General features: G+C 37.2%; 3 protein-coding genes and 2 long non-coding RNA genes across 17 annotated transcripts; 2 read left to right on the top strand and 3 right to left on the bottom strand.

The window, feature by feature from the left end:
* Positions 4,096 to 108,947, bottom strand: WDR17 (WD repeat domain 17). Of its 9 annotated transcripts, XM_021075873.1 has the most exons (32): positions 108,835 to 108,946; positions 91,518 to 91,682; positions 83,728 to 83,849; positions 73,563 to 73,691; positions 66,845 to 67,028; positions 62,481 to 62,711; positions 55,434 to 55,685; positions 51,993 to 52,115; positions 48,405 to 48,589; positions 45,322 to 45,490; positions 42,563 to 42,654; positions 39,775 to 39,857; positions 37,158 to 37,244; positions 33,611 to 33,775; positions 31,717 to 31,919; positions 30,154 to 30,303; positions 29,935 to 30,065; positions 29,545 to 29,670; positions 28,384 to 28,539; positions 25,952 to 26,016; positions 23,285 to 23,417; positions 22,737 to 22,828; positions 21,454 to 21,553; positions 20,356 to 20,495; positions 17,858 to 17,878; positions 15,337 to 15,448; positions 11,943 to 12,084; positions 11,287 to 11,389; positions 10,195 to 10,296; positions 7,099 to 7,197; positions 6,605 to 6,788; positions 4,096 to 4,396 (listed from the first exon to the last, which is right to left on the bottom strand). In XM_021075873.1, exons 3-32 carry the CDS (start codon positions 83,791 to 83,793, stop codon positions 4,277 to 4,279), a joined length of 3,945 nt encoding a protein of 1,314 aa, XP_020931532.1. In that variant the 5' UTR covers positions 83,794 to 83,849; positions 91,518 to 91,682; positions 108,835 to 108,946; the 3' UTR covers positions 4,096 to 4,276. The 9 variants fall into 9 exon arrangements, with proteins under 9 accessions (XP_020931532.1, XP_020931539.1, XP_020931534.1 ...); XM_021075880.1 differs by lacking the exon at positions 6,605 to 6,788 and having other exon boundaries at positions 108,835 to 108,947; XM_021075875.1 differs by lacking the exon at positions 17,858 to 17,878.
* GPM6A (glycoprotein M6A) lies at positions 143,406 to 440,039 on the top strand. Of its 3 annotated transcripts, none has more exons than XM_021075300.1 (7): positions 143,406 to 143,684; positions 393,126 to 393,318; positions 408,999 to 409,155; positions 425,830 to 425,983; positions 432,179 to 432,255; positions 432,783 to 432,848; positions 437,944 to 440,039. In XM_021075300.1, the coding sequence occupies exons 1-7, from the start codon at positions 143,681 to 143,683 to the stop codon at positions 438,094 to 438,096; spliced, it is 804 nt and encodes a 267-aa protein (XP_020930959.1). In that variant the 5' UTR covers positions 143,406 to 143,680; the 3' UTR covers positions 438,097 to 440,039. The 3 variants fall into 3 exon arrangements, with proteins under 3 accessions (XP_020930959.1, XP_020930960.1, XP_020930958.1); XM_021075301.1 differs by lacking the exon at positions 143,406 to 143,684 and adding an exon at positions 150,624 to 150,642; XM_021075299.1 differs by lacking the exon at positions 143,406 to 143,684 and adding an exon at positions 287,778 to 288,912.
* LOC110257050 lies at positions 471,177 to 531,977 on the top strand. Of its 2 annotated transcripts, none has more exons than XR_002339215.1 (3): positions 471,177 to 471,427; positions 527,903 to 528,085; positions 529,484 to 531,977. It is a non-coding gene; the product is annotated as an uncharacterized LOC110257050 (long non-coding RNA). The 2 variants fall into 2 exon arrangements; XR_002339214.1 differs by lacking the exon at positions 471,177 to 471,427 and having other exon boundaries at positions 527,683 to 528,085; positions 529,484 to 529,681; positions 531,487 to 531,977.
* LOC110257051 lies at positions 487,876 to 492,177 on the bottom strand. 2 transcript variants are annotated; one of them, XR_002339217.1, is made up of 3 exons: positions 491,775 to 492,177; positions 490,179 to 490,376; positions 487,876 to 488,373 (listed from the first exon to the last, which is right to left on the bottom strand). It is a non-coding gene; the product is annotated as an uncharacterized LOC110257051 (long non-coding RNA). The 2 variants fall into 2 exon arrangements; XR_002339216.1 differs by having other exon boundaries at positions 487,876 to 490,376.
* LOC110257049 (beta-defensin 130-like) lies at positions 502,560 to 508,636 on the bottom strand. Its single transcript, XM_021075542.1, has 2 exons — positions 508,579 to 508,636; positions 502,560 to 502,741 (listed from the first exon to the last, which is right to left on the bottom strand). Exons 1-2 carry the CDS (start codon positions 508,634 to 508,636, stop codon positions 502,560 to 502,562), a joined length of 240 nt encoding a protein of 79 aa, XP_020931201.1.

The following is a 533,919-nucleotide window of genomic DNA, read 5'->3' as shown; positions in this document are numbered from 1 at the left end:
TTCTGAGTGACAATTACTATTATACTGTGCCCCAGAGAAAGTCTTGTCCACTTCTATAACTAGCTTTACTTAAGGCATTTAAAAAAAACAAAGGTATCTGTTCTGTTGATACTGAGTTGTGGGGGAAAAGAATCATGCTTTACTTGGAATTTCATTGTAGAGTTTAGCAATCCATTTAGTTAGATTAAAAAAATTCCTACTGGTTGCTGCCATGCCCCATATTTTTATTGAAGGGAAGCAAAAGCAGCCTGATATCCTGAAAGACTGATTATATTTCATATTTCCTTGGCCATTTTGTCATGTTTTTATGATACCTCATTAATAGTGTCATTTGACTTCTAAGATAGCATTATTAAGGTTGAGTCCCATGATATTCTTGTCAATTTCCACCTAAACTCTATTCATTTTTCTGCATTTTTGAAGGCATAGACAGTTTTATTAGAATTTCTACCTCCAGACACTTTCTTGTTTAATCTTACATGTCTGGATAGATAATATTTAGTAAAAGAAATTAAAGAGAGCCCTGATGAAATAGGTTACTTCTTGGGAGTGTGTTTAGAAAATCATGAGAATGTTTTTTAAGCTATGAAATATAGTTCACTAGGAAAGAGTTTTAGAAACAATTCTTCCAAAGCTCAGCTGGGGAAACATCCAGAGAAAAAGATTAGATTTGGGTAAAATAATAAGTTTCTCTATTCTCTTGACCCTGTGTTCAATATCCTGAAAAAGCTGATCATTCATGGCCTGACTATGGTAAGTTCCCAAGACTCCTGTGGTTATCATGGAGAGCTGTGAAAATGTGGGGCAGTCTGGAAGCTTCATTCACAGTGACTAAGGAAATGAAGGAAGTAGGGCTATTGTCGAAGGAGGTAGCTCAAGTGGTTCTTAAGAAAGTTGTGTCATAGAAGCCAACACTTTAGGCAAATCTAAAGAAGGCCATCTTCTTCACAAAGGAGCTTTGACAGAAGGAAGCAATGGACTTTTCTAGGAGCTACAGCAGCCCCTATAGGAACAGAAACTTCAATCAACTGGCAGAACGCTTATCACGGGAATGGAAGCCTCTGTGATTATGCTGTTTGTGCTAATTAGTAAGCCTTCCCTCTCCCGTTTAATACTAATCCTGGGGTTTATTGCAATTAGTGTTTCTTACAAGTGGATAATCATCCTCCTAAGTGGTCCAAGTGATTTTTCTAGGTTTCCAGGTAGGGTAATAACCCAGACGCACAGCTCAGCCCTTTACATCTCTGATGACTTTGACCCAGAATTTAGGGAGAGAGATTGTTTTCTCAGTGGTGGTTTTAGGGACAAGCCTGGTGTTCATCTCAGCAGGTAACTATGTCATATCTGGCTTTAACTGCAGTGTTTATTAAAATTTAGGACCTGAAATACATAAATACTTAAAAATCTAAATAACTACTTATAGCAGTTATATGGTATTTAAATTCAACACTAAAGTGCTTTTTTCAGCTACTTAGGTACAAATGTTTCAAAGATATAATAAGTACTTAAGAGTTGTCAATAAATATATCTTCATTAAATATGAAGCCTAAATTTTACAAATAATTTGTGAAGCATTTACTGTATTCAGAATGCCTTTTAACTTAAAGGCATAAAGCAAGTGTCAATTTTCCTATTATAACAACAACAAAATACAGTCATTGCTCTAATGCAACCATGTTCCTGAACACATCCGGATGCCTTCATAGAAATATGTATATATATTTCATTGGTTTTGACTGACATAAAAATCATATATTTTCACAAGATATAACTCATTTCAATGTGGCAATTTTGTTAACCATCTGGTAAATTTTATAGGCAAATTTTTTTCTGGTGCTTTTACAATCATTTGCTAATGAGACTTCTTCCCTAAGGGCATATTCAACCTTGCAAGATAACTTGTCAACATTGTTAGTCACATGAATATCTTTAATTAGTAAAACAAGTTCATCTTATTTGGGTTTTATGTATGTTAAATATAATAATGAAATTTATAAATTTAAAAAATTGCTTTGTTTTTCATATTAAGACACATACAGATTAACATAGTCAAATGGCATAATTCTATGAAGAATTAAGTCAATTAATATTATGGTATAGAACCTTGTTGAAGTTGGAGAATAACAGAATTGCATTTGAGGAGTTCCCGTCGTGGCTCAGTGATTAACGAATCCGACTAGGAACCATGAGGTTGCAGGTTCGATCCCTGGCCTTGCTGCGTGGGTTAAGGATCCGGTGTTGCCGTGAACTGTGGTGTATGTTGCAGACGTGGCTCGGATCCCGCGTTGCTGTGGCTCTGGCGTAGGCTGGCGGCTACAGCTCCGATTTGATCCCTAGCCTGGCAACCTCCATATGCCGCGGGAGCACGCCAAGAAATGGAAAAAGACCAAAAAAAAAAAAAAAAGAATTGCATTTGAATCATTCAAATTTAGGTTTTAGACAAATATTAGTTTACACCGCTATTGTTTTCATGTGTTAAAGAGTTCTATGATTTTTTCCCCTACTTTATGCATAAAAATATTTCCAGGATTGATTAAAAATACAAAAGAATGTAACCACTGTTTATATATGTATAAAATAAACTTGATGTCTTTGAAGCAGTTAAAACACAACTTAGAGTTCTTAATCTACTTTAAAAAAAAATAGAGTGACAGTAGGATTTAGACTGCCATTTTTAAATGAGGCGATCTGAGTACATACATGCCAATTAATCCTCCCCACCTAAAAAAATCTGAGTCACTCATAACACTAAGGGTTAAAAATGTACTTCTCAGACACTTTATATTACCCACTACATGTCTGAGTTGTGTACATTCTCTTCTAAAATATTACTTATTATTTTTATAAAATGGAATTTAAGCCTAGAATTTTTTTGTAGAGTTAGAAAGCAGTCAATGTGATAGATAAATACATCACACATATTGCTTTAAGAGGCTTATTTAAGAAAAATTTTTAAATATTTTAAATGCAACAAGTTTCAAGATAATAAGAATCATAATTATTCTAGTTATATGAGCTCACTCCTTAGACAAAAACATCTGTATTATAAATCTTGTAAAACAACTTGAGTATTAAAGTACTATTCTTTTTAGTGTGCATTCATTTCATAAATTTCGAAGTCAGGATTCTAGTGCAACTTAAATACTTGTAGTCATGCCTCAGGCTTTTAAAAAATAACATATTTACTCTTTAATATTTTAAAACTTGAACATACATAATATAGCCCAAATTTCAACTAACACCCTATTTACTTACAGAAATGTATTTGAAGCTAATTTTCATTAAATAGATTGTTTATTTCATTAGAGTTTATTATAACTCTATAATAAGTTTTGTTTATTATAACTCTCAAATTGATTAGATTATGTAAATATTAAATACATTAATCAAAATTAATATTTACAAGTGCCAAATATCTTTTAAAATAGTCTATTATCATCAAATGCAAATTTTTACATGGATTTGACTGCATTTTGTGCTTTTCAGCTTCAATATTTTTTCATGCTATGCAATCTATTCCTTTAATTAATTTATTTATTTTTGGCCACAGCATGTGTAAGTTCCTGGGCCCAGGATTGAACCCACGCCACAGCAGTGACAATGCCAAATCCTTAACTGCTAGGTCACCAGGGAACTCCTAGCCTTTTCCTTTATAACTGGACATTTGAGTGTCCAAAAAAAACCTGAGAATGTTTTCTTTTTTAAAAAAAATTCAAAAGTATTTTGACTGTGTATCCATTTATTGATACATATTAAACTTTTAACTGAAAACTTTGATTTGCTAAAACTAGTAATATACTGTACATTTCATAGAGGACAGTATTGTTGTTTGTGAACGTGAAGATGAGTTGAACATACCTTGCATTTCAACACTTCAAGATTTCAGTCATCAAATATCCATCAAGTTCTGACTGCATGTGAAGCACTGTCCCAGGTGTTGTACCGTTTATTTGGTTCCATGTCTCCACAAGAGACTATTCGGTACTTTTATACTTTGTGAAACTTTTACATGCGCTTGTATATTTTTTGATCCTTTAATTTAAATGTTACCTTCCTTCCAAATATGACTATTATATTTTAGAAAGGAGACACCTATTTTTTTCCTTGAAATTATATAAATATTTTATTTTCTGAAGTTAATGAATAAAATCAAGTGTGAGTCCCCACGGCCCCCTCACCTCCTCCCAAGCTTTGGCTCTTGGATAACAAAGGTTAAGGTAATACTAACCACAAAAGGTCTTTAAAAAAACAATCATCCCGAGGAAAAAACTTTCTATCAAAATGGGTTGAGTCGTAGGCCAGTTCCCAAAGGTGAGAATGGGTTCACCTTTGCCCACATCAAAGCATCATTCAAGGAGATCGTGGATTTCCCATCTTCAAGGAGAAATACGGGGCCCTGCACAATGAGAGTTAAGGGAAGAGGGTGAGATTATAAATTTGCAATACGCTTTTAAACGTCCAGAAACAGAAGCACTCCAATGGCGATATTTAGCCAATGCTGATAGGAAATTTAAAAATATGAGAAAAGTTAGGTGTTTTTTGACCTGCTATCAAACACAGCATTGTGCTCTGATTGTTTTCAAAATAGAATTTAGTTTTATAATTTGAATTCTTTAATTACAGCAGTGCTGTTAATGAAAATAAGTATTGCTGATCTATTAAATTACTAGAAAGGTAACATTTATGAAGGCATATATGCCTAATAATAGACTTAAATATACTCCACTTTTTTCAATCATAAGCCTAAATCAGTACAGCTGGGGAAATTATTTAAGCCAGAAACTCTCAATCTGCTTTCTGGAACATGAAAAATATTGCTGTATATGTGTATATATACAGTCATGTCAACTCTGTGATTTACTAGCATATCTACAATTTAGTTATAATCAGCTCTTTTGTATGTCAAGGGTAGTTCTGAAGAACTAAATCCAAAAAACCTTCCAGTCTGTATCTCTCAGCTCTTAGAAGGAAAAGCATGATTTAAAAAAAAAACCACAAAATTGAGTAAAAATAGATTTTGTTAATTATGCCCTAAAGATACCAAGTTTTTGAGCACATGATTTCAAATGATAACAGCCTGTTGTTAGCAAATTATTTCGAGATATTAGAAAATTCATTATATGAAAGTGGGCAGCTTCCTATTCACAGGTACTTGAAATTTCAGTTTTAACTGAACACATACTTTTTTTTCCTGGAACAGAAGTATCCTGGGAGGGTAACATTCCCTCTGAATTAATCATCTGTGCCTCAATGTATATAAGCTAATTAGTACATCTTTTCCTAATGTGGGTTTGGAAGAGAGGTTAGACAGCCTGAGGATTAGGTAGTTGTCTATCTCAGATGGAGAAAAACACCTAAAGAGGAAAAGGAAACAGGAAGGTGTCAAGTTCAAAGGTACATGGAGGGCAGTGACTGCTGTGAGTGGCACTGAGGTTATATTCTAAAAACTGCATAATGTTGTTGCCTTTTTCTGTGTGTGTGTGCCACACCCGCAGCATGCATAAGTTCACTGGCCAAAGACTGAACATGTACCACAGCAGTGACCCACTTCAGTGACAACCGGACAGGCCACCAGGGACCTTCTGCATCAAGTTTTTTTGCTCTTAATTATATACAACTATATGTCCTGTCTGCTGTTTCAGATATAATGGTGTGTTCTGAAGACGTAATTAGTTTTCAGTGTCAAGTCAAGCTACAGTTTGAGTTTACATTGGTAGCAAGCTATTTAATTTATATTGAGTGGTTATCCCCTAAAATGTCTTTCTCTACTGACCTGGCACATCAGTATTAGAAATTTAATTGGCTATGTTACATTAGAAATATAAGAATCCACTGGGTAAAATGTGAATTCCAAGTTCTTTAGTTCAACCTGGTCTCAATTAGCGTTTCATGGGGATTCAGTCTTGTTTACTTCTTAGGGTTCCTACAACTGGTCATGGCTCCGAGCTGATGAAGGCTCTCTATTTTCTGGAGACAATGGTACTCCTGGGTCCCACTGGGAGGCCCTGGCACCATTTACCATCATCACTTTGATTGGACATTAGGGACCATTGCTTGAGAATAAGCCATCCCTCATGACTGATCTCAGTAATTTTTAATTGCTGAAAATTTCAGTAAGCTGAAGGAAGAACAGGCATAATATATCAGTGATATGCATCTATCAGTTTTTAATTGCTTTCTGTGTGTTTATAAAATACTAATGAAGGCTATAGAGTTAAATTTAATCTACTGAGATACAGTAATTTGTAACTGTGTTGGCTGTTGCTTTGTCTCCCTTATTTAATTTCCCTAAGGATATGACCTGTGTGTATTTTAAAACATTTGTTACTAAGTATCCGTATCATTTGTTTCTAAGTATGCCTGTTACATAAATTGCTTTTATGGTAACAGTACAAGGACTATGTCTCTGAATTTATTTTAAGGACAGGCCATTTATACCAAACATGGAAGCATTAAGGGCAATATTATCTCATTGGGCCTCAGGTCTCTTTATAGGTACACACTTTTATTCAGATTATGCTTATTTTAATATCACATTTTTAAAAATAATGAAACCACTAAAAATGATGTACATATTCCCTTTATGCCTGACATCAGGCTGTACCTGGATTTTTAATCCTGTGAGACAAGAGATGTGAATATCGGAATGACTGGGAAGATTTGATCCAGTCACATAATCTGGTCCAACAATTCCTCTGAGTGGTTCTTCTTTTAGCCTCTTTAGTAAAGTTGCGTAAACCATTCTTTGTGAATCAGAAGGAGGTGTATATGAAGACTCCTCTGATGATCTGTGTTTTTCAACAGATATTACAGTTTTATTTTCGTGGAACCACATGCAGGATTGTTAAGATTTAGATTAAAAACAGTCCCTTTATAGATGATGGCAAAAATCAACTTTAGACTGAACTTATAGTAAAACGAAGGGTATAAGAAAGGCAGCAAGAACAGCATTGTAAATTATTACTTCATATAATCTAAACAACCTAAGATTCATTATTCTGCCAAGATAAATAATGAAGCAACCTGATTCTCAACAAGTCTATCTCTAATATTAAGTGATACCTTCCGAATTCTAATTTTTATATCATGCTGACTCACGGGTTGGTGGACTGTGTGCAAGCTCTCCACGCATCCAATTCCTCAGAAAGGTGTTCAATTTTTAAAGGCACTGACACCTTCCGACGTTTTAACAGCTGACTGAAACATGTGAAAAAGAAATTAACATAGGACATCCAAGACGAAGAGAGCAAAAAAGGGAAATGAACTTGAAATAACTGCAATTTTAGATTTAACCACACTTATTCACAAATCTATGTGCATAGATAAGATATATACATGTGCACGCACTTATACATTTAGCCTTTAAATCCCTGGCAAGTCAAAAATGTTCAATACATATGGGCTGGATGATAGGCCAGGCGAGTGAGCACATGAATAAACCTACTGCACAAAGTATGGAGAAAGTTGGGTAAGCCCAGCAGTGCTGAGTCACAGCTGCAGGAACAGTGTGTCTCCACATTAAAAGTCAGTAGGAGTAAGAAGGCAGGTATAACAGCAGGATAAGAATGTCAATTAGCGGGAAGGAATGGACATGCTGATTTTAATCCTTTAAAGACAGGATGTGTGAAAAAAAAAGTGAGACAGGGACAGCAGTGATCCATCACATCTATGTAGAAATCTGGAGACATATGTAATTATCATTACTATTAATTATGAGGAGGCGATAGGGAATTATAGTCCTAGTTTCTATAAGTTACAAACTCGGTATGTTCTTCAAGGAATTAGTTGACATTTAAAAGTAAAAGCTATTTAAGAGCTAAAAAAAAGAACATAAGATCTTACAGATGAAGTAAAAGTAAGCATTTCTGTAATTTATATTTTGTGGTTACTCATGCTTGTTGTCATCATTCTGCTGGGACATGATCAGAATTGGTGAGAAAAAAGGTACAAATACCCCTTGCCCCCACATATCTCTAATGTTTTAGGAATATTATTTCAAATCAGGTGATACCTTGCTTTTTTCAACCTCAAATTACTGAACTTAAATTTTTTTATAGATAATGTAGCATAGCTCCAAAATAAATTCTTTAATATGACTTCCCTGTCTACAATTTTCCACTTGACAGTAATTTACCTGACCAGAAGTTTTTTCGTTTTTATTTTGTTTTTGTTTGCTTGCTTTATAAAAGCAGAGAAAGGTTTATTGCAGGCCATGCAAGGACATGGGTGGCTCATACCCCTCAAACCCCCCAAACTTCCCAAACAAAATTTTTCCAGTAGTTTTTGATGATCTAGTGTATGTAGAGTATTATTAAAGAGTGGAGGGGAAAACCACGGTAAATAAGTGGAGAGAACACAGTGAAAAAATATTAGTGAAAAGCTTTCAGATGTACAGGAAATTACAAGTAGTTCAGTTTGGCTAAACATGTAAAAGGACACAGTGGGTGACAAGGATGGACTCCAATTTCTGTGGAATTTCAAAGTCAGATTAAGGATTGAGAATGTTACCTGCTCAGCAGTAGGGGGTGTAATAGGGAGGAAAGGGGCAAGGTGACCACAGGAAGGGCTACCACAGGTGACAGTTAGTGGGGCCAGCAACTATGGGGTTACAGGAAATGAGAAAACAAGTAGATGTGGGGATTTACTAAATCAGTGGCTGCTGACAGTGAAGAAAAGCACTAAATCCTGACCCTGAGCACTTAATTCTGGACAACAGAAACATAACGACATCAGAAGAAAGAGAGAACCCAGGAGAAGGAATAGGTTTGAGGAGGAAGATGGTTTTAACTTTGAGTGCAGGGCTTATCTGAGTGGAGGGAGCTGCTGGACATCCACGTGGAAGGAAAAAGAGAAGGAGATGAGAGCAGGAGATAGAACAAGCTGGGGAATGGATGTGAGTGGTTTGGGGATATCAGCTTAAGCAGCCAGGCAGGACAATGGGTACAGCTGTCAGAGAAGTAAAGAGAGGACTTGAAAGTTCTGGAGCTTGAGTTCCTCATCCTAAACTAACGCATTTCTAACTCGTCACATCCTCTCAAATCTCTCCTTCCTTATGAATACAAAGCCTTCTTGTATGCGTGGTATTGTTTCAAAGGACCATCTTCTCTCTTTCATCATTACCAAAGTCAGAGAGAGCTAACACATCGCCTTGAATATTATTAATTCCATGTGACACATCCAACTGTTGGTCTATTTTAATACTGTTAGAAGTTACTTTCTATTCGTGGCAATGCTCCTGCATAGATTTCTCCTGACCGTGTGAATTCCTACTACGCTCTGCTCTGCTCCAGAGGGCAGAGCCACAGCTCCACAAGACCTCCGCCTGGACAAGAGGGAGAAGCTAGCAAGGAGCAAGCTTTGTTTCTCTCAGAACCTTTTGCCCACATGGAGGGGACTCGGAAAAGCTGTTTAATGCTGCTTAAAGCAGAGACTCAGCATTTTTAAGTATAACCCACTCTGCCATTTAGTGAACTAGCAGACTTGGAAACAGTTTTTCAGGGAAGGCACTGGGTTTTATTTTTGAGTATGACAAGTTGTAAGCACAACGGCTGATGTTCAGCAAGCTATGAGAAGATACAGGAGTTTGGCAGGTAGGTTATACCTGAATATAAAATAATTACTTGCCACTCACAGACCCTCTTTACTTTGCATTTTTCTACTGTAGAGATGAGAAAGCTAAAAAACCCAGTTTCTCATATTCTTTTAAAAGTAGGGTTACACTGTTCTGGCTAGTGGGCTGTGGGCAAACTAGCCCTAAGGAAGAAAAGGGTCCTGCCCTCTGTGCTCTCTCCCACCTCTTTCCTGCTTCAAATGTAGACATAACACACAAAGGGCTAGAAGCCACCTGAAAACCTTGGGTCACTCAAGCAAGAGAAAGAAGCCAAGAAGATCAGAGTGGAGAGAGGGGAAGAATCCAGACCCTTGATGGAATCAGCCCTGGAATGCCTACCTCAAGTGTCTTGACATAAAACCAAGAAACCCTCATGTCTCAGCGAGAATCAGGATCTCTGTTCTTTACACCTGAATACACTGCTAGTTCATACTGTTTATTTCTGCATTAATAGGAAGCACATGCTTGGTAAATAAATGGATGCCAGTAAAATGTAGTTGCTGCTTCTGTGATACACTTGGATACTAACCATCTCAGTGAGAGGCAGTTCTCTCAATTCACACTAGAAGAGGAACTGCTTTTACCTTGTGTACTCATAAAGTGCAGGAACGATGCTTTGGTACTGTCTTCTGATAGCCAGCAACGCACCAACATAGCCACATAGTATCAGCAGTTCATTTCGTGCTCTAGAAGACAATATGTTTATGGTTTAAAGTTCCATAATTCGAGGTAGAGAACATTGCTCTCATACATAGTTATTGCCTTTGGATCTCTATATTTTGGTGGGTGACATTTTCAGCAAAATATGCTTAGAAAATTTTCTAAAATTTGAAGATGTTTTATTCATCAGTTAACTCCTATTCAGACACATCTACAATAACATAAATTGTAATTTAAAATAAAAAATCTTTAAATAATATTTAACACTTGCCTTTTTTTTTTTTTTTTTCTATTCCTTGTCTGTTCCCTCTTGTAATTTCTCCCAAAGTAACGCATTTGGTCAGCTTGAGGGGTTCCTGGCATATTGTGTGGACTCTAGGGAAGGGGGAGGACACCCCCTGCATCCATGCCCTGCTGGGAAAACTTGCCAAGGTTTCACAGGCTGCTGCACCATCTTTCCGCATGGCATTGCGACAGAAATAGCCCAAAGCCTCCATTATAAAAATATGTGGTCTCTGGAGACTCTAGATACATGGGTAACAATGTCCTTAAATGATACTTGAATTCAAGGATGATGTCTGTTTTTCATTTTCTAGCACTTTCACTTCTCCCCTCAACCTAGTATGCTTTGCACACATGCACATTTAAAGGGGATGACCACTAGACAGACCGTGGAGGACAAAAGGTCCAAAACCATCCCAATGCTTTGAATCAGCCCTCTTTGAACCAGGTGGGCATGTGTGTGTTTCGTGTACATACATACACACACACACACACACACACACACACACTAGGTGTTAGGTGTTAGGAAATAGGACCTCTAAGATTTGCTGTTTGGTTCTAACTGACCTCTGTATTTTCACTTAAGAATTAAACAAAAAACAATGTAACTTTTCTACACATGCACTTATTTGTCCAAGAAGATCTTATTTCTTGATCTGAACACCAAAAACAGTACAGGCATTTTGAAACGTTACATAAGTTCAGTTACGTTATTTTGGAGAAAAAGTACTCACTCAGTACATGTATGCAAGACTAATTTTTCAGTACGAATATAACTCAATAGGTCGAGAATGGGGTAAATGGTATCCAAAGTCCAATTCGAACTACTGATGTATTCTGGCAAAATAAAACCAAATAAAAGATTCTCTAAATGATAGTACTAAAACTTGTTCATCTGATTTTTAATGTACGTGATCGATTCCTTCTGGTCAGTGCTATCTACCTCTTTATTTTCTACATCACAGTCAGGTCCCGATACCATACAAAGAGCAATATCTTTCCTTTTTAAACTTAGGGTGGCTAGTGCTTGATTTTAAGCTTTTTAGAAATGTAAATAAAAATACCAAGTAAGAGTAAATTTTATTTTACTTATTTATTTATTTTTTGTCTTTTTAGGGCTGCACCCACAGCATGTGGAGATTACCAGGCTAGGGGTCTAATCAAAGCTGTAGCCGCCGGCTACGCCAGAGCCACAGCAACTCGGGATCCGAGCCACGTCTGCAACCTACACCACAGCTCACAGCAACACCAGATCCTTAACCCACTGAGCAAGGGCAGGGATTGAACCCGCAACCTCATGGTTCCTAGTCGGATTCGTTAACCACTGGGCCACAACGGGAACTCCTGAGTAAGAGTAAATTTCAAATTATACTTCCAACTGAACACATACCTTTGATGAAGTCAATACCAATAGGAAGGGCTTTTTCAGGTTCTTGACTTAACAAGTAGTACTTGATAGTTTCAAACAGATTGCCATCAGCATGGGCCATCTCAGCTAACCGCATACATTCTTCTACTGTGGGTAGCTTGCACTAGAAAATAAATGGTTTGGTAACAATATCACTAAAATTTATACAGATAAAAGAACAGTATAAGTGCTAAGTATTTCCACTATGCCTAGAATTTTTTTTTTAGTAAAATTGCTGAAAACATGTGAATGAAATAATTTGTACTGAGACTATACATTTATGAAATGCCTTTAAGATCTAATAACAATAAAAAGGGTATTACCTAATGAGTCAGTAGTTTTGATCATACAAATACCTAATCAAAGAGGTGGAAGTAAATTGTCTTGTGATATTGGAATTGGTACTCACAAATGTAATTTAGCCAGACATGCTGACATTAGTTATTTTATTTTATTTTACTTTTGTCTTTTTAGGGCCACACCCACAGCATATGGAAGTTTCCAGGCTAGGGGTCGAATCAGAGCTACAGCTGCCAGCCTACACCACAACCACAGCAACGCCAGATTCCAGCTGCGACTTTCACCTACACCACAGCTCATGGCAATGCCAGATCCTTAACCCACTGAACTAGGCCAGGGATTGAGCCTGCATCCTCATGGACAGTAGTCAGTTTCACTTCTGCTGAGCCACAATGGGGACTGACATTAGTTATTTTAGAACAAGTCTACTGATCAGTGTTAAAAACTACCTTAAATGTAGAAAACATAAAAGGTACATGCTTATGTGTACTCTACATGGTAATTTAATTTCATGTGGCCTTGAGATTAAGCAAGTTTATTTTGAGCAGGAAGGTGAAAAAAAAGGACAAGCTCTCAAAAGTTTTTAGCTTTGACATTCTGAAATGCCTCAAGTGGAGATTTGAGCCTATGAAATTTCATTATATTGTAAAATGAAAAGCAATCCTAGCTTTTCAAATAATTTTTTTTTCTGTGAAAATTGAGTCCACTCCTCCTTTATGCAAGTTCTCCTTCCAGAAGGAACTGTTATCTTTTATATAAAATTCTGATATGTTTGTAAGATTTGACGCTTGGGTGTTAGAGTTTGTTGGTTCCTTTCTAAGCAACACATACGCAGTTTACTGCTTTGTTTCACTGGTCTCTGGGGACCACTGGGACGGAGCTTCTGCTGTGGAAAATACTGTGTGTTGTGACTGCAGATGATGCGACTCATCCAGTTAGGCTGCCTGCCTCTTCTTCGAGATTTGTCACTCTCACCTCTTGTCACTTTTCATTACATCTCCTTAAGTTACTAAGACTATTTATTCAATTTGTATATTAACGCATTTTACTCAATAGTTTCATATTTTCTGTTGTTCAAAAATTAAGTAAATTGGTATTTCTTTTAATACACAATTTTTTTTTTTTTGTCTTTTTAGGGCCACACCCATGGCATGTGGAGGTTTCCAGGCTAGGGGTCCAATAGGAGCTGTAGCTGCTGGCCTACGCCACAGCCCATGGCAACGCCTGATCCTTAACCCATTGAGCAAGGCCAGGGATTGAACCCGCATCCTCATGGATCCTAGTCGGTTTCATTACTGCTGAGCCATGACAGGAACTCCTAATACACGATTCTTAAATGCAACTTGTACTTCTGAAAAATGCTTCAAATTATTTTATATTTCCCTTTTGGAATTTTCCTCAATTTTTAGGATATCATGTTGATTTAAATCAAAGTTGTGATGGGACCAGAGCTGGAGAACAGAGGTATTCATTCCATCTTAGATGATGCCATCTTAGCTGCTGACCTGTATCCAATTTTTTATGCACCTCAAAAGTGGAATTTTCTACAATAATCTTATTTTCATATATGTATATTCCACCACTTTGAGATGTGTACCACTCATCTCAAGGAAATAAAAGAGTTTGGTTTGTTTGAATGAATATTTCCAAAAAATTAAGTAAATTGAATACTTTAGATCCTCAGTCTCCTCAAAAAATTACAAGTTTGCATTTTAGTTTCAACATAAAATAGCTTTTACTTCTCATATTTATAAAGCAAAGTACAGTTTATTTAAAAAGTGATTCACAGGGAGTTCCTGTTGTGGTGCAGTGGAAACAAATCTGACTAGTATCCATGAGGATGGAGGTTTGATCTCTGGCCTCACTCAGTGGGTCAGGGATCTGACTGTACCATGAGCTGTGATGTAGGTCACAGACACTGCTGGGATCTGGCCTTGCTGTGTCTGTGGCTGTGGTGTAGGCTGGCAGCTGCAGCTCCGATTTGACCCCTAGCCTGGGAACTTCTACATGCTGCAGGTGTGGCCCTTGAAAAACAAAAAACAAAAAAAGCAAAAAAAGGGATTCACAGAATACAAAGTGATAAAGAAGTTAAAATCATTGATAATCTTATAACCCATTGGTAATTTTAACTATTTATTCTTTCACAGGTGTTTTCCCTGATATCATAAACACACACACTCACACACACTTTTGTTCTATCTGTATTAACACAATACTCAGTAAATATCCCTTGTTGACTGAATAGGGCCACTTACTGCAGGAAAAATCAAGGTTCATATAAGAAAACTTTGTTATTTTGAGAGTTAAAGATGAGAAAATGTTTTATCTTTTTCTTAAAAGAACTGTACTATGCTATAAATAAAATAAATAGGTACACAGTTAATTTTCAAAAAGAAAATCACATGGTGTGTGCATCATTTTATCATCTATTTTTTTATTTAACTTTTATATCCATCTACCAATGTCAATGAAAATGGAATTTTGTCATCTTTTTAATGGATGAATAACATAGAAATATAGAAATGTACTGTCATTTATACAGTCTCCTTATTGTTGAACTTTTTGATAGATTTTATATGTAATCTTGGCGTATACATTCCTATATTCTGTAAAAGAGCATTTTTAAAAAGCACTTTGGCATAATACATGCGAATTTCACTACACTTCATTAATTCTTTTAAAGATCCTGAATTGCCTATTTTAAAAAGTCAGCACACATATACTTTAAGGTGCAAAGTGGGAAAAGGCTGGGATGGGGAGACACATGTTGAAGTTCTCATTCCACCATTAACTAACCTTCTCTGAGTTCATGTTATACAATATCCTCTGCTTTTCAGGGTTTCGTGAGAAGTGAGTAAATAACAGATAGATGTGAAAATTTAGGGCAGTTCTAAGCATACAGAAGAAACTCAATAAATGTTCTTTCTTATTGTTATAACGTTTATTGTCTTTATAAGATTATCCCGAAGGGACCAAATAATAGTTTCTCTGCTTGCACCTCTATTTGATGGAACCTAAGACTAATTAAATCACAGTACTACATTCCAAATGAGAATACTTAGTATTGTCAGCATACCTTCGCATGAAGATCATTTATTTCTTCCATACACCCTGGGTAAAAAGCACAGAGTTTTACTAACTGTAGTTCACTATCAGGAATCATTAGGAGAAGATCCGCTGCCAAATTCCTATTCATATAACAAAAGGGGAAACTTCAATGAGGAAAAATATCTAAAAATAATATTTTAGAGCTATTTCAAAGGAGAAGACTCTTATTACACCTCCCTTGCTTTTCTATTTACATAAACAGTATGAATTTCCTAGTTATGAAACCCCTCTAAATGTAGATTACAGAAACCAAAAGGCATGAGGGAAAAATGTATTATGAAATTCCAAAATATTTTTAAAAAATCAACTGAATCTTTATGTATTAACAAATGATTCTGTTATTTAGAGTAATTCTCTAACCAACCTAAGCAGTACAAGTGTTCTTTGGAGCGAATTATAAAGTAAACTCTGAGAAAGTTAATTCCCATCAACGTTTGTTACATTTGCCAACATTGGACAACTATATTTTCCAGCTCACTAAAGCTAATGGATATTTAGATATTTTAAGATTAGCTATTTTGGGAGTTCCCATCATGGCTCAGTGGTTAACGAATCCAACTAGGAACCATGAGGTTCTAGGTTCGATCCCTGGCCTTGCTCAGTGGGTTAAGGATCTGTCGTTGCCATGAGCTGTGGTGTAGGCTGCAGACGTGGCTTGGATCCTGTGTTGCTGTGGCTGTGGTGTAGGCCAGCGGCTACAGCTCCGATTAGACCCCTAGCCTGGGAACCTCCATATGCCTCACAAGTGTGGCCCGAGAAAAGGCAAAAAAAAAAAAAAAAAAAAGAAAAAAGTTTAGATATTTGAGTATTTTTCATATTTCTTAAACTTAAGGTGGAAATGAAAAATAGAAATTCAGTTTTCTGATTTGCTTTCTAAAAATTTAGTTAATGGAATAAGCTATTTTAAAATAAGATTTAAAAATGTATGGACTTAACAGCTTTACATAAAAATATTTTGTATAAAATCATTTTTAAAAATCACTAGGTAAGGAGTTTTTGGTTTCATGCCTCATAACTGAGAAATCACTAATTTTTAATGGTTTAATATATTATTATTCATTTTCAAGAAACTGATATACAGACATTCAATATGACTTTAGAATAGTTAATATTCCAAATGTGAGTTATAAGGTTGTATTGTGGACTCAGAGTAAAATCCTCCTCTACCTTCTTTGTGAAGCCTTCGGTGAAATCTACATTGGTCTTTCATGCAAATAAGTTGTTTTAGAAAATATTAGATGTATAATTAAGAATACAGTGAGCACAGAACAGGAATAGAGATAGTGTATGCCAAATTTTCTATCATCATTGGGGAAGTAAATCTTTGAATGTTTTTATAGGTTCCAAATTAGAGTAATACATATGTTCTTGATGAAAAGTATAAATGACTTTATGTTTTATGATACTATCAATTAATAGAAGTTTTTAATAATGTCTATGAGAATACGGAAATTATCATATGCTTTTTAATTTTTTAATTATTTATTTATTTATTTATTTATTTTGCTTTTTAGGGCCACATCCACGGCATGTGGAGGTTCCCAGGCTAGGGGTCAAATTGGAGCTGTAGCCACTGGCCTACGCCACAGCCACAGTAATGCCAGATCCAAGCCACATCTGCAACCTACACTACGGTTCACGGCAATGCCAGATCCAGATTTTTAACCCACTGATGGAGGCCAGGGATCAAACCTGCATCCTCATGGATGCTAGTCAGATTCGTTTCTGATGAGCCATGACGGAAACTCCTCATTAGCTTTTATGATATATAAAAAAGATGTGCTAAAAACTCTACTTAAATTTCTATGAACTACAGACAAAAGTCTGACTTTCTTACCCTAGAATTATATCCCAATACAGTGAAATTTACAGCAATGCTAGCTAATTTTATTCACTCGTTAGTCTAATTAACTATTTATTGAAAATTGCAGTATACAGATAAGGGGAAATGTACGCAAATGTATCTAAATACTTTTTACCAGTAACTGATATAAACCAGCTAAATGATCTAAACTCTTAAATTTCACTACAGAACAAGCCCTATTTTAATTTGCTTGGCTGAGTTAACTATTGTTTTATTACACAAAGGCACAGTTCATTTTTTACACAATTTGAAAATATAAAATCATGAGTGATTGGGAGTTCCCGCTGTGACACAATGGGATCAGCAGAATCTTGGGAGCTCTAGGAAGCAGGTTCGATCCCTGGCTCAGCACAGTGGATTAGGAATCTGACATTGCTGAAGCTGCGCCTTAGTTCACAACTGCGGCTCATATCTGATTACCATATGCCACGGGGCAGCCAAAAAAGAAAAATAAAGTCATGAGTGATTGTGTACCTAAGCTATAGGAACTGTTTTCATTGTATAAATGAACTGGCATTCTGCAAAACAATGAAGCAAAAACAGTTGATGATTATGTCTTAGTAAAGACTTGGTATTCTTAAACTCTGAATATTTAATTAAACATTTTAATAAAACTAGATAATACCTGTATCCAACAGATGGAAAGCTAAAAAGAAAATAAATTTGAATATGAAAACCATGAATATGCAATGAAAATCAAGAAAAAGCAAACTTTTTACCAGTAAATGTAAAAAATTATGAAGTGGTCTTAGTATAAGATTACATTCTCTTAAAATAATGCAGCTGTCTTAATTTGTTTTTAATTTGTGGAGCTCTACTAATAGTCATGAGGATTACAGATTTCACTTGGAAATGAGCCTGATCCATGTATTTCAGAGTCTGAACTTCATCCTGGCTTCTGGAACATATATCTGTGGCTGGAAAAGGAAGGATTCTTGGAGGGAGTTTAAAGGAAACAGAAGTTTGTTTTATACTGAAAGAAGCTAAGATGTACAGTCAGTTGAGAAATGTTTAAATCTCTTAAAATTTAGTACCTATTTATGTTTTGCTACTTTTCATCTCTAAAAAAAATTCACAACTTATTTGAATTAGATAATGATGCTTAGCACAGAGTCTGAGTTAAACCTCGTGCTTGCTGCTGGGTTTGAGGCAACAAGCATAGTTCTCTTCTCTCTCTCTCTCTCTTTTTTTTTTTTTTTTTGTCTACTGTCTTTTGTCTACACCCGAGGCATATGGAAGTTCCCAGGCTAGGGGTCTAATTGGAACCATAGCTGCTGGTTTACACCACAGCCACAGTAACGTAGAATCTGAGTCACGTCCAACCTACACCACAGCTCACAGCAACACTGGATCCTTAATCCACTGAGTAAGGTGAGGGGTAGAAGTCACGTCCTCATGGATACCAGTCGGGTTCGTTAACCACTGAGCCACCACGGGAACTCCCTCGCATAGTTCTTTAGAGACAGAACTGGGTCCTCTCAAAGGATGGTTAGTGTTAGCTACATTATGCCTGAGACTGGTGGTGACTGGTGGTAGAGACTGGTGGTGGGCACTGCTACATTTGTTACAAGGAGGGAGCCCTTCTATCACCGTAAGACACAGGTGAAAACTAGAGAGATTCTGAGATTCCCGATTCACTACAAAGCCCCCAGATCCAACTGAAAAGGAGGTTAGGAAGCTCTGCTCTTTTTCTGACTTAACTTTGGATGGGGAGGTGGTGTAGTATGGTGGGTGCATGTTTGTGTTCCTCCAAAAGTCCTACGTAGAAACCTAACTTCCAGTGTGATGGGAGGAGGCAGTAATAGGGTCATGAGGGCAGAGCCCTGAGGAATGGGCATAGCACCCTGATAAAAGAGGCCTCAGGGAGCTCCCTTACCCCTTCCACCCTATGAGCACAGCAAAGAGACAGATGATTATGAATCAAGAGGCCAGATCTCATCAGACACCAAATCTGCCAGTGCTTTGATCTTGAACTTCTCAGCCTCCAGAACTGTGAGAAGTAAATTTCTTTTGTTTATAAGTCGCCCAGTCTGTAGCATTTTGACACAGCAGCCTGAATTGACTAGACAATAGCTAACTTGGGAGCCAGTTTATGTAGCTTTAGGTCTTGGCTCCCTCACTTAACTGAGACCTAAGGCAAATCAATACCTACTGCATAGTCTCGAGTGGAAAGTGCCTGAAACAGTTCGAGGCTCTTGGCAAGCAGTGTTAATTAGCTGTGACTACCACCATCATCATCACCATCACCATCATCATCTGTAGGGTCCCACAGTGGTGTACGTATAGGTTCCTCTTAAGGGTAGAATGTGTGTGCAGTGGGAAGAGGTGAAAGTCCCGATAAATAAACTTACTTATCAATTTCTCAAGGTTTCAAGTATTTGGGGGAAAGAGAAGACAGAAGACTCAAATCATCTATCTTCAACAAACACTGACTGAGTGACAGCACCGTGAACTTCATCCACCCTGAGGACAGGGCTTTGAGGGAGAACGGCTCTGAGATGGAGATCCAGGTTCCCCAGCGAGTTTCCAGGGTGTGCCTCTTAGAGTATTGCCCACATTTGTTCCAAGTGTCATCTACCCCATCTCTGTCATTACTCTCCATTAGAAAAGTGGCTTTATCTTCCAAACCTCAAACTAAGACACTAGATCTGACAAGAATGAATGTAGAGGAGTTCCTGCAGTGATGCAGTGGGTTAAGAATCTGACTGCAGCGGCTCAGGTGGCTGTGGAGGCACCGGTTTGATTCCCAGCCTGGGAGATTCCACATGCCATGGGCGCAGCCATAAAATAAAATTTAAAGAAGGATGAGTGTATACGTGCAGAATTTAAAATGTGGGAATGTAAGAAGCATGCATTTATTGTCTCATGATGCTTTATGTACTTGAACTATTATAAATTACAACTGGGCTACTTTAGAATGATTAGTGATAGATTCCATTCTATAACCATGATGGCTCTTTCTAACCATTCATGCTCATAGCACCCCTGCTTCCCTCAACCTTCTCTTTTATTTAAAAAGGGGTTCCTATATTCTCCCAACACACCTTCTCCAATGTAACTTACAATATTTAAAAAAAGCATTGCATCACCATAAAACTATTCTCTGAACTTAGAAATGCTCACCATGTTGGAACCATCATGCACTTTCTTGCCAATAACTCCAGGGCATAGTGGGTTGCTGACGCTGCAGGCTCTCCCAGTACAGTACCCACAGAGACCGCCAACTCCAGCTCATTTCCACGAATCAGGTATGCCATGGCCACCTTACTCAAGGAGAAAACAATTTCTTCAGTTTCACAGATGCTGGGTAGGATCATCACTTCTGCCAAGCTCAGAGGGTGGATAAAGTTGTATTAACCTATAGTCAATAATTCTTTTAAAATATTGAGTGTAACAGTTCTGTAAAGTACTGGTGTAAGAGCAACTACCATTTTCAGATGGAAAAGCTGATAAGAGACATACCGCAAATTTTATGAGGTCAGAATTATTATTACTTTTTTTGCTGTGCCTGTGACATACAAAAGTTCCCACCCAGGGATTGAACCCACGCCACAGTAGTGACCTGACCACAGCAGTGACAACGCTGGACCCTTAACCCTCTGAGCCACCAGGAACTCCTATAAGGTGAGAATTTAAGAATTTCAAACCTTTGCTCATATTTTGGTAATTAATTACAGTCTCTTTGCAATGTCATCAGCATGTCCTTCAGTTTACCAGAAAAAAATGTAAATTCTTAAAGTCTTCCTCAGTAGTGTACAATGATTATCAGTTATCCCTTAAGGCCAAAATATCTAAGAATAGGTGCAAAACACAGTCTGTAGCTTCACTTAAAGGTTTCCTTATTACATTTGTGGGTTAAATGGAAAATACTTTAAAAACATAACTTGTGAAGAATATAGAAAAGTATTTATAAAAACAACTGCTTTCAAAATTCAGGTATTCTGAGTCCAAGTCCAGGTAGTTTTTTCCCCTTTACTGCTTCTCATTTATGATGAAAACTTAAATAAGGTTGTTACAGTATGTATATTGTGATCAAAATAAATAAATAAAACTTATCATAGTTTCTGGGGTTTAACTGTGTTTATTAGGCATGTGATCGCTCAGGCCTGGCAAGCATGCAGAACCAGACCTTACACAGAAAATCACCATATTTTTTTCTCTGGAAACACTGTGACATCTTAAGAGCTTTTCACTCAAATGAACCAATTTAAAATGCTGTACCTCGATATTATCTACAGCGAGGTGGCAACACGCTGCCAGGACTGCATGGCCATCCTGAAAATACCATTCTGCCAGCTCTTTACAGGCTTCCTGCAGGAGTCTAGGAAGAAAAAAGTATGTATTTAATATAAACAAAGGGGAATAATGACGGCTTTAATGACAAGCTAATTAAGGGATAAAACAGGATTCAATTTGATAGACTTAATTTAGGTATAAAGCCTGATTTTGGGGAAAAGCAGGATATCGATGTTTTTTACTAGATGAGCTGATAAGCCACCTCCCCCTGCCCCAATTTTTCTTCTTTTCAGAAAAAAAGCCTGATTTTAGGAATTTCCCATCCAATACTGAATAATTTATTCCTAAGCTCCAGAGGCAGTTAACCCCAGAAAAAATCATAGGTTGAACTGAAATGCTTCAAAATTTCAGTGGTGACTGGAACAGATCTTTAAAAGATGCCAAGATTAGAAATGGCAGAGACCAGCCGCAAAAGACCAGGAACACAGTAGTCCTAACACACTATTTGCTCAACATTTTCCCAATGTTCTAAAAGTTTAAATATCTTTTTTTTCCCCTTACACCTGTGGCATGTGGAAGTTCCCAGGCCAGGGATCGAACCTGCACCAGAGCAGCGATCTGAGCTGCTGATGTGACAACACTGGATCCTTAACCAACTAAACCACATAGGAACTCCTAAATATCTTATTTTCTAAGGCAATCATATGAGGAAAGACAAGATGCAGAGGAAGGTCAATTATTAGATTTGAAAAGGATCAAAGGGTGGAAGAATCCGAATTTCCATTTCTTTTAACAGCATAAGGATTTGGATTTCACCTTTAAAATATGTTATTCTTGATGCTAATCCTGGGGTCATGGATCATGAGTGATGTCATCAAGACACTATTGACACTGAGTTTACAGTGAAACATTAACAAGCAAATAAACAGCACATTTTATTTTTACTGCTTCCACCCCCCCCCCCCCCGCAGGTTCGATCAGATTTTAAGGATTTAGGTGCTTTATATGCAATGTCTATACTTAGATGCATTTGCTTTTCTGGAAGCTGTATACAATGTTGTAGGCTGTATCTACACGCCTGACAATTCCTACTCATCTAGGGACAGACGAGGTGACCAAACAAGACTGTGGTGAGAAATGCAGCTGAGGACATAAAACAGCCAAGGCTTCTGCATACAAAGAAGGATTAACCACTTGGCCCTCAAAAGCTCCTAAAGGGAAACTAGTCACAAAAACTATTGGCTCCAAACAAAGAATGAATCGCTCACTCATTAAAGTCTTCCTTGTAGATATCATCAGAATGTGAAGATCCTTTAGGTGTAGGAACATGGAAGGTTTGCATATTTCCCTCACAGGCCGCCTGGAATTTAATGTAATCTTTAATTAATCTGTAGCTAATTGTTGATAATGGACCAATTTCAGAATATTATTTTGAACAAAGTATACTTAAATCACTTATGAAATTTACACTACAATTTGGAGACACACTTAGAATGAAAAAAACAGTGAACTCTATTTATCAACATGAAGCTTCAAGTAAATTGTTACTAGAAAGAGTTGTTCAAGGGCATACAAAGATGAGCAGCATAGAAAAGGTCAGAGTTCAGAGACGCTTGTACATTTAAAGATCTAAAGTAAGTTCAGTGTGAGCAGAGTAAAGACAGAGTGATTGAAATGTCTGAGAATAAAGGCCAGGAGGTGGGCAAAAGCCAAGCCATCTATAACTCTGTCAGTCATGTGACTGAGTCACTGACACAAACTTCCCCCTAACATGCCTCCCACCACGTGTGCAGCCTGTGTAATTATGTGGTTGTACCTGTGCAACAAGCAGGGCTTCTTTAAGCTGGCCTCTCAACATAAAAAAATTGACTAATTTTTTCACATCACCAATGGCTATGCAGTATGGAATGACATCATCCTTATCTTCCTGGATTAACTGATCTGCTCTCCTGATAAAATAACAACACATTAATTTTTTTTTACCACATACCAGGTTCAAGGTTCTCAGGTGGACAGAGATTTTCTGGAACATCTAAAATTTGCAACAGATTTCACAAAGACTTAGATTTTATAATCATGTAATATATGGAAGACAAAATTGCCTGAAATAATAAATATCATAGGAATTTATTTTCCCTTAGAACACTACATATTTTCATATTTTAAATGTGTTTAACATTTCAGGTCTTAAAATTAATGTAGCTTATCTACTAAAATGAGGAATACATCTTTCCGAAAATAAGCTGTCACCTAGATGTGTGTGATGGAATATCCACTCTCAATTGGATCAATGCACATTTTGAGCCACAATGGGAACTCCCTAAAGATGGAGAATTTTAAATGGCTTAGTGGACACAATGAATGGCAAGCCTTTCAATGCAAGCAGCCTAAAAATTACTTAAAAGGATAATTCAAAAACAAAAATATTGATAATAGAATGCAGCATATTGTTAGGGCCCCAAGCAAGGTAGTTTAAGGAAAAATAATGTTCCAGGTACATGAGGGGACAAGGGGATATGATTTTGGACATTATGAAGGATATATATGTGTCTGTCTCTACTTCTCTGAATCCAACCTTGTCTGTCTGTCTCTCTGTTTCTCTTTTCCCATTTGAAGTCCCAATGACCAATCTCACCCATTCCACTTTTAGTGTTTAATCTCAGTTTTACTGAAAACTAATCTGGAATATTTAATTTATGCCAGCATTTGCAATGAACTACATTTCAAGTGGGTGTGGTAGAAACTTTATGTTGTTTGCCCAGCTTGCTGTTAACAGTCTCCAATTCACAGGGTCAATGGGGTTTTCCCCAACAATTTATGTTTTTACCATTTTACCATTTTACCATGTTTGACCCTGATTTCCTGGTTACAGCTGTTTAGAAACAATATCCTCTTTCTGGGCATTTGGAAGTAGGCCTGAGTGACTGCCAATCAATCTAAGTGTCTGGATCCATAAAACATCAGCTTAGCTGCAGGGAGATGATTTCCTGGCCACCATGAGAACTAAGGAGCAGAGACAATCAGGTGCTGGTTTTCAAAGATAAATGAAAGAGAGTGCTTCCTTGGTTGTAACACAATTGCTTTGTGAAATAAATATGCTCTGCTAACTTGACTTTATTAAGGCTTCAGTGGGAGCAATGACATTTACAATTGCATAGTGAGGCTATGTGAACTTTGAATTACTCTGTATTCTTAGAGCTTAGGATAAGGAGCTCACAGTCTGAGAGCTGGAACCAGCCTCCTCCTTAACTTATTTTGAGAGAGTAGGTGCTGGGGAGCAGTTTACTTTCCCATGGTCAACTCATTAAATCCTTCTGGTACTCATGCTTCGCTCCTGATTGACTTTACTGGTACTTGTGAGTTATAGTTGAATTATTTTTCTAAACCATGGCCCATGAAACAAAAGACAAACTCCTCATTTAATGTCAGAACAAGGTAATTACTCATTAAAAAGTACTCTATAGTAATTGGTATGTAGTGAGCACTAAATATTTGTGGAATGAATGAGTAGAGCAGAATAGAAAACAGTCTTATGTTATGGGTTGAAAGGTGCCCTCTCCCCAAAGAAATGGGGAAAGTCTAACCCGCAGAACCTATGAATGTGACTTTCTTTGGAAAGGGGGTCTTTGCTGATATAATCAGTTAAAATGGGGTTATAGTGGATGAGAGTAAACTCTAAATCTGATATGACTGGTATCCTTATTAAAATGGGGGAAATTTGGACAGAGGCACGCATGGGGGAAAATAGGGTACAAGAAGACAAGGTAGAGGCTGGTGTGCCAAGGGTTATTGGAAACCACAGAAGCCAGGGGGCAGCATGGACCTGAATCTTTGTCAGATCCTCCAGGAGGAAGCAACTCTGCCTGCTGACAACTTGAGAGTGGATTTCTAGCATCCAGAACCAGAGGGAGTATATTTATCTTGTTCTCACCACTTAGTTTGTGGTCCTTTGTTGTGGTAGCCCCAGGAAACCAATGCACCCCAGAAAAAGACTTGTTTGTTTACTGCGTTCTAGAGCAAGGTCAGCCAGTTAAACTCGTTCAGTGGTCAAACTCTTCCTTATCATCAGCACCTACCTTATATCCATACAGAGGACATGGCTGGAATGAGTGTCTACAAGGAGAATTTCTGAGATTATTTATAGAATGAATACTTCTCAAATTTTTGGTAACCTTCAAAAACTCTTACGACTTATGTTTCAGTAGCAATCCATTAACCAGTATGTTGACTGATCTGTCATTTCCTATGTCAACATGGGGAAACCTGTCTTCCACCACTGGTTTTATTAACTAACTGTCAGGTCAAATATAAGAACACCAAAATGACTTCTAAGCAATTTGTTCAGTTTATTGTACCAGGAAGTATAAAATTTGGTGGTTGTTAAAAACAATACAAGAGTAAAACATTTTAGTAGCATATTTATACATTTATTCTATTTTAACAAAATTAAAACATCTATTTGGATACAGATACTCTGCCTTACCTCTGCATCAACTTCTTCCAGTATTTCACAGAGACCCCTGGGGCAACTGACAAGGCTTTGTCCCACTAGAATGAGAGAAAAGATGAGCAGAAACTTATCCATTGTGATTGTACAGTCAAAGTCTTAGCAGATTTTTTTTAAAAAAACAAACTCATATTTATAATACAAGTGTTTAGAGAGTGGATTTCCTGGGATATTTTTGTATACTATCTCATGCATTCTATAGAGTATAAATATTATCACGTTTTAAAATAGAATAAGATGTATAGATTCTCTGATTTAGCAGGGAAAGTCTGAAACCTATAGAAAAAGAAAGTTTGGTGGAAAGAGAAAGGGATGGGGTGAGAGAGAGAGAAAGGAGATTTAGAGGAAGGCAAATTATATAGTTTGGAAAATACACGAACTCATCTTCCAATGTAACACCAGAGTAATCTGGTCTACAATAGTCTATGTTCTATGCTCAAAGTAGTGTACACTGAAATTTTTATTTCATTGTTACTTGCATTTAACAAACATGACATTCATTTCTATTTTTATTGTTCCCTACTTATGTCATAAATTTTATTGTCATTTCTCCCTTTATAATTGATAAACCTGACTTCATGTTTTAAAAATGTAGACAATTATTAAAAGAAGCTCATTGTTCAATTAAGACTGATTGTGACTGTTATTTGAAAATACCAATTTCACTGTATTCAAGTCTAGAAGAAACAGAGGAGAAAATATTCTGAAATATCACTACATGAATCAAAACTTTATTTTAATTAAGGCTAAAACAGGAGAGTTCTGCTGCAAGTAAGGCTAGAAAAATGGTAGTTTGAAAATAACAGGTTAAGTATTCAGTAGGAAGTTTTTAATACTATATTACTTATAATCATATTTTTTTAGGGGAAATTCATCTTTATTATGGTAGGGACGAATGGAAGAAAGAAGTTGGACTATAGATTAAATTAAGTTTGTAACCACCAAGCTCTTCAAATAAAAACATATGCTGTAAGAAAAGATTAAATGTTTTCCTAATCTCATACTATTAATTTTATAGAAATAGAAACTATTTATAAGGAGATGGTCACGAACAATTGTGACACTCATGTTTCTAAAGAATTGTATACGCACAGTTTTTTTGATCATATGTCCACTGATGAAACTGTGTAACAGAGTTATCAGCTCCATAAGAGGATGTCTGATTAAATCATCTTTAATTAAATTGAAATCAAATAGTTTAAAATTATATATACAGAACTCAGAAAGATAAAGAATTACACTGCCCTACAAAATTTATCTATTTATTTTTCCTTCACTTTTGATAGATATTCTTTCTAGCAGTGTCCTATTAAAAAGGTAACTTTTAAGTCAGACCTTTATTTCTTCATAAGTAAAATTTTTACATTGCTCCTAACTTAAATACATATTTAGTCTGCAATCCCTTTTCAATGACATTTTAAAATGGCACACTTTATTATTTTAGTCAAGCAGTAATTCATTGTTTGTCTCTAATAAATGGGGAAAGACAAAAATGAGTTAAATTTAATTTTGTTATATTTCAATGCAATGTTACTGCTTAGTTTTACTTTATATTAGTCATAAGTATTCTTAATATCATGCTTTGTAATTATAAAATTAATTAACCTAGAGCTTTTAAAAAATTATCAACCATGAAATGAGTCCATGACTTTCTTTTTTTTTTTTTTTTGGACAGGTAGTAGAATTTCTGCTGAACTAAAATACACATGCAGAAAAAATGAAAAGCTTAATCAATTTTCACAAACTGAATAGTCTCATAACCAGCTCCCAGATCAAGAAATAGAAGCCCCTCCTCTCTTTTGCTCTATTTCAGCCACCAACCACCATCTTGAATGATAATGGGAATGGATTCATCCTAAAGGGGAAAACTCCATTTTGCTGATTCAGTTCTCTGTGAAGATCAGGAGGTCAATGCCTGGTGAGCATCCCTTAACAGCTGATCCTCAAAGGAGAGACCCTTCTTCCTCAGGGCATTGTGGGAATGAATTATGACAAATAGTCATAATAGCGAGGGGAGTCCACTGAGAGAAAATGAGCCAGAAATCAAGGACTCCAGCCTAGGGCAGTGGTTCTCAAAGGGTAGCTTGTGTGAAGATAAAGCTGAGCAGGGGCAGGGCGGGGGAAAGGGGGGAAGCGGCTTCAAGAAGTACCCATGGTTGGGCTCCATCCCCCAGGCTCCTGATTCTGTTGGTTTGGGTTGGAAATGCATGTCTAGGAGTTCCTGGGCTTTGCTGATGCTGTGATCTGGGGGATCTCACTTCGATAAACACTGTTCTGAGGCATACATATGATATCAGATTGGTGGAGAACCAACCAGAACTGGAAAAAGATGGGCTTGATATTTCATATGTAACTAAGACTTAGAATACTGTGTTAAATTCATGAATTTTGCTCTAATAGCCCATTACCTCTCCAAGTTCAACCATCAGTTCACAATATCTCTGAATCTGTCCTAATCTCAAGTATATTTCGGCAGCTTCCTTCAGTCTTTCCTCTTTAGTAGGGACACCAATGCCACCACCAAATTTAGACATCTTGACTGTGGTTAGTTCTTGTGCTTCAGACTGGTTAAAAAGAAAATGAAATTTTCTAAATTTTATTGTACAATAGCTGGTGATTATAAAAGCACCATACAGACACATATTTTATAAGCACAGAGCACTGTAAATTGAATATTTTTTTAAACCAATGCTTTTTCTCTATAAAATACAGTGCCTCTTTAAACACAATATTTTGGAGTGGTGGAGAGAAGAGCCTAGATGTGTCTGGTGTGGGTGGGAAGAAGCTAAATTTCATTTTTCTTAAAACTCACCAGAAGTCCAGAGGCCAAAAGGTAGTGAGTGATAAAGTGATATATAACTCGTGAAAAAATATATAAAGGCTTTTAATAAAAATTAAAAGTTACTGGCTCACTCTAATTGGCTTCTATTCGTTCAGCAGATAACCATTACAGTTATTACATGTTTAGTTTGTGATCAAAGTACTTAATGAAAATAACTGTTTCTTATCAGCATCAGATCCACATCCCTGGCACAATTCTCTCCATGACCCAACAACTAATTACCCACTGGCATTTTACTGAAAAGAAAAAAAAAAAAAAAAAGCCTTTTCTTCTTTCCCGTTCCAGAACTGGTTTGTTGCTGGCATTGCAGTATTGCATATCACTTCATGCATAAGGTAACTAAGTAATAGTTTTGTATTGAAATTCAAACTCTTAAGAGCTGGAATATAATCGGTTTTAATAAAAATATATCCCAAAATAAATCCTAGTAGATCTATGGGGCAAAAATCAGATTAGTCCATACGTACAATCATCTGCTAACAGTGTAAAGCAAAGTATTTCAAGTGTTTTAGAAAATTTCATGAGATTCAAGCTATGAAAACCATGGCTGCCTCAGTCTGTTTCCAAATAATTTGTACTGTCATGATCACTCAAGATTGATCTCCTCAATATTCACTTATTTCAGTCTACTAACTCTAATTATTTATTTTAAAAATCATTTTCATATTTTAATAGTGAAATGGCAAAAAAAATACTTGAGTACATCACATTTGCATACTATACTTACTGTTCTGAATTTAACGAGATGTTTCAAATGCATTATTCCTTTAGAGTAGTTCTGAGGAAGTAAGCTGTCATCTTGCCCTGTGATCACAGCAACTAAGTTCCACAAATTGTCACTGCCCCCTGGAGGCTAAACATTGATACAGAACATGCAAAGATACAATAAGGAATTAAAACCCCACAGCATTTTGCGTCTTCAAAAACATAATGCAGTCACATCTAAATCCATAAATTAACAAACTAAGAACTATACTTTATCTTTTTTTGCTTCTGGGTTCCATTTGCTTTCTTTCAGTGGGATGACACATGTAAATGTGTGATAATGACAAAAAGTTGTAATAATTCGCTTCGGCTGAAGGGGAAATTTTTCCATTTGGTTCCTTATAATACTTACTGATAAGAATTCTGAAAACCATCTTAGTTTTTTCATGCGAGGATTACCCGTCAGTTTCTCTACTTCCTGTTTAATATCTCTTGACACTTTGCCACACAGCAGGGGAGGCGTGCCGTGTTCTATAGCGCCATCTGGAGGAGAGACGGAACTCAGCAACAAAAGAGAGCTTACAAAATAGCATTTATACAGAAAATCTAATACATGCAAGAGTTTCAGTACCCGTGTTCCCGATAATTTCTTCCCAAGATCTGTCGGCCAGAATATTTATTTGTAAAGGGGTGATTAGAGGTGTTAATGACCAGAGTCTCACTGTAGAGTCACGGGAGCAAGAGGCCATAGTGAAGGGGCGGCTTGGATGGCACGTTAAACCTGATGGAAGAAATAGAGCCATTTACTCAAGTAAGCACTGAAACATAGTTTTTATTTATATCACCTCGTAACATTTCCACATAACTTTATTATTGAAGTTATGAAGAAATGTTTTAAATAACACTTTTTTTTTTTTTTTTTTTCATTTTTGGCCACCTCAAGTCATATATATGGACCTCCTGGGCAAGGCTTCAGATCCGAGCCCCGAATCTGCCACAACACCAGATCTTTAACCCACTGTGCCGGGCCTGGGGATCAGACCCGGGTCCCAGCGATCCCAAGATGCGGCGGATCCCCATGTGCCACTGCGGGAACTCCAATAACATTTTTATCTTGTCTGAAAATAATACAAGAATGTAAAAAAATTTTTTTTTTACCATATTCGGTAGATATGAATACAAGGTCTAATGATTATTAGAAAGCAGATGGTCCTGGATGAAAATGTGGAAACTAAATTTCATTTGGTTTACCAGCACCAGACTGTAATACTAATGGAATACTCAGTAATCTGTGGGTTAATAGAAAGATGAATGGGCATTATTCTCACAAGATAAAGACTTGAGGACCTTTCATTTTTGAATGCCCAAAAAAGGGATTTTGTCCCATACCAGGGCCCACACTATACTGACTAAAATGTCACTGGGGTAAAGCATATGGATACAAATGATTAGGGTTACTTGCTCAAAATAATCATTTCTGCATTCTTAACTCATCTACTTAATCCTATCAAAGTTTGGGTGCTACAAATGAGAGTAAAGCAATATGCAAAGATAAGAAATCTGGTTTTTCATTTCCAACTCAGTTTTTTTTTTGTTTGTTTGTTAGTTTTTTTTGTTTTGTTTTGTATTTTTTTGTTTTTGGCTGTGCCTGTGGAATGCACAAGTTCCCAGGGCCAGGGATGAACCTGAGCCCCGGCAGTGACCCTAGTCACAGCAGTGACAACAGCTCATCCTTAACCTCCTGAGCCACTAGGGAACTCCTCCAATTCAATTATATTGAAAAAACTTTATTCAACGTTAAAAAACAAACATTACCCTAAATATCCAAGAACAGAGGTAGAGAAATGACTAAAGTCATATCTAAGTTATTGCTGATTTACTCTTTTATAAGTTCTCTTTGGGGTGATGGTAAGGTAAGGGAGAAAACCAAGCCAAACATGGGTATGTGCGTGTATTTCTCTGTAGAGACAGAAAGACACCACAACATTAACAATAGTTATCTTCTGATAGTTTCTGATGACATTTTCTATCATCTTCTGTGAATTCTGATATTTAAACACTAAGCATTATGCTTTCCAATAAGAAGAACGTTATTTTAAAGTGAAACACTATAAGACTTCAAAAAAATACTGTATTGCTCAGAAATTATAAATGTTAACATAGCGAAATTTAAAAGTACTCAAAAGCACTTTACCATATACATCTGCACCATGATCATACACAGTATCCAAACAAGCTCCTTCTCGAGTGTCCCACACTTTTATAGTATAGTCCCAGCTGCCAGATACTAACAGATATGGGATCTCAGTGTTCCACATCAATCCCCTCACAGGTGCAGTGTGTCCACTCAGAATATTTATGCAAGCATCTTGAGTATAATCCCAGATTCGAACAGAACTGAAAACAGAATATTATGTACGTGATACCATTCATCTTATAATTTATCTAAAGTATTGGCATATTCTTAACGGAGCACAATGATTATTTCTTAGCATATTGAAAAAGCATTTTACGTTTTGAGATAGGTCATTATTCTCCTCTTTATATCAAATACAAATTAATAACTAGGCTAGAACCAGCCTATTCCAATACATTTTTTTCCTTTTACTGGTTACTTGCTACTGATACTTAATATATTATTTCACAGATTATATGTTTAAAAAATTGCTTTCTTAACATGAAATGTCCAGAACAGATAAAGCCAAGGAAAAAAATACAACTAACACATGATACAATAATTTAGGAGTGCTCAAATTATTTGTAAATCGTGAAAATACAGCATATATGATGATGGATATTACTGAAAAATCAACTCACATTTATGCTTTTATCAATACGTGTAAGTACTTCATATTTTTGTCAGTAAAATAAGTTGCTTAGTCTCATATCAAGTGCAAAACTTTAAATATAGCTGGATTCATGATATCATTTGAATCTATTGATTGTACGAAGTACAAACGTTATTGAAGTAATATTTGAACTCAAAATCAATTTAAGACCACCAAATACTAACTCTGCTTGGATGATTCATAATCATCTTTTATTAGTTGCAGATCAGCCTGAAAATCCCAAAATATTAATACGACCAAGGTTATATTATACTACAAGGAGACACATCACATATTTTTATTTCTTTAAGGCATATCTCTTTCTGCTTTATATACAAAGACTGCTTTCTTCTTTCCCCCTTACGCTAGGACAAGACAATGTGGTTGTCATATACTGCACCTTTTACTTGGAAAAAATCAAGATTTTTCTTACCTAAATTTATCCTATATTCAAATAACCCAAACTGTACTATTCAAGACTATCTTGTCTGGATATAAAACATAGACAAGATTCCAGAGACTTTTACAAACCCGGAAAAAAAATGTTAAATCACTCTCTAAAATATCTCCTCTTCCTGCTAATATCTGATTATCTTCTTTTATTCTATTCTTAATGGAAACAGAGTAGAGCTGTTTTCCATATGAATATGAGAACATTATTAAAAGGTCTTCTCTATGTTTTATAGAGATTTACTGTTTCAGCCGTTTTCCCCTTTCTCAACAGATCCTTTTCCAATTTTCGTTTCTGTTAACTTTGTTCCTAGTAAGATAGAAATAAGCATCTATAGAAAGTAAAATAAGGAAATAGAAATTATAAATATGATGATAACATACATATGGAAAATTTTCACTTATATTTAAAAATTTTTTTTATTTATTTTGTCTTTTTAGGGTCACACCCATGGCATAGGGAGGTTCCCAGGCTAGGGGTCCAATCGGAGATGTAGCCACTGGCCTACACCACAGCCATAGCAATGCCAGATCCTTAACCCACTGAGCAAGCCCAGGGATCGAACCTGCATCCTTATGGATACTAGTCAGATTTGTTAACCGATGAGCCACGACAGGAAATCCTTTTTTTAAAAAAAATTTCACTTACTTTTAGTTGAATGCAATTAGATATTTCTTAACTGCCTACCTGTTAAGTACATGTTTAAAATATTTCCCCATGAAAGTTGGATCATTTAACTAACTACAGTTCTAGAAAATTACAAACTTATGATTTCAAGGATCAGAAAATTAGAATCCAGAAATACATACCCATCATCAGAGCCACTGCAAAGAATTCCCTCCCTCAAGGGAGACCACCTAACATGGAACACTTTCTCTGTATGCCCACTAAACACTTTCAGTGGTTGATCAGAGCTGGTAGCCATATAATAGACGCGGACGTTTTTGTCTTCACAGCCAGTGGCTATCATGTCTCTGAAATATCAAGGGCACATTAAAAAGTAAATTGTTGATTTTATTTGTTACTGACAGGTTTTAAATGTACACAGTTCTAATTTCCAAAAGTAGATTTTTTCTCCCTTAATGAAGTTAGACTAAAAACTTACACAAGTAAAAACATCATTTGCAGAAACTGCTCTAGTACAGAGTTTCCAATGTTCCCTTTTACTCAGCTGAACTTTTATTTTATTTACCTTAGATGAGAGATAATAGGATATTTATTTCTATAAGTTCTTTTTCATAATGTCCAGATTCATAGCTTGAATATTTCTGACTTTTCTATTTTGTAACTATTGGGTCTTAAGAAGGGTCCCTAATGCTGAGTGATTGAGATTTGCTTCATTGATGTCAGGGAAGTTATCAATTACTACATGCCCTGATCACTGGTACATTTTTTTTGTGCTCTGGGTACAAAAAGCAATGTATCCTCCTGGAACAGTGCTTGAAAAACTCCCCACAAACAAAGGTGTCTCATCCTACACTAAGCAACAGTCCTTATTTTCCAATTCTCTTGGTGGCTCCCCCAACTTGAGATGCTTAACTGATTGATCCAACAGAATCCCCTGGAAATGTAATACGTGAATCTGATCTTTTAATGATTGTGGCTCATTATTCTCAAGAGAGTGAGATAAGCTAGACAACTATTTGTACCCAAGTGGTCAAGCTTGGAACACTGTTCCAAACAGAACTAGAATACTAGGTAGCCCTGTGGAATCATGAACCAGCCAGAATAGTCTCCTGAAGGAACATTAACTCTCTTAACAACAGGCCCTGCGCAAGAAGGAAAGAGGGTAAGTTGCATGTTTGGGACCCAGTGTCATCCAAACCTTCCCCAGACTTCAAATTGTTGATTTTTGGTCACATGGGTTATAATCTCTATATTTATCTAAGCTTACATATAGAAATACACCAGTGTGTAAAGTGGCATGCCAATCTGTAAACGTGTAGGTTACATGCACCTGAGGCCCACTGATAAACAGGCCAATTTCTCTATGTGAGGAAACATATTTTGCATGGTACAAATATTTACATGTATACAGGAGTATACTTTTATGTATATGTATATGTAGATGCATAAACATAAAATTTTGGAAATGAAAAAATAAAACATTAAATTCAGAAGTATCTTATGGGTAAACTGTTATAAGGTCAAGGTGTTTATCATTTATCCTCTAAGATGCTAAGTGGGATATAATTAAATATGGCAATTAGAACACTTAGAAAATACATTTTTTTAAATAAAAATGACATTTTAAAATTAAATTTATTAGGTAGGTTTGCTAGTGAACATAATAGTTAAGTATAAAGGACTTTTAAACAAAAAAAAAGCTGTACAACAACTATGCTATTTATATTTAAATACGGTGATGCATATATGTTGGAATACAAGTACCCAAGGGCAGAGATTTTTGTCCATTTTGCTTTCAGCTATATTCCCAGCACCTTAACAGTGCTTTGAACATAATAGGCACTCAATAAATCTTTATTAAATAATAAAAATGTATAGAAAAAAACAAAAAAAGCCTTCTTAACAAAGTATTCTACATTAATACCTAATTTTTTTTTACCCAACTGGTCAAATTTTTATTAATTCCATAAAACAGAGAAATAAGAATACAGAACTGTTTCACTGATCAGATATAAGGTAATTCTATCCATAGGTATATTCAACAAATATTTATTAAGCATCTACTTTTTTCAAGGCACAGTGAGGTGTAGCAGCAATGTTTTGCTAAGAATACACTCCTAAAAATAGGTAACAGTTGCTAATCTTGTAGAGCTTATGGTTTTGGAGGGTAAGGCAGCCAATTTGCAACTAAAACTTAATTGTATTATGGTTAAGTGCTCCCAAGACATAGTAGGGATCGGGGAATTGTACCTAATACAGGGGTTAGGGAAGACTTTTCTGCAGAAGTGGTTTGTGAGCTGAGAGCAGAAGTATAAGGAAATGATCTATATCCAGTCCAGGGGTTGGGGGGTTGTGTGGAGTGGGATGGGAAGCAGAACCCTAGATGAAACCGGAAACAGGAGTGAAAGCCTTCAGGTGAAAATGAGCTGACTGGTTCAAGAAACTGAGGCCAGTACTGGATATCAGGAACCAGAGGAGTGAGGCATGGAAGGAGCTACTTAAGTCCAGGGGAACCAGATTTTGCAGAGTTTCCCATGGAGGGCTGCTAGGACTCTGCATATCACCCTAATATCAACAGGAAACTGTTGAAGGACTTAAGCAGCAGAGTGCTGCGCTCATTTCTGTTTTTGAGCACTTGCTCTGCAACACAGAGAGAGGAAGTGGTGATAAAAAGGTGTGAATTGATTTAGAAGACTTTTGCAGAAGCCTCCAAATAAACAAAATGCCATTGGTTTAGTGGCCGAGGGGACAGTTGAAAAAATAATATTTAGATGGAGTAGAGGATAGGGATTGATGGTTGAAATGAAAATGAAAAGTGAGAGATGAGAAGGTCTAACAAGGAGATCAAGGATCCAAGGCTTTAGCAGCTTTGCTGTTTGCATTATCAGGCCAGTGAGATGGGAAATAATTTGGAGGAGCTGGTCACGGGCTTTTTTTAGAACCTCAAACAGTGTGTTATAAGTTCTATATTTACTGGAAGCAATATATAGGTCCATCATTTTGTATAATATATGATTTGACTCAGAACACAGTGTAATCAGGTTTTACTATTTTAATATGAATATTTTACATCTGTAATATGGAAAAGCGTAAGACAATTCACAATGTTGTCACACTGTCTAAAGAAAGTTTGAATTTTTAAATACAATTTATATCCCATCCAAGAGAGAGAGACTCTCTCGGAAGTGCAGTGACTTAAAGGATCCATTTTAGTACAGGTTTGACTTGGATTAATTTTTAAATCTAAGCTGATCTTTACAGGGTAAATACCAGGCTCTTCAGAAGGGGTGACCTTTCAAAATCATTCTAAGTTCCACGTCTTGGGAAATCAACCAATGCCAAGGCATTAGCATAAGGTGGAGGGTAGAGGAAAGTCAGGGGAACAATAGCATTGCACAGATTCCTAAAGGGGTTTAGAGAAAAGGTTACATTTCTCTGGTAGAAGCCACACATAGATTGGACCGATTTCCATATTTTATTAGTTAGCCAAAGGCTTTTCCCTAAAGCAGAAGAAAGGTGTTTGAAAGTAGGAAATCAATATTTCCACATTATGTAAAAACCTCGTGGGATAAAAGTAGATGGTTAAAATAAATATGCAATCACAATGCTAGGCAAGAGGAATATTATCTAGAGTGATGAATATTACCTATGGGAAACATTAAGCTTCACTGTTATTCAAAGTCTCTGAAATGTAATTATTACTTCTTTCAAGAAAAAAAAAAAACTTACTTGTTGTTTTGGCTCCAGTCACAACCAAACACTGCTGCTGGATGTTTGTATTTGTGTAGTACTTTACCATCAATCGTTCGAATAACACTGAAATTAAGTATAATATGTTAATAGAACATTTTACAACACTCTAAATACATTACTCAAAGGAAGAACGTTAGAATTACATAATTTGAACATAAGTGTTTTAGGATAGAGACCTTGTCTGCCAAAGCACAGGGAATATTCAAAAGTACTTTGTAAATGATTTTACCAAGTATGAGTAAGCATATTTACACCACATAGTATTAATTATGGTAATCCACTTAAACCAATTTAAAGGTGATACATTTTTATTATAAACCATTTTTCATATTTTTAATTGAGAAAAACATAGTTTAATACACATATTTTAAAACATATCCATTAGATTTTTAGCTTCAAAATTTAACAGTTCAAAATTTACAATAACTCATTTATAGTGTTGGTTGCATGCGCTAAGTCCAAGACATATAATTTATAACATTTTCGTGGCTTATTCTAAGTAATATAACTAGAAATTCAGAGGACCCTTCCCCCCAAAACAGGTCCCACATACTTTAACTGCAAAAATAAAAGAAGCTCTAATACTCTTCTATAGTATAACCATAATGCAAGAGCCATTCTATATTTCATTAGGAAAACAAAACTGTGTATAAAAAATGTACCGCAAAGTTTTAAAAGTCTTTGGAAAAGACCTTGTCTTTTCCACCAGAACTTTTGAGGTTACTGGGGAGTGGTGGCGACCTATGCTTACAAACTTTAGTCATTGACTGTGGTATTTATCAGATAAGTAATGTGCTGAAAATATATGGTAAAGCTAATTAGACGTCACCTAATCAAAAAACTCTTAGGCACGTCTATGGTATTTTGACATACATCAATTAGCTAATAGTCATTTTCGAGGGGAAGAAAATCACTAATGCTGCTGTTCCTTGAATTTTTTTTTTTTTGTCTTTTGTCCTTTTAGGGCCAAACCAGCAGTATATGGAGGTTCCCAGACTAGGGATCTAATGGGAGCTGTTGTTGCCGGCCTTTGCCACAGCCACAGCCACGCCAGTTCCAACCCAGGGTCTGCGACCTACACCACAGCGCTCTCTGCAACTCTGGATCCTTACTGAGAGAGGCAGTGATCGAACTCGCAGCCTCGTGGTTCCTAGTTGGATTCGTTTCAGCTGAGCCACAATGGGAACTCCTGTTCCTTGAAAATTTTAACTCTGGTAAAGACCTTTGGTTTCCATAACCACTGTCTCTTCCACTGAAATTAGAAAGTGAGGAGGTGGAGTTCTCATTGTGGCTCAGCAGTAACAACCCAACCAGTATCCATGAGGACACAAGTTAGAACCCTGGCCTCCTCCAGTGAGTTAAGGATCCGGTGTTGCCATGAGCAGCAGTGCAGGTTGCAGATGCAGCTTGGATCCCTCGTTGCTGTGCCTCTAGTGTAGGCTGACAGTTACAGCGCCTATTCAACCTCTAGCCTGGGAACTTCCTCATGCTGCAGGTGTGGTCCTAAAAAACAAAAAATTTAAAAAATAAATGAGGAGGAGATTGAGCGAGGTATAGAAAAACCTAAGGAGATAGACTTTACTATTTCTCAACAACCACAAGTGTCTATACTATCTGTCAAAGATGACAATACCTACAGTATTGGGTAGCACCATAGGATTAAAAACATATATATACATATTTTATTTTTTTGACTCAGAGACAATTCTTCCCTTACATATATTTCTTGGAAACCTACTTTCTCCTGGGAGACAACAGAATTAAGAAAGCACTTATTTCTGAAACAGAGGGTCAGAGAAATGAGTCAGCTCCTAAAAATGGGTATTTCCCACAGGCATTACCTTATTTCTCCTTGAAAAGCCTTTTTATCCTTTGTAAAACAGTACTGCCTACTGTGAATAAGCTTCTAGAGCACCTGACATCTCTTAAACCACTTGGAAAACTGAAATATCACTTCTGCAAAAATGTAATGAGAATTAGACTCTGAAAAGTCCTTAAAGTTTTTTTTGAGGCATGTCACAGTATTTTAGTTATAACTTGGGTAGTATTTTCATTTAGAAGGCAATTAGTGGTTTGTTTAATTATTTTTTAACATCATTGCATTGTCATTTATTACTGGTATATCACAGCAATATAGTATGTGCTTATATGGGCTTATAAGTAATATTTATGACAGTTGGAAAAGCTGTACAAATGGAATCTCATTGAATATATATATATATATATATATATATATATATATATATATATAGTCTTTTCTAGGGCCACTCCCACAGCATATGGAGGTTCCAGGCTAGGGGTCAAATCGAAGCTGTAGCCACCCGCCTACGCCACAGCCACAGCCACAGCAGCGCGGGACCCGAGCTGCATCTGCAACCTACACCACAGCTCATGGCAACACTGGATCCTTAACCCACTGAGCAAGGCCAGGGATCGAACCTGCAACCTCATGGTTCCCAGTCAGATTCATTAACCACTGCGCCACGACAGGAACTCCTCATTGAATATTTTAATGTATGTGCTAACATGATACCACTGGTATTATGAAGTGTATCTTTATAAACAGTGTAATTTCATCTATCAATGTACTTACCAGTAACCATCACCACTGCAGGTTGCTATTCTTTTGGAATCTTTATGACTCCAGGAAATGCAGAATATTCCATTTTTTCCATGCTTCAAAAAATGCAAAATACCTATCAATAAGAAATAATTCACCCCTTTTTTCTCTTATTTATTTACTTCTTCTAGTATTACTTTTCTATTAGGAACTTTGTCTAGATGATGCTAATAGAGACATTTTTATCAACATCAGAAAGCTGAATATATACTTTAAGAATGCGGAAGGCTGTCACACTTAAGAAATAAAACCATTGTTTTAGGACATAAATTGGGTGGTTCTCCTTCCTTTTGGTCAACACTGGTAAAAAGCCAGAATCTGCTTCCTCAGCCATTTGCAGAATTTAGCTCTGCTTAATGTCTTTTTCTGTAAAAGCACATCTGAAGATGAAGATAGTTATCTATATGCTTTCTAACCCAGTGCTACTAAAACTACACTATAAGAAATGCTGCAGGCGTTGTTATTATTGACTGTTCCTCTAAATTTCAAAGTTTTATTTGTACAGAACAAAAAAGAACAGAATTAAGGTTATTATTATTGCAAATCACTCTCTATTTACCTGTTCTCTATATTCATCTATATTCTTGGACTAGGAAAGGATAAAGGGATATAGTCACAGTTGGTATAATGAAAATTTTTAAAAACACAGGAAACATTTTATACATAGGAATATCATTTGTCAACTGGGTCATTGGTGAATAAAGTTGCAATCAATCCATTTCCAAATTGTATTTAAAACATTTCAATTTTATAGAGTACTTAAATTGTGGCTGCTGATAAGGAAAGACTAAAGTCTTTTTATCCGGAGCTTTAAGGCTTTTTTACTAAGGTGGTCTCTAGTTTGCTATTTTTACCTTTTGGGGGGTCAAGGTGGATAGGTTTATAAAGATGGACACAAAACTGCAAGGAAGCTCTCTACTCATTCAGGTTGAAAGAGTGGGGGTCCTGGGTCAGCTGAGTTCATCCTCATGAATGGTACACTTACGACTCCCTGATGGCCTGCATTTTATTTTGTGAGGTAAATGTAACTTAGTTCATTGAAGTTGGGCTGGCATTGTTAATTTTTCCCATATTTATTACTCTATATTCAGGAAGAAAAGAACAATTTTGATATTGTTCTTACCTATGCTACTGGATGCTGGGAAAGACATGAATGGACATACAAGATGCCCTTGATGATGCCAAGAGGCTGAAAGAAAAAAATCAACATATCTGACCTCCAACGATAAGATTCTTGAATTAGGTCAAAAGTTTCTTTTCCAGGTTTCTCTTTTCTTTTTATATCTCTATTTATTATGGGATAAGTGTTGTTCCGGTGATGGGGAGGGCAGAGGGTGGGTGGGCTGGGGGCTCTGCTGAGCTGAGAGTACTGGTGTTAGGTGAACTACTATACAGTCCTTTGCCAAAGTTTTCCTCTTTTTTTTTTTTTTTTTTTTTTTTTTTGTCTTTTTGCTATTTCTTTGGGCCGCTCCCACGGCATATGGAGGTTCCCAGGCTAGGGGTTGAATCAGAGCTGCAGCCACCGGCCTACGCCAGAGCCACAGCAACGCCGGATCCGAGCCGCGTCTGCAACCTACACCACAGCTCACGGCAACGCCGGATCATTAACCCACTGAGCAAGGGCAGGGACCGAACCCGCAACCTCATGGTTCCTAGTCGGATTTGTTAACCACTGTGCCACGACGGGAACAGTTTTCCTCTTTTGAAAGCAAAATTGCTCACCGGTGGTTGGTGAAGTTCCCCTACTGCTCTGATTTGTCACTTTACTTCAGTGACCCCCAGAAGGTCAAGGCTACTTAATTTTCAGAAAGAAAGGTTTTTGTACAAACTTTTTATAATTTAATTTTATTTTTATTAGAGTATAATTGATTTACAGTGTTGTGACAATTTCTGCTGTACAGCATAGGGACCTAGTCATACATATACATACATTCTTTTTCTCATGCTAACTTTCATCATGTTCTATCTCAAGATATTGGATATAGTTCCCTGTGTTGAACAGTAGGACCTCACTGCTTATCCATTCTAAATGTAATAGTTTGTACCTACCAACCTCAAATATATAAACAATTACCCAATAAGATACATATTTAATCAACTTCAACAGTAATCATTGAAATGGATGAAATTTCAGGATAGTGAGAGACAATCTTAGATTCTGTTCATATGTCCCTTCATTCATAGCTAACATACTGTAATGTGGTCATATGTATTTTCCAAATATCAACATAACACAGGAAAATATGGGATGACACTGTAACTCCAAGCAGAAGGAAAAGTACACTCTGCGACATTACAAATCAGAATAGGGGAGCTTTTAAGTTTAGAAAAATGGAATTTGAGACCTGGAAGGAAACCTAAGAAATTATATAATCCATCACCATCTTATGGGTAAACAATCAGGTTCAAGGTAAGAAAACAATTCTATGCCAAGAGGTAATTAGTAACAAAACTGGGGTCATAGCTTGGGACTTGTTCTGAGTTTAGCCTTTTTCCAACTATTGAATATTTGCCTATACAATTTTGTGGAAGATGACTCAAAGTTCCTTTAAATCTCTAGTGCAAATTTAGGTGAATTTTTATATCTCAGATTCAGCTCCATTTTTCAGAATTCATTTTAGCATGTGCATGTCCTTTTGATTTTCTTCGAATTAAGAGAACATAATGCCACCTGGTGATAAACTATTAAGACAGAAAAGCATTTAAAAAACATGAAACCATATAAGAAATTGTTATTCAGCTGACAATAAATACATCTTACCTCATTAAATCGTTGTACCATTTTTCCCTTTTTAATATCCCAAATAAAAGCACCATTTCGGGAAGTTGCTCCAGCAATACAATTTAAATCACCTTAGGAAACAATCAGACATTATATGAAATGTTTGGCACTAATGTAATTCTTTCCAAAAAAATGTAATCTTTGAGAAAGTAAGACTTGAGACTTGCAAAGTGGTTCTTTGTAAGTTGTTTTAAAATAATGAAAATTATCAAATTTATGCAAATACAGAGAGATAATATAATGCATGAATCCATCACACAGTTTCAACAATTATCAAAATACTGTCAATCTTGTTTTGTATATAGCACCCTACTAGATTTCTTTGGAGCAAATCTCTAACATTGCATTATTTCATCAATAAATACTTTAGGATGGGTATCTAAAAGACTGGAACTCTTTTATTAACATAACTAAGCTAATACAATCACAAACAGAAAAATTACCAATAATTCCTCAGTACTGGCACATATCCAGTCAGTATTTACATTTCTAACCATCTAGTAATTTTTTAAGGAAGGATTAGGAAAGTATTTCTGCAGGCAAGACACATGAAAAAATTCAGTTTCTCTATCAAAAACATAAACAATGTTGTTTTTAAGAAATTAAAAAAATCTGTGAAAATAAAACTGCTGCTAAGTTAGTAGATGGTCTTGAATTTTGTGCAAATCAGTCAAAGAAGAGGTTTTCTTCACTGGAAGAAACAGCTGCTATCTGCTACCTAGGAGTAAAAATATGGAGGAATTATTTTGTGATAAATGATTATAAACACTGAAAAAAAATTTCTAGGAGTTTCCTTCTGCTACACTTTCTGGGTTCTAAAATTGTTGGGTGAAAGCTTCTATTTGCATATCTACTTGCCTTCTAAAAATCTTCCTGTGATATCTTCTCAAAATATAGGAAATCTTACAATCGTCTATATCCTCCTCTACCTCCATCCAGTTTGGAATGTTAATCTTTTAAATTTAATCCACACTTACCTAACAACAGTGATTCATCAGTTAATCACATTGTAAAAAAAATGACAGAATTTCCATTTTTCCAACACTCTTACTTTCTTGAGGCAAATTCTCAACGTAGAGAGTGAAATAAAAGTTTTAAGTAAGATTAGGCCTTCTGCATTATGATGTAAAACATTGGTCTTTACAGTCACAGTTTCTACTTAAGTTTTAGGTTTGAGACTTGTATACATTTTGCAGAAGGAAGAATGTTCAACTAATAGCTGTTATAGTGTCACTGCCCTGGCTGGAACATCCTCATTTCTCTACCCAGCAAGCCCTGCTGTGGAGATGCACACGGCAGTGATGGAAAGCACAGGCATAAAAGTCAAACCAACAAGAGGCTGAATTTCGATTCCTCCACGACTCCCTAATATATAATCTTGGGTAAGTTACTCAACTTCTCTAACCTCATATCCTCTTTAATAAATGTTGGCCATCGCAACAATCAAAAGTAAAATAAAGATGGAGGTGAAGAAGGGAGCAGACAAAAGCACTAATTAGTTCTTTTTGTTCCCCCACCTCCTTTTGTTTTGCCACATCCACGGTATGTGGAAGTTCTTAGGCCAGGAATCTAACCTGTGCCACAGCAGCAACCTGAGCTGACGCAGTGACAATGCAGATCTTTAACTCATTGCACCACAAGAGAACTCCTGTTCCTTACTTAATTAGTCAAATAACATTTTTTTTCCAATTAGCTTTGTATCTATAATGGTACTAAGTATGTTCTGCTTAAACTACAGCTACTGTCATTAAGAGTTGGAAGTTCTTCTGGATCTTTTTCTCATGGTAGGAGATGAGGGATACATAAAACAGTGGTTCTTTACCTTTTTTGCATTGTGTACTTCTCTGAAAATAGGATTGTCATGATAATCTTTGACAGATATAGGAACACGTGCACATAAGCTAAAAATTAGGCATAAAATTCCAAAAGATTCCATATTCTTTGAAGATGTCGAAACCCTTGAGAGCCCATATATTCAGGCCTAAAAATCCCTGTGCATGAGAAAATAAACTTAAAAATAAGCTATATCCTGGTTATACGGGGGCTTTACATTATTAGTGCTAAGACAGATATGTAAAGTGTTGTACATAACTTATAAAGTAAAAAAATAATTTTAGGTGTGGAAAATTATTATAGGAAAGTAATGTTTTGGGAGAAAATATTAGAAGTTTCATAGGACATCTCTTTTTTAAAGATATAAAGGTAGCATCATTCTGAGGTCAAAGAAAAGGCCCTTTTATAGCATAAAAGTTCTTCAGTATTACAAAAGTGGAGTTTATAGAGAATTACATGCTCACAATTAAACTGTGATGATATGCAATCATTAATATCCACAAAATACATGTATCAGGAAAGATATATATTATGCTTTTAAAAAAATATTTTATTTTTATATATTTGATTCACATGAAAATTCTAAGGAAAACTTCTATCATGTAAGATACACTACACTCTTACAGGCATATTTATACAAATGCAGCTAAAATTAGATGGATGCGTGTCATCCTGATTTACTGTGGCTTTATTATATGACTATGTGGAAGGGCCCAGAAATCAAAGTGCCTGTGCAGATGGTCTATTCTGAAATACCACAAAAATTGCAACAACTGTGTTGGTACCAATTTGCCTCCACAATCATTTGGAGCAAGATGGTGTCAACTGGAAGAAGACAATACTAATGAAAATAAGTTAGGGAAGTCATTTCATTGTACTCCTGATTTTAATAAAATACTTCTTACCTGGAGCCCATGAAAGGGAATAAATAACCCCTTCATTACCCGGGGAAGTGTACACTGCTGTCAATGTGTTTATATCCCAGACTTTTATGGTGCCATCAAATGAAGCTGTTGCTAAGAGATTGGGATCATCAGGTTTGAATTTGCAGTCAAAGATAGTTTCCACATGACCCTAGAAATACCGCATAGAAAAGTCACAACTAATGAGGAAAATTCATGTTACTAGTAAACAAACAGTAATGTGTAATCAAGTTGACACATATGCTATAGTTTTCCAATACTAATACAAAAATATCTGTGCAAGTAAAAACACAATTGTATTTACCACTGTGGTTATACTCTATAGTGTTATTCCTATAATATTTTGTAGAGTCCTAGATTTTATTCAACTACAGTTCCTCAAATCAGCAACTCAATACAAAGATGTTCAAAAGTCTCATTTTAAAATTTCAATTCAATGTAATACATATCTTTTCTGATTATCATATACAGGATACTATGCAAGAAATTTAAAGCAATGAATTATTAATATTTATTATGTCATTATTGTATAATTTAAAAAGCCAAGGTAAAGTTGAAACTAAAAGCCCTTTCATGCCAATATTCGTTTTTTATACCAAAGATGTATTACAAAAGAACTTGACAATTTTAGCAGAAAGAAGAATCCAGCATGACCTTGATTTTTAACAAAACATGTACCAAAATTTTCTAGCAAGTTTATTCTTTGGAACTTGGAATATTTGTTCCTATTACATGCTGGTTTGGATCCCAAGCATGCCACAAAACTCTAAAGTGATATAAATACAGATATAGGTAAAGCTATATACTTGTAAAGTAGAGCTTAATTTTGTGCCTAAGGGAAAATCTGTTAAGGTTATAAAGTAAGTAGCCCCCGCTACAATTTGTCTTCTCCCAAACGCTGGGCAATGGGAATTGAAACTTCTACTCAAGCAGCAGAACCCTCACATGCTGGGGTCTGGGGGAAAGCAAAGCACAGGGGCAGGTGCCTATTCCTGACTACCATAGTCAAGGTTAAGGAAGGGGGCCTTCAAACTCAATGGATTTCCACTAATACCAGAAACTCCCACCCTTAGAAAACTGCAGACATGCTGCGAGTCTTCCTGTAGGTGAAAGAGAAAAGAGAGAACCGTCTCAAGGGTTAGAAGAGAGGTTGGCATAGCCTCAGGTTGGCCTGCATGAAGTTCTTACAGGTCATTTCCACTGTTAAGAACGCTCTTAACGGCAGGGACTGCCTGTATGTGCATTTTAACATGTTAGTTCGAGGCTATGGCTTCAAAATTTATTTTTTAAATTTGAAAAATCATACAACAAGAACTCCATCATTTCTTTTCTGTTTTCCTCTGATGAGGAGGAAGGTGGGGATGAAGGAAAAATCTTTGAAGCACTTTCCCTGATATCAATCAAGCAAATATTCATGTGGAAGTACACTTATAGAAAGCATACTAAGAAGAGTTTTTTTTATCCCATCAAAGTAGGAATCTTTGCATATGCTTCTTTTTTTTTTCTTTCTTTCTTTTTTCTTTTTTTGCTATTTCTTGGGCCACTCCTGTGGCATATGGAGGTTCCCAGGCTAGGGGTCTAATCGGAGCCATAGCCACCAGCCTACGCCAGAGCCACAGCAACGCAGGATCCGAGCTGTGTCTGCAACCTACACCACAGCTCACGGCAACGCCGGATCTTTAACCCACTGAGCAAGGGCAGGGACCGAACCGGCAACCTCATGGTTCCTAGTCGGATTCGTTAACCACTGCGCCATGACGGGAACTCCTGCATATGCTTCTTACATAGATACCACATCAGAATCAGAGGTTTCTTCTGGTAATACTTCTGGTAATCTCAAATTTGAGTCTGTGTTAGGATGAGGAAAATCATGAGAAAAAAAAAAAAAACCTGTCTCTTCTGACTGGCAGACATTTTTAAGTGAGAAGAGCCACTGAAATAATTTGTAATTAAGGAATATTTTAGTTTTTCATTAGAATTATAAACACATATTTTTGAAGTAAAACAAATTTTAATATGAGGATCTACTGAGTTTACATGGAAATAGAGGTTTATGTGAAAAGAAAATTAAATAATCTAAAGAAGAACTATGAAAGGAATATTTTAAAATAACTAAAGTACATATTGCTACAAAAATATTTTTGCTGTAGTTCAGTATTTATTTTCCATTTTAGAACAAAATTAGAGTAGTCCTGAAATGACAGTTTGATTCCTTTCTTTTTTTACAAGAGAAATTATAGTGCTAGATGCCTTTTCTTAGTTCTTTTATAATTATAATCTAGAGTCTTTTTTTGTTTGTTTTTTTTGCTTTTTAGGGCAACACCCACAGCATATGGAGATTCCCAGGCTAGGCGTTGAATCAGAGCTACAGCTCTGGCCTACACCACAGCCACAGCCATGCCAGATTCTAGCTGCCTCTGCAACCTACACCATAGATTACAGCAACACTGGATCCCTGACCCACTGAGCAAGGCCAGGGATCAAACCTGCATCCTCATGGATACTAGTCGGATTCATTTCTGCAGTGCCACAATGGAAACTCCCATCTAGAGTCTTAATTATCATAGAAACAGAAGTTTGTAGAACCCTAGAATTATTATGATTTGATAATGGAAATAAATCTTAAAACACTTAATCCAACATCGTTCATTTCATGAATGAGAACAAGAAAGCTTGGATGCGGACAGACCTGGACTTCTCCTTTTAGTGAAAGAACATTTTACTTCTCATTTTGCTTCCAAAACATGGCACAATTATGTAATTTTCAAATATTATACAAAGGAGTAACATGGCTCACACAACAGTGGGAACAATACCAAATGCAAAGGGAATCCGATAAGCTAAGACAATATTTAAAGATATTTAATGTTTAAATGTAAATAATTGTAATAGTTCTGTCATTACTCCATATATTTTTCTAAAATGTTTCAGCCATTTAATATAAAATCTTAATAGATGATTCTCTACAGAAATAATTTTAGACCAATATTAATACGTAAGTAAAAGTAAACATTTTATATGCAGAATAAGTACTGTGCATAAAAGAAGAACCACCACAGACATACCAAATCCCTAAGAAAATCCCACTTTTTGGCTCCCATATCATAAAGTCCCACTCCACCATCCAAGAAACAGCACACTGCGTGACCAGGAGGAAGAGAAAATGCCTGATTCTGGGTCAAAGTTGGGGGTGGAACTGCTTCACTTGTTGAGGATGTATAATGATTTTTGGTTGGGGACTGGATTGAAACTGAAAAAGAAAAAAATAAACAAGTAAACATTTGTGCCAATAGCTTCCCATATTGTGGTTCCCAATGAAACCACAGGACTTAATTTATAAAGTTCTTCATTTCTTTCATCCAGAAAATCTGTCATATACACATATATGACATTATTTTGAAAAGACGTGCAAACTGAATGAAAATTAGTGTCAGAGGAATCACAATATTATACAATATGTGTGAATATTTGGTTTCTTTTTTTGGGCTGTGCCCAGGGCATGCAGAAGTTCCTCTGGCCAGGGACTGAACCAACACCACTAGAGCGACATGAGCCAAAGCAGTGACCCAAGCCACGGCAGTAACAGTGCCAGATCCTTAACTGCAAGGCCACCAGGAAACTCAAAATATTTGGTTTCTTATTTCCCCATAAATTAAAAAACAGTAAAATCATTGCTGAGTTAGGATTTTCTCTCAAAATGATGCTGTAATAACTTATTTTGTTATCTACACAAAACAAATACACATGCTTGTGAACTTTTAAAACTAAAAATTCTCTTCCACTGATTTCCAATTCAATGAAAATAATTACTTCTGAGATTATTTATAATTCACTTTAATTTAGAATCCATATTAAGAATCACAACCAGAGTTCCCATCATGGCACAGTGGTTAACGAATCCAACTAAGAACCATGAGGTTGCGGGTTCGATCCCTGACCTTGCTCAGTGGGTTAAGGATCCAGCATTGCCGTGAGCTGTGGTGTAGGTTGCAGACTCAGCTCGGATCCTGTGCTGCTGTGGCTCTGGCGTAGGCCCGTGGCTACAGCTCCAATTGGACCCCTAGCCTGGGAACCTCCATATGCTGCAGGAGCAGCCCGAGAAATGGCAAAAAGACAAAAAAAAAAAAAAAAAAAAGAATCACAACCATATGATATACACTTGCATTTTAATTATTCTTTTTCCTCAGTTTTAACTGTTCATAGGCTTTCATTTCCCCAACTTTCAATCACATAAATGTCTCCTTGTTTAGTTATTTTCTGCATATTGTTTATCTCATATTTTGTCTTCTTTCAAAAAGCTTTTCCTTAGCACATGAATATACTCTTACAAATATAATTCAAAATAATGACACCGCTGTAAATCATCAGAATAATCTATATTAATTACTCTCAGGAATATAGATAAATATTTTCTAGTATATTCTCTTTTTGATTCAAATATAATAAAGACTTCTTTAGTGCATTCATTTGGATAATACTCATTTCTCAGAATCTAAGAATGACAGGCAGTCCAAACTAGAATGAACCACTAAAAACAGAAGAAACTTCGTTTAATGATTTAGCTGAAGGTTTTGTTAAAACTAATATAATCCATGGCTATTTTTTCTAATGTTTTAATTTGTTGATATTATGGGTGATTTGACATCCTTTATCCACCTGTCTGTAATTCATCTTTTTTTAGAATTTGGTATGACTACATTTAAAGTTTTTCATTTTCACATAATTTTTCTAACTCTACACTTTCTGTTATATTAAAAAACTGGGGAGAAAAAGCTAACTACCAGCAATAGGTAACATGAACGGAATGACTCAAAAATCATAAGATCAGTATGTGCTTCTTTTCATTTCCTGATTTTTCTTGAAGGGGCATGGGATCACTTGCAAAAAAGCAAGCAAGCAAGCACACAAGAAAGGAAGGAAGGAAGAGAGAAAGGAAGAAAGGAAGAAAAGAACCTGCAGTATTTCAGTCATCCTAAGGGATGGATGTTCATAGCATCTAAACAAATAACTCCAAAAATTGCAGGATACAGAAAAAAATATGCCAGCCACCCAGGATATTACTTCTCCAGTCCTAATGTTTCTAGACCCTCCAGTTTCCAGGATTTAGATGTATTAGGACTCTGCAGAAAAGTTTTAATTTATGAAAAGACTAGAGTGTCAAATACAGAAATTTTCTTTCTTTTATTTTTATTTATTTATTTATTTTTGCTTTTTAGGGCCGCACTCACGGCGTATGGAAGTTCCTAGGCTAGGGGTCAAATTGGAAGTACAGCTGCTGGCCTAAGCCACAGCCACAGTAACACAGGATACGAGCCTCGCCTGTGACCTACACCACAGCTCAGGGCAATGCCTGATACTTAACCCACTGAGCGAGATCAGGGATCGAACCCTCGTCCTTATGGGTCCTAGTCGGGTTCGTTAACCGCTGAGCCACAAGGGAATTCCAAATACAGAGATTTTCTACTATTTGCCATTGCCCACAAAATTTGATACTAAATCTGCCCACGGAAATTCAAAACATCATTTTGAATAGCCCTCGCTAATTATTTAGTATGTAATAGACAATAGTGAATAAGATGCCATCAATCATTTTAGATGTTTCAATCACTTAACTCCTTTCCTCATGTTTTTATAATCCACTCAGAAATTAAAAAAAAAAAACTACCAACCACGGAGAGTAACAACAACTGATTTAAGTAGGAAGTCAATTTTCTTTTCCCTCATGTTTAAGAAAAATTCTAATTTTAACCCTCCCCCAACTTCTAGATTTTTCTTTTATACCTTAAATGTATTCCATTATTTTTAATAATTTCAGAAGTAATAAAAGGTAATAAAACAAATACAAAAATATATAAGCTATAGATCACCTGCAGTTCTAACTACTAATCCAGTGACAAATATGGAATACATTCAAACATGGTACATATATCCTAGATCCTATATTTCTAATATTTAGGTTAACTTTGTTATAAACCATACAAACTGTAAACATAAAGTTTACACATTTAAAACATAAAGTTTACACATTTAAAACATAAAGTTTCCTAGTTCAGACCTATTTTATTTAATCCCATAACTCTTGATATTTCTTATTTTCACCAATATCATTGTTTCATTTCGCCCTTGTAGATAATTTGAGATTGCCTTAATGCACTCATTTAATAGCATTTAAAAAATGTAACTTTGCTCTAAATATTTTCAATTTATCAATTTTAGATATTGTATGGCTTTGACAGTACCTTTAGCACACATACTATCAAAGGCTATTTAAAAAATTTGCTTTTCAGGACTTCCCGTCATGGAGCAGCAGAAATGAACTCGACTAGGAACCATGATGTTGTGGGTTTGATCCCTGGCCTCACTCAGTGGGTGAAGGATCCAGCACTGCCATGAGCTGTAGTGTAGATCACAGACGTGGCTCGGATCTGGTGTTGCTGTGGCTGTGGTATAGGTCGGCAGCTACAGCTCTGATTCGACCCATGGCCTTGGAACCTCCGTATGTCGCAGATGCAGCCCTAAAAAAGACAAAAAAAAAAATTACTTCTCAGTAACACACAGTATTTGACATGTTTATACATTATATCAGCCATTTTATTGACAGCAAATGCATATTATGGTATTTTAAAATATTAAATTTGGATATTTTCACTTACATTTTTTCCTTGGAGGAGAATTAAGTACATGTAAGCAGTGAAATCCCGTTTTCTTTAATTTAATATTATCAACAGGTGTTGTTCTTGAAACATTCCAGATGCGCAAAACACCCACTTGAGAATCTAGTCAGATCCAGAAAAAGGCATAATATTAACACACTTTATTTCAAATATAAAACGCCTAGAAATAAAAGTAATAACAAAATTTCAACTTGCCAGATTTTTAGCCCCACTTATTGACATTCTTCATGGGATAATATTGTACGATAATATAAAGACAACAGCTGAACTGATAACCATCATTTAAATTTTTGGCATGTTTTGCTATTTTTTTTCTGTTCCCAGTCCTTTTCTAGGGTAAGAGACTGCCTACTTCAGCAGTTTCTCCCCACAGAGATCGTTAGGACAATTTGATCACCAAAAAGCATCCCACTGACACACTTGCTCTAGGAAAGCCAGATACAGAAAACTTTCCACCACTAACATTAAATAATCCTTCCTCTTTTCAAATATTTATAAACTGCTTCCTTACCCACCTGCAGCCAAACAAGGGCTGCCTGATGTATGTGAAGACTAACTAGAAAGCCCCCTCACTCCAAAAATCCCACTTCAATAAACTACTTTGGCAGTTCCTCAAACGGTTAAATGCAGAGTTACTTTTTTCGTGCATGGTATGAGGGTGTGTTCTAGTTTCATTGATTTACATGCAGTTCTTCAGGCTTCCCAGTAATTCTTGCTGAATAAACTTTTTCCCATTTTATGTTCTTGCCTCCTTTGTCAAAGATTAATTGACCATAGGTGTCAGGGTTTATTTCTGCGTTCTCTATTCTGTTCATTGGTCGGTCTGTCTGTTTTGGTACCAGTACCACACTGTCTTGATGACTGTGGCTTTGTAATATTGCTTGAAGTGGAAGAGTTATGCTTCCTGCTTGGTTTTTGTTTCTTGGGATTGCTTTTGCAATTCTTGGTTTTTGTGGTTCCATATAAATGTTTGGACTGTTTGTTCTAGTTCTGTGAAAAATGTCATGCAAAAAAGCCAACAACCCAATTGAAAAATGGGCAAAGAACCTGAATAGACATTTCTCCAAGGAAGAGATACAGATGGCCAACAAGCACCTGAAACAATGCTCAACATCCCTGATTATTAGAGAAATGCAAGTCAAAACTACCATGAGATACCACCTCACACCAGTCAGAATGGCCATCATTAGTAAGTCCACAAATAACAAATGCTGGAGGGGGTGTGGAGAAAAGGAACCTTCCTGCACTGTTGGTGGGAATGTCAGCTGGTACAACTACTATGGAGAACAGTATGGAGGTACCTTAGAAATCTATACACAGAACTACCATATAATCCAGCAATCCCACTCTTGGACAAAACTTAGATCCAGACAAAACTTTCCTTAAAAAGACACATGCACCTGCATGTTCGCTGTAGCACTATTCACAATAGCCAAGAGCTGGAAACAACACAAATGTCCATCAACAGTTGATTGGATTAGGAATATGTGGTATATATATATACACAATGGAATACTACTCAGCCATAAAAAGGAATGAAATAATGCCATTTGCAGCAACATGGATGGAACTGGAGACTCTCACCCTGAGTGAAGTAAGTCAGAAATAGAAAGACAAATACCGTATGATATCACTTATATATGGAATCTAATATACGACACAAAGGAAACTTTCCACAGAGAAGAAAACCATGGACTTGGAGAATAGTCTTGTGGTTGCCTGAGGGGAGGGGGGGGAGGGAGGGGGGAGGGATTGGGAGCTTGGGGTCAACGGATGCAAACTATTGCTCATGGAATGGATTTACAATGAGATCCTGTTGTGTAGCACTATGTCTAGATAGTTACAATGCAGCACAACAATGGGAGAAAAAATTATGTATACATGTATGTGTAACTGGGTCCCCATGCTGTATAGTGGGGGAGAAAAAGCATGCTGGGGGAAATAACAATAAAAAATAAATTAAAAAAATAAATGCAGAGTTATTATATAATACAAAAACTGCATTCCTACATATACACCCAACCAGTTTACACACAGATCCACACGAAGCCTGTACACAAATGTTCATGGCAGCATTATTCATTTGACAGCAACAAAGTGGAGAGAAGCTAAATGTCCTCAACTGATAAATGGATACACAAAATCTGGCATATCCATAAAATGAAATGTTATTCATGTATAAAAAGGAATGAAGTACTCACACATGCTGCAACATGGATGAACCCTGAAAACTCTACATTAAGTCAAAAAAGCCAGACATAAAAGGCCACACATTGAATGATTCCATTTCTGTGAAATGTCCAGAATAGGCAAATCCACAGAGACAGAAAGTGTATTAGTGATTCATGTACACAAGTGTGGCCAGGGCTTATGGAGTGGGGGATGGAGAGGGACTGCTGATGGGTGTAGGCTTTACTCGGAGGATGATGATATATTCTGGAGTTAAATAGTGGTGATGGTTTTACAACTTTGGGACTACTAAGAGCCACTAAACTCTACACTTTAAAATTGTGAGTTTTATGTTATATGAATTTTATCTCAATAATAATAATATATACAAAATTCCTATGTCTATCATTAATTATATCTTGTGAAATTAAAGTCAATTAAGATATATAAATAAGAATCTACTTCCACGTGTAGTTTAAGTGCTTAAAGAAGTAAAGAATTTCTCTAAAAATGTTGAAAGGATAAAAGACTCTTTGTCTTTTATTCTACACTTAGCAAATAATTATTCAGTAGCTGAACCACGGCCTCTTTCTCTGAACCTAAGTAAATGGTAAAAGTAGTCATTTAATTTCTAATTACTAGTTTGAATTCCCCATCTTCCCATCCCCCATCACTTCTTAGCTTTGCTAATGCTCTTAAGATTAGGAAACCATGACTCTCAAAATTATCAGTGAGGCTAACAGACCTCTCATCCAGTTAAACTGTTTTTCTAGGCAATACTTTTACTGTCATCCTGCCATGGCTGAAACTGAACTGTATACATACACAGAGACATGCACACATGTTTGTGCATATATGACATATTCCAATTTGTTACCAGAAACCTGGAAATACTTTCACTTTTATTTTATTTATTTTATGTTTTCATTGTGTTAATGATACACCATATAAATAAAAGTTATAGGTATTCACTATAATAAATGATAATATTTGAGATATCAAAAAGTTTTATACAAAATGAACCAATAAAAGAGTACAATTTCCCTAACTCAATTCAAGAACATAAACATATTTAAAACTCTGGCGGGGGGAGTTTCCTTGATGGCCTAGCAGTTGCAGATTCAGCATTGTCACTGCTGTTTTGATTCGATTCCTGGCCCAGGAGTTTCTGCGTGCCAAAAGCATGGCCAAAAATAAATACAATAAAATAAAATAATATAAAATAAACTCTGGGGAATAGGGTAAAGTTACCTCCTGTTACAAACATCCCAGGAGCACTGGGAACCCAGGCCAAGCATTGTACAGAAGCTGCTGTACTGGGAAGATTAAATGTTGTTATGCAACAAAGTGATTCGGAATCTACTAGGCGAATTCCATGATGCAAATTAGCCACAAGGAGATAATCAGTAGATAGTGGGTCCCATTCCAGGGCTGTAACTGGATCCTCTTCATCTGTCCCTTCAAGAGAGTCAGGTCTCAGAACATGCTTCTGATTTTTATTACCTATTAAAATGTAAAGAACTTGATTTTAAACACAATTTTCAAAATAAGATTAATAATTGAGATCATACTATGTTTCCCCTTGCATACCACTGATCTTCGAGAGTGCTGAATACAAATCTGGCATTTCTATGCAGAAGTCCTAACTGACCTGTGAAAGTAGGGGAATTAGAGTTTGTCCTAATGATGACACTCAGATTGAACTGCTTCGCCTCGGCAATCCCTAGTACCCTGCTTGTTTTTCTATTTGTTACTGAAAAGCTGTAAGAAAAAGACATAGAAAAATAATACACATTATCTTGTCAACAATGATAATTTCACTGAGTTACAACTGCATAGGGGCAGGGAAGTGCTTGTCAGAGCAAAGAACACAGTGTTCTGATGAAAAGCACAGGCTTCAGAGGACTTCCTGGCTCCAAATCTTAGTCCCAACACTGTGTTCTTGGACAAAATAATCTCTATGTGCTCAGTTTTTTATTTTTATAGTGGGAAACGTCACAATACCAGAGGTTTTAAAAAGATTAAATGAGTCAGTTGCTTAAAGTGCTTAGGGCATAGGGCATACGATAAACAGTAAAGCCATATTTACTGTCACTCCATCCCCTTTCATCCTCTCATCTGTCAGCTCATAATTCACTGCTGACTTCCAGAACAAACAGGCAACCAGACAAATAGGGAGATAAAACAAGTGGAATTAAGTGGAGAAAAGGAACAGCAAACAATCCTCTTATTTCTTCCAAATTATATACACACTGGCGATATGGGAAAAAGGCTTTTGCTGACGTGCCACATGGGGACTCCAATTAAACAGTCCTCTCATTCTCAAAAGCAAGGCAGTGAAACAACAAAGTTCAGAAATTACAACCTTAAGACAAGTGGCAATTATTCCTAAGTACTACACACTTGAAAAGAAGTGTTTATTTAAAAAATTAACGCAATTGAAAGATACCACAGCTCTCCCTGAAATGTCATCATTAGTTTTTCAATACATCAGATCATAAAAGCAGAAAAGAAACAGACTTCCCTGTATATATTTTTAAGTTAGTTGTAAATCTTATAGTTTTTGGCTTGAGGTTAATACTTCAGGACATATTATTTTTTTAAATATGTTGATTTTAGGTTGGTAATATTTTATTCATAATTTTTGCATATATAATCACAGAAAATGCATGTGACATTTCTCTTATTTGGATTTATAAAATTTTTTTGGAATGACCATCAAGAAAATTTGTTTCGGAGTTCCTGTCATGGCACAGTGGAAACAAATCCGACTAGGAGCCATGAGGTTGCGGGTTCAATCCCAGGCCTCTCTCAGTGGGTTAAGGATTTGGTGTTGCCATGATGCAGCTGAGATCTGGCGTTGCTGTGACTGTGGTGTAGGCCAACGGCTGCAGCTCTGATTCGATCCTTAGCCTGGGAACCTCCATATGCTGCAGGTGCGGCCCTAAAAGGACCAAAAAAAAAAAAAAAAAAAAAAAAGAAAGAAAAAAGAAAAGTTTGTTTCCTTCTTCTTTCCCAAAACAAGCATCTTTTAAGTTGCTTTTATATAACAAATAGTAATGAATATTAATATAACTGATCATTACAAGGCACAGATAGGTAAAAAATGATTATGCTAAATTGTACTAGCTATTTCTTAACTAATTTTTAGGTATTTGAACATACCATTTAGTATACATGACTTATTAAAAATATTCCAGCATGTAAAGAAAAAACTGTAACAAAAAACATGGGATACTTTGCAACACAAGTACTATAATATCTAAATCTGGTTGCTTAATGCCGTACACTAACAGTCAAAATGATAATGAATTATAATCATTATTTTCTGTTTTATCTGGTGTCAACATTTTCATTATAACAGATAGAAAACGGAACCTGTAAAATTTTGCAGCCAGTCATAAGAATAGCAGCTGGTGGTATTATTATTTATATACCTTTTTATTGTAATATTTATTTATGTTCTATTTCATTACACAACAATCAGACAACTTGTATTGTCAGATAAGGACAGAAGAATAGGATATGAATAAGTGAATAAGAAGAATTTCTTATGAAAAACAAAAACTGGGGCAAGAAAAAGATACAGCTGAAAACTAAAATAAAGAAGGTAGTAGATAAATCTATATAGCTGTTCAAATTTTGATTTTGAGATTGGGTGGCCAAAGCATAGAAGAAGGAAATCATAAAAGAATGTAAATCATTATGTGATTAGAAAAAACACATAATTCACAGTGTCCATTGGATAAAAATAAAACAAAACAGCACACACAAAAAAAGTGTGGTCAGAAGATGTACAACTTTTCCTAGAACTGAGAGGAGAAATAAATATTCCTGTATGTTTTCAAAAAAAAGGGAAGATATACAGATGGCCAACAAGCACATGGAACAATGCTCAACATCCCTGATTATTAGAGAAATGCAAGTCAAAACTACCATGAGATACCACCTCACACCAGTCAGAATGGCCATCATTAGTAAGTCCACAAATAACAAATGCTGGAGGGGGTGTGGAGGAAAGGAACCTTCCTGCACTGTTGGTGGGAATGTAAGCTGGTACAACTACTATGGAGAACAGTATGGAGGTACCTTAGAAATCTATGCACAGAACTATACCATATGACCCAGCAATCCCATTCTTGGGCCTATATCCAGACAAAACTTTCTTTAAAAAGACACATGCACCTGCATGTTCTCTGTAGCACTATTTGCAATAGCCAAGACATGGAATCAACCCAAATGTCCACTGACAGAGGATTGGATTAGGAAGATGTGGTATATATACACAATGGAATACTATTCAGCCAAAAAAAAAGAACGAAACAATTTCATTTCCATTTCATGGATGGAAATAGAGACTCTCACCCTGAGTGAAATAAGTCAGAAAGAGAAAGACGAATACCATATGATATCACTTACATCTGGAATCTTATATATGACACAAAGGAAACTTTCCACAGAAAAGAAAATCATGGACTTGGAGAATATACTTTCTGTGCCAAGGGGAAAGGGGTGGGAGTGGGAGGGACTGGGAGCTTGGGGTAAGTAGATGCAGAATGTTGCCCTCAGGATGGATTAGCAATGGGATCCTACTGTGTAGCACTGGGAACTCTGTCTAGTCACTTACGATGGAACATGTAATGTGAGAAAAAAGAATGTATACATGTAAGTGTAACTGGGTCACCATACTGTACCGTAGAAAAATATATATACATAAATAAAAGATTTAAAAAAAGAACATGGTACTACATACACACACAATGTCACTAAAAACATTTCTAAAATTAGAAATGAAACAATGCAATTGTTTAATATACATCCCTGGAATAATACGAAAAGCAATTCAATTAAAATATTTCCATTATAAAGATCAATTAAAAAAAGATTTTCTGGGACTTCCCATTGTGGCTCAGCAGTAATGAACCTGACTAGTATCTATGAGCACACAGGTTTGATCCCTGGCCCTGCCCAGTGGTTAAGGTTCTGACGTTGCCATAGCTGTGTGTAAGTTGCCATTTTCCAACTATTTTGGCCCTGGAATCCCCCCAATACAGAATAAATTGGTGCTTTTCAGACTGAAAGGGAGCAGAAGACTTGAAGATCTTGGATTACTTACCAAGACTTCTCACCCCCACCCACTATGTAATCCATACACATAAACATGCAGTAAGCACCATTTAAAAATCACTGCTTTAAAACGATGGATAAACTGCACTATTGTGGGCAGTCCTCCAAGAATATTTGTTACTTTTTTCTAAGAGAGGTAAAGACAGGACAGCAGACAGCCTGAGGTCACTGTCTCCTGCAAGACCCTGCAGGACAGAAATTCCATCTTTTTACATAGAAACAGAACTATCCGTGGAGCCTATAAGTCACTAGGAAGGTAAGGGTGGTCATTCACCAAGAAAAGTAAAAACATAACAGTACTGGTATTAATATAACAGTCTCAAAGTTTCAAACTTGCAATTTAAAATGTAGTGTCAGAATGAAAAATTGGTGTTTCCTTTATGACCCACTAGATTTTGCATATGCAAAAGGAAAATACATAGCAGGATATACTACCATTGTGTGCATATTAATTGCTAGAAATCCTATAGAATAATGAGGTTAAGAAGTCTGTATTGGGTTGTTACAGGTTGAACTGTGTCCCCAAAAGATGCTGAAGGTCTAACTCACAGTATCTGTGATGTGATTTTATTTGGAAATAAGTATTTGCAGATGACCAAGTTAAGGGAAGATGACTGAAGCGGACCCTAATTCACTATGACTGTGTTCTTATAAAAAAGAGAAATTTGGGAGCTCCCACTGTGTTGCAGTGGGCTAATGATCTGGCTTGTCTCTGTGGAGGCACCGATTGATCCCTGGCCCGGCACAGTGGGTTAAGGATCTGGTGCTGCTGCAGCTGTGGCCTAGGTTGCAGCTTCAGCTCAGATTCAATCTCTGGCCCGGGAGCTTCTGTATGCCATGGGTATGGCCAAAAAATAAAAATAAATAAATAAACAAGTAAATAAAAAGGGGCAATCTGGATACAGAGATAGGCATGTACACAGGGGGAACACAACTGCATGATTGGGGTTATGCTACCATAAGCTAAGAAACTACCAGGAGCTGAGAGAGGCTTGGACCATATACTTCCCTGGCTGGATGCCTTGATTTCATACTTCTGGCCTCTAGAATTGTGAGATGATAAAGATCCTGAGAGTTTTCATCACAAGAAAAAATATATTTTTGCCTTTTTTTTTCTTTTTCCTTTTACTGCATTTATATGAGATGATGGATGTTCACTAAATTTATGATAGTAATAATTTCACAATATTTGTAAATCAAGCCATTATTTACACCTTAAATTCATGCAGTGATGTATGTTAATTATATCTCAGTAAGTCAAAAAATATTCTGTTGTTCTAAGCCCTCTGGTCTGTGGTACTTGTCAGAGCAGCTCTATCAAACTAATACATGGATGGATCCAGAAAAATAACACTTGATGATGTGGACTCAACCAAATAACTGAGTTATGGGAAAACAGTGGCCTCTTCTGAAAGTCGCACAGTTCAAACTGTGGAAATATTGTACTTTCTACCCTGACATAAACCTAAAGAGAAAAGTGGAGGAAGCTTTATTCCTCTCTATCCTTTTCATGCCAAAATAAGTGGACAACATCTCAACGTTTCAGAGCTTAGATACATAATACAAGGTTTCGATGTCTTCATGGATTAAAATCTTCAAAAATGCCCAACAATAAGAAAGCAAGAAAAGAAAGCCTTAGCCAGTGACAAAGGAAATGGCTACAGTGACAAATTACAAAGTGATGAAAAATATCTAAGATGGAGTATGAACCAGAATAAGAGCCCCTTATTATCCTCTTCAGAGCTCAGGAAGCACACACACTGCAAGAAGAAGGTCACAATCCCCATGAAATCTCTGGATAAGCCAGTGCGGAGGGGTGGGTAGAATTTGGGGAGTGTCCTTACTTACACCCTGAAGGTCAGAGACGCAAAAGCAGGGACCATACATCTGTCTCTACTGTCCCCCAATCCCCTCCCTGGTACTGAGGAAGATGAAGAGTGCAGGGAGTGGGAGGAAGTGGAAATCACCAGATCACCACACAGCGCCTGCGAATGACGTCACCTACCTGTGACCTCGAGACCAACTAGAGCCAAAATCTGCTCCCCATGCAGAAGACAGGTGGAGGAATTTGAGACACTAAATCCAAATGAAGCAAAGGGCAATCACGGATCCCTCCCTATTCTTCTCTAACACAGATGATACTGTCCCTGTGTGAGGTCACAGCAACCAGAAGAGACAAGAGGATGTGTACAAGGAGCTCAGAAGGGAGGTGAGAAAGACGTATATGCACATTTATTCTTACCTTTCAGAAAAGGGTAAATAATACATCTTGCTTTAAAATGTATCTAAAATACTTTATCAATACTTTATATATCCTTTTTTTTAACTTTAGAAAGATCATTCCCTAAGGAAAGAAAAAATTCATTTGGATGTTCAGTATTTTTTCTGCTCAATTTCAATTTCTTTTTATTCTATTAGTCTCAGATGAGTGGAATGTATTACGCCTTGTGAAAGTTGTTATCCTAACCCTGAAAAAGCACTTTAATTTATCTATCTCTATCATCTATCTATCTATCCATCCATCCATCTGCCTAGTGAACCATCAATGGAGATACCAGACGGTTAAAAGCAGTTTTTTCAAATGTCAGCAGTACTTAGTTATGAGGGGAGAACTCATCAGATAATTTTTCAATTTTTGTTATATATTTGTTATTGTCTAAATTTAAAGAATAAACATAAACTAATTTCTTAGATCTTTCCAATGTAGCAGGTTAATTAATTAATAGGGCTACAAAGAGTCATTGTTCCTTTATCCCAGGTTCTTTGCAAAAGAACAGTGGCATCAGAATGGTATTTTACAAGCAAGTGGGATAATATTTTAGAGTAGTATTAGTAAGTTATTATATATTTCAGCTGTAGGTCCATTTTCATTTGGGTCATTTCTTAGTAAATGTGCAAAATTAAAGAACTGACTTCAAAAAAGTAAAAATCAGGACAAATGACCGATTGGAGCTAATGCAAAGTAAAATATGCACAGCAGAGTTAAATGCATGACAATACCTTATATATAAAATTTCCTTCAGTGGCTATTTGGAGTTGGCACAGTGCTGGATAATATTTGCACAACTATTATTTAAAAATTAAAATATTATGAACTTTCTCTGCTATATAGATAAGAAATTATATGTTGCTAAGAAAAATAACATTTAAGAGACCTAACCAAATTCTTACCTGCTTGAAAAATTGATAGACTTCCATCAATATGACCAAGGACAACCTTCCCCCTTTTTTGGGTATGCCATCGGAATATAGAGATATCAGACAAGAAGCTATGAGTGTCTTTGTGGACAATGACCCCACTGTCTGGTCCTGAGATGGTCCAGATGAACAGGGGGCCTCTGTGGGAAGCAAATGCTACAGCATCATCTTCATTCCAGCACCAGCTAAGAGAGGCAGGCATCCCTGGAATCAGTTAAACACAGATACACAATAGAGAGAGACGTGGCATAAGATTGTACCTTAAAACAGTATTTGCATCCCATCTTTCCAAAGTAACTGAAATATAAGACTATGTCCTTTATTAAACAATATTACCTTCTTACTTGGGAATTTGATTTATAAAGTAAGCCCAGAGACTTTAGGAATACATGGAAGATACTTCCAGGTTTCAAAATACGAGTATGATCATATGCTTCATATGTTCAAAGAAATTAATAGAGTTTTTTCCTTCAGAAAACTGTATATTAAAGCAATACATTCTTGCTTAATTCTTGTGTATAAGTCCTACTTTCAGCATTTTAGGGATACAAGTTTGTATGGGATACAATTCTTGCTTTAAAGGTTCTTAAATCTAAATTGGAGAGATAAGGATTAAATGTATGAATAGTTAAGTGCTACTGTAAAGATTTAATAACAATACAATTAATGCTACACTCTATGTCTCATTAGTTTAGATTTAAATTTTAGCTTTGCCTCAGATGAACTAATCAAGTCACTTTCCCTCTCTAAACCTGTTTTCTTATCTATAAAATGGATGTTACAAAATATTGGACCACCTGTTTCTCATGAATGTTAAGACAAGAAAATATAATCCTGTATGTAAAAGTCTCTTTTAAAATAAAAGAGAAAATACAAAAGTTAATTGTTAATTTCCCCATTATTACTGTTGATGAAATAAATAACATAAAATAAGTGTTATGGTAAATTTATGACTCAGGAGAGAGATTATGAATCACCTGATACAGAAACATTTATCAATTGTATCTAAATCATCAAACTGAATATGTGTATCAGATCATGTGGCGTTGCAGTCCAGAATCTATTTTTAACAAGGTTCTCCAAGTGACTGCTTTGTGTGCAAGGGATTGTGACTGATGGGCCATTGTCCAGAAAAGAAACTGGATTTGAATTACATCTTGAAGGAACAGTAGAGTTTACATACATGGGATAAGTGGTATTTTCCAGGAGGAGGAAATGCTATGAACAAAGACCCAGAAGTGAAAGCCATTCATTGATATTAAGTTCAGCTTATGTCAACTATCTACAAAGTGCCAAGACACAGAAATCATTTCAGGGCTTGATATACAATGGGAACTCCATACTCACTGAATGAATGAATGAATACATAAATAAAGCCAATAAAAGGTTGATTCGTTTTCAGATACATTGACCAAAGTGGTATTTCTCCAATAAGGGAAGATATGCTGTATGGGTCAAACCACCACAGCATATTTGAAGGAAGCCACTAGAATGCCAGCTCTCAGATGTGTGCTTTGGGAAGGGCATCAAGGAAGAGAAAGGACCAGAAACAACGTCATGCAGTTATAATAGAAAATACTTCCTTAGTGGCTTGTTACATGCAAACACTTCTAAGAGCTCTGCAAATATCCACTTACTTAATTCTTCCAACAATATTCTGAGATAGGTAGGTGGTATTATTACCTACTGTTAATGATCTTTTTTTTTCTCTGAAGGGATATTATTAAGTGTGACAATTTTTCAAGCTGGTGACAATGTTTTAACATTTTACATTTAAATGAATTAATACTCATTTTCTGTTGAGTTTTTCATCATTAAGAAAAAAGAATGATGAAGTAAAAAAATGCAGAGGCACATTCGAGTCTAACCATAAGATGTGGAAGTCCTAATATTTATTTTTTTTTAAGTTGACAACACAAACTTCTGCTTTGCTTAAGTTGGATTCTAAAAAGAAAAAAACAGTCTCCGCCATTTCAAAGGGGATTCTTTTAAATAAAAATGACCCAAAGTATTCATATTGTTTTTGCCAATAGAATATTACAGCTTTCAATCTTCACATTAAGATATCTGGAAACAGCATGAGGAATTTATTGTCTTTGAAATTTTTCATAAAAAGGAAAATATATAAAATGATTAAGATTGTTACAATTAGGTTCTTTTTCTTTTTTTAGAGCTGCACCTGCAGCATATGGAAGTTCCCAGGCTAGGGGTTGAATTGGAACTGTAGCTGCTGGCCTACACCACAGCCACAGCAATGTCAGATCCACCTCTGCGTTTGTGACCTCTGCTGCGGCTTGCAGCAACACTGGATCCTTAACTTACTGAGCGAGGCCAGGGATAGAATCTGCATCCTCATGGATACTATTTGGGTTCTTAACCCAATGCACCACAACAGGAACTCCTGTTACTACAATTATTTAATCATTTTAAAGATATTAATGAAAAAGTCCTTTTTAATTGTATATTCAGTGGCAAAGGAAGCGATAGTGCATGCAGCTAATGGACAAAAGTCTCTTCCACCATGAATGACTGTGATGCATATGTTATCTGATGACAAACCAGCAAACTAGGTAATGATAAAAAAATATGTTGTTTAATGTCTAATTTTGTATAATATTTGGAAAAAATGTTAATGCAGTTAAGGTCTAGTATAGATTTTGTGTGACAACTTTATGAGCACAATGACATTATATGACATTTTTAGTTTATGTCATGTAAAATATGGAAAGAATTTTAAAGAGTATTTATTGTGTTATTGAAAATGAATCTCACACAAAGCTGGATTTAAAGTATTGGGAAAATGCATCATTGATCAATATAAACAATACTGGGAAAACCTGGAGAATTTGTGATTTGTGGGGAAATGGATATGACCAGAAAAACATGAAATCTTGATTGAGGCTATCAATTGCTATTTATAAACCACAAAGCTTTGTACCCAAAGTGATCTGGCTTTTTCTCATTGAAGTATTGAAAATCTTTTTAAAAAATCAATGTAATAAGCACCCTGAATAGTTGACTTTTAAAAAGATTTTTGCTCAGAGATTGAAGCAAACTACTTCCTGTCTAATACTGAAGTTCAGAGGTTATTCCAAGTGAAAATAACAAGCAAGATACATGAACTTGGGAAGGAGATTCAGCTTTTCCTAGCTGAAAGTATTTAGCAACTTTTTTTAAAGATGAAGGTTACATAACAAAATTGGTGTATTTTCAAGTATTTTCAGAATTCCTAGTGACCTAAATTTGAAAAGTCAAGAAAAGCTATACTCAAGCTATAGTCAATCTATGTTGAATATATCCAAAGGTTTCAAAAGGCATTGTTATTATTATTTCAGAAGCAAGATTAAATACAATTGCCTATGAATTCCCAATACTGTTGCTACATACTGAAAAGAAAATTATAAAGAAAACTTGAACAAAGTTAGTGACATTGTCATGTCTCAGTTTTCTTTTTTTTCCCCTGTTTTTGGCTGCCCCACTGCATATGGAGTTTCCAGGCCAGGATCAGACCTGAGCATCAATTCTAAGCCACAGCTGCAGCAACACTGGATCCTTAACTCTCTGTGCTGGGCTGGGGAGGGAACCTGTGTCCCAGCAGTCCCAAGACACCACTGATCCCATTGTGCCACAGCAAGAACTCCAGTTTTCTATTTCAAAGTTTTAATCAGTAGAGAAAAGGCTGAAAAGACTTTAGAGAAAAGACTGAACATGGAAAATGTATCCAGCAGTACCTTTCAAAACCATAATCGATAATTGAGCTACACTCGGTGCTCAAAAAGCGACTGAATTATTGTGACAATTTTATACATAAAAATGATTACTTCATCATCATTATGGGGTAAGATGCTAAGTAGAAAGAATGTAATGATATTATTCAATTTACAAAGACCTATGTGCATGAACTAGGACTTTCTACCTTGACTGAAAATTATAGCTCAGCAGGGCAGTGACTATATGTAAAATCTTATCCCTGTATGTTTCAGATTGGAATAAAGTAATAAAGAGGCAGGGCCAATTGTCTCATTGAGAAAACTGTATCTAATTACTACTTCTACATTTATTTTGGAATTTTTAATGTTATTTTTCAGTATTAATGAAATTATTTAGTGTTGATGTTTTTTTAATTGATCAGTGTCAATTATTTCATGAAATTTTTTTCGGTTTTGTACACATGCACACAGATAATGAGTCATGACATGAAATGAGTTTCTTACATAGATTATCATTAGAAAGCCCGAAAACACTACTTTAAAACCTGAGCTAACTGAAGTAAAATATTTTGCTTATTGAAATAAAAATATTCCACTTAATACAATAAATATCAGTTATAGATATACCTTTTGTATTGTCCAGTTTAGCAATGACTTTTTGTTCTGCAACATTCCAAATGATCACTAAATTATCGGTACTGCCACTTGCAAACAGATCAGGATTATGTGGACACCAAGAGATAGCTGTGATTGTTTTTTTATGTTCAGACATAATTGAGTGAAGTTTGAATTCATTATAACGGTGATCCAACTAAAAAAAATACATAAATAAAACATGTCAGTGCTTCTTTTTAGGTAATACACTTTCCATTAATAATCACATTTGTAAAAAGCTACGTATATGGAAATTAGTATACCTCATAACAAGATATGAACGCAGCCCAAGCTTTGGGCTACTTTTCAAGTGAACTCAAGAATATTCAATCAGGTGAAAGAAATCATTTTTTTACAAAAATAAGAGAGAACTGAAATTAAACATATCAATTTTAAAAACAAGTAAAAGTAAATGTTGTACACTTAAATATGCACAATAATCAGAGGTTTATTATATTTTCCATAGCTCTATCTATAGACCTTGATCTTAAAATATCTTTTCTACATTGTTTACTTACATTTGAATAAAAAAAGTGTAGGTTAAATAAGCCAACTGCTCATTACTATGTTATTAAGATATTCAGTCTGCAGAGCAATGGCATCATTGGACCCACTGCTTTTTAGAAGGGGTATTATGTCGTGTTTTTAAATGTAAATGGACTAAAGAAATAACCTGATTTTCCTATTTGCTTTGTAAATGGGCCACTAATTAGTGGATCAATTCATTTGTCTATCATTTTTAACATTTTTGGGACACACACATACAAACTAATATGTCACTTTGCTGAACTTGGTTTTTCCCTTTAACACACAACGAAACTTTTCGCAGTGTTATGAGCTTTTAAAAATCATTATTATATTAACTATTAATTAATCCACCTTTCTTTAATTGTATACTTGCGATAAAATCCTAACTGCTAACACAGGTTTCTTTTTTTTTTTTTTTTTTTGTCTTTTTTGCTATTTCTTTGGGCCGCTCCCGCGGCATATGGAGGTTCCCAGGCTAGGGGTCGAATCGGAGCTGTAGCCACTGGCCTATGCCAGAGCCACAGCAACGCGGGATCTGAGCCATGTCAGCGACCTACACCACAGCTCACGGCAACGCCGGATCGTTAACCCACTGAGCAAGGGCAGGGACCGAACCCGCAACCTCATGGTTCCTAGTTGGATTCATTAACCACTGCGCCACGACGGGAACTCCTGCTAACGCAGGTTTCAATGCCCAGCATCATGAACTTCTGGCTTCTGGCCAATCTCATTTGTTATCATGTTGTTCCCTGTTCACTCTGACCTTATTGTTTTTCTAATGCAGCAAAATCACTTCTGCTTTAGGGCCTATGCTGCTGTTCTCTTGGCTTTACACGCTCTTCCCACTGATTCTCTCATGGCTATTCATTCTCCTGTTCAGGTCTCATTCAAAAACACTTTTTTAGAGCTGTGTTTTCTGACCATGGCATCTAAATAAATTCATGTTCCTCCCCAGAACCTATCCCATGACTCCTGCTATCTCTTTTTTTCAACTGAGATGTAACTGACACATAACATTCTACTAGTTTCAGATGTACAACATGATAATTCAATATTTGTATATACTGCAAAATGATCACCACAATAAGTCTAGTTAACCCATCACCACACACAATTACAAATTTTTCTCTGTGCGAAGTACTTTTAAAAATCAACTTCTTGGAAACCTTCAAACATACAATACAGTGTTATTAAGCATAGTCTCCATTCTGTATATTACATCCCCATGAATTATTTCTTTTATAACTGGAATATTGTACCTTTTGATGCCTTCACCAATTTTGCCCACCCCAACTTTTCACCTCTGCCAGCTCCCAGTCTGTTCTCTGTATCTATGAGATGGTGTCTTGTTCTTGTTCTGCTTTTTTTTTTTTTTTTTTTTTTTTGATTCCACCTAAGAGATCACTCCGTATTTGTTTTTATCTATCTGACTTATTTCAGTCACTACAGTGCCCTCAGGGTTCTTCCATGTTGTCACAAGTGGCAAGACTTCCTTCATTTTTATGTCTGAATGATATCCCATTGTATATACATACCACATTCTCTTTATCCATATACCCACTGATGAACATTAACGTTGCTTCCATTTCTTGGCTACTGTAAATTATGCTGCAATGAACACGGAGGTGCATATATATTTTCAAGTTATTATTTTGGTTTTCTTTGGATACATACCCAGAAGTGGAATTGCTGGATCATATGGTAGCTCTATTTTAAATTTTTTGGGAAACTTCCATACTGTTTTTCCATAGTAGCTGCACCAATTTATATTCCTATCAACAGTGCACGAGGGTTCCCTTTTCTCCACATCCTCATCAACACTTATTTGTTATTGCTTGTCTTTTTAGTAACAGCCATCCTAACAGGTGTGAAATGATACCTCACTGTGGTTTTAATTTGCTTTCCCCTAACAATGAGTGAGGTTGAGCACCTTTTCATGTCCCTCTTGTCCATCTGCATGCCTTCTTTGAAAAACTGTCAATTCAGGCCCTCCATCCATTTTTAAAGAGGTTCTTTGTTTTGTTTTTGCTATTGAGTGGTATGAATTCATTTATTTTAGATAGTAACCCTTTATCATATACATGATTTGCAAATATTTTCTCCCATTGGCCTTCTTGTTTTCCTTTGCTGGGCAGATTTTTAGTTTGATGTAGTCCTTCTTATTCATTTTTGCTTTTGTTGGCTTTGCTTTTGGTGTCAATGACTGTATCTTATCTGTTTTATATCTTTTGTGGAATTTCTTCCTAAAACTTTTACTTACTCATTTGTTTACTTATTTATTACCTCTCCTACCCCCTATTCTTCCTAAGAATATGACTTCCATGAAAAGAGTCTGCCTGGTCATTCCAGTTGCTTTCCTAGTGCTTGGTAATGCTTGGCCAATAGAAGAGATTTCACTAATGTTATTGAAAGAATGAGCCATTATGCTATTGTTTAACATTTAAGCAACTTTTAATTTTTGCTATCACAAGTAATGCTGTAGCAAATACATACAAAATTTTTACTAATGAGCTAATTATTTCCTAAGGCTTTATCATCTATAATTTCTGTATTTCTTACTATCCAAATATCATCTATTCCTGAACAGCTTTGAAAGAAAATATTATTAAAGATGACTCAGTACCAACGGGAGCTTTCACTTGATGAGAGTTGTAACTATAGTAACTTTAAGTTGGCCCATTTACAGATATAAATGCATCTTCTGTATATTTAGGGATAAATAAGTTTGTTTTAAAGTATTCAGTTATTTAAGTTGTCTATGGTATATACCATAAATGTATCTAACGCATCTAAGAGAAAAAACTTCTATATAAGTTAGACATTTTGTAGAATAGTACAAAAGTACAATGAATGTATGAGGGAGCCATTTTGCACATCAGTGATTTTCACTGACTTTACTATACAAATTATCCACATGGGATCTTAAGCACAATACAGAATACTGAACTATTTGTAGGGATGAATTCATTAATATGTTCCTATCATATTTTCAATTCAGTATTATGAGACTGTACCATTACATTGAGTTGGACCATAAATCACTCCACATTTAGAGTAGTTTATGTATTTGTGTATTAAAATTCAATGGCTAAAGAAACATGCTAGTGGCATTTACAGGTATCATTTAATAGTTCAGAAAAATGTGAAAATACATAAGCATCATCTGTATGTGACAGACTCAGATTTTGTTCATTCACACTAGGTGTTATTTAATGAATATTCTAAAAATAATTAAAATATGTTATATTTATGTAGCATAATTGTCAAAGTGCTTCAGTTTAGAAGTTCACATTTAAAACAATACTTATTAATGTAAATTTAATTAATGTTAATATCAGGGAGTTTCACTGTGGCACAGTGGAAACGAATCCGACTAGTATCCATGAAGATTCGGGTTCAATCCCTGGCCCTGCTCAGTGGATCAGAGATCCAGCATTGCTGTGAGCTAAGGTGTAGGTCACAGATGTGGCTCGGATCCTGCATTGCTGTGGCTGTGGTGTAGACCAGCAGTTATAGCTCTGATTCGACCCCTAGCCTGGGAACTTCCATATTCCACAGGTGCAGCTCTTAAAAAAAAGCAAAAAATAAAAAAATGTTAATATCGCCATTTAATAATGTAATTTTTGATGCATATTTTGAAACAATTTTTCAGTGAATTTTGTAACAAACTGTAATTTTATTTGCATTAACTTCTAAATCAGTAATATTTTTAGTTTTAGCTTTTAATGACAAGCAAACTTTCTTCACAGGTTTTTTTTTATATTAATACTTTTAGCTTAATCTTCCTAAATATTCAAGTCATATAATGTCATCATAAAATTCAAGACACATGCAAACATAAAATAAATTACGTTCTGCTTTCATCTACTTTCTTACCTTCCTGACTCCTTAGAGGAATACTTTGCCCTGCCTGATAAGTACTTCTTCTTTAGAAGGAAATAAAAGACAAGACAATAAGGACCAAAGACTAAGGGAGTCATTTCATAGGAGGAGTTTGGGACTGAGATGTTTAGAAATACATGCAGAATGGTGAGGAGGAAGATGGAAAGGCAAAGGAGGCATTTAGAAGGCTTGCTTGTCTTTTGTGGGAAATGGTAAGTGAAAAAAATGTAAGTTATATTGACTTTTTTTTTTTTTGCCCTACCCACAGCATATGGAATTTCCCAGGCCAGGGGTCAAATCCCAGCCACAGTTGCAACTTATGTATGCTATAGCTTCACAATGCAGGATCTTTAACCCAATGGGCCAGGCTGGAGATCAAACCCGCACCTCTGCAGAGACAAAGCTGGATCCTTAACCTGCTGCACCACAGTGGGAACTCCCTTAAATTGCATTTTGATTGCTGGGTATTTCCTCAATCTTGAGAAACAGACTACATGAAATCTTACTCATGTGGTCCAATAAAAACTCATATTGTACAAAATTAATCGGTTTATAGATTAGAGCTATTTTTTCTTAAATTTTCAATAAACTACAACACTATTAGTAATTAAAAGGAATTCTTTTTTTTTTTTTTTTTTGGTCTTTTTGACTTTTCTGGAGCTGCTCCCATGGCATATGGAGGTTTCCCAGGCTAGGGGTCTAATCAGAGCTGTAGCCACCGGCCTACCCCAGAGCCACAGCAACACGGGATCCGAGTCGCGTCTGTGACCCACATCACAGCTCATGGTAATGCCAGATCCTTAACCCACTGAGCAAGGCCAGGGATTGAACCCACAACCTCATGGTTCCTAGCTGGATTCGCTAACCACTGCACCATGACGGGAACTCCAGTTAAAAGGAATTTTTACCCCAGAATAAAGCAATGACTTTTTTAAATCTTAATTGAAATGAACTGGTATTTCAAGATTAAAACAATCATTCTAGAAACATTTAATAAGTGGCTACTAAGTGCCAGAGAGTGTGCAGTAACCTGAGAATTCAAAGATGAGGAAGACTGGTAAATGGAAGCATGCAGAGAGGCAGCCCATTTCATAAGGTCCTTCACTAAGGAAGAGGAAAAAACAGAACTTGGAAAAGAGCTTAGACATTTTAACTGAGATTTGAAAGATGAGAAAACGTTCTCTGGACAGGCAACGTGGACAAACTGAAAACTTAGTGTAAGCAAAGGTAAGATGCAAAGAGTCTGAGGTGTTTCGAAAAAGGCAATTAGCTTGATATGTCTGGAGCACAAAGTGGGAGGAAGACAGAGACAGGAAGGTTGTGAAAGGACATCGTACTATGAGGTTGGATGTTAATATTAAAGATTGTGGAGCAATGGAAGATTCAAAATTTTATATGTACATTACAGATGATTGATTACACTGAAGGATAAATTAGAGGGCATCAAAATAGAGGTGGAGAAAATTAAGAGACTATTATAATAGTTCAGGTGAGAAGAATGGAAAGAAGAGAGTAAAAGACAGAAAATACCAGACTTAGTTCTGGTTTGCTAGCGTAGAGGATGTGAGTAGAAGAGGGTTTTAGTGATAACTCACACCTGTGGTTTAGAGGAATGTTTAGCTGGTGACACTGAAATACTGGCACCAGATTTAAGAAGAAAAACTGGACTTGGATTGAAGATGCTTATGGCACCTCTATATGAACAAGTCCAGAAGGGCACTGGCTGTATAGATTAGGAACTAATAAGAGATGTTTAGATGGATCCATGACAAGAAAAAGTAGTCATAAAAGTTCTTATCCCAAGAATATCTCAAAATTATCTGCACTATTTTTAATAGAATTATTTCTAACGGACTACCCACTTCGAATGATAAGACAATTTTGTCATGTGAAATGTTATTGAGCAAGGCTTGAAACAAACGAATAAATGAATTTCACTTATTTATATGGGAATATAGTTTAAAAGAATTAAGAACTACTTGCTCGCCATTCATAAAATGGGAACTTTCAATTTTTGAAGAAGTTCTTTTTGATGAATAGCACATAAAGGATTATTAAATCAATTAAGAGTTTGCTAATATTTTAATATTATGATACAAGCATTTTCTAAAAGCTTGACTTATAAAACCAAAGTAGTACAAATAGCAAAAAAATAAATAAATATAAATAAATTTTTATAGCATTAAGCTTTTCATGTGACAGGAATTAAAAATAAGTATTAATTAAAATATTAATTTTACCTGATCAAATTAAAAATTGAAAAGAATCAGTAATTCTTTACCTGATAAACATAGATGGCCAGGGTCGCACAGTATGCAAACCTATCTCCATTGGCTGCACACACATCTTTGTTCCAGGGCTGACATCCAGCAGCCAGCAGTCCCACCTGCCTTACCTGGGACATGTTTGCCTTGAAAAACAAAGTTAGAGGGATATCAGTCATTCCCATTATTCAATAAATATCCTCTTCATTGTGTGTCCCTCAGTCCTTAGATTTATGCCCTGCAAAAAAAATTCTACTAGGACTATTCATCTCAGTGTATCCTTTCAGAGGACAGGAGTTGAACTCTCCAAATGTCAACAGACATCAAGGCAGGTCGTTTAAATTAGGGAGGAAAGGGATTATAAAACAATAAACAACAACTGACTTTTGGGAACGACAATTCCCGACAATTCCCAAAGGTTTGGAATCCTACAAGGAATAATGCAGACGAGAGTAAAAGAGAAAATGCACATCCTATCCAAAGCCTCTAGGACCACTGGAGAAGGCCAGCCCATAGGATGTGAACATCCTGTCTAAAGGGTCTAGTACCACTGGAGAAGGATACCCCATATAAAGTGCATATCCTATCCAAAGTCTCCAGACCACTGGAGAAAGTCATTTCATGTTGCCAGATTTATGGAACTTCCCAGGGAAATTGAAATATCCAGTTTTTATATAAATATTCCAATTTTAAATATGGACGATTTGTTCAAGGCAGCAAATTTAAATGTAATACACCGAGAGCCAACACTGAGAGGACTGTGACTTCTGTCTTCGAACTTGACAGTCTTCACATTGACTCAAAGTCTTCACAAAAACTATTTGAATGTACAACACAGGAAAACAAGCTGCGTTAAAGCAGTGTTCATTGTGAAGAGGGGACAGAAGGAAGTTGGAAACTACTGAATAAAAATCACTTATGTAGCAGAGCAGAGGATTTCGGGCCAGACCATTCCCAGAGTCAGTTATGCTATCTCTCATTTATTTATGCGGCTACTTTCTTCCTTATATCTTTTCTATTTCAATTTTTACTTCCTGAAAAGATCTCTTGCTTTTTCCTCTTCTCTTTCTTCCCCAATTCCTTCTACCTTCGTCCCATTAAGTCTCCTTATCTGAATGGAATTAGTGATATATTTACAAAAAAGTAAATAAATGATTTGCCGGAAAAGTTGGCATGATAAAAACTGTGCTATTAACCTCTGACACTTACAATAAACTGGTACAAAAATCTGCTTTATTTCTCCCCTAAGGATGCCGAACATCCTTGATAAATAAAATACATATACTTTTTTTTTCCAAGTAATAATAACAACATTATTTTTCACTGTAAATATACATTATTTCAACCACATGTGAATTAAATAGGCTTTTACAGTTTATCCTTGGGATATCTTGTTACTACTAATAACATCTGTGTGTAAGTAAAAGTGCTTTCTGATTTATGTTTAAACAAATTTGAGTTTGTATTTGGAAAAGAAACATAAAAGAAGGATATATAAATGGACAGGTGAAATGGAGTCATTTAAAGATTTTTCTAAAAAAAAAAAAAAATTGTAACTACAATGTATACATCTAAGGATAACCTGACCCCCTTGCTGTACAGTGGGAAAATAAAAAAAAAAAAAAAATAAAAATTAAAAAAAAAAAGAATTTTCATTTCTGCTAACTTCTTTTACTTTAAAAAATTAATAAACTTCATTTTAGAGCAGTTTTAGGTTTACAGTAAAACTGAACAGAAATTACAGAGATTTTCCATTCATCCCCGCCAGTCCTTCCCCAACCCCCGCAACATGCACAACCAACCTATCAACCAGATGGTACATTGGTTACAATGAACCTGCACTGACACATCACTATCATCCAAAGTCCAATAGTTTACGTTAAGAGTCACTCTTGGGGAGTTCCCGTCGTGGCGCAGTGGTTAACGAATCCGACTAGGAACCATGAGGTTGCCGGTTCGGTCCCTGCCCTTGCTCAGTGGGTTAACGATCCGGCGTTGCCGTGAGCTGTGGTGTAGGTTGCAGACGCGGCTTGGATCCCGCGTTGCTGTGGCTCTGGCGTAGGCCGGTGGCTACAGCTCCGATTCAACCCCTAGCCTGGGAACCTCCATATGCCGCGGGAGCGGCCCAAGAAATAGCAACAACAACAGCAACAACAAAAAAAAAAAGGCAAAAAAAAAAAAAGAGTCACTCTTGGCATGTGCCTTCTATGGGTACTGACAAGTGCATAATGACATACATTATGCAGAGTAGATTCACTGTCCTAAAAATCCTCTGTGCTCTGCCCATTCATCCCTCTCTCCTTCCTAACTGCTGGTAACCCCTGTCCTTTTTACTGTCTCCATAGTTTTGCCTTTTCCAGAACATAGCTGGAAACTATATAGTATGGAGTCTTTCCAGGTCAGTTTCTTATGCTTAGTAACATGTACTCAATGTTCTTCGATGTCTTTTCATGGCTTGATAGCTCATTTCTTTTTAGTGCTGAATAATAGTCCATTGTTTAAATGTAGCACAGTTTACCCATTCACCTACTGAAGGACATCTTCTGTTTATATAGATCTGAATTTCCAACCTATATACTTATCTTTCTCTTTGAAGAACTTTTTTTTTTTTTTTAACATTTCTTGCAAGGTAGGTCTACTGGCAACAAATTCCAAATATTTGTTTGTCTAAGAAAGACTTTATTTCTCCTTCACTTCTGAAGGATAGTTTCACAAGGTACAGATTTTTAGGTTGGTGTTTTGTTTTTCTCAACACTTTATTTATTTACTTTTATTGTTATTTCTCCAACACAATTTTTTTCCTGACTGTACAGCATGGGGACCCAGTTACACATACATGTATACATACTTTTTTCTCCCATTGTCATGCTCCGTTGTAAGTATCTATACATAGTTCTCAGTGCTACACAGCAGGATCTCATTGTTAACCCATTCCAAAAGCAATAGTTTGTGGCCATTAACCCCAAGCTTCTAATTCATCCCACTCCCTCCTCCTCCCCCAGACAACCACAGATCTATTCTCCAAGTCCATGATTTTCTTTTCTGTGGAAAGGTTCATCTGTGCCATATATTAGATTCCAGATATAAGTGATATCATATAGTATTTGTTTTTCTCTTTCTGACTTACTTCACTCAGGATGAGAGTCTCCAGTTCCATCCATGTTGCTGCAAATGGCATTATGTCATTCCTTTTTATGGCTGAGTAGTATTCCATTATGTATATATACCACATCTTCTTCATCCAATCATCTGTCAGTGGACATCTGGGTTGTTTACATGTCTTGGCTATTGTGAATAGTGCTGCAATGAACATGCGGGTGCATGTGTCTTTTTTAAGGAGAGTTTTGTCCAGATATATGCCCAAGAATGGGATTGCTGGGTCATATGGTAGTTCTGTGCATAGATTTCTAAGGTACCTCCATACTGTTCTCCATAGTGGTTGTACCAGAACATTCCCACCAACAGTGCAAGAGGGCTCCCTTTCCTCCACACCCCTTCCAGCATTTGTTATTTGTGGACTTACTAATGATGGCCATTCTGACTTGTGTGAGGTGGTATCTCATGGTAGTTTTGACTTGCATTTCTCTAATAATCAGGGATGTTGAGCATTTTTTCATGTGCTTGTTGGCCATCTGTACATCTTCTTTGGTAAAATGTCTATTCAGGTTTTTTGCCCATTTTCCATTGGGTTGTTGGCTTTTATTTATTTATTTATTTATTTTTTGCTGTTGAGTTGTATAAGTTGTTTGTATATTCTGGAGATTAAGCCCTTGTCAGTTGCATCATTTGAAACTATTTTCTCCCATCTGTAAGTTGTCTTTTTGTTTTCTTTTTGGTTTCCTTTGCTATGCAAAAGCTAGTCAGTTTGATTAGGTCCCATTGGTTTATTTTTGCTTTTATTTCTGTTGTTTTGGAAGAATGACTTGAGAAAACATTTGTAACGTTGATGTCAGAGAATGTTTTGCTTATATTCTCTTCCGGGAGTTTGAAGGTGTCTTCTCTTATATTTAAGTCTTTAAGCCATTTCAAGTTTATTTTCGTGCATGGTGCAATGGTATATTCTAGTTTCATTGATTTACATGCAGCTGTCCAGGTTTCCCAGTAATTCTTGCTGAATAGACTGTCTTTTTCCCATTTTATGTTCTTGCCTCCTTTGCCAAAGATTAATTGACCATAGGTGATGGGGTTTATTTCTGGGTTCTCTATTCTGTTCCATTGGTCGGTATGTCTGTTTTGGTACCAGTACCACACTGTCTTGATGACTGTGGCTTTGTAATATTGCTTGAGGTCTGGGAGAGTTATGCCTCCTGATAGTTTTTGTTTCTCAGGATTGCTTTGGCAATTCTGGGTCTTTTGTGGTTCCATGTAAATGTTTGGATTGTTTGTCCTAGTTCTGTGAAAAATGACATGGGTAATTTGATAGGGATTTCATTAAATCTACAGATTGCTTTGGGTAGTGTGGCCATTTTTATAATATTAACTTTTCCAATCCAGGAGCATGGGATATCTTTCCATTTCTTTACATCTTCTTTAATTTCCTTGATTAATGTTTTATAGTTCTCGGCATATAGGTCCTTTGCCTCCTTGGTCAGGTGTATTTCCAGGTATTTGATTTTCTGGGGTGCAATTTTAAAAGGTATTGTGTTTTTGTATTCCTTTTCTAAAGTTTCATTGTTAGTATACAGAAATGTGACTGATTTCTGAATGTTAATCTTATATCCTGCTGCTTTGCTGAATTTGTTGATCAGTTCAAGCAGTTTTTGGGTTGAATCTTTGGGGTTTTCTATATATAGTATCATGTTGTCTGCATACAGTGACAGTTTTATCTCTTCTCTTCCTATTTGGATGCCTTTTATTTCTTTTGTTTTTCTGATTGCTGTGGCTAGGACTTCCAATACTATGCTGAATAGCAGTGGCGAGAGTGGGCATTCCTGTCTTGTTTCAGATTTAATATGATCATCTCAATAGATGCCGAAAAAGCATTTGACAAAGTCCAACATCCATTTACGATAAAAATTCTCACCAAAGGGGGTATAGAGGGAACATTCCTTAACATAATCAAAGCCATTTATGACAAACCCACAGCAAATATAATACTCAATGGAGAAAAGCTGAAAACCTTCCCACTAAAATCTGGAACAAGACAGGGATGTCCACTTTCTCAACACTGTAAATGTTTCATTCCACTCTTTCCTGGCTTGCCTGATTTCTGAGGAGTGGATGTAATTCTGACCTTTGTTCCTCTATAGGTAGTGTTTATTTTCTCTGGCTTCTTTTAAGACTTCTGCCTTTGATTTCCTGAAATTTGGGTATCATTTTCCTAGGTGCAATTTTTTTTTTTTTTTTTGCACCTTAGTATTCTATATCCTCCTTAGTATTCTCTAAGTTTTCTGGATTTGTGGTTTGTTGTCTAATATTAATTTTAGGAAATTCTAAGTCATTATTTTTTCAATTATTACTTCTCTCCCTTTCTCTCTTTCTTCTTCTAGCATTTGCATTACATGAGTGGAAATGTAGTTGTACATTTGTAGTTGTCCCACATTTCCTGGATATTATGCTTTTCATCCTTTACTTCTCTTTGCTTTTCAGTTTTGTAAGTTTCTATTATATTCTCAAGTTCAGAGATTCTTTCCTCAGCCATGTCCAATCGATAAGGTATTCTTCATTCCTGCTATAGTGTTTCTCATCTCTTGTATTTCTTGTCGATGATTAGAATTTCCATCTCTTTGTTTATATTATCTATCTGTTCTTTCCTACTGTCTATTCTTCCCCTAAAAGCTCTTGGCATTTTTTTTTTTTTTTTTTTTTTTTTTTTTGTCTTTTGTCTTTTGTTGTTGCTATTTCTTGGGCCAATCCCGTGGCATATGGAGGTTCCCAGGCTAGGGGTTGAATCGGAGCTGTAGCCACCGGCCTACACCAGAGCCACAGCAACGCAGGATCCGAGCCACGTCTGCAACCTACACCACAGCTCACGGCAACGCCGGTCGTTAACCCACTGAGCAAGGGCAGGGACCGAACCGGCAACCTCATGGTTCCTAGTCGGATTCGTTAACCACTGCACCACGACGGGAACTCCAGCTCTTGGCATTTTATCATAGTTTTAAAAAAATTCTTGGTCTAATAGATTCCAACACACCTGCCATTTTCAACTTTGGTGCCAGTGCTTATTTAATCTCTTTTAAGTTGTGTTTTTGCCTTTCAGTATGACTTGTAATTTTTTGTTGAAAGGAGAACATCATGCACCAGCTGAAAGGAACAGTGGTAAACAGACCTTTAGTAATGTAATGGAGAGAAAGCTTCCTGCAGTCCTATGATTAGGTCTCTGTCGCTGGTGAGTCTGTGCCTGCGGAATGTGAATGTCACCAGTATTCTTGGAAATTTTTCTCCCCTTGGGTGGGACAGGATGGCTATAACAGCTGGGTATTTCCCTTCCCCACAGAGGTTAGGTGCTGATATAATCCCTGCAGGTCAGGCTGCGGTAAAGTAGTTTCTCCTGATGGCAACCTTGGTAAGAACATGGTGCTCTCACATAGTTCAAAATAATTCCTTTTCCTCTCCCCTTGCCAGAAGCATGAAGGGCTCTTTCTCTGATAGTTACTATGAAAATGTGGTGGAGGTCCTGGAGGTAAAACAGAAAATCCTGGAGACCTCCCTATTACTGGGTCCCCCTGGAGTTTTTAACTCTCGAACTTGATGCATGAGCCTCTAGCAATTTATCAATTACAGTTCAGGCTTTCCACTCTGCCTCTGGTTCCCACAGAGGCTTCTGCTGGTGAGTTTCTGCTCTGGTGAGTTGAGATTCTCTGTATCTACCTGTCTGTCTCTCTAATTTGGGGGCAGCAGTTTGCCTTGAGACCTCTCTTCTCTTACGAATCTAAGAAGAGTTGTTGATTTTTCAGTTTTCACTTTTTGTTGTAGGCCAGAGTGAAGACTTCTAAGCTCTTTACATGCCAAACTGGAAACTAAAAGTCCCTCTGCTAACTCTTCATTTATTAAAAACAAACAAATTACTTCTAAATCCATGCCAATACATTTTTACTTTGTCAGTTTATCTCGATATACTACTATTTAGCTTCCAAATTCAGATAATATAAACATTTCAATATTGTTGTACAATTTGGTATGCCTTGGTATGCTCCTAAGTAGTTTTTATAATCTGATAGTTCAACAACTTAAACCCTTTTTAAATTCAAAATTGAATAACTTGTCCACACCAGCCATTACAACAATGAATAGGACAAAACAAAATGGCAGCTTGTTAAAAAAAATTAGGATTTTTAATGAACTATTTAAAAAATCGTGCATCATTAAGCATATGAATACTGTTGCATCTACAAATCTGAATTATGAATTTAACTAGCTAGAATTTAAAACTTCTATTTGTTTTTCAAAAGTATCATAAATATATATATATAATGCTATTTAGCCTTTTTAAGTTGATATCTACAGTTGCCAAGGAGATAAAAAGAAATGTCCAGAAGCTTTTGATATCTTTGTAGTCAGCATTAATGTTTATATAATTAGTGATTCTGCATTACTGAAAATAGAAAGTGTTCAACTGAAAGTCCATTTCAAAATATATGTTTATATTTTAAATATAAGCCCTACCAAAATGTGACATATATAGGTAAACAAATATATTTTAACTGAATGTGATAGGTAATTTTATATTTCAGATAAATATTATGCACTTTTATCTTTATTTAAGCATATGTTTCAATTTTATATGAACTACTGAAGAATTTCCATGTCCATTCTAAGATCTGTTGTTTCAGAAAACATCATCTTTTTTGACCCAGACACAATGCACACACTTTAAAGATGAAGTACCCTGCAATTCATGAACACTGCAGATTTACACAGGATTCAGGAAGAAAGTCTGGGCTTTGTGTCATCTCACTTGCAACTGACAACATCAGTAGCCCGGCAACTACAGCCCTGCAGTGGTATCATTTTTATATTTTTAACCTAAATTCTACTTTTGGTTTCAATCTTATATTATATGAAATGCACAACACACACATAATTACTGTGAAATAAGTGTATGAAATGTAAAAAAACAAGTGATAAGAGTATATTTTGCATTAGATCTGTATAATAATAAAGTTCACTTCTGAATATGCAAGACTACATGACATCATCATGAAATTTAAATATAGCTAGAGTTACAACACTGCCAAAAATAAAAATAAGTTAAAATCAAGTTCATACATATGTGTCTGTGTGTCTGTGGAAATTATATACATGTGCCATAAATATTAATTATATCAAAGTATAAAGACCACTTTAGTGTTCTAAACATAAAACTCATATGTGATCTTTCAAACACTATATTTCTAAATTATAATTTTAAACTAAAAAATTCAGCTACATTTTCCTGTAAACATTTAAAAAATAACTATTGAAAAATCTGCTATGCTGAATGCTGATTATATGCACATACATATCATCTGAAAAATTATAAGCTGAAATTTTAAGAGAAATTAAAGTCAATATTCATGTTTCAGTTTTCATTATTTAGAATGAGATCTTTCATTGTCATCTAAGTCTGTATAAGAACTGAGCAAAACTTGAGCCAGGAAAAGCTAAAACTCAGGATATGGCAATTTTAAGATTGAACTATATCTATACATAAGAACAGCTATTCCTTTGATATGCCTTAGAAATAGGAATTCACTTATAAAGGCCAATAGTGTGTTAAAGGGCTGACTGGGGTTATGGTGGTGGGAAAGAATTTTGAGTTCTCATAATCTCTAGGAGCTGCCTTAAAATCACTATAAAGGAACACAACACAAAATTTTAGTAAAAGCATTTTCTTAAAATCAGTCATCCCTTTCCCCCAATTAGATCATCATCCCTAAACCCTCCAAAGGAGGAAGATATGGATTATACTTGAACATTAGAAATGAACTGTTATTACATTTAAAATGCATACACACAATACAAAAAAGGACACCAGAGTTATAGTGCATGTGTATATGTCTGTGTGTGAGTGTGTGTGTCCAGTGCAACTTTGAACCTACTATTAAACTCATAAGCTAAGATATATCTATCATCTATGGATCAGGCTGGAATTCAGGATGGAAGGCTACCCACTAATTCTCAACCTTCTTCTGCAGATTGCTTTAGGATTCCACCATGAGGCTTATTCTCCAGAGTGAGATACTTACTGGCTCCCGAGATGTTTACCAGCTTTTCTCACAGCTGAAAAATAAAAAAATTGAAGAAAATACCCAAGAGGCTTTAAACGGCTGAGGATTTACAACTAAAAAGATAATTAAAAAGAAGTAAAATACTGAAAAAAAATCCTTGATTGATATGATTAAAATAAGACCCTGAAGAAGTAAAGAGGAAGAAAAATTCAGTACTGCATATCTTTAGTATATATGCCTTCAAACGACAATGAGGAAAAAGCTGGTAAAACTACACAAAGATATTCTGGGTCTTTTGTTCCACTCATGAATGGAAAGAGAAATCCACAAATTGCTTTCATCTAAATAATTAAGATATCTTTCATTAAAAAGATGAACATAAAGAGAAATCCTATGTTATTCTAATCTAAATCCATTTTAAGAAAGTGCATTTAAAAATGGCAGTTTTTTGCTACTGTAATAATAGATCAGAATAGCTATATTGAAAATACTATGCAAAAGTTGCCATGGTAACAATGCAAATGCCTTTGAAACATTATTAATTGCCTAAAAATTTATCAAATGGAACATGGCACTCTTTTTTAGAACATTTTCTCATTTTCCTTTACAATTTTATTATAATGCACAGTATTAATCATCCATACTTCTAGCTATCATGAAGTGGTTTTCTTTCATTAAAATGACTATCTTGACATTATTACTATTGTCATACATTAATCTCATTAGAAAGAATCTTATTTTATCTTTAAAGCCTAAAGACAATCGGAAAACATTAAGAATTCATCTGAAACCAGGATAGAAAAAAAAACCCTTTTCTTCAGTCTATAACTATGTCTATCCTTCTATTTTATCTTCTTGCCTCTGCTTTCAAATCTATCACATGAGTATCTTATTTGCTCCCAGAATTTTGCAATGCAAAACTATCCACAACATAAATGACACTGAAATACAGCTGCATGAGAAGCAGAAAAAAAAAGAAAAAAAAAAAAAACCCACAGAGAACTACAATTACAACATAAATATATCTTACTCTTTGTAGTCCTTCATACCAATCATCTTGCTCAAACCAATGTGAAATGTAAGTCATCCAAGCCATAGATTGTTTCTACTTTAATCAAGGCAATTGGAAACCAGCATCGGAATAGTCGGCACCTAAAGTAATAACAATGTGTTTCAACCAAATAGCTTTAGCAAACTCTGCTTTATGAAATGTTGTTCAGTACAAGAAGCTAGAAGTGCACAAACATTTCAGATGGAACATTTTTAATAACTGATAAATTACAGTATCTGTAAAAATAATGCTAAACCAGAAAATGTAAGCCTACATACAATCAAAAGAGAAATAAATCAAATGATAATTACGTTGTATAGGACTAGGGAATGCTATGTCAAATATTTTATTAGGCCTTCAGTTTTCTTTCTAAAAAACAAGTTAGATTTAACTTTTGCAAGAAACAGGCTAATTATTTCTTTAAAATAAGGAATATGGAAAAGTTAATGATAAAGAATCTGGAAAAACCATAAAAAAACAGGAAGCAGAAAATTAGTTCCATTTTCAACCTCGGGAGTTGGACATAAAACTAGAATAAAGCCTCCAGGTTAAAAGGTGTACAACAACAAGGCCAATTCTATATTTCCATGTGCTTTCAGCTCCATGGTTGAAAGTTAAATCCTCTCACAGTTGGCTGACTGCCAATTACCTAAGTGCCTCAAAAGGCTAGAGACAGTACATCACTTAACAGAGTGCTAATATGTCCAAAAGAGAGTCAAAATCACATGAATCTGACTTCATTTTATTTTTACTCACTTCTCAAAGAAATTATTTACTCGCCACACTTAATAAGAGAAGGGTACTTGGTGTACTGGAGAATGTTTGGACTTTGAAACATCCTCTATAAAGTTTAGAGGTTCTGGGTGATCTCTCCCTGACCCAACTCATCAAAGCCTTACACCTCAGTGGAGAATAAAGGAAAGAAGGAAGAGAGGGAGGGAGGAGATGAGTGGGAAGAAAAAGAAAACAATGTGAGTAATTTGAATATTCCATTCTTCATATCCCAAAAGTAAGATAGCTTTTGTTCTCACACAGAAAGTCACTCATGTATGACACATAAGTATCACTGTAGCTGGCTGAGATGAGCCTTAGCTCACTCTAAAAATGTATCAGATGGAACATGGCACATTTCTTCAGAATTCCTTTCTTTTTCTTATTCTCTAGAAATATGCTTAATGATATATTCATGGAGTCCCAGGTCAAAATACTTGGGAATAGGCTCTGACTTCTGCAGGAAGTTCCAGGACTGGTACAACCTCTTGTTCAATTTGTTTACGTCTTGATGACTTCCCTGGGACCATGTTTCTGTCCCACCTTTTGGGTTTCTAACTGCTCAGCATCTGCATCTCCTGCAATGTCCTATCCTCTGGGTTTGTGCCCCCTCTTTGTTGTCTCTCCTGTCTATTGCTTATTTCTAGTTACAGTTCTGTGTTTATGTCCTGCGTTAAGCTTTTTTTCTACCCCACCTTGAACCTATAGCTAGCACTTGCCCAAGGTATACCTGGTTACCTTGCCCCCATTTCAGTGGCTCCAGTCTCCAATGCCAAGCTCTTAAAGTCCATTTCAAAGTACCTACTCCACCTAGATCCACAGCCTCGTGTCTGGTCATCTCGACATGAATATCAGTAAAGCTAAGCATACCCTGGAACATTCTTCCTTTGCCTGCATCTCCCGTTCCAGTGACTATCACTAAACATCATTATACTCATCAGTGACCCAAAATAAAAATATCAAGTCAGCTTTAATTCTTTCATCATCTTCCCCTCCACCTCCCACTATGTTTGATCACCAAGTCTTAACAACTACCTTCAACATGTCTCGCAAAATCCCCTTCTCTCTGTCTCTAAGGCCACTGTTTTAGTGAAACCCCTCATGATATATTGCACAACCTAATGAAATACCTTCCTTACTACCCTGCTTTCACTGCAATTGCTAAAGATGATCTCTACCAGCATGACTTTATACCTTTAAGTTATGAAACATCTTTGCCTGAGCTGTCTTTCCCCTTTTTCTGCAAATAATAAGTTGTTTCACATTTATTAAGACCCACTAATATCTCTTTTCTTTGAAGCATTTCTCAAATGCATCAAATCCTTCATTTGCATGCCTCTAAGTCTATATTTGTGTGCACTGGAGAGTGATTATTTTCTGTAGACAAAAACTGTGAATTCCCCAAGATAAAGGAGGTAATACACATGTGAATAGAAGGTACAAAATATTTGTTGAGTGAATTGACATATGGTGGAAGAATTTGCCAACTAGTGTCAGTTCACACGAACTAAAGGTACATACTGCTGGATCTTGGAAAGTGTCTAAATAAATGTATCCAAATTATACACGATGTTCTCATCAACAAGTGAAATGGGATTACCATTCAATTTCTTGCAGAGAAATGGCTAATGGGATTATTTAAAAATTATTTTTTAAAGGGTAAAATAAAATGAAACTTGGTAAAACTGTTTCATAATCACACCAGGTACCAAGTATGTATTTACTATATCATTATAAATCCAATATTATTAAACCTAATGCTTTGTTTATAGGGCACATAATAGTTCTTATGTCTTATTTCCTAATAATTTCCCACAGGAACTATAAGAACTAAGAAAAGTAAAATATTTCACATCATGGAATCTCAGATGAAATATTATCTCACATAAAAATATACATATTACATGAATGTACTCCAAGTATTTTGATTATCTGAAAGTAGACAGAATCTGGTTCATTTAGTATAAGAATGGCCACTAGTTTTCAACTCTTAACATCTTCTTGATTGGTTAGGACTGTCAGAAGTGCAGAGTTGAAACCTTTAGCTGACCTCAGAGGGGAGGCATGTCAGGATCACTAAGAGGGAACTGAGACAGGAAGAGCAGGGTCCTAGTGACACTTACTCCACATCTTCATATCTGTATTCGTCCAGGGTTCTAACTGACTAATTTATTGTTTAAAATCACAAATTTAACTTAATGCATAATCAGAAAATTCCTACTGCTTTTAAGATTAGTGATGGAAGGAAATGACAAGAATCAGTGGCTAGATGTCAGCTTTTGCACAGCAAAGGAAACCAAAAAGAAAACAAAAAGACAACTTACAGAACGGGAGAAAATAGTTTCAAACGATGCAACTGACAAGGTCTTAATCTCCAAAATATACAAACAATTTATACAACTCAACAGCAAAAAACAGCCAACAACCCAATGGAAAAATGGGCAAAAGACCTGAATAGACATTTTACCAAAGAAGATGTACAGACGGCCAACAAACACATGAAAAAATGCTCAACATCCCTGATTATTAGAGAAATGCAGGAGAGAGGATTAAGATGGCGGAATAGAAGGACTGGAGCTCAACTTCTCTCCTAAAAACAACAAAATTCACAACTAAAAGCTGAGCAATCTCCATCCAAATGGACCGGAAACCTTAAAAAAGATACCCTACTCCAGAAGAAAAAGAAGAGGCCACATCAAGAGGTAGGAGGGGCGATTTCACGATATAAACAACCCCATACTTCCCGGGTGGGAAGCCCCACAGACTGGAAACTAACTGGTTCACAGAGACTCACCTACAGGAGTGAGAGTTCTGAGCCCCACATCAAACTCTCACATATGGGGATCTGGCACTGGGAGAAAGAGCCCCTGGAGCATCTGGCATTGAAGGCCAGTGGGGCTTGTGTGCAGGAGCTCAACAGGACTGGGGGAAATGGAGACCCCATTCCTAAAAGGCACACACAGACTTTCACATGCACTGGGTCCCAGGGCAAAGCAAAGTCTCCATAGGAATCTGGGTCAAACCTGACTGCAGTTCTTGGAGGACATCCTGGGAAAACAGTGTGAATTTAGCTTTTTGTGAGGGAAGGACACTGGAAGCAAAGCTCTTGGGAATATTCAGCAGCATGCCTTTCTCTGGAGGTGGCCATTTTGGGAAAATCTGGCACCACCCGTCAGTCCCCACTGAGAAGCCCCAGGGCAGCAAACAACAATCCAGGTGGGATCACAGCCCCGCCCCTCAATAAACAGGCTGCCTAAAGACCCCTCAGGCACACAGCTGCCTCTAATCCCATCCAGAGACTAAGCCACACCCACCAGAGGGATCAGAATCGGCTCCACCTACCAGGGGGCAGGCATCAGCCCCTCCCATCAGGAAGCCTACAGCAAGCCCCTATACTGACTTCAGCCACAAGGGGGGCAGACACCAGAAGTAAGAGAGGCTACAACTCTATCATCTGTAAAAAGGTCACCACACCAAAAACCTATACAAGTGAAAAGACAGAGAACTATAACTCAGATGAGGGAGAAAGGAAAAACCCCAGAAAATCAGCTAAGCAATGAGGAGATTCTCAGCCTCCAGGAAAAAGACTTTAGACTGCTGATGCTGAAGATGATGCAAGGCATTGGAAATAAACTGGAGGCAAAGATGGATAACTTACAGGAAACACTGACCAAAGAGACACAAGATATAAAACTTAAGAAGAGATGCAAAATACAATAACTGAAATAAAAAATTCACTAGAAGCAGCTAAGAGCAGAATACGGGAGGAAGAAGAACGAATAAGGGAGGTGAAGGACAGATTTGTAGAAATTACAAATGTGGAACAGAAAAGAGAAAAAAGATTGAAAACAAATGAAGAGTCTCAGAGAACTCTGGGACAACATTAAACACACCAACATCTGTATTTATAGGGGTGGCAGAAGGAGAAGAGAGAGAGAAGGGGACAGAAAAAATATTCCAAGAGACAACAGCCAAAAACTTCCCTAACATGAGGAAGGAATCACTCACTCAAATCCAGGAAGCACAACGAGTACCACATAAAATAAACCCAAGGAGGAATACACCAAGACACATAGTAATCAAACTGACCAAAATTAAAGACAAGGAGAAAATCTTGAAAGCAGCTAGGGAAAAGAAACAAGTAACATACAAGAGAACCCCGATAAGTTTATCGGCAGATTTTTCAACAGAAAATCAGCAGGCCAGAAGGGAGTGGCATGATATACTTAATGTGCTGAAAGGAAAAAACCTTCAACCAAGATTACTTTACCCAGCAAGGTTCTCATTCAGATTTGAAGGAGAAATCAAAACCTTCACAGATAAGCAAAAGTTTAGAGAATTCAGCAATACCAAACCAGCCTTACAACAAATACTACAGGAACTTCTCTAGGCAGAAAAGAAAAGACAGCAACAGGAAACAAAAATTCCACACATGACAAGGCTCACCGTATATAGTAAAGGTATATATACAGTAAAGATATGAAATCATCCATGCACAATTATACCACCAAAATCAGAAATCATGAGAAGAAGTGGGTACAAATGCAGAATACTGGAGATGAACTTGCAATTAAGACACCAAAAACTTAAAACAATCTCATATATATATAGACTCCTACATCAAACCAAAAATCTACAACTGATACACAAATAAGGAATCTCTGGAGAAGAAATATATCTCATACTAAATAAGTGCATAATCCACCATGAAGGGGGTCATTTGACATCATTCTTGGAATGCTGAAGTCTTCTTAGATCTGATTCTGGTTTCCTCTCCATCAAAGAATTTATGATAATTATAATTAAATAATGCAACTGTACAATTAAATAATACAGTTCTACAATTGTGTTATTAATAACCATTTCTCTCCATGGTACAATGTAAGGTCTATAATGTCTTGTTTATTTTATCACCTAGAATGGTGTAATGCCTTTATTGAAGAATCAATAAGATGTAACAAATTGTGAGGACATATTTATATAGTTACACTGGTTTTTAACCAATTTATGCATTTTATATTTTACTTATTTTCAGGGGGTGTATTATTTTTGTTATTCTTACCAGTTAAGTTATTATTTTTATTATGCTATATAAAATATTTAATGGAATATAAGGCTTTCTTCTTTATAAATTTTAGTAGCATAATATACACAATTTTAGTATAATGCTAATTTTTAAAGAAAAATTGAAATGTAATAGATAATACTAAATAGTAAAGATGAAAGCCATACAAAATGGGATAAAGCATAGAATAAATTTCCTATTTGTCTCAGCATATTTTCCATTCCACTTCTCCAGAGGGAGATATTTAATCTGTTTCTTAAGATCCATGATATAGTAATCTATGTGAATGTAATTGTGTTTAAATATATGTATTTTATTCTGTAAAAAAATATTCTGTGATAACCTATGTGGGAAAAGAATGTGAAAGGGAATAGATATATGTACATGTATAACTGAATCTCTGCTGTACAGCAGAAACTATCACAACCTTGTAAATCAACTATACTTCAATAAATTTTTTTAAATGAAAAAAAAAAGAGAGAAATGCAAATCAAAACTACCATGAGATACCACCTCACACAAGTCAGAATGGCCATCATTAGTAAGTCCACAAATAACAAATGCTGGAAGGGGTGTGGAGAAAAGGAACTCTCCTGCACTGTTGGTGGGAATGTCAGCTGGTACAACCACTATGGAGAACAGTATGGAGGTACCTTAGAAATCTATACACAGAACTACCATATGACCCAGCAATCCCATTCTTGGGCATATATCTGGACAACACTCTCCTTAAAAAAGACACATGCACCCGCATGTTCATTGCAGCACTATTCACAATAGCCAAGACATGGAATCAACCCACATGTCCACTGACAGATGATTGGATGAGGAAGATGTAGTATATACACACAATGGAATACTACTTGGCCATAAAAAAGAATGAAATAATGCCATTTGCAGCAACAAGGATGGAACTGGAGACTCTCATCCTGAGTGAAGTAAGTCAGAAAGAGAAAGATGAATACCATGTGATATCACTTACATCTGGAATCTAATATACAGCACAAATGAACCTTTCCACAGAAAAGAAAATCATAGATTTGAAGAATAGATCTGTGGTTGCCAAGGGGGAGGGGCAGGGAGGAGGGTGGGTGGGGAGCTTGGCATTAATAGATGCAAACTATTTCCTTTAAAATGGATTAGCAATGAGATCCTGCTATGTAGCACTGGGAACTATGTCTAGGCACTTATGATGGAGCATAATGATGTGCAAAAATAGAATGTGTAGATGTATGTGTAACTGGGTTGCCATGCTGTACAGTAGAAAAAAAAATTGCATTGGGAAAAAGCAATTAAAAAAAGAAAATAAAAAGAAAATTTAAAATATAATCAAGTAAAAGGGTTTGCAATGTCATAAAACTTACTGCAGGGATTAATACAACATACAAGTAAACTTCGTTCTTACTGCTGGTCCTGACTTTTATATGCCTCTCTGCATCTATACGTTTGACATGACTTCATCACGGGCAGAAGATATATCCTGGCCTACTATCTTTGGACTTGGTGTATTACTTGTTTTTTGCCCAGTGATATGTGGGCAGAAATCAAAGAGTTCTGGTTCTAAGCTCTGGCTGTAAGACGTGTTGCCATTCACTCCCTTGTGCCTCTGCCATCAACAGGAGAACATCCCATGGCCTCTAGCATTTCCCCTTGGAAATGCTACTTTTTCCAAGAAGATCTGAATATATAAAAGTAGTGGCTGAAATACTAAGGAGCTATAGAGAGCTTTTCATAATTTCATAGGACTGGAGAGGAAAAAATGGAGTTCAGATGCTGCCAGGGAAAAATGTGATCAAATCACAGTGCCCTTACAATGAGAACCATCTGGGCCTACACCTTGAGACCAGTGATGAAACTGACCACCCCTTACAAAGATGGAAGCTCAGCTTCAAATAAATTCATTCATTGACTGGATTGAGGTGATCTTCCTTACCCTCAGGCTTTCCCAAAGTGAAAGCATATTCTCTCTGGAGGCAGACAGTAGTAAATGCTCAGGTTGCAAAGTAATCAAGGGAATCCCAAAGTGTCAGGAGCTCTGCCAGGAAGAGACCAGCAGACTAAGGGCTTGATCTTCAACAGGGCTTGGGAGAAAGAGGTGCTGTAATAAAAGTAGGTAGAGAAAAGATCAGATAAAATTGCAATTGGTTCTTAAAGGCCCATGTGAGCTACAGCATTCGTTTAGAATAACTGGAGGTCCCAGATGCAAGTGGAGTTGCACTCACTTGTAAGATTTCCTCAGGCCTCAGTCAGGTCCTTAGGAGAAAGACTGGGGCAAAGCAAACATAATCCACCTTAGTGCGTCAGGCAGGTGGGAAGCAATCAGCTACTGAGAGCTGACAGGCACAAAACTCTGTATTGGTCCCTGAATCCTTCTCTCAAATGAAGCAAAATTCTTGCGCTACTTACTAGGAGAGGGGAAACACGTGCCCTCACTCTCAGCACAAAAGGCCAAGGAGGAAAAACAAACCTCATGCGTCTTGAGGGAGGTACAGATAACCCTCCTTCCTGATGCAGGAACTGAGGGAAGGGAAAACCCACAAGCCATTAGCCATCAGGAGGTTGGGCAGCTTCATTTTGGTTCAGACCCATCTTGAACCAAAATGAAGCCCAGATCTGCCACTGTTTGCAGAGGTGCAAAAGCATTCTTTCTTACTCAGCACCTGTCACAGATACAAAAGTGGAGTCTGGCAGCCTCAGAGGGGGTTAAGGAGAAGGAGACATACAAATCTCCCTTAAAAACCAGATGCCCCAAATCTGGGAGATAAATATTATGGGATAATCATACACTGGGGCACTATCCAATACTTAAAAAATGAACCATACACAACAAAATGAATGAACCATACTATGTAATGATGATTGAAACTCACAGATACTAATCACAGGATGACATTTATAAAAGTTGGAAAACAATCAAAGGTAATACACACAATTAGAAGTTATGAGGGAGTTTTTCTTTGGGAAAGGGAAGCAGTGACAGAAAGGAGCCATGAGAGGGATTTCTAGGAAGTTCACAATGTTTCTTTAATGCTAATCAGGCTAATGTGCAAATTTTGCTGCTACATAATGCTAAATCACACATTACTGCTGTCAGGTATCTAATCTAAATAAAAAGAAATTATACAGTAAGAATCCTCAGAGCAGTGTTTTCTAATACTAACAAAATTAAGAGGGGGAAAAAAACTGAAATGAACTTGTCCACATGCCGATCAGTACTGTATAACTGGATTATATTTTCTAACTTCACTTGGACATTTTCATGGATCTTTTAATTTTCCCCTTAGGGTTTCCTGCCCCACCTACCACCACCAGCCATCATGTTTGAAAACATGTTAACTTAAGTCTCTCTCTGAGATATGCACTAATATTTTTTTAATCCACAAATATTTTTAGAAGTCACATCAGGGACAAGCAGATGAGGAAGATGGAAACAGGGAATAAAAAAATCTCACAACAGAAACAGATGAAAAGCAGAGTCTACTACACAGGCAGCAGAGGACTGAGACGGGATAGATTAGGGTTATGTATTTGGGTCCACAAGAATCCTGGCAGACAATCTGATGACTGTGGCCATGACCATCCACAGTGGGTGCCTTAATGCCACACCCATGATAGATCTCTGACTCCTTAGTCCCCATCATTCCACAGGAAAGCGCCCCCAACAGATCTCCAACAGCATGTTCCTAAATGCCGGCAGAGACCTGTATGCACACAGTTCCCATCCCAGCTCTCCATGCTTTGACCAGACCTTCCAAAATATTAAACAGCTACACTCTAAGAACAATTTGAAAGTTCATCCTTGAACAACGAAAAAGCAATACATATGGCTGACAACATCTTTCTATTATGGGAGATTCTAATCACTAGTAACAAAATGACAATCTAACTGTATACTTTTCTCTAGCTTAGGTCACATGATATTTTTAATGTGTAATAACAAAAAAAAGTAGAAGGTGAAGTAAAAAATCAGAATATATGAAAAGTAAAAATAAAATGGATTCTCTAAAACTAAAAAACACAACGTCTGAAATTTAGATCTCAATGGATGAGTTTATTAGTAGACTGGATAAAGCAGAAGTCAGTATTATTGCAATGAAATAGAAATGAATAGCATATAAGAAAACTAATGCATGGAGCAAAAGAAGGGTGAAATAAAACAGAGCGTAAAAAATAGATAAGATATGCTGAAAAGTTAATTCATATGTAATGGGAGTCTAAAAAGGAGAGGAAATGTAGTAAAACCAATATTCAAATGATAGAGTGAGAAATTTCCAAAGTAAATTTCAAAAAAAAAAGTTCCTAAAGCTCATCAAATCCCAGTCAAGGTAAGTTAAAATCTTATCTAAATATATCATAGCAAGATGCTGAAATCCAGAGACAAAGGAAAAAAAAAATCTTAAGAATGATCACAATATAGTCAAGATCAATCAAAATAACGGAAGTCAAAAAAGACAATGGAATGGCATTTTTAAGTTATGAGGACAAAAAAAAAAACATAGACACACCTAGAATTCTACACCCAGTGAAAATATGGGTATAGAAATTACGGGTGAAGACAGAAATTATGACGCTATCATATGAACAAAGAATAGGGAATTTACTGCCAGTAGGCCTAAACTAGAAAGAAATGTTAAAGGGAGCTATTTGGGTAGAAGAAAAATTATTCTAGACAGAAATATGAAAATGTTAGAGAGAATGGAGAACATCAGAAAGATAAATATGTGGTTAAATACAACTAGATATTCACTATACAAAACATTAACCGTACTGTTTAAAATATCTGTAGCATTAAATTATATGAAAATGATAACACAAAAGGTGAGAGCCAGATAAATGGAGTTCATGTCAATGAAGAGGTAAAAGTCATCTTTGCATTAAATTGTATTGAGTCAGAGTTACATGCTGGAATCTCTGGGGTAGCTACAAAAAAAACAGTAAGCAAACATATCATTAACAAGTTAATTGAAGGAAAATGTTACTAACAAAATATTTGTGAATCTAAGAAAACAAACAGTATGACGGCATATATAAATAAAATTATAACAGTTATACATTATATGAGAGTGGATTAAAATTACAAGTAAAAGTAAAATTGGAAGATTATTACAAGCTCAAGTATATACTACTTATAACAGTCATCCTTTAATATAAGATTACAGAATGGTTATTAAAAAACAAAGTTGTATACTACATAATCATTAATCAAAAGAAATCTATCATATTTTTAAGATAAATTTTAAGACCAGAAATATTACTAGAGAGACAGGGCTATTACTTAAAGGAGTGAATCCAACTGAATGATATGACAGTTTATATCCAAATGACATAAATTTCAAATATATAAAGCAAGAATGACAGAATTAAAGGAGAAATATACAAATCCATAGACATAATGGAAGCCTTTAAATGACAAATCTCAATATCCAACAAAATAGAGAAAATTCTATAGGAGTATAAAAATCTGAATAACATATTCAAAGAAATTGAGCCAACTGACAAATGTAGAATACTGTAACCAACAATGATAGAATTCACATTTATTTTCAAGTGAACTTGGAGTAATCACCAAAGTAAACTGTGTTGAGCCATAAGGAAAACCTCAACAATCTCTAAAATATTAGAAGCATCCAGAGTATATTTTCTGGTTGCAATGGAATTAAGTCTGAGATCACTAAGAGAAAGCTAACTAGAAAATCCATAACTATTGGGAAATTAAGCAATGCATTTCTAAATAATCCTTGGATCAAAGAAGAAGTAAAAATGGAAGTTAGAAAACAAAATTGAAGATTGAAGTTTCTATCTCAAAAATCTAGAAAAATGAAAGCAAACAAAATCTTTAAAAATGTAGAAAAAGGATGCCACTTCAACAAAAGGAGAGCACATTTATGCCTGGAAACATAGAACAGAGAAAATCAACTAAACCAAATGATGTTTCCTTTTAGATCTATCAAGAAAAAAGCAGAGTGCAAATATCAACACCACTGAATGAAGAAAAGAATCATTGTAGAACTTACTGATATGAAAAAAAGAATAAAAGACTATTAGGAACACATTTGTGGGAATGCATTAGATAGCTTGCATGAATAAACAAATTCCTCAAAAAATACAAGTTATCAAAGTTGATGAAATAATGAGAAAAATCTAAATAGACTGAATATGAATATGAGTCTGCATTTAAAACCATCCCACAGACAATCTCCCAGGCCCAGGTGGTTTCATTGGTGAATTTTTACAGATATTTAAAGAAGAAATTTTCCACAACTCTTTTAGAGTACAATAAAAGGAATCACATCAATTCGTTATAACCTGCTAAAACCTGAACAAGACTTTATAAGAAAGACAATTACAGAGAAATGTCTCTCAAAATTAAATGTAAAAATCCTAAACAAAAAAGTAGTGACATAGCATGTTAATGAATTAGAAGATTTAATATTGTAAGGATATAAACTCTCTCAAGTTTAATCTAGAGATTATGTTATATATCATAGTCATCCTAGTAAGTTCTTTTTCATGCATTACTTCTGAAGCTTTATCTCCTGAAATTTTTTTTTTTTTTTTTTTGCTATTTCTTGGGCCGCTCCCGCGGCACATGGAGGTTCCCAGGCTAGGGGTCGAATTGGAGCTGTAGTCTCCGGCCTACGCCAGAGCCACAGCAACGCGGGATCCGAGCCGCGTCTGCGACCTACACCACAGCTCATGGCAACGCCGGATCGTTAACCCACTGAGCAAGGCCAGGGACCGAACCCGCAACCTCATGGTTCCTAGTCGGATTCGTTAACCACTGCGCCACGACGGGAACTCCTATCTCCTGAAAATTTAACCAAAATTCCTAACTTGAATCTCTAAGTTGACCTAGTTTTAACAGCAAAAAAAAAAAAAATTACTTGCACTAAGGTAATTAAGTAAGTCTAAAATGTCCAGCACATGTTATGGTGCATTATTAAGTAAAATATTTTTAGTTTTTAGACGGTATAATGGAGTTCTGAGTTAACTGTTATTTAATTATTTGATTTTCTAAGAAAATCTCTTTCGACTAGTTTCTTAAATGTACTGTACTTCTAAGATACATAAATGTAATTTCTATCAAAATTCAAAGAAAAACACTTCAGAGTACCTTTTTAAATGAATGTGATTTTTTTATGAAAGTGGATGCTGCAGAAAGAGTATAATAAACTGTTCAAAGTATCTGTATTTTTAGATAATGGTATATTTTCCTATAAAAAAAGTCATCTTTGTTTTTTGCTATTTCATAAGACCTACAGGAAATGAATTCAAAATGTCCTCTGTAAAACATCTGGTAAAATGCAGATGTTTCTAGTACTAAAAAAAATAATTTTAGAAATAGAAGAAAGTGTATTATCAAGCACTACATTTGCATACAGTCTTGAGGAATTAAGTGAAGATGGTCAAAAGGTACAAACTTCCAGGTAAAAGATAGGTAAGTTCTGGGGATGTAATTTCTTGCTTTAACACCCCCATCTGGATATTAAATAGAATCTCAAACTTAACTAACTCAAAACAAAACTGATATTCCCGACAAAGCATGTTCTTGTCTTTTCTAATTCAGTCAATGTCCACCAATCTGACTACAGTATATCTGACTGGATGTAACAAATAATTGATGTTTCCTTAATTAAACTCAATATGGACCTTCTGATGACAGAGGTACTCAAAATATAAGTTACTTGGTTGAAGAGTATATGTGTGTGTGTGGATGCTTTAGTAAAAACTCTTATAAACTTTAAAAAGGGTTAAGGAATAGATAATAGCTTCATAACTAATAACTCATTATGGGGTTTCATTTTCCCAAAACAGTGCATTTCTTTTCTTTTCTTTCTTTCTTTTTTTTTTTTTTTTTTTTGTCTTTTTGTCTTTTTAGGGCCGCACCCTGCGGCATATGGAGGTTCCCAGGCTAGGGGTCTAATTGGAGATGTAGATACCAGCCTACGCCAGAGCCACAGCAATGCGGGATCCAAGCTGTGTCTGCGACCTACACTATAGCTCAGGGCAATGTTGGATCCTTAATCCACTGAGCTAAGCCAGGGATTACACCCGCAACCTCATGGTTCCTAGTCGGATTTGTTTCCACTGTGCCACGATGGGAACTCCAACAGTGCATTTCTTAATTAGTTTACATTTATTTCATATTAAAAAAGCCCACAAGAAAGATTAAAATATAAGCAGAACTAGAGTGATAAATAGCAGAACATAATTTTAATGAACACTTATTACATTTTCAGATTCCAACTGAAGAGTTTCAAGATTCAGTTTGGTTTCTAGGTTCAACCTGCATGCAGTCACCAGATATAACCAAACATTTGTATGTTGTGGTTTCCCTCTTATGCTTCAGTCCAGGTTCAGGAGGACACGGGTCCCTGAGCTGGAGCTGGTGATTCAGATTTATGCTAATCATTTCCCCAGCCATTTTGATGATTCAGTGGCGGGAACAGAGCTTAAATGTGTCTCATCATGAAACTTAGGACTTTTATAGGAACTACTGGGGAAAGAAGACTTGTGTTCTGTTGATTTGAGCCATAGACAGTCTGAAATCAGAGCTATTGCCAGTATCTTGCTATCATGAGAAGGTACCTGGAATTGCTGGAGGCCACTGCCTATGGCTTGACAAAAGCTAGTGTGGTTGAGAGGGCTGTGCATAATGACACTGAGAACTGAAGTTGGCTCTGAGTGATATATGCACTCATACAACCAACCTAACTCCATCTTTAGTTTCTTAGTTACATGAACTAGAAATATAAGTTGTATTTTCTGTTGCTGGAACTAAATCCTAAGTGGCTCTTATAAGATCACAGAAAACATACACACACCTCACAGTAGCACTCAAGATCTCAGCATCATTCCTATGAGGAATTTTCACTAAACACAAAGGTGCTATATTGGTGTCATATTACTATGTGACACGTACTATAGGTGGATCATCTGCAATGCTGCTAGGAATTTAAAAAGCCTTTCTCCCAAGAAGTACGTATAAATTTACATTTTCACTGCTCAGATCCCATGTTGCTATGGCTGTGGTATAGGCTGGCAGTTGTAGCTCTGATTCAACCCCTGGACTGGGAGCTTCCATATGCTGGCCTAAAAAGGAAAAAAAAAAAATAAACCTATATGTATTAAGGCATTCAGGGGTTATTTTTTTTTTAATCATGCTATAAGCATCCAGATAAAGGTTTTTTTGTTTTTGTTTTTAATGTTATGTATAAATGGGGAAAAGTCATATTGGCATCATATCTCACCAGTGCACTGAATTCTAGAAATCAGTGGTACAATAATTATTTTAAACTGAACTGTAATAACCTCACTATTCTATAAACAGCCAAACTATCATTTATGTGTGAAGGGAAAACAAACAGGAAGACATTGCCATAAAGGAAAGGATTTAGAAGGCAATTCACCCATGTGATCTTCCTTTAAAACTTACCTGAATTAAAATTATAGGCTTTTGAAAAGTGAATCAAAACAAACGACTTAATATGGAAATTCACGCAATTAAAAATTTATTAAGCAAAGAAACCTGAATGTCTAAGTCATAGTGTTATAAAAATGCAAGTCAAGAGTAACTATTGAAAAAGAAAACTAATATTCTAAATGGTAGCTATAAAAAACAAAAAGTCTCAGTTTGTTTGCCCAGGTACTAAGGTTTGGGAAAAAAAGAGAAGAAAACAAAGATATGCTAAATTCCACATTTTACACAGATAATCAATGGTATGATTTGTTTCTTAATATTTGGTATCAAAGTTTTTTTTTTTTTTTTTTTTTTTTTTTTGTCTTTTTGCCATTTCTTGGGCTGCTCCCACGGCATATGGAGGTTCCCAGGCTAGGGGTCAAATCGGAGCTGTAGCTGCCAGCCTCTGCCAGAGCCACAGCAACATGGGATCTGAGCCGTGTCTGCAACCTACACCACAGCTCACGGCAACGCCGGATCCTTTAACCCACTGAGCAAGGACAGGACCTGAACCTGCAACCCCATGGTTCCTACTCAGATTCGTTAACCACTGCGCCATGACGGGAACTCCCAAAGTATTTTTATAATTTAAAAAGAATCATCATGAAACGAATTTTAAATTTTAAACGTTTAAAAGTTGAAAGAAAAATGAGATAACGTATATGAACAGATATATATTTATAAAACATCTTAATATGAAAAGAGTAGATCATAAATCAATAATTTGAAAAAGTCTCTCAAGTTAATTTAGGCATGTCATAAACAATTATGTTCTTTTTAAAAGTGATGGATGTTCAATAAATGTATTGTAATCATTTAATGATGTATGTAAGTCAAATCATTATTATACTGTACACATTAAATTTATACAGGGATATATGTCAATTATATCCCAATAAAAGTGGAAGAAAATTAGTGGGGCAAAAAAAAGAATAAGCAGCATTCTCCAAGCAGCTCTACTAGTCATGCATAAAATGTCTTCACATGGCTGCTTCCACAATGCTGGCTTTCATTGAACATTTAGGGAATGATTTTTACATTGTAGTATGAGAATCAATTTACATTTTCACAGAATGCTGACATGATGAAGGCCAGAGAAGTAACTTTCTTGTAACTGAACTGGATCAAGAATAGGACTGTGGTTATTGAGCCAGAGTGATTTGCCTAGAATAATTAATTTTTTCTTCGGTCAGCCAATTAATTAATCAATACCTCAGACCATTCTGTTAAAGATCTTAACCAAAGAACATATACAAGTTAAAAAATTAAGAAAAAAAGAACAAGTCTTGGCAAGGAGAAAAACTAGGGAAAGAATAAATACAGACAGCAGCAAGACAGATGCAGAAACACACCATCCTGAAGACTGGATGGAGGATGACCGAGATTTGGCTGTTTCCTAGAAGTCAAAGAACAAGTGAAAGGTGATTATAAAAGTCAGTGTTTATAATCAAGAAACCAACTAATGAGTCATGAGAAGGATAAATATAGTTTTGATACTAAGACTTGAGAGAATTTTCTCCCATTGAGAGTATTCATAAACAGCATAAAATCCACAATGGCATCATAATTGATGCAGTTATATATGGCAGTGCTTGAAGATATGCTTTGGAGTAAGGTGTGTGCATGATTAAACCACATCATTCAGTGAAAGCAGCTCTGTTGCCAGAGCTGGGAGTGGGCACAAAATAATTCGGTCCGGATATTTAGCTCTGAGATTATATGGCTTGTTTCAAAGGAAAAGTTATACCAATTAGTTATAGTGTACATGAATGGACTACACATTCTTAGGACCATAAATATTTTCTAATTAAAAGTAATCTGTTATTCTACAAGTTGTATATGTTCACCATAGAAAATCAAAATATGTAGATAAATGAGGCAAAGAAGCCATTTTACCCCCTCCTAGATAAAATCTTAGTATGTGCTTCACGAAAGTCATATTATGCATATTACATAAATTGCTTTTTGTGTTTAAATTGTTAGTTAAAATATTTACTCTTTTCATGTCACTAAAGTTTTATCTCTTCTAATAACTAGTCCATCTTCCGTATTTCTCCAACTCTCCCCCAAAATGTGCTTTATACAACTGCTTTGTTGAACCAGCATCCAATTCAGGTCCATGCATTAAATCTTGTTATTATGATTTGTTAATCTAGAACAGTGCTTTTTATCATGACACTGGTTTTGGTGAAGAGATTGTGCTAGTTGTCCTACAATATATCTTATCTTTTGGATTTATCTGTCCATTCTCTTATAGAAAATCATCTATATTTCCTAACAAATTGGAATGAATTCCAATTATACAATTTTGGCTAGAAAATGGTATATAGATGTAGATATAATTTATATCTATATTTATATATATGTACACATTAAAAAAAAAGACATGCCATGAGGTTAATGGTTGGCTATTTAATAGTAGGACATTTATTATTCCTTTGACTTATTTGTATTTTTTAAACTTTTAATATTCACTTTTCTATTCATTCATTTCAACAAATATTTATTGAGCATCAAGTATGTGCCAGACAGGCACTGAAGATAAAGCACTCTGCAAAACAGACAAAAATTCTGCTCTTCCACAGTTTTTATTTGTGAAGGAAGAAATCAGAAAATCAGCAAAATAAATAAGTAAAGGATGACTAGTTCATGGTAATTAGGGGTTTGGAAAAGAAGAATACAGGGAAAGAGTTGTCCTTCAAGGAGTTCTGGAGCTAGAGCTGATACTGCAATTTTTTGAAGATGGCATGGGGAGGCCTCAGTGAGATGATTCTGAAGAAGAGCTAAAGGAGACAAGACAACGTATAAAGGGATCTGGGGGAAACAACACAGAGCAGAGGGAGTGGCAAGGGCAGACCCTCTGAGCAGGCTTGCGAAAGGCACTCTGGTAGCACTCCTGGCAGACTTGAGAAAGAGTGAGAAAAACCAATGAAAGTACACAAAAATGTGTGTTCGAAGGTCAGGGTCAGAGACAGGCCATACAATGCACAGATTGAAGGTAGTTTTGTTGAACTTTGTTCTCTTCAGAATTTTGCCAATTTTCTTCTTTTTTTCCTTTCCTTTTTTTTTTTTTAAAGGGCCACACCTGTGGAATATGGAGGTTCCCAGGCTAAAGGTTGATTTGGAGCTGCAGCTGCTGGCCTACACCACAGACACAGCAATGCCAGATCCAAGCCACATTTGCTACCTATAGCACAGCTCAAGGCAATGCTGGCTGGATCCTTAATCCACTGAGCAAGGCCAGGGATCAAACCTGCGTCGTCAAGGATACCAGTCAGATTTTTTCTACTGAGCGACGATGGGAACTCTAAATTTTGCCAATTTTCTTAATAGAAGTTTATTGCCTGCATTAATAAACAAACAACTCTAAAACATTAATATAGTGAATATGTGCTCATTGGAAAACATTTGGAAATTGTTAAAAAAAAAAAAACTGGAAGGTTTTTTTTTTTTTTTTAAAGCAGTTATCAGCCCAGTAATGAGATCTCCTTTGCCCATTTAATATCCACAATTCTAAATGACTACTATTCTCACTGATTCATACAGCCATAGATTATCAAGGAGAAGCATAATTTTAAAGATCTCTAAATTGATGAATCTCAAAGTGTGGTTCTCAGGTCTCTTTCATCAGAATTAACTGAGAAACTTGCTAAAAATGCAGATTCCTGAATCACATTCAGTGGGTCAGTCTTGGGGTGGAGTCTGGAAACCTGCTTCTTAACATCACTTCCAGTTGATTTATATACCAGTAAAGCTTGAGAAGTACTTACTTGGTTCAACAATAGTAAAGATATTTAGCAGATAAACTGTCTCTTGGTATCTTCTACTGACTGAGATTAATCTCTTAAATTTCAGTTATTTGTAAATTTACCTTTCATGTGCTTGGCAGGGCATTACATCTAAGCATTCCCAGCATATGTCAAAGCCTAATGTTCTTAAAAGCTTAGACAATAAAATAGGTCACAAGTACAGTATTAACTTCCATTAAAATCCTGGATTAGATAGCAAATAGAAAAGAATAAGGTCATTATGGTTGTTCTAGTCTGGACTCCAAGAATGACCACTTATACCAATATGAATTCTAATTTGATCAGCAAAACACAGGATCATATGTAAGATCAAGAAGATGAAGAACCTGATTCAAAGATGTGGCAAAGTGAACACAGTTATTCCTCCTCCATCTACATAATCTATCATTTCATCTATTTCTTTAGTTTTATACTTTCCTACATTTTAACCAACAAAATGAAAATCATATGGCTTTGAATTATGAAATTAGATTTCCTAGGTGCCTGAAGGACTACAGAATCTCTTCAGCTGCAATGTGGAAATGATTTTTAATTTGATCAAAGATGTAATCCACTTTTCTTGAATGAGAGGGTCATTCACATACCTTCAATTAACTGTTCTGAGAGACTGTCAAGGGGAAATAGAGGAGTGAAATCATATATTTTTACTCGTAAACTAAAAAGTTAGAGGTAAACATTCCATTGAAAGAGATATTATGAAAGTAAACACACAAGTATCTATTATTAAAAGCTATAGGATTATATTAATATTAGGGCATGACAAAAATAAGTAGCCTTATTTTTATAAATAGGATCATTCCTCATGTAGGAAGACTTGAGAAGCTATGGCATGAATTCTCTATAAATCTGAGGCTCCCCGTCGCCCTTCTAATTAATCTGTTTTGTAAGATGGATTTTGTCTATGAGTTTTTAAAGAATGGTGGCTCTTTATATTTATCTGTCTGTGAAAATCAGGATTCCCTCATGGCAGAAAGAGTCAAGTTAAACTGGCATTTTCATATTCTGGGCCAGGACTACTAAAAATTATTTTTGGCAATTCAATTGAAAAAACCAGCAAAATAAGTCAAATGAATATAAAGCTTGAAAACTTTCAAATGAAAAAAGGACTAGCTCACACAAAGTCACTAAATCCAAAAATGTCTTTAATACATGCATCCATACATTGATAGGAGGCCTGAAATCAATCTTAACGTTTAAGTAAAGAGTTGTATCAGCTAAAGCAGGACTAATGCATATATGAGAGGCTGCTAATCTAAGTGACAGCCCACTTGGCAACAATCATCCCCTTAGCCAACATAAAATTCCCATGAAGGTGAACTGATGTAATTAATAATGAAAATAAGATATATCCAAAAAGCTACTACCGAAATACAGGTATCTATAAAATGTATCCACAATTGCATTTTCTGGAATGAGTTCATTTATTTAGCAGTTCAAGTAAAGTTTCAGAAGTGGAATCGTATACAAATACTGCCAGCTCAAGAAGTGACCAGGGCCAGTGGCATAATGCACCTTGTATCAGTACTTTTCAAGCTCTACTCTGCATGAAAACCACTTGAGGCTCCTTAAAACACAGATTCCAGGTACTCCCTTAGATATTCTAATTTGATAGGGGTGTGGCCTGGAAATTTGCATTTCTGACAAGCTGAGGATATTGATCTAAGGCACATGTTGAGTAACTCTGTTCTAGATGGTATCTGGTACCAAAGGGCAGAAAGTCAAGAAAATAAATACAGCAGAACTTCTAAGTTGTACCCACCAGTAACCATAATTCAGGCCTCAGAAATATCTTCCCAAAGCTTCTTTTTTCTTTCAGTTGCAGATATGATGGATAGGTACACTTAAGTACCATTGGGGTGCATTAGGATAAAAAATTTATAAGATAACTGGATTCCTCCAAATCACAAAAGACTTTGCAGCAGAACTTAAATTACATTAAGGAGTAAATTTTAAAAATGTACAAATTGTGGGAAAAAACTTTTAAACTAATATTTTAGGCAAACTTTCTATATTATGAGACCAAACACATGCAAATTGTTCATTATGTACAATAATCATTTAAAAAGTACAAAAGTAATCTAAATCGTAACTACTTAAACTTCTGAATTAGTCACTTGAAGAAATATAATAAGAGAAAACGATGTTGCTGATATATATTTAAACCTCTTTAGGGAGCAGCACAAGGCTTAATGATAGAGCCTGAGGTTCTTGACAAGCTTTCCCACTGAAATTTTCCCAATTTTGAGCAACTTAGTCTTTATATTTTTAATGACCTACCTATAAAATAATAGTATTAGACTGGTCTCTAAGAAGCCTTCTAGCTTAAATTCTGAAATGACTCCTTCAAACCTGCTACCATGTTTACTTCAAAAATAAAATTTGCATAACTCTTCTCATTAAGACTCATTCATAACGTTTTATCTTAGGCCCAAATTAAGTGTTACCTAATTCTTATAAACCAACTATTCAATTTTCAGGACTATTGTTTTATACCAGAAAATGAAGTTTTTCCAGCAGCACATCAAACACTATGTAATAGGAACTATTTTCTACTTTTCAACTTGAAAGTAGGTTCTTTGTGTGTATGAGATATGAAATTGAGCTTATTATACGTAATGGCAGATGAGACTGCCTGGGATACTGGTACAAGCTCACAATTTAAAGTGTCAACAGTTTGGAAGAGAAAAACAAATCTGAGCAGAAGGTAAATTATTTAACAACCTCTTCTGTGAGTTCTGCATGTCCGAGCATTCAAACTTATAAACCAAATTTTGACTGTTGTAACATTCTCACCAAAGGATGGAAAAATATTTCTAACATCTTTTAATAAGAGCTTTTCTGAACAAGGCAATTATCAGTTATCCCCTTAATAGCAAATAACATTGATGAATTATCTCATATGATCTTATTGTGCAAGATATATATTACTGTCTTTATATGACATATATATTTCTTAAATTAGAACTTAGATTTCAGAATTTTAGGAGATAATTAGGTTAATAAATCACCTTTTAAGTACATGGAAAGTAATAAAAAGTAAGATTTTATCATTATTTAAAAAATCACCTCACTCAAGTAAGCTGATAATGTGACATCCAGATGCAAGTGTCACCTGTGGCTCCAATTCCAGGATGCCTTTTTTTTTTTTTTTTAACACAATCTAGCCTTTTTCAAGTTGTATTTGTCTAGTCATTGAGATCAAGTGAGAACAAGCTGAATTTTGTCTCCTCATATGACACCCCACGTTTTACCATGAGAACTTTAGAAATTTTTCTAGTCAATCACGATGGGACTCTCTTTTTCTTTCGATATACAAAGTCTTGGTCAAAGCTGATCATTTTATAATATTTCTCTAGCAATTTTTATAATATTTCCCTAGTAATTCTTATAAGAAGTTATAAGTCCTTCTTGAACATTTAAGTAAACTTAAGCATGAGAAAGGTTTTCCTTTAGGATTTGTTCTCTGCAGAGTAAATTCTTTGGGGAATTTCTAAGATTCTCTCCAGGTATCCACATCTAATTTCTTGCTCAGCAATCTCCAAGGAATAGTCTCAACAACAATGAAAAATCTCCAGGTGATTATCACAGAATGAGGTATGTATGGTCTTGGATGTTGAAAAATGCCAGCCACTCTTATTCTAATACATGATTCTCACAAGAAAAAAAAGGGGGGGAGGGTGCTGAAATCCCTCCCAATGTCCTAGTACAATGAATTAAATATTCTCAATAAGATCTCTGTTCCTGAAGACACATAGAAAGCTACACACTTTAATACTTCAACCTGCTAAATGGACTACATATACACAATATAAGATCAGATAATTCAGCAACTGCAAAAAGTAGCAGTAATGTTTGTATGCACATAATTACCATGAATGGCTGGGTAAAACATGTTATTCGGTAATCTGGCAAACCATTACCGTTCTTGTATATTATATCTGACTCGAATAAATTCTGGACTACAGGAAGGAAATGTGACTCCTTCAAAACTGTCTGAATTTCATTTTAGTATTCATTATAGAGTTTAGGGAAATAAAATAAGGTAGTCTGGAGAACTGCACATATTTTATTGACAGTGACAATCGAAGAACTCCTGTTGGACTTCCATGTTCTTTCAGGACAAAATAAACAAACGAATGAATGAAAATAAAACTCTTCTCTAATATAAAAACTGCCCCTTGCCTCACCTATGCACAGGCTAGGGGTTCCAAGATAGAGTCTATAGAAAGCAACAACAAAAACACTCTAGCCCCTAGTGGTCACTTTACTAGGAGCAGAGGAATTTAAAAATTATTTTCTACACTGAATCAATTGTAGCTTTCTAATATATAGAATTATTATGCAGCTAGTGGGTAATAAAATTTTTTAGTACAGCAATATTTAATTATGAAAACTGAAAGAATGAAGAATTATTAAACACTTAAGTAAATACATCTAATATTTTTTCAGATACTTATAGTTAAGTATACCTATTAATAGCAACCCTGAGAAAGACCAAATCAATATAAATAATAAATTTCAACTAGCCATTTTAATATAGAGTAAGTTTACACTTATTTCTCTTAATATATGAGTTTTCTTTCCACATGTGGCCTTTGAAACAGGCTGTTGGTTTATTCCCATTTAGAAAACTTCCCAGGAACTCTTAACACAATGACCTAAAACTAGCAATTGTAACATTCATCTCTAACCAATCCACTAAAGCATGTTTCCCAAAATTTTGTTGAATTAACTGACAATTTTTCACTTGCATTTAATTACTATATTTAATTTTAGATCATAGAACAGGAAAGACAGATCACTTTCTCAGATCTCTGCCTTCACACAGGAAAGCTATAACTATGCCACTTTCTTGCACACCTAGGCCAGTGAGGCAGAATCAAAAGGATGTGAAAGGGTGCTTTTGCTATAGAGGCTGTAATCACAAGCCCTGAATCATCAGCTCCCCATCCAAGACCATGCTGTGCTCAGTGATAATCACATGAAAATTGTTCTCTGACTGTTGATGAGACTATTCCTTGGAGATTTGTGAATAAGAAATTAGATCTGGATACCTGAAGAGAATCTTAGAAATTCCCCAAAGCATTTACTCTGTAGAGAAACAAAACCTAAAGGAAAACCTTTTTTTCTTTACTTAAGGTTATTTTAAATGTTCAAGGACTTGTAACTCCGGTTATACAAAGTGGTAGGGGAATGATTTTCTCTGAAGGGCATATCTGAAATACTCAGCCAATGAAAGATTCAGATATCTAATACTTCTCTTCAAATCACTGTTAGAGACACAAACAAATAAATAAGTAAATACACATACGGAAGTTACAAAAACAAGTGTGATTTATTTTTGATATATGATAAAGTTATCACTAAACTTCATTCAAATCAACTGCTTTTAATTAATATAGAAAAAGTCAGTTCAAAGATTTGCTCCTTTTAATACTGCATGCAAAAAGTCTGGATTTATTAGTTTTTGAAAAATAGGAAAGGTTTTTTTTTATGATTTACTTCACGCGTACTGTGCCTCTGACATTCAATACTGTCTTTTTTTCTGGAGCATATTTTCTTTTACTCAAAAGTTTCTTGGCACAACCTGAATAAGAAGACCACTTTCAAAGGGGTAGGGGATCCTACCTGGGGAGGTGCCCTGCGGGCACAGGTATAAGAATGACGATCTAGACTCTAGACGTACTTGTAATGAATAAGCTTAAAAACATAAAGAAAACTGTGCCTTTCGTCATGATCGTGGGTGACACTCGAGTGTCAGTTCAGATGTGTAAAGGCTTGCCTGCTGTGCCCTGTAGCGATCAGGTGTGTGACTGACTCTCAAGGGATTCCCGCATCAGGCACCATCGCGCGCAAAGCCCCGAGGACCTGCGACCCTTGCTGAGGAGGTTGGAACCCCCACGCGACGCCACTAGGTTCGAAGATCACCCTATTCCAGCGCGCCCGCCGGGCTACCACGACCCGCCCTCCGCGGTGCTTACCTGGAGGAGTCGACCACTGCAGCGGACAGCAGAAGGTGCTGAAGCGGGCGCGGCAGATGCGCGAGCTCGGCCTGTGGACCCGCCCCGCCCCGCCCTCCCCTCCTGCGCCGCGGGCTCCAGGGCGGGGCGGCCCGGCCGGGGGTTCTAAGGGCGGGGATGATGGCTCTGTGGCAGGACCCAGCCCGCGGCTTTCCGGGTCCCGCCCCGGGGTTCACGTGACAGCTACGCTGGCCGCTGATTGGAGCGCTGGAGAGAGGCGGAAGCGGCTGGCAACCCCTGGAGACCCCTCACGCCTCCAGGAGGTGGTTACCTGGCAACCAGGAATCTGCGCCGAGGATGTGGTTCTCAGGCCCTGGGCTAGGCTTCCACAGAGTTTACAGCGAAGCAGAAAGTGGAGGAAAAAACAGTGAACCACTGTCTAACATGTTCCACCTACCGCGTCTGCCCTTTCTAGGAAAGTGAGTCATGTATACAATAAATAAATCACAACATCTCCTTCTTGAGGAGCCTGAGGCAGAGAGTTGAGCCTCCTTCAGAGTCTAGGGTTCACTAATCTTGAACCATTGCCTGAAATGTGAGTACGGAATGCTGTCTGTTCTGTTCTTCCTTAGGTTAGACCTTAACCTCTAAAACCAGAACTTTCTCTTGAGAAAAGATAACTTGGAAATGTTGGAGGTACATAACGGTACAGAGAAATGAAAAGCATGATCAATTAGAGAGAATTCAGTCGTTCATGGAAAAGATGCTAATGGTCAGAATTAAGGTGATAGAAATAAAAATGATTAAGAGGGGAGATCAAAAGAAATATTTCTGGGAAAATAGGCCATCATTTTCATTTATGACAAATGTTTGCTTGGTACAGTGTCAACAGTATACATGAAGAGAAAAAGTTGTTAAAGACAAGAGTGTCCATTGGTTGGATAAAGAAGGTTTTTTATGTCTAATTTGTTCCAGCTCTCCAGTTAAGAATCATAAAGCCAAATGAAACATCAGAAATTGTCTGGTTGTACATTCATGATTTAAAGATGAAGATCTTTTAGCTTGGAAAGCTACAGAATTTGTCAAGGACATATAGCTATTTCAGTAGCAGAATTGATGCCATGATCCCAAACTCCCAATTCAGTTCTCTTTTCCCTTTGCTGTGATTTGGTTCACTTGTTTGGAAAGGGAGGTTTAAACTATCACATGTGGGGAGTTCCCATTGTGGCCCAGCGGAAATGAATCTGACTATTATCCATGAGGAGGTGGGTTGGATCTCTGGCCTCCTTCAGTGGGTGGGGATCCAGTGTTGCCTTGAATTGTGGTGTAGGTCGCAGTTGCGGCTCAGATCTCGCCTTAATGAGGCTGTGGCATAGGCGGAGAGCTGTAGCTCAGATTCCAACCCCTAGCCTGGGAACTTCCATATTCCTTGGGTGCAGCCCTAAAAAGCAAAAAAAAAATAAAAATAAAAATAAAAAAAACTATCACATATGTGGTTAGATCCAGAACCTAAAGAAATAGTATAACCTGATTTCTAAGGAAAAGATCTTTTTACTGTCATTTTCATTCTTTTATTCAACAAATATTTAATGTGATGCTCTCATTTCATAAACAAAAATGCTGTCAGTCACCCAGGCTGACAGCCAGTTTCAGGGCCATCATTAGCTCCTAACACTTAGAGTACATAGAGTTCTTAATGATTAAATCTAAAAGCAGAGCAACTGGGGGAATCAGTTAACTGCAGTGAGTTCATCTTCAAGGCTAGACGATCCTATGACTGCAGTGGCTTCGCAAAAGGTGTTCAAGACCATTTAATGTGACAAGTGCATTTTTCAGTGGCTATTCTAAATTTAAAAAAGCAACTAAGAAGAACTTATTAAGCTAAATTTTAGAAAAATTGACCCAGAAGGGCTTGAGATTCACGTTAAGTGGCCTTTTCTTATTAATTTTAAAATTAGCCTTTTCACACTAATTTTAATGTAAAAATGGTAAGAGAACAGAAATAAGCCTGACCAAAAAAAAAAAAAAAAAAAAAAAACCACAAACAAACAAACAAAAAAAACCTGATAAAACTGAGGTGCGGTAAATATGTAGAGAAGTAAATACTTTAAAACTTACTGTATGTGGTATAGATACACTGGCTGAAGCCAGATTGCACTGGCTTGAGAGAGATAGCTGTCAAACTTTTCAGGGTTTCAGCAACCCTCTGTTAAACACAGTTCCTGTTAAAATTAAATGATATAAACTTATAATTTTAAAATGATATTAAAAACAAAGTAGTAAATATAACTCATCACTTACTATTTTTAGTATTTTATTTGTATCTATGCTCTTGAGTTATTTATGTCTATTAGGTCTATTTATGTCTAAGTCTCCATTATTGAAATACTATATAATATCGTATATTTCTTCCCAACTTGTCATTCTATGCTATGATGTTGGAGGCTTGACATTGGCCAAAGTGGGTGTATTTACAACCCCCAAATCAGCAAACGCTGCAAATCAGGGCATGATTCATGATTTTCTTAACTGTTTAGACCTATTCTGTGTAACAAAGTAGCTACTAGCAAAATGTGTTTTTGTTTTTAATTAAAATTAAAAAGAATGAAAAGTTTAGTTCCTTAGTTACAATAGCCACATTTCAAGTGCTCAGTAGTCAGTGTGGTTAAGTGGCTTCTGTATTAAACAGCACAGATAAAGAATAGCTTTATTTTCATTTTCATTGTCACAGAAAGTTCTATTGGTAAGTGCTGGTTTATTTATGGAGTTTCAAAACTGTTCTTGGAAAAAGCCAGGTAGTAAATATTTTAGGCTTTGCAAACCATGCAGCCTTCATCTCACTACTTAATTCTACTGTTATAGTTTGAAAGCAGTTATTAGACAAAGCATGAAAGGAGAGGTGTGGCTGTGTCCCAAAAAAACTTTATTTATAAAAATAAAGGGGGCCAACTGAATTTGACCTATATAGGTTATTTGCCAGTCCTTGCTGTAAACTTAAGAAAATGATAGAGAAAATGTGTTTTTTTTTTACTTTTTTTATTACTCAAATGAATTTATCACATCTGTAGTCGTATAATGATCATAACAATCTGATTTCACAGGATTTCCATCCCACAGCCCAAGCACATCCCCCCACCCCCCAAACTGCCTCCTCCGGAGACCATAAATTTTTCAATGTCTATGAGTCAGCATCTGTTCTGCAAAGAAGTTCAGTCTGTCCTTTTCTCAGATTCCACATGTCAGTGAGAGCATTGGATGTTGGTGTCTCATTGTATGGCTGACTTCACTTAGCATGATAATTTCTGGGTCCATCCATGTTGCTAAGAATGCCGGTATTTTGTTCCTTTTAATGGCTGAGTAATATTCCATTGTGTATATGTACCACTTCTTCTTGATCCACTCCTCTGTCGATGGACATTTAGGTTGTTTCCATGTCTTGGCTATTGTAAATAGTGCTTCAATGGACATTGGAGTACATGTGTCTTTGCAAGTCGTGGTTTTCTCTGAATAGATGCCCAGGAGTGGGATTGCTGGATCAAATGGTAGTTGAGAAAATGTTAATAATGCAATTCAACTGTAAAGTGGGTTGTATCTATAGCATTACAATATAAATAGCACAAAAATTGAGGAACTCTGCTTCTAGCATTCAAAAACTATTTTCCAATGCTGCAAAGTAGTTTGTGAGATCAGTGATGAAAAGGCCTTCATTGTTTTGCTCTTGACTCATTAACATAAATGAAAATATCAATCTGCATTAAAGCACTATGTTCCTTTGTCTATTTCAATCATAAGTTGGTAAAAGTTATAAAAGAATTCAGTGAAAATCAATTAGCTGCATGGAATATAAGATATTATATTATTATATGTAAATTATGTACAACAGAACCTTTATCTCAGCAAAATCCAGAATAGACGTGTGTGCATATGTATATGTACACATTGTTTTATTCAGAGTGTTGGTTGTTACACATCCATTAGTTTACCACTAAAAGGTACTCGAATATGTCTAAAAAGGTGATACTGGGTGCCTAGTGATTCTTGGTGTTTCTAAAGCCATCAATCTATGTATCCATTGATTTTTCTTTCTTTCTATTTATCTATTACAGCCTTGAAAATGTGCCACTCATCTCCAGCTGTCAGAAGCATCAAAGACAGATGACCGTAGGTGCTATGCCCAGAATCCACCACCTCTGTGTCTTGCCAAAGCCATACCTCACGGTATGTAGATTTTCTCTCCGCAATTATTGTTTGACCTCAGCAAATAATTGTCTCCAGTTCATACTGAAATGTCCCAGTAGTATACAACTGGCCCATCAGATTGAAAGAAAATTTTGTGACTATATTTTTTATTTTAAATGGAAGATGCTATTTGAACATATATTTGCACTGAATATTGGGAGGTAATAGAAACATAAGCAAAATTATTCTTATTTACTTTGACAGCCATGTGAGCTGCTACCTTAAGTTTATAATAGTTCCTCTTAAATAATGATAATGTTTTCAGTATTTATGTATTTGTTATCTATACCTGTCTTTGTATTTAAGTAAGATTTATCAAAGCTTTATAAAGAGCATCAAAGAAATATATGTAATAGATCGACATAGTGCAACAGACTAAGCAGAGGTAAAACAAAGCAAGGTTCAGACTTCTGGTTCTGGAAAATATGCCTTAGACCATTTTGCTGTGAAAATAAGACAAGATGTTGTTGCTATGAATGGGAGTCTCGCATGAAGCAATTTGCTGAAAATATCTCAGAAGACTTTGGGCCATAAGACAAAGCTTTTTGTTCCAGGGATCACTGCCACAACTCATCTTTTAGCCACAATTTTAATCTTTTAGTGGGTCCGGGTTGAAGAGCACTTATTCATTTTCCGCATATTTTTAAAATGCTTAAGATCGTAAACAACAAGTTCAAATCTAGCATTTATAAAATCTTGTTCAGTGCATGGCCAAATTTTCCTTCACTATGCTTGTAAAATTAAACCTTAGAGGATTTCTTCTGTGTTACTGTATTTCTATTCATTGCCATCTTGCCAAAAGGAAAAAGAGAAAGAAAAGTCTCTGAATATATATTTATGAAACAATAAAACAATATATGTCACATTGTGCATTTCCAGATAACAAACTTATAAATTGCTTGATTTTATGGCCTAACATATTTTTCTAAGAAGCACAACAGTTTAAATTGGTAAAAAGTATGTCTTATTCTTTTGAATGTTGTTTTTCCATACTCCTACACTCCCTTGTCCCTATGCCACCCTCCAGACACCACAACTATATTATAGTTTGGAGGATTTTTAGGGATTAAAGAGGAACAAGAAATCAGTGGATTCAAATTCTCTTTCTGGAGAAGTTAATATTGATGTTTTTGTTTTTGTTTTTTTCTCAAAAGGAGAGTGTGGGCAAATTAAGTCAGTTTGTTTTTGTTTTTGTTTTTACTTTTTTGGCTGCCCTGTGGCATATGGAGTTCCTGGGCCAGGAATCAGATCTGAGCTGCAGTTGCAACCTACACTGCAGCTGCAGCAATGCCAGCACTGCCGTTTTAACCCACTGTGCCGGGCAGAGGATCAAACCTGTGTCCTGGCACTGCAGAGATGCCAGCAATCCCATTTCACCACAATGGGAACTCCAATAAGTCATTCTTGAATGTCTCTTTAAGCAGGTCAGTGAATGCCTAATATTTGCTAATTTATTGCATATCATTAAAAGTTTGAAAAATTCTCTGCTGACTCTCTGCTCCTCAGGTCTGTATCCCCAGTCTGTGCTGGTTCACTCTGCGCATCTTCCTTTCCTCTTTTCTCTCCCTCTCTCCACCCCTATCCTGAGAATCTTAGTGTTGCATAAGGAAAGATTAAATAGATTGGTATCCTTGACCTTCTGGAGTTTGTTTTCTCTCAGAGGAGACAGTGGTATGAATAAAAATGCCAGCTCTTTGGAAAGCCTCTGCCCTCCATTTGTATGGCTGTCTAGCTTCTGTACATCAGTCTCCCTCTCCATCCCCTGATTTGTTGAAGATTTTAGGTCCCAGTACAAAGTCTTCCCCTCTGATCCTGCTTCAGCAGGACTGGGCTAGAGGATGCCTGCATAGCTAGTAAAACATTATTTCTGTGTGTCTGTGAAGATAGTCCTGGAAAAAATGAGCATCTCATTCAGAAAACTAAATAAAGAAGATCCTCTCTCCCCAGTGAGGGTGGACATTTGTCTAATCCCTTGAGGGTTATCATACAGTAAAAGGCAGAGGAAGGGCAAATTTACTGTCCCTCCTTGAGCTGGGATGTCCATCTCTCCTGCCCTTGGATATTAGCATCCTGGTCCTCAAGCCTTTGGACTCTGGGATGGACGCCGTTGGTTCCCTCTTACTCTCAGGCCTTTGGGTTTGGACTGAAACCACCAGCTTTCCTGGACCTCCAGCTTACAAACAGCAGATTGTGGGGCTGATCAGCCTCCTTCGTCATGTGAGCTAATCCCTCATAAGACATCTTTTTCTATTAAGAAGACCCTACCTGAGAGCTCCCTCACCTCTTCCACCCCATGTGGACACGACAAGAAGATGGCCATGTAGGACCCCAGAAGCGTGCTGTCACTAGACGCAGAATCTGCTGGCATCCTGATCGTGGACTTCCCAGCCTCCAGAACTGTAAGAAATAAATTTCCATTGTTTATCAGCCACCCAATATATGGTATTTTGTTATAGCAGCCGAAGGTGACTTATACATATCTTTGTTTCTATCACTCTTCCTAAGAACAATTCAACCCATTCTTTGCTGTCTGCACATAAGTATCTGAATGTCATTGGGGGAAGACAGACCACACAATTAGACTAACTGATTTTCCTTTAATTTGTGACTGTAAACCTTACATAGACTCAAATGCAGTATTCTCTCCCAAGACCGTAAGCTTCCCTGGGTTACAGATGTCTTACATCAGTAATTATAGTCATCATTTCCTAGAACTTGATGGCTCACTATCCACCAGCCAGTGAGACCACAGTTATCCCCATTACTGTTCTGTTTTAAAGGAAGTTAAAGGTTGGTTTTTCTGCTGGCTCTGTCTTTGCTTGTTGACATTTAACTCATTTTACTTCTGGCTGGTTTTGTTGTATCAATACTTTGGCTGTAAAGTTAATTCTTGACTTTGGTTTTTCTGTTTCCTCTCTTTTGGATGACGTTTAACTTGATAATCTACAGCAGCAGTTCTCACGACCTAATGGCCTTGGTCTTTATATCCTTAAGAATTGCTGAGAACCCCCAAAGAATGTGTGTATATGGGTTGTTTTTTATTGATATTTATGGCATTCAAAAGTAACATTGAGAATTAAAAATTTTTAAATAATTTATTTTAAAACAAACTAATGAACCCACTGAAGATTATCATAAATAACATATTTTCTATGAAAATAATTATATTTGCCAAAACAAGAAATTTAGTGAGAAGGGTAGCAGTGTTTAACATTTTGAAGTCTCTCCAATGAATGGCTTAATAGAAAATGACTGTTGGTTTGGAGTTTCTGTTGTGGCTTAATGATAACCAACCCAACTAGTTTCCATGAGCATGCAGGTTTGATCCCTGGCCTCACTCAGTGAGTTAAGGATCCAGCGTTGTTGTGGCTATGGTGTAGGCCAGCAGCTGTAGCTTCGATTCAACCCCTAGCCTGGGAACTTCCACAGGCTTTGGGGTGCAGCCCTAAAAAGACGAAAACAAAAACAAAAACAAAACAAAAGAAAAGAAAATGACTGTTGGATTCCCATGTCTACTTTTGCATAAAACCTCTGGAAAACTGTCATAAAAGAACAAGAGAGGAAAAAGGCAATAATGCCTTGGTATTTTCATGTGAAAATTTTGGAAAGGATTTCAGGAACCCCAGGGGTCCTGGGTAATGCTTTGAGTACCAATGATGGACTCTGTAGACTTTTCCCACTGCAGCTCTCAACCCAACTCTTCAGCTTGATTCTAAGTGGTCCATCCAATTCCTGACTTTCCCAAATAAATGATCTCAAAAAACCAATACTCTGTGAACAGAATAGATTAAGGAAATTCCTTCATACCAGAAGGTCACTGGGCTGATTTTCACAGAGGTTGCGGGGCAGCACAGACTGCTTCCTGGTCTTTAGCCAGGCTTGTGAGGACAACAGCCACACGGAGAATAGGAGGGTTGCACAGCAAGGAAGGAAGGAAAACCAGGTAATAGCCTATACCTCCCGAGTGCCTTTTGGCATAAAAATGGAAGGCTCATGAAGGTGGGTTTGCAAAGTGTTACTCCTTTGGCTCTTCTCTGAGACTTTGAAGAAATGTCCTCATGTGGCTGCAGAGGGTGGTTCCATAGATTTCCATCTCTAGGAGGAATAGACCCTTATACTCTATGTGGCATGTGGTGACTCACCCAGTCATATCATAACCAGGTAAGACTGAGTAAATTGCCAGGTGGAGGAGTGGAGCTCGAATTTGTACACAAACAATAGATAAAACTCAGACTCAGAGTAGAGCAGAGAAATGGGACTTGGGGAGCAAGGAACGCTGAAATTCAGAGAGGGGAGTGCTCCCTGGTGGTCTTGTAATCAGGACTCACCGCTCTCATGGCTACAATGGGTTCAGTTCCAGGGCTGGAAACAGAGAATTCACTCAGTCCCAGGCAAACCAAGATGATTAGTGGAATTTATCACCAAGAACTAGAGAAGGTAACAAAACAGCACAGTGATTGAAAAGTCTTAGCATTTCAATTTAGCTTTTGGAAAACAAAAAGGAGAGGAGAGATGTAAGTCACATTTTGTTAAAATGGTGTTGGATAATCAAGACCAGTTACTTTGAAGATGGACGATCTGTTCGTGTGGTTAGGCTGCCCTCTGGTGGTGATATGCTCTCAACTGCAATCATTTGATATCAAGTGAGTTGGATTTTTTTTTTTTGAAGATTTTTTAAAATTTTCTTTTCTATTCAAAATGAAATATGCTTCACACAAAGTTTCTCCTTTGATATTAACTATATGTATGAAGTATTATGTAACTATTCTGTAGATATGCTTCATTCCCCCTCCCCATGTAATCACAGTGTGGGCAAAATCATGCCTTTGGCCCCTGTTTTTCTTAGTTATCAGTACGGAGAACCTGTTTGACCCTGAAATCTTTAACAAGATAGATAATTTAAAATTGAGTCTCTTAAGCACTAGATTCACATCTGGTGTGCCCTTGACCTTGACATACTCTTCCCCCAGATTTCTATGTGTGTTTCTCCTTTCCCTCCTTCAGATCTCTGATTAAATGTTACCTTATCAGACAGTCCTTCCTAACTACATTGTATAAATGGCAACTCTTTTTGTGATACTTTCTATTATCCTTAGCCTACTTTAGTCCTCTTTAGGCCAGTCAACCACACTTGAAATCCTTTTTTCTCTCCCTTTCTCTCTCTCTCATCTATCTATACATCCATCTACCACTTGTCCCACTAGAAAAAGTCAGGGACTTTGCCTGTATTAATTACTACTGTCTCTATAGCATCTCAGCTATGATGGTCATAGGTACCAGTAGGTGCACAATATATATTACTTAATGGCTGAATGAATGAATGGTCAGTTTTTAATTAGCCAATACCAATTCTCTGAAAGACATTGAGGAGCCAAACACAATGCACAAGTCCTTGCAAAGGAAAGTTTTCTTTAAAAGAACTCATGCTGCAGCTTATCTTTTATCGCAACTAAACAGCCATGTTACCTAATTTCACAAAGTGGAAATAGAGTGGTAATGCTAGCCTCTGTCATTCATAGGCCTCTGCAAGCCTGGCAAAACACTGGCTGTGAAGAAGGTCCAGGGACCTCCAACACCAGGCTATGTCAGAGTGATTATCCCAAATAGCCTTGGGCTGAGTATAAATTAGGTTGGGCAAGGAACCAGGAGACCAGGGCTGGCAAAGCTGCCTTAAGCTTCTAGATGACTGGACTAACCAAAAAAACAAACAGGCAAAGAGGATGGAAGGTGAATGCCAGGCCCCCTGTGAATGTAGACAGATTAGAAACTCTTTTCTTTGTGTTGGCAGTTGTTTAGGGACCTACTAACTATGTAAACAAGGACAAGTGAAGTCTTACTTCATTTTTCTCATCTTGAGATCAGGTTAGACAAATGGGACAATGCATGTAAAGTCACATGTATGTATGTGGAAAGTGTCAACTATCTTGTTGGTGCACATAGCCGTGTACACAGCGTTATAAAGTAGGTCATGACATCCAAACTTTAAACACTGACCTATCCTGTGTGTACTTCACTGCACCATCTGTATAAAATCTCTGCTTTAAACATTCCAGATGTTAACTAGTTCAGTCACAATCTTCTCTGATGTCTGTAAAACCCACTGACTTTTATTCTACAGCTTACACTTGGCTAGACAAAGGCTAGCATGGCAAAGACCGGTCACTGCACAGCTTTGGTGATGCTGCAAGATTCTTAAATTCTTCTTTCACTTATTAATTGGATAAGTAGCCCATATGCTTTGAAATGTAGGGACTTTATAATTTAACAGTCTCTCACTGAACTTTTTTTAAGGTAGTGTGACCTCTTCATTCTTAATATGTTGAAAACCAAAACACCATCATAGATTTTTTTTCCTGCCTCATAATTCATAGGAATATTTATTACCATTTGGATGAAAATTCCCCTCATAGAAGTATTCTCCATAGCCCTCATTACCAATTATGCTGATTACTTAGTATTGTACTCACAAAGAAAACTGCTTTTCATTCCATCAACATTTTATCATTTCTTTCTCTGCTCTGATCACAGTAACAAAATTTATCTATGGCTAAGGCTTTAGCCAAGAATCACAAAGTAACTTTATAAATACTTCTGTGTTATCTAAAATTACAAAACAATTTTATTTTGAATCAGAAGACTACAGACCAACATTCAGAGCATACTAATTCTGCATTGTGGGCAATTCTAGCAGTTACTTAAACTATCAAACCTTAAGCTCATTTGAAGCGGAAATGAGTAAGGCAGGAAGGATCTGTAAATCGGACATCATAAGGTAATAAAAATTCCAGGAACAAAACTTTCCATATTACTGTAGAGAAAAAGAAATAATAACTGTGGTTAGCCCTAATTCTATTTTTGAATCACACAGTGCCTTTTCGAGGTATTTTAAGCAGTGATTGTTAAAACTCATGTTGATGGACCATGTGTCAGTTACCTTGGATGTTAGCTTAATTAGAAAATCGCACTTTCCAATAAGGATATGTAAATGAGGCAACATGTATTTCTTTCAGTAATTTCACTATTAATGAATAATTTCATTCTTCTTTCATTATACAGATTTGTACTTGTTATTATGTTTCCTGGACATATTACCTCAATTAGTTGGAAAGTTCATTAGAAGCAATGATGAAGATCCTCCCTTTTTTTAGACTGTTACCAAGTCTCTGAATTTAACTTTATCTATAAACAGGAATTTTGTTAGTTATTTTTCCTTTGTACATCAAATTACATCTTAATTTCAGGGCGGTGAAAAATTCATCTCTCATTTATTCATTGAAATTAAATCAATATTAAAACTTTTTAATAACCTAACAGAGTATTAGGCATGTATATTTTGCTCTTCAAAATATGTTCACTACATAGATTACTAATGGTGTCTTTATCATAGTCTAGCTAAATTGCCACTACACATATTAAAAAACCTACATAGGCTTATTCATGAGAACATACAAGTGGAGGGAACCATGCTACACATTCTCAATATTGGACAAGGAATAAGGACTGTTTTTCTTGTTAACAGCCTTTGATTAAATAAGACTTAGCTAAAAATTTTTTGATGCTTAACTGAAAATATATCTAAGGAGATCATAACCAGTACTGCTTAATAAAAAAGATGAAAAGTAGTGTTTTAGATTTTTTTCCACGTCTTAACTTTCAGACTGTAGGAAAGTTGAAAGAATATTGAAAAGAATTTCTAAGCCTTTTATCCAGAGTTCCTAAATGTTAACATTTGCTACCTTTGTTTTGCTCTTTCCTTCTCAAATATGTTACACACATACACCTAGAGTTTAATCTTCTCTTTGTATATATTTTTCTTCATTTTTTTCAAAGAAAGTAGCAGACATGATGACTTTACTCTTTTTTTTCTTTTCTTTTCTTTTCTTTTTTTTTTTTTTTTTTTTTTTTTTTTTTGCTTTTTTAGGTTTGCACCCACGGCATATGGAGTTTCCCAGGCTAGGGGTCGAATCGGAGCTACTGCTGCCAGCCTACACCACAGCCACAGCAATGCCAGATCCTTAACCCACTGAGCGAGGCCAGGAATTAAACCCACAACCTCATGGTTCCTAGTCGGATTCTTTTCTGCTGAGCCATGATGGGAGCTCCGACTTTACTCTTAAATATCTCAGTAAATATTTTAGTATTAAATGTTTTAGTATTTATACTGAAGTATAAATAAATGTTCCTGTATTTCAGTAAATGTTTCCTAAAAAACAAAGACATTATCTTACTAACCGAAGTACAATTATCAAAATCAAAAAAGTAAGAGTTCCTGCTGTAGCACAGTGGGTTAAGAATCAAACTGCAGCCTCTCAGGTCTCTACAGAGGCAGTTTCCACTGCCGGCCCGGCAGTGCAGTGGCTTAAAAGGTCCAGCATTGCCACAGCTGTGGCATAGGTTGCCTCTGTGGCTTGGATTCAGTCCCCGGCCCGAGAACTTGTATGTGCCATGGATGTGGCCATAAAAAAACCCAGAAATGTAGTTATTGAAATCTAATCCACAGACATTGTTCGAACATTGCCAACTGTCCCAATAATATCCTTTATAGCAGAAGAAAGTCCTGGTCCACACTCCCCCACGACCCCGCTGTTGGTTGTTCTCTCTTCTTGGTCAGCTTTAGTCTGAACACTGCTCAGTCTGCCTTTGCTTTCATAACCTTGGTAGTTTCGGAGAATATAAGCCAGTCATTTTGTACTGTCCTTACACTTGCTTTTATGGGGTACGGCATGTGATGGGATTCAGCATATGCATTTTTAGCAGCAATATTGCTGAAGTCTATTTTCATTTGTGCTATTCCAGGAGATATTAACTTTGATCACTTCATACATAATGTTATATTTTTTGTTGTAATAAATGAGCATATTACGGGAGATATTTTTGAGTAAGGAATATAAAATTCCTATTACTCATCAGACTTACTTTTATCCACTAGTTTTAGCATCTGCTAATGATTCTTTTGAAATAAATTATTACTACAATAGTTGCCAAATGGTGATTATCTAATTCTATCTAATATACCTAATAGTGCAGCTTTAATCAGAAATAAGATATATTCTATATTTGTTTTCATCTTTTCATAGTTTAATTATTTTCTTAATGGATCTGTATGTTCTTATTTTTTCCCTCACTGCTAGTTTTATCTAAGAGATCTGTGAAAATTGCCTAGGTCATTTGGTAAAAGCTGCTGATTTTATAGTTCATTTCCTTCTTATAATTAGTAATTGTTTGCATTAGACATTTTATTTTAATAGTCTTAAAAGTAATGATGCCATTTTAAGAGTGCACCTTTTTTATATGTAAAGGGATTCTCTAAAGAATATTTCTTGCTGTCTTGGGGTTAGATTCCTTCTCTGAAGCTTAAATTTACCAGGCATGTGTCAATTTTGTTTTTTTTTAATTTTTTAATTATTATTTCCCCAATATAATTTTTTTCCTACTGTACAGCATGGTGACCCAGTTACACATACATGTATACATTCCTTTTTCTCACATTATCATGTTCCTTCATAAGTGACTAGACATAGTTCCCAGTGCTACACAGCAGGATCTCATTGCTAATCCATTCTGAAAGCAATAATTTGCATCTAATAACCCCAAGCTCCCAATCCATCCTACTCCCTCCCCCTCCCCCTATTATTTTCTTTGAAATGGCACTTAAAAAATTTACCAACCTGAATAGCTATAGACAAGACCCTGCTCCTCCTATACTAGGGATTCTCTCTCTCTCTCTCTCTCTCTCTCTCTCTCTCTTTTTCTCTCTATGTATGTATGGACACACACACACATATACATATAGTATGAGGATATGAAGGGTGAAGATAATATTTACCAAGCTATGAACATTCATCTCTAAGTTTATATACACTTTATCTCTGGATATTAAAATGTCATAATTGCTAAATTTTAGTGACCCAGTTAAGAGGAATGGAGAAGGTCTTCATCTTTCAAAAAAATATGTAAATTGGAGTTCCCATTGTGGTGCAGCGGAAACAACCCAACTATTATCCATGAGGATAGGGGTTTGATCCCTGGCTTTGCTCAGTGGGTTAAGGATCCGGCATTGCCCATGAGCTGTGGTGTAGGTTGCAGATGTGGCTAGGATCCTGAATTGCTGTGACTGTGGAGCAGGTCGGCAGTTGTAGCTCTGATTCAACCCCTAGCCCAGGAACTTCCATATGCTGAGGGTGTGGTCCTAAAAAGAAAAAAAATTGTGTGTGTGTGTGTGTGTGTGTGTGGGATAATACCAAAAAGGGATGAACATTATTTTGTGATAAAATTGGAAAAATTCTAGCATGGAGCTCTGGAGGGGTGTTTATTGGTGGTTTGCTGATAATCACCTAGAACCTCCATTTTATTACCAGCATTGTCATCAAACCATGCCTGATGCAGGCTCACTTTGGGATGTATAACTTGTTATTACAATAAATGTGTCCTTGATATTCACTTGTTGGGATAATGGTTTAAATTAATAGCACCGTTTTTCCACCCTAACCCATCTTGCCCTGCTTTCCTTATAGCTTAACCAGGTGTAGTTATATGTTCAGAGATGGGTATTTATAATACATAGTTTTCACAGATTACGTATAGTTATTGCACATAAATGGAGGTTTTATTGTAAACATTAAGAACTTTTCTAAAGAAGAACTTTTTCTAAGATCAAAAAACTTAAACATATGGAAATACAAGGATTTAAAATGTTCTGTTTTTATAATTATGTTTAGAAACATTAAATAATCTTAGTATTAAGGTATACTCTTGGCGGTGAAATAAACATGGCATATATAAATAAATTCACTGCTATTCTTCAGTCAATGCAGTTTTTATCAAGACTGCAGCCAACAGATAAATAAGACATCTCTAATTCCAATTAGATGATTCATTATACAGATGGAATCTATTTTCTTATATGAAATTATATTTTAAAGATCAATGGAGCAACAGAAAAATAATGATGATGAGAGGGCTCCATAGCTTCACAAATGTCTTTTGATCATTTTTTTTTTGTTGCTGTAAGTAAGATGAACTAGCTTATGATTTGAACATTTTACTGCAGTCAGTACAAAGAATTGAATTATTTGTACAATGTTTCTTACACTAGAGTGATTTTTTATTTTCTGGAATGATAGCTCTCCAGGCTGTTTTCTAGCCAGAATCTAAATTGCTCAGGCACCTTTCTGTCTAATCCGATTCATGCTTGGCAACATTACACGCCTGGCTGAGTCGTAGGGAACACACCTAAGGGGGGCAGTGAATCATAAGGAGAAGAGCCCTGAGTTAGGAAGGAGAAACCAGAGTGCTTCCAGGTCCTGTAGGATGATAAACAGTAAAGTTCTTTGCGGTCTCTTCTTTTTCAGGCAGGTGACGACTCTGTGCTTCCGTGTATCGCTGCAACTTTCCTGCAGTGGGTAAAGGAGATGTATGAGTATATGAGTTCCCTTTTGATGTGTAACCAATCACCCCAAAGTGTATTGGCTTAAAGCTACAGTGATTGACTCTTTCTCATAATTGGTTGGCTGGTGATTCTGCTCTCCAAGTGGGGTTGGCTCACTGAGTGTCTGCATTCATCTGATAACCTCATTGAGTAGGAAGGTCCAAGAAGGGCTCTTTCATGTGTCTGGGGCTTTAGTGCTGGCCATGAGCAGGAGCACCTCATTCTCTTCCCATTTACTGTCTAATTCCACGTGCCACCCCTTTCTATCAAGACATTCTGGACTATTTACCCAGAAGTTCAAGGATCTGAGAGCAAAAGTCACAGCTTTCAGGTCTGTTAAGGGCTACTTCCCAAACTGGCAGAGTGCCACTTCTGCTACATATATTGGGCAGGTCACATTCTACTGGGAAAGCCCAGCCCGATTCAAGGGGAGGGGACACTCCATCTCTTGATAGAATGAGTATCCTGTGCACACAGGGAGAGGAGGAATTGTTGGCAGTTCATTTTTGAGATGATATACAAGATAGGTTTATTATTTTTAATGCTGCCAAGATTAATTTCTCCCATTTTTCAGTAATCATAGCCATTTTCCCTCAAGAAACCATTCTTCCTACTCTCAATCCAAATGCTTTGGGTGAAGTCCCATCCCCAACTCAAGTGTGAGGTATGGGACCTGAGCTTAGGTCATTCAGTGCATGGTGTTACCTTCACCACAGAGGTCAGGAGTGAAAATGTGACCTAATCAAAGTCGAGTGATCACAATAAAGTCTGTTTTCCTGGCCATTTTGGGCGAGGGTCTCATCTTCTTCTCTTGTGGTCTCTCAGCTAAAGATGATGCTAACTAGGGATGATAGAGGGATTGTCACAGGATAGATTCAAGCAAGAAGTAGAGCCCTAAGCCAGATGACATGACTGACTCCAGGAATCTGGCTTGCTGGAGGCCAGAAGGCCACCTTGGTCTTCTCCAGGTTGTGATGCATTTCATTTCTCTACATGCACAATGCCTTGACCAGAAGAGTTCCAGCTAGTTGAAACAGAAAGTTAAACTTGTCTACAATACCATTCCCTTCTTGGCTTTATAGCCCACATTTTAAATGCCTTGAAGCAAAGGGAGTGAGGAGAAAGAACTCCTCTGTGAGAAATACAAGGAGAGAATGAAGGCTTTTTCCAGTATTAGAGAGGATGTTTTTGTCAGGTTGAGCTTGGGAGTGGGCAGAGAAGAGATCAGTGGGGATCCGACCTTGCTGTGCCCCAGTCCCCAAGGAGGTGGCCAGGCCCCAGAAGAGGTGACAAGGGGGTGTATGATGCGAGGCAGGACCTCAGCTCCAATGCACTCATCCTCTTCAAAGAAAACATAGCCAAGAGTAGCATGGAAGCTGCAAAGCTGGCTGGGCTGCCTGCCATCCCTGTGGAGAATGGGCCAATGAGAGCCTGAAAACTTAACATGTTAAGACACAGGGATTCTGCAGTACCCTTGTGGTGAGAGGCCTTTGGACCTTCAAGGTTGAGTGGCCTGCCAGCCCAAGGGAGTTTTGATATAAGCTGATGTTAAATGAACTTTTAGAAAACAGAACAATGACTTTTTGGGGTACATTTGAATTTGTGGATTGAGATTTATGCTTGTTAAACACTAATAAAATGTATGAATTCAAGCAAATTAAGATTTATGGGCAGCAGTGTTCTATACACAAGCTGGAGGATGGGAGATCATGAAATCAAAATATCTTGTATGTCTATACTAACTGGAGATTGTATGTGTATATGTGTAACATTTGAATTAAATTCAGAGCCCGCGAGTTTCTGCTATGGCACAATGGGATAGGCAGCATCTTGGGAGCACTGGGATGCAAGTTTGATACCAGCTGGCACAGTGGGTTTGAGGATCCAGCATTGCCACAGCTGCGGCTCAGGTTGTGACTGTTGCTCAGATCTGATCCCTGGCTAGGGAACTCCATATGCTGCTGAGTGGTGGAAAAATAAAAAAAAAAACAAATAAATAAATAAGTAAATTCATTGCTCGTAGTTTAATAAAGACACAGACAATTAGAGCTGGAACTGCAGCACAGGCAGATGAGCTCATTGATGGGAAGACAGTCTGTGTTTGAAGCATTTAGACCATGTGCCTACTCAAGTCTCTAGGTCCTGGTGAGCCACTGAATCCAAGTTGGAAGATAAAGGCAGTAGATATTTACAGAGCAAAATAGGGGAGGAGATTGGGGTTTGGGGGGCAAGGATTGTTTTAAGCATATTCAAAGTTTATTTTTCTGAGTGGAGAGAAAGCATGGCGAATTCTAGAAACCTGAATGGTGCTGTGCAGGATGAAAGCAAGGATCCCTACAGGAACGACAACCCCAGGAGGTCAGGCTGGAGAGCTGTGCAGGGTGGCGGGGGCGGGGGAATGGGGGTAGGGGGGTGTTGCCTGAGCTATGAGTCCAATCTATGCTGTTTCAGTGCTGGTCTTTCTTGAATGTTGAGGTAAAGGATTTTAAGCCAGGGACTTACATAATAGGATTTGCATTTTTAGGATGATAAATTTGGCTGCATAAAAGAGGATAAAGTTGCGGGGGGGGAGCAATTGTATGCTGTGAATGGGCTGGTCTCTGACAGTCCACTCCTGCTCTGAAATGCTCTTGTCACTTCTAGGCGGTTATTTCCTACCCTAGAAATGTTCTTCATCCAATTTACAGAATCAGAAACTGTGAGGCTCTTTGGTGGTCTCAGGACAGATAATTTCTTTCACTATTCGGCCTTCACTGGTGTATTTGGGTCAATGGAGCTCTGCTAAGAAGGCCACTGATCCGCCCCACACAGATCTCTGAGTCATTTCAGGATCTGAGGCTCTGTCTGCTATTTGATAACTCCTCTGACTTTGCCTCCACATATAGAAATTAATAGCATAATTGTAAATTAATAGTAAGAATATGCTGGGCTCAGAATTGTTAGAAGGACTGACTGCATAGGTGATGTTTATGCAAAGGACCCAACACGGAATAGGCATTGCAGTCCATGATTATTATTATTATTTTTTTGTCTTTTGTCTTTTTAGGGCTGCAGCTGCAGCATATGGAGGTTCCCAGGCTAGGGGTCCAGTCAGAGCCATAGCTGCCAGCCTACACCACAGCCACAACAATGTGGGATCCAAGCTGGGTCTTTGACCTACACCACAGCTTACAGCAACGCCAGATCCTTAATCCACTGAGCAAGCCCAGGGATCCTCATGGATGCCAGTCAGGTTCATTAACCACTGAGCCATGATGGGAATTCCCATGATTATTATTGATAGTTGATCTGACCTTTCAGGCAGTCTCAACCTCGCAAGACTAGAATAGTCTCATGCAGATGTAACTCCTTGTCCTGATTACCTGGAGTAAATACATGAAAGGAATCAAAATAACTTTAAACCATATTTAGGTCTATCAGCACAAAAAATAGTATCATAACTCAAGTGTTGCAGTAAAAATATAATACCAGTCATTTCCAATGAATAAAGATTCTTGAAGTGCTTATCTTCATTAAAGAAATACATGAGGTGTGACTGTAGTGATGTAGCTTCAATGGGGCTTTGAAGGCTGGCTCCACATCACACGACAGTGAGCCTCCTTATTTTATAATTCACAGCAGGAATATTAGAGCAAGATAGATGGGGGATGTCTGGTTCTTCTACATTAGGTGTAGATCTGATTTGAATTGCATTTTAAACACAGCAGTGTTTCCAATGTCCTGAAATGATTTATTATACTGCAGATATGTTTAATTCATTTTTTCCTGGGAATTTTCTGGGAATTATGAAAATTTTTTTTACCCTTATGATATCTAGAGTAAACTGAACAACATTTAAAACTCCCTTATTGGTGGAAAAAAAATTACATCTCATCTGCTTCTGGTAATTAGACCACTTTTCCTAATAGATTGAAAGTAAGGTGTCTTAACTTTTCCCCATATCCTTTGGGGCATATAGAATGGCATATTGTTAAGTGAGCTTATTTTATATGCATTAGTTACATTTCATCTCACACAAATCTTTCTAACTTCTGCCTTTCACACTTTACTTTTACTATCTAAAGGGCCTCCATACTTTTTTAATTTTTATTTATTTATTTTTTTATTAATCAAATGAATTTATCACATTTGTAGTTGTATAATGATCATAACAATCCAATTTCACAGGATTTCCATCCCTTAACCCAAGCACATCCCCCCAACCCCCAAATTATCTGCTCCAGAGACCATAAGTTTTTCAATGTCTGTGAGTCAGTATCTGTTCTGCAAAGAAGTTCAGTCTGTCCTTTTCTCAGATTCCACATGTCAGTGAAAGCATTTGATGTTGGTGTCTCATTGTATGGCTGACTTCACTTAGCATGATAATTTCTGGGTCCATCCATGTTGCTAAAAATGCCGGTATTTCGTTCCTTTTAATGGCTGAGTAATATCCCATTGTGTATATGTACTACTTCTTCTTGATCCACTCCTCTGTCGATGGACATTTAGGTTGTTTCCATGTCTTTGCTATTGCAAATAGCGCTGTAATGAACATCGGAGTACATGTGTCTTTGAGAGTCATGGTTTTCTCTGGATAGATACCCAGGAGTGGGATTGCTGGATCAAATGGTAGTTCTATTTGTAGTTTTCTGAGGAATCTCCATCCTGTTTTCCACAGTGGTTGCACCAATGTACAATCCCACCAACAGTGCCATAGGGTTCCTTTTTCTCCACACCCTCTCCAGCACTTATTGTTTGTAGACTTTTGGATGATGGCCATTCTGGCTAGTGTAAGGTGGTAACTCAGAGTGGTTTTGATTTGCATTTCTCTAACAATGAGTGATGTTGAACATCTGTATGTCTTCTTTGGAGAACTATATGTTTAGATCTTCTGCCCATTTTTTGATGGGGTTGTTTGTTTTTTTGGTATGGAGCTGCAGAAGGTGTTTATAAATTTTGAAGATTAATCCCTTGTCTGTTGATTCATTTGCAAAGATTTTCTCCCATTCTGTGGGTTGTCTTTTTCTTTTGTTTAGGGTTTCCTTTGCTGTGCAGAAACTTTTAAGTTTGATTAGGTCCCATTTGTTTATTTTTGTTTTTATTGTCAATACGCTAAGAGGTGGATCTGAGAAGATGTTGCTGTCGTTTATGTCGGAGAGTGGCCTATGGTTTCCTCTAAGAGTTTTATAGTGTCTGGTCTTATATCTAGGTCTTTCATCCATTTTGAGTATATTTTTGTATATGGTGTTAGGGAGTGTTCTAATTTCATTCTTTTCCATGTGGCTGTCCAGTTTTCCCAGTACCACTTATTGAACAAGCTGTCCTTTCTCCATTGTGTATCCTTGCCTCCTTTGTCATAGATGAGTTGGCTGTAGGTGCGTGGGTTGAATTCTGGGCTTTCTATCCTGTTTCACTGATCTATATTTCTGACTTTGTGCCAGTACCAGGTGGTTTTGATGGTTGTTGCTTTGTAGTATAGTCTGAAGTCTGGGAGCCTGATTCCTCTAGCTCAATTTTTCTTTTTGAGGATGTCTTTGGTATTCTGGGTCTTTTGTGCTTCCAAACAAACTTTAAAATATTTTGTTTGAGTTCAGTGAAAATGTCCTTGGTAATTTGATAGGGATTGCATTGAATCTGTATATTGCCTTAGGTAATATAGTCATTTTGATAATATTAGCTCTTCCAATCCACGAGCATGGTATATCTTTCCATCTATTTGTGTTATCTTTGATTTCTTTCATCAGTGTCTTATAGTTTCCATAGTACAGGTCTTTTGTCTCTTTAGGTAGGTTTACTCCTAAGTATTTTATTCTTTCGGATGCTATGGTAAACGGGATTGCTTCCCTAATTTCTCCTTCTGCTCTTCCATTGTTAGTGTATAGAAATGCCATCAATTTCTGTGTATTAATTTTGTATCCTGCGACTTTGCCAAATCCATGGATGAGCTCTAACAGTTTTCTGGTGGAGTCTTTAGGATTCTCTAGGTATAGTATCATGTCATCTACAAATAGTGATAGTTTTACTTCTTCCTTTCCAATTTGGATTCCTTTTATTTCTTTTACTTCTCTGATCACCATGGCTAGGACTTCCAAAACTATGTTGAAGAATAGTGGTGAGAGCCAACATCCTTGTCTTGTGCCTGATCTTAGTGGGAATTCTTTTGGCTTTTCACCATTGAGAATGATGTTAGCTGTGGGTTTGTCATATATGGCTTTTATCATGTTGAGGTATGTTCCCGCTATGCCCACTTTCTGAAGGGTTTTTATCAGAAAAGGGTGTTGGATTCTGTCAAAGGCTTTTTCCGCATCTATTGAGAGGATCATATGGTTTTTATTCTTCAGTTTGTTAATGTGGTGTATCACACTGATGGATTTGCAGATATTGAAGAATGCTTGCATCCCTGGAATAAATCCCACTTGATCATGATGTACAATCCTCTTAATGTATTGTTGGATATGGTTTGCTAGTATTTTGTTGAGGATTTTTGCATGGATGTTCATCAGTGAAATTGGCCTGTAGTTTTCTTTTTTTGTGGTATCTTTGTCTGGTTTTGTTATCAGGGTGATGGTGGCCTCATAGAATGAGTTTGGGTGTATCCCTTCCTCTACAATTTTTTGAAATAGTTTTGGAAGGAGAGATGTTAGCTCTTCTTTAAATGTTTGATAGAATTTGCCTGTGAAGCCATCTGGTCTTGTACTTTTGTTTGTTGGAAGTTTTTTAATCACAGTTTCAATTTCAGTTCTTGTGATGGGTCCATTCATCTTTTCTATTTCATCTTGGTTTAGTGTTGGAATAGCGTACTTTTCTAAGAATTTGTCCATTTCTTCTAGGTTTTCCGTTTTATTGGTGTATAGTTACACATAGTAATCTCTTATGATCCTTTGTATTTCTGTGATGTCCACTGTTACTTCTCCTTTTTCATTTCTAATTTTATTGATTTGAGTCATCTCTCTTTTTTCTTGATAAGTCTGACTAAGGGTTTATCAATTTTGTGGATCTTCTCAGAGAACCAGCTTTTCATTTCATTGATCTTTTCTATTGTTTTCTTTGTTTCTATTTCATTGATTTCTGCTCTGATCTTTATGATTTCTTTCCTTCTGCTAACTTTAGGTCTTGTCTGTTCTTCTCTCTCGAGCTGCTTTAGATGTAAAGTTAGCTTGTTTATTTGAGCTTTTTCTTATTTCCTGAGATGGGCTTGTATTGCTATAAACTTTCCTCTTAGAATGGCTTTTGCTGTATCCCATAGGTTTTGGAGTGTCATATCTTCCTTGTCATTTGCTTCTAGGTATTTTTAAATTTTCTCTTTGATTTGTTCAGTGATCCATTGGTTGTTTAGTAGCATGTTGTTCAGTCTCCACGTGTTTGTGTTTTTTGCAGATTTTTTTCTTGTTGATTTCCAGTGGTATAGCGTTGTGGTCGGAAAAGATGCTTGATATGATTTTGATTTTCTTATAGTTACTGAGGTTGGATTTGTAGCCCAGGATGTGATCAATCTTAGAGAATGTTCCATGTGCACTTGAGAAGAATGTGTATTCTGTTGCTTTTGGATGGAATGTCCTATAAATATCTGTTAAGTCCATCTGGTTTAATGCATCATTCAGGGCCTGTGTTTCCTTATTGATTTTCTGTCTGGTGGATCTGTCCATTGCTGTAAGTGGGGTGTTAAAGTCCCCCACTATTATTGCGTTATCATTGATTTCTCCTTTTAAGGTTGTTAGCAGTTGCCTTATATATTGTGGTGAACGTATGTTGGGTGCATAGATATTTAAAATTGTTATATTTTCTTCTTGGATTGATCCTTTGATCATTATGTAATGACCTTCTTTGTCCCTTAAAATATTCTTCAATTTAAAGTCTATTTTGTCTGATATGAGTATTGCTACTCCAGCTTTCTTTTGATCCCCGTTTGTATGAAATATTTTCTTCCATCCTTTCACTTTCAGTTGTATGTGTCCCTAGAAGTGAAGGCAGCATATATATGGGTCTTGTTTTTGTATTCATTCAGCCAGTCTACATCTTTTGGTTGGGGCACTTAGTCCGTTAACATTTAAGGTAATTATTGATATGTATGTTCTTATTGCCATTTTATTAATTGCTTTGGATTTGTTTTTGTTGCTCTTTTTTCGTTCCTTCTCTTGTTCTCTCCTCTTCTGGTTTGATGACTATCTTTAGTGTTGTGTTTGAGTTGATTTTTCTTTGTTTGTGTATCAATTGTAGATTTTTGTTTGCAGTTATTCTGAAGTTTTGATATGAGTCTATATATATATATACACAAGATTGTTTTAAGTTGTTGCTCTCTTAATTGCAAGTTCATCTCCAGTGTCCTGCATTTGTACCCACCTCTTCTCATGATTTCTGATTTTGGTGGTATAATTGTGCATGGATGATTTCGTATCTTCACTGTATATATACATTTACTGGTGAGCCTTGTCATTTGTGGAATTTTTGTTTCCTGTTGCTGCCTTTTCTTTTCTGCCTAGAGAAGTTCCTTTAGTATTTGTTGAAAGGCTGGTTTAGTATTGCTGAATTCTCTAAACTTTTGCTTATCTGTGAAGGTTTTGATTTCTCCTTCAAATCTGAATGAGAACCTTGCTGGGTAAAGTAATCTTGGTTGAAGGTTTTTTCCTTTCAGCACATTAAGTATGTCATGACACTCCCTTCTGGCCTGCAGAGTTTCTGTTGAAAAATCTGCCAATAACCTTATCAGGGTTCCCTTGTATGTTACTTGTTTCTTTTCCCTAGCTGCTTTCAAGATTTTCTCCTTGTCTTTAATTTTGGTCAGTTTGATTACTGTGTGTCTCAGTGTATTCCCCCTTGGGTTTATTTTATATGGTACTCGTTGGGCTTCCTGGATTTGAGTGAGTGGTTCCTTTCCCATGTTAAGGAAGTTTTTGGCTGTTGTCTCTTGGAATATTTTTTCTGTCCCCTTCTCTCTCTCTTCTCCTTCTGCCACCCCTATAAATACAGATGTTGGTGTGTTTAATGTTGTCCCAGAGTTCTCTGAGACTCTTCATTTGTTTTCAATCTTTTTTCTCTTTTCTGTTCCACATTTGTAATTTCTACTAATCTGTCCTTCACCTCCCTTATTCGTTCTTCTTCCTCCCATATTCTGCTCTTAGCTGCTTCTAGTGAATTTTTTATTTCAGTTATTGTATTTTGCATCTCTTCTTAAGTTTTATATCTTGTGTCTCTTTGGTCAGTGTTTCCTGTAAGTTATCCATCTTTGCCTCCAGTTTATTTCCAATGCCTTGCATCATCTTCAGCATCAGCAGTCTAAAGTCTTTTTCCTGGAGGCTGAGAATCTCCTCATTGCTTAGCTGATTTTCTGGGGTTTTTCCTTTCTCCCTCATCTGAGTTATAGTTCTCTGTCTTTTCACTTGTATAGGTTTTTGGTGTGGTGACCTTTTTACAGATGATAGAGTTGTAGCCTCTCTTACTTCTGGTGTCTGCCCCCCTTGTGGCTGAAGTCAGTATAGGGGCTTGCTGTAGGCTTCCTGATGGGAGGGGCTGATGCCTGCCCCCTGGTAGGTGGAGCCGATTCTGATCCCTCTGGTGGGTGTGGCTTAGTCTCTGGATGGGATTAGAGGCAGCTGTGTGCCTGAGGGGTCTTTAGGCAGCCTGTTTATTGAGGGGCGGGGCTGTGATCCCACCTGGATTGTTGTTTGCTGCCCTGGGGCTTCTCAGTGGGGACTGACGGGTGGTGCCAGATTTTCCCAAAATGGCCACCTCCAGAGAAAGGCATGCTGCTGAATATTCCCAAGAGCTTTGCTTCCAGTGTCCTTCCCTCACAAAAAGCTAAATTCACACTGTTTTCCCAGGATGTCCTCCAAGAACTGCAGTCAGGTTTGACCCAGATTCCTATGGAGACTTTGCTTTGCCCTGGGACCCAGTGCATGTGAAAGTCTGTGTGTGCCTTTTAGGAATGGGGTCTCCATTTCCCCCAGTCCTGTTGAGCTCCTGCACACAAGCCCCACTGGCCTTCAATGCCAGATGCTCCAGGGGCTCTTTCTCCCAGTGCCAGATCCCCATATGTGAGAGTTTGATGTGGGGCTCAGAACTCTCACTCCTGTAGGTGAGTCTCTGTGAACCAGTTAGTTTCCAGTCTGTGGGGCTTCCCACCCGGGAAGTATGGGGTTGTTTATATCGTGAAATCGCCCCTCCTACCTCTTGATGTGGCCTCTTCTTTTTCTTCTGGAGTAGGGTATCTTTTTTAAGGTTTCCGGTCCATTTGGATGGAGATTGCTCAGCTTTTAGTTGTGAATTTTGTTGTTTTTTAGGAGAGAAGTTGAGCTCCAGTCCTTCTATTCTGCTATCTTAATCCCATCGGCCTCCATACTTTCTTAAACATTTTTATGTGACTTTGAAAAATTGTGCTGGTTGTGCTTATTTATATAAGACATACATGTGATAATTTACAATGCACTATGTTACCTAACACTTTCAGATAAAATTACAGGTCATGGTCATATTTACTGATTTTTCATTTAGATTCATGTCAAACCCTCTTAAAAATATTAAAAAAATTTTTTTTTCTTCTAGCTAAGAAAGAAAGACACTAAGTTTGAAAAGGTTTTTTTAATTTTTTTTTCTGAGAACAATCAAAATGTACTAATGTTACCTATAAACATTTATTGGTCTTTTGCAGCTCTTTTTCTAAATTATTATCAATGAGTATAGCGCACATTTTCTCAACACCTCCAGTTTTAAAGGGGAATTGTCTCTCATTTCATTTTGTTCTGATGGAGCTATCAAATCTGAAACTTTATGCATGATGTTTTCTCTGTCCTCGGAGTGGTAGCTTGGTGCTGGGACATAAACCTTGCAGACTGATGGATGGTTGTATGTAGAGCTCTTGACAAAAGTGAGCAGCCCACCAGTGGTCACATAACCTCCAGCAGAGCCAATCAGATTCCTCCATAGACTGGAGATCAGCATCTAGAGTGAAGAAGCTCCTTTGCTAAGGCTTCTATGCTAGGAAAAGGTAGTCATGAAAGTGTGGGTGCCACCTCCCTATGACATGAAGAAAACAGAGACCCTTTCTGAGGGATTTTACATCTGAGAGGCACAAAGTTAGTACTTAGGGAGGAGGGGAAGTGTAATTGGTATCGAGATGTATTAAGACAATGTTACAAGAATGAATTGTTGTATAGAGAGAAAGGGATGAATGGATAATCCAGAAGAAACATCCATGTGAAATCCTAACCTCATAGGCACCTATCATACAAGATGCCCCTTACATTGTCATCAGTAGAGAAAGGTCCTCAGATGATGGTGAAAGGCATGCCTAGTGAGAGTCAGATGTTAGTGTTAAGTAGGTTACTGGCCAGAACCACCAGACATCAGAGCATCACTAGGTTCAGTCTTCAGGCCTGTGTCTCTTTCTAGATGCTATGGAGTTAGTCCTCCATGATTTGAACATAGAGAGAGCTATCGATAGATAGGAGTACACTATGGGCAGCCTGGAGTGTCTAGAGAAGGTGTGGAGAATTTGTGGAAACTGCTAGAGAGATGTGCTCAGAACCTGCAGGTCTGCCTGGAGTAGAGGCCTTGATGAGAACCATCACATGTGTGTTACCAGTTATGAGTGTCAGCGGGCTGAGGAGCGGTGGTTAGCATCACCCTTGAGCTATTGCATTGGTGGAATGGTAGCTGGGAGGAGGGTCTCCTGAATATCTTCAAAAGAACATCCTAAGCCTGATCTTTCCCAATAAATGAGGCGGGATAGATAAAGACAACTAAAATATGGGAATTCCTGCTGTGGCACAGTGGGTTAAGAATCTGACTGCAGCAGCTCAGCTGACTTCCCTGACTTATATGTGCATCATCCCTTCCAATTAATATTATCTCTCACTTGGCCTGGTTTACTCTTTCTTTCTCCCGCATTCCCTTTTTCACAACACAAGCAAAATAATCCTTTAAAAGTGTAAATTAGCTCCATTCGCCATACTACTTAATATACATTAAAATTTCCCCATTGTGGTGAGCCTGATATGCAGACTCTCTACAAAGTCTTATTAATGTCTAATGTGGTGGAGAGACAGCCCTTGCTGTCTCTCTAGCCTTCATCATGACTCTTAACTCTCCATCCCTCCTTGCCTGACATACTGGTCCGTGTCAATCTCTCAACAGGGTAAACTTTTTCCCTCATGAGGTAGGTCTGAAGTGGGACCTGAAGTCTGCATTTCTGATAGGGGCCACAGGTAATATGAATGCTACACTTATAGTTGCAAGGGTGTGTCTAGATTGACAACCAAAGCTTCAACTCACCCATCTGTTTACTCTATAGTTGATATCTATTGGTCAGCCACTTAGTTTTGCTAAAAGTGCTTAGTGTATAGACTACAAGGAGGAATGTGAGTGACAAAAAGAGAATAAAGCAGCCTAGTCAGAGAGTAATGCTCTGCTTGAGGTTTAACATGCTAATAACTCCAGGGAAAATGGATCTATTCAAAAGGATATGGTAGATGCAAACCATTGCATTTGGAACTGATAAGCAATGAGATCCTGCTGTATAGCACAGGGAACTATATCTAGTCACTTGTAATGGATCACGATGGAGGATAATGTGAAAAAAAGAATGTATATAAATATATAACTGGGTCACTTTGCTATACAGCAGAAATTGACAGAACATTGTAAATCAACTATAATAAATTTTTTTTAAAAAAGGATATGGATGAATAATTGATGTGGAGATGGTGGATTAGAACAGGGAGAAAAAGTTCTCTCAAGATATAGGTCTTTGAACAGGTGGAGGAGAAATAAATGAGAACCAGTAAATGCGAACCTTTACATCAGACATAAATTGTGGAAAATGCTAGTTATAATAATAGTATTAATAAAACATAGTTGCAATAAAACATTCATTGAACCTTTATACTATGCCATATATAATTTCTAGTAAGGTAAATATTGATTTCCATAACCTGCATAAACCAAAATCTCTTTGTATATCCACTCCTGCTTTTTATAGAGAGTAACAGGTTCTTGAAACCAAAAAGTGAGAAAACCACTGTGGATTAACCCTCATCCTGAGAGGTCCAACCTATGGCTTCATGGAAATTTACCTTCTGGAATTCCAGTCCCTATCAAGTCTCTGGCAGGACCTACATTTAGATCCTTCTATCTCAGGAAGCTGGTTTTTGGGGACTGAGGGATTTAACCAAAGTAACCTTTGGCTTTTTGTCTATTTTGCTTGTTATTCCATCTCACCCCCGACTCTTTTTTTCCCGTCTCACTTTATAAAACACTTCACTCTTCTTTATTTTTTATTTTCTCATTTTATGGTTTTTTTTTTTGCATTTCTGTATTTTTCCTTTCATTTTTCCCTTTATTTTATTTTTCTTTACTCCCTTATTTTAATTTTCTAATTTTAAAATTCTTTTTGCTTTTTTTATTTTCTTTTTCCTTTTCTCACTTTTTTTTTTTTTCTTGGCTGCACCCATGACATGTGAAAATTCTGGGGCATCACTTTTTCTTTATTCTTTTTTCTGTTTGGATGAGGTGATGAGGGTGAGCCACTTTCCTGATCCTCCTCCCCCCCATTCCAATGCTCATCTTCTCCAGAACTGCTCTCACAGACACACCCAGAACTAATGTTTAATCTGGGTATCCTGGGCCAGTCAAGTGGACACATAAACTTAATCATCATGTGGACTTCGGGCCTGGTTTTCTTTGGAGGTGATTTGGACTAGGCGTCTCACCACCTTTTACAAAGCTGAGCAGTCAGCCTGACATGTTGCCTGGTCTCTCAGCCACCTCGGGGTGGGGGTCCATAGTGGCGGCTGCTGTCTCCTCAAGAATGTTGGCCAGGTTGGCAGCACAGCCTGACTGGGGGAGCGGGGTTGTGAAGATCATTAACAGGGTTCAGCAGAGGTGCACCAACCTCCAGAGATTTCCTCACCAAGACCAAGCCACAAATGCCCTGAGTCCCCCACCTTGGGGAATTGCTAAGTGACTGAAATAGGACACCTTGCCCTTGCCATGCAATGAGCCAGTGGAGAGCTGTTCCATGACCTCCCGGCCCGAGGCAGCAAGAGCGAGCATGAGGCCTGAGGCACTGCTGTGCAGTCCTGTCACCAAGTCACTTGTCCCCCAGGACTGCTGTGGGCTGACTGTCTGTATCCCCCCAAATCAGGTGATGCTCTAAACCCCGAGTGGCAGTATTTGGAGGTGGAGCCCTTGGGAGGTGATTAGGTTTGGATGAGGTGATGAGGGTGAGGCCACATGATTGTAAGAGGAAGAGAGAGCAGAGCTTCCTGTTCCTACCTTGTGAGGACAGAGAGGCAGCCATCTGCAAGCCAGGAGGAGAGCCCTCATGAGGAACGAGATCCTCTGGCACGTTGACCTTGGAGCTCCCAGTCTCCAAACTGTGAGAAATAAATGGCTGGCATTTACACCACCCAGTATGTGCTGTGTCGTTCCAGTAGCTCAAACTGGTTAGAGAGAGATTTAAAGCAGAAAACCTGGTTGTGGGTGCTGCCAATGCAGATATTGGACTTGGCAATGAATTCCCCTTTGCAGGAAGCTGTGACTATGTCTGTGACTATGTCTGTGACTATGTCCCTTATGCTGCCCAGAACTCTTCCAAGGCTGAAGGGACCATGGTCCTGTGGTGGATGCCTAGAGCCTGTGAGTCAGCCTCTACAGGCCAGGAGGTTCCTGCCGCTTTATGGACAGAACTGCTGGGAGTTGGGGGAGTGGGCACTGAGCAGAATAGACAATATTCATGTGTCCATGGAGTGTGAAACCCACTCAAGAGATGCCTTATCCTCAACCTGAGCAAGAGAGGCACTTTAACAGAAATCATGAGGCTCCAGGGATGAACATGGACCATGAGGAGAAACTAAAGCTTTGCATTGAGCCACTTCCTGACCACAGGGGTTCCCCCGAGATCAAGAAATGATGTTCATGGATTATAAATGGGAAGGGATCCAGGACTCACTGATGGACCAGAAGTACAACAAAGTGATGACCACTTACCAGCTCCAGGACTACAAGAGATCCAAGTTGAGGAACATGCCATCACTCCAAAGTCCCCACCTTCAGCTGGTCACATCAACACCTGCTGGTAAGGCATTCCTGCCCCATCCTGCAAGGTATTCATAGGGTGTCTGCCAACCCAAAGCAGCAGAATTTTAGACAACCTTCATTCTTACCTTTAATTCTTACTTTCAGAAGCATCAGAGTAAAAGCAACTCAGAGAATCAGGCTGAGGAGGACCAGGAGGCAGGGTGGAGACCAGCACCTCTAAAGTGCCTTCCAGTCCCCTCTCCTGCCTGTAGGGGAAGACCACTACCCCCAGCACACCCCCCAGTGTGGCCCTGGGCCTCCACTCCATCCTCAACAGCAGTAGTCAACACCCAGACAGAACCATCTTCCCCCAGGAGGATCCTCCAAAAGACCCTCACTCCCTGGAGACAGCTGGGGCGGGGGCAGAACAAGTAGAATTTGCCGGATGGTGTGAGGTGTCACCCCAGGCCCTTCTTCAGGCGACATCCAGGGCTGGCAGGGGCCCCTGGGAAATTTTTTATCTTCCTCTGCAAACACTTGATTTTCAGGTTGGCCAGAAAAAAAAAAGACATGAAGTTGAAAGCAGGCTGAAGTAGATCAAACATCATGTGGTGGGCAGCAGAGGTAGGAAAGACAGTGACAAAATCAAGAAAGAATGTCAGGAGGTCAAGTTATGCTCTTTGCCCTTCACATGGAACTTGAAGGTCATGAATTCCATGGACCCAAACAAGACAGGTCTGGAGATGAGCCAGGTGTGGACAAGAACAGCTGTGAGGGAGTAGAGCTAATAGTACCCGCTCTGTGCATGCATCGTATGCCTGACAAGAGGATGTAGGTGTGCAAACTGGCGCAGGGTCTCCTCCATGGGGCTCAAATTCAGGGGACATCCAGCACCTCCACAGCCTTCAAAAGCATCGTCTCCAAGATAACTGCTAAGCTTCAAAGATGGCCAAGAGCAGGCTGGGAACCAGAGGGGAGGCCAGGGTCCTAGACTCAGGCCCTACCTATGTGAAGCTTCAGACACTGTCTCCCTGGGGGCACTTCTCCCTCCCCTGGGGGTTGTTCCCTTTTCTCCCATGTTTGTGGAAGAGGAGGGATGGCTCTATAGAAATGAACACACACACAAATATAAGTATGTCGTGTGTGTGTGTGTGTGTGTGTGTGTGTGTGTGTACTACAGCTACTTTATTGCTACAGCTGTCACAAGACACTTTATCTACAACTTCCAAGGGAAGGCCCTGACTCCTTCAAAATTCTCTTGTGACCCAACTGAAAACAAAAACAAACCCAAACCCTTCCCTTCAAGATAAACCAAAGCCTGGCGAGACTATCCTAGAAAAGGGACCCATGCCAGTGAATTGGAAAAGGGACTATATTTGGGGGCTGTGGGTTGGTTTTCTTGCTGGGAGCCAATACTCGTGAGTAAGTTCCCTTCCTTATTACACCTGCCATGACCCAAGATGAAATGGCCATCTCTTCCCTGGGTCTTTTTTGGCTCTCCATGTGTGGGGGGCAAGTCTCAAATCTCACCTAGAAATTGCTGACATATTGAACCTGCACTCTGTTTCACCTGTGACTTCATAACTGCAAAACTCAGAAGGAACTTCTCAGCCCTCATCTTGTTGGCTCTTCTGTGAAATCTCAACCAGTTGACTCTCCTTTCTTCTGGGTACGTTCCTCACAGGACTTTGCGTTCTTTCCCTAGACTGGGGTGGTTCTTCTGTCCTCCTAGTCCCAGACTCCTTGGCCCACAGCATCAATGTTTGTGTGTTCTGATTTCCCACCCATGGTATTCTTCCCTTGCCATTCTGCATTCTCCCTAGGTGAAACCAGACCATGGCAATGTTGGAATGACATCTGACAGAGCCAAACAAATGCTCAGACAATGGCCTCCAAACTCTTTCAGTTTGTGATAGAATTGGGGGTGAAACTTCCCCACGCATCTTAGAATTTAGCTAAAGCCTCAATTTTGAGTTCAAAGGTTGATTCGAACTTTTATATTCCAATAAAGAAGTGCTAGTCACATCCCCATAGGACTTGTGAAGATATAGCCCAGGCAGTGAGGTTGGAGACAAGAGAAGAGTGCGGAGGCCGTTGGAGGCAGAATCGTACGGATTGGTGGACAATTAAGTGAGAAAAATGAGAAAGCAGAAATACCAGAGAATTGGCATTATGAATAGAATATACTAATTGAGATGAGTTAATTGATACGTTTATTGAATTCCCATATAAAATTATGCAATTTGTTGAAGCTCAGGTGAGATAATACCTTTTCTATATTTGAGATGCAGCACACTGATGTCCATTTATATGGTCACTGTCAGATTTGTTGGCCTAAACATCAAAACTGTGATATATTTATAATCAGCCAAAAGAGAGACAGCCTCATGACATTTGACTATTAGATGGAAATATATAATGAGATATATCTTAAATTTATATAAATTTATACTTATGTAATTTGTCAACAGCAGCAGAGGCAACAGTAACGATAGCATTTCTCCTTGTGTTTGATTCTCACCTTTCTGCTGATTATTTGTGTGAATTGGTTTAGTGGTTTATTTCTTTGTGGCTCAGTTTCCTTATCTGCAGAGCAGAAATAACAGTATTTCCCTCAAAAGTTTTTCGTGAGAAATGTGTATTACCATAAAGCCCTTAGAACAGTGCTAAACAGTAAATTGCACTTCATTAATGTTATAATTATTATTTCGTATTTCCGACTATGATGCAATTCCACTGGAAAAATAAGAATAGTTCTAATATTGAATTATAGTATCTTGAAGTAGAGCCTCAGGAAATAACTGGTAAGTTGTCTGTGGTGATCCAAATATTGGGCTTATGAATTAATCTCTCAAAATCCATCATTTATCGTTCTTGGACCAGTATATAAGTACTATGATTTGCTGAGATCACAGCTAATGTTAGTCGATTTCCAGAACTGTAATGCATTTCTGAATGGTATGTTGAATACTATAACTTCCATCAGCTACTTTCTTTCCCTTCCCTCAAGAACAACTTTTTATTTCCATTGAACTGAAATGTATTTACAGCATCCCTTCCAGGAGTGTGCCTCTTCCATTACATGAGAAATAGCTGTGCAAATGTTTCTGTGCCATTTTAATGATGTGCTCAGCATTTCTTCATGTTTTTCTGCCAAATGTGCTCTTAATTATTTTTCATACCGTGTCTTCTCCATTAGCTAGCAATATTCCTCAGGGTCAGTAACCATGCACTTTATTTCATTCTTCCACTTGTTCATGGCACAGATTTGTAAACTTTAGGGTGTGTTCTGCATGAAAAAAAAAAAAAAAGCAGCTTAAGATACTTTGGGGACCAACTTACTGAAATAACTTCTCCACTTGGATCCTGAAAGAACTAGGGCAGTAACCCAAAGAATTATATAATTTTTTTTTTTTTTTTCAGTTTGAAGGGACCTTCAAGATCACTTTTTCCAGAACTGACATTTTACAAATTAGGAAAGTGAGTCCCAGTGTATTAGTGGTTGAGCCAGGATCACAACCTATGCCTCTCAACTGGCAAGCCCAGTGCTTTTTCAGCAGTGTCTACTCTTCTTGGATTGTATCATTTATTTTCCAGTGACTTCTGTGTATTATGGGGTGTGTTGGGGGTGGGGGGCTTTTAGGACTTTATAGCCTTGCCAGGTTAAGAACCATAGAACAAAGAGGACAGACATAAATTCCAGGGAGAATTTTCTTATCCCGTTGTCTTTATTAGTATCGTTACTAAGGGAAAAACTGGTATAGCGAAAAACCAGAGATCTAAGAGGATGTAAAAATCATAGGATCAAACTCTTCTGAAAGAATCTTTCCTAGTCTCCGCGTTAGGGATGATGATCCGGCCTCCTGGGTCATCCGTGGGGCGCAGAGACCATGTGTGTGTAATGTGTCCTGAACGTATTCAAGACAGAAGCGTTTGCACGTGGCTCTCCTGGAAGTGAGCGGGCGGGGTGGGGGCCCAGGGGAGGCGGGAGGCGTGAACCGCGAGGCGGTGGCCAGTCGCCCAGGAGACAGGTGGAAGAGGGAGGGGTCTGCGAGGTTCCGGGAACCGGAGAGCGGGCTCCGCTGGGAGGGGCGAGGCTGTCACTCGCTGAGGCGCGCGAAGCAGGAGACGCGTCCGGAGAACTTGGCGCAGCGCAGCGCCCGGCTGCTCGCGCTCCTGAGGGGACGCAGGGAAGGGGGACGCGGCAACATGGGTGAGTGTGAGGCGCGCGGGTCGCGGGACACCCGCCCTCAGCGGCGGGTGTTGCGGACAGAACAGGGGTGTCAGTCGGCCTCGGCTTGCATCCCTCCTCTCCTCCCCTGTTGGCCTCTGGACTTTTCCCGGGAGCGAGGCGGCGGGGCTGTGTGGCACCTGGAGGCGGGGGCGGGGCAGGACCCGGGGATCCCGCGCGCGGGTGGCACGGGGGGAATGGAGAGATTCCGGTGGGGTGGTGGCTGGTCCCACGCATTCCACGTTTCAATGTGCAGCTCAGGGAGCGAGTTGAGATGGGACTGGAGGAGTGGGAACTTGGTTCAACTTCCATTGGTACAGATTTGTGTGTAGGAAGGCTCTGGGGCGGGGCGAGGTTGGGGATACTTTATGGTCCTTGCCTCCGCGAAGTGCCACAGTGGCGCAAAAGGTTTAACGGGAAGGCTGAAGGCTGATTCTTCCTCCTGCAGAGCTGGGCCAGGGGCGAGGTGGAAAGGGCGTCCCGGCTGGCCCAGGTCCCCGGGGCTGGGGTGCGCTCGTCTCCGCTCCGATCAAGTTTCCAGGAGTGCCCAGCTTAGGAGTTTAGCGGCGGCCGCTGGAAACAGACCCAGGAATGTGGTTGGGGTGGAGGGTGGCGGGACCGGCTGTGAAACTGTCAATCCGCACGGAGCCCGAGGAGGTAGCGTCCGGAGAGGGGAGTTCGGAGAAGAGCGCGAAGGGGTGCCGGGAGAAGGACTCGCTCGCCCTGAAGACGCGCTGTGGTTGTTCCCCAGCGTTCGGGGAGCACCCGGTAGCCTGCTTCCAGGCTTACTGATGAGCGATACACGGGCAGTCCCGGCTTAGTCTTCAATGCCAGTGTTCTCATTTCTTCCCGTCCAAGTCCATTACGCCCTCCCCCGGCGGCCTCTCCCTTGTCCTTTGTTGTGAGGGATTTCTTCCAGAGTAAAGGAGGCCTTTGGGATTGACACGCTCTGGTGGAAATTCTTACGTTCCCACAGGCTCAAGGGTTAGGGGATGCCTTGACTGCTAATCAGTGGAGTTTATAGACCCTGGCCAACTTGGAAGAAAGTGAAAAAAAAAAAAAACGAAAACTGAGGACATTTTTGCCTATGAATGTTTAATTGTGGTCAGGACATTCATAGTCTCTTGCATGACTCTGGAAGCGTTTTAGAAAGACCCATTTTTAGCGCCTTTGAATAAAATAGTGTTGCAAATGATTTACAGAATGAACTGTCTTTAAAAGTTTTCTGAAACAGAAGGAATATTCTCAAGTTAAAAAAGGAAAGATAAAACATTTTCCCAGGCATAGCAGAATGATTTTCAGGCCTGCTCCTTCCTTCCTTTCTTTCTTTTTCTTTCTTTCTTTTGTTGTACATGGGCATATAAATTCTTGTTAGAATAGTGCATAGAGGGAAAAAGCTCTCATAAGTGGAAAACTAAAATAATTGACTTACTTAATCTATTCACTTTACCAAAAGCATTATGAATGCTATTTGGATCCAAAATAAAATCTCCAGAAAGAATGACATTGTTTTCCTTGTAACCTCAAGCTTTGGTGGACTGTATATCAAAGGGTAAGGTACTCATCATTTTGAAGTTAATTATCTAGCTTACATTTCCAAACTATAATGAAAAGAGTTGATGTTTGATTTTACTTCAGCGCCCTTGGATAAATTACACATGATCCCAGGTTACAGGAAAGTTTTTTTTTTCCTGGGTGATGAGGTGGAGGTCTTCTGATAATCCAGAGCTTGGTCTCTAACTCCTAAGAGTTCTCTAGGGAGTTCCCTTAGTGGCTCAGAAGTTAATGAACTTGACTAAAATCAGTGAGGATGTGGGTTCAATCCCTGGCCTCGCTCAGTGGATTAAGGATCCAGAGTTGCCTTCAGCTGTTGTGTAGGTCCCAGAGGAGGCTCAGATCTAGCGCTGCTGAGGCTGTGGCCTAGGCCGACAGCTGTAGCTCCATTGGACCCCTAACCTGGAAACTTCCGTATGCCAAGGGTGTGGCCCTAAAAAGCAAAAAAAGCAAAAAAAAAAAAAAAAAAAAAGTTCTCTATCCTACCCATAAACTTACAGATACCGGAAACTTACCTCTTCCTCCTGCTGCCAGGGATGGACTACATTTTCCTATTGTAGTTGAGGTCACTAAAAACTCCTGTAGGTGCCTGACTGCTGGTAGGAGCAGGTAGAGGAAGCAGGTGAAAACCCAGAGGACACGGAAGTGGAGAAAAGAACAAATGGGTAGCAGTGGAGTTTGAGAGCATGAAGCCAGGACTTAGGACAGTGACCCAGACACTCGGTCCAGAAATAGGAAGAGCCAAGGAGCCCATTGGGACTGATGAAAGAAAGAAGGAAGGAAATCTGTCCAGAAACTGGAGAGAAAACATTTGGTCACTTAAGGTCATCTTTCTCCTCTTTGAATTTACTTGTGAAAAACACAGAAACTTCATTACTTAGCACTTCTTTTTTTTAGTGGTAGTAGGGGGTGAGGGTTTAGCATTAGAGTCCAGATTGCTAGGATAAAGGAGAAAACAGTGTAGCAGAATGCCTGACTATGCCAGCAAGCTGAATTCATCTTTTTCTGGTGTCATGACAACTGAAATTTATCAAAAGGAAGATGGGACTCTGGGGTGAAAATAGCAATCAATTCTGGCTTGATTCAGAAGAAACCCGTACACCAGCATTGTGGAAGAATGAGAGTGATTGGTTAATCAAATATTCTGAATAATTAATAGTTATGTCTATGATGCACAAGACTGGTTCTCAAAAAAAGTTATTTGCAAAGTAGGCAAATTGAGATTTTGGCATCTCTTGCTTCCTCCTTTTCTTTTCTTTCCTTACTGATGCTTTCAGCTTATCTGGGTATGCAACAAGGCTTTCCCTTTACCCCCAAGCTTTATTCTCCAGAAAGGACATGATGAAATAGTTCATACTGAAAAAGGCAGGACTAACTCCTTGCTAAAATTTAGTTGCAAGTTTAACTTTAACCTGCAAGATCTCTAATTGTGGAATTTCAGGCTTCAGTGTGAGAATATTTTAAATTTCTTCTCTAACCACATCACTTATAGTTCTTTGATTTAAAAAGTGATGTTGAACATTACTTAGTTCCACACCCATTGTAATGGAAAGTTTCATGGAGAGAGTGGTATTGAACCTGTTGGTATTTGGAGGGTAGTGAAGGGTTTTGGATGGAGAGAGATAGAATAATGTTCTAGATAGAATAATGGACCCCCTTCTCCAAGAAGGAAGGAAGTGAATTGCAACCAGAGAGATTTAGAATTTATGTAATAGGAAGTAGGGAGTCATGGAATGCTTTTGAGCAGGGAAGAATTGTAATGAAATTAGTGTTTAAGGAAGATAATTTTAGCATTGTTGTTTAAGGTATAGGGTAAATTGGAGAGGATAGAACCAGTTGTCAGAGTAATCCTGGAATGCTGTGGTAAATGTCTCCTTCAATCACAGTGGAATATTGGCAGTAGTGGAAATGGAGAGAAAAAGATGGACGAAAGATATTTCTAAGGAAAAAAAATCTATAAAATTAGGAAACTGAGCAATAAAGAGGAGAATGAATAAGAGAGATTTTCTGGATATTTGAAGCCTTGAGGATTGGGAATCTGTAGGTCCCTTGATAGAATATTCAAAGGATAAAACAGATGGTTTATTTTCAGGATGCTTTGACAGAAGATTAATATCATTTTTGAAATGTTAATTAAAAGGCGATGGCTAGACATCTAGACACAAATGTTAGTAGGTTGGAAACTTATAATGAGAAATTAATCAGAGCACAAAACAAGAAGAAAAATAAAGATTAGAGGGTTACCAGCCTTTGGTGAGAAGTAAACCCATGAATGAACCATCTGTTTGAAGGTGAAACTACAAGGCAAGCTGGTTGAGGGAAAGAGAAAAAGGATAAACACTGTTTGCAGGAGGAGAAACATCAACTGCATAATATGTATAAGTGCCCTAAAATTAGAACAGTGAAATGTGACATCTTTAATATTCAGTGTTAGATCTAGGAGTCCATGAATTTTGACAAGAGGAAAAAGTCAGACAAATATTTTGCTCTCATTTGGTTTCAGTAAAAAGGGACACGGTTAGGGATCTATAAAATTATTGGTAAGTTTAGCCCAAGAATAATGAGTCCTGGTGTTGTCTTCAATGCATAGGTTTTTTGCTTTTTTTTTTTTTTTTTTTTTTTTTTTTTGCTGTTGTTTTGGTTTTCTGCATTGTAGGTTTGTGTCTGCTGGGCCTTCAGGCATCTGAAGACTTGGTTAGCTGGTGGTCTGAAATAGCTCCCACGTATAGCCAACGGTTGATGCTGGCTGTTGGCTGGGAGTTCATTTGGGGCTGTCTCCAGGTGGCTTGGGCTTTTCACAGAATAGTGGCTAGGCTCTAAGAGGGCATCTTCCTAGAAAAGAGTTCCAGGAAAAAACCCAGGCAGAAGGGATTCTTATAACATGGGACATCTTAGGTCCCAGAGCATCACTTATGCTGTCTTCTGGTGGTCACAGAAATCATTCAAGATGGTAAGATTCAAGGGGAAGGCATTAGACCCCTCCCCTCCACACGAGGAACAGTGTGCTCGTTCATGGAGACAAGGAATCAAAGTGGCCAACTGCTTGATCTCATTCCTTTAAAAGAGATGCCTTTACATCTGCTTTCCCAAACCTGACATTATCAGGTTTGCAACTGAAAATTTGATGTAAGTTTTTTGAAACACATATGATAAAGGGTCAAATTGTTAATTAGAACTATGGAACAGTTTAGACAGTCTCACTAAAGTTTCACAGCAAAACATTTGAGTATGGAAATCTATACCTGGGTAGAAATGTGTTAGTAGAATGCTGGCGTCAGAGCTACTCAGCATAATTTCAAGTAAGATCAGCTAGTATTTCTTACTTTAATTTAAATTTGAAGTTTCTAAGGCTATTGTAAATTACTGCTTATTTTACTTAAATTTGAGTTTACGTCATAAATTAGAATGTAGGTCAATTAGCATAAATCCTTTATTCAATATCCTCTTGTCACAATAAACTAGTGAACTGTTTAGAAGCTTGCTTTGTTTTTCAAGAATGTGTTAACTGTACAAAATACATAATTTGAATTGATACAGTGACAACTAAAAATAAGTGTGGTCTTAATCATACTTATTTTTTGAAAGATATGTTTCTAAGTTAAATATGTAAGATTGAAATTATTAAAACCTCAAATGTAAATCTCACTTGATTATTTTTAACCATAAAGGGTCAGAACTGTCATTTATGATTAAAAATATAGGCCTTTCTTCTAGAAAATTGAAAAACAAAAATTAGGGTAAATGAGATGGGTTGAAAGTCACAGACAGAATTAGTTTCAACCTAAAAACTTAGAGACCTTAAAAAAGAATTAGACTCTGACTGTTTCAACCTGACTGATTTGAGGTCATTCTATTTTCAACTGTTTGATGAGAGATGAGGAAATGAGGATAATAATATGGAGCCACATGGCCTGTGCTCAGTACTCATGACATGGCAAGCAGACAAAATAACAAGAAGTAAAGGCCTGCCCTATATAACTGGGATAATGCCTAAGGACTGCAGAGGTAGTATGACATGGACTTAAAACAGATTCTTCTGTAGTGTGTTGTGATAACCTGTCAAAATTGTCACTCACTACTTGCTCTACAACGTATTAGATGTCCCCAAACTATATAATACTAGCAAAATAAATCTCTCTTGCAATTTCTGTAAGACTTCTTGTTCTAGAACCTCTAATTTTATTGTCTAACTAGAGTAATTTAGGTAATATGTTAAATACTGATTTTTGGGTTACCCTACCAAGGTTCACATTAAGAAGGTTTGGTCTTGCGATGTGGACCTGCAGTTCAGACACGCAGTTCAGCCAGTGTGGAGGATGAAGTCTGGGAGAGGCTTTGAGCAGTAGCTCTTCCAGGAGCCCTCTGATCTCCATGGAGCTCGCAGGAGAGCCCTTTCAGCATTTTGCCTTTACTCGTGGCTTATTAAAACTGATTACGACTCTATATAGCTGTGCTCTCCTTCCTTACCGGTCACTTCTTAGCCTTATGATGGGGTGATGCTCTCCATAGTTTGCTGAAACTCTTCCCTGAAAATTACTAGTGATTTCCAGCTGCATGGTGTCACATGTTACCCCCTGAACCTATGTCTCTGTTATGGACATTCAGCTGTCCCCACCAACTGCCCTTCTAATGCTTCAGCCTCCCTCTGTGGAAGATGGAATTCCTCCTTCCAGATTTAACTGGTTCCCTCCTCTCCCTTCCTTTGCCCTTTCTTCCTCTTTCTATCTCTTGATTACTCTGGGATGTACTTGGTCTTTTGTGGAGCTAATGGTGTCACGCTGCTTAACATCACACTGTTTTATCCTGTGTAGCTGCTTTCCACCAGCCTCTCACCTCCTCTAGCCTGGACATTAATGGTTACCTCCCCTCTTCTGTCTTCTCCTAAATCACCCCCACATGATGATCAAAACACCCCATTCTAGCTCACCTCTTATCATGCCATTTATCCTTTTCAACTTTATTTCCCATGTTATCTCTCATGCATTTTATCCCTTAACCAAAAGAAACTACAAACTCATTTCATCAGCTCACTCTTCACCTTGAAACTTGAAGGCAAGAAGGACCTAGAAACCCTCCTGAAAACAGATGAGGTGGAGTTAGTGTGACTTCAAGGAGGAGAGCACTTTGAGAATTGAGGGACCTATGGTGTTTGGTGCAACAGAAAGGAGAGAGGAATGACATTTCTTTTGTATTGATGGCTTTTTCATCAATACAAGCCTATAGAAAATAAAGTATTTTAATAAAGGAGTGAAGATACAAGCCTCTTCTCCTGGATCTGATTTCAAGGACTGAAAAGAAGAAAGAGGAAGGAGGGAAATAGAAGAAAGAGGAAGGAGCGAGAAAGAAAATTTGGGTGGATCCAAGGTCAAATGAAGATCTTTATCAGGTAGGAAAGAACTGCAAGAATTGCTTCATATTTTAAGAAAAGGAGAATTACCTTGGGGAGAGGAAACTGCAGATGCCAGAAAATGACAGGATCCCCGAGCAATGTAGTACAACATGGTTAATCACGTGAACTACTAGGTACCACTTAAACAGTGTTTTTAAAGTAAAAAAGTCCATATATTTTGTCTCTGAAAATGTCTGATGGCATTTGAGGATTTTTTTTAAATAAAAGACTATGCTCCTTGATTGTCTTAAATTGTTATAACATGTCCAGTAAAGATGTTGTGATTTGTCTGTTTTGACAAACATGTTGTGTTTATTTTTCTTGAATATTGTCTGTAGAAAATATTTGTACCTTTATTACTAAGGATATATAGATAAGTATACTATATATCGATAAGTATATGTTCTATATTGAAACGGTTCAATGAAGCCACATGGGGAAGCATAGTATAGTTAAATGTTCCTTGGACCAGAGATCCAGAGATGATGGTCCTTGTTATGGCTCTGTGTGTATAATCTGTGTTCATTTTTCCTCAAGTGTAAATGAAGGACTTGGATTAAGTGGCCTATAGGATTCCATTCAGTTCTCAATACCCATAAACTGATAAATAAACAAGCACAAAAATAAATACAATATATGATGGCAAGCAGATCTGTTTCTCAGATGGCAAGCAGATCTGTCCTTCTTTCATTTTTTAAAAAATGTTTGTTTGGGACTCATGGACTAGAGTTCAACCACAGTGCTATTCTTCACCACTAGAAAGGGTAACTCTGTGAGGTGATGGATGTGTTAATTAACTTGTTATCATTCACAACATATACATATATCATCATATTGTAGTCTTTAAATATACTCACTTTTGTCAATTATATATCATTAAAGCTGAAAAAATTAAGAAGGTTAAAAACTAAACTTAAAAAAAGAGTACTTCTAAAAAAAGCAGCTTCTTAAATTTGTTTTAATATTTATTTGACCCAACAAATATTTCAACCACATGCCCACCCTTCTGCACATAATGACAGGGGCAGGTGCATAGTAACCATAATTTCTGCTCTAAAAAGATTTGGGTGTTAACTTGGAGCTACAAAGCTCACACACAAAGGAGCAGGTGCAAAGCCATGGAGGTGGGATGTGTGCTCTGGGACCCACCTGAATCTGCTTCCCCTCTAGCTCTCTGCCATGAAGGCTACTGATTCTTCCTCTTTCTGTGGCCTCTAGAATGGGATAAACCGCCCCCCCCCGCCCCCGCAATAGAAGTCTGCCTCTTTGATGTTCTAGCTCTTTTTCTACTTCACTTTCTAAATGACCTCTGCAGTGGACTGACTTCCTGCTCACTCCCTTTCATTTATAAAATACTTTGTCAGCTCTTTTGTTCTCTTACTCTGTCCCCCAGACCTTACAAACATTTTCAGCCCTGTGAGCAATCCTTTCAAGATTAGTCATTTCTACCTCCACTCCGCTGCCTCAACCCTGCCTCAACTTACTTACCCTTGGGTTTTGTCATCAAGTGGGATTTGCCAAGTATGTAAATTAAAACTACTCAGGCTCGCAGGACCAGTAACACTGTACAATATCAGAGGGCATGCTCACATCGCACTACATGTACCCTAAGGCCTTCCCATCCTGCAGAACACATGGGTGGGTATGGTGCCCTGGCAGTTTACAAAGTCGGGTCTGCTAATCACAGCGGTTTATCCTTCAGTTTCCTCTCTCTGTTACTCCAACTCTGAACCTTCTCATTGTCCTCCTAGAGCCCTGAGAACTTCCTCTGCTTTCCCTCTGCTCCAGGACATCATTACTTCCCTTCTATTCAGTCAAGGCTCAAGCCCCAGCCACTCTTTTTGCAAATATCCCTTGATCTTTTGTCCAAAAGAGTATGGATTATTGTAGCATAGATGGAAGGGCAGCTTCATAGAAGGATTGAGAAAGTAGTTCTAGTTCATGATCATGCAATTGTAGCATTTCAGCCAGGGAGTGATGGGGGAATTAGCAGATTTTGTTACAGATGTAGCAGAAAGGAGGTAAATATGAGAGATAATGAGAGATAATGAAAAGAAAAACTATTTTTTTGGTCTCAGAGTACCAACCAGAAGAAGTTAGTATTCTGATGAAAGAGAGAAAGGAACAGTCAAGAATGAGCACAAACAAACCGAAAATATTCACAAATCAGGCAATTGCCAATTAAGCTTTTCATACCAAATCCCACATTATTAAGAAGGAAGATGATCTGGTATGACTTCGATCAACCCCAGGATTCAGGATTGCTGTATGAATCTACTTGTCCAGAGGGATGTTCTGTTACTTCCTGCAGTTCATGTGGTCCTCCTGGGAAACTGCAAGAGGACAAACTTTCTGGATGAAGGAGTGTTTTGCTAAGATTATGCAGTTGACTTCACTCCCTATCTAAATACAGACCAGCTCTTTAGATCCAATTTTGCCATTGACTGCCAGGATATAATCAGAAATTTATTAAGTATAACTCAAAGATGAAAGGACATCCATTAATTATAAATGAAATAATTTCAATTTAGCATATTTAATTACAGATTAAAACTTAATAGGCAATTATGCTATACAAACTAAGTTAAAAAATTAAAAATTGGGTTTTTTTCTTTATTTTAATAATGATTTTTATTTTTTCCATTATAGCTGGTTTACAGTATTCTGTCAATTTTCTACTGTGATCCAGCAAGGTGACCCAGTCACACATACATGTATACATTCTATAGCTAGTCACTTATGATGGAGCATGATAATATGAAAAAAAAATTAAAATCTTGTAACTTCAGATGTCAGAGAATGCAATACTGTGTTTTAATGACAAGATACCAATCATTTTTTAATCCCTAATTATTTAGAATCATGCAGTTTTTCCCTTTTTATATTTTTAATACTTAATATGTATGATTTGAGATGAAAGGCAAAGAAGAAAGATTGTTTTTCTTAACACCTTTAATTTTAACATTCTTACCTGTAGCTCTCCCTAATTCTGAGGCTCTCTTCTATTTCTTTTCTTTGTTGCAACTCTATTTTTTTTTCCTTTGCTAGCTTTTCCTTGGCTTTTAAAGTTACGGATGATGAATATTTGCAGAAGGCTGTTGTCCTTGGGGTTAAAAGACTCATTTGATTCTCTCCCATCTTTTGTGTAAGGGACTGACCCAAAGCAACATCATTAAAATAAAATGTTACAGAATTAAAACAAAGCATTCTGGATAGGTGAGTTTTTAAATGCTAATTGGATATCAGTCATTATATCTTTTTGTTTTTCACTGAAGCTTAAATTAAGATGTGGTGCTACCTGCAGGTGAATTTCTAGATGCAGATGTGTGCAGGGAATAGCTCCCTGCTCTCCATAGCTAAATAGGCATGACCCCCAATCTTCCAGTTGCTGCAATGACTACAGAAGCGAGGTGCAAGTAGCTTTTTGCTCTCAAGTCCAGCCGGTCTTGCTGTTTCATTGGTCGTTGGCTTTCTTCTTCCCTCCCAGTGGCTGTCGCTCACTGTTTATTTATTGGGTGTTTAGTATGAGAAAACATCTAGCCTTTGATCACTGACAACAAATTAGAGCAATGAGGATGCCTATCACGGTACATTGGGTATAATCTTTGGCTGTTAGGCTCTTGGCTGGTTTGCTGCACTCTACTGTCCTGAAAGTTTGAGAAATCTGACTGCTTTGTTGGTTGTTGTTTTCCTATTCTCATTAACACATGCCAAACCTTTTGTCATGCATCTTTAGAACCCTGACAGCTTCTAGGTCAAATTTCAGTTTTGATCCCCTCATCTTTAGAAGTAATGCTAAGAACTAAAATAGCCATTTCCTCCCAGTGATCGCAATGGATGCTGTTTAAGCTGCATGCTGGTTGTTGGAGTCATAGCAACAAGTCCTACTTACTATCTTTTTGGAATCTCAATTAAGTTTCTTTAGTCTTTGAATATAGAACTACAAAAAAAGTTTAATTTCCTAGGGAGAATGAATATGTGCTTTTCTTGGATAACAAAATCATAGAGTTAATTAAGCATTCTTTTCTAAGGTTTATTTGTGAACTAAGCTAGAAATTATTTGCACTACTTTTTCTTTTCTTTTTTTTCTTCCAGTTTTCATAATTAGGCTTTCAATGGAGTTAATCTTTTAATTTTAAAATGATTAATTGCCAGGTTGTTGGGTACCATTGCTTGGGTTACTAAGATAAACATACCCAGCAATAACAAGGAGCACTTCATTGGAGTTGTTACAATGGCAACAAATACTCAAGTTTTCTTTTCAACAAAGACTCAGGACATTTTGTAGTCAACAGTGTTATCTTCAGGGGAACTATAATTGTTTTATTTTTCTAGAGAAATGTAGATTTGGAAAGGGAATTAATTTTTGGTATTAAATTCTACTACCATATAAAATGAGAATAGAAAATTTTTTTAATGTCATACATATTTGCAATTTCTCCCTACGTAAAGACTCTTGGAGGCAGGATTATAAAATATAGACTTATCCCAGATGGGTTACTGGTAGAAAAAAGTTTAGTTATATCATTTTACTTTTTAAATCAACTTAAATAGAATTTTATATTCTCCAGTTCATTAATTTTTAAGTGAAACTGAACAAATCAATCTTCCCTGGAAAATTCATGGCCCTGTCTTTGCATTTCTTGATTTAGAGAAGCCACTTTTCAGTTCCTAGATTCACTGGTTTGAAAAGATGAAAATTGCCTAAGCTTCAGTTGTTGTATTTTATTTGTTATTTGTAGGCCCAATAATACCATGTACTACCTGGAGTTGTTGAGAAGAATAAATAGTGGATATATTAAAATGGTGTAGTAACATATCAGACTAAGAGAAAATACTCAAAACATATAAACACACATGGCTATGGAAATTTGTCTTACCAAGTCTTTAATCTTAATTTTTCTTTTTTAGTCTATCATACAGGAACCTGTAGATTTATAAATATAAGATAAAGTTCAATCAAACCAATGCTTATTTTTCAAAACCAATGCACAGTGTAGTCATATGTTTTCCAGGAATAAACTGACTAGCTGTGGCTTTTAGGGGTAGAAGATATTATTAGGAATAAACTAGAATTAAGAGCAAAACACTGCTCAAAAGATGTTTAGGACAGTCAGTCTTAAAAATCAGAATTTGTAAAGTCTACCTGTATAATCCATTCATGAAACCAATTTTAAACTTGTTATTTGCCAGACAGCGTAATCAGTGTTAGATGTTGCCAGTACAAAGATGAGCAAAATGTGATACTTGATATAGTGATAAAACAACTAGACTTGTATAACAGATGCTGCAGTGGAAGTTTGTATGGTGTGTATGGGCAGAAGAGAGTAAATTTTTTCCTAAAATGTGATGAATTCTTAGAGACAGTCTAGGGCTGAGCCATAAAACTTGAAAATGACTTTGCTGACTCATGGATCAGGGTAAAGGCATTCTAGTAGAGGAGTAATATGAATAAAGCTTTGAAGTGACAAAAGTATGAGCTGTTCAATGAGTTTTAAGTAGATCAGCTGGCTTGGGTGTGGAGATGCGGGTGGTGTGCATTGATCAAGAGAACCAAAGAGTTAAACAAGAGGCAGATCACGGGGTCTTGAAGACATAGTGAAAGTTGGCATTTAATGTAGTAAACATGGGGAGTCACTGCTGGGTATTTAGTAAGGGGATAAGATACTTATATTTTTACTTTATTAGCATTATTCTAACGGCATTGGAGATACAAAATATGATAAGTGGGAGATTAGAAAAAACAGGAAAGAATAAGAAAATAATTTCTCAGAATAGAAGTAAAAATTTCAAACAAAAGACTAAATGATTTAATCTAAAAATATCCTAAAAATAATTATGTCCAAGTAATATTGGAATGGAAGGATGATTAAAGATTTGAAATTTAATTTTTAATGTTTAAAGGGAAAAAGCCATATGTTTATCTCATCAATAGATATATATTTAATAAAATTTAATATGAATTTATGGTAAGAAATGTAAGCTAGGAAGAGAATAGAACATTAATAATAGATCTAGGCTAATCCTACAGAAACCCACAAATATCATTATATTTAAGGGGCAAACAATAAAAGCATTCTCAAGACAGTTAATAACAGGACAGAGATGCTTACTCTCACTATTACTATTCAGCACTGTTTTGATGTCCTAACCAATGCAATCAGAAAAGAAAAATAAATTAAAGAGGAACAGTTGGAAAGAAGGTAAATTTGTTGTCACTCAGGATGTTACACTTGTCTCTATAGATTTAAGAGATGCTACAAATAATTAGAAATAATATCATCAAGGATACTTGGCATAAGGTCACCATATATAATCAAAGAGTATTACTGTATGTCAGTAACACCAAAACAAAGTTAATTAAAAATCCAATTAACAGTAACAAAAAATTCTGAAAATATCTTATAAATAAACATACCACAAAATATATGGGATTATAATGACGAGAAGGAAATATGAATATATGACAATATGATATATCATAGGTTAGTAACCATGAACTGTCATTACCAGAAATATTCCAATTCCTTTTAAATTAATTTACATAGTTGCTGTAATTCCAGTAATACTCCCAAATAATTTTTCATGGAATTGACAAAGTAATTCTAAAACTCTTTATGGGAAATTCGTATTCTAAAAATTGTTCATAAAATTCTAAAAAAGAAAAAGGAGGTGGGGATTAGGCCTTCCAAAATACCTAATTTTATTTGTTAAACTATGATAATTGTAACTGTGGTTTGAGCACTAAATAAACAGAGTAAACACAATAAAACAATATCTTTATGGGACTCAATAACAATACCAAAAACAGATTCAAATTTCTGTGTGTCCTTGAAGTATGCTAAGACAGGGATTGCTAATCATTGTAAGATTATTCAGTAGATGCTAAGACAACTGGTTTGCGTATAGAAAATGAATAAATTATTTTAATGCCTCACATTATTTAATACCTCACTCCATACATGAAAATAAATCCTGTAAGTCTCAAATAAGAGGGATCTAATAATCTAATTGTGAAAAACCATCTTAAAATTATAAAGTTCGTAGCATTAAAATAAAGTAATGAATATAAAAAAACAGAAACAGACTCATACAGAGAATAAAGTAGTGATTACCAGTGGTGGAAGGAAAAGGGGAGGAGCAAGATAGGGGTAGGAGACCGAGAGGTACAAATTATGTGTAAAATAAATAAGCTACAAGGATATATTGTACAGCATAGGGAATATAGTCAATAATTTATAAAAACTTTTGAATATAATTCATAAAAATCTTGATTTACTATGTTGTGTATCTGAATGTAATATAGTATAAATCAACTAAACTTAAAGTTAAAAATAAGAAATAGAATCAAGATAGTCTATAATATTTGTAAACTTATACCTCAGGAAACTATAGTTAGTTTTTTCATTATTGTGGCAGTTGTTTTTTGGTGGAGACTAAATTTTTCTTCAAACACTAAGTTCTTACTAAATTAATATTTGTTTTATTAAGAAGGCTAATAGTTGCCTGAAATGGAGGGGCAAATTTATTGGCAGCATTTGTAAAATATTTAGTGGATTTTTTTCTGTTAAGGGTTCCAGATTTTCAACACAAATTATTTTGCCTTAAATTGGTAGTTTTAGGCTTTACATGAGCCATGATTAAATACATAAAATACTGGATTGAGACACCACCTTTACTATAATTAAATGTAAATTTAGCTCCATGGTCATTGGTGGTTCTCATCCCTCACTGTGCTTGAGAATTACTAGAGAGCTTTTAAAAACTAGTGATATTTGGCCCACCCATAGAAATAGTTTCAATTAATTCAGATTATAGCCCAGACACTGGTATTTTTAAAGCACTCAGTACTTGAATCCAAAATGTAGTCAAGTTTGAGAACACCCTTATTGACCATTAAGGTCTTTTAATTCTCTATCATTCATTATTTCTGGATAGAGTAATTGCTGTTTAAAAACAAAACAAAACAAAACCAAAAACCCTATGTCTATCTCAGTGGCTCAAACAATAAAAATTTATTTCTCCTTATGTCACAGCTCGGTGTGAGTGTGGGGAGGTTAGTGGGGAGAGTACCCCCCCTTTAATCTAGTAACATCTTCATCCTCTAAAGACCTCAGAACTTTTTGCTTGGTAAATAAGGGAAGAAAGAACAAGGAGGATCAGAGGGATGTCTTCTTTTAAGCCTTGAATTAGCAGATATATCCGTATTACCTTAGCCAGATTCAAGTCTTGAGGTCTCCACTTAAGTTCAGGGAAGTCTGGGGTTCTAGTCTTAATTGGTGCCTTGGGGGAAAGGAAACAGGGCTTGCTGAATAGGTGGCAACCTCTGCCTCTTCTCCTATTCAGATATTATCTAAAACAGATTTTGATGAAGACAAGCAGAGAAATATCCTAGAAGACAACATTAAATGATAGCTCATCAAAAACTGCTTTATTCCTTAAATTTTTGTTTGGTGTCTTGAAAAAAATAAGATTTAGATTTTATTTTTATATTTATTTTTAATCCTGGGATTTGGATTCAGACTTTTGAAGCTGACAGCAGTGCAGGGAGGAACATACAGTCAGTATATAGAGAATTATGTAAACACTTAAAGTGCTTTAGGAATTCAGAAAGATTGAAAGGAAATCAAAGTCACATTTTATCACCCTTTGATTATCAACAATAACCTCTTAAGTAGGACTAGAAATTCTTCTTTTTTGGTATTAATGTCAGTCAATGCATTATTCATTAGATATTCATACAGATATTCAACTTGGTTTCATACATTTTTCTTATTATTATTTTTAAAAATTTTATTGAGGTGTAGTTGATTAACAGTGTGTTAATTTCTGCTGTACAACAAAGTGATCCAGTTATGCATATATTCTTTTTCGTATTCTTTTCCATTGTGGTTTATTTGAATATAGTTGCCTGTGCTGTTTATCCATACTGTATATTATGGTTTGCCTCTGCTAATCCGAAACTCACAATCCTTCCCTCCTCCGCCCTTGGCAACCACAAGTCTGTTCTCTATATCTGTTTCTGTTTCATAGATATGTTGAGTTTTGTCATATTTTAGTTTCCACATATAAGTGATGTCTTAAGGTATTTGTCCTTCTCTTTCTGACTTACTTCCCTTAGTATGAGAATCTCTAGGTCCGTTCATGATGCTGTAAATGACATTATTTTATTCTTTTTAATGTCTGAGGAATATTCTTATACATATACTACATCTTTATCTATTCTTCTGTCGATGGACATTTAGATTGTGTCAGTGTCTTGGCTGTTGTAAACAGTGCTGCTCTGAACATAGGGGTGCCTATGTCTTTTTGAATTATAATTTTGTCTGGGTTTATGCCTGGGAGTAGAATTGCAGAATCATATGGCAATTCTATTTTTAGTGGTTTTTTGTCTGTTTGTTTGTTTTTGTTTTTGTTTTGAAGAACCTCCATACTGTTCTCAGTAGAGGCTGTGCCAGTTTATACTCACACCAGCAGTATAAGAGGGCTCCTTTTTCTCCACGTCCTCTCCAGCATTTATTACTCGTGGACTTTTTAATGATGGCCATTTTGACTGGCACACACTTCCTTTTCAAACCTTTGTTGATAAAGGTTTGAGCAGTGTCATTGTAAACCTGCTCATATGGGAAAGAGAATTACTGAGATTGTCTCTAACGTTTTATATGGACATTGTGTTGTATAAGTGTAAGTTTTGAATCACAAGACTTTTTCTGGGGGCTTCTATTTAAAGTAGGGTTAATTTCGTGCTGTTCTCAGATATTGGAAAGAATATAGTGTTTTAATTTACCAGGAATGTCTAGGTTCTTCCAACAGATATGAAGAATAAGGTAAATTAAACTCCACATTCCAAGATGTTATTAAAGAACAATAAGAGTTTTATTCTCCTTTATTCTAAACTCAAGACATTGTAATGAGTTTCTTATTTTAATAGTGTTTGACAGCATGCTCAAGAGAGAATACTAAATAAAAAACTGCAAACACTTGGTTTTACATGGATGTTTTAACTACTGAGGGAACATTAAAAGTATGAAAATTATTCTTCAGTTTATTATAGGAGTTTATTAGCAAATCAAAAATCAGAATATTATTTTATAGTCACGTTTAATACCAAAGTCTAACTTTGATGAATTGTTCTGTCTCAGATGTGATTAATTTTGATTATGAATTATTTAAGCTATTCTACAGTCTATTTCTTTGGTTTGTCTATTAGTCATTTATCCAGGGAATAAAATATTTTAGTAGTTAAAACTGATTTCAGTGGTTACATTAGTATATTAGCTTGCAGAATATTTAGATTTTTAGAGAACCAGATAGTCTTCAGTAGCTTAGTTATATAAATGTAAGTGCATTTCTTATAGCAACTATATTAGGTAATGCAGGACTTCATATTTGTTTTATTTTTCCTGATTTATTCAATTCTGGTATTTGTTTTGTGTAAACTTAGGCACTTCTACTTGTTGGTTTTGCAGTTTGTGTAAGGTATTTGTATTCTTGGAGTTGCAGCTTCTATATGTGATTGTTCTGCATTACTTGTAGAATCATATGATCAGAAGCAGCGGGTTTTCCATGAAAGCCTTGCCCCTGACTCATGGAAGGATTCAGTCCTTGGAGCCTACTACTGGCTCACCATTTATCTATAGCTACTACACAGTAAAGCCTCTATGAGAGTTGGCCCTTTTTGTTGTAAACCTTCACTTAAAAAGTACGCGTAGTGCGTGCACATGACTGGTTATAGATCACAGTGTCACACTATAAAGTTTGGTTTATTTAATTGCCTACAGTGAGCATAGGGACAGTTTTAACATAAGAAATGAGTTTGGGAGAGGACATATTTTAAACCACAGACAGTAAGTTAATAACTTTGAAGTAAAAAAAAAAAAAAAAAACACAATGTATACATCTAAGGATGACCTGACCCCCTTGCTGTACAGTGGGAAAATAATAAAAAAAAAAAACAAAAACAAAAAAAAACAAAAAAACAACTGGTGAAAATCTTAGTGTAAATATCTTGAGATGATTTATTAAAATTGGATGACAATTCTGAATTAGAAGAAAACCTAAATCACTGACTCTTCCAATGTTTTTAAATCCTAGCACATATGAGGGCTTCAAAGCAAGTGTTACCATGGTTTTGGAAAGAAACATCTATTTCTACCTCAATGGATGGATCAGAATCATTTTAAATTACCTCAGCACCTTTTATATAGAAATTAATTTCATACAATTTTAGGATAGTTTGTTTTCCAGATTGACAACTAATAAAGTTTTGTGATTCTAATTACATTATCTTGATTAATAAGTATTTTTGTTGAATAAAAGTAAACGGTAACTTAGGATCAAATAATAAATTAACTGAATACAAATGATTAATGTTTTAGTATCCAGTGGAAGAGTTTACATATTTCTCAAGAGCTAGGTAGAAACTAATGAGAACTGAAATGCTGCAGGCACTAATACAGTGCCAAGGAGGTTGGATCGTATTGTTGTTGTCTGTCCATTCATTTACTCCCAAAGTAAATATTGATTGAATGCCCACTATGTGTCTACTGTGTGCCAGGCACTCTGCTAGGTGCTGAAAATATAATGCTGATGGAAATAAGCATGGTCAGTGATATCACAGGTATTCATAAACTAACAGGGGAGAAGCACAAGTAGATAATTGCAAGTCAGGCATTGGCATTTGCCAGGATCCAGTAAAAAATAATGCTATTACACACCCAGGTTTGGACTGAAGACAAATCCTATGGCAGATGGAGCTCAAAATGTTAGCTCTTTTACTACTGAGAGTGATCTTGGAGAACAGGATTTTGGCTAGTTTCTCCAAGGGGGCCTTTTAGTACCTCCAATCCTAATGGGACAAACTTACTCAGGCACAAGCATCATGGGCTGATGGTCCCCATCAGAGCCTGTCCCTCTGCTACTGTGTGGTATGAGTAGGAACTGGAGAATCATAGCCATGCATGAAGGCTGGACGTGGAGTTTTGGGAGATTCTGGACTTTAGGGGACTCAGTGTAGTTCAGATTTGTATATAAAGGTAGCACCATTGCAGGTTTTAAACATGGCTGACAAGGACACATTTTTTTTTTTTTTTTTTAATGTCATCTAGAAAGCATTGTGCAGGATGGATCTGAAAGGGACAAAACAAAATAAAGGATCTACTCAGCAGCTGTTTTCATGCTAGAAGGTAGAGGGAATGCAGTGTGAACAGGAGTAATAAGAGTTTGAGCAGGTAGGTTGGAAGACATTGGCTGTTTCATCATCCTAGCCTCTTCTTGGCCATTTCACCGCTCATTAGCACCTCCACCAAGGAATACAGAAGAGCTGAATCATACCTTCTTAATGTTCTTTCAGAACCTCCGATCTGGGGAATGAGTAATAATTTTTTTAATTGCAATTAGTAGTCACAATGTGGTTTGGGATTCACCGAAAATTTCATTTATCCATCTGTCCCAAGATCTCATTAGCATGTGTGATTGAGTCAGAAATGATTTTAATTATTTACTTGACCCTTTCAATTACCTCATGTTTTCCTGTGATAGTTTGTAAGCTTTCTGCATATTTTTAATTGATCACATCAGAGGACTTTGCCACTTCAGTAAGAGGCGTCTTGCTGAAAACAACAGGAACACAAGCAGCAAAACCCTGTTCCAAAGTTCTGAGACATTCATTTTGGGCCTAGAGGAAAAGTGAAATCTTTCTTGGATCTTGCTATTTTTTAAGAGTAAACTTTCATTAGATAGACTTTGTTGACGTTGGTTTTTGGTTTAAAGACCTGGATGTCTAAGAGATCAACAATCCCAGTATTACCTCATCCTTGATCTAATTTTAGAAACTACTGTATCTACAGTGTTAGGTCCTCTTAATCTTGCCCTGTCATTTCTTTAGCCATCTGGCTCCAACTTTTTGAGATTGGAATGCGTTGTTAGGCATACATTTTGTTTTCACTAGCATAGCCTAGTATTGGTATCATTCATGATCAGAGATGATAGTCATGTGATTGTCCATTCCTCTTGCTGTCACTCAGTGTGCATCCTGCTGTGCCCAGCACTGTTTACTGCCCCCTGCACCAAGAGATAAGAATATATGATGAGGATAGATGTATGTCAGTGCTCATGGGGATATTAACAGAGGTGTCTGCTGTCACGGCAGAGAGAAAGGAATGACACATTTTCCCTTCATTATCAAAGAAGGAAACTTTGGATAAAGTTTTGGAGAATGGAGAGGAGTGTGTCAAACCACAAACAGACAAACAAAAAGTGAGAATGAGCCAAGTAGAGGTATTAGCATATGTTAAAAAAAAAAAAAGCCCAGAAACAAAGATAATGGAAGTTTCTTCTGTCTTTATTTCCCACTGTGATATAGATAAATAGATAGATAGATAGATAGATAGACAGACAGACAGACAGACAGATCGACCCTGGGGCTGTTAAAGAATGTGTATATATATATATATATGCAACAGCTGTATTTCTTAAAATATATAAACATAGACCAGTCCTACTTTTTTCTATTACAGAAGGTTTAAAGGAGATATTTTTTCATTTGCTTTTATCTGCCCAGGTAAAGTGATTACAAATTTATCTTCAACAAATCTCAAGTCATTTTAAAAACGATGTCCATAAACAGTTTTCAATTTTTAAAGAAAATTCAAAAGGGTTATTGGTCAAGTAAAACAGTTTGCAAGTGAAAATATTCCTATTTTAAAATTTTATGTTCTGGAATTTTGTTGTTGTTTCTGTGAGTCTTGCTAGAAATAATTACTGACAAGAATTTAACCATCATGAGAAATTTTGCACTTTAATGCAAATAAACTGATTTTTGAACAAAATAGCTATATGTTTTTTTACTATTAAGTAGTAATATATACTGGAATATTGTGTTGTTTTTGAATATATTTCCAGCAAAAGAGAAGTTAAAACAAAATTTCTAGTGCTTAGTCACTGTATCTAATACAAATCTAGAACATTTTGCTCTTTGAAAATAAATTTTAGAGCTTACTTAGGGTTCTTTGAGTGAACTGATGAATAAAGTATATGCAGAGAATCATAAGGTGCAGGGAAAGGAGAATGAATATTAGCCGCATGGGAGAATTTAGGTCAGTTACACTGCATGTGACTCTTCTACTGGAAATATTTTTCAAGTAGGGAACAGTGTGGTCAGCTGCATGCCCCAGCAGTGTGGCCCCACTTGTCATGCCCAGGAAATAACTCTGTTTCCACCACCCAAAGTCAGGAGAACCCATAACTGACTTCCCCAAGATATAATTTTTATCTCTGTTTGTTTCTCTTTCTGAAACCAAAAAGCTACACACATGATGCAGATTGTAGCCATACCATATTGCTGATTTCAACATCATCACCATCCTACTTTCACTTTTTTTTTCCCCTGGAAAAATACATTCAATATTCTGTTTCAAAAACTTTGAAAAGTGAATGACAGCATCAGCCAGAGACTTCAAGATCATATTTTTCCTGTACCATCTCTTTTATCACTTTGCCCATTTGCTCTTTTTGCTTGGTTTTCTTCTTAGTTCCAGCCTGTTCTGCTTTCTCTCCCAAGACAAGAATATGGAGTATAGTTGGACAAAAGTATAAAGGGGAGAGAAGACAGATTTGGGGAGATATCTTTATGAATGTGTCAGGTCCTTTTGATATGGAGGAGATGAAGTTTTAAAATATAGTCACACATTATGTAGGCATGTAAGCACCTACTTTATTTCCTTGTTTATTAAAGTCCAGCTTTGAAAATAAATGTGACTCAGAGTATAGGCTTATCTAGGTTTTGATCAGCTGTAACCTGAAGACAAGGACAGGCTCCTTTAGAAGGGCAGAGCAGGAGTTCCCATTGTGGCTCAGTGGTTAACGAATCCGACTAGGAACCATGAGGTTGTGGGTTCCATCCCTGGCCTTGCTCAGTGGGTTAAGGATCCGGCATTGTCGTGAGCTGTGGTGTAGGTTTCAGATGCGGCTCGGATCCGGCGTTGCTGTGGTTCTGGTGCAGGCCAGCGGCTACAGCTTCAATTCGACCCCTAGCCTGGGAACCTCCATGTGCCGCGGGAGCAGGCCTGGAAATGGCAAAAAGACAAAAAAAAAAAAAAAAAAAAAAAAAAAAGGCAGAGCAGACCTCAGCACTGCCTGGAAGGCCAGGTCTCACAGGAGTTGGTAGCAGGGGTGGGCCAGTTTTGATCCAGGTTGCTGAGATATTAGGGCTCTAGAAAATTTAAACATGTTCTGTATTATCAAATTGGGCTAAAGATAAATGCCTGAAGGGGGTTGATGCTGCATTAGAGCAGGCTTTTTCCAACCCGTGGATTCTTCCTGGGGTCTTTGTCCTTGGCTTTCCTAGCCAAGGCTGTATTGTATTGGTGACTTTTGCTGAACCCCAGGAGTGCCCTGTGCTGGTCAGTGGCAGGATGTGACTTCAGGCACTGGCTGACTCTTTTGTCCTGCAGCCTGAGCTCTCCAGTGGAAAGCAGTGGGCCGTGTGTATCTGGTGATGCTGACACAGGGGGAGCACGGTGGAACCACCATTCGAAAGATGCATTCTTCCAACATTTACTCATTGGAATCAAGGGGGATAAAGGACATAGAATCTTATTTTTCTTACAGTTGCTATTCCTGTATAATATGACCTTTTATTTCAGCACAAAGGAGTTTGTTGTGGCTTTAAAGATAAGGCTTTCTCGGACTCCTTTCTCCTTTTTCTTTTTTCACTTGTGATGGTATTAATTGCCATAACCCTGCATATGACCCTTTCAGGCTAATTTGAATAAGGAAAGAAAGAAGCTTAGAATGAATTTGCATTTTTTTTCAAAGAGGGAAGGAACCTTGTCCAACTCTTTTTGTATGTATTCCTTATAGCTCCTGGTTAATAAACATTTCTCAGTGGGTATACATGTGAAAACACACACACACACACACACACACACACAGATGCACACACACACACACATCCATAAACATATAAACCAACCAAAAACAATATTGCAGAGTCTGTTTTTATTGTTTACCAGTATTTTTTTCCTTCATTTTCCCTTATTTCTTTATGTTTTTCTTTTCCATTAACTCCTTATTGTATCTCTGAAAACTGCCCAGCTTCTGGCAGCCAAGTGGCCCACGTTGTCACTGCGACTAGGATATGACCTTCAACCTTTGGTTTCCTTCTCTGTTATAAAGCACAGGTCTGGTGTGTTTTTGTAAAAGCCCCTCAAAGCAGATTTCCGATGCAAACAGGCTTGTTTATCGAGAGGTGACAAAGTGCATGGACAAAATAGTTTTATTTCCAGAGAATTTTCCAAATCTTTTCTGGTAGGAAAAGTTTCCTTTGATGAAAAAGAAAAAAAGGAGAAAGGAAGGGCACAGTGGAATATTTCAGTATCATTGTGTTTTAAAGAACAATAATATATGAAAGCTATTGCCGAATTGGCCTTGAAAGTAGAAAAAGTTTAATAGCTTTATTTTTCATCCTAATGATTACTCATCTTCAAAAAATCATTTTACACTGTTCTGTGGCATTTATTTTTAAAATTAATATGCTTTTTTTTTAGTTTTAGGATTATAGAAAAATTTAGCAGAAAATAGAGTTCATAACCTACCTCTTATCCGTATGCCATATACATACACACACACAATTTTCTGAAATTATTAACACTTTGCATTAGTGCAGTACATTTGTTACAGTTGATGAACCAATATTGATATATTATTATTAAAGTCCATGGTTTACATTAGAGTTCATTCTCTGTGTTGTAAAGTCATTGGGTTGTCAAATGTATAATTTACCATTATGGTGTCATACAGAATGGTATGTCCAATGTGCTCCTCCATTGTGCAAGTTCACTGTACTCCTCCCATTCATATCTCTCTCCATTCTCTTAGGCCCCTGGCAACCACAAATCTTTTTATTATCTCCACATTTTTGCCTTTTCCAAAATGTCATAATCATTGAAATCATTCAGTATATAGCCTAAAAGATGGGCTTCATTAACTTACTAATATGTATTTAAGAGAAAAATTCTTCCTTTTCTTTTCATGACTTGATAACTTGTTGCTTTTCTATGGTTGTATAATATTCCATTGTATGGGTATGCCACTTTGTTATTTATTCACCTATTGAGGATGACCTTGGTTGCTTCCAGTTTTTGTAACTGTGAATGAAGCTGCCATAAATATTTGTGTGTAGGCTTTTGTGTGGGCATATATTTTCAGTTCCTTTGGGTAAATACCAAGGATTTTGATTGCTGGGGTAAATACCAAGGATTTTGATTGCTGGGTTATATGGTCTAAGAACAGTCATCTCTTGATATCCATTGGTTTCGGGATCCCCCCAAGTATATAAAAATCCCAAGATTCTCAAGTTCTTTATACAAAATGTCATAGTGTTTGCATATAATCTGTTCCCATCCTCTCATATACTTTAATTCATGTTTAGATTACTTATGGTACTAATGAAATGTAAATGCTTTATAATTAGTTGTCTGTGAACTGCACATTCAAGTTTGCATTTAGAAACTTTTTGGAATTTTTTTTGAATATTTTTGATCCAAGGTGGTTTGAATTCACAAATGCAGAAGCCATGGGTACGGAGGGCCAACTGTATGCTAATTTCATAAGAAACTGTTAAGTTGTCTTCCACAGTGCCTATATCATTTTGTATTTCCACCAGCAAGGAATGTTCCGCTGGAAATTTCTTCTTAAATAAGGTCTGAAACTTGTAGCTCTTTTCAGTAATGCTCCCCTGCTGCCATCCAGGAGTCCTGCTAATGTGGAGGTAAGGTCAGGGAAGAAAAGCATCTATTGTCCTCTGATTAGGTATTAGTCTTTAGTGAGTCGGGCCCTGGCACTATGCTCTTTACCAGTGCCTTTGAGTTTCCAACATCACCTCTTAGGTGAGACTGTAACTCTGGACTGGGCTAGAATGGGGTATTTATTTCCCTTCTTCCAGGTCAGTTTAGCTTTGGTAAAATTTCCCTTGAGTACAGGCCTTAAGAAGAGGAGACTGCTTGGGATGTATTTCCAAAGGGCTAAACCCCACCCCCATCCTACCCTGGAAGCACCAGGGGATTTTTTTTTTTTCTTTGATCTCTCTGAGAACCAGGGCTCAGGGAAGTAGAGTTCACAGAACTGCAGGGGCCTACCTAAGACTGGCCTCCTGGAGTTTTCAATACTCAAACTTATCCACACTGAGCTTCCAACAATCCATCAGTTACACACAGTTCAGATTTTCTTACCCCAGCACTGGTCCCAGCAGGGTCTCTGCTCCTCTAAGTAGTGGTTGTCTCTATCTGCCTAATTATCTCTCTAATTTGGGGAGCACAAATTTGTCCTGAGACTTCAGTTCCCATGAATCTGAGAAGAGTTGCTCATCTTCAGTTTTTTCAGCTCTTGTTAGAACAGAGGGATGACTTCTGAGCTCCTTCCAGAAATGGAAGTCTATTACATGGTGTTTTGACTTTTGTTGAATGAACATTCTTACCTAAAAAATAATCTGATGGTGATTTTTGCAAGCATTTTGGAAATTTGTCTTTCACATGAGTACTATTTCTCTCCCTCCCTTCCTTCCTTCCTTCCTTCCTTCCTTCCTTCCTTCCTTCCTTCCTTCCTTTCTTCCTTCCTTTCCACACTCACAGCATATGGAAGTTCCCAGGCCAGGGGTCAAATTGGAGCTGCAGCTGCCCACTACACCACAGCCATAGCAACACAGGGTCTGAGCCAAGTTTTCAACCTACACTGCAGCTCATGACAACGCTGGATCCTTTTACCCACTGACTGAGGCCAGGGATCGAACCTGCATCCTCATGGATACTAGTTGGGTTCTTAACCCACTGAGTCACAACAGAAACTCCCACATGCATGCTATTTCTAATAAAGGAGTTTGTGTGAACATCATAAGAGGTAGCCAAGTGGTGGTGTTAGGAGCTGACAGTCCATCAGCTCGAAATGTGTTTTAATAGTGTCATTATATTTAAAGAATATTTGGGTTGACAAAACTTCAGAAATTAGCACACTGATTTGCCTATGCTTTGAAAGGCAGAAGTCAGAATTATTGCTTATAAGGTGTACATTCTTGGACATTAAACAGTATGTGTGTGCCAGACTACATTATAGATCTTCCTTGACTTATGATGGGTTACATCCTGATAAACCCATTTATAAGTTGAAAATATCATACAATATACCCACTTTGTGGATTATAGTAATACATTAGCCTAAAGTTGGGCAAAGTCATCTCACACAAAGTCTGTTTTATAATAAAGTGTTGAACATCTCATGTAATTTATTGAATACTGTACTGAAAGTGAAAAGCAGCATGGTTGGGTCCAAAATGGTTGTAAATGCACCTGTTGTTCCTTCTCATGATCCTGTGGCTGCTGAGAGCTGAGGCTGCTGTGACTGCCCAGCATCAGAAGAGAGGAGTAGACCATGTATCTCTAGACTGAGAAAAGCTCAAAATTCTCAATTCAAAGTACTGTTTGTGCTGAATGTGTTTTACTTTCACACCATCTTAACGTAAAAAAATCACTTAAGTCTAACCATCACAAGTCAGTGACCAGCTATATTTATTTTTATCTCTAATTTTCAGTAGAAAAGTAGCTAATCTTACAATTAACTGTCATTTTTCCAAATTTAGAAAACCTTGTAGTTAAAGTAATGTGAATTTTGTACATTCTAGTGTAGCAATGTTCTGGGATTGGTCATGGCATCACAGACTTATAGTTTTTTTCAGTTGACTATAGCATTTTTATTTATTTATTTTTTTGTTGTTGTTATTTCCCCAAGACAATTTTTTTCTATTGTACAGCATAGTGACCCAGTTACACATACATATATACATTCTTTTTTCTCCCATTATCATGCTCCATCATAAGCAACTAGACATAGTTCTCAGTGCTACACAGCAGGATCATAATTTGAAGGGATACTTAAGATCATTTAGTTTTTTTCACATACAGCTCAAACCTAGGCATCTTATCTAAGGTCAAAAGCTAGTATATGGCATGACTTATATTAGACTTTGTAATGTGATTTTCAGTTTTAGTCGTAAGACAGATTTGGATCGCCTTGTTCTTATTTACTTGATTAGGAGACTGGAGTAGAGTAGAATTTATATTGATGATCCTGAGACCCTCAAATATTTCAAAACAGTAGCTGACTCATCATAAAATGGCTTAATTCTATGCCTTGAATTCTGTTCTACTTTTTAAATGTTTGTATTTCATCGTATTCAAATTATTTGAAAACTTAACCAAAGTTTGGTAACTTGCTTAAAAAGAAATCTTTAGTTAGAACACATTGATGCAAACCTGCGTGATCTAATAGGAGCTTATTTAAGAAAGTCAGTCAGAATATTTTTGGATTCCAAACTAGACTATTTGGTAACAGTTTTGTGGTATTCAACAAAGATGCTATTTAACCTTTTGATGCCTCAGTTTTCTTCTCTCTAAAATGGGATGTGGAATAGTTTCTATCTCATAGTATTATTATAAGAATTAAACAAATTAAATGTATACATTGCTTAGAACAATGGCAGTGGTTTCCTAGGTAATGTTAGTTATTATAATTAAAGAAGACAGAGAATCAGACTCTCAGGATTTGCACTTTTGGCTTTCTTTCATGTAAAATTCTTTCTAAAACCATCCTGGATGGATGATTGGCCATTTCTATGTTATCCCTAAAATGGTTCATTTCATTCACTAATTATGTATGGATATATGGGGGGCAATGAAGCAGGAATAAGTCCAATACAGTTTGATAATTGACTCTGCTGTCACACAGGGCAGCCAAGTGTAGTCTTACTGACCAGCCCAACCCCCAGTTCCCCAGTTCTCCTAACATTCTAATGTTCATCTTTCCTGTTATTGTCTTTTTAGATAACTTTAAGTAAACTGGTGTACTTACAGCAGTCACTGTGTGTGTTGAGGATCATTTCTAGGTGCACGAGAGGTTATTAAATGACAATCATGCAAGGATATCAAATCATGATGTGTGATGCTGGCTATACTGTGAGCTCTTGTCATGCACAGACCACTAAACTACACATTATAAAGATGGGGACATTGCTGTTTATGAACTCTGAATAGTTCCCCAGGATTTTCAGTCCACATCTATCCAGAACTTTTGAAGGTGGTTAATGCTGTATTTGTTTTTATGTTTCATTTCCACATGCTGCAGAGTAGCCCTGTTTTCTGTCCCATTTCTTGACTTGATTTTGCAGGATTGTTTGCGTTCTTCCATCCACCACTCCCACCCTGCACTGCAACCATCCCATTCCACAATAGTAGTAAAGTGGAAGCATTTTTTTGAGCTGGAATTCCAAGCAAATGTGGTATGTATTTGGGTACAAATTGCTTTTCATTCTTTTCCCTCATGTGCAGGCTTGTGCTATTATTAGGCCTCAGTACAAAGACCAAAAATCCTGGTCACTACAGATGAGAAGGAAAATGGATCAAAGCAGGTGTTTGTCCAGAGTGAAAGCCATAGTGATGCAGCAGTTAGAGGGGCAGCTGAGACTCTGTAGGGTGAAACCAAAGAGGGTTCCTTTAGTGGAAACCAGGCCTCATTTGGGGAACCCTAGACCTCTGGCAAAGCAGACAACACAGTTATGGGCAGATAATGCCACAGTCCATTTTAAGATATGATCTTGACTCAGGCTTTTAACAGACTGCTAATACATACTCAAAGAACTGGAGGCAGCGTTCTCCAGAGAGCTATGGAAACGTCTTTCTGGTAAGGAAAAAAAGAAAAAAAAAAAAAAAGAAAAAAAACCAACATCTCTGTTTAGAACACAGTTACAGGCATTTTTTACATGTTGTCCTATCACTTAGCAAGTGAATTTGGAAATGGGGTTTGAAAGCTGCTTTATAGTTCTCACTGGCAGTGGCTTTGAAAATACATTTCAAATATACTTGCAGTTCCTACACCTGAAACCCAGTACTGCAGAGTCAAATGGTAAACTTGCCTCTGAATAAACAAAGGTTTCCTCAACTCTGTGGCATTCATTTCTTTAAGTGGCCATTATTTGAAAAGCACTTTGAAGGTGAATGGTGCTATTCAAGTATTTTGTTTGGACCAATGCACTTTGTACAGGAAGTTAAAAAATACACAGTGATCTGACATTTAGAGTAGTGATGGGCCAGGATCACAAGTTAATACTGCTGTTCTCATAGTAGGCACAAACAAAAATAGGTAGTTTGAATCCTTCGTTTTTTTTTCTTAATGCAGATGGGCGCAGGACAAATAAATTGCTTTGGCTTTGCACAGAATTAATACACAGATTTAATCTACTGCTTTAAGTTTTATAAATCTGGAAAATTCATTTAACACCGGGTAAACAGTTTTGTTTGTGATTTTTGTTTAACACTGGGTAACAGTTTTGTTTGTGATTTTTGTTTAACACTGGGTAACAGTTTTGTTTGTGATCTTGTTCTCCTGCATTTTTAAAGGGGATGCTACTTGACCTTGATTTCAGTTTTCATGTGGCATTAGGGGGAAGCACTCTGGTGTGCAGAATTTGCTTTGGATTAGTTAGAGTTACTGTAAGCACGAGCTGCCTCCTGTATTTCTGGTTACCCCAAGACTTAACTCCAAAAGGGATTCTGTGCTTTTATCCAAGCTTGTTTCAATATTTTGTTCAAAATTTCTTTCTACTTCAGACTGTGCAGTAGAAACTGTATAGAGATTTCTCTTCACCTTGGTGATTTTTATTCTAGTTTGTGAAATTCCTAACCTTTTTTTTCATACAAATAATTATAGACTAGACCTGCTAAACTGCTCTCCTCTTTGATCTGGTACTTTCTGTAGTATTTGCCTCATATCTTAGTGTCCTTCTAAAGGCCTTTGAGCTTCTTGTGCACAACACACCCATGCACACACATTTTCACATGACTCTTATGATTTATTTTTAAGTTTTGATTTTTAGGGCTGCACCTGAGGCATATGGAAGTTCTCAGGCTAGGGGTGGAATTGGACCTGCAGCTGCCAGCCTATACCACAGCCATAGCAACTTGGGATCCGAAGTTGGGATCCGAATCTGTGACCTACACCACAGTTCATGGCAATGCCAGTTCCTTAACCCATTGAGTAAGGCCAGGGATTGAACCCACATCCTCATGGATATTAGTTGGGTTTGTTACTATTGAGCCACCAGGGGAACTCCATGACTCTTGGGATTTTTGAATCCTGCAGCTCTGCAAAAGATAGCAAAAGATATCTCCATCTGCCTTGACTCTTTCCACCCCTGGACATTTCCTGTGGGTCCTTACGTAGTCAGCATGAAACAACTCTGACCCTCATGCCTGGCCCAAAGTACATGATTATCGAGTAGCGTTGTCATTACGAATATCAGCATGATGGGGATGGCCCTTGAATCCAAAATAGGTTGGTGATCTTGTCCAGTCTTCTTGTTCCTACTATGCCACATGGTCTTTAGTTTGTTGTAAAAATTATTTCATTTGTGGTTTCAACCAGGCTATATATATAGGTTGTTTATAGGCCTTTATGGGGATTATGTATTTCTTCTGAATACTTCTGTATCTTGTAGAATGTCAGATACATTAAGTATAAAGTCAGGGCTGATCTATGGATATTTTCAAATAAAATGAAAATAAGCTAATGTGTTTCCCTGAGGACAGGTGCCCTGTATGTCTATGATATCTACCTTAGCACTTAGCTTATTGTGAAGCACAGGATTTTTTCTCAATATGTTGTGTAGGTAGGGCTATGGGATGGAGAAGAACTAATGGAAATGAGAAGCCAGAGGCTGTAGTGATGGGTAGAGTGCATCTATTCAGCATGTTACATCTTCATTTGTCAGCGTCCTTTAAAGCCCAGTGGTTCAATTCCAGACATTTCAAAGGTGCATGCTCTGTAAGAGGTAGTATTTTTTGCAAGCCTTTGGGTAGAGGATTTTTTTTCCCATTTCCCCTTTTTTTTCTATGTTTATATGAACTATTGTTAAATATTTTGATAGACATTATTGTAGTCTGGACCACTGAGTCATTTCCATTCATTTTCCCCACTAAAATATTGTGAATAGCCCCTACAGTATGTAAACTAGCATACATGATTTGCTTTATTATCATATTTATAATAGAGAATAATAAATACTATCATCATATGGTTACTTGTACCAAATGGTCCTCATTGCCTCCCATCACCTCCATTTGATATATATCTTGCTTTCATAAACTATGATTGGGATTAAAATTGCATTGCATTGCTTAGGAATATAGTACTTAGTTGAAATTAATACATAAACATTTAAAAATTAGAGACGGAGGATGAATTGATGGACCTTCCAGCCAAGCCAAATCAGTTGAACACTTCTGTGTACATATTTAACTGGGGAATAGCTTGCTATCTCATGGAATCTGTGCTTAAGGAATCAAAAAATTTTATCTGGATAAGAAATAATTTAGGATCTGACAGTTAAATTATACAGCCTAATTATTTATTTAAAACATTGTTTAAGGAGTTCCCATTGTGGCTCAATGGTTAACAAATTTGACTAGAAACCATGAGATTAAGGGTTCAATCCCTGGCCTCGCTCAGCGGGTTAAGGATCCAGTGTTGCCTGAGCTGTGGTGTAGGTCATAGACGTGGCTTGGATCTGGCATTGCTGTGGCTGTGGCGTAGGCCCGTAGCTGTGGCTCTGATTTGACCCCTAGCCTAGAGACCTCCGTATGCTGTGGGTGCAGCCCTGAAAAGCAAAAAAATAAAAAATTAAAAAATAAAACATTATTTAGAAAGCATTAGTATCTTACAGATACATAGATCTCTATCTATCTTTCTTTCTATCTATCTATCATCCTAAATGTAAACACAGAAACAGAAAGATGAGATTGAAAAGTGTGAGGGGAATCAAGGCAAAGGGAATTTAACCTAGAAATGAAGCGAGGCTGGGTGAAAGTCTTAATCAGAGTATATATATAATTAAACCCTATATTTCATTTCCTAGTAGCCTATAAATGGTGTCTAATTTTTCTAACACTCAACAAAAAAGGGATGCGGTTACATGAACAACATAGTCCATAGGATAAAAACAAACCAGAACATGTATCTTCCTGGCATCTAAGGGAGACATTTGGCCAGTGGGTTCTCAAAGAACAGGAATCTGAAAAACTTGATGGCCAACATCCTCCACCAGATCCTTCTGATAATTCTGGTACAGTATTAGATTTTGTATAACTCTGGTCTACACAGGTTGTTGGCGCCCAGCCCCTGTAGTTCTGAGGCCCCAGTGGTGTGTGGTCAACGTTTACCAGAAGGTTCTTTGGTGAGGATGAGGGGAAACCTTTAGTTGAAGCATTTGTACATTTTCATGGTGTATTTATGCAAATGCTGATTTCAGCATTGAGGGAGAGTTGGAAAGACGTCGGTATTTGGACCCTGGATACTGCACCAGTCAGCCTCACCACTACTAGGTGGCGCCACCATGGCTCCCCTCAAACCCTGGCTTCATCCCAAACTAGCTGTGGACTTTCAGGAATGGATGCTTCAGTCATCACACTGGTGGATTTAGGCTCTATTTGTACTTTTTTTCACTTAACCAGCTGTTGCTACAGTCAAGTTGCAGTGATTTTGACTTATGCTTCTCAGTAATTGCTTAAAAGGAAGTTATCCCTTAGCACTGGTTAAGAACAGAGTCCAATAACTTAACCATCTGGTGACCCAGAGATAGGCTGGATGCCCATAAATAGAACTGAGAACCCAGAAAATGACCTCTGCCTAGGAAATTCTACTTTCCTCTATTCTTATCAAGATACAGAGTAACTGATGACACTTGAGCACTAGTTTTGTGCCAGGCACAGTTTTTATTGCTTTACGCATATTAGCTGGTTTTAGCACTGTCAGAATCCTGCAAGCTGAGTACGATTCTTATTATCCTCTTTACCACAAGGTAGAGCTAGTGAGCTGTGCCTTTGGGATTTGAACTCCAGTGGCCTGGTTCCGTAAGTCTACCGCATTTGAATTTTTGAAAACATATTTTGTATTTGCTATTGAATATTTGTTGAATAAAGCAGAGGACCTGAAAGTGAAATAGCTCTTCCTTGCAGTGAACTTAGTAGACTGTGCTCTCCCCTCTGAGCTCCAGGGGTGGGTGTGGTAAAAGTAAAGAAGTGGTCCCACTCTTGCTGGCCTGAGAAGCAGGGATGTCAGGTGTGGGTGTTGCTTGTCATGGATTAGCCCTGTGGCGAGAGCCCAGCCTCTCTTCTTTCAGGTGTCAGACAATTGTCTCTCCTTAGGACGTCTTCTAACAAAAGTTGTGGTTTGTCTTGGATGCCTAAGTGACAGAGAATGTTTTACCTATAAGAGAACACTGTCTCTGATCCTCTTGACCTAAATGTGTACTTGGCTCTCCCAGATCCCTGCATTGCCTTCTCTGCACTGCTGGTGATTTATTTCAGTTCCTGATTATCTCTGAGTGTTACCACTTGCCTTGCTGTTTGCCATCAGACAGCTGAGGAAAGGCATTACTCTTACCCTGGTTAAGTCAAAAATGTCTAAAGTTCAAACTGTGTTTAAGATCCAAAGAAATAGAGGGATCTGAGGTACTGTGAGTGGTGGTGACAGGGATATAGTTAGGCTATAAGGGTGGAATGACATGTACAACCATAGATCCCAAATAGACTTACTGATCAAGCTATCCTTGCTCTCAGTATGAATTGGAGTTCCTGTCATGGTGCAGTGGTCAACGAATCTGACTAGGAACCATGAAGTTGCAGGTTCGATCCCTGGCTTTACTCAGTGGGTTAAGGATCCGGCGTTGCCATGAGCTGTGGTATAGGTTGCAGATACGGCTTGGATCCCGTGTTGCTGTGGCTCAGGTGTAGGCGGGTGGCTACAGCTCCAATTAGACCACTAGCCTGGGAATCTCCATGTGCTGTGGGAGCGGCCCTAGATAAGGGGAAAAAAAAAAGTATGAATGTATCACCTTCTTTAATGACTGAAGGAAGAACAGAAATGATGACTTCTGTCTCTCTTAAGAGATGGCTACCTGACTCATCATCTCAGATTGACTAGTTTTAAGCCTCCTAGGTTTTACTTGGCTTTTTAGGTAATTTATAATTACTTCTGGGTATTTAACTGAAGAAAACAAAAGCCCAAATTGAAAAGATATATGCACCTCCATGTTCATTGCAGCAGTATTTACAGTAGCCCAGATATGGAAGCAACCTGAGTGCCCATCAAAAAATGAATAGATAGGAGTTCCCGTCGTGGTGCAGTGGTTAACGAATCCGACTAGGAACCATGAGGTTGCGGGTTCGGTCCCTGCCCTTGCTCAGTGGGTTAACGATCCGGCGTTGCCACGAGCTGTGGTGTAGGTTGCAGACGCAGCTCGGATTCAGCGTTGCTGTGGCTCTGGAGTAGGCCAGTGGCTACAGCTCTGATTCGACCCCTAGCCTGGGAACCTCCATGTGCTGCGGGAGCGGCCCAAAGAAATAGCAAAAAGCCAAAAAAAAAAAAAAAAAAAAGAATAGATTAAGAAGATTACATGTACATGTACATGTATATGCAGTGAAATATTACCCAGCCACAAGAAAGAACAAAATCTTGTCATTTGGGACAACGTGGATGAATCCAGAGGGTATTGTACTAAATGAAATAAGTCAGACAGAGAAGGATAAATACTGTGTGATTTCACTTATATGTGGAATCTAAAAATCAAAACAAACAAACAAAATGAAAATAGACTTATAGCTACAGAGAACAGATTGATGTTTGCCAGAGGAGAGGGGGTAAATATTGGGTGAAGTAGATGAAGAGTATAAGAAGTACAAACTTCCAGTTCTAAAATAAATAAGCTATAGCAATTTGATGAACAGCAGAGGACATATGGTCAATAATATTTTAATAACTCTGTGTGGGGACAGATAGTTACTAGAGTATCATAGTGATCATTTTGTAATGTATGCAGATGATGAATCAGTATACTGTGCACCAAAACTAACATAATATTGTATGTCAGCTATATTTTCATGTAAAAAATGAAATTTAAATGTAAATACCATCTTATTAGTGAAGCTCTAGACCACACTGCCTCTCTGGGAGAAGTCAGGGTACATATTGGTTGAGAAGAAGGGCAAAGGAAAGTTAATTGTACACTTTTCCGTCACCCAGCTTTTGCTGCTGCCAGTGTTTATCATGCCCGTGAAAAAAGATGATTTTAAACCAACTGGATTAACATTACTAACTCCCTTTAACAGTCATGTGGTAGTATACACCATGCATTTGCTATGTGTCCTGTAGGCTTCAGTGTTGTGTAGCATGTCATAATAAAGGAAGCAATAATACTGTATTAACTAAGGATAATGGCAGTTAAGGGAAACATGAATTAAATTTCTGCCATATTCCTGCTTCATAGGTACTTGGCTGCTCCTTTTGTGGTTAGAAAGTTCTTTCTGCCCAACCCTTTGCACTATGTACCTAAAGTGGATATAAATTTAGGTTTCTGAAAATGCTATTTCCTGAGCCATTTTCACATCTAGAGCACAAATTATTATTCTCTTAGAATACTTCTCTGTGGAAAATTGCCATGATACAACAGAGGTTCCAACACAGTATATTTATAGGCTTTTCAGCTGCAAAAACTATAGCATTCTGGGAACAGTTTGATATAGTGTAAAATTTCTCTGCCCTTGATATCCTTCATTATTTGATGAAATTTAGGACTGTAGCTGTTTAGAACACATGCTATATTCTATGATCAAAGTAGAACCTTCCCATTATTGAACTCTCAAGGGAGGGGTTTTCTGTTTTCTTTGAGCATTGCACTACAGCAGGAATGGACTCATTAGTGGAAAAGATGGGTCATTATCCACATTATTGTGTGATTTTGTGGGCTCTGGGAAGGCACTTGCATTCAACTTTTCACAAAATAGACACTCAAAAATATTTGCTTGCTAAATATTCCTAGTTTCATGTTGTTTGAATAGAAGAATCTTAAGTTTTTCTTTGAAAAATACCAAAAGAAAGCAGACCTGTAGTATCCTCAGTTCCTTGTCATAATGGGTAATTGGGAAAATAATTGAATAATACCTAAATAACACCTGCCTTTTGGGGCACCCTTTTTGCAGTCACTGCCTTGCCAAAATCATGGGAACCCACTATGTGATTCAGAACTTTGCTCCAGTATCCCGGCATCTGCTTTGCAGTATACATACAAAGAAACGTCCCCTAAGACTCCTTGAAGAAGGAATTGACTTTGTCCTAAAAAAGTAAGGTTGGTTTTTGGGTTTTTTTTTTTTTTTTTTTGTCTTTTTAGGGCTGCACTTGTGGCATATAGAAGTTACCAGGCTAGGGGTCAAATTGGAGCTGTAGCTGCTGGCCTACACCACAGCCACAGCAATAGCAAATCTGCGACCCACACCACAGCTCACAGCAATACCAGATCCTTAACCCACTCAGCAAGGCCAGGGATTGAACCTGCCTCCTCATGGATAATAGATTCATTACTGCTGGGCCATGACAGGAATTCCCTTAAAAAAGTTCTAACTCTGTAACATTTCAAACCTAAAAGATAGTTCTCAGAGTAACATATTTTTGACTCTTAAAAGGCATATTTTTGTCATTTAGCATTGATGTATTTGGTTGGCTTACCAGGGCCCTTTAATGTAATTATTAGTCAAGGTTTTGCAGAGAAAGAGAATAAATAGAATGTGTATGTATACAGAAGGAAATGGATTGTAAGAATTAACTCACATGATTACGGAGGCTGGTTAGTCCAAAATCTGCAGTGTGGGCTGACAGCCAGGAAGACCCAGGGGGGCCAATGGTACAGATAAAGTCAACGGCTATTTATTGGAGGATTCCCTCTTGCTCAGGGAGGCCAGTCTTTTTGTTCTATTTAGACCATAAACTGATTGGATGAGGCCCACCAGCATGTTGGAGGGCAATCTGCTAAGTCAAAGCTCACAGTTAATTTTAGCCAAAATATCCTCCAAATTGATGCATAAAATTAACTATCACCAGTCCACTGTATGTACAGAAAGCAAATACCTTTGTATAATACACACACACACACACACACACACACACACACACACACACACATATGTTCACATCAAAGGAAAGAGGAAATATTCTTGACAACTACAATCCTTCTTCCTATATAACTGGTCATCTTATAAATAAATAAATAAATAGCTGGTATTTATAACTGCCATATTCTACTACCCATTCTGTATTTCCTTTGCCTTCAGCAAGCACCTTGTGCTCATGGTTCTTTATCTGTGAGGTGACCCAAACCCTCATTTCTGAAGGGCCTGGGCCAGGGGTAGTGGTATTTTTCCATTGACTTTTTCTTTTCTTTTTGACTGTGGTGTATAGTGGTATGATGTGGGGTCTCAGTTCTCAGACTGGGGATTAAACCCAGGCCGCAGTGTGATGAATGTGCTGAGTTCTAACTACTAGACCACTAGGAAACTTCCCTCCACTGACTTTTGTCACAGGGCATGGTACTAAACGAAGACATCCCAGGGAGCCTCCAGTGTTCCAGGTGTACTCCTTCTCACCTCTGTTGTGCAATTGCAGTCCACTGTCCCCTTAATCTGTGCCAGTCACCCTGGCCAGCATGGTAACTCCCTTCTTTGCCAGTCCATTTAAGGCACAGGGAGTCCAAAATGACCAGGCGGCAGTTAGAGCCTCCAGTTCAATGCAGTTATTGTGTGTCTCCTTTGGACATATTGCTCCCATCGGAACTACAACCTGTAGGCCAACAAAGCACAAGGTCACAGGGAAAGGAGGCAACAGTGTTGCTAGTGGGTCACTAGAGGTAGTAGTGAGTGGTGTCACTCCCATCTTTATTCCATGATTCCTGACTGTGAGAGGAACACTGTCTGTTGGACCCTGATTCAGAGGCCCTTGCTCCAGCCCTGCAGGATTTACCACCTGGCCAGCACTGTTACTGAACCTTCAAAAGGCCACTGCACTGTTCTCTCAAGCTGGCTGCTTCAGGATGGTGGGGAACATGGTAAGATCTGTGAATTTCATGAGCACAGGCATAGTGCTGCATTTCATTTGCTCTGAAGTGAGTTCTTTTAACAGAAGCAGTGGTGTTTGGAATGCCAGGACAGTGAATAAGGCGTTTTCTAAATCTCTGGATGGTAGTTTTGGCAGAAGGGTTGGACCCAAGAAGGTAAATCCATATCCAGAGTAGGTATTGAAGGAAGGACAAAATGCTCTCCCTGCCTGGATGGAAATGGTTTATTGTATGCAACCTGCCACCAGGGGCGAGTTGGCCCATGCCCCCAGGAATCAAGTCACATTGGGCACTCGATGTTGGTCCCTACTGCCTGCAGTTTGGACACTTTGCAGCGCCATAGCCAAGTCAGCCTTGGTGAGTGGAAGTCTGTGTTACCGAGCCCACACATTACCTCCATCCCTGCCCTGTGGCCACTTTGGGCAATGACAAGGTGGGGGGACTGGGGAGAGAGGCTGACTGGTATCCACAGAACATGTCATTCCATCAGTAGGAATTACAGTCATGAGTGTCTTTAAATCTAACCAAATTATAAAGCCAATTCCAGAAAGCCCGGAACCAACTCAGAAGTGTTCTTTAGATTCTGTCCCTCTAGAAACACTCTCAGTATCACATCTGTGTTAATCACGGTTCCCTGGAGAAACAGAACCTGTGGGATATGTGTATATAATAGAAGGGGATTTATTTTAAAGAATCTGTTCTTGTGATGATGGAGGCTGGCAGGTGGGAATCTGCAGTGCATGCTGGGAGCCTGGAGACCCAGACAGCCCATGGCACAATTGGAATCCGCGGTCCATCTAGAGAATTCCTTCTTGAGTGGGGAGGCTAGTTTCTTTGTTCTATTCAGACCTCCACTGATTGAAAGGAGACCATCTATGTAACAGAGGGCAGTCTGCTTACTGAATATTCACTGATTTAAATGTGAATGTCATCCAGAAGCACCTCCCAAGGTGGCAAAATTAGTATAAATCAGTAGAATAAATGTGAGAAGCCTCACCTTATACAAAGCTACATAATTCTGGGGTGGAATCAGGAATTTTTTTTTTCCAAAAAATTGTTGCAATTCATTCATGTTTGTAATCAGCTACTAGTTATTTATTTATTTATTTATTTTTGCTTTTTAGGGCTGTACCTGAGTCATATGGAAGTTCCCAGGCTAGGCGCTGAGTCGGAGCTATAGCTGCTGGCCTGCATTACTGCTCACAGCAACGTGGGATCTGAGCTGCATCTGCGACCTGCACCACAGCTCATGGAAATGTCGGATCCTTAACCCACTGATTGAGGCCAGGGATCAAACCCACATCCTCATGGATACTAGTTGGATTTGTTTCCTCTGAGCCATGACGGGAACTCCTCAGCTATTACTTATTAACTGCATATTTGATAGGTGCTTTAAATAACTACCCTCTCATTGTTTCATCAATATTCCAGTGCAGGTGGTGTGTATATATATATATATATGTGTATATATATATATATATATATATATATATATATATATATATGTATATGTATTTATTCAAGGGCACTGAAGCTTCAAGAGGTGAGCTGGACAGTCAGGAGTAGAATGAGGATGCAATCCAGAAATGTCAGGTGCAGAGACCAGAACTCCTCGTCTGTCCACGACCTGATGATATGGAAATTATCGGTATCAATACCTATTTCTACTGTTTGGCTTCTGTCTTTCATTACTGTAGTCAAAGGGCAAAGAATTCCTAGTGTATGATTCTTCCACTCCTTTGTCCTACTGAAAATTCTGGGCAGATATAATACTTATAAGGAAAATGGCCTTTTACAAGGGTTGGTTGCACAGATAGTCATTTAAGGAAGGTATTATTTTTTTGCCCTGTGTTGAGATCAGTAGGTGGAATGAAAGATGAAGTTTTTCAATCATTTATCAACTTTTCACCTATCAGAGTAGTAATCTAGCTTGTGGAGAGGAAAATGTCTTTTCTAAGGGCTTTTGTATTGGGAGGGGGCATTCACTGCAACAGAAGCCTGAAATAATTTTTTAAAATATTTCTAAACATTGATAGGAAAGAAGAAAATCCCTTGCAAATACCATATTTTGTTTTGTTTTGTTTTGTTTTTTGTCTTTTCAGGGCTGCACCTGCGGCATATGGAGATTCCCAGGCTAGGGGTCTAATCGGAGCTACAGCTGCCGGCCTACACCAGAGCCACAGCAACATGGGATCCGAGCTGCATCTGTGACTACACCACAGCTCACAGCAACACTGGATCCTTAACCCACTGAGTGATGCCAGGGATTGAACCTGCAACCTCATGGTTCCTAGTTGGATTTGTTTCTGCTGCGCCACGACGGGAACTCCACAAATACCATATTGTTTTTAATTCAGTAGTACTCGAGCCACTGGTAGATATTTCCATTTTGCGAGTTCAACTTTCTGACATGGCTAAATATTTTTGATACTTTGGAAATGAACATAGCTGAATTTATAATTGGTAATTTTTGCTATAAAAATAGGATTCTTGCTGGTAATCAGTCATTTAAGATGAGGGGAAAAAGGCATTTTAGACTATTGTGTGCCAGTTATAATAATATTTTTTTCTTAGAATTAAAGTGAGGACTATGTCCCCTCATCTCCCCGTCTGCCACCCACGTCAACACAGCACAAATTAGTTTGGCAGGCACCACCCAATCTGTTGACTGAAGCAGATTATCTTAAGTTTTTCTGAGAGTAAAATTATATCTAAAAGCTCTTCACAAGCTATTTTTTCTCTCCTAAAGCACATAGCAATGACCAGGAATTATTTTGCAATTTCTTTCTGTGAAGTTTTTTTTAAAACTGAATAGGGAAATTTATTTTTAATAGGTTGGTAAGATTTCATTTCATTTTAAAACTTATGTATTTTTTATTTGCGTGTAGTTGACTTACAATGCTGCGCTAGTTTCAGGTGTACAGCAAAGTGAATCACTTATAGGTTATCACAGAATATTTAGTAGATTTTGTGGTTGAACCTGGGATGTTTGCATTTTGTTGAAAGTTAGGAATAACTTTCAAGTGTTAACAGTCTTGTTTTCATGTTTCAAAATTACCTCCTAGTTATATAGGAAATATTGTTGTATGCATGAAATTTTTTGTCTTAGGAATCAATGGCACTTGTAATTATATTTATAAAATCATTAAATGATGTGAATAAAAAATTGCATAAATATAGGCATTCATAAATCCCACTGGGGCTCTGTTAGACCCACAGATGATAATCACTTCGTTTATTTTATTTTATTTTTTTGAATGATATAATTTAGGTGTCTGTATTTGGATGGGTGATAGATCTCTAAAATATCACAATACCATAGAAAGCAATTATATTAACTTTGTCAAAGTGTATTGAATCTTTTCCCCTCCCATATTCATTATAAACTGAATTATTTTTCTTAATGGGGAACTCTGTGCTTTGAAGGTTTTCTGAGGGAGTTTTGACATTTTTTTCTTTACAAAATCATTTGTCACTCAGTAGTGCTTGTGTATGATCTGATTACTAATACCTTTATCTCCTTTCATATGTGGATTTTAAACATTCACTGGAAATATTCTATGTGAGGTCACAGAGCTATAAGAACTTTTCCTCATTGATTTCATGAATTATCATCCAAAAAACTTACTGCAGAAGATCAGGTAATTTTAAAATAAACTGTTTGCAAAACCACCCCTTTGAGGAATGTACTAAATGTGCAGAATGAACAGATAGGATGAAGCCTATCAGTTCAATTTTATCTTCCTTGTGCACTTCAGATCAAAATGGTGAAGAACTCTGGAGGGTCAGCCAGAGAAGACACCCTTGTTTCTTTGCTGGTTCCAAGGAATCTTTACTAAGGTCAGCTCTTGATAAGAAGCAACAAGGAGTGCTAGGTACCACTTAGTCTAAGAGCACTTGGTCATTTAGCTTCTTAGATTAAACAAACAAACAAAAAACCCAGCTTGACCTTTTTTTTTTTTCTTTTTGAAACAAAATATGTGCCAGAAAGAGATAAGACAATTTTAAGATCAGATATGAAGTTTGTTACTTGTATTTTTAAAAAATGTCTCCCTTATTAAATCAGTAATTTATTTTTCATAGTAAATAAATTGAAATTATAGGAAAGCCCCCCCCCCATTGCTATCACTTGTAATCACATCACTCATTGATAAGTGCTTTTAATATTTCTGGGTATGTCTTTTGAAAATATTTGATGCTATCTGGGTTTATATGAAACTTTGGGTTAGCTGTTCATCTTAGGAGCTGTTCCTTTATTCTTTTGTTGTATGGAAGAAGCTTAACTGAGGGGAAGAGGTGGCTGAATTCCTCTTCTCACCCTATCTGCACATACACACATGCAACCAAATGCAGCCTTCTTGGTAGAAAAGGAAATGTCTGGTCTTAGAAAATTATCACTTGTTCAAGGATCTTTAGTTAATTTCAACAATTGCCCATTACTTTAATAGCAATTGATGGGTGGTAATTATTATTATTATTAGTTGTAATATCAGTATTTTTATTTTCCTGGATGGGGCATAGGTCCATAGCATAACTTTGTGGCAAATGTTTCAAGATTCCTGCAAAAGGAAGGGGTGCGGTCACAGTTATAATTCTCCTTTCTTCTAGTTAATTGTACCCATTTTCCTCTGTGGTTAACACATGTGATTTAGTTCTATATTTGAGTTATAATAATGCTTATATAAGAGTTGGTGGAATAATCAGAATTTCCTAGTTTAAATTTTATAAGGTCAAACAGTGTAGAGAAGGTGGAACAAGATGAAGTGTATTAGTCAGTTTGGGCTGCCATAACAAAATACCATAAACTGGGTGGCTTAAAAAATAGATATTTGGGGAGTTTCCTGGTGGTCTAGTGCTTGGGATTTGGTGCTTTCACTGCTGTGGCCCAGGTTCAATCCCCGGTCTGGGAACTGAGATCTTGCATCAAGTTGCTGCTACACTATGGACAATCTATCTCCCCGCCCAGAAACACCCCAGATATTTATTTCTTGCAGTTCCTCAGATTGGAGGTCCAAGGTTAGGGCACCAACATGTTAGCTTTCTTGGTGAGGCCCTTCTGACAACTCACAGATGGCGATCTTCTCCTTGTATCTTCACATGGCAAAGAGAAACATGTCATCTGTCTTCTGCTTCTTCCTCTAAGGGCACTCATCCATTCCTGAAGACTCCACCCTCAAGACCTAATCATCTTCCCAAGGCCCCACCTTCCAACCCCATCTCACTGGGGGTTAGGCTTGCAGCATAGGAATTTTGGCAGGGACACGGTCCATGACATGTGGATTTCATGATACTGGAGGAAGGATTACAAAGTCCTGTTCTTCATAGGGCTTATGAAACTGCAAGTAATATCCTTAGGTATCCTTACTGTTACTAATTTGGAAACAAGATGTGGTTTCAAAGAACCTGGTATCCTGTTGCTGGGGCTATATTGGCACATACTGCTATAGAGAAAAAGAGCTGAACGTCATTTGTTCACTCATTTTTATTACATTCAGTAACTATTTAAGCATCTACTATGTTTCCAAATATCTTGCTAAAAATCTAGAGTATGAGAAAATTGACACTGTAGAGGTCTCTGTTTCCCTTAAAAAAGTAGTAGGGAGACAGTATGGGGAAAAAAATACTTAGACCTCAGTCCTAATATTGATGGCACAACTAAAATCTTGAGTGTCATTGGTTAAATCATTTGCATTTTAAAATTTTAGTTGAGTGGTCATAACCGTTCATTTGGAGAAGCAAAGGAGGTCATGGATGTGAAAGCCTTTGGAGAATATTTATTATATCACAAGTGCTGATTATTACCAAGATTCTTTTGAAAATACATATGAGGTTTGTGAGAGGCTTTTATAATCCCTCATCATGAAGGCATCATTATTTTTGAGTTCTTCAAATTTAGGAAACAAATGAAGTTTTTAAATTACTTTCTTCAGTGGAAGTTTTCCCTCTAGTGGTTGCTGTAGAAATCACATGAGGCATTTCTAATGGTACATGTCCAAATGGAAAACAATCAAATTAAAAAGAATTGAAAAAAAAAAAAAAAAAACCAACCCTGATTTCCTGAAAAGATGTTAGCTATTTTTTTAAGGCTCTCCCTTTGGATTTTTTAAATTATATGACCATCAGCTTTTGAAAATGAAGAAGAAAATTCTTTGCTCCTTTTCTGGTATCCAATTGATTGGAAAGATGATGGATAAGACATCTTTGGCTTGGAAGAAGTAATGAAGAAGGCAGCCCCTCCACCCCCCATATGCATGGAGTACTTTCAGTACAGGTTCAGATGTGATTTTGTCTGCTCTCTTCAACTGTTTCTGGCACAGCAGTCATCTCCACTCTTGGCTTCCTCACAGGAAGCTGAACAGAAGTTCTGGGTGAGTAAGCATATTTGGTTTTTCTTATGGGCACCTTTTAAGAAATTATGCCAATAGGAAAGAACCTTTTAATTTGTTGTGAAGATTGATACCTTTAAAACATCCACCCCCAAACACAGTCTACCAGGTCCGGCATTCTCCCCACTGCCCACCTTGCAGCCCTGCATCATCCTGTTCTGCTCTTTGTCTCCATGCTCTGATTGTGCTGTCATCTTATGTCTCTCAGATGCTGCACGTTTGGCCTCACTATTCCCTGTTCTGGGGATGCTCTTCATCACATCGCTGGCACCTGTGACCTGAAACCTCACCTAATTTGAAAAGGTCTTCCTTGACCATCCTAACAAAGGAGGCTTTTGACAGTTCATCTTTGTCACACCACCCATTTATTTACTGCAGAGCTCTTCCCACAATCTAAATCACTGTGTAACTTATTTACTTCCTAACTTCCTGTCAGCCTTCCTCCCCAGAGTGGAAGCCATAGGAGGTAGGAAACTTGTCTCTCTTATCCCAGAACCTAGAACAGTACTTCACACATGGCAGGTGCCTAATATGGGTTGATACAATGAGTCAGTGAATGCAGAGTAACATTAACTCCTTGGTATGGATTGTTTAAAGCTTTATTGAAACATTAAATAGTCCTTGGTGCTCTATCTTAGTTGACACTCATTTTTCCGCCTTTGAAACAATTTAACTTCCTAAGTCACTTCACACTGAAATAAGGTTTGTAGTTTTCTATACAGAAGCTCTGTTCCAGAATCATGAATTTTAAACATGTGGGGAGAATGTTTAGTGAGTTCTTGTTGCGCTAAACAAGAACATGATGTTTTTATTTTAATATCTTTTTTTATTAAACTCAATTTGATTCTCAATTTAGTGATCTTTAGTTTCTTATATCGTACAGTAAGAATTTTTTTTCATAAAGTTGTTTTTCTGACGTTCACGTTACTCCATCTCACTCCATCTTCTGTAAAGAGGTAATTACCATTTGCACTCATTCTCAGCTTCCTCAGAGTCTTTTCCAGCCTCAATGAATGATTTAAAAAAAAACTGCTTCTTCTCAAATGGCTTATTTTTTAAAACTGTCATCAGTTTTGACTGAGGTTCACTTTCAAAACTGCTTTAAATACTTTAAATATACCTCCTATCCCTTTATGGTTTAAGAGTGAAAAATGTACACTGAAGGCTGAAGATTACAGGTCTGGGAGATGGGGCATCTGTATTGCTGTCGCCCAGCGGGCTCCCATGGGGGAGCCTCTGAGATCTGGTATTGGATGTGCCGATGGTGGCTGCCTTCTATTCATGCCTGTTCCCTCCTGACATAAGTGTGTCACCTCAAGCAATTAAGAAACAGGTGGTTTTGCTGTAAATTGGTAGCAAGCAGACTGACACCCCAAACTGAATTTCATACTTGAATTTTCTGCTCTATCACTGTCTGCATGCAGCCCCATGAACATAATGGTGATGTGTATAGGTTGTAATAGTACTACCCTGGTGATATTTGTGTTTGCGTTTAAGAAGTGGTATGTTTTAATCTATTGTCAGGGAACGATAGGAAGTAGAATAAAATTAATATGCATTTTATAGATAGTTCTGCTTATTACAAAGACTCTAAAAATAAACAGATGAAAAGCAGCTTATCATTGGCTTATTCAGCCTCTCTCTTTTTGCTCTTATGCTTTCCTGCTTTCGTTACCATAGTTACTAGTTTAATCATGATGCAAAGAAGCATTCCTAATTACAGTATATGCCAGCACAAAAATTAATTCTTTTCATATCGTAGGCCACACACAGCTTGTATGTAGCTTGTTTTTTTGGCACTTTATTACCATATAGTCTGAAAAATCCATTTGTAAATCATTTTAAATCTGTTATTTTCTATTTGTTATTAAGATGAAAATGAGTCTCAAGTGGATTGATGTTAAAATAAATGATACAGAAGGTTTTTAAGAGATGAAGATTTGTTGCAGATGAGACATCATTAGTATTATCCCCAACATATTAATTAATAGCAATTAATACATATTTAACATCCTTTTCTGATCAGAATATATCACTAAAAGGATGCTCATCATTTAGAAACCAAAATTATTAGATTGTTATGAATAAGCAGTTGAGCCAGATACTGCTATTTGAGCATTCATATTCTTTTAGAAATGAATATCAAAATTTCCCTTTTGGAATTGTTAAAGGGTCTTGCAATTATGTAGTGTAAACCATTATTTCTTAATATGTGTCCAGCTCTTGTATACCAGGGACACCGGAGGATTTCTCTCCTGGAGGACTTAAATGATGGAATTAAATCTGGTTTCTTAGCTCCCCTTCCAGTAATCCTAATTGTGTCAGTCTAGTCATAGCAGATACCAAAAAAATGCTGAGTAGCAGTTTTAAAATATCAATGAAATATTATCAACAATAGAAACTTTAGAATATGATTGTGTTTATGTACATTTTTGTTGTGAATGTGAAAATGCTATTATTGTCATTCTTTATTAAATTGCATTGCCCTTCTTTTCTACCTTAGTAAAGTGTTTGATAAACCAAAAGGGCATTATGTTTTCTCACAAAATTACGATGTATTTTTTTTCCCAAACCTAGAGGTAAATGTTTTTATTAGATTGTTCAAAGTAATTTTTTTAATGGGTTGTGGTTATGCTCCCAAATGTATTTGAAGCATATTTACATTGGTTGATATATATGTTTTCTAAATCAATCAACATACAGTGCTTCTGGTTCTAAAACCTCTTATGTGCTTCATAAATGCTGGATCACAAAGAGGGTTCAATTTCACTGATAAAACTGGTCACCATCACACAAAGTATGTTTCTGTTATAAAATTATCAAGGGACTAGTTCTCCATCATTGTTCTGACCTTGTTTGGCAATTTTTGCTGCTGTGTTCCTACCTTAACTGGCATGAGATCTTTAAAGCATGTGTGCATCTTCTCAGAAATAACATATGGAGCCTGGAAGTAGGAACTGTGGTTCCATTCGTGTTTACAGGAAAACCTGGGACTGCCAAACTATAAATGGTTTTCTGCCTGTAAAGACTGAAGCAGATCAGTGTAAAATAAAAACATGAAAACTTTTCTGCTACAAAGAATAGATTCTTGTTCTTGCTGCTTCTAATGTCATCATCCTCTTGTCCTAGGTCAAGATATGTATCCACTCATTGGTAGTTTATTACAAAGTAAACTTTAACTTCCAAGTGAATTGGTTTTCTGACTTGTTCTGGTGGACTTAATATTAGTTAATGGACACATATAATGAGTGTATTATTTTATTAACTGCAATAGCTTTAAAATTAGTGCATTATTGAATTGCCAGTTAAACTGGTGAAGAGTGGCCTCTCTTTAATTGGGGAAGACATATTTATTGGCTTTTCACTTGGTATTTTTAACTTGCCTGGCAGCAAATGTAAATCAACTGGGAAAGCATAATTCTATTAAATGTAGCTGTACTGAATTCAGAGAGACAAAAATCTCTTAATTTGGATAACAGGTTTTCCAGCAGGAAGAATACAGATTATTAAATCATTCACAGTTCTAAATACTCTGGAAATGAAACTGTAGACATGATGAAGATTACTTTACAAGCTTATAATTTTTTCAAAGGATTATTTGTTCTTCCTTTAGGCTGCAGCAGCTGAGGGCCATTAGTTGCATTTTCTGGAACCACACTGGGTCTTCTTAGAATTAATTCTGAATTCTAACCATAATCCATATGTGACAGACATAATTTAGACTTCTCTGCAGTTACTGTCAGTTGGCAATCACAAACAGGGTTGGCCATTTTAGGCATAAGCATTTTCAAAACAATTTAAATAAAAATTGAGAAAAATGTGCACATTAATAAATTAATTTTTTAAAGTAAAATGGTTTGAGAGTAAGCCTGAGGTATAAAAAGATCAACTCCAGGCTGTGTTATCCATTCACTTGGGGTCACTCACATCTATATAAATAATTGGTTAACAATTTTTAAATTAAATTGGTCGATTGAGAGTCACCATGTGGACCAAACCAATTACATTGTTTGAGTTCAGCTTGTGATCTAAGTAGCACTTTTCAATTTGAGTGTAGTTGCAGTTTTTCATTGTGAAAATTGTCCTATTCATTTAGTTTTTGGCTTTGTTCTGAACTCAGTGCTTTTGAACCATTTTCTGATTGATTGTTTCCTTTAATTTTTCATTGAAATTAATTTTAAATGCAACACTTCAAAAATAACTTGCTTAAAAATGAAGTATATAAAACGTGACAGTCCCCTTCAGAGTCCCCCAGAACTTCCCTTCACTGTTTTGCTCTCCATTCCAAATGTAATCGCTGTTTTCAACATGCTTTCAGGTTTCTAAGTATTTATTCAGCAACTTGTTCATTCAATTATCCAACATTTTAAGTACTGTCATGAAGAGTGTCACATCCATTTGTATGTGTCAGGCGCATTCTATGTTTTATAGCATGAATTGCGTCACACTATACAAGCCATTTTATAACGTGTCTTTTATTTTTTATTTTCAGTGTGTTTTTCCAGAGAGGAACACACAGACACAACTCATTTTCATTAAAGGCCACATTGACCGGTAGTAGGTACACAAAGTAATGTATTTTATGAAGTGGATTTGAGTTTATTCTTTTTTAAAATGTATTATTTACCAAAAATGCTGTAATGAAAAGTTCTCCCTTGAGTGCAAGTCAGGATTTCTGTAAATTAGGCTTCTAAGAGTAGAATTTCTAAGTCCAAGAAGATGCACATTTATCATTTTGATATTTTGATAAATCACCTCCCACCGCATTTATTTCCTTTTTTTTTTTTTTTTTGTCTTTTTGCCATTTCTTGGGCTGCTCCCGTGGCATATGGAGGTTCCCAGGCTAGGGGTCGAATTGGAGCTGTAGCTGCCAGCCTACGCCAGAGCCACAACAATGCAGGATCCGAGCCGCGTCTGCGACCTACACCACAGCTCATGGCAACGCCGGATGGTTAACCCACTGAGCAAGGGCGGGGATCGAACCCGCAACCTCATGGTTCCTAGTGGGATTCGTTAACCACTGCGCCACGACAGGAACTCCCTATTTCCGTTTTTAATTCCACTAAAAGTAGCTGATGGTTTTGTTGTTTTGTACTCTTGGCAGAGCTGGAAATCATCAATTTTAAGTATAAGTATCTAATAAAAGATGTCTTTTAAATTTTTTTGTGGGTGAAATTGACCATCTTTTCACATATTACTAGGGATTCATATTTATTTTCTGTGATGTGTCTGTTCATATCCTTATTTTACTAATTACTTGCTTGTCTTTTTGTCACATTGATAGTTCTAAATATACTGCTAATATTAACTCCTTCCCTAATACAATTTTGTAAGCACTTTCTTACAAGTGATATTTTCACTTTACAAAAATTACACATTTTATGGTTTTAAATGATTTTTTTCCTATGTTGCTTCAGGTTTATATGTTAGGTTATATGTTAACCTAACATATGTTATATGTTATATGTTAGGTTACAAGTTATATGTTAGGTTATCCTTCTACTATCATAAGATTTTGAAATTTCTTACATGTTTTTCTAGCTCTTTTATATATATTCTAACATTTAGTTATGTATTTTATTAATGCATAAAATACCCCTAAGTGCCTGCTGGCAGCTGGGCTCTGTGTCCTATGCTGGTTACAGTGTGGAGATGGCTCCACATGAGCCTAGCTCTCCATGGGCTTTAGTGTTCTAAGGATAGGAATTGGATTTAATAAATGCAATTACAAATAAACATCAGTGCAGTGAAGGAGAGACATGCATGCTACTTTTTTTTTTTTATTCTGTTGGGAAATAGAAATGTAGAATTTTCTTTTTCTTTTTCTTTTTTTTTAACCAAACATGCAGCCAATATTTTCTATTCAATTTATTGCATAGTATTTCATGGTCTAAGTCATGGTCACCGATTTTAAAATTTGAAAACATTGCTCTACATTTCGTTTTCTGAGGTACCTCCATATGTTTTCCATAGTAGTTTTACCAACAGTGTAGGAGGGTTCCCTTTTCTCCACACTCTCTCCAGCATTTGTTATTTGTGGGCTTGTTAATAGCCAAGACATGAAAATAACCTAAATGTCCACCAACAGATGAATGGATTGAAAAGATGTGGTATATATACACAATGGAATACTACTCAGCCATAAAAAGACCAAAGTAATGCCATTTGCAGCAACAGTGGCTGGAACTAGAGACTCTTATACTAAGTGAAATAAGTCAGAAAGAGAAAGGCAAATACCATATGAGATCACTTATATGTGGAATCATATACAGCACAAGTGAACCTTTCCACAGAAAAGAAAATCATAGACTTGGAAAACAAACTTGTGGTTGCCAAGGGATAGGGGGAGGGAGTGGGGTGGACTGGGAATCTGGGGTTAATAGATGCAAACTATTTCCTTTGGAATGGATAAGCAATGAGATCCTACTCTATCACCATGGGGACTATATCTAGTCACTTCTGATGGAGCATGATGGAGGATAATGTGAGAAAAAGAATGTGTGTAGGTATGTGTAACTGGGTCACCTTGCCGTGCAGTATAAAATTGACAGAACACTGTAAACCAGCTATAATGGAAAAAATAAAAATCATTTAAAATACAAAAAGAAAAAAAAATTGCTCTATTGAAGGAGCTCGTTTCTGAACTTAATTTCATTAATCAATAATATCATTGTACTTATCAATAGATTATTTGGTCAGTCAAGCACAAGCACTTTCCAAGATTAATTTTGGATTTCCTTGTTATGTTTTATAAAAGTTAAACTATTATAAAATTTTTACTGGGGCTTACTGATGTGCTAGATGAGTTGGGGAAGAACTAAGATTTTTATATTAATGAGTCTTTCAATTCTGAAATATGAATTTATTCGAGTCATGTTTTATTCCACATGTTCAGTATATTTCATGTTTTATGTTTGTCTTCATAAGTTATATAAGTATGTAAATATGTATATACATATATTTCTAGTTTATTAATGTTTAAATGGAGATTTTAAAAAGTCTTCATTTCTCTCAGTGAAATATTTCTCTTCTTCTGGCAGTGGTTTTAGAAATCCAAGGCTTTATGGTGACAGCAGGGGAAAGGATATACACCTGGGAAGGCTTTCTGTAAGATTGGAGGGTAACTTCTTTCCTGTACCTTAGAGACAGTGACTCTCGAGAGCTGTGATGAACAGCAGAAGTCAGTGGCTGGAAGGGATCCGCCACACAAGAGATCAGCCGAGTAGAGGTGGGGATAGACTCTTATGTAGCAGTACAGGGGGTGCATTAGTGCCACACTGCTGTGAGACCTCAGGGTAAAAGCACGTTCTGTACCTTCTTTACTCTACTTGTACTCCACTGTGTCAATGCCTGGCACAGTGCTTCACATAGAGGGTATTTCAGAAATCATATCTTTGTTGTTAAACTAATCAAGAAACCCATGTGGAATTAAATAGGACTAAGAGATTATCATTCCTTTTAAAAAGCAAACAGTTCTTAATATCCGCCTTGGAATTTTATGCATTGTTGTTTGTGACCTCTGAGCATGGGATGGGGATTTGAGCAATAACTTAATTTTGTCATTATTCCTTAAAAATATATATACAGAGGGCTAGCTAGTTTAGGCGACAGTCTGAAAAATGAGACTACGCTTTATGGCTGACATAGTCTTTGTGAAGAAGTTTGTTATACAATTTGTTAAATATGCCTGGAGACATAAATGATGGCCTCAAAATTATAAATGGAAAGAAAATAAATTAACCATGATGGTTTTATTGCCTTGCTGTTATGTGAAGGAGTAACTGAAAGCATTTATAGAAAGGTAATTTCCTTTTTAGTACTTACTTTTATTGAGATAATTAATTTCAAACAAAACCCCATAAAATGTGGAGCCAAAAAAAAAAAAAACACTGGTATTTGCCCTCCAACAATATACATTTTAGTGTTTGAACAGTATCTTCTGAAAATTTATTCAGAAAAATACAGTTTATGTAATTTCTCCTCCATCTCAGATTTGGGTGATATTTTTGAACCTTTCAGTGATGACAACTTCAAACTAACAATTTAAGTAAACAACTTAGTTTTTAACAAGTCAGTTCCTTATTTATTTGATCTATAGCAAAAATTTTTGCAAATCTATGGTTTCCTAGATTCATGGCTACACCCCTACACCCCTTTTCTTCCTAGGTGTTAACTCATGAAAGTTTGGGAAGTACTAGCTAATGAAAGAAAAATACTGTAAAATTAAAAATCAGTTTTATGGAGGAAAAAATTGCCTATATTAAATGAAATGCACCCATTTCGAGTGTGGCATGACTTCTGGAGAATGTCAAACCTGAGTAACCACCTCCAGCCCTCAGAAAGATCACTTGTGTCCTCTGCTAGTCATTACCTATTCCCCTGCCCCCAAGCCATCACTGATCTGCCTTTGCCACTATAGATTAGTTCTGCCTGCCCTAGAATTTAATATAAATCAATGTAGCTTTCTGTACCTGGCTTCTTTCACTCAACATAAAGCCCTTGAGATTCAAACAAGTCATTGTGTATAATAAAAAGTCCATTTCTTTTACATGCTGAATAGTGTCCCATTGCATGGATTTATAGTTTACACTCACCTGTTGATAAACCTTTGGGTTTTTTTCCAGTTTGGAGCTACTATAAAAAAATTTCTAAGATGATTATGTGCAAGTCTTTGTGTGGACACACATTTCCATTTTTCTTCATTAACTGCCTAGGAGTATAATTGCTGGGTCATATGGCATATGTGTTTAACTTTGTAAGAAACTGCCACACTGTTTTCCAAGGTTGTGCCATTTTACATTCCCACCACCCATGCATGAGACTTAGTGTGATTCCACATTTCCTAATAGCAGATATTGTCAGCCTTTCAATTTTAATCATTTAGATGATAGTAATTGGAATTTCTCTGAAAATTGGAAACAGGGAGACTCTTTTCATGGACTTATTGATTGTTTGTACGTATTATTTTTTGAAGTTTCCTATCATTTGCCCATTTTTAATGGAGTTGTTGAGTTGCTTGTAATTCATATTTTAATGAAATATTTTTTCCAATATTCTACTTTTAACTCTCTTTCTTTATATTCAAGGTGTATGTATGTCTTACAGAGAGCATATAGCTGAGCGTTGCTTTTATATACATTTTATTTGCAGTGTGTAAAGTTTGAATATTATTACAATTGACAGTATAAATGGGTTTAAGCCTTTGTTATTTATTTTCCATATGTTTCATCTATTCTTTGTTCATTATTTAATATTTTCCTGTCTTCTTTTGAGTAGAGTATTTTTCCTATTCCTTTATCTTGTTTATCAACTGCATCTTCATATTTAGTTTTTACTAGTTGCTCTGTATTTCACAATTTGCACTTTGACTTATTGTGATATCTTAATATAATATATATATGTTCATGTGTAATGTAATAACCTTAAACAGTGTACCATTTCCTCTTTCCTTTCTTTGTATTATTTTTGTCATATACTTTACTTCTGTATATATTATAAACCCACAATTGTTTACTGTTATTTTTGTTTTAAAACAATTATCAAGAGGTGTTTTAAAGATGGGAAAATACCCTTAAGATATACTTACATATTTATCATTTCCAGTACTCTATAGTCTTTATGTAGACCTGGCTTCCATATGGTATCATTTTATTTTTGCTGAAGACTTCCCTTTACTGTTTTACAGTACTGTTCCTACTGTAAATAAATTTTCTAAGATTTTGTTTGTTTGAAAAAGTCTTTATTTCACTTTCATTTTTGAAGTGTTTGTTTCACCTTTATTTCTAAAGTCTTTATTTCACCTTTATTCTGAACCTAGAATTTGAGGTTGACAGTTTTTTTTTCCAGCATTTTATTTTATTTTTTTTCATTGTTTTTTTTTTTTTTTTTTTAATTTTATTTTATTTTCCCACTGTACAGCAAGGGGGTCAGGTTATCCTTACATGTATACATTACAATTACAGTTTTTCCCCCACCATTTCTTCTGTTGCAACATGAGTATCTAGACATAGTTCTGAATGCTATTCAGCGGGATCTCCTTGTAAATCTATTCTAGGTTGTGTCTGATAAGCCCAAGCTCCCGATCCCTCCCACTCCCTCCCCCTCCCATCAGGCAACCACAAGTCTCTTCTCCAAGTCCATGATTTTCTCTTCTGAGGAGATGTTCATTTGTGCTGGATATTAGATTCCAGTTATAAGTGATATCATATGGTATTTGTCTTTGTCTTTCTGGCTCATTTCACTCAGGATGAGATTCTCTAGTTCCATCCATGTTGCTACAAATGGCATTATGTCATTCTTTTTTATGGCTGAGTAGTATTCCATTGTGTATATATACCACATCTTCCGAATCCAATCCTCTGTCGATGGACACTTGGATTGTTTCCATGTCCTGGCTATTGTGAATAGTGCTGCAATGAACATGCAGGTGCATGTGTCTCTTTTAAGTAGAGCTTTGTCCGGATAGATGCCCAAGAGTGGGATTGTGGGGTCATATAGAAGTTCTATGTATAGATTTCTAAGGTATCTCCAAACTGTTCTCCATAGTGGCTGTACCAGTTTACATTCCCACCAGCAGTGCAGGAGGGTTCCCTTTTCTCCACAGCCCCTCCAGCACTTGTTATTTGTGGACTTATTAATGATGGCCATTCTGACTGGTGTGAGGTGGTATCTCATGGTAGTTTTGATTTGCATTTCTCTTATAATCAGCGATGTTGAGCATTTTTTCATGTGTTTGCTGGCCATCTGTGTATCTTCTTTGGAGAAATGTCTATTCAGGTCTTTTGCCCATTTTTCCATTGATTGATTGGTTTTTTTTGCTGTTGGGTTGTATAAGTTGCTTGTATATTCTAGAGATTAAGCCCTTGTCAGTTGCATCATTTGAAACTATTTTCTCCCATTCTGTAAGTTGTCTTTTTGTTTTCTTTTGGGTTTCCTTTGCTGTGCAAAAGCTTTTCGGTTTGATGAGGTCCCATGGGTTTATTTTTGCTCTAATTTCGATTGCTTTGGGAGACTGACCTGAGAAAATATTCATGATGTTGATGTCAGAGAGTGTTTTGCCTATGTTTTCTTCTAGGAGTTTGATGGTGTCCTGTCGTATATTTAAGTCTTTCAGCCATTTGGAGTTTATTTTTGTGCATGGTGTGAGGGTGTGTTCTAGTTTCATTGCTTTGCATGCAGCTGTCCCGGTTTCCCAGCAATGCTTGCTGAATAGACTTTCCTTTTCCCATTTTATGTTCTTGCCTCCCTTGTCAAGATTAATTGACCATAGGTGTCAGGGTTAATTTCCGGATTTTCTATTCTGTTCCATTGGTCTGTCTGTCTGTTTTGATACCAGTACCACACTGTTTTGATGACTGTGGCTTTGTAGTATTTCTTGAAGTCTGGGAGAGTTATGCCTCCTGCTTGGTTTTTGTTTCTCAGGATTGCTTTGGCGATTCTGGGTCTTTTGTTGTTCCATATAAATGTTTGGATTGTTTGTTCTGTGAACAATGTCATGGGTAATTTGATAGGGATTGCATTGAATCTGTAGATTGCTTTGGGTAGGATGGCCATTTTCACAATATTGATTTTTCCAATCCAGGAACATGGAATATCTTTCCATTTCTTTACATCTTCTTTGATTTCTTTGATTAAGGTTTTATAGTTCTCGGCATATAGGTCCTTTACCTCTTTGGTCAGGTGTATTCCGAGGTATTTGATTTTGTGTGGTACAATTTTAAAAGGTATCGTATTTTTGTATTCCTTTTCTAATGTTTCATTGCTGGTATACAGAAATGCAACTGACTTCTGAATGTTAATCTTATATCCTGCCACTTTGCTGAATTTATTAATCAGTTCAAGGAGTTTTGGGGTTGAGTCCTTAGGGTTTTCTAGGTATAGAATCATGTCATCTGCATACAGTGACAGTTTGATCTCTTCTCTTCCTATATGGATGCCTTTGATTTCTTTTGTTTGTCTAATTGCTGTGGCTAAGACTTCCAAAACGATGTTGAAGAGCAGTGGTGAGAGTGGGCATCCCTGTCTTGTTCCAGATTTGAGTGAGAAGGCTTTCAGTTTTTCCCCATTGAGGATTATATTTGCTGTGGGTTTGTCATAAATGGCTTTGATTATATTCAGGAATGTTCCCTCTATACCCACTTTTTTCCCAGCATTTTAAAAATTAGGCTCCATTGTCTTCTGGAGTGCATAGTATCTGATGAGAAGTCTGAGATCTCATTTTTGTTCCTCTGCATGAAATGTGTCTTTCTTCTCAGGTTGCTTTTGAGGTTTTCTTTTTATCGTCTGCTTTCAACAATCTGATTATATGCCTTGGTGTAATTTTCTTTGTATTTATACATTTTGAGATTTGTTATGTTTTCTGATTCAGTGGATTTAAAAATTTTATTAAATTGGGGAAATATTAGCCATTATTTCTTCAAAATATTTTTACTGTCTAACCACTCTCACTCTCTTTTCTTTCTCAGATTCCATGTACATGTAAATTAAACTGTCCCAGAAGTCACTGAAATTATGATTTATTTATTTTTTTAGTCTCTCTGTACTTGAGTTTTTATGGTTTCTATAGCTATGTTTTCGGCTCTTCATTTCTTCATAATAGATTGGGCTATTACATCTATCCAAGACACATTTTTAAAATACAATGCTCTTCATTTCTAGAAGTTCCACTTGTTCCTTTTAAATCCTTCAGCATATTGATAATAGCTGGTGTAAGTTTTTGTTTGCTAATTCCATTGGCACTTATGACTTAGGGGTCTGTACTATTAACTGATTTTCCTTCTGGTTTACATTTTTATAAATAGCTCACTGGATGTCAGAGGTTGTGAGTATTTGGATATAATGTCTTCCACTAAGAATGCTGAAGTTTGTTTTAGCAGGAAGTTAAGTTCCTTGCAGCTCAGCCTGATCCTTCTGGCTTCTTACTTATAAAATTTGTTATAGCCTGTTTACAACTGTCTTTACTTTAGGGCTAGTTAAGTCCTGATGCTGTGACAGGACCCTTCCAAAATGTCTACTGATTGCCTTGAGCCTCAGCAAGGATTGTCTACCGTGGCTGGTTGAAATTCAAAAACTGTCAGCATATGTCTCCCTGCTTGTTATTCTATATAAAAAATAGTGATTTTTGAGCAAGCTGATTGCCTGGGCTCCATTCCCACCACTTTTCATGAACTTTTGCCCAAAGTATGTAATCCCTCTGCCTTAGCCTGTTTAGGCTGGTGTAACAAAATATCTCCAAGAAACGTAGTGTATAAGCAACAGAAATTTATTTCTCACAGTTCTGGAGTCTGGAAGTCTGAGATCAAGGTGCCAGAATGGTTGTGTTTTTGGTGAAGGCCATTTACTGAGTTGCAGACTGCTGACTTCTCACTGTGTCCTCACATGGTGAAAGGGTCTGAGAAGCTCTGAGGGCTCTTTTATAAGGGCATTGATCCCATTCGTGAAGGTGCCAACCTTTGTCACCTCCTCCAGGCCCCACTTCCTAATACCATCCCCTTGGGGGTTAGGATTTCAACAAATGAATTTGGGGGTACACAACCATTCATACCATAGCACTTTCTATGCTTCAGTTTCTTCACCTATAAAAATATCATGGTACCTACATCACAGGTTGTTTTAGGGATTAAATACATTAAGACATGTAAAGCACTTAGGATATATATGGCATTTTGTAAGTGCTCAGTAAGATTTTAAAACTTATCAAATTTTTATACTCTTAAATAGAAGATATTCAAAATATTATTGTACTTGTGTGTGTGTGCGTTTATATAGTGACTTGTGTATGTATTTATTGTATGTACTTGTTATTGAAACCTCAGGCATAGAATCTGGGTTGGGATGGAAAGGGGTTATAAACTACTAATTTAGGGTTGTCAGTTTACCTAATAAACATTGAATTTCACATAACAACAATAATTGTATAGTGTAAGAGTATCTTAGATGTTGCATGGGACATAATTATAACAGAGAATCATTTGTTATTTATCTGCAGTTAACTTACCTATGCATCTTGTATTTGATCTGGCATCCTTGATTGCTATCCATGAGCAGTGGAAGGTTAGAAGCAATCCTAACCTTTACCCCAACCTAAACTCAGCTTCAGTAGTGGTTCCCTTAGACAATATTTATTCAGTATTTCTCTCTGCCTTGATGTCCTCCTCTGTAAAACTGGTACAAGAATAGATACTATTGCATAGGATGGTTGTGTAGATTAAGATGGGAGGAACAGGTGCTTAGAACTGTGCCCGTTTCAATCTAAGTGCTCGGTAAGTATTACCTAGGTTGATGACTGTAATAATGATCATTATACCAAGACAATGTGATCACTACCATTACTGTTTGTTTTCATTGCTGTTTTTGATGTTTTTAAAATTAGGTAGGATTTTTTGTTTCAAGAATCTGATTGACAGTTTAGCTAAGAAGAGCTAAATATCATCACAATCATGGATAATTAATTTATAAAATTCTGTGCCATGTATTGTTGACATCTCATATTTTGCACCATGTAGTTATTTATCAGAGTATCAACTGTTTTTAATAATACATCCTACCAAAATTCTATAATATTAACTGAGAAGAAGATCTGTGTTTGGGAAGTAGTCATGTTGCCTTGACTGGTGTGTGGGAGGAGTGGAATGCCCATTTTATCTGCAGGAAAAGTGCCAGGATTCTTGATAGAAGTTTTCCAATTATTTGAATAGCTTTTATTCTGAAGAATTCAAAGCAATTAAAATGAAGTTCAGTGTTAGAGATTCAGAAGAACTTCACTAAGCCAAAAAAAAAAAAAAAGATTTTTAAAATTTAATTTGGAGTTGCCTATGACTGTCGAAATTTAGCTTGTAAAATGCCTAAAATAAGCTTTATAGTACCCAGAATGTTCCTAAGGAAGATGGCTTCATGTTAAAACTTTTTTTCAAAAATAACAGAAGAAACATATATAAGTTTTTTTTTTTTTAAAGTTTAGGTTTATGTTGCTCCTCAGCAAACCTTCTCTTTAAAAGGAAGACTGTTTACATAGAAGTAATCTTCATGATGAACTAAATTGCTGTGGTACTTTTTTTGAAGCTACCAATGCTGTTTTTAATCAGAGGCCAAAAAAAAAGGCCCAGTTTTCACAGGATGCTTTTATTAGCTAACGAAGGTTGCCTTAGCGGGGAGTGACTGGGTGTTGTCTCTGTGTTTGTGATGTGGACACTGTTCGTTTCTGGAGCATGCATGGCAAGTCCAAAAAAAAATCAAACAGCTATTGAGGGTTATTTGTGTTGAACTTGGAAAGAAGAAGGAAGTTGAGATTAAATGACTTTTAGGTTTGCCTTTATCCGAAGGGAAATGTAGGTTTCTTGGGAACAGGGATGACACAGAAGTAAAACTCTTCATTTCAAGATACTGTTTGGCTCCAATTGCCCCAGGACAGGAGAGCGTGTGTCCTGCCATGATGTGACATCTCCATTATATTCCACACTCTGTATTTCTGCTTCTGGAGGCATTAATCATATGCTTTATAATTTAATGGTTTCAGTACTTCTCTCTCTTGCTAAAGTGGAAGCACAAGATGTTAGTAGCCCAATTTTGTTTGTATTTACATCTGTTGGATTAACTAATATGGTGATTTATTCATGCCCAGGGCTCTATACACATTTTTTTTTTTTTTTTTTGAGAATGGATGGGTCGTCATAGCTGGAAAAAAAAAGCAAAAAAACCAAAAAACTCTGTTTACACCCTAAATACTTCTGTACTCCAGATGAGTGAATTTTCCCTGCAACAAGCAATTCTGTCACTAACTGCCTGGTGCTAATATAATACCCACAGTCACACTAGCCTCCCCACCCCCACCCTCATTATACATGCCCCATCAATAAGTGTGTTCTGGGGGCAATTTTTAAAATGTGGAAGAGTAGTATTTTATTGTATTTTCACAGTGAATTTATCTTCTTGTAGCCCTGAGTCCTACCACTGGGGATGACGAGCAGTGGACCTCTTGGAACAGGCCCTCTGCCTCTAAGGGTCCCTGGCTTCTTAAAGCAGGAACTCTGTGAAGTTTCATGATGAGATTTAGCTTTCAAAATATTTTGACTGAGATAAGAGATTTCAGGACTATAAAAATGTTACTTTTTGTTTATGAAGGTATTCTAAATACAGAAAAAAAAATCATTGGTGTTCCAAAATCAAAGCCCACTATTGCGCTCCTTGTCATAGAGCTGTCATCTTTGATTTTCATTAAGGCTATTGCTTTAATATTTTTGTTTATTTCTTTTACTTAATCACAGGTCTGAAACTATTGAGAGCTAATGTATGCTTATTTATTCCACATAAGCCTTCGACTTCCAGTCCGGGGTGGCCTTGTTCGTTATTTCCTCCTAAATTGGTCACCTTAAATTAAAGGAAGGGCTCTCGGAAAATGTATATGAAGAGATGCACAATAAAATGTATTGGAAGACAACTCCATCCACCCAGATTAACCAAGGACATAACTAATTAATAATAATTAGAGTGCTTCCCTTAGAGCCTCATTATTTTATTTTGAGAGTTTGATATGAAATAGAAATTGCTATTCTAAACAGAAGTTCTTTGGTCCAGCTGCTCTATAAAAATGAGTATATTAAACTGTGATGAATCAGAGTTAAATATGCTCATTAATATTCTACCTCTTTTGCCTGTGATAACTCAAACAAGAACAAACCCTGACATTTTCAAGGCTGCCTTTCTTGGAGAGTTTCAGTTCTTTGGGCCAGCCAGGCTCCTCAGCTCCCATTGGACTGGGCAGTAAAACATCCTCCTTCTAAAATGACTCCTAAAGATATGCCTCTTTTGTGCCAGGCTATTTTGGAGGATGTTTTAATATTCATTCTGGGGTGGAGAAAGTGGTAGTGAAGTAGGGAATAAGGTCTCAATCTTCTAAACTTGTAATACTTCACGTGGACAAAGAGCTAAAGAGAAACAGCCCGATGATTTTTCCAGGCCATGGTTTATGTCACCAGAGCAAGAGTTTTCCAATATATGCGTTTTTTTTTTTTTTAGAATAACACCTATAAAACTGTAGTATTTCATTCCATTGAGTCCAACATTCTTATCCCAGGTCATCATGACGTTGCTGAGGAAGTTCGTATCATTAAAAGGCTTATTGTCGACATCTTGTCTTTGCAATATCTGGGTCTTCCCAAGCCTTCAGGATTCAGAAAGAAAGAATCTGCTCACTTTAGGACACTCATTATATGAAGCAAAGGGTAAATTGATGAAACAATGGGGAACTTCCATTTTCTGAGTCTGTCTTCTTTCTAACAATGACTGTTGTTTCATGTCCTCCTTAGAAAGGAGGACAATTTCCTAAGCTGAAATAACTCTCCCTCCACAAGCTAGTTAACCAAAAGGTAACAAGTAGGTAGAAATAAAGGTCCATTGGCATGAGATTAGAAATACCTTTTTTCCTAATTAGTGCTCTCTTAAGTATGGCTCTCTGTGAACAAAACATGTGGTACAGTTAATGAAAAATCACAAGAATAAAGCCTGGGAGGTCTGGATCTGATTGCATCACTTTGGGTGGATCCATGGGCTTCTGTTTTCACTTTCAGGGTTTCACACATCTCTTCCAGCTGAAGGCTGTTGATTGTGTTCACCAGGTAGGGGCAAACCTTGGGGGTCTGTCTGGGCTGAGAGCAGAGTTCCCACAGGCTGTAGACTCTGCATCCCTTGCCTGGATTTGAGCTGTGGTTTATGAGCAGCATGGTGCTTCCAGAAATGATCAGACATTTCTCAATAAAAAGAATCACCCCCTCAAAGCCATCTCCTTCTGTTCCAATAGGCAGTTTCAGGAGAGAAGCTCTACCTTTCTTGCATTGGCCTCCAGATTTCATCTTCTTTGCACCCTGTCAAAGCATTTTCCATTATGTATACCCAGTAGGTGTAACTTGTAGATTCTATGCATATACCATTGCATTTATAAATATGTAGATTATGAGAATATTGGACTAATTTGAGATAAAGTCAACAATATTTTAAATATTTTGTGTACAGCATTAGACAGCTATTTGTTTTTACTAAAATATTATTGTAAATGATAATATTTTTATTGTAAGCAGTATGGCTAAATGAACTCCCGTATATGTGAATATGAGCTAAGGTAGTGATTAAAAGGTCTAGTTTTAAGTACAGTTTATTTTATTTCATCTATTTTTAAGTAAAGTTTATTTTGTTAAATTGTTATTAAATTTATATCAGTACTCCTTCAATTGGCATTCTCTGTAAACCCTAATATTTCGACTTATTAGTATCCTCTCTATAAATGCTGAGGTTCTCATAAACTCAGAGGAAATTTTGCTAAATGAAAAATATTCTTAAGTATAATATTTTAATATTATAAAATAATAAACATCATAGATCAGGTAGTTTCACAAACAATCTCTCTGTGCCTCAATCCAGAGTAATTTTTTTTTTCTTTTTAGGACTGCACTCGCAGCATATGTAGGTTCCCAGGCTAGGGGTCTAATTGGAGCTACAGTTGCTGGCCTACACCACAGCCACAGCAACACCAGATCCAAGCCACGTCTGTGACCTACACTGCAGCTCTTGGCAATGCCAGATTCTTAACCCACTGAGCAAGGCCAGGGATGGAACCTGCAACCTCATGGTTCTTAGTTGGATTCATTTCTGCTGTGCCATGGACAGAAACGCCAGAGTAATTTTCTTAGACAAATATATAAAATAAAATTTGTCAAATAGGTTGATTCTTTTGAAGTTTTATCAAATTTAGATACCATGTAATTGTAGGTCATGTCAATTTTATTTTGATCTCATATGGAGTATAAAATTATCCAATAAAAACTAAGAGCTTTATTTAAAGATTTTCCCCACTAGCTAAACTACTCCTAAACACAGGGAATTTAAACATTAAATCTTGAAATCCATTTGATCTCTCATTGTCCAGTTTGTTCAGTTCTTTCCTTGCTCCTATTTTTTCCTGTTCGAGTTTATTCTTAGTAATTGCAATTGACCCAAAGCTTCAAAAGCCAACATTTTTGGCACTCTCTTTACTGAATACGTTGAAAAAGCATTCAAAACTTAGGGAATTTGTTTATAAATGCACACAAATATGCACACACGTAACTTTTGTCAACTACGGCTGTTATTTTGATTAGTATAATGTTGAACTAGAAAGTAGATTGGATATAGTTAAGAATTACAATTCATCTTAACCAATTCCAAGTACATTTATTAGGAATACTGTTTTTTATTTAAAAGCTGTGCTCCCACAACATTTTATATTCACATTATTACCATAAAAGCAATTTTTTTGTTAACCATGAACAAAAAATTTTAGCTAAAGTAGTATTTACCGTATCGTTATATTTTTCCATTTCAACAGAATGAGCTTCTAAAAGCTTTGTCTCAAATATATTAAATTAGATTTTAAAATGAAAATCATTCTGGGCATTAAATTTAACTGATTTTCATTTTTGTGCTTTTATTTGAAGCATTTATGGCACAGGATAATTTAACTGTGAAGTTCATTTGCTAAATGGAGACAACGTATTAATAGCTTTTCTTATGTGCACAAGAAAAACTTAGAATAAAATAATGCACAAAATTAATCTAGAAGTCAGGCATTTGATGTAATTGCTGTCATGCTTCACAGGGTGATAAACACCTCTTCTGCAGCCTCTCATCCTGAATCATTCTGTTTCAGATATTGGCTTCTTAACCTAACTGAGGCCTTTTGAAAAGTTTTTTCTTTAGCAGATTTGTGTCTTCTGATTTTCACGTGGTCAGATGTATCACCATGATTCTCAGTGGACAAACATTTTGAAAAGTTATGCAATTTTCCTCAATTTCTTTGAGAAATGGAAATTTGATAGTATTTTCCTTAAACATAACCTTTAGAGCTAATTGATGACAGAATGGTTCATTGCAAAAGGAAGAGCTTTGCCAAAATAAGTTATATGAATAATTGTAGGTTTAATGACTCCACCACTGTTGAGACTTCTCTTGGTTTGTTCTCAAGAGGAACTGCTTAGACTCTGTTTCCCAGGATCTGACCTACCACCTCCCATGTTCCTCTCCAGTCCCTCTGCCTGGTGGCCTGATAGCTCTGTTCCCCTTACAGTCCTTGTCCACAATGCATCTGGCTGGTACAGCAGCACGTGGCCCAGGTGGCAGTGGCATCAGCAGCCCCCACCCCTGCATCTGTCCTTAACCCCTGGTGTCAGGTATGCTCCATTTTATCTTTGGAAACACTGCATGCTGTCTTTGTAAGGAGTATTTGGTAGTATTTCATTTGGAGAGGGTCAGCAGTAGAGACAGTGTCTAAAGAAGATACTAGTCTTCTTTGGATGGAACCATGTTTTAAAATGAGGGCGCTTTTTGCTGCTTAGCATCTCGCATGCTCCCTGCCAGAAGCAGGAAGTGGAAAGGAGATGTCTGCTTAACCCATTTTAGCTCATTTGAATGCAATTCCTAATAATGACACTTTATTTGAAAAGAAAAATGCCAGGGCAAAAACCAGCGTAGGAGCACTGCAGGCACACCTAGATGGCCCCAGACGCACTGGGGATTATGACCCTGTGCATCACCATGCTTGTCATCCTGTGGCATCAGGATGAATGCTGCCCTGGTGGCCATGGATCTAGTTCAGAAGCAGCAAGTTGAGCAGGGAGTAGGCAGGGAGTCAAGGAAGCACCGGAAATGCCTTTCTCGGAACCTTCCTTATCCCCAGCAGACTTCTGCTTCTGTTTCCTCTGTTTCTGTGTCAGATGTCTGCTCCCTTCTCACTGGTTCATGTGTGTTACTTTCTCAGGCATCTCATGGCCAGAACTTGGATGCTCTGGGCAGTGTTCTTCCCATTACGAGTTCCCAGCGCTCTCTTCCTTTGGAGTAAGATATTCTTCTAAAGAAAGAACATTCTCACATTATTAATTTCCTCAGTTATATGGTTTACATCAATTATAGTAAATGTCAGTAACTAACTATAAAGACTGCCTTTCACAATATGTGTAAGATCTGTTTTACTCGATATTGCCAGAGATTCAGCACTTTTTTCTGCAGGAAAGTATTTATTAATCGATGATATAGATAATGACAATATCTAGGAACTAATGCTATTATTATAATATCCTAGATGAATAAGAAATATGGACTGCATTGTTATTCAACAATATTGAGATATAGATGAACTCAAAAGTGCACTGATTAAATTATAAGATAATAGTATTTTGGTGGACAATGATGTGTTCCCATTTATAATTGCTAATTCAGTGTCCCTTTCCATCAAAGAAATGAATAAAATAGGGTGAATGGGAATTTCCGTGGTGGCTCAGTGGAAATCTGACTAGCGTCCATGAGGACACAGGTTCTATCCCTGGTCTTGCTCAGTGGATTAAGGATCTGGTATTGTCGTGAGCTATGGTGTAGGTGGTACATGGGGCTTGGATCTGGCGTTGCTATGACTGTGGTGTGGCTACAGCTCTGATTCAACCCCTAGCCTGAGAACCTTCATATGCCACAGGTGTGGCCCTAAAAAGACAAAAAAATAAATAAATAAAAATAAAAAATAAAATAGAGTGAATGAAAATTAAAAGATACAGTCTTAATGAGATTCTGTGTTACGTTGATTTAAAATTACTAACAATTAGGGATTTTGCTTAAGGGTTTATAGCAATTATATGATGTAACTATTACTACAAATTTCAAATGAACTGATCTTTATCCAAACTAAGATTGGCTTCCAATAGAAAGGAAATCAGCTAAGCTAATTGCATCTACATAGAGATGTTAAAATTGGGCTCTCTGAATTTCTTTTCATGTTGCCATAATGGAAATGTTTTTATTTCTCCAATATCACATTTCTTCTTTTTAGTGTGGACTTCAGAGCCTTTGGGACTCTTTCCAGCTTTGCTTCAATATACAAAGACAAGGTATCCCAGGCCTGTATCTCATGATATTTGGAGGCTCTGAGATTATTATGGAGCTGAACCAATATCTGGCCAGAGAATCTGAAAGAAGTTTTCAGCATAAAGATATGGGGGTGGTAAAAAAAATCCACTGTGGTGGGCTGATATTGAGGACTCAAGAAGAACACTGTGGGGTCTCAGCACACCTGAGTGTGATCATATACAAGACATTCCCTAAATACTACTATCAACCTGGGAAGGAAGTTGCCAGTAATTGAATGTCTGCTATATACTAGAAGTTTCACTTACATGGCTTCATGCAGTCTTCATATTAACCCTGAAAGATATGTATTAGTAGCTCTATTTTAAAACTTAACATATTTTGGAGTTGCTGCTGTGGCACAGTAGGCTAAGGATTTGACTGAGGTGGCTCAGGTTGCTGCAGAGGTGCAGGTTCAATTCCTGGCCCAATGCAGTAGGTTAAGGATCCAGCATTGCTGCAGCTCTGACACAGGTCACAGCTATGGCTGTAATTCGATTCCTGATCTGGGATTGTCCATATGCCACAGGTATGGCTGAAAAAGAAGAAAAATAAGTTAAAATCTATGTATTTTATCCCCACCTTGTATGAGTCATACACATATAGGTAGGGGAGCAGGGTTTGAACTCAGCTCTCTTGGGCTTCAGTGCTTGTGTTCAGTTACTGTGCAAACTGGGTCCTCTGCTGTTCACTTGAGGAGCAGATTTCCTCCTCATTCCATTTCTGGTCCCTGGATTATTGCTGGTGAGAAGTCAAATACTTGGCCAACCTGGGTGGACTTCCTGTACCAGCTTTATCAACCTATGTAATTTGAGTTATTTCTACTTGCTGTTTTGGGAAATATAGGGTACTCCACTTAGTAAATGTAAAATCCCTCTCCAAAAACAACACAAAACAAAGAATTAAGAAACCTAGTGTAGCAAACAAGATGACAGATTGTGATCAGATTTGAATATGTTCTCTAAAATCTTTCCCTTTCTAGTCTTTGAAAAAGGCGTTAAACTCACTGCCTACACCAAATTAGGTCCACATAGAACTTTTCTTAGGAATTCCTTGATGACTTAGTTATTTTATGGTCTTTAGCAGGTTATGGAATATTTAATCTTTGTTGTACCCATGTTTCATTGGAAACAGTGGTCCTTGACTTTTTGGTGGGGTAAGGTCTGGACTTGATTGGAGAATATGATTCAAGTATTGAAATTCTCCTATCAACATGAAAAAAAATATATTTTCAACCTGAGGCAGTTTACAGGTTTTGGAAGGTGTCCATGAACCCGTGTAATGCAGCTTAAAATCCCTATTACATTGCCTGACTAGTTAACCAAATGAATTTATAATCTATTTGGTCATTCCTTTCTTCTTCTTTTTTTTTTTTTTTAAGAAAAGAAATTAGTCATGGTTGTATATTATAAGTGTTCTTTTTAAAGAATGGTTTTAATTTAACTATGTTTATGATATAAAGTTAGCATCATCTGAATGGAATCTGTGCCTGCATATTTTGGATGATTTGCAGTTTATGTTTAATCTTAAGATTTTTTTTCCCCTAATACGTGGTTTTGCTATCTCATTGCATTTTCAGAGTAATTCCTTTATCTTTTACAACTCTTGCTTCAGCAATATTGCAGAATCCTTTGACATAACCAACTAGTGTGTCTCAACTAGGAAACAGACACTTATTTCAGAATTACCAATAATTTCCAACTTATCCCTAACTTACATTACCATCTTCTCCCAGGATACTCATGTGGCCCTTAGGAAGAATCTTCCTGGGGATATTGATGGAGATTGATGATTTTTGATGTAGTAGCTATGAAAAATTTTAGGCATTTCATGATAAACCATCAGAGTTATTTTGTTATAGAAGTGTGACAGAAATAATATTGTAATGCTGTGCAGCTGAATATATATTTATATATTTTTAAGCATGAATAAACATGAGGCACTGCAAAAGGAAAGACTGTTTGACACTAAATGCCAACTGACAAAGCATAAAATGTGCATGCTAGATTGATCCATCCTAATCTGTTTTATTCAGATAACACGCTTTGAACCTCATTATTGAAACCACTATACCCAAGACCCTCATATTGAATAGCAGAAATCTTTCCAAGAAATTCCTTTTCTCAGCTTTTTCCAAATTTCTTTGATTCTTTGCATTTGAAACAGATGCCTTTTGTAAAACTTTGCTGCTGTGCATTTTAACAATAACCAATGATAACAAACCTGGCCTAAGGTAATGACCCCTCCTGGAGATCCTTACTGCTTCTACTGTGATAGTAATTGAAGGTAATCTCTTTTCACTAACTAAGGAACAGGGTTCAACTACCTTTACCTAATAAAAGTTTGCCTTTTGAGTGCTCCAGTGAATTTGAAAAGAAAGGCACACTGAGTGCACAGGAAGCAAAGCCACATGTTGACATCTGTACTCATATCTGGGATTTACTGATTAGGCGTGGGATATAATTTTTGAATTAGATGATTTGAAAATTAGATGTGATTTTTTTAATAGATCAAAATTGAATTTGATAAATAATTTATTGCTAAAAAATGCTAACCATTACCTGGGCCTTCAGGCTTTGAACAAGCAGGCATATCTCACCTTATTGTGCTTTGCTTTCTTACCTTCACAGATATTTGCATTTATAATAAGACCTGTTTAAGTTGTCATGAGCTACTTACTCCCTCTCTTTTGTTGTCTGTCTCTGGTGACAAATGGAGTTGCCTGTCAGAATAAACCAGAAAGTAAACTGGCTCAAGTACCACTGGGTTCAAACACACAAAACCTAATATGAGAAGCAATCTCTTATTATGTGATTTATAGCTAATTTACATGGACTGTTTCAAATATGTTTCTAGTTGATATGAAACAATGTTAGAGTGATAATTCTGTATGAAAATAGCCTTTTATTTTTTGGTTGAACTATTCTTCTTTGTAGGAATGTCTAGATTCCCCTTGTTGGAACAAACTGAAGCAGCTTTCCTACACAAATCCCTATGAGTGGTACAAACCATTTTGTCTTCAAAGTTTGTCTTTAAATCCAGTATCTTTTTGAAATTTTAATTTTTTCAATTATAGTTGATTTGCAATGTTCTGTCAATTTCTGTTGTACAGCAAAGTAAATCAGGTATCTTTTCTTTCAAATGGTCTTTTTTTTTTTGTAACTTTGGAAGACTTGAGGATTTTTATTCCATCTTTGGTCATTTTAGTTGATGTGTTCAAACTAAAGCTAGGGGAATAATCCCAGCCTTCTGAGCTCCATGGTACCACAGAGATCATCTAATAATTCTGTCTGGGAGATGCAGATACAGAGGACACAGGGATCCAGAAAACCTGGGCGTGTTCAAGGTCAGAGGGGTAACAAGTTAGACATGGCATCATTACTTTGTTGGTGTTTGTGTGGGAGGAGTTGGGGAGAAAGAATTTTCTTCTGTCATTCAAAGATTCAAATACCAGTTCTTTCAGCTGGTCTAGGAATTAAATAGACACAAGACAGATTTACAGGAGAAAATAAAATTTAATTTCATATCTGCAAGAACCCCACACAGAAATGTAAGGTGAGGTTAGAGGCCCTCCTGAGCTGAGGAATGGGAAAGGGCTTGGGACTTCCAAGGACAGGAGGGTCCTTCACAGGATGGTAAGGAGGAGAGAAGATGTTAGGAAATGAGAACTATGCCCTGCCATGCAAGTAGGCCACCCAGATAAATTTTATCTCTGATAATAACTCTTATTCTAGGAAAGAACTTAAATTTAAATTCCTCAAATTCTTTTAAATAGCTAAGAAAGGAACAAAAGTTTCTCTGGAATTCATGGAACCTAAGTTGCTTTCATATCAAAATAATCCTCATGGTAAAGTAGAGGACCTCATTCTGAACCCCTTCAGGGGCAAATAAGGGTGGCATATGGGCATTCTCTAGTTTGATTAAAATAAATTGCATGTTAAAAATCATCACTAAACAAATGGAGTTTCAACTTGTGGTTTCATAAATGCGGAATTTATGGCCAAATAGTTATTTAGTTTCTATAGTCTTTTTTTCTCTATATTTTTTTCTGTTCTTAAATTTGGTCTCAACACTCACTGCTTCCTACTGACGTCATAAAGCCTTTCCTAGTCAACAGTTTGGATCTTTGAGGATGTCACTGACTAGGCTTGAATACTGTGTAGATTTAGGGTTCATAAAATCTCAGAAAACATGGGTGTAGATGCAGGTTCACTTGAACTATGTCTAGAAGGTCTGCTGCTTCAAACAGATGAGGTTTTGAGATCAGGTAATTTAGCAAAAGGCAAGGAGAAGCAAGGAACAAAGGGGATTTGGTCAGAATTGAGATGAGAAAGGAGCAAAAATGAAAGGAAAGGCTCCTTATGGGAACGTGTAGTCCTTTCAGGCATGAGTGTGCATGTGCTTAGATCTAGTCTGTTTGTGCTGCTCTAACAAAGTACCTTATGACGAGTGGCTTAGAAACAGCAGACACGAATTCCCCAAGTTTGGGAGGCTAGTAAATTGAAAATCACGGTGCTGGAAGACTGGGTGTCAGGTGAGGGCCCCCTTCTCCACTGGCAGCCATCACTCACTGCATCCTCCTGGGATGGAAGGGGCAGGGGTGTCTCTCTGATCAGAGCACTGATCCCGTACCTGAGGGCTCTGTCTTCATGACCTATCTCCTACCAAAAGCCCTATCCCCTGACACCATCGAGTTGCGGGGATAGGATTTCAGCATATCAACTGTGGAAGGAGACAGAGGATCAGCCATGCCCAAGTGGAATGGAAGTGAGGAAAACCAGAGGACAGAAGCAGCAGGTGCTCTGTAAGACAGACCAGGAAGAGCTGGGAGGCAGATCACTCCTGAAGTGCCCACTGAGCCAGTTGGCTGTAGTGACTGGGAGCAAGCTGTGCCTGTGGGGATTAAGGAGAGATGGTGGTGCTTTAACCGAGATGGTTGCAGATCACTTGTCCTTGCGGTGGGTGATGGTTCTGCTCTGATTCTAAAGGTACTTTTTCAGATGGACAGAATATGGAGGACTATATTTACTGTTGACGATGTCATATATGCCCTTCCCTTGGATCTGTTGCAGTAGCTGAAAATGTTCCTAACATCTGTAGCTGAGATTTCCCAACTTAATTTGCTTCTCATCAGAGTAAATTTCCATCCAAGCCAGTGGCAGCATCTGTGCCTACAGCTCTGAGAAGGAAAAGATGTGTTTGATGGTCTCTCCACTCATTAAAATGACAAGGAATTGTGATAAGGCAAGCTAAGACTGGCTTTCAAAGAGTCTGAGTTGGGCTGCTGTCACGGAGGAGGAGGTGATAAGCAGATCTGCAAGCTCAGAAGCCATGCAAGGAAGAGAGCTGTGTTTTCGAATAGCACCATGGTTACCGTCTACAAAAATAATGAGACGAGAAGAGGCACAGAAGAGCACAGGAGTTTGAAGATTTTTTTTTTCTAAGATTGGTTTTTATCTACTTGTCTGATGAAATGAAAAGAGGCTGTGGTTTGCGTGTTCTTGACTAAATAAAACACCAAAAGCAAATTATAAATGTCTTTTAACTGCTCATTGCTAAACATTCAAGAATGTCTATGCTCTCTCTCCTGCCTCTAGACATCACGAATCTTCTGTCTAACAAATCATTGTGAACTATCAAGTCTTCCTCTGCTCTGACTGCTGATCTACAGTCAAAACGCAGTGACGACTTTGTATCTTTCACCCACTGCTTCTCAGACTTATTACCACTGATACAGGGACCGAGTTGCTTGAATTCCAGTGCTTCCTGCATCCAGCTGTGGCCATTGATTCACTCATTGAATTTGATGGTGTTAGGCACAATAAGAGAGATGACTTAATGGGTCTTAAATGTTTACCGTTATTGAAACCTTCCTGCAATTTTCATTACCAAGAGAAGTCCCTGCTGAAATGTTCCTCTTTCTGCTTCCCAAGTGCTTCTTGTAAGCAAAGATACAAGGAAATGCAGTCCACACCAGCTGTTTCAGGCTAATTTAGAGAGAAATGAAGTGCTCATATTCAGTAAATCTCCACTAAAATGCTCTTCTTTTCTTAATGATGAAAAAATAAAAAGGACACTGCATTTTCACAATTTGATGTGAGCCTGACAGTTGACATTTTTCAAACATTAGCATTCTTATGTAATACGAAGACCAGTTTTTTTAGAAGATGTTTCCTTAATGTGAGAGGGATATATACTGAAGGGGATCAAAGCACGCTACACCCAAATAGGCCACTTTGGCATAAGGATTATTTTGAACTGAAGGCAACTAAAAAGCAACAGACAGAAAAGTTTTCTATCCTCTTCATTTGCCTAACAGCAGGGCATACATTTCCCTTTGTGCGAACCCAGACCCACTCTGCCTTTGATACCAGAGAGGGTGGAGTGAGATTAGCCCAGAGACTGCAAAGAGAGGAATCTGCATAACAGACCTTACTAAACAGCTCTATCTTTTATTCATTTCCCCCCGGAATATTTGTCTTCTCAAAATACCACCCCTAAAAGCCTTGACTTTTTTTTGTCTTACCTCCACAATTTGTTTCTCTTTGTTAAAAGGATATATAAAGCCTTGGCATTAACTGCTTCTTTAGGTCTTGATTTTTTTGCTTTTGTTTTTCTATGAAGCCTCCATATCCATAACTAGTTCTCCAGTTAATCTTTTGTCAGTTTATTTTGCAGGGCCCTAGTCACAGAACACAGGGGGATAGAACAAAAGTGTTTTCTCTCCTACAGTGTCCATTTCTTTGAGTGAAATAAACTAGAAATGCCAGAATTTAATATTGATATGCCTTCTGAAGATGCTGAAAGTTTTTCTCATTATTTTTGGGTTCTTAAATTCCAGCAAATATTTAATAGCACTTAATACAAAACATAAGACTAGGAAAAAAGCACCTAAGAATTATGAAGTTAAATATTAAAATTCTTTTCATGAGTTATAGAAACTTTGCTCTCAGCAATAGGTCTTACCTTTTTCCAGTATATTCAACTTTAATGCTGAAATGTAGTCAACCACAAAGATTAAATGTTCACCATTTCAGGGTGACCAGTGTTGAGTGGCAAGGTTAGTGATCTGTGTTTGACTATTCAGGTTTTATTTCCTGCCTGAGTAGACCTTTTAAGTGGTGTGAAAGCTTAAGATTTTGAAATTCATTTTCAACTACAGCTAAAAAAAATTCCTAAATTAGAAGAATATATACTTAAATATTCTTTTTGCCTTTAGGGAAGGACAAATTTTCTCTCTACCCTTAATTAGGTTCTTTTGGCTGAACTAAGAATAAAATTGACAAGAGACAAATTAACAGGAGAAAAACAAGTTTAATTATGTACTTCTGCGGTTCCATGAGAATGTGAGGTTCCAGGACAAGTTAGGCAACTTGGAGCTTAGATGCCACAGGAGAGAAAGAGAGGGGGATTGGGGGTTGGGCTTCAAAGGGGAGGAAGACAATTCACATGGAGATGGAGATGTTTTGTAAACAAGTGTTTACTGGGCTCTGCAGAGACAGTGGGACACAGAGAGCACTCTGGTTTCCAGGCCTGTCCAGTTCCCCCGCTTCATCCAGCCCATATTCATTGTACATGTCTCTGGTGACTGTGCTCTTTATCTAAATTCTTTTAGGCAGTTAAGGGGGGCGGGCGGTGAAAAGAAAGAATTCCTGTGTCTTCTGTTTCTTAAAAATAATCAGCCCTAGGTAATCCTTATGCCAAAGAGACACATTAAGGGTGGCAAATTTTTATCCCTACATTGTTGCCTTTGAAATTTTTTCCTCAAAAGGAATATCTATCTATCTGTATGTCTATTGTGTATATGTATGTCAGTGTATATGTATCCATTTGAATGTGCATATGTGTATATACATATACCTTGTTCAAAATCAAATACCTTTTATCTTATCCCAAATCTAAAAAGAGGAGTTCCCGTCGTGGCTCAGTGGTTGACGAGTCCAACTAGGAACCATGGGGTTGCGGGTTCAGTCCCTGGCCTTGCTCAGTGGGTTAACCATCCGGCGTTGCCATGAGCTGTGGTGTGGGTTGCAGACGCGGCTTGGATCCCACATTGCTGTGGCTCTGGTGTAGGGCGGTGGCTACAGCTCCAATTCGACCCCTAGCCTGGGAACCTCCATATGCCACGGGAGCGGCCCAAGAAATGGCAAAAAGACCAAAAAATAAAAATAAAAATAAAAAGAGCTGGACCGGTGAAGCTGGATACTTTACTGAAAGCAAATATTTTAAATGAAGTTTTCTCTTTCTTTGTTTTCTTGATAATTGCTAGTGTTATCAGTAGCCTGCCATAAACTGACAGATGTGCTTTTGGGGGCAGAGTGTGTGTGTGTGTGTGTGTGTGTGTGTGTGTGTGTGTGTTGCCAATTAAGGACTCTGATTGTAAATAGTGTCTTTTGTGAAAAAGTAATTCAAAGAATGAATTTTTATTATGAATGATATTGAGGTAACACATAAATGCGGCTCTTATCTTCCCATAATTACATTTTTGAAGGTCATTGGAAAATTGAATGTCAATGGAAAACTTAGGCTAATAGTTTGTTAATCTCGAGAGTTTATGTCCCTTCCTTTATCCACTATACACAAAATAGGGAAGAAATATCTTTCTTGCTTTCTTTTATACTGTTTTATTTTGAGAAAAATATCCTCTTCCATGAATATTTCCACAGCAGAAGAGCCTTGTCTGACCTAACCCCAGCACAATAATCAACATCTGGGTTGGTGATACTGATAATATAGTATCATCTTACCCATGATCTGTATGTCCAGCTGGTCATTGTCCAAATTATGCCCTCTATAGCTAGTCTTCACCCACCCTTGGTCCTCCACTGCATTTGTTATTGTGTTTCTCTAATTTACTTTAACCTGAGTTTCTCTGCTTTTTTGTTTCTTTCAGTCTTGAGATTTTTGAAAAGTTCAAGCCAGTTATTTTATAGAATGTCCTTCAATTTGGGCTTGCCTGATGATTCTTCAAGATTAAATTTGGGCTTTGCTCTTTCAGCTAGAATCCCACAGTTGCATCCTGTCATGTTCCCAGTGATCACATTGGGAGGCACGTGATTTGTTTGTTCTGGAACTGGTATAGTAACTTTGATCACTTGACTAAAGGTTCTCTAGTCAAGAGAATACCTTGAATGAGGTATTCTCTTTTCCCTTTGTGATTAATACATGATTTGTGGTGAGGAACTTTGAGATTATCTGTAGCTTCTGTTCCTCATGAAATTTTCACCCACTAATTTTAGTATCAATTGATGATTTTTAAACTACGTTGTTTCTTCTATATGTATTACAGTGCTTACACTTTAAGAGAGATTATTTTTTCTATTTATCTGTTTATTCATTTATTTTATTTTATTCGGGAAGCTATAATCTATTACCATAATCATTGATTTTGATGCTCAGATGACCTAGTCCTAGGGAGTGAGAGCCTAGGCTGGCTCCTGGATCTTCTGGATATAATTCTGTCGTTATTGAAACACTTCTGTTATGTTTGGTCACAAGGAGATATTCCAGTTCATTTTGTATTTTCTCTTCCTCAGCCTCAGGATCCACCATTTCTCTAAGGAGTCTTGGCTTTCTTTGGTGGAGGATGTTATTCAGCAACCAAGATCTGAATCGTAGATGTGTTTGTTGTTACTGAGGTGTTAATGCTTTTGGCTCCTGGAAAACGTGTGCATATTTGTATACATGTATGTCTATATCCCTCTATTGTAGTTTAGTTGTTACTTTTCTAGCTCTTCACTTAAATGAAATCATGACTATGGACTTTTGTGTCCTGCTTCCTTCACTCAGCAGAGAGGTTATTAGGGGCATTTAGGTTGTGCCCCGAAACCTAACATGCCAGTAGTTTGCCCTTTTTTTGTTACTGAGAAGCATTCTTTCATGAACGTGTTCCAAATTTTTATCCATCCTTCGATAAATGGACATTTTATTTGCTTCTGGTTTTGGAGTGTGCTCTATGCACACTCTTGTTCAAGTCTTTTTGTTGCCATTTATTTTCATTTCTACTGAGTAAATACCTAGAAGTGGAGCTGTTTGGTTGAGGTATATTTGATTTTAAAAAAAAAAGCCTTTTAAGAAAACACCAAAGCTTTTTCTAAAATAGTTGCACCATATTAAGTTCCCATCTATAACTGGAAGTTCTGGAGGCTCCATATCCTAGCTAATATTTGCTTTTGTCATTCTTTTTACTCCTACCTATCCTAATAGATATAGTCCTATCTCATTTTGTATAGTTTTTATTTGCATTTCCCTGATTACTAATGATATTGAGCACTGTTTATGTATCTTTGCGAAATATCCCTTTTGCTTATTATAGAAATTGACAGTTTGTATTTATATTATCAAGTTTAGGAATATTTTATAGAGTCTTGATGCATGTTCTTTGTCTCTGGTTTTCCAGGGCTCATAGAATACTCCAAGATAAAGCACATAAGTACCAAATTGCATATTACACTTCTAAGTGCCTTAGAAGCCACTGAGCTATGGAGGAGAGAGGAAGAAGCAAGTAACATTTGCTGTGGGTGTTAACAAACATAGAACATATGAGCATGACTGGAAGGTGATTAGGGTTTTGCCAAGTAAATAGAATGATAGTGTATATAAGGAAAGAAAGGTGTGCAACAATATAGAAAGGCAGTTCTGCAAGCACAGGGACTTGTCTGTTGTTTATTATGGTCTCAAGTACCTAAGACAGTGCCTGGCAAACTAGTAGGTATTCAGTAGATATGTGTCAAAAATGAATCACTGAATCCTTGTACACTGAATCCATGCCATCTGCAGTGCTACAGCATAGAAGTAACATTATCTCATTTATTTATTTTGAAGGCTAACTTTAGTGGCATATGTTTAACTCATTACAGAAGGAAGAGATAAAAAATCAAGTCCAGAATCTTTTGGTGGCATTTAGTCATTCATTTTACACATATTTATTGAGGGCTGTTGTGTGCTTCATATAATTGGTGGGTTTAGTAGGGTTGAGAAAGGCATGATCCCTGCTCTTAAGGGGCTCACAGTCTGGTTGGAGGAGGCAGAAAGAAAACCAGCCAACTATCTAATGCAATAATTACAGTGACAGATGTATCCCTGGGGGCTTGTGTTTGCAAGTCCATCTTTGGGCATTAGGATCCTTTGAGTTGCATTTCTGTGGGTATCAACTAGAAGAGCAAAACTGCACAGGTGTTTCTATAGAGATCTCTCATGAAAACAAACAACCCCTGAGACTCAGCTTTGGGTCAACAGTAGGCAACTTGGAAATCACAGATGTATGAGGTCAAAAATAGAGGTAGAGGTGGTCAGAGAGAGCTGGGTACCAGGTCTTGGAGAACTTATAATTACACATGGAAGAGTGTGGATTTTACCTAGTCATTATGAGGGACTACTGAAGTGATGTAGGGAGAGGAATGCTATGGGCAGATTTATAATTTAGACAGATCCCTTTTAAATGTGTATGCAGGATGGGTTGAAAGAAGACAAGATTGATGTGATAAAAACCAATTGCATTAGCTGAAGACAGAAATGATTAAGGAAGCCAGAAGATTTCCACTGTGAAAATAAATAAAAGTGAATGATCACTTTTAAATTATCAAGATTCACTAACAAATTCAAATAAATAAATAATATCGAAGTTATCAAAATAACTTGGTATGATTCGGGTTTAAGATAGTTTTGCCTGCCTCTATTCATGATTTAAAATTGAAAATAAATACTTAGAACTGTATTACTTTCCAACTTCAATAAAATATAATATTCAGTAAAATAGAATATAATATGATATTTCAGTAAAGTATAATGCCATTTGTCTAGCAAAAATAAAATGGATTCCAATTTAAGTACAGTCATTGCTCAGATTTAGTAGCTTGTCGAGAGAACCTCATTCTGCAATTCTGAAATCTGGGCTGATTTTATTCTTTAATCAAAGTAATTCATTTGACTCAAAAGCCTGTGTAGATAGACTTTAGAGATTCTAGATGAAAGGAAATGCAGAGTCTAATTCCTACATCTTTCTCGTGGGTCTCCAATTGCACGCCTCCCTGATCTTAAGTATCTTATATTTTAAAGAAGAGCTCCATGATATTTTTCCAGTTTAGGCAAGAAGCAGATTCATTAAAAAAAATCCAGTGGTAGCAGGAAATGTTGCTTAGTATTCGAGCGTGGTTCTGCCCTGTGTTGTGCTGGGAATTCCTGGACCTTCCTGTCTCTGGACTCTTTACTCCAGGTTTCATCCTCACCGCTCCCAGGCTCAGTGTGGAGGAGAATATGACCACTGTAGAAACCAGGGTGTTTATCTTCTTCTTTCTCAGCTGCAGGGACATCTCTCACAGCAGCTGCAGCATGTGCCATTTAAGTGCCTTGTGGATTCAGCTACTCCCACTGACCCTGGAAGTCAGGATCAGCACATCCTCCCTCCAGCTGAGGAACCACTTCAGCCTCCTCTTACTAACCTTGAGGGCATCTCATTATCCTCTGACTTCTCAGCTGTTCCATCCTCTAACCTGTGCTCTTTATTGATGTCTCTCAGTTAAGTCCTTACAGTGATTTTTGTTTTCCATGCTGAGCCCTGACTGATTCATGAGGTAAACAAGTTCTTTAAGGGCTTGAACTAATCATCTTGAATTGAATATTTTCAGTAAATAGAATCATTATCACTGATACACTGTTCAGATGATGAAAGATGAAAGATGCCACTCCAGAGAAGAGGATTTCTGGGTGATACAAACACATACAAAAGAACCAAGAATCTTATCAAACTTCAACCTCCTTTCATTGACAAACAAAGACTTGGCCTTGAATAGTAAATATTGTGGCAAGTTGCTGTACTAAAATATTTTTTTGTATTTCTCCTTGGATTCCCCTCTGCCCACACCCCCTGTCTGCTACCACTCCCAACCCAAGAAGATGGGCATGTCCTTTCGTGCTTAATACCTAACTGGGGTTTGCAAGGCAGAAGCAGAAGTGGAGCAGTAGAAAGCTTCCAAAGTCAACAGCACTTCAAATTCTGTTCACCTTCTTTAGCAGTTACGTCAGGCCATGACTGGGATAGAGCGAGGACAGAAGTGGGTGAGAAGGAGAAGCTGCAGAAGCCTTGGGGCTCAGAAGGAGCAGAGATCTTTGGATCTCAGGGAGGTGGAGCTGGGGCTCCCATTCCTGCTCCTGGTCACCCGCTCATGCAGAGTTCGGGATCTCTGAGGATTATCGTCTGGTGCATTTAGGAAGTATCAAAGAAAAACAGTATTCTAACTGTTAAAGGAAAAAATTATTCATGACACTTGTTAAATCACAGTGAGACAGACTTTATTCAAGGTGGGTTCTCTCTGGATTGGCATGGGGACTGCAGCAGTGGGGTCTCACATTGGGAGAGACACTGGGCTCAGTTCTGAGTGGGGGTGGGGTTCATAGAAAAGGAGCAGGTGCAGGTCAGTGGATGGAAGATTCCCAAGAGAAAGCATCAGGGGTAAGGGGAAACTCTGAGGGAAGCAACCTAACAGGATTTGAGCTGTAGTTGCAACCTACACTGCAGCTGCAGCAGCACTGGATCCTTTAACCACTGTGCTGGGCTAGGGATTGAACCTGCATCCTGACACTGCAGAGATACACCAATCCACAATGCCACTGGAAACTCTGCAAATCATATTGAATTGAATATTTTTAGTAAATAAAATCATATTTAATAGCTACCAGATGTTAATAGCAGATGTTAATAGCAAATTTGCCTAATAAGGTGGAAAAGGCCACAAATGGAGAGATTCAGGAACAAGAGAAGCCCAAACAGAATAAATAAGAATAAAGTCAAATGCAAGCCAGATCAAAGACTTGGGGGTAAGAATTTATGCTAAGGTACAATTCTGAATAGTTATTTAAAAAGCTATTAAAACATGTTTTACTTTGAAGAAGTAATTGCAAAAAAAAAACCCCATTATACCTGTATGTGATAGATCAATGCCAATGTACTTAACAGAGTTTAGCAAATATTACAAATCCCATAAATAATAGTTTTAAAATTTTTTTCTATATTATTAAGCCCCAGAAACAATTATTGAGAAAATGGCTATGTGCTACTGTTATATGAATAGGCTGGCCTGGAATTTTTAACCTATTTATAATATGTTTTTCATCAGTTTACTAGAGTAGGCAGATCTGACCTAAACTAAGGTTGAAACTGTGAAACCAGTGAGGTTGGTGGTCATCTCCAACTATACTATAAGACATTTGGAAGGAATGTCATGCTCAAGAGAATGTGTTTAAAAAGAAAGAAAGTACCATGAATGTGTTGGAGAACAGGAAAAAGAACAGACCGTGGTGGAAGAAAGATGTCAATGTACAGGAAGCCAGGAAGGAGGCTGATCTGAGTTGAGTCTGGAGAGACGGAGTAAGAGAGGGAAGTTTTTAGGTTTGCATATTAGGTATTGCATGTTTTTATTACCTTTTCAAATGAGTTCTTAACAGAAGCAATTTTATGTTTTAAAGACCTCTACCCAGTCACAAAAATATTGGCCATTGAATATCTGGAATTTTTTCATCTCTTTTCCTAAGGCATCTCACAAATGGTTATTTTATTTTATTCATACACCAAGTTCCTGTGGCACGATCCATAAAATTCAATATTGTCTAGGATAAAACCCTGCCAGAGCTTAAGAACCTGAACCACAACCCACAGTTTCATTGAAATGACCAGGCAAGTGGTTAGAATCTGAGAATCAGACACCTTGAATCTTGGTCTGCCACCACTGCCCTCCAGTCCCTATCCCTGTGTCTCACTAAGTAGTGAAACAAAGCAGAATAAAAGCTCTATACCAAGGGGGATAAGGGTGGAAAAATGCATGTTGAGGCAGTGTTCCCAAGCCCTGAGAGTAGAGCACTGGTCAGGAGCAGGCTAGCCCATCCACAGTCACTAAGACTCCTAGGGCGTCTGCCGGCTGCCTGGCACGTGGAAGGGCCCAGGCTGATCACCAGAACACTCAGTCCTGCTCTGAGCCTCAGCATCAAAAATCACAGAAGGAAATCAACCACAACCTGAGTAAAACCTTTATTAAAAATGCCAGGCTGGGATGGCTTAGAAGAAAGATGGAATCTTTAATGATGTTTAATTAAAGGGCTCAGTTGATACTCACCTAGAAGCAGGAATGGTCATCCAAAGATGGTTCTTGTGCATCCACTGTCATTGTTTAGGCAATTTCAGTTATATCTCTTACATATTTAATTTATGTAAGAGAGTGTGAAGGAACCGTTGGGGTGAAGACCTGGTGCAGGAGAGGATGGGGCTGGGACACAGCTGTGGGGATTAAGACACGCTCAAGCCACTATGGAAAATTAATAGTTCTTCAGTGCCTCTTACAAAATGAGTCAAAAATATTTATTGAATAAATGAAAGAATGAAAAAATTAATGAGAAGCAAAAATAAAGTATGACAGGATTTCTTGCCTGCAACCTGTTACTTTCTGTTACCAGCTAGGGTTCTTGGCCTCCTTATAGAAATTGGTAAGAGGCCAGACAAGAAAATTCAGGCAAGGCTTTATTGGGGCCTCTGCTGCAGCAAGGGTGGAAGTGAAAACAAGGAACAGTTTCCCTTGCTTGCTTGCTTGCTCTCTGTGGGGAGGGTCAAGCTGGTTCTTTATATGGGGTGAGGGTAGGGGCAGGTCCACGGATCCAGTCAGAGGGGTGGCTTAGGTGGTCTGCCTGTCCCCTTGGCGGTGTTGTGTACCGGGGACATGCATAGGACCCTTCTTATGCTTCTGACTTTCTGCTTTTGCTCTTCAGAAGTGGCAGTTGTTCTTTTAGTTTTTTTTTTTGTATCTTATTGTCCATATTTTGCCCCAACTGCCCATACATGCAGTTAATTTTAGTCCTTTATAGTTTTCCTGTATTTTGTTGCCGAAGGAGATATTTATCCAGATGCCAACATTGCAGACACCATAGCAAATGATCCCAGGTCCCAGCCTGTCTCACTTCCAGTAAGATTGTTCAAGAATATTTGTAAAATTGCACATGAATTATATGCTGAAAAATAGAGAGTTTGGAACATGTGAGAAGAGAGTAGAACAGAGTGAAAAGAGTATAAATGAATCTTGAGAATTGAGAAAAAAATAGGGAAAGAAACAGTAGGTAGCACAATTTTTTCTAGATCTAAAAAAAAAATTAAGATTGGTAAAATAAATTGAAATGAGGTAGTAAGAGAATACATTGAATTCCTATCCAAGATTTTAATTATTCAAATGCTGGATGCCTATGCATCATCTCTCCTTGGGGAAGATTCATATTAACAAGATGCCATTTTGTTAACTTTGTTCTTGTGTGGGAGGTGTAGTTTGCTTGAGTTACCAAAAGGTGGCAAAGTTACATGCTTGGTAGCTTTAAACCGTAGCAGGCTCCCCCAAGGAGTACTGGGATTCTGTTCAGTCTCAGTGGCAAAGCACAGACAACGTGCAATGAAACAATGGGGGGATAGCCACAGAGAAGCTTTCAGTCCTGCATGTTGGTCTCTGCTCTTGGCAACACTGCAGCATCACAGCTTGCAGTACTATGAATCATAGCTTTGCCTTTTCATTTTATTCTTTATTTAGTACTGTAATTATCTAAGTGAGCTTTGAAATTATGAGTCGAAGCTCCAGACTAGTCTCTGACTCTGCCATTCCTGTCTGAATATTGTTCAATACTTTATATTTATTAAAAAGAGAAAAGAGTAATTTTTAAGATAAAGTTCACCTTCTCACCACCTGCCCTTCCCCCTTATTCTCTCCCAAGGAATCACCACTGTCCTGAAATTAGAGCAGTTTTCTTCTTTGTATGTATTAATTACTTACATGTGTCAGTGCCCACCGCCATGACCACCAGGAACCTGCTTGTATTTGAATAAGTTGGGTATATTTCAGTGACGGAGAATCACATCATAGGGAAATGTGTGGCATCTCAGAATGTGTTAGAAAGGACTTAGAGATTTGGACTTGCATTAGGTGATTTGGGGTAGGATTTAAGGAAGAGGGGCTTTGCTCTGAGTTGTTTAATATTAGGAAACAGGAATAATTCTGTTATTGAGTATCTTAATAAATCTGACCAGAAAGGAGGGAAGAATAGGATAAAACTAAAGCTGTAATTGGGAAGCCACTGTGTTAGCCAGAATAGGGAATGTTTGGTCAGTATTCCTGGTTTGTCTTTGTTCAATATGAGTTCATAGTGGTCTTGCTTTTTAATTGTGATCCATAATGGTCGGGGTGTGGCCTTATCTGATGTTGATGTTCTGTGAAATTATGTTCAATAGAAGAAATAAAGGTCATGTGATATGAAATTCAAAGAGGTAAGTACCAGGCCAGTTCTTTGTTTATAATACCAGGTCCACTCACAGATGTCAAGGGCTGCTTTTTTCTGGTATCTATATACATATAAGTATATACATAATTTACGATATTATAATTTTGTTATTTTTTCTTTAAATCTTACACAGATGACATCATACTGTGTGCACGATCCTTAGGAATTTGTTTCTTAAGCTTCTCATTCTTGATGCATCCAGTTCCCTGCCTATAACTGGGTGTACAGTAGTATCCCACTGTATGAAGAAGCCACATGGAATCATATTAGGTGGACAGTCAGTTTAATGATATGGGTTTGCTGTTATAATTCTTACAGTAGTGCTATCAAAACATACATATAAATATCTTTTCATGCTTATGAGTTTCTCTAAGGTATTTATTCTAAAACAAGATCATCATTTCAGATGTGCTAGGTATTGTCAAATTGGTCTCCGAAAATTTGTATACATTTGTATTTTGTCCTGTTGTATGAGTTTTTGTTTCCAAACATCTTTCAATAGCTCTTGTTGGCAAACTTAAAGTTTTCCCATCTTCTGGATGTGTAATAGAATTTCATTTTAACATGCTTTTCTTTAATTATTAATGAGCCCGCATATTTTCTGTCCTTTTTGGACATTTGGTTTTCCATTTTTGTGTATGACTTATTAATATGATTTAGTCATTTTCCCATTGAATTTAGGTCTTTCATTTATTGATTTGTAATATTTTTACATATTTTGGACACTAATCATTTGTACAGTGACTTATCTTTTCCCTTTTTTTTTTTTTTTTTTTTTTTGCTTTTCTAGGGTTGCCCCTCAGCATACGAAAGTTCCCAGGCCAGGGGTCGAATCAGAGCTATAGCAATGTGGGATCCAAGCAGCGCAGCTCACGGCAACACCAGATCCCCCACCCACTAAGCAAGGGCAGGGATCGAACCTACATCCTCATGGATACTGGTTGGATTCTTTTCCACTGTGTCACAACGAGAACTCCCATCTTTTCCCTTTTTAATGATACTTCCATACTCAGGAGTTTTTAATTTTACTGTGATCAAAATTACTACTTTTCTCCTTTACGGTTTGTGTTATTCATTTCTTTCCTGATGGCATAAAATTAATCCCTTTAATTTTCTTCTGGAAGTCTTAAAGTGTTATTTTTTATGCTAAATCCTTAGCATACCTGATGTGTGTATGGCGAGGTAGTTGGCGTAGGTGTCCATTTTCCTTTTTTAACCATTTGGTCAATCTGTTATTTAGCACTTCTTTCCCTGCTGATTGATTCCTAAGTCTAGTTTCCGTATATACAAGGATCTATATTTGAGCTCTATATTTTTCTTACGTTCTTAAATTTGTCAGTGGCAATGTCATCATGTTTTTGTTTTCCTTTCTTCTTCTAGTTCTTTAAAGCTACATTACCTATTTTGGGCTCTTTATGTTTCTAAATTATCTCAGATTCACCATGTTTTATTCTTGAGATGCCTTTGGGAATTAAATATGAATTGCATTAGTTTATAGAATTATGGGGAAAATATCCACCTTTAAAAATTGAGACTTTTTAGGAGTTCCTGTCGTAGTTCAGCAGTTAACAAACCCAACTGTCATCCATGAGAACACGAGTTTGATCCATGGGTTAAGGATCTGGTTTGCCATGAACTGTGGTATAGGTTGCAGATGCGGCTCAGGTCCTGCATTGCTGTGGCTGTGGCTTAGGCCGGCAGCTACAGCTCCGATTGGACCTCTGGCCTAGGAACCTCCATGTGCCACGGGTGCTGCCCTTAAAAAAAAAAAAAAAATTGAGACTTTTTATTACGTAACATGGTATAATACCTCTGTGTATATTTCAGTAAGATTTTTCTCATGTTAAACCATACTTGTATTCAGATGTTAAGATATCTTTGAACTCTTCTTGGTTATTATGTTATTATTTTCACATTTTCAATTAGATTTTTTTTGAGTTTTTGTTCATAAATAAAATCCATCTTAAATTTTCCTTTTTGATGATGTCCTTATCTATTATTGGCATCCAGATTTATCTGGTATCATCACATTTAATTGCAAAGTTTGTTCTTTTTCTATTCTGCCAAACAATTTGTTTAAAATAGGAACTACCTTTCCATAAAGTTTTTGGGACTTTATTTAATACTGTCTGTCCCTCACACTTATTCAGTAGGTAGATTTTTTTAATTACTGATGCATTATATAAGTTATTATATATTCAAGTTTGCTATTTCCTTTGAAACATCTAAAATGTCCATTTCGTCAATATTTTGAATATACCAATTGTTTCTAATGTTTCCTTGTTTGTTTGAAAAGTCTTATCACAGTTATATTCCATTCCATTTAAAACTGTTTCTGCCTTTTCTCTTTTGTTCTTTGTAAAACTCACCAGTGGTTTGTCAGTTGTATTAGAGTCCTCATTAAGTATGAGCTCTTCAGTGTCTGGTCTCCATCACCTAACGTCCTTGTGAGACTCTTACAGTTTGTTGTGTGTAGTAGTAGTTCACTCATTCTCATTGCTGTAAAGTATTTCATTGTGTCATTTTACCACAATTTTTTCTGATATTTAATAGATATTTGGTTTTTTTTCAGGCTTTGAATACTATGAAAAGGACTACCTTGAATTTGAATACTTTTTATGTATCTGTTGCTGTGCATACACATATACATTTCTGAAAGGTACATTCCTGAGGAGTTATATTGCTGAGTCAGATTTTAAGTATTTTCAGATTTAGTGCTTATTGTCAAAGAGTTTCTAATTTACACTGTTTCCAACACTGTATAAGACTTCCAGTTGCTCAGTATTCTCACCAGCACTTAGTTTTGCCTCTTTCATGTTACCATTTTGTCTCAAAGGATTTCCAAATTTGCAAACACATTTGAATGCAAAAGTAGATATTTTTGAGTATTGATATGTCAAAAGAATCACTTGATATGAAAAAAAAATCTCTAACAACAAATGGTGCATCGGGTATATTAGGTCAGATATCAGATTTATTGGAATTTTTAAGTGAGAGACTAACCTTTGCCATGCTGTTTTTTTTTTTTTTTCCTCCTATTTCTTGGTACATTTTGAAAATATCTGTGCTCAGTTTCCTAAAGCAGACTCTATGAAAGAATCATGGATATGGTTGTTTAAATGGTTCAAAATATATGTGTAAATAATCTGAATCATCACAAGTACATGGAATTGTTAAGAAGCAAAAGACAATGAATTCAATAATCTTGTGTTCTTTGCCAACACTTGCTGGTTGAGTCATGGAGGAAGAGCTTTACAAAATCTGCAGTTCTGTTAACTCCATTCAAGATTTCTTGAAATGAAAGCAATGCTTGCCAAATACTCAATAATCTGGGACAAAAATGGCAATGTGATTTACATTTTCTCATCAATATCACATTGCATACACGTTAAGCTAAATTTGAGGCTCTAAAGAAGGGAGGAGCTCATTTTTAATGTAGCTAGATAGCAATGAAAATTTATTTTGAAATAGGAACTCTTCATAATACAGATCAATAATGATTTTATGCAACTTTCTAATAGGAATCAATGTGTAGAACATTTTAATTATTATCAACAGGATTATATGAATTTGCTATAAAGCCAGCAAGAAAAATTTGAGCAGTACTTTTTTGCTATTTATAAAGTTAGAGTTGCTTTTCAATTCATACGCTATCTCTGAATTTGGTGTTAATGCTGAATTGACATGAAAGTTGCTTAATTTACTTATTTTGGTCATACGTACTTTTGAAGTGTTGTTTGGAAATCGATAAGCTCTTGCTTTGCAGCCAAATCTATTATTCTAACAAAAATGAACAAGTTTTATTAATATTATTATAGAATCAAAGGAAAATGATTTCTTGATACCCACTTCAGTTATTAGGAAACTTTTAAGTGTCTTTGGAATAACTTGGAAATGTGATTCTACTTTTCTTTCTGTAAATTCTTTGACATATAAACACAGATCAACTATATCTGATAAAAATGTAGCATCTATATTAAGATGTGCAACAAGTATAAAAATACATAGTGGATTATGAAGACTTAGTAAAAAAATGTGAACTATCTTCTTAATGATTTTTCTATTGATTAGATTTGCATTGATAATTTTTGGATCTTTTGGATATCTGGTTGAATAAAATATGTTATTAAAATTAATTGCCTCTTGGTTGTTTCCATTGTGGCTTAGTGGGTTAAGTACCCAGCATAGTGTCCATGAGGTTATGGGTTTAATCCCTGGCCTCGCTCGATGGGTTAAGGATCTGGAGGATCTGGTGTTGGTGCAACCTGTAGTATAGATCATAGATTCAGCTTGGATCCAGCATTGCTGTGACTGTGGTGTAGGTCTGCAGCTGCAGCTTCCGTTCGACCCCTAGACTGGGAACTTCCATATGCTGCAGGTGTGGCTGTAAAAAAAAAAAAAGAAACAAAAATTAATTAACTCTCTTATTTTTATTTTTTAAAAATGTGGCTACCAGAAAATTTAAAGTTGTGTATTGGCTCACATTACATTTCTGTTACACAGTGATAATCTACAGTAGTAGCTTAGAGGTGCATATTTTCAGAACATAAAATTCCAATCTAATATCCTGCAGAACAAATTGGATTATCTCCTGTTTTGATCCTGTGGGTTTCCATTGGCTTCAGGAAGTAATATAAGGTCCTTAAGATGGTACAGGTTCCATGGTTAGGCTCTGATGCCTGTTCCCAATGTGTCCTTCTCTTCCCCGCCTTGCACTTCCACATCCATTAAAAAATCAGTCTTTTAAATATCTTTGATCATGTCATGCAATTACATAAATCGTTGACTGCTTGGTGAATTCCTACTAATTTTTCTAAGACCTTCCTATTGTTTTTTTCCTTTTTGTTAAGTTCCTTGACTTCTCCTTGGGGAAGGTTAATCTTCCTCTGTGTAAGTGTGTCTTCCTCATACGTTTGTCACTAACATTTATCATAATATTTTTATTTCATACATCTGTTTCCCTACCAAACTGTGAATTCCCTTTGGCCTTGTTCCTCACATTTTCTTACATATTTCTTATAGTGTGTCTGGCATAATACCTAGCTCATCATATGTATATTAATATTTTTATTTTATTTTATTTTTTAAATTTTTTTTATGGTTGCGCCCTTAGGATATGGGAGTTTCCAGGATAGGGGTCAAATCAGAGGTGCAGCTACCATCCTATACCACAGCCATAGCATGCTGGATCCAAGCTACATCTGTGACGTACACCACAGCTCGTGGCAAGATCCTTTAACCCACTGAGCTCCAACCTGTGTCCTCATGGATACTAGTCAAGTTTGTTACCACTGAGCCACAATGGTAACTCCATATTAATATTTTTAAATTCACGGTGATGGAGGAAAACTTAAAGCAAAACATCTGATTCTAAAGAGAGGATGAAATGGATAAAAGGAAAATGAAAAATTTCGAAGTTTATAAAAATGTTTTGCTGAGTTTCTATGGCAATATTTTAGAATTTGTAAAAGAAAAATTTTAAATATTTGTCCAAACTCTGAGGGTAAATAATATGAAAAAGGATGAGCTTTTCATTTCTTATTTAATGTGAATTACACAGTTATATAAATTCAATATTAATATTGAATCCTTATCATTTCTTTACTGACAGTGTTATTAACCATCCAGTAGCATAAAATAATTTCAGTGCTTGCTCACGCATTAAATTACTAGTTATGTCAGCTACCTTTAAATATTTTGATAAGTTCATAGCAGACCTCATGGAAAATATTACAAATTATGTCACTAAAAATAATAATAGGTATTATTAAAGAAGTATATTACCTTAGGCAAAATGGAAAATATGTATTCTTTTTGCCTTAACTGGAAATGGATTAAATGAGGAGGCATGGGGTTTCTCATTTTAATTGATTAAAATGATAATAAAATGATTACTAACAAATTAATGTTAAAATACTAAAAATATAATTATGCACCTGTAAGGATAAATATGTATTTCTTTATAAATGTATAACAGAGTATTAATCCAAAAAATTAGATATAATTTATTTAATCAACCTCTCCACTAAATATAACTCTTTTGACTCCAAATTATATGTTGATTGTTGCTTGACATAGTGGGTGTTTAGAAAAAGCTGTTTCAATATTATTAATTTTTTATCATTATTAATTTATTTTTTTCAAACATTCAGTAATAAATAGCATTCCTTTTTAACCAAGAGATTTTTTTTAAAAATAAATTTTACTGAGTACAGTTGACTGAGAAAGTTGTGTTAGTTTTAGGTGTACAGCAAAGTAAATCAGTTATACATATACAGATATCCATTCTTATTCAGATTATTTTCCCCTATAGATTATTACACAGTATTGAGTAGGTTACCCTGTGCTATACAGCAGGTCCTTATTACCTATATACTTTATATATAATAGTGTGTATACATTAATCCAAACCCCCTAATTTATCCTTCCCACCCCACATTTCCCCTTTGGTAACCATGAATTCAATTTCAAAATCTTCAAGTCTGTTTCTATTTTGTAAGTTCTTTTGTATCATTTTTTGTTAGGTTCCACATATTAGTGATTGCTTATATTTTGTATTTCTCTGTCTGACTTACTTCACTTAGTTTGATCATCTCTAGGTCCACCCGTGTTGCTGCAAAAATAAAATAAATTTCTTATACATAACATTTAGCAGAAGAAAGAAAGCCATTTCCCCCACTACTTTGATGTCCCCAAAATAACATTCCTGTCCCTTTTTGTGATAAGAGTATAGAGCACTACAGCTAGATTTCTGTCCAGCTACATCTGGAGTCACTTGTTTTGATTACCACATTTAAAAAGCTCTGATCTGTGGTCCCCGCCTCCTGTCCTGTAGCTGAAGCAGGAAGCAAACCTCTTCCGCACAGGAGAGCACGGTGACCTGTGCCTCACAGGTGCACACAGAGGAGGCTGCTGCCTTCCTCAGGGCAGATGGCACTTCCTGCTGGATGTGCTGTTTGCCATCCGCTGACTTTCATCTGCCTGATGGTGGTGAATCAACGTGTACGTCTCCTAACAGGGCTTCTAGAGCCTACAGATTTGGACCTTAAGGTATGCTCTGCTTGTGCAGAAGCCCAGCAAGACAGTGACACTGGTCCCTTTTACCTTTTATCCCTAAGCTGGAGCCTTACCATTTCAGGTCCTTCTCTTTTCTAATGATGGTTTGCAACCCCAGTGTACAGAACCAGGTGAGATTCAAACAGCAGATGAGGAGAGATGCAGGGTGGGGGAGAACTGAATTGTTCAGAGCAGCAGCAAAAGTTGTTGTATGGATTGAATTCCATTCCTCTTCTCCATTCTTGGCATTTCATTTTGACTAATGCCAGAAGTGTTCCAACTTTCTTATGAAAGTGTACCCTTTCTGGTCTGCTTAGTGTGATCTTAGGTGGCATTTGCAAATGTCTTAAATTGCGCATCCAACAGGACAGACTTAAAGGGAAGAATGTGGTTACCATGGTACTCAGAAAACAGCTTTCAGAGAGAAATATATCTCTCCCCAAACAGAAGTAAAAACTGAAAATAGATTGGCATGTTTTCTCCCCAGAAATTCAGGACTTAAAGTACAATATATGTCAGTGAAATGCAAAATGTAATTTTAGTCCTTAAAACGTCTTTGTTACTTGAAATCTAATCTCCTTAATGAATTTTCATTATGACGTTGGATGTTGCATGAGTCACATTATTACTCCTGTAGCTTGTTCCGGTAAGAGAGTCAGGATCCTGGAAATCTGTTGGGAGGTACTTCATGAAACAGCTCATCTGAAACTCATGGGACCATCACCACACTCCTCCTAGGTGTCTTCCCACATAAATGCTATTTTTAGGTCTTTGTACCATATGGGAATCAAACTACATAGAGAAATCACAGCACAGATTCTGCAAGGCTTGGCTGGGTGAAAATTTTTGACAAGAACCTCAATTTACAGATGAGGAGAATAAAGAACAAAAAAGAGTATAATGACTTAAATCTAGTCAAATAGGCTATTAGAAATAAAACCAGCCCTTTCTTGCATTTGCTGGTAGGTTGCTATTGCTTGTTTTATCATTACAAGACATCCAGGGTGAGTCCACTGTAGGGGAGTCATAGCTCTTAATGGCAGGATATCTGCTTTCGAGTCCACCCTTGAGAGTCAATATGCTGTTTCTTTAAGGAACCTTAGGTTGATCTTGAATGATCATCCACTGCTTTTCTACAGATTGCTGAGCCTGGAACAATTCACTGTGTTATAAATCATCTTGCTGTGTCTGGATATTTCTGCATTTTTATTTGGCAAACTAATGGTGTCTTTAGGGAACCAGTGTACAATGCTTTTACCAGTCACCAGCATCTTGTCTAACTTTTGGAGTATATCACATGATTTGTTATAAAAATTATAAAGCATAGAAAATAGTTATCATGTGGGTCATTATACTTGGCCATGATAAAACTGTAAGTTTATGTCTTTTAATTTTAACCAAGCTTCCAGTGTTACTGGTGATTCTTTTTCACCTTGAGTTGACTCTCTATTAATTATCTCATGATCACAGTTACACATGCTTTCTTTCTTCCTTTAGTCTTCACCTCCTGTGCCAGTTACGTGTGTGTGGGGGGGGGGGTATGTGTGTGTGTGTGGGTGGGTGTGTGTCAGAGGTGGGAGGGTAGTTGCAAGAAATAAAGCTGCTTGTGGATAATTTAAACCAAATGAAATTTACTGGCTGGATATCAAAAGCTCATGGAATTGCAGGAAGGCTGGAAAAACAGCTTTAGAGAGGGCAAGGCCAAGGCAGCTTGGGGACTAGAAAGCAGGAGCTCTGAGAATGGTTGTTTGGCAGGAACATGTCAGGGCACAGATGCTGGGGAGTATATACTCCCACCCTTTCTCCAGTTTCGCATCAAGGTTCAAATCCCAGGAGTACATCTGGCCAAGGTTAGGACACATGTCTGCCTCTTGACTCTAGGGGGTGGTGAGAAGCAAGATCTGCCTCTTTGACCTTCTTAATTGGAAGCAGACACCTGGATTTCATGGTGCCGCACACCCACAAATGCTGGGCATGGCAGTGCCACAAAAGGAAATGGAAGTGCTGTTAAGAAGCAGGAAAGAATACAGTGTAGGAAGCAACAATGGCTCAGTGATCCTGCATCTTTCTTTCTAATTCTTTGCGAGTGCCATGCTTCTGGATTAATTGAAAAGATTAATGCCCACTGAAGAAAGCCAAACAGATTTTCCTCTTCCCCCATTTCCATTTTATTTCAAAGCCAGGATCTTTGATTTTCAATCCCGTCTACCTTTTCTGGAAAATTCTGTTGTTCTTGACTGAAGGTACCATCAAATCTCTCCAATGTCTTGGGGAAAGTTTCAAATATAAGTCACCTCCAGTAGCTCCTCTTTCCTTCTTCTGAAACTCTTTTCTGGAGTCACCAGAGACCTGACCCAGTGTCGCAGGTCTGTTACCCATCCTTACCCTCATTGGACACTGAACACAACTGACCACTTGTCTTTCCTTGAAAAATCTTTCCCTCTGGCTTTACCATATTACATTCTATTTTAAAAATGTCTCTCGGAGTTCCTGTCATGGTTGAGTGGTTACCGAATCCAACTAGGAACCATGAGGTTGTGGGTTTGATCCCTGGCCTTGCTCAGTGCGTTAAGGATATGGCCGTAAGCTGTGGTGTGGGTCGCAGACACAGCTCGGATCCCACGTTGCTGTGGCTGTGGTGTAGGACAGCAGCTACAGCTCTGATTAGACCCCTAGCCTGGGAACCTCCATGTGCCGCGGAAGTAGCCCTAGAAATGGAAAAAGACAAAAAATAAAAACAAAAAATAAATAAATAAAAATAAATAAAAACGTCTCTGACCTTTTGTTTTCTGTCTTTCTCCTAGAACATCTTGTTTCTCTAATAAGTTTTATGTGAGTGTTCATCAGGGGTACACCCTTAGGTTTGTCATCACTTCTATTTCTTTATCCCATAAGCTTTACTGACCAGCAGCAACATGGAGATGCACTGCTCAGTGCAGCTACATTGTTTCTTGTATTTCACTACAGCTCTTTTCGGAAAGATGTCATTTTTTTTAGCTTTTTAGACTAGCTATTCATGTATTTTACTCTAGTTTTCTATAGATTATCATTTTCTAGAGTTCTTGGGACTCTTTCATTACTTTTTATTCTACAACAGGTGCTCAATAAATCCTTGCAAAATTAATGAATTATGTTAATACTATGGAAGTAATAGTCTGTAGGAAAATGGAGTACAGTAGAGACAGATGCTAGATAAACATAAGTTAGGGCACCCTAAATTTTATAAATATAAACACAATTATTTACTGAGCTTTTTCGTTTTCTTTCATTCTTTAACATTTTTTTGGTTTAAACATTCTTTAACAAGTTTTAAAGGTTACTTTCCATTTATAGTTATTTCAAAATATTGGCTGTATTCCCTGTGTGTACATACATCCTTGAGCTTCTCTTACACCCAGTAGTTTGTACCTTCCCTTCCCCCACCTCTATCTTGCCCCTCCCCACTTCCCTCTCCTCACTCTACATCTGATGTTCTCTACATCTGTTGGTCTGCTTCTTTTATGTTATATTCACTAATTCGTTGTATTTTTAGATTAGACATATGAGCAATATCGCAAAGTATTTATCTTTCTCTGTTTACTGAGCCTTTTGAATTATAAATATTTAGATATGTTTCCATATTGAGAGTTCATCATAGAAAAGAAACTAAGGATGTCACATTTTGTTATCTCTTAAAAATTAAGGGTTCATTTTAGAAGAATTTAGGAAATAATGGAAGAATGTAATATTTTTAACAAGAATTAAATGCTGGAGTTCCTGTCATGGTGCAGCAGAAACGAATCTGATTAGGAACCATGAGGTTGCAGGTTTGATCCCTGGCCTTGCTCAGTGGGTTAACGATCAGGCGTTGCTGTGAGCTGTGGTGTTGGTTGCAGACGTGGCTCGGATCTGCGTTGCTGTGGCTCTGGCATAGGCAGCTCCGATTGGACCCCTAACCTGGGAACCTCCTTTAGGTGTGGCCCTAAAAAGGACAAAAAAGACAAAAAAAAAAATTTAAATGCTTTTTTTTGGGGAAAAGTCAATAATTCATTGACAGTTATTAGTTGAGAAAAATCAGTGTTAATCTTTCAACTCTGAATTATTACAAGTAATTGCTTCATAATTTGTTCATGTTTTTATTAGAACACTTTAATTTTATTAGAATATTTTTTTATTATTTTGGAAATTATAACAGAATAACAAAAAAGGTAGTGAGTATATATATTTTCAACTGTAAACAGCCACTCATTATAGCAGATTGTGATTATGTTCTTAATTGTGATTTAAATAATATCTCATACAAAATGTTTATGGTGATCATTTTCTTTTTTTCTTTACTAATCAATTCGCATGCCTGTATATAAGTTTTCAATAGATATAAAATTACAAATGATAAAGCAACTTAATAAAGTTTTTTCATTTTTAAAACTTTAATTGAAGTAGAGTTGATTTACAATGTGATAATATCTGTTATACAGTAAACTGATTCAGTTATGCACATACACACATCCATTCTTTTTCAGATTCTTTTTGCATATAGGTTATCACAGAATATTGGGTAGAGTTCCCTGTGCTTTACAGCAGGTCCCCGTTGGCCAGTCATTCCATATATCTCAGTGTGCATATGCCAATCCCAAACCGTCAATCCATCCCTCTCCACCACCTGTCCTCTTTGGTAACATAAGTTTGTTTTCAAAGTCTGTAAGTCTGTTTTTGTTCTGCAAATAAGTTCTTATGTGTCCTTTTTTTAAAGATTACACATATAAGTGATATCATATGATGCTCATCTTTCACTGTCTGACTTGACTTCACTTAGTATGATAATCTCTAAGTCCAACCATGTTCTTGAAAATGGCATTAAGATATGTTCTTAAGAAATATCTTAAAGTGACATTTAATTATGAGTATTAGGTAAATAGTTGTCTAGACAAAAAGACCTGCTGTTGTTAACTCACTGAGGAAGGCATAAACATTTCCCTTTCATCTGAAAAGAAGTATATTATGTGTGTGTGTGTGTGTGTATAATTAAAATAGCTAAAACACAAACACATAAACATGCATGCATACACAGAACAAAAAATTTTTAAATATGCCTTCATATTATATCCTTCTTCTTCCCTAAAATACCTTAAATAAGTTGATATATATTTGTCCAGTAAACAGGCCGTTTCTTTTTAGCATTTTATGAGGGTTAATTAGCATTAATTCTAAACCCAAAGGAATATAATTTAATCAATCCTAATAAGACTTGTTAGAGAGAACTCCGATGATCACATTTTGGTTTCACAGAAGTGTAAATTTTAGAATCTTATTTTCACAGGAAGGTTGGACCATCTGTCTACATGTTAATTTACTGCTTCAAATGCATTAACTTTTTTGCACCTTTTGTCACATAAATTTTGGCATTGTTTACTTATTAACCCTTGTATTCCTAAAATAGAAGTGAGGAACCTTTACTCTACATACTCAAATAATAAAGCAACTTTAAAGATAAGCATATTAACTAATACTGTGTTCACCGTGATAGAAGAAATTTACATGCTTCTTTTAATTCTCAAAGAAAGCCAAGTAGAGAGAGTTTCATTATATGAATTTTGGAAATGTTTTAGTCTTTCTCTTTGCCTCAGTTTTATATACTTTAATTTGTATGGCAATTCAGCCTACCTACTTTGTAGAAATATTTTAGTGCTTCCTGGGCAAAAACTAAGATATCTGATACCACAAAGAGAAAGAAATAAATTGAAGAAGCTATTATAACTTGCCAATAGAGATAATAAAATAGAAAGAAATAATGACCAGGGTGAAAAAGAGAAATATTCAGAGATGGGGGGAAAGGCAACCACTTCCATTAGTAAGATTAAGTTCTTCTTTTGAAGATAAAAATTCTAACACTTTGATTAAAACTGTTTGTCCAAGGCAAAGGGAACATGATCAGGACAAATCACAAGGAAAGACTAGGGCAACACCAGAAAACTTGTTAGTGAACAAAGCAGAATGTATGGAGAAAAGGAAATGAATGGTTTTAAATATACTTCAAAAACAAGGTATTAACATCATTAAGATTATTAGTAATTATAATACATTTTTTGGACTTTTTTGGTCACAAATGTTTATGTCTTACATGTATTTATTTCATCCTTAACAGCTTTTTTTCTTTAGTCTCCATTTTATAAATGAAGAAACTAGGGCTTTGAAAGACCAAGGCACTTGTTCGGAATCCAGGCTGGTATAAATTGGTTCATATCTGAGCTCTCTAACCATAGAGCTTGAGCTCATAGTCACTAGAGAAAAAGGAGACAAAATATGCTGAAAGAGCAAGTTTTCGTCATGGAAAAAAGTAATGGAAGCAAGGAGAGGTTAGGAGAGAAGAGAAATCATGTAGAGAAAACAGGACCCCTATGTATTTAGAAGAGAAAATTTTCAGCATTTAGGCAGAATCATAGTCCATAAGGGGAACTGTGAGATTTATGCTGTAAAGTAAAAACTGAAGAATGTTTTAGTTGCATAAATTCATGACACATTTGTAAGCAATTAAAAAAGTTTCTCTAGGTTTATGGGACACTTTTCCTTTTCTGTTTGTTCTATACACAGAATCACATATTTTTATTGAAAAAGGAGTCTTTTGCAAGTCATTAACAGTAAGCTAGTAGGCCAATATTATATTAGGAAAAAAAGGGCAAGATGTATTTTATTTCATTTATTTTTATAACAATGACTACAACTTGCAAAAATGCATAGAAAAAAGATAAGATAAAAGTACAATATGTCTTTGGCATTTATGGGTTTAAATATTGAGATTTTGACAAGTTGCAAGTGGCTCTGAAAATCTGTGAAATTTAGTCATTTGTTCTACTGTTAGGCATGGTTGTGTTTTGAAGTAAATCGCTGGTGACAGAATAAGGTCTAAGGCCTGGAATTAGCATTTGGGATGTTGTGTGCCTACTGAAATGTAACAGTAAAATGTGAAACTAGAAGGATCCAGGGAATTGATGTAGACTAAGCCAAATCATCAGTAGTACAAATTATGGAGGTTGAGCTCAATTGACAGTCTTCTGAGGCCATGAATATAATGATGACAGAGGAAGATAAGAATGTCTTCCATGGGAGGTCCATCATTTATCAAAGAGGGATTTGACATTTACAAAGATTGGCACTGAATAGTAATGGGATGTACCAAGTAGACTGTGTTCTCAGCCATAAAGTAAGTCTCAGTGAATTTGAAGTGACTGAAATTATACATAGCATGTCTCTGACAACAAATTAAACTAGCAATCAACAACAAAAGATAATTGGAAAATCCTCAGAAATCTGGAAACTATTCAACCTGTTTCTGAATAACCGGTAACTTAAGGGGGGAAGTCATAGGAAAATTAGAAAATATTTGGATTTGAATGAAAAGAAAAACATATCATAGAAAAATTTGGGGATGCAGCTAAAGCCCTGCTCAGAGGGAACTTTTTAGTATTAACTGCATATATTAAGAGTGAATGAGGGAGTTCCCGTCGTGGCGCAGTGGTTAACGAATCCGACTAGGAACCATAAGGTTGTGGGTTCGATCCCTGCCCTTGCTCAGTGGGTTAACGATCCAGCATTGCCGTGAGCTGTGGTGTAGGTCGAAGATGTGGCTTGGATCCCGCGTTGCTGTGGCTCTGGCGTAGGCTTGGCAGCTACAGCCCCGATTCGACCCCTATCCTGGGAACCTCCATATGCCGCGGGAGCGGCCCAAGAAATGGCAAAAAGACCAAAAAAAAAAAAAAAAAGTGAATGAAAAAAGAGGAAATGTCCCAAATCAGTGACCTTAAGTTTCACATTAAGAAATTAGGGAAAGAAGAGCAAAGTAACCCCAAAATAAATGGAAGAAAGGAAATTATAATGATAAGAGAAGAAATGAATAATATGGAAAACAAGAAATTAACAGACAAAAATAAATGAAACCCAAAGCTGGTTGAGTAGACCCATAAAATTGATAAACCTCTAGCCAACATCTTAAGTAAAAAAAGAGAGAAGACACAAATGATCAATATCAGGAATGACAAAGTATATATCACTACAGAAACTATAGACATTGAAACAGCAATGAAGGAATACCATGAATATGAAGCCAATAAATTCAATAATTTAGATAAAAATTTTCAAATTCATTGAAAGAACTCAAGGAATTCAAAACACCAGGGTTCACCAAAGAGAAAAAAAAAAAAAAGCAACTCAGTAGCCCTATTACTATAAAAGAAGTTGTTTTTTTTTTTTTTTTTTTTTTTGGTCTTTTGTCTTTTTAGGGGGAAATTAAATTTTTAATTAAAAACCTTTCCACAAAGAAAATTCCAGGCTCAAATGACTTTACTGGTGAATTCTGCTGAACACTTATGGATGTTACAATGTCAATTCCGCACAAACTCTTTCAGAAAATAGGAGAGAAGTGCTCACAGCCTTATTTATACCATGAGACCATCAGTTTCCTGATACCAAAATCAGACAAGGACAATCCAAGAAAATAAAACTATAGACAAATATTCCTGAGGAGCATAATCAAAAATATTAACTAGATTTTAGTAAATTAAGTCTAACAATATATGAAAAGCATAATGCTTCATGACCATGTAAGTTTTATCCCAAGGAATTCATAGTTTAATATTTAAAAAATCAGATACTATAACTTACCATGTTACAGATTTAAAAAAAAAGAACTAAAGGATCACATCAAGAGATATATAAAATGCATTGACAAAATTCCACAATCCAAGCATGACATTAACACATAGCAAACTATGATTGAAAAGGAACATTTATAAGCTCTTAGAGGGTAATTATGAAACACCTATGAGTAAGTTTAACAGTGTTGGAAGGTATAAGTTTAATGTATAATAGTTTTATTTTTTATTTTATTTCTGTATAACAAAAACAAAAGATGAAAGTAAAACAAACAAAAAATTTCCAATAATAGTAGCAGCACAAAATATGAAATATTTATGGATAAATTTGACAGAAGAAATCTAAGGGGACTAGGAGGAAGTTTTTTGCCATGGTGGCAGTCTTCTAGTTGCTATTTACATGGGTGTATTCAATTTGTAAAAATTCATTGAACTTTACTTTTGCAATTGGTGTGTTTTTCTAGTATGGAATTCTTAATAAAAATTTTTAAAAGAAAATAAAGCTTCAGGCAACAATAAATCTATTGAGATCATAAATGAGACAGGAATACAAAACTGTGCTTTGGATATGAACATTTAAAAATGTAAATATGTCATTTCTGCCTTAAATTAATCTACTCACTTGTTTCAGTTATAAGTGGTGGTTTTATATTAACAGAATTTTATAAACGACATCTGAAAAAATAAACATGATATGTATATCAAAACTTATGTTTTCTATTTTTGATAAAAATGCCTAATATTTGCATAAAATATATATTATTTATTGCTCTATTAAGTTATTCAGTCCATTTCTATTCTATATAAGATAACAAGGATTATCAATTTGGAAAACATACTAAAATGGTTATTATCAATAGTAAAAAAAAAAAAAATGGAAGCATCTTTAAGTTCAACTCTACCAAGTTGGACTATGTATAAATGTTCATATAGTCACTGATCTCTGATTCAAGGGCTTTTAAAATGTTTTAGTTTGAATTGAAATTATTGAACTCATTGTTTCTCTAAGTCATGTAAATGAGAATTAGAGGGCTAGTGGTATGGATAAATATCCATATAATTTTTATATATTTACATATGTGTATCTTTATCTTTAATTACATTCATCATTTATATGTGTGTTTATCTTTTTATATTTTTCACTCTCTTTAAAAAAGTTCTAGGAGTTCCCGTCGTGGCGCAGTGGTTAATGAATCCGACTAGGAACCATGAGGTTGTGGGTTCGATCCCTGGCCTTGCTCAGTGGGTTAAGGATCTGGCGTTGCCATGAGCTGTGGTGTAGGTTGCAGACATGGCTTGGATCCAGTTTTGCTGTGGCTCTGGCGTAGGCTGGTGGCTATAGCTCTGATTAGACCCCTAGCCTGGGAACCTCCACATGCCACAGGAGTGGCCCTAAAAAAGGCAAAGAGACAAGAAAAAAAAAGTTCTAATATTATATTTGTGATTTTAATTTATTCACAAAGGGTAATCGTGAAATATCCTTACTTTTAAGGAAAATGCAACCATGTTAGGATATTCCATTTTATTACTGTTTAATATATGCATTTTTTTTTTTTTTGGTCTTTTTGCCTTTCCTAGAGCCACTCTTGTGGCATATGGAGGTTCCCAGGATAGGGGTCGAATCGAAGCTATAGCCACCTGCCTACACCAGAGCCACAGCAACGCGGGATCTGAGCCGCATCTACAACCTACACCACAGCTCACGGCAACGCCAGATCTTTAACCCACTGAGCAAGACCAGGGACCGAACCCGCAACCTCATGGTTCCTAGTCGGATTCATTAACCACTGAGCCACAACAGGAACTCCTAATATATGCATTTCTATTATTATTATGTTTCTTTTATTTGTGCTTACATGGGTCTAAATTCAGTTAAGATTATATAAGATTAATAAATAAAACTGGTGTATTTCTCTGGATTAGAGTTTTTTGTTTCCACATAAATGAAATAAAATTTTCCTTAGAATTTCCCTCTTTCATATATAAAAAGTAAAACCCTGAGGTTTAATGTCCTTCTCAAATGGATTGAAATACTCATGGCCAACTAATAAGCCATCTGCTCAACATTGTAAGTGACCATTAAAAAAAGGATATTTTCCTGGCTTTCTTCCTACAGGCACTGCACAGAAGAAGTAGGTTTTGACGTGGTCATTGTTACTTAGGTTGCTCTGCTGGTTGAACATTGAAATGACTAATAGGAAATGATGAATCTATATAGATAGCACAGACTAAAATATATTTTCCCTCCAATCTCTGTGAATGAAGATTACAAAGAATTTTTTTCATGTCCCATTCTACACTCAGTAAATGAATGATGAATAGCCTTGTCTCTGTTATCTAGTATTCCAGTTTTGGAACTATTATAGCAATGTTTCCCACTTTAATATTTTCAATAGCTTTCCTTTTTAGGGACTGAGTTGTTGATACTCCAGTACCCTAGGAAGCATAATATCAGAATGGCCAGAGAAAACAGAGGTTGATAGTGCTTTAACTCTGGCATGGCTTGTATTGTCTCTTTCTTAAGCAACTTTCTCTCCCACAGCTGTTAAGGGATCAGGTTTGCCATGTTAATTTAAAAAATCCATTTAATATACTAATTATGAGAATTTGATATGATTGAATCAGATTCGGAAATATCAATGACTGTTAAGACATGAAAAATGTATGTGATGATTGTAATTCTTTAGGAATGATTTTCTTTTAATTTTAGAAGCATGTGCTTTGAAGGATGCCAATTCATACGAATGAGAACATTAGAATATATACTATTACTTCTCCCTCATCTCCTCAACTAAATCCTTAAGTCACAATCTTGCCATTGATTCTATGTGAGTTTGTAGACTAGCTTCATAGAGCTTCATACATATAACTTAATAAATGGAAAAGTGCATATTTGTACTTTTTAGGAAAGCTGTTATAATGTAATACAATCTCAGATAATAGTTATCTTTTGAGTAGGCTGAATTTAAGCTAATTATAAACAGAAAATGCATGATGCACTTTTTAAAATCTGAATAATGTAGTTAATTAAGGTAGTCTATATATAGCAGAAAACATTCTAGTCCCTCTTTAATATCCCTATAATTATTTAAAATATTATAAACCCTACAGAACAAGATAAACTCTTTAGTGGAATATCTTGAAATGGGACTTAGAGCGTGGAAATTAGGAAAGTAAAAATGTAGACAATGTCAAGAGTCTTTTAGATCCATTAGTAGAGTAACTTTATAGGATACATCATTGCCTCTGGTGTTTTACAACCAGCTTGGGAATAGCAGCCTTACAAAGCCATTTGGAAGAATAGGAAGCCTAGTTTGCCTATGATCAGCTAGAATAGTAAAACCAAAGGTATAGATTTCACCCAATAAAAGCTAGTCATTTTCTTAATGCTTGATGAAATTGCTTACACATAAAAAATTATACACAATTAATTGAAATTTAACATAATCAATTTCATTATTTTTGCTATAGCTCTTGTTCTCTTTTTTCTTGCTTTAGACATAATTTTTCCCCTTTAGCATCTCTTTTGTCTTTTTTTTTAGGGCCAAAGCAGCGACATATGGAGGTTTCCAGCCTACACCACAGCCACAGCAATAAAGAATCTAGGCTGTGTCTGAGACCTACACCACAGCTCATGGCAATGCTAGATTCTTAACCCACTGAGTGAGACCAGGGATTGAACCTGAGTCCTCATGGATACTAGTCAGATTTGTCTCCACAGAACCATGACGAGAACTCCCCGCTTTGGTGTCTTTATGCAGAAGTATTAGGTTGTTTATTTCTTTGTTCTTTGTTAATATATGAATTTAATGCTATAAATCTCCCTCTAAATACTGCTTTCATTGTATCCTATGACTTTCCATAAATTCTAATTTCATTTGTGTCAAGATATTTTAAAATTTATCTTGAAACATCTTGACTCGTGTCTTTTAGGGGTACATTTCTTAACTTCCAAATATTTGTGATTTTTCAACTATCTTTCTGATGTCTACTTTTTACATTAGAGCTCCTAAGATATTGCTCACGAGTTCCTGTTGTGGCTCAGCTGGTTAAGAACCTGATGAGTATCCATGAGGATGCGGGTTTGATCCCTGGCCTCGTTCAGCAAGTTAAGGATCTGGCATTACCATGAGCTGTGGTATAGGTCACAGACATGGCTCAGATCTGGAATTGCTGTGGCTGTGGTATAGACCGGCAGCTGCAGCTCCAATTTGACCCCTAGCCTGGGAAATTCCATATGCTGTGGGTGCTGCCCTGAAAAGAAAAGAAGATATTGCTCATGATTGTTTTAAATTCATGGAGACACATCATGGCTGGTTTTGTTTCTGGGCATCAAGCTCCCCGCAGTTTAGTGTTTGGTGATAGACATAGGACATTCCTCAGGAATCTGGGAGCTTGTTAGCTAGGTCTTTTCATTCTGAATCTGACAAGGAAGCGTGAGTCAAGTGGGACGGAAGTGGGGAGAAAGCTTTGTCTAAGTGCTGTTTCTCTGGATTCGTTGGGATCTTTCTTCATGTGTGCTGTATAGCACATCTTGAGTTCTTTCATTTCCCTCAAATATTTGTTTGTGTTTGATTTTATTGCTCATATGTATCCCTAAAAATTTCATATTCTTTGATGTTATTTTTGAAATTGCAATTTCTGATTGTCATCTGCAGAGATACAGCTGCCTCCCCGACACCCCACACTCTAGTATATCCTTGAATAAACATGGTAAGAGCAAACATCCTTGCTATGTTCCTGATAATAGGTGGAAAGGATTCGGTGTTAGATCATTTACGTATGATGTTAGATGTAGCTGTTTGGTAAGTGACTTTTATCAAGTTGAGAGAGTTTTTCTTTATTCCGAGTTTATATCCAGAATTGATGTTGCCTTCTTTCAAACCCTTTTTCTGTACATATTACAGAATTTAGACAGTTTGTGTTTAATGTGATTATTGACATAATTTGGTTTAAATCTATTATTTTACTAATTGTTTTCTGTTTATTCCTTCTGTCTTTCTTGCCCTTTCTCTTCCTTTTCTTTACACTGAATTTTTTCATGATTCTACTTTGTCTTTTCCATGCTTAATAATTTTGTTTTTATCTTGCTATATTAGTAGCTGTTTTGTGTTTATATTTTAGCTTATCATAATCTACCTTCAAGTGGCTTTTTGTACTTCTTCACATAAACTGTAATAACCTTGCAAGACTATGCTTTATTTCTCCCCTCAGTCTTTTACTGAGATGTATTGTACTGAATTGTATTATTCTTTTACATTTTACTTTTTTTGCCTATATATAAGTCACGTTTTATATTGATATTATTTTTGTTTAACCAATCAATTATATTTTTTAAAATTTACATGCTAATTTTAGACTTACAGGAAAATCAAAAAGATATAGAATTCTCATATACTGCTTATATAACAATTTTCCTTGATTAATTTCCTTTTATATCAGTATGGCATATTTGTTAGAATTAATGAGCCACTACTGATACATTATCATTGATTAACGTCCATATATTATTCTGATTTCCTAAGTTTGTACATAGTGTCCTTTTTTTCTTTTCCAGGAAACCACATTGTTTTTGCCTATATATCAAATGTGTTTGTCTATATATTTTTGGTTCTTGAGCAATTCCTTATTTTCTAGCACTCTAAGATGCTCCAGGCTCATCCTGTATCTTTTCTGGCAGTTCTAGAATTGGCCATTTCTCCAAAGACTCTGGGTTCAATTTATTCGTGAGTAGAATGGTTATCATGTCCAGCTCTGTGTGTGATGGCCACTGCTCCTTCTCATCTTTTCAGGTGGTCTTTTCCTGACCTCTGGCAGTTTCCTCACATGTCTTTATTGACCAGTAGCCTGTTGGGTACTCAAGGAAGACCCTGAGTAGATCCCCAGAGTTCCCTGTTTGTTTAGCTCTCTCGTCTGTGAACTTCTAGGTGTCTGTGCCCTCAGCCCAGGGAGTTCAGCAGGCATTGTCTGGGCTTCCCTTCACTGCACACGAGATGAGCCCTGGACATTCTCTCAGGTGGTGCCTGGGCAGTTACAGGGCTCACCTCATTTGTATCCCATCTCTCAGGGGGCTCTGTCTATCACTGCATGATGTCCTTTTCTTGAAAGCCATTGCTTCAGCTATTGTGTGCAGTCTTTTGTTGTCTCAGGTGTGAAGGGAAATCCAATCCTAGGTGTTCAATCTTGTCCTGAAGCAGTAGCCCCCGACTCATCATTCATTAGAACTTCCTCTCTCTCAGGTCCTAGGATTTCCACCTGTCTGAGCTCTTAGTGGTATCAGGTTAATACAGTTCTTTATGAAAAGTAGGCTCTGATGTCATTCATCTTGAAGTACAAGAGGCATTTACCTTCTGCTAACTCGTGCTGAACACATATTTCCAAAATATGTGGTTCTTATATAGTTCAAATTATGTCTTCAGAACTTTGTTTAGCAGCATTTTCAGCTGAACTGGGCAAATCAGAAATATGCTTCCTCTATGCTTTTTATCCTTTTTTCCTTTCATGGGAGTCCCTTTTTTTCCCCCAACCTTATTGGCTTAAATCCATTAACAGCTTGCTCTGAGTTTCAAGGAAACATGGGTATCTAGACTTCAAATTAACATGAACCAGTTATAAAATATATTGCAAACAGACTCTGAGAGTGAAATAGTTAAGAGTGTTTAGGCTTACACCAATTGTTTAAAGCTAAGAAGGCTTAACATTTTTATTTTTGGTAACTGAGAGATATTAATATCATAATATCCTCACACAAAAGCACTGCTGAGAAATAAAGTTCTCAGAGAGTCATGTGAGTTCTCAAGTTGCCACAACTTACATTGGTTGGGTATTGTTTCCCTTAAAAAAAAAAAAATTCCTTAGAACCTAACCCCTTACATAAAAGCATAGAATGACTCTACTGGTAATCTTATTATTTTTTGTAAAGAGCAGTGAAGATTTGCTGATTTTCTTACTTCTTGATCTCATTCTTTCTGGGGTTTTTGCAAAGCTAAAAAAAAAACAAACAAAAAAGGAACTTGTTTGATTTCCCAATTCTTGTCTGATTTGTGCTGCACTATTATTAAATACTTCCTTAATATTGTGATAAGCTTCAGCTCAAGTTTTTAGTTAAGATCAGGTAAAAAGGAGAAAAAGAAAAGCTTCTTTTGTTAATACTTTCTTGTAAACTTAGCTCCAGGGTTGTTGTTATTAGTAGTAGTAGTAGTATTAAATAATCTTTTTTGACAGGGTGCCCCCAAAACCTCATTTCAGTAATATTTGAGAGTTTATTTGAAGTAATCACTATAAATATGTATTAGTTATTAAGGGTAGAAGTGGTAAATTAGTTTAAAAGCACTTTGAACAAAAGTGGTTTAAATTTTTTTCTTAAATTATAAATAATGGGGAAAACAAGCTAACTGTAGCACTCCGTACTTTTCTATAACCTGACTTTTGTGGGCTTCCTGTACCTTAGAGAAGTTGTTAGATCTGAGAAGAAATATGATGCCGACAATAACTGGATGGCCCATTTGGGTACAGTGTTAACAAAAGGAAAACAGTGTTTATCAAGTGTTGATCCAGTCTCTTTGCTAGATCTCACATAATCTATCCTTTGTTTTAAACAAGGCTATATATCTTTTCTGATTTTCATCTTGCTGTAAGAATGTGAAATGTTTTATTTGATTAGTATTTCTGTGTTTTCATTAAAGCTTCAAGTTTTTTTCCTTCCTGCTTTTCTGAGAGAAAAAAAAAAAAAAAAGACTGTCCTTTGTACATGTTAAAGGCAACAGAATATTAAACAAGTAGGAGAGAAATTTAAAGGTTATATAATTAGTGCTCTGAAATTATTTCCTACACTCCACTCTAAGTTTTACTTTTTAAAAAGCCTAAGTACATTTTCAAAGTTGGGCATAGAAACACTTATTATTAATATAAATTCTAAGAGGTTTCAGACTAGAAGGGTTTGGGATGAACATCCAGGGGATGTTTCAATTTTTCTTTGTCATTGATAATAAAAGTTCAAAATAGAGCAAGAATGAAGATGAGTCTGTTCCCTGAAAGAACACTTAAATTTTTAAAAACCGGTCTATATTTGGTCTCATTGCGTTTGCCTTTCCTACCCCTGTACTTTCCAGTGGTCCCCCCGTCTCGTCTCCATAATGATCCCTTCCTTCTTATCCATCTCTTATTACTACCTTTTAATAATATAGGTCTTCCAGCAAGTTTCTTTTGTCCATTATCTTTTCTCTCAATATTTCTCCGTCAGGTTCTTGTGCATTTCTACTTATTTATACCTTCAGTCCAAACTGATTATCTTTTGTGTCCCAGGATTAATACCAAATGCTAAGAATATTGATTGTACTTCCTAGTCTCATCCCTTTATTTGACTTCTAATAAGATGACTAGAGGTCCCATTCCAATTATTATGGGAAGGTCAGCCCTCTCTCCTGGGAGCTTGCTTTGTTGTGATCCTTGTTTCTTATTTTAAATTCCTGTTGTCACTGATCTTTTAATACCCAGTCACTTCCTGAGGCTACCTTTCACCCCTATATTGCTCCTCCCTGTGTGTGGCCACCATCCTCATTTTTTTGCTTGTTACAGCATGGCTGACACATGTCTGTTGCATGAAACAGATTTTTACTGAAAGCTAAGGGATAATAGAGGAAAGATGATAGCTCAATAGAGAACATAAAATTATTTACATTCGTTATTCAACCCTAAACCAAACAAAACTATGGATGTGAATGAAATGTTCACAATGTGCAAACTGGACCTGCAAATTATGACTTGTTTGTGTCTTTTGCCACCTATGGGTGCAAAAAATTGTGTCATTCCTAATGGAGGGTCTCATTTCCTCCTCGTAGTTCAAGGATCCCTGTTTTACACCAGATAGAGGACTGGGTGCCTTTCCCTCTCCAGTGTAACCTGACTAGTACATTGTCTTATCGCACAGAAAGAATATTTGTATATAGGTTGGAGACTGCATCCTCCAGAAAACACAAGGGCAGAGAGAAGGAGAAAATGGGCTGGAGTGATACACTGCATCCTAGGAGGAATCATTCTCTTAAAAATAACTGTTGGAAGTGTAACAGGGAGAGAAAGAGCACCTATAAGTGGGGGATATTGTTTTACATATATTAAATGTAAATGTTGTTAGTATAAAAGCCAACATTTCCAAAATCAAATTACTTTTCCCCAACTTGTTTCTTCTCTTCCATTTCTAAATTTTATTTTTATTTATTTTTTTTCTTTTTAAGGCTGCACCTTCGGCATATGGAGGTTCCCAGGCTAGGGGTCAAATTGGAGCTACAGCTGCCTGCCTACACCACAGCCACAGCAACGCAGGATCCAAGCCACGTCTGTGACCTACAACACAACTCATGGCAATGCCAGATCCTTAACTCACTGAACAAGGCCAGGGATCGAACCTGAAACCTCATGGTTCCTAGTCAAATTCGTCTCCCCTGCGCCATGACGGGAACTCCAGTTTCTAAATTTTTAGTCCTCAATCACCCACATCTGTTTCTCCTCTCTTTCTATCACCCTTATAGTCATATTTTTGCTTTTTGAACTTTTTGAATCTGTGTTCCTAAAAAAAGTTTCATCTTTTCTGAATTCCAAGTATTAGCCCCTTGCTATATAACTTAGAGTCTTTAAAAACAAATTTTTAGGAGTTCCCATTATGGCTCAGCAGGTTACAAACCTGACCAGTATCCATGAGGACTCTGGTTTGATCCCTGGCCTTGCTCAGTGGGTTAAGGATCCAGTGCTGCTGTGGCTGTGGTGTAGGCTGGCAGCTGCAAGGCTGATTGGACTCCTGGCATGGGAAATTCCATATGCCACAGGTGCAGCCCTTAAAAAAAAAAAAAAAAAAAAAAAAAAAAGCAAAACAAAATAAATAACATAAAAATAAAAAATTTTTTATTGGAGTGTAGTTGATTTACAGTGTTGTTTTAGTTTTGGGTATACAGCAAAGTGAATCAGTTGTGTACTTATGTTTATTCCTTTTCATGTTCTTTTCAGTTATCACATACTATTAAGTGGAGTTCCCTGTGCTATATAGTAGGTCCTTGTTAGTTACCTATTTTATAAATAATAATGTTTATATGTTAATCCTAAATTCCTAAGTTACCCCCCCCACTTTTCCCCTTTGGTGACCATAAGTTTGATTTCAAGATCTGTGAATCTGTTTTCATTTTGTATATAAGTTCATTTGTATCATTTAAAAAGTTAGATTCCACATGTGAGTGATATCATATATTTGTCTTTCCCTGACTTCATTTAGTATGATCATCTCTAGGTCCATCCGTGTTGCTGCAAATGGCACTATTTCATTCTTTTTAATGGCTGAGTTTTATTCTTTTTAATGGCTGACTCACATAAGGATGAATCACATTTTTTTTATCCATTCATTTGTCGATGGACATTTAGGTTGTTTCCATGCCTTGGCTATTGTAAATAGTGCTGCTATGAACATATGGTGCATGTAAATTTTTGAATTATAGTTTTTTTCCAGATATGTGCCCATGAGTGAGATTGCTAGATAGTATGGCAACTCTATATTTTAGTTTTTTGAGGAAACTCCATACCATTTTCCATAGCAGCTTCACCAAATTGCATTCCCACCAACAGTGTAGGAGGATTTCATTTTCCTCACACCCTCTCCAACATTTATTATTTGTAGTCCTTTTGATGGTAGCCATTCTGACTGGCATGAGTTGTCTTCTCTGGAGAAATGTCTATTTAGGTCTTCTGCCCATTTTTTGATTGGGCTGTTTATTTTTTGACATAGAGCTACCTATAAGGTTTGTATATTTTGGAGATTAATCTCTTGTTGGCCCCTTTGTTTGCAACCAGTGCTTTGTTTGTTTTTTTTTTCATTTTGTTTATGGTTTCCTTTACTGTGAAAAAGCTTTTAAGTTTAATTAAGTCTCATTTGTTTTTTTTTTGTGTGGAAGCACAAAAGACCCCTGAATAGCCAAAGCAATCCAGAGAAAGAAAAACAGAGCTGGAAGAATCAGGATCCCTGACTTCAAACTATACTATAAAGCTACAGTATTAAAAGCCATATTGCACTGGCACAAAACCAGAACATAGTTCAGTTATACAGGATAGAAGGCCCAGAGATAAATCTATGCATCCATGGTCAAAACTAATCTATGACAAAGGAGGCAAGAAGATATAATGGAGAAAAGACAATCTCTTCAGTAAGTAGTGATGGGAAAACTGGACAGCTACATGTAAAAAAATGAAATTAGAACATCATCTAACACCATATACAAAAATAAACTCAGAATGGATTAAAGACCTACATGTAAGGCTGTATACCTAACACTCTTAGAGGAAAACATACACTCCCTGACATAAATCACAGCAATATCTTTTTTGATCTACCTCCTAGAGTAGTGAAAACATAGTTTCTTGTGTCTTGTGCAGAGTACTGTAATAAACTTCTTACTGTCATGCCTCTATTCTGTCTCTTTTACAACATAAGATTCTTAAAGTAGATTGTAGACTCACACAGTTGATTAAAATCTTTCAAGCCTGTCTTTTTTCTCACTGAATAAAGTTTTCATCTCTTGAGATCTTTGCTTCATTAGCACCTTAGATGATCCCTTGTGTTTTTGTAGAAGTAGATGAAGGAAGGTTGTAATTTTTCATTGATTTTTTTTCTCCATGATCTTCACTCCTTCCACATTCAACCAATCCCTTGTCTGAAAATGATAATATTATCAGTTGAACGACAGCAAAAAATCCAAAATTAAAGTTGAGTAGCTTATTACTTTTCCTTATATGAATCTGAATTGTATATATTTATTTTCTTTGCTCCAAAATTATTGTAATAACACCTTAGTTTAAAAATAACAATAACAAAAATAACAATATTTATTGGGTTTTATATTTATTAGTTAATAGATAACAATATTTATTGTTGTGAACTAGAAACATTGCCTAAAATTTCATATACATTATTTCCTGAAATTTCCAGAACATTCCTCTTTGGTAGGTAAATTATTCATATGCTCATTTTATATATAAGGAAATTGAAACCAAGCTAGTATATTTCCAAAAATACCACAGTTAGCACAAAGTAAGGCTAAATATGATATGATACCTGTTATGTCTGACTAATGTGTTCTCAGGAAGACTAATAAAAGCCCTTACCATAACTTATTTTGCCTCTTAATCTCCAGAATATGATATAACATATTTGATTTTAAAGGCTGTAAGACAGATAGTTTTAGAAACAAGAAGGAAGGTTTAAGAATTTCTAATTAAGAACTCATTCATCTGATTAAGGCATCAGTCTTAATTCATTGATTTTCAGAGGTAAAAATGGCAATGTATTCATGCAGGAAAAGGCTTTTCATTAAGGGCTGCTATCTTTGAAACTGGGAAGGCAAGACAACTACAAAACAAGCTGTCATCAAATATTATACATTACTGCAAATGCTCAAGAAAACACTGTTTCAGCACAAGGCTGCCTAGAATCAGTAGATTACAGCCTTGGTGTTTTGACAACTATTCAAGAAAGAGAGATAAGCACTTTCTTGCCAACAGACAACTAAAAAGGGCTAGGAATTTGGGGAATAGGCAGAAGAGAAATGAAGATATGGTCTTGAGAGAGAATTAAAGAATGTATCATTTGCAGAAAACTGTTCTCAGTTAGAAAAGATACTTGACCTTCTTAAGGCAAGGAGTTTTTCTTAATGGGCTCTTATATATGTAGAAACCTTGTTTGTAGATCAAAAGAAAGGAGTGCCCTCCAGTGGGTCATTTCAAATGAAAATCTGTATTCCAGTGAAGTATCCTTGAGTTCATTTATTAGAATATATACTAGATAGAGTATTCTATTCCTTTTTCTCTATTAGGCCAACTAACTGCCTTGCACTTCTACACTGGGTTACTAGTTTGGTTTGGCACTATCTGCATTATCATATGTGTGTGTGTGTGTGTGTGTGTGTGTGTGTGTGTACATATACATATATATTCTAGTATGCTTTATATCAAAAAGAGAAATTCTTTGACTTCTGGCTTTTAATTACACAACTTATATTGGTAACAGAAATATTCAAAAACTGTTATTTGTTTTTGAGCTCAAAATGGAGCTGTATTTTCTCACTGTGTCCACATGTGGTGGAAGGGGTGAGGAAACTCTGGGCCTCTTTTATCAGGGTGTTTGTTAATCCCAATCATTAGCACTCCATCTTCATGATCTAATCACCTCCCAGAGACACCCTCCCCCCCAATACCATAACATTGGGGGTTAGGTTTCAACACATGAATTTGGGGGGGACACAACAAAATTTGATCCGTTGTGGGACTTCAATAAATATTTCATTTAGGAGGGGTGCTATGACTTTGAAGTCAGTTAGTATTTGGAAAAGTAAAGTGGAAAGAAGGCAGTCCAGGCCAAGAGAAGAACTTGAGCATGTATGGAATGTATTTGGGAAACTTAATTATTTGATTTCTCCCTACTATTAAGTATAAGAAAGGGTGCAGTGCAGTATACATTTGGACAGGTAGCTTGGAGCCAGATGCATGAATTCAGTCATTTAAGTGATGGAGCAAAACTAAAAGTGGTTTAGAGTAAGACTAATACAATAAAGATCCCTGCCGTGAGGACTCTCCTGACATTAGAAAGGGGAGCTTTTGAACCATAGAAATTGATTGGGGTATTATTGTAAGGAGCCAGATAAGGATTACTAAAAGTTTAAATCTTGGGAATAGAAAGGTTGAGATTATTACAGAAATGTCAAGGAAAAGAATTGGGAATTCCCGTTGTGGCACGGGGGAGACAAATCCGACTAGGAACCATGAGGTTGGGGGTTCAATCCCTGGCCTCTCTTAGTGGGTTGGGGATCTGGTGTTGCTGTGAGCTGTGGTGTAGGTTGAAGATGCAGCTTGGATCTGGCATTACTGTGGTTGTGGTGCAGGCTGGCAGCAACAGCTCTGATTAGACCTCTAGCCTGGGAACCTTCATATGTCATGGGTGCAGCCCTAAAAAGACAAAAGACAAAAAAAAAAAAAAAGAAAAAGAAAGAAAGAAAGAAAGAAAGAAAGAAAGAAGGAAAGAGAAAAGAAAAAGAATTACCACCAGACTGGATGAGGGAAAAGCAAAGGGTAATCTGAACTGGAACCTGCATATTTAGTTCCATGTTCTTTGATTAGAAGGGATTCAATGTAGTTTAACTCTCTCTTTGCTGGGAAGCCCTTGAAGATATAACCCTTTTTGTCATCTGCAGAGACCCACCATGAGATAAGAGCGTCATAAGGACACCCTGTTATTTTATGCATAGCTAAGAAAATGTTCTTAATTGACTTCTGTCACACACACAAATGTCTGTTTCTTCCTCTCTCCCTCTCTCTCTCTCTCTCTTTTTTTTTTTTTTTGTATTGTTACTGAGTATAAAGGAATAATTCAAGATACCAGCAAGGTGTTAGTTGACTTTAGACAAAGAAGAGGATTGATTGAAGATAGTACAAAGCCAGAACACTTGCAAATATTAGATAATAAGAGGCTTTTCTCTAGCCAGACTATCTGGAAAAGATGAAAGAGTTTAAGATTATTTTAACCCATTCCTATCTTCATAAGAAATAGCAATGTGTAGAGAAAATTTTCTAAAATAAATTTAATAAAAAGTAAATTTAAATAATAAAGAATAGACTCAATACTCTGAACCCAAGAGACACTAAAAAAGCTTGACAGTGATAGGAAAATCAGACATAAGTATTTAACAGAAAATTAAGAATTTAATGAATCCTTAGGGGGTTTTTTAGTGATTTAAATTTCTTCTTTTTAAAAATTTTTTTATTATAGTTGATTTACAGTGTTCTGTCAGTTTGCGCTATACAACAATCCTTAGTTAATTTAAGATAATTCAGCTCTTGCCCAAGCTATAAGACTTCCATAACCTCCATTTCCTGGTCTGAATGATCATGGGCAATCATGGCCCATGGCCACCAACATCTTCCTGAGGTCTAATAATATTGGGTTTTAAAGAATGTGAGGAAGCACAAACATGAAATTGGTTGATGGGTGAGAATGAACATCTGCAGTCTGTATAGAGAAAAGAAAATTGTTCTGTTGTTGAAAACTAAAATTGACAAATCAAGATAAGATGAAAATCAGGCTTAGAGACTGAAGGATATTTCACATTTTTGGTTTTTGAGAGGGAAAATGTTGCCATTTGAATAAAAGTAATGTTGACAGAGGGTAAAGTGGGTTTGAGATTGCTCAACCTTGTGGCAAAAGGAATTTGAGAGACTGCTCTGTCTTCTCTCTTCACCTTGAATGTTCCCATGACCTCTGTGATGGAGGTGAGTCTTATTCAGAGAGAGATTTTAGATTGGTATGATCTTGTATTTGTCACATTAAAGAAAACTTATTCTGACACTTTTTCAAGTCTTTTGCAAATAGGGGAGAGCAGTTGGGTTCAGCTTGGACTACAGCAAAGAGAATCTGCAGCCAAGGGGCAGAGTGAGAAGGTTGGTAGATGAAAAGTTACTTAAGAGGAGTGTAGAGGTAGGGGGATTCTTGCTAAAGTGGCCTAATTGAATTCTTACTAATGCGGCCCAAGGACTTATACATCAAAGGTGGGGCTGAGGAACTTGATCAGATCTATCTAGAAGGACGAAGCAGGACTCTTCTTAAAACAGGGCTGAGCAAGTGGGAACAGGGCCCACAGACCAAACTGGAGAGAGGGCTCAGTGGAGCCTGCTTAGAGCTTGATTGCCCTGAGATTCTTTGTTAGGATGAATGTATCCAGTAGCCTTATTTTATGGATGAAATTGCTCTAAGCAAGGATCCCAACAAAAACTGGCTGTGTAATTTGTGGGTGCAAATTGAAAATGCAAAATGCAAATGTGTGTGACTTACTGGGTGTACCATGGAGCTGAGTAGAGGCTAGAGGGACAGATGCAATTTGCAGAAAATCCTCCCTGAGTTTAGTCTCATAGACAATGTCAAGAAAATAGAAGAAAATAAGAAGATTAATGCAGAAAAGTCATCAAAACAAGGTGTATCTCCATTCTCGACAACTCCTGCCCATCTGGATCAGAGAGTTGAGCCTATCTTATCACAGGGACCTGCTGTGTTTGCAAAAGATGACCACTAAATCCTATTGAATTTCTAGCATCATATCTTAAATAAATAAATAAATAAATAAATAAATAAATAAATAAAGGCCCAGTTTGAACACTGAAACTGACTTATTGGGAAGAACAGAAAAAAATTTGTTGGTACTATAGATTTTTATGATTAAGAGACCTCTTTAATTGGAGAATTTTCCTTTTTTGATGAACATATTTTTATTTTGATATAATATGATGACCTCTTTAATTCCCCCTTCCCCTTTTTTTGGAAGAACATATTTCCTTTATTTTGATGTAATCACTATGCTAATTTAATGAATGCATTCCGTGCAGTTTTTTCTCACGTTTTCTTTAAATCTGTTTTTAAAATGACCTTCCAACTAAGCTACTAAGACGTCAAAAATAAAAATAAGCTTCAGCTTATTCCCTTTTCTCCAGAATGCATCATGCCCATCTGGAATTTGTACTATAAGATGTTCCCATTGGAAGAAAGTAGTTAAAGGATACACAAGAACTTTATTATTTCTGACAGCTGTATATGAATCTATGATTATCTCTTGAAATAGTAAGTTTAAATTAAAAAAAGAACAATGTCTAAACAGCAACAGTAGAGCATTAATCCAGATGCTAACTCTTCTGAGCTTGGGATCCTGTGTGACCCCACAGACTGCCTACCCATGAAGCTGACCTGGGTCCCCAACTTCTTGAGAGTAGAGTTTGCCAAAGCCCTGAACAAGTGTGTGTTGAAATGGAGGCAGGTTTTAGTAGTTTTGTTAAAATCACTCAGCATTTCAATGATGGAATTAGGATTACAAAGGAGATGGTTCAACCCAGCAGGCCTTCCAGCTCAGCACCCTGTGCTCAGTAGGGGTCCAGTTCCAGATTCACCTTTTAGCACTTTGTGTGATAGGAAAACAAGAATGTGAAACTGAAAGAATGTGGAAAGTTGTTAATTCTTCTCTGCTTTTAGGTGAAATAATTTTTATGCTCTGTGTTTTGTTACATGACTTTCATCTTGGAAATTCTGCATGTCATTTTTGGGCATACAGATATTTTTCCTAGAATTCATGAGTGTAGAGAGACTGACCTGTTTACTTTGAGGAGCTAGAGATTGAAAGTTTTCCTACTTAAAAATTGAGATCTGTCTACCTATTGATCCAGCAGTTATTTATCTGTACCAGCAGATCGTGTAGAGAATGGGCACATAGGTAATAATTTTGATAAACTTCTAATCAAAGACAGCAATTGTTGTTAAGTAATTAGCATTCTTATTTTAATTAAGTTAGCAAATATTGAAGATTAAGAATGTCCTCTCTTTTCTTTTTTTGCGTAAAATAGCTCATGTTCTTTTTTTTTTTTTTTTTTTTTAGGGTCACATCCGTGACATATGGAGGTTCCCAGGCTAGGGGGTTGAAATGGAGCTGCAGCTGCCAGCCTATGCCAGAGCCACAGCAACACCAGATCCAAGCTGCATCTGCGACCTACACCACAGTTTATGGCAATGCCAAATCCTTAAGCCACTGAGCAAGGTCAGGGATCGAACCTGCCTGCATTCGATCAGATTGAATCTGCTAGTCAGATTCATTTCTGCTGAGCCACAATGGGAACTTCTTAACTCATATTCTTACTAAAGGATAATTAAATTGAACTGTGAAGACAGTTCTTAGTCTTTTAAAGTAAGTGTGGGATGTAACATAATAAAGAAAAAAAGCTAAGCATAGAAATATGAAGAACTATGTTTATTCTTCTTATGGCCACTTAGCATGTAATACTTGTATCAAATATGTCACCAATGGAAAAAAAGTTGATAAAAGTATGTGCCATTTTTACTTTATGTTGGGTTTCTGTGTAGACCAAACTCAATCACATAATGCCTTTAAAATATATAATGTAATATATATACATATACACACATGCACACATAATTTTAAATTGTATAGTCTCTTACATAATGTATATTTATTTTTTCTTTTTATAGCTGCACCTGTGGCATTGCATATGGAAGTTCCCAGGCTAAGGGTTGAATTGGGGCTTCAGTTGATTGCCTGCACTACAGCCACAGCAATGACAGATCCAAGCTGCATCTGTGACTTAACACCACAGCTTGTGGCAACAAGGGATCCTTAACCCACTGAGTAAGGCCAGGGATTTGAACCCCAAACTCATGGAGACAATGTTGGGTCCTTAACCCACTGAGCCACAATAGGAAATCCTCTCTCACATAATTTAAAGCTAAATTTGCCTTTGGAGAACCTTATTAAATTTAGGAAACCTTGGAAACATTGCCTTTTTCTAATATAAATTTTATTGCTCTATAGTTGACTTATAAAGCCATGTTAGTTTCAAGTATACAGCAAAGTAAATCAATTATTCATATACATATATCCATTCCTTTATAATTATTATACAATATTGAGTAGGTTACCCTGTGCTATATAGTAGGTCATTGTAACCTATCCATTTTATATGTAGTAGTGTGCATATGTTAATCCAAACTCCCTCCCACCCCACATTTATCCCTCCCACCCCCACATTTCCCCTTTGGTAACCATAAATTCGGTTTCAAAACCTTTAAGTCTGGGAAACATTATCTTAAAAAGAAATTCTGTACAAAATATTTTTACTACCTTAGGAGAGCAAAGCTATTTTCCAGAATTTTCTCAAGTGTTTTATATATGCAAAATCAAAAAGAACTAAACTCTATAATTTTCAGAAAAATTGAGTGGAAATGATCATGCATGACTCATAAAATATTTTTTGAATAAAAAATTATTTTATATTTTATATTCATGAGCGAGCACTCTATGTTATCTAAAAGCAATATAGATTAACTGGATTTTTTAAAAAGATAAATTGTATGACAAATATGGAAACTACAAACCTTGTATTTTGTATGCAGTGTCAGTTTATATCTTGCATTTTTTTCTATATTTTCCAGAATCAGCAGACAATTCTCTGTGTATAACTATTGAGAACATTGGCTTTTTATTGCTGTTTTATAAAAAGGGCTAGCATGCTTCCATATGTTCATACATGATTATAATTTAGCACTTGTGTGAAAGATTATTCCTTTTCTTGAAAATATTTCAGGTGTTTGAATGTGTCTACAATGAAGCAGTGCAGAGGTATGCTGGCCCTTTAACACTCTGTTTCTGTTGTCATGGAAATAAGATTTTCAAGTAGGTTTATCAGCTGTGCTTTGCTTTTTATAGATTCCCTATCATTTTAAGTTGATTTTGGACAAATAAAAATAAAAACACCAATCTTTACCAACTTTCAATGTTGTCTCCAATAAGATTTCTTAAAAACCTAGGAGTGGGGGAGTGTTAGATTTTCCAGGAGTATACATTGCATATAAATGCTTAGCTCCTGGCTCTAAAAACTAAAATTTTCTTAAAAAAAAAATAATAATTATAATGAAAAACAAAAAAGCAGGATCCATTTCCAATGCCAAGCTTTGAAAATGTTTATCACCTTCATGTTGTTAGTTGTAGAAGTACAATTTATATAGGAAAAATATTTGAAAGGTGAACAGAGTCCTGTAACTACTCATGTTATTGCTGTTTCTCCAAATTCCTAACCCAGGCCTCCATTCTTCTTCGTGGTCCAGCAGCCACTTACCTCTAGAATTCACCGCCACAGAGAGATTTGTTGGGGTTGAAGTTAGGTTCTGCATGAACTAGCTATGTGATCTTGGCAATCTATCTCGCTCTCTCTTCCTCAGTTTCTTTATCTGTAAAGTGAGAATAATAACAGATGTATTATGACCAATTTTAAGAAATGTAGAATACTCAGAATAATTTGGTCCTAATAAGGGCTCTATTAATGTTATACCTGCCATTATTACCTTGCACTATTCTCCATCATTCCTTATTCATTCTTCAAATGCATCAGTTCTTTTGCTGCCTAAAGACATTGACCTCTAGATTTATCATCAGGTTCTCCTTAACACATTGTTTTCCCCCTCACAATACCTGGTACATTACTTCCTTGCCACTTACAAAACTTGAAAACTATTTACGGATTTTATACCTAGTTTACTCTCCTTTCTTCACATTGTAAAAGGATTTGGTACATATTTATTGAAGTCATAAATCATCAAGACAATTCATTTAAACTGCCCATATATTTTCCCACCTCCTAAATCAGGAAGTAGTACATATTTTAATGATAGAAATGATTTCTGAATTTCCTAAAGAGGCATTTTCTTATGTTTTGGATAATTTATCACAGGTCAGGTTCATTGATTATGAGAAAATCTCTTTTATACTGGAGTGAGTCATAGAAACAGCTCTTTTCTAATATCTATCACCAAATCTAGCAAAATATTCTCCCTATTATACTGGAGATTATTGTTTCTTTCTTCTTGATGAATGAGCCTGAAGAACATCATTATCTTACATATGTAAGAAATTTTATTGAGGTGAAATTTGCAACATCATCTATTTAAAAGTCTAGCTTTGGAAGGAGTCTATTAACTTTTGCTTTATCTTGAATAACACTAAGTGAAATAAGCTAGCAATATTAAGAGAAAAGAATTGTGCAAAATGGAGCCTCAAATAGCTGTTTCTTTTGATTTATTTATGAAGGCAGACCTAGAATCGTATAGAGCCACACCTTTCCCTTTAGACACACCCTTTACTTACATGAAGTTTTCCTAATGGCCAGGAGAGAATAATAGGTTGAGTGTGAATGTAATGTATTTACAAAGTTTAATTATATTTGTTTATTCTCAGTACTGTTTTCTTGGAGTAGATTACTGCTTCTGGTGCAGGGAACTAGCACTTCAGAGCAGGTGACAGAAAGAAAAGTTGCAACTTCTTTGTTTAGGGAAGTAACATTTTGTGTTAGTAAGGGTGCTTTTTATTTCTGTTTTTCCCAAGCAAATGGAAATATGAGTTTTCATTTCCAGAAATAAAAAACAACAGGAGAGGAACAGATTTCTGGGTAAGGCCTCAGATGAAGGGGAGTAGAAGCGGTGCAGTTTGGAAAGGTTGAGTGTGGGTCGCTGTGAAAAGCTGAGTGTCTGATAGACAGTTGGATCCAAGGGTTGACCTCAAAGAGGTTATATATACGACTGAAAAGGGAAACACACTTCACAAATGACAGCAACCGGAGTTCCTGTTGTGGCTCAGTGGTTAACAAATCCAACTAGGAACCATGAAGTTGCGGGTTCCATCCCTGGCCTCACTCAGTGGGTTAAGGAGCTGGTGTTGCCGTGAACTGTGGTGTAGGTCGCAGATGTGGTTCGGATCCTGCATTGCTGTGGCTCTGGCTTAGGCTGGAGGCTACAGCTCCGATTAGACCCCCTAGCCTGGGAACCTCCATATGTTGCGGGTGCAGCCCTAGAAAAGACAAAAAGATGAAAACAAACAAACAAATGACAGCAACCTTTGGGACAGGTTACAGATGAGTGTTTATCTGTAATTTCTGGCACATGTCAAATCCAAACAATGAACCTTACTGGCTGAAGCTTGGATGACAAGAAGCTTCTTTCTTTTTTTTCTTTTGGCGACACACACGGCGTATGGAAATTACTGGGCCAGGGATAGAATCTGAGGTATAGCTGCAACCTACACCACAGCTGCAGCAACTTTGGACCTCCAACCCACTGGGCCAGGACTGGAATCAAACCAGCATTGCCACAGAGACAAGCTTGATTAACCCACTGCACCATAGTAACATTCAATTGAAGTTATTCCATTTCTTTTACTTCTGTGAGAGAAATGGAATAACTTCAAATTGAATTGTAAATTCTCAAAAATAGATTAAGAATTACTTTCCTGTTTTTCCATCTCAGCCCCTTTTCTTGGAAAACACAAGCAGAACTGATGACTCATGACGACAAGTCATTGGAAGAGTGTGTGTGTGGATTAACCAACAGCAGCCAACAGCTCCCCTCTGCAAGGTGCTGTTCTGGGGGCTTTGTGGAATCTAACAGTATGGAAATCTGGCTTTTGGTCTCTGAGGGCAGTTAATCCTCCAAGAGCAGGTTTTATTTCCAGAATTTGTCTCTGGACAAATTCTGTTCATAGGTTTAATAGCTGCTCTTTCCCTCTTGCATAATTTGGCATTTAGCGAAGTGAAGTGGAAAATGCATGGTAGAGGTTCCAAGCCTGGATAGAAAGACTGAAATAGATGCTGAAAGTGATGCCCAAGTGCTATATGTGACAGAGGAGCGGGATCACGGATTCTTACTGCCCCAAACAAGCTCCTCCTGCCCCTCTCAAGCGGTAGCATTGCCCAGGCTGATAGCTGTGGTGTCCTCCTTAGCGCCTCTTTCTCACCACACCTTATTACCCTTGGACTGTATCTCTCCAACCCTGCCAGGCTCTGTGGGTTGCATCCACCCATCTCTCTCCTGGGTTACGTTGGTGGTTTTCTGAAAGGCCCCCAGTTCTGCTCATGCCTCCTGTGGTCTGTTCTCAAAATGGTAGCCTGGTGCATTGGTTTCCTATGGCTAATGTAGCAAATTACCACCAACTTGAAACAACACACATTGGTGATTTGACAGTTCTTGTCAGAGGCCTGAAATGAGTTTCACTGGGCTACAGTCCTGCTGGCAGCCAAGGCAGTCCTTCTGGAGGTGTTAGGAGGGAATCTGTTCCTTTGCTTTGTCTGGTTTCTAGAGGTCCCTCACATTTCCTGGCTCAGGGCCCCTTCCTTTGTCTTCACAGAAGTGTAATCTCTCTCTTTCTGTGTGTGTCTGTCCTCTCTCTCTTACCTCTGCCTCTGCTGCCACATGGTCCCTGACTCTGCCCTTCCTGCCTTCCTCTTATGGTTACTTTGGACCCACTCAGATAGTCCAGGATAATCTTTCCACCTCAGGACCCTTAAGTTCATCACATCTGCAAAACCCCTGTTGTTATGTGTCACACGTTCTTGAGATTATGACAGGGCCACTCTTAGGAGAGCTAAGCTATTATTCTTACAGCACCTGGTGATCCTGTGGAAAGTAAATATCGTATTACTCCTCAGTTTAAAATCCTCTAAGAGCTCTAAACTCATTCTTAATAAAGGGAGAACTCTGCAGGGCCATACATGACACTCCCTGCCCCACTCTCTCTGACGTCACCTATGGTCTCCCTTTCATTCACTAGCCGAAGCCATGCTATTGTCCTTGCTGTCCATGGACATGTTCCAGCACATTCTTACTTCTCCTCTTGCCTAGAATCCTCCCAAACATGGACATGACTAGCTCTGCATGCTTTCAGGTCTTGACTTAGACTCATGTTCTCAATGCTGCCCTCCCTGGCCATCCAATCTAATAATTAAACACCTTCCCCTGGAAATTTCATATTTCTTTTCTATTTTTTAAAATTTCATCTCCTTAGAACTTACTCCTATGTACCCTGCAGTCTAATTTATTTATTAATTTTTTTCTTGTTTGTCTCTTGACCTCTGTACCAAGAGGGTAGAGACTTTGTCTTTTTGGTTTACTCTTTACTTCCCATTGCCTAAAAGAATTACTGCCACATAGCAGACCTCAAAAGACAGTAGTAGAATGAAAGAATGAGCCAAAGGAATGGATTCTGAGGAGCAGAAGAAAGTGGAACCAAGCTCGATGTGTGAGGGGACTTGATTGTGTGGAGGAATGTGTTCCAGGTCAAGAGAGGGCTGTGGGTCTCCCCACAGGGGGCGTGAAGTGCTCAGGGAATATCCACGAGCCTGGTGTGACTGGAGTGTAAGGTGGCAGAAACTGTTACCTCTTCACCAAAAATGCATGTGCCCCCTTCAAAACATGGAGCCGTTGAGGGAAGGGGCTGCCTAGTTAGGGACTCCCTGTCTCAGTCCTGCTTACCAATGGTACACAGAGTCCAACATGGATGGAGCACTAGCCAATGGAATGTCAGCAGACCTGAGGACATCCCTTCCAGCCCAGACCCCTAAAAGTTTCCCCTGTTCTGCTCCCTTATGCTTCTCTCCCTTTCTGGCTTTTTGGGTGAGAGACAACTCCCTGCAAAAGAAAAGAAGCCCCACATTAAAGATAGCTGCACTGATGTCAACCTGACTCTCAGAATGACTGCTTGCAGGAGGTTGGTTCTGCCGAACATTACAGCTAGCCAGTTCTGTAATGAAAGCAAGCAATAAGCTTCTGTTACACTGGAGTCATTTTACCTGTTTAACTTTGAGATATGTTACAATATTGAATATAATATGACATATAATACACACATAATGTAGGAATGGTAGTCTGTTGGTAAATAAATAATTTTGGAAATTTAGTAAAATTAAAAATAATTTCTTATAACAAAATCAGTAATTGTGGAAAAATTAGACAATATATATAATCAGAAGGAATAGAAATAAATTCACAATCATACCCTATGTGTCTAGCTTCTGTTAATATCTTGTATATCTATGTATCTTTCTCTCATTGTTATGAGAATAAGATTATGACAGTAAATGGATGTCATAACATTTTCATATGTCAGCACCTTTCTACTTGGTAAATGTTGGGCAATCCCTATTTTTCAGACATACCAAATATGACTCCGTAAGGTATTCAAAAGGAATTGAGTACACATACTAGGCATTAACATAGGTCCTGTGAGAGGGATTCTAGAAATAGGGAAGGGACAGCAACATACAAGATTGTACTTTTTAAATGTATTTTTCTATATCACATTGCTCAGAAGCAACACTAAGATTTATCCCCAGATTTTTTGTTGGTATAGCATAAGTTCTGGAATCTTGTATTTTCTGAAAAGCTTCTCAGGAGATTCAGATATAAAGCCAAGTATGGAAGATAATCTCTTGTTCACCAAGACACCATATTCCTGTAGGAGGAATTAAGCTATTTCTGAGCAAGTTATACTGAAGTTAACAAAAGCAAGTCATTTCCATCATGTGATAAAATCTTTGTTTCCTAATCACTTAAATGGGTTGTTCCAGTCAAATATATTTTCATGTGTTATTATTTACATATTCACATGTTCCTTTGGAGAAACAGGACAGCAGTCATTTTCCAAGAAAAAGGGACATCAGAGACGTACTCCTAGTGTGTATTCCTGAGCTGCCAGGATTCAATATTTTATAACAAGCACCCAAGAAAGCGAGGTATAGTTTACAGCACCATCTTCTCAGTGCCAGCACATGATGGGATCCCACAGTGAGGGCAGGTTCACTGTAGAGACAGAAAAGGGAAGGAAGAGCAGAGTGGTATATAGAAAGTGCCAGAACAGAGGAGGGAGCAGGTGCCTTGTGGGCAGTCATGGGGTTTCTGATGCCCTTTGGATGGAGCCTTCAGGTACATGAATAATGAAACTGACAAGTAATCAACCAAATGAACTTTGTGCTTCTTTATTCTTCCCCCTTGATGGAGGAAGTATGTGCTGTAAAAGAGTCATGGGAATTTATCAGAAGAGGTGAACTTTGTCTAATTACCACAGTGACGTTAATGATGATTCTTTTTTTTTCGTCTTTTTGCCTTTTGTAGAGCCACTCCCACGGCATATGGAGGTTCCCAGGCTAGGGGTCGAATCGGAGTTGTAACTGCCGGCCTGCGCCAGAGCCACAGCAACTCGGGATCTGAACCACGTCTGCATCCTCCACCACAGCTCGTGGCAACGCCGGATCCTTAACCCACTGAGCGAGGCCAGGGATCAAACCCGCAACCTTATCGTTCTTAGTCGGATTTGTTAACCCCTGAGCCACGACAGGAACTCTGATTCTAATATTTATTATCATTATTGCTTTTATGGTTCAGGTTCTCTCAGCTCTTGTCAGCATCAACTTATAAACAAGTTGGTTTTTCTTCCTTTTTTTAAGAAAAAAACTCTTATTAACGGAAAAGTGCACAGGTGAGAGAATGTGATAGTTTAATGCATTCCATTGAGCATTAGAAGTATAATGGAGACTCTGCGTATGTCCTCCAGCGTTGTGAGTTTACACCACATTCAATACAGAACGAGTCATGACAGGAAAACAGTGTGAAGGTCAGAGATGCAGCCCTCATGGTAAAAATTCCAGCAGGCTGCCTCTTGGACCAGAAGGGACCATTTCTCCCTTCCTCAAGATTTTGTGACACTCTTCCCACCCCCCCACCCCCAACAAACAAGCAAGCCAAGAATAAAACAAACTAAAATAGGCAGTTGAACAATTGAAGGAGATGCTGGAGCCTTTTGTCCCTTTGCTAGAGCATGTACTCCTCTCCCCCACTCTGGGCTGTGATCCAGGAGGCAGGCCTGGGGACTTTCTATGGGAGATTTCTCTTTGCTTTGTGAAACCAAGCCATCATTTTCAGATTAAAGGCCTGACAAATAAATATTGGAGAAAATGTGAACACATCTCTCTCTCAGTTGGGTGGTCAGAATCCACGTGGGCAACATTCAGTGTGCACTGGCCTCTGAGGTTGCCTTGGTGTCAGCCTGTCATTTACCTCACACCATAGCTGCACAGAGCCCTGAACACTGGCTTTTTCCAAACAAGCCCACTTGGAGACTTGGCACTGCAGCATTTCTCTGGAAGGACCTGGGAGACTCCTAGCCTAGTTTCCTCACTTATTCAAGAAATTGTGGCCTAAATCTCAGGGGCCCAAGGAAGAGCTATTAGCAAGGCTGCTTCTCGCTCTGTTCTCACTCAGGCCTGGTAACTGTTTGTTGGTTTTCTGTACTGGGTGCTGCTGATTGGAGATGTCACTCAAAGTCATTTGCGGCTGGTGGTTAGGGAGAAAAGTTTAGATGGTCACAGTTTCTGCTGTGACTCATCAACTCTCAGAGCATGCTGCTTAAATTCTCTGTCCCTTAAGTTCCTTATTTGTTAAATGGGAAAACAATATACCTTAATTTCTCTATTGGGAACAATGCGAAGCTGAATTTGACCTGACTAAAAATATTTCTCCGTTGGCATTTTCATACTTCACTTTACTCCAAAAAAAGATATCGGTTGGCGAAGAAGATTTCAGTGTTAGGGGTTGAAGGTGGCTTTTATGAACTGGATTAGGGATGTGGTCAAGAGACTTAAAAATAAGACAGAACAAACAGACCAGCATTATGTTGAGTATCTGCAGTTCTCTCTCACACTGTTCTCCCAAAAGCAAACTGGAGCCAAAAGCCCAGGTTAGCAAAGATAAGCCATTGACTATGAGTAGAAGAAAAAGGGCAGCATACTGTCTAGGGCTCTGATTAAGCATGCATCCAGTTTGGGCCTTGACCTCCATGTGGATGTTACACTTGGCTTGCATGTACTCTGTTCTCATTTGCTTTGGTGTTAGATTCGCTGTTTGCTTAGTTGTCTCTGTGGTGCTGAGAACCTCCATGTAAACTCATGCGTTGGTAGATGTTTCACTAAGTCCACTGCAGATGTTGCTTTTTCCTTGATTTTATTCTGGATGAAATGATCTACTCCATCCTCTCTCTGTCTCTGACGGTTTCTTGTTGATACCAGTCTAACAGTGCTTACCAACAACATGAGGCCATGTACCATGTATGTTACCCATCTTACTGATCTGGTTTGTGAGATTCTTAATCAGCCCCTTTTTTTTTTTTTTTTTTAATGCTTTGCAGTTCCCACCATAATGCCTTGCACTGGGTATTTTCTTAATACAGATTGCAATAATCTAACTTGGTATTGATTTCAATGCCATTCTCCAAGGGTCTGCAAGGATACACAGTCATGCTGTGGTTGGGAGTAGAGGCTGGGGGGGGGTCCCCCTAGACCTGCTTTAGTTTCCATACTTTTTTTCCTACCTACTCTCAACTCTCTGCCCGTATCATTGGCTCACATTCTTACTCATTTGGGGTGTTTTTAGTTTTCTCCCTAGGAGTCTTTATCCGTTCTAATAGTTTTAATCAGAATTTCTTGCTGATGATATTTTTGCCTTTTGGTCAAAAGTCTGTCGAGACTAGACATTCACCATTGCCTGCCCAGCTCCTCTTATCTTCTAGCAACAGGATCTTTTCATGTTTTGGGGAAAATGGTTCTCCCAATAAATTTTCCCACATTTGGAATGACCCTCTCTTGTTGTTTGAAGGTATGAACTTCGAGGCTAGGTCCTGTTAACCATGTTCTTTCTGAGCCTGGGGGGAAAAACTCTGGAACAGAGATGATGGTGTCATATGACATAAATAGTAGAGGCTGGAAAACCTTTCTCATCTTTTTGGGTGCGGACAGGCATTCCTGTGACCAGACACTCCTCTGTCATGACTGGTCCACTTTACAGATGTACACATGAAAATCTCTTTGGTTTAAGCTTGTAGGAGTTTACTTTATATCTCCTGCATCCAAAGAGCCTAGAATAATATATCAGATAAATATAAATAATTATGCTTTAATAAATAAAAGAGTTGGTATGATTTTTGAAAATGGGAAAAATAGTGATCAAGATGAAAAATCATCTTCTTTCCATCATCTAGTTAAAATCTACTGGAAAAATAAAATAACACCCAAGTTATTGTTTCCTTCCTATTGCTCCAGCTACTGTTGGTTCCTTCTGCCACGAAGTAGATGTTAAGTTCTTGGAGGGCAGATACACTTAATTGCCATGTTGTTGGTCCCTTGTACAATTTCTGATGCATAATAAGAACTACATTAATAATTTCAAATTGAAGTAATATATTAATATTATTATTTATAATATGATAATATATTGTCCTGAAACAAAATTCTCAAAATAGCCAGGATATTTTTTAGATGTCCATTGCATTATGCATTATACTATTTTGTTTTATACTCCTTGTATTTATAAAGAAAAAGGCATTTCTCTTCCCTTTTAACTGTCAATTAATTCATAAAAGGGAAAAGTTACTCTCTTGTTTAGTAATTAACTTAATTATAATTTATTAATGTTTTGGGGGTTAGGGTTTAAAGCTCAATTTCTTGTGAGAGGATTAAAAAATTTTTTTAGAGTCAGCCGGCCTCAGAATGATAGTTTTTTGTTTGTTTGCTTGCCTATTATTAAATGAATTGCTGGATTCTTTAAGAGATTAGAGGGCCCAGAATTTTAAGGAACAAACAAGAAAAGGAAACAGAATCGGCAGCCACAGGAAAGATCGGGGGGCACTGAAGTGGACAATGAAGCACAGTGAGGCACTGTCTGTGTAAGAAGAACAAAGATCATAAACTGGCCCTTAAATTCCGAAATCAGCAGTGCCATCTGTAACTTTTGACAGCAATAGTAGGGCATTAAGGGAATGGAAATCAAATTGCAGCGGACCTTCTGCAGGGTAGAGAGAGGTGGGAGAAGCCTGTCCATTTGTCTAATTAAGGCTTGGATTTGCTTTGCAAAACAGAAAGATGTTACGAGCCCATCAATGGAATCTTTTCAATTTCACACTGAGGAATTTGTATTTGATTCAATGGGGCATTGGTCTATTCAAAATAAATTGCTCCCCACAGTCAGTCATAAAGTAATTTAGACTCTGGGAATGTAAGCCTTATGCTTTAAGCTTTTTTTTTTTTTTAAAAAAAAAAAACCTGCCAGAGGAGGTAATGTTATAATAAATAGAGCAGCCACTCCAAAGCACCTTCAGTTTTAACTAATGATTTTTTCTTGTCCTTTCCTGGTATTCTTCAGGCTTAAATATGTAATCTATCAGATTCAGATATCATTTTGTTTCTATCTAGTGGATTTAATTTACCCAGAGTGTAGCTCTCCAGGGAGTCACAGTAATTAAATAAAGGGCATTTCTCTCAACCAGTCTGTTTTGGTAAAACTCACTCTAGCTTTAATGACTAGTTGACAATAAAAGGAAAAGTAGAAATAGATGGTATATTATTTCAAATTTAAAAATTTTTTGTGTAAGTTTTTAGAATAGATAAATAAGTGAAGCAAATGGAATCAGCATTTAGATTTAAGTTCAGGGGATGAGTAAAAATCACCAAATTAAATATAAAGTTTTTCAGCCCACTTTTTTTCTTAGCCCAGTTAGCCAAGGACCTATATGGGGCTACAGCCAAAAATAAGTCAGAACATATAAGTCAACGAATCAATAGAGAATACTGGAGATTGCATATGAAGCTGAAAAAAATATAAGGAAAATAAACACATAACGGTGGTGTGCATCAGTTAAAAACATAATAGGAGCCCTCTGTTTTATGTGCACACTTGTTTCTTTAAAATGGATGGAAGAAGAGTTCCCGTCGTGGTGCAGTGGAAACGAATCTGACTAGGAACCATGAGGTTGCGGGTTCGATCCCTGCCCTTGCTCAGTGGGTTAAGGATCCGGCGTTGCCATGAGCTGTGATGTAGGTCTCAGACGCGGCTCGGATCTGGCGTTGCTGTGGCTCTGGCATAGGCTGTCGGCAACAGCTCTGATTAGACACCTAGCCTGCACAGGTGTGGCCCTAAAAATAAATAAAATAAAATAAAATAAAATGGATGGAAGGGTATGGCCTCTGCAGACAGACTGCCGGCTTTGAATCTCATTCTGACACCCTGTGCCTCAGTTTTGATTTCTACAGAATGGGGATAATAGGGGTACCTACCTTATAGAATTGTTGTGAAGAGTACATGTGAAAATACATGTCATGTTCTTAGAACAGGGCCTGGCACATCCCAAGGGCTCATCTGAGCATTAGCTCTTATTATTATTGCCATGACCATTGGCAGGCATTTTATTTGGTTTGGAAACTGTAGAACCACTCTAATGATTGCTGTCCTGAAACAACATAGTGACATCGTCACCTGGCTTATTTTTTCAACTTTAGGAATTTATAATGTTTTACAATGAGGCGAAAAGTGACTTATTGACTAAGCTCTGGACAGTTTATAATATGAAAAGCTCACATGTTCGCAGTTATTTCACTGTGGTTTGAGTAGCCTGTAGGTATTGTGCTTTCTACCTACCTGACAAGTTACAAGACAATTCTACCCTGTGGTCATTTGGTTCAGGCAGACCTCTGGGACAGGCAAGTACAAAATTGACTCAAGAATTGCTAACCCAGAACAATCCACCAGTCTTTCAAAGGGAATCTACTGACCCTTGAGAAAAATCAATGTACACTGTTTTAGGGAGAAAAAAAAGTCCTATTTATAGATACTCAGGATAACCTTATTTTTGTAAAGCAGATTACCTTATGACTCAAGACAATAATAGGTCATTTAAAACCTAGTACTTCATGACCTGAGGCTTTCCTCTCATCTTTTCTAAGCAGTTTATGGGAGAGTAAATTGTTTGAACTGAGGTCACATTCGAGGTCAGGGAAAGGAGTCTAATATTTATGGAGTGCCAGCTGTGCCCATGCCAAGATTTGTGCTGAATGCACTGGATCCAGAAAATCCCCGATGAATAGGCTTTCTTTTTCTTAGTTTACACATGAGAAACAGAACCGTGGCGAGGTCGAGGAGGATGCACGGAGCTGGCTGGGCTGCCACTGGAAACTGATTGCTAAGCTGCGTCTTCCAATGCAGCCCACTAACTTCACAGAGCCCAGAGAATGGCCAAAGGGCTCCAACATGAGCAAAAATAATCCTGCCCTTTGTTCCCTAAGCCTTTGGAATCAATAACTAGTTGGTTTGCATCCGCTAGAGCCTACTTCACAGGAGTAGTTCAGTTATAATGAAGGGCACAGGCTTAGGAACCAAACTACCTGGTCTCTCATCCCTTTGCCATTTATAAGCTGTTCCCTGGAGCAAGTTCTGTAAAATGGGCATAGCGATCATGTGTGCCTCAGGGGATTATTGTGAAGAGTCTTGAGTAAAAGTATGGACAAAATTCTATAAGAACTGCGCCTGGCACATCATAAACCCTAAGTGTTTTGCGTTGTTCTGAATTGTATCAGATGGACAAATGTGCTCTATCAAGTTTCTAGGGTATTGTAATATTTTTCTTCCCATTTAATTATAACGGTGGCTATATTATTTTTTAACAATAATTATAATTATACCATTTTTGTACAGCATTTGATATCTTTGGAAGAACTCTTTTATTTATTTTCTTCTGGAGGCTTCTTTCCCTCATCTGCTAAATGGCTTTAGTTAATCACACCAATCTTATGAAGATTTTGGAGATATAAAATAAAATGATGTATATGAAACACTTAGCACAGTACCTGGTACTTGGTGCAGTCACCCTGGGAAGACTGCAGGGCAAATATTACTACATTCATTTTGTATTTGAGGAAATGGGGATAGAGCATCCTTGCCTAAAATCATAGAGCGGGTGTCAGTACATTTAGCACATAGGCGAGTGCCCAACAGAGTGCCTGTTAATAAAGAAGTAAATCACCATTACAACTCATTTTTCCCCAAAGGCTCTGTATTTTATTGTATTGCCTAATGTGGCATATTTGGACATGGAGGTTGTGACTTCATTAATATAAATCTCAGTAAGCTTTATTTTTTGAGACAAGAGAAACTTATTTTTGTTGACTTACAAAAGGTGTTTTAGATTTTACTGCACAAATTGGACATTTTTGCATCCTCTCCTCTCTAGACAATCCAGAGATAGCTGCTCGTTACCACTTTCTTCTATGACCCAGTTTTGTGAACTACTTCAGTTTTATGTATGTCAAGATTTACCTCTTTTTAGTGAATGTAATCAAAAGTCAACCTAATGTTGAAACTACTTCATTAACAACTCAGAAATGCTAAGTGGCCACCTGGCCATTATATTTAAAAAGTCGTGATTTATAATGGAAAGTGTGATAGCCTTGAAGTCAGGCAGCACTTGTGCCTCAGTCCTGAGTCTAACACAGGGCACAGACACACACACAGAACAAATGTATTTAAGGTTAACATTTTAAGGTTTTATAAGCCTCAGTAAACAGGTTGATGGCAAATGGTTTTTGAGATTGAATGCAACAAGCCACTTTTTTAAAAACTACAGCTTTGATTTCAACCTGACCTAAAAATATTCCACTTAAAATGCTATGTTGCATCACATCCAAACACTTACAAAAGATCCAATTTATACCGAAAACATAACATTTATGACCACTGCTGATTGTTCAAGCTTTTTTATTGTTTTCCTTCCTAATAAATAATAAAATTCTATTGATGACCATTTGATACTAGAGGTTTTTATTTTTTAATTTTTAATTTTTAAATGTTCAGCGATTTTTATTTTTTCCATTATAGCTGGCTTACAGTGTTCTGTCAATTTCTACTGCATAGCAAAGTGACACAGTCATGCATACATATATATATTCTTTTTCTCACTTTATCTTCCATCACAAGTGACTAGATATAGTTCTCAGTGCTGTACAGCAGGATCTTATTGCTTATCCATTCCAAAGGCAATAGTTTGCATCTATTAACCCCAGATTCCTTGTCCATCTCACTCCCTCCTTCTCCCCCTCCCCCTTGGCAACCACAAGTCTATTCTCCAAGTCCATGAGTTTCTTTTCTGTGGAAAGGTTCATTTGAGCCATACATTAGATTCTAGATATAAGTGATATCATGTGGTATTTGTCTTTCTCTTTCTGACCTACTTCACTTAGTATGAGTATCTCTAGTTCCATCCATTTTGCTGCAAATGGCATTATTTTGTTCTTTTTTATGACTAAGTAGTATTCCATTGTGTATATATACCACATCTTCTTAATCCATTCATCTGTCAATGGACATTTAGGTTGTTTCCATGTCTTGGCTATTGTGGATAGTGCTGAAATAAACATATGGGTGTATGTGTCTTTTTCAAGGAAAGTTTTTTCTGGATATATGCCCAAGAGTGGGATTGCTGGGACATATGGTAGTTCTATATTTAGTTTCCTGAGGTACCTCCATACTGTTTTCCATAGTGGTTGCACCATACTAGAGATTTTTAGATGTGTACTTATGATTATGGCCGTGGGTAATATTCAAGAACCTCTTTTATTAGCAGCATAAGCTAAGGACTTTCTCAAATACTATTTAGCATATTACACAGATTTATTTTCACCATTGCACATATCAGAACCTGAAATGATTTTTTAAATGTATTTGTGATTTAGCTTATCTTCCTTTCCTAGAGTGTAAATGCCATGAGAACAGGGGACTAGTATGTGTTTCCACTGAACTTGCCCCAGAAGTTAGATTTGAATCTAGAGGAAGATACACACTCAATAGATAGTCAGTGAATTAATGAATGAAAAGACTTTCTCTGGGCAAGATTCCCTTGAGCATCCTCTGTTTTAAGATAATGTCTTTTATAACTTTAAAATATCTTGACAATTCTGTATGTCTACACAGCATATGCAGTGAGAGACACCCAGAAAAGTACTTAGAAATTTATGGCATTCTACTCACTTAGCTACAGATATTAAGACTGTTAAACAAGGACAACTTTTAGGTATATTTTTACATCACTTATTTTTATGACTTGATTAGTAAATACTTCTTCACTTTTTGTTTATGGAGGCATTTATTTATTTAATGTATTTATTTTTCCTCTGTACAGCATGGGGACCAAGATAAACTTACATGTATATATATATATTTTTCCACCCTTCGTTCTGTTACAATGTAAGTATCTAGACATAGTTCTCAATGCTACTCAGCAGAATCTCCTTGCAAATCCATTCCAAGTTTTATCTGATAACCCCAAGCTCCCGGTCCCTCCCACTCCCTCCCTCTCCCGCCAGGCGGCCACAAGTCTATTCTCCAGGTCCATGATTTTCTTTTCTGTGGAAATGTTCATTTGTGCTGTATATTAGATTCCAGTTATAAGTGAAATCATATGGTATTTGTCTTTGTCTTTCTGACTTATTTCACTCAGTATGAGAGTCTTTAGTTCTACCCATGTTGCTATAAATGGTATTATGTCATTCCTTTTTATGGCTGAGTAGTATTCAGTTGTATATACATATACCACATCTTCCTAATCCAATCATCTATCGATGGACATTTAAGTTGTTTCCATATCTTGGCTATTGTGAATAGTGCTTCAATGAACATGCGGGTGCATGTGTCTGTGCAAAAGCTTTTCAGTTTGATGAGGTCCCATGGGTTTATTTTTGCTCTAATTTCTATTGCTTTGGGAGACTGACCTGAGAAAATATTCATGAGGTTGATGTCAGAGAGTGTTTTGCCTATGTTTTCTTCTAGGAGTTTGATGGTGTCCTGTCGTATATTTAAGTCTTTCAGCCATTTTGAGTTTATTTTGGTGCATGGTGTGAGGGTGTGTTCTAGTTTCATTGCTTTGCATGCAGCTGTCCAGGTTTCCCAGCAATGCTTGCTGAATAGACTTTCTTTTTCCCATTTTATGTTCTTGCCTCCCTTGTCAAAGATTAATTGACCATAGGTGTCAGGGTTTATTTCCGGGTTCTCTATTCTGTTCCATTGGTCTGTCTGTCTGTTTTGATACCAATACCACACTGTCTTGATGACTATGGCTTTGTAATATTTCTTGAAGTCTGGGAGAGTTATGCCTCCTGCTTGGTTTTTGTTTCTCAGGATTGCTTTGGCGATTCTGGGTCTTTTGTGGTTCCAGGTAAATGTTTGGATTGTTTGTTCTAGTTCTGTGAAAAACGGCATGGGTAATTTGATAGGGATTGCACTGAATTTGTAGATTGCTTTGGGTACTATGGCCATTTTTACAATACTGATTTTTCCAATCCATGAACATGGACTGTCTTTCCATTTCTTTACATCTTCTTTAATTTCTTTGATTAAAGTTTTATAGTTCTCGGCATATAAGTCCTTTACCTCCTTGGGTATTCTGAGGTATTTGATTTTTTGAGGTGCAATTTTAAAAGGTATTGTGTTTTTGTATTCCTTTTCTAATATTTCATTGCTGGTATACAGATATGCGACTGATTTCTGAATGTTAATCTTATATCCTGCTATTTTGCTGAATTTGTTGATCAGTTCAAGCAGTTTTTGGGTTGAGTCCGTAGGATTTTCTATGTATAGTATCATGTTGTCTGCATACAGTGACAGTTTTATCTCTTCTCTTCCTATTTGGATGCCTTTTATTTCTTTTGTTTGTCTAATTGCTATGGCTAGGACTTCCAAAACTATGTTGAATAGCAGTGATGAGAGTGGGCATCCCTGTCTTGTTCCAGAGTTGAGTGAGAAGGCTTTCAGCTTTTCTCTCTTGAGTATTATATTTGCTGTGGGTTTGTCATAAATGGCTTTGATTATGTTCAGGAATGTTCGCTCTATACCCACTTTAGCGAGGGTCTTGATCATGAATGGATGTTGGACTTTGTCAAATGTTTTTTCTACATCTATTGAGATGATCATGTGGTTTTTGACTTCTCTTTTGTTAATGTGGTGTATAACGTTGATTGATTTGTGTATGTTGAACCATCCTTGAGAACCTGAGATGAACCCTACCTGGTCACGGTGTATGATCTTTTTGATATGTTGTTGAATTCGGTTGGCTAAGATTTTGTTGAGAATTTTTGCATCTATATTCATCAAAGATATTGGCTGATAGCTTTCTTTTTTGTTGGTATCTTTGTCTGGTTTTGGAATTAGGGTGATGGTGGCATCATAGAATGTCTTTGGGAGTGTTCCTTCTTCTTCAACCTTTTGAAAAAGTTTAAGGAGGATGGGCACTAGATCCTCTTAAATATTTGGTAGAATTCACCTGTGAAGCCATCTGGTCCTGAACTTTTATTTGTAGGGAGTGTTTTTATGACTTCTTCAATTTCACTTCTAGTGATTTGTCTGTTCAGTTGGTCTGTTTCTTCTTGATTCAGTTTTGGCAGGCTGTAAGATTCTAGAAAATTGTCCATTTCTTCCAGATTGTCAAACTTTTTGCTGTATAGTTGTTCATAGTATTCTCTTATGGTATTTTGTATTTCTGTAGAATCCATTGCGATTTCTCCTTTTTCATTTCTAATTTTATTTGGGTTCTTTCTCTCCTCTTCTTAGTGAGTCTAGCCAGCGGTTTGTCAATTTTGTTAACCTTTTCAAAGAACCAGCTTTTGGTTTTATTAATTTTCTCTATTGTTTTTTGAAACTCTATTTTATTGATTTCTTTTTTGATCTTTATGATTTCCTTCCTTCTGCTGACTTTAGGGATTTTTTGTTCTTCTTTTTCTAATTCATTTAGGTGGAAGGTTAAGTTGTCAATTTGAGGTCTTTCTTCTTTTTTGAGAAAGGCCTGCATCACTATGAATTTCCCTCTGAGCACTGCTTTCGCAGCATCCCATAGATTTTGAGAGGTTGTGTCTTCATTATCATTTGTCTCGAGGTAATTTTTAATTTCTTTCTTGTTTTCCTCATTGACCCCATGGTTTTTTAGTAGCATGTTGTTTAGTCTCCATGTAGTAGGTTTGTTCTCATTTTTTTTCCTGTGGTTGATTTCTAGTTTCATGCCATTGTGGTCTGAGAAGATACTTGAAATCATTTCTATGCTTCTAAATTTGTTAAGGTTAGCTTTGTGTCCCAATATGTGGTCAATTCTTGAGAATGTTCTATGTGCACTTGAGGAGAATGTGTATTCTGATTTTTTTTTTGGATGTAGTGTCCTGAAGATGTCAATTAAGTCTAACTTTTCTATTGTTTCCTTTAGGATCTCTGTTGCTTTGTTGGTTTTCTGTCTAGAGGACCTGTCCATTGATGTGAGTGAGGTATTAAAGTCTCCTACTATGATTGTATTCCCATCAATTTCTCCCTTTATGTCTGTTAATATTTGTTGTATGTATCTGGGGGCTCCTGTATTTGGGGCATATATGTTGACGATAGTAATATCTTCTTCTTGGATGGATCCCCTAATCATTAAATAGTGTCCTTCTCTGTCTTTCTTTACGTCTTTTGTTTTAAAGTCAATTTTGTCTGATATGAGTATTGCAACTCCTGCTTTCCTGTCATGTCTATTGACATGAAATATTTTTTCCCACCCCTTCACTTTCAATCTATATGTGTTGTTTATGGAGTCATTTCAAGCAATGAAAACAATGAAATTTTGAGAGATTTTATATTCAAATTCTGCTTATTCATAGCTATTGAACTTGTACAAGCTACCTTCTCTAAGTCTCAGTCTTAGGACCTATACATTGGGAACACCACTTATTTTCACGATTTCCAAGAGTTAGTAAGATAAAAATGTGAGCATCATACAGTGGGTGCTCCCAAGTATTTGTTAAATATTATTGAATAAGAAGAGTTAAACGTGGTACCTGGGAAGCTGGTCACTTCAAAGCAGGTCTGTCCTCAGTCTTACTTCCTGAGGTAAGAAGTTAGGTGAGGGAGGAGCTCCCACTGTGGCTCAGCAGGTTAAAGACCCACCCCTGTCTCTGTGAGGATATGGTTTTTGTCCCTGACCTGGCTTAGTGGGTTAAGGATCCAGTGTTGCCCTAAGCTGTAGCCTTGGTCACAGCTGCAGCTCTGATTCGACCCCTGGCCCAGGAACTCCCATCTGCCGCAGGTGCAGCTGTAAAGAGAAAAATAAAAAGACGGTGAGTGAGAAAAAAAAAAGAACAACTTTTGATTCCTGTTCTCCATGACAGGCTAGGAAAATGCATATTGAAATAGCACCCATATTAAAATGTTAAATAGGAAAAAAAATGTATGAAACTTGGCAAATTCATGTTGTAGACAGATGATATTGAACCTCAGGCAATGAGTGGTGGGAGGAAATAAATTAGTCTTCCCTTGATATTTGCAATGTCAGATCCAGGAGACAGCTTTGCATTCTATCTAGGACAACTGCAGTGAGGTGCTGAATGGTCAGGCCACTCAAGATGGCTATTCTCTTCCTCTCTGTACATCCTCTACCTGACCAGTGCCTACCTCACTTATACCCTAGCACATGACTGATGTTCCTATGTACTTGCACCAGGCCCTGACTATTGATAGCTTATCAAAGGGGTGGTGAGGGGCCTGCCCCTCTGCTGGTTTCCCTGGAAACTAATGAGCCAGTGTGTCATAATTCCTTCTATAACTGGCAATGTCCCTTTCTCCTGGAGAGCAAAGACTGCTGCCACGTCCTGCCCACCTCACACAATGAGGGGGGTGTTGCTCTGGGACCTTGCTTCAAATGTGTAAGGTCTCCCATCCATTAAACTATGGACATCTCTGTTGCTGACTCTGGGATCTTTCTTCACTCTTGAAGCTGCCTAGGCACAGGGCCTTGTAGAGCAGCTGGTGCTCTGGGTGACTTGAGCATTCTTCAGAAAACCATAAAGGACAGTTGCAGATGGATAGATTGTGTGACTGTTGCACAGACTGGGATCAAGGTGTGTTCTCCAGGGTTCATTTAACCTAATACTGTGCACATGGAACAATTGAACTTTTGGGATGTGATGGGCTTATGTTGTTTGAGGGCTTGGCTCTGTCTGTCTTCCTGGAGCCAAGGTCTGTCATGCGAATTGTCCCTATGTCATGGCCAGTACAACTTTCTTGGGAAGGTGTTTTCTGGCTGTTTCTGGTGCTTGAAGAACTTGGGTGTATTTGTCTCTTGTTAATTAATGAAGAGTAGATCACAATCAAAGTCCTCTTGCTCAAGATTAATAATGCCCAAATATCTTCAGGTGTCCAACTCACCAAAAAGGAACAACCCATAACATGGTACACCCCTCTTAGAATGAGGAAAGAAAGTGCCTTATATCTTAATCACTTACTGGCAGAAACCCGTGACTCATTGCCTATATCATAAGTTCCGATGCACTTGGAGAGAGCATTTTGAAAAAAAAATTGTCAATCTGTGACTCGTTTCCTCTTATGAGATGGAGAAGAATGTGTAGGTTCCCTGAGGTGATCTCTGGAAATGTAAGAACAGACTCTGCTATATTTTTTTCATCCATGAAAGGACTAGCAATCTAATGTACAACCACAAAGACCAGAGTGCTTATAATAAAGCTGGAAAAACAGGAATCTGATTTCCCCTCATCATTTCTCTCTGCACCACTTTGTGTAATCAGCTTTTTCAAAGGATTTTTCCCATCATCTGTGTCTGCAGGAACATTCAAAGCAAGATTTAAAGTCAGTATTTCAAAACTCAGAACTTATGACAAGCTTTGCAAGTGTTATGTTTGCCTCCCTTGCTCTGTCATTCTCTCTCTGTCCCTGTCTCTCTCTATTCTTATTTATTTGTTTTTATAGGCTTTCCATTCGTAACATCCAATGTGATATGTACGGTTAGGCTTAACTGAGATTTCTAAATTTTTGACCTTTAATTCAAATGAATGGAGCAAAAAAACACAAACTCATCCTTCCGCTAAGGTCTACCTTATGTCTGTTGTCATTAATGTAACACGAAGCCTTTACTCAAAAATGAAGAGATGCTAACATGATGATGCCTTATGACTGTGTTCGGTGCTGAATGACTTAACTTTTTGTGGGGGGTTAGATTAGAATTAGAAAGATCAAAATTCAAATCCCAGTTCCTTCATTCACTAGCTGTGTCACCTGCAGAAAGTTGCTGAACCTTTGAAAGCCTTGATTTTGGTTTACAATAAATACTTATAATTGATTCTTCCTATTTTGAAAGGGTAATTTGGTCTCAAGAGTGTTCTGCTTGAAGTTTCTGGTCTGCCCTTAGCATACCCAGTGCTTCTGGCAATAGCACACTCCCTTAGTAAAGGAGACAGGGGGCACGATGAATGATTTTTCCACTTGCCTCTTTACCATCTGCTTTGTGAAATATCTCTGTTATCATTCAATCATCAACTCCTCAGCCACAGCATTCGTTATATTTGAATATGATGTGTAGCTCCTGGAATTATTGTGAATGATGTTCATACTCCAGAATACTTTGTGCAAGTTGCTAAACATAAAGCATGTTTTAAGCCTTTGGATTTTTTTCATTATTCATTATTAGTATTTCATTCATGCATGCATGCATTCAACAAATATCTGTGGAAAGCTTACTATGGTTCATCTTGTGGGAGGTAGAGAGCCCCTGGCTTGATGGGGCTTGCAGGCTGCAGGCCGGTGGAGAAAATAGAAATAAAATGCAAATGCTGGGGAGTAGCTAGTATGACCTGCCTTGTCCATACTAAAGGTTTATTCTGTGGGTCAGGGAAGGTTTGCCAGGGAACAGTTTGTTTAAGCTGAGATCTGATAAGTGAATAGATCCAGCTTTCTAAGTGTAGAGGGGAAAGCATCTCAGGCAGAAGGAACAGCATTTAAAAATGGACAGTTCTGAGAAATGAGAAGGGATGAGTGCATAGAGGACACTGGTTGGAGGGGGATGGGGGCGCAGTGGTCAGGCTGGAGGGGAGGTGCCTGTGTGCCTGCCATTTTCCCAACCAGTCTCAAGAGGTTGAACTTTATCCTAAGAACATTGGCAAACCCTCCACTAGTGGTAAACAGGGCCATGGCACTGACAGAATTGCAGGCTCAATGGACTCTGAAAACACATCGACAGAGTCTGGAGGGCCAGTCTGTGTGTGAAAGAACCTGTAATTTCTGAAGGTAACTTCTTGGGGAAAACATAACAGTTTCTCATCTTCTCCTTGTTCAGACTCCAGACTTGGGGCATGGGACAGGGCTCAGTAGTCTCTCTGCCTCTCTAGTTAATGTAACTAAGGAAACTAAGGACTCAGACTCAGAACTAGATTTTCCAGCCCAGGGTTCCTGGACATCTTGTCTCATACACCCTCTCCCCCAGTGTGGCCAGATGCTAATCCCTTACAAGTCATCAGGGAGAATAGCTCTCCTTATAAGCACTTTTTTTTTTTTTTTTTTTTTTTTTTCTTTTTTACTGTGCCTACAGTGTGGGAAAGTTCCCAGGTCAAGGTTCAAAAGTCAGGGTTCAAACTCATGCTACAGCAGTAACCCAAGCCATAGCAATAACAATACCAGATTCTTAGCTGCTAGGCCACCTGGGAACTCGGCCCTTAAGAGCTTTTGAGTATTGTTTCAACCCTCTAGAAAATCTTTCCCTTCTCCCCTTTTCCACCCCCGCCCTTGTTCCCAGAGTATATCACCTCCTTTGGGTATCAGCTTGGATCAACCTGACCCTCTAGAAGAGCAGGAAAACTTTCCGGACTATCAAAACTAAGTAACGGGTAGGTATGCTTGTGTTAGGCTCATGTTGCAGCCTGGGTATCACTTGTCATGTAGCATTGGATTTCTGACCTGTCTTGAGCTCTTGGCTGTGAGCATCATTCAGGCAGGGAGTTGTCCTTAGTATCCGTCCTGGCTACAGCAAGTTCCTGTGTGTGTAAGAATGCTAAATAAATATTTGTACATTTAAAGAATGAAAGGAAGCAGGGGTAACGGAACTTCAGTTTAATAAGACTTGTGAAGACTGTGGTCATTCTGTGGATTGACTATGTACATTATAAAACTCCAAAGAATGTTATGCTCCTTTTATTATATACTTAAAACTTCAAGTGCTTGTGGTGGTTTTGATTTTCATTAAGAGATTTTTATGGTAGTCAGTTTCTGACTTCCAGCTTAAGCCAGCAGTCGACATTTTTTTCTGTGTCTGAATATAGGAAGAAACTAACCAAGATGTTTCATTTTTTAAAAAAATAATGATTTTTATTCATTCTTGAGATAGTGTTGGATCTATACCTAAAGCATTTGATGGGAGAAAAAGCAGTTTCCTTTTTTTCGTCTTTTTTTTTTTTTTTTAAAGTTTTGGGCCTTGCCTGAGGCAAATGGAGGTTCCCAGGCTAGGGGTTGAATTGGAGCTATAGCCGCTGGCCTGTGCAACAGCCACAGTAACACCAGATCCGAGCCGTGTCTACAACCTACACCATAGCTCATGGCAACACCAGATCCTTAAACCACTGAGCAAGACCAGGGATCCAACCTGCGTCTTCATGGATACTAGTCAGATTCATTTCCGCTGAGCCACAACAGGAACTCTGAAAAAGCAGTTTCTAAACAGTGCTATGCCTGGCCTGTGTACTATATACTTGGTTGGGATAGTCATATATCCACATGTCCTTTTTTCCACATGTCTGACACAAGAGCCTTGAACACCTTTCCCCATTTTTTTCAGTTGATACTATATTTGGAACCATCAGCCTCTTGTTTAATCTGTAACCCTGTTTATTTGACTATACTTTGAACATTGTATCACAAAGACGACTGACATATAATAGAGGGATATGGAGATATTTTCTTGGTTTATATAACAAGATGTTTACAAAGATCAAGTGAAGTGTTAAAGAACCAGTTAGCTCCAAATTAAGGTGAAGAGAAGGACTCACAGTGGGTTTAGAGTTTGACTTTTTAAATTTTTTATTGAGGTCATTGATTTATAGTATTACGTAAGTTTAATGTTACTACCTTATATTTCTACTTCCGTATACACTACTGTGTGCTCACCACCAGAAATTTCTTTTCCATCTGTCATCAAGCAGTTGATCCCCTTTGCCCATTTTGCCCTCCCTTCCCCTTCTCCTCCTCTCTGCTTCCCCTCTGGTATCCACTGCTCCCTTCTGTGTATCCACGTGTTTGTTTTTGTGTGGTTTGGCTTGTTCTTTCATTTTCTTTTTTTATTTGTTTGTTTAGTTCTTATATTCCATATATGAGTGAAATTATACAGTGTTTATCTTTCTCCACCCAACTTATTTCATGTAGCTTAATACCCTCAAGGTCCATTAAAAAATGGCAAGATCTCATCTTTTTTTATGGCCAAATACTAGTCCACTAAATATGTATGTATATCACATCTTCTTCTTCTGCTCACCCATTGGTGGGCGCTTAGGTTCTTCACATATCTTGGCTACTGTAAATACAGCTATGAGGAATGTAGGGGTGGATGTAGCTTTTTGAACTAGTGTTTTTTTGTCCTTCAGATAAATACTTAGAAATGGAATTGCTTGGATCACATGGTTTCTGGCTCTGCTGTAAAGTTTCCAGAAGGAAAGGAGTTATAGTAACTTTTCCATTCATCTTGCCCAAGATGTATCTTGCCCAAGATTCATCTTGCCCAAGAGTATTTTTTAAATTTCCTTTTCATTTCTCCTTCACTCTTTCCCTTGGGGCACCTGGTGGGACAGAGCTGTGAACTGAGGCTGGTTTGTGGAGGTGCTGAAGACACTTTAATGGGGTAATGTGGTCAGGACAAGTGACCTCCAGCTTCAGAGCTTTACACGAGGACTTGCTGATGTGGGATCTAAGACTTACTTGGTTGTTTCCTGGTCCAGCCTCCCCAACATAAAATGGGAGGGAGGAAAGAACACTCCCCCTCATTGTTTTGCAAGTAGGTTCATGCATGGAACCTGTTTGTAGATTGTAAGTGCTCCAAACACTTAAAGTGGCTTTATTCCTTCTGTCGCTATTACTCCTCATGATTTGTTTCACTGATGGTTCCTGTGGTATGAAATGAATAGAGAATCTTCGTGAGAAGTAATGCTCCATGCTGACTGGAATATATGCCATGTTCTGCCGGCCTGGGGAACAGTGGCTACAGAGATGCTGCCAAGATTCAGCTCCTTGGTTTCTCTCATGTCTTCCTTCTTTCAATCCCTGCCCTGAGCAAGTGGCTCTCTCACGAACCCTTGAACACAGATTGAAACGTATCCAGAGGGATAGGCTTTTTATTTATTTGAATTATATTTACCTTTGGGTTCAGGTCGTTTGACCGGAGAAAATAAATAGCAGGTGAGTGTAGAAGGGAAAAAGCTAAACATTCTTTGATGAAAGATCAAGAGAAATAAAGTGGAATGTTGTAGGACACTTGCCTTTTCTCTCAATAGTTGCTTTTGTGATGGTTTTGAGGGTGTGGTGCTTTGGAACGTGCTGCTGACCCACTTTTTAAAAATGCATGTGGAGTATAAGTGATAATGCAGGAAACATACACTGTAGGTGGTGAGGATGTGAATTATTTTTCATTAAAGGTGAGGGATTACAGTTGTCTGTGCGTGTACACATGAGTGTGTGTTTCTCTGTGCGCCTGCTTATTTAGAGGTAGAGACAGAGACTGATCCTCCTTCCTTTATCTTCCAGGCAATATTTATTTCCCCTCGAAAGAGCTACTGTTTATTTTCTGACTATACCTTTTGTGAAGTATTGAGGCTCTGGGATCATGTCCTATCCCTCAGCAGGCTGAAGTACAAATGCTATATTATTGCCAGACTGCAGCGTTGTGATTTGCATTCCAAATCAGACTGCAGAATCCCATATTAAATCCCTTATCCTCTTGTTTCTTATCTCGAATTTGTTCCTCCTCCTGCCCCAATAAAGACCCTTGAGACAATTCTCTTTCAAGAGATTCCCATTTAAAGTCAGCAGTTGCCCTGGGTAAAGATCCTGACACTGTCTTAGAAAGACAGCCAAAAATTTCAGGGTTTTTCCTCCCTTTCCTTTAAGAGCCTCATGGCACTGAAGTAAAATTGTGACTTAAAACATATCTTTCAGGCTTCAAGGTTGGTACTCATTTTGTCTTTGAAAACCACAATTCTCTATCTTTTTAAATCCGAGAGATGTGAGCTTCCAAATCCTCAATCTGTGATAACCTTTTACAGATAAACCCTGAAACTGCATAATTGCCTTCCTTCTCAGCACTTTTAAATCAAATTAACCAGCTACTTGGGCAGGAGAGCAAAGGAAAACGCAGTTTTGCAAGGATCAGGCTGCAGCATCAAGAATCTGGGCTTTCCCACTCTGGTGGCAGAGAGGGGGACTTGGGGGCTGGTGGTCTGCTTCCTGTCTCGAGGACACCCCTCCATCTGTTCCCAGCTCAGCCCGGTTCCAATTTAAAGCCCAGATTTCAATACAACCCTCAATTTCTTTTCCCCATTTGAAATGCAAAGCAAGCCTTGTGACTCTTAGAGCCTCCGCCGCTGGGATTCGGACCAAATTTCCCCCCAAAAGTCTTGGGCTCTGTGCTTGAATACCTGCTTACAGTGGTACACAATGAGCAGCTTTGAGGAGAAAAATTGATAATCTTCACGGAAGAGTAATTTGAATGAAATTGCACTTGACAGCCCGTCTCCAAGCAAACAAGAGGCGCGAGGGAGCCTGAACTAAGCTCCCAGGACTTACCCACGCCACTGCTGGGGGAGCTTCCCAGGGAGGAAAACAAAACAAAACAAAAAAAACCCTCTCATTTTTCCTACATCTAATTGAGCTTTTGATTAATTCCGTGTACCAGCTTCTCCTGAAGAAAGGTAGCCATGGAAGAGAACATGGAAGAGGGGCAGACTCAGAAAGGTACTGTGCTGGAAAGCGTTTATTGTAACCAAGTAATTATTTTGCAGTTTCCGTGTTTGCTTTAGACACTTGCCAGGAAGGGTAATGAATGTTTCTCTTAGAAGGCGTTTTTTTGTTTCCCCTTTCCTCTGTCCACCACTTGCAGTAATGTCTGGCATGAGTGTTGTCACTATTGCAAATCTTTCAGATATAAGTGGCCAGAGGCACAGTTGAGTATTAGTGATAAGAGCATTGTGATATTGTTGTAAGCCATTCCTTAGACCTGTCTTTGTTAATCTTCATTTATTTCATGTTTTCACACTAGTCAAGCTGGGTCAAGGGGATTACTGGTGTGAGCCACAAATGCAATACTGGGAGCTGGTTATGGTTAAAAATCTGGTGATGTAACCATTGCCAATACCTTTGCATGGATGTTGGATAGAACAAAGACCGAGAGTATTTATTATATTTTCTGTGGTGCACCATTTTAAAAACTCCTTCTTTCTCTGCATGGATGCAGTTAGTTTTAATAGAGATGGATGGAGCAAAGGTTCATACATTTTCAAAGTGTACCGTGACGTTAAGGTTTTCATTTCTATAGAGCTGATTGTCATCCACCTCTGAGTAATAAATGTCAAGGATATTTTCTGATGTGTTTTCTAAGCCTGTTAGGTATATGTGGCTGTATAAGTAAAAGTGGAATTGTCATTTTTTATAGGTTGAAAATGGCCAAATATTGTCCATTTTAAATGATTCAAACACTCTAGAATTTGTGTGTGTGTCAAGTGGTAGCTCTGGAGGGAGCTGTAGCTTTCACCCCAGAATTGGCAGCGTTTTTTCTCATGTCTGTTCAAGGCTTATGTAATGTTATAGAAAATGCTCTTGTGTTCTTAGGATGGAAATAGTAACCCAGGTAATACTACTTAAAGGTAATATTTAAGAGTAGTATGGAAAAGATTCAGCCATCAAATTTGATTTCAAATGTATATAAATGCATTATTTTGGAAAACTATATTTTACATAATAAAATAGGTTGGAAGCATAGTTTTTCATTATTTTGAACCATTCAGCTTTGCTGGGTCTTTTATCACACACACACCTACGCACACTCATATATACATATATATATATGAGACCAGTGACATTAAATAAGTTAAGATTTTTATATAAGCAATAGAGGAAGACAATAGATAAACCAGTGCCCAAATTTTAGATAGTGGCACACTTGATAATGATACTCCATAACAGAAATACAATAATCTACATAGGTATAATATAATGGATCTTTTTTTTAATTAAAAAAGCCCCTCAACCGCCTTTATTTTAGGAGCAAATAGCTAAGTGGTCATCGACGATATGAGATGGCAAATTTTCACGGTAATTTTCATCCTTGAAAGGCATCTCAGTTGACTATTTTATTTTAGGAATAAAATATTTTAATATCTTTTTTAGCACCTAAGAAGATTGCTTTTTGGCCAGTCAACCTGTTTAAGGAAATATAAGCTCATCATTTTAACTAGAGAAATGATATTCATTTCACTAAATAAAAACATGAAATAAATCATGGACTGTGGTAACAGGTTGACTCTGTCTGATTATGCCTTGGTAGGTGCAGGAACCAAGAAAAATGATGTAATTAGTTGTGATTTTTTTTTTCTCCAGTAACACTGAAAATCTTTCCTTCATTGGGGTTGGGGTAGCGGTGATGTCATGATCATCTCTACCTGTTCCAGTGGGTTCTTTTTATCAGAGATGTGCATACTCTGATAAGGAACAGCAATGGAAAACAATTTTTTTGAAATTAAAAGTTGTATAATAACAGATATAGAAAGATATATAAGTAATTTACCTGTGATTAGGCCTCTTGTTTTTTTTCTTAAAGAGAAGATTTAATTATCTTCATTCCTGATCTATTCCTTTCAACTATGCCTATCACACCTTTTCTATGTAAGAATGTTGTTAGAAAGTTATATCTGAATGTAAATGATGCCCTCTCTAGTTGTGCAGGGGCAGGAAGCAATGTGATGGGATCTAAGTTCATGGAGCTACTGGGCAAGCAGGTAAAATCATTAGAGATTTTTTCAAGAGTTTAGGTGGACGCATTTACGGATCCATCCACTTAAAGGAAGGCATACTTTGCATTAACCCTTATCCTATTTTCTTTAAATTGCATAGGATTTTCTTAAATAATAATTCCGCTATAACAGAATTCTCTCTCATTTAAAAGATGCTCTCCTGTTCCTGCTTACAACTTAAATCTATCTTTCCCTATTACAGACTTAAAGGACTTAAATTCATGTCAGTATTTACTCATGTCACCTGCCAGATTCAAGTAGCCTATAAAATGGAAGCCAGTGTTTTTATAAACATATTTGAAAAAAAAATAGTAGAGTTGATATTTAAGGACTTAAAAATCTTCTGTAAGAAATATATTTTTCTTCAAAATGAGATCTCCCCCACTTACTCTGTAAAAGGCAATTGAAAGCAGCCCTATAACATTTATGCTAATTTAACTATTTGTGTTCAGCTTGGGAGAGAGGATAGTAACAATGAGGGTGACTTCATCAGCTGTTCTACTCAGTGAGCCTGGGCCTTGGTGTGGAACTGAAATGGGGGTTCATGTTGACCACCCTCCCAAAAGGGGGGTATCTCTTTGTGTTGAGTGGGAGTCTAGTGTTTTTAGGAAACAGGATTTTTGTAAAACATGCCCTTTCAATGAAAGTAAATCACTTTATCTTGTGTTCAACCCAATGCAGCAGTGTTCTGGTATTGGAGAAAAAAAGAAAAAAGAAAAAGAATGGAAGAAAAGAGACTGTTTTGACCTTGGCCCTTTGGTATAGCCGTGATAACCCAGCATCACTGTCATGAAAAATTGAGATACATTGTCACCAAATCCAGCAACAGGGGCTTCAGTTACTGTAGAGAGTTGAGCAAAGGGCATGAAAAGATTTTTTTTACAAAGATTTAAAAGGTATACATTTGTGACTTATAGATATGTAGCTATGTCTTGAACTTTTGCCCAATCCTATGGGAAGAGATGTAAATGATTTGAGGCCATCTGATCATTAGTAAATTAGTGAATGTGTATTCATATGGCCAGTCAAGTGGGTGGCCATGACTTTGTAGATAACCTCAATGAACACGCTACTGAATTAGGAGAGATCATATTAAGAAATGTTCTAATCACTGATGAATCAATAATCATTGATAACATTATAGAGAGATAAAAAGAAAATACCAATGAATAGGAAGAGCTAGCAAGTTGGAATCTTCATAGATTGGCTGAACTGTTCCAAATGGCAAAAAACCTGATTGATTTAACTTCTGAACAGGAACATCAATGAAACGAAGCCGCCTCGAAATTACCCTTTAGGTACCAGAAGTGTTTGATCAACTCAAAAGATAATAGCCTCGAGGTGGTTACTCACGTGTTTTCCTCTCATAATTAACTGGCAGCATATGGATCTACGCTGTCAACTTCTCAAGGTGAACAGAGTCCACCACTGACTTCCTCTGAGAATCAATCCTTGGTGATCCTCAAGGCCTGGGTCAGTGGAGGACATATAGATGAAATTTGGAGTGAACAGCCCAGCTTCATCATCTGAGCCCCCATCACATGGCCACTGTTAAATGTTCCTCATTCATCCTAAAGCCATCACCACTAACTTATGTGTCATGTCATCATCTCCTTCACTTATTAAAACCAGCAAGAATATCTCAGTGAAAGAACAGTACACAGATCTATTTCCCCCTGTTCAGTTACAATGTCTTTCTCATATTGAGCAATACTGTACAATTCTGTTTGACACATCTGCTCATAATTATATACTTTACATTCCACATTTATACACATGTATCACTATAATGGATACACACATATCACAAAAGCATATATCATATTTATGAGCTGAAAAAATCATGTCAATTTTTTTTAACTAAAAAATTTGCCTTGCAAGATAACTTTGGAGTCTATCCCTTCCTTAGGCAGACATCATCCCTGAAGAGGAGACACCACTGTCATCAGTGAGAGGAGAGGTAGCTTTGGCTCTGGGATACTAGATGATATTGGTCAACCTAAATTACCCTGTGATTTCAGTGCCAGACAGTGGCCTAGGGACTTTACAGAAATTAACTCATTGACTCTTGACGATGACCCTTGGTAGTGCTAATATTGAGAAAACTCAAAATCAAATAGGTTAATTAACTTGACCAAAGTCTTGTAGTAGTGAGTAGTATAGCTGGGGTTCAATATGGTCAGACAGAGGCCAGGGTCTGACTTTCAACTACACTCTGCACTGCATTCGAGGTCAGTGTGGCCTGCCTGCCACACCCCCTTCCAGGTGACTCTGCTTCAGCCGTGCACTTTGACTGCACTTGTCAGCTGGGCTCCATAGAGCAGGGCTTTTTAACCAGATGTGGACAGCTTCGTCAAGGGCAACTAATTCCCTGGTGATCCTGCAATCCATGACCTGTAAATCTGGACTCTGAAAAGGTGGTGCTTTCTTGAGGTTGTGAGATGATTCTTGGTGTGTTCTGAGGGTCTCTTTACCCCTCCATGTATCTGTAGTGTTTTGCTACTCATCTCTCAGATAATCTGAGTAAGCCTCTGTTCTTTGCAATCACAAAACCTCTAAATAAAGCAAATGTTCAGATACTTTTAGGAATCTGATATAGACTAAATGTGAAGAAATTGCCCTTAAGTTTAACCTGCTAGGTGGCAACTGAACCAAACATATATTTATTTAAGTACTGCATACTTAAATGTCAACTTGTCAACTCCTCTTTAAAACCCATCCTAGGTGATTCTGAATTTTTACCTCATCAATATTTTACTTTTATAATTTGAATAATTAGTTCACCCTAAAACTTACTAGTAAGCATTGGTAGTAAAATATTTTGAGAATTATTGCAAGAGAAATTAAGAACCCAAATGAGTTAGCATCTGCTTTATTATTAGAATTAGAATGTGTAATAGTATTCCATTTTGAAACCCATAGTCCAGTAGCTAGGGAAATAACAACAATATCCAAAACCTTCAAACAGTCCTGGAAATGAAAGAATTAATTAGCCTCCTTTTGCATTTTGGATGTCAGCTTCTTGTAGACCCATGAAAATGGAAATTTGTCATTTGTCTAGTTCCAAGTGGATAAACTTCATCTCAACAGGCATTGTCAGGTACCATCTCAGCATTTGGGCAACAAAACTAGAAGAAGCTTAGAGATTCAGATTTTTGTAAAGCACTTGGGAAAACTCCATCCTCTCATTGGACGTATGTGCCTTTACTATTGTTTGCTGTACTTTAAGAAATTAACTCCATTTTGTTATCAAATATAGAAGACACCTGTCAGTGGGGAAAATTAGGTATACTTTTCATAAAATTTAGCAATTTTCCCAGAATGTCTGCATTGCCCTGGTTATTATGACTTCTGTAGTTTAGATTTAATGTTTTAGAATACTGCCATCTTATATTTCCATTGGATCTGTTGCTAGTTATGTTTTTTATAACTGTGGTGCTGTTTGTCTCTGTGACCCAAATGCTCGATAACCTAAGTTCCACCATCTTGTTAGGATAAAGTATATTTGTCAGTTTTTTCTTTGTTTGTTTTTGTTTTTTTAGCCATATCATTGGAATGAGAATATTCACCTTTTAAAATGTAAGTTCTTGATATAGTTTCTTCGTTAACTCCTTGAGCAGAAACTGAATTTTAAACATTTAAGGAAACTGAGAAGAATGGTACTGTGGACTGAGATGCTGATACAGAATGTATGCAGAGTGATAACTTCAAAATAGTTCTTAGGAAGTAATTATTCTTTAATCTCAAAGGCAATGGCGCATGTGGGAATCATAGAAATCAGAGGATGAATTCTAGTTTGTTAATTTTGGCCTCCATCTTCCTCTACCCATAAGCTCTACCCCTCTGCCCCTGTGCAAAATATTTGATAATTTTCTTTTTCATACACTGAAGGCAGACTGCCTGGCTTAATTTCAAAATCCTTTGGATAGCATTCATACTAACAGGTGGCACAGCTGTGGATTAGCTGACATTATACAAATAATTCACATTTTCCCATGTGATCTCTATTCAAATTGTGACCATTGTCTTAGATATCCTTAATCTGAAAGAAACTTCCTTTGCTGTTCTGTGAAAATACAGGGAAAGGAAAACAGAAGATAACTGATTGTTTCTCTCAACTTGTGAGTGGGAAATTTAATTTTGGTCACAGATGAAAGTCTATTTTATTGGGGTCTGTTTATAGAGGTTGCTGGGGAATTAAGTTACAATATGAGAAAATCCAAGATCAGAGAAAAAAGGAAGGAGGCCTGTTGGCTTTTAAGTTATGTGTGTTCTTAAAGTATTAAGTCCATCAACATGTCAGAACATTACTGCTGGGTATAACCAGAAGGATTTCCAAAAGAGAGAAAGAAATTTTGGCACACTGTTTAAATTGCTTAATGTTTTCGGACTTAAATTTCTATTATATGAGAAAAAATAATCTTTTAGTACATTTACCCCTACAAAAGAAAAGGTGGAATCGATCCTAAGAATGATTTTAGGAATATAAATTGTATTGTTCACATTGCCTCATACCATGGAGCATGTGTGCTTTTACTTTATCCTCAAGTAAAGCTGAGGCAATCAAAAATTCTGTTTATTGTCATTTTCCACAACGGCAATAATAGAAATTTCAATAGAGGTTTTGGCAATTGTTTTCCTTTTTAATGCAATTTTTCTCTATTAGAAAGGTCCTTTGATGAATTAGTTACTCTTTCTTAACATAAAATGTAGAAGAAAACCTTTATAATTGTTTATATTCTTTTATTGTTATTTGATGAAAAAAAATTCTAGTAATCAAAGAAATGGTCCATGATCAAATCCCTTTTTATGAAAACTTAGCCATTTTTTTTGTATCTTTGAGACATTTCTTCACATGTCCTGTGTCAGTGGATATATATTTTCATTTGTAATAATCTGTACATCAGTTTTGCACTTCAGTATAATGATTGCACACCTGAAGCATAGCTAGCTGCCCTACTAACATGATTCATTTTTCATGGAAAAATACTATAATAGCTAATATTCAATAATCAAGGCACTGTCCTTAGCATTTCATATTGAGTATCCAATGTCAAAAAGTATATGTTAACATTAATGATAAAACCATATAGGTTATAGTTTTCTTGTCAAATTTCAAAGGTTCTTTGATTTTATGGACACTATTTAGTCAATGACTATTTAGTTCAACTCTTGAGGAAACTGGAATAAAACCTTATACAAATATCCAGAGAATAAAGAGAATTTTAACTCAATGAAATGAGATAGTGTTCATTTCAAAGGAAAAAATTGGGAGTTCCGTCGTGGCGCAGTGGTTAACGAATCCGACTAGGAACCATGAGGTTGCGGGTTCAGTCCCTGCCCTTGCTCAGTGGGTTAACGATCCGGCGTTGCCGTGAGCTGTGGTGTAGGTTGCAGACGTGGCTCGGATCCCGCGTTGCTGTGGCTCTGGCGTAGGCCAGTGGCTACAGCTCCGATTAGACCCCTAGCCTGGGAACCTCCATATGCCACGGGAGTGGCCCAAGAAATAGCAACAATAACAACAACAACAACCAAAAAGACAAAAGACAAAAGACAAAAAAAAAAAAAAAAAACCAAAAAAAAAACAAAGGAAAAAATTGTCTAGTCAGAAAAATCATTTTTTTCTATAGTAACAGCATTCAAATATAAATTTTGAATTTTAGACTGGAAATTTCTTTTTCAGTGTTAGTAAAGAGTTTTATATATTTTTGTAAAATATTTCTCAGTATTTTGCAACTGGAATCAGTTATTAAAAAGATAGGATTGAGCACTGTTTGAACAATGGAACTCTTAAATATGATGTTGGATATGGTTTGTCCATTAAAACCTATCATTTCAGGCTTTGAGAAGTTCCGAAGGTCTTAAGTAGAGCTCATATATTATTAAACACAGATTCATTTAATACTTTAGAAATTTTATTATAATTTTTCAACAAGTTTAAAAAAAAATCTCATCCTTTTACAGTAAAGATGACTTTGAAGGCTACTCATACAATAGCTGAACTTAAAACATTTCAAATCTCTTTACTCCACCATCCAAAATAGAAAGTTGTAATTAATTTGTAAGGTCGGAAATTCAAAAACCATATACTCGGATTCTCTCCGTAAACCTTAACCATGTAGAACAGTCAGAGATTTTTGTAGTCAGCTCTCACACTGAGTGATCAATTAACTTGTGGGTTTCCAGATCAGATAGCTTTTGCTACAACCCTGGTTCTTATCCTCTGCCATAACTCAATTTTCTGTATAACTTCATCTGTACTATTCAATCTTAGCTTTCTCAAGACTTTTTTTTTTTTTTTTTTTTTTTGAGAATTAGTTTTCTCTACCATTATCTTTGGGTTTGGTGGGTTCGATGTGAGTGTTAGATGAAATAGTGAATTGGTGAACATGCCTCTTGTAGAATCTGCACTCCACAGCATCTTTCCTCTCACCCTGACACATCCTAACCATTTACGCAATAACCAAGCAACTTCTGAGATAGAAAGCCAAGATTGCAAAGTAAAGAATGCTAGAGTTTATCACTTTTTTGAATTGTTATAACAGGTATTTTCTAAATGTTGGTTTAGCATTTAACAAATAACATCACTTATTATTTTTTAATATAAAGCCAATACCCTTTCTCCCTTTAAAAGTACAAATGTCTTAAGGCTACACATTTTATCTTTTGTTCTTAAACTCAATCTATAAAATCTCAGTCTTGTCTTGTGATGATGATGATGATAATGATGATGATGGAGAATAGGAGGAGAGAAAGAGAAGGAAGAGATTGAGGAGGAAAAAGGAAAAGATGCGGTCAACCATACAGGTTGAAGGAAGGAAGGAACACTTTGTAAATAAAGGTAAATCTTACAGAGCAGCTAAACCTACCTTGGGAAAATGCTGCCATGACTCCATTTTATGCCATTAGATTTGAATTTTAAAAAATTATTTTATCTTTTCACCTGAAGTAATTTAGTAGTTTGATAGCAACCTTCATGAAAATGAATATAGACTTTAGTTTTATTATGAAAGAACCCACGTATTATTCACATTCCAATTTTAGTAATTATGTGAAATATATTGAACTGTCAAGTTGAGCAGATGGTTACTGAAACTTCAGAAGTTATGTCTTAGAACACTTTATAAGATGCTGAGAAAGTAAATGTAACCTAATGGTTTATACATTTGCTGACACTAGGCTCACTATGTTCTTTAGTGTTGATCCAAGAGAAAATTGCAAGAAAAAAATAACAGTTTTAAATTATAAGAGGACAACTTAATAAGATGAGGTCTTCCTGAGGCTCTATCTAGTCAATTTTCAAGATCATAAATTCAAAAACTAGCATGTCAATAAAGAACAAAATTTCCTTTTACCTTCATTTATGCTCAGTTTTTATGGTATTATCAGTATGTGGTCTGTACCAGTTGCCCAATATTGTGGTTGTGAACAAGGTACCTTCTGAAGGCAGAGAATCTAAGCTCTAGTCAGTGGTATGTGAAGAGTATTTCCACCCAACATTTGAATCTTTATCTTTCTTCCTGCAGTTTGGTATACTAATTTTTTTTTAGTATATTATATCTGATTTATACTTGGAATAAACATGATCCATTGTCTGGTGAAATCGAGAGAGAGTTCTTCCTAAAGCCTCAAGTTTCACATGTTTTACAAGCCAACTATTATAGCGAGGCCAAAAAGGAAAATCTTGGGAAAAAATACTTCTGTGTATTTATTTATATGTTCTTTCTATATAGTGATTCATTGAAACCCTAGATAAAACCTTAGTCATCAAAGAGGTGACAAACATCTATTGCTGACATTGATGTCTACAGCACCAAGGAATGAGGGGCTCTGCTAATATATGGCATATATGATTCTTTTGTAATGATTTTTGTTATATCATCAGTATATCAAATGAGGCTACCATTTTAATATGAATATTAAAAATATTTTTACCTGTAGTTTCTGGTGAGTTGGAAGGAAAATTCGCCTCACATTTGCAGTTATATCATCATTGTAGTATCTGGCCTCAACTCTAGAATTTCATTTATTCTTTCAAACTCTGCAGTGATGCAAAAGAAACTTCAATACAGCTTTATGTTTTTGAACTCTCTTCAGGGAGCTCGATTCCTCATGCCTCTGTCCCACCAAGCATTGCTCATTTTTTAAAATATTAAAAATACAAAATGTATTTTTTCATTTAATAAACTCTATTAAAAAACCAAATCCACTGGCCACTCCATTCCATCTGTATCAGTTTCTTGGCACATCTCCTCCTATTTATGGACATATATTCATGTAGCTTCAGCATTTAAGTATTAAAAGAATTATTTTTAATTGTCTCCTGGATGATTTGTGACTTAGTTGATATATTATAGATGTACTGAGGTTGAACCATGCCAAATTTTTAGGCAATTTGTTCTACAAAAATGGCATTTCAATACATCTATACTGTCAGAGTGCTGCCTTGAATGAAACATTTTAATGTATTCATCATTCCTCTGCAGAAAACAGAAAAATTACACAGCATATGATTGATTTACATGTCATATTTACATGAACGTATAGTAAACTTAAATAATTTTTATCCGAAATCTTTGTGAGCTCATTAATTGTGATATTTTACCTTTATAGCAAAAACTGGCAAAGTGTTTGGAACCTTGATTATGTGATGAACTCACATGTAATAACAAAGCTAACACTTTTGTCATGTTTGATTATGACTTTGGTACTTTGGGCCTTGTTCAGCTATAGTGTCTATAATTTACTCTGCCTGCCCCAGAGTAGATGGCATGTCCTTTCTCTGGCAAGCGGAATGTCTGCTTTGTGTTTTCTTAGATACATTAACACTCCAAAGATTATTTTCCATGCTTGTGACATGACTCAACGGAACCTCATCACCCACGAGCTGAGGCCATTCTGTCCTGGGTGGTTCTTTTTTATATTATCTACATTTACAAGGCTGTGTGTGCCCTTGAGGGACAAAGAATTATGCACCATTTCAATATTGAATGTAACTCAGATTCAGAGATAATAATTGAATTCCCGTGATCTCTGGCTATTTTGAAGTTTTATTGTGCAAGAAACAGGAGATTCAATGAAAGGGTCTTACAGTCTATGTTTTAGAAACATAATAGAGCAAAAACTTATGCTTTGGGAATGCACTAATGCAGGACAGCACTGGATAACAATGGACTGCACTTTACATTATGTAGATGCAGTATTTTATCTGTTAATTTTTAAGTATGGGTGTGAGAAGAAGCGGGAATGGATGGGAAAGAATTGGATGCCTCTGATCCTACTATAGGATGGACTAAATTGTTTTAGACCATTTCTGGCCCAGAGGATGGAGAATCCTATCTCTAAGTTGGATGATTTCCAGTCAGTTCAATCAATATAAAAATCATGTTATGAAATTGGACTTACATACACGTACATAGTTGGCATACATTAAGTAAAGCAATTTATTTCTCTAACCCAGGTTTTAGTACATGTATAATTTTATTTTTGTTAGATTTTGTATATTCTTTTTAGCTAATTATGTTTCCATTTTGTAAATTCTGAAATACGATTCCTCTTCAATCTCTGTGACAGTGTTCATTCATCCACCACAAGTTACGCAATTACTGAAATCATTTAATGACTACTTGAACACTTAGAAATCCATACAGTTGGCTTTTTTTGTTTTTTTGTTTTTTCTTTTCTTTCTTTTTTTTTTTTTTTGTTTGATTTTTAGGGCTGCACTTGCAGCATGTAGAGATTCCCAGGCTAGGGGTCTAATTGGAGCTGCAGCTGCCAGCCTACACCACAGCCACAGTAAAGCTGGATCTGAGCTGAGTCTGCGACCTACTCTCCAGCTCATGGCAATGCCAGATCCTCAACCCACTGAACGAGGCCAGAGATTGAACCCGCAACCTCATGATTCCTAGTGGGATTCGTTTCTGCTGCACCATAAAGGGAACTCCCATACAGTTGTTTTTTTAAAAAGTTTGTACTCTCAGGATGATATTATTTGAAACAAATTTTTTTTAAATTTCTTTAAAATTTATAATAAAAAAAAAATCCATCCCACTTAAGAGACCATAACATGTTGAATGAAAAAAAACTGAACTTGAAAATATATTTGAATCCTATCCTTACGAAAAGGATTTTGCATTGTGCCTTTTGACTGAGACTTGTCTGTATGCTTTTGGAAATACATTCTATTTCTAGGGGACAACTAGACATTTTTTGGAGGTGTCTGTTGTACCCCTGCCCATGTCCTCTCTCACTATATTATTTAAATTTTTACTTTTGTATATAAAAATGTCTACTTATCTCTGTGCCCTATATGCTTTTACTTTGTTGCACTAGTATCAGTCTTTATTATAAGTTGAGGTTCCAAAGTTGTTTTTAATGGATTCTTAATTTGTGGAAATCCCCAGTAATTCTTAGGGTGAGAGGGGACCATTAAGGACCGTAAGTTTGGTGTCTATTGCTTTGGAAGAAGTCACTGAATGCTCCTGCTTAGAGATGACAGTGGTGCAGAGTAAAAATTAAAGGAATGGATATATGTTTGGGCCAAGACAGAAATTATATGTGTTTCAGAAGAGAGCTGATGCCTATAAGAATCTAGAGAAAAGAGCTGACTGGAGCTTCCTAGGAGCTGAAGAAAAAGAAGTGTGAGCTGTGCCTAAGGTCCCCAGGGGCCAGCAGCAAATAGCCTGGTAGAGCTATTTAGAGGGCATGGTAGAATGTTGTTTCCCATTTTGCAAAATGAGAAAAGAAAAAGAGAGAGAGACAGAGATGTTACTATGTATCAGGCCATTGAAATCTTTGAACTCTCTGCTCATAAGTAGCCTCTGGCGATGATTTCCAATTTCCTTCATTTTCTTTTATGTGAAATACAGCTGAGGATTTGCCAGACAAAAATGGAATACCTCTTTTGGAACAGTGTAACAATTGCATTTTATATTTCCCCTGATAAAATTGCTTTCTCGAGGAAATCCACTGATTGTTAATCCACTGTGCTCCTCCAGTTTTCTTCATTCCATAACCATAGAGCTTCTGACTTGCTCGTTTGATGTTAACAGCAGTAAAAGAAAATGTTTATCCACACTGTGCAACTAGATTATAAATGTCATAAACAGAGCTTTACTCACTTTAAAATGGTGAATTGAACATTATTAGAGAACGTTTGGTGTAAAGATAATCTCAGTATCAAGTTTGAACAATTGAGCTTCCTTAAAAGTTATTAAATGATACGCAGCAGTGTATGGGGGAGATGAGGTGATGATTTTGCCTTAAGCGATGAGAAATTAATAACTTGTAAGAAAAGAATGATGATTAACTGTACTTTGCAATGAATATGCTATTTTTGTGCCTTTGGGTTGATTTATCTTTGTAAGTTACAGAAGTGTGGCTGTACCATATTCTGAGTAGTTATCAGTCTTTAGTTTGCTTGACGTTCACCTGTTTTCAGGTGTGTTAAAACATAGGTTGATGCCCCTCCTTCCCTCCACTCAAGTTTCTGATTTAGTAAGTCTGAGGAAGGATCCCAAGCATCTGCATTTCCAGCACTTTTCCAAATGATGCTATACTTTATACTTACTAATCCTGGGCCCACTTGGAGAACCATGGGTCTAGTACATTATTGCCACTGCCTCATGGTGAATTTCCCAACTGAGATTAATTATATATATATTTACATTATATATATTTATATTTATATTTATATACACGCATATATAGTACACACACATATATATGCATACATACACACATATGTATATATCCAAATAAAGATATTATGAATTTGAATCCAAAAACCTGAGAGAAAAACAGAAGTGGCAGTCATTTAAAATAAGAACTTCTTGGAGTTCCCGTCGTGGCGCAGTGGTTAAAGAATCCGACTAGGATGCAGGTTCAATCCCTGGTCTTGCTCAGTGGGTTGAGGATCCGACATTGCCGTGAGCTGTGGTGTAGGTCACAGACACGGCTTGGATCCGTGTTGCTATGGCTCTGGCGTAGGCTGGTGTCTACAGCTCCGATTGGACCCCAAGCCTGGGAATCTCCATGTGCCGTGGGAGCAGCCCTAGAAAAGGCAAAAAGACAAAAAATAATAATAATAATAATAAAATAAAATAAGAACTTCTGGGGTAATAACTCAAAATTTTTGCTTTTGAAAATCAAAAGGATTTTTGAAATCCATGATCCTGTGCATAAATTCTTGAATTCTTGATTACTTCAAAAAGTTTTGTGAAATATGCAGTGATATATACAGCCCTCTACCTGGGTTATTCAGTAGCTACAGGAGAAAAGTATAATCATGGGATGATGGGGGACATTGATTGAGATGATACACTTACTGAAAAGCTAATGTGGGAGTACCCGTTGTGGCTCATTGGGTTAAGGACTTAGGTTGTCTCCATGAGGATGTGAGTTCTGTCCCTGGCTAGATCAGTGGGTTCAAGATCTGGTGATGCCACAAGCTGAGTGTAGGTCACAGATGTGGCTTGGATCCAGTGTTGCTGTGGCTGTGATGCAGGCTAGCAGCTGCAGCTACAATTCTACCCCTAGCCTGGTAACTTCCATATGCCAAAGGTGCAGCCATAAAAAGAAAAAGTACTAATTCATGTGCCAGTAAAACAGTTATCATGTATTCAGTATACAGGGGAGTTCAGTTATTTCAGGGGAGGGTGATTGATTCCATGTCATGCCTGACTGCCATGAACTGTTGCTGGTATTAATACCATTGTCGATCTCACAGCTAATTGACAAATATTATAAATAAAGACATTTTATGTCAGAAATCTTGAAAGATCTAATGAAGACCAGCTCTAAACTTAGTGGAAATAGTTGGTCATCACTATTGATAAATAGCTGGTTATGACAAAGATCACAAGTCATCTTTTATTCGCAAAATAAATGGGAGGAAAAAATGTAACTGTCGAGGTCTCAGTTATTACCATGTACTATAGAGTTATTTCTTTGGTTTTTTTTGCATTCCCCTGTTAAATATAAATAATTATGTAGAAGAAAGTAAATAAATAATTGTCAGTTTTTTACACATTGCCATGAAATAACTCAATTAACTCAATTAACTGGAGAAAAGAATGCTTAAGCATCTGAGGTAATTGTTTTACTATAAGAGATGCAGACATTGGCTTAACACACATGAAAACATAGTTCAGGCCTAGAAATTCTTGAAATTATTGTTTTGGATCAGATCAACTTTCAGGGTGAATTCAGAATGCTCTGGGGAAGGAAATACCTATGGGAACTTATTACATGTTAATTAGCTTAGAAACAAAGCACCAAACAGCTTGTGTAGATGCAAGAGCTTGAAGACTGTCTTCTATCACCCCTACCCCAGGGATTATAACTCTTTTCTTCCAGAACTTACAGGTGTAAATATCATGGCTAAATTATGATCTGCTTCTGATAGACACAACATCAAAGATTTTGTTAATGCTACAGAATGGGGCAAATGGCTTATGTTCTACCTCTTATGTATTTATAATGAAAAACCCTCAACTGCTAGAAGGAAGATGGTGGAAATAACCAAAACCATCCAGATATGTATTTGAATCCTAACTCTTCTATGTACTGGCCTTATTTGGGGTCCTTAGCTTCTGATCTAGAGGCCTAATTTTATCATCCATAAAATAGGAAAAAATAATATCTCTATTCTGGGATTGACACATTATTAAATGAGAAAATATTTGTAAATCACCTAAATGATTGACACCTCTTGGTAAATTGTAGATGATCAAAATGGATTTTTATTACTCTTTTTCTTTTAGAACATGCTACTATTTCCATTTCATTAAGTTTTTTATGAATTTTATTACATTTATAGTTGTACAATGATCATCACAACCCAGTTTTATAGCATTTCCATCCCAAATTCCTAGCCCATCTCCCCATCCCCCATCCTGTCTCATTTGGAGACCATACGATTTTCAAAGTCTGTGAGTCAGTATCTGTTCTGAAAAGAAGTTCATTGTGTCCTTTTTTTAGATTCCACATGTAAGTGATAGCATATGTTGTTGGTGTCTCGCTGCCTAACTGACCTCACTTAGCATGATAATTTCTAGGCCCATCCATGTTTCTGCAAATGCTGTTATTTCTTTCCTTTTAATGGCTGAGTAATATTCCATTGTGTATATTGACCACGTCTTTATCCATTCGTCTGTTGATGGACATTTAGGTTGTTTCCATGTCTTGGCTATTGTATGTAGTGCTACAGTGAACACTGGAGTACATGTATCTTTTCAATCTTGGTTTTCTCTGGATAGATGCCCAGGAGTGGGATTGCTGGATCAAATGGTAGTTCTAGTTTTAGTTTTCTGAGGAATCTCCATACTGTTTTCCACAGTGGTTGCACCAATTTACATTCCCGCCAACAGTGTCATAGTGTTCCCTTTTCTCCACACCCTCTCCAGCACTTATTGTTTATAGACTTTTTCTGATTGCCACTTTGGCTGGTATGAGGTGGTACCTCATAGTGGTTTTGACTTGCATTTCTCTACTAATCAGTGATGTTGAACATCTTTTCATGTGTTTTTTGGCCAACTGTATGTCTTCTTTGAAGAATTGTCTGTTTAGATCCTCTGCCCATTTTTTGATGGGGTTGTTTGTTTTTATGGTATTGAGCTGCAGGAAGTGTTTATAAATTTTGGAGATTAGGAGTTCCCATTGTGGTGCAGTGGAAACAAATCTGACTAGGAACCATGAGGTTGTGGGTTCCATCCCTGGCCTCACTCAGTGGGTTAAGGATCCGGCATCGCTGTGAGCTGTGTTGTAAGTTGTAGACACAGCTCAGATCTGGCATTGCTGTGGATCTGGCATAGGCCGGCAGCTGTAGCTCCGATTAGACCCCTAGCCTGGGAACCTCCGTATGCCGTGGGTGCTGCCCTAAAAAGACAAAACAGAACAAAACAAAAATGAAAAATAAATAAATAAATTTTGGAGATTACTCCTTGTCAGTCGCTTCATTTGCAAATATTTTCTCCCATTCTGTGGGTTGTCTTTTTGTTTTGTTTAGGGTTTACTTTGCTGTGCAGAAACCTTTAAGTTTAGTTAAGTCCCATTTGTTTATTTTTGTTTTTATTGTCATTACCCTAGGAGGTGGAACTGAGAAGGTATTGCTGTGGTTTATGTCAGAGAGTGTCTGGCCTATGTTTTCCCCTAAGAGTTTTAGAGTTTCTGGTCTTATATTTAGGTCTTTAATCCATTTTAAGTTTATTTTTGTGTATGGTGTTAGGAAGTATTCTAATTTCATTCTTTTACATATAGCTGTCCAGTTTTCCCAGCATCACTAATTGAAGGGGCTGTCTTTTCTCCATTGTATATTCTTGCCTCCTTTGTCATAGATTAGTTGGCTGTAGGTATGTGGGTTTAATTCTGGGCTTTCTATCCTATTCCACTGATCTATATTTCTGTTGTGCCAGTACCATATGGTTTTGATGACTGTAGTTTTGTAGTATAGTCTGAAGTCAGGGAGCCTGATTCTTCCAGCTCCATTTTTCTTTCTCCGGATGGTTTTGGCTATTCTGGGTCTTTTGTGCTTCCAAACAAACTTTAAAATATTTTTTTCTAGTTCTGTGAAAAATGTCCTTGGTAATTTGATAGGGATTGCATTGAATCAATAGATTGCTTTGGGTAGTATAGTCATTTTGATAATACTGATTCTTCCAATCCAAGAACATGGTATATCTTTCCATCTATTTGTGCCATCTTTGATTTCTTTCATCAGTGTCTTATAGTTTTCAGAGTTCAGGTCTTTTGTCTCTTTAGGTAGATTTATTCCTAAGTATTTTATTCTTTTTGATACAATGGTAAATGGGATTTCCCTAATTTCTCTTTCTGATCTTTCATTATTAGCATAAAGAGATGTGATCAATTTCTGTGTATTTATTTTGTATCCTGCAACTTTACCAAATTCATTGATGAGCTCTAACAGTTTTCTGGTAGCATCTTTAGGATTTTTTAGGTATAGTATCATATCGTCTGCACATAGTGATGGTTTTACTTCTTCCTTTCCAATTTGGATTCCTTTTATTTCTTTTTCTTCTCAATTGCCGTGGCTAGGACTTCCAAAACTATGTTGAATCGTAGTGGCGAGAGTGAACATCCTTGTCTTATTCCTATCTCAGTGGGAATTCTTTCAGCTTTTTATCATTGATAATGATGTTAGCTCTGGGTTTGTCATATATGACCTTTACTATGTTGAGGTAGGTTCCCTCTATGTCCACTTTCTGAAGGGTTTTTTATCAGAAATGGGTGTTGGATTTTCTCAAAGGCTTTTTCTGCTTCTATTGAGAGGATCATACGGTTTTTATTCTTCAGTTAATGTGGCATATCACACTGATTGATTTGCAGATATTAAAGAATCCTTGCATCCCTGGGATAAATCCCACTTGATCATGATGTACAATCCTTTTAATGTATTGTTGGATGCGGTTTGCTAGTGTTTTGTTGAGGATTTTTGCATCTATGTTCATCAGTGAAATTGACCTGTAATTTTCTTTTTGTTATATTTCATTATGTTATATGGCCTCCTTGTCCATGCTAAAAAAAAAAATCTCAAATCTGCAAATTTTGTGATTCTATGTAGATAATTATTTTAGAATGAATATGTGCCAACCACTCTCTTAAATGTCACTTAACAAGGCAGACTAGATTATGGAGCTTTTGATGTGGACGTCAAGACAGATTATCTAAAACAACATCCATACATAAATAACATAAGGGGAGTGCTTATGAGAAAAACAGAGTGATACATTAGAAAGTGACAGGATTGTAATCATGCTGTTGGCCCTGGCTGCAGTTTCATGTGGAGGCTCAACTTCAAATGGAAGCACATTTGCTCAGTAGCTCACATGCCCTCTTGCTGTCAGGCTTCTTTCTGACCACAAGGTTGCCTCATGACGTGATAGCTGGCTTCTTCTGAACAAAGAATATAAAATAGATGGGAAGAGAGCAGGGAAGATGAGCACTACAGTGTTTTATAATGTAACCTTGGAAACAGTATTCCATCACTTTTGCTGTATTCATTAGCAGCAAATCAATAAATATAGCCAGTAAATGAAGGAATGAATGGATGAGTGAATGTAGCCCTTACTCAAGTGGAGGAGATTCAGAAAGGCATAAATGTTATGAGGCAGGGATCATCGAGCACCATCTAAGAGGCTGCCTCCATAGGTGCTGCCTCAAATGCAACAAGTCCAAAATGAAATGGGTCAATTCACTTCTAAATCTACTCTGCATCCTCTGTTATCATCTATCACTTCTGTCACCACTCATATGTGGTATGTTCAAAACCTGAAAGCTGAGGGGTCATCAGTAATGTCTTCCACATTTTCATCTATGTCTAATTGGTCACCATATGCTTCTAGCTCTCATCTTCGTTTCAGCTGTAGCCTTGAGATTCTCAATTAGTTCTTCCTTAAGCTATTGCTGTTGTCTTCATGATGCTTCTCTTCATCTAATCTGTACCTGCTGTAGTTAGTTATTTTTCTCAAACTAAATATATTCATGACTTCTTCAGCTTAAAGCCTTCAATTATGTTCACTCTCTGCAAGATTAAATTCATTACCCTTATTTTGGCATATCAGACCCTTTACAATATGGGCAAGGTGAATTATCTGGCTCTATTTTCTGATTTCATCCTTCACACAATGTAGAAATTCCTATTCTTAGCACGGCATGCCCTCTTATGATGTGTCCTGGCCTATCCTGATTTCCTTCTTTACCCTCTTTCTCACCTGCTAATTTCATTCACCATTCAAACCATAGATCAACCAGCTCTGATCATAGCTTTCCCAGACTCCTACATTCATCATAAGCCATGTAGTTCTTTAAGGTCCAGTAAATTTCTGTAATGTCACTCAGCTCATTGAGTTATGCTTCCTACACTTCCCTTTTAAAGTCAAAGAATACATCAACATAGATAAGTTTCTAAAATATAATTTTAAATGAAAACCATATTTAAAACCAGCAAATATATTGTTTATATGCACATACATATAATACATGAACACATACATTTTGTATTTGGAATGTCCCATAATTAAGAAAATTAAAAAGTAAAGACATCAATACAATAACAAGTAACATGTACAAGTACTGCATGTGCTTTTGTCATTGATTCTGATTTTTCCCTTGAAATAGGCATATTTTAAAAATATTTGTATTAAGTATAAATTTTTAATGATAGTGTTTTCAAAAGAAAACTCAATAATTGCAAGTTAAATTCCAAGGCAGTCTTCTATTGTATTTTAAAACAAAAATGAATGAAGCAGAATGGAATTTAATACCCTCAATTTTATTAATATTCATCAATTATCATTATTAACTACTGTATTCTAAGTAAACTTGTTGCTATTTTTAAAAGGTAATGCCATCTCCAACTTTATAGTCTATTTTTATAAGAAAAGATGTATTTCTCAAGTGCATTAAAACTAAAATGTATTATATGAGCAGTAAAAAGGCTATCTAATAAGATCGCCTCTAATTTTTGGTTATTTTCTTGCTTTGATTATTTCTTAGTCTGATTTTTTTTTATTTTTAAGTGTGTATTTAAGAGTGGTTACCAAATATCCCATGTAAAATTCAGGAATAAGGAAAAAATTGGTACAATCTCTCTGAGCTTAATGCTTCCCCACAAGTTTGACTGGGCTTTTTATTGGCAATTATAACCCAGTGCAGACCCAGAAGAAATAAATGCTGTATGATACCACCACTAAACACAGGGACTTAAAGTGCACACATGAGCTTTGAAATCTTAAATGGAACTTGAAGACTAAAATGGATTTTTGCAATAAGATTAAATTATTCACCCAGGGTCAAGGTTATACTGTAAGGAAAACAAATACAATCATTTATTTGTAGCATTGTTGCCTCCCTTAATAAATTCTTTTGTCTCTATGCTAACCTACTGAAGACTTCTTAGGTTGTGCAAAAGACTCCTTGGATTATATAATTAATAACTAAATATGATCAGAGGCTCTGATCTCAAGGCATTCATTTGATTAAAATATATGCTTCCCATAAAGATGTTTATTAATATATTAAAATGTTTTCAAAGGTGCAGAGGTAATTTGGTAATTTTCAGAAAGATAATAAAAATCTCAAACTTTTGGAAAATAATTTTTTCTTATGGAAGTATGTGTATGTGAGTGTGTGAGTACAATACAAATGTAAATATTTCTTCTGTGTGTTTTAGACTAGTCCTTCCATTGTAATATAATCATTCTCTAAGTCGTCTCTTTTCAGTAGGAGATAATTGATGCCCTTCTCTTTTCCACAGATCAAGATGCTTGCAATCAATTCCTGAATTCAGTTTTACACAAGTAAAGTTAGTCTTTTATAAATTAGTTTTTCTTTACATATCAGAGCATTTATAACAGCACATCCAAGAACTTCACACATTCACATGGAGTGGTAAAGTGAGCTCCAAATTCTGTGGCTGTCACTAGTTGAATGGGTGGCATATGGCAAACCATTTAACCTCTGTGACCTTAATTTTCCTATCTGCAGTTTTAAGGAAATGCACTAGAATTCCATATCTGTGCTTCTATTAGTTTTAGACATGCTCTTTACCTAGTATTTTCAAAGGTAATATAAGAACATTGTTACATTTTTGTCACCTTACTAGAGCTAGAATATGTTTCCTACTCACACACTTTATCTTCTTGTAAAATGAGCTCATTTGTCTTCTGATGTTACATATAGAATAAACTCATCTGACTGTTAATATTCTGTTAGATCCAATGCATAGAATAATTATATTAAAGTCTAATTTCTCATCCAAAACACACAGGAGTGTTCGACAGAAAATAGGAACATTCGTATTTTAATAATTTATTCTCTATCTTCCTTTTTCTTTCTCTCTCAGATACAGATAGACACATAAGTACATAATGAAAGCAAATTATCGTAAATATAAAGAAATAGTCAATTGAAGGGAAAAGATATTTTATATGTTAAATATCTAAAGGATCAGTCTAAACATTTCTTTTAAACCACGGCTAGCATTTGTGCTGGCTCTCTTTTCTTCTGCAAGAAGGAACAACATATCTTTTTTTTATTTTGTAATTAATAAGTGAATTCATGTTGCAAAGTCCTCCAGTTATTAGCATTTGTTATTCTTGCCTTTGAAGTGAAGATTTCCTTAAACAATAGTTAACAGGACTATAGAACTTAACCCATGCCTTCATAAATTTTCATTTTGTGGAACAGAATTGAGATATTTTTGCTATTTGGTGATTTCCTATTTGAAGAATATGGTATCTTTGCACTGTAAATACCAAAAGGCCTTTGTTTTTGTAGTAAAAGAGAAGCCAAATATTAACTTCAGGCATTTTTTGAATAGAAAATAAACTCATAAAGGCAATAGCCAAGGTAAAAGATGAAAAGTAATATACTTGTAATACTTAATAGCATTCTGATTATTTAAAAAAATGACAGTCTTATTGCAAACATCTCCGTAGTTCAGACTCAGGAAATAAATCTTATTACTGTGTTAGTCCCTTTATTTTGCTGGTGAATTTGTTGACAGATAGTAATTAGGTCACTCTATTGAAATGCCGCATGCAAGCTCAGAATTCTCTGTGTTGGTTGGCATGACAACCATAGTGGTCGATTAAACATGCTCAGAAATTGAGAAACTGTGCTCCTCAGATGTTAACTAGTCAGGGAAGAGAGCACTATCTAGAGGGTGCCAAAATGGACAGAGACATCTAAGAATTGCCTTGGATGTGCTACACCACATTTGTTTATATGGTGTTTTTAAGATAAACTTACAATAGGTAGGAAAAGCTAGGTGTTTAAAAATTCACTTAGATGATTACCAAATATATTTTAAATTTTGCATGGATTTTAAAAAGAAAAGGCTTAAATTGCCTTAAAATATCAAGTCCTCTTTTTAGAGGACATGCTTATTATTCTTCAAAAAAAATATAATTGCTATAAATGATCATTTCTATCTAGCTCTTTCCCTTTTATGCCACTCCGTGAAGCACATGGCAGATGACATATACAGATGGCATAGGTTGGCACTGCCTTTGCTGGCCAGTATTGCCATAGCCAAATTTAGGGACCAGGGAGATGGTGAAAGGATAAATCATTAACAAGAGAGAGCATTAGACAAAGATGGATGGTGTGGCCCAGTATCTTTTTTTTTTTTTTTTTTTTCTCCTGTTTTTCCACTCCACCCTCTTTGGCTTATACATAACTACTAACCTGAGACATTTGGAGGTAGTCAATGAAAGGAAGCTGTTATGCTCATAGGACACTTCATATTTTTTGCTCTATTTTTTTTACTTCTAATACCTCAGACAGCATTTGGGGAGGAAGAGAAGGGATCGCCTATGTAGCAAGGTTTTTAAAAAATTAGTTTGCTCTTATCTGGCTAATAAAATCATAAAAACAAGATAAAATGGACATCACACATTTAAATGTCTCTGTAACTCAGTTTAGACAGTCAATATGAGTAAAGGAGATGGCATATTTTATTTGGATTCTTTTTTTTTTAATTAGTATGCCAGTATTAAAATTGAAGTATAGATGTTTTGATTAATCAATAAAAAAATCAAAATATCAACTCAAAAAAGAAATAATTCTAAATAGGCCAAGATCATTCCAAAACTCTACAGTTGAAATAAATTTTTAAAAATTGAGTATCCATTAAAACATTTTTGAGAGGATGAGATATTGTAGATCATCTTCATTCTCCAAGAGGAAATTAACTCTATAGGATTAGGGAACTAATTAGTGGTAGAACTAGGCCTAAAACCTTGCTGACCTCATTCAGATGCAGCCTCTTTTTATAGCAACTGTGATGCCCGCTAATCTGCCACCATCCATCCTGTGGCCAAACGTGCTAACTTCCTGGTTGCATGAGATGTCCATTTGGTGCAAGTGAAACCAACACTGTTTTATTTTAAAATTCCTAATTTTCTTTCTCTGTCATTATTCCTTGTCTGGAGCTGTGGGCTCTAATTTATTATTTCACATGTCAGTTTTTGCTTCTTTTGCATTTTGAGAGAGCCATATTAATATTTTCACTATATTTCCATGTCTGAATTAGTCAAAAAGAATTATTGAAGGATTGACAGGGTTAAATATTTACCTGTCATTTACTGGTATTTAAATATTAACTCTGAAAAATAAAAATCAACTTTTGAAATTACCCTGATAGATACAACACTTGTGTTAAATTTTCTTTTTCTGTCATGAAAGTGATTAATAATAAAATCTATCTTCAGTTTGTTTTAGAGCTGGCTCTCTCATTAAATTTTCTAGTTTGGAAGGCAAATGTTTTGTTTTTCTTGTATTATCGTCATGATATTTGATTAAAGCTTTTGAAGTATTGGGACTCAAAATGTTACGTTTTTTTAAAAAATCAGTGATCTCTATGTTTCTGTTATATTTGTTATTTTTTGTAAACAAATATGAACTGAATATATTTTAACCAATTTAAAGATATTTCTTTGAGGAAAAAAAATGGCTACTTTCTTTGATTTCAGGATTGAAAATACATGTCTCTTGCCTTTCCTTTTGTTTTCTCGGACATATCAGTTAAAAATCTTTGTTTATATTCTCCTTTGTTCTTTTCAGTCTGTGCTCAGACCTTCTCATTTTCCTTCCTTTTTAAAGTCTCTCCTGTGTCTTGTTCTTCCCTTTCACATCAGTACCCCTCCCCCTTCTAGTTGCTTTGACTAGATCAGCACACATTAATGAGCATCTTTTAAAAGAACAAAAAGAGTGGGTAGAAGAGGAGGGTGAAATGGAAAAGTGATGGACAGGAAAGTAGAAGCTGAAATGAAAGATGAAAAGAGCATGAATAGAAAAAAATGATAGGGAAAAGGATAGCACAGAGGTCAGGATTGTTACTTTGGCGGGTTAAAACTTCATAACTTATATTTCTATTTTTTTCATCCTTTATTGGATGGATTATTCATTAATTGGTCACTTAAGTAAACATGTAATGAATACCTATGTTTTGCCTGCTCTAATTGAATTGCTCGGGGTGTAGCAGTTAAAACATACACACACAAAGACACAAAGTCCTAGTCTTCCTGGAGCCTGTATCTAGTGGATACATACTCAGTTTAAAAAATAGAGCTTAAATAGTGCTTGTTTAAAAATATCTGTCTTCAGAAGTAAGAGCAAAAGGAAAGGGTTTTTTTGCAGAAAATTATGTCTTGCACAGATTAAATTTGTTTGAATGTGAAGAATGATGTCCAGTAAGCTGTTTGAGGCATGTGTTCAGGATTTGGGAGACAAATCTGCATTGAAATTCTGTGCTTCTCAGTTATCAAGTATGTAATCATTGATGGCAGCAGTACTGATTAAATCAACCTACAGATGTTTGTACACCTAGAAGGCACCCAGAATGAAGATTTAAAGAAAACATTGTAGAAAGAAGCTGAGAATAGGAAAGGGAATGTTAAGTTGCCAGAATAGATGCATTGTGTCTTTGAAGGAAGGCAAAGCGAGGTCACCAAGGAAGAAGTAGTCAGAGGGATCAGATGACCTGTGAGATAAATTCAAGGGTAACTTTGGTGAGTACAGTGTAGGTCAAGCCTTTGAGTAAACCTTTTCTACTGTATTTCTCTGTAGCCCATACCACATTCAGTGTACTATTAAAGTTTTAAAATAAATTTTAATACCCGTATAGCACATCCTCTGAGAAGGATGTTGTTTTTTTTTTTTTTTTTTTTTTTTGTTCATGTGCTATTTGATCTTTGATGTGGTAGGGATGTGAATAAGCATTTATGTGAAGAGCAAAGAATCCAAATAATTGGAAAACTAGAAAAGAAAAGAAAAAAGGAGGGAGGGCAGTTGTGAGAGGTGCTGAAATCCAGAGTGTAGCTGGAAAGTTTAGTAAACACTTTGAAAGATGACCACAGATTTTTCCCTTCATCCCTTTAAAATAATAAAGTTGAGTTTTATTTCTTGAACACAAAGCAGGAAGAAGTATCTGTCTCATATTTCGCATGTTTGGTCTTACACATTCCAGTTGTGAAATTCCTTTGAAGCAGTGGTGAAGTGAGCCTGGAATTGGCGTGGGATGGATGGGAGGATAGGGGATTCCAGCTTCAGGAGACAGAGGCCACACCAGGATGAGGCCTGTCCATTAAAAGGATTCAATTGAGGAGTTCCTGTCGTAGCTCAGTGGAAACGAATCCGACTAGGAACCATGAGGTTTCGGGTTTGATCCCTGGCCTTGCTCAGTGGGTTAAGGATCTGGCATTGCAGTGAGCTGTGGTGTAGGTCACAGATGTGCCTAGGATTGGGCATTGCTATGGCTGTGGTGTAGGCTGGCGGCTGCAGCTCCGATTAGATCCCTAGCCTGGGAACCTCCATATGCTGTGGGAGCAGCCCCAGAAAAGGAAAAAAAAAAAAAAAAAACAGAAAAGGATTCAACTGAGTCATGGGAATGATGTGAGGGAAAACTGATAAGAGACATGGTGCCTCTTGGCCAAAGAAATACCTCGCACATTTATCTGTTAAATAGCTAGCTTGATAATAATAGTCCAGGAGTTCCCTTCGTGGCTAAGCAGAAATGAATCTGACTAGGAACCACGAGGCTGTGGGTTCGATCCCTGGCCTCATTCAGTGGGTTAAAGATCTGGCATTGCCATGAGCTGTGGTGTAGGCACAGACTCAGCTCGGATCCTGCGTTGCTGTGGCTGTGGTGTGGGCTGGTAGCTGTAGCTCTGATTAGACCCCAGATCACTGTATTTTCATTTGAAAATTTAAAATATCCATTGGTATCCTGTGAGTTTGCTCAGCACTGTGAGGGGCCTTGGGTCAAAGGTAGGGAACCTTATGTTGATGCTGTGCTTTCTCTCATCTTTCTTCTTTCTGTGTCAGAACATATATTCCACCCTATCAGAATTGCTTGTGTGATTTTACTCTCCTTCTTGCTGGACTGAGTCTGCAAATTACATGAGGAGAGGACCGTGTCCACCATGTTGATCTAGTTCCTAGTTGTATCCTTTCCAGCCAGCATGAGTTTGTGGCAGGTCTTCCGTAACTAGCTCTTGAATTAGTCCAAATTATCAGTGGGATAATAATATACAGTGCTAATATTATCTGCATTATTTTCAAACTCTAAGTTAATTTCTGACATATATCTTTTAGTGGAGTCATCCTAAAGTTCTAGTGAAATCTGTTGATGATATCTGAGCAGAATAAATCCAAGTGTTAAAAAAAAGAAATCCCTTTTTTTTTTTTTTTAGTTCTGAATAAGAGAAGATGAATTGATGAATAGCCAGCTGGGGTATACTTTTAAGGGAATTATAGTAAATAGGAGAATAGTAACTATAACAATAGTTAAAATTCATATAAGGTCCCCTGACACATTTAACTCTCTAAACGGCTGTAGGAAGCACAATGCATAACAAACCATCCACCAAGTTAGTGGTTTAAGACAATATTAATTTTTTTCTCTCTCACAGTCATGTGGGGGGGTCTGATTTGTAGTATTAATTTTTTTCTCTCTCACAGTCATGTGGGGGGTCTGATTTGTAGTATTGGCTGCAACATACTCTTGGACCTCTGCAGTCCTGTGGGAGTCTCGACTGGGCTGGAGTGCCCAAGAGGACTCAGTTGATGTTGACTGTTGGTCTTGAGTTTAACTGAGCCTCTGCACCAATATGTCTATGTGTGGCCTCTACATGTGGCTTGGACGTTTCAGGATATGGCAGCTGGATTCTGAAAGGGAGCTTCCCAAAGGCAAGTGCTCTTAGAGATCCAGGCAACAATGACAAGGATTCTGATGATCTAGTCTCAGAAATCCAAGAATTTTTTCCTCTGCTACATCATATTTGTAAAGACAAGTCACCAAAGCTCACCCAGATTCAAGGGGAAGGAATTGAGATTCCACTTTTCAAGGTCAGAGGCAGCATGCACAAAAAGAAAGGGAATGAATCAACCATCGTTGACTATCTACCACATGTAGGTGCAATTATCTTTTGTATTTTAGAAGTAAGGAGATCAGTCTCTTGGAGAGGTTGGTTAACTTAGATTCATAGCTGATAAATGCAACAGTCCTTAGATTCATAGCTGATAAATGCAACAGTCAGGACTCTAACTCAGGAATTTGCTCTCAGAGTCTCTGCTCTTAGTTATAACCTTGTTACTGCTCCACCTCTAGCAGAGCTGTTCATTCTCATATGTGATTACAGACACACGGAGTACACATTCAGTATATTTACAGATCATGATGGTAATGATGATAATGGCTATAGTCATATAATACTTTGTTTTTGCGTAGTTTATTAAAATTCACATTGATTATTATTTTTATGCAGGGAATGCGTTTTCTTCAGTAGTTTAATTTTGATGTAATTTTAAATTTACAAAAGTGTTACAAAGATAGTGAAGAAGGTTCCAGTATGACTTCACTCAGCTTCCCTGATGCATTTATCCATTTAACCATGACACATTTATCAAAACTTAGAAATTAACATTGATACAATACAATCTAACTACCAGCAAACTTTATTTGGATTTTTGAATGTTATTCGCAATGGTCATTTAGTGTTCCTGGATCCAAGCCATCATCCTAAGTTGCATTTAGTGCTGTCTCCTTAGTTTCTTCCAATGGGTGAATGTTTCTGTCTTTCCTTGTTTTACGTGACCTTAATGTTTTTGAACAGTACTGGTCAAGTATTTGGAAAATGTCTCTCCTGTTGTGTTTGCCTGATGTTTTCTTATGATTGGCCTGGTGATGGATTTTGAGGAAGAAAACCATAGAGTTGGCATTATTGGTGTACAAAGTGGTGCTATTGGTGCTATGGTCCTATACTGTCTACCACTTCCCTTTCTATGCTGTTTGGTTAGAAATGAGTCCTTAAGTCCATCACATCCTTAAGGAGCTCACTCCACTTAGGCTCCCCTTCCCGGAAAAAATGCTGTCCAAAAATGTGTGAACGTGTTAAAACCATCTGACAAACATTAAGAAATATTTCAGGGAGTTCCCATCGTGGCACAGTGGAAACGAATCTGACTAGTATCCATGAGGTTGTGGGTTCTATCTCTGGCTCACTCAGTGGGTTAAGAATCTGGTGTTGCCATGAGCTGTGGTGTAGGTCACAGACACAGCTCGGATCTGGCGTTGCTGTGGCGTAGGCTGGCAGCTACAACTCCAATTCAACCCCTAGCCTGGGAACCTCCATATGCTGTGGGTGCGGCCCTAAAAAGACAAAAAGACAAAAAAAAAAAAAGAAAATTTCAGGGAGATCCTGTGAAGCTATGCAGATTGCATTCCACTCATGGAATAAATGTATACCTCTCTAGAATAATCCTGATTTTTCTCCTCAGATTTGAACTTTGAGTCACAAAATGAATTCTTATAATGATTTAACATTTTTGTCTCTCAGAGCTATGATATAATGTGATAAACTGGAGGACCATAATATAGTGCACATAATTCTTATCAACCTACATAATTCCTAATATAATCTGCTTACCAGTTAAAATATATTTAAGTGTATAGTTCACAAAATTTATCCATACCATGTGTTTCATTTACTAGCTCTGTCTTAATGATCAAAATACGCCTTCATCTTATGTAATTATAGCAAAGCGTAATTTGGCACAAAAAAATATTTGGCTTTTATATTGCATTTTAATAGGTTGTGCATTGTTTTATGCATTAATTAAGTCTTCTTCCTGTGTTATTAAATTTGTTTTTTTGTAAACATCAAATTTCTGAATTTATGTAATATTGAAGTCAATGAAATTTTAAAATTTTGATGAAAATATAGAAATATACAACACCAATAATAATTCACAATTGTTCAATTTCCTTATTAATTCCTCAAAAAAATTTTACTGAGGAAATTGATATGACCTACTCTAAACCAAATTCTACTTTGAGTAAGGTTTCTTTCTCTTTTTTTTTGAAATTTTATTGCAGTGTAGTTGGTTTACAATGTTGTGTTAATTTCTGCTGTACAACAAAGTGACCCAGTGATACATATATATTATTTTTCATTACAGTTTATTACAGGATATTGAATATCATTCTCTGTGCTATATAGTAGACCTCATTGTTTATCCATTCTGTATATACTAGTTTGCATCTGGGAAGGATCAAGAGTTTGGGATTAGCAGAGTAAGGTTTCTTATGCAGATAAAAGTGGGGATGTCAAAGTAGTACCTGGTTATTTAATAATTTTTGTTTATGTATTCCATTTGTTTTCCATTACCATTACAGCAGAGGAAGGAAACGAAAACATTACTGTAAGGAGACAAAGTTAATTCAAAGCAGTTCTCATTTAATAAGTAAAAAAGGGCACAAGCAAATTTAGTAAATTATTTTTAAACTAGGAAAGCTTTGAAAATAATTTAGAATTAGTATTACCTTTTTGAGTTTTGTTTCACTGTTGATTGTAATTTAGGACAGGATATTTTTTCAACGCTATTATAGATATTGGCACTACCAGTTATGCACCAATTCTACCCAATGTATTCAGAACAAAATAATTGTATATTTTAGAATGATAATCATTGAACCTTCCTTTCTGAATATACCTAGTATTTTAGTAGTTCAAAGGATAAGACCATATCCTAAAAGAAGACAAAAGAATAACAATTATTTTCACTACCTACTTTTGAAAATTATTTATTAATCAACTCTATCCCTTATAGTATATGCAAATAATGTAATTATACTGTTGATGAGATATAAGCTATTAAATTGTATAATATAATTTATACAACTTACCTATGATTTCCATAATTGCAAAATTTGGGGATAATAAAGTACTATTTCTTGTTTGGCTTGTTCTTCAGCTGGTTAATCAAAGTTAATGAATTTATGTAGTCAGGAGAGTATAACTGCACTTGAGTTGTATTAATTTGCTAAGTTGTTTAGCAAAGGATCATCAAGAACACAACTATAAACAACACAACGATAAAGCATTATTTCCATCTCCAAAGAACATGTGTTTTAGTAGGGGAGAGGGCATAAACGTGAACTTGTACTTCATAAGGAGATGATTTTCCTGATGTCCTTTTATTTGGGATTTCACGGAGTTTCCATGTAAAGGTTATGTTTTTTTGTGATCCTTTAAAGATGGTTAAGATTTTGAGAGGTGAAAATGATTGAGATGATATTCCATAAAGAGAAGTAGTCTTAACAAAAGCTCAGGGTGGATAAGGAAAATGAATTTTGAGAAACTCAAAATATCTTCTTTGTTGTTCCAAGGTATATAGAAGAATGGTCTGTGAAACAAAATTGAGGCTAGATGATGGGGCAATTTTAGCCTCTAAATGGTGGTATTTGGTAATAAAAATGATGATGTTTATTATACCTGGCATTTCTTGAGCCTTCCTGTTTTCCAGGCCTTGCAACAATCCACGGAGATAAATGCCACCATTATTTAGTGTTTTAGAGTTGAGGTTTCAATGTGTCATTACTTGTCCCTTTGCTCAAGTTCATTGCAGGGCACAACCTTTGAATCTTCATAAAGGTGAGGGTCATATTGTAAAGCCATGATTTTCAAAAGAAGGATCAGAAGTGTATGTGGAGAGGAGACCAGAGGTCAGCGAGGAAGCGGTCACAGCTATCTACATATCTGTATTAGAACCAAAAGGTTAACATTAGTGGAATGGTATGGATGTGATGACATGGACAAACACTGGCTAACAGCACCGGCGGAACTTGGCTGACCAATTTGACATAGAGAGAATCCGAAAAAGGACCAAATCATGAGATGGTTTTGATCTTTAGGAACCAAGTTGATTACAGGCTTATCAGTGTTGAAAAGTGAGCTTAATTTTAGGCAGGGAATTGCAGAGGACCTGTATGTTCCCCACCTTCCATCCCTCCCTTCCTCTTCTTGGGGCATTTAAAACTAACTGTTTCTGTTTTTTGCTGCCACTTGAATTTCTAATAGAACACGGTATGTGTTTTTATGATCTTATTTTCCACTGTGGGTGTTGAGTAGTGTCATTAAAACTAAACAAATTAATGTGAGGGTTGTCATTTTTATTCAATTTTTTTTTTGTTACTGTGCCTGAGGCTCTTTGCTTCCTTTAGAGACTGTTTTTGTACAACTCTGATTGATTTGGTGTTGCTGGTGATGCACTGTGTTTGTCATTTCCTGTGTCTCTGACCACCTGACCCTTCCAGTTGATTGACCATATACATATTAAGGTCCCTAAATTCCTCCTCCCCAGGCTGGTCTTTTGTGCATGTGTTATCACTTAATCTGACTAGTCTGAGTAGTTAGAACTGAAGCTGTGGTTTAGTCCTACTGTAGAAAGGTAGTCATCAATAAATGGCCTATCATAAATGGTGACTACAAATTCACTTATTTTGGAAGTGGGGAACACGTTGGGGATTGATTGGGAAATGGTTTTCTCTTCTCTAAAGCTTTGTAGAGTCCATGTTTTCAGTATTATTCTGAAAACATTAGCTAATTTGCATTGAAGAAAGTCAGATTATCATAAACTTAAAAGACCATTTTCAAAGTAAATTTTATTCTTATTGAGAAATACTAATTTATGAAGCAAAAACCAGAACAAATAAGTAAATAAGCATAGGTTTGAATATGCATGGATTGAATGTGACACTTTTATGTAGACTTTGTTATTTAATTCTCACTGTACATGCATGACAGCTGTTCACTCATTCAGCACATGTTTGTTGAATGCCTGAGCCAGACCCCTGGGGTGGGCAAGAGTGACAGAAAGCTGTGCTCTTACACTTGTCCTTCCTTTCACAGAAAAGCTCCTGCAGGTAATCTGTCAAAAATTAAAGCAGGGATTAAAATACGGTTTTTTCCCTGACTTCAGATGTTCTTTCCACTGAACATAGTGTTACCTCTAAGTTGTTGTATGTGATTACAGTTTTGTTTTTCAAAATGAATGCAAATGTATTGTCTTATTTGAAAGAAGTCATTCTTTTCATAATTTTTTTTTTTTGCTATTTCTTGGGCCGCTCCCGCGGCATATGGAGGTTCCCAGGCTAGGGGTCCAATCGGAGCTGTAGCCACTGGCCAACGCCAGAGCCACAGCAACGCAGGATCCGAGCCATGTCTGCAACCTACACCACAGCTCACGGCAACGCCGGATCGTTAACCCACTGAGCAAGGGCAGGGACCGAACCCGCAACCTCATGGTTCCTAGTCGGATTCGTTAACCACTGCAACACGACGGGAACTCCCTTTTCATAATTTTGAACCTACATAGTTTTCCTCTTTTTTCCTCTTAATGATTTGACTCTCATATTTCCTTACTAAGAATATATGTAGTACAGCTTTCTAGGTCATATAATCGCATCACTGCTGGACTGGAGTATTTGTTGCCAAATTGGGGGGTGGTGGGGGGAGGAGGAACTACAGGTTATCTATTTTTATTCTGTGCAATAGAAAAGTCTTTTAAATGTGTTGGTAAGTATTTAGTGTTTGTGTCTAGAGATGTGTGGAATGGATTGTCCCCGATTTAGCCTGTGATGGTGGTTTATCTTCTTGAGGGCCAGGAAAGCTGAGGAGCTGTGTGGAAACAGTACTTCAGGGCCAAGGCACATTCATACTGCTCCATGTAAAACCCACACAGAACCACACTGGGAACCACTGGAATGCTATCCAATATCCAAAGCTCTACTGTGGAATATACTGGGTTTTTGGAAAGAATGATATAGATGTGTATGGAGAGCCTTGGAAGAATGCTCAGTTTACATTCCAAAACCCAAACAAAATAGAAATCGTTCATCATAGGCATATCAGCTCTAAAATATGTTTATGGTAAGGGAATATTTTCAGAGACGTACAGATCCAATAGTCAGCAGTGATTTTGTCAAGCTTGGTAAGATTAAACCAGCAACATCATGATAAACAACGCTGTTCCCAGGGATAAAAACCAGAGTGGGTTTTGGTGTGAAATTGCCCTCCCATCATTTTCACCAGCATTTATGAGAATTTGATACCTTACTCATAACTTCCTTTTGTTGGAATATCATTTTTAAGACAGATTTTACCCCAATTACTAACTAATATTATATACCAAATTTTTAAATAAAGAATTAGTGAATTTTATTCCAATGCTATAGTTAATGTAATAATATTTACGCTAAAATGATATGCATAATTATATAGTAATATGTGCCATTAATATATAGCAATTATATTATTGATCATTTATATATTATAATTATATTAAATAATGTCTTTATTATATATAATTACACCATATTTCATATATATAGGGATATATATTAATCATGCAGAAGAATAATTAAGTAATAATGTCATGTTAAATGGAAAAATAAACTGAAGACTCTTTAATAAGGAAATCCCTGTGGTGCTTAATTTTCACCTACTCTAGAGTTTTCTTTGTTATCATCTTAAAATATTCCACTGGAGAAGCTCAGTAGATAGAGAATATTGGATAAACGTCAATGACAGATCCAAAACTTGAATTTTAAGTATTACCCCAAGGCCCTTATGATCAATGTAATATTTGTAGCCTAGATGAAATGCTTCACCATTATTTTAGGATAATTTCCCCAGGAAACAGTGATCGCATAAGAAAAGAGAACACTGGTGGGCCTGCCCTACCAATCCTCTGATTATGCTCTGACATTTATGAACAAGGGTTAGAGTTGGGGTTGGGAAGCAGTGAAAAGCAAGCAGGTAAGATGCAAATCTTTGCTCCATTCTTCCCCATTCAGTGAAGTAAATCAGATAAATAAATAAATGCTGAAGAAAGTCGTTTACATGACTGCTGCTCTATAAATACCGAATGGATTAACTTAAGATATTCTTTTAAATGTCATACTGTCCCTTTGTGGGTAGTTCCAGTTGATATGTAAAATGTGTAAAGCAAAGATAATTGTTATGGTGTAATATGAAGAACTTAAAAAATAAATTTTTTTGTTACTTATTCTTTAATTTCCCTACATCAGAATAAGATCTATTTTTCTCTAAGAAAATTCCTATGGACTTCATCATCTATAGGTAATATATTGGACACATTATTGAATTTTAGTATCACTGAAGCAAAGACTTAAGATAACAGTTTAATGCATTTATTTATGCTAATTTAATGTACTGCTAGAAAATTATGTTTAAGATTTGCAATATTTTGATGTTTTCTGATTAAAAATGGACTTTGTTACTATTTATAAAATATAAAGTCTAACCCTGTAACTTATAAGTGGATATAACACACTTACTTATAGAGTCTTATAGAGAAAATTTATAACTTTTTGTACCAAGTTAATAAGAAAGAGAATGTCGCCTCTCATAATTACATGCTATTTAGAGAAATAACTTCTTCATGTGTGGGTAAGTGGATTAAAAATATATTCTTTGTGTTATTTATTGAATTCCAACTATATGATAGGGACTAAGATATGTAATTTTATTAATTATATATTCAGTGTTAGACAAAATTGCACTTATTCGCAAAGACTCTGAAAGGCTGGCTGCTCTTTTTCTTAAAGACCAAAAAAACCTATGATCTTCATCACCTCTAGCAAATGTATTAGGCCAGTTTTTAATATGGTCTCCGAGTTAGCAATTGCTACAGGTGTAATTCAAACCCAAGTCTGTTTACCTCCAAAGACTATTTTTCCATAACAGCAGCTGGCCTCATAGCTTGCATTCACTTATCCTCTGCCCTGTCAGGATCCTCTCTCACCCATACATCCGTAAATGTTTGGAAACTCTACAATTAAATTGGGAATTTATAAGTGTGTTATTAAATACATACATGGTCTTTGTTTTTGTGTTTGGGGGAAGAGTAGAATTTCTCTGTAGGGCTTGCTGTTAGAATTTTGAGCTGGGTGCATAGGCTTGGGGAACATGGGGTTTGTAGACTTACATCATTATTTGAGTCATTGTCCCAATGCACACACTCTTATTTTCCCTTGGTTCCCAGGACTTCCACTTGTTTTACATTCCTGTTCATATATGAGGTTTCAAAAACTGTGGTTAGGGAGTTCCTGTCGTGTTGCAGTGGTTAACGAATCGGACTAGGAACCATGAGGTTGCGGGTTCGGTCCCTGCCCTTGCTCAGTGGGTTAACGATCCGGCGTTGCCGTGAGCTGTGGTGTAGGTTGCAGACATGGCTCGGATCCTGCGTTGCTGTGGCTCTGGCGTTGGCCGGTGGCTACAGCTCCGATTGGACCCCTAGCCTGGGAACCTCCATATGCCTCAGGAGTGGCCCTCAAAAGGCAAAAAGACAAAAAAAAAAAAAAAGTGGTGAGGATGCACACATAATATGTAAGGGTAGCATTAAAAACTCACCTTTAATAGAGAAAATAAAAATTTTGTTAGAAATGAATGTACAATGAAACAAAATATTATTTAGGTAGAGATTTCTTACTCCACCTATTCATGAAATTGATTTCCCAGGGCAGCTTCTTAGTCTCGCTAAACCAAGACATAAGTCTTCTTGCTTAGTCTTATTGTCATGCTTCCAAGATCAATGTTTGAATATATTAGAGACTAAATTAAAAGATGCTCAGAGATCCCTTACACACCTGACTTTTTTGGCAGCAGCTCAAGTTTTGACATCATGAATCAGCACAGTTTGCTCTTTCAGAGCCTAGGTTTCTGTTGCTTCTTTCAGATTAACATCATAGCTGGCTAGGTCTTTGTTTGGAAGCCAAGTAGAAAGATACATTTGCTCTTACTGTCAGTTACATGAAAAAGGCACATTACCCTAATTCTCCATAGAATTTACATATAAATTGACTTAACACAGGGGGTCAGTCAGTTCAAAAAGGGACACTTTTAGGATAGACACTTAGTATACTGGTTAGTATAATATTGAATTGAAATTTTCATCTAAGAAAGTTTTATCAAGGTTCTTGCCATAGATCTCCTTTTGAAAAAGCCTTTTTCATTAATGTTATTGCTTTTATTATCCCTTTAAAAAATCTCCTGTTTCAACTTCTTGCCATTTTTATGATAATTCTCACATCACAAGTTTATAGTGATGCTAGGCATATTGTGTCCCTGGTTTTTCATAAACTGAAAATTTCTTCGAATTTAGCATCAAAAGATTAGTGTCTCTTGATATTTTTACTTTTTTCTCAAGCTTTCTTCTTTCACATTTTAGTCCAATATCAGTCTACACAGAATAAAATATAATCCTTTCTGTGCTTTCATCCCAAAGGGTCAACTTACACATTTAGAACCAACCTAGACTTTCACATTGTGATCCAAGATGGTAGGAAAAAAGAGCTCTATTTTCATGAAGCTTTAATTGGCTTTTCTGAAGATTGTAGGTTATGCTTGGGAGTGTATTTCACACGTGACTTGCTTTATCATAATTTGTATACTTTTTTAATCATCAAAAATGTTCCTGATTTCTTTTAACTTAATTGTTTCGCATTTCACCGACAGTCCTTTCCATGTCCTTTGAAAGGCAATGAACGCATTTGGGAGGCAAGCAGTCATATTTTTCCTCTGCTCTGTCTTAAGTTTTTCCACTTTGAAAATACAAGTTTGAAATACAAAGTAGTTGGTAGTAGATAGTAGAGGATAGAAAATTACTAGCAGGCTAAAATAACATTTGGGTTAATGGAAAAATCTAGAGATTTGAATAAATTTTGAATAAAATTCTAAACATCAGATATCCTGATGTTCTTTTTTGCAGCCAGGACTTTGGAGAAATGCCTTTATAGGAATATTCTTTGTTTTGCACTGATTGAGCAGGAATCTTAGAAACAGAGAAAACACTGTCTTTTCTCATTTCTATGTTTTAGTGCCTACAAAATATTTGGGATCCTCTTCAGTTGTGTGCTTTATTCATGATTGGGTCTAAATTCCTCAACTTTTTGAAATGTTGTGAGTATGTATAATGTTATATTTGACACAGAGCTGTTTCTCTCAAGTGCAAATATTTTGGTGATACTAATTTTATATGTCCTTGCAGAGTTCTAGACCAACTGTAAATACTTTGAAAGGTTTTAGCCTAATATCTAAACTGATATGACTGTGAGTCTTCTCAGCCATAGTAGATTTTATACACTCGCATGCAAGACAGACAAGAAAAATGTTAGCACTACATAAATCTGCTCACTTTGTATCCTGATTTTATTTTACATCCACTTTGAAATATGGCTTGTTCACAGTTTGGGGATCATCAGGTTAACTTAAAAATAAAAACTATTTTATGACTTTCTTAATTAAAACAATGAATAAAAGTCAACCGGTAATTAAATGTTTGAAAATATCACTTTAAATATATCATCGGTTTTATAAATTCAGAAATAGAAAATAACTGTATTTTACATATCTTTTTTTGGTGATTTGTCAGTTATTTCCTCTTAAAATGCCCTTTATGACACTGTCACTATTATAACTTGAGATTTTTTTTATTTATTATAGTTTGATGATCCATTGTTGAAATAGACAATTATTCTTTGCTCTGTTGTTCAGTTGCTACAAGGATCTTATCATTTATGATACTCTTCATTGTATAAAATATTTGTGAAGTTCACTTATGTCTTGAATTATTGCATCTAAAAAACTCAATGCCTGATTGCTTTCACTTTCTCTTTGGAACTTACATATCGTTGATTCATGCCAAAATACAAAATTTTAATTTTTTAAAGTTAATTAGACTTTATTATTGACTTTATTATTTGACTCCTTTAATATTCCCAGTTCATAAACATTTATTTCAAACACTTGAGTATTAGTTTTATAGATTTGGTGGGGAGGGGAAAGTAATGATATATTGTTTGAAACATTTAGGCTTTATATGCAAAAATGAATATTTATTAATACTTTTAATTATGACCAGGGTGAATTATACTAGATTCTGTGTTATTAACACAATGGTTAATTGAGGACCTTCTCAGGGATTATTGGTACAGTAGAGGAGAGAAACAAAAGATAGCCTCAAATACAAATTTCTTCCTCACTTATCTTCATGCCCACTAATGGGGTCATACTTTTGCTAAAAAAAAATATAAATTAAAAACAGTAGTACTGACAGAACCAGGTCCACAAAACTTGATTGTCCTTAACGGACATTATACAACTGAGATTTTTGGTTTTGCTGATGAACTTCAAGCCATGTTGGGAAACAAATGTGATAGAAGTGGGTTTCATTACTTTGATATGTGGATTAAAGAAAAAAAAAGGGAATTTTGTTTACTCCTTTTCAGTTAATTTATGTTAAAGGATTTATTTTCAAATGTATTTATGAAATGGTATGTCATTTTGGTTTTGACATTTAGAATGTTAAATTTTTACCTTTCTATTTTTAAAGATAAAGCCTTTTCTTAAGATTTCAATGCACTGAAATGAAAGCACAGGCAAGCCTTTTGTCTGGAGATAACCACTGCTTTTACAGTAGCCATTGCTGTGTTTCTATGGAAACTGCAGGACTCTGAGGTATAGAGGTTTTCATCCAACAATGCACAGTGATAACCAATCAGAGTTTCTTTCCCTGTTCAATTCATTAACAGATAATTGTGGTTTCAGTTGTTTTATATGGACTCCAAAAACGATTCCATTAATTTTTTTCCCCCAAGTGTCATCACCTGCATATGGCATTTTGTATCAAATTAGTATAATTTAGGATTAGTGTTACTATGATTTAAAAAGATAATTGGATAAATACTAAATCAATTTTTGCCTTGAGAGTTGACCTTTTTGTTTCAGATAAAAATAGCGTTTTAACTTTGAATGTTAAGATTTTATTTCTTTTCTAATTTGCAACCAGTCAATGCCAAACAGGTTCCCTATTTTCTGTATTTATTGTGAAGATGCAATATTGAATCTGGTAATAACTTCAGGACAGGGCATTTGTTCTCTTTAAGGCTTTGAGTATATGAGAATAGAGGTTTTTTTCAATGACCCTGAATGGCAAATGCTAATCTTATCCTTTGACATGGTGCCATTATGGTAGTGATTCATAAGCCTTGAATGTAGAAAATTGATCTCTTGAAATCCCATTCAACTGTTTTTCAATATGTAAGACTGCTGGTAAACATTGGTTTATGTGAGCTGATGGAGACTGTCCATGAGGATGTGTGGAATCTCCCCAGAAGGATGAGGACCTTTGAATGAAGATGTACAAACATAAGGGCATTGGTTGATTAAATAATCATACAAAGGGTTTTAGTATGCTGATTTATTCCAGTGACCTGGTCAAGACCTACGGTGAATTATTGACCAAGAGAGTTCAGAGGAAATTCAAGATGCATCTATCTATAAGCACATTACTTTATAGTAATTGGGCTTTCCCTGGTTCCTGAATGCTAGATAATTATGTTTTCTCCTCTATAATGAATATTTTTCTTTATCTTGCTCTTTCTTCCTTTTTCAGTATCTAGCAGTAGGAAAGGAAGATGGAGGCTAATCCCAAGATAACGTGAGAAATGAGATTGGAGTCTGTTCTGTGTGATTTCTCCTCCATTTATCTCTAACTTTTGTTTTCCATCTTCCCTCTTTTGCTCAGAGGGAGTGGATAGAAGCCAGTTAGGAGGACCTGAGGCTCAAAACTCAGCACAATAATAGGAAGGCAAGTTGGCCAGTCTAAACAGGGGCGATTTGGTTTGGAATAGGCTGAAGTTTCCTCTTCTGCAGTCTCCTGGTGGCATTTCTGGATGAAAGGCTGGTGACAGGATGCAAAGGAACATTTGCCAATGATACACTGTTGTAAGCACACAACAGTCTTCTCTCACGTTGCTTTTCATTCTTCCTACCCCCAGGGCTTTAGCCTTTCCTCAAGCTTTTATTTCAACCAAAGCCTCTTTTAAAGTGGCTTTTGCTCAGCATTCATCCCTCTCTTCCCAATTAAAACCTGACATTTACCATGGTGAGTACAGGAGCAGAGTCCTACTTGAAGCTGCAGATAATAAGTTGTGATTGACAGATATGCTGACCCCATGCGAAGGGGGCTGCATCTGCAGCCCCAGGAAGGTGCATGGAAATGTTCATGAGTAAGATAGGCTTTCCCTTCCTCTTGGGATTGACCTGGGAAGATCAACAAACAAAACATGTACAGAACAGAAAAAATAATACAAGAGGAGATTCCTAGTGATTCACAGGAGGACAAGAGAATCTGAAATCAGTCTGGTGCCCTCGCAGTAAAAACAAATGCTGATGAGTAGTAATAAACAAAACGAACTTAAAATTTTAAAGCAAAAATGTAAAGTTTTCACTGACATTTTGGGTCAGTGGACTTGATTACTTGTAGAAAGGAAACACCATTCCATTTATTCAGAAGAGTAAGGGCAGGGATCTTGTTTGTCTTGTGCACTGTTATACATCCCTTTCCCGGCTCCATGACCAGTACACAATAGCAGTAAAAAACATTTTTCATTTAATGGGTAAACATGATTTACCTATTTGTAGTCACAATATCATCACAGTCATTGTGTTTTATTTATTTGTGTTTATAATTTGCTTTTTCCATCCTTTCGTTCTCCTCTATGTTTTATAAATATCAGCTACTGTCTTTATGAAAATTCATAAAACCAAAAGGGAAAGCATTTAAGGCACCGAAAGACCTTAAGGAATGAGAGTGACAAAAATAAATTTGAACTTATGGAAGATGATATATATATTGTTGTGGGGTTGAGAATGAACAGGAATGAGAAGCAGACTTTTGGAGACTGTAGCCATAATCAGGTGACAAAGGTTAGAATAGATAAAACGGTTCTTAAAATACGCACATATACAAACACACACACACACCTGAGAACAAATAAATATACATTACATATTCATGAAAGGTAACCTCCAGTTATATATCTAGATAAAATCTATGTATTTTCACATTTTTGACTTTTCGTTTTTCAGAAGTGAAGGTGGCATTTCTCAAGAGGAATGACTGAGGGATGTGCTATGGATGAAGTCACTTTGGGAGAAATCAGGTTATTATGGATGATAATTTTGGGGAAAGATCTGTAGAGATTAAAAATGGTGCACATAACTGTGTGAATGCTATGACCTAGGAACCAGCGGAAAGCAAGGCTTAAAGCTGCAGCACCAGAGACTTCAGCATGAGCTCGTGGAGGAGGTGGGAAGGAGCAGGACTTTGCAGGGATGGCAAAACCCAGTCTTGAGAGATAGGACCCACACTGGAAAATCTAAGAGAGGAAGGTTTTCCCAGCAGCAATATAGCCCATGTAAAATCCGAAGAAAGAGAGTTAAAAGTCATTCAATATGACGAGAGTATTGAGGGTAAAGAAGAAAGTTTGAGAGATGAGGCTGGATAGCTAAGCCAGTGCCCAATGAGAGTGGAATGGAAAGCCATTCTAAGAAGCTTGAAATTCATGCTGAGGCCCGAAAAACCTCTTAGCAAATTTTTCATAGCATAAGTGATATGTTAAAGTTAGCATTTTGGAAATGTCACTCTGGCTAAGAGAGATGAGATTAAAGAGCTAGGAGATTAAAGGCCAGCAAGACTGGCAGCCATAGGGCTGTTACAAGGATCTGGTTCACAATACCTAAAAGTCAAGATAATAGGCCAAAGGTGCTAAAGTATTATAGTGTTTACCATTCTAGTCTTCTTCTTGATATTCTAGCAGAATTCACTTAGAAATAAAATTCAGCCATTTGCTGAGACTGCTAATCTATTGAAACTATGTGAGATTTTTCTTAACTTTTAATATATGAATTTAATATTTTCTGGATATTAACTTTACTACTGGGAAAGAAGCTAAAGATATAAAATATCACAGAATGAACTAATTAGCAGGCAAGTTTAGCACTGTGGTCCATGGCTGGGCCCCCTCTGGATCCAGTGACAAGGTGTGAAATAGGATAAGGGAATATATAAATTATTTAGCACATGGTGGACCCTCAAGTGCTGTCTTGGCCCCTCTTATATCTAAAAGTTGACCCACCTGCAGCCCTGGGCTTCCCAGACCTGGCTGAGGACACATTCTGGGCTGTTTGAGTGACCAACCATAAACCTTCAGGAGGTAGACAGAGAGAAGCACTTGGGAAGAAACAGCCATTCATTTGTAACCATGAACTTATCTTTGTCTTTATATGTCTGTTGGTGTCTTATTTGCTGGTCTGTGTCATCATTCTCTGTCAGCTTCAAAGTCAGATTGGCCTTTATGTTTAATTCAAATAAATACCCCAGGAAGTGTTTTTGTGCATTATCCCATTTAACTCTATAAAATAAGGAGAATTATACCCATCTTTGAGATGAGGCTTGGAAAGATTATGTGGTTTATCCAGGTTCATATCTCTACTCATGTGAATACTTTCATTGGAAAGTCCAAGTTTAAACCTAAGATTTTAGAAAATAAGGTAATACACAATCCCAGTTAGCAAACTACCTTTCAGTTAACATTCTATTATTTCTGAATATAATGAATATTTCTAAAAACTACCCTTCGAATAGTACCTTCCTTTTTTATTCTGCATTTGTACATCCCTGTCTGTATTTACCTCTAAATATTTATGTTCAAAAAGAGAAAAGATGACCACACATTTAAACTGAACTTTTGTAATAAATGTACAGTATACTGTATAATAAAAATTAAAAATCCACAAACTACCTTTATTGCATCACAAATCAGGTTTGTAGGCAATGGATCATTTTTTTCCTTTTCTTTTTTAAACCTTCACTCTATCTTCTTCCTCTTCTTTGAGTTTAGTCAATGTATAGAACTAAATTTTTTTTGTTTCTTTTTTTTTTCCTATTTGCTCTGGAAACTCCTAAATCCCCAAGAAATGTAATAATAGCCACTTGGCTGTCCCAACAGGCTGCCTTTTTTTCCTATATTTGCAATATATGATCTAAGGCATCTATAGAATTTATATATCCTTCCAAGAGACAAAATCTGGAAAACACAATCTGTTTAATCTGTGACACAAAACTGATATGATACTTCCTTTCTAGAATACTTTGTATCCTTTTATAAAACATTCACAGTCTAAAAATAGAGTCATTTTTAAAAACACTTTTAAAGCATTTCATGTCATTTCTTAATCAGGTAGAAGCTTTTTATTAGAATTATGCTTGTCAAATTGAGCACCATCATGTTGTAATCAAGCAGTAATTCAAAATCAGGTGATAATTAAAATAGAAATTCTTTCACTTTCTAGATAAACATGAAGCATACTGTTGTTTTTAGTGGAAGTTTCTACTTAGTTTTTTTTTTTTTTTTTCTTACCTTGGTTGAAGGGTTGAATATAAAAATACTGCTCCTTTTGGAAAATGCCAAACCAAATGCTGTAACCCTTAAGCTCCTGACAAATGTGATATCCACTTGAACCTCCCAAGCAGACTCCCCATTTTGTTCATGTCTGTAGTCTGTGGTATCTTAGACATTGCCTATAGGTTGCTATTTCCTCCCAGTGGTAGAAACCTAGAGCCTTTGAATGTTCTAGTGTGAACCATTCACTCTATTATCAGTAATACACCTCTGAATTTGTGGGTCCAAGTCTGATAAATATACCTCAGCAAACTAACTTTCTAGCTAGTCCATGTAAAGCACAAGATAGAAAGAAAATCACAAAACTCCTCAAGTGTGTTACTCAATGGCTGAAGCCATTACTACGGCCCCATGTTTGACTTGATGGTGCACAGTATGAAAAATCTCCTATAAGGAAAGAAATGAACAAATATAAAAAATAGTTTCTTGGAGAAAATACATTTTCTAAAATGAGCTAGTTTTCTAGTTTGTGAGACCAGACAGTGAAGGGGTAAAGGGTCTTTTGAGCTTTTAACGGTGAAGCAGCCCAGTCAGGGGTTTCTGGTTTGGGCAAAGGCCTGCTGTACGTGGCACACACACATTTTCTCTGGCCAGATTCCAAGTAGTTTTCGAGTACAGAGGAGTCCTCTTCCTGTCCCCCACAGGAGAGTCACTTCAACACAACATATGTAGCTCCCTGCTGCCAACCAGGGGGCAGGTTTTGAATCTTGGCTTTCAAAAAGCTGTTCCATCTGTAGCTCTGGATCATGTCTATAAATTCTCTAACTTCTTTTAAAAGAGTGGTTATGTATCTTCAGGAGAACTGATGTGCCTGCTGAATATTTAAACAGTTCGGAGAGATTTTATTTCAAGAAGCTGTGTTAAGCTCATTCATTATCGAAAGGAAAAAAAAGGAAGGGCCATATTTACCTTTGACAGCCTGTCCCCTTCGTGCCCTGAAAGGGGATGGCAGAAAGCCACTGGTTTGGTCCATTATCTGTGGAAAAAGCTTGTGATGAGAGGGGCACATTCAGGTGAAAAGAGTGAGAGGACACACTGCTATTTTAATGCACCACTGGAAATCTTAATGGGAGGTGAGGACTGTATCAATGATAGTGTATTAGATGAATTTGAGCATATTAAACTTATGAATTGACATCTTAAAGAAGATCCGGTACAACTGAGTGGAAAAAAAAAGAAAGAAAAGGAAAAATGATAAATGAAGCTAGTGACCAAAATTCAATGGATTAGTGTAGATTGAAATGGCTGTAATTAAAATCACTCATGTAGGAGTTCCTGTTGTGGCGCAGTGGTTAAGGAATCTGACTAGGAACCATGAGGTTGCGGGTTCTATCCCTGCCCTTGCTCAGTGGGTTAACGATCCGGCGTTGCCGTGAGCTGTGGTGTAGGTCACAGACGAGGCTCGGATCCTGCGTTGCTGTGGCTCTGGCGTAGGCTGGTGGCTACAGCTCCGATTCGACCCCTAGCCTGGGAACCTCCATATGCCGCGGGAGCGGCCCAAGAAATAGCAAAAAGACAAAATAAATAAATAAATAAAATCACTCATGTAATTTGAATCAACATCCCTTCAGATTTTTTTTCTCCTGGCAGAGGCTTATTTTACCAAACACTGTTTTTCTAACAAAATTTGACCTGCTACTCTTCAGAATCATTATCTTGGCAAGGATTTTATTTTCTTCATCTATAAATCGATTAAAAGGAGTAAAACCAAGTTAATGAAAACATTATCCCTCATTTCTAACACTTCTTGAAACATCTAAATTCAGTGACCTATTTTAGATACCAAAGAATAACATGTACTTAACAAATTTATGATTATTTTACTTAAAAAAAGGGATATTTTTCTTCTCACTGTAAAAAGCCTCAACAAGTTTACAGTCTACCGTGGGAATGGGAAATTAAACAAATAAACAGCCAAATTAAATGTATAATAATAAACCACATTAAGTGCTAAGAAAAAAAAAGTAAGTTCATTTCAGAGGGAAAGCATTGTGACAGTCTAATTTTGATTGGGGGAGCTGAAAGATGGTTTGGAGAATATGATGGATGAGTACAGACTAAAAGATGATTAGGAAGTTTTTAGATGAAGAGTGAGTTGGTGACAGCGAAGGAATTAAATCAGCATTTGGGAAGGTTCTAGAACAGTGTGGTGCAGGGAAGACCCTGACAAAAGCCTGGAGTTGATAGGGCATAACAACGAAGGAGGAGCATGCTGTTAGATGAACTTGTGGAGCAAGTTAGAGTCCAGAGAATGGAGACTTACAGGTTGTATTGAGAGTTGGGATTTATTTTAGGGGTAACAGAACATTTCCAAAGGGTTTAAAGCAAGGGGGTGATGTACTTTGTTTAAATTCTAAAGAGAGTCCCTCCAGTCTCATTGGTGAAGAATAAATTTGAGATGGTCAAGGCAGCAGAGAATAGCCCAGATAAAAGGTGATGGTAACTCCATCTAGTTAATGGCAGTGGAAATAAAGAAAAAGGGAAGAGTTCAAGCCATTTTTCTTATGGACTATACTGGTTTTGGAGGTGGAATTTACATTGATAATGAGAGATAAGAGTGTGCTACCAGGCTTTGGACTTGAGTCAGTAGGTAAATAGAGTTGCCACTTCACAGAAATGGAGAAGATAAAAGACAATTCTGTGTGGAGATGGAGATAATTCAGATATACTAAGACGGAAATCTATACAAGATAATCAGATGATAAATCAAGTAGGTTCTTGGCTATTAATCCTGCCATTTTATTATATCCTTAAAAATGAACACGTTCCATCGTTAATGAAGGTATGTATGTTATCTTTGGTATGTGAAGGATGAGTGCTTTAATTTAAAAAAAAAGAAGTTTCCTTTTTAAAGAAAAAAAATTTTCCCAAAATCCTATATCTTGTTTTCTTAGTATTTGAAAAAGAAACACTTTGCATGATATTTTTGTATTCTATAAAAGCAAACAAAGCTATCTGCTAAAATAATAGCCAAAGGGTGAAAACAACCCAAATGTCCTTGGCCTCTTAAATGAACAAACAAAATGTGATATATTCATACAATGAAATAATATGCAGCCATAAAAAAGTAATCTAGTACTGACACATTATGCCATGGATGAATCTTGAAAAATGATGCTAAGTGAAAGAAGCCAGACACAAAAGGAGACATATTGTTTGGTTTTATTTATGTGAAATAAATGGCAAATCCACAGAGAGAGAAAGCAGATGAGTCATTGCCAGATCCTGGGGGTAAAAAGGAATGAGCTATTGCTTAATGGGTATGAGGGTCCTTTAGGGATTGTGGAAATTTTCTGGAACTCTATACGGTGATGGTTGCAAAACATGTATATACTAAATACATAGAATGCTGTACTTTAAAATATTTTAAATGGTAACTTTCATGTTTATGCATTTTACCGCAGTCATAAAGGGATTGAATAAAATAGTTATTGACTAAAACAGCATTTCCCAAATCATGCTCCACAAGACTGCATCAAAAATATTTATTGGAGAATAATTCTAATACTAACTATAGAACTTCACGTGGATATTGATTATATTTTATTAAAATCAGTAGTAGCATAAGATTTTTAATTTTTTAATTTATTTTTTATTTTTAGGGCCACACCCTCACTCTCAGCATATCAGAACTACAGCTGCTGACCTATACCACAGCCACAGCAATGCCAGATCCTAAACCCACTGAGCAAATCCAGGGGATACTGAGTGAGGATCCTAAGCCCAGTGAGCAAGGCCTCATGGATACTAGTCGGGTTCTTAATCCACTGAGCCACTATGGGAACACCATAAGACTTTTTAAATTAAAAAATTTCTATTGGAGAAGAAACAAACAAAGGAAGCTGTTTCATTTGAGATATAGAAGACTGTTTAGGAGAAAGACTACCTGTTTTCTGAGATCAATTTCTATAAGAAATCCATGTTATTAAAGTTTATCACTGAGACATGTAGAATGTTCTGTTTCACACTGTGAAGTAAAGAGTTTATAATTAAGTAGAATAGGGTTATTCAACATTATTACATTTTATTCCCTAGATAAAGTACATTTAATGAGGCCACATTGCAAATGTTAAAAATTTGACACACCATTAGGTACAAAGCAAAATTAAGTTTCATTGGTCATTGAGTAAGTCATGCTATATATAAAAACCTAAAAATTTTAGTAATATCAGTCAAAATAACATGATTATTAAAAATAGCATCTTTAAAAGAAAAAATACTCAGTGGCAATCACAGGAAGGAAACTGATTTCATATGAGTCAATTGATGATCATCCAGAGGGAAAGATTCCTTTAAAAAAATACATTTTTGGTTGTAGAGACAGCTCTGAAATTTCAAAAATATTGCAAAATATATTGTAAGGCATTGAATCGTTTATGAAAACAATTGTAGCACCTCCCAGAATCTAAATGCCCTTTTCTTAGAGTTTCTCTGCTTCCAACATTGATTCCTATTCATGTCAATATTTTATATTGTGCCATAGAAAACAACCATCAAAATGGATTTTTTTCATGTTTTCCATACTCTTGACATTTTCCCCATCATTTTTTAACAGATTTATTGAGATATAATTCACATATATCGCATTCTCCCATTTAAATTTACATTTCATTGGGTTTTAGTATATAGGCAGAGTTTTGAAAGCATCACCACAATCTAATTTTAGAAGCTTTGCATTACCCAAGAAAGGATCCTCCTACTCATTAGCAGTTCCTACCCACCTCCCCTCCCACTCTCCCTGCCTTAGGGAACCACTAGTCAATCTTCTTTCTGTCTCTGTAGATGGGCAGCTCTGCTTGAGAGTGGAAATCCATTCTGTTTTTACTTCTGGTGTTCTTAGTATTTGAATTAAGGTCTCACCCTGGAGGTTGTGGGGGAGGAAGAAGCAATCATCTGCACCTGTCCTTGAGACCCTCCTACTTATTTCTGGCCACTTGCAGGGATGTTCATATGTTCTCTTTTTGTTTTCCCAGCTGGAGTTCTTTCCCCACAATCCTTTTGTTTTGTTTTTTTAATCTAGCAGTTTTTTATTATATGCATGAATAACGTTTTATCTACCCAGAAATGTGTGCCTAGATTTGGACATTGAAATCCTTTATTACATTATAGTCTTACTAATGTACTGTATTGATTTCAATCAGAGTTTAAATATATTCTATAATAGAATAATCAATAAAAGAGTAGCAAATTGGCACAAAAAATAGTGACCTTTACTCCCATGCCTTCAACACTTGATATACAGGGAATGTTAGCACTGCTGTAAATGTTTTTGAGTGAGTGAATGAAAGATGAATGAGTGAGTAAATAAAAATATGGCAAACTGATGGTAAATGGGCAAAATAGCATATATTATTAACACCAGCTCTAGCTGCTCCTGGCTGTATTTCTTTTCCAGTGTTTATAATATTAAAGCGGTATCTAGGTGCTCAATTGAGACCTCAGCAAATAAAGTGCAGTGGGTGTCAGGTGAACCTTAGAGTGTGTGAGGGAATTCAGAGCACAATGAGGGGACACTTAGACGTGAGGAGCCTATGATCTCTTTCAATGTCTTCAAATGATCTTTGAATGACATTTAAAGCTTATTATTTGACAGCTAAGAAATTATTGATGTTATTCACCACAATGATAGATGACAAATGTTAATTTAGATTTCATAATTTTATCTTTAATTTTCTGCTAGGAGAGGGAACATATTATTCTGCTGAGTTATACTCATTTAAAAATTATCATATATTATTAAGAGTTAAATTATAAATTTACAAATGATTTAATCCAGAGTTTGAAATCAGTTCCCTATTTAACTATCCAAAGTAGATATAAAGGTTGAATAAAGGTGCATAATTTTTGCGGGTCAGTGTCTATCTGAAATACTGGTAGAAGGATCTTGAATTTTAATACAAATACAATGTTGAATTATAACACCAATCATCATTTCTTTCATTCAGCATATGTTTATGGAGATCATATTGTCTGCAGCAGCATAGTGGTTGAAATCATGGGCTCTAAAGTCAGCTCCATGATTTTAGTTTCTAAGGAGATTCGGTGTGGGTCTTACCTGCTGACTTTTAGAATACGTCTGCACTTCTTTACATGAGAGTCTGTCAGTAAATTCAGAATGACAATTACACCTTCCTCATAAGTTTTTATGACGGTCAAAGGAAGAAAAAGGCCTTATATGGGACTCTAGTATAAAATAAGCTTTTCATATCTTTAGCTCTTATTCTTATGTCTTTGATCTTCCGTCACTGCTGTTTACATTTCAGACCTATCCAGATGAGCATTTCCTATTTTAAAAGTACTGTTTTTCTATTTTTTATTCCCAAAGCAAGTCCTTGATAGTTATCTCTATCACTATCTGATTATCTAGCTATCTATCTATCTACATTTGTTCAATGACTGAATAATTCACCACTTCTGGAGCAATAGTTTTATAAAAATTTCCTAAGTGTTCAATATATGTATACAAAGAATATATATCCTTTTCCTATCATTTTCCTTTAATATATAATCTGCATTTAAATCTTGATTTTAATCTTAAAGCTTTTAATATATTTCATCATCCTCAGAGTCTTTTGAATATATTTTTGTAAAATACCCTAGAATTCTAAAATGTGAAAAGGTGTAAGAGATAATCTCCTAAGGAATGGTTGGCTGTTTGTGATTTTCTCAGATGCCTTCTTATAAGTCTGTCCATTTTGAGTATCATCAGCCTGGTTCCCAATAACCAGTTCTTGGGAATTACTTGGGAACTGTCAAAAGTTAAAAAAATGTATATACACATGGGTCAATTTGATTTGAGCAGAAAGTGTTTTAGATTTAGGTGAAAAAAAAGGAAATTCTTATATTTTTTGTGGTAATATTACAAAGAATAAAATTCCTTCCTTCTGAAAGAGAGAAAACTGTTTTCTTCCTTCATCAAAATAAAATTCCTCATTTTTTAAAGATACTAAATTTTGTATAACAAAGTAATGCACAATAATGGCCAACATCAAGACAAAAATTAAAAGCCCATTTTAGCCCTTCCCAAAACCCAAGATTTATTTCAGGATAGCAATTATTAATAGATTCATGCATGTCTATAAATTTTTAATTCAAATACAAGGTATCAGTTTATACTCATAATCTGTCAGTAAGTAAACTGAATTGTTCTTTCAAGTTGCATTGGTAGACTGCCAGGAATGTTTTAAAGTCCTTTTCAAGAGGAAGAGAGCCTCAAAATTCACAACAGAAAGTATTTAGTCAGCCATCTTCGAAGGGGAGAAATCAGGCACAGAAAGCAAGCATTTTACACTTTTTATTTTTAAAAGTTAGTTTAATCATCGTCATCGTTTATCTTTAAAGCTAAGTTGTCTTGAAGGATTCTCTTTGTGTAAATAAGATCATTATCTTGTCTTTTCATCTTGCATTCCTTTAACTTCTGTTTTGTTTGGTTCCATGTATCAGTCACAAAAATCACTTCCTTTTCTGAAGGAAATCATCAACATAAAGCAGATAACGCCTTACAGAATATCCATATAGCCACAGCCATCAAATGACTGCACATTTTCTTCAGACACTAACAGGGAGACCCATGAGCCCTGAAAGGCCTTCAGAATCATTCACACCCCAAATGTACTGGAATGTGTTGGGTGCTTAATAGTTGTGACTGAACATAGGCACTAAAGATCGAATTTTGCACCTTGTTTTTAAAGTATAATAGTTTATTGTGTGTCATACGTTAATAACAAAACCCAGTCCTTACTGTCAAGGAGTGTAGAGTTCTGTGATTTTTGTGACTTTGATTTGATTGTAAATGGAAGAGATGGACTGTCTTATATAAATTCACATGGGTTTGGAAATAAAGCGTGATGTCCCAGTAGCTTTTAAAGAACCTCATAGAAAGCCGACTGCCTCTTGCACACTGGAAGTGAAGGGAACATTCTGTGTGTGGAGCTTTTGCATTTCCTGCCATGCCCCAGTAGAGGACTGAGCAATGTGCTCATTATCTTGCATTTACTTTTATATTCCAGGACTGTCACACTGTGACAACCCCAGGAGCAGTCACCAAGAAACATTCCTTGTTTCTGTAAATCTAAAGATGTTTTCTCCATGTTCCTTTTAGCATCTACAGAAATGGTCATCTCTAGATTTAACTTCCTATTTACTCCCCAGTGGCTCAACTAATGGCCTCTGCCAGCTTCTCCAAAGTAACAGTCCACATTTGTGCAGTGGTATACAGTTAGAGAGATAGTTCACATATGTAATCATGAGCTTAGAATTAAACTGGTGAGGCCAGCAGATTTGACTGATTTTAGCCACACAGAAGACTTTTTTTTCATGCAATTGGTTAGTCTGTACTGATTTCTCAAAAATTGTTATTCATTGTGAGAAAAATGTTATTGAAGAGAAAGTAAAGTGTCTCTTTTTTCCTATGTCTTTTCCTGATGTTTCCAGGTTTTAAAAAGGGAATGAGGTGAAGAAATGAGGCAAAGAAGAGAAAATAATATTTGCTTTTATGTCTCAGGCTCGTGCTGGGTGTTTTATTTTATTTTATTTTTTTAATAATTTTTTTTATTTTCCCACTGTACAGCAAGGGGGTCAGGCTATCCTTACGTGTATACATTACAATTACATTTTTCCCCCACCCTTTCTTCTGTTGCAACATGAGTATCTAGACAAAGTTCTCAATGCTATTCGGCAGGATCTCCTTGTAAATCTATTCTAAGTTGTGTCTGATAAGCCCAAGCTCCCGATCCCTCCCACTCCCTCCCCCTCCCATCAGGCAGCCACAAGTCTCTTCTCCAAGTCCATGATTTTCTTTTCTGAGGAGATGTTCATTTGTGCTGGATATTAGATTCCAGTTATAAGTGATATCATATGGTATTTGTCTTTGTCTTTCTGGCTCATTTCACTCAGGATGAGATTCTCTAGTTCCATCCATGTTGCTACAAATGGCATTATGTCATTCTTTTTTATGGCTGAGTAGTATTCCATTGTGTATATATACCACACCTTCCGAATCCAATCATCTGTCGATGGACATTTGGGTTGTTTCCATGTCCTGGCTATTGTGAATAGTGCTGCAATGAACATGCGGGTGCACATGTCTCTTTTAAGCAGAGTTTTGTCTGGATAGATGCCCAAGAGTGGGATTGTGGGGTCATATGGAAGTTCTATGTATAGATTTCTAAGGTATCTCCAAACTGTTCTCCATAGTGGCTGTACCAGTTTACATTCCCACCAGCAGTGCAGGAGGGTTCCCTTTTCTCCACAGCCCCTCCAGCACTTGTTATTTGTGGATTTATTAATGATGGCCTTTCTGACTGGTGTGAGGTGGTATCTCATGGTAGTTTTGATTTGCATTTCTCTTATAATCAGCGATGTTGAGCATTTTTTCATGTGTTTGTTGGCCATCTGTATATCTTCTTTGGAGAAATGTCTATTCAGGTCTTTTGCCCATTTTTCCATTGATTGATTGGCTTTTTTGCTGTTGGGTTGTATAAGTTGTTTATATATTCTAGAGATTAAGCCCTTGTCGGTTGCATCATTTGAAACTATTTTCTCCCATTCTGTAAGTTGTTTTTTGATCTCAGACGGTCTTTCTGAGTCGGGCTGCCCTGGGTGTTTCAAAATAAGCAGTGTGGGGAGTTCACCTCATGGCTCAGGGGTGATGGATCTGACCAATATCCATGAGGTTGCGGGTTCGATCCCTGGCCTCGTTCAGTGGGTTAAGGATATGGTGTTGCCATGAGCTGTGGTGTAGATCGCAGATGCAGCTTGAATCCAGTGTTACTGTTGCCGTAGTGTAGTAGCTGGGAACTTCCATATGCTTCGGGTGCAGCCCTAAAAAGCTGAAAAATAAAAATAAAATAAGTGATATGTATTTTAAGCTCACAGGGGGTAGCTCTTGGATATCATCCTGGTCTGACAGTTTGCAGAGATTAGTGTGTTGCCTCAGGTCCCTGCATGCCCGGAAGTGAGGGTAGCCACGTTAGGCAGGCCTTCCCTCCTCCTCCCACATAGACCGCACTGTCCCTTTTCCCCATGCTTTTGCTCTTGTTCGAAATGGAAGAATTTATCATGTATTTGCAACTGTAAAATTGAAATTATATTATTGTAATTAGCTTATAACAATATTGTGCCTTTAATCCACTTATCATTCTATTCCTTGATAATCTGTTCCAACCTCCATAACCTGTAGATTTTTATTTTTATTTTTGTTTTGTGAGTGCTGTTTTTTTTTTTGTTAAGACAATCAGGTTCTCTTTCTTCCTTTTGGAACAGGGCAGCGCCTTCTTATTGTTCTGTGGTAATGTTTTCCTACAAGCCTACATGGTTTCTCTTAGATAATTATCTTAGTACACATCTTTTCATAAATTTTAAATGTAGGTATATAAGCCAATTTGTCCGGTCTCTGATTGTGTACATGATAGACTGTTACCTTCCTTGCTAAGAAATATTGTTTTTGTTGAGGAATTAGTATATAATTCATTTTGGACCTTATACTTGTTAGAAGGACAGGAAAAAACTATGTATATTTTCTACTTCTGTAATTGATCTGCAGAGCCTACCCTACATGAGTTATTTATTGATGAATAACAAAGCTTAGCAGCGTTAAAAAAATAAAATAAAATAAAAAAATAAACATTGTTTCATACCCTGCTGTTCCTGTGAGCCAGGAGTTTGGGAGTAGCTTGGTGGGACGGTTCTGAATCAGGCTCTTTCAATAGAGGGAATCAAATGTCAGTGGAGTCTGTAATCATATGAAGGTCGGATGGACTGGAGAATCCACTTCTTAGGTGATTCACTCACTGCTACTGCCAAGTGGGTGCTGGCTGTTGGCAGAAAGCCTCAGTTCTTTTCTGTTTGTGCTTTTCAAAAGGATTGCTTGTGCATCTTCAGGGCTTGACAGCTTCTCTCAGAGTGATTGAAGCTGCAATGCCCTTTAAAAACTGGCCACAGAAGTGACACAGTGTCACTTCTGTCTTACCCTTTGGTTACACAGATAAGACCTAACACAATGTGGAAAGAATTCCTTAAAGGCATTAATACCCAAAGTATCTCAGAGGTTGGCTAGTACACACCCCAGAAATAAGCCTCCATTAAATTTCCTTAAACCTACTGATTGTCCCATATTTGCCTTCATTATTTTGCTATTGTTTCTTTGTAAAATAAATAATACTCTTTTAATCTTCAAAGTTGCTGTCTGTACTTACTGCAATTTACTTTGGGAGGCCAGTGTCTTATCAAAGGAGCAGTTTATTTTATTTGCTCTTTTAGTCCTTATCAAGCAGAGTGTCTTTCAAGACCAACTCAACAGTGCATAACTATAATAATGGCATTATTATTTAGGATAGTTCTTCCACTGTAAACAGATGTTCCATAAATTCATTTATCTAGCTCTGAGCCTTTTTTGCCTCTTAGATATCTGTGCTTTTGTATCCCAGAGACAACTTAAATATGTTTGGCTATGTTTTTCTTTCTACTGGCTCAACATTTTATCCCATCAGATTCCCATATCCCAGTTGCACAAGTCAAACATTTTCAGTTATTTGAAATTCTTTTCTTTAAAATCAAGATGCAGCCAGTCACAGTGTTTCAAGGTACCTACTTTCTCAATATCTTTTAAGATTGCCCTGTGTTCCCCATCCTTATTATAACTCAAATCCTGTCATCTCTTGACTGGACTATGTCATTAATCTCCTAAATATTCACAAAGCCATCCATCAGAATTCTTGCCAAGCATCTTTCAATGACTCCTCATTACCTTATAACATACACTCTGTTCTTTGACTCTTATTTCTCCCTTCACCATCACATCTAAGTTTTATACCTTCTAGATCATAGGAGACCCTAATCACCTGAATAACCTGAACCTCTTCAGACATCAGTGACTTAGCTCCTGAAGCCTATTCTCCTGTTACTGCCTCCCACCTAAAGAACATCAGCTCATCTTTCAAGGCTTAGCGCAAAGAATACCCCTTCTAGGAAGGTTTTCCTTAGTCTCACCTTATTACTGACTCTTCCCTGTCTTTAGTTTTCTCTCTTGATAGCCTGGAAACTGATTGATGTTAAGGACTATGACTAATTCTTTCCAACTCTCCTGAGCTCATTGTAGTGACTGATAACAGAAAAGTCATCACGTTAAATGCTAACGAATGAACACAGAACTTCATTCATATGACCTGGTAGATGGATTTCTAGACTCCTTGACTCATTCAGGAGTGCCACAGAATCACCTACCATAAAATTGGTTGTTTGTGTTGATGGTATTTTCAAGAAATTGTTTGTTTGTTTGTTTGCTTTCTTCATAGGGCCGCATGTGCAGCATATGAAAATTCCCAGGCTAGGGGCTGAATTAGAACTGCAACTGCCAACCTACTTCACAGCCAGAGAAATGCAGGATCTGAGCTGAGTCTGAAACCTGCATCACAGCTCACAAAAACAATGGATCCTTAATCCCCTGAGTAAGGCCAGGGATTGAACGCATATCCTCATGGATACTAGTCAGATTCGTTACTGCTGAGCCACAAGGGGAACTCCAAAAAATTGTGTATTGGTCTTGCAGAGAAGTACTGCTAACATTTGATTGGAAAATACCTATATGTATAATTTTATGTAGAAGCAATTCAGAGTTTCTTTATTGCCAGATTGAACCTAAGAAAAATATGACCATTTAGGAGGTTGTTAATTTAGACATGAGGGTGCAAAGAGTTTGCTAGAAGATAATGAAAAATTGGAATTTAAATGCCAAAGAGAAGAATATCTTATTTGGTGAAGGGAATAGGAAAATTGGGACCTTGCGTAAAATAGTTTATAAAGGTAAAAACAAACTGTTTCAGGGTTTATTAATTCAGTTAAAATTGTTCCCTAGTGAGATTTCCTTTTAAAATGACATTCCTATTTTTATCTCTGAAACATAATTACCTCCGGTCTATTTCACTTTGATATTTTTCATTTGAAACCTGAGGTAAAAATTTTCTCTGTTCATATGTGAATTTTAGAAACTCAACTGTGCTGGTTTGTTCACAAATGCCCTTTAATCATTTTAAAGTCTTTTCCAATAAAAATAAAACATCACTGGATATTATTTTCAGCATATGTAGAAATGGATTATATGTTAAAATTGATCTCTCTTTTATGTTAAGAATAGCTGAAGGATCCTGACATAAAACATCAAATGTTAATGATGTTGGAAATATCTGGGATGGTTTCATGTAGCATGACAGAGGGATAAGGTTGTAGATCTAACTCTGAAAGTGAGTTGATGTCTGTGGGTTTTAACTTTGGGTCCCATAAGGAAAATGTAGATGCCACATTTCAGTCCATAGGAGCACTGGGGGAATTGATTAAATGATACTTTCCCAAACTGGAGAACATTCTGTCTTTAGCACATTGCCAATCATGAAGCTTGCTTTTCCAGCCATTGGACTGGCAGGCAGCATTCACTCCATACAGATGGAGCCTTAACACAGCCTCGTGGAGTAAGCTGTTTCCTTGCCTCACAGTCTAGGTGAGGTACCCGGATCCCTTTTAAACAAATATATATTAGGAAGGGAGATGCTGCAGAATACAGGTTATGAAACAGGAAGAGGTCTTAGTACCTTATTTTCATGTAAGATAGATATAAGCAATAGAAGGAGATAGAAATAATGGCTTTCTTTCTTAATTATAATGGGTCAAAAGTGGATTTTCCTAGCAGTTGAGGGCTGGAAACTAACCTTCCAGCTCTTGGGACACATGTCTTCTTCCTGGATGCCTTTGGCCCAATCCTTCCTTCTTAGAGCCAAGTTTGTTAGAGCCTTGGGAAGGATCACCCTGTTATCCTTGAGGACAGGAGGGCCAAGTGTGATTATGTTTGGAAAGCAAGTTAGATATTAGTCAGGCAAACAAGGGAGATTCCAAATGGTGAGGACATGGGATTGTAAATCAGCTTAACTGAATCGGGACTGTTCAGTATCCTGTTCACTGAAGGGTTTAGATTCTGAGAAGGCCAAAAACACCAAGGAGCTTCACAAAGGGCAGGGGTTTGATAACATTTGCATTTTAAGCCATCGTCCTATATTGGTTAGAAAGGAGCAACCTATCAAGAAATGGGGAGGAAGAAAGTGGTCTTCCTGAGCAAGGCATGATATGCATTGGCTGACAGTGCTGGCGGAGAGGCAGAGCAAATGAAAAAGCATCACTAGGTAGAACAGACTGAATGTGGTATGTGGGAGCATTTGAAGAAAGGGAATTGTAAAGATCCAGCAACTCTGAGGCATAACATTTAAGGTTTTCAAAAGATACTCTTAATTACCATCTAATCTTGGAAACGTTTTATGTTTTAGACCAAATATTATCTGGCATAGGTTTAGGAATATAAAAATAAAGTCACTGGAAAAAAAAATGAATATATAAAGGGGCTATGCTCCAAGTTGTAGCATGTTTCTGCTACGTCTGTTTTGAGCATCAGAAGCTTGATTCTAATTATAGCGAGTTTCATATTTCAGAAACTTACCTGTAAGAATATACATTACATATTTGCCTAAGATTTTGATTTTAACTCTTGTCTTTCAAGAAACCACATGAAATTGATTGAGAACAATTGAGTTTATAGTATTGTCTGACTTACATAGGTTACTGCTTAAGAAGATGTACATAAGAAATTAACAAAATTGGAGGTCCCGTCTTGGCACAGAGAAAACAAATCCAACTAGGAACCTTAAGGTTGCAGGTTTGATCCATGGCCTCTCTCAATGGGTTAAGGATCCGGCATTGCCATGAGCTATGGTGTAGGTCTCAGACTTGGGTTGGATCTGGCATTGCTGTGGCTCTGGCATGGCTGGCAGTAACAGCTCTGATTGGGCCCCTAGCCAGGGAACCTCCATGGGCCATGGGTGAGCCCTAAAAAGACAAAAGACAAAAAAAAAAAAAAAAAAAGAAATTAACAAAATAACTTCTAATATTTTCTCAGTAAAGAATTAATAAAATCCCTAGTCAAAGATGGTTGCAGAAAGTGTTTCTGTGATGGTCCTGTTTAGATCCTCTTCCTTATTTTTCGTAGTGGTTCCCCCATCAGATTCTAATTTCCTCTCTTTTTTTTTTTTCAATCTCTATCTTATACCTGAATGAATGCTTTTGGAAGGGAAGCTGATGTTGATGTTTACATTAATTACATGGAAATTTCAGCCTGTCTTTCTGCAACAGCTCAAAATGTACACTTTTGGCTCAGCAGATGATGAATCCATTCCCCTTTCTTTAGTCCTCCTTCTGTTTCTGCTGTCCTAACAAGACCCCTAGTCACCTCTCATTTGGGCTATTAAAACTGACACCTGATTTCTTTGCCTCAGGTCTTGTCCCAGCTTAAATCCACCATCCACAAGGTAATCAGTGCAGCCTCTCTCAAGTGTAAATCTGACTATGTCACTCTCTGAATAAATAAAACTCACACTGGTTAGCATGAAGAAGCCCTTCCCACCCTGCCCCACCCCGCCCCACCCCCACCCCCAGGACTCACATCTTCTCCAGCTTCAGATTACATCTTTCCTTACTTTGCATCCAGTGCACACCTTGATTATATGGACAGTAATGGAATTTGTTTCCATGTACCATGATGTTTCTTATGTAATTTGTGTAGTTGGTCATACATTGCTCTCTGGCAGGCAGCATCTCATCTTCCTTTCCTTGAATAACTCTCATGTGTCATAGAATAACAATAATGCAGGCACCCCTACTTTAAGAGGACTTTGGGAACTACACAATCATACCACTTGGAGGGAAGATTCTGCAGTCTCCATACCAAGTACCCTAGGTCCTCTGAGGCAGGAACTCCTCTTATTCATCGTAGTACTTCTAGTACCTAGTTCAGTGCTTAGCACATAATAGGCAACAAATGTCTGTTGAACTGAATCATATCGAGCTCATGTTTTGCTCTTGGTCATTCCCTAATTTGCACATTAAACATGCCCAGTACAATGACAGCTGCAGGTAACTCACAGTATGGAGGAATTGACCTAAGGAAACACTTTTCATATGCCTAATTTTTCAATGAAAATCATTACCTGACTAATGATAATTATCCTGGGTCCCTAAGATAAAATCTCAAGTGATGTTCTTTCAGAGGTAGACACTTAATGTATGCCAGGATAACATATTTAGCACATGAAGATTTTGTGTATGTGGTAAAGAATCTGGTGTTTTGTGCCTTTTTGATTTTTTCATCAAAATACTCTCATGGGTGATTAATTTCTTATCCTCGACCTTGTAGTGTGAGCAGTAGATCAGACAGAAAGAAAAAGCTCTTGTTGGCTTTACTTTAGAGAAAAGGAATAGTGAAAGAGAAACTGAGGCTCTGGCAAAATTTCTTATTTTTCTGTTTTTTTCTTTTCATTATGCTGAACAGTTTAGAGTTCTCAGTAGTAAAATTATACGATCATGGATTTGTGGTCTTACTTGAAAACTTATGTGATTGTGACCATACAGTCTCTGTAGCAGAGATTTAGTGCATACCAAAGGTTTTGAGATATGCCCTCTTTTCATTATTATTTATTTCAAAATTCATTCTAATTTTTAAAATGTCTCCTTCGATCCGTGGGTTATTTGTAAATATATTGCTTCAATTTGACATTTTTGGAAATTTTCCCTAGTTTTAAAAAATACTTATTTGTAATATTTCCACATTGGTGGGAGAACACACTATGTATCAGACTTTTTGACATTTGATGAAACTTACTTTATTGCTTACTCTGTGGCCTATTTTGGTAAGTGTTCTTTTGCATATGATAAGAATGTGTATATCTTACAGCTAGTAGTTGTGCTATTTAAATATGTATCAATTTGGTTAGTTTGTTAATCATTTTGTTTATCTCTTGTGTACTAGTCTTGGCTTTTTACTTTATTGTTCATTCAGTTACTAACTGCCTGCCGAACTCTTCAATTATGATTTTGTACTTGTTTATTTCTCCTTTTAATTCTGTTAATTACTACCTTCAGGGTTTGATGCTGTTTAATTAGGTATCTAGAAATTTAGAATTATTTTGCATTCCCTTTGAATTAAATCTTTAATATGTGAAATGTCCCTCCTTATCTTCAGTAATAACTATCGCCTTAACATGTATTTTGTCTGATTATCAGGAATGTCATTTGACTTTTTTTGTTTAGTATTTGCATGTTATACCTTTTTTTCTGCCCTTTCATTTTTCATCTTTCTATGTCCTTGTATTTAAAAGTTTTTTTAAAATTGTAAGCAACATATTTTCTTTTCTGACCTTTGTCTTCTTTAGTTCATTTACATTTATTTGAATTAATAATGTATTTATGACCAGATCTACCATTTTACTTTTTTCTTCTGTTTGTTTTTACTTCTATTTGTTCATTCTTTTCTCCTTTTACAATATATTAATCATATTTTTAAATTTCTTATTAGTGTGTTAATATTAATTGCTTCTTAAAATTCTCTTATTGGTTCCCCTAGAAATTACAACTTGTATTTTTTTTTTTAATAACAGTTTTATTTTTTATTTATTTATTTATTTATTTTTTTGTCTTTTTTTGCTATTTCTTGGGCTGCTCCCGAGGCATATGGAGGTTCCCAGGCTAGGGGTCAAATCGGAGCTGTAGCCACTGGCCTACGCCAGAGCCACAGCAACGCCAGACCCCCAGACCCGAGCCGCGTCTGCAACCTGCACCACAGCTCACGGCAACGCCGGATCGTTAACCCTCTGAGCAAGGGCAGGGACCGAACCCACAACCTCATGGGTCCTGGTTGGATTCGTTAACCACTGCGCCACGACGGGAACTCCTCAACTTGTATTCTTAAATTGAGTTAACCTAAAATAAAGCATAGACAGATTTTCAGACTTTTTACTCCATTTTGTTTCTACTTACCTTATCCCTTTTATTGACATTCCACTTAAAAGTACTTGTATTTGGAGTCACATACTTTTTTTAAAAGTTAGTATTTGTTTAGATTGACCCCAAAATTTAGCCTTTCTGATACTCTTCCTTTCCCTCTGTCTGTCCTGCATCATTTTCCTTCTATATTTTTATGTCTCTAAAAGGAAAGAAAAAAGGCTCTAGTTTGTTTTCCTTTTTTCTACTTTTGTTTCTGAAAAATATTTTCCTTTTCCACTTTAACTCTTTAGATCATGTCTTTGGCTTCCATCATTCATGTTGTGAAATTAGCAAATTTTGTTTTTCCTTGACTCACTTTTCTCCAGGATCTTGGCCCCACACAACATAGCTGCTTTGATTACTTTTGGAGGCTTTCACACACCTGCTTTTGTGTTAATTTGATTTTAATTATTTTTTTAATAGTTATTTCCCCAATACAATTTTTTTTCTACTGTACAGCGTGGTGACCCAGTTACACATACATGTAAATATTCTATTTTCGCACATTATTCTGCTCCATCATAAGTGACTAGACATAGTTCCCAGTGCTACACAGCAGGATCTCTTAGCTAATCCATCCCAAAGGCAATGGTTTGTATCTGTTAACCCAAGCTCCTCACCCACCCCACTCCCTCCCCTTTCCCCTTGGCAACCACAAGTCTATATTCTCCAAGTCCATGATTTTCTTTTCTGTGGAAAGGTTCATTTGTGCCTTATATTAGGTTCCAGATATAAGTGATATCATATGGTATTTGCCCTTCTCTTTCTGACTTACTTCACTTAGGATGAGAGTTTCTAGTTCCATCCATATTGCTGCAAATGGCATTATGTCATTCTTTTTTATGGCTGAGTAGTATTCCATTGTGTATATATACCACCTCTTCTGAATCCAATCATCTGTCTATGGATGTTTGGGTTGTTTCTAGCTCTTAGCTATTGTGAATATAGCTGCAATGAACATGCGGGTGCATGTGTCTTTTTCAAGAAAACTTTTGTCCAGATATATGCCCAAGAGTAGGATTGCTGGGTCATTTGGTAGTTCTGTGTATAGATTTCTAAGATATCTCCACACTGATCTCCATAGTGGTTGTACCAGCGTACATTCCCACCAACAGTGCAGGAGGGTTCCCTTTTCTCCACACCTGCTCCAGCATTTGTTATTTGTGGACTTACTAATGATGGCCATTCTGACTGGTGTGAGGTGGTATCTCATGGTAGTTTTGATTTGCATTTCTCTAATAATCAGTGATGTTGAGCATTTTTTCATGTGCTTATTGGCCATCTATATATCTTCCTTGGAGAACAGTCTATTCAGGTCTTTTGCCCATTTTTCCATTGGGCAATTGGCTTTTTTGCTGTTGAGTTGTATACATTGCTTGTATATTCTAGAGATTAAGCCCTTGTCTGTTGCATCATTTGAAACTATGTTCTCCCATTCTGTAAGTTGTCTTTTTGTTTTCTTTTTGGTTTCCTTTGCTGTGCAAAAGCTTGTCAGTTTGATTAGTTCCCATGGGTTTATTTTTGCTTTTATTATTAATTTTTGTATTTATCCAGCTTTCATATTGTTTTATCTTCTTGGAAGATTATTATTCTCAGAAACAGATTTTGTAGCTGGAAGTGAATATCCAATAGTTCAATCTTAAATGAACATTATTTTAAATGTCTATGTGTGTATTCATTCCTGAATAATGAATTTGTGAACATAACTATTCAATACAAAGAGGATCAGATAATGTAGAGAAAAGTAGACAGCATAATCCAGTTTTGGGAAATGAATATTTAAAAAGTCACTGATAAACCAGTGTATTATTGATGTATTCTGTATATCTGCATATGTTTCATAAATGCTTCTAGGTATTTAATTTACATTTTAAGCAAGGGAGATATTGTGGAAATCCATAATACAATAGAACGTTTAAAACCACATTGAAACAGACCAACTCACCCTGAAGGAGTAGAGGGAATTATTTTGTATTGTGTATGTACAAGGTTCAGACATCAGAACACACATCCTGCCTCATTTCATGAAAAGAGTAAAGCACAGGCCAAGGATATTTTGAGATTTTTTGTGCTTATTTGAGTAACTACTCTCTCAATTTAGCCTAGTTCAGGGGAAACATTTGTGCATGTTTTTCCTGCACATATTTTATGTTCAAAAACTATTCAGAATATATTTCTTAATAAAATAATGACTATAAAGACTATGTTATGAGCTGGTTCCATGGAGCGCATGTGACTTTAGTGAGGATGTTTACTTCTTGCCTCTAACTCTCTCTGATTCTTACTTTTCCTTCTGTAAATACCATATCCTGATTCTCAGTTACTGTTGATTGTCAAGACCCATCATTAACTTACTAACAGCTTTTTAGGGAGAAAAAATGAAGGAGTTTTGCTTTGAATCATACAATAATTGTAAGACACATTCCCAGAACATTAAACATTAAAATGTAAGATAGACTCATGAATTTTAGTAGTTATGGAATATATTTGTGCCAACTAAATGCTGGTTACCATTCTAAGCGGTGAAGAGAGGCAGATGAAGGAGACATTTTAGGTTGAAAGAGTCCGAAACCTAGGTTAGGCACTAGCAGTGCACCCTGTGATTATAACAATCTGGTAAGTCCATTACTTGGTATGTCTGAGTGTCACAGGGGAGCCTGGTAGAAGATGAGGCTAGTCATATCCTGATAATGAAGGATCCTGCATTTCATGTGGAGAAAGTTAGGGATGGCTTTAATTAGCAATTGTATGCACAGATGCATACTTCAAAAGCTAAGAATGATGGCCCTGGGGAAAACAGATTGGGAGAAAACCAGAAGTTTCCTGTTTTAAAGTAATGCAGAAAATTCTTAAGAGTCTGAACTAAGATGGTAATGATGAAGAAGGAAACTAGAACTAGTTTACAGATTGATTAGGAAATTTAAATAGACAGAAGCCCAGTGACTGACCATGGGGAGAGGAGATGCAAAGAGACAAAGGGAAATTTCTCATGTTTCTAATGTGTGCTTTTTTGTTTCTAAATTGAGTGGTGTTGAGCCCTATCTGATTTTACAAGGTAATGCAAAGACAATTTATCTCTGATCACACTGAGTTTAAGATGCCTGCGGATATGTTGGAGAAGCAATTAGTTCTGATTCTTAGGAGACCATTTATACTACAGAGAGAAATTTGATTCTCATGAAGAGGTAATTTCCAAAATTGTGATAGCAGACTTGATCACGGAGGAAAAGGATGTAGCATGGAAAGATAACAGACTCCTGGAAACCAGCAACATTTATAACATGGGACAGAAAAGAGACTCAGGAAAGGTGGAAGCAGGGAACTGGAGAGAATGGAGAACTGGGAAGGAAGGGTGTTAACGAAGACAGGTAAAGAGAAATCTTCAAGAGAGCAAAGCTAGTGATTCCAGACACTGTTGAAATCTTCAAGTGAGAGAACAAAAAGTTTTACTTAAATCTGGAATATAAGTCACTGGTTGTGGCCTCTTGAGAGCCATTTCAATAGAAAGATCAGGTGACCTCAAACTGCAGAGTCAGAATTGTAAAGTCGAATTTGAGGACTGGGGAAGAAGGGTAGTAGAGTGATGAGTGATATTTCAATAGTGTTGGAGAATGGCTCAGATTGTCAGTGTCAGAAAGTGAGACACATGAACACGGGGAGCTCTCGACAAGGCTCTTTACTTTTGCAGATGAGTGTGGGGACTCAAAAAGCACGCTTGAAGAAGAAAAGAACCTCCCTATTTATCCCTAACGCAGGTGGTATACCTGTTCCCTTCCCATTGGTCAGGTCAGGGCGCACACTCTTCTTGGTTGGCTAATTGAAACAAACTGTTGCTGGGAGAAGAGGGAAAGAGGAGGGGGTCACAGGAGGATGTCTCAGCTGAAACCAGGACAAAATGGAGTAACCAAGATTTCCTTTGATACTATTCTCACAATAGTATTTATGAAGCAGTTGCACTCCCGAACATTATAACTGAGATAAACTTATAGCTTATAAGTCTCTACACATATATCTGCCCATACTTTCATTCCCTTCATACTTTCCTATTTGCTGGTGACATTTAGAGGCCCGCTTCTAAAATGCCTTCCATCAGTTTCTGTCGTGCTACTTAAAATGCCACCTTTCAGCTTATTTTGGGAGCCCTTTACATGTGACAGTTTTTGAAAGAAACGTGAACATGAAATAAACTCTTCTCAAATCTAAAATAATAAAATCAATTATAATAAAGTAAAAATGAGACATATTTTTCTAATCTAACAGCTGCTTATCCCTCTGCATAGATATGTACATGAAGCAAAATTCATCCACCTCCAAAATGTATCCAGAGCTCAAATGAAGTCACTACTGAAGTGTATTAATTTCCTTTTTTTCTATCTAGAGGCTCATAGGGAAATTTTTCAAGAAAACAAAATTAGAGATTTTTTGCTGCAATAACACTTGCTGGTCTTTGACACTAGTTTCCACAAATGGATTCATTTTAATGGCCTTAACTGAAATTTCCACATTATTTAAATTCTATCCATAATTTGCATGTAATGCTGATTCTTGACAAATATAAATAAAAGTGTCCTCCAAAAAGTGTGTAGTGGCAAAGTGTCTTAAGATTTGTCTCCCCATGTACATTATTTTTATTGGACTAGTGAGTTAAGTGGAATTTCTACCTTAAATTAAATGTATTACCCAACAGAATATGGCTCCAGCAGCCATTTTGCAGTTTTTGAGTGTTTGTTTAGATTGAGTGAATCACATTGTTTGATATGGTAACATAAGTTTATTAACCTGTTCCTTCCTAACTCCCTAAAATTTAACTAAATTAACCAAAAAGCAAAATAAACCCTGTTGTTTATAGAGACAACGTTTTCTGTATATTTATCTTAGCAAGCTATTGATTAAATATTTACTACTTTTGAGGTGTTTTTTTATGTACTTCATTTTATATCTTCTATTTTCTGTAATTTTTTATATAATTCTCAGATTGGTTTGAGGAATAAAATGATGAGTAACAAAACCCTTTTTTACAGAAAGAAAATATGAATAGTTCAATAATTTCTAAAAATTCACTTCTTCATACTTAAAGCTGGATTATCATGTTAAAAGGAACGGCTTAAGAAATTATGGTCTGACACACTGGGAGAAGCCTAGTGACTCAGGCTTCTGATGATTCATCAAAATATTTTTAAATTGGTTTTCTACCAGACAATTTAATATTATAGGATCATTTAATATTAATGATCATTAATTAATATTAATATGTTATAGGATTATTTACTTATAAAAATGTGACTCATAATGATATTCATTAAGAAAAAAAGTCTCTATGTTTTCAGAACAGCATAGCCATTCTACCAATCTTTGCATTTCATACAGAGTTTCCCCTATGCATATACCTTTCCATAACACTTGGTTCTTAATTATTATTAGTTCTCACATTGGGAATTGCCAGAATTAAACTACAGGTATTGGTGATATGGAAGCTTAGAGAAAACATTTGTTTTTAGGAATAGACGATATTTGTGTCTGTGTGTATAGAAAGTAAGGACAGATTATTGTTCCTGAGGCTTTTTGAAAGAAATTGCTGTTCATTGAAATTTAAAATATTTAATATTTTGTTAATGATATTTAATAAAATATTTATTATCCTATTTATTATTATTAATAATTGAGTTAGAATTTCCTTGGTGAAAATATGTATGCCAGTTGACTAATGACATGACATGAAATTTTGGGAGAAGAATGAGGTAAACAGGAGACATACCAGTTTTGAGGTTCAGGCAAAGAGCTTAGAATAATTAGGAACTTATACTGCCAAATGAAAAGTAAAATAAAATATCTTCTATTCAACACCTTGTCAGCCACAGCTGTAGTTTTCTTTATGCTTGCTTTAGTCTTATACCAGATGCTCTTTAGTATCTTAGAGCAAGATATGACCACCTCCACAAATTATGTCAGTTTTGTAGTTAAATTTTTTTATGAAAGCAAAGGCTACTAGGCTTCAAAAATAAGCCATGAGTTTTTAAAATTAAGGTTTTAAAAATCAATCTGATACCCATCCTACCTATAACTTTGTATATCTAAAACAAATAGCAGATGGTGTGTGGGGAGGGTAGGGGTGTAGAATACATCTGAAATGAAAATTCACGAAATTTCTTTGACTTAATAAGTTACCCACATAATAAATTATTTACAGTATGAAGACACTGCTCTGTTTTCAATTCAGAATTGTGCTTAAAACTCATCTCTGCATTTTATTTATCAAAGTATTTATGCAGTACTTGTCTAGGGTAGAAAAAAATTTAAAAATTTCTCAGATACACTGAACCCTCTGTCTTCCCATTTCTTTTGGCCCAAGTCTGCCATTTTCACTCTCTCCTGGTAAACATCTTTGGAGACACTGCAGAGTACAGGAGAGCTGAGGCTTGTGCTTGCTGATTCAGTGCCTGAATTTCGCTTGTCTGGACATGGTTTAAAGAAAAGATAGATTTTCTCAAGTCGGTGCTGCCAGCAAAAGCAAGATGGTAGACCTGGCCAGAAGACATATTGATGTTTGCAGGAGTTGTCAGTGGTTGAAGGTGGTGACCAACAGGTGATTTGGGATGTGAGAGCATCAGAGCCATGAGCACCTCCAGCTCACACCAGGCTCCTCAAATGATGGTTGCCCACAGGAGCTACAAGTCATGTTATTCACTTAGAGTCCGTCAAAATTCAAGGTGGTTTCAGAGGACTGGACTTGTGGCCTCTCTTCTTCTAAATAGGAACAGAAATACTAGCCTTCACCCCTGTTACACCAGCAACATTGAATCACATATTTGTGCCATTATTCAGATTCTTTCATTATATTTTAATTGGCTTTAAAATTCCTTTAACTTTTTAAATGCCTTGCCTTAAACATGTCCTCTTCTTTGAATTTCCTGTGGGTTGACTTCATAAACATATTTGAAAGTGATTTTTTCTGTTATATAGCAGAATTTTCACAAAACAAGAAACCTGGCAGTAAAGAAACAAAACATGTTCACTGTGCTGAAGATTTTAAAACAAAAGATGGAAAGTTTGTTGTTAAAGTAATTGGAATAGTAACTGAACTCTGAATACAAAATAATATTCCCATTAAAATATTCAGCAATCACTTTGTAGAACTCGTTATTAAGAAACATAGAAATTAATGACACCTATTTTTAGCATTCTTGTAGATGCAGCATCACTTCAAACTTAGATGCTAGAGGTGAATTTATTTAGTGTTTTCCAGTGCCTCTCCCCACCCTAGAACAAAAACAATGGAAGCAGCGTTTGGACTTATTTCCTAAATAATGTAATACCTGGAATTTAGATTTCTGTGTTCACTCTTCCATAGATAAATTCTGCTTTCTGACATCCATTAAATTTGCATAATGGTTGAATAAAAGGCTACTTTGTATTATTTTTCACTTGATTGTGAATGTCGTGTACCTTCTCAAAGAGGTACAATACAGATTCAGTTTAAAATAAAAAATGTGGAATGATACTTGAGTTAAATACTGAGAATTTGCTCAGATTAAATGTTCATTCATTCATTCATTTAATAAAAAGTTTCAGACAAACATATAAATATTAAAGATATTCAAGAAGGACTGATGTTTGCCTTCAAGTAGTTTAGGTTCCCTGAGCATGAGAGACCAGCATGGGTATGGGTTCTAGCCCTTGCTCTGAGGGCTCTAAGACTGTGGACAAGCTACTTAAGGTTCTTATGGTCATTTTAAATTTGCTTCCTAAAAAAAAAGTGGATGGTAGGTGAAATAGGAGTTGAATTTGACAGTCCGTGACAGTTTTTCTCGCTAACATTTAATGCTCAGTTTTTTTCATGAGCACTATTTTTGATGAGCCTTCCTAACTATCTTTAGAATGGTAATGAATGGGTATGTATAAGTGGGTAGGTGATGTGTTTATGTGACTCCGTGTCTGTGCACACAAACTACTTTAAGTATCAAGTATCTGTTAGGTACCACAATTGAATTCTCCTAAAGAGTTGAAAGTAGCTTTCATGTGTTTTCTGTAGGACAGTTCTTGTCTTGTCTTTTGGATGCAAAGTAGTTATTTTGAGCAGCCATTTTACAGTTGTGAGGGGATAGATAAGTACAATAATAATCATTCTTGTTTGCATTTGGCCTTACACAAATTTCAAGGTAATGTCTATTTATAATATAGGTATGCAAATTTGGGGATTAATATTAATGCAGAAGGAGAATAAATTAGTTATTTTTTTCTTTTTTATGTATTATTTTTATTTATTTATTTATTTTTATGATTTTTATTTTTTCCATTATAGTTGATTTACATTGTTCTATAAATTTCTACTGTACAACAAAGTGACCCAGTCATACATAGATATATATTCTTTTTCTTACATTATCCTCCATCATGTTCTATCACAAGTGACTAGATATAATTCCCTGTGCTATACAGCAGGATGTCCTTGCTTATCCACTCCAAATGCAATAGTTTATATCTATTAACCCCAAACTCCCAGTCCATCCCACTCTCTCCCCCTCCCTCTTGGGAACCACAAGTCCCTTCTCCAAGTCTGTGAGTTTCCTTTTTGTGGAAAGGTTTATTTGTGCTGTATATTAGATGACAGATATGTGATATCATGTGGTATTTATGTTTCTCTTTCTGACTTACTTCACTTAGTATGAGAGTCTCTAGTTCCAACCATGTTGCTGCAAATGGCATTATTTTGTCCTTTTTTATGGCTGAGTAGTATTCCATTGTGTATTATACCACATCTTCTTAATCCATTCATCTGTCAGTGGACATTTAGGTTGTTCCCATGTCTTGGCTATTGTGAATAGTGCTGCAATGAACTTTCGGATGCATGTATCTTTAGTTATTTTTTCATTGAGTGACAGTTGTCAATTTATTCTGGCTGATATACCTTGTGAAAGGCTAATTGCCTGTTTTGTTTGGTTGTAATGTTTTATTTTTGTGACATTTTCTTTTATATTGGGATGGCAAGTGCTAGTATAATATATTCATCATAAGTTAATAATCTTCTTATAAATACAGAGTTTACAGTGTACATTAACATACAGAAATGCCAATAGAAATAAGACAACACTAAGGTGACAGCTAAAGGTAGTATAATTTATTCACTTGATTGCTTAATATATAGAAGTTAAAGAGTTAATTACTTTGTAGTATAATAGAAATTCAGTATAATTTTAAAAACTGTACTATACATATTTCAATATCACAGATTTGAGTATATTAAAAATTAAAAATTTAGTTTTCTATTAGAAATCAAGATTTGGGCTTAAAATTTTATATTTTATTCCTCTTATTGTTACATTTTTTAGAGGCTAATTATTCAGTAGCTAATCATTAAAGGGATCAGCTAATCCCATCAATAAATAATGACGCTTTCTTTGTATACCTTACTTTTGGATGAAATGATACTGGTAAACACAAAGTACTAAAAATACATGTAAAACTGAACTTCGAAATCCATATTAAATATGAAATGGAAAGTTCTTATAAAAGAGCTTCATTTAAATTTTACATACTTTTCAAGCATCAGTCATCCATGGAGTAATTTAAAGTGATTCCAACAGCTATGAATTTCTACAAGCCTCCCTTGAATGCTACCAAACATATATAATCACATTTATTCAATGTTTCCTGTATGCTATGGCAAGTTCAGTGCTAAAGACTTTCATTTATCAAGTTAGTCCCTCATGTAGCAACTTTTAAATTAAGTAGGCTTTCACTATATGTGGAGGGGATAAACAACAAAGCCCTACTGAGTAGCGTAGAGAAATATATTCAATGTCCTATGATAAACCATGATGGAAAAGGATATTAAAAAGTGTATACATATTATAACAAATCAATTTGCTGTATAATAGAAATTAACACAGCATTGTAAATCAACTATATCTCAATAAAAAAGAAAAGGGGGATAAAAGATAAGTAGAATTACCAACAAGAGTAATTTTGTTACAAAGACCTATAAGTGCTCTTCCAAATATCAATATAATCACTCAAATGATAAGACAATAGGAAAGAAATATCTCAAAAGAACTCATATCTCAAGTGTAATTTTCATTTTGCATGTTTTGAACAGTAGACCTGTCCCTTCTGTTTACTTGTTTTGTGACATTGGACAAACAGCTTTTTTTTTTTTCTTTTAAATAAAATAAGAACTTGATCAAACCAAAAAGATTAAGTAAGCTTTCTTCCTACGCCCAGTATTGCAAAGGCCTGGTGACCTGGCCTGGGTCCAAAAGCCAATCAGGCCCTTTCTGGTAGGTTATACCCTTCCTCCTTCTCCTCCTCCCAGAGGGCAGAGAAAAATCCTTCCATTTAAACTTATCCAGACTAGAATGTCATCATTGACTTAAAAGTGACAAACTTCCAAGTTGTTTTCAAATCCTATCAAAATAAGGTGTTTCTCCAAATAAAATTTTGGATTTGTATTTTAAGGGAAAAAAATGCCACCTTCCTGATCATCCGTGATTACCTATTTCTAGCTGGCCTCATCAACTATTGCAGAGGTTAACACCAGTTACCAATGGCAGAGGCCATAAATGGATTAGTTTGGAAAGACTGGCATAGCTGAGAATATGAGGTGAAAACACTGCCTTTTTACCAGGTAGTCAGGTTCCTGAAGATGGAAGCAAGTCTGATGTTTGTAGTCCCAACACCTCATATCCTCCCAGACTCATTCTCTCCCAAACTCTAGACTCATCTATGTAATGGCCCACTTGACGTCTCCACATGGATATCTCATAGAAACACAAATTCAAAGGTGTCTGAAGTGTAACTCAGTATTTTCTGAAGCCTGTCCCACCGTTGATCATAGATTTTTCCATCTCAGCTGATGGCAAATGCACCCTTATCTTTGCTCAAAGTCAAATCCTTGAGGGTCATCTCGAAATCTCCTATTTCCCTTGCATCCTTTCAGCCATTCCATAATGAAATATTATACGCTTTCCAAATGCATCCAGATCTGACCTTTCCATGCCACTACCACCTGTTTCGAGTCACCTTCATCTCAACAAAGTAGCCAGAGCAATCCTTTGAAAAGGACAGATTATGTATCATTTTCTTTAGATTCCACATATCATATGATGTTTGTCCTTCTCTTTTTGATTTACTTCACTTAGTATAATAATCTCTAGGTCCACCCATGTTGCTGCAAATGGCATTACTTCATTCTTTTTATGACTGAGTAATATTCTACTGAAACAGACTCATAGACTTTGAAAACAGAGGGGACAGGTGAGGGCGGGGGGAACAGGTGGGATTGGCACATGCACACTGAGGTATATGGAATGATTGGACAACGGGGAGCTGCTGTTTAGCACAGGGAACTGTACTCAATATTTTTTGATAACCTATATAGAAAGGAATCTGAGAGAGAATGTATATGTATACACGTATAACAATCAGTTCACTATACGGCAGAAATTATCACAGTATTGTAAATCAGTTATACTTCATCAATACTTAAAAGTATTTTAAAAAATAAAATAAAAGATTATGTGAATACCTTCCATTCTGTCCCCATTTCATGCAAAGTGAGTACAAGTCTTCCAGTAATGGCTTCAAGGTCACTGACCACCTGCCCTGTCACTCCTCTGGCCTCATGTCCTACAACTCTTCCTTCATACTCGTAGGTCCAGCGACAGTGGCCATCTTGCTCTTCCTTAAATAAACTACTTAAGGCATTGCTGGAGCTGCCTCCTCTGCTGTGGACCTTCTTCCCCAAATACACACACAACTAACTCTCCCACTCTCATCATGCCTGCTCCACCCCTTCTTTGTGCCATTGCTCTTGTCACATTTTAACCTATGTCATGGTTTTTTAATCATGTTTTCTTGGTTACTGTTTATTATCTCCTTGCCACACTCCAGACTATATGGTCCATGGGGGTAGTCCCCCCGATGTAACCCAAATGATTAGGAAAATGCCACTTCATCGGTATTTGTTAAATAAGTCAAAGACTATTAGGTGATTTTCATTTTGGGCATTTGCAGCATCATCCCAGTTAGACCTTTCAGAGAGCAATGTCGGTGATAACTTGAGGATATTTAGTGGATGTGGTTAAAAATAGTCAACAGAAGACTTTTCTAGTTTGCTCTAGGCATTCTCAGGTGTAGGAAAGTAGGTTGAATTCTACATAGTTTCCTCCCTAGAAAACATTATCTCAGGCTACCTGCCAGGATGGGTTTCCTCAGAGGCTCAGTTAAAATGTCAGCTTCTCTAAAAACCCTCCTTTGCCTTCCATCATCTGTTAGATTTAACTGTTCCTTTTTGTGAAGCAAGTACTGCTAGGGGAGAGCAGTGAACAAAGGAGATAAAGATCCCTGCTTCACTCGACTTACATGTGGTGGAAGGAAACAGACAAGAGACGAAGAAGTAGACAATTAAAAATAAATTCCAGAAAGTTAAAAAATGATTAAGAATGGAAGGAGAGGAGTTCCTGTCATGGCCCAGCGGAAACGAATGGGACTAGGAACCATGAGGTTGCGGGTTCCATCTCTGGCCTCACTCAGTGGGTTAAGGATCCAGCGTTGCCGTGAGCTGTGGTGTGGGTCACAGATGCAGCTGGGATCTGACGTTGCTGTGACTCTGGCTTAGGCCAGCGGCTACAGCTCTGATTAGACCCCTGGCCTAGGAATCTCCATATGCCGCTGGTGCAGCCCTAAAAAGACAAAAAGGCACACGCGCGTGCGTGCGCACACACGCACCCACACACACACAAAAGAATGCAAGGAGAATAAGCTGTTCTGAGAGTCAGGAATTTGATAATTTTAGTTGGGAGGAGGTGTCAGGGACAGTCCCACTGAGCAGATCACGTTTGAACAAGAGCCTGAAGAATGTAAGGGATAAGCAGGTAGAAATTGGGGATTGCATTGTGGAATTTGGGGTACAGAGGAACACCAGGTGAAAAGGCATGGCGGGGGTGGGATCTGATGCCTTGTGGGCCAGGTGGGCTGGAGCTACATGAGTGGCAGGATGCGGACAGAGAGACTGTAGGGGAAGTAATCAGGTCTGTTGTTTCTATGTTAGTCTTGCTGGATTAGAAACATCTTGAAAATAGGATAAAGTCTTAGACAAAACTAAGTAGTCAGCACACACCAGGTGCCCAGTGAATGCCGTTTGATATTGACTAAAACTTTTCTCCCATGCTTTACTGCTCTTGTCTGAAAATTTAAAAATCAAGAAAGCATTTGCAATAAATATGCTTTTAACAGGCACATATTTCATCAGCTATTAAAATATTCTCCTTTTATTTAAAATATGGTGCAAATGAACTGATCTACAAAACAGAAACAGACTCACAGACATAGAGAACAGACTTCTAGTTGCCAAGGGGGAGTGGGATGGACTGGGAGTTTGAGGTTGGTAAATGCAAATTATTACATTTAGAATGGATAAGCAATGAGGTCCTACTATATAGCACAGGGAACTATATCCAGTATCTTGGGATAGACCGTGATGGAAAAATAATATAAGAAAGGGAATGTATATATACTTTTACAACAGAAATTGGTACAACATTGTAAATCAAGTATAGTCTAATAAATTTTTGTTTAAATTCTTTTAAAATTGTACTTTCTCTGTTCATATTTATAGAAAAAAATGCAAAAGGAACTAATATGCCTTCAGCCAAATATAAATAGTAGTAAAGCTTTTTAATTTCCTGAAGTCAGTTTCTGGAGTGTCATTTTAATTAATATTTCTTGTAACTATTTTTTTTTCATATAGAGCTAAGTATTTGGTAATAGTTTTAAGGAAAAGATACTTTTATTTTAGGGAAAGTCTTTTGACCCTAAAATCCATGAATGTCAGAACTGTCTCTTAACAAAAACAGCATGCAAATGTATCTTATGATTATAGTAATTTGCATATTTTTGCTTGTTTTTATTTTATTTCTGCTAGTCTAGAACTGTCTTTTAAAAAGTGGTTTTAAACAAGTATGCTGGTAAGCATACTTGCTAAAATAAATCTGAAGGCTATGTTTTGCTAGAAGTTTTCAGCTGGTAAATTTAGCTGTTTGGGAATATTATTTAAGAGTTTATTTTATTTTATCTTGGTCTCTTTTTGTCCTTTTTTAGGGCCGTGCTCGCAGTATATGGAGGTTCCCAGGCTAGGGGTCAAATCAGAGCTACAGCTGCTGGCCTACTCCAGAGCCACAGCAATGCCAGATCCAAGCTGTGTCTGTGACCTATACCACAGCTCTTGGCAACACCAGATCCTTAACCCACTGAGCAAGGCCAGGGATCGAACCCGCAACCTCATGGTTCTTAGTTGGATTCATTTCCGCTGCACCACGACAGGAACTCCTAAGATTTTATTTTTATTTCAACAACCTAAAGCCACTTCTTTATAGAAAAAATTATCTCCTTTATTAGAGCATTTTAACTATTTTTAAAGAGAAATTAAAAAAAAAAAAACAACCTTGGTATTGTTTTTGCTATTTGGTGCACCAGGAGACAATCATTTAGTAGCAAGTGGGTCATACTATGAAAAGAAGCAGGGTGGAGCCCAGGTGTTAACAACCCTAAGTTGGTTTATCCACATTTGATAGATGCCTTCTTCTAAGAGTCCTTTCTATAAGAAAGCATTCTTTAAGTCTCAGGGACCTCTTGGGTGAAATCTGCCAGATTGAGTTGAAAAAGAAAATGTGATTGCTTTTACAGTTTTATGCAGATCTGTGTTTTTAAATTTTTTAATTACAGTTATTTAGTGTTCTGTCAATTTTCACTATACAGCAAAGTGACCCAGTTATACTTTTATATACATTCTTTTTTTTCACACTGTCCTCTATCATGTTCCATCACAAGTGATTAGATACAGTTCTCCGTGCTATACAGCAGGATCTCATTGCTTATCCATTCCAAATCCACATATCTATTTTTAAATGAGCCTATTTATTTTCCAGACCCATTTGTGCTCTCAGATTCATAAATAGTTCTGATGGTTATTTGTAATTTTAGCCCATGATGTGAATTCTTTGGGTTTACAATTTTTATATATGAAAGACTTACAGTGGTATCATATGTGCATTCATTACCTTTACAGGTTGATGAATGCATTTGTCCAAGAAGGACAAATTTGACTAAGAATGAACCACATAGTAACAGTACTTAGGAATAACAACTTCTTGTTTCCCAAATCAGACATAATTAAGGACCAAATCTGAATATAACTAGAGTCAATTTTCTCTTTATCTGACCTTGAAAATCTTAAGCTTCTAAAATCTAGGCCCAATTGGTTTTGGTTTTCCTGTTTAACCCCTACATTCACTCTTCACACTGTAAGTTTTTGGAAAATATTTTTCCAGAAAGAATAAATGTAGCTATTAATTCTAGGTTTTAGAAATTCAAAATATGCCGAAACCATGGAAAAATCCAAAAGGATGTATTTTGAAAACAATTTACTATGGGTCGGGCTAAGTGACCTATATAAAATATAGGATAAAAAGCATTGTTCTGAACAAAAGTAAATACTGTTTCATGGCATTTTTAAAGTAAGTATCCAGTAATTGCTTTTTGGCTTATTGGAAAGCATATGTAGTATGAAAAATTCTTATAAATAAGTCATTCTCAAAGGTGTAATCTAGCTCCAGAAAGAAACATTTTGGCTGTCAAGAAGTTGAGCTTCCAAATACAGACACAGAATAAGAAATAATTTACCTAATGTAAATATTGAAACATTATTTTAGAGTATATTTGAAATAATTTAATGTAAGTTGAGGAACATTGAATACTAGCAAAGAAGATTGACAATGATATATAAAACAGAAGACAATGGCACATTTTTGAATAGGGAAATCCACCAATTGAAAGTGATGAAGCATATTAATTGATAACTGTCTGGATGTATATTACAAAGAAAAAAAAAACTAGAGACAAGGGAACAGAACCGACTTCTGAACCATAAATCTAAGTACAGATTGAAGAATTACAAATTACAATAGCAGCATTGGAAACTTCAAGGAAATGTTGAATTAAAGAAAAATATATTTGGTATAAAGATAACATAGGCAGGAGTTCCTTGTGGCATAGTGGGTTAAGAATCTGGAATTGTCACTGCAGCAGCTCAGTCCCTGCTGAGGCAGGGTTCAATCCCTGGCCGGGGAACTTCCACATGCTGCGGGTGTGGCCCCCCAAAAAACCAAAACAAGGAGTTCTGGTTGTGGCTCAGTAGATAAAGAACCCAACGTGTCCATGAGGATGCGGGTTTGGTCCCTGGCCTCGCTCAGTGGGCTAAGGATCTGATGTTGCTGTGAGCCATGGCACAAGCAGGTCACAGGTGTGGCTTGAATTCTGCATTGTGTGGTGGTGGTGTAGGCTGGCAGCTGCAGCTCCAATGGCACAGGGCATAGCCAAAAAGAAAATAATAATAATAACAACAACAACAACACAGGCAACCAAAGAGAGGGAAAAAAAAATATTTTTTTGTACTGGCTGTTGCACCAGCCTCTAACACTTTTCCCTCAAATATCCACCTGGCTTTTTCCTCTACTTCCTCTTCTCTGTTCAAGTGTTATTTTTAATAGGGCAATCAATCTGTTTTATCTAAAACTCTGATGGTCCCCATTCTTTGGTCTTTTTTTCCCTATAGTAATCATTGCCTTTATATTTCTAGTGTACTATTTAAATACGGTATTTGTATGCTCCTAGAAAGTAAGATCCATAAGTTCTTTCCTCTTGGTTCATCTCCACCACCTAGGACAGTACCTGTACTTGCACAGTACATTTTTTTTTGGGGGGGGGGCCACTCCCACAGCATATAGAGATTCCCAGGCTAGGGGTTTAATCAGAGCTACAGCTGCCAGCCTATGGCTTACGCCAGAGCCACAGCAACGCGGAATCCAAGCCATGTCTGTGACCTACACCACAGCTCATGGCAACGCCAGATTCTTAACCCACTGAGCAAGGCCAGGGATAGAACCTGCGACCTCATGGTTCCTAGTGGGATTCATTAACCACTGAGCCATGACGGGAACTCCCATATTTTTTGATCAAATAAAAAGTCATGAACATCAGATTAATCTCATAGCTATTAAAGTGAAACTAGGAGTCTTAACCAATAAATGCCATGTAGATGAAATATAAATTCTTAGAAACATAATTGCATGAATTTTTACTGTCATTGTAAGCCTGTCATTATAATATATTTAATAAAAGCAAATGTTTATTTGCCCTTCATAATAATGAGAAATGACAGAACACAGAGAAAAGGAACTGAGGCTTTGTCTATAAGTGGCACAGAGTTGCATATGAACATAAGAAAATACAGGCATGAAACTTAATGGGCACATTTGCAAGACCAACAAAATACATGGAAACCCCAAGCAGAATGAGTAGGCTGCAAGCAGAAAAGCTGAACTTTTATATTTAACTTGGCACTCTTCCATAATCTTTGCAAATCAGAAACCATGCACCTCAAATTGTCTTAGCTATATTTTCATATATAATAAAAGATCAGGCTAAATATATGTGAAATGGGACGAGGCATCAGAAATAATAAAGCAGAACGGGGTGGAAACTAATAGACTGGGCTTAAAATTCTAAGCCAGCCACTTACTAGGGGTGCGGGTTTACACCAGTTCCTTGACCATTCCGAAACAAAGCACTTTTCTTTTCTTACATAAAACACCCACCTCTGAGGCTGTTTTTATAAACATGAGATATAAGTGACAATAAAATTTATCTTCCACTTCAGGATACTTTGCAAGGGAGCTCTTGATAATTAAGCCTGGACAACAAGCAATAATTGGGATCAGTCTGAATAAACTGAGTCTGACCAGAGAAACTAGGATACAGGGTCGTCCCGATTAAATGAGACTATGCAGCTGGAAAAATCTGGCATCAATCATGTTCAAAAAGTATTTGTTTTAAAAAACACTCAAATTACATGTTACAATTAGTATATATTGATTGCCTAATTTTCAGTAGGCCACTTAATTTTCAAATGCTATATGTGTGTGTGTGTGTATATATATATACACATATTATATATATATACACATACACATATACAAATATATTATATACATACATACTATATACATATATATTTTTATATGTATATATACTTTTTTTTTCTTAAGCTGATCCATCTAATTTGAAGTAGTGAGGGATTTTGGAAGATTTACATTAGTTTCAGTAAATGACCTATTTATGTTAAGGCAGATAAGAAACATTCTACCCTGTATTTTAAAAATCTGTAGAAATAAAGAATCCTTTGACATGAAACTATTACCTTTATGTAACTAACTCAAGACTTAATGCTCCCATATAAGGTTGCTTTGTAGTAGCTGATACCAGGAGAGCTTACTGTTGTCTCTGTATAATACTCCTCAGCATAACTGGAGGCTCTCATTAGCTTGTCAAAATATTATGAAATATATTTTTCTTGAAATATTATGAAATAATACTGGGATTTACATTTATATAGGAAATTGAATTTTGAAGAGATTTCCCATCTATTAAGCCAATGGTTACCAAGAATTTCTATGTTATTATCTGTATTTTATAACCTGAGAAACTCAGCCATGAGATATGAATTGAATTACCCCAGGCTTCAAACTGCAGGAGCAGAGCTAAGTTATAAGCCAGATTTACTAAGTGTCAGATCCATGTTAGATTCAGGAACTGTAATGATGAGTAAAACTGACATGCTACTTCCCTCTTAAAGCTCTTCCCCAGACATATAAAGATGTAGAAAGAAGTATAACATCACCTCTTTATGAAAAATATGCTGCTTGTGAAAAACACAAAAACATGGAGAAATCAAGCTATCTAAATAGTTCAAGCTATTTTTAAAATAAATTCAATTACCCTTCGTCTTCACGGTCGTTTTACCTATGTGGGGAGAAATCTCTCTTAACTGGAGATTTAACAATCTTAACAGCTTTCCTCCATGCAGCAAATCAGCATATGCTTCTTGGTTTGCTCACCTGATATCTGATATCTAAACTCATTCATTCTATCTCTGAGAGACCAGGAGAAGACTAGGATACAAAGATCAGGATACAAAGGCCCAGGTTAAAGACTAAATCTTACATCTGCATTGTTTCTTAGCCTGACTGCATGTTTAAGAGCAGTGGGTACATAGGACACAATTTTGCTTAAAAAGTAACTTTAAAATATCTCTAAAATGCTAGTTTAATTCCAATTTGAGAAGTAATTTAATTTAGATTAAAATGTTGTCACTCTTTATAATAGTATTAATGGCATTCTTATTTAACCTTTCATCTAAATTCCTATACCATGCGCCAAGTTGGATGTCAATTTTTTTTTTTTTTTTGTCTTTTTGCTATTTCTTTGGGCCGCTCCTGCGGCATATGGAGGTTCCCAGGCTAGGGGTCCAATCGGAGCTGTAGCCACTGGCCTACGCCAGAGCCACAGCAACGCGGGATCTGAGCCGCGTCTGTGACCTACACCACAGCTCACGGCAACGCCGGATCGTTAACCCACTGAGCAAGGGCAGGGACCGAACCCGCAACCTCATGATTCCTAGTCGGATTCGTTATCCACTGCGCCACGACGGGAACTCCTGGATGTCAAAATTTTTTAAATTGATCTTCATTTATCATCTGCTTTAAATTGACTTCCTTTATTCCAAGCTAGAAAAATTAGCATATTTTGACAGAGTGAGCATCACATCAGTCAAAGATAAGGTCCAAGAGGTAACAGGTATTGAAATTATGAAGGCTTTCAACCCTCATTAGCACTTTGACTGTTACTCTGAGTCTACGGGAAGCCATCCAAGGGATTTAAGAAGAGGGATCCTGCTTTTTTCCCCTTTCTTTGCACTTTTTATTGTAGAGCTCTTCCAGATTTATGGTCCTAAATTTGGCATCCAATTTCAGAGCACTTTTTTTTTTTTCCTGAACTAACTTTTTAGCAGAATCATTCAGGCTGCTCTCTTGAGAACAGAAATAAGTTATCATAACTAATATTAATGCTTTACAGAGTGCTTTTTAGACTCTCTAATTATTCACTCGGCAGGTATTTGAGCCTCTGGTCTGTGCCAGGCTTTGTGCCGGTCACTGAATACACAACATAGAGCAAAAATCTGTTGTCCTTTACCCTTGTGCAGAGCGACAGTACTTTAAGAGTCGATCATGGAGTTCCTGTCATGGCTCAGAGGTTAACAAATCCAACTAGAAACCATGAGGTTTCGGGTTCAATCTCTGGCCTTGCTCAATAGGTTAAGGATCCAGTGTTGCCGTGAGCTGTGGTGTAGGTCACAGACGTGGCTCGGATCCTTTGTTGCTGTGACTCTGACATAGGCCGGCGGCTACAGCTCCAATTGGACCCCTAGCCTGGGAACCTACATATGCCACAGGTTCAGCCCTAGAAAAAGACAAAAAGATAAAAAAAAGAGAGAGAGAGTCGATCCTGTGCTTGAGGCCACATTCTTAAGTGAAATGGCTTTGTCAAGAAGGTCCAGGAAAGTTGTCTCATGAAGTAAGCATCAAGTGGAGAGATCATATGAGGTATAGAAGTTAAGTAGGTGAAAATGAAGGTGCAGTGTGTGTATGTGTGTGTGTGTGTGTGTGTCTGTGTGTGAGAGAGAGAGAGAGAGAGAGAGAATTCCAGACCCTGGGGCAGTATATGCATGTTCAGGTCCTATGGCATAGAACCTATGTTCAGGAATCCAATATTGGCTGCAGTAAGAGATAAAGATACCACTAGGCAGGGGCAGAGAATGAAGAGTTTTGAAAGCCAGAGTTTGTTCTTGTTCAAAGATCAGGAACATTATAAGTTTCTCTAGGATATAAACCATTCATGTATTATGAAGCAGAGAAAGGACATAAAATTTATATTCAGACAAAGTATTATGATTGAGATGAGTAATGGAGATACAGCAAGACCCATTAAGAGCACTTTCATAAGAAAGGAGATAGCAGGAAGGACTGTCAGGATTTAGAAGAGAAAGGAAGAAGTAGGAGGAGGAGATGCTAGAGAGGCGGGAAGAAAACAAGAACCCAGACAATTGTGGGTCACGTAGCCCAAGTAAAAGCAGTGTTGAGAAAGAGGGAGAGGTGGTCAAGTTGGGTGATAAAGGAGTCCTGTACATTGCCGAACAGAGGAGACAGAGCGACATTGTTTCAGTGTAGCGATGGATCAGGAGGCCACATTGGAAGGGTGGTTTGTAGAGTGATATGGAAATGACATGAAGAGGCAAATCTGTAAGAGGCAATCAGAAGCCATTTCTCTATGAAAGGGAAAAGGAAACTAGGACAGCAGCCACATGCTAACTGCCAGGATATGTGAAAATAAGGGAGAGCTTTTTAACGTTTTATTTTCAAACTGAAAAAAAAAAAAAATTAAGACTCTTTGGAAGCCAGTGGGAAAATCCTGGGGAGGAAAAGTTGAATATGCATGAAAAAATTAATTGATCATACAAGAATCCATAGATATCAGAGGGAGAGGAATTAAACTTTAAATAGGTACAGAGCTCTTCTTACTTGTCACTAGTGAGGGGTTTTCTCTTCTAAAATAGGAGGAAATTAGAGCAGAGTAGAGTGAAGGCCTAGGCAGATCTGCATGATTGCCATCAGGGAGAAGAGAGCATTTTTATCGATAGTATTCCCTAGAGGTGTGTCATCCAAACTAGGACACTTTGAGGAATGAATGTATGCAGTACTGATAATTAAACTGGGATTGTTTTGGCAACTGGAATTTATGGTCACTATCTTAGGTCGAGCTCCCCTAGAAACTGCCCCCAGTACAGAGATTTGAGGTTTATTATTATATTTCAAATGTGAAGGAAATAGCACTAGAAGAGTAGAAAACTGAGGCAGCTAATAAGGTGAGAAAAGAAGGAGACTGATAAAGCAGATGTTATCAAGGCAGGTGTCACCTCAAACAGGTGGGACCTCATCCAGCTGGGGAAACATTAGGAGCCAAAACCCTCTTTCCTAGGGTGCAGTATCTCTAGGATTAGCTCACCCTAGGAGAGAGACTGGGATTGTGTACTCAGCTCCTGTCCATCGTTGGATGAAGATTGTTCTTAGGTTGCCATTTCCCTATGCTTGCCCAACTGGCAGACAAAGCATTTGTGGGACTGATGACTCCTTTGGGGAGAGAAATGCAGATTCTCTAGATGGGAAGTCGCACTATCATGCAGCTAAGTGGAGACGCTACATGGAAAGTTATCAACAGCTCTCGCAGTTTTAAGTTAAGCACAAGTCCAAGGGAGCTCCTGAGGCTTAGGAGATGGATAGGAGTTGGAAGGAGCATAGAGAAAATATGAACAATGATGCACAAAAAAAACACAGTTATTACTACTGTGGGTCCTGAAGGTCTCTACTTCACGATGAGAAAAGTTCTAGCGGTGGTTGAGATGGCAGTGATGGTGGTCTTAATTTCACCTTTATCCACATTGGCAGATAGAACTGACACTATGACAAAGTAAATATGTAGTAAGTCACAAGAGCCACAAATAAAAACCCTGGAAAACAGAATCAGGCACTCTGGCTTCAGATGCTCTCTGTTCTTTTCAAAATAGTACCTGCCAAGATCAGTGAGGTTTTTCAATGTGTTTGATTTCATTTGATTGGTGATAGATCATTTTTGGTTTGTGTTTTTAATGAAAAACATTGTTCTCTTAGATTTTCACAGAAAAATGACTGTAATCCATTTGCATGGGTTCACGTATTTTATGTTTAACTCTATCCGATGGTCTTTCTAAATACTTACCTACAATTTAGTATTATAATATTCCTCTGGTGATTAATAACAATAAATCAATGAAATGAGTGTGCAGTTGCTCCATTGTTATGAGAAGTATGTAAGAAATGAGATCTTTTAAAATTGTTTTAAATATTTTTGAGACATGTTCTATTAGGAGGTTTTTGTAATTGTGTAATGATGTTAACGGAAGAAATGAGTGGCTAGCTGGAGACAAGAAGGCAGTATATCATGGGGGGATGGTTCTCTAATCAACTATTAGACACAGATCCATAGGAAACCAGGCTACATTTGCTGGCATTTTTCCCCATAGACCTTAATGGTACTCTGGCAATTGAGTTATTCAACGAAAAAGACCAGAAATTGCCCTATTTCTTATCTTTCTCATGGATTTGTAACCAAAAGTTTATGATATCAATTAACTACAGGCAAGATAATGTATTATATGTTCTTCCCTGTCTTTCTTTCTCCATTAACTCTAATGAGTTTTTTCCCTTTTTCATTTACAACTTTAGAAGATTGTTGGCTCTTCCTCATTTCTTAGGTTGTAGATTTTCCAATATGAGGAAACTAACTGCCTTGGTAGCAGTTTGTTTTTATGTCCGCTAGATTTCTTTGTGGAAGCCTAGTACTGCTTCTGGTTTTGTAAATAAATAATTCTCTAAGAGTATATGTCCCAGATTTCAAACAAATTATTTGTCAGTGATACTGATGGAATAATGCCATTCTGTACTATTTTCATTTCCTTCAGTAAAATGTAGTATAGAATTTCTGCAATGTATCCATTTTCTATTTAAGCTTTTTTTCTTTTGAGTACTAAAACTTGAAAGTTAATGGGGAGATTTTTTTTCGTACAGAAAATTAAAGTAAGATTTTTGCATTCTTATTCTTGTTCTTTCTTACTCTTCTGCATTTTATTTTGTAATAATACTTTGGAATTTCATTCCATATTGGCTGCATAGGATGAAATGTGAGAATTTGCACAGAACATATCATTGCATCAGAGAACCACATAAGCCATTAAATATGAACATATTCACTGAGTGTGATTAGATTCAAAAATTCACATTACAGGAGTTCCCGTTGTGGCACAGCCAAAACGAATCCGACTAGGAACCGTGAGGTTGTGGGTTCGGTCCCTGGCCTCACTCAGTGGGTTAAGGATCCAGCATTGCCGTGAGCTGTGGTGTAGGTCACAGATGCGGCTCAGATCTGCTCTGGCTCTGGTGTAGGCCAGCAGCAACAGCTCTGATTAGACTCCTAGCCTGGGCACCTCCATATGCTATAGGTGTGACCCTAAAAAGACCAAAAAATAAAAAATACACATTACAGACAAATATCACTGCCATGTGTAGAGTGATTATTATTGGGTGGAATTATCAGGGGAATAAGTTTTATTGTTTTGAATTTTTTTCATTCCGGTCAAATTCAGAAATTAAGGAAAAAGACAGGCCTCCACAGAAAAGGAAGAGAGTGGCTGATAAACTTGCCAACCGAGAGGGTGGTACTCAGAAGCTCAGACTTACCAAGTGTGTCATGGTTTTCAACCTCACTTTTGCTTTAAAAGAAGTTTCCCTATTTTAAAGTAATTACTAAAAATCTAATGAAACCAAGATTTAACTATTTGAATGAAAGTCTTTAATAAGTATTAAGAAAAAACAATTACTTCAGGGTTTTGCTAATACATTAGGATTTCTTGGTCAGTAACCATTCATTGTATTATATGTAAAAATGGACATTCATTGTGTTATCAGTATTCATTATTACAGTGTGAGTGGATCTTGCAAAGTGGCAGAACAGGTACAATTATAAAGCTTAAGTATTCAGCATTTTAAATATATATGTTAGAGTTTACCCTCCATTATAAAACAAAGTTTCATTTTATAGTACTTTTAAAGTAACATACTATATTATTTCTTGTATTTTTTAAAAGGACTATCAAATGTTTGTAAAGTAAGAGAATTTACTACAGTAACACAGTTTCAGACTTACTCTTTTTTTTGGCCATGTCTGCAGCATATGGAAGTTTCTAGGCCAGGGGTTGACTGAACCTGCACCACAGCAGAGAGCCAAGCTGCTGCAGTGACAAAGCCAGATTCTTAACCCACTAAGCCCAGGGAACTCCCCAAACTCTACTCTTTCAAAACCCCTAAAGTTCAAAACGTTATACTTCACTGTAATATTACATACTTCCTATATAGAATCTGGTAGGTGAACCAGTGGCAAAAATGGACCACGGTTGCCTCATCATCACCCCTCATCCTCCTGAAAGCCTCCTTGAGAAAGGGAGATGCAAGGAAACACTGGTACTTCTTGAAGAGCAGTCATGGACAGAAGTGAAGGGCAAGCCATAGTCTGTCCTCTAGAGGCATTTTCTCCCCATGTTCCCCGAGTGTGGCGATGGGCCTGCGAAACCCCTTCTTGTCACTTGATGTTCAGTCATAACCGGTTAAAGCTTAAAAAAAAGCCTCTCTTTCTCCCTGAGTCCAGAATACATTGCTTATGATCTCCTGGGCATTGGAGGAAGAAAACCCAGGCCTCTGAATTTTTAAAAAGATTGTTAAAGCAGAAAGGGACCACAGAGACCATTCAGTCACTGGATCATTTAACAATGAAGGAAGGTTAAGAGTCCTGCCCTGTGACATCATAAAAGCTGCTTGTAGTAGAAACACTCAGCAACCAGGTCACTGGCTCGTTGCTCAAGGCTCTTTGCCATTGAATCTTAAATAGCACTTGTCTGTTAATAATTTGGAACGTATGTTTAAAATTCATTGTCCTATATAGTAAATATGTCTGTACCATTTTCTAGGTAAACCATGCAGTATTTATGGCTATAATACAAGCAGACTTCTTATTTTGATGTGTTTCTTTTTTAAGCTATTAGGAGAAATATCCCAGAAAGTGAGATGAATGATAGCTAAGCCTCAGGCTTCTATTTCTTGAATTATCTGCCATATTAATTAGGTTGCTGGCTGCAGCCATTGGAAAATGATGTCTTTATGCATGGACTCTATTGCTAAATTTAAGTCTCCAGCTAATGTTAGTTTTACTTTCTGGGAGTTTGTAAGAACTTCTGTGATATTGAAGAAAACCGGGATCCAGTCACATGACTGCACATTCTTTTCTTTCTGTTTATGTAATATAATATGTAGTACAGTTTTTAATATGGGGTTATCATTTATCTTTATGGCTAAGGATTTGATTTTTTTAATTTTTTTTTATTTCCCCAATATTATTATTTTTTGTTTCTACTGTACAGCATGGCAACCCAGTTACACATACATGTATACATTCTTTTTTCTCACATTATCATGCTCCATCACAAGTGACCAGACATAGTTCCCAGTGCTACACAGAAGGATCTCATTGCTGATCCATTGCAAAGGCAATAGTCTGCATCTATTAACCCCAAGCTCCCAATCCATCCCACTCCCTCCTCCTCCCCTTCAGCAACCACAAGTCTCTTCTCCAAGACCATGAGTTTCTTTTCTGTGGAAAGGTTCATTTGTGCCATATATTAGATTCCAGACATAAGTGATATCATGTATTTATCTTTCTCTTTCTGACTTACTTCACTCAGTAAATTTTAATTTGTATTTTGACTAGGAATGTATTTTAAACATAGTTTTTTTTTTTTGTTTTTTGTTTTGTCTTTTTGCTATTTCTTTGGGCCACTCCTGCGGCATATGGAGGTTCCCAGGCTAGGGGTCGAATCGGAGCTGTAGCCACTGGCCTACGCCAGAGCCACAGCAACGTGGGATCCGAGCCGCGTCTGTGACCTACACCACAGCTCACGGCAACGCCGGATCGTTAACCCACTGAGCAAGGGCAGGGACCGAACCCGCAACCTCATGGTTCCTGGTCGGATTTGTTAACCACTGCGCCACGACGGGAACTCCTAAACATAGTTTTTATTGTGGAATAGAAGTATGTTATTTCCAAATACATGTGCACATAGGATATTGGATATAAACTCTATCTTTTAAACAACTTCTCTTTGTTATTTCCCTGTTGACTGTACATTCTTGGTTTTACTTGGCAGTCATAAGCCTAAACTTTCATGTGTATAAAAGAGAATATTCCCTCAACAAGTGTTATTTAAGGACCAACTGTGTATGAGTTTACATGCCAGTGGAGATAAGTAGTAGGCAATACAGCTAAGGATGCTGTGTCATGGTGGAAGGTCATGTGGAAATAAGAAAAAGCAGGAGCAGGGTCACAGGAATCTTCAGTGTATATCTGTGATGAATGTGGGGAAAGCAGGATACAGTCTCTAAATATGTATACACACATCCATTCTCTTTCAGATTCTTTGATATAGGTTATCACAGAATATTGAGTGGAGTCCCCTGTGCTATACAGCAGGTCCCCAATAATATCCATTCCATATAAAACAGTGTGCTCGTGCCAATCCCAGACTCCCAACATGAATGTTGTCATATGTGTTGGATAAATATAATCCTTTCATTCATCTAAATTTGATCATATATACCTGTTGAAAACTGCCTGAAGTGTCAACATTTTTTAATCACGAATGCAGAATACTGTCCTCCATGTTTTAATGCCAAGCAATGTATTTATTTAGTAAGCAGAGACTAATGATTATCCAACTTAGATTTTCCAATAATTTGAGAAAAACATTAGGCTAATGAGTTTATATAGCAGCTTTAAGGGAAATAATGCCAATTCTATGCCACATACAATCCACCAATGGAGTGTTTTTTTTTTACATTATGTTTTGCTTTTTTAAAAATAGAAAAAACCAAACAATAGATAAGTTTAAGTGACTACTACGTATTGAAAAAAAAGCAGAACTATAACATTTCTGCTGCAACTTTCTTCAGAGTCTTTCCATCATACCTCAGTAGTGACCAATCCTGGCCAAACACAGAAATTACTGCTTTTCTTTACACTGTGAAATATGCTTCTATGATTTCCTTGAGTTAAGCTTCATCTTTTGTTTCTATTGCTGTGACTCTCATTTATTTTTCCAATATAATTTGACTGGACAACAACAATATATTGAAGGTGAAGTTGATTTATCCTTCCTGTACATAGGTAACTAAAACAAGGAAAAAAAACAGAGATAAAAAATAAGTCCTAGGAATTACTTATTCTATGTTTGCTGTGTTCATGGTAAAAATTGTATGAAATCCTGGATGTGTAAAGATATATAAATTCTAGTTCCTAATCTCAGAAGCTGATTGTCAGCTCACATGCCAACTGCAGCTATACCCAAGTGTAGAGAAGTGTAGAGTATGTACTAGAGATTATAAAAATTTATGTTTTACTTAATCTGTCTGCCTTTCCAGTTTTTCATGGAGATGCTTCTGTTACTATTGCAGCAATTCTTAGTTTAACTTCACAGCCACTCGAGGTGACTGGCAGGAACTGAAAATGAGCTTTGTGTGTATTCATAAAATTCTGGGGATTAGTAACATGAAATAAAAAGGTTTATGTGAAGTGCATGTTTTCATACATACGCTGAGCTCTCTTAAAGATGTGCCCTGTGGTGAGCAGAATACAAAAACAGCTGAAAGGCATCTTCTGCTATAACATGTTCACAGACTGCTTTGTAGTCCTCTTATCTCTCTCAAAACCTTTATTTTTTAACTGTCCCTATGGAGGAGTCATATGGGATGTGATCAAAGAAGCAAAGGACATGAAATAAATGCAGTATGGAACAAATTAGTCGCGAGTGAAAATCGCTTAATTGAGACAGTGCATCTATATTTTCTATCACACTGCTGATTCAGATTATAATAGAAGCAGTGAAATGGCAGCTCCTGCTTGGATCAAACAAAATCAACATTTCCTCTCCAACATTTAAAAAGATTTACTAGAGATTTTGAACTTAGACTTTCCTGGCCTTTAGGGGTCAGAGCAAATAGTATTAACTCCTCTGATGAGAGAGTGAGGTGGACAGAGAGAGAAAAGAAAAGAAAAATATTGTTTTGTTGATTTAAAAAATACGTTTTAGCTTTTTAACATCTCTGGTACTTGAGAAAAGATAGTGCTTGCAGACATGACATTTCTACTTTGAAATGCTGCCATTTTGCTTATTTCCAAATATACATTAAACAATTCAGATGCTTTTAACAGTAATTCAAGACTATAGAAGAGATTTTTTTCCTCCTAACAAATTATAACTGTTTGTGGCTAATTGTGAAAAAAAAAAAAAAAAACTGATTGTGAGACCAATTGTGAGAAAATATACTCGTTTTGAAAAGTCTGCTAATATTCGTGGTATAACATCTTAATGTGATTATGAGGAGATGATTTGCTTTGTTCTCTATTCCATATGTACTTTGATGTAAGAAACTGTATTTTAGAATATTCCTATCATTTTGATGTTTCAGGTTATGACTTTACATTTTGCTTAATACCAAATTTTTGTGTACTGTAGGAACTATAAAATAGAAAATTTTAACATCTACCTTTCTGAAAAAAAGTATTTTAAAATTTAGAATAAATGTATAAATTATAAAATATGAGATTGCACTAAAAACATATTATTATATTTTGGAGTTCCTACTGTGGCACAGTGGGATAAGGATCAGACATTGCTGAAGCTGTAGTGTAGGTCACATCTGTGGCTTGGATTCAATCTGTGGCCCTAGGAACTTCCATATGCCATGGGTGTGACCAAAAAAATATCATATAGTTTAAAGGTGGAGCAATGTATTTTTTATTTTTTAACCAATTTAAACAAAATTGTGTAAATGTTATTCTTTTCTCAAGATTAGGTTTAAAAATTCCCTTATTATTTTGTTATTTTTAAAGTAATAGTATAATGAAGCATAGATCAAGGTAATATATGTTACTGAACTAAATTATGTGTAAAGTAATAATTCAGATGCTTCCCTTGAAAGCCTGATAAATCCATTGTAAGAATGAACTTATTGCATGTAATCACCAATTTAATTTTTAAAAAATCCACAGAATATCTGGCATAATAGCAATAAGCAAGCTATTGCTGTTATCGCTGTTATTATTTTGATTCTAAAAATATTTCTCAGTGACCATAGAGATAAAAAGCATCTTAAGGTACTTGATCCTGAATCCAAACTGCTATACCTAATTAGCGTATGATACTGTATAAAGAGTATCTTGGAGTTCCCGTTGTGGCGCAGTGGTTAACGAATCTGACTAGGAGCCATGAGGTTGCGGGTTCGGTCCCTGCCCTTGCTCAGTGGGTTAACGATCCGGCGTTGCCCTGAGCTGTGGTGTAGGTTGCAGACGCGGCTCGGATCCTGCGTTGCTGTGGCGCTGTGGCTCTGGCGTAGGCCGGTGGCTACAGCTCCGATTCGACCCCTAGCCTGGGAACCTCCATATGCTGCGGGAGCAGCCCAAGAAATAGCAACAACAACAACAACAACAACAAAAGACAAAAAAAAAAAAAAAAAAAAAAGAGTATCTTAATCCCAGCTTTTTCTTCTACAAAATTAAAATAATATATTATAGGAAGGCTTGTTAATTAATTAACTCCCCAGCAAACCTGCATAAACTCTTTACCAGTTACTTCAAAAGAAAAATAAGCTGATTTTTTTAAAAAAAGATATGGTCCAAAAAAAAAAAAAAAAAAGAACAGGAAAAATAATGTTGTAACCAAATATTCAAATATTTGTTCCCAAAGTTTCTCTTTCTTGGTTCCAAAGTAGGAAATTTTAATGATTCTGACAATTGTCTATAGGATAGACATGGTGAAAAGTTTGAGGCTAATAACCTCTTTTTGACCTGCCCCAGTTGGTTGTTGGGACAAATGTTCCAATTAATTCATTTGTTCAACAAGTATGAATTGAGTATCTCCCCTGTGCCAGATACTGTTTAGGAATTAGGCATACAAAATGAACAAAACACAGAAATTTTTGACCTTATAGTTTTTTCATTTTGGAGAAGAGAGTCAATGAACAAAGTCAATGAGTTAGATAAAAATATATCAGATGTTTATGAGTGTTGTGGAGAAAAACAAAGCTATCCTTGGGATAGAATTTTCAGTTTTAAACTGGATGACCTTGTGGCAGATTGAAGACAGGCTGCAAATTCTTTACCACCCTGCCTGTCCAGGCTTGGAGTCAATTTCCCAACACCCAGGAATCTGGGCTGCCTGTGCTGACTTTGACAGCAGGATGTAGACCCTTTCTGGACTCAGCAATTAAGAAGACTGGAAATGCTTACTTACTTGCTCTTGGAGTGCCTGCTTTGATCAAAGCCATCCACTACAGCTCACCGTGCTGTGCGACAACTTAAATAGCCACTGGGAGAAGCCACTGGGAGTGAATATTCCTTGGAAGCCTTTCGCTGTTGCAGGCATGCCAGCTGAGATGCTTCACCACACCTGCAAGTGGAGGAACCTTCTTGGACAACCAGCCCAACCAAGCTTTCAGATGACTCCAGACCCCATTCATCTTTTGGCTGAAATAGAATGACTGCAAGTGAAAACTGTTCATGCAAATATGAGAAATTATATATTTTTTTCTTTTTACAGCCACACTGGCAGCATATGAAAGTTCCTGGGCTAGGGGATCAAATCAGAGCTGCAGCTGCTAGCCTAAGCCACAGCCACAGTAAAGCCAGATCCAAGCCAAGTCTGTGACCTACACTGCAGCTTATGGCAATGCCAGATCCAATGCCAGAGGGAGGCCAGGGATCAAACCTGCTTCCTTGTGGATACTGTGTCGGGTTCTTAACCAGCTGAGCCACATGGGAACTCCAATTTTTGTTTTAAGCTTATACATCTTTGGGATGGCTTATTAGGCAGCAACAGATAATCCAACAAAGGAACAAATGGCATTCTGAACATAGGCCTAAATGTTGTGAGGATGCAGCCATACTGATATTGATGTTCATTTGTTCATTCATTACAGAAGATGAGGGTTTTCACTGGATCTCTGAACATCATCTGAGCAAGCCAGATGTGTTCTGCAAGAACCTCACAGGTGTCTGGCACTCAGAGCAGTTTTGAGGCTCCACTTTTTTTCTTCCAGGGATTGTTCTTACTGCAGTTCAGAAACCTGTCTCTGCCTGACTGTTCCCTCACCCTCAGGGCTTATTTATCACAGTCAGAAGAGTGTTGTTCTAATCATTACGGAAACAATTAACTTTCTGCCTTTGGGAAATTAGTCTAATTAATCAAAACATTCTGGCTAAGTCAAGTTGACCAGTACAGAATGTTATGTAATTAGTGAAATATATATATATATTTTTAAATTCTGAGTTGTAAATATTAATATAACATTTTCCATAGTAAAAACACATTTTAAAAAGAAAAATGTCATTATTCTTCTGGAAAATCCACAATACACAGACTTTCCCATACTTTTCAATACCAGCCCTCAATAATCATCTGAGAAATCGCATATCTGTTATTATAGCCTCATCATAGGGTTACTGTGGAAACCACACCCATCTATACATGAAATGTCTTGGCACTGTTTCTGATGCATTGAAACTGTTCAACAAATTCTTATTGGTGTCATTTAGTTATAAACTGCATCCTCTGTTCAATTTTGTTCAAACTTCTTAGAGTAAATCCTTTTTAATCCCTGGATTACATAAATATCTGGTTTATCAACTAATTTTAAACTGTTAGACATTTAATATGATTTTATATAATACTGCATGGTTTCCATATGCCGTTACATCTGTACATCAGAATCAGCTGACGTACTTGATCAAAACCACAAAGTTTTCAACAGAGAGGATCCTAGGATCTATTTTTGACAAAAACCCTGGTGATTTTAGTACCCAACCGCAAACTTAGGAGGGTATAAAAATAATATCTCCAAACTCTTGCATATTCTTTTCCTTTTCCAAGATGTTCTTTTTAAAATTAGGAACTGATTGTTTAAGCACAGGATTGTAGTAATAACTAAAATATTTAGCATTAAAAGCCTGTTATTTGAGTTTTTCTTGACAATGCTACTTTGTCCCTAACTATTCAGATGTTTGCCTTAACTCTGTATTTTGTTCCCTAGACATGTTTTTAAATAAAATGTTAATAAAATGTCGCTAGTATTGGTGATCATTTGAGCTACATTCTAGGATGTTTTAAAACTGTAGATGGGCATGTCATCAATCAAAGGGTTAGTATTAGAAATTATGTTTGCTATAAACTGTACAGTGTAAAGAGTTATTTAAAAGCACAGTTTTGAACTATTATCTTACTGCTCATTTTTCTAGCATGCTATATTTTACACCAAGGGCATTTTTCTCCCATTCTTTGAATAATTTTGAAATTTAAGTGCATAGCCACTCTTTCTGGTTTGTTGATGTATACGGTGATGCTTGCCGTCCTGACAGCACAACATCACAGCAATACTGTATATTCAGATAGAGTACTTTTGGAAAAATTTTTGAGCAAGTGCTGGAAATTTCTAATTTTATTTTCCACCAGTATGTAGGCTTATTTCTCACTACTGTGAGGTAGAGATCATATTTTTTGTCCCTCCTGTAGACTCAGCATGTAGAACTAGTAGGTGCTTAAAAAAAATTCATTGTATATTGATTTAGTTATCCCATGCATGTGCTGCTAGCCAAGGCATCAAACAAAGGAAGGAGCATGTGAAATAAACTTAGTACCGTCAAGTCTTAATTTAATGGTGACCATTTCTATCCAAAGGAACTGATTCATTGTATAATAGGATAAGAGAACACAGACTGACTTCATGCCACTAACATTTCCACAGACGCTTATGATTCTAAGGCCAAATTGAATTGTTACAAGTTTTCAGGAAGGCCCTCTGCAAAATCATCCGCTTGCATTTTAGCAGATAATGTCCCATTTCCTTTGTCTGATGACGGCTTTGTTGAAGACATTATCTAGGACCCCAGTCACTTTAACTGGAAGAGCCACACACCCAACCCCAGGCCTCTAGTCTTGGCCTGGGCGTGGCTGGAGAGAGCAGTACGTATGGGGGTGGGGGGTGGGGTGTAAGGACTGCAAAAAAGAAACCAGTCCATAAAGAAAAATCCTATCCATCTGGACATGCATGCTTGTGGATTCTAGGGGATAGTTTTATAGAACTTGATAACTTGCTAATCTTCATTTTCTCTGCTTTCTTGATGGACGTCATTATATTTGGATGTGGAAGTTAGATTTCCTCATCTGATTTTCTAAATTGCTTATCTCTTCTCTCCAAGTCCATCTTCATCCTTTTGTTCTACTTTGACATAGATTTCGTAGATTTCCTGTTCTTTGTCTTTTAGCCCTTCCATTAAATTTTAAACTTCTGCTATCATATTTTTATTGAATGAGACCTTTTAACTCTTTTTTGCTGTTACCTATTTTTAGCACCTACTCTTATTTCAAGAATACAATGTGTTTTATTCTATCCTAGAGGTATATAGGAATATATATGGGGGAAGAGAGGGCACCCATTTGAACTCTCATCATCTGCCTGCTTTCTCTCATTTCTGGAGCTCTTTTTGTGTTTATTTATTTTTATTTCCCTCTTTCAAGTTGGAAGTGTTCCTCAAATACCTGGTGATCTTTTGTTGTCCCTTTGTAATTAAGAGTGAACTCCCAGCAGTTTGGCAGACTAAATAACATGCAAAACTTTACTTTTGTAAAACAAAATGTGGAATTAACATATGTGTGTCTCAAATACACACATTTAAAATGTAGATATAATTAAAATATATTTACTTACATATGCATACATTGAGAGAGCAAGCAGAATCCTCAGAAGCCAAGAGTGGAGTAAAAGAGAAGTTCAGAAGATAAGCAAGGTAGCTTTGGAGCTAAAAACAGGCTGTAGGATCACTTGGATGTTCCAAGGCCCCTTGGCTTTACATGTGGTGTCCTGGGAGCAGAGATTAGGAAACAGACAGAATCAACTTGATACACACAGTACAAAACCCAAGGCTCTGAAAGGGAAGCTGAACCAGGAAAATAAAATGAAATAATAATTTTTTAAAAAACCCCATAGAATAGCAATAATGATAAGATTTCTGTCTAGAACAGAAAAAAAATTACCTGTTCTTTACCTTGGATGGGTTGACTGGGGAAACTGTCTCCTCAGAATCTTATAACCTCAAGCCATCTCTCCTTTGAGTTTGTGACTTTAATTTCTGCTAGAGTCTCAAAAACTCAAGTCTAAATTTTAATGTAAAATAAATTACCATAAATTCCAAAAGATTGCTATCTTATAGACCATTTTTTCCAATGGCAATGCAATTGATAAAAACACAAAACACATCGAAAAATAGAAAAACCTCATAAATTTGGAAATTAAAGAAAATCAAAGAAAACAGGTATATAAATAATGTTTCAGAAGCAAATCACAATAGGCGTTAGAAACTTTTTACAACTGAACAATACAGAAAAAATTACAAATTAAAACTTGTGAAATTCGCTCAACCAAAATTAGAAGGGAAATTGATCTCCTTAAATGTTTATATTAGAAAAGAAGAAAGAATGAAACTTAATGAACTCAGCGTTCATTTCAAGACAAATGGGTAGCAAAAGCATCCATTTGCTATCCATTATATATAGCAAAATACACCAACAGAAAGTTAAAGCAAAATAAATAATTTAAGAACAGAAACTAAGAAAACATAATGTTAAACATGCAAAATAAGTTCTTCAACAAGAATAATAATATTGAAAAGCCATTGGCATTACTATTACCACTGCCATTAGGGCTATTGGCTAAGTGTTTATGTTCCCTCTCTTTCACAAACATGGTAAAATTGCGCTTTCTGTCTGTGTGATTGAGGGGGAAGCATGTGACTTTCTGGCCATTAGACAGGAAATAGAAATAGCACATATCACTGCAGCATGAGTTTTTATCAGAGTGAGACTTTGCTGATATTTTTAATCCTAACATGATGACTGGCAGTGTTTAAAACAGTGTTCCCTTCATCAGCCTGAGTTTCAGAATGGCCAGAGAGCCCCACTACTAACCTTGGCTGGAAATATTATCGCCTGATTAAAAAATAAAATGTGATGTTTTAAGTCTTTTTGATTTTTTTTTTTTTTGTAGCAAATATAGAGCATAAAACATGTTATTCTGACTTGTACACTTTAAGAAGAGAGAAACAGAGAAAGAAGAAGGGACAGAGGGGTGGGGGGCAGAGAGGAAGAGAGGGAAGAAAATGAAATCATCAAGGACAAGGAAAGGAAATACATGCAGATGGTGAATAAGTTAAAAATAATAAAAAAGTTAAACTTCATCCTAAGTTTTAAATCTTGCACTGTTTTCAGATGCCTACAAAAGTGAACTTAGCAAAAGACTTCAGAAGAAATAGAAAACTTGATTCGTTCTACAGTCATTGGCAAATTAGATCAGGAGTTAAACTTCTTCCCACAAAGTACACAGCTGGTCTGGGTGGTTTTACAGGCTGGTTCTACCAAATGTTTATTGTGCTGCTAAACATAATATGAACAACCCCAAGGTGTCAAAAAAGGAGGCTACCTTACACGTCTAATGTAAACTTGATTCCAAAACAAGAAAGCAAAAGCGAGATGTCAGTCACATTCATTAATGTGGACATCCCTGTCTTCACAGGACATTTTTAATCTCATCATCTCATCTTTTGTTCTTTTGTTTCAACCTCAGTCTATTTACCACCACTGACTTCTTAGGTTTTCCTCGGATACTCTAGACATACACCTGCCTCAGGACATTAGCATGTCCTTTTCCTCTGTTTGTGAACCCTTTGCTCCCAGCTAGCCTCATGCATGGCCCCTTTACCTCCTTCGTCTCAATTATTCTTTTTAAAAAATGTCATTCCCTGAATTATTCCCATTTCCCTCCCCTCTTCCATGTTTTGCTTTTCTTTGCACTTTTCACATTCTCACATATACTACTTCTGTATCTTGTTTATTGTCTGTTTCTCATCTCTAGAATGAGAATAGAGATTTTTGTTTATTTGACTTACTTCCACAGCTCCAGCAATTAGCTATGTGCCTGGCACCTGGTGAGAGCCCAGTAAGTATTTGTGAAGTGAATTCATACATACAAAAGTATTGAACAAAATGTTAGCATGACAAATTCACCAATGTATTAAAAAATACAGGATGACTCAGTTGGATTTTTCTCAGGAATGCAAGTTTAGTTTAAAATTGAAAAAACTATTGAAATAGCAGATTTAAAAAAAAAAAAAACATGAAATTATTTCAACAGATGGGGAAAAGCCTATTACAAAATTCAAAATTGAAGAGACCTTCTTTAACCAATAAACCAACAGGGAGCATCACACTTAATAGTAAAACAACAGAGTAAAGTCAAGAGAAAGATCAGTAAAAAGGTATACATAATGAATAGCAAGAGATAAAGCTCAAATTTTTCACAGATGGGATGATTATCAACACAAACTCAAAATAGTTCACAGAATCAAAAGAATTTAGAGAGTCGAAAAAATAATTTTGCAAAATTTCTAGATATAAAATCAACGTAAAAATACCAATTAGAATCCTAATAAGGTAAATTGTGGAATCAGACAAGCTATTTTTAAAATGTACATGTTAATGTAATAGGGCAGTGAAAAGCATGAAACAGGTAAGGAAGCTGAGCAAGTTGGGGGAATTTTCTTCACCACCAAGGCAAACTCCATGGCCTGGGAATAGAACAACAGACAACATACCGATGGACAGAATAGATGGCCCACAAACAGACTCAGACCTCTGTGGATACTTAGAACAGAAGTGATACTGTGAGTCGATAGAAGAAAAATCAGTTCCTTGATCAGTGGTACTGGGGAAAGTTTATCAGTGAATAAATTGTCTGTCTCTCGTCAATCTCTTTTCCAGGATCCATCCTTGTATTGGCCTCTCTTCTCAGTTGTCTGTCTCTCTTGCTCTTTTTCTTGATGAATTAGGGTCTTTTCCCTTTATTTATTTTGGTTCACTTTGTGGAGTGAGCAAAGGCAAAGGCTTGTGTTTACTTCACAACATTTAAATGAAACCACATTAATCATATATCTCATTTTTTAAAAAAAAGATTTAGGCTATCTTAAGAGCTTCCATTTTCTTTGAAAATTTTGGACAAATGCTACTATTTCAGAGTGTGTTGAAAAGAAAATCTCTTAATTCCTTTTGTTTTCGTGGGAAAGTAAAAGCATAGTGTTCATTCATTCGAGAGCATGCAAGTGGGAACTAGATATGAGAAATGCTTTTTTGCAGGTCTGTAGAATATAAATTTGGGGTTTGATATTTCAACCAACAGCTCTCTTTGAGAATCAAAAGCCTTACTCTCATCATATCTAATGTTGAAAATGTTTCCTGTGTGAAGGAATCTTTATTGTTTTTAATAGAGTTTTCTCAAGAAAGGTATTTTCTCCATTGCCAGCCTTCCACTGACTTATGCTTTCACTGATATTCATTTAATAGCCGGATTTCTCATTTGAGGTGAAGAAAAAACCTGGTGATGGGTGGCAGCAGAATCCTCAGCCTTAAAAGATGATTGTTGGGAGTGTATTCTGGGCCCAGGAGCACGGTTACTATGGTGACTGTGCGGCTCTGCCAAGGCTGTTTCTCACTGTGGGAGGAAAGAAGGTCCCCTGCCAGCAGCTACGTGGGATTCTGGCAGCTGGAGAAAATTCTGCAACGGCACACTGCTTCCCCAGATGGGAGCTCTGAGAGGCTTCTTTAAAATCCAGTAGGCAATTCAGTGCAAGAGTGGGGGCAATTAGGATCCAGCCATTACCAGGGCAAAGTGGGCTTGATGAGATACTACAAGTTTCTTGCTTTGAGTAAAAGTCCTACAGAGGCTCAGGACAGAAATAGAAAGATTCTAGGCTGACCTGGCCATCATGGAGGTATAGAGGAATTTGTACTTATCCATAGGGGTGCTATAATTCTGAGAGATTTCAGTGACAGCATTTAAATAGAAAGTTAAAGAAACATTTCTATTTAACTTAGAGATCTTAAACTCATTCGGAAATGCCTTATACTCAAATATTTCAGTTTGGGTTTACGCCAAATTGAAATTTATCTCATTTTTTTTTTCTAAATTTAAAAGTCAATCCTCTGGAGTTCCCGTCGTGGCTCAGTGGTTAACGAATCCGACTAGGAACCATGAGGTTGCGGGTTCAATCCCTGGCCTCACTCAGTGGGTTAAGGATCCGGCGTTGCCCTGAGCTATGGTGTAGGTTGCAGACGCGGCTCAGATCCCAAGTTGCTGTGGCTCTGGTGTAGGCTGGCGGCTACAGCTCCAATTCAACCCCTAGCCTGGGAAACTCCATATTCCGCAGGAGCGGCCCAAGAAATGGCAAAAAGACCGAAAAAAAAAAAAAAGTCAATCCTCAGTTAAAGCTTTATTTAGTGTGACAGACTATGACACGAATAGCATCCCCTCCCATGAGAATATATAGTCTAGGTAACTAGGCTTGCTTACCTGGAGGCTAGATTGGTCCATCTAAATCATAATGGAGAATATGTGAAATAAATAGAGACTGACTTGAATTAGTAACAGAATTAATTGGAAGTCTTCTATGGCAGTTTGGTGACCATCAGTGGGCTTACCACTTCATTTGCTTCTAAGCCATTCTCATTCTGATGTTGTCTCTACTCTGTTAAAAGCTTTAGGTGTAGGGTCCAGCAAAAGTAATTCCTATCTATGAATTTGGTGTTTGGACTCTTTTCTGTATATTTGGCTTCCACTCCTATGGGGTTTCATTGAAATACTGTAATCTGGTTTTGACACCTCAAGGTCTGCAGTAGAAATCCCATACACTTAGATGCTTCAAGAATAATGATATCACTTATGTGTGGAACCTAAAATATGGCAAAATGATCCTATCTACAAAACAAAAACAAGTCATGGACATGGAGAGCAGACTTGTGTTTGCCAGGGGGGAGGGGGAGAGGGGGAGAAGGAAGGAATGCGATGGACTGGGAGTTTGGGGTTGGTAGATGCAAACTATCACATTTAGAATGGATGGATAAACAAGATGTGTGTATAACACAGGGAACTATATCCAATCTCTTGGGATAGAACGTGATGCAAGTTAATATGAGAAAAAGAATGTGTATATATGTATGACTGGGTCACTTTTCTGTACAGCAGAAATTGAAGGAACATTGTAAATCCGCTATACTTTATTTTTTTTTTATTTTCCCACTGTACAGCTATACTTTAATTTTAAAAAAATTTAAAGAAAAAAATAATAGGAAGAGAAATCAAAAGGAATGGAATCTGGGATAATGGGCTATTTGGGTCACTTGTCAGAATTAGGTCTAAATCTTCTTTGGATTGATACCAAATTTTATTTTTTTTATTTGCAAATGATCTGTAAGATGCAAATTTTACAACATGAGACAGAGACCAGTCCAAAGATTTTTCTGCTACCTTGTTCATCTCTACTCAAAACTCTGTTCAATGACATTCAGATACTATACACACTGGTCTCGTCCATCTGCCAGTGAAATTTCTTCCTATCACATGACGTGTCAAGCTGTTCTAACCTTTTCTCCTTCCCCACATTGTGTGTGTGTGTGTGTGTGTGTGTGTGATATTGTGTGTGTGTGTGTGTGTGTGTGTGTATTGGGGGAGGAGTGTTCAGAGAATGATTCTATCTGTAAAATCAAGAGCTATGCAGTGGGGAGGTGTTCAGGCTTCTTTTTTTAACCTCTCCTGGGACAGGCGAGATGATCCTTAATTCTCTTAGGAAGCCTAGTTCAGTGATCAGTATTAGAGCAGCAGACTAGCCCACCCTCTGCATATAAAGGTACTTCATGCAGCAACTTGGCAATCACCACATGTTTCAGATGTTGCTGTAAACATCTACGCATCATAAATAAAATGAACACACATCTTCTTATGATTTAATTGGGTGCAATAAATAACAGTCCATTTTCCAATATCATTTGTTATGTGTTGAAGAAAGGAAAAGTCAATTATGTGGAGAGTTTTTTAGAAGGTTCAGTATTACAAAAGGGAATCCGATCAAGAATTTTCAAAGGGGAGGAGTTCCCATCATGGCGCAGTGGTTAAGGAATCTGACTAGGAACCATGAGGTTGCAGGTTTGACCCCTGCCCTTGCTCAGTATGTTGACGATCCGGCGTTGCTGTGAGCTGTGGTGTAGGTTGCAGATGCGGCTCAGATCCTGCGTTGCTGTGGCTCTGGTGTAGGCTGGCAATACAGCTCCAATTCGACCCCTAGCCTGGGAACCTCCATATGCCACAGGAGCGGCCCCAAAAATGGCAAAAAGATAAAAAAAAAAAAAGAATTTTCAAAGGGGAAAAAGTAGGAGCAAATCTATGGGATAGACTATGTATGGGGAAGCAGCAGTGAGAGATGAAGGTGGATGAGGTGACTCGATTACGTTAGGGGTCCCTTTCGGCTTGTCAGCCCTCTAACCTAAAAGTTCCTTTCTCATCAGTGGCTGGCAAATAGTGTGTCATCGGTATTTCTTATTGCAAAACATATAAACCTAAGCATTTCTAGTTAACCCCTTAGAAGAAGATATCTAACAGTTGGCTAGGAAATTCTAATATTTACTTATTTTGAATATTAACAACCAGGGTTATCTGATGTCTCAGACTACTTTAAAGCCATCTTTTGAAAATAAAAGACTAAAGTGATGAAATTTCCAAAAGCAAAAGTAATGATGGTGGTCCAACAATTTTTGGAAATCATATATATACAATATAGTTAATACTAGTAATAGTTAAAATTATATCCAATAATGGTAGACATAACATTTACTGTGTAGTTACTCTATGTTATGCACCATTTTCTGTGTCAACTCATATAATTCTCACAAGAACCATTTGAGGGAAATTTTTACTGTCACCCTTTTTCAAATGATGAATTCTAAAGAAAAAACTTGCCAGAAAACACACCATGGTGGAGTTAGGATTCTAACCGGTCCAGGTCTCTCTTTTCTATGTTGCCAATGTCTTTTTCATTTTTTATTTACCATGCACCACAACAAGAGATAGATTGCACATTATGGGTCACTACGAAAATAACAAGCATTAAATAAACATCTGCACTAAATAAACATCTGATTCTAGAACAATTTGCCTTTCTACCTGCACACAAATATTCTCTTTCACTTTTAAAAATTTCTGGTCAATGTTCACTGAGCTGGGTTCACACACAACTAACAGTTCTTGACTCACTGTTTAAAAGATATAGGCATGGGGCGTTCAAAAGAATACATGTCATGGAAATAAAAACTTAAAAACTTGGAAAATTTGAGAGCAGAAGCTTCAAGATAAAATGAAATTCATCTATATATAGAGAGAAGATTAGTTATTATAGGAAAGCTATGTGGAGAAGAAAGGGCTTCTGTTGGTTTGGGGGTAAAAAAGGCAGCCATCAGCAGAAGCAAGTGTTCTCTTGTCTGTGGAGAATGGGGTTACAATTAAACAACTTGATTTTTTATACCTTACAGGACACCCAGGATTTGTACATGGTTGACCTGATATCCTCTATAAATGCAGCTATACTTTCTATAATGCATAAGTTTGGAAAAAAGATTGCCAAAAATATTCATGTCTAACTTTCTTTCTGTTGGTCTTTTGCAGGGTGTTTTGAGTGCTGTATTAAATGCCTGGGAGGCATCCCCTACGCCTCTCTGATTGCCACCATCCTGCTCTATGCTGGCGTTGCCCTGTTCTGCGGCTGTGGTCATGAAGCACTTTCTGGAACTGTCACCATCCTGCAAACCTATTTCGAAATGGCCAGAACTGCTGGAGATACGCTGGACGTTTTTACCATGTAGGTCATTCTGGTATTGCTTCTTCTTTTGAGAATGTATGTGCACATTGCCATGTGTTGCATAAATAGGGAGGTAGAGTTAAGCGAGATAGTGTTATGCAGAAGACAAAAGTATTTTTAGGGTATATGCATGAGTCAAAAGAACATTGACCTTTACCATGAGGACAAGAAGATATCTAGCAGGAGAACAGAGGTCGACTTAATCTGGATTTAACTTGTATTTTAATTTGACAGTAAAGTTTTATCCAAAATTCAGTTACCATTATGTAGAATACTTGCATTTCTCTTGCTCTTCTACTTTGAGCAGAGGCTGTTCTACTAGAATACAACAAAATATAGAAACAGAGCCACGTGTAAGTATATACACTCGGCTGTTGATTTTAGAAAAACCACCCAAACACTATGGCTGCTCCCAACTTTTCGAACATTTCAACTTAGCCATGAATGTGATATCATCCTTCTTTCCCTGCCTCCTAGAAATGACGTGAAACCAAGTGAACATTCTGGAAGGTTCTTATTCACTTCTGTAGAAGGATAAAACATAAATATTGAGCACCCTTTTACAAGCACTAGTTATGCTTAAAATATACATTTTACCTATAAGATGAGGTAAAATGAGATCACTAAATTATGGTGATATGGATATTTTTAAAAACCATAACTCAAAGATAGTCTGAGGTAGCAAAGAGTTTGCATTCAAGTTTCAATCCCTTATTGCCTAATTTTTCAGGGGGCAAAAGTTTAAGGTTGAATTACAGAAGAATTTTTTCCAAATAAATTCCCAATTCAGGTTAAGGATGCAGTGGGTTTTTTTGCCCATGAAAAGAAAATAAATTATTTATTCACTTTACTTTATAATCCCAGCTGATTGTAAGCTTTCCATGGCTTTAACCCCTACAACTTCTTACGTTTCTTTCATGCTTCTTGATATCATGTGATTATAATATTTTTCACATTGCATTACTTTGTCATTCTCAGTGAATTCAAACCTTCTGAATATATCTGTATTCTTTCTGGAATAAGAGGCTTTTAGAGTTACAAATCGTAGTGGTTATATAGCTAGTTAGGAGGACTAGGATGACTTTGCTCTCTACTCCTACCACTCCACCGAAAAGAGGTTAATCACATTTCTTATTTCACACAGGGCAGTTCCTTCTGACCTGATGTAATCATAACCTAAGACCCTAATCTGAGACAACATTTGGTCAACCTCAGCAGTGTTCTAGGTAGAAGCCAGCTTTCTCCAACTCCAATATCAGAAGATAGAGCGTATTGCCAAATTTTTTAAATAATCCATCAGCTAGGGGCAGATTCTCTTGAACACAGTATTGCTCATAAATTATATTTGCTATGTCATTCATTAATGTTGCTGAGTTCCATGGAAAAGAAGAGTGAAGAGAGGCAAACATTTGTATCAAATGACAGAGCAAGAATTTCCCACTTGAGGGGTAGGGGGATCATGTCTCCTTGGACATAGTGATGACAAAACTTTTAGGAAAGGGAAGGTTGAAATAATTCGCATTTATCTAAAATATGCTGGCACTTGAAATTTGAGAGATTGGTCATAAAATAAGAAATATAACAAAGTTGAAGTTCCCATCATGGCTCAGTGGTTAGCGAACCTGACTAGCATCCATGAGGATGTGGGTTTGAACCCTGACCTCGCTCAGAGGGTTAAGGATCTGATGTCGCCATGAGCTGTGGTGTAGGTCACGGACACAGCTTAGATCCCGCCTTGCCGTGGCTGTGGCATTGGCTGGCAGCTGTAGCTCTGATTCAACCCCTTGCCTGGGAACCTCCATATGCCATTGGTGTGGCCCTGAAAGACAGAAAAAAAAAAAAAAGAAATATAACAAAGTGAGTGTGTGATCATGGGCCCCCACCCCCCACCTGCCACACACACAGTGAGGAAGAGGAGGTGAGAGTTAATTTTCCACTCAGATAAGAAGTTATATTCTTTAAACGTAGTCCATAACTCTGAAACATCAATTTAGAGTTTCATCAGTGTCACTGACAAAAGGAAATGAATAATTAATAGCATATTTTAAAAGTCATGGGACCCTCTCATCTTGAGGAGGTGGGTCTGAGGCTTGATCTCTGGTCACATTGCTTAGCTGCCTTGTGAAAGTTTAAAAGCCAGGCAAACAAAGACACAAAAGAATTACATCACTTCTATTTCCCAAAGTAACTTTTACAAAGTAGTTGTGAAAATGTAACAGTATCCATTAAATTGAAATTTTTTAAATCTATAATAGACAGTTTACATTAAACCAGGTATATAGCATGAATTGATCTTTGAGATCCATCATTTGGAAAATAATTAAACTATCTGAAACTGCTTTGGATTATTCCGGGTTAGTTTGCAAAGAGTCTGAAGTAAATGATGGCATGGATATATTTTAATGTGATAATACTGACATTTTCTTTTTAGTTTTATCTCTGCCTACACTGGACAAAATATGTTTTCACTGTGCATTATTTTAAGCTACCACAGATGTCCTTAAAATCTACAGATCTACTATATTTAGTCTACATCCAAATTGCTAACTTTAGTTTTCATAGAATATAAGTTTGTAAGAAATCATAAGCCTAATAACTGGCATAATATAATTATATAAATCTATCAGATATGGATTGTCAAGATGTTTATTTGACATTTAGACAACAATTTTTAATTATCATAGCCCTCGCCTAAAGCTCTGAAAGGTAGTATGTGTGGCGTTTCAGCAGAGAACTCAGAGATCCTGTGCTTCATTTGGTACTTTTACCTTTGGTCTCTAATATTGGACTTCATGTGAAATCAACAATGCATATTTGGAATGGGAGAATACCATTTCAATTGGAGTAAAAGCAAGTGCTCAAATTATCTCTCTTTTCACATTTCAGATAACTAAAAATTCCTTATACTAGACCCTGTGGAGCTTCCAGATGAATTAAGACTCTCTCCATGTTGGCAAACAGTTTACAGAAACACAGAGAGAACATGAGTACCAAAAACTGCTGGGTATGTTTAGTACCAGCCGGTACAAAGTCACCCAGAGGGTGAGAGGAGGTAGAGTTTGCTCTGTGTGATGCTGCCTTACAGGGACATTGGAGGACTAGCTATGGTGAGAGGCAAACAGAAGAAGTAAAATAAGGCCTCATAACACAGAAATGAGTGAGAAATGTGTTTGCAGACAATACTGCTTGAATTCCCTAGGTAATGAGTTCTTTGATATTTAACACACACATAAAATGAGTCCCTGTTTGCCTAAAACAAAACCAGACAGTAAGCTCATATAAAATAGATATATTGAGGAATTCCCTCGTGGTTCAGTGAGTTAAGGCTCCAGCATTGCCACTGCTGTGGCTCTAGTTAGAGCTGTCTCTCGGCTTCAGTCTCTGGCTCAGGAACTTCCACATGCCACAAGTGCAGCCAAAAAAAAAAAAAAAAAAAAGGGAGAGAGAGAGAGATTGATTTCCTCTTGACTAACTTCATGGGTGTGTAAATCTCCAAATCATCTTGTAGTTCATGTTTATACCTTGGAACCTTGGAAGTTAATAAGACTTTTATCAGCATTTTAGTGGATGGGTGTGAGAAGGGAAAAGAAAGCAGGAATTCATGGCAAGATGAAACCAGTTCCTTAAGTTGACAGGAATCATAGCGGAGTGCAAACTCTCTGTTCTGACCTAGGAGCTTCACAGGCAAACCAGAGTGCTGAAGTCTTCTACTTATAAAAGCTTATAGATGAGACAAATTAGTATTGACATGAGATTATTAATTAGTCTCGGAGAGTCAAAAATAGGTTCAGGCCTGGCTACAATTTGGTTAGAAAGCCATACAGAATTTCTAACTACAGATATAATAAGCAGTCAGCATCTTCTTAGGCAATATTTCAGTGAGGCTAGTAGTCCTCAATGGATGTTGTTTTAAAACCCACTAATATGAAACAACAACAACAAAACCAAATACAGAACCATGAAGAATAGTGTGGTGGTTAAGAGCACTGTTTCCTGGGCCAAATGCCCTGGTTTGCTTCATGTGGTCTCTGCCTCCTCCTGCCCATCTAACCCTGGGCAAGGTAAAGAGTCTGTCTGCCTCAGTGCCTCATCAGTAACAGGGAATTACTAACGTTGCCTACTTCTGAAAGTTGTTACTGGGTAAGATGAGTTGCTGTTTTAAAACAGTTACAGCAGGGTTTTTATCTTGTAAACATTATAGGACTGTGTTGAACGTGGTGATGATAATGGTGGTGATGATGGTTATGATTTTAACGATGGTACCTTCCCTGAAGCTGTATCACAATTTTAATGCCCATTCTCATGCTTTGTAAAAGTCTGTCTGTCCCTGGACACACCTTACTTACCATAATATTTTTACTGACCTACGTTTGACTAGAGTAGACATTTCAACCAAGGTAAACACTGAGTACATTTCAGATGAGATTAGAATTCAAATAGCTAATTTCTATTCTCTTTTCTAAAACCCAGGAATACAGTGACTCTAAAAAAATATTTACAAATAAGAATATGATGATTTCATTTAAATAATATTTGAAAGGTTATCAGGGGAAAGGCAATTTGCTTTGTTCTTTGTGATTCGAAGAGAGAGATTTGAGCCAATGGGTTTTTCAATTCATAGGGAAATCATTTTTTGGCTTAGAATAAAGAACTTTTCAGTAAGTCAGTTTTCTGAAGAGCACCTGGGTTGCCTTGGAATATAGTGATTTGACTGTAAATGAAAGTTTTTACGCTAGGCTGGTAATGAACCTCCAGTTCTGAGGTGCTTACAATCTATAATTCACTTGCTAAACCTTAGTTTTAATTCAAGAACAGCTACTTTAGAATTAGCATTATTTGGGTTATTATAAATATCAGGTTTGGAAATATATTTAAAACTCTTGAATTTATTGCAGTTCTACAATGTTCTTGTTTTCAAATATTCAGGTTTCTTTTTCAGATCCATCCTTTTTTTCTTCTTTTCTTTTTAAGGTGCACTTGCAGTGTATGGAATTTCTGAAGTTAGGGGTCAAACTGAAGCTGCAGATGTGGCCTACACCACAGCCACAGCCACACCAGATCCTTAACCCACTGAGGGAGGCCAAGGATCAAACCTGCATACTCGTGGATACTAGTCAGGTTGTAACCCTTTGAGCGGAGCTCCCTTAGGTCAATCTTTGTCTGGTTTGTCTTTCAATAAATTCATTTAATCAGCAAAAAATACAGGGTTATATTGTGTGCCAATCACTGTGCAAATCTTTAGGGATACAAAGTAGAACAAGACACATTATTTTTCTTCTAGAATTGACATAGGGAAATATGTTAGCAGAGTGCTGTCCACATAAGACTCAACACTTACAAATTGAATAATGGTAGTTAGTACTTCACCTAATTTCTAGAATGCATCAAGTTTATGAAGTACCAAGAGCAGAGAAAGTACAATAATTTATACTACATGATGGAGTTTCTGCTGTGGCTCAGTGGTTAACAAATCCGACTAGAAACCATGAGGTTGCAGGTTTGATCCCTGGCCTTGCTCAGTGGGTTAAGGATCCAGCATTGCCGTGAGCTGTGATGTAGGTTGCAGATGCGGCTCGGATCTTGCATTGCTGTGGCTCTGATGTGGGCTGGCAGCTACAGCTCCAATTAGACCCCTAGCCTGGGAACCTCCATATGTCGTGGGATCGGCCCTAAAAAAGGCAAAAAGACAAAAAAAAAAAAATTATGCTGCATGGTATTAGCACAGACATATATACAAGTACTTGTAATTATACATAAAATTATGGTCCTACTCCCATTTTCACAAAAAATTTTTTCTGATGAATTTTAAGTTAAAATTTAAGATTAAACTCATTTGTAAAATCTAGAAGAAAATATAGATTTAAGATTTCATGTATTATGGGGCAAAAAGTATGTTAGCATAAAAGAAATTACAAAGGAAAAATATATAGGTTTTATATATTATAAATTAAATTTTACTCATTAAAGTATTATTTAAAAAAACATTAAAAGGTGTGAAAAACCTGAAGAAAATATTTACTTCTTAGATTAGAGTTCCTAATTTTAATAAACACAGAATTGACTCAACAGTATATATATTCCATAGAAAAAGTGGCTAACTATGAAAATGTATTTCATTAAAGACTACAGATGATTAATAGCTTATATGTTCATCCATACTACTAAATTAAGAAAATTGATTAAAATAATAAAACTATTGCTTTTTAACTATCAATTTATTTAGAAAAATTAAATGGTAATGCTCAGTATTGGGAAACAGAGAATAAGTCCTCCTACTCATTATCAGTGTATCTTTATTTTAGCACAAACTTTCTGGACACCCTTTTCACAATACATACCTTAAAAGTTTTTAGGAATTTATCCAAGGAAACAGCCAATACTGCCCAGAGATTTATTTGAAATGATCACCATCACTATGCTGTTTGAATAGTGATGCATTAGTTTCCTATTGCTACCGTAACAAGTTACAACACATTTAGTGGATTAGAAAAACACACATTTACAGTTCTGGAGGTCAGAAGCCTGAAATGAGTCTTACTGAAATAAGGCTAATTGAATTGGGGTGAAATCAAGGTATTGGCAGGATTGCACTCCATCTGGAGGCTCTCAGGGAGAGTCCATATTTTCACTTGATCCAGCTTCCAGAGCCACCTGCAGTCCTGAGCTTGTGGTCCCTTCCATCTTCAAAGCCACTGGTGTAGCATCTTCAGATCTCTCTCTGGATTTGATCCCAACTTTCCTGCATCTCTCTTTACCATTTATTAGGACCCTAATGATTATATAACATGAGATAATCTCTGAAGCTCAAAATCATTCCTCTAACCACTTTTGCCAAGTCCCATTCCCCAAGGTAACATATTCACAGGTTCTAGAGATTAGATGGGGATATCTTTGGGAGGCATTCTTCTTATTCCTGAACAGAAGTGGAGAATTGGTAAAATGTCATGATAACTTCAAGTAATAGAATGTGCCATAATTTTTATAAAAATATCTTGATAAAATTATGTAATAGTGTAATGGAGTTATTTGTAATTCATATTTAAAAACTGGCAGAATAAAGAATGAACAGTCTGTGTTTCTCTGGTTTATTTTCATTTTTTTTTCCTACAGTGAGCATAGATTGCTTTTAAAATGAGGCCTTTACAGAGACACTGTCAAATTTGAATGTATGTATTTAGAAAGGAGGTTGAATACTTTCATTATTTCCTTTTGAAGAAAGGTAATATGGATTATTACTTTGCAAAGTGAAAGTAGTGCAGTGAAGGTAAGACTTCTTATGATTCTCTGCTGTTTGATCCTATAGTGGACACATAATCATGACCAGAGGGTTCTTGGTGCATTTTGTTGACATATCATTGACAGGAAACTCATCTTTATAGATAATGAGTTTAATTTTCCTCATATTATATTTGAAGTTCTTTGTTTTGCTAAATTCATATACTGCATGTCCATTAAAAAAAAAGTACTTTTGTGGTAAAACAGAGGGATTCAAGCCAATAAGATAAGGTCAAGTGTATTATAATTTAAATTTGGCAGTGATTTAATTTTGAGATGCATTCAGGAATGTAACATTAAACAATGTCCATCCTCAGATTGTTTAAGGAAAAACTTTATCTAAGAATTTCTGAATGTCAAGAAATTAACATTCAGCTTCAACAGAACATAGCTTGTAGCAGGCTGAATAACGACTCCCAAAGATATCTAGAACCCAGTCCCTGGAAACCTGAGATTTCTTTTATATGCAAGAGATTTTGAAGTGGTGATTAAGAATCTTGAAGTGTGGCCATCTGCCGAGACCAGCTTAGCAGGATGGGGCTGAAGATCGGGTGCTGTGTAACTTAAGGAAAAAAGTTAGCATAAAACAAGACACAGAGACATTTCTCTTAAGTAAAGGTGGGAACTGGGGGACTCAAGGTCTCAGGGACCAAAAGCACCGCCTTAAGAAACGACACTGCTTTTACTGTGTTTTTTAGGATTATGTCAAGTGAGAAAGGGGTTGTAGGTGCAGGATATGGGTTTTTTTAAAGTTATTTTAAAAGTCACATAGCTGGTTGCTGATTAAGCTTTTACTCTGATCTTTAGGCATTTAACAATCATTAGCATTTGAGGAAGCTTGGCATCAGCTATCTATGCATATCTTTCTAGAGAATCACCATTGTGCTTCTGCATAGGGCATGCCTATCTGCAGCAACCCTGTGTGCCTAGGTGTGCACCTCGGTTCTCCTTGCTAATGAATATCCAGCTAACGACCCCTCATAAACCCCTTGGGGCCATGAGGCTCCTCTTTTATTCTTAAGAGGACATATCATGGTGTGCAAATGGCATGCCAATCTGCACAGGTCACATGCCTAGACCAATGCATTATGTCCTCATTCAGCGGACCCTATGAATAACTTATGCCTTTAGGTCTTTGTTCTTAAGCTTAAGTCATTTACCAGCACTGCAGCTGATTTTTAAGCAGGAAGATGGGCTAAAGTAAAGCAGGACAAGATGGAGTTTTCAGCATAGAAAATAGAAGCAAAGAGGCTAAGAAAATATTGTAGAAACATGTCTCGTGACGGCCATCCTCCTGGATTATCCAGCTGAGCCTTAAATCCAAACCTAAGTATCCCTATATGAAGGCAATGGAGAGAAATTTGTCCAGAGAAGGCATTGTGACTTCAGAAATAGGGTGCTGCTTAGTGGCTTTGAAGATGGAGAAGGAATCACTAGCCAAGGAACACAGAGAATGCAGCTCTAGATGCTGGGAAGTGTAAGGAAACTCTGCCCTTGAGTCTCTGGTGGAAGCAAGGCTCTGCCAACACATTAATTTCAGTCTGGGGAAACTGCTTTCAAACTGCTGACTTCCAGAACTGTAAGAAAATAACTGTGTGTTAAGCCAAGTTTGTGGTAATCTGTTGGAGTTACCATAAGAAATTAATAGCTACACCCCTTAACTCCTGTCCTTACTATCAGGTTTTCTGACATAGTGTTTGAGCTAAGTTTCAGAAAGATAAAACCAAGTTGTTTATTATTGCCATGGAATTATCATCAATAATTTGAAATCGTACTTCTAGTGTAAATAGCCAGACCTAATATGCACATGAATTTTAATTAAATTAAACATGAATTTGGAAGGAGTGATGCCAGCACGGTGGTAGACTAAAAGTCCCAATGCTTGTTCCCACAGAGAAACACCAACTTATCCAATTACATATAGACCAAAATGCCTTTGTTTCCGGTTAAGAAGTTGCAGTAGCCCAGCAAGTGCAAAGCCCTGTTTAAATGGGTAAGAAGGCAAATTTCACTGTACTACATCAGTCTCTAACCTCAAGCCAGGGCCAAGGTGAGAAGGCCCTGGATCATGACTTCTTGTTTGGGGGGACATAGAAGAATGGAGCATTCTTCCAGTGTTCTGGCTTTTCTGAGCGCTGCCCAAGGGACAGATTTCTGTTTTGCCTCACTAGAAGCCCTGACAGAGCTGTATCTTTGGATGTCTGAGGTCCCTGAGAAGAAAGAAGGGTGGAGAGTGGCAAGAGGCACAGCTTGCTGTGATGGAGAGAAAGGGCACAATTTGTGGCTTCTCCCTTTGGGGGGAGGGAGAGCAATGGTGTTGTGTCCAGTGCTTCAGTATACCAACCACTGTTGTCTGCCTGTCTAACTCAGGGCATTGACAGGGAGCTGGTATACTTCAGATGCCAGTTGGCCACTGAAAACAAGAAGGATCAGGGCAGCTTGCTACTGTAGAACCAGAACTTGTAGTGTTTCAGACAGTCACAAAAGAAACAAGATGATGAGAGACTGAGAAAGAAACAAGTACACCTCTCTAATTGAGAAACTACATTCACAGGCTTTTAGAAGTTACAATCCCCTTAAGGTTTTCAGAGGCCCCCAGAATGTCTAACTAAGCTGAATAGTGAGGATCTTCTGTATAAAGCCAGTTTCTCAAAGACTGGGAGAAGTAGATGCTTTTTCAAATGCATGGACCTGAACAATAAGTACAAGACACATGAGAAAACAGAGGCACATGACCAAAGGAGCACAATCTCTAGAAACCAATTGTAAGGAAATGGAGCTATATGAATTACCTGACAAAAAAATCAAAAAATTATCATAAAGATGTTCTATGACAAAATGAGAACATTAGCAAAAAGATAGAAAATATATAAAAAGAACCAAACTTAAATTTGGAGGTTGAATAAATGAACTGAAAAATTCACTAGAGGGGTTCAAAAGCAGATTGACAAAGCAAAAGAAAGAATTAGCAAATTCAAAGACAGGTCATTTGAAATCATCCAGTCAGAGGAACAAAAGGAAAAAAGAATGAAAAAGAGTGAAGAATCTAAAAGGACTTTGAGACACCATCAAGTGGAGCAGTATATACATTACAGGAGTCCCATAAGATAAGAGAGAAAAAGCAGAAAACTTATTTAAAGTAATAATGACAGAAAACTTCCCAAATCTGGGTAAGGAAATGAACATTTAGGTTTAAGAATCTTAGTGGACTATATATAACACATATAAATTGAAACAAATCCACACTGAGACATATAATCAAATTTTCAAATGTGAAAGAATTTTGAAAGCAACAAGAGAAAAGCAACTTGTCACTTACAAGAGAAACTCCCTAAGACTATCAACAGATTTCTTGGCAGAAACCTTGCAGGTCAGAGAGAGTGAGATGAAGTATTCAAATTGCTGAAGAAAAGAAATTGCCAACCAGAATATTCTGTCTGCCAAAACCATCCTTCGAATATGAAAGCAAAAAATAGAACTTCTCAGATAAAAACAGGCTGAAGGAGTTTATCACCACCAGAGTTGCCTAACAAAAAAATGCCAAAGGGAGCCCTTCAAGTTGAGATGAAACGACGCTATATACTAAAACAGAAGCCTTTGAAAGTAGAAATCTCACTCATAAGGTAAATATACAAACAAATACAGAATACTCTGATACTGTAGTAGTGATACATAAATCACTTTTAATGCTGTCATAGAAGTTAAAAGACAGGGAGTTCCCGTCATGGCGCAGTGGAAACGAATCCGACTAGGAACCATGAGGTTGAGGGTTTGATCCCTGGCCTTGCTCAGTGGGTTAAGGATCCGGCATTGCCATGAGCTGTGGAGTAGGTTGCGGACATGGCTCAGATCTGGCATTGCTGTGGATCTGGCATAGGCCGGCAGCTATAGCTCTGATTAGACCCCTAGCCTGGGAACCTCCATATGCCACAGCTGCGGCCCTAAAATGACACAAGACAAAAAAAAAAAAAAAGAAGACAAAGGAATTGAGAAACTACAACTATAAGATATGTTAATGGGTTCATAATATAAAAAGATATGATTTGTGATATCAATATCAATAATGAAATGTGGAGGGAGAGAAGTGACAGTTTAAAGTATCTGTATGTAATTGAATTCAGGTTGTTAATTCAATAGATGTCAATTGAATGGAATAAAGTAGATGGGTAATTATGTCTCATGTAAGCCCAATGGTAACCATAAAGAAAATGTCTATAGAAGATGTGCAAAAGAAAAAAAGGAATAAAAGCATATCACTACAAAAATCAGTGACATAGTCTAATTTTGTGCCTTTCAGGGATGTTTATATGTTTCTTTCATGCAAGTCTTGAGCAGTTGTTAAGTTTATTGTTTAACATTTGCAGCCATTATAAGTCAAATTTTCCACTACCAATATGTCTTCTAGTGGTTATTATTTGACTATACAAATGTTATTGACTTTTGCATGTAAATTTTATATCCTATTGCATTGCTGAATTCCCTTATTATTTAAATTAGCTTTATTACTGCTCCTCACAGATTCTTCCAAGTACACTATCATGTGGTCTGCAGACAGAGTTAGTTTTATTTCTTATGTTCCAATTCTTGGGTCCCTGACTATTTTCCCTAATCTAATTGAATTAGCTAATACATCTAGAACAATGTGAAATAGAAGCAGAGGAGTTCCCATCATGGCTCAGTAGTTAACAAACCTGACTAGCATCCATTAGGGCTAGGGTTCAAACCCTGGCTCCCTCAGTGGGTTAAGGACCTGGCATTGCCATGAGCTGTGGTGTAGGTCACAGATACAGCTTGGATTCTGTGTTGCTGTGGCTATGGTATGGGCAGGCAGCTACAGCTCCAATTCAACCCCTAGCCTGGGAACCTCCATATGCCATGGGTGTAGCCCCAAAAAGACAAAAAAAGAATAGAAGGAAGGAAGGAAAGAGAGAGAGAGAAAGAAAAAAAAAGAAAGAAAGGAAGGAAGGAAGGAAGGAAGGAAGGAAGAAAGAAAGAAAGAAAGAAAGAAAGAAAGAAAGAAAGAAAGAAAGAAAGAAAGAAAGAAAGAAAGAAAGAAAGAAAAAGAGAGAGGGAGGGAGGAAGGAAGGAAGGAAGGAAAAAAGTAGGGAAGGAAAGAAAAGAAAGAAAAGCAGAGATTATTGATTTCCTTGTTCCTGAATGGGAATGCCTCAATGAGTAGTGTTCTGGGTTTAGGGTTGTGACGTTTATCCATATGTGAAAATATCCACCTAGTTCTACTTCTCAACACTTTATTAGGAAACAGCAGCTTTACTGACATAACTAAGATTGTGTGTGTGTGTGTGTGTGTGTGTGTGCATTTTTTTTAGGTTTTATAGAAATGGGTCCTATTCTCTTCTTTGAACCTAAGAAGATGCTCTTATTTTTGCCTGATATATTCTGATATTCCAAGTTGCTGCTTTGTTCACCTGAAATCTCACATTAAAAAAAAAAAAAAAGAGGGGAGAGAGTGCTTGTTGTGGCTCAGTGGGTTACAATCCTGAGGATGCATGTTCGATCCCTGGCATTGCTCAGTAGGTTAAGGATCCAGACTTTCCATGAGGTGTGGTGTAGTTTGCAGATGTGGCTTGGATCCTGTGTTGCTATGGCTATGGCATAGGCCGGCAGCTGTAGCTCTGAATCGACCCCTAGCCTGGGAACTTCCATATGTCACAGGTGTGGGCCCCTCTCCCCCCTCCAAAAAAAAAAAAAAGGAGATCCAAAGTCCCTCCAGAAAGAACTGTACAGGCATGCTGACTTTGCTCATATATCTCTAAAAGCTAATTTTTTTTTTTGTCTTTTTGCTATTTCTTGGGCCGCTCCTGTGGCATATGGAGGGTCCCAGGCTAGGGGTCAAATCGGAGCTGTAGCCACCAGCCTATGCCAGAGCTACAGCAACGCAGGATCCGAGCGCGTCTGCAACCTCCACCACAGCTCACGGCAACGCCGGATCCTTAACCCGCTGAGCAAGGGCAGGGATTGAACCTGCAACCTTATGGTTCTTAGTCGGATTTGTTAACCACTGCGCCACGACGGGAACTCCAAGCTAATATTTTTATACTTAGGAAATGTTTTTATAAGCAACAATTTTTGCAAGAGAAAAAAAAAAACAAACCTTGGTTATTGTGATAGGTTTTAAAAATGCTTCTTTCCAAATATATTCACTTCCTAATCCCTACAACCTATAAATATTACCTTATATGGCAAAAATGGAATTATGCCCTATATGGTGTTTCAGTTAAAGATATTGAGAGGAGAAGATTACCCTGAAATATTCAGGTGAGCCCTAAATTTAATCCCATGTATCCGTATGAGAGATAGATGGAGGCAGTTTTAAGAAAGACAAACTCAGAAACCAGTACAGAAATCAGATGTCATCTTAACTAGATAATTGAAATTAGCATCACTGCTGAGGGGCAGATGGACAGAATCTCAGCCATCAGGTATTCTAGCCAAGAATAAGTAATCCAGATCTAATCATGAGGAAACATCAGGTAAACCCAAATGACAAACAGCCTATTTGATAAGGAGGGAGTGAATTGTGTTCCTCAACAATGTTAATGTCGCAAAGATAAGAATAGACAGTGACTGTTTTCTGAATTAAAGGATGCAGAGAGAAACATGGCAAATGAATGCAATACTTAACCTAGACTGGATCCTGTGTTTGTCACTGGATCAGTGCAACTGATAAAATTGGAATACAAATCATACATTTGATACAAGTATTATATCAGTGCTATATTTCTTGAGATCAACAACAGTACTGTGGTGAATTTCCCTGTGCTCAAATAGAATTATCCAGGGAGAGAGAAGAAAACAATAAAGTAAATGAAGTAAAATATCATAAATAGGTATAGGGTATACAGTTTTTCTTTGTACTGTTCATTTTCTGCATTTTTCCTTGTAAAATTGTTTCCAAATAAAAATTAAAATATATTTTAAAAGATGTCATTTTAACCTAAAAATTGTGTGGAAAAGCCATGTAAACCAAACTCTTCAATGTGTTTATGATGTCAAATTAGATCTATACATTGACACCCTCAAATTCTTTCACATGCATGATGGGCTTATGCACTTCACATCATCTGCCTCATTGCCCTTGACAAATAGAATTGTGTAATATTTAGATTTTTCAGACAGTGGAAATCAGTCACTAAACAGTTGGTACAGTGAATGTTAGCAAACTCTTCTTGCTCATTTCTTTATGCAACACGTTCCCTTATGGTATTACATGTATTATTTTAAAAACATAGCATCCGACTTCTGAATCTCCCATCAGCATGAGCCAGCTTCCTCTTCCCTCATTTCCCCCCTTATATAAAGTCACCAGGATCTCTCCATCATTTCTTGCCACCCTATCTATTCCACTCACTCTAATTAATGAGAAGAGAGAGTAAAAATCAAATGTGATGGTATGAAATAAAGAGCAGTTTTCTTACAAAAGCATATCAAGATGGCAAAAACAGAACTATAGCTAATACCTGTACCTCTCCATATGGCATGGATGCACAACTAGTTTTGTTTCTAGAAGCAGCAAAACTGATTAATTTATTTTCTTTTCATTGGGCTTTGAGGTTCCCATACAATATCTAGAATTACAGAAAAATCCATCTGCAATTTATAGACAATGCATGTGTCTCTCTAGAACCCTTAAATACATGGGCACTCAACTGTGAGAAAACAAAGAATATCTTTTCTTTTCTCTATGTAATTATTCTATAACTTGGCTCAGGCCCAATTAATTTCCATTTTATCATATCCATTTAGTGATTCTGCCTAAAAGGCTTAATTGTCAAAATTATAACTTATCTGTAAAAACCATAGTTTTTTCATTATTGACATTTATCAGCAGCAGAAACTATTAGTGATGGTTTATAGTAAGTGAGAAATAAAAAATAATTACAACTGATCATTTATAATAAAAATGAGGTTGTCATTTTATTAAAAATGAATGCATCATTAGCCATCAAGCTTTCTTTCTCTTGTAATATGTTTAAAAAACTCAGTGTTATATACATAAACCTTTATATTTGCTATTTTGTCATAATTAGAGAAATGATATGATGATTATCCTACTTATCAAATCATTTCAGCAACATCCTTTAGAAATATGATCTGCTGTTCATCCAAGGCTGCCTTGGTGTGAACCAGGAAACAGGGGGTGGTACAGGGCAAGAGGAAGAAACCTATAAACATGAAAAGTCCTGTCAACAACTACTGGAAGTGGCAGCACAAAATGTACAAACGTTAGTCATGCCAAGCAAGAATGCTTTACAATCCAGCCTCCATTATGAACATAAATATTCCATAGCTTTCCTTCCAAAGGACCCCTGAGTGTGTGGGAGTCAGTTGCTCAGATCAGCCCCAAAGAGTTACTGAGCTAAATCCCTTGGTCTTTTCCCTCCTAGGATTGACATCTTCAAGTATGTGATCTACGGCATTGCAGCTGCGTTCTTTGTGTACGGCATCTTGCTGATGGTGGAAGGTTTCTTCACGACTGGTGCCATCAAAGACCTCTACGGGGATTTCAAAATCACCACTTGTGGCAGATGTGTGAGCGCCTGGGTATGTTATCTGTCTCTGCTCAGGGCTTAATGTGGGTTCTGCTCAGGGCTTAATGTGGGTTCATTTCAGCAGCACACAGGTGTTGGTATTCATCTGCCAAAAATTGAAGTATTTTTTCAACACAGTAACCTTCCCTCTTATGAAGGCTATTTTAAGTTGTAATTACATTATTTCTAAATTAAGATTATTCCATGTGAACATTCTTTAAATTCTCAAATCACAGGCAACACAGCTCATTTGCTCCTTGCAGCAAACTGTTGATTGACTTATGATTCCCCCCCCACCCCCCGCCACTGGCTCTGGGCTTCCCATATGATGTTTAGAATAAGAGAAAAATCCATCTGCAATTTATAGATAACACATGCTTCTCCTTAAATACATGTTTTTCTATTTTGCTATGAATTTGGAGAGAACTATATCATATAATTTCTGTTTAATATTTACATAAGAATTACCGTATTTTGCTAGTTTAATTTCTAAATCCTTATTGATATGAGATTTAATGAAACATAGTCATATTCTAGAGCTAATGCAATGCGGAAAATGTATGCATATCTATTAAAGCACAAGGCTGGTGACAACTAAGAGTAATGTGGTTAAAAGTACTTTCCCAAATCCCAGAATAATTTTCCCAAAATGAACATTGGAGCTTCCATTGTTGACTAACATGTTTTTCTTTCTTATTTCCCAATGTTATATAAGGACATCTATTTAATTACAGCACATATTTCCTATTAAGATGTCTCTGATAAGGAACGATGTAATTTATTTCAGTCTTATAAAGATTTTCAAAAATATCAGTTAATCATTAATCATTAACCATTAACCATTAACCATAAATCAGTTAACCATTTTTTTCCACCAGCCTGTATCAAGTGCTGTTATTCTCTCAATAATGCTAACAATCTGATAAAATAGTGTGCCTGTGTTATGGGTATTTGTAGTTGTCTCTGGAATATATTCCCGTAAGACTCATTTCTTTGGGGGGACAATGTTTACTGTAATACCTAAGTTTTTAGGATCAGTAATATCAAATTACAGACCCAGAGGAAGTTTAAAGATCTTGGATTAATTTAAAAAGTAAAATATGAATATTCAGTGGACCAATTTTCAGTGATACTCAAGGGATTTCTCTATTAAGAAGGCACATTCTGACTTTAGATTCATTTATACTCTGCCAATGGAGCATGGTGATTTCAATTAATGATAGGCTTTTCCTTATAATTCAGTCAGTGTCATTATAACACTACTTGGATGTCTTAGTCTCAACCCTTTCAGATCACAGTTTACTCTTTTACATAATGAAGACCTTAGGTCATCTCTAAAGCTCATTCCAGCTCAAAGAGTCCATGATTCTAAAGCATTCGTGAAATGATAGAGAATGATAGTGATCTCTAAGCATGTTTTCCACTGGGGAGTGAAGTGACCTTTTGCCAGGAAACATGCAGTTGATTTTGTTGTTTCATTGATAATTGTTAAATTTCTCCATAGGATTGTATGCCAATGTAAAAAGTCACACAAGAAAATGCCTGTTTGTATGCAGTTGATAATTATCCCTTTGCCATTCAAACATTTCAAAGATACCTCAAATAAAAATTTTCAAAGGGGAGGAGTTCTTCTCATGGCGCGGTGGTTAATGAATCTGACTAGGAACCATGAGGTTGCAGGTTCAATCCCTGCCCTCGCTCAGTGGGTCAACGATCCGGCCTTGCCGTGAGCTGTGGTGTAGGTCGCAGACGCGGCTCAGATCCTGCGTTGCTGTGGCTCTGGCATAGGCTGGCAGCTACAGCTCCGATTCGACCCCTAGCCTGGGAACCTCCATATGCCACGGGAACGGCCCAAGAAATGGAAAAAAGAATTCTTAAAGCAAAAACATGAGCCACATTGTTTTCCGTAATAGTAACAGTCCCACTGGACAGCCCAGAAGCATGGCAGTAGGAAGTCAGCCCCCTAAGACGCCCCACCCACTCCTTTAGCACTCCCTCTGAACCCAGGGATAAGCAGAACCAAAGCAGAGTCACATGCTGCAGAGCTGGTCAGGCCAGGGCTGTTCCCCACATGGCCTCCATTGAGGGGACCAGACCCACTTCTGAGTGGGAAAGCTGCAGCCCTCTCTCCCCACCACACACATAGCTCCTTTATCCTGTGGGCCTTAGGGCTGCATGGGATCAGTGGGGAGAAAATAATGTTTCATCAGTCACCCTTGCCTACCACTATCTTCCTTGGTTCCCTATTTCCATTCTGCTTTTTTTTCCCTTCAATTTGTAGGTAAGTGGTATCTTACAATCTAGTTTAAGTTCTATAAGCTTACCTGTTAGCCTGTTTAATTAGTCTTTTATGGCTTTGAAAAAGTCCATATTAATGAATTTCTGTTTGGAATACTGACCAATACTAACAGATGGAATAAAATTTTTGAAATAACCATGTCATAATATTAATATGAAAAGCTTCCAGGATTAGTGCTGAAAGAAAATCATTATTCTATCCCGGTTTTTCATGCTATATAAAAAGTAAAGTTGTTACTGGTAACCAGTTCTACTCACGAGATGCACTTGGGCACAATGTACAAATGCAGTTCATTCTGAAGCAGCATTATATCACTGAATAGAAGATGCTAACCAATATTCTCTTTTCTTCGTGAATGCTCTGGAAAGTATAACTTGATTTGCACAGTGCATTTCCTCTCATGCAGTATCAAGACCACTTCAAGTTTATTTCAAAATTTTAATGTTATCATTTGAAATCCAAAATGTGAGGTGCATAAAACACCAGCACAGTATTAACTTTTGAGGCTTGAGAACCATTATTAATTAGTTTATTAAGATCATGTGAAAATATTTTTTCACGAGATTTATTTAAATTAGTCAATGGTACCAAGTTGAGTACAAGTCAAACGTGTTATTTAATACATTAAACATGAACTTAAATTTAATGAATATGGAAATATTAATTTCCTTCAAATCTCTCCCCTATTGGCTTTTTAAACCTATATATATATATATATATATATATACACACACAGAGAGAGAGAGAGAGACTAAAAAAATACACCACCTGAAAATTGAGAGTTAAGTTTTATTTGGGGTGAAATTTGGACTTAAGCCCAAGAGACAGCATCTCAGGTAGCCCTGAGAAACCACTCAGAGGTGGTGAGGGAGGAGCAAAGATATATAGGAGTTTTTTCAAAGGACAGGTAGAGGAAACAAAAGAGGCCTGGGCTCACTGAAATCATTCCTTTGATAATGCACCTCCACCCAGTATCCTGAGTTTTCACAGCCTGCAGGACTCACAAGCTCTCAGTCTTGGAGGTGACTGCGTTTACAGATGACTGTGACATTCTTTATCCTTAACTACAGACCAGGCTGAAACACCACCCAAGGAGGAAAAGGGGGGAATATCAGGATATGATAAAGGTGACGGGAGTTGCACGCAGCACACACACATTTTATAAAAGTTTGTTGCTGATCTCCTGAAGGTTACTACCAGTCACAAGGATCAGACATCACCTTGAAGAATTTTAGTGTTTTTCTAGATATGAAGAGATGCAAGAATTGGGCACATAAAATCTCCTAAAAATATCTGACTCTCTGAATGAAGGCCTGTTCTTCCAGTTTTCCTAGAGCACAGAGTGCCTCAGTCTTGGTTCCACGCTGAGCTCCACTCAGGTGGTGCTACAGATTTGTAGATGCAGTGGCTCATGTTTTACTCCTTGTAGAGGTTGATGGCATGTGCCAAACTTCAGTTCACATATATATATTCAGTTTTAACTCAGGAGGTGTGCAGTGGCTCATATTTTGAAATTTGGGATCGTCCTTACACCCATTAAGTTCTTAATTCTAAAATTTCCCATAACCATTATGGCAGCAGTATGGATCTCAAAATTTATCTATAGTTGTTCTGACACTTTAAATTTTTAAGCCCAACTGGTTTGAAGTAACACGAGTGCCTAAATATGCTACTCTCTGTGGAAAATTGATCCATTTGTTTTCCATAAATCTACCTGCTCTAAGTAGTGTACAAAACAATGAAACTTTTAAAAGTCTATGTATTCATTTGGTGGGGCTGCCAGAACAAAGGGCCACAAACTGAGTGGCTTAAACAAAAGGAACTTACTGTCTCACTTTTCTGGAGGCTTGAAGTCCAAGATCAAGCTGTCCGAAGACTGTGAGGGAGATCTGTTCCTCTCACCCCTGGTGGGTTGCTGGTAATCTCTGGGGATCCAAACTCATACAAATATCACCCCCATCATTGCCCTCATCTTCAACTGGCATTCTCCCTGTGTACCTGTCTGTCCTCAAATTTTCCTAAACCCCACATAGGATTAGGGCTCTCGTTTTTAATTTCCGTACTTCTGTAAAAACCCTGTCTCCAAATAAGGTTACATTCTCTGAGATATGGGCAGGGGTGGAGGTGGTGGGGGGAGGTTAGGAATTCATCACATGAATTTTAGAGAAGCACAAATCTGTAACAGTGTGCCTTTTAACTGTAGCAATATGCCACACACAATGTTTAAAGCAACAAAAATAAGCAATTTACTTAAACGTTTAGTTACTTTTGTTACCCCCATTTTATAGATGAGGAAACACATTCTATTTACTGTCCTCTCTCAGTGTCAGAGGGACTTGGTCCCAGGACCCATGTAAATACCAAAATCCACAAATGTTCAAGTCCTTTACATAAAGTGGTGTTGTATTTGCTTATAATATAACTCATCCTCCTGTATAATTTAAATCATCTCTAGATTACTATAATACTTCACACAATGTAAACTGTAGGTAAATAGTTGTAAATGCTATGACATTGTTGCTGATGGGCAGCAAATTCAAGTTTTGCTGCTTTGTAACTTTCTGGAGTTTAAAAAAATTTTCCATTCATAGTTGCTTAAATCCAAGGATGTCAAAATGGAAGTTCAACTGTATTTATTTTTCAATCTTTCCCATTAGCTTCAGATGTTTACAGGTTTTGACTACAGCATATTAGACTAGTATCCATAAGAAGTACTCTATAGAATTACATTCACATCTATTCAGTATGTGGTCACTCATGGCTCATTATCACAGCTTAAAGTTAAGTTTTAATAATAAGTCCAAAATTAATAACAGAAAATGTTTGCTAGGTGCATATATATATATTCCAGTAGCTATGCATCAGACTTTATGAACTACTAAGGCATTTAATCTTCCAAACTATGTGGAATAGATTCCAGTATTAATTACCTTCATTTCTCAGATGAGGAATCTGCCATCAAGACACATGCCCACACATACATGGTGGGCGGTAGAGTTAGATTTGGATTTGAGCATCCAACACAGAGCCCCTGTCATAACCTCATGATCAAAATTTGCCTTGCCATTTCATTTTATGTGGGCTAATTTCATAGGATAATATTCTGGTTGTGAGAGTTTTTAGTAATCCACCAGCCACTTTGTTACATTTTGGTGAGATCATTCATTGATAATTGGAAAGTTCCTTCATTGCTGAGATGTCCTCCTTTTAAACTTTGCTTTTATTCACAATCATGAATTATCTCTTTTTACAAGACAAGGGTGCTCTGTGGGACATGAAAAATCTCAGGAGTCAAAGGTACTTTTCTATTTTGATGACTGCCTACAAAGAGTTCTAAGGTAACTTCCTAAGTCAAGTTGTCCTCAAGGAACCCAGCACTCGAGAGTGTCTCTAAAATTCAGCTTTGAAAGTAAATGAAAAAATAATAACACTTTTGATCCAAGACTGCCGAGTTCCTAGAGTAAGGCTTAGTCTAGGGGAAATTCCACCTCTAACCTGAAGAAGGACTCATCTTTTTTTCAGAATCTAACATTGCTCTTTAACACTTTCTCAGTACTGAGGAAAAAAGGAGAGAGAAGGGGGAAGATAAACTGCTTCAAGCACAGTGGTAATAATTAGAAATAATGTTTCAAAAAGCATTGCATTGTGGAAGAAGGAACCAGGAATTTATTTGCCAAGTACCTGAAGTAGATCTCACAAACGCACTTGTGGTTTCAGAACTGAACTTTAAATGCTAGAACAGTGGACCAATCTCAGTGTGACCATTCAGATATTTACTGTGCTGCTATATAAATTACAGCAAAAAAGAAAAAAGAAAACATGGGTCTCATTCTTTGCAAATTTTGAGCATAAAATTTGACAAAAAATTTCAGTTAGCCGTGTCAGATGACATTTACAAAAAATGGGGAAATCTGTCTCAAAAAGTAATCTTCTGGTGTTAGATTTTTTTAATAATGATTTTTATTTTTTCCATTATACCTGGTTTACAGTGTTCTGTCGATTTTCTACTGCACAGCAAGGTGACCCGGTCACACATACATGTATATATTCTTTTTTCTCACATTATCATGCTCCATCACAAGTGACCAGACATAGTTCCCAGTGCTCTACAGCAGGATCCCATTGCTTATCCATTCCAAAGGCGATAGGTTACTTTACCCCAAATCTCCAGTCCATCCCACTCCCTCCCCTCCCCCTTTGGCAACCACAAGTCTGTTCTCCACATCCATGATTTTCATTTCTGTGGAAAGGTTCATTTGTGCCATATATTAGATTCCAGATATAAGTGATATCATATGGTATTTGTCTTGCTATTTCTGACTTACTTCACTTAGTATGAGAGTCTCTAGTTCCATCATGTTGCTGCAAATGGCATTATGTCATTCTTTTTTATGGCTGAGTAGTATTCCATTGTGTATATATACCCCATCTTCTTAATCCATTCACCTGTCATGGACATTTATGTTTTTTCCATGTCTTGGCTATTGTCAATTAATCTTTGACAAAGGAGGCAAGAATATAAAATGGGAAAAAGAGTCTTCAGCAAGTGGTGCTGGGAAAACTGGACAGCTGCATGTGAATCAATGAAACTGGAACACACCTTCACACCATGCACAAAAATAAACTCAAAATGGCTGAAAGACTTAAATGTAAGACAAGACACCATCAAACTCCTAGAAGAGAACATAGGAAAACATTCTCTGATATCAACCTTACAAATGTCTTCTCAGGTCAGTCTCCCAAAGCAACAGAAATAAAAGCAAAAATAAACCAATGGGACCTAAACAAACTGACAAGCTTTTGCACAGCAAAGAAAGCCATTTAAAAAAAAAAAAAAGACAACTTACAGAATGGGAGAACATAGTTTCAAATGATGCAACTGATAAGGGATTAATCTCTAAAATATAGAAACAACCTATACAGCTCAACAGCAAAAAAGCAAACAACCCAATTGAAAAATGGAGAAAAGACCTAAGTAGACATTTCTCCAAAGAAGATATACAGATGGCTAACAAGCACATGAAAAAATGCTCAACATCCCTGATTATTAGAGAATTGCAAGTCAAAACTACTAGGAGGTACCACCTCACACCTGTCGGAATGGCCATCATTAAGAAGTCCACAAATAACAAATGCTGGAGAGAGTGTGGAGAAAAGGGAACCCTCTTGCACTGTTGGTGGGAATGTAAATTGGTACAACTACTATGGAAAACAGAATGGAGGTACCTTAGAAAACTATTCATAGAACTACCATATGACCCAGCAATCCCCCTCTTGGGTATATATCTAGTATTAGATTTTTTTTAATTCAAGAGACTAAAAGCTGCTGGAGGTTTTTAAAAAATAGAAAAAAAGTTTAAATCCTGCCGATTCTTCTCAGATCACCATAAGCCATAATTGGAACTCAAGCCAAAGTAAAAATAACTTCTCAAAATATTGAGCTAAGTTTTTATTTTGTTTTGTGTTCATTTTTGTTCTTTTGATTATTTAAGTCATGAAATATAGTCTTCGGCTAAAACTTTCTTTTTTTAATTTGTATTTTCAGTGGCATTTTAATTCCCACAAGACTTCTCTATACATTATATCATCTTAGTGTATAATTTCATAACATTTATAACTCCTTATATTTTTAAAATCCTAATGTATTTTTTTCAAAAATAAACTTTTAATTTTACAGTATTTTATATTTACAGAAAGGTTAAGATATTACAGAGAGTTTCCATATATATAAACTGTTTTCCCTATTATTAACATCTTATATTAGCATGGTACATTTGTCACAATTAATGAACCAATACAGAAACATATTACTAAGTAAAGCCAATCCTTTATTCAGATTTCCTTAGTTTTTGCCAAATCAAGTGTTCTTTTTCTGTTCCAGTATCTCACTCAGGGGCTACCTATACTGTGTTACAATTTTGTCATTTTTCCTTAGGCTACTCTAATCTGTGACATTTTCTAAGACTTTTCTTATTTTATGATGACCTTGAAAGTTTTAAGGAGGAGGAGTTAGGCATTTTGTAGAATGTACTTCAATTGAAATTTGTCTGATATTTTTTTCATTATTAGAGTGGGGTTTGGAACTTTGGGGGGAAGACTACAGAGATAAAGTACCTTTCCCATCACATCATATCACATATATCTAAAGTACTAATATTGGAAAAGAAAGTTGAAGACATGAAGAAACACATTCTCTTATCCATGTTTTCCTAAACAAAATAGTTCTATTAGAAGTAATCACATTAATAGTTTCCTGGTAGCCTAGAAGTTAAGGATTTGGCATTGTCACTGCTGTGGCTTCGGTCCCTGCTGTGGCATGGGTTTGACCCCTGCCCCAGGAACTTCTGCATGCTAAAGTCTCAGCCAAAAAAAAAAAAAAAAAAGCATGTTAAAATACTTTTTATTGTAAGTAAACTGTGCATAACAGGATAATACTCTATAGACCTCTGTTTATTCTTACTACAGAATACTCAAAACTCTCAGTTTCTGATTTGATATTAAATTAAACCTTAAAATTTGATGTCTACTGAAAATTTCTAAGGAAATATCTCCATAACTATCGAATTTTCAATTTATACTTATCAAAATACTCTAGTTTAAGTGAAATCATTTGCAGGTATAGATTTTTTGATCAAATGGTATAATAAAGAAATTCATCCTAAGGATAGATAATGTCCTCAAATTCATAGATTTTATGAATCCCATTGTAACATCTTAAATACATTCCCTTGCAGTAACTGATGCTACTGGGAGTCACCTGGAGTTTATGTGTTCAGGTGATGCTGTGAATAGAAATACAATTTTTTTTAATTTGTTCAGCTAACTTTAATGTGCAAAATATTCCATATGTTTAATAGTTATAATTTAAATAGACTGCTAGATAACAACCATGGATTACAAACAGTCCTTAAAAATATTGGTTGGTTAATAGATCCCTCTTTTTTCCAATGATGAGCTTTATGCCCGCTATACTGGGAATAATCTCAACTCAAAAGATACTTATTTTCATATTTTCTCTCAGGAAAAAAAAGAACAAGAGCTATGTATTTTCTGACTTTGTCTTTAAATCAGTAACATTTTACAAAACATAACAAGCTTCACCACATTTTTGAGACTCAACTTCTTTGTCTCTTTTTCTCATTTTGAAATTAACTACTATAATTTATGTTTTTAAATTACTTTATGGAGAAACTAAGTATAATAAGGATATAAAAATTAAAAGTTCACTGAGGAATGACTAGGCCTAGTATTATTATATTGGGATCCTTGGTCAAAAGGACACTTCTCAGAAATTTACAATGTAATTTATAGTAAAATAGCATTCACTAAGAGGAAGTTTCCTCTACAGTAATAGTTGCTGGAAAAGATGCCAGTGATACTTTTATCTTTAATATAACTTGATTTTTTTTAAAATTCTGCTTTAACTTGAAAAAGTAAGATCTATGTAAACACAGACATGCTGAGTATATCAATGAACATGGGTAACTTACAGTGTTTGTAGAGCGTGATTAACATCTGTGATAGGGCTATTGACTGGTATATACCCAAGGCCTTGTACAGTACACATTGCTGACACATAGGAAATTTAGATTATTAATGAATTAATGAGCAAGAGACTCTTGACCTGGAACTTGGAGGATAGAAAGAAGTTCTATTTGCATCCAGGGTGCAAATTAGAATGAAATACTTGGAGCACTTCAGCATCCAGGTGTTAGGTAAGGCAGCTGCAAACTTGTGATGGATCCTGTGTTATATTCTGAATTATCTTCATTTGATTTGTTGAGTGAATGAGACTGATACAAGGTAATAAAGAAGAAAGCATAACGAGTATATATATATATATATATATATATATATATATATATATGTTTTTTTTTTTTTTGTCTTTTTGCCATTTCTTGGGCCACTCCTGTGGCATATGGAGGTTCCCAGGCTAGGGGTCCAATCGGAGCTGTAGCTGCCAGCCTATGCCAGAGCTACAGCAACGCAGGATCCGAGCCGTGTCTGCAACCTACACCACAGCTCACGGCAAGGCCGGATCCTTAACCCACTGAGCAAGGGCAGGGACCGAACCCGCAACCTCATGGTTCCTAGTCAGATTCGTTAACCACTGCGCCATGACAGGAACTCCGTGAGTATATTTTTAAATAGATTTTATTTTTAGAGCAATTTTAGGTTCACAGGAAAACTGAGCAGAAAGTATAGAAATCTCTTCTATCCTTGGCCCCAACATATATACAGCTTCCCTCACTGTCACAATTCTGCACCAGATAGTACATTTGCTACAATTAATGAACCTACTTTGAAACATGATAATCACGCAAAGTATGTGGTTAACCGTCACTTTCCCTCTTGGTGTTGCACATTCTATTGGTTTGGGCACATGTATAATGATGTGTATATGCCATTATAACATCATATAGAATAGTTTTACTGCCCTAAAAATCCTCTATGTTCCACCTATTCATCCTTCCTTCTCCTGCAACCCCTGGAAACCACTGATCCTTTTACTGTCTCCATAGTTTTGCCTTTCCAGAATTTCATGTAGTTAGAGTCATATACTACAGTCTTTTCAGACTGGATTCTTTCTCTTAGGAATATGCATTTAAGGTTCCTCCAGGTTTTTCCATGGTTTAATTGCTTGCTTATTTTAGTGCTGAATAATATCCCATTGTCTGGATATAGGACAGTTATCTCTCCATTCCCCCACTGAAGGATATCTTAGTTGCTTCTGAGTCTCAGCAATTATGGATAAAACAGCTATAAACATAGCAAACAGTTTTTTAAAGAAAGTTTCTGATCACTACTTGTGCTAGGGTAGTTTGGGGCCATAATGTTGACAATGATGATGATTGCATGTTTTCAAGTAATTTGCATAATAACATAAGTAATTTTTTCTGCAGTAAACTGTATACTTCTCAGAGCCTGCTGAGTTCAGTATCGTTAATGCTCTTTCATTTCACATTCTTAGTGATGGTATATTCAGGTGTGCATTTGCCTTTCTTTGACTTGGTATTTTCTCGTCTTAAGAGCTATGGTTCTAAACCAAGGGTTGTTTCCCCACACCCCACCCCCAGGGGTGAGAAATTTGGAGCACTCATCCAGTATCTGTTGGGTAGAGACCAGTGATATTGTGGTGCACAAGGCAGTACCCATAACAAAGAATGTTCTCACCCCAAATTTCAATAGTGCCGAATTTGGGAAATCTTGATCTAGAAATTTGGCTCATGTCCAGGGCCTCACTCATCTGTGCATTTGGCTGTGGTGTTGACACTGGCAAGGATTTCTGGCAGATAATCCCAATTTTACTTTTTTTTTTTTCCATGTCAGGTGTGGTACCCTGAAGAGCCTAAGGATAAATATCAAAGAAGTTTTCACACCAGATGTACTCGTGAGAGCTTTATTGATTCCAGTAGAGAAGTAGTTTTTCACACTGGATGCCCTAGAATCGCCCACAGAGATATTGTAAATATGGATGGAATGGGCAAGGGCAAGGCCTGAGCATCTCTTTCTCAGATTTGCCGGATGATTCTTAGGTGTGACTGGGGGCAAACCACTATCAGAGGCTGTGTCCCCTTCAGCTCATGTCCACCCCCTGGGACTTCTCAAGGACAGAATCTCTAAGCCATTTCAGCCTTTGATGAAACCTAAAGCTGGTTCCTTTTGCTGTTCAAGCAGGGACATGATTCAACAGATAGATACTCTTCAATTCATTTCAAATAAGGAAATAACATTTAAAACATATTATTGTGAAATGAGGGGGCTCTCAGTTAAGATTTAGCTAAGTGTTTTTATATCGTGTGCCTTAAAACAATGAATAAGAAAGGAACCTTAGAGTCAGTGACCTAAATGGAACCCAACAGTATATATTTGGTTACAGAGAAATTTTGTATCTATCAGTACATCTGTTTTGCTCATTTCAGTAAAGTTTGGGTCTGCCTTATGCCTAACTTTGTTCATTATATCATAACACTCCATTCAATATGTGGCTGTTTTTTCAGTGTTTAGGTAATCTGTAGACTCAGAGACTCTTTGGAGTCAGAATCAACTGTCCCTTTTTCATTACTGCTGCTAACTTCTAAGATATTTTTACCTAGACTGGTGCACATCTGCTAATGTGGCCCCAGGAAGTCTATAGCTCAACAAAGTGTGATTTTGTTGGACATCAAGTCAAAGTTCAGGGGCGTTCAGATGAAAAACCAATTACTAGAATCCCTGGCTCAGCAGTTAACTTACCCAACTAGGATCCATGAGCATGCAGGTTCAACCCCTGGCCTTGCTTAAGGACCCTGCATTGCTGTGGCTGTGGTGTAGGCCAGCGGCTGTAGCTCTGACTTGACCCCTAGCCTAGGAACTTCCATATGCCTTGGGTGCGGCCCTAAAAAGACAAAAGACAAAAAAAGAAAGAAAAGAAAAACCAATTACTTTTTACAAGTTATTCCCCAGTTAATCACAAACGGTAATCTCAAAGCTACATCAAGGAGCAATCATCTATTTTTGCCTCTTCTAGAGATGGTAAAAACCTTGTTCCTTGGAGTTTTAGATTTCAGCCTCCCTACTCAGTTTCTAACAATGAATAGCATATCTGGGTTGAGATCAAAATAATAATTACATGTTTTTTTTTTCTTTTAAGCCACTAAGAAATCATTCACAGCAATTTTGTTGAATTAAAACACGTATTCACCCTCAACAAATGTATTTTGAGCAAAAAACCTAAACAAAACAAGAGATATTATAACAAGAAGTTGTTCATCGTGAAAGTCATTTGCATGTTCTGATGAAAGAGTACTCAAATAATGATGTGATAATGAGATTGTTGGGTATTAATTATGAAACTGGCACCCAGTCCCTATCATTTAAAAGCAGTTTCTACCATATGAGATCAAAAAGTTAACTAATCTAAATGAAACCTAAGAAATTTTACTTCCACAAGACCCATCCTCCCTTCTTCCTACAAATAGGGCCATGGCCACTAGAAATTAAAGTCCATTGTTGTTCAAGGCAATAAACACAAAATGCAACATAAACTGGTCACTTCTGTCCATACCTAACCTTTAGAAATGGAAAATAATTACCTTTTTCCTGAATCAAACAACTTCCTCTCTTAGGGTTTTTTATTTATTTATTTATTTATTTATTTATTTTTGTCTTTTTAGGGCCGCATCTGCGGCATATGGAGGTTCCCAGGCTAGGGGTCTAATCCGGGCTGTAGCTGCAGGCCTACGCCAGAGCCATAGCAACGTGGGATCCGAGCCACATCTGAGACCTACACCACAGCTCATGATGCCAGATCCTTAACCCAGGGATCGAACCTGCAACCTCATGGTTCCTAGTCGGATTCGTTAATCACTGAGCCACGATGGGAACTCCAGGTTTATTTTAAAAGTTTTGTTCTGGACCTTGTTTACTGTTCATTGATTTCATATATGAGCCCTGTTGGGGGAGGGGGGAGTCTGCCTACTTCCAGCTCATGTACGAGGAAGTGACTCTGAGCCTTTAGTGAGATGCCCAGCTCACTCACTTGTGACCCAGTCCTCTGACTTCAAGTTCAGGGTTATTGTATTTCTTCCAGCTTGGGCTTGTTTGTTTTCACAAACAGATACTGCAGAGTTAAGTTTCAGAAAGTGTTTCATCTGAATAGATGTTAAGAAAGACAAGAAAAAAGACTTTAAAAGCAGAAGAATTTTTCAAATTCTCAGAGATGGTTCTAATAAGAATAAGAGTATCTTAGGATACAGAGAAGAGATTGGTGGTAGCCACAGGCAGGTGGTAGGGGTAGGGAATGGAATGGATGGAGAGGGTCAAAAGCTACAAACTTCCAGTTGTAAAATAAATACATCCTGGATGTCATGTACAGGGTGGTGGTATAATTAATAAATACTGCATTGTATATTTGAAAGTTGCTGAGAAAGTAGATCTTAAAAATTCTCATCATCAGAAAAAAAAAACATTGGTGTTCCCACTGTAGCCCAGCAGGTTAGGGATCTGGCATTGTTGCTATGGTGTAGCAGCTCAGCTTCAATCCCTGACCTGGGAACTTTCATGTGCCGAGGGTGTAGCCAAAAAACAAACAATAGATAAAAGAAAAATAAAAGAAAAAATATTTTTTCAACTATGTATGGTGACAGATGTTAACTAGGCTTATTGTGGTGACCATTTTGCAATATATACAAATATTAAATCTTATGTTCTGCACCTGAAACTAATATAATGTCATCTATCAATTATACCCCAACTTAAAAATAAAGGATAGCTTATTTATTCACTTAATGCTCAGACAACAAAATACATATCTATCACATTACTAGGAGTGGAAAGCTAGAAATACACTTAGGGTAATTATAAGGTGTTTTATCACACGTAGAGAATTTTTTTCTTTTCTTTCTATGGCCACACCAGTAGAGAATTTTTACCTAGTCACACTTGATCAATTTAAATAATTCTTCAGTTTTAATAACAATCCAATTTTAAATGAAAACATGAAATAGGAAGAGAGAGTTTTAGCATGTTTAATTTGTATATTTTAGCGACTATGAACTGCTTCTCTCTGAAATGTAACTTGTTTGCAGTCCAAATCCAAAAGTCGAGTCTTGTAATCTTTAAACAAAACTTAGGCACTAGTAGTCATGAAAATATCTTCTCGCAGACAAGATTTACTCTATATTACTCAGCATAATTACTGTTCTATAGGATTATAGCAAATAGGAGTCAGAAATGTGGTTTTTCCCCTTTCATTGACTTGTCAAGTAGCAACCCCAACATGGTTCAAAAGGTCCCTCGCCACTTTGGGTCTAAATCCATTGGATTGTTAGTCTACCGTGAGCAACACCTTCGAAGGAAGATATTGAAAAATCCCCTGGGATGGAAAGAACAACAAGATAAGATGTAGCCAGAATCATGCTGATCACTCCCGCGTGGATTCCTCATCCTGCCGGCCTCCAGCTGGGCCTGGAGTTGCCCAATCATGTTCATGTTCTCGGGTCTGAGAGTTAGCCTTGATATCTACACATCCAAATGGGGAAAAGGTTAATAAACAGGTCTTTTTCTTCCAAGGAGTTCCATTAACAAAATTTCTTCACTTCAAGGGTGGTTTCCAAACTTTCTAGAGCTTTTCTCCTTGAGGGGGAGAGGTAGCCTCTCTGAACAACTTTCCCAGGCTCAGGAACTGCTCATTCTTTTTATTTTCTCCAAATGTGAAATGAAACCTAATACCCTTATCCTGTATAGTCCTATCATTCAGGAAAAACATCCATGTAAGTGGTAGCTGTCATAACCACAATAATACCATCTAGAATAAAAAAAGAGCTGTTATTTTTCCCTGTGTTTTTATGTGCCAGGTTCAAGGCTGAATGCTTTTCATCTCATTCCAGCCTCTCTATGATCATGCAGTGATTGTGTAGATTACAATTTTCTCTTACAGAGACAAGCATAAAGGCATAAGGAGCATCCTAGACTCAATCCAGCACAGAATTCTGTGCCTTTAATCGGTGTGCCATAAGGCCCCCTTTGTTGCTAAAGAAAAGTGACATTTAGGTTGGGGACACAGTAAGTGAAGGACATGACATGTCAGTGCTTGGTCAATCAATCGGTCACTCAAAAGTAAATTAACAAGCCTGAAAGAAGACTTAAAGTTTACAGAAATCATTACAAAGGAGTAGAAATACATACTACTGTCATTATATATTAAAATGACTGGCAAACCGTCATATTTAGAATGTTAAATGTAAACATGATTAAGCAGCTTAAATATTTATGATGAGAGAGCAATTGTGCCCATTTAGTTGTAATATAAATGTATTGGCAAAGTTTTAACTCACTTTGCAGAATCCCCTTTAAATTTATGAAGTAATGTTTTATCAAGTTTAAAACTGCGTGGTGAGATTTTTAAGGTAGATACATGAATTAAACAGGCATTAAGATGGAGACGGGTTGGAGTTCCCGTTGTGGCTCAGTGGTAACAACCCCGACTAGAATCCATGAGGATGCAGGTTTGATCCCTGGCCTTGCTCAGTAGTTTAAGGATCTGGCCTTGCCTCGAGCTGTAGTGTAGATCGCAGATGCAGCTCAGGTCCCACATTGCTGTGGCTGTGGTGAAGGCCAGCAGCTGTAACTCCAATTTGACCCCTAGCCTGGGAACTTCCATGTGCTGCAGGTGCAGCCCTAAAAAGACTAAAAAAAAAAAAAAAAAAATGCAGATGGGTGATCTCTTCCCTTGTACATCATCAGAACCTCTGTGATGTGATTTTCCAGCAGATTTATTCACGTGGTCCATCTTTCAGCTTCCCAGGCTGCACAGTGCTACTGAGGTTGGAATAATTAAAACCTTCTGTATTGAGCTCCTTCCCAGGAGATTATGTGTTTTCTGTCTGGACTTTCTCTCTGTTGCAGTTTATTATGCTGACCTACCTTTTCATGCTGGCCTGGCTGGGAGTCACCGCTTTCACCTCACTGCCTGTTTACATGTACTTCAACCTGTGGACCATCTGCCGAAATACTACCTTGGTGGAGGGAGCGAATCTTTGCCTGGACCTTCGACAGTTTGGTAGGTGGACCTCCAGCTGTAAAACAGCATCTCGTGCTGTTTCACCTAAATAACAGCCTCTAAAATATTGTTGTCACTTTGAAACCATCATCACTTCTTCTACCAGAAAGACAGATGTATCAGAGTATACACAGTTAAGCCAATCTTTTCAAACTGAAATAAGGAAGAATTTAAATGATTGGAAGTTGATCCCATGATGTCAACACACAAATGTGTAGATGTGAACAGGCTGTCAGGCTGTGTTTCCTGTTGTTGGCAAGTTACAGATATGATTTCTCTGTCCTGATTACTTTGCATTTTTCCCTGACTCAATGTGGTATTTGTATCCTATTTTAATTCTCCCATGATGAACTATATAATTTGTGAGGTCTGGTATGAAGATTGCCCTAAGAAATATGCATTTCATTGTCTTCTGAAATAGGACCAAAAAACTTATCATTTCATACTAACAAAATCAAAAAATGTTAAATAAACTGATAGTTCTCTTTGGCTATTTTTATTAAGGGCTAAAACCTCATGTAATAATAATAGTTTCCTATGTATATAGGGGCTTACAGTGTATAGATCCTATTCTAAATGGTTTATATAAGTTAACTTGTTTAATTGTCACAATAATCCTATATGCTGTGGACACTGTTATTACTTCTTTATAAATGTCAAAACTGAGGCACCAGGAAGTTCAGTTACCTGCCCAAGATTATGCAGCTGGTAGATTGAGCCAAGACTCAACCCCATTTAGCTCCCAGAATCTGTTCTTAGTTAGAAGTTAGCTGTCTCTCCTTTAAAACAAATACTGAGCTACAAATGTGGAAAGTTGAATCCAATCTCATGTAATCTGTCTGGAATTCTAGCCCATCATTTCTAAAACACATGGGGGCTACAGAATATATAAAAATATGCAAATTTCACCTGTTCAAATGGATTTTTTTTTCCACAGTGCAGCTATTAAAATCTTGTAGAATGTTGTAAATGTTTTTCTCTAATGGGGGTTCCCTCATGTTTTGGGAAAGTGAGAAACATTTCTGAAGATTGTATCTGCCAGCTAGTGTCTCTAATGTTATACTCTAGTTAGATTGTAAGGTACTGATGTAACTAGTCCATCACCAACTAGCTGTGTGTTCCAAATCTGTGGCCCACACACCCCCTAGCAGAAGAAGTCCCCAGCCTTCTTGTCTGACCCAAATGATCTGCTCTGTGCATGAGGTTTTTGGCAGGAAGGCAGTGAAGGGAATGTGGACAGCTTTCCCCTTGGGGAGGTTTCAACCTTGGAATCATGTCCCATGTAAGGAAAAGGAAGCCTTACGACCTGCTGCAGGAGGTCTCTGGAAAGTAGTTGCTTGGAAAGCCATGGCCCTGACTCCATAGCACTCACCCTCCATGATGTCTTCCTTTAATTCTGCAGATCTGAAAAATTAAAGTTGGAAAAGATGTGACTAGTCTCCCACAGAAGGTTGCCAGGCACCCAGTTAAGTTTGAATTTCAGATAAACGCGCAGTAGGTTTAGTCCAGTATGTCCCCAGATCTCATATGGAGTATATGTATGGTAAGTGTAAAGCATGACTCTGATTAAAGCTGCTCTTTGAACCTCAGCACTGTTTACAAGATAGTTATGAGGATTTATTCAAGTGTAGCTTATCTCTGTGACATGGAAGAAGAGGTACTTTTGAGGTGTCATATAACCCTTTACATCAGCTCTAAAGGCTTTTTGTGCGCTCTTCACACAGAATCTAGCCATTCTTTTGCCCTCCAGATGATAAATCCTTAAGAAGAATCCTGAAATGCACATATTCAATCAAGTTATAAGCAGAGGGCATCAGAATAGAAAAGAACCGTTCCCCAAAATGTGGATTATGATGGGCACAGACATTTACTCATTTAATCTGAAAGGTAGTTGAATATGTAAGAACAGACTACAAAGAAAGTTCCCCTCTTTTGCAAAGGTGTCCCTTTACCATCTAGATGGTGTCTTTTCTCTTAGAAGACCAAGATCTTTAAACTGTATAGTGGAAACTCTCACCTTGTAATGGGTATTATGCCTTCTTTGTATTGTACCTCTCACTGTTCATTCCAAGGCATGGAATAAACATTTCAGACAGATCTAATGGAAGGCAGAGGCTGTATCCCTTCATACAGTGGAGGAATATAAAGATGATTTATCACATTAGGGTTTGCTGTATTTGAAAATGAGTCATGAAATAATTTTACTTAAGTTTTAACTTAATGTTTTATAATTAACTGCTGCCCTTCAGTTATTTTGTGCAGTCGTTTAATGACATTGAATGTATTAGGTATTTATCTTAGTAAATTTGTTTCATAAAATATTAAAACTGGTCCCCACAATATCATATATATCCAGAATTTGAAACTGTGCTCCATTAAACCTTGGAAATTTGACAAAATTATCTCAGGGCCAACCATAGGGAGAAAGTGGATGGAACTTCTTTAAGCCTTTTGACCCAACTCTGCCTCATGTCCAGCACATCCACACATTTTAGAAGGAGCAGCTGGCTTTTTTTTTTTTTTTTTTTTTGCCATTTCTTGGGCCGCTCCCGTGGCATATGGAGATTCCCAGGCTAGGGGTCCAGTCGGAGCTGTAGCCACCGGCCTACGCCAGAGCCACAGCAACACGGGATCCGAGCCGCGTCTGCAACCTACACCACAGCTCACGGCAACGCCGGATCGTTAACCCACTGAGCAAGGGCAGGGACCGAACCCGCAACCTCATGGTTCCTAGTTGGATTCGTTAACCACTGCGCCACGATGGGAACTCCACAGCTGGCTTTTATCTGATTCCCATAGCTTTTCCCAGTAAACTTTCATTTCACTTATTCACAATTTTCCCAATTAATACTTATTGAGCTCCAATTATATTAAGCATTGTTTAATTTTCAAAGAAAAAAAAAAATCCCCATTAAAAAAAAAAGTAAAATAAAGAGTTCCCACTGTGGTACAGTCGGATAAGGATCTCGTGTCTCTGAGGTGGTTTGGGTTTGATCCCCAGCCCAGGGCAGAGGTTTAAGGATCCAGCCTTGCTACAGCTGTGGTGTAGGTCACAGCTGTGCCTCAGGTTCGATCCCTGGCCTGGAAACTTCCATATGTTGTGGGTGTGGCCAAAAACGGTTAAAAAAAAAAAAAGTAAAATAAAACAAAGTTTGACAGACACATAGATCATCGACCTGACCCATCATGCTTTTTCTAGAGAAGGCAACATTGCCCCAGGAATATTGCATTATTTGCACAGGACAGAACAGAGGACAGATTTGAAACTAAATAAACAGCATTATAACTTTAATCCACTCTGTTCAAAAGGACACTTTGTATTAGTGTAGAAACTAGATACATGCACTATTAGTAAGACATCTTGTGTGTTTAGCTATGTGTTGCTGCCAATTACTGAACTGTATTCTTTTCTTCTAAGTATTTCAAGAATTCATTTTGTAAAATCTTGGCTACAGTTTTCTCAACTCAGCCATGCCTCTGCATATATATATATACAGGTGAGGTTATATGTCAAAGGGGAATTAGGTTACAGATGGAATTAAGGGCACAAATAAACTGATCAAAAATTGTCCTGGATGATCCAAGTGGGCCCAATATAATCACATGGGTCCATAAAAGGGGAAGAGGCAGAGCCAAGACATGGAAGCAACTAAATGTCCATTGACTGAGGAATGGATAAAGAAGATGTGGTATGTATATACAATGGAATATTACTCAGCCATAAAAAGAATGAAATAATACTATTTTCAGCAATATGGATGGACTAGAGATTATCATACTAAGTGAAGTCAGAGAAAGACAAATATCATATGAGATATATTACTTACACGTGGAGTCTAATTTAAAAATGATACAAATGAACACTTTGGAGTATTCTTAGCAGAAGGTAGATCCAGTGCAGAATTACTGCTGCAATACCCTGCCTTGATCTTCACCCAACAATAGAGAGGCCAGATGGCTGAAGCAGAATAAACAAGTCCGGAGAAGAGATGGAGATGACATCTGAGAGTCCCTGGAACCTGTAGGCACAATGAGTGCATCACAGGACATGGCTGATTTAGAGGCATTTATTCTGAAAGAAGTAGAGAATACTTCCTGGTTTGGGCAGAAGGGAAGCAAGATTTGACTCTCATTATAGAAAAATGGCTCTGGCCGCCATGTGGGGAACAGACTATAGTGAGAGGAGAATCAGGGCTGGCAGTGAGTGCTCTTACAGTCAGTCATCTGTGGGTGATGGGGGAACTCAGACTGGGGTAGAAGCAAGGAAAGTGGGGAGAAGTACTCTGACTCTGGATGTACTTTGAAGACAGAGGCAACAGGATTTTCTGATAGATTAGATATGGGCTGGGGAGAAAGAGGATTCAAGAAGGAATTCAGTTTTTGATTCAACTGGGAAAATGGATTAGCTATTGAAAGACACAGGAAAGCCAACCATAAGTGCTTGCTCAGGAGTGAGGCAGGCAGGAGAAGATCACAAGTCCAGTTTTGGCCATGTTGATTTGCAGATGCTTATTAGAAATCTCAATAGAGTTGTCAAGTAGGAAACTGGATGTCTGGCTCTTGATTCTAGGAGAGAGGGAGGGGTTTGGCTCTGTGGATCTAGGAGCCGCAATAATACTTAAAGGTGAAAGCTCTAAGACTTGATGAGAGCAGCAAAGCAGACAGATAACCATGGCCTGAACCCCTGGCAGCACCAGGGAAGGAGGTCCCAGTGAAGAGGAGGAACCTGACAGAAATAGTGGGAAGGAGGAGCTGGGGAGAGTGTGAAAGCAAGAACAGGAGTCGGTGGATTTTGGAACCCAAATGAAGACAGCATGAAGGAAGCAGGAATCACTAGCTGGCAAATGGATCACTGAGAAGTCATCTTCCATTTTTAACAATGTAGAGAGCACAGGTGATCTTTACAAGAACAATTCCCATGGAAGATTGGGGTGAAACTTGACTAGTAAGGGTTTAAGTAGAAATGGAAGAAGGGAAGGACAGGCTGAGCATAGGCAGCGCTTTCCAGAAGTTTTGCTGCCACCGTGAATATAGAAGTGGGCCAGAAAATGCGTGTACAGCCAAGGTATTCCACGTGAATGAGTGAAGGCTGTAATAGGTCAGCATGGGGGAAAATGGCCTTTACTAAGAAGCTTTCTCACTAACAATGGTTTATTAGATGAATTTTATGGAGGTTCTTTTTTTTTAACCTCTCAGAGCTCTCCTAGCAAAAAAAAAGGAAAGGACACAGAGAAGGATTTCTGCATTCGATGTATTGCAAGTAGATTTTTCTAACTAAAATAATTGCACAAACTGTTGGCAGAGCAAGATAGTAGTGGCTCCATAGAGATGGAGAATTGATGGCACACCTCAGCTAAGAATATGTAAAGATATGCACATCTTAAAACTCAACAAAGAGCAGCAAGTGCAGAAAGCTTAAGTATTAGTTTGCCCAGAACTTGTAAATTTTTCCTCTTGTGTATGCAAGTGTTTAACACTCCAGTACTTCTCCGGAAAAATCAGAGACCCACTTTAGGATGAACTGGATCACTTCTCTTCTTTAAAATGAGGTTTGCTGCAGTGTATCACCTAGGGCTTGTTAAAAATGCGATTCTCCTGGAAGACTTTCCCAGATTCTGATTTAACAGCCCTAGCTTGGGGTGATAATTCCCCAGGAGATTCTGATGTAGATGGTCCATAAACCAACTGGTGCAAGGGTAAATATGAGTGGAATTATAACTTCTTAGTTCCCCTTACTAATAGCACTGTTTTCAGCATTAGCCTATTGTTCCTTTGGGCAATATGCTTTTATAGACAGAGGCTTTGTACTAACAGAATATTTTTAGGTCCTGACTTCATCCTAGTCTGGGGCACAGTTATCAAAATAACTTCAATGCCTAAACCATTACATTAATGGACCAAACCGATGAATGAGCCCCAACTGAATCTGAAGATTCTGGTGGTTAGAGTCTGTTGAATTCAGACTGAAAATGTTTTAAATGGCTCGAGGCCTAAATAGTCTTGATCTTCCATTCCATTCCATTGTTCTCTTCATAATTATGATCAAGCAATAAAAGCAGAGAAAGAATTTTTCCATTTTAGCAGAGTTTTCATAAAATGAAACTTGCTTAGATATTATCAGCTAGAGTTTCTTTTTCTCTCTCTGGGATCTTGAGTCATTTATAATGTTAAACTGTAATCTTCACCATTTTGCAGGGATCGTGACAATTGGAGAGGAAAAGAAAATTTGCACTGTGTCTGAGAATTTCCTGAGGATGTGTGAATCCACTGAGGTGAGTGTTTTTACAGTCTTTAATTTTGTCAGGGTCTTAGCTTCATTCCACTATTTGAATATAGAATCAAATCTGCACTGAATTTCCCCTTTTGCTTTCAGAGGCATGCTCACTGCAATGATGTTATGCAGGGTGACTAGAAAATAAAAATGAAGGATATGCTATGCCTATTTCAATAAAAATTATGATAATTTTTCTAGAAACTAGCACTTTACCAAAAGTTGAAAAATTATAAAGTTATATTTAAAAAGATACAACATAGGCTTCTGTAGTTATAACATTACTGGAAACCATCATTATTAATCATGATCTCATCTTTACAATGAAATTATATTAAAATGGTGCAGTTGCAAAGCTTTAAACAACTTGCGGGAGAAAAGATATTGCAATAATGTTTTTGGTTAAGAGATTTATCATAGGCACACTTCTGTTAAAGATGAAGACAGTTCTTATAAGCAGGCAGGTGACCTTATCTCTCTTCTATTGTAACCCTGATCCATGTTTTGATTCTGTGGTTTCCTTTGCAGCTGAACATGACCTTCCACTTGTTCATCGTGGCACTTGCAGGAGCTGGGGCAGCAGTCATTGCTATGGTAAGATCTCAGGCTCTGAGGCTTTGTTTTTCAACTTGCCCATAGAGATGTTGATTTACCTCTCGTGTCTAATGTCTATACAAATCGTACTTATTTTAATATCAGTAAAAATGGGGGGAAGGAGAAGACTGGGCAAATAAATAAGTGAAAAACAAAGTTTAACCTAAAGAAAGATCATCATTACAATAGAGCAAATATTTGATAACCAGTTGAGAGTTTCAAACACTCCATAATATTGGTAACACTAACAAAAATAAGTAGGCTCACTGGCATTTTTAGATACTAGACTGCTCTTAACATAAAAAAATCACTTCTTTAGCATATACACACATGTATTGGTGGGATGTTCAAGCTATGGAATCAATTCCTTGATGTACATTATCCTTTTATCGTCCTTAAGTAAGAACATAAAAAAGCCGTACCGAGTCACTTATTTTATTTATTTATTTATTTTATTTTTTGTCTTTTTGCCATTTCTTGGGCCGCTTCCACGGCATATGGAGGTTCCCAGGCTAGGGGTCGAATCGGAGCTGTAGCCACCAGCCTACGCCAGAGCCACAGCAACTCGGGATCCAAGCCGCGTCTGCGACCTACACCACAGCTCACGGCAATGCCAGATGGTTAACCCACTGAGCAAGAGCAAGGACAGAACCGGAAACCTCATGGTTCCTAGTCGGATTCGTTAACCACTGCGCCACGACGGGAACTCCCCGAGTCACTTATTTTAAAGAATTAATTTATTTTTCGCCACATAAACCTCTGCAGTCTTATGTCATGTTTTCTGTGTCTACCTTTTTTTAAAAATGTTAAGTTAGGCTTTTACTGAGTTTTGAGGACCTTGTTTCTTCTTTGTAACTCACTGTGAACTCCAGTTTGTTCACTGAAATGCCAAATGGCAGCAATGAACACGTACTCTGAGCGTCAGAAAGAGCTTTTGCAGCCAAGGTCTTCAGTCCTTGTTTTTGTATGCTAGAATACAAGTAGTTTGGAATTCTAGAAGGCGCTCAGTAACCTCATCAATGGTACCAGCCTATTCTATATGCAAAAAATGATTTATTAATTTGGATTTACTTCATTCCTTTACTTATGGTGCCAATACATGGGCCAATGTGTTGGTGAAAGGAATACTTTTTTTAAAAATGAGTGCTTTTCTTTTGTCAAAGACTTAAAATAGGAATGCCAAGACAATGCTGATGTGCTGGTGAGCCATTTCAGACCGGTTATTTTTAGTGACTCCATAAGCACTTTTGTATTAAGACTTGATGTTGCTTCGTTAAAAATGATTTTCAAAAATATCTAATAAAAGTGACTATGTCGGGGCCAAAGAGGATTTTCAGATGTTTTGTTAATTTAATATCGTGCTAATTGCTCAACATTTTAGATTCCGTGTATAAATCTCTGTGTAGGAATTTCACTTCAGGATATGAAATGCTTCATTAAATCATGCTGCCTGATTAATTGGGGGGGTTACAATAAAATATAAACAAAGGCCTTATATTCTTAACATAAAATCAGTGCTAGAATATGCTCTAGGGAATCATCCAGATGTTCTGGGAAGTGATGTTCCAAACCTCATGATCCCAAGCAGCACCCAGCCTAGCCTGGCTATGAAATAAAAGGAAACATCTATACATGTATGTCCACACAAACATTCCTGTGTGATGGATAAGTTTCAGGGATATGTATGTTCAGGCAACGTATAACTGTGTATAAGAGGCCCATCGAAATATTTTCTGAAAAGAGGCACATAATAAAGCATTTGTTTGCATTTGCAACATATATGTGTGTGTAAAATTCTGTGTAAAAACACATGCTTTCAGGAACATTAGTGAAAAATACCTGCCTAAACAAATAATGTTTCAGTGACTCTAAAAATGCTTACTCTGAAAAGATTACCTTATCAAAAGATTTTAGGATAATAGAAAGTTAGATGCTAGAATGTGTACATGTATGTGTAATTGGGTCGCCATGCTATACAGTAGAAAAAAAATTGTATAGGGGAAATAACTATTAAAAAATAATAAAATGTACGCGTTTAACAATAAATTGTTGAAGCCTTGAAAAAAAAAAAAAGATACTTCAACTGACAAATTCCCAATAATGAAGTTTCACTTTAATACCATATACTATGTGAAAACAATGTTTCTGGCAAAAGTCTTAAAAATGCCTGTGCCTTTTGAGTTATATATGCTTACGGGCTTTAAGAATAGATATGACGATGCCAAGATTGGCTGGCTCTATCTAGAGGCTTTGTGAAAGTGTTTAAATTTCATCATTTACTATTTGTTTGCATGTTTCTGATTTTTAAGTATCAAACATGCATTACTTTTATGAAATAAACGTTTTTTAAAATAAAAAAAGAAAGATGTTCTTAAGAAACTTAGCATAGGTTTAGCAATTGTTGTAAATAAATTTTATTTCAAACAGCAAGCATTTAGATGATTATTTGAAGTATTAAGCATCCTTTTAGATATCTAAAGCATAAATTCCTTAAGAAATAAGTAATATCTAAATACTGATTAATATCCCAAGTTTAGTTCTTAGGAGACAAGGACAATATAAGTACTGCTACTGTTTCCAGTATTAATACAACTATCATAGTATTGACATAAGCTCATATTTCTTTATAACATACTTTGATGAAAGCACCATCAAATATTTTACATACATGAATCCATTCAATAGTCACAAGTAGAACCTATCATTAACCTCATCATGATCTCATTCAACACTCACACTATGACTACCATCATTATTTCCATATTGGAGACCAAACAATTGAGATGAATTCTACTCCACCAAAATATTTCAACCATCATCTATAATTTAAGGCAAGGATTATAAGTGTTGGGACTAAAGTTAACATGTACTCCACTCCATTACTTTTATTATGTTAGGAAGTTCTATCTGCTGCCAAAACAATCAACTTGACATCACCAAATTCCAATGGTCAAGATTTACCTGCTGATTTACCTGACAGCTTGTGTTAACCTAAGGCCAGGTGAAATGTCTGAAGACCTACTGGGATGCACCAGTCTCTGAACTAGAGTAATATTGAAATTCTTTTCAGTATCTTATTCATAGAAACTTAATAATTTAGGGGTCATATTTTCTTAGACTTCATATAAAAATAAATTCATTCCAGCAGCAAATACTTTAAGTACCTACCACTTGATAAACACTCTGCACAGGAAACAACAAAATGTATTACAAGAATTTTGTTATGCCTTATTTGATCCACATATGTACAGTGATTAAGCTTTCATTACAAAATGCTGTGGATACAAGAATATAACTCATAGCTCTTGCTTCCTTGTGGCTTACAATTTCTAAGCTAAACAAAATGCAAAATTTCAGAGAAAACGAATCATTCCTAAAAATTCTTATTTGTATACTTATCAATATGTCTCTCTTTCCTATATCATTGTGTCAAAATTGTTTTGTTAATTTCTTTCTGCTGTCTGTTGACCTCCTTCACATGCTACAGTAGTCACCATTTAGAATTGACCTTGCATTCTATATGTCCATTAGCACTTTTCTAGAACCAGCCTACCTCCTGTCTTGACCAATCAAAATTTTAGTGTTCTTCAAAAACTAAAAATAGAACTACCATATCATCTGGCAACTCCACTCCTTGGTATATACCTGGAAAGCAACAACAAAACAATAGCATCCCAGTTTTCATAGCAGCATTATTTACAATTGCCAAGACATGAAAGCAACCTAAGTGTCTAATAGATGAATGGGTAAAGATGTGGTGTGTATATATATAAATATACAGTGGAATACTACTCAGTCATAAAAGAGAAGGAAATTTTACCATTTGCAACAACATGGATGGAGTTGGGGGGCATTGTGCTAAGTGAAATAAGTCAGACAGAAAAAGATAAATACTGTGTGATATCCCTTACATGTGGAATCTAAAAAATTTAAAAAAACTAGTGAATATAACAAAAAAGAAACAGACTCAGGTATAGAAAAAAAAAGCAGTGGTTACCAGTGGGAAGGGAGGAGGGGCAACATAGGGGTGGGGGATTAAGAAGTACAAACTATTAGGTATAAAATAAGCTACAAGGATATATTATATAACAGAGAATATAGCCAATATTTTATAGTACGTATAAATGGGATATAACCTTTAACAATTTTGGACCACTATACTGTATACCTGTAACTTATATAATATTGTACATCAACTATACTTCAACAAAAAATTTTGTGTTCTAATTTACTAAATTGTGGATAAAAAATATTGTCTACCCTTTAAATGCAGAGAAAATACATACCTAACAACTTAGTTTGTCTTTCCTATTCATCTATCAAAATCCACCATTTGGAAAACTGCTTTCTCTCTCATATGGACTATGAAGGACAGAAAGAAAGAAAAACAAATAACTGAGCTCATTGCTGAGTTAATTCAGGTGAAATCAAGAGCTTCATTCCTTGAGTTATATTGTTACTCAAGGCAAGTCAGGAGCTTCCTTCTTGAACAGGGCACTATTCTAGCTATTATGAATGAATATAATACACAAAATCCATATGACACAGTGCTTGCTTTCTTGTAGTTTGCAATATAGAGGAAAGTGCAAAGTTCATTGTGTAGAAAATTAACTTGATAATTAAATCCACAGGTTATTGGGGGTTTCCGTGATCCCTCTTTCTCTTGCACAGTGAGCAATACATCAGCTCATTAATTCAAGTTGACTGGCCTCCAAACATATGTGAAGCTGTTTCCCATAATGGATTAGAAAACATAAATATATAATGTATAGTCTACAGTTTGGGTAAATGAGGGCAGAAGGGCAGGAAACATCACATAAAGATTAAAAATATTGGACTAAGACTCTTGGATACATCAGCATTGAAAGAGAAGAAAGAGATGCTGAAAAAAGTGAGCTGAGATGATGTCATAGCAGAAGGAGTGAGGAAGGAATGTATTTTATTTATATTCTTCATATTACAACAGAAATCATTACATTTTATTAATGAACATATTCTATAGAAGTATATGATTTGAATATTTCTTTCCTGATAGGAAGGTGTAATGAAGACACAGAACAAAGCCCCAGTATAAATTATCTTTGTCTTTGATTAGGTCCACTACCTTATGGTTCTGTCTGCCAACTGGGCTTATGTGAAGGATGCCTGCCGGATGCAGAAGTATGAGGACATCAAGTCAAAGGAGGAGCAAGAGCTTCATGACATCCACTCTACTCGCTCCAAAGAGCGGCTCAATGCATACACATAAACACCTGCCCGTCCTTTCCACCATTCAGATGAATTGATGTTTAACTAAAGGCCATCCAACCATCCAACCTTTTGAAAAAGAAAATGAAAGTGCTCCTCATCAATGATATGGAGGGTGACTTATGAATCACCTGACTACAAATCTTTGCTGTTTAGCACTTAATTTCCTAATTTGTTAAATTGGTGTAATCAGATCTCTTCTACAAGCTCCTATCCAGCCTTTTTTCTTTTTTAAATTTCTCAAACTCATTTAATAATTCTGTAAGATCAAAGAGACTAACAGTGTCAGATGCAGAGATTTCTTTGATTTTTAACCATTCCATGTTATACATTACACCTTTTGCATTATTTCTTACGTTTTGAAAAGAAAAATAGCTTTTTATACTTTTTAATTTTGATTTCGGTAACTAGTTTAACTACAGGTAACCTTCAAAGGGATCATTGTACATTATGAATAGAACAGAAATGATATCATGATGACTCGAAATATGAAAAACTTGTCTGAAGATCAGTGGCCACATTGCTATAGGCCCTGATTAATGTTTTCATCAATCTAAGGTGCAATTTCTAAATTTGTAAGAGTAGGTCAAAAAAAAAGTGCTTCTTATCTTTGTTAACATTGTATTTTTTCTTGATGTACTTAAAAGGTATTTCTCTCTGATTACTCATGTTTATGTTTGAGCATGTAGAAACAGTGATGCTAATGCATGGCTAGTTACCTTTTTAAGATTGTGACACCAGGCTTACCTTTTAAAGTTTAGTATAGAGACAATTTTAAAGGAGATAACTACTGTGGACTACTGGCGAATGATCTCTTTGTGATATAAGCAGTGGCTGGATTGGAACTTTTGCTATGCTAATGTCGAATTACCTTTACAAAGGTGGTATATTAAAAATAAGCACACTAACCCTTCAGACATTGTTTTACCTACCTTAAAAATTTTTAATGGATTGCACCTCTGTAAACTATCCCTCAAATGTGTATGATATATTTGAAAAGGCTTCCATTAATATAATAGCTTTGCTTGCAGCCTTCCAATCTATGTTGGTTGACCTGTAGCATTTTTTAAGGAGTGGTCAGAGGCCACCATACAATGTGTCCTTTCAAAGCGTAGTGATATATTTGTGTTTTTATTTCAAGTAAGTCATTTTAACCAAATGTTCATTCGTATTCATTTATAAGACATACCTGTGTCAAAGGAATAAAAAAAAAAGCAATCAGTATTATTGGACCAAATTTGGTGTTTGTTTTAACTTTAACTCTTCCTTCGGTTACTTCTAATGCTACAAGAATGCTGTAAAGTGTCTTTTAAAACAATGTAGCCTGACAAGACATTTTTGTCAGTGTATAAAAACTAGGTAGTATTGTGCACTGATTTGACCATTGTGAAATCTTTTCTCAGTGTAAGTGCATTTCTAATAAAATTTATTGAGTGAAACAATCTTTGTACAACGACTAGTCATGCATCATCCATAATTTTACAAGTTCTTGTAGTAGGTGGGGGGGTATTACTAGGGTTATCTGTGGCATGATTATGCATTCTGTAGTATTATTTAATTAATTTGAGGTTTTGCTTCATTTTTTTACACTTAGATTATCTTACTGGTTCAACATTCTCCTGATATATGCAGTATTACAGATATTCAGCAAAAGTATTAATGGGCTTCTTTAAATTCTATATTATAGTGTTTTGGTTCTGTGTCTTAACAGTTTGTGATGATTTTTAAAACTGTCTTTTAAACTTATGTAATGATGTTGATGTTTTTGGCTTTTTTTTTCTGGTATTAGAGTTTGTATTTTCACAAAGAGTGCTTTGTAGCAGGCATTACAATTAATCTGTTTTGTACATAAATGTGCCAACAGCTTGATGGTGGCGTTTTTGAAATGTAGAACAAAGTGCTTGCAAAATGTAATAAATACACTTGTGTACTTTGTGTACTTATTATTAGTTTCTGCAGTGTTTTTTTGTTTTTTTTTTCTTTCCTGTTTTGTTTATCCCTCCTTCCTCTGTGTGTGCATTCTTTCCAATGCAGTAGATGCTATTTCTTTAGGATGCTTATTGCCTCAGTTGAGCTGACCTAACACTTCAATAGTCCATGAAAATTCTGTGCACGGTCTACAGTCTGGAAAGGCTGGGGGATGGGGAGACGGTGGAGTGGAGTTTGTGGACATCATTTCATTTAGCAAATGATAACGACTCCCAATTTATGCTATTTCCTTGCCTAATGTTTATTGTTCTGTGTTTTCTTTAGCACTTCATAAACTAACAGAGAAACAAAAAAAGACTAATGCAATTCAGAAAGAAAAAGTGATTTCTTGGTCTGCTACAAAATATCAAGGTGAGAGCAACGAAATGAAAAAATATTTATTTTCCAGACTTTTTGTTTGTTTTGGATATAATTTCTTCAAGTCAAACCAGAAATAGTGGCAGATAGTAAAACATAAAAAAGATATTTTTAAAAATCTTAATTTTCATAAGGGCTAAGGAATTGTATCAGTCGTCAGTTATTTATGTATTACAGTAAATGACAACTTGGAAATTCTGTAGCCTTAGATTACTAATATCTACAATAATTAATTATAAGTAGATCTGAGGAAAATGTCTTATGTTTTATAAAGCCACTTTTAAGACAATAAGAAAATTATCCCCTATCCAAATCTTATGAAATTATAATTCCTATTCTTTCTGGTGTTTATGAAATGCTTAGCATAGCAACAATATAATAAAGAACTATATGTTCAAGAATGCCAACAAGAACAAAAATTTCACAATACATGCTTTTCAAAAAACTGATCATTATAAAATAATTATAATCTTTAAAAACGTAAAAGTCCATTTGACTTCATAAAAATATACATTTGTCTTTAAAATGAGTAATTTCCTTTTGGGAATTCTTTTCCCCTTAACTTTATTGGGTTATAATTGACATATAATCCTTTGGGGAATTGTAAAGCTAATGTTGAGACTAAGGAAATTACTCACTTTGAGATTAAATGTGTGTTGGCCATCTGTGACTTCGGTGTAGTCATTTTAGTTCTTCATGTTAAAATTTAGGCATAGCACAATCTAATTTTGTCACTCAGAGATCAAGTGACAAAATTACCTTTTGTCTTATTAGTCTTATTTTTGCTTTTTAGACAAAACAAATAGTCATTTTAAAGTAAATTTTATCTAAGTTACCTGATAACTAAAATACACTGAACATGATAAAATTTGAATTGAACTATCATACCTTGAAGAAACCCTCTACTGCATTTTCTGCAAGGTTTTTATTTTTATTTTTAATTTTTAAAAAATGTTTGTTTTTTCTATTATAGTTGATTTACAATGTTCTGTCAATTTCTGTTGTACAGCAAAGTGACCCAGTCATATATATATATATATATATATATATTCTCTGTCATATTATCCTCCATCATGTTCCATCACAAGTGACTAGATATAGTTCCCTGTGCTATACAGCAGGACCTCATTGCTTATCCATTCTAAATGCAATAGTTTGCATTTACTAACCCCAAATTCCTAGTCCATCCCACTCCTTCCTCTCCCCCTCCCCCTTGGAAACCACAAGTCTGTTCTCCAGGTCCATGAATTTGTTTCTTTTCTGTAGCTTTGTTCATTTGTGATGTATATTAGATCCCAGATATAAGTGATATCATATGATATTTGTCTTTCTCTTTTTGACTTACTTCATTTAGTATGAGTCTCTAGTTCCATCCTTGTTGATGCAGATGGCATTATTTTGTTCTTTTTTATGGATGAGTAATATTCCATCAAGGTTTTTAGATAACAGATCATTTGAAGTTAGTGCAGACATGTGTGACATGCTGCTGGCTCAAATGTAAACATATTTCTGTTCGATTAAATGAGCCTGGGACTTTCAGTTTCTTCTCTCAAAAGTGAATTTCACCTGTTTGATCATTTCAGATTCTTTTGCCCTTTTCCATAAAAATCCATCTTATTTGGAAACTGAAAACAACTTAGAAAATAAGTTGTATTATTTAATTCATTAATAAGTGAATTAGTGAAATAAATAAAATATTAAATGAAATAATATTAAAATGAAACAATTTTTTTTCTGGACTATTTCTAACTTGCGGAAACTCTTATAAGAGGAAATATCAAACAAAATAAAACAAATAAGCAGACAATGGTGGAACAAAAAATAGGAAAGAGAAGAGATTCAAGCAATTCTGCTGTTATTCTTAGAAAGGAGCACTATTAATATATTGCATAGGGCATAATTTTAAAAAGAAAGTCAAAAGTACAAAAATTAGGCCAAGAGGAGGTCCTGTTGTGGCTCAGCAGTAACGAACCTGACTAGTATTCATGAAGACATGGATTTGATCCCTGGCCTTGCTCAGTGGGTTAAGGATCTGGCACTGCCATTAGCTGTGGTGTATGTTGCAGCTTAGGCTGACAGCTGTAGCTCTGATTCAACCCCTAGGCAGGGAACTTCCATATGACATGGGTGTGGCCCTAAAAAGACCAAAAAAAAAAAAAAAAAAAAAAAATAGAGCAAGAAATAACAGCCTAGAAAGTGGAGGAAAAGGTGCAAAAACAATTGAGACCATAAGTTTTATTTTTATTTATTTTATTTATGGCTGTACCCATGGCACATGGAAGTTCTCAGTCCAGGGACTGAATCCAAGCTGCAGCTGTGACCTATGCCATAGCTGCGGTAATGCCAGATTCTTTTTTTTTTTTTTTTTTTTTTTTTGTCTTTTTGTCTTTTGTTGTTGTTGTTGTTGTTGCTATTTCTTGGGCCGCTCCCGCGGCATATGGAGGTTCCCAGGCTAGGGGTTGAATCAGAGCTGTAGCCACCGGCCTACGCCAGGGCCACAGCAACGCGGGATCCGAGCCGCGTCTGCAACCTACACCACAGCTCACGGCAACGCCGGATCGTTAACCCACTGAGCAAGGGCAGGGACCGAACCCGCAACCTCATGGTTCCTAGTTGGATTCGTTAACCACTGCGCCACGATGGGAACTCCTTTTTTTTTTTTTTTTTTTTTGTCTTTTTGTCTTTTGTTGTTGTTGTTGTTGTTGCTATTTCTTAATGCCAGATTCTTTAACCCACAGCACCAGGTGGGCTGGGCATTGAACCCATGCCTCTACAGTGACCTGAGCCACTGCAGTTGGATTCTTAATCCATTGTGCGACAGTGGGAACTCCCACCAGATTTTCTTTTCCCCAGCATTTTTTGCCTTCTACTCAAGGTACTTTAGCACTCAACTTCCAGTTCCTACAGAATAGAACACTTTTCTATCCCCTAAAAGTGGGGACAGGGCAGTAGAGGAGCCGGCCCCACTAAGTTGTCCAGCATTGCTGCCATGACTAGGAAATGGGGCTATTTTTAACTTTTAGAGAGACATTGCAATCGATCTGCTTTTTTTATTTGTCTCAGTAGCTATTTTTGTCTCTTGGGGCCACCTTGATAGGAATGTGGTTTCCCACCACAGATCCAACCCCCTGAGAGTCAGCCCCTCTGAACCATATCATGTAGATGGAAAGGAGCAACAATTAAAGGGATGCGTGAAGAATGGGGCAGGGGTGCTGCTGTGTGGTATTTAGGGTCCTGAATAAGTGCATGTAAACAGTAGATTGGTTTTATTAACTTTGGGGGTAAGTCCAGAAAATACTGATACTTTTTTTCTTAAAAGGATTTATACAAGTTGTCACAAATCAATTAATATTCTCATTTTGAGTGATTCCTTTGTTAGTGGACATGCCAGTGGAGTTTTGCCCCTGTGCTCTGATAAAAAATACACGTGACCTAGTTTTGTACTTTCTAGTAAATGGACTGTTAGAATTGGCAAATTTCTTCTTTTGGGGGATCTCTTTTTTATTTTTTATCTCCAGCATCAATTAACCTCTGCGTGAAATCTATTCATCTGCTCTTGAAATCTTATACAGTGTATATAGTACAATCTAATCACTATATTGTGAAAGATATGGTGCCAACCTAGCCCTTCAGTGTATGAAGGGAGAGGATTTCCAGAAATAAGCAATGAACTTTAAGGATATTGAAGGGAAACTTGAATAGCTCAGCAGATTAACAGAAGTTAGAAGTATCACTCCCTTCTCAGCTTCCCATTCACCTCCACCCTGAGTGACCCAGCAATACAACACAAAGTTCTCCAGCCTCTGAGGTTATAAACTACACTTGCTTTTCTCTTTGTATGAGACATTCACAATGATTACCGCATTCACCATCTTTCTTACTAGTTTATTTCTGAGCAGGACAAGGTCAGATCTTAGAAAACAATATCCAAAATGAGAATTGAGTGTTCTTGGCATGTGAGTGATACTTACAAGACAATGATTTTCCAGAATGACGCCTTCATGGTTTTAAAATAATTGTATTTTCCAAGCCACCTAGATTTTACTTAGGCATTAGTACACATAGTAGATTAGTAATAACAATGTAATAAATATGAATGATATAAAAATCACATTTTTGAATGTACAGTGATGGTATTTATAAAAGTCAACACAATTTTAAGATTTTTTTCTCACTGGTTTCCTAATTTCCACTACTAATATCCAAGAATCATCAAGTACTTTCTATGTTTCTACCAACAGGATAGCTCTTGATTTATACAATAAGTATAAATACTTGAAATAACAATAAAAAGAGGTTTCAGCTAAGCCGGGTGGAAACTTAAGATGTTAATGTAAACACACTGTCGCTAAATTAGTTACAGAGGATAGTACCTATTTCCTCCAATGGTTTGTCCCCAGCCCCACTCCAACCTCTCAATCTCTAATTGAAACTCATAATTTCCAAACTGTATGCATTCAATCTTCAGCTCCCATTTGCTAGCTTTCCACCTTACTTACTCCCCTGGGACCAGACATCTGTTCATCTCCTCTATTCTACAGCCCTTCTTTCTCATGTCCTCAGCTCCTTCAGGTACTAGTTTATATTTTATGGTCCATCATTGTACCCACCCCCTTGGCAAGTGCTCGCACTTTTGATTTTGTCTCTTCCTTAAACCCAAAAGGGAAAATGCCAGCCCTGGTTTAATTCATCTTCTGTCCATGTCTGAACCAATATAAATAAACATGGCTAGAGAAAACATATGCCCAGCCTGACCGACCTTACCTAAATCTAGGTGAGCCCTAAGGGCTATCTACAAATTAACTCCATTTTCTCTAGAACAGGGGTGACAACTTTTTCTGTGAAAGACCATATAGTGGATATTTTAGGTTTTATGGGCCATGAGCTCTCTATGGCACCTTCTTAATTGGCATTGTATTGCACGAGCAAAAGGTGAAATATGTCAGTAAATGGGCATAGGGAATTTCCATCGTGTTTCAGTGGTAACTAACCTGACTAGAATCCATGAGGATGCAGGTTCAATCCCTGGCCTCGCTCAGTGGGTTAAGGATCTGGTGTTGCTGTGGCTGTGGTGTAGGCCAGCAGCTGCAGCTCTGATTGGACCCCTAGCCTGGGAACTTCTATATGCTTCTATATGCTATATGCCCTAAAAAGTAAATAAATAAATAAATAAATAAATAAATAAATAAATAAATAAATAAAAATAAATACATAAATGGCATAGCTGTGTTCCTATAAAACTTTGTTCACAAATAAATGGTGGCCTAGATTTAGCCCAAAGGCCAGAGTTTGCTGACCCCTGCTCTAGAGCATTCATCATTTTACATCCTCTGGATGGTTAATATATCACAGTTTTCTCTTATCAAACTTCCAATGCTTTCTTTCCATTCATAGTTAGAAATTGCTTCCTATTTCAGGGAGAAATGAGAAACAATCAGAAGAACATCTCCTTGATTTCCCATCACTAATCTATTAATCTATCTGTATCATTATCTGTTTTTTCTTTTTCCAACATGAATGAATTGCTCACATTTCTCAGGCCAAACACACTTAATAGAATCTAAATCCCATCTCCTCTCACCTACTCAAGGGTAGATATCACTTCAGCAAATTTTCCCTCTGTCCAATCTCTCCTGAATCATCGAATTTTCACTCTCTGATAGTTTATTCCAATCTTAAAGCAATCAAGCAACAATAACAACAAAAACAAATACATTCCCTGTCTCAATTCCTCATCTGTCTACATCAGCCTATTCCTTTGCTCTCCTTAATAGCTTATCCCTTTGAAAGAGATGTATAATCACCTCCACTTAACCTCCTATTGTTTTATCTTAAATCCCTTATCATAAGTCCCTTGGACTAAACATTCCTTGGAAATTAGTCTTTTCAGGGTAACAAATGTCCTCCAGATTGCTAAATCTAATGCTTAGTTTTTAAATATTTATTCATTTTTTATGGAATATTTATTGAGACTCCACTAGAGTCTTTTAAGGCACTAGGATATAGCAGTGAATAAAATGTGAAAAAATCTTTGCCCTTTTGAACCTTAAATTCCCATGCAGAGAGTCAGATACTAATAAAATAAATGAATAGGATATAAAGTATTTTTGAGATGAGAAATGCTACCGAGAATTATAAATCATGTAAGCTACTCAGGGAATGTTGCAGGGTTGGGCTAGGGTTAAGAATCTTCAGAAATCTTACTGAGAAGTTAGCATTTGTGTAACAAATCAAACTCTGCTGATTTATCTATTATCCATCAGCAGACCTCTGCTTGGGCCAAACCATAAATTACAGCCTCTAAACCATGCTCGGAATAGTCAGATTCCTTCAGAGAAAAAGAATTTGCAGATTTTCAGCTCAACTTTGGGATCTTCTTCCCTCTCTAGAATTTTAGACTTCTTAGTTCTCACTGCTTCTGTAGAACCCTAATGCCAATTTTTAAATGATTACTTTAATTGTATTATTGTTAGACATAATTTCAGCATGAACATTGATCTACTATAAACTATATCAGTTTCACTTGAAGCAAAATTCTTTTGGAAAAGTTACACATGTAGGTAAATTTTTTTAAATGATTTGTTTTTCTGTTCTTAAATTCTTTAAAATTAAATTGATTCTTCAATATTTAATAAAATATGTATAATAAGATATAAGACAGGGAGTTCCCATTGTGGCACAGCGGAAATGAATCCGACTAGGAACCATGAGGTTGTGAGTTTGATCCCTGGCCTCACCCAATGGGTTAAGGATCTGGTGTTGTGTGAGCTGTGGTGTAGGTCTCAGACATGGCTCAGATGCTGCATTGCTGGGGCTGTGGTGTAGGCTGGCTCCTATAGCTCCGATTTGATCCCTATGGGAACCTCCATATGCCGTGAGTGCGGCCCTAAAAAAGACAGAAGGAAAAAAAAAGATATAAGACAACAGTAGTACTAAGGACAGGAAGATAAGTAAATGGTATAATACTGTCATAAGATTTGTAAGGTGCTCACAATACATATATGATGTGCCAAGACCAGCTCAGCAGGATGGAGCTGAAGAACGGGTGCTGTGAAACTTAAGGAAAAAAGTTAACATAAATCAAGACACAGAGGAGTTCCTGTCGTGGCGCAGTGGTTAACGAATCCGACTAGGAACCATGAGGTTGCGGGTTCCATCCCTGCCCTTGCTCAGTGGGTTAACGATCCGTTGCCGTGAGCTGTGGTGTAGGTTGCAGACGTGGCTCGGATCCCATGTTGCTGTGGCTCTGGTGTAGGCCATTGGCTACAGCTCCGATTTGACCCCCAGCCTGGGAACCTCCATATGCCGGGGGAGCGGCCCAAAGAAATAGCAAAAAAAGACAAAAAAAAAAAAAAAAAAAAAAGACACAGAGACATTTCTCTTAAGTAAAGGTGGGAACTGGTGGACTCAAGGTCTCAGGGACCAAGAGCACCACCTCAAGAAACCACACTGCTTTCATTGTGCTCTTGAGGATTAAGTCAAGTGAGGAGGGGGTTGTAGATGTAGGATAGAGGTTTTTTTGTTATTTTAAAAGTCACATAGCTGGTTGCTGATTAAGCTTTTACTCTGGCCTTTAGGCATTTAACAATCATTAGCATTTGAGGAAGCTTGGCATCAGCTATCTATGCTTATCATTCTAGATCACCATTGTGCTCCTGAAGACTGCTTGCCTATCTGCAGCAACCCTGTGTGCCTAGGTGTGCACCTCGGTTCTCCTTGCCAATGCATATCCAGTTAACGACCCCTCATAAACCCCTTGGGGCCATGAGGCTCCTCTTTCTCTTATTCTTAAGAGGACATATCATGGTGTGCAAATGGCATGCCAATCTGCACAGGTCCAGAGTGCCTAGACCAATGCATTATGTCCTCATTCAGCTGACCCTATGAATAACTTATGCCTTTAGGTCTTTGTTCTTAAGCTTAAGTCATTTATCAGCACTGCAACAGTTTTTCAAGCAGGAAGATGGGCTAAAGTAAAGCAGGACAAGATGGAGTTTTCAGCATAGAAAATAGAAGCAAAGAGGCTAAGAAAATATTGTAGAAACATGTCTCACGACAATGATGTAGTATAACAGTCACTCAAGATGGAATGTAATAGGGAGTTCCTGTTGCAGCTCAGAGGATTACAGCCCCAACTAGTATCCATGAGGATATGGGTTTGATCCCTTGCCTTCCTCAGTAGGTTAGAGATTGGGTGTTGCCAGGAGCTGTGGTGTAGGTCACAGACACAGCTCAGATCCGAGTTGCTGTGGCTGTGGCATAGGCCTGCAGCTGCAGCTCAGATTCAAATTTGACCCCTAGCCTGGGAACTTCCATATGCCATAAGTGCAGCCCTAAAAAGCAAAAAAAATTTAAAAAAAAGATGGAATGTAATACATTAATTTTGCATACTGTTGGCAGAGCAACTTAAAAAGTACAAAGAAATAGCTAAAAAAAAACTGTATAAATACTGAAGGAATTATTAAAAGTATTAAACTTAAATAGAAAGAAAGAAGGAGTATAAGACCAGAGGAATTAAAAGATGAATAGGAACAACATTTTAAGGTGGTTGACTTAAACCCAAGCAGATAAGCAGATTGATAATTACATTAAAAATAAATGGATTTTCAACTCCGATAAAGCCAAGATTGTTAGACTGATGAACAGGAAGCTCAATTTTATCTTCTTTACAAGAGATACACATTAATATAAAGAAAAATGCAGGTGAAATGGGGAAAGATACACAATGCAAGCACAAATCATAAGAGAGCTGATCCTACTACTTTAATAGTAGAAAAACAGACTTAAAATCAAGAAACATTACCAGAAACATAGAGAAATATTTCATGATGATTAATGTCATGTTTTAAGAATTTAAAAGCCTTAATGTGCATGCTTCTAATAAAAGAGCTTCATACACATGAAGCAAAATTTATAGAACTGAAGAAAATAACAGATTAATTCACAAACAGATAACAGTCCATTTTCAGCAGTTAATAAAATAGAAAAGAAATCCTTGGACCTATGGAAGATTACAGAATTATCAACCAAATTGACTTAAATGACATTTTAAAAACATGACCCTAAACTATCCCATGATATGTATTCTTTTCAAATGTTTGCGGAACATTTTCATTGGTAAATTATATAGTGGAAACAAGGAGCTATTCTCTTACTAATTCTATTCAACATTACATTTGACAGAGTTCTAGTCCATTTCAATATTTCAAGAAAAAAAAGACACAGATCAAAAGAGAAGAAATAAAACATTTTTATTCCTACATGACCTGGTGTTATGCAGAAAATCACTAGAAATCTACAAAATATCTCAACTACAACGAACAAGTGAGTTTATCAAGGTTGTAGGATACAAGGCTAATATTCAATTTTCAATTATATTTCTATATACTTTCTACAAACATTGGAAATGAAATTTAAATAATAATACCATAACATCATAAACTCTAAAATACTTAGGAATACATTTAATAAAAAATGTATACTTCTATAATAAAAGCCATAAAGCATTATAGAAAAAAATTTAAGACCGAAATAAATGATAAGGATATACCATGTTTGGGGCAAGAAGACTCGGTGTTGAAATTCTTGTCACATTTTTGAACAGAAATTTAAAACCAATTCTAAAATTAATATGAAATGCAATAGAAAAAAATAATCGTCAAAACACTGAAAACAGAAAATGAAGTTGGAACATTTATACCACTTCAAGATTTGAAGACTCTCATAATAAAGATGTAATTTTATTTATTTTATTTTATTTTATTTTATTTTTTTGCTATTTCTTGGGCCGCTCCCACAGCATATGGAGGTTCCCAGGCTACGGGGTTGAATCGGAGCTGTAGCCACAGGCCTACGCAAGAGCCATAGCAACGCGGGATCCGAGCCGCATCTGCGACCTACACCACAGCTCATGGCAACGCTGGATCATTAACCCACTGAGCAAGGGCAGGGATGGAACCCGCAACCTCATGGTTCCTAGTCAGATTTGTTAACCACTGCGCCACGACGGGAACTCCAATAAAGATGTAATTTTAGAGTTACAATGGACAAATATTCCAATGGAATGGGATTTGGGATCACAGTAAATTTATATAATACAAATTTATCGGAGCTTATATATATGACATAGTATATATATAGAGAGAGTGTGCGTTTGTGTGTGTGTCTGTGTGTGTGTGTGTGTGTCAAGGGTTTGTTGACAGGTGCCAAGGTGCCCCAATGGGAAAAATCATGCATGAAAATTAATCTGAAGTGGATCACAGACCTAATCATAAAGCTACAAGTATAAAACTTCAAGAATAAAATAGAGAAGAAAATCTTCCTTACATTTGGATAGACCAAAATTTTGAGCCAGATTCTCAAAGCCCGAAATATAAAAGGAAACATTAATGGGTTAGATGCTACAAAATTAAAATCTTCAACTTGTCCAATGACAAGGAAATGAAAACAAAAGATACAAACTATGTACTCATTATGCATGAGTCAAAGGAATTATATTCAGAATGTGTAAAGAACTTCTACAAATCAAAAAGGAAAGGTAAATCAATAAAACTGGGCAAAGACTATAGCAGAAACTTGATAAAGATGTCGATGGCCAACAGGCACCTGAAAAGACGCTCAATATCATTAATCACCAGGGGAATTCAAATTATATCCAAAATAAGATATTATTTTATACTCATTAGATAGCTGAAACTAAAAAATTTTCAACACTGTTTTGAAAATGTAGAGCATCTGTAGTTCTTATAGATTACTGATAAGAATATAGTTGGCAATTCCTTATGAGCTTATACATCTGTCTAGACTATGAATGTTCCACTTGTCTAGATCTTACTCAAGAGAATGAACTCATGGGTCCATAAAAATACTTGTACAAGAATATCTGGAGCATATTATGGATTGAGAAGGAGAGGAAAAAACTCTGACTGCTGCCATCTGGGAGGTAGCTGGTCTGGCTGTTAGAGGTTTTCTCCAAATGAACAGAATTTAAAGGAATAGCAAGTCAGAAACAGTCAATCTACGCCCATGAAGAAGCAGGACCATTCCAGAATTTTGGGGGGCAAATCCAAAACAAAAACTATTCAAACCAATCTCACCAAAACTCTGCTTGTCCTTCTCATTGCCAACTTAAATGACTGCTGCTTCTCTGCCACCTGACCTCTAATATCAGCTAATTCTTCCAGCCTTTTAGACACAATTTATTCAGATCCTCAATCACAGGATTGTCCTCACTTTCTGACAGCATCCAATCCAGAGGATGCATCTTTGAACATTGCACTGAATCTCCCAAACTAAGGGCAAATCCTACTACAAGCCTGTGGTCACTGTGCAGTTATCTATTGCTGCCTGACAAATTATTCCAAATGTGGTGGCTTAAAACAACCTTTATTATGTTTCTGTGGGTCAGAAATCCAGGCCAAGCATATCTAGACCACCTTGATTATCTGGCTCTGGATCCTCTTAGAAGTCTGCATTCATCTTCTTTGCTTGCCTGGCAAAGATCTCCCTCATAAGCAACCTCAGTCTTTCACAACCTTGTCGGCAGGATTTGTTCCTCGTGCGCTAGGCTCTTGACATGTCACTTCCTCACAAGCTGTTGAAGAAGCTTTGAGAGGTGATGGAAGTTCCCAGATCTTTACTGGAATGGTGGTTGTGGGTGCAAATGTTGTCAAATGTAATGAACCTATACACTTAAATCTATGACCTTCACTTTGTGTACATTAGAGGTAATGATTTCCCACCCCTAAAAATTAAATTAAGCCAAATGAAAGGTAAAAGAAGGAAAAGGCAGATTTTTGGGTCTCTGGGTTCCTATCTTGTTCCTGCAATGATAATCTTGGAGAAGGTAATAATCCCTTTTTGTGTTAGTGTCCCTATCTGTGAAACTGAAATTGGAATAAAATAGCACCAACTTTGAAAAGTTTGGCAGAATAATTTCTGTGAAGTAGCTGAGAGATGATGAAATCTTCTCTTGTTTATGTTAATTATGTCACTATAATGATTAGAATTGGAAGTTGAAAAGGACTGTAGAGATCATTTTTAAATTTCTCATTTATAAAAAACTCAGAGACATTAAGTAAATTGCCTAAGAATTTGCAATAATGTATTAAACAACGGTGTATTATATCCCAGGTTTTCTTTCATTATGATTCACATAAGTTGAGGGGTGACTGAAGTGGGTAACTTCATATGATCTTTTCTTTGCTTCTGTGACTTATAAGAACTCTGGGCTGTTTCACTGTGGATATGTAGCCCTCTGTAAAAACAATTAAAGGCACAATATACCTAAATATATTGAAATGGTGACAGCTTGTTTCTTATTACAACTATTACAACTGTTTCTGCCCAAACAATAATTTCACCTTGTTTCTTATTACAACTATTACAACTATTTCTGCCCAAACAATAATTTTAGCAATTTACCATTTTCCCATCCTGTTCATGAAATGAAGGGGAGTTTATGTGTTTACAATTTGTAATATTATGCTAAGAAGCAAAACAGTTGGCCTTCATTGCAGTCTTTTTTTGTAAAGTGGTGTTTAATAATTAGGGAATTGTATCTAGTCACTTGTGATGGAACATTATAATGTGAGAAAAAGAATATAAATATGTATGACTGGGTCACTTTGCTGTACAGTAGAAATTGATAGGACACTGTAAATCAACTATAACAGAAAAAACAAAAATCTTAAAAAAAAACAAAAATTAGTTTATTTCAAATGGCAATTATTTTACATAAAAAATAGAATGTCTATTTTTGAAGGAAAGAATTCCTTCCTCATGTGGTCAGCAATAATGTTCTATGAAGGAGTTTACCAACGATTACCATCAATTGTGGTTGATCGGTCTATACGTGATCACATATATCAAAGGGTATCCCTTTCTTTTTGTTTTGTGTAAAAAATATCTTGTATTTTAGCCCTTAGTTTCAAAAACATTACAAAGGCATTGGGAAAGTCCCATGTCTTAGATTGAAAACCCTTTGATTTCTTCATATTTTTCATGATAACTTCATTTTTCATGAATAACTTCAAATAACTTCAGATTTTTCATGACAAAGAGATTAAACCACCAAACAAAGACTTCCAGTGATGAGTGAATTCAAATATCAAGAGTTAGCATGTAATCTTATGTCAATGTAAGCTAATTTTCAATGTAAGCCTGATTTTTAAACCTTTTTTTATTCTTCATACTTCAAGATGAACTGTAGAACCATGGTCAGAACCCAGTGACAGAGTAGACCTGCAACCACCTGTACTTGGAAAAAAACTTATGCTCACTCCTGATCCTTTTATTACAGTGGCTCAACCTCTGTGATCAATAACATATGTGTGTCTATATTGCCATCATATCTAATACTTTCAGAACCCTTTTCAGTTGAAAGATACTTGGACATTTTTTATCACTTTCCTGTGGGGTAATTATTTTGTAGAATTTATATCCTAGGAAACTGACACCAGTAGTGTTAAATGAACAGCCTTTAGATAGATCTGTAACTGATTGGGAAATGCAGACCTGAGGTACCAAGTTAACATACCGTTTTATTACATTTCTATTTTTGCCTCATTATTTTCAATTAAAATTGTGCCTGAGAAGATGTTGACTGTGGTTTGTTAATTTTCTTTAGTGTACTTTATAGCCCTTGAAGAATGAGAACCACCTCCCGGAATGTTATGCTGTTAGGGTAAGCTCATCCTCTGCTATAAAGTACTGATCTCTGGGACAGTACATCAATCAGCTAAAAGTGATTAGGTCTCTGATTCATAATAACAGAGATAATTTGAATGTGCCTGCTATTTGGTAGAGCTTTGTGTTGGCCAAAAACAATATGCTCTGAAGCAGTATTTATCTGCTAGTTTTCTCAAAGTGTATTGGCTTAGCCATGTGGCTTTAAAACATGTTAACAGTTTGCTTATTTACTAAGAGATAGGGTCTATAAAAACTGTTGTTGGGTTTGTGTACATCTTGATTTTTGTTTTATAACTTTAGAGAAACATTTCTAACTCGAAGTATTCAGTGACAACTTTCTGCTCTCGTTTTGTTGATGACAATCTTTGTGAAGAGGAGAGGGTCCTTTGGTGTTGGCATAGAGATAGTAAAAAGATCAATGGTGGCCAGGGGTTGGTTGGGGAGGGACGAATAGGTGGAGAGGATTTTAAGGGAAGTAAAACTCCTCCATATGATACTAAAATGGCAGATACGTATCATTGTAAATGTATCCAAATCCACAGAATGTACAACACTGAACTGAGTCCTAATGTGAACTATGGAGTTTGGGGGGTGGTGTTGTGTCACTAGAGTTTCAGCAGTTGTAACAAATGTACCATCTGGTGTGGATGATGATAATGGGGGAGACTGTGTGTGTGCTGGGGTGTAGGTTTGTGAGAAACCTCTGCTCTCAAGCCAGAACTGCTCTGAAAAATACAGTCTATATTTTAAAAAAGTAAGTAGTAATAGGCAGACTAGGGGAGTAACCAGAATTTAAGTACTCCTAAATTAGAGGTGATTTTACCTAAACGTTTTTTTTCCATTCATTATCCTTGCCTTGGCTCAATGTGACTCCATATTTGGAAATGGCATCAGCATGGATTGAGAGAAAGCTCCAGGGAGCCCTCCAGCTCTGGTTGGAGAAGCATGAAAGGTTTCTCCTAACACCAGAGAGAGTGAGGGAAATACCCTACTCATTTTCATTTTCTCTGCTTTCTCATGCCCTCACTCCCTAGCAAGCCAAGGGTGGCGACAGTGGCAGCCTTGACACTGGTGCCCCTTTTGCAAAATAAAGGAATTGTTGTCTCAAGAGGATGGCGTGATCGGCTGTTGCACTTTTAACGATTTCCTGTCCTCACTGCTTGACTTCGGATGCGAATGCAATGACAAAGAAATGCCGAACAGAATGAGGCAAAGAAGTCCTCAGCTTTCTGGCTGAAGACCAGGAAGGAAAGTCCCAAGGAAATGTATGAACACTGTGTAAAGAAAGAGAAGGGGAATCTGGGGAAGGTGACCCATGAAGTCATCATGAGCTTCTAGGCTCAGCCCAAGGTGCGCACATGCGGGTCTCACCCCAGAGAGATGTATGATGGGAATGACTAGCCAATGGGGCCCTGCAGTACAGCACAGGGAGGTCTACCCAAAATTTTGTGATGGTCTATGTGGGAAAAGAATCTGAAAGAGAATCAATGTGCATACATGTATAACTGAATCACGTTGTTGTACAGCAGAAATTATCACAACATTGCAAATCAACTATACTTCAACAAAATTTTTTAAAATGAATTGAAAAAAAAGAGATTTATGATAAATCCCCATATCGATTCCAAAACCCACAATGGGATAGACTTAGGTCTCAGCTGGCCCCAGTTCTGAGTAGGTGGTTTGGAATTCTGCTTCCTCCCATTAAAACCATAAAAATCTTGAAACAGTATATAAATATACATTCACCCAAAAATCCGTTTTACATTTTTACAGGATGTTGTCTTTATTTTAGAACTACATTTAGTGATATTAATTTGAAAGGCTGTTGAAATGCTATGAACAAAAAAATTAACTCGAGAAATTGGATTATACAAGGATTAAATAGGCACAAAATATTTAACAACAGATTGAATGTTCAAACCTTTTTAAAAAGATGAAAACCGTGGTTTTGGCTCTGGGTGGGATATGAGCAGAGGCTAAATGCTCCATGTCCATGCAAGAATCTTGGCTTGTTTTCTTATCTTAAATAATATGACTTCAAAACTACTATAGAGTTTCATTTTGAGATGATGAAATCTCCTTTAATAAATGGAAAACAACAATGGTGAATACTCTGGGCCTTATCAAAATATGTAATATGAAAATGTTTATCCTCTAGCTATAAGCAGGAGCTAATATGAAGCCAATTATATTTTAAGAAGATGAACTAGGGAAGAAAATCAAACTGATGGTAAAATTCATTAATGGTGGACAAAAATTGTCACACACTCATACGATAGATTGATCAGCTCATGAAATTGGTGATAAAACATAAAAATGAGGTACACATTAAATTGAGCCCTAAATGAGCTGTGAGGACATTAGTGTTCATTCTCTTCCTTACAGCTAATTTTAATATCATCAGAGAAGCAATACAGAATATGTACTAAGTGTTGATATGGGGACCGGTTATGGGAGTATTGATTTTTTTTTAATGATTATCATTATTGCCCAAACCATAACTCCATATATTGATGCTTACTATCATGAGGCACTGCTGAGAGTTTATTTTTGTTATGATTTCCATTTTGTATATGAGAAAACAGAGATAATAACTTAAGTCCTATTAAATGATGGTGCTGCATTCAGAACTACAACTGCCTGATTCCAAATTCCCAATAAGAACTCTGAAGGAGGAGTTCCCGTCGTGGCGCAGTGGTTGACGAATCCGACTAGGAACCATGAGGTTGCGGGTTCGGTCCCTGGCCTTGCTCAGTGGGTTAACGATCCAGCGTTGCCGTGAGCTGTGGTGTAGGTTGCAGACGCGGCTCGGATCCCGCGTTGCTGTGGCCCTGGCGTAGGCCGGTGGCTACAGCTCCGATTCGACCCCTAGCCTGGGAACCTCCATATGCCGCAGGAGCGGCCCAAGAAATAGCAAAAAAAAAAAAAAAAAAGACAAAAAAAAGAACTCTGAAGGAAATCAAGGGAGGACTAAAGGGTGAAGTATATATAGCCTGAGAGAAAGAAGACACTATGCTCTAGCCCCTGTATCAATCTTTCTAAACTGTATTTTCCCTTCTGTAAAATGGAAAAATTAATAAGCATTCTTTCAAAAACAAGGCATAACTGTGATCAGTGCAAAAACAAAAGGTTGCAAATAGATTGAGTGCCATAATAGGGCACATGGGACTGGAGTTTCTGTCCTACCATTAACAACTAGAAAACTGGACAAAACATGAAACAATCATTTTCCAACATTGGACCCAGGCAGCAGAGTGCTGTGATCTCTGACATAGAGGAAGCAGATGAAATCAGCTCTGTATTTGCCTCAGCTAACTGTTTGGAAGTCATGGCACAGGTTCAGGAAAACCAAGCAGTAGCGATCAATCAAGGAGATAGAGACTGGCGTTTGAGTCAACCAAGGTGACTTCACTTTGTGAGGGAGGTTATCTGAGAGGAGTGAGCTTCACAAACAAAAGGCTCTATGGTTCAGCAGAGAAATATATGGAAGCATTCAACTATTGATCTGCAAATGCATAAGAGGGGAACACCTGAAGAAGGGGGAACCCCAGACAACAAGGGACAAAATTTCCTGAGTCACATGCAGTGCAACTTAGGATCATTTGTGTTTTCACCTGCCCAAATTGAAAGACTTTATAATAAACAAACACTAGGTGTAGTCCTCAGAAAAACATCAACTCCACAGTGGGCATCAACTAGCCCTGGACCAAAGTTTGCTTTGAATCAACACTAAACAAAGTTTAAGAGCAAGCCTGGGAGTTCCCATCATTGCTCAGTGGATTAAGAACCCAACTAGTATCCATGAGGCCAGGGATCAAACCTTGCTCAGTGGGTTAATGATCCAATGTTGCCATGAGCTGTGGTAGAGGTCACAGATGCAGCTTGGATCTGGCTTTTCTGTGGCTGTGGTGTAGGCCAGCAGCTACAGCTCCAATACCGCCCATAGCCTGAGAACTTCCATATGCTGCAGGTGCATCCCTAAAAAGGAGAAGAAGAAAAAAAAAAAGCAAGCCTGATTCAACAAAGGAATATGCTAATCTTATCAAGATCATGCAGGTCATTCACAAGGATAAACTATATTCTGGGCCATAAAACACATTGTCATACATTTAAAAGCAGTGAAATCAATCAGAACGTGATTGGTGACCACAACAAATTGACCTAAGAGTCAATAATAGAAAGATATCTGATAGTCTTTCCAAATTTGGAAATAAAATAGCATACTACTATATAACTTATAGGTAAAAAAAAACAAAAAACAAATTTTGAACATATTTTGAACTGAATGCAAATGAAAATACAGCTCATTAAAACTTCTGGGATTCAGGTGAAACAGAGCTTATAGCATTAAATCTTCTTGTTAGGAGATATGAAAGGTCTTAAAGATCTAATCGTCTGTGTTGAGGACCTAGGAGGAGAAGAACAACTCAAACATTAAGTAAGCAAAAATGGTAACAGCAGAAATCAATAAACTCAAAAGTTGGTTCTTACATATTTACATCTATGACCGATTCATTTTGCTATATATCTGAAACTAACACAACATTGTAAATCAACTATACTCCAATAGAAGTAAAATTTAAAAATCTAAATTAAAAAAAGTTGGTCCTTTGAGTAGATCAATTAAATTGATAAATATTTATCCAGAAAAAAAAAAAGAAAAGTGTATAAATTACCACAATCAGGAAAGAAAATACAGGCAATGTGATAGATTCTATAAGCAAGATGATAAAAGGATAATATTTTTAAAAATTACATGTCAATAAATATGATAACTAGAATGAAATGTGCAAATTCCTAGAAAGCTACTAAGCTACTAAGAAGCTATTGAGAAACTGCTTAAGAAGAAATAGGTAAACTAAATATCCCTATGTAAATTGAGGCAATTAAATACGTGGTTAAAAACCATCCCACGGAGAAAACTGAGGGCTGCAATTGTTTAAAAAAAATAAGTAATGCTAATTTTGCACACATTTTTCCATTAATAGAAGAGGAGGGCAGCATTGGTCTGATACCACAATCAATTACAAGCAAAACAGGGCAAAACAAAACAAAGACAAACATCTCTCATGAAATACAGATGAAAAAAATGCTTCACAATTTTAGCAAATTGAATCCTGCAAAATATAAAAAGGAATAAAACATTATGACCAAGTCTGACGTATCCCAGGAATGCAAGGTTTGTTTCACATTCAAAAAATCAAACATTTCCATTCACCACATTAACACACACAAAAAGAAGAAACATGCAATTTTTTCTTTTTTCCTTTTTTTTCTTTTTAATTTTTTTTTCTTCTTTTTTCTTTTTTCATGTTAAGGCTATACCTGTGGAAAATGGAAGTTCCCAGGTTAGGGGTTGAATCAGCGCTGCAGCTGCCAGTCTACACCACAGCCACAGCAGCGCAGGATCCGAGCTGAGTCTGCAACCTACACTATAGCTCAGGGCAACACCAGATCCTTAACTTGAGGGAGGCCAGGGATTGAATCCGTATCCTCATGGATACTGGTTGGGTTTGTTTCCACTGAGCCACAATGGGAACTCCAACATAGATTTATTTTAATTGATACAGGGCACCGAATAAAATGCAACACTCATTTGTGATCAAAACACTAAGAAAACTGAGAATAAAAGGAAACTGTCAAGTTGATAAAGAAGACTTAAGAAAAACCTATAGCAATGATCCCACTCAATTGTGAAAAGTAAATGTTTTGTGTGAAGATCAGGAAAAGGCAAAAATGTCCCTTATTACCATATCATTTCAACATTTTAGTAGAAGTCATACCTGCTGTATCTAATTTTATTTTTAGGGCAATTTTAAGTTCATAGCAAAATTGAGAGGCAGGGACAAAGATTTGGGGGGCTAATTCTTTGTAACTGTCGTGCCTTGGTTCTATGGGGAACTTCTAGGAGCTATAAGACTAGATGTTCTTGAGTTAGCTAAAATGGTGTGTGAAATGTTTTTTACTTTCAGTGGATCACCAACTTAAAAACAATCATATTATCCATATTATCCAATCAAAGCATTTTTTCTGTAAATAAAAGTTATCAGTTCTTCTATTAAGTATCTTTTCCTTCAAGAGAATATTTGAAGAACATAGAGAAAATGAATAGTGTCACAAGGCTTGGCCATCTTCAAATGAATCCCTTGCTCAATATGGTTGGTTATCTGGGCTCAGTAACTAATGGGTTAGTTATTTATAACTGGCTATTTTTCCAAATATTTCCTTTTGCTTATTTTCACCAGTCTTTCATCTCTGTTTTATTAAATAATGGATACACACACACAAACACACACACACTTGTCATTTTACTAGCACTAATGAGTCTTATCCAACACCTTGTCAATATCATGTTCAAAAATATTCGCAAAGAATAAAATGCAAGCTACAAGCCTGCCTAAGGCTTTCACATACATACAATCTGTGGATTTTTTTTTCTCATAGTGCACACGAAGAGTTATCGTCTGATCAGAACAAAATTTGTGAGGTAATGCAATTCAGCCTTCCGCTAAAGAAACTAGACATTTTTCACAAAATCCTAAACACAGTGTGAAGGCAGATTGAAAACAAAATGGCCGTGAAATCTGTTCTCTGCTGCTCCTCAGAGCTGTGTGTGGAAATGTGCTCACCCCATCTGCTCTCTGTCTGAGTGACAGGTCTGCTCGGGCCAAGCCTCCATTCACCAGCAAGAGGGAGAAAATGTTTCCGGGTGCACACAGACACCCCTGATCTCTTTTTGCGCCACCCCTTAATGTACTTCCTAAAAAATGAATACATTAAGCGAAGAAACCGCTCACAGTGGGGAAATCCTTTAGTTCCATAGATTTGAAGTAAAAGGAGAGAGAAACCCTGCATATTCTTCTGAGATAAACTGAAATAAATTCTCTTCCAGCAAGTGTTTGGTGCCCAGGAGTCAGACGACAGCATTATTATATTAGCCATGATCCTGAGTATAGATGTACCCAAGAATTCACATCTTCTCTTGGACCTATGGCTTCCCAAATTGTTTTCAATCAAGATTTTATAAGAGTTAAAACAGACTCCCAGCTGCCTACCAGTGAGAATGGTTATATAACCTCAGCTCACTCCGTAGCCTGAAGCAGGCCATTTTCTTCTAAAGATGGCAATTACTTTATCTAAAAAAAAGTCAGCTGGTAAGATTTGATGTCTCTGTATATTCAATGTACAAATGGGAATGTTTTTTGTGAGATGATTCAGTGTCCTCTGCCTTGTTGTGCTATATGTTTCAAGTTTTAATAAATTGTGGAACATTAAGACCATCCTACACTGTAGTTTGGTTAGATGATAACATTTTAAGCTTCTGGGGACAGGCCCCGTTTGGAGTACATCTCTGTCACCATCCCCCCCAACCCCCTGGGGAACCTAGAACAGTGCTTCACAGAGACTCAGGGTGAACAGACATTTGCTACATGAATAGATTTTACAACCTCAGTCTGGAGCTATGTTTTCTCAGAGAAAAGGACAGACCTTGTTTTAGAATTTGGATTAATGAATGATCTCACCCAGTGAATCAGAGGATAAATACACCCAGACTGTAGCCAGGTCACAGCAGGAAACCATCGCCTAACTAATCTTTAGGACCTTTGTGAGTGTTGAGATTCCCTGGTTCCATTGGTGCCCTTCTTTTCCCCACACTGCCTCATGTATAGACACAGACTTTGTGTGATATTCCTTTATTATCTGGAAGCAGAGGCCTGTGGCGGGGTGGGGGGTGGGGGGTCTCACTTGATTGTATCTTTTGCAGTGGAGAAAGGCAGAAACTACCTCTCTGCAGTCCAAAGTTAGGTGTTGAGAGAAAAGGCTATACAGGCAAAGGTAAACTGCAATTCCTTAACTGTTATCTAGAAATTCGTGATATCTGTAGACCAAGGTCATTTAATGCTAGGTATTCCCCCACACGCCTTCTTCAGAACGTATCGTCTAGCTTAAGAGACACAACCTGCTCTTGAAGTTCTCTCCCCAAGATGAATTTATTCGTTCATACACCGAGTCATTGACAAAAGCACTGATTTTACCTGGCACGTGTGATGGGCAAGAAACCTCTCTAGCCCTCAAGGCGGTTATAGTTCTGCAGAAGTGTTGAGAGAGCCAAAAACATCCACCCTAAATGTAGAAAATTCATAATAGAGTGAAAATAGGAGGGACATCATCAGATGTCTTTGTTTTTCCCAAGATGCAGCAGGTGGGTAGCACTCGTTGAGAACTTGAGGAGGTGAGAACACGTTTGAAGCAGTTCTTTCATATACCATGGTGATGTGTGTTATACACACACACACACACACAAAGAAGTATTTTTTATCAATATCTTTGCTTAATACATACAACTTGTGATTGGAAGAGTGGTCACATCCAGTGAATTGCTGACCTTCTTACATTTTTATAGCTATTAACTTCAATGGCACATAATTTCTCATTCACTCTTTCTCTGGATGGAGAAAATGGCTGAACAGAAAGTCTGTCGTAGAGAAAAATAAAAGAAACGGCAGGAGCCTTTTTTGGAGCATTATTGGATGCTGACATCTAGTGGTGCTCAGAACTGTCGCTGTAAAACATGTTTAACCATACATTATTTTTCCATTGACGTACCCTGTGCCTCCAAGTTCAAATGCACACCTGTGACACCTGGATATATCTAATCTCTGTGGCCTATTTTGGTTGTTTATATATGTAAGACTTCTGCTGATATTTAGACAGAATGAAAAATTGAAGATAAATGGACATTTTGTGATCAATTTTGCTCCATGTTCTGCTAAAGCAGAAGTAAGCTCCCCCTTTGCCTTTATTCCATGATTTGTTGTGTGAGAGAACATCTTTAAAAATGGCCTTCCTACTCCCTGTGTATAGACCTTTTGTAATAAAAAAATAAGCCTCTCATGAGTTAAATTCTTCTGACATTTTGGAGCACTTCCCTAAATTTCCCATCTCCGCCTGCTTTATCACAAGTTGATGTTATACATGCAAAAGAATGGCCCCATAACTGTTCTCGTTACCTTTTTCTTTCAGTATTTGACAAATTCATATGTTAGAGAGTTTGTATTTCTCAGGATATTTATTATGTATGTAGCTATTTTGTCAAATGCATTTTTACTTAAGTTCCTTCCTTTTTTTCCTCCCTCCTTTCCTTCCTTTCCTCTTTGCTTCTCTGTACTTTATAATTTTAGTTCAATAGTTATTGCTAGTCCATTATCCAAGCCTTATGTATTTTTTCCATTGATCCATATGCATAGTAAGAGGAGTATTCTGGAAAGAAGATTACATTGGATACTTTCTAGATTTTTTTTCCAGTCACTGCTTCTCTTCTTGATCTCTCTCCAAAAGCCATCAATTTAATGAGCTTGCAAAGAGCTTCCCAAGCATGGGCTTGCTCCTTTGTGGAATTTACATGCATTTCTTCCAAGAGACTGCACACGCAACATTTCTGTGAGAGTAAAATGTAAAGTCATCAGCTTGGTGCTCTTATTCCTGGAATCTGCCAAGTTAAGCTGTCAGAAGCCCAGAGCTTGGGGGGTGGGGGAAGAAGTCAGAAAAGGAGTACAAAGATAGGCGGTGGCATCCATGTATTACCAAGAGTTTGGTATCCACAAAGCCACTCTACCTCCCCAGCCACCCAACCACCACAACTAGCACACACACTTAATGATGTGGGTGTGTGGCTATGGCCAAAAGAGAAGGTGAGGATTCCTGAACTGGAGCTCAGAGATTAGTGAGTGAACTGGAATTAGGTTTACTAGAACCCTCTAAAGGCAAATTTTTCCCGACGAAAATTATCAAAGCGTTTTAGGAGACTGTGTCCACTGAAGCGTTACTTAGAGCTTCCATAGGTCGGAGGTCCTGTTTATCTGTTTCATAATATCTTTATTATATTTTAGCTATTTTTAAAAGAAAATTGCTTCTATCGCATTTCTATTCTTTTCTTAAACCAGTGAAACTGTTTTGCTTTTATAAACTTTATATAGAATCCAGGGGCAATCAACAGACAGATTTCTCTGAATGCTTGTTATTCAGAGTTCAGCCCCAAAGCTTGGAATCTAGCTTTCCTGAGGAAGAGGTCATGGTCCCTTCTTAGCAATGAATTCAGGTCCTTCTTAAAAGCTAAAAATGTCAAGTACCAATCCAGGCAGCCACGTTTCTCTCTCTCAATTGAGGATGTCTGGATACGTAGCAAAGCCTCAAAGGCTTCTCCAGGGCCACCCCCGGGCATGGGGAAATGCATAGGAATGGTGGGCAGTGGTGCAGCTGGGTGGTAGGTGGCCCAGGGCTGTTAAGGCTCACATGTTGCTTTTCCTACTCCGCCACTCACTCAGTCTTCCCTTAGAATCCAGGGATCTGGTGCTTCTGGGCCCCAAAATGGGCCTCACCTGTGCTCTGCCCACCCTGCAGGAAAGATGCCCCTGCAATGGTGTGTCACCATCTGTCCTGCACATTCCTTAATTAGTTTGATGACAACTACTTAGTGTCATCCAGAAGTGAGCTTATTTAAATGTTTAGATGTATCACTTTAATTGTGTGTATATTATGTTTATATTTATGTGCATTAACATAGACAGAACATTATAACTATATTAAATACACACGTCCTCATCATCCAGGTTTGTCTAAGCACAATATACCATTTCTATCACCTTTAAAAAAATAAAATAGTCACAGGGAACTATATCTAGTCACTTATGATGGAACATGATGGAGGATAATGTGAAAAAAATAATATGTGTGTGTGTGTGTGAGACTGGGTCACTTTGCTGTATAGTAGAAACTGATGGAACACTAAACTATAATGGAAAAAATAAAAATCATTTAAAAATAATAAAAAATATTTTTAAGTTTCTTAAAGAAAAAATAAATAAAATAAAATAGTAATTGAGGCTATCTCCAGGCACTGCCCTTATCAAAATTAACCTCTTTTCTCTTTCTCTCCTTAGAATTAACAGCTACCATGAAAAGAACGGCAACATTCCCATATATTGTCATATTTTAATAGGCAGTCAATACCTATTCATGTATTTCTAACAGTACCTAAGTTTATATAGTTTGCTTTTTTCTATCAATAGTGTTTTAAATACAGAGCCATGTTAATCTATAGATTTAACGATACATATTTTCTTTCTTTTTTTTTTTTTATCTTTTTTGCCTTTTCTAGGGCCGCTCCCATGGCATATGGAGGTTCCCAGGCTAAGGGTCTAATGGGAGCTGTTGCTACCAACCTATGCCAGAGCCACAGCAACCCCAGATCCAAGCAGCGTCTGCGACCTACACCACAGCTCACAGCAACACCGGATCCCTGACCCACTGAGTGAGGCCAGGGATCAAACCTGTGTCCTCATGGATACTAGTTGGGCTCGTTACCCCTGAGCCACAAGGGGAACTCCCTAAGTTTACTCTTTAATTAAAGTTTCTGGAAGTTCCTCTTGTGGCTCAGGGGTAACGAGCCCGACTAGTATCCATGAGGATGTGGGTTTGATCCCTGGCTTCACTCAGTGGGTTAAGGATCCAGCATTGCCATGAGCTGTGGTGTAGGTCACAGACATGGCTCAGATCCAGTGTGGCTGTGACTGGGGTGTAGACTGGAGGCTGCAGCTCCAATTAGACTCCTGGCTTGGGAACTTCCATATGCTGCACGTGTGGCCCTAAAAAGCAAAAAAAATAAAAAAAAAAAATTAAAAAGACTTCTCTAGTCACTCAATTTGTACAAGTCAAATTCTAGATATAAGTCCAAGCCTGGACTCCCAAAAGCACATTGTTATCATTACATCATGTCACAGGACAGGGATGCTGCATGGTGACATCTATGTCCCCTTGGTGAAGGTACAAGATGGGGCTTCTCCCCCTCTTGTGGGGGCCCTTGTGATCTCCTTGCTGGGCCATGCTCTCCCCTTGGTGCAGTATAGTCTGAGGCACTGGTGGTAAAAGAGGCCATAGCCTCTTGGGGCACTGAAGGTCATCCAGACCTAATCAGATGAGTCACTGCTCTAACAGCCACCAAGCCAAGGACCATCCCTGCCAGTAGGGGAGTATTCCTGCCCTAATTTGCTTTTTTACATCTTTGATAACAGACATGGAGAGACTTTCTTTCTCTTTTTTTTTTTTTTTTTTTTTTTTTTTTTTTTACTGTGGTTTTGATCATTATTATTAATTTCTCCCAGAATCTCTCCATGCTTGTGTCACAATAGAAGATGAGGCAGGGTGTTATTGGAGTTAGATGTGATAGAAAGTGTGGGACCTCCTCCTAACCCATGTGATATTTGGAGAAGCTGAGGAAGCCTGCTGCTCCAAAAATACTTCCCAGTCTATCTGCTGACGCCTGAGGTTGCACTGCTAATGTCCTACGCCTCTGTCTCATCTACTTTAATCCTATTGCCAAGAATATTCTATTTACTTCCTATAAAGAATGCTCCAGGGCATTCTTTGGGTCTTTGTTTTGCTACAGCCACCAGTCGCAGTGGGAACTTAAGAAAATTTCTCAACTCCTAATTCCCAGTTTCTTCATTAAAGTGAGGGCATTGGATTGTACATGAAACGAAACACCTTCCTGCCATACAAATCTTAATATCCACATCAGCCATTTTCAAACCCTGGTCTAGGGACCCTTGAAGGATTGATGAGGAGATCCTTGCAGGGGTCTATAAGGTCAAAACAATCTCTGTAATAATACCAAGTCATTATTTACCTTTCAAAATTCCTCTTCTCTCATAGGAGACTTCCAGAGGTAACAAGGCACAAAAACACAAGAGAGTGAATGTAGATGCAGATCTAAAAGTTCCCCTTCTTCTATTCAGCCAGACGTGAAAGAGATTGGCTGAAACTCTACGATGGTGTCACGTTTGTCACCTTTTTTTTTTTCTATCCTTGGCAAATAAAGTTATTTTCCATAAAAGTGTTACTTCTGTTAATACACAATCATTTACTATTACTGTTTTCAATTAACTACTAAATATATCCTTTAAACAAATCTCTCAGCTTTATTTTTCTTTAATTTTTTTTTTTTTTTTTTTTTTTTTTTTGTCTTTTTGCCTTTTCTAGGGCCGTTCACATGGTATACGGAGGTTCCCAGGCTAGGGGTCCAATCAGAGCTGTAGCTGCCAGCCTACACCAGAGCCACGGCAATGCCAGATCTGAGCCGCATCTGCAACCCACACCGAAGCTCACGGCAACACCGGATCCTCAACCCACTGAGCAAGGCCAGGGATTGAACCAGCAACCTCATGGTTCCTAGCCGGATTCGTTAACCACTGAGCCACAACGGGAACTCCAAATCTCTCAGCTTTAATTTCTAAGGTAGTAAGTAGCAAGATGTTGACCCCCACAAAAACAAAAGCTCTTTGGGGTTGCTGATAATTTTTAGGATTGCAGTGAGTTTCCAAGACCAAAACGTGTGAGAACTGCTTATTTCTACTATGGTGGCAGAGTTGATGACTTTTCTAAATATGGGCTTTTTTAAAGAAGAGAAGGAATAGAGATTCTGAGGGCATGTTGCTTGATGAAAACAGGGCTGGGAAGGGAGATGTGATGGCAATGGGGATTCTGGAGCATTAAGTAATGAATTCCCTAGAGAGGTGCAGATGTGGGTGGCTTCCCTTCCAAACATAAGAGGAAAACTGTCTCTGCCCTGAAGTTGGGCTTGTGGGAAGAAGGAAAAACAAAACAAAAAACACCCAGAAAAATAGCCATTTCACAATTATAAAGTCCATGGCAGTATATGCTACTATTATGGCCTCCTGGCCCATTAATATGCCTGTAACATTAAGTTTAACAAAATTAGAAAGTAAGACATCTACTTTGTAGCTGTCTACAAAGGAATTCTGCAGCAATTCCCTTGCATATCCTTCCCAACAGCCGTCTTAAGTGTTGGATTGAAATTTTGAAAACACATGGTCCTTTCCAATAGTACTTCTCCATTTACAGAAATATCTTCTAATTTATGCAGTGTTGTAAGAGATTACGCTGTATGAGAGGGGTCACTTATTGTAAATAGGGATAGAAATTGGTAGCAGCTATTTGCTTCTTTCTAAAATATTGCAGTGTGTAGGAACATGGAGGACAGTCACACAATGCCTAATTTGGTGTCATTAGAGTGACCGCAGGAAAGAAGAGAGAAAATAGGACAGAAACAATACTGAAAAGATAGGTGGCCTGAATTTCCCCCAAATGATAAGAGATGCAACACAGAGATTGAAGGACTTTAGCACACAGTTGGTGGGATAAAAACAAACAAACAAAAAACCATATCTACGCCTACAGCCAAACTATTGAAAACTAAAAATAAAGAGAAAACTTTAAAACCAATGAGGGTTGGGTGAAGAGGCATGATACTGTCAAAGGACCAACAATAAGATGTCCAGCTGCCTTTGCACTAAGACAATGGAAACTAGAGATACTAGTTTCTAGTAATAGTAAACTAGTAATACTTTACTAGTCTTAGAACACTGGTCAACCTAGCATTTTAACAGAAAAATATCTTTCAAGAAAGAGCAAAATGAAGATGATTTTTTTAGATAGCCACAATCTAAGAGAATGTGTTTCCATTAGAACTGCACTGTATGAAACACTAAATTATTTAGGATAACTTAAATTATTCCAAGTAGAAATACAAAACTTCAAGCAGAAATAAAGAAACCTGGAAAGGGAAAATATGTGGGAAACTACAAAAAAGAGTAACCACTTGAAGGAAGAAACAATAATTGCTATGTTTAAAACTATGCTTGTAGCTCTGTAAGATGCAGAGTTAACTACGCGAGAACAATAAAAGGCCAGAGAATAAATGTAGTTAAACTGTTGATAAGATATTGTATTTTATGGAAAGGGATAAAGTTTTAAGTCATAGACGCTTAATCACTAAAATAATAATATAAAATTATAATAAAGGATCTAAAAGAGCATATTAAATGGAATAGCAAAGAACTTGACTAGTTCAAAAGAAAGCAAGAAAATGAATAAAAGAACGAAGTATAGATGAAACAAATAGAGAACAAAGAAGTTTGGTTAAATCCAATCATATCAGTAATTAAACTGAATATACGTAAAGGTAGAGACTAAATAAAAGAACACATTTGCAGGCCAGATTAAAAAAATAAAAGAATAGCAAGACCAAATTATATGCTAGTTTTGAAGACATTCCTACACAGCCACAGATACATCAAAAGCAAAATGATCAAACAAGACGTGCCACTGAAAACTAAACAAAAGAAAGCCCCTGTGACTATGTAAACATCAGACAAAGTAGATTTTAATGTAAACAGTTTTGCTCAGGAAAAACAAAGATGTTTTATAATAGTAAAATGATCAATTCTGTAGGAAGACCCAGCAACAAGAAATGTTCATGCACCTAATAACAGCTTCAGTTCTCAGATTTAAAATGCTCAGAACAGTTACTCTGCTGGCAGTGATAGATGTGGCTGTATTCAACGCAATACCAGTAAATATTGCTTGGAAAGTGTGCCTGATTTTTGTCCACAGAAGCCAGAGAGGTACTTATAGTCGTACTTATTTTGCTTTTTAAATGCATGACAGACTTGGAGAGCTAGAGCTCAAGGTGACATCACTAAGAGTGACAGCATTTCCTATTTAGATGCTTAATTTCTGTCAGAACTAATAAGTTATAATTTGTGTTAAGATAAAAATAGATACTTATGTAATTAAATGTGTGCTCCTCAAACACGTCAGGCAAGCAAGTGTATTATTTGGTAAATAGTTTATTTCCTTGTCAAAAACCTGTCAGATATGAATATTACAGATCTCCTAAAGAATTCATAAGAATCCATCCCTAAGTAATAATTTTTATAATAAATTTAAGCTTCTTTCTGTAGAGTTGTTGGCCAGATTATGCACACATCTATTTAGAAGCACAAAGTTTACATAAAAATGGTGGAAATTCTTAGATATGCTTTTGATTTTTGATACCTAGAGTTTTCACTCTTAGATCTGGGTACAAAGATAGCCCAGATGATTTAATCGCACTCAGGCACAGAAATCAAAAGGAGCATCTTTTCCAGAACAGTTTTATCAGCATGGTGAAGGCAAAAGCCAGATTTCCAGGGAGGAGGAAGCAGATGGAGGGTGGCACTGGGAAGGCACACTTAGTTCAAGACTCATCTGGACTACTACTGTGACAGTGCCTTAAACAGCCCTGTGGATATTCCTGGAGTCAGGGACCAGTCAATCATTCTCTTTCTTGCATTTACTTACTAGAAAATGTCTTGAAATGCCAGCTCAAACTTTTTTAACATCTTGAAATCTGCCTTCAGATTCTCCCTGAACTCCTCAATCCTAAAGGTCACCCATTGCTTCCTAGTTTTCAAATGCAGTGGCAAGCCTGTCATCCTTGTCTCCAAGAACCTGCTTCTTTTCTCCAACTCACGGTCACCAGTTCTTCCTTCATCCAGTGTGATCACCAAATTGCTGAGTGTTATGATTTCTCTGGCATTTTCCTTTTTCCTCTCAGTGCTAAACACTGGCAGTTCACAGTACTGTTCTTTGGTATTGTTATGGGCTGAAAGTTTGTGTGCCCCCAAATTCATATGTTAAAATTGATGGTATTTGGAAGTAGGGCTTTGGGGAGGTAATTCCTTCATGAGAGTGGAGCCTTGTAAGAATGCGCCAGAGAACCAGCTCTCTCCACCAGTTGAGGCTACAGGGAGAAGATGACATCTACAAATCAATAAATGGGCTCTCACCAGGCACCGAATCTGCCCCCACCTTGATCTTAGACAGTCCCAGCCTGCAGAACTGTGAGAAATAAATATGTTGTATTGTTTTATGCCACCTAGTCTTCTGTTTTTCCCATACTTTCTCTCCCTCTTTCTCTCTCTCTGAAAAGTGATGTCTTTGCTACAGTTATCACTGGGATGCACAGGGCAAAGGGGTAGGAGTAGGGTGTAGGCTCTGGCCACAGAGTCCTGGGAACCAACTCTAGCTGAAGGTGCAGTTCCAAGAATGACCGCAAGGTGGCGCAGCTCCAGGGCCGCCCTGGGATGTGCAGTCCCAGTTGGGAGTAGCGGGGTTACTGGTTCTGGGATTGCCGGCCCAGCCCTCTGCTGGCGCGGTGGCCCCGGGGAAGCTCCTTCCTCGGGCCTCCGAGAGGTTTTCCTCTATCCAGGGAGCCCAAACTTCTGTTTGAGGAACAGTATAGCTGCCGAGGCGTGGGACTGGTCCAGTACAGCCAGCCCCGCCCAGGGTCTGCCAAAGGGCAGCGCCCAGCTCCTCCCATGCTGCTGGGTCCCTGAGGGCCTCCAGAGAACCGATGGCGGGGACATAACTATGGAGCTGGCTCAGCTCTCCAGGTAGGCCCTTGCCGTCCCCTGGCCTGGGGGTGGGTCACGGCTCCAACCGGGCCCCCAGTCTCTGCACTGGCACTTGTTCTCACACAGGTCGGCCTTGCAGGCCCCAAGGACGAGGGGCACCCTCTGCAGTGGTGACTCACCTCCAGGGACCCGCTTAGAGTGTCCCCAGAGCTGTTCGGGCTTGTGAAGAGGAAGCAGAGGGCAGGGCGGGCATCAAGTGGTCGGGGGGTGGGGGGGCTGGTCTGCATCCAGCATAAGGTGTCCCCAGTGTGTGGCATGCAGGGGTGGGCCGGCCTGCGGGGGGACAGGTGAGCCCTGAGCCCCAGGCACTGGGCCTGAAGACCTGGGAGGCCGGGATGGGGGGCGGAAAGATCCCCAGCGGTCTTTGACCAACCTCCCTCAGGGCGCTCCTCTCTGCCCCCATGGTCCAGGCATGCACTCTGCAGAAGAGCGGAGGAAGCCAAAGAAAGCGGATTCACAGAATTTTACATGCCTTTACCAGTGCAGCTTCCCTTTTCTCTAAAAATGTAATGCTTACCAAAACTTAATGGGTATACTTGCCAAATTGCCATGGCTTTTCGTATGGATCTGTGCAAAACACTGAGATCAGTACCTCAGTATACATCTTCCCATTTATGCTAAAGCTGGGACAGGAGTCTGTAATTGATCCATCAAATGTGATTGGCCTCTGTCTGTATTATATTCCATATCTGGAACTGATCATCTGGGAGCTTTCAATAGATGAACATTAAAAACGTTTTATTTTTTGTTTTTGTTTTTGTCTTTTTTGCCGTTTCTTAGGTGGGCCACTTCTGCGGCATGTGGAGGTTCCCAGGCTAGGGGTCTAATCAGAGCTGTAGCCGCTGGCCTACAACGCCGGATCCTTAACCCACTGAGCAAGGCCAGGGATCGAACCCACAACCTCATGGTTCTTGGCGGATTTGTTAACCACTGAGCCACGACGGGAACTCCTAAAAACATTTTTTAAATACAGATAATACAAAGATATCTTGAGTTATGACCAGAAGTAATGGCCATTCGTAGAAAAACTAGATATATCATCTTGAAGGGAGGAAAAAACTGACAATGTAGTAGGGACTCTGTGGTCTTGCTGAGAAGAATTGGAGATTCTGAGGTCTGCCTGGGTTTTGGACTTGATTCTTATCTGGAATTTGTAAGATGTTTTTGCCTATTGTGTCCTCTTTATGAAGAACCCAAGCAGGAATTCATGCCTAGTGTTTGTACCCATAGTATCTGTGCTTCTCCTTAGTAAGTGGTTCAGTGGAGTCTTAAAAATCCAAGTGGCAACATTTCACTTTTTTATTTGGCTCTTGCTAAAGTTGTGGGCCACTTCGCACAAGATGTTTCTCTTTATGACATTGCAGTATTTACCCTCATTTCTTGACCTTTTATGATTCTGCTCTTGCTGTACAATATACATTGTTTCTATTTTTATTTTGTATTTTATCATCCACCTTAAATCCTTAACCTTATCATCCACCATAAATCCTTAGGCAGGATTTTATATTCTTAAGATCTTTGTTTCTTCGCCTATAAAATGACATGTAGAGGGTTCTGTGTTTGCAAGATATTTCTATTTTACAATACTACCAAACTGCCATAATTTACCTTAGTATTGTTCAAAAGAAAAAGATAATAAGGATTATAATTATACTGCATATGGTATTTCTTACATAAGCAATATGGTGAAAAATTATACTTATTTTGAATGAAAGTTTTGTCTAGTATGGTCTAGACTATCTCCCAAAACTAAAAAAGCAACAACACTGATTTCATTCAAAACTTAATTGAGCAGAAATGGGCATTATTCATGTTTGGAGGCCCATATTTAAAAAAAATAACTTCATTGCAAATGACAGGGTTACCTGAAGAATCTATATTAAATATCGTATATCATTAAAAGAAAACACACTTCTGGAATAAATCCCAAGTATATTAATGGAAAAATGTAAATCTTAACATAAATTTACAATCATATCCCTAAGTCTTGTCTAGAATTAACATCCTACCTCCCTCACTATATCTTGATGAAGGAGAAACAAATTATTTCTGCCAATTTTTCTACAAATTATCTATTTATAATAAGTGGGCATGTAACATTATACTTTCTGACTCCAAAACAGACATTCTTTGCTCCCCCATTCCTTGGCAATATAAGAATCCACTGAAAGGAACTGTGTGATATCTTTGGAAAATATTACAGTTATGCATGAGTCCTGATTTTCATAAGTGAAAGTTCACAGTTAGAGGAAAGTGCTGTGGAAGAAGGCACGCTAATTTGTTCCAATTTAATGGCATTACCCCACAGTCTACTGAGCAGTTCAGCAAACCAGTATCAACGGCTGCTGTGGGAGTGAGAATATTTAAAACAAGCAGAGGGGGCACATTGATGCCCAGGGTCAGAGCCTGAATATTGCCCTCTCAGTAGTACTTGGCTAGTCATCATGTATGTTGGCAGAGGAGAAATAAAAATTGGGTGAGGCCAAAGGAGGAGAATGCATATGAGGTCCCAGATGATCATAGGACTGTCACATTTAGCAAAATAGCACTGACCTCGATTTGAAATTCATGACAATAATATCATGACTAGAGATGGAAACTAGGCAACCCTATTAGCATAGACAAAGGCAGGCTGTGCATGATAAATTAGACCCAAAATACAGGGAGAGAATCGTTAAGTAATGGGTTTCAGCATGCTTGGCAGGGAGCAGTTCTGTTGAGCATCCCTGCATGCGTGGATTAAAAGTAGTTCTGCCGGATTTAACAAACAAAAATACAGGACACTCAGTTAAATTTGAATTTCAGATATAATGAAACATTTATTTCAAGTATGTGCCAAATATTGCACATTTTCCTACTAAAAAAGATTCATTGGTTATCTGAAATGTATATTCACCCCAGCTAGGATGAATATTCACTGAAAGGCTTGGGTAAACTAGATGGAATCTCCCCAACTCTAGCATTCACCTCAGTGTATCAGAGCCTCTCAGTTACTATTTGTGTTGGTTTTCTATTACTACCATCACAAATGACCACAAATTCAGTGGCTTAACAGCAACACTTTTTTTTTTTTTTTTTTTTTTTTTTTAGGGCCACACCCATGGCATATAGAAGTTCCCAGCCTAGGAGTCCAATCATAGCTGCAGCTGCCAGCCTGCACCACAGCCACAGCAACTCAGGATCTGAGTCACATCTGTGACCTATGCCACAGCTCAGGGCAATGCCGGATTCTTAACCCACTGAGTGAGGCCAGGGATCGAATCCACATCCTCATGGATACTATGTTGGGTTCTTAACCCACTGAGCCACAGTGGGAACTCCTGCCTGTCACAATATTTAAAGCATATTTGTGTTGAATTGGGCAACAATTTTAAAGCTGTCTTATCCCAAGGGAGCTGCCATTCTACTTTTTAAATTGGCTAGTTAGCTTCATTTTCTAATAGGATGTGAAGAAAGCAGATTGTACTTGTCTGAGAAATCAAACATTTCTACCCAGTGTGTTTAGAAGAAAGCAGAGCAACACAATAAAAAAATATCAGTGGGGAAAAGTCTCAGCTACCAACACTGAGCAATTTCATTCTGTCTCATAATGTCATTTTTTTAACCATATACTCTGGAGACCTTGTATTGTATAATTTCATGAGGATGGGCATATAAAATTTAATCAACAATTTTACAGATGGAAGAAAGAATTAGAGCAAAGTGACAGTGGGGACAAAATCCTAATTTTCTGTTGATTTATTACTCATTACAACACACAGACATATATACACTCTCTGGGGTCAAATGTGCATTTACAAGTTTGGAAAATTACTTGGAGAAATTCATTGTCAGGACTCTATTATATTAATATAATTTACCACCTAAGGCCATTCTGCGTATGTCAGGATGTACTCCATCAGCATCTGAAAGATATACTTCTGACTGATAAAATCATTTTTATCATTTTCTTTTGTAGAAGTTCCCTTTTTTTTATTTCCCCAATACATTATTTTTTTTCCTACTATACAGCATAGTGACCCAGTTACACATACATGTATACATTCTTTTTTCCTACATTATCATGCTCCATCATAAGTGACTAGACATAGTTCCCAGTGCTACACAGCAGGATCTCACTGCTAATCTTTATTCCTAGAGTTTTTAATGGAATTGATATAAATATTAGGCAATTAAATTTTCGACTAGGTTCTCTTAAGATAAGTGAACTTAAGCTAATCAAGCACTTTAAAAATGAATCATTCCTTTCTTATACTTTCTTTTTATGCTACAAGTTCAGTGACAAGTTTCTGTGGTATTTAATCTTCATTAAATTTCAATGTCCAATGATAATAACTACTTTCATTATTGGACACTTTCTAGGAGCCACATTATGCTATAAGTACTCTTTATATTCTTCATGCAGAACTGATTGTAATTGGTATTATTCACATTTTATTGAAGAGGAAACTAAGATTTTTATAAGTCCTTGATTTTATAACTCCTTGATTCCAAAGTCTTAGTCAGGATTTGAAAACAGCTTTATCTGAGGCCTAAACACATTGCTCTTAATAATGACAAAATCATGACTGCAAAATATATTATTGTGCTTTATTTATATAGTCATAATTCTCTGGTTTGCTCTTTTACTCTACTATTACAGTAGTAATGGTTATATTTTATTCTCTCCAGCTGGGTTGCCAAAGTAAGTATTTGAGAAGTGTTCTGGTTTGCCTTTGAAGTCCTTGCCTCATATACTGACTTCATACTTCATGAACACATAGCTTGTAGGTCCTCTGAGATCAGCGACTGTGACTGGTCAAGTGCTTTATATTCTGACAGCGCCTACCATAATAGGTAGGAGGATGTTCATTAATGAGTTAATGAATGATTAAAGGCCTTTATGGTAACTACGTGTGTGACAAGAGTGTGCAACCATGCTGGGCTTCCTTTTCCTCTGCTGAATGTAATAAATTTTAAAAAAGGGTGTAAATCAAAGTTCTCATAGTAGGTAGAGCACTGGCCCCTTAAAATAAGTCCATGTTCTAATCTCTGGAACCTGTGGCTATGTTAGGTTACATGGAAAGAGGAAAGATTGTGGATGAAATTAAGATTACGGATTGAGGACAAGATGGCGGAAGAGAAGGGGGACATGCTCGCCCTCTCCCACAAACACAACAAAAAAAGCACATCTACAGAACAAGTAACTCACACAGAACAGCAACCAATCGCTGGCAGAAGAACCTAAACTCCGATAACGGCAAGAAGTTTGTGACATTACTGGGCAGATTGGGAGAAAAGAGGAGAGTGAGAGAAGGTGAATCCGAGTGGGACGGGCACTCCCGAAAGGGAACTGAGGAGGAGAAAGGGATCCCACACCCTGGAAAGTCACCTACTTGGGGGAAAGATCAAACAAACTGGAGGAATCTCCAGATGCAGAGAAGAGTGTAGCAGTAAGTTGGAGTACTGAAAAGCTGATCAAGAACCGAACGGACCATCTGAACTATGGGCACAGTCACCAAAATTTGAGACGCCTGGGTGGGGGCTGGGCACCGAGTCCTCTGCTCTGAAGGTTAGTCCCCGAGAAAGGGCTGGGGGGGGGTGGGGTGGAGCAGAGACTGCTTGGGAGGTCTAGAAACCGGTCTGTCAAGTTTGACGGGGCAGAGACTGCCTGGGAGACTAGAAAACAAAGCTGTCGCAGAGGAAGGGAGCAATACTCTAGGGGCGGGGAAGTGGAAAGCCACAACAGAGGGAACCTGGGAGAAGAGCCTGGTCTGTGCCCGTGCTGGGGAGGGGAGAGAAGAAGGGGTGGGTCCCCATAGAATACTCCCCATGCCACAGCAAGCTTACAGGCCTGCTAGCTAGCAGAAAGCTGTGCTTCCCAGTGCATCCCCTCCCCCCACCCCCACTATCCCCTACGCTCTCGCCTTACCTGGGGCTGCCTGCCATCTGGGAGGGCTGGCCCCAACAATTACCTGAAGCCTACCACCACAGGGGCTGTCCCTGTATAGGCCTGCTTGCCCTTTGGAGGAGCTACACCTCCACAGAGCAGCACCAAACACCACCAGCCCCCAAGAAAAGTCCTGCAGCCCAGAAAAGCTAGAACAAGCCTAGCCAGGCCGTGAAAAGATCAGCCTAATTCTCGGACGGTCTTTCTGAGTTGGGCTGCCCTGGGGAGGAGCCTCTTGGGTTTTCAGAGGCCCTGCTAGCCGCCCAAGCCCCCAGAGGGTGCCGAGCTATAGCAGATCAGCTGCATAGGAATGCCAGCTCCAGGCAGGACACCCTGCAGCCCAGAAAAACTGCAACAAGCCTGGCTGAGCCATGAAAAGATCTCAGACGGTCTTTCTGAGTCAGGCTGCCCTGGGGAGGAGCCTCCTGGGTATTCAGCGGCCCTGCTAGACACTCAAGCCCCCAGAGGGTGCCGAGCTATAGCAGATCAGCTGCATAGGACTGCCAGCTCCAGGCAGGACCCCCTGCAGCCCAGAAAAACTGCAACAAGCCTGGCTGAGCCAGGGAAAGATCTCAGACAGTCTTTCTGAGTCAGGCTGCCCTGTGGAGGAGCCTCTTGGGTTTTCAGTGGCCCTGCTAGCCACCCAAGTCCTTAGGGGGTGCCCCACTCCCACGGAATAGCTGCTCAGCACCACCAGCCCCCTGGAGGAGCCCCTGCAGCCCAGAAAAGCTGCAACAAGCTTGGCCAGACTGTGAAAAGATCTGCCTACATTCTCAGGTCGCCCTTCTGAGTTGGGCTGCCCTAGGGAAGAGGCCTCTTAGGTTCTCAGTGACCCAGATAGCTGCTCCAGCCCCCAGGGGGCGCTGCATTCCTGAGGAACAGCTGCCCAACACTGCCAACCTCCTGCAAGAACCCCACGGCCTAAAAACACCAGAGCAAGCTCTGCCTGACCGAGTGAAATGTGCTACCATCGTGGTGTGCACCTCCCAGTCCTGTCTGCCCACAGGAACTCCTCCTTTGCTTCAAAGAGACCCTGTTAGCCCCATAAACACTCCAGAAAAGCCACACTGCCTCAAAAAAGACTGACCAACAATGCCAGCTCTCAGGAAACACTCCACAGCAGTGACAAGGCAAACACTGCCCGATCACAGAGAGTACAATTCCCTCAGGAAAAAGAAAACAACAAGCAAGATGAAGAAGCTGAGAAGCCACCCCCAGTCAAACCAACAGGAGAACTCACCTAAAACAGTCAACAATGAAACAGATCTCTGCAGTCTGACAGACCTGGAGTTCAAAAGAGAAATAGTGAAAATACTGAAGGAATTAAGAGAAGATATGAACAGTAATGCAGACACTCTCAGAAAGGAACTAGAAAATATAAGGAAGAGCCAAGAAAAATTAGAACATTCATTTGCAGAGATGCAAACTGAACTAGGGGCAGTAAAAACCAGAATGAATAATGCAGAAGAACGAATCAGTGATATGGAAGATAGAATAATGGAAATCACCCAATCAAGCCAGCAGACAGAAAACCAAATCAAAAAACAAGAAAGCAATATAAGAGACCTATGGGATAGTATAAAGTGGGCCAATCTACGCATAATAGGAATTCCAGATGGAGTAGAAAAAGATAAGGGAATGGAAAATATATTTGAAGAAATTATCACTGGAAACTTCCCAAATCTAAAGGATACTGGGTTCAAGATACAAGAAGCACAGAGGGCCCCAAACAAATTGAACCCAAATAGACCCACAGCAAGACACATCATAATAAAAATGGCAAAAGTTAGTGATAAAGAGAGGATCCTAAAGGCAGCAAGAGAAAAACAGAATGTTACCTACAAGGGAACCCCCATAAGCTTATCAGCTGATTTCTCTACAGAAACACTGCAGGCCAGGAGGGAATGCCAAGAGATATTTAAAGTGCTCAAAGGAAAAAATATGCAACCTAGAATACACTATCCAGCAAGAATATCATTTAAAATAGAAGGGGAAATAAAAATTTTTTCCAACAAACAAAAACTAAAAGAATACAGCAACACAAAACCCAGATTGAAAGAAATACTGAAAGGGCTTCTCTACACCAAAAAGAAAGGAAGGAAAGGGAAGAAAAAAGAAAAGAAAAAAAGAAGAAGAAGAAGAGGAAGAACTAGGACTGAGGAAACTGCAGTCAGAGAGCAGTCACTCAAATAAGCCAGCATACAGATTTAATCATGAACATGCTTCAAACAAAATAAAATAAAAAAGAAAAAAATAAAAAAGAGTCATCAAAACCATAAAATGTGGGCAAGGGGTGTTAGGAAATAAATAACCCTTTTTGTTTGTTTGTTTGTATGTTTCTCTTCTTAATTTTAATATAGTAATGAAGTGTTTGAACTTACAGGACCATCAGGCTAAAACACACAATTCTGGGGAGGGGTTAGCATACTTAAAAACCAGGGCAACCACAAGCCAAAACCAAATATTGCAATTGCAAAAAATGAAAAAAAAAACCACTCAAGCAGATAATAACAGGAGACCATCCAACCAAAAAAAAAAAAAAAAAAAAAAAAAAAGAAAGGAAGAATGGAGAACCATAGAATCGACTGGAACACGAGGTTCAAAATGGCAATAAATAATCATCTATCAATTATCACCTTAAATGTCAATGGACTGAATGCCCCAATCAAAAGACACAGAGTGGCTGAGTGGATAAAAAGGCAAAAACCTTCAACATGCTGCCTACAAGAAACTCACCTTAGGACAAAAGATACATATAGATTGAAAGTGAAAGGGTGGGGAAAAATATTTCACGCCAATAGACATGACAGAAAAGCAGGAGTTGCAATACTCACATCAAACAAAATAGACTTTAAAACAAAAGACATAAAGAAAGACAAAGAAGGACACTACTTAATGATTAAGGGATCCATCCAAGGAGAGGATGTTACTATCATCAACATATATGCCCCAAATATAGGAGCACCCAGATACATACAACAAATATTAACAGACATAAAGGGAGATATTGATGAGAATACAACCATAGTAGGAGACCTTAATACCCCCCTCACATCAATGGACAGATCCTCTAGACAGAAAACCAATAAAGCAACAGAGATCCTAAAGGAAACAATGGAAAAGTTAGACTTAATTGATATCTTCAGGACACTACATCCAAAAAAATCAGAATACACATTCTTCTCAAATGCTCATGGAACATTCTCAAGAATCGACCACATATTGGGACACAAAGCTAATCTCAATAAATTTAGGAGCATAGAAATGATCTCAAGTATCTTCTCTGACCGCAATGCCATGAAATTAGAAATCAACCATGGGAAAAGCAAAGAGAAAAAACCTACTCCATGGAGACTAAACAACATGCTACTAAAAAACCAATGGGTCAATGAGGAAATCAAGAAGGAAATTAAAAACTACCTCGAAACAAATGATAATGAAGACACAACCTCTCAAAATCTATGGGATGCTGCGAAAGCAGTGCTCAGAGGGAAATTTATAGCAATACAGGCCTTTCTCAGAAAAGAAGAAAGATCCCAAATTGACAACTTAACCCTCCACCTAAACGAATTAGAAAAAGAAGAACAAAAAAGGCCTAAAGTCAGCAGAAGGAAGGAAATTATAGAGATCAACGAAGAAATCAATAAAATAGAGACTCAAAAAACAATAGAGAAAATTAATAAAACCAAGAGCTGGTTCTTTGAAAAGGTGAACAAAATTGACAAACCCCTGGCCAGACTCACTCAAAAGAGGAGAGAAAGAACCCAAATAACCAAAATTATAAATGAAAAAGGAGAAATCACAACGGATACAGCAGAAATACAAAAAACCATAAGAGAATACTATGAACAACCATACGGCAACAAGTTTGACAATCTGGAAGAAATGGACAATTTTCTAGAATCTTACAGCCTGCCAATACTGAATCAAGTAGAAACAGACCAACTGAACAGACTGATCACTAGAAATGAAATTGAAGAGGTCATAAAATCACTCCCTACAAATAAAAGTCCAGGACCAGATGGCTTCACAGGTGAATTTTATCCAACATAGAAAGAGGAATTGGTGCCCATCCTCCTTAAACTCTTTCAAAATGTTGAAGAAGAAGGAACACTCCCAAAGACATTCTATGATGCCACCATCACCCTCATTCCAAAACCAGACAGAGATACCACCAAAAAAGAAAACTATCGGCCAATATCATTGATGAATGTAGATGCAAAAATTCTCAACAAAATCTTAGCCAACCGAATCCAACAACATATCAAAAAAATTATACACCACGACCAGGTTGGGTTCATCCCAGGTGCACAAGGATGGTTCAACATACGCAAATCAATCAGCATCATACACCACATTAACAAAAAAAAAAAGACAAAAATCATATGATCATCTCAATAGACGCGAAAAAGCATTTGACAAAGTCCAACATCAATTCATGATCAAGACCCTCGCCAAAGTGGGTATAGAGGGAACATTCCTGAATATAATCAAAGCCATTTATGATAAACCCACAGCAAATGTAATCCTCAATGGGGAAAAACTGAAAGCCTTCTCACTCAACTCTGGAACAAGACAGGGATGCCCACTCTCACCACTGCTCTTCAACATAGTTTTGGAAGTCCTAGCCACAGCAATTAGGCAAACAAAAGAAATAAAAGGCATCCATATAGGAAGAGAAGAGATCAAACTGTCACTGTATGCAGATGACATGATACTATACCTAGAAAACCCGAAGGACTCAACCCCAAAACTCCTTGAACTGATTAATAAATGCAGCAAAGTAGCAGGATATAAGATTAACATTCAGAAGTCAGTTGCATTTCTGTGTACCAGCAATGAAATATTAGAAAAGGAATACAAAAAAATGATACCTTTTAAAATTGTACCTCACAAAATCAAATACCTCGGAATACACCTGACCAAAGAGGTAAAGGACCTATATGCCGAGAACGATAAAACTTTAATCAAAGAAATCAAAGAAGATGTAAAAAAATGGAAAGATATTCCATGTTCCTGGATCAGGAAAATCAATATTGTAAAAATGGCCATACTACCCAAAGCAATCTACAGATTCAATGCAATCCCTATCAAATCACCCATGACATTTTTCACAGAACTAGAACAAACAATCCAAACATTTATCTGGAAACACAAAAGACCCAGAATCGCCAAAGCAATCCTGAGAAACAAAAACCAAGCAGGAGGCATAACTCTCCCAGACCTCAAGAAATACTACAATGCCACAGTCAGCAAAACAGTGTGGTACTGGTATCAAAACAGACAGACAGACCTATGGAACAGAATAGAGAACCCGGAAATAAACCCTGACACCTATGGTCAATTAATCTTTGACAAGGGAGGCAAGAACATAAAATGGGAAAAAGAAAGTCTATTCAGCAAGCATTGCTGGGAAACCTGGACAGCTGCATGCAAAGCAATGAAACTAGAACACACCCTCACACCATGCACCAAAATAAACTCAAAATGGCTGAAAGACTTGAATATACGACAGGACACCATCAAACTCCTAGAAGAGAACATAGGCAAAACACTCTCTGACATCAACATCATGAATATTTTCTCAGGTCAGTCTCCCAAAGCAATAGAAATTAGAGCAAAAATAAACCCATGGGACCTCATCAAACTGAAAAGCTTTTGCACAGCAAAGGAAACCAAAAAGAAAACAAAAAGACAACTTACAGAATGGGAGAAAATAGTTTCAAATGATGCAACCGACAAGGACTTAATCTCTAGAATATATAAACAACTTATACAACCCAACAGCAAAAAAACCAATCAATCAATGGAAAAATGGGCAAAAGACCTGAATACACATTTCTCCAAGGAAGATATACAGATGGCCAACAAACACATGAAAAAATGCTCAACATCGCTGGTTATAAGAGAAATGCAAATCAAAACTACCATGAGATACCACCTCACACCAGTCAGAATGGCCATCATTAATAAGTCCACAAATAACAAGTGCTGGAGGGGCTGTGGAGAAAAGGGAACCCTCCTGCACTGCTGGTGGGAATGTAAACTGGTACAGCCACTATGGAGAACAGTTTGGAGATACCTTAGAAATCTATACATAGAACTTCCATATGACCCCGCAATCCCACTCTTGGGGCATTATCCGGACAAAACTCTACTTAAAAGAGACACGTGCACCCGCATGTTCATTGCAGCACTATTCACAATAGCCAGTACATGGAAACAACCCAAATGTCCATCAACAGATGATTGGATTCGGAAGAAGTGGTATATATACACAATGGAATACTACTCAGCCATAAAAAGGAATGACATAATGCCATTTGCAGCAACATGGATGGAACTAGAGAATCTCATCCTGAGTGAAATGAGCCAGAAAGACAAAGACAAATACCATATGATATCACTTATAACTGGAATCTAATATCCAGCACAAATGAACATCTCCTCAGAAAAGAGAATCATGGACTTGGAGAAGAGACTTGTGGCTGCCTGATGGGAGGGGGAGGGAGTGGGAGGGATCAGGGAGCTTGGGCTTATCAGACACAACTTAGAATAGATTTACAAGGAGATCCCACTGAATAGCATTGAGAACTATGTCTAGATACTCATGTTGCAACAGAAGAAAGGGTGGAGGAAAAATGTAATTGTAATGTATACATGTAAGGATAACCTGACCCCCTTGCTGTACAGTGGGAGAATAAAAAAATTATAAAAAAAAAGAAAGCAGATCCTGCAGCCCAGAGTCTATGCTCCTTTAGTCTTCTCTCATTTTCTTCTGTATCTGATAGTTTCCCACGTTGTACACCAATTCTGGGTTTAATGAGCATATGAGTCTAATATAATATCCTCTGTAACACACTGTCATATTTTAAAGTTCTTTTTTTCTCATTTTTAGGTTTTTAAAGTTTTAATAAAATGACAAAGTGTGCATTACTTGTAACCAAAAAAAGAACCTGTTAGTTTGAATTCTTCAAATCTAATAGGGACTTCATTAACCAAATTCACTCCTTATTGAATCCTTATTTTTGGAGAGTGAATTAGACCTGTAAAGGAAAGAGGGTAGATTGTAGTAAACTAGAGAGAAATGTTGGCTTTATTTCTAAATGCCAAATTAGAGATTTGTAAAAAAACACCAATTTGTCTTTTCAACCTTTGACATTTGTCTCCAGTCTTCCCAGAACATAACTAGTATTCAGCATTACAATTATGAAGCTCTTCAGTGACAAAGGATACCTTAACAATTATGGATAATCAAAATTTTATCAAAATATCTATACTCATAAGAAAAAATCAAGAATGTTCTAGGTAACTTATTATTAAAATATCTGTATCTGCTGGTTTTGTTATGGCAGGAAATTACCCTGTAACTGAATTAAACCAAACTGGTTGTAAACTACAGCTGAACAAGACTGAGTGTTAAAATGTCGGAAGTCAATTTGTTGTTATCCTTAGTTAACTAAGAAAATAGAACATTCATATCTAAATATCTTATATTTATAAGGTTATATATACATTATAAATCCTGGCACACCTTTTTTAATCCTGAATTTGCCAAGTGTTGACTTTATGAAATATGTCTAAACCAGCTGTTCCCAAATAGTATTTCATGCAAAATCAGTGTTCTGGATTGAATAGCATCTCTACAAATGTCACATGTTGATGTTTTAACCTCTTCACAACGTGACTTTATTTGGAAAGAGGGTCATTGCAGATGTGATTGGCTGAAAGAGATCATGCTGGAGTAGGGTTGCCCATGTTCATCTATGACTGGCACAGAGTATATACATGGGATTTGAATCTTCCTGAATTTTCCAAGACTTGTTGTGTGGCCTAACATATCATCTATGATAGAAAATGCTCCATGTGCACCTACAAAGAATGTGGATTCTGTCGTTGTCAGGTAGAATGTTCTTTTTATGTCTGTTAGATTCATACATTTATGATGTTGTTCAAAACACTATTTCCATATTGATTCTCTATCTGAATGAACTATCCATTGTTGAGAGTAGGATATTAAAGCCCAAATCTATTATTCTATTGCTATGTATTTCTCCTTTTAGTTCTGTTAGTTTATGTGTTATATATTTAGGTGCTCTGATGTTGGGTTCTTAAGTATTTACACTTTTTATATATTTCTGATGAATTGATCTCCTTATCCTTCCATAATGACTTTCCTTGTCTCTTTGTATTATTTTTTAGTTTAAACTTTATTTTTGTCTAATGTAAGTATAGCTACCCTTGCTTTTTTGGGGTTACCTTTTCCTTGAAATATCTTTTTCTAGTCTTTATGACAAAGTCATTGTGTCTTTAAAGCTAAAGTTACTTTCTTATAGGCAACATATCTTTTTTTATTCATTCGGTTATTCTATGTTTTTTGATTGTAGAACTTAATTTATTTACATTGAAATTAATTATTGATAGGTAAAGACTTACTATTTTGATGTTGAATTTGAGTGTTTTATAGATCCATTGTTCTTTGATTCTTATCTTGCTGTCTTTTTTGATGATTTGATGTTTCTTGGTATCAGTATGCTTTGACATCTTTATCATGTTCGTTCATGTTATTACAATGGGTTTTTCCATTGTGGTAACCAAAAAGCTACATTAAAAATATTAAAGGTCTCTCACTCTATTTTAAACTTAAGTTGTATTTAATACAACTTGACTTCAGTAGCATTCCTAACCATTACCCTTTACTTTTCCCTTGTCACATTTTGGGTTATTGATGTTACAGTTTATGTATTTGTATACTGTGTATTCAATAACAGATTATTATAGTTATTTTAATATGTTTGTCTTAACTTTTAAGCTAGTGTTGTAAGTGAATTCCACACCATTACCATATTACAGAATCTAACTTGGCCTCTGCCTGGATTTCAAAAGATGCCTGGCAGAAGCATGGGTCCCAGACAGAAAACTCTTGCCAAGACAAGTCACCACTGACAGCCCCCCCTTTCTTAGGGCAAAGCCTAGTGGAGCCACCGGAGCAGGGTATTCCAAAACTCTAGGCCAGTGGAGCCCCTAGAGTGCAGCCGTATCTCAGGAGAACTGCAGGTGTACCTCCAGTCTAAGAAACTGTACGGGATGGGGCTGCTTAGAGCCAGGGATGGGGGTGGGGGGTGGGGGAAACCCTTTTCAAGTGTGTCTGGAATGTGCAGCTTCTTTCAAGTATGTTTGGAATTGTGGGACCCATGCCCTGATTCCTTGACTGTACTCCAGACTCTCATAAAGCTCTTTAAATCCATGTGTAGTTGTTAAATCAACCTTTGTATGAGAAGAGGAAGTCTGGAACCTCCTATTCTTAAATTTTGCTTTCTAGAATATTTATTATGATCCTATTCAGATATACTTATTCTAATATTTAAAGTCTGAACAAAAGAATTGGAACCATGGGCGTACCCATTGTGGCTTAGCAGGTCAAGAACCTGACTAGTGTCCATGAGGATGCAAGTTCAATCCCTGGCCTCAATGGGTTAAGGATCTGGCCTTATCACAAGCTGTGGTGTAGGTCACAGATACAGCTTGAGTCCTGTGTGGCTGTGGCTGTGGCTGTGGCTGTAGTGTAGACCAGTAGCTACAAATCTGATTTAACCCTTAACCCTGGAACTTCTGTATGTTGCAGATATAGAAAAGAAAAAAAAAAAAAGAAAAAAAGAATTGGAACCATGAAACACACACACACACAGCAGAATCTCTCCCATGGAAGTTGGTCAACATGTTGAATTATTAAAGCGAGTGTAGCAATGTCCAATCATCAGTAGGTAAATCCTCCTACAGAATGTTAAGGCCTAGTATAAATTAAGTAGCAGAAGGATATTTTTATTAAAAAGGATGAAAAATGCCAAGATATAAGCCTTTATTACTGTACATGACTAACTAAAAGATAATGGTAAGGAGACAGACACAGATAAGATCTTTCTATAATTGTCAATAGAAATAAAGTAAAAAAACTATGAAGAATACATCAGTGTTTCCAGAGTTTTCTGTAACTCACCGTGAGGTTACTTCTGAGGACTAGACAGTCTGCTCATCCCATTTTGATGGCACTTGTGGCCAAAAATCTCTTATCCTTTTAAAGTTTTAAAATCCTTCTTATGTATCTGTAAGGGTTTTTGCCTTTCTCTTGTAATCCTCCCCCTACCCTAGAACTATGATTCCATCTCATTTGGATAGCAATCTTTAGCTTATTTCCTTAGTTACTTTTTGAATTTTTATTGAAATATATTTGATTTACAACATTGTGTTAGTTTCAAGTTGTACAGTAAAGTGATTCAGTTGTGTGTGTGTGTGTGTGTGTGTGTGTGTGTGTGTGTAGCAGTAAAACATCAAAATCTGTTTTGTATTCATTAACAACTCTTCATCGTTGCAACTTGTTGGTAAATTTTTTTTATCTTTCTGTGATAAATGTTTACAAATTTGTTAAATAAATAGGCTCTCTTACTTTTAAAGCAATGGTTTGGATATGAAAGTGAGTCACAAAGAAGCAGCACCTGGGTAGATTTGAAATCACTATTTATTTTTACTAACAAGGGATAATAGAAGTTGATCATAAAGCTGGCAGTGTTTGGATTTTTTGTTTTTGTTTTTGTTTTTCCTTTTTAGCTGCATCCATGTCATGTGGAAGTTCTGGGCTAGGGCACAGGGCTCTAACCCTCACCACAGCAGCGACTTGAGCCACAGGAGGGACAGCGCGGAGGCACAAAGGAATTCCAAGCTGGCAGTGTTTAATATCTATATTCTAAAGATTTTAGATACAAAGAAATTTCTATTTGATGCTTTTCCTAGTTTCATTTCACTTTGTGCTTAATGGGTTCTTGATAATCCGAATAGATAATAGGTGTTGGGACAGGCAAAAGAATCCACCATGCCCGACAGCATTTCCACCTTCTTTTGCAGGCACCAAGTGTATCCTCTATCATTTTGCAGGTGTCTCTTCTGCAAATGCCATTCACATTTATACAGTGATTTTCAGCAGAAGCCAAACCACTTTTTACTGCAGAAAAAAGTCAGTAAGATCATTAGTCCATGAATGAAATGGCAAACTCAAGTATGAGGATAGAAGAATTCTAGGATGAGCATTTCCGCATGGAGAAAAGAACCTGGACAAAGGGCCTGTTCAACTGCTCCAAATTCCTGCAATTGCTTATTGAACACATATACATTTGGCCAGATGCTATGTCACTGGATCAGAGATGGAAGCCACTGCCTGCTAGCATGAAACACATTTTCTTCCAAATAAAAATTCATTTTCTTGCCAATAAACTTAATGTTCAAAATATTGATTTGGCGTTACTCCAGCATATGGCCACACATAGGCAGTGAAAATGGCAAATGCACTAAAGTCTCCATAGAGATGCAAATGTATATCCATGGAAACATACAACCTTCCTGTTTCCTCCCCCTCCCCCACAGCTCTTGATCACCACCAGTCTACTCAATATTTTTATGAGTATAACTATTTCAGAGCCCACATATAAGTGAAATTGTGAACTATTTCTCTTTGACTTATTTCACTTAGCATAATGTCTCCACATTCATCCATGTTGTGGCCACATGCATGTACACCCTTCATATACACAAACTGTATTTGTCATCCACACCTCAGTAGAGCTGGGGAAAACTTGTGAAAAACACACAAAACCTTACAACTTTATCCTAGTTACAACATGATAGTGTTGAAAATGGACCTCATTTTGTTTGTGTCAGAAATTCAAAAACAAAGAAACATAAAGTGAAACATTCTCCTTCCTGTGCTTCCCTTCTTGGTAAAAGCTCTTTAACTGTATTCAGGAGCCCAGTGCATTCATTTATGCATTACATGGAGTCAGTTATAGCTCTTCCATATTCCTTTCCAGGGTCACCATCTCTTCACCCAGAATAGCGGTCCCTCCACCCAGTTGCACTATCACACAGGCGCATTCTGGTGATCCTTCCCTCCCAGGCTGCCCCTCCTGTCCATGTTCTTTGTTGCCTAGAGGGGTGTTTCTAAATTCAAATAAGAGTGTCCATTCCATTATGAGAATCTGCTGCTGCATATGACACCCCTACCTTAGCACCTTAGGACCTTCCACGGGCTGCCTGTGACTCTCATCACCAGGCCACAGGCATGATCACTTCACCTAAGAACACTGTGTGCTGAACTTGTAATTGACCACAATGCATAGACCACGATCGTTACACCTTCATCTCTACTCCCTTTGTTTCATTTGTCCGAAGTTCCCTCCACTGTCTTCTCTAGTCCTCAGATTCACTTGGCAAATCATTTGTCATTTATGGACGTATGTATTCATGATTCCTTTTGCCACATCTGTGTTATGGTGTTGGTTTTTGTTTATCCTTTGAGTAATCTCGAACGACGACAATAACAAATAGTTCTCTTTGTTCAAAACCTCATAGTTGTGCTTTCCAAATAGCTCTGCTTTAAATTTTCAGTTATTTTTAAATAATCATTTTCCTGTGTTTGTCTCTTCCCATAAAACTTTATGATTCTTGGGAGTCCTCATGTGGCTTACTTGTGTTTTAGACCTAAAGCTCAAAAAAGTACCGGGATGATAGCATATGTCGGATACAAGATGACTGAGCAATAACTGTATTGAAAACTGAATAAACAGAGATTTCCAAATGATCGTTTGGGGGTGAGAAGTTAGAGGCAAAACCGCAAACTGGCACCCTCTTCCACAGAAGGCTCAGGAGGATGGATCAAAGTGAAAGATGAAGCCATAGATGCAAAGAAAGGAGTCAGTGGGTCATGAGTGGGAGCACAGAGGAGAAGGAGGAAGAAGGTAGGGTCTGGACTACCTGAGTCTCAGAGCTGCTCTCTGGTCAGGGTGTGTGTAGATGGACATATGCCTGCATAGGTCTGACTTGTTAGTGACCACTTCCATCAAGAGGACATGAATCCAGGAAGCTCCCTTGTGGTGCAGTAGGATAAGGATCCAGCAGTGCCACAGCTGCATTAGGGGGTTCCATCCCTGGCCTCAGGAATGTCCACATGCCCTGGGTGCAACCAAAAAAAAAAAAAAAAAAGAGGGAGTAAATTGAGTATTCAGGATAAAAAATTAGCAAGATGTGAACACATAGAAGATTAAATTGGAAACACCACTAATGCAGGAAATTTTTTTCTATTTTAGTCATAGTCTTAGATAGTCAATGTTGACATCATCCCATATAATATGGAGGTTAGAACAGAGCCTGTCAGTATATTCTAAAGCAGTTCCTCTTTAATGAAAAAATGAAAGGCTTCCAAGTGCAAACATCAAGATTATTTTGTCTAATATGTGTCTTCTTAATAGATTAGATCCCACTGCTACCGGGGCTAGGCTTGCATGACCCACAGGCGGTTTAAGCTCTTTCTCCATAAGTGCCTGTCAGTCTCTGCACCCCTGACACCCGGTTTCCAGATGTAGGTAGGAAGCCTTAAATTAGAGAGTGTGAAGTTCTTCTGTGGACCTCATCATCTTATCTAAAAAAGATGAATTTGAACCTGGTAACTTTTCTTTGGCAACCTTAGCACTAAGGATTTATGGTCACAGAGTATCACCGTTTGGGTTGCTGTCCCCATGTCCCAGCCCAATCATTTTCTTCCTGCATAAGTCCTGTGTTAGTATTCCCAAATGTGTTTTCTTCCTAATCCCCCTCATTTTGCAGGACTAGGTTCCATGTCGGGGGATCTATTCTGTGTGACTGCTCCTTAAGCTGAGCTCCCCTTCCTAGAATGTGGACCAGCACTTGGTCTTCTCAGCAACCCCTCCTTGGGGACTGTAATGCTCTTTCTGAAACCCTCTTCTGGGTCTGCGCCATTTACATGGACTGACCCAGTGGCCAGTTTGGATGAGACAGTCCTGGTTTATGCCTTAGTTCTGATACAGTTGTAAGACTGCTTCCTTCACTTTCCACAGTGTCTAGTTTGGATTAAAAAATGCTCACCCAGCTTTTACTGTCAGGAACATACCTCTCCCACAGTGAGAGTTGTGCCGATTTCCAGTCCCTTCGGGAGACAAACACCTGGATAACGAGGTCCTCAAGACACACCCTTCCCACTAACTCCTGTTGACAGGATTCTGTCCATCTCTTTTGCTGGGCTCCCGAACAGATATCATGACAGATGATGTTGTAACACAACCTTCTCGGTTCTGTCTCCCTGCCAATAAATTGCTGTGCCTTACCTGGGTGTCCCAAGATACAAAGGGAGGATAAAGCAGAGTGTGACCTCATCAGGCAGTCTGGCTGTTGGCAAAGGAATGGTCTCTTTCCTATTGCCCCCCCTCCCTTTATAATGCCCATGACGGGCTGTTGCTTTTAGGATTATGAATCTGTAAGGCTGATTCAGGGTCCTGTCTGCCCTGCTCAGTAGCCTTCTAAACTGCAGACCCATGTCGTCAGCCACCACCTTACCTGGGCTGAAGAGAGTCAGAAGGAGCAGAATGGAGAGAAGCCCATGCAGCGTCATGGGTGAAGGACAGATGAAGGGCAGAGGTGTCAACATGGTTGAAGCCTGGGGTCTCTGAGCATGGCAGGTCCGTGGCCTTTTATTCCACTCCCTCCCTGGGCCTGTGGTTTGTTCACGGTTAGTGGAGCCTGACAGAAAAAGCATAGCTCAGTCTTCCAGGGGAAGTCTCCAGAGGCGAAAGTACACGATGAGGGAGTAATTCAATGGATGAGAAAGCAGAAGTGAGTGCTCTGCATTTCCCATGGATTCAGGATATCCGCATTGTCGGCTGTGTTCCCTTCTGGAAAGCCCCAGGTGGCAGGGGGTCAGTGACTTTAGCAAGTAGCCAGTGAGGACCTGGAGCCTGACATCAACTGCACCAGTGAGTGGGTGATCTTGGAAGCAGGTCTCCTCCAACCCCCTCCCCTTCCCCACCCTCCACAGCCAGAAGCCCAGCCTTCAAGTGCACTTCTGGTCAGGCCAGAGGCTTGATGGCACGAAAATAAGGGCTCTCAAGCCAAAGACTCTTCCCTAAGTCTCACCACATCATAGCTTGTTTAGTTAGCCAGTGTTTACTGTGTTAAGCTACTAACTTGCGGTAAAAGGTCACACGCAACAGATAGCTATATGATGCAAGGATGTATCTGTCTTCCAGCAAAAATGCCTCACTGGAGCAAATTCAGGGGGGAGGATGATGAAGGCCTTCTCCAGACACATGTTTTAGAGACACGTGTATAAAATTATTGAAAATAACCATGCAAATGACACTCTCTACCTTGCACACAATTATGTGTCTGAGCTTGTGTGTGAGAGAGAGAGGTGGGATGGGAGATTGTGGGGTTGGGTGGGAGACAATGAGAGAGAGAATAAAGAAACAGGAAGCAATCATTGGTTCAAGAGTATTTCCTGTGATAAACAAACACTTGATGTTTCCCTTTCAACTTTATGCTCCTTGTTGGAAGAAGGATAAACAACGATTACTCCATGAGAAATGTCCCTGCATCTGTCTATCTCTCTGTCTGTCTGTCTGTCTATCTATCATCTATCTATCTATCTATCTATCTATCTATCATCTATCTATCTATCTATCTATCTATCTATCATCTATCTATCTATCTATCTCTTGCTGTTGGTAAGAAACATGATGATCAATTGAGCAGAACCAATGACACGGTTCAGTTACAAATCCTCCCTTCCTGTCATCAGGACTTATACAATCAAAATGGAAGGGAGCAATCAAAAATCCATTCGGGTAGTTCTTGTGGTGGTGCAGCAGGTTAAGGATCCAGCATTGTCTCTGCAGTGGCTCTGATATTCGCTAAGGTATGGGCTTAATCCCTGGCCCACCACAGTGGGTTATAGGTTTGGCTTAGCTGCAGCTGTGGTGTACGTTTTGCTGGGTTTGGGGTTCAGTCCCTGGCCAGAGAAATTCCATATGCTGGTTGTGCGGCTGAAAATCCAAGACGCAAATCCATTCAGAGGTTTAGCTTTATTCGTTTCATGTCATCACTTCCTCTAAAGCTTCAGATCCTGGTTTATGACCATCTGATTCTGAGATGTGAGTGCCTGAAAGAGAAGCCTACCCACCATTTCTCTGGCTGTGAACATAGGTGAACTTTGTGCATTTTCTGATTCCTGCACAACTATGAAGGCTCTCTTTTGGTTAATTCTTCCCTCCCCCAGCCTAATGTTGACCCTGCGTCATCACCCAGCTTGCACCATCCAACTTCACCCAGGCAATAGTACTACTGGCCATTGGAAGGAAGCAAGCCACCAAAGGGCAGATGACACCACAGGGCAAGGACAGAGGAGGCAGGACTTGTGGGAACATTATCAGAAGCTGCCACCCTGTGGGTTGTATTTGTGTTCAATGGATTGTTTCCCTTGTTAAAATATATCTGTTGTCAAATACTGAGAAGTTATTCTTGTGGTAAATTAGACTAATTTGGAGGGCTAGAATTTCCAGAACAATTTGAAATCACAGTAGCTATTAGGAAATACTTATTTTAAAATGAGCCTCTTGTATTTCATCATTATGCACAGTGTTGATAGTTGTTTTAAAGTCTATTTTCAGTAAGGCGAACGCACACACACTAGTTATTCATATGCATAAAGAAAAAATATCTTATATCTCAGTCTTTTTTTGTAAAACAGTCTCTTTTAGATTTCAGTCTTTTTTAGATCAGTGTTCAATCTTTAAGAGTTTCTTCCCTGCCCCTGCTTTTCCCTAAAACTGTAATTTTATGTTGGTGACTGGAGAGTGCTAGTGATGATCTTTTGTTAGTGGAGAAGAAGGAAACATGGAAATTCCATTTTAGTGGATCCACTGTAGAACACAATCTTTATCAGAATTATCATTTAATTTAGTTGAATAAATTTTTACATTTTACATTATCTTAATAATAATTCCACATGTTATATAGAAGTGATGTTAGCTTATCTGATCAGTAAATCAGTATAAGGAGTATCTTCTCATTTCCTTCCTAGTTATAAAAATGTTTTTGAATTATTTTATGCTTTATTATTTTAGTTTTCATTTATTAAATTCCAGGTATATGCATTATGATGATATATACTTGTCTGTGCCATTTCCATTAAAATTCTAATGGATTTTGTAGAGCTCTTATGTGTTCAGTTCTTCTTTATGTCATTTAGAAAATAGAAATTGAGTTATATTTCACATTTATGGTATTTAGAATTAAAAGTGTAGATTTTACCTTAACTTTACTCTTTTCTATGCTCTATAGTCTTAATGTATCTTTCACGGACTTGCTCTATCAGTTTTGAGTGAGGAAATGAAGTCTGTATTACTCTGTCCACTTGTTGTGAGGTAACTAGACCTGTGTATTTTATAGACTTTCAGCATGATGTAGTGGTAGTAACAGCAGCAGCAGCAGGATGAACAATGCTGGTAGCATTTCTATCATCCAGGATCTAGTCCATTAAAATATACTTGTGTTTTGGACAAAAAAGATTCATATCAGGATTTGTTATACAGGTGTAGGGCTCAAAGAGGATGCCAAGGGACCCCAGAAAAAACTTCAGGCAGTATATACCACCCCTTAAGGGGGCAATAGAAGGGAAGGAACCCGGAACTGGGGGAGGCCTCCTATGGTCCCCAGGCCTTGGGGAAAGGGACAAACTGCCCAGCTGTGGTTGGTACCTCTGGAACTCTGAGGTAAGACCTTTCTGAGTCAGTCCTCAGATCTATGAACTAAAGGATGTCAACTCACTGTTGTTGGTATCTGAAGGAATGGTGAGACTGGTGCTGGAGTTATGAGAAAGTGGGCTGACCATTGTCCTGAATGCAGAGTGTCCCTGCTGTGGCAACAGAGACAGGAACCAAAATGAGGAAGGAAGTGCCCTGCTTTCCCACACTCAAAACCCCCACCCCAGTAGTGTCTGTCATTGCAAGCCAGTCAGCAAAGGAGTCTGGGAAACAAGATTTACACAGTTGTAGCTCCCGCATCACCAAGGAGCATGGCATTGAAGCAGGAAATTGGAATTCATTGATGTCGGTAAAAATGATGCCATAGTGAATGCCATGTTTTTAGGGCTCAATAGTCAAAAAAATTGACATGCAGATGTTTCAACTTATGTTGTAAATGCATTTGTAATTTATATGACAGATTTTAAGTCATCAAGGGAGGTTAAGGGGAAAATACAAAGAGAAGTATGGACCTGGGGATGAACTAAGTCAGATTTGTTCCAGTGTTGAGGTCCAAAGCTAACTGGGCCAGAAGTTGGCTTCACCATCTGAAAAAGATGGAGAAACAAAAACAGTAGAGAAACAATATATACGAATGAAAAATGTTACCAGTTAGGTTGGAGTGAGTCTCTAAGAATTACTTTCATGGGCTGCATGTTCATGAAACATCATTCTAAGGATAGTGATGGGGTCATGTGAATAGCTCACACCTACTTAGGGCTTTCCTACAACATGTTCTGGAGGCAAGACATTTATTGATCCTCTTCCGATTCTTCTGCTTCTTTTCTTTTTTAAAAAGCCTGGATCCAAGTTTTTCAGCCTTGGCACCTTTGACATTTGGAGCCAGATATTCATTTGTCTTGAAGATATTTCTCTCGGTTGTAGGATGTTTAGCACCATCCTTGACCTTTCCCCACTAGATGCCAGTAATACCTTTCTGGTGGCCAAATCCAAAAGTGCCTCTAGACATTGCCAGTTATGTGCTGGGAGCAAAAGCATCTCCAGCTGAGAATTCTGGTTTACAGCATCTACATCCTTGTATAAGGCTTATCTTTCTTCTAGCCATTTGGACCACTCCTCAGGGCTGAGGTTTGGTTATAGGTTTATCAGGTGGCAGCTGACATTGAATGAACTCAGGAAAAAGTATGGGTTATATGACCCATATCAGGAGCAGAGCCAGACAGGATTCTTTCCCTTGCTCAGTATCAGTGCTCATTGTTTTATATTTTGGACTATAAGAGAGGATGATGTATATTTTTCTGCATGACTGGACCCTCTTCAGATTTTTATCTGTCCCTGTAGTGTCGCCAGACCTCAAAGGTACAGGAAAGTTATGGGGGTGGAAGTCGTGGTTACTCTGGAAGGCCTTGTCCTGGGTGGAAAAGTATAGCAAGTTCTTGTGAGTGAATTCTATCATGATGTTCAAGCTTGCTGAAAAGAAGACACAAGTTATTAGAAGTCCGTAAGGGAAGCAGTCAAACAGAAGACAGAATAGAGCTGATATTTGTTTTGTCTTATTTTAAGCCAGATTTATGGAGATGCATCTTACACTGTAGAATTTTATTCATTAAAATTTAGTGTACGTTTCTATGAGTTTTGAAAAATGCATATAGTTATTTTAGCAATACCACAATCAATCCATGGAACAGTTCTCTGCCCTCTGAAGTCCCCTTCACATCTTTTTTTGTAGTCAGTGGCACCTGGTCCCAGCCCCTGGCCACCACTTATCTTTCTGTCCCTGTGGTTTGGCTTTCTTCTTTCTCATGTATGTCTTCTTAAGTAGGTTTTAGTAATTTGTTTCTTTCAAAGAAATTGCCCATTTTCATGGATCTTTTTGAATTTATGGACACAAACTTATGCCTAAGAATGCCTGGTTGTACAGAAAAGAAAATCATGGACTTGGAAAATAGACTTGTGACTGCCTGATGAGAGAGGAAGGGAGTGGGAGGGATCGGGAGCTTGGGCTTATCAGACACAACTTGGAATAGATTTACAAGGAGATCCTGCTGAGTAGCATTGAGAACTATGTCTAGATACTCATATTGCAACAGAACAAAGGGTGGGGGAAAAATGTATACATGTAAGAATAACTTGATCCCCCTGCTGTACAGTGGGAAAAAAAAAAAATTATAAAAAAAAAAGACGGAGTTCCCGTCGTGGCACGGTGGTTAACAAATCTGACTAGGAACCATGAGGTTGCAGGTTCGGTCCCTGCCCTTGCTCAGTGGGTTAACGATACGGCGTTGCCGTGAGCTGTGGTGTAGATTGCAGACGCGGCTCGGATCCTGCGTTGCTGTGGCTCTGGCGCAGGCTGGCAGCTACAGTTCTGATTAGACCCCTAGCCTGGGAACCTCCATATGCCTCAGGAGCGGCCCAAGAAATGGCAAAAAGACAAAAAAAAAAAAAAAAAAAGACATTGATATTGAATCATACTGGCACTGTGTACTAAAACAGTATCCTTTCCAGATTAAATCACCTTGGTACATTTGGAAAATATTAATTGAACTTGTATATATTGATCAATTTTGAAGTTATTCATTCTGTTCCATTGATCTATTCTCTTATCCTCATGCAGTTTTTGTTATTTTTATTGATAACTTTATAAAAAGTTTCAAAATTAAAAAAAAAAAAAGAATGCCTGGTTGTTCATCTTCTATCTGCGGGATCTGATGTCCTTTCCTTCACTCTGACGTTAGTAATCTCTGTCCTCTCTGTCTCTCTCTCCCTCTCAGATCACAATGATAAAAGTTTATGATTTCTCTCATCTTTTCAAAGAACCAGCTTTGGATTTCATTTTTGTTCTCTATTGTTTTCTCCTTAACTGATTTTATTATTTATATTCATCTCTTTTTCTTGTTTTAGATTTAATATGCTCTTCTTTGATGATATGAATATTTAGATACTATAAATTTCTTTCAAAATGCTACTGTAGCTTCATTCTACACATTTTATGTTGTGTTTTCATTCTAACTCATTTCAAATGCTTATCCATTTTTCTTCAGATGTGTTGTTTAATTTCCAAATGTATGGTAATTTTCCAGGTACTGAGTATTGATTTCTGGTTTAATTCTCTTAAGATCACAGAGCACACTTTATGTGGTTTGGATAATTTTATGTTTATCAAGATGTGTTTAATGGGCCTGAATATGGTTTGTATTGTTAAGTGCACACCTAAAAGAATGTCTTTTCTGTTGTTGTTGTGTGGAGCTTTTAAATAATGTGAATTATTAGATTAAGTTGGTTGTTACTATTGTTCAGGTCTTTTACATGCTTTCTAAATTTTGCCCTCTTTTTATTGATTACTGAAAAAGAATTGATTTTTTTGTTGTGATATTATTAACATATAACAGTATATTAGTTTCATGTGTACAACATAATGATTCAATATATGTATATATTATGAAGTGATTAGCACAGTATGATTAATAGCCATCATGGTACAAGGTTTCAATTTTTTCCCTTATGATGATAATTTGTGAGGTTTACTCTTTTAGCAACTTGCAAGTATGCAATACAGCTACACAAATTATTAACTATAGTAATGAGATTCTGCTGTGTAGCACTGGGAACTATGTCTAGTCACTTATGATGGAGCATGATAGTGTGAGAAAAAAAATGTATACATGTATGTGTAACTGGGTCACCATACTGTACAGTAGAAAAAAAATAATGTATTGTGGAAATTTAAAAAGGAAATTATTAACTATAATCACCATGCTGTACATTATATTCCCAGGACTTAATTTGTTTTATAACTGGAAGGTTGTACCTTTTTACAATTTTACCCACCCCCAACTCCCTGACTTCAACAGAAAACAAGCTGTTTTCTGTATCTTTGAGTTTTTTGTATTTTTGGTTTGTTTTTGCATTCCACATTACATGAGAGCATATGGTATTTAACTTATTTCATGTATAATAATCCATCGAGTTCTATCCATTTTGTCACAAGTAGCAGGATTTCCTTCTTTTTTATGGCTTAATATATATACATATAAGGATATATATAAATGTATATATATATACACACACATATATGCATATATGTAAATATATGTATACACAAGTGGGATATATATACATATATATCTATCTTTTTAAAATTTTATTTCATTTTTTATTTTTTTCTATTATTTTTTTCTCTACTGTACAGCATAGTGACCCAGTTACACATACATGTATACATTCTTGTTTTATATTTTGGACTATAAGAGAGGACGATGTAGACTTTTCTGCATGACTGGACCCTCTTCAGATTTTTATCTTTTTTCTCACATATCTATCTTTATTCATTCATCTATCCATGGACACTTGGGGTTTTTTCCATGTCTTAACTATTGTGAAGTTAAGAGACCAAGATTTAGTAGAATAATGCCCCTTGTTTTATTACCTATACCTAGAAACTGCTAACTTGCCTAAATAAATCCATCTTTAGTGACGGAGCAAAGAGGATTGTAAGCACTTGAAATGCCCTTGACTTCATGTCATCTGACTGAGAGCTCCTGTGGAGAATTACTGAATTATTGAGCTCCAGCCTTCACTTCCTTCTAGGAACCCCTCAAGGTCAGCTCCTCAGAAACTTCTTCCTCGACATGGTGAATAAATTAACTCCCCTCTACTCTGTGTCTTCAAAGCCTTTTGAAAAATAACACATAAATATTTTTTCAGTGTTTAAGTAATAATAAAAGGCCTAAAGGAAACCTCTGAAACTTTTATATAATCTCAGGGCTGAAAGAATAGGGAAGAATGGAGATTTTGGAAGAAATTGTTTCTCAGTGATGCTCACTATCCATCATACCATTGATAAAATAGCACTGGGAGTTTGGGGTTAATAGATGCAAACTATTCATTTGAAGTGGATAAGCAGTGAGATCCTGCTGTATAGCATAGGGAACTATATCCAGTCACTTGTGATGGAACATTATGGAGGATAATGTGAGAAAAAGAATGTAACTATATATATATATGTGTGTGTGTGTATATATATGTATGACTGGGTCACTTTGCTCTACAGCAGAAATTTACAGAACATTGTAAATCAACTGTAACAAAAAATAAATTAAAAATAAAAAAACTAAAAAATTAAAAAAATAAAATAACAATTTCAACTCCATCATCTGAAAAAAAGTCCTTCTCTTGATATTGCTTTTTTTTTTTTTTTTTTTTTTTTTTTTTGTTAGGGTTGCTCCCTCAGCACGTGGAGGTTCTCAGGCTAGGGGTCTAATCAGAGCTATAGCTGCTGGCCTACACCACAGCCACAGCAATGCAGGATCCGAGCATGTCTGTGACCTACACCACAGCTCACAGCAATGCCAGATCCTTAACCCACTGAGCAAGGGATCGAACCTGCATCCTCATGGATGCATGCTAGTCAGATTTGCTTCTGCTGAGCCACGATGGGAACTCCTATTGTTACTTATTTTAATTTATTCTGTCATTAGAAAGGATTGTCTAATGCTAATGAAATGTCAGTATTTAAGCTTCATTACCAATCCTGATGGAAATGTTTTTTAAAACTTTTCCTAACTTGCTTATTTAATTTCAGTTTTCATAGGAGATCGTGAGACATATTTATTGAACAAATAAAGCTTCAAGTATCAGAAAACAATGGTATTTGCAATTTTAAAAATATGAATTTTTAGCATAATTTGTTGTGGTTTCTTCTGAAATATCAAGACATTGTTTTTTCTATATATTCTTTCAATATAAAATCTATGTTGTACCATTTTATTTATTTTAAACTAGTAATCTTTGCATCATGTAATAAGACTAAGTACAATGATTTATTTCCTTAAGTCATTTTAGCAATGAGAGAACAGCAATGTTAGTGGCCGACTTTTCTGGGTTTTGCCATTTATGCTTCAGGTGCCTTGTGTACACTCATTTAATCCTTACAACAAGCCCAGTATTTAGATTTCTTATTTCATGCATTTATTGGAGAAAAATTTTAAGGCAATTCAAGGTAAATAAAGAGTTCAAAGTCATATGGCCAGTAAACAAAGCAACCACAGTTTCAACTGTATAGTGATGCATGGAGAACTACACTGTGTGTTGTGAAATTCCATGGTGTCCTAGACATGCAGATATGAATAAAGGCAGGTCTTGTACTTGAGAAATTTATATAGTCTTGTGGGCAATTGAAATGCACATAAATCCTAGAAACAAAAATCCTAAGAATATTTGGAGGTGGATTAAACTTATTCTGGTTTATTGACCATAGATAGGCTTTGTGGTTGAGGAAATGAAAAGCCTCGAATTTTGTTTGCGGGGTAATTTGGCTGCATTCAAAAGAGTTTTTCCATCCTCGTAAAACTCATGTCTTGTAACATTCTTTACTTCTTTTTTTTCAATTTAATTTAATTTGTATTTTATATTGGAGTATAGTTGACTTAAAATGTTGCGTTAGTTTCAGGTGCACAACAAAGTGATTCAGTTACACACACACACACACACACACACACACACACACACACGTCTATCCATTCTTTTTCAGATTCTTTTCTCATGTGGGTTATTACAGAATATTGAGTTCCCTGTGCTATACAGTAGGTACTCATTGATTATCTATTTTATGTATAGTAGTGTATATATGTTCATCCCAAACTCCTAATTTCTCTCCCCCGACCTTTCTGCTTTGATAACCATAAGATCATTTTCTGAGTCTGTGAGTCTGTTTCCCTTTTGTAAACAAGTTCATTGGTATCACATATAAGTGATATCATATGATATTTGTTTTTTTCTGTCTGACTTACTTCACTTACTATAATAATCTTCAGATCTTGACCTCTTTTTTGCCCTTTCATGTTCTTAGCCATCAAGTAGAAATTATCTAGAATTATTATTCTGGTGGAAATTCTTCCAGCCAGAAAGTGGAATAATCTCATGGTAAATTTGGAAAGAACTCTGGGGCACACTGAGTTCTCAGCTCTCTGCCTTCTACCAGTGAAGCTCCCAGCAGGAAGCAGCTCTTGCATTTCCCTCCTCCAGGGCCTGGTGAAGAGAAGGGAGTCAGCCGGGGCTGGGAATGGTAGGACTGCGTGGGGAGTTAGTCTAGTGCTCAAGTGCAATGTTAGCAGGACCACATGATGAACAGACCTTAATCCATGTCACCCAAGTAGGTGTCTCATATAATGAAAATGAATTTCATTCAGAGTCAGAGGAGGAAGAAGGTTGATACACTCATTTACATAATCAAACACTACCTACTGCTATTTTATTCCCTTATTATTTTTTTCACATGTGAACATTTTACCTTTATCTTTTTAGAGAAGGTCATGTAATTTTTATTAAATACCCTTAGAGTATGAGAGTCCGTTGTTATTTAGTTTAGTCATGTGCTTCTTAAAGAGGCATGCATGTGCATCAAGAAGACATCCCAGGGATAAATACATGCAGAATTAGTGCATTTATTTCCAGTCAAGGGAGAAAAACAAGTTTAAAAGGAGTCTGCATCATCTGTCCTGGATTTTGAAGTTCTGGGTCAGACAGGAGTCTATGCAATCCATCCATGTGTTCTTGAGTTCCAGTGGCTTACAGTTTGCTCTCATCAGGGAGATTTTGACTTGGGAACGGGTGTTGGATAGGGATTTAATATCCACCACTTCCTACAACATTTTTTTTCTTCATTACATATACCAATGGTGTCCTCTGTGCCGATGCATGCATGGTCCTTACACACCCCTTTCAAAAGAATACATTGTTTTTGTCCCGGAATAAGGCCAGTCCTTGCTGAACAGAAAGAGATTTGACATTGTTAATTCACCCTCAAATCACTGGTAATGAACATAAGACAATAAATGGACAGAAGAATGCCCTTGAGGTAGGATAAATGATATTCGCTATGGGAAAGGAACATTTAGGCAAAAGAAATGACTTTTGGGAAACGCATAAGAGTGTGGGACTGTGCACATCTTAGAGAGGGCAGGCTGATTTCTAGATGCTTGTAGAGAGTTGTCTTTATATCAGGGGGCAGTACATGTTGAAATGCGTGGGGCGATCTCTTTTCCCCATGACTGGGGAGATGTCCTTGAAATTAGTGGATTAAATTTCCCACCTTGTGAATTGTCCTGACCCAAATGCCAATAACACCTCAACTAAGAAAGGCTATTTCAAAGAAAGTATCCATCCTTTTACCTCCTCACCTGTGCTCACCTCCCCATCCGTGTTTACAGCATCCTTATCCTTAGAGCATCTGCACTCCTCTTCGTCTCCTTTTCTGCAAAGTCTATCCATCCTTCAGATTCCATTTTACCTAATTCCCCCATCTCAAGACTATGCAGGAATCACATTTTATATGTTGTTCAATGCCCCTTATATGCAGATACCTGGAGAGGATCTCTCTCAGAGTGGAAAAGCATTTTTCCTTAAATATACTCATATGTTTTCTTAATTCATTTGGTTGCTGAATAGCGCATAATGAATATGTGTCTCCATACAGTTCCCTTGAGACTCAGTGAACTTTCTCTGACTTTTCCAGCACAACCAAGTGTCTTTTTTTCCCCCTGGGGATCATGGTGGATATTACACAACAGGGACACTTCTGTTCATGGTCATTAATAGGAGTTAGTTCCTGAACCATCCTATTAACTCACTTGTATATCTGTTTGTCTTTATTATCCAGTAATATTCTAACCCCAACTGACTAGACCTGATAGTTTAGAGTGATAGTTTGACCACTTTGGGGGCTCTGAATCTTTTTTTTTTTTTTTTGGTACATAAACCGGGCTCTCATTATTGTCTCTCTATTCTGTTGAAAACAAGCCATGGCTATACAAACCTGTGAAGCCTCCTGTACCTGAATTTTCAGAACCTGAAATTTCAAGTACAAGAGACTGTGTTCTCCACTTGCTGGAAGGTCTATCCTGGTACACCCTGGTGGTACACACTGCTCTCAGGCCAAGCATCCAGAGACTCAAGGTCTCTGTGCACCCAGAGAATGGCAGCATGGAAAGTTTAGAATGCATCTTGTGCTACCTCTGCTTTGCCACTTCTGGAAGATGAAGTGTCTGTCTTTCAGGGACAGAGCTGATGGCCTCAGGAGACAGCTCCATGAGGATCTAGCTCAACTGCCTGATCTTCGCCTAGTGCAGGTGTCATGCCCAGTGGTGCAGCAGTCCTATTGCCAACTCTTAGTCTCTTGCCCATTGCCTCATCCATGCACTTAGTGTAACAGTTGGTGAGATTTTCTGGTTTTCCAGTGAAGCTTGAATCAAGGGTTTTTAGGCTTGGGCAAGACATAGGGCGAGGCAGAGTGTGGTCTCAAGGAGGTCTCTGGACATGAACTTAGACATATCCCACGCAATGCAAGTTGGAGTGTGTGGAGCCACAGCCAAAGCCAAGAGACTTAACCTGTCCCTGGCAGGCAACCTTGTCACCCACTGTGCTGAAAGTTCAGTTTCCTGATACAGTATCTGGACTAGGATAGCAGCATTCTCTGTACTTGGAAGATGCCTCTTGCTTGAATCAAAAGGACCACAACAGTTTATTCTACAAGTGAGGCACTCTCTGCTAAATATGAGGCTGAAGTTAAGGAGGTATTATCTGAGTAGGAAGCCGAAGAGTTATCCTCTCCCTTCCAACCATGACTGTGACATATCTTCATGCCCAAGCACTAGTTCAAGTAAAAAAAAAAAATAATATTAAAGTTACCTGGTTCACCAGGAAGAAACATTTCTTCCTAAATATGGGAATTTATTTTTTAGACTTACTGACATAATAAAGAGCTATTGGAGTTCCCATCGTGGCTTAGTGGTTAACGAATCTGACTAGGAACCATGAGGTTGCTGGTTCGATCCCTGGCCTCGCACCATGGGATAAGGATCTGGCGTTGCTGTGAGCTGTGGTGTAGGTTGCAGATGTGGCTCGGATCCCGCATGGCTGTGGCTCTGGCGTAGGCTGGTGGCTACAGCTCTGATTCGACCCCTAGCCTGGGAACCTCCGTATGCCGCAGGAAGCAGCCCCAGAAATGTCAAAAAGACAAAAAAAAAAAGTTATCAAAGAAATGACTCTGTAATAGACTTTAGACTCTTATAGGATAGGCACATGTTATAATGGTTATATCACATGCAGTGAGAGAAAGCATACATGTTTAATAATTGCTGTTGGGAAAATAAACAAAATTTAGGTGCGCCCTTGAGATTGTATCACAACATGAATGTTTACAGCTAAAAGGAGGAAAATCTAGCATCACAGTAAAATAGAAGACCGTATAGTGGAACATTCATCTAATCTTGAAAAGAATGTGATTTTCTCAGCATTAGGACTTACTGAGTTTTTAGCTTTTCTGTCTCTTTTGGTGGTGATAGACAGGGTTTGGATGGGTAGGCTCTTCTTGGGACTTTGTCAACCGAGAAACAGCAACACCAGATCTGAGCCATGTCTGTGAACTACACCATGGATTTTTAACCCACTGAATGAGGCCAGGGATCAAACCCTTGTCCTCATGGGTACTAGTTGGGTTTGTTACCACTGAACCACAATGGGAACTCCCAGAGTGACAGTTCTATTTTCCCGAGGCGATGTAGAGCTCAAGCTTTCTTCTGCTTCTGTTTAAGGTGGTCTGCTTGAACATGATGTTATTCCCCAAAGTCAGAATAAGATGAATATGATAATTTCCTTAATTCTCAGGGGGCTAATGAATAAGTTTAAGAGTATGTCATTCTAACCTCTTTATCCCCATACTCTCAAGCATATCTATCTATCTATCTAACTAACTTTTTCAGTCTATTCAAGGATACTATGCATTCTTTTTTTTCTCAGAGACATATAAAGACAGGTCTTGAAAATATATATATTCAAGGAGTGATCATTAACATTCATTAGACTGCAGGTTGATAAACCAGATTTTCTTCTTTGGATCATGTCATTTCTTTGGATAAATTTCCTTCATAACAACAATGATTTTTTTTAAATCTGATTTTTTTTGGTAAATGTCTCTAATAAAATTCATAACCCACCCACTCAATTCTCCCTCAAAAGAAATTTTGTGAAAGAAAAGTTATTTAGTATTTACAAAATTTCTAAGGTTATCAGATTGATTCCAGATAGCTGGTAGATTCTCAATTCCCAGGTAACAACAGGGACCAAAATCAGGATTTTGAGGAATGTGATAATTATTATAGATTAAATTGCTCAAACAACATGTCAGTTAACAATCAGGTCCTAAGGGGCCCATCCAGCCTGACCAACACAGAAATTCCTTTTCTTTGACTGAAGAGGTCATTTAATTATGCATCCATGAACATCTCAATATGCAAAAGTAAGGTGTAATGACCTTCCATGTGACTTCAGTATCCTCTCCTCACAAAATATGTGGCCATTGAAAGTTATTCCCTCCCATGCAGAATTATAGGATATTTGTTTAATCCATCCTCTTGGCAGAACTGATTTGAGAGAAACAAAGGAGGGCTGATCTGGAGAAAGAAGTTGTCATCTCTTGAAAGGCATGCCTCTGAAGGGTTCTCATTGTATTTGGGGGCCTTGGAATGTCACTAATTCTGCTACCAACCCCAAATAACCTTCTGCTCTTCACCTATGCTCTTCTTTTTTATTGTGGTGAGAACACTAAACATGAGATCTTCCCTCTGAAATGTCTAAGTTCACAATGCACTACTGTTATCCAGAAGGCTGAGGCTGCACAGCAGAGTTCTAGAATTATTCATCTTGTATAAGGTGAAACTTTAAGGCCATTGAACAACTCCCTATTTGTCCCTTCTCCCAGCCCCTGGAAAGTGCTCTTCTACTCTATGTGTCTATGAGTTTGACTGTTTTAGAGACCTCAGGTAAGTGGGATCATGCCATCTTCACCTTATTTGACTGGCTTATTTTGTTAACATGGTGTACCCCAGATTCATCCTCCAGATCAGTATTAAAGTAGAGTTTGTTGTGCATCCTGTCTACCTTCCCCACATCTATCATCCTGGACTTTGGTGGTTTCTGCCTGTGAATCACAAGTTCTTCATACCTTCAAAGATGCACTTTTCTCACCCTCTTTGCTGTTTTGGTCTTACACTTTGGTTTCTGACTTTCAAGGAGTCTGAATCATGGTGCCTAAAATGGGAACGTCTTTGGGGATACTGTAGAAGGGGCCTCATCCAGAAGATGACAGAGATTTGGGATAGTACACATTTTTCAAATCTAAACATGATTTTGGCTTACTAGAATACACATAGAGCTAGATTAGACTTATTTATCTTTGGATCACAGAAATTACCTGATCGAAAAGTTAGGAATTTTGAACTCCTAATTCCTCATTCTTGGTATTGATACCCTTGATCTCTTTGGACACAGTTACTGGTGGTTTCTCAGGCTTCATTACATGTGTTTACTTCAAAAGATGATTATCTCCACTTAGGGCTGTGTCTTCCAGCAGAATTGAGAGCCAAAAGAGAATGACATGAACTCCTTCAAAAAGAGACAGCTAGGAGTTCTGTTGTGGCTCAGTGGTAATGAACCTGACTAGCATCCATGAGGACTAGGGTTTGATCCCTGGCCTCACTCAGTGGGTTAAGGATCTGGCATTGCTACAAGCTAAGGTGTAGGTTGTGGACTAGACTCACATCTGGTGTTGCTGATGCTGGCAGCTGCAGCTCTGATTCCACCCCTAGCCTGGGAACTTTCATATGCTGCAGGTGTGGCCCTCAAAAAAAAAGAAAGAAAGAAAGAAAAGAAAAGAAAAGAAGGCATAGCTATACATCAGGGAGATCCCATGATATCCCATAGATTAGGCCAAGATCAAGTGAGTGAGTAACTTGAATTGTATTCCTTATAGATGAATGAAGGAAGGGTAGAGTTACCTAGACTTAAGCTAGTCCCATGAGAACAGATGCTGTTAAGAGGGATGTGAACCACCTATCATTAACAGCAAACACAGTCTTCTCAGTTTTTACAGGGAACTGAATTAACCTGCCTTAAAATGACCACATTCCCTTTTTCCTTTGAGTTGACACTTTAACATTCAAATTTCTTAATCATGCGTGCTAAGGATGTAACTCAGATGGTTAGCATGCTTCCTTCATATTTTACTTTATGCTTAAAATTTTGCCTTTGAAGCACCATTCCACTGTTTACAGTTTTTCCAAATTCCCATGTTCCCTACTGGTTTTTAATAACTTGGAACACACAGTTATTTTTTTGTTGAGCTCTGTTTTATGCACCTGACATCTACCCCTAAGAAATATTCCTCACCAGTAGACGCCACATCACATCTACTTACTAACCAAATCTGACTCAGCAGCTGCCATTTTCACTCTCATTTTGGAGACTGGGGTTCTAGAGGGGGGGTTCTTCTTGATTTGTATGCTTATTTAGCTTTAAGTCATATGTCAAAACTTCTCTATTTCTACCTCTATTTGGGCCCCCTTTTCTAATCATGGAGATTCTGGAACTAATTTTCCATTGATGGAAATGCTTGTCCTGCTTCTCAAGTTTGGCCTCATCATTTGTAAGGGAGGTGACTGTGTTGGACTTCTGCATCCCTGAGGCTGTGGTTAAGATGGCCACAGTATAATTGAGCATCCCAGTGGATCTCCTAAAAAACCTACCTCTACAGTTACTCACCATCTTACCTTTTGGTATTATAGTCAAAGAGAGGAGGAGAAGAGAAATCAGTGAGTGGAGTCTCATGGTTGAATGCCCGGTAGAGAAGTGAGTGGTCAGGAATAGTAGAACCCAGGTCCTTTTATTTACTTCTGGGGATTGGCATTCCTTTTGGTCAATGAAGCTTAACAAGTAAGAAAATAAAACAGCTTCCCCTGGAATATTTCCAAACCTTGCAGCCTCTAAATTTGGTGACAAATTAACCTAATTATTGGAGACCAGATGGCTTATCCTTTACTTTTTTCTGTGGGCTCTCAAATTTCTCAGAAGTCAATAACTATAGCCAGTCATATTTAAAAGGAGCCAAAAAGTCAGGTCATTGAGTGTAAAGTCCCTGTTACCAAAGTCTTCTGAATTGCAAAGGAACCCTTCCACAGCATACTGTTTTCCCCAAAAGGGATAAAATGATTGGCTAAGGACCATTTCTTTAGCAGAAGAAAGATGAAGGAGAAGAAGAAAAAGAAGGAGGAGAAGGTAAAGAAGAAGAAGAAAAGAAGAGGAGAAGGAGAAGAAGAAGAAGAATAAAAAAGGAGGAGAAGAAGAAGGAGAAGAATGGGAGGAGGCAGGGAGGAGGGGGGAAAGGAGGAGATGGAGGAGGAAGAAGCTGTAATTTTAACTTATCTCTTTAAAAGAGAGGATAGTATCACATATATACTATGTTCTTAATAACATCTGAAGGGTAAATACACTTAGCTCACACTGAAAATTAAAATTTTCTCATCTGTTATTAATCCTTTGTATAACTGTCCCATATGACATGGTTGGTGAGATCAGGAGAATTAAATAAAAGCACACTGTTTCCTCAATAGTCATGATGAAAAGATGATAAGCCAAAAGATGATAAGCCAAAACCTTAAAAGGAGCCCTAACCTCTTTCCCTACCCTACAGAACAAAGTATAGAAAACCTAAGACTGTGCCTTTGGCCAAGAGTCACTTGACCTAAAACCAGTTTATCTAAAGTTAATTTACCTACTGATCAATGCCTTAATGACACTTTTCTCTAAATTGACTTATTTTTTTCATTTATAAACTTCTAATGTGATATCAGCTTTGAGAAGAAAGTTTTATATCTTTGTCTTCTACTTTTGATCATTTTCATGTTTGTGATTTTTATCTATTTTTAAGTATTTTTTAAAATTAAGATACAGTTGGCATATAGTGTAACTTTTAAGGCATATGACATGTTGATTTTGGTACATTTATGAATTTCAATATGATTGCCACCACAGTGTTACCCAACACCTCTATCAGGTCACATAATTATCCTTTCTTTTTTATGGTGAGAACAATTAACATCTAGTTTCTTATGGCTTTGCAATTTACAATATGGTGTTGTTGACTATCATTACTATGTCATGCATTACATCTCCAGGACTTATCTACTAGTTGTAAGGGTACTGGTTGTACCCTTCAGCAGCATCTCCCCAGTTACCCCACTCCTAGCCCCTGGTAACCACCATTCTGTTCTGTTCTTATGAGTTTGGCTTTTTTACATTCCACATAAAACATTTGTCACTCAACATTTGTCTTTCTCTGTTGGACCTGTCTCACTTGGCATAAGGCCCTCAAGGTATCTCTGTGTTGTTGCATTTTTTTCTCATGGCTGAGTAGTACTTCATGCTATGTATACCGAATCTCCTTTATCCATTCATCCACTGATAAGCATTGGGTTGTCACATATTGGCTATTGTGAATAAAGCTAGAATGAACATGGGAGTGCAGATAACTTTTCATTCAAGATCCTCACTTCATTTCCTTTGTATATAGACCCCAAAGTGGGATTGCTATATCACATGGTAACTTAATTTTTACTTTTTTGAAGAACTTCTACACTGTTTTCTATAGTGGCTAAATCATTTTACATTTCACCAACAGTGCACAAAGCTTTCCTTTTCTCCACATCCTCACCAATTCTTGTTTCTTGTCTTCTTGATGATAGCCATTCTAATAGATGTGAGGTGATTCTCATTGTGGTATTGATTTGCATTTCCTATGATTAGTGAAGTTCAGAATCTTTTCATGTACCTGTTGGTCATTTGTATGTCTTCTTTGGAAAAATCTGTTCGGTCCTCCATTCATTTTTTTAAAAAATGGATTGTTTGGTTTGTGTTATTGAGTTCTTATATATTTTTATATATTAATCCTTTTCCTATATATTTTTTACAAATATTTTCTCCCATTCCTTAGATTGCCTTTTCATTTTTGCAGATTGTTTCTTTTGCTGTACAGAGTTTTTTAGTTTGATGTCATCCTACTTGTTAATTTCTGCTTTTGTTGCTTGTGCTTTTGGTGTCATATCCAAAAAATTGTTGCCAATACAAATGTCAGGTAGGTTTTTCCTTGTTTTCTTTAGGAGTTTTACAGTCTCATGTCTTACGTTTAAGTCTTTCATTCATTTCAAGTCCATTTTTTGTGAGGGGTGTAAGGTAGGGGTGCAATTTCAGTGGTTATCCAGTGCATGTGGTTATCCAGTTTACCCAACACCATTCACTGAAGAGTCTATCATTTCCCCATGGGTATTCTTGGCTCTTTTATCAAATATTAGTTGATTGTATATGCAGGGGTTGATTTTTGGACCCTCTATTCTCTTCCTTTGGTCTCTATGTCTGTTTTTATGCCAAAAGCAAGCATTTTGTTGTTTTAATTTCCAATGCTATTTTATTCATTGTATTTAATTAATTAATTAATTAATTAACCTATGCTTTTTAGGGCTGCACCCGAGGCATATGGAGGTTCCCAGGCTAGGGGTCAAATCGGAGCTACAGCTGCTGGCCTATGCCACAGCCACAGCAACTCAGGATCTGAGCTGCATCTGCAACCTACACCACAACTCACAGCAATGCTGGATCCTTAACCTACTGAGTGAGGCCAAGGATTGAACCTGTGTCCTTGTCTTTCTAGTCAGATTCATTAACCACCAAGCCATGACAGGAACTCCTCTGATGCTATTTTAAATATAATTATTTTTGTATTTTATTTTCAGATAATTCTTTGTTAGCATATGAAAACAGTCTGATTTTGGTATGTTTATTTTTACATGCTGCAACTTTACTGAATTCATTGATTAGATCTAACAATTTTTTGTAGAGTCTTTAGGACTTCTACATAAAATGTCATCTAAAAAGAGACAGTTTTACATATTCCTTTCCAAATGAGCAATCCTTGTAATGTACTGCTTTACTCCACTTATTAGTATTTTATTCAGAATTTTTGTCTCTATCTTTAGGTATATTGCTCTGTAACTTTTTTTCTCATAGTGTCCTTTTCTGGCTTTGGTATCAGTGTAATGCTGACCTCATAAGAGTTTGTTTGAGAATGTTTCCACCTCTTCAGTTTATGTGTGAGAAGGACTGGCCTTAATTCTTTCTCAAATGTTTGATAAAATTTACCAGTGAAGCCATCTGGTTATGGGTTTTCTTTGTTGGGAGATTGTTGATTACTGAATGAATATTCTCACTAGTAATTGGTCTGTTAAGATTTTCTATTTTTTCTTGATTCAGTCTTGGTAGGTCATATCTATATATATATCTATATATCTATCTATCTATCTATCTATCTATATATATATATATATATATATATATATATAAAAGAATTTATCCATTTCTTCTAGGTTGTCCAGCTTCTTGGCATAGAGATATCATAGTAGCATTTTACAATCCTTTGCATTTTGGTGTTCTGAGGTATAATGTATCCTTTTTCATAATTTTGTTGATATGGACCCTTTCTCCTTTTTCCTTTAGTCTAACTAAAGGTTTGCCTATTTTATCTTTTCAAAGAACCAACTCTAAGTTTCATTAATTTTTTTCTATTGTGTTCCTGTTCTCTATTTAATTTATTTCTGCCCTAATCTTTATTGTTACCTTCCTTCTGCTAGCTTTGGGCTTGGTTTATTCTTTTTCTAGTTCCTTGAAGCATGGAGTTGCATTGTTTATTTGATTGTTTCTTATTCCTTAATATAGTCATTTATTGCTATGAACTTCCCACTTAGAGCTGCTTTTGCTGCATCCCATAAGTTTTGGTATATTGTGTTTCCATTTTGTTCTCTCAAGATTTATATGCTTTTATTTTTTTAATTTTTAATTTTTTGTCTTTTTGTCCTTTTAGGGCCACACCTGTGGCATATAGAGGTTCCCAGGATAGGGGTCTAATTAGAGCTGTAGCTGCTGGCCTACACCACAGCCACAGCAATGCCCCATCTGAACTGTGTCTGTGACCTACACTGCAGCTTATGGCAACACTGGATCCTTAACCCACTTCACGAGGCCAGGGATCAAACCTGCAACCTTATGGTTCCTAGTCAGATTAGTTTCTGCTGTGTCACAATGGGAACTCCTATATGTTTTAAAATTTCCCCTTTAATTTCTTCTTTGATCTATTAGTGGTTCAGGAGAGTATTGTTTCATTTCAATGTATTCATGAATTTGATGGTTTTCCTCCTGTTACTGATTTCTATTTTCATACCATGTGGTCAGAGACTATATGAGAGATTTCAATCTTCTCGATTTGCAAAGAATTTTTGTGTGGCCTAACAGGTCATCTATGCTAGAAAATGCTGCATGTGTACCTACGAAGAATGTAGATTCTGTTGTTGTCAGGTAGAATGTTCTCTTTATGTCTATTAGGTTCATACATTTATAATGTTGTTTAAAACCATTGTTTCCATATTGGTTCTCTGTCTGGATGGTCTATCCATTGTTGAGAGTATGATATTAAAGCCCAAACTGTTATTCTATTGCTACATATTTCTCCTTTTAGTTCTATTAATTTTTGTGCTATTTAGGTGATCTGATGTTTAGTGCTTAAATATTAACAATTTTTGTATATTTTTGATGGATCAACTCCTTTATCATTCCATAATGACTTTCTTTTTTTTTGCTTTTTTTGCTTTTAATATATATATATATATATATATATATATATATATATATTTATTTTCCCCCTGTACAGCAGGGGGTCAGGTTATCCTTACATGTATACATTACAATTACATTTTTTCCCCCACCCTTTGTTCTGTTGCAACATGAGTATCTAGACAAAGTTCTCAATGCTATTCAGTGGGATCTCCTTGTAAATCTATTCTAAGTTGTGTCTGATAAGCCCAAGCTCCTGATCCCTCCCACTCCCTCCCCCTCCCATCAGGCAGCCACAAGTCTTTTCTCCAAGTCCATGATTCTCTTTTCTGAGGAGATGTTCCTTTGTGCTGGATATTAGATTCCAGTTATAAGTGATATCATATGGTATTTGTCTTTGCATAATGACTTTCTTTGTATCATTATTAAGTTTAAAGTTTATTTTTGTCTAATGTAAGTATAGCTACCCTTGTTACCTTTTCCTTGAAATATCTTTTTTCATTCTTTATGATAAAGTCATTGTGTCTTTAAAGCTAAAGTTAGTTTCCTATAGGCAGCATAAATTTTTTTATTCACTCAGCTACTCTAGGTCTTTTTTTTTTAAGGGCTGCACCCACAGCATTTGGAGGTTCCCAGGCTAGGGGTCTAATCACAGCTACAGCTGCTGACCTATGCCACAACCACAGCAACACCAGATTCTAGACGTGTCTGCAATGTACACCACAGCTCACAGCAATGCTGGATCTTTAACCCACTGAGCAAAGCCAGAGATCAAAGCAACAACTTCATGGTTCCTGGTTGGATTCATTTCTCTTGCACCACAGCAGGAGCTCATCTTCTGTGTCTTATTTTTTCTTCCTTTTAAAATTTTATTTTATTTATTTTTTCACTCTACAGCATAGGAACCAAGTTACACTTAACATGTATACATTTTTTTCCTCCCTTTCTTCTGTTGCAGTGTAAGTTATCTAGACATAGTTCTCAATGCTACACAGCAAGATCTCATTGTAAATCCATTCCAAGAGCAATAGTTTGCATCCGATAACTCCACACGCCCAATCCCTCCCACTCCCTCCCTCTCCCTTCGGGCAGCCACAAGTGTATTATCCAAGTCCATGATTTTCTTTTCTGTGGAAAGATTCATTTGTGCTGTATATTAGATACCCGTTATAAGTGATACCATATGGTGTTTGTCTTTGTCTTTCTGACTTACTTCACTCAGTATGAGAGTCTCTAGTTCCATGCATGTTGCTGCAAATGGCATTATGTCATTCCTTTTTATGGCTGAGTAGTATTCTATTGTGTATATATACCACACCTTCCGAATCCAATCATCTGTCTATGGACATTTGGGTTGTTTCCACGTCTTGGCTATTGTGAATAGTGTTGCAATGAACATGCGGGTGCATGTGTCTCTTGCAAGAAAACTTTTGTCCAGATATATGCCCAAGAGTGGGATTGTGGGGTCATATGGTAGTTCTGTGTATAGATTTCTAAGGTATCTCCAAACTGTTCTCCACAGTGGTTGTACCAGCTTACATTCCCACCAACAGTGCAGGAGGGTTCCCTTTTCTCCACACCCCCTCCAGCATTTGTTATTTGTGGACTTATTAATGATGGCCATTCTGACTGGTGTGAGGAGGTATCTCATGGTAGTTTTGATTTGCGTTTCTCTTATAATCAGGGATGCTGAGCATTTTTTCATGTGCTTGTTGGCCATCTGTATATCTTCCTTGGATAACAGTCTATTCAGGTCTTTTGCCCATTTTTCCATTGGGCGATTGGCTTTTTTGCTGTTGAGTTGTATAAGTTGCTTGTATATTCTAGAGATTAAGCCCTTGTCCATTGCATTGTTTGAAAATATTTTCTCCCATTCTGGAAGTTGTCTTTTTGTTTTCTTTTTGGTTTCCTTTGCTGGGCAAAAGCCTGTCAGTTTGATTAGCTCCCACTGGTTTATTTTTGCTCTTATTTCTGTTGCCTTGGGAGACTGACCTGAGAAAATATTCATGAGGTTGATGTCAGAGAGTGTTTTGCCTATGTTCTTTACCAGGAGTTTGATGGTGTCTTGTCTTATATCTAAGTCTTTCAGCCATTTGGGGTTTATTTGTGTGCATGGTGTGAGGGTGTGTTCTAGTTTCACTGATTTACATGTAGTTGTCCAGGTTTCCCAGCAATTCTTACTGAATAAACTGTCTTTTTCCCATTTTATGTTCTTGCCTCCTTTATCAAAGATTAATTGACCATGGGAGTCTGGTTTTATTTCTGCATTCTCTGTCCTGTTCCATTGGTCGGTATGTCTGTTTTGGTACCAGTACCGCGCTGTGTTGTTGACTGTGGCTTTGTAATATTGCCTGAAGTCTGGGAGAGTTATGCCTCCTGCTTGGTTTTTGTTTCTCAGGATTGCTTTGGCGATTCTGGGTCTTTTGTGGTTCCAGATAAATGTTTGGATTGTTTGTTCTAGTTCTGTGAAAAATGTCATGGGTAGTTTGATAGGGATTGCATTGAATCTGTAGATTGTTTTGGGTAGTATGGCCATTTTTACAATATTAATTTTTCCAATCCATAAGCATGGAATATCTTTCCATTTCTTTACATCTTCTTTAATTTCTTTGATTAATGTTTTATAGTTCTTTTTTTTCATTTTTTAAAAAAATTATTGGAGTACAGTTGATTTACAAGGTTGTGATAATTTCTGCTGTACAACAGAAAAGATTCAGTTATACATGTACACACATCCATTCTCTTTCACATTCTTTTCCCACATGGATTATCACAGAATTTTTTTTACAGAATAAAATACATATGTTTAAACACAATTACATTCAAACAGAGTATTATATCACGGATCTTAAGAAACAGATTAAGTGTCTCCCTCTGGAGAAGTGGAATGGAAAATATGCTGAGACAAATAGGAAATTTATTCTATGCTTTATCCCATTTTGTATGGCTTTCATCTTTACTATTTAGTGTTATCACATTTCAAGTTTTCTTTAAAAATTAGCATTATATTAAAATTGTGTATATTATGCAACTAAAATTTATAAAGAAGAAAGCCTTTTATACCATTAAATATTTTATACATCATAATAAAAATAATAACTTAACTGGTAAGAATAACAAAAATAATACACCCCCTGAAAATAAGTAAAATATAAAATGAATAAATTGGTTAAAAACCAGTGTAACTATATAAATATGTCCTCACAATTTGTTACATCTTATTGATTCTTCAATATAGGCATTACACCATTCTAGGTGATGTGATGAACGAGACATTATAGACATTACATTGTACCATGGAGAGAAATGGTTATTAATAATACAAGTATAGAATTGTATTATTTAATTGTACAGTTGCATTATTTAATTATAATTATCAAAAATTCTTTGATGGGGAGGAAATCAGAATCAGATCTAAGAAGACTTCAGCCTTCCGAGAATGATGTCAAATGGCCCCCTTCATGGTGGATTATGCACTTATTTAGTATGAGATATATTTCTTCTCCAGAGATTCCTTGTTTGTGTATCAATTGTAGATTTTTGGTTTGATATAAGAGTCTATATGTATATGAGATTGTTTTAGGTTGTTGTCCTCTTAATTGCAAGTTCATCTCCAGTGTTCTGCATTTGTACCCACCTCTTCTCATGATTTCTGATTTTGGTGGTATAATTGTGCATGGATGGTTTCGTATCTTTACTGTATATATACCTTTACTATATACGGTGAGCCTTGCCATGTGTGGAATTTTTGTTTCCTGTTGCTGTCTTTTCTTTTCTGCCTAGAGAAGTTCCTTTAGTATTTGTTGTAAGGCTGGTTTGGTATTGCTGAATTCTCTCAACTTTTGCTTATCTGTGAAGGTTTTGATTTCTCCTTCAAATCTGAATGAGAGCCTTGCTGGGTAAAGTAATCTTGGTTGGAGGTTTTTTCCTTTCATCACGTTAAGTATATCATGCCACTCCCTTCTGGCCTGCTGATTTTCTGTTGAAAAATCTGCCGATAAACTTATCGGGGTTCTCTTGTATGTTACTTGTTTCTTTTCCCTAGCTGCTTTCAAGATTTTCTCTTTGTCTTTAATTTTGGTCAGTTTGATTAATATGTGTCTTGCGGTATCCCTCCTTGGGTTTATTTTATATGGTACTCGTTGGGCTTCCTGGATTTGAGTGAGTGGTTCCTTTCCCGTGTTAAGGAAGTTTTTGGCTATTATCTCTTGGAATATTTTTTCTGTCCCCTTCTCTCTCTCTTCTCCTTCTGGCACCCCTATAATACGGATGTTGGTGCATTAAACATTGTCCCAGAGTTCTCTGAGACTCTCTTCATTTGTTTTCAATCTTTTTTCTCTTTTCTGTTCGGCATCCGTAATTTCCACTAACCTGTCCTCCACCTCGCTTATTCGTTCTTCTGCCTCCTGTATTCTGCTGTTGGCTGCTTCTACTGAATGTTTTGTTTCCGTTACTGTATTTTGCATCTCTTCTTGTTTAAGTTTTATATCTTGTATCTCTTTGGTCAGTGTTTCCTGTAGGTTATCCATCTTTGCCTCCAGTTTATTTCCAATGCTTTGCATCATCTTCAGCATCCACAATCTAAAGTCTTTTTCCTGGAGGCTAAGAATCTCCTCATCACTTAGCTGATTTTCTGGGGTTTTTCCTTTCTCCCTCATCTGAGTTATAACTCTCTGTCTTTTCATTTTTATAGGTTTTTGGTGTGGTGACTTTTTACAGATACTAGAGTTGTAGCCTCTCTTACTTCTGGTGTCTGCCCCCCTTGTGGCTGAAGTCAGTATGGGGGCTTGCTGAAGGCTTCCTGATGGGAGGGGCTGATTGATGCCTGCCCACTGGTAGGTGGAGCTGATTCTAACCCCTCTGGTGGGTGGGGCTTAGTCTCTGGATGGGATTAGAAGCATCTGTGTGCCTGAGGGGTCTTTAGGTAGCCTCTTTACTGAGGGGCGGGGCTGTGATCCCACCTGGATTGTTGTTTGCCCTGGGGCTTCTCAGTGCTGACTGAAGGGTGGGGCCAGATTTTCCCAAAATGGCCACGTGCAGAGAAAGGCAGCTGCTGAATATTCCTGAGAGCTTTGCCTTCAATGTCCCTCCCTCACAAAAAGCCACATTCACCCTGTTTTCCCAGGATGTCCTCCAAGAACTGCAGTCAGGTTTGACCCAGATTCCCATGGAGACCTCGCTCTGCCCTGGGATCCAGTGCACATGAAAGTCCGTGTGCACCTTTTAAGAATGGGGTCTCCGTTTCCCCCAGTCCTGTGGTGCTCCTGCACACAAGCCCCACTGGCCTTCAATGCCATATGCTCCAGGGGCTCTTTCTCCCAGTGCCAGATCCCAGCATGTGAGGGTTTGATGTGGGGCTCAGAATTCTCACTCCTGTAGGTGAGTCTCTGTGAACCAGTTAGTTTCCAGTCTGTGGAGCTTCCCACCCGGGAGGTATGGAGTTGTTTATATCACGAAATTGCCCCTTCTACCTCTTGATGTGGCCTCCTCTTTTTCTTCTGGAGTAGGGTATCTTTTCTAAGGTTTCCGGTCCATTTGGGTGGAGATTGCTCAGCTTTTAGGTGTGAATTTTGTTGTTTTTAGGAGAGAAGTTGAGCTCCAGTCCTTCTATTCCACCACCTTAATCCTCTCTCAAGAATGATTATCTCTTAATCATCCTTCTTCCGTACTGCCTTACCAAGGGTTGTCAGCTTAGAACCACAGTTAAAAGGAAAGTGTGTTTTATAGTTCTTGGCATATAAGTCCTTTACCTCCTTGGTCAGGTGTATTCCGAGGTATTTGATTTTTTGGGGTGCAATTTTAAAAGGTATTGTATTTTTGTATTCCTTTTCTAATATTTCATTGCTGGTATACAGATATGTGACTGATTTCTGAATGTTAATCTTATATCCTGCTACTTTGCTGAATTTGTTGATCAGTTCAAGCAGTTTTTGGGTTGAGTCCTTAGGGTTTTCTATGTATAGTATCATGTCAGTCTGCATACAGTGACAGTTTTATCTCTTCTCTTCCTATTTGGATGCCTTTTATTTCTTTTGTTTGTCTGATTGCTGTGGCTAGGACTTCCAAAACTATGTTGAAGAGCAGTGGTGAGAGTAGACATCCCTATCTTGTTCCAGATTTGAGTGAGAAGGCTTTCAGCTTTTCTCTCTTGAGTATTGTATTTTCTGCGGGTTTGTCATAAATGGCTTTGATTATGTTCAGGAATGTTCCCTCTATACCCACTTTGGTGAGAGTTTTTATCATGAATGGGTGTTGGACTTTGTCAAATGCTTTTTCTGCATCTATTCAGATGATCATGTGGATTTTTACTGTTCTTTTGTTAATGTGGTGTATGATGTTGATTCATTTGTTTATGTTGAACCATCCTTGTGAACCTGGGATGAATCCCACCCAGTCATGGTGTAAGATCTTTTTGATATGTTGTTGGATTAGGTTGGATAAATTTTGTGGAGAATTTTTGCGTCTGTATTCATCAAAGATATTGGCCGATAATTTTCTTTTTTGGTGGTATCTTTGTCTGGTTTTGGAATTAGGGTGATGATGGCTTCATAGAATGTCTTTGGGAGTGTTCCTTCTTCTTCAACCTTTTGAAAAATTTTGAGGAGGATGGGCACCAGATCCTCTTTGTATGTTTGGTAGAATTCGCCTGTGAAGCCATCTGGTCCTGGGCGTTTATTTGTAGGGAGTGTTTTTATGACATATTCAATTTCATTTCTAGTGATCGATCTGTTCAGTTGATCTGTTTCTTCTTGATTCAGTTTTGGCAGGCTCTAAGACTCTAGAAAGTTGTCCATTTCTTCCAGATTGTCAAATTTGTTGACGTATGGTTGTTCATAGTATTCTCTTATGGTTTTTTGTATTTCTGCAGTATCCATTGTGATTTCTCCTTTTTTCATTTCTTATTTTATTTGGGTTTTTTCTCTCCTCTTCTTGGTGAGTCTAGCCAGGGGGTTGTCAATTTTGTTAACCTTTTCAAAGAACCAGCTCTTGGTTTTATTAATTTCCTCTATTGTTTTTTCAATCTCTATTTTATTGATTTCCTCTCTGATCTTTATGATTTCCTTCCTTCTGCTGACTTTAGGGGGTTTTTGTTCTTCTTTTTCTAATTCGTTTAGGTGGAGGGTTAAGTTGTCAATTTGAGATCTTCTTTTTTGAGGAAGGCCTGCATCGCTATGAATTTCCCTCTGAGCACTGCTTTTGCAGCGTCCCATAGATTTTGAGAGGTTGTGTCTTCATTATCGTTTGTCTCGAGGTATTTTTTAACTTCCTTCTTGATTTCCTCATGGACCCATTGGTTTTTTAGTAGCATGTTGTTTAGTCTCCATGTAGTAGGTTTTTTTCTCATTTCTTTCCCTGTGGTTGATTTCTAGTTTCATGCCATTGTGGTCAGAGAAGATACTTGAAATCATTTCTATGCTCTTAAATTTGTTGAGTTTAGTTACCTATTTTTTTAATTATTTTTTTTCTTTCCTATTGAGCTGTATGAATCCCTCGTATATTTTAAACATTAACCTCTTATCAGATATTTGGTTTGCAAATATTTTAGCCCATTCTGTAGGCTGCCCTTTTGGTTTTTTTTTTCATTTGCTGTGCAGAGATTTTTTAGTTTAATATAGTCCCACTTGTTGATTTTTGCTTTGCTTGTTTGTGTTTTTGGTGTCATAGCCAAAAACTCTCATCAAGATCATTGGTAAGGTTTCTTCCCCCTGTTTTCTTATAGGAGTTTTACAACTTCAGGTTTAACATGTAAATCTAATCAGTTTTGAGCTGATATTTTGTGTATGGCATATAGGTCCAATTTCATTCTTCTTAATGTTTCCCAACACCATTTATGGAAAATCCTATCATTTTTCCATTGGGTAGTCTTGACTCCACTGTCAAATATTAGCTGACCATTTATGTGTGGGTTTTCTTCTAGGTTCCTGATTCTCTTCTACTGGTCTATCTGTTTATCTTATGCTAATAACATGCTGTTTGATTAACAGGCTTTCTGAAGGAGTTTGAAATTGGAGGATGTGTTGCTTGAGTTTTGTTCTTCTTGCTCATTGCTTTGCTTATTAAGATTCTTCTGTGAAAAAAAAAAAAAAGAAGAAGAAGAAGAGGAAGAACTAGGACTGAGGAAACTGCAATCAGAGAGAAGTCACTCAAACAAGCCAGCGTACAGATTTAATCATGAACATGCTTCAAACAAAATAAAATTAAAATGAAAAAAATAAAAAAGAGTCATCAAAACCATAAAATGTGGGCAAGGGATGTCAGGAGGTAAATAACCCTTTTTGTTTATATGTATGTCTCTCTTCTTAATTTTAATATAGTAATGAGGTGTTTGAACTTACAGGACCATCAGGCTAAAACACACAATTACGGGAAGGGGTTAGCATACTTAAAAAACAGGGCAATCACAAGACAAAACAAAATATTGCATTTGCAAAAAATGAAAAAAAAAAACCACTCAAGCAGATAATAACAGGAGACCATCCAACCAAAAAAAAAAAAAAAAAAAATGGAGAACCATAAAATCAACTGGAACACGAGGTTCAAATGGCAATAAATAATCATCTATCAATTATCACCTTAGATGTCAATGGACTGAATGCCCCAATCAAAAGACACAGAGTGGCTGAGTGGATAAAAAGCCAAAAACCTTCAATATGCTGCCTACAAGAAATTCACCTTAGGACAAAAGATACATATAGATTGAAAGTGAAAGGGTGGGGAAAAATATTTCACGCCAATACACATGACAGAAAAGCAGGAGTCGCAACGCTCATATCAGACAAAATAGACTTTAAAACAAAAGACATAAAGAAAGACAAAGAAGGACACTATTTAATGATTAAGGGATCCATCCAAGGAGAGGATGTTACTATTGTCAACATATATGCCCCAAATACAGGAGCACCCAGATACATACAACAAATATTAACAGACATAAAGGGAGATATTGATGAGAATACAACCATAGTAGGAGACCTTAATACCCCCCTCACATCAATGGACAGATCCTCTAGACAGAAAACCAATAAAGCAACAGAGATCCTAAAGGAAACAATAGAGAAGTTAGACTTAATTGATATCTTCAGGACACTACATCCAAAAAAATCAGAATACACATTCTTCTCAAATGCTCATGGAACATTCTCAAGAATCGACCACATATTGGGACACAAAGCGAATCTCAATAAATTTAGGAGCGTAGAAATGATCTCAAGTATCTTCTCTGACCGCAATGCCATGAAATTAGAAATCAACCATGGGAAAAGCAAAGAGAAAAAACCTACTCCATGGAGACTAAACAACATGCTACTAAAAAACCAATGGGTCAATGAGGAAATCAAGAAGGAAATTAAAAACTACCTCGAAACAAATGATAATGAAGACACAACCTCTCAAAATCTATGGGATGCTGCGAAAGCAGTGCTCAGAGGGAAATTTATAGCAATACAGGCCTTTCTCAGAAAAGAAGAAAGATCCCAAATTGACAACTTAACCCTCCACCTAAACGAATTAGAAAAAGAAGAACAAAAAAGGCCTAAAGTCAGCAGAAGGAAGGAAATTATAGAGATCAACGAAGAAATCAATAAAATAGAGACTCAAAAAACAATAGAGAAAATTAATAAGACCAAGAGCTGGTTCTTTGAAAAGGTGAACAAAATTGACAAACCCCTGGCCAGACTCACTCAAAAGAGGAGAGAAAGAACCCAAATAACCAACATTATAAATGAAAAAGGAGAAATCACAACGGATACAGCAGAAATACAAAAAACCATAAGGGAATACTATGAACAACTGTATGGCAACAAGTTTGACAATCTGGAAGAAATGGACAATTTTCTAGAATCTTACAGCTTGCCAAAACTGAATCAAGCAGAAACAGACCAACTGAACAGACCGATCACTAGAAATGAAATTGAAGAGGTCATAAAATCACTCCCTACAAATAAAAGTCCAGGACCAGATGGCTTCACAGGTGAATTTTATCCAACATAGAAAGAGGAATTGGTGCCCATCCTCCTTAAACTCTTTCAAAATGTTGAAGAAGAAGGAATACTCCCAAAGACATTCTATGATGCCACCATCACCCTCATTCCAAAACCAGACAGAGATACCACCAAAAAAGAAAACTATCGGCCAATATCATTGATGAATGTAGATGCAAAAATTCTCAACAAAATCTTAGCCAACCGAATCCAACAACATATCAAAAAGATCTTACACCATGACCAGGTAGGGTTCATCCCAGGTTCACAAGGATGGTTCAACATATGCAAATCAATCAGCATCATACACCACATTAACAAAAAAAAGGTCAAAAATCATATGATCATCTCAATAGACGCAGAAAAAGCATTTGACAAAGTTCAACATCCATTTATGATCAAGACCCTCGCCAAAGTGGGTATAGAGGGAACATTCCTGAATATAATCAAAGCCATTTATGATAAACCCACAGCAAATGTAATCCTCAATGGGGAAAAACTGAAAGCCTTCTCACTCAAATCTGGAACAAGACAGGGATGCCCACTCTCACCACTGCTCTTCAACATAGTTTTGGAAGTCTTAGCCACAGCAATTAGACAAACAAAAGAAATAAAAGGCATCCATATAGGAAGAGAAGAGATCAAACTGTCACTGTATGCAGATGATATGATACTATACCTAGAAAACCTGAAGGACTCAACCCCAAAACTCCTTGAACTGATTAATAAATTCAGCAAAGTAGCAGGATATAAGATTAACATTCAGAAGTCAGTTGCATTTCTGTATACCAGCAATGAAATATTAGAAAAGGAATACAAAAAAATGATACCTTTTAAAATTGTACCTCACAAAATCAAATACCTCGGAATACACCTGACCAAAGAGGTAAAGGACCTATATGCCGAGAACGATAAAACTTTAATCAAAGAAATCAAAGAAGATGTAAAAAAATGGAAAGATATTCCATGTTCCTGGATTGGAAAAATCAATATTGTGAAAATGGCCATCCTACCCAAAGCAATCTACAGATTCAATGCAATCCCTATCAAATTACCCATGACATTGTTCACAGAACTAGAACAAACAATCCAAACATTTATCTGGAACCACAAAAGACCCAGAATCACCAAAGCAATCCTGAGAAACAAAAACCAAGCAGGAGGCATAACTCTCCCAGACTTCAAGAAATACTACAAAGCCAAAGTTATCAAAACAGTGTGGTACTGGTATCAAAACAGACAGACAGACCTATAGAACAGAATAGAGAATCCGGAAATAAACCCTGACACCTATGGTCAATTAATCTTTGACAAGGGAGGCAAGAACATAAAATGGGAAAAAGAAAGTCTATTCAGCAAGCATTGCTGGGAAACCTGGACAGCTGCATGCAAAGCAATGAAACTAGAACACACCCTCACACCATGCACCAAAATAAACTCAAAATGGCTGAAAGACTTGAATATACGACAGGACACCATCAAACTCCTAGAAGAGAACATAGGCAAAACACTCTCTGACATCAACATCATGAATATTTTCTCAGGTCAGTCTCCCAAAGCAATAGAAATTAGAGCAAAAATAAACCCATGGGACCTCATCAAACTGAAAAGCTTTTGCACAGAAAAGGAAACCCAAAAGAAAACAAAAAGACAACTTACAGAATGGGAGAAAATAGTTTCAAACAATGCAACTGACAAGGGCTTAATCTCTAGAATATACAAGCAACTTATACAACCCAACAGCAAAAAAGCCAATCAATCAATGGAAAAATGGGCAAAAGTCCTGAATACACATTTCTCCAAGGAAGATATACAGATGGCCAACAAACACATGAAAAAATGCTCAACATCGCTGATTATAAGAGAAATGCAAATCAAAACTACCATGAGATACCACCTCACACCAGTCAGAATGGCCATCATTAATAAATCCACAAATAACAAGTGCTGGAGGGGGTGTGGAGAAAAGGGAACCCTCCTGCACTGCTGGTGGGAATGTAAACTGGTACAGCCACTATGGAGAACAGTTTGGAGATACCTTAGAAATCTATACATAGAACTTCCATATGACCCCACCCACAATCCCACTCTTGGGCATCTATCCGGACAAAGCTCTACTTAAAAGAGACACATGCACCCGCATGTTCATTGCAGCTCTATTCACAATAGCCAGGACATGGAAACAATCCAAATGTCCATCGACAGATGATTGGATTCGGAAGAAGTGGTATATATACACAATGGAATACTACTCAGCCATAAAAAAGGATGACATAATGCCATTTGCAGCAACATGGATGGAACTAGAGAATCTCATCCTGAGTGAAATGAGCCAGAAAGACAAAGACAAATACCATATGATATCACTTATAACTGGAATCTAATATCCAGCACAAATGAACATCTCCTCAGAAAAGAAAATCATGGACTTGGAGAAGAGACTTGTGGCTGCCTGATGGGAGGGGGAGGGAGTGGGAGGGATCGGGAGCTTGGGCTTATCAGACACAACCTAGAATAGATTTATAAGGAGATCCTGCTGAATAGCATTGAGAACTATGTCTAGGTACTCATGTCGCAATAGAAGAAAGGGTGGGGGAAAAAACTGTAACTGCAATGTATACATCTAAGGATGACCTGACCCCCTTGCTGTACAGTGGGAAAATAATAATAATAATAAAAAAAGATTCTTCTGTGGATCCATATAAACTTATGAATTTGTTTTTTCTATTTATGCGAAAAATACCATTGGAATTTTCAGTAGAATTTCACTCAGTATAAGACTGATTTCAGCAGCATGGATATCTTTAAAACATTAATACTTCTGATCCAGGAATTTGGACTATCTTTTCATTAAATTGTGTACTCTTCAATTTCTTTCTTTATTGTCTTATATTTTCAGATATAGGGATTTCAAATATTTGGTTAAATTTACTCCTAAGTATTTTGTGGGTTTTGATGTATTATAAAAAAATCGTTTTCTATATTTTTCAGATAGTTCATTTTTATTTTATTTTTTTCTGTCTTTATAGGGCTGCACCCATGGCATTTGGAGGTTCCCAGGCTAGGAGTCAAATTGGAGCTGTAGCCACCAGCCAATGCCAGAGCCACAGCAATGCCAGGTCCTAGCAACATTTGCAACCTACACAAAAGCTCACACCAATACCAGACCCTGAACCGACTAAGCAAGGCTAGGGATTGAACTCGAAACTCATGGTTCCTAGTTGGATTTGTTTCAGCTGCCCCATGACAGGAAAACAAAGATAGTTCATTCTTAGTGTATAGAAATGCAAACAAGTTTTGTATGTTGATTTTGTATCCTGAAACCTTACTTAATTTGTTTCTTAGTTTGAACAGTTATTCATGGAATCTCTAGGGTTCTCAATATAGAAGATTCTTCAATCCGCAGAGACAGTTTTAAAAATAAAACTACCAGGAGTTCCCTTCGTGGCTCAGTGGTTAATGAACACGACTATGTTCCATGATGATGTAGGTTCCACCCCTGGCCTCACTCAGTGTGTTAAGGACTGGCATTGTCATAAGCTGTGGTGTAGGTTGCAGATGTGGCTTGGATCTGGTATTGCTGTGGCTGTGAGATAGACTGATGGATGCATGGACATTTCTCATGGAGTAATCGTTGTTTATCCTTCTTCCAACAAGGAGCATAAAGTTGAAAGGGAAACATCAAGTGTTTGTTTATCACAGGAAATACTCTTGAACCAATGATTGCTTCCTGTTTCTTTATTCTCTCTCTCATTGTCTCCCACCCAACCCCACAATCTCCCATCCCACCTCTCTCTCTCACACACAAGCTCAGACACATAATTGTGTGCAAGGTAGAGAGTGTCATTTGCATGGTTATTTTCAATAATTTTATACACGTGTCTCTAAAACATGTGTCTGGAGAAGGCCTTCATCATCCTCCCCCCTGAATTTGCTCCAGTGAGGCATTTTTGCTGGAAGACAGATACATCCTTGCATCATATAGCTATCTGTTGCGTGTGACCTTTTACCGCAAGTTAGTAGCTTAACACAGTAAACACTGGCTAACTAAACAAGCTATGATGTGGTGAGACTTAGGGAAGAGTCTTTGGCTTGAGAGCCCTTATTTTCGTGCCATCAAGCCTCTGGCCTGACCAGAAGTGCACTTGAAGGCTGGGCTTCTGGCTGTGGAGGGTGGGGAAGGGGAGGGGGTTGGAGGAGACCTGCTTCCAAGATCACCCACTCACTGGTGCAGTTGATGTCAGGCTCCAGGTCCTCACTGGCTACTTGCTAAAGTCACTGACCCCCTGCCACCTGGGGCTTTCCAGAAGGGAACACAGCCGACAATGCGGATATCCTGAATCCATGGGAAATGCAGAGCACTCACTTCTGCTTTCTCATCCATTGAATTACTCCCTCATCGTGTACTTTCGCCTCTGGAGACTTCCCCTGGAAGACTGAGCTATGCTTTTTCTGTCAGGCTCCACTAACCGTGAACAAACCACAGGCCCAGGGAGGGAGTGGAATAAAAGGCCACGGACCTGCCATGCTCAGAGACCCCAGGCTTCAACCATGTTGACACCTCTGCCCTTCATCTGTCCTTCACCCATGACGCTGCATGGGCTTCTCTCCATTCTGCTCCTTCTGACTCTCTTCAGCCCAGGTAAGGTGGTGGCTGACGACATGGGTCTGCAGTTTAGAAGGCTACTGAGCAGGGCAGACAGGACCCTGAATCAGCCTTACAGATTCATAATCCTAAAAGCAACAGCCCGTCATGGGCATTATAAAGGGAGGGGGGGCAATAGGAAAGAGACCATTCCTTTGCCAACAGCCAGACTGCCTGATGAGGTCACACTCTGCTTTATCCTCCCTTTGTATCTTGGGACACCCAGGTAAGGCACAGCAATTTATTAGCAGGGAGACAGAACCGAGAAGGTTGTGTTACAACATCATCTGTCATGATATCTGTTCGGGAGCCCAGCAAAAGAGATGGACAGAATCCTGTCAACAGGAGTTAGTGGGAAGGGTGTGTCTTGAGGACCCCGTTATCCAGGTGTTTGTCTCCCGAAGGGACTGGAAATTGGCACAACTCTCACTGTGGGAGAGGTATGTTCCTGACAGTAAAAGCTGGGTGAGCATTTTTTAATCCAAACTAGACACTGTGGAAAGTGAAGGAAGCAGTCTTACAACTGTATCAGAACTAAGGCATAAACCAGGACTGTCTCATCCAAACTGGCCACTGGGTCAGTCCATGTAAATGGCGCAGACCCAGAAGAGGGTTTCAGAAAGAGCATTACAGTCCCCAAGGAGGGGTTGCTGAGAAGACCAAGTGCTGGTCCACATTCTAGGAAGGGGAGCTCAGCTTAAGGAGCAGTCACACAGAATAGATCCCCCGACATGGAACCTAGTCCTGCAAAATGAGGGGGATTAGGAAGAAAACACATTTGGGAATACTAACACAGGACTTATGCAGGAAGAAAATGATTGGGCTGGGACATGGGGACAGCAACCCAAACGGTGATACTCTGTGACCATAAATCCTTAGTGCTAAGGTTGCCAAAGAAAAGTTACCAGGTTCAAACTCATCTTTTTTAGATAAGATGATGAGGTCCACAGAAGAACTTCACACTCTCTAATTTAAGGCTTCCTACCTACATCTGGAAACCGGGTGTCAGGGGTGCAGAGACTGACAGGCACTTATGGAGAAAGAGCTTAAACCGCCTGTGGGTCATGCAAGCCTAGCCCCGGTAGCAGTGGGATCTAATCTATTAAGAAGACACATATTAGACAAAATAATCTTGATGTTTGCACTTGGAAGCCTTTCATTTTTTCATTAAAGAGGAACTGCTTTAGAATATACTGACAGGCTCTGTTCTAACCTCCATATTATATGGGATGATGTCAACATTGACTATCTAAGACTATGACTAAAATAGAAAAAAATTTCCTGCATTAGTGGTGTTTCCAATTTAATCTTCTATGTGTTCACATCTTGCTAATTTTTTATCCTGAATACTCAATTTACTCCCTCTTTTTTTTTTTTTTTTTTGGTTGCACCCAGGGCATGTGGACATTCCTGAGGCCAGGGATGGAACCCCCTAATGCAGCTGTGGCACTGCTGGATCCTTATCCTACTGCACCACAAGGGAGCTTCCTGGATTCATGTCCTCTTGATGGAAGTGGTCACTAACAAGTCAGACCTATGCAGGCATATGTCCATCTACACACACCCTGACCAGAGAGCAGCTCTGAGACTCAGGTAGTCCAGACCCTACCTTCTTCCTCCTTCTCCTCTGTGCTCCCACTCATGACCCACTGACTCCTTTCTTTGCATCTATGGCTTCATCTTTCACTTTGATCCATCCTCCTGAGCCTTCTGTGGAAGAGGGTGCCAGTTTGCGGTTTTGCCTCTAACTTCTCACCCCCAAACGATCATTTGGAAATCTCTGTTTATTCAGTTTTCAATACAGTTATTGCTCAGTCATCTTGTATCCGACATATGCTATCATCCCGGTACTTTTTTGAGCTTTAGGTCTAAAACACAAGTAAGCCACATGAGGACTCCCAAGAATCATAAAGTTTTATGGGAAGAGACAAACACAGGAAAATGATTATTTAAAAATAACTGAAAATTTAAAGCAGAGCTATTTGGAAAGCACAACTATGAGGTTTTGAACAAAGAGAACTATTTGTTATTGTCGTCGTTTGAGATTACTCAAAGGATAAACAAAAACCAACACCATAACACAGATGTGGCAAAAGGAATCATGAATACATACGTCCATAAATGACAAATGATTTGCCAAGTGAATCTGAGGACTAGAGAAGACAGTGGAGGGAACTTCGGACAAATGAAACAAAGGGAGTAAAGATGAAGGTGTGACGATCGTGGTCTATGCATTGTGGTCAATTACAAGTTCAGCACACAGTGTTCTTAGGTGAAGTGATCATGCCTGTGGCCTGGTGATGAGAGTCACAGGCAGCCCGTGGAAGGTCCTAAGGTGCTAAGGTAGGGGTGTCATATGCAGCAGCAGATTCTCATAATGGAATGGACACTCTTATTTGAATTTAGAAACACCCCTCTAGGCAACAAAGAACATGGACAGGAGGGGCAGCCTGGGAGGGAAGGATCACCAGAATGCGCCTGTGTGATAGTGCAACTGGGTGGAGGGACCGCTATTCTGGGTGAAGAGATGGTGACCCTGGAAAGGAATATGGAAGAGCTATAACTGACTCCATGTAATGCATAAATGAATGCACTGGGCTCCTGAATACAGTTAAAGAGCTTTTACCAAGAAGGGAAGCACAGGAAGGAGAATGTTTCACTTTATGTTTCTTTGTTTTTGAATTTCTGACACAAACAAAATGAGGTCCATTTTCAACACTATCATGTTGTAACTAGGATAAAGTTGTAAGGTTTTGTGTGTTTTTCACAAGTTTTCCCCAGCTCTACTGAGGTGTGGATGACAAATACAGTTTGTGTATATGAAGGGTGTACATGCATGTGGCCACAACATGGATGAATGTGGAGACATTATGCTAAGTGAAATAAGTCAAAGAGAAATAGTTCACAATTTCACTTATATGTGGGCTCTGAAATAGTTATACTCATAAAAATATTGAGTAGACTGGTGGTGATCAAGAGCTGTGGGGGAGGGGGAGGAAACAGGAAGGTTGTATGTTTCCATGGATATACATTTGCATCTCTATGGAGACTTTAGTGCATTTGCCATTTTCACTGCCTATGTGTGGCCATATGCTGGAGTAACGCCAAATCAATATTTTGAACATTAAGTTTATTGGCAAGAAAATGAATTTTTATTTGGAAGAAAATGTGTTTCATGCTAGCAGGCAGTGGCTTCCATCTCTGATCCAGTGACATAGCATCTGGCCAAATGTATATGTGTTCAATAAGCAATTGCAGGAATTTGGAGCAGTTGAACAGGCCCTTTGTCCAGGTTCTTTTCTCCATGTGGAAATGCTCATCCTAGAATTCTTCTATCCTCACACTTGAGTTTGCCATTTCATTCATGGACTAATGATCTTACTGACTTTTTTCTGCAGTAAAAAGTGGTTTAGCTTCTGCTGAATATCACTGTGTGAATCTGGGTGGCATTTGCAGAAGAGACCTCTGTAACACCCTGGAGGATCAACTTGGTGCCTGCAAAAGAAGGTGGAAATGCTGTCGGGCATGGTGGATTCTTTTGCCTGTCCCAACACCTATTATCTATTCGGATTATCAAGAACCCATTAAGCACAAAGTGAAATGAAACTAGGAAAAGCATCAAAAGGAAATTTCTTTGTATCTAAAAACTTTAGAATATACATATTAAACAATGCCGACTTCGAATTCCCTTATGACTCAGTGGATTAAGGATCCTGCATTGTCAGTACTGCAGCTCAGTTGGCTGCTGTGTCAAGGGTTTGATTTCCTGGCCCAGGAAATTTCACATGCCGTGGTTGAAGCCAAATAGAAAAAAAAAAAAAAAAAAAAACTACTTCCAGCTCTATGATCAACTTCTATTATTCCTTGTCAATAAAAATAAACAGTGATTTCAAATCTACCCAGGTGCTGCTTCTTTGTGACTCACTTTCATATCCAAACCATTGCTTTAAAAGTAAGAGAGCCTATTTATTTAACAAATTTGTAACCATTTGTCACAAAAAGATAAAAAAATTTACCAACAAGTTGCAATGATGAAGATATAAATGTACATTCCATAATTTAATAGACATACAGCAAGCATAAATGACATGCAAAGACCAAATACAGAGGAAATCCAGAAAATACCAGGGAGGGGAAGCAGAGTAAATAGGGACAGGTAAGAAAAGGAGAATCAGGCAAAAGGAAATAATTTGGAATGATAGGTAAGGATTGCAATTGCATGGCAGATAACGGAGAGATGAAAATATAAAGGAGAGAATGAAAGGGTGAAGACTAACAGAAATAAGTACCTGACTGGGAAAATGTTAATGAACAAAATAGAGATTTTAATGTTTTAGTGCTATGAGGAAACACTGTGATTATTTAGAGATTCTCAGTATTTTACTCTCCAGACAAATAACTCCATTTCATTGAACATATAGAGTAACCTCTTTTCAAGAGTATGCTGTCAATACCACTTTTAGATGGATTTTCAATGCTTCGTAACTTTTGACTACAATTTCATCTTCATCTCCAGTGTCACAAAGTTCATTTAATTTCCTTTCCTGATGTTATGACTAGAGTTCAACTGCATGCCTCAAGGTAATTCTTAGAAGGAGTCTTAGTCTTCAGCCATGTATAATATTTTTGTGATTAAGGAAATGCAGTTTGGTAGTGATGATGCTCCTTCTTTCTTCCTATAATGCAGGAAATCTTTTTAATATTTACAAAAATTATCAGAAAATGGATATTTTCCATAATTTGGTATTGTCTTTACTAGATTTAAGGAAAACCTGACCTTAAAACAGTAGAGGTATACTGTAGCTCATGAACTAAGTGTGTAAATGGTGAGAGAGCTTGATGGTTTGCCTCAATTTCTTCCTCCCTCCTCCTCTCCTCTACTTGCAGAGAACATCAATAAGCACCACACCTGAGTTGCATTTTGTTTAAAAAGATTGTCCTCAGACACAATTTAGAATAGATTTACAAGGAGTAGCATTGAGAACTATGTCTAGATACTCATATTGCAACAGAACAAAGGGTGGGGGAAAAATGCATACATGTAAGGATAACTTGATCCCCTTGCTGTACAGTGGGAAAAAAATAAATTAAAAAAAAAAAAAGACTGTCCTTTTTGGATATAGGTGATAAACTGAGACTCTTTAACCAGTCCACTTAGCCCTTTATCACTGACCTGGCCTCCAAAAAACTGCATGTACAAATATTTGCCCCTCAGCTTATACCAATTGCCTGTGAGTGCTCTTCAATGTAAAAGTTCAAAGAGACCCTTAATCTGGCTTAGTGCATCTAAAACAGTATGTCACCTATTATCTATATTTTGAAATATTCTGGTTAGTCCACTTCTTCTGTTTTATCATGGAACCATAATATCATATATCTGGAGAAAAACATAATTTAAATAGATATATGCACCTCAATGTTCACAGCAGCACTATTCACAATAGCCAAGACATGAAAGCAAACTAAGTGTCCATCAACAGATGAATGGATAAAGAAGATGTGGTACATATATAAATGGAATATTACTCAGCCATAAAAAGAATGAAATAATGCCATTTGCAGCAACATCGATGGACCTAGAGGTTATCATACTAAGTAAAGTTAAGCCAGACAAAGAAAAATATGATATTGCTTATATGTGGAATCTAAAAAAAGGATGCAAATGAACTTATTAATAAAGAAGGAATAGACTCACAGACAGAAAAAAAACTAAGAAGTTTATACAATTAGGAGTCTGGGATTAATATCTACACACTACTATATATAAAATAGATAACCAACAAGGACCTACTGTATATCACAGGGGACTATACTCAAATCTTGTAATGACT

This window comes from Sus scrofa, chromosome 15, assembly GCF_000003025.6.
Source record: "Sus scrofa isolate TJ Tabasco breed Duroc chromosome 15, Sscrofa11.1, whole genome shotgun sequence".
Taxonomy (NCBI): Eukaryota; Metazoa; Chordata; class Mammalia; order Artiodactyla; family Suidae; genus Sus; species Sus scrofa.
This window is presented reverse-complemented; position numbering and strand designations above follow the sequence as displayed.

Bases quoted from the DNA above. Each gene is read 5' to 3' on its own strand.
- LOC110257049 (XM_021075542.1), bottom strand. From the start codon at position 508,636: ATGAGACTCCACTCACTGATTTCTCTTCTCCTCCTCTCTTTGACTATA. The intron at 502,742-508,578 runs GTAAGATGGTGA...CTTTCTGTTCAG, and splicing joins TTTGACTATAATACCAAAAG to CAAGGACTGGCCTTATTCCG.
- WDR17 (XM_021075873.1), bottom strand. From the start codon at position 83,793: ATGGCTTGGATGACTTACATTTCACATTGGTTTGAGCAAGATGATTGG. The intron at 42,655-45,321 runs GTAAGAAGTATT...TTGTTTCCTAAG, and splicing joins TTCCCTTTCATGGGCTCCAG to GTGATTTAAATTGTATTGCT. The intron at 26,017-28,383 runs GTAATGGGCTAT...CTCTCATTCTAG, and splicing joins TGATGGTTGAACTTGGAGAG to TGGGACAAAGCCTTGTCAGT.
- GPM6A (XM_021075299.1), top strand. From the start codon at position 288,876: ATGGAAGAGAACATGGAAGAGGGGCAGACTCAGAAAG. The intron at 432,256-432,782 runs GTGAGTGTTTTT...TTTCCTTTGCAG, and splicing joins GGATGTGTGAATCCACTGAG to CTGAACATGACCTTCCACTT. The intron at 432,849-437,943 runs GTAAGATCTCAG...GTCTTTGATTAG, and splicing joins GGGCAGCAGTCATTGCTATG to GTCCACTACCTTATGGTTCT.